This window comes from Saccopteryx leptura, chromosome 1 (genome assembly GCF_036850995.1).
Source record: "Saccopteryx leptura isolate mSacLep1 chromosome 1, mSacLep1_pri_phased_curated, whole genome shotgun sequence".
Classification (NCBI taxonomy): domain Eukaryota; kingdom Metazoa; phylum Chordata; class Mammalia; order Chiroptera; family Emballonuridae; genus Saccopteryx; species Saccopteryx leptura.
The window spans coordinates 61,961,889-62,449,475 of record NC_089503.1 but is presented as its reverse complement, the minus strand read 5'-3'; the positions used below and the strand labels follow the sequence as shown (position 1 = coordinate 62,449,475).

Genomic DNA, 487,587 nt, shown 5'->3' with positions numbered 1-487,587 from the left:
TTCCCTGAAAGAATCTATGTATGAGAACAACATTCTATCACAGTGGGTTGAGAAAATGCATTAGTGCCAGCTAGATGGCTGGCACTGTTTTTCAATATCTGTTTTTCCTTTTTTTACTAGTAAGAAAGTCTCTGTCGGTGAAATGTTGTGTTCAGTTTCTGTAAATGTCTTTCAAATAATGGGGAGCCCCCTTCTTCATTCCTCCTTCCTTTCTACTAGTTAGAATGTGGAGTAATGGACACACTTGAGCGGCCATTTTGGACCTTGAGAAGTAAGCTCTGTGCTGCAGTGGAACAGCAAGATGGACAGTGTCTGGTTCTTAATGACATTGTGAAGCCACATACCACATAATTTGGTCTTTCTACCACTGAAAATTTTTGTTGACAAAAGAAACAATTCACTTGTCTTATTTCAGCCATTGCTATTTTACATATTCCATCAATGTTAATTGAGACTAACCCTCACTGACTCTGTATGGGAAAAGAGAGAAAAGGAAGGGGCAGGAAACCGTATGTATGTGTGTGAGTCCCGTATTACTCAAGGATTATATTTTTCATACACCTCACCTATGCCTATAAGTTCTTAAGTTATTCTAAAGGCATGTAACAGTTTAAAACACACACATGCATACACAGACACACACACACAATCTAATGTGATGCTTTCAGCATCAACTAGTTGGCTAGTACAGAGTTGGTCCCATTTTAGAGGTAAGAAAATGAAGTGGTGCAATGACTGCAATAAACACTCAACCAGTTAGTGGGAAAGGTGGGATGAAGCTCCAGTCTATTATCTTAGATTATAAATTTTAAAAGAATTTGTTTTTTAAATTTTTATTTATAAAATTAAATTTAATAGTTTGACACTGATCAGTAAGAGTACACAGGTTTCAGAAAAACGTTTCTATAGCATTTGAACTGTTATGTTGTATGCCCATCACCCAAAGTCAAATCATTTTCTGTCAAATTCATTTATTTTTTATGGAATTTTCTGTAGAATGGTAGGGGAGGAAACATTTAAAGAAGTCACTAGATCCTCATTATTTCCTTGTCATTCCAGCAAAAGCGTGAACCATGCAAGAGGAGGACAAGAGGACAACAAGAAAATGTGGAATGTGTGGTCCATGGATAGCAGACAACTGCAACCACGAATGCTATGTCACATACATTACTGGCATATACAGCTGCAAGTGGGAAGGCGAACTAGAAAAAAAACCTAGACATCATTTCTGCTGCTGCTCTTTGGTATAGAGAGATGGGGAGGATGTGGCCATACTTGCTGAGATATGGGGAACATGGGCTGGTCCCTGCACCCACGAGGGCTCATGAGTCTCCAGGACTGGGTATGCCAGGGCTCTAGATCTTTCACAGAAGGTCTGCTGCAATTCTGGAGAAACAGTTAACCTTGCTGAAACATGTCCTTGTTTTCTTCATTTGCTTTTACTTTTATTCTTCACTTCTTTTCCTTACTACCTCTTTTACATCATTCATTCACTCCCTTTTGCTTTTATTCTGAGTGAACCTGGAAAAAAAGTGAAGTTTAAGTACAATTAAATGTTTTTGTTTTTGTTTTTTTATAATTTATTGGTTTTGGGGAGAGAGAGAGAGAATGAAAGAAAGAAACATTAATTTGTTTCTATATGTGTCCTGACTGGGGATCAAACCTTTATGTATCAAGATAATGCTTTAACTGACTGAGATATCTTGCCAGGGCCAATTAAATGTTTTTATCTAGGGACTACAGAATTTCTTGAATATTTCATTTTCTCTTCATTGTGAGTTTCCCAAAGAAGCTATACTTATGAGGAAAAAAGAGCCACAGGGAAACAAGGTGTTCCTTTATTATTGATTAGGCTAATGCCTGATTTTTCCTAAAGAAGAACTCTGGTAAGGCAGAGGGGTGGCATGTGGCCTAACCTCATTGAAGGCCATAGGCCATATGTTGGGACCCTCTGGTGGGCTATGTAATATAAGTGATGAAATGATGAGCATGCTGAAGCGAGAAGGGGGTGGACATATCATGGACTTTCACTTGCAAACATGGTCCAGCTACTATCTGAGATTCTTACCAATTGGATATCTAACTTGTAATGGCTGAGATGTAGAGCACAAGGAAAGGGGTGGAAATGGAAAGTTCTCCTGGTTTGGGCAGGACTGTTCTTCTGTCCCCTGTATCTTTCCTGCCCAGATATTTGGCTTCTATTCTAGTGCCTAGGGATAACAGAAGTGCCTCAGGCATGGTTTTTACTTTCAAGGAATTCACAGTCTATTGAAGGGAAAGAGAGGTACATACACTAAGTCAATATGATGAGAGATGTGCTATAATTCTCTCTGTGTGTGTACATGCACACATGCACCCATATGTCAAGGGAGGGGTTGAAGATAACTTTATTTAGAAGGGGAAAGATGATTAAGGCTTATATAGGTAAATAATAGGGATGAAACATGAAATGGTATTGTAAGAGAAGTCAAAGGGCATTGGTGTGAGATTTAGGTGGAGTAGAGGATATGAATGCAGAAGTGTTGGGAAAGGAAGCAGAATGAGAGATGGGACAGATGGGTGGTTTTTAGAATTTGACCTCTGCCATGTAAGAAGTAAACAGTCCCAAAAGATTTTAAGCTAGTGGTGCTGCCAGAGGTATACTTTGGGATGATTATTTGATCACGTGGAGGATTCATTGGAAGGGACAAAGCTAATACCAGGAGATATTTATGCCTTCAAAGAGGAAGCAATAGCAGTTCAAGGTAAAAGATATTGGTGGTCTTGATTAGAGTAGTGATAATTAAGATGAAGATGAATTAATTGATTCAATGGCTATTTATTATGTAGGGATGAAGTTGTAAGTCACATGAAAGCTATAAAGTAGGATATAAAGGGAAAAGATAAAGGGAGGCTTCCTGGGAATGATGACATTCAAGACAATGTGATATAATTGAAAAATCCCTGGAAGAGATTGGTAGTATATTTGGGTCCTAATTCCAACTCTGCCTTTGGGCTGATTATGTGATCTCTGAGCCTCTCTATAGCAAGGGAATTGAAATATCAATAGATAATTCTCAAGGTCCCATTTCTGCTCAGGGGAAGAAGTATGGCGTATAACATAAGAACTAAAATCTTGGGTCTGGGAAAGACTACCTGGATTCAATTTATGGCTTTACTTACTATTACCAAATTAGAGCTTTACCACTGTGAGACCTTGGAGAAGCTACTTATCATCCCAGGGCTTCAGATTCCTCATTAGAATAGTGGGGATAATAATAAAAGTATTCACCAACAAGATTTGTTTTGAGGATAGAAGAGGTAATATGTGGAAAACACTTAGAATTGGGTCCAGCACACTATTAGCACTCAATAAATATTAGTTATGACTGATTTTGGAGTCAACTTGTGGCAGTGATCTTCCACATAAATAAAGAGTGGTGCAGGAGTTTCTGGGTAGAGGAAATAAGGTGATCAGAAGTCCAGGGATAGAAAAAGCGCAGTGGTATAGTTAGGGAAAAACAAATGTTCAGTGTTGAATTTAGTGACATGCAAGGGGTAGAATGTTGGAAAAGAATATTTTGATCAAATTATAAAGCATCTTTATGTCAAGCTAAAATATTTGGACTTTATCCTGTAAATGGAGCCTTTAAAGATTTTTGAACAAGAATGGTAATAATGAAAAGCAAAATAAGGAATAGGACTTACTTTAACAAAAACAATTTTATTGACCACTTACTATGTTCCACAGTGAATAAGACAACTAAGGCATCTGCCCCTATTGTATCTTACATTCTAGAGGGCTAAGTTAGGTAATAAACAATAAATGAAGAATAAATGATTTCAGAGGGTGGTGAAAACTTTGAAGGTAATAAAGAGAAAAATGTGTTAGAAACTGGGATGGGAGAGTGGTTAGAGAAGACCTTCGAACAAGGGTCATGAGAACTGTTCCGTAAATGAAGAGGTTGAGTCAGCCATGTGTACATCTGGGGGCAAAAGTATTCCAGCAGAAGAACCAGGAAGTATGAAGCTCTTGTGGTGGGAGTAAATTTGGCTATGTTCTAGAAACAGAAAGAAGGTCAGTGTGGCTGGAGTTCAGAAATGGAGTTCAGTGTGTAGATTGAGTTGAGGTCAAGGGTGGGCCAGTGTTGATTATGTGGAACCTTGTGGGTTATGGCAGGCATTGGATGATACTCTAGTAAAATAGGAAGCTCTGGGAGGGTTGTGAGCAGGTGAGGGACATTGTCTGATACATGTTTTTGAAAGTCCAGCCAAGTTTCAGTCCTGTGCTCTTCATCCTCCTACACTCAGAAGTGGTAGTTTAGTGCCTTAGTTCCTATCATGTCTCTCATCTTTTTGGAATACCCATTCTATGTTTTTTATTGTATTTCTTTGTTCTTCTTCACAATAACCCCATGATTTAGGCAGGGTAGGGATTCTATCCATTTTTTAACAGAGTAAAAGCAGTCTCCCTAAGAGATAGATTTCTTATTTCTACAATAGAGAAGCTGTTAGGATAATAACTCAGCAACCCTAACCTAATGTTTTCAGGAAGCGTTTGGCAACCTCTAGCATGGCTGGTTTGTGACATGGTGTTTATTTAGTGTAGAAAATTGCATTCAAGGCTCAGTTTGGATATCTTCCTCTGCAATGACATCCTTAATTTCCAGCTTTGGGCTCACAGATCTGGTCAATATCTCTGCTACTTAATTATTTTACCTTGCTGAGCTTTAGTTCTTTCTTCTGAAAAATAAGGTTAACAATACCTAATATAAGTGGCTATATTGAGAAATAAATAAAATGAAAGTAGTTTGTGAAGTCCCTAGCATTGTACTAGCACAAAATGGCTACTAAAAACAAAAGTCTATTCCTTAACCTACTTATGCCCCCTCCAAATATGAATAGATTAGCCCTGGCCAGTTGGCTCAGTGGTAGAGCGTCGGCCTGGCGTGCAGGAGTCCCAGGTTTGATTCCTGGCCAGGGCACACAGGAGAAGCGCCTATCTGTTTTTCCACCCCTCCCCCTCTCCTTCCTCTCTGTCTCTCTCTTCCCCTCCCGCAGCCAAGGCTCCATTGGAGCAAAGATGGCCCGGGCACTGGGGATGGCTCTATGGCCTCTACCTCGGGCGCTAGAATGGCTCTGATTGCAACAGAGCAACACCCCAGAGGGGCAGAGCATCGCCCCCTGGTGGGCATGCCAGGTGGATCCCGGTCAGGCACATGTGGGAGTCTGTCTGACCTCCCCGTTTCTAACTTCAGAAAAAAAAAAAGAATAGATTAAATGAACTGATGAACAAGGAATGAATTAAGTGCTCAATGAATGAGTAGTTGTATATTTGGTAAATGGAGAGGTAGATGAATTCATCAGATAATTGTCGAGAACCAGCTGCATTTAAGGAGCTATATTAGATATTGACAGTACAGAGATGTGTAACAGAAGTTTCTTTTCCTCAGAGTAGAAACTGTCACAACAGATACAAACATATAAACACATAATTTCATTACAGTGTACTAAATGCTATAATTGGTTTATAAAAAATTCCATAAGGGTCAAAAGAATAGTGTTCACTGGGGAAAGTAATGCGTGGCACTGTGACTATACAGACCTTTGGCAAGTGTGTATGGATTTTGCTGAAGTAACATGGATAAAGGGAACTAAACTCAACTTTTTTTTCTCTTCCCAGCTAGAGAAATTATTTTGCTCATTTGTGTTGACTTCAGTTTGCATGTCTATGGTTTTGCTGTTCGTATGGATAGAATCCTCAAATGAATATGCTGGCTTTGACTGGTGAGTTTCACATTTTGTATTTTATTTGTTAAAGGGCTTTTTGGTCTGATAGCCAGCTGGATCCTACCTCAGGTTGAAATGATCCAGTGGCATAAAAGGGAAGGTGGACAAAAGAGAGCTTTCCACACATGGTGGGAGAGACCTGACCATGGGTTGGGGTAAGGATGCTGGGCACCCTCACCTAGTGTACTTCCCATCCACCTGTGCTTAATCTCACATTTAGACCAAATCTGGCTCAGTGGGAAGTTTCTCTGTGTTTCCAGAGTCCACAATCCTATTGGGCGACTCCCTGATACCTCGTTTGTCTTTTTGTCTGGATTGCTGATGTCTATGCTAGTTGTCCTTCATGATCTCTTTCAGTGAACCTTAATGTTTCTTCCTTACCTCCATCAGCCTCTGTAGGCACAGCCAGCAGATGAGAGGAGAAAGTCAGAAAACAAAGACTGGTAGCTGCAGTATATATTAATAGTGGCTATGCATCACTTTTCAGCTTTTGAAAACATACAATCAACTTTTGAAGCAGGTGTACCATTATTATTTCCTTTGTACACATGTAGAAAGTGAGGCACAGAAAGGCCCCAGAGATAGTCAGTGACAGGAGTTCAATCCAGGCCAGTAGTTCTCATATATGAACAAGCATTAGACTTCCCTGGACAGCTCGTACAGCATAAACTGCTGACCTCACACCTAGGATCCATGATTCAACAAGTCTGCAGTGATAGCCAAGAATCTGGGTTTCTAACATGTTACTGAATTCATTTATTAGTTCTAACAGGTTTTTTTTTTTGATGGAATTATTAAGATTTTCTTATATAGTATTATGTCATCTGCAAATAGTGACAGTTTTAGCTCTTCCTTTTCAATTTGGATACCTTTTACACTTCTCTTTCATGAATAATTGCTCTGGCTAGAAGTTTTAATACTATGTTGAATAAAAGTGGCAAGAGTGGGCATAATTGTCCTATTCATGGTCTTATAGGAAAAACTTTTATCTCTTCACCATTGAGTATGCTACCTGAGGGTTTTTCTCCAGTTTTATTGAAATATAATTGACATATAACATTATATAAATTTAAGATATATAGCATAATGGTTTTATATATGTATACGTTACAAAATGATCACAATAAATTTAATTAACATCTATTACCTTACATAGCTCCAAAATTTTTTTCTTGTGATAACTTTTCAGCTCTACTTTCTTAGAAAGATTCATATATACAATACAGTATTGTTAACTATAGCCATCATGCTGTATGTTATATACCTAGAACTTATTTATTTTATAACTGGAATTGGTACCTTTTGATCACCTTCACCCAGTTCCCCAACACCCTGCCCCTGCCTCTGGCAACCACTAATGTGTTTTATGTTTCTGAGTTTGTTTTTTTATATTTAAAGTGATATCAGTGATATAGATATAAGTGATATTATGCAGTCTGACCTTTCATTTTAGCATATTGCCCACAAGATTCAACTACAATATGTTGTTGCAAATGGCAAGGTTTCCTTCTTTAAATGGCTGTATAATATTTCTGTGTGTGTGTGTCTGTATTACATTTTTTAATTCATTCATCCAATGAACACTTAAATTGTTTTTATGTCTTGACTGTTATAAATAGAGCTGCAGTGAACATGGAGCTACATATACCTCTGCAGCAGAGTGATTTCCTTTCCTTCAGATATATACCCAGAAATGGAATTGCTGGATAATATCTTAATTGTATTTTCAATTTCTGAGGAACTTCCATACTGTTTTTTTTAAATAATTTTATTTTTTTAATGGGGCGACATCAATAAATCAGGATACATATATTCAAAGATAACAAGTCCAGGTTATCTTGTCGTTCAATTATGTTGCATACCCATCACCCAAAGTCAGATTGTCCTCTGTCACCTTCTATCTACTTTTCTTTGTGCCCCTCCCCCTCCCCTTTCCCTCTCCCTCTCCCCCCCTCCCCCCGTAACCGCCACACTCTTATCAATGTCTCTTAGTTTCACTTTTATGTCCCATCTATGTATGGAATAATGCAGTTCCTGTTTTTTTCTGATTTACTTATATCACTTCGTATAATGTTATCAAGATCCCACCATTTTGCTGTAAATGATTCGATTCCATACTGTTTTTTTGTAGTGGATGTACCATGTTACATTCCCACCAATAGTGTACAACAGCTCCCTTTTTTCCACATCCTTTCCAGCACTCATTTTCTTAAATTTATGGAGATTTGTTTTGTTATGTAATATAATATGTAACTATCCCAGAAAATGTGTGTGCTTGAAAAGACTGTATATGCCTGATCTGTGGTGGCGCAGTGGATAAAGTGCTGACCTGGAACACTGAGGTCACTGGTTCAAAACCCTAGTCTTGCCTAGTCAAGGCACATATCGGAATTGATGCTTTCTGCTCCTCCCCCTTTCTCTCTCTCTTTCTCTCTAAAAATGAATAAATAAAATCTAAAAAATTTTTAGAAAAGAAAAGAATATATATCCTGCTGCCTTACTGTGGAATGCCCTAAAAATATCAATTAAATCTGCCTGGTTTAATGTGTCATTTAAGGCTGCTGTTTTTTTGTTAATTTTTATCTGGAAGATCTTTTCATTGATGTCAATGGAGTATTGAATCCACTACTATGACTGTATTACTGTCTTTTTCTCCCTTTATGTTTATCAATACTTGCTTAATTTTTTAGGTGCTCCTATTTGGGCACATAAATTTTTACAAGGGTTATACTCTTTTGTTGAATTCATCCCTTTACCATTATGTAATGTCCTCCTTTGTCTCTTAACATAACCTTTGTTTTAAAATCCATTTTGTTTGATATAAGTATTGCTACCCACCTTTTAGTTTTTTCATTTTGATTTACATGAAATTTTTTTTTATTCTCTACTTTCAGTCTTTGTATGTCTTTTTTATCTCAACTAGGTCTCTTATAGACAGCATATATGTGGGTCTTGTTTTCTTATCATTCAGCCACACTGTGTTTTTTTATTGGATCATTTAATTCATTTATATCTAAAGTAATTATTAATAGGTAGGTAATTATTGACATTTTATTTTTCACTTTTTTTTTCCTGTCAGCTTCTTAAAGAAAAGTCCCTTTAACATCTCCTTTGGTGGTGGTGAACTTGCATTAGCTCTTTTTTTTTTCCTTTTTTATTTGGGAAGCTCCTTCTATTTTAAACGATAGCCTTGTTGGGTAGAGTAGTCTTGGTAGTAGGTCCTTGCTTTTCATCATTTTAAATATTTTATGCCAATCCCTTCTGGTCTGCAAAATTTCTATTGAGAAATCAGCTAACATTCTTATGGGAGCTTTACTTTGGGTATCTAACTATCTCTCTTGCTACTTTTAAGATTCTCTCTTTGTCTTTAACCTTTGCCATTTTAATTATTACATGTCTTGGTGTGGGCCTCTTTTTATCTTTTTTGGGACCCTCTGTGCTTCCTGGACTTATGTGTCTTATTCCTTCATCAAGTTAAGGAAAGTTTCCATAGGTTCAAATAGGTTCTCCATCCCTTGCTCCCCTTTTTCTCCTTCTGGAACCCCTATGATGTGGATATTGTTGTGCTTGATATTGTTCAGAGGCTCCTTAAGCTATCCTCATTTAAAACAAATATATTATTATTATTATGATTGCTGTTCTGATTAGGTGTTGTCTCCTACTTTGTCTTCTAAATTACTTATTCAGTTCTCTGCTTCATCTAATCTGCAATTGATTATTCCTGGTATATTCTTTATTTTAGTTATTGTTTTCTTCATTTCTGACTCATTCTACTTTATGGTTTGATGTCCTCTTTTATGCTATTAAAGTTCTCACTAAGTTCTTTGAGCATCATTTTGGCCATTGTTTCTGAACTCCATATCTGGTAGATTGCTTGCCTTTATTTCACTTAGTTCTTTTTCTGGAGGTGTGTGTGTGTGTATGTCTGCGTGCGTGCACGTGCACGCAGACACCTGTGTTCTGGGGTGGGAATATTTCTTTGTCTCTTCATTTTGACTGCCTCTCTGTGTTTGTTTCTGTGTTTGAGGTACATCTTCTACGTCTGCCAGTTCTGGTAGGGTGGCCTTATGTAGTATGTGTCCTCTGGGGCCCAGTGGCACAATCTCCCCAGTTACCTGAGCTGGGTACTCCAGTAGTGTCCCTTATGTGGATATGTTGTAGTTGAACTTGCACTACTATTGATACAGAGGCAGGGTCACAGGGACCAGGAAGCTGACAAGATCAGAGAAGGTAAAGGGATTAGTGAAATTATATATATATAACACATAGATAAAGATAATAGGGCAGCAAATCCCAGAAGGAAGAGGTGAGGGAGTTAGGGGGAGGGGCAAAGGGGTATAAATAGGGACACGGGGGTAGGTGGTGAGGGTGTTATATTTAGTGGGACACTTGAATCCATGTTAACACAATAAATTAAAATTGATAAAAATTTTAAAAAAGGAAATATAGTATTTAAAATAAAGGCAGGAAAAAAGACACTGGCAAGAGTACTCTGTACAAGATGAGTCTATAACCAGGAATCAGAAAATACCTAAAGGATGTCAATAAATGAACTGCATAAAGTCAATATATATAGAACAACTTCACCCAACTCAATATTATTAATAGAACCATCAGAAAAGAACTACAGAATAAAAATATTTAAGGTATTCAGAGGAATAAAGGAAAGACTCACAACTTTTAGCACTACGATGGTGCTTATCAAAACAATAAAATAAGTATCTTGAAAAAGTACATGAAAGATAACATAATAGTAGTCTAGATAAAGCCCCCAAAATAACCAAATAGCTTAAGCAAGTAGTTATATTGACTTTACTTTCCAAGTGGTAAAGGAAAGTAAGGTTTGCCATTTAATAGTGTCTCTGTCTTTTCGAATTATTTCCCTGGCCACATTAAATTTTCTTTTCACTCTTTCAATCTAAAAGGTCTTCTTTTGTATATTCAATTACATAAAAATACTATTAGTGTAGTTCAGCTCAACAGCTTGCTCACCAAAATCAAATGAGGTGTTCACCCATCTGCTGTGTACTACAGGCAAAGGAAGAACTGTGATTTCTCTCTCTCTTTTTCTCCTTCTTCCTGTCCCATTCATCTGTACTAATTCTTGGTGCAGTGATGAGGAACAAAAAGGAATGAGAAGAATAAGAGTGAGTTTGCTTAAGTAAATTAAGTCAGGGGGAATTGAAAAAGGGTCATCTTCAATGATCCCTTCTTTAAACTGGGAACACACAATTGCTGATGACTGTACAATAGCATAATAATCTCTGGGTCCATCCATGCCATCACAAAAGGTAAGATTTCCTTCTTTTTCATGACTGCGTAGTATCCCATTGTGTATACATCCCACAGCTTTTTAATCTACTCGTCCACTGATGGACTTTTGGGTTGTTTCCAGATCTTGATTATTGTAAACAGTGCTGCAATAAACATGAGGGGTGCATATCTTCTTTTGAACCAGTGATTTGGTATTCATTAAGATATATACCTAAGTGGAATAGTTGTCAAAAGGCAGTTCCAGTTTTAATTTTTTGAGGAAATGCCATACTGTTTTCCACAGTGGCTGCAAAGTCTGCATTCCCACCAACAGTGCAGGAGGTTTCCCTTTTCTCCACAACCTCGCCAGCACTTACTGTGTATTGATTTGTTAATGAAAGCCATTCTTTCAGGTGTGAAGTAGTATCTCATTGTGGTTTTAATTTGCATTTCTCTGATGATTAGTGACATTGAACACTTTTTCATATGCCTATTGGCCATCTGTATGTCCTCTTTGGAGAAGTATTCAGTTCTTTTGCCCATTTTTACCTTCCTGATGTTGAGTTTTAGAAGTTCTTTATGAATTTTGGTTATTAGCCCCTTATCAGATGTATTGGCAAATATGTTCTCCTATTGTGTGGGTTGTTTTTTTTATTTTGTTAATGGTGTCTGTTGCTGTGCAAAAGCTTTTTCATTTGATATTATCCCATTTGTTTATTTTGTCCTTTATTTTACTTGCCCATGGAGATAAATTGGCAAAAATACTGCAAAGAAAAATATAGGAGAGTTTACTGCCTATGTTTTCTTCCAAGATATTTATGGTTTCTTGACTTAGATTTAAATCTTTTATCCATTTTGAGTTTGTTTTTGTGAATGGTGTAAGTTGATGGTCTAGTTTTCATCTTTTTGCATGTTCAATTTTTTCAACACCACTTATTAAAATGACTGTCTTCATTCCATTGTAGGCTCTTACTTCCTTTATCAAATATCAGTTGCCATAAAGGCTTGGGCTTATTTCTGGGTTCTCCGTTCTGTTCCATTGATCTGTATGCCTCTTCTTATGCCAGTACCAAGCTGTTTTGATTACAATGGCCTTGTAATATAACTTAATATCAGGAAGTGTGATAACATCCATTTTATTCTTCTTTTTCAAGATTGCCGAGGCTATCCGTGTTCATTTCTGGTTCCTTATAGATTTTTGGAATACTTGTTCTATATCTTTGAAGTATACCATTGGTATTTAAATAGGAATTGCATTGAACTTATAGATTGCTTTGGGTAATATAGACATTTTAATGATTTTTTTTCCTATCCATGAACATGGTATATGCTTCTACTTGTTTGTATCTTACTTGATTTCTTTTTCAATGTCATAATATTTCTAGTACAAGTCTTTTACCTCCTTGGTTAAATTTACTCCTAGGTACTTTTCTGTTGTTGTTGCAATAGTGAAGGGGACTGTTTCTTAATTTCTCTTTGTTGGTGTATAAAAGTGCTACTGATTTCTGAGTATTAATTTTATATCCTGCCACCTTGCTGAATTCATTTATCAGGGCTAGTAGTTTTTTGACTGAGCCTTTGGAGTTTTATATGTATGGTATTATGTCATCAGCAAATAATGATAGTTTTACTTCTTCTTTTCCAATTTGGATGCCTTTTATATCTTCTTGTCTGATTGCTGTAGCTAGGACTTCCAGAACTATGTTGAATAAGAGTGGTGAGAGAGGACACCCCTGCCTTGTTCCTGATCTTAAGGGGATTGCTTTTAATTTTTGCCCATTGAGTATGATGTTGGCTCTCAGCTTGTCATATATGGCCTTTATTATGTTGAGGTATGTTCCTGTATTCTCACTTTGCTGAGAGTTTTGATCATAAATGTGTGCTGGATTTTATCAAATGCCTTTACTGTATCTATTGATATAATCATGTGATTTTTATTCTTTCCTTTGTTTATATGATGAATTACATTTATTGATTTACAAACATTGTACCAGGCTTGCCTCCCCAAAATAAATCCCACTTGATCATGATGTATAATTTTAAAAATATTTATATATTGCTGGATTCAGTTTGCTAATATCTTGTTGAGGATTTTAACATCTATATTAATCAGGGATATTGGCCTATAGTTTTCTTTTTTTATAGTGTCTTTACCTGGTTTTGTAATGAGGATAATGCATGCCTCATAAAAGGAGCTTGAAAGTCTGCCCTCTTGAATTTTTTGAAATAGCTTGAGGATAGGTGTTAGTTCTTCTTTGATTGTTTGGTAAAATTCGCCTCAGAAGCCGTCCAGTCCAGCACTTTTGTTTGCTGGGAGTTTTTTGATAATTGTTTTAATTTTATTTGTTGTAATCAGTCTGTTTAGGTTTTCTGATTCTTCCAGACTGAGTTTTGGAAGATTGTATGTTTCTAGAAATTTATCCTTTGCACCAAAGTTGTTCAACTTTTTGGCATATAAACCTCATAATATTTTCTTACAATCCTTTGTATTTCTATGGTTTCAGTTGTTACTTATCCACTTTCATTTCTAATTTTATTTATTTGAGTTCTATCTCTTTTTTTTCTTGATGAATCTGGTTAAAGGTCGTCAATCTTTTCTACCTTTTCAAAGAACCACCTCTTCATTTGATTGATCTTTTGTATTTTTTTTTTTTTAGCTTCTATGTCATTTATTTCTGTTCTGATCTTCATTATTTCCTTCCCTCTACCTCCTCTGGGCTTTATTTGTTGTTATTTTTCTAGTTCTTTTAGGTGCATGGTTAGGTTGTTTATTTGAGCTTTTCCTTGCTTCTTAAGGTATGCCTGTAATGCTATGAACTTCCCTCTCAGGACTGCTTTTGCTGTGTTCCATAAATTTTGAGTTGTTGTATGTTCATTTTCACTTGTTTTAAGGAAATTTTTTATTTCTTCCTTGATCTCATTGTTAACCCATTTGTTATTTAATAACATGCTATTTAGTTTCTAAGTGTTTGAATGTTTTTGTTTTTCTGTTGTAGTTGATTTCTAGTTTCATGCCATTGTATCAGAGAAAGTGCTTGATATGATCTCAATCTTCTTAAATTTATTGAGACTCATTTTGTGTCCTAACAGGTGGTCTATCCTAGAGAATGTACCACAAGCACTTGAAAAGAATATATATTCTGTGGCTTTGGGGTGAAAGGTTCTGAAGATATCAGTTAAATCCAGTTGATATAGTATGTCTTTTAAGGCTGCTGTTTCTTTCTTTTTTTTTTTTTTTTTTTCTTTTCATTTTTCTGAAGCTGGAAACGGGGAGAGACAGTCAGACAGACTCCCGCATGCGCCCGACCGGGATCCACCCGGCACGCCCACCATGGGGCGACGCTCTGCCCACCAGGGGGCGATGCTCTGCCCATCCTGGGCGTCGCCATATTGCGACCAGAGCCACTCTAGCGCCTGGGGCAGAGGCCACAGAGCCATCCCCAGCGCCCGGGCCATCTTTGCTCCAATGGAGCCTTGGCTGCGGGAGGGGAAGAGAGAGACAGAGAGGAAAGTGCGGCGGAGGGGTGGAGAAGCAAATGGGCGCTTCTCCTGTGTGCCCTGGCCGGGAATCGAACCCGGGTCCTCCGCACGCTAGGCCGACGCTCTACCGCTGAGCCAACCGGCCAGGGCTGCTGTTTCTTTCTTAATTTTCTCTCTGGAGGATCCAGATGTTAGTGGAGTACTGAAAGCACCTAATATTATAGTATTGCTGTTGATATTGCCCTTTATATCCTACAAGATCTGCTTTATGTATTTAGGTGCTCCTATATTAGACTCATAAATATTTACAGTGGTTATATCCTCCTTTTGGATTGCTCCCTATATCATTATGTAATGACCGTCTTTATCCTTTACTATAGCCTTTGTTTTAAAGGCCATTTTGTCAGATATAGATATTGATACCCCAGCTTTCTTTCATTTCCATTTGCGTGAAATACTTTATTCCATCCCTTCACTTTCAGTCTGTGTGTATCTTTTGTTCTGAGGTGAGTCTCTTGTAGACAGCAAATGTCTACAAGACATTTCTTATCCATGGATAAGCTGTTTTCTTATCCATGCAGCTACCCTGTGTCTTTTGACTGGTGCATTTAATCCATTTACATTTAAGGGTATTATTGACATGTACTTATTTATTGCCATTTTATTCTTTAAATCTATAAGCCTCTTTTTTTTAGATTTTTTTCCTTTGCTCTTTTTACAGCAGTTCCCTTAACATATTGCACACTCGTTTGGTTGTAATGAATTTCTTTAGGGGGTTTTTTGGGTTTTATTTTTGGTTTTTGGTTTTTGTTTTTGGGTTTTTATTGTCTGGGAAGCTTTTTATTTCTCCTTCAATTTAAATGATAGCCTTGCTGGATAAATAAGTCTTGGTTGTAGGTTCTTGTTTTGCATCACTTTGAATATTTCTTGCTAATCCCTTCTGGCCTCAGGTGTTTCTGTTGAGAAGTTGGATGTCATCCTTATGTGGGCTCCTCTGTAAGTAATTAGCTGCTTTTCTCTTGCAGCTTTTAGTATTCTTTTCTTGTCTTTTAACTTTGACATTTTAAATGATGATGTGTCTTGGTGTAGGCCTCCTTGAGTTCATATTTAATGGGATTCTCTGTGCTTTTTGAACTTGTGTGACTTTTTCCTTCATCAATTTAGGGAAATTTTAAGCTATGATTTTTTCAAACAGGTTCTCTATCTCTTGTTCTTTCTCTTCTCCTTCAGGAATCTCTATGATGCGGATGTTGTTTCTCTTCATCTTGTCACAGCAGTCTCTTAGAGTTTATTCAGTATTTTTGCACCTCTTTTTATTTTGCTGCTCTGCTTCTGTGTTTATGTTTATCTTGTCTTCTAAATTGATGATTTGATTCTCTCTTTCATCCAGCTTGCTATTGATTTTTTCTAGTGCAGTCTTCATTTCTGATATTGTATTTGGCATTTCTGACTGGTTAGTTTTCATGATTTCAATGTCCTTTTTGATGCTTCCTATCTCTTTTTTTTTTTCTCTTTTTTAATATATATATATATATATATATATATATATATATATATATTTTTTTTTTCGTTTTTCTGAAGCTGGAAACAGGGAGAGACAGACAGACTCCCGCAAGCGCCCGACCGGGATCCACCTGGCACGCCCACCAGGGGTGATGCTCTTCCCACCAAGGGGCAATGCTCTGCCCATCCTGGGTGTCGCCATGCTGCGACCAGAGCCACTCCAGCGCCCGAGGCAGAGGCCACAGAGCCATCCCCAACACCCGGGCCATCTCTGCTCCAATGGAGCCCTGGCTGCGGGAGGGGAAGAGAGAGACAGAGAGGAAAGCGCGGCGGAGGGGTGGAGAAGCAAATAGGCGCTTCTCCTGTGTGCCCTGGCCGGTAATCGAACCCGGGTCCTCCGCACGCTAGGCCGACGCCCTACCGCTGAGCCAACCGGCCAGGGCCCTATCTCTTTATTTAGGTGCTCGTTATGGCCATCCATTGTTGCTCTAAGATCCTTCAGCATCCTTAAAATCATTATTTTGTACTCTGCATCTGGTAGTTTGGTTACTTCCATTTCATTTAGTTCTTCTTTTTTTTATAAATAAATTTTTATTAATGTTAATGAGGTGACATCAATAAATCAGGGTACATATATATTCAAAGAAAACAAGTCCAGGTTATCTTGTCATTCAATTATGTTCATACCCATCACTCAAAGTCAGATTGTCCTCCGTCACCCTCTATCTAGTTTTCTTTGTGCCCCTCCCCCTCCTCCTTCCCCTCTCCCTCTTCCCCTGCTGCACTCCCCCTCCCCCCCCACCCCCGGTAACCACCACACTCTTGTCCATGTCTCTTAGTCTACTTTTTATGTCCCACCAATGTATGGAATCATGTAGTTCTTGTTTTTTTTCTGATTTACTTATTTCACTCCGTATAATGTTATCAAAATCCCACCATTTTGTTGTAAATGATCCAATGTCATCATTTCTTTTTTTTCTTTTTTTCTTTTTTTTTTCTTTTTTTTTCATTTTTCTGAAGCTGGAAACAGGGAGAGACAGTCAGACAGACTCCCGCATGCGCCCGACCGGGATCCACCCGGCACACCCACCAGGGGCGACGCTCTGCCCACCAGGGAGCGATACTCTGCCCATCCTGGGCGTCGCCATGTTGTGACCAGAGTCACTCTAGCGCCTGAGGCAGAGGCCACAGAGCCATCCCCAGCGCCCGGGCCATCTTTGCTCCAATGGAGCCTTGGATGCGGGAGGGGAAGAGAGAGACAGAGAGGAAGGCGCGGCGGAGGGGTGGAGAAGCAAATGGGCGCTTCTCCTGTGTGCCCTGGCCGGGAATCGACCCGGGTCCTCCGCACGCTAGGCCGACGCTCTACTGCTGAGCCAACCGGCCAGGGCATGTCATCATTTCTTATGGCTGAGTAGTATTCCATAGTGCATATGTGCCACATCTTTTTTATCCAGTCTTCTATTGAAGGGCTTTTTGGTTGTTTCCATGTCTTGGCCACTGTGAACAATGCTGCAATGAACATGGGGCTGCATGTGTCTTTATGTATCAATGTTTCTGAGTTTTGGGGGTATATACCCAGTAGAGGTATTGCTGGGTCATAAGGTAGTTCTATTTTCAGTTTTTTGAGGAACCACCATACTTTCTTCCATAATGGTTGTACTACTTTACATTCCCACCAACAGTGAATGAGGGTTCCTTTTTCTCCACAGCCTCTCCAACATTTGCTATTACCTGTCTTGTTGATAATAGCTAATCTAACAGGTGTGAGGTGGTATGTCATTGTAGTTTTGATTTGCATTTCTCTAATAATTAATGAAGAGGAGCATCTTTTCATATATCTGTTGGCCATTTGTATTTCTTCCTGGGACAAGTGTCTGTTCATGTCCTCTTCCCATTTTTTTATTGGATTGTTTGTTTGTTTGTTGTTGAGTTTTATGAGTTCTTTGTATATTTTGGATATTAGGCCCTTATCTGAGCTATTGTTTGAAAATATCATTTCCCATTTAGTTGGCTGTCTGTTTGTTTTGTTGTCAGTTTCTCTTGCTGAGCAAAAACTTTTTATTCTGATGTAGTCCCATTCATTTATCTTTGCCTTCACTTTCTTGCCTTTGGAGTCAAATTCATAATATGCTCTTTGAAACCCAGGTCCATGAGTTTAGTACCTATGTCTTCTTCTATGTACTTTATTGTTTCCGGTCTTATATTTAGGTCTTTGATCCATTTTGAATTAATTTTAGTACAAGGGGACAAGCTGTAGTAGACTTTCGTTCTTTTGCATGTGGCTTTCCAGTTTTCCCAGCACCATTTGTTGAAGAGGCTTTCTTTTCTTCATTGTGTGTTGTTGGCCCCTTATCAAAAATTACTTGACCATATATATGTGGTTTTATTTCTGGACTTTCTATTCTGTCCCATTGGTCTGAGTGTCTATTTTTCTGCCAATACCATGCTGTTTTGATTGTCGTGGCCCTATAATATAGTTTGAAGTCAGGTATTGTAATGCCCCCAGCTTCATTCTTTTTCCTTAGGATTGCTTTGGCTATTCGGGGGTTTTTATAGTTCCATATAAATCTGATGGGGTTTTTTTCCATTTCTTTAAAGAATGTCATAAGAATTTTGATGGGAATTGCATTAAATTTATAAATTGCTTTGGGTAATATGGCCATTTTGATTATATTTATTCTTCCTATCCAAGAACAAGGAATATTTTTCCATCTCATTGTATCTTTTTCGATTTTCTTTAACAATACTTTGTAATTTTCATTATATAGGTCCTTTACTTTCTTTGTTATGTTTATTCTTAGGTTTTTATTTTTTTGTTGTTGTTGCAATCCTGAAAGGGATTATTTTTTTGAGTTCGTTTTCTAATATTTCATTATTGGCATATAGAAAGGCTATGGACTTTTATATGTTAATTTTGTATCCTGCGACCTTACTGTATTGGTTTATTGTTTCTAGTAATCTTTTTGTGGAGGCTTTGGGGTTTTTGATGTATAGGATCATATCATCTGCAAAAAGTGATACCTTTATTTCTTCTTTTTCAATATAGATGCCTTTTATTTCTTTCTCTTGTCTGATTGCTCTGGCCAGAACTTCTAGCACCACGTTAAATAAGAGTGGAGAGAGAGGACAACCCTGTCTTGTTCCTGATATAAGGTGGAAAGTCCTCAGTTTTATGCCATTTAATATGATATTAGCTGATGGTTTATCATATATGGCCTTTATCATGTTGAGATATTTTCCTTCTATACCCATCTTGTTGCGTGTCTTAAACATAAAGTTGTGTTGTATTTTATCGAAAGCCTTTTCTGCGTCTATTGATAAGATCATGTGGTTTTTGTTCTTTGTTTTGTTGATATGGTGTATTATGTTAACCGTTTTACATATATTGAACCATCCTTGAGATTCTGGGATGAATCTCACTTGATCATGATGTATTTTTTTTTAATATGTTGTTGTATTTGATTTGCCAGTATTTTGTTTAGTATTTTAGCATCTGTATTCATTAGAGATATTGGTCTGTAGTTTTCTTTTTGTGTACCGTCCTTTCCAGGTTTCAGTTTGAGGGTTATGTTGGCCTCATAAAATATGTTTGGAACTATTGTTTCTTTTTTAATTATTTGGAAGACTTTGAGTATAATTGGAACCAACTCTTCTTTGGATGTTTGATAGAATTCACTAGTATAACCATCTGGGCCTAGACTTTTATTTTGGGGGAGGTTTTTAATAGTTTTTCTATTTCCTCCCTGCTAATTGGTCTGTTTAGGCTTTCTGCTTCTTCATGACTCAGTCTAGGAAGGTTGTATTGTTCTAGGAATTTATCCATTTCTTCTAGATTGTTGAATTTGGTGGCATATAGTTTTTTGTAGTATTCTACAATAATTCTTTGTATATCTATGATGTCTGTGGTGATTTCTTCTTTTTCATTTTGGATTTTGTTTATATGAGTCCTTTCTCTTTTTTCCTTGGTGAGTCTTGCCAAGGGTTTGTCAATTTTGTTGATCTTTTCAAAGAACCAGCTCCTTGTTTTATTAATTTTTTCTATAGTTTTTCTGTTCTGTATTTCATTTATTTTTGCTCTGATTTTTATTATCTTCTTTCTTTGGCTGGTTTTGGGTTGTCTTTGTTCTTCTTTTTCTAGTTCCTTAAGGTGTAAAGTTAACTGGTTCACTTGGGCTCTCTCTTATTTGTTCATATAGGCCTGAAGCGATATGAACTTCCCTCTTATTACTGCTTTTGCTGCATCCTAGAGATTCTGCTATGTCGTATTGTCATTTTCTTTTGTCTGTATATATCTTTTGATCTCTGCGCTTATTTCTTCTTTGACCCATTCATTTTTTAAAAGTATGTTGTTTAGTTTCCACATTTTTGTGGGTGTTTTCCCCCTCTTTTTTTGCAGTTGAATTCTAGTTTCAAGGCTTTATGATCAGAAAATATGCTTGGTACAATTTCATTTTTTCTTAATTTGCTGATGTTATTTTTGTGGCCCAACATATGGTCAGTTCTTGAGAATGTTCCATGTACACTAGAGAAAAATGTATACTGTCGCTTTGAGATGAAGTGTCCTGTAGATGTCTATCATATCCAGGTGCTCTAGTATTTCATTTAAGGCCAATATATCTTTATTGATTTTCTGTTTGGATGAACGATCTAGAGCCATCAGTGGTGTATTGAGGTCTTCAAGTATGATTGTATTTTTGTCAGTTTTTGATTTTAGGTCAATAAGTAGCAGTCTTATATATTTTGGTGCTCCTTGGTTTGGTGCATATATATTAAGGATTGTTATGTCTTCTTGATTCGGTATCCCCTTAATCATTATGAAATGACCATTTTTGTCTCTGAGTACTTTTTCTGTCTTGCAGTCAGCATTATTAGATATGAGTGTTGCTACACCTGCTTTTTTTGGATGTTATTTGCTTGGAGTATTGTTTTCCAGCCTTTCACTTTGAATTTGTTTTTATCCTTGTTGTTTAGATGTGTTTCTTGTAGGCAGCATACAGTTGGATTTTCTTTTTTAATCCATTCTGCTACTCTGTGTCTTTTTATTGGTGAGTTTAATCCATTTACATTTAGTATAATTATTCACACTTGTGGGTTCCCTATTGCCATTTTATACATTACTTTCTGTTAGTTTTGTATCTTGTTTGATTCTTCTCTCTCGTTTTTCTCTCATTCGTTTTTGTTTGTTTGTTGTTTTCCTCTGTTGCTACCTTTTTTAAGTCATGTGCTTCTGTGGTCGTTTTTTCAAGGGTGGTTACCATTAAGTAATGGAAAGGGTACCTACTATATTCATTGTAGTACCCTATCTTATGAGTGTTTCTGCCCTTCTTTGTCCTCTGCTACTGTTAATCTCCCTCCTCTCCCCCCCCCCTTTTTTTTCCTCACAGTTTAAATTTGGTTTTATTGTGGTTTGGTGGAGCTTTTACTTGTGGTTTTGTTTTGTTTTGTTCTTTGAATCTGGTTGGAAAACCCCCTTTAGTATTTACTTGAGTGGGAGTTTTCTGATGATAAATTTTCTTATTTTTTCTGTATTTGGAATGTTTTTATTTCTCCTTCGTATTTGAAGGATAACTTTGATGGGTATAGTATTCTTGGCTGAAAGTTCCTCTCTTTCAGGGCTTTAAATATTGGGGTCTACTCTCTTCTAGCTTGTAGAGTTTCTGCTGAGAAATCTGATGATAATCTAATAGGCTTTCCTTTATATGTTGTATTCTTATTTTCCCTGGCTGCCTTGAGAGAATTTTTTTCTTTGTCATTGGTTTGTGCCAATTTCATTATTATGTGCCTTGGAGTAGGTTTGTTTTGGTTAAGAAAACTCAGTGTTCTGTTTGCTTCTTGAATTTGAGGCTTTAGTTCTTTCCACAGGCTTGGGAAGTTCTTGTCTAATATTTGTTTGAATATATTCTCCATTCCATTTTCTCTCTCTTCTCCCTCTGATATACCTATTATTCTTATGTTATTCTTTTTGATGGAGTCAGACAATTCCTGTAGGTTTTTCTCATTTTTTTTTTAAATTTTTGAGTCTCTCTCTTCTTCTCTCTGTTGTGCCTGAAGTTGCTTGTCTTCTATGTCACTAATCCTACCTTCTATCTGACCTGTTCTATTAGCTAAGCTTGTTACCTCGGTTTTCAGTTCTTGAATTGAGTTTTTCATCTCTGTTTGATTTGTTTTTATAGTTTCAATTTCCTTGGTAATATATTCTTTGTGTTCATTGAGTTGTTTTCTGAGCTTCCTAAATTGCCTTTCTGTGTTTTTTTGTATATCTCTGAGTATTTTTAGGATTTCTATTTTAAATTCTCTGTCATTAGCTCCAAGGTTTCCAATATATTAAACTTTTTCTTCATAGATTTTTCCACATCTATCTGTGCTACTTCTCTATCTTTTGTATTCATGATATTCGATTTCCTTTTTCTTAATGGCATCTGAGGGTGTCTTGTTAATAGCACTAAGGAAAATTAATAAAGAATAAAAAGTAAAAAAAAATGGAAAAAATTTGGAGAAAAAAAACACAAAAAAACCCAATAATAATTTATTATTTCCCCCCTTTTTTTATACTCTTCCCCTCCCCTCCCCTCCTCCTTAGAAAAATATCATGATGAACCATGAATTATATTATGCTAAATGGAACAAAAACTGCCTATAACAAAGGGCCTGAGTTGGGTGGAAGTTTTCAAGGGGCAAAAAAAGGAAGTAGGGACCCACAAAATGCAAAAAAGGAAAAAATTTGGGTCAAGTATAAAATGATTTACTTGTAAGTGATGGTTGACTAAGAGATATAATGACAGGGATAAGAGGGAAACAGGAAAAAGGAAAAAATAACTATTGTATTAAGTGGAGCAAAAACTATATAGAATGGAGATCCTAGGTTGAGAGGAATGCAATGAGTTAAAAAGTGAGGTAAAAAGCACCCAAAATGCCACAAAAAAAATCAACTTGAATCCCATTTTAAGTAATTTATTCATGATTGAAGATTGAATGAGAGGAAAAGTAAAAGGAGAAAAGAAGAAACTAATAGGGAGAAATAAGAAAAAGAGGAAAAGGAAAAGAAGAAAAAAGAAAAAAAACAAAAAGAGGGAGAGAGAAAGAGTTAAGGGTTTTGGAGTGTAACCCTCATGGAGAGTAAGGAAGAAGAAAAGAAATAAAATGTAACACTTATGGGTAGTGTAGTTTAAGAAGAGGACAGAATAAGACAGGCAGAGAATAAAAGGACCAAGGTGGAGGAAATAGAAATAATAATAATAAAGGCAAGAAGATGAAAGAAACAAAAAAATAGTGGAACAAGTTATAAAGTCTGTGGATTTTTCTTGATTTTGAAGGGTTAACTTCTTCCTTTTTCTTTCCTCTCCCTCTTCCTGGTCGGTGACTCTGTACCCCAGGCCCTGCCCCTGTGGCACACTTAGGTAGGGATTTTCAGTTGATGAGACTCTACGGCGATGTCATATATTAGGCTTCAGTCTCATTGGTAGTCAAGGCTTGTTAGCGTTTGCAGGCTCCGACAATGAGAGAGTCCGTTTTCCCGGAGCCTCTCTCCTAATCTCTCCTTCCTGAGTTAGCAGCCTGATGATCCAGCTATGAGGCTGCCGCTGCCTCCGCCTGGGGAGTAAGAGGCTCAAAGAACTGGCAAATCCCCACTCTATCCCCACTCAACGCAGGGCTCTGGGCAAAGCTCTGGCAGTCAGAGCCGCCAGCATAATCAGGTGGAGTTGGGAGCCAATTGCTCTCAGGGTGACTTTCTATGAGCCTCCAGGCCTGTTCAGCACTCCTAGCACTCTGTGGTACCACTCTCCCTAGGCTTTCCACACTTTGTAACTTGTTTGGGCTGGGAAGAAGATGCACCAGGGGTCTCCAAACTTTTTACACAGGGGTCCAGTTCACTGTCCCTCAGACCATTGGAGGGCTGCCAAATACAGTGGTCCTCTCACTGACCACCAATGAAAGAAGTGCAGTGGGGTCTGGATAAATGGCCTCAGGGGGCCGCATTGCGGCCGCGGGCCGTAGTTTAGGGACGCCTGCACTAGTCGCTGCATGCAGTACAAAAGGTCTTAACATCTGCCAAGTCCCTCTTTGTAGCATATATCCCTGAGTATGAAAGTTCTGTCAATCAGAAGTTGCCCACACCCTTTTAGCAAGAGGCACTAAAAAATATCATGCCTCTTGTCTTAGATAGCTGAACTTTGATAGATCTTGTCAATTAGAGCTGCGTAGGTCAGTTGGGAGGTGAGCAGACTGTGGGTTAAGCTAATTTCAGTGATTGGATCCACCGATCTGCTACAGAAAGGACTGCAAGCTGCCCGTGCGCCCCTCCCCTGACGCTTGATTGTCTGGGTGAGGCGCCCTACCCGCCCAGAGAAGCTCGGGTGTAGGGAAGTTTGTTTTGGCGCACTCACCACGTGCCGCTGGCAGCTGCTGCAAGCACCGTGCGCGTTTGCTCATGTAGGCTGATTCACCACAGGCACACTCTTTCCTTGGCTTGAACAAACATCCGTGCCGCAGCCTAGCCTCCTCCACACCCTTAGCCACCCCGACTCTCAGTTCCAAGTGAAAGCAGCTTTTGCTCAGGTTAGTGAGGAAGGCAGAGTGTTTCTTTGTCCGACTTATATCCTTCAGGGTTGATTATATATTTAGTCAATTTTTCGCTCAACCCTACCTTCACCTTCAGTGTGTGGAATTCCCGGATGCTCCAAGGATAGATTTTTCTGTCTCTGGTTGATGAACTTGTTGAAATTTTGGGGAGATTTGTTGGTCGCGCTCCTCACGGCGCCATTTCTCTGACATCACTTCATTTAGTTCTTTTTCTGGGGATTTCTTTTGTTGATTCATTTGGATCATATTTCTTTGCCCATTTTTCTGTGCGTTAGATAGTGCTGTCTGACTTTGAAATTTTTGTTGTGCCTTTATGGGGAAGGTGGGCTTGGTGGTACTGATCTTCAGGCCACCTGATTTTTTTGCTCTAGGAATGCTTCTTGAGGGTATTATTTCTCTCCTGTTGTATGTGAGAATTGAATGCAGTTGGTCTTTTTGTGGGTATGGTTATTCCTTCAGGCTGGCTGGCACTAAGGGTCCACTTTGATTATGTGCAATGTCTGTCCTATTGGGCCTATTTATTCTCCACAGTGTCTAGTGCCTGCTAGACTCCTCCTTTGGGGGTGCTGCTTGTGTAGCTAGCTGAATCTAGGTTTGGTGCAGTCTGTCACCCACCACCAGTGTGTGTTGGTTGTAGATATTTGTTGGTTGGCATGAGCCATTGTTTGTAACCCACTGTGGTCTACTTGTCTGCAACTACTGCTCCTTTTGCTATTTATGTCTACTTTTTCTGTGCCTGGGTAGTGTGGGAGGGGCCGTGTGTATAAGGATCAGCTTCTTCCTTCTTAGAGATGACAGCAGCTCCATAAAAGCCCTAAGATTTGTAAGATTTGCCTTCAATTTTCAGCTTCTTTACCTTCTCTTGCAGCTTCCTGGTCTTGCCACAGAGTCTTCTGTAGAAAGACTATAGTGTGGGCCTTGACTGGCCTCACTTACCTAACTCCTCTACAGGTTGCAAGCTTATTGAGTTAGGGCAGCTGAGGTTGGGAATACAACATTAGTGGGACCCCCTCCTTCAGGGATCTCTTGGTCAGTAGTTCAGTATGGGGAATGTGACCCCTACTCCAGAGTGTAATCCCTCATCCACTCCTGGATACTCAAATTTTATTTCTCCCCAACAAGGTGACTAGCAGGCTCAAATTGAGTGGGGCCTACAGTCCCCTCTGCAGAAGTTCTTACAGCTTGTGAGACCTTGGTCTCAGGGAGGAAGACTGAGAGAGTCCTCTCCTGGGGCTGACTGTGTTCTTCCATAAAGTGGCTAAGCCCCTCAACCAGATCCAACAATAGGCTCAAAGGGACCCACACTTTAAATGTCCATGCTCCAAGCCTTTCTCCCTTACTCCTGTGGAATCTAGCCCAGCAGGCAGGATATCCAGCACCCAGGCCGGCTGATTGTAAAGCTCCACCCTATCTAATGCACATGAGCCGCTGTGCCAGTGCTGATAACAGAGAGCAGAACTCACCTCAGCTGGCCCAGGAGGAGCTTTTCCTTAGGATACCACTCTAGCAAGCGTTGTTAGGTCCTGAACTGATGCTCTCTGAAGCTGGCCCCTGGATGTGCCAGCCCTGGGCCTCCCTGGCAGGAACCTGGCACAGACTAGTGGGAGACACTGCCCATGACTGGCCCTCAGCAAACCTTCTGGGAGCTACAAGCAATACAGAGTTTGTGGCTGCCTCTGCTGGACCCAGGTGCACATAGAAATACCAAGCTGCACACCTAGGCTGGCTTTTACCCACACTGGGCCTGGGGGAAGGTCCACTTAAAAGGCCAAGGTTCCCTGAGTCTTGCCTCCTGCAGCCTCTGTCTGCTGACTGCTTGCTGGGCTTTGCCACTAAAAAAAACCTCTGGTAGAGTCTAGGGCCTAGGCCAATACAGGGATTAGGATGGGTGGTGGGTGTGGTTCTGTCCCTCAGTCCCAGGTGTCATTCTGTCCAGACTTTTTTCATAGATCTCAGTAGGGTGTGGCCCCAGGAGTCTGGGGGTGTGGCCTCTGAGACCTGGAGGTGTGGTCTGCCCACACTCTGGACAGTTTCTACTGAGTTCCCATGAGGTGGAATTATCAGTGTTAGACTCAGAAGTGTGTGACGGAAAGCTCTGGCCTCATTACCAGAAAACTGAGTCACTGACGCACCCCCTGCTTCCTGTCTTCTCAGCACAACCCAGTCACTATGACTAGTGCTGGAGAGACTCCCGAGTACGGAGCAGTTGCTTTTCCCCAGGCTGATGCCACTTAGAGGGGATTGTTCCACCCAAGAAAGATGGCGACTACAGTATTGGAGAATGATTCAGCACAGGGGTTCCAGTGGCCCTCCCCCACAGCGTCTCTCCCTGGGCCTCCAACTTTACACTCTCCTCATGCAACTCTGGTCCTCTCAGCTCTCTCTCCACTGGAGCCCTGGGTAAGTGGCTGTGAACAAGATTTTCTGTGTGGGTCCTTTCAGATGGAGCCTGCATCTCTAAGAGCTCCATCTATTTCTTGCAGACAGAAAACCCGGCTCTTTTCACCTCCAAATGCTGTGTGGGCACCTCTTCTAGGCTCTGGGGCTCTAGGGTGAGGCTCTGGGCCTAAAGCTGAGGAACCACACCCCTCAGGGAGACCCTCCCAGTAGTGAGAGTTTCTCCAGACCCTCAGCATCTGCATGCTCCTAGGAGTGAGGCAGTCCTTTCTACCTCTCCACCCTTCCTACCATTGTGGCTTCTTCTGTGATCCTTGTTATAGACTCTTCTTCATTTAGTCCAAAGTTGGTTTTTCAAGATGAATGTTCTTAAATTAAGTTGTAATCTAATTTGGTCCTGGGAGGTGACAGCTGGAATGTTTGCCTACGCTGTTGCCATCTTGGAATCTCTCTTGCCAGTATCTTAATCTGGGATAGCTCTTGCTATGATGGCTGCTTGTCTGTTTCTTTCTCGTGGTATGTCTTATACCCCTGACCAAAAAGAATTTTCTTCTTTATTTTTGATGTGATTGTATCTTTACTAGTTTATATGTTATATCATTAAAATGTAATTTCTCTGGGTTTTATATGGACAGGAGATAATATGTTATCTTGAAATGAAGAATCTAAATTTTTTTTTGACATATGATGTCTAGGCCAAATATCACACTGTTTCTCTTAGCAAATCATCAGTATATTTCTCTCATAAACTACTTTTGGGGAAAAAAACCACAACAGGACTATTTTAATGGCCCCAATCTCTTAGAATAGGACAATTGATGTGGTGGCCATGACTACAGTTATGTAAGAAAACATAAGGCACATGGACAAGGGACCTGCCAAAATGGAGAGTATTCATTTTATTAAGGTGGTAAATTATGTAGAACTTTTTCTCTTCTGGTGTTTCAGAATTCCTGTATTATTATATAGCTTCTAAAGAGGACATACATTTTTATTATATAATCTAAATCACATTTAAAAACCATACCACTTATATGACCCCTATTAAAGTACCCCATTGCCTATAGGACAAAGTGAAAACTCCTAATAGAATATACCCAAAGCTCTTCACAGATCTGTTCCCCAAATGCTTTCTTTCATATCTCCCTAAGTTTTCTAATGCCTTATCTAGTTTAATCTTGTCCCCATCTTTGCCACAGATGCTACTAATTTCTGCTATATTTTAAGGATTAAAACATGTTTTTGCAGGGTTGTTTATCTACTTACAGGACGCTGGTTCTTCTGGGCCCATCTTTTGCTGATTTTATTTGCTCTTCTGACTTTTTACAGTTTGTTGCTATTGGTGAGTAATGTTCCCTATTTCACCCACTCCCTTCCTGAGTAGCCTCTTGAGGTGCTCCTGTCTATGGTTTGGTGCCCAGTGGTGCTGGAAGCCCTCAGAGGTCAAGGTCACTTTTTTCTTAGCGGAGTTGGGGTTTACAACAGCTGCTTGAATTTTAGGCACAAGAGATAGATGGAGAAAAATGGACCTGTGCTATTAGAGGATGCAACTTACCACGCAGAAGCAATGGTCTTTTGCAGAGAGAGAGAATTTGTTGTGAGGTAAGGCAGTTGCAAAAGAAGACCAGAGGCAAGCCTCAAATCAGTGTCCTGGAGGAAAGGCCTGAGACAAGTTTTAAGGGATCGGGTTAATAGTTCATTCTTGGAAGCCTGTGATTGGATAATTTTGAGATTTAGGCATATAGGGTAAGGGATATGACAGAGGTAAAGGAAAGAACAAAGAATTTCCAATCTGGCAGAGTTTTGTGGAAAAGAAAGGTAGAAGTTTCAAGAGTTCTTTGAGCAGACTCAGATGAGCTCAACTCATCTCAGCTAGTGTCCACCAGTTCCATCTGGTCCTGCAGAGGGACAGGAGAACAGCTTCCTGCTTTTTTCTGTAATATACTTTTTTTTTTTTTTTTTTTTTTGTATTTTTTCTGAAGCTGGAAATGGGGAGAGACAGTCAGACAGACTCCCGCATGCGCCCGACCGAGATCCACCCGGCATGCCCACCAGGGGCAACGCTCTGCCCACCAGGGGGCGATGCTCTGCCCCTCCGGGGCGTCGCTCTGCCGCGACCAGAGCCACTCTAGTGCCTGGGGCAGAGGCCAAGGAGCCATCCCCAGCGCCCGGGCCATCTTTGCTCCAATGGAGCCTTGTCTGCGGGAGGGGAAGAGAGACAGAGAGGAAGGAGGGGGGGTGGAGAAGCAAATGGGCGCTTCTCCTATGTGCCCTGTCCGGGAATCGAACCCGGGTCCCCCGCACGCCAGGCCGACGCTCTACCGCTGAGCCAACCGGCCAGGGCCTGTAATATACTTTTGAAATGTTGATTAGTGTCCAATTTCTTAGTGTCTGGTTTCAGTCCAGTCTTATCTGGTCTCCATGTAAATCACAAAATCTTTGTTAGTGTCTAGTTTCAGTCCTCCCTGTTCTTAAAACACTCCTCAACCTTGAGAGATGGGCAGCACAGGTATAGCACTGTCTCTTTAAAATAACACAAAGATTTTATTAATTGCCAGTCTGATTTAAGGAAGCAGATCTGTTTCTAAGATTATCAATCTGATTGATGTATTGTTTCACAATTTTTAGGAAATGGGAGTTTTTCAGTTCTCATTTGTACGTAGGACATACACATCTTTCCCTGACTTCATGATTTCTTGTCCCCACTGATTTACTATTTGATACAAAATCAGTTGCCTGCAAATCAACTGCCATTTGCATTCATTTTTTTCTCTCAATAAAATTTATTGATCATGATGTGAATAATAAGTATTGAGTATACAGAGGTCAACAAAACATAAGCAGTTTCTGTTTTCATGCAGGGCTCTTCAAAGAGATAGGTTTGAAATGTAAGCATACTATAGTCCCTTAATTCAATGAGTTTGGAATTGAGTAGGGCACCATAATCATAGAAGAAGAAAAAAACTAACACAAGCAGAACATTATAATTGTCATTAGAGAGACCTCAATAAAGTTCTGCAGGGATTCTGAGAGGAAGAGATGACTTCTGCCAAGAGGCTTAAGTAAGGCTTCTTGGAATAGTCGGCATTGGAGTGGGATCTTGAAGAGATGTTGGATTTGGATGTTAGTATATGGGGATGAAGAAGAACATTCCAGCCTGAGGGAACATCATGACAGAGTTGGAAAGATAGGAAAATATGGGCTGTGGCAAAATAAGAGGGAGAGGTTAGTGCTGTCAGCCTAAAGGGCATAATGAAGAATAGTGGGGAACATGGCTAAAAAGATAAGCTTGCAACAGCTTTTGAAAGGCCTGAAAAGTAAGTCTAAAAAATTTAGCATAAGTCAGATCAGATTTTTATTTTAGGACAATCATCCTAGAAGTTGTGGTGTGGAGGGTGACTATAGGCAGAGAAACCAGTTAGACGCTTTTCTTCATAATGGGAAAATGCCGATGAATGATGTCCTGTGGGCCAACTCTGGCCACAGAATTGTACTGCTTTCATAACAATAAACATGAAATGCTGTAGTTAGCGTCTAAGGTGGGAATGAGCTCTACTGTCTAATGAGGCATATATTTTAACAGACGTCCTACTCTACACTAGCTCTTTTTGGATATATACAATAATAACAACAGTGAACAAACAGACCTGAGTTCTATTTACAGTTTTATCTTTAGGTTATTTTGTAACTTGATCATATCATATGATTCTTATGAGTCTCCTTTTCTTTTCTTTCAATTGAAAATGAAAATAATCTTAAATAAAATGGTATTATGTAGGCCATGGTGAAGAAATAATTATTTTGATAAAACGTGTCACATATATTCCAACTTTAGTAGTACACTAAGCATCTGGGGACTCAAGTTTTTATTTTGCATTTCCACACAGACTTGATGCCTAGCTAGATTTAAATTCAAATCTAACTAACATTTATTGACTAAATATCAGTGTTAACAGCAGTGGTTAATAGTTGTAATGATGACACTGGTTCCTCAAGAATAAGAGCCTTTAAATGACCTTGGGAAGGGCTGGTCCCTGACATCTATTCTCTCACAAATGAGTCTAAGTAATACCAGGAACAAGTTCCATCATAGGGTAAAGAAATTGGTGGGTACTCAGGAAGGATAGCTGTGTGGTGGTTGTTATGAAATCCCAGAGAAAATAATAAGTACTTCCTTGGGGTGCTGGTAAAAGTTAAAAATAGGAGGTGACATATGAACTGGCTTTGGAAAGTCAGTGGCATGGGGAGGGAGCACTTCTCAGGCAGAGGAACAGCATGGCAAGCCCCCAGAGGTTGAAAAGTGCAGGTATAGCAAGAAGCGAATGTAGTGAGAGTTATTTGAATACACAACAGTGCTGTGGGCCACAAGTTGGTGATTTCAAAATCATGCCCTTTTTCTTCTTTTCTTATTCAGGTACTTGGATTGTTGTTGATTAAGGAAGAATATAAACCATACCTGCACTGGTGTCATAAGGTAGGACAGCTGAGTCTTAATAGGAGACCTTAGACCAAGACTGAATGTACCTCTTTGGCACTTACTGTTCAGAATAGAGGTTCACTTTTTTCAGAGTCCCCCTTTAAAAGAAGAGATCTACTTACTCTGTTTTAACTGAAATCATTAAATTTCTAATAGATTTACTAAATGAAATTTCAGTAACTGATTTATGGAAGGATCTGAACCCAAACTTTATTTTTTCTTACCATTCCTTATTAAACTTACTCTATAATTCTATTCTTCCATCCTAATAAGATCTTAGGCAAGCTCCATTACTTTCCCAGTCCTATGTAGTCACAAGAACATTCTCATTTCAGTCATTTAAGAATTCAGTTCAGGCCCTGGCTGGTTGGCTCAGTGGAAGAGTGTCAGCTCGGTGTGTGGAAGTCCTGAGTTCAATTCCAGGCCAGGGCACACAGGAAAAGTGTTTATCTGATTCTCCAACCTTCCCCACCTCCTTCCTCTCTCTCTCTCTTCCTCTCCCACAGCCAAGGCTCCATTGGAGCAAAGTTGGCTCGGGCGCTGAGGATGGCTCCATGGCCTCCACCTCAGGCGCTAGAATGGCTCTGGCTGCAGTGGAGCAATGCCCCAGATGAGCTGAGCTTCGCCCCCTAGTGGGCATGACAGGTGGATCCCGGCCAGGTGCATGCAGGAGTCTATCTGACTGCCTTCCTATTTCTAACTTCAGAAAAATACACACAAAAAAATCAGTTCATTGTAATAACCCAACCTCCAACTTTATAAGACTTTCCCCTTCCCCTATTGGTGGAAGCCTGCACTGGTGGAGAGAATATGATGATCCTATTACCTATTTTTCACCAAAGGAGAGAGGGCTCAGGGGAATAGGATATGGAATAAAAGAGCACAGTCCCACAAGGAAGGGCAAGAGCGTCATTTCGGGTTGATCCATCAGGACCAGGTAAATGCACAGTTGTTGGCTCTTTATTCCAGGGGCTTCTTCTATGTGTATTTGCAGATATCCTTCTGCTGAGAACCTTGACTACAACTCTCTTGGTGTAGTCAATGCTTGTCTTCATATACCTCCTGAAATTTGTCTGGTGAGGTCCCTACATATGTAGCTATTTAAAATGACACCAGTGCCTGACCTGTGGTGGTGCAGTGGATAAAGCATCGACCTTGAAATGCTGAGGTCACTATTTCAAAACCCTGGGCTTGCCTAGTCAAGGTACATATGGGAGTTGATGCTTCCAGCTCCTCCCCCCTTCTCTCTCTCTGTCTCTTCTCTCTCTCTCTCTCTCTCTGTCCCTCCCTCTCCTCTCTAAAAAAATAAATAAATAAATTTAAAATGACACCAGCATGGCTTCTCTCACAGAATTTGTATTTGATCCCCAGAAAGCAGGCATATTTGGTTTTGACCCACCATCTGTGACTTTCGATATGCACATCATTTCTAATATATCTCCCTTATTTTTCTCTACCATGTGCTTGAGCAGCTCCACTAACAGCCTCTTGCTTTTTTATAGACTGTTTCAGGCATGAGTTTGATACCTTTTCTTGTGTTTCCTGAAATCCAGGAACATGCCACACTCTTTGAGTGGTCTCCTAAATTTCCTTTAACTCAATAATGAGATATATAAACTGGAAATATAGATTTAAGAGTTATTAGAACAGATTAAATTAAAGTCATAAGGTCTTATAGGGAAAGAATGTAGATTGAGAAGTGAAGAAAATTGGATTCTTGAGATCACTATCTGCTTTTGAGTTGAGACACCATGATCAGTTTGTCACTACAAAGAATCCCTATGGGATAAGCCATTTTGGTGACATTCTAGGTTCATGCCTATTTGTCACGATGAGAAAAACTACTCAAAGACCAGAGGAAGTGCACCAAGAGGTGAAGGGTAGATAACAGTCCCAGTCAACAGATTGAAGGACTGAAGCCCCATCCCCAGACTTACTCAGATATTTATTAACAAGAAGAAATAACTCAAGGAAGCATAAAGAAGAAGTTTTCAGGGGGTGAAATAAAGAGCAAGGAACATGTGGACTTCTAATCTCTGTTCTGAGAGCCTAAAATTTTTTATTGCTGAATCTTACCTGCTGTTTTGCTGTTTCCAGCACATACTGTCTCCAATACAGGGTCAGAGTGGCCCCTGGACTCTCATCTGCTCAGACCTTTTGCCATAGGTACCTCACTGTCTCTAATTGTTATCCTAACTCTGCATGTTTTCATAGCACATTCCCATACCTATTATTGAAATCATGCTTACCTTGCCTCTGCTGCTACATATTGTCTGCCACAGCAGGTTTTCATCAATGCCTTTGAAGTCAGAAAGCCAGTTTCAATGGCAGCATCTCTCGCCTTTATTCAGGCATAGAGGAGAGCCACTGCAATGCTTTTCATGGATTCTGACACTTCCTAGCCAGTGTATTTTTTGGTGTTCTCTGAGACCTCCCATAGAACATGATAGGGAGTGATCTCAATCAGATGAGCTTATCATGGGTGATGCCAATCCAGCAAACTTTTCTCAGTAAATTTTTGCATACTTTCTTTTATATAACACCAATTTCATTACGCATAGGCCACTGCTGAGCCAAGGTTTAGAAAACCAAAGAAACAGTTAGAACCATTTCAATGTCAGTAATACCTGGATTCTGGTCAATGAATTCAAAAGCTCTAATAGATTTACTCATATCAATTAATTTTGAACGAACAAAATGCTAAGCTTTTACTTGAGAGACTGCTTCTGTTAGCGAGGAAGATTCTGTATGGCTTATTTTAATTTTAGTGTACTCTGAGTAAATCTGAAAAGTGAAGGTTAGCACCAAGCCTATAACCTATTCCCCTTTTACCTAAGGATGTTCAAAGAAGAAAGAATGATCTCAATCAAAACTCCTTGTAAACATATTGATAACCCAACCTCCTGGGAAACACATATAAAGTTGCTTATTAACCAAACATAATGTGAGTCCTTATCTACAAAATATATAGCAGGATATAACCTATTATGCCAGAGTTGCTTATTGTAAAGCAACCTGGAATTCAAATATTTGTATAGTGGGAGACATGGCAGGCTGGAGGTGGATAATTAATGGGATATAAGATACAGATGCTCTATAACCACAAAGCTTCTTCTGTGAAGCAGTGTTTCCACATGATATGCTTGAAAGACACCACACATTTTAAGTCTAAGACCAGAATGTATTTTAGTGGAGGAGAAAAGAGGACTTTATATGAGTATCTGAATTTGACAGGATAGATTTCTTCAAAGAAGATGTTTTACCTGGGGCAGGAGGAGGGGGTGGTAGCATCTAAGATGGTGGCAGAGTAGGTGGAAGCTAGAGTCTCCTCCTCCCAGGATTAAACTGGAATTACAACTAAATTTAAGAATAGTGATCATAAGTAATCAATTGAAGACTAACTGAAAATTAGTCTTTAATCAAGGATTCACAGAAGATGCCATGTTGAGACTGATAGGAAGAGCAGAAACAAGAAAAAGACTGGCCTGGTTTTTATGGGTGGTGGCTGAGGGTTCAGAGGTGTATTTTGACTGCAGGGGGTTGCCCCTAAGTAGTGTGGGACCTAAACCCCAAGCTGAGCTACTCAGCCCAGAGGACCAGTGCCTGGAAGAGGCACTTGCATAACATATGGCTGTGAAAAGCAGTGGTGTTTCAGTCAGTCAGAAAGAGATGCAAATCTGCAGAGACAAAGGAAACATCTTAAAGGGCCAACACAAAATTTTTATCACATGCACTCACCCTGGTTTCTGGTGAAGGAGGGCAGAGAAGACTAGAGTGGTGAGAGGAGTCTGGGGCTTGTTACTCTGGGGAGAGAGCTGGAGGTACAGCTACCAGGATCCCTGTGCTGAATCATTCTCCAGTATAGCAGACACCATCTTTTTTGGGTGGAACACTCTCCCCCCTGTGGCATCAGCCTGGAAAAAAGTAGTTGCTTCACCATCTGGACTCTCTCTCACCCCATCCTGAGAGGATTAGGCCCTGATGGGGAGTCAGCTGCCTTGTCCATGGTTTAAGTTTGGCTAGACTCAAGGGTTACTGGTGACTGAGTTGTCTGGCTGTGAGGTGGGAGCCACTCCCCCCACTTTCCCTTGAGCATGAATGGTGCTTCTCCCTCATGGGAGATGCAATAGAACTACCTCCATGGATTCTGGAGGACCCACGCTCCAGGCTATGGAGGCACCACCCGCCCAATTCCTAGTGGCTCTGCCCTGCCAAGATTGAGGCAAAACCTGGTACAGACTCAGTTCTGTGGCTCTGGAGCAAGGCCATACCCACCACCTTCCCTGAAGCCTGACTGGCACTTCCCCCTCAAGGGAAATCCATTAGTCCCATCCTCCATCTCCACCAGAGGCTTTTTCAGTGACTGAGCCTAACACGCAGCCAGCAGGCAGAGGCAGCTAGAGGCAGATCTCAGGGTGCCTTGGGACTTTTGCTGACCTGCCCCTGAGCTGGATGCCAGTAAAAGAGGGCCTTGGTGTGCAGTTATGTTCTTTCCACACATACCCAAGCCCTCCAGAGGCAGCCTTAAAAGATGTTTATCACTTGTAGCTCCAAACAGGTTGCCCAGGGCCTGCCACAGACAGTGTCTGACATTTGGCAGCACCAGAGTCTCTCCCAAGAGGCCCAGAACCAATACACTCTGTGGTCAAATTCAGCATTAGTGCAAGATTCAATAAGCTTAACAAGCAGCATATCCAAAGGTAGAGCTCAGCAGGCACCAAATCCAGCTGAGGCAAATTCCAGCCTGAGGGTCAATCCCATGCATGAATGGGCCAATAGCAACCAAGACTCAATTACAACAGGAAAACCCCCATAACCCAAGCAAGGGACATTCCTGGAGCATCCAGGGCAGGTGATTAAATAGCCTGTGTCACTGGATCCCACAGGACACCTACTACATAAGGCCACCCCACAAAATTAGGAGTCATAGCAGATCTATCTAATACATAGAAACAAACACAAATAGGCAGTCAAAATAGGGAAACAAAGTAATAGGCCCCAATTGAAAGAACAGAAGAAATCACCAGGAAAAGAGCTAAATGAAATTTATCAGATACCAAGTTCAAAGTAAGGGTAATAAGGATGCTCAAGAAACTTAGTGAAAACTACAGCAGCATGAAAAATGACATAGAAACCTTAAAAAAAGAACTGCTCAAAATGAAGAATACAATATCTGACATCAAGAATACAATGAAAGGAATAAATAGTAATTCGATGAAGCAGAGGATTAAATCAGCATGTTGGAAGACAAGGTAGAAAAGAACATGCAATCAGAGCAGCAAAAAGAAAAAAATATTTAAAACGGAGACTACTTTAAGGGACATTTGGGACCACAAAAACCATACCAACATAAGAGTCATAGGGGTTCCAGAAGGAGAAGAAAGAGAGCAAGGGATTGAGTACCTATTTGAAGAGATGACTAAGAAATTTAAAAACCTGATAAAGGAAAAAGACACACAAGTTCAGGAAGCACAGAGAGTCCCAAACAAGATGCACCCAAAGAGTTTTACACCAAGACACATCATATTAAAAAATAAATGTTTAGAAATCAGCTGCATAATTAAAATGACAAAGGTTAAAGAGAAGGAGAGAATTTTAAAAGCCACAAAAGGAAGACAGTTACCTACAAGGGAGCTGCCATAAGACTATCAGCTGATTTCTCAACAGAAACTTTGCAGGCCAGATAGGATTGGCATGAAAAATTCAAAGTGATGAAAACCAAGGACCTACAACCAAGGCTGTTCAAACCAGGAAGGCTATCTTTTAAAATTGAAGGAGAAATAAAAAGCATCCCAGACAAGAAAAAGCTAAAGAGTTGTTACCACCATACCAGTATTACAAGAAATGTTAACAGGTCTACTTTAAAAAGCAGAAGAGGAAGAGAGGGAGAAGGAAGAGGAGCAGGAGGAAGAGGGTTAAAAGAATAAAATAGCAATAACTATATACTTACCAATTATTACTTTAAATATAAGTGGTTTAAGTGCTCCAATAAAAAGACATAGGGTAGCTGAATGGATAAGAAAGCAAAACCTATAAAGCTCCAAGATGGCAGCGGAGTAGGCGGACGCCCAGACGCCCAGCTCTCAACACCAAACTGGAATACAAATCAATTTAGGAAAAATCAGCATGAAAAACCAACACTGAACTGCAAGAACAGCTCTCAAAAACCAAAGAGCAAAGAGGAAGCCACAATAATCCTGGTAAGGAGTGCCTGAATCTCCTCTGCTTACAGGAATGGAAGGGAGGGGGTGAGGCTGAGAGCCCAGAGAGGACTTCACAGAGGAAAAAGAGCAGAAACTACTGCTCACAGCCACTTACCTGGTGACCAGGGAGCAAGGTGGGTTGAAAAGACCAGCTTATCTCCCAAGTGGAAAGGACAGGGAGAGGGACAGACTGTGAGGGGCTAAGGTATGCAAGAAACGAAATTAAAAAGCTGACTCATTCGTGCTGGAGGTGGCCATAGCTGGGGGAGGGACTGAACCTTTCACAAAACAGAGCTGAAGTGCTTCCGGATCAGAGATCTCCGGACATCTATCCAGCTCCAATCAGCGCAACAAGACACAGCTGAAAACAAGAAGTGGGGAGGAGGGGCAGTAACTCAGGTTTCCATGGAGATCTGAGATACACCTCCCCCTACTGAAGCTGAGAAAAAACCCTGCCCCCAGTGAGATTAGTTGGTGGAAGAGACCTTCAGCGTCTCAGGTTACACCCACAGCATTCCTGGTTACAGTTTCAAGGAAGCCCCCTGCTGAGATCAGTTAACAAGACTATCACCTGTTAAGAAAACAAACAAATCAAGACTTCAAAGCTGCCCAAATCCGAAAGTGGATTACAAATAATAGCTGATACCAACCCAAGAAGACCTGGAAATAACACAACTGAAAACTGGAGGCAGACAACACCAAGCCTAGACTCAACCAACTTTACAAATAAAACACCATGATGAGAGAAGACAAAGGAGTGCAACCCAAATGAAACCACAAGAGACACCTTTGAGAGATGAGCTGAGTGATATGGAAATAATCAAACTTCCATATGCGGAGTTCAAAATAATGATTGTAAGAATGCTTAGGGATCTTAGAACAACAATGGAGGGGCAGTTTGAAAACCTAAATAAAGAAATAGCAAGTATAAAAAAGAACCAGTCGGAGATGACAAATACAATATCAGAAATAAAGACCACAATGGAAGGAATTAAAAACAGGATAGATAGAGCAGAGGATCGAATCAGCAAGTTAGAGGACAACTGGAATGAAGGCATGAAAGCAGAGAAGAAAAGAGAAAAGAGACTCAAAAAGTCAGAGGAAACTCTTAGAGAGCTCTGTGACAACATGAAGAGAAATAACATCTGCATCATAGGGGTAGCTGAAGAAGAAGAAAAGGAACAAGGAATAGAGATGTTGTTCAATCATCTCATAGCTGAAAATTTTCCTAAATGAATGCAAGAGAAACTCTACAAGTCCAAGAAGCACAGAGGACTCCATTAAAGAGAAACCCAAAGAAACCTACACCAAGACACATCATAATTAAAATACCAAAGCTAAGCAATAAAGAGAAAATATTAAAAGCTGCAAGAGAAAAAAAAGTTATCACCTACAAAGGAGCCCCCATAAGGATGACATCCGACTTCTCAACAGAAACACTTGAGGCCAGAAGGGAATGGCAAGAAATATTCAAAGTAATGCAGAACAAGAACCTGCAACCAAGACTACTTTATTCAGCAAGGCTATCGTTTAAAATCGAAGGAGAAATAAAAAGCTTCCCAGACAAAAAACAACTCAAGGAATTCATTACAACCAAACCAATGCTGCAGGAAATGTTAAGGGGCCTGTTGTAAACAGATCAAAGTGGGAAAAGAATATAGCAAAAAAAGGAATACACCTTTAAAGAAGAAAATGGCAATAAAACAACTACATATCAATAATAACCTTAAATGTAAATGGATTAAATGATCTAATCAAAAGACATAGGGTAGCTGCGTGGATAAGTAAACAGGACCCATACATATGTTGTCTACAAGAGACACACCTTAGAACAAAACACACATAGATTGAAGGTAAAAGGATGGCAAAAAACATTTTATGCAAACGGAAATGAAAAAAAAGCTGGGGTAGCAATACTTATATCAGACAAATTGGACTTTAAAACAAAGGCTATAGTAAGAGATAAAGAAGGACACTACATAATGATAAAGGGAGCAATCCAACAGGAAGATATAGCTATTATAAATATCTATGCACCTAATATAGGAGCACCCAAATATATAAAACAGACTTCGATGGATTTAAAGGGCGAGATCAACAGCAATACTATAATAGTAGGGGATTTCAATACCCCACTAACATCACTAGATAGATCCTCAAGAAAGAAAATTAACAAAGAAACAGCAGACTTATTGGAAACACTAGATCAACTCGATTTAATAGATATCTTCAGAACATTTCACCCTAAAGCAGCAGAATATACTTTCTTTTCAAGTGCTCATGGTACATTCTCTAGGATAGACCACATGTTAGGGCACAAAAGTGCTCTCAACAAATTTAAGAAGACTGAAATCATAGCAAGCACTTTCTCCGATCACAACGGCATGAAACTAGCAATGAATCACAACAGAAAAGCTCAAAAATTCTCAAACACATGGAAACTAAATAGCAGGGTGTTAAATAATGAATGGATTAAGAATGAGATCAAAGAAGAAATAAAAAATTCCTAGAAACGAATGACAATGAGCATACTACAACTCAAAATTTATGGGACACAGCGAAAGCAGTGCTGAGAGGGAAGTTCATAGCACTACAAGCACACTTTCAGAAGCTAGAAAAAGCTCAAATAAACAACTAAACCCTGCATCTAAAAGAATTAGAAAAAGAACAGCAAGTAAAGCCCAAATGTAGTAGAAGGAAGGAAATAATAAAGATCAGAGCAGAAATAAATCACATAGAGGCTAAAGAAACAATACAGAGGGTCAATGAAACCTGGAGCTGGTTCTTTGAAAAGGTAAACAAGATTGATGAACCTTTAAGTAGACTCACCAAGAAAAAGAGAGAGAGGACTCAAATAAATAAAATTAGAAATGAGAGAGGAGAAATAACAACTGACACAACAGAAATACAAAATATTGTAAGAAAATACTATGAAGAACTGTATGCCAAAAAACTAGACAACCTAGATGAAATGGAAAAATTCCTTGAAACATACAATCTTCCAAAAATCAATCTGGAAGAATCAGAAAACCTAAACAGACCGATTACAACAAAGGAGATCGAAACAGTTATCAAAAAACTCCCAACAAAGAAAAGTCCAGGGCCCGATGGCTTCACAACGGAATTCTACCAAATATTCAAAGAAGAACTAACTCCTATCCTTCTCAAACTATTTCAAAAAATTCAAGAGGAAGGAAGACTTCCAAGCTCCTTTTATGAGGCGAGCATAATTCTGATTCCAAAACCAGGCAAAGACAACACAAAGAAAGAAAATTATAGGCCAATATCTCTGCTAAAATCCTCAACAAAATATTAGCAAACCGGATCCAACAATATATGGAAAAAATCATACACCATGATCAAGTGGGATTTATTCCGGGGAGGCAAGGCTGGTACAATATTCATAAATCAATCAATGTGATTCATCACATAAACAAAAAGAAGGAGAAAAACCATATGATAATTTCAATAGATGCAGAAAAAGCATTTGATAAAATCCAGCACCCATTCATGATCAAAACTCTCAGCAAAGTGGGAATACAGGGAACATACCTTAACATGATAAAAGCCATCTATGAGAAACCCACAGCCAACATCATACTCAATGGGAAAAAATTAAGAGCAATACCCTTAAGATCAGGAACAAGGCAGGGGTGCCCCCTTTCACCACTCTTATTTAACATAGTCCTGGAAGTCCTAGCCACAGCAATCATACAAGAAGAAGAAATAAAAGGCATTCAAGTTGGAAAAGAAGAAGTAAAACTATCATTATTTGCAGATGATATGATATTGTATATAGAAAACCCTAAGGTATCAGTCAAAAAACTACTGGACCTGATAAATGAATTCAGCAAAGTGGCAGGATATAAAATCAATACTCAGAAATCAGAAGCATTTTTATACACCAACAATGAACAGTCAGAAAGAGAAATTAAGGAAACAATCCCCTTCACAATTACAACCAAAAAAATAAAGTACCTAGGAGTAAACTTAACCAAGAAGACTAAAGACTTGTACTCGGAAAATAACAAAACATTTATAAAAGAAATCAAGGAAGATACAAACAAGTGGAAGCATATACCGTGCTCATGGTTAGGAAGAATAAACATCATTAAAATGTCTATATTACCCAAAGCAATCTATAAATTCAATGCAATACCAATTAAAATACCAATGACATACTTCAAAGATATAGAACACATATTCCAAAAATGTATATGGAACCAAAAGAGGACACGAATAGCCTCAGCAATCTTAAAAAAGAACAATAAAGTGGGAGGTATCACACTTCCTGATATCAAGTTATACTACAAGGCCATTGTACTCAAAACAGCCTGGTACTGGCATAAGAACAGACATATAGATCAATGGAACAGAACAGAGAACCCAGAAATAAACCCACAGCTCTATGGACAACTGATATTTGACAAAGGAGGTAAGGAAATACAATGGAGTAAAGACAGCCTCTTTAACAAATGGTGTTGGGAAAATTGGACAGCTACCTGCAAAAAAAATGAAACTAGATCACCAGCTTACACCACTCACAAAAATAAACTCTAAATGAATAAGAGACTTGAATGTAGGCCGTGAAACCATAAGCATCTTAGAAGAAAACATAGGCAGTAAGCTCTCGGACATCTCTCGGAGCAATATATTTGCTGAGTTATCTCCACGGGGAAGTGAAATAAAAGACAGGATAAACAAATGGGACTATATCAAACTAAAAAGCTTTTGCACAGCTAAAGACAACAAGAACAGAATAAAAAGACAAACTACACAATGGAAGAACATATTTGACAATACGTCTGATAAGGGGTTAATAACCAAAATTTATAAAGAACTTGTAAAACTCAACACCAGGAAGACAAACAACCCAATCCAAAAATGGGCAAAAGAGATGAATAGACACTTCTCCAAAGAGGACATACAGATGGCCAACAGACATATGAAAAAATGCTCAACATCACTAATCATTAGAGAAATGCAAATTAAAACCACAATGAGATATCACCTCACACCAGTCAGAATGGTGCTTATCAACAAAACAACATAGAATAAGTGCTGGCGAGGATGTGGAGAAAAGGGAACCCTCCTGCACTGCTGGTGGGAATGCAGACTGGTGCAGCCACTGTGGAAAACAGTATGGAGATTCCTCAAAAAACTGAAAATCGAACTGCCTTTTGACCCAGCTATCCCAAGGACTATTAGGAATATACCCCAAGGACACCATAGAACGGCTCGAAAAGGAGAAATGCACCCGCATGTTTGTGGCAGCATTGTTCACAATAGCGAAGATCTGGAAACAGCCTAAGTGTCCGTCAGAGGACGAGTGGATTAAAAAGCTTTGGTACATATATACTATGGAATACTACTCAGCCATAAAAAATGATGACATCGGATCATTTACAATAACATGGATGGACCTTGACAACATTATACGGAGTGAAATAAGTAAATCAGAAAAAAAAAACAACACTAAAACTAAGATGAATCCATACATAGAAGGGACATAAAAATGAGACTCAGAGACATGAACAAGAATGTGATGGCAACAGGGGCGGGGGGTTGGGGGAGGGGGTAGGGGGTGAAGAAGGAGAGAGGGGTTAGGGGAGGGGAGGGGCACAAAGAAAACCAGATAGAAGGTGACAGAAGACAATTTAAGTTTGGGGGAGGGGTATACAGCACAATCAAATGTCAAAATAATCTAGAGATATTTTCTCTCAACATATGTACCCTGATTTATCAATGTCACTGCATTAAATTTAATAATAAAAAAAAAAGAAAGCAAAACCTATATATACAGTGACTACAGGAGATATACCTCAGAATGAAAAATACAGACTAAAAGTAAAGGCATGGCCTGATCATGCAGCGGCTCAGTGGATAGAGCATCAGACTGGGAAGCAGAGAACCCAGGTGCAAAACCCTGAGGACGCCAGCTTGAGTGCAGGCTCATCTGGTTTGAGCAAGGCTCACCAACCTGAGCCTAAGGTCACTGGCTTGAGCAAGGGGTCACTCGGTCTGCTGTAGCCCTGGGTCAAGGCACATTTTAGAAAGCAATCAATGAACAACTAAGGTGCTGCAATGAAGAATTGATGCTTTTCATCTCTCTCCCTTCCTGTCGGCCAGTTTCTATCATAAGTAAATAAATAAGTAAATAAATAAATAAAGTATGGACAACTGAAAACTAGAGGCAGACAACACCAAACCTAGACTCAACTAGCTTTACACACAATAAACCCAAACAGACATAATGAGAAGACAGAGAAGTGCAATCCAAATGAAACCACAAGAGAAACCTCCAGGAAATGAACTGAGTGAAATGGAAATAACCAAACTTCCTTTTGCAGAGTTTAAAATAATTATTGTAAGGATGCTTAGTGATCTTAGAACAACAATAAATGGTCATTATGAAAACCTAAATGAAGAAATAGCAAGTATAAAAAAGGACATTGAAATATTTAAAAAGAGTCAATTGGAGATGATAAATACAATATCAGAAATGAAGGCCACAATGGAAGAAATTAAAAACAGGATGGATGAAGCTGAGGATAGAATCAGTGAGTTGGAGGACAAGTTGAATGAAGGCATGGAAGCCGAGCAGAAAAAAGAAAAGAGACTCAAAAGTCTGAGGAACCTCTAAGAGAGCTCTGTGACAACATGAAGAGAAATAACATTTGCATCATAGGGGTTCCTGAAGAAGGAGAGAAAGAACAAGGGATAGAGACTTTGTTCAATCATATCATAGCTGAAAACTTCCCTAAATTAATGCAGGAAAAAGTCTCATAAGTTCAAGAAGCACAGAGAACTCCATTAAAGAGAAACCCAAAGAAATCTACACCAAGACACATCATAATTAAAATACCAAAGTTAAGTGATGAAGAGAAAATATTAAAAGCTGCTAGAGAAAAAAAGGCTATCACCTACAAAGGAGCCCACATAAGGAAGAAATCCGACTTTTCAACAGAAACACTGGAGGCTAGAAGGGAATGGCTAGAAATATTCAAAGTAATGCAGAACAAGAACCTACAACCAAGACTGCTTTATCCAGCAAGACTATCATTTAAAATTGAAGGAGAAATAAACAGCTTCCCAGACAAAAAAAAGTTCAAGGAATTCATTACAACCAAACCAATACTACAGGAAATGTTAAGGGACCTGTTGTAAACAGATCAAAGTGGGAAAAGAACATAGCAAAAGAAGAATACAGCTTTAATGAATAAAATGACAATAAACAACTACATATCAATAATAACCTTAAATGTAAATGGATTAAATGATCCAATCAAAAGATATAGGGTAGCTGCATGGATAAGAAAACAGGACTGGTACACATACTGTCTACAAGAGGCACACCTTAAAACAAAAGATGCACATAGATTGAAGGTAAAAGGATGAAAAAAAAAACATTTCATGCAAATGGAAATGAAAAAAAGCTGGGGTAGCAATACTTATATCAGACAAAATGGACTTTAAAACAAAGGCTATAGTAAGAGATAAAGAAGGTCACTACATAATGATAAAGGGAGCAATCCAACAGGAAGATATAACTATTATAAATATCTACGCACCAAATATAGGAGCACCTAAATATATAAAGCAGACTTTGATGGATATAAAGTGCGAGATCAACAACAATACTATAATAGTAGGGGATTTCGATACCCCATTAACATCATTAGATAGATCCTCAAGAAAGAAAATTAACAAAGAAACAGCAGACTTAAAAGACACACTAGATCAACTGGATTTAATAGATATCTTCAGAACCATTCACCCTAAAGCAGCAGAATATACATTCTTTTCAAGTGCTCATGGTACATTCTCTAGGATAGACCACATGATAGGGCACAAAAGTGGTCTCAACAATTTTAAGAAGATTAAAATCATATTAAGCACTTTCTCTGATTACAATGGCATAAAACTAGAAATCAACAACAACAGAAAAACTCAAAAATTCTCAAACACATGGGAACTAAATAGCAGGTTGTTAAATAACGAATGGATTAAGAAGGAGATCAAAGAAGAAATAAAAAAATCCTAGAAACAAATAATAATGAGCATACAACAACTCAAAATTTATGGAATGCAGCAAAAGCAGTACTGAGAAGGAAGTTTATAGCACTACAGGCACACTTTAAGAATCTAGAAAAGCTCAAATAAACAACTTAACCCTGCATCTAAAAGAACTAGAAAAAGAACAGCAAGTAAAGCCCAAATGTAGTAGAAGGAAGGAAATAATAAAGATCAGAGCAGAAATAAATCACATAGAGGCTAAAACAAGATGGATGAACCTTTAACTAGACTCACCAAGAAAAAAAGAGAGAGGACTCATATAAACAAAATTAGAAATGAGAGTGGAGAAATAACAACTGACAGAAAAGAAATAAAAAATATTGCAAGAAAATACTATGAAGAACTGTATGCCAAAAAACAAGACAACCTAGATGAAATGGACAAATTCCTTGAAACATACAATCTTCCAAAAATCAATCTGGAAGAATCAGAAAACCTAAACAGACCAATTACAACAAATGAGATCGAAACAGTTATCGAAAAACTACCAACAAAGAAAAGTCCTGGATCTGATGGCTTCTACCAAGTGCGTTCTACCAAATATCAAATAAGAACTAACTCCTATCCTTCTCAAGCTATTTCAAAAAATTCAAGGGGAAGGAAGACTTCCAAGCTCCTTTTATGAGGCGAGTATAATTCTGATTCCAAAACCAGGCAAAGACAACACAAAGAAAGAAAATTATAGGCCAATATCCTTGATGAATATAGATGCTAAAATCCTCAACAAAATATTAGCAAACTATTCCAACAATATATGGAAAAAATCATACACCATGATCAAGTGGAATTTATTCTGGGGAGGCAAGGCTGGTACAATATTTGCAAATCAATCAATGTGATTCATCACATAAACAAAAGGAAGGATATAAAGCACATGACAATTTCAATAGATGCAGAAAAAGCATTTGATAACATCCAGCACCCATTCATGATCAAAACTCTCTGCAAAGTGGGAATATAAGGAACATACCTCAACATGATAAAGGCCATCTATAACAAATTCACAGCCAACATCATACTCAATGGGAAAAAATTAAAAGCAGTCCCCTTAAGATCAGGAACAAGGCAGGGGTGCCTCCCTTTCACCACTTTTATTCAACATAGTCCTGGAAGTCCTAGCCACAGCAATCAGACAAGAAGAAGAAATAAAAGGCATTCAAATTGGAAGAGAAAAAGGAAAACTATCATTTTTGCAGATGATATGATATTGTATATAGAAAACCCTAAAGTCTCAAAAAAAACTACTGGACCTGATAAATGAATTCAGCAAGGTGGCAGGATATAAAATTAATACTCAGAAATCAGAGGCATTTTTATACACCAATAATGAACTGTCTGAAAGAGAAATTAAGGAAACAATCCCATTCACTATTGCAACCAAAATATAAAGTACTTAGAAGTAAATTTAACCAAGGAGATTAAAGATTTGTACTCGGAAAATTATAAAACATTGATAAAAGAAATCAAAGAAGATACAAACAAATGGAAGCATATACCATGCTCATGGTTAGGAAGAATAAACATCATTAAAATGTCTATATTACCCAAAGCAATTTATAAATTCAATGCAATACCAATTAAAATACCAATGACATACTTCAAAGATATAGAACACATATTTCAAAATTTTATATGGAACCAAAAAGGAACACAGAAAGCCTCAGCAATCTTGAAAAGGAAGAATAAAACTGGAGGCATCACACTTTCTGATATCAAGTTATACTACAAGGCCATTGTACTCAAAACAGCCTGGTACTGGCATAAGAATAGGCATATAGATCAATGGCACAGAACAGAGAACCCAGAAATAAACCCACACCTTTATGTACAACTGATATTTGACAAAGGAAGTAAGAGCATACAATGGAGTAAAGACAGCCTCTTTAATAAATGGTGTTGGGAAAATTGGACATCTACCTGCAAAAAAAGGAAACTAGACCACCAACTTACACCATTCACAAAAATAAACTCAAAATGGGTGAAAGACTTAAATCTAAGTCAAGAAACCATAAGCATCTTAGAAGAAAACATAGGCAGTAAGCTCTCCAACATCTCTTGGAGCAATATATTTGCTGATTTATCTCCACGGGGAAGTGAAATAAAAGACAGGATAAACAAATGGGACTATATCAAACTAAAAAGCTTCTGCACAGCTAAAGACAATAAGAACAGAATAAAAAGACAAACTACACAATGGGAGAACATATTCGACAATACGTTTGATAAGGGGTTAATAACCAGAATGTATAAAGAACTTGTAAAACTCAACACCAGGAAAACAAACAATCCAATCCAAAATGGGCGAAAGAAATGAATAGACACTTCTCCAAAGAGGACATACAGATGGCCAATAGGCATATGAAAAAATGCTCAACATTACTAATCATTTGAGAAATGCAAATTAAAACCACAATGAGATATCACCTCACACCAGTCAGAATGGTGCTCATCAACAAAACGACACAGAATAAGTGCTGGCGAGGATGTGGAGAAAAGGGAACCCTCCTGCACTGCTGGTGGGAATGCAGACTGGTGTAGCTACTGTGGAAAACAGCATGAAGATTCCTCAAAAAATTAAAAATGGAACTGCCTTTTGACCCAGCTATCCACTTTTAGGAATATACCCTAAGAACACCATAGCACTGTTTGAAAAGAAGAAATGCACCCCCATGTTTATGGCAGCATTGTTCACAATAGTGAAGATCTGAAAATAGCCCAAGTGTTTGTCAGTAGATGAGTGGATTAAAAAGCTTTGATACATATATACCAGGGGTCCCCAAACTTTTTACACAGGGGGCCAGTTCACTGTCCCTCAGACTGTTGGAAGGCCAGACTATAAAAAAAACTATGAACAAATCCCTATGCATACTGCACATATTTTATTTTATTTTATTGTGTTTTTCTGAATTTAGAAATGGGGAGGCAGTCAAACATACTCCCGCATGCTCCCGACCGGGATCCACCTGGCATGCCCACCAGGGGGCGATGCTCTTCCCATCTGGGGCGATGCTCTGCTGCAACCAGTGTCATTCTAGCCCCTGAGTCTGAGGCCACAGAGCCATCCCCAGCGCCCGGGCCAACTTGGCTCCAATGGAGCCTTGGCTGCGGTAGGGGAAGAGAGAGACAGAGAGGAAGGAGAGGGAGAGGGGTGGAGAAGCAGATGGGCGCTTCTGCTGTGTGCCCTGGCCGGGAATTGAACCCAGGACTCCCACACGCCAGGCTAATGCTCTACCAGTGAGCCAACCACACATATCATATTTTAAAGTAAAAAAACAAAACGGGAACAAATACAGTATTAAAAATAAAGAACAAGTAAATTTAAATCAACAAACTGACCAGTATTTCAGTGGGAACTATGCTCCTCTCACTGACGACCAATGAAAGAGGTGCCCCTTCCAGAATTGGGGCGGGAATCGGATAAATGGCCTCAGGGGTCTGCATGTGGCCCGCAGGCTGTAGTTTGGGGACCCCTGATATATACTATGGAATACTACTCAGCCATAAGAAATGATGACATCATTTCATTTACAATAACATGGATGGACCTTGGTAACATTATATGGAGTGAAATAAGTAAATCAGAAAAAACTAAGAACTGTATGATTCCATACATAGATGGGACATAAAAATGAGACTGAGAGACATGGACAAGAGTGTGATGGTAACCATGGTGGGGGGAAGGGAGAAGGAAGGAGAGGGATGAAGTGAGGGGAGGGAAGGGGCACAAATAAAGCCAGATAGAAGGTTTTGGAAGACAATTTGACTTTGGGTGAGGGATATGCAACATAATCAAATGTCAAAATAATCTGGAGATGTTTTCTCTGAACATATGTACCCTGATTTATCAATATCACCCCATTAAAATTAATTTTAAAAAATGTAAAAAAAAAATAGAGCCCCTGAACAGACATGTCTGCCAAGAGGACATACAAATGGTCAACAAAATTTATGAAAAGGTGTTCTTTTTCACTAGCTGTTGGTGAAATGCAACTCCAATGTGATATCACCTTACTCTTTTTAGATTGGCTATTATCAACAAGACAAGTAATAACAAGTGTTAGAGAGGCTATAAGAAATAAGAACCCTGATTCACTTCCACTGGGAATGTAAATTATTGCAACCATTATGGAAGAAAGTATGGTTTTTTCTCAAAAAATTAAGAATAGAACTATCCTATGATTCAGGAAAAAAATAAATAAAGGTATTGACAAAGATATTTCATGCAAACGGAAATGAAAGAAAGCTGGGGTAGCGATACCTACATCTCACAAAATAGACTAAAACAAAGGCTATAATAAGAGAAAAAGAAGGACTCTACATAATGATAAAGGGAGTAGTCCAACAAGAGGCTATACTCTTGTAAATATCTGTGTACCTAACAAAGGAACATCTAAGTATGTAAAGCAAATCTTGATCAAATGGCTTCAATGGAGAATTTTACCAAATACTCAAAGAACTAACATTTATCCTCAAGTTATTCCAGAAAATTTAAAAGGAGGAAAGACTACCAAGCTTACTCTATGAGGCCAGCATTGTCCTAATTCAAAACCAGAAAAAGACACTACAAAGAAAGAAAATTATAGGCTAATATTCCTGATGAATGTAGATGCTAAAAATTCTCAAGAAAATATTAGCAAACTGGATCTAGCAATATGTTACAAAGATCATATACCGTGATCAAGTGGGATTTATTCCTGAGATGCAAGGCTGGCATAACAGTGCAAATCAATAAACATGATACACTACAAAAACCAAAGGAAGGATAAAAAACACATGATTATATTATATCTATGTACATCGATGCAATAATCCTAATTATATCTTTCTATTCTCTGGAAGAGTTTGTTAAAGATTAGAAATATTTTTTAAATACAGAGGTGGACCAAAGTAAGTTACAGTTGTTTGTAAGGAAAAGGACATAAAAGTAAGTTATAATTATTACAATAGCTGTATTAACTGTGTTTTGCATTCCACAACTGTAAACCTACTTTTTTCAACCTCTGTATTTTGTTATATTAACCATTAATGCCAGCAAGGCTTGGAGTTATTTTGTCAAAAGGTTTAATTATGATTTCAGTTACTTTAATGGATATACAGATTATGGAAAGGAAGGAATTAAGCACTCTACAGGTAGGCCAGATATAAAAAGACTACATATTTCAAGGGGAAGAAATTAAAGTTATGTCTCCTTGGTGTCAATGTTCTTTATGAAGTACTATTTATAGTGTTCTGGGGTAGTAGATTCTTTTCATCTTTTCAAAAAGTATTGATTGCTTACTATGTGCCTACATTCTGCCAGGCAGTGAGGATGTAATCATAAATATTTTCCTTGATCTCATGAAATTTACAATCTGTTGGAAAAAATATACATTGAAAAGGTAATTCCAAAATATTCTTTACTTGTGATTGTATTGAATAAAAAAAGTAGTGAATATTTGTAATGGTTCATGTTGAACCTGAGTGAGAGATGTTAGGCCAAGTTGAGGGCCCAGCTGAGGCTGGCGATGACAATTAGTAAAGGCATCAGCCCACGAAGCTGTGTAGTTTTTTTTTTTGGCAACCATGCTATACAACAAAGACTTGGGAGCAAAGAAGGCAAATGATCAGATCCATCCAATATTGGGGTTTGTAGGATGATAAGATTAAAAGGATGAAGAAATGAGGTCCCTGACTTAGTGTGGACATGTGTACAATTCCCAAGGTCAGTTCTGATTCAAGCCTAGTGCCTGGAAGTCAGGGGATTTTACTTGTTTGTTTGTTCTCCAGATCCTGACTCTGCTAGTGATTGGAACATGCATATTTTTTCTATCAGTTTTATGCATTTACTGGAATGACAGGTGGCTGACATTCGGGCTCTCACTGAGGGTAAGCATCATCCTGTAGGTCTAGCACTGTTTGTCTAGTGTGGTCAGCCTGACTTTTGGCTTTCTCCCAGGTCTTTGCTCCCTACATACACCTGAGCTGCATAACTGTGATGGTTCTTCTTTCCTGGCCTTTGGCCTCCTACTTGGTCAATTTGGAACTAGAAGGTATGTCATTTGGGTGAAGCCTGATTTTTTTCCAGATCTGGCTTTAGCATTGCATACCTACTCAGCAAAACACGAACTTGGTAGATAGCTACCATTATGACCCTTTGAAATTCATTTAGCTGATTACTGAGGCATTCTCCTTGAGGTCAGACTCATAACCTCATGTGGCCTGTCAGAACGTTTTCCTGACCAAACAGGCCTTCTTCTAAAGAGCAGTTCTCTTTCTAGGAAGGTAAGAATTGTCTCCATGTTGTTACACAGTGACTGTCTGAAAATGGAACGGGTTTGTGGAGAGGAGGGTTTGAGAACATTTTAATTTTATTCGATAGAGTGGTGGTGCTAGTCACAGTTCTTTTAGATTGTATTCAAACATTACTAGTTTAACTAGTGAACTTCTACTAGGTCCATATGTCCCTGGTTGCATTCTAGCAAGACGAAGAAGGCCCCTGAGGGTCCATCATACCTGGTACTTAGAGCAGAAGCAGAAATGTCTCCCTCTGCCACTGGCTTCCTTTCCATTCTTTGGCCTAATATTATGAAGACAAAAGAGAATCAGAGCTGTACATTAAATTGTTTTGAGAATGGAGTTATCTCTCACCACTCTTTCTGAGATGCCAGTAGGATCTTATGTGTCTCTTTTTACTGTTGGTTAAACAAGGAGTGTGTGCTTCCTGACTTGGGTGCAGATAGAAACAAAACTACTGGATTGGTAGTGTTGCCATCATGTGTTTGTACCTGTGTGTATGTGTATATGTGGAGGGTGGTTGGTAGGAAATGTTTTGGGGCAAGAGCTTAAAGGGGACAATAATGAACTCTTTTCTTTTTCATTTCTGAAATTTTAGCTAGATACAGAAGAGACAACATTATACAACATAAGAGAAAGAGAAGCCGGAGATGTGATAGAGTCACAAAGCTGAGAGGTTAGAGCTGGAGAAAGAGATTTGAAAGTGACTGAAGTATACTTAAAAATGTACAAATGGGTAAAATCCTCAGAGGTCTACAATCATAAGTGTTGGGGATGGCCAATGATAAGAGGTATTGTGGCCAAACTGTGTGTGTGTGTGTGTGTGTGTGTGTGTGTGTGTGTGTGTGTGTGTATGAGAGAGAGAGAGAGAGAGAGAGAGAGAGAGAGAGAGAAGCAAATACCTTATATATACTGAGTATCTATTATGAGTAAACACAGCCATAAAACTCGATTAGGTAGATTTTAATAGATGTTAGCAGCCAGATAGCCCCATTTTCAGGATGAAGAAAACGGAGACCCAGAGAGGTTAAGCAGTGTGTTCTTAGTCCCACAGTTAGGCGGTGGTAATCTGGTTTTGGACTCAGATTTCTGTCAGCCAGCGCCCCTTCACTGTACTGCACTGCCTTATGTATAGGGGCGTTTTAGGCTGGTCTCACAGGCTTCAGGGCTTTCTCAGCACCAGCCATTCTACTCTTACTCCTGAGAATTATTGCTTAACATGTCCTCTCCTTCCTTTTCTTCCCACCTCTGCACAATTCATTTCCTGTAAATTTTCCGTTGAAAACTATTGCCTTAATAATAATACGTACATTTGGATAGCCCTGCACTTTCAAATCAGTAAAAATAAACAGGGCTGTGACAGAAATAGAGAGTGAGTCTGGCAGTCCACACTGGATATTGACTCCCTGCTGCTTTGGCATAGTTACTTGCTGCGGATGGGTCTCTGCTCTTCTTTATCTTTTTTTCTCACTCTCCACTCTTCACACTTTTCAGCTGTACAAGTGGCTATTGGATTGCCTTTTTTCCTCATCCTTATCTGTCTGTTTGTGATGCCATTTGGGATGTATTCTCCCTGCCTTATGGAGAAGGATAAATTGGCACCCAAGCCGGTCATTTTTGGACACCGAGGTGCACCTATGGTAGGTGTTAGCATAATGGGCATGTGTGAGTACAGGTGTGAATGGGTTTAGTGAGAAAAGAGATCTTCAGAACCACAGGAATCTTTGGGAGGTAGAACCCTTTGGGAGGTAAAAGGGTTGGCTTTTTACATGAGAAGAATAAAGAGTTAATTGTAGAGGTTGGACTTGAACCCAGGTCACCTCTCAGTCAATTTTTCTACTGTGCCCACTGACATTGCTTCAGATGAGTAGAGTCTCAGACTCATACTGTGTGAAGGAGGATGTATGCAGGCTCTTTGGACAAAGACCAAGAGAGCCAAAAGCTACTTTTTAAAGTGCTTTTCCTTTTGGGCTTCCCTTCTACTGTAAAAGGGAAGTTGGGTAGAGAAACTCTGAGGTAGGAGGTCTGATGTCCTTTTCTTCCACAGCTGGGGCCTGAGAACACCATAATGTCCTTTGAGAAAGCTGTTGAAAACGAGGCCTTTGGGCTGGAGTCTGATGTATACTTAAGGTAGGAAAGCAGCGGTGGGGTAGGTAGGAGATAAGGTCAATACCATGGAAGATGAGCTGCCTGGCCCAAGTCGTAGCGAGGACAAGCCCTGGGTAGTTTATGCTGTGATCATATGCCACATGAGCACGTAGTGCGTGCGCTCTCTCTCTCTCGCCACTTCTTCCTTACAAATCATACATCTGTACCACTATATTCTTACTTATAAACTCATAAATCATATACACTTTATACATACTCCACACATAATTCAAATTTGTCCCTATTGCAAACTATGTTTAGAAGTTAACCCATGCACTACTTAGCAATATGTTTACCTAACAGTCCTGGACACCTGCTGCTATATTCCAGGCCTTCTTCTGAGTGCTGTGGAGAATCACATGAATAAGATGAACACTTCCTTAAAAGATGTGCCCAGACAGTGAAGGAAGCATGGCATATTTACAAATATCCACAGTATAAGACTATTTGTGGGGTGTGCCTTCCAGAGAAGGTTAAATCAAAAGCAGTTGGAACCTCAGTAGAAGAAAAAGCCATTTCCTATTGCGTGAAAAACATCTATCTACTCAGAATTATGTTTGGGTTGAGTCTTGAAGGAAAAATATTATTTTACCAAAAAGATATGGTGATAGAATATATTCCAAGCAGAGATAGCAACTTATTCAAAGGCATCTAAGTGAAAAACCAAAACTTGGTAGATCATTGAGCTAAGCTGTATGGATACCAAATTGATATGCTTGGGGACTGGAGATGACCATGTGAGGAGGAGGTATGGCTGCAAGGCTCACCTCGGCTACTAGATTCCTAAATGTGTAATAGGCAGCCGTTATAGATTGTAACACATTATTGTTTTAAAAGATAAGATTTAGGAAGATTCATTTGGTGACCTGTGAGGGAGACTACTCAGGGAAATGAGTAGTGGGCTGTAGCAGTGTCCAAAGGAAAAGAGAGGAAGATTGGATCAGAACAGAGGTGAGGACAACAAGACTTTCTTGCTGCAAACTTTATGTACCTGAGCAGCTGAAAGTAGAAAGATGTTAATGTGGTGAACACCGATTCTGTTTACAGCCTTTCTGTAAGACAAAAAAAAAAAAAAAAAAAAAAAAGCAATGAACATTCTAATTCAGAGATAAGGAACTATGGTTTGAATCTGGATCCAATGAAAGGAAATGTATTGCTAAGGAAACAAGGCTGGAATGTATATGATAAAGCCAAGATTAGAACTATATTTCCTGACCCCAGTCTGGAGTTCTTGATATTACCCAACAATGACGGTTGTTCAATGCAGAACATTTGAATTAGGCTTTTGAAATAGGATGTTCTATCAGAGCTCCTGGGTTCATTTGTGGAAGTGCTTGTTGGTCACGGCATAATGTGGTCAAGGTGCTGAGCCAATGAGCTCCTGGTACATGGTCTCTCTCTTCTCTTGTGTCTGTGACTTTAACTGTGATTTAGATGATCCTTCTAACACCTCAGTTTCTCTACTTGATGACATCTTAATTTCCAGTGATCATCTCCACATACTCCACCATTTACATTGATGGTTATACCCTAAGCTTCATTGTTATCAAAAATTGCATATCAGTTAGACACAAATATCACACCAGTAACTTGAACAGGAAAAATGTAGTATCAAGATTTACTAATTGCTACATGTGCTTCACTACTTAAAAGAAATTAAAGACTATCCCATGAGTATAAAGTAGCAAGTGCAATTACTGTAACTTATGTTCTAGAGGAAATGGAGTAAGCACATTCTACCCTATCCTTTCCAAGAGTTATAAATTAATTAATTCTCATTAACAATAATGAGAATTAATTAATTAGAAACTGGGGAAAATGCACAGAGTAACTGACACAAGTCTATAAGGTGGAGAAGTGAAGGCGGACTGGTAAGGTTAATACGACTCAAGGTACTACCAAGTTACCTGTTTTTGTTGTTATATTTTGTTTTATCCTCATATATTCTGACTTGAGCTCTAGAGAGACCCCCAAACCCACCCTCTCACTGCCTGGGGCTCTGGCACTAGAAACTACAGGCAGATCCCTATCTTCCATTCCTGCCCTGAAATAAGAGAGAGACCCCTTTTGTTGTTCCTCCAACTACAGAGAGAGGAGGAAATTATTGAAAGAAGTTATCTAGTGATCTCTTTATTGTGGCAAAAATATGCTTAACATAAATTTATCAATTTAACCATTTTTAGTTATACAATTCAATGGCATTAAATACATTCACCTTATTTTGTTACCATTACCACCATCCATGTCTAGAACTTTTCATCTTCTCAAACTGAAACTGTACATATTAAATAATAACTCTTTGGTCTCCTCTCCTCAGTCAGATTCTGGCAACTGCTGCTCTATTTTCTGTCTATAAATTTGAGTATACTAGTTATCTCATATAAGTGGAAACATACAATATTTGTCTTTTATTATGTGGCTCATTTTACCTAGCATAATATCAACGTTTATCTTAATTTAGCATATGTCAAATTTTCCTTCCTTTTTTATTGTATTGAAAAACACATAACATAAAATTTACTATCTTAACAATTTTCAGTGTATAGCTCAGTAGTGTTAAGTATATTCACATTGTGGTGAAACAGATCACTACAACTTTTTCATCTTGCAAACATGAAACTCTATACCTATTTAACATCTTCCCTTTTCTCTCTCCCTTCAACCTACAGTTTTCCTTCACCATGTCATAGTTCACTTTTTGCGGTCTCACTATATTGCGGATTTTTAAATTGTATATATCTAATTTTGTATCATGGAGTTTTTGCTATATCACAGGATTTTGCGGCATTTTATATATTTATTATTTTAATTATTTTTGCTGTAAAATAAGTGTGGGAAAGGTTAGTAACAGTGTGGGAAAGGTTTATAAGAATTTGAGGAGGGTTTATAAAGCCTTAAAAATATATAAATAATAAAATAAGTATAAGGTTGCTACTTCACGGATTTTCGCCTATCGCGGTGGTTTCTGGAACCTAACCCCCGTGATAGACGAGGGGCCACTGTATATATATAATTAATGCTATTGAATTAAAAGTGATTTTAAAATGGCAAATTTTTCTATATATTTTACATATTTTACCACAGTAAATAAACAATTGAGAAAAAAGCTAGACAATGAAAGAAGGATAGCCTTTTCAATAAATAGTCTTGAAACAATTGGACATCCGGAAACAACAACAAAAAAGACACTCAACCTAAACCTCATGGTTTAGGAGGGGAAAAGAACCTCAAAATGATTGTAAATTTAAATGTAACATGCAAAATTCTAAAACCTTTAGAAAATAAAACATAGAAGAAATTGTTTGGGGTATAGGGCTAGCCAGACTGTTCTTAGGCTTTCTACCAAAAGCATTATCCATAAAAGGCAAGAATGATAAATGGGACCTTATCAATATGAAAACTATTGCTCTATGAAATGCCCTGAAGATCTTTGTTTCGCCTTCAATTCTAACTGGTATCCTTGCTGGGTAGAGTAATCTTTGCTGCAGATTCTTGCTTTTCATTTCACTCCAATCCCTTCTGGCCTGCAAAGTTTCTGTTGAAGAATCAGCTGACAGTCTTATGGGAGCTATCTTGTAGGTAACAAACTGCTTTTCTTTTGCTGCTTTTAGATTCTCTTGGTCTTTAACCTTTGGCTGTTTATGACGTGTCTTAGTGTGGACCTCTTTGAATTTATCTCGTTTGGGACTGTCTGCACTTCCGGGACTTACATGTCTGTTTTCTTCCCCGGATTAGGGAAGTTTTCAGTCATTATTTCTTCAAATAAATTTTTTTTTTTCTGAAGTTGGAAACGGGAGGCAGACAGACTCCCGCATGCGCCCAACCGGGATCCACCCAGCACGCCCACCAGGGGGCGATGCTCCGCCCATCTGGGGCATCACTCTGTTGCAACCAGAGCTGTTCCAGCGCCTGAGGCAGAGGCCACAGAGCCATCCTCAGCGCCCGGGCCAACTTTGCTCCAATGGAGCCCTGGCTGCAGGAGGGGAAGCGAGAGACAGAGAGGAAGGAGAGGGGGAGGGGTGGAGAAGCAGATGAGCGCCTCTCCTGTGTGCCCTGTTCGGGAATTGAACCCGGGACTCCAACACGCCAGGCCGACACTCCACCACTGAGCCAACTGGCCAGGGCCTCAAATAAAAATTAAAAATTTTCATGAAGGCCAATTTGTTTGTTTTGTTTTCCTTTTGTTGCCTGTGCCTTTGTTGTGATATCCAAGAAATTACTGCCACATCCAAGTTCATGAAGATTTTTTTCTGTTTTTTTTTATGAGTTTTATTGTTTTAGTTTTTACATTTAGGTCTTTAATCTACTTTGTGTTTACTTTTATATCCGGTTTTAAGTAAAGTTTCAACTTCAGTCTTTTTATGTGAATATTCAGTATTCCCAGCTTCATTTGTTAAAACGATAGTCTTTTCTCTGTTTAATGATCTTCACACCCTTGTCAAAAATCATTTGACTATATATGCTATAGTTTATTTCTGGTATCTATTCTATTCTAGTATATTTTTCTGTTTTTATGCTTGTGTCATACTGTTTTGACTACTAGAGCTTTTAGTAAGTTTTGAAATCAGGAAATATGAGTACTCTAGTTTTGTTTTGTTTTAATTGTTTTGGCTATTCATGATCCCTTGAGAGTCTGTATGAATTTTAGAATGGATGAAGAAACAATTATTGGTGCTTCCCAGCATTCTCCCTTATCTCTATTATAAAGAATTTTAAGATGACAGTTTTCCTTCATCATTTAAAATATGTTGTTTTATTGGTTTCTGTCTTTCATACTTTTGATGAGAAGTCTGCTCTATGCTTATCTTTATCTCTGTCTAAATATGTGGGTATTTCCACCCTCTGACTACTTTTACAGTTTTCCTCATCAGTTTTTCATCAGTTGGTTATAATAATCTTAATGTACAATGTAGGATGTGTGCATGTATAAGTGTATTCTTATATTTATCCTTCATCATATTTATTAAGATTCTTGGATCTGCTGGTGTATAATTTTTATCAAATTTTGAAGATTTAAAAATTTTTATTTTCTCAATTTTTTTCTGTTTTCTCTGTTTCTGTCTCCAATTACACATGTATAATAACTACTTGATATAGTCTCACAGGTTTTTTGGGTAGATTTTGTTGCTACATCTTCAAGGTCACTGATCTTTACATGATCTGTGATATCTAATCTGCTGTTAATTTTATCCAGTGAAATTTTCATTTCAGTAGCTATATTTTTCCAGCTATAGAATTTTTATTTTTTATATCTCATAGCCATATCTTCATTATAATAATATTTTCTTTTATATTTATTACACATTGTCTATATTTTTGTTTTATGTGACTTAATACCCTTTTTTATTAATTCTGACATCTTTTATATTTCCAAATTTGTCTATATTGAGTAATTTTTCCTGGTCAGGGTTACATTTTCCTGCTTTTTAACATGTCTGGTAATTTTTATTTACATGTTGGACATTGTCATTTATCATGCTGGGTGCTATATATTTTTATACTCCGAAGAATTTTGGATGTTTCCTAGTAGGCAATTAAGTCAAATGAAGATTCTTTGTAGGTCTATTTTTAAGTTCTTTGATAGGTGGTTCAAAAGTCATTCTATTTCTAAATTATAGCCATTTCTAAGGTATGATACTCTGGAGTCTCTAAAGAGTACCATGTATTAATGTCTCTCCACGCTCATTGGATGGAATTTGAGTGATTTATACCTCTGTATGAGCTCTGCTAATTGTCTTAGAATTTTCTGGTAATATTTTTTCTTGAAAGTTGTTCTTGGCAAACTTTATAGAGTTTTACTCTGCACATCTGTACATTAATATTTAGCTATATACTCTAGGACCTCTGTGCGTACTTACCTATATCAATAAAGACCTGTGTATGTCTGTCTGTCTGTCTGTCATAAGTCCATTCTTTATGGGACTCTAGCCCACAAATTCTAGTTGACTTAAACTCTCCTTCATGTGATCTCTTTCTCCTCATTTCAGCACAGTAGCTGGGTCCTTTTTAGGTTCTCCTTTCCTGTGCCACAGTTCAGTATTCAACTACATCATTCTGTGCTTCTTGTTGTCCACTGGCTGAGAATGTTATTTCCTTCATTTTGTCCAGTTTTCTAGTTGTTTATGGTGAGTAAGCTAAGTCTCAACCCTTTTATTCTTTCATGGTCATCACAGAGTTCTCTCTTCATAGATATTTTAATGGGACAGGAAATGAAATTTTCATAAAGGCAAATAGCAGATAACAGAACTAGTAAGTTTTCCAATGCTGCTATGTGATGTGAAAGATCTAGGACCAGAAATACTCAAAGCAGGGGCCTACCTTGGGGATGGGTCAGCAAAACACAGGCGTATTGCATGAATGCTTGCTTGTATTGTGTAGTTCTGTGACCTCAGAGCCTTGACTCATTACCATCCCACTCACTACTGTACCTACTGTGTCCTTGAAGCCAGAAAAAAACCTAGAAATGGAAACTACTCCTTCACCACCACTGTTATGATACATAAGAAAATATTGATCCCTAGGGCAAAAAAATGTGGACATCAAAGTATAAATGACTGGTAATTAAGCCTTTGAAGAGATTTGGGAGGGAATAAGGAACCCTTGTAAAACTTGATACTTTGATGGGCTTTATGAGAACTCTGCCAAGGTGGTTGAGTTCAGCCTATCCATCCCTTTCCCTCTTTTCCCCCTTGGTCTGCAGTTTTGATGGTGTGCCTTTTCTCATGCATGACTATAACCTGAGAAGAACAACCAATATCAAGGAAGTCAGGCCAAATGAAAGCTTTACAGGTGGTGCCTACTTCTATTGGAATTTCTTGTCAACTCTGTATGCTGGCAAATGGTTTGTACAATATTGGGTAAGACATTTCCCAGTGCAACAATCCTACATTGAGTTCTTCTCCTGTACAAGGGCATGTGCTGCTCCTGGAGATAAAGGCTTTAGATCAAGATAGTCAAGCATACACACAATTTCGTTTCAGTATGGTAACAGGATTATGGCATTGGCAGAAGGCTTTTCCAATAATAAAACCAATCTAATTACTGCTTTCTACAGTCACTAGAAATTCTGAAGACAAACTTGTAATCTTACTATTGCCATTTAATTCCTTTTCAATCAAGCATTTCATAAACTTTTACAGTGTGCCTACCATGTACAGTACATTTTTTCTGGGCATTTTGAGTACCTCACAATTATAGATGAGGCAGAATAGGAAACATGTTTATTCTTGATTCTATCTTCTTACTACTCAACAAATATTTTTTGAGTACATATTGGGGTAATGTACATATCTACTACAATGGTGAATAAACACATACAGCCTTGATGAAGTTCACATGCTATTATATAAAACAAGTAATTGCAATACATTGTGATAAGAGCTAAAATATAGTTAATTTCAGGTAGCTGAGGAGTATAAAGGAAAATTCCTAACTCAGTCTGATTGATGGATTGAGGACTCTGGAAGAAGGAGATGTATAGGCTAGTAAAGATGTGGTAAAAACATAAAATGTTATGTACAGTTTAATTTTGAGGTAAGCGTGACTACTTCTACCTGAGTTAGATAGAGAATAATTTATGCAAAGGTATTATTTCAGCTCAGGAAAGTTCATTACTAAGGGAAACCATGGGCAGTGTTGGAGGTGTATTTCAGAGATTATCGTTTCCTGGAGCCAGAGGAGATGTGTGTGTGTGTGTGTGTGTGTGTGTGTGAGAGAGAGAGAGAGAGAGAGAGAGAGAGAGAAATGGATAAGGGAGGGAAGGTGAAAGAGAAAGGAGGTGATATAGGTAGAAAAATAATCTGGGAAAACATCTTGAAAGGAGATTATAACAATGTATAAATAACAAGTTAGAGGTCAAGATCTTTATGAATTTTTTAAAGTAAGTAAAATAAAATGTCAGATTTGCATTTGATAAAAGTCAAGCTTGCCTTCTCAATTTAAATGAAAAAACAAAAATTTTAGCTTATCATATGTGTAGGTGGAATTCATCTAAACTAGGTTTAACCAATCAGATACACTAATTTGAGACTTTGACTTTGAAAATAAACAGGAAGATGTAGGATGTCAGAGTAATAGCAGCATGAGAGATACCCTTTATCTCTCCTCTTGAAATTTTTTTTTTTGTATTTTTCTGAAGCTGGAAACAGGGAGAGACAGTCAGACAGACTCCCGCATGCGCCCGACCGGGATCCACCCGGCACGCCCACCAGGGGCGACGCTCTGCCCACCAGGGGGCGCTGCTCTGCCCCTCTGGGGCGTCACTCTGCCGTGACCAGAGCCACTCTAGCACCTGGGGCAGAGGCCAAGGAGCCATCCCCAGCGCCCGGGCCATCTTTGCTCCAATGGAGCCTTGGCTGCGGGAGGGGAAGAGAGAGACAGAGAGGAAGGAGGGGAGGGGGGGTGGAGAAGCAAATGGGCGCTTCTCCTATGTGCCCTGGCCGGGAATCGAACCCGGGTCCCCCGCATGCCAGGCTGACGCTCTACCGCTGAGCCAACCAGCCAGGGCCTCTCCTCTTGAATTTTAACAGATTGTATAGCAATAACACAGTGAAGGAATCCCAGCTGGACTTGCAGGCTTTCCTGAAAGATTCACACAGCCAATTGACTAAAGGTGGGGAGGGTAAAAAATGGAGGGGGGTACAGAAGATAAGAAGCACTTGCAGTCAGGATCTGGAGAGGGGAGAGGCCTGAACTGTCTGGGCTTTCATCTTCTGGGGCTCCAGAGAGGGAAGAAACTTGGACTATCTAGGCTTTCATCTGCCAGGTCTCTGGAGAGGAGAGAAACCTAGAGTGACTGGGTTTCCTTCTGTCGGGAGGAATGGAGAGATTGGGGAGCACTTGGTGTGATACTGAACCAAAGTGGCAGAATTGAGTCACCACCAGTGTTCCCAAGGTCTGCTTGCAACCTGCACTCAGACAGACAAAAATAGAAATAGCTGCCACCCAGCCTCTCAGACCCTACCACCCTCCCCTCATAGGTATGTAGAGTAGCAGCAACATACCCCACAGCTGAAGAACAGAGGTGTTCTGTGTCTGGTCCCCTTTTCTGTTAGGATGCAGGGAGGAGCACAAAGAGGCCTAAGACATCCATTGCTAAAGCCATAAAACCATCACAAGTCCCACCCTTCATTACAACGGCAGCCCCTCTATCACCTTTACAACAAAAACTCCTCAACAGAGTTCAGCCAGGGATTCTACAAAGCTAAAACTTGTCATCCAGCACCACCTACTAGAAAAAGGAGAAAAACTTCTTGGAAATTTTTTCTCCTAACTTTCTGTTCTTAAGTTTTTGTTGTTGTTATCCTATTTGATTTGATTATTGTCTTTATTGTTTTTTGTGCTTTTTCTCTATAATTTTTAACGTTCAATTTTTAATTTAATTTTTAAATTTATTTTTATCTTGATATTTTGTTACTGTTTTGCTTTATTTCTTAACAATACCACTCTCAAATGCCTTTAAAGCAGAAAAAATGGAATACCATAGCTACACAAGGAAGAGACACAGTTCAGAAAGAAAATGAAAAATCTCCAGAAAGCAATCTCAATAACATGGAAAATTGAAGTTAAACAATATAGAATTCAAAACTGAAGTTCTGAAAATGCTCAATGAGATGTGAGAAGACACTGATAAGCAATTTAATGACCTCAGAAAACAAAACAAATATTTTACCACAGAGATTAAAACTTTAAAAACAGAGATGAAGAACTCAGTATATGAACTGAAAAATGAGGTAAAAGTTTAGCTAATAAAACAGGCCGGATAAAGGAGAGAATCAGTGATATTGAAGATAGGCACCTGGAGATGCTACAGAGAGACACTCATAAATTTAAAAAAAAATAGTACAGCTCTTCAAGAATTGTCTGATTCCATCAGAAAGAGCAATATAAAAAGAATGAGTACATCAGAAGAATAAGAGAGGGAGAAGGAATGCAGAGCCTGTTCAAACAAATAATTAATGAGAACTTCCCAAGCCTATGGAAAGAGAGCCTCAAATCCAAGAAGCAAACAGAACACTGAGTAACTTCAACAGACCAACTCCAACACACATTGTAATTAAATTGTCAAAAATCAATGACAAAGGAAAAATCCTCAAGGCAGTTAGAGAAAAGAAGAACTTAACATATAAAGGAAAGCCCATTAGGTTATCATCAGGCTTCTCAGCAGAAACTCTACAAGTCAGAAGAGAGTGGATCCAAACATCCAAAATACTGAAAGAGAGGAATTACTTGCCAAGAATACTATATCCATCTAAGTTGTCCTTCAAATATGAAGGAGTAATAAAAACGTTTGCAGATATAAAGACACTGAGGGGATTGATCACCAGAAAACCCCCACAGCAGAAAGTACTCAAAGGGGTTATTCAACCAGACACAAAGAGCAAATCAAAACTACAAGTAAAATCTCCAACAAGGTCATAATAAAAACAAGGATAATCTGTGACAACCATAACACAAAAGGGAAGATGCTAAAGATCTGGAGAGGCAAAGGAGGATGGACTGCAGAAGCACTCATAAGACAAAGGACTCTTGTACCCATGGGCATTTCCTCTTAATAACCTAATGGTAACCATCCACGAAAAAGCCACTACTGAAATACACAGCTTAAAAAAAGAAGAAATGGGAGAAAGAAGTATGGAATACTACCAAACAAAATCAACTGACAGAAACAAAAAATAGAAGAACCAAATAAGACACAGAACTACCAGAAAACAAAACATACAATGGCTATAGAAAATTCTCAAGTGTCAATAATTACCCAAAATGTAAAGGAAATCAACTCAACAATAAAGAGGCAGAGTAGCAAATTGGATCAAAAGGCAAAACTTAACCACATGCTGCCTTCAAGGGACACATCTAAGCTGCAAGGACAAAAGTAGACTCAAAGTGAAAGGTTGGAAAATGATTCTCCAAGAAAATAATATTCAAAGGAAAGCAGGTGTAGCCACACTCATATCTGACAATGTTGACTTCAAAACAACAAAGGTAATCAGAGACAAAGATGGACATTTCATAATGATAGAGGGGATATTATATCAAGAAGACATAACTTTTTAATATATATGACCAAATCAGGGAGCTCCAACATATAAAAGACATTTACTAACAGATCTAAAAATAGACACAGACAAAATTGCAAGTATAGTTGGAGATTTCAACTATATTTAGATAGAGCATCCAAACAGAAAATAAATTAGGAAATATTGGCCTTAAATGACACACTGGACCAAATGGACATAATAGACATTTACAGGACATTTCATCCCAAAACGTCAGGTTACACATTCTTCTCCAATGTTAATGGAACATTCTCAAGGATAGACGTATGTTGGGCCACAAAACTAACACCAACAAATTCAGGAAGACTGAAATTATGCCAAACATATTGCCTGACCGTAAGGCTTTGAAATTAGAATTTGACTACAAAAAAAGAAGTAAAGTAATCCACTAAAATGTGGAAATTAAACAACATACTTCTAAAAAATGAGTCAAAGAAGGAATAAAAGCAGAGATCAAATCATATATATGGACAAATGGGAATGAAAATACAATATCAAAACTTTTGGGATGCAGCAAAAGCAGTATTAAAAAGGAAGTTTCTATCATTAAACAACCTAACATTACAGCTTAAGGAACTAGAAAAAGAAGAACAATGATAACCCAAAGTCAGCAGAAGAAAGGAGATAGTAAAAATTAAAGCAGAAATAAATGAAATAGAGAACAAAAAAAAAGGATAGAAAAAATTAAAACAACAAAGAGGTGATTCTTTGAAAAGATTGATAAAATTAACAAACCACTGACTAGACTCACTAAGGAAAAAAGAGGAAGGACTCAGATAAACAAAATCCAAAATGAAAGAGGAGAAATTACCACAGACATCATAGAGATACACTGTATACAGATTATGTATTATAGAATTGTACACTTGCAACCTATATAATCTTATTAATCATTGTCACCCCACTAAATTTAATAAAACAATTTAAAAGATCTTGGTTTGACTTGAGAGGAATAAGATGGATCTTCAGTAAATCCCTGAAGCATAACTTTCCAGGTAAATTATTGACTTTTGTCTAGTGAAAACAGTAAGTTTTGGCTATCTTCATCAGCTAGGACACAAAAGTAAATAGAGATAGGAACAAACAGGTAGTACTAGTAAATGGAATCTAATTCTTTTGTTAATAGCTCACAGATACTAGATAAATCTATGTCGTTTCCCATCTCATTTTTTTTCTTTTCTTTCTTTCTTTTTTTTGTGTGTGAGAGATACAGAGAAAGGGACAGATAAGGACAGACAAGAAGGGAGAGAGATGAGAAGCATCAACTCATAACTGCGGCACCTTAGTTGTTTATTGATTGCTTTCTCATATGTGCCTTGACTGTGGGCTATAGTAGAGTGATGCCTTGCTCAAGCCAGTGACCTTGGGCTTCAAGTCAGTTACCTTTTGGCTCAAGCCAGCAATCTGTCTATGATCCCACACTCAAGCCAGTGACTCTGCACTTAAGCCAGATGAACTCACGTTCAAGCCTGTGACCTTGCGTTTTCAAATCTGGGTCCTCTGGGTCCCAGGCTCTATCCACTGTGCCACCACTACCTGGTCAAGCTGTGTTTTCTTTTCTTTTTTTAAAAAAAGCTGGTTAAACAGACCTATTTCCTGGACTAATGCAAGGAAAATTAATTTGTATTATATTGTTATAATTGGTTTAAATCTTTCTTAACTTTAGCATTGAGATGATTTTAAGAAACAGTGTCAACAAAGTCAGTCTGAACTCTCAGGTTTTACTCCAATTACTCTGCCCTTTTCCGTCAGGAATGCTGATACTCTGGCTAACTATTTATTATGTTCTAAATAAATATACTAATATTTATAGCTATAATTTAATAATGTTCAATAAAATATTTTGTGACTCCTAAAAATAATTTGCCTGCAGTACATTTTGTCTGATGATTCTTTTTCCAAAGTAGATTTCTAATGATGAAGTTTATAGGAAAGTGGTATAGAGAAGAAAGGAGTGTTTCTGACAATGGCCTCAAAATAATAGTTATAGGTTGGAACATGGAAAAGGACTTGGGATTGTTAGAAATGTCCACTACTTCAATGGTTTTAGTACTCTGAGCAATCCGATTTTCTACAGTAGTAGGATTAATAATAATAAAAAAGATAGTGGGCTCTGTCTCAACAAGAAACTATTTTGTTCATCTATATTACAGATAGATCGACTCAAAAGTTGTTAAGTGGTTATGTTTTCCTTTAAGTGGCATCACTTGACAGATTTTGGTTAATTGTCCTATTTCTTAATCAGTATGATACATTGCATTGCCCACTGGCCATTCTACTTGCACTTGCTCTAAGCATAGGCATAGAAAACTAAAGACCTTTCACTGTTGTTTTTAATTGAGGAATCAGATCGTTTATGTGGAGAACTAGAAGTTTGTTTTTATTTTTATATCATTACTTTTTAGGGCTTTTGAAAAAGTTCAACCACATGTTGAAGATAGTCTAAACTGTCATTATCCTATTCCTGTTTATTTTTCTAAGTCCCCTAGTTTATATACCAAAAAGAGACTTGATTTACTTCAGCTGTTATATCTACCCCATACTACCATTTAAAGCTTATATAAATCTAGTTTTAAACTCTCCTATAGTTTATTCTTTATTGTTTTTGCTACTTTGAATTTTCATCCAGTTTATCCTAAAGGAAAGGTTTCATAAATGTCTTTCTATAGTGCATTTTTTATTCTTTTTTTCCCTTTCAGAAACAGTGTACAAATTACAAGTTTAGTCATTTAAATCCTGCCTTGGTCTTTACTATTCCATTTTTTTTAACATTTAAATGAATCAGTTGATCTAGATCTAGTCTAACAAATCTTTCTTTATTTATTTAAAATTTTTATTTTTACCATTATGTTGATGTGGTTCCAAGCGTCCCCCTCATTATAACACCCTCTACACACTGCATCATGCCCCCGTGCCCCATGCAAAGTCTCCTGCCACCCCAATTAGATCCCCTTTGCTCCCTCCCTCTAACCCCACTCCTTTTCCTCTGGCTACTGCTACCCTGTTGACTATATCTATGTGTTATGTACATATAATTTTGGCTAATTCCTTCACCTTCTTCGATACTATTCTCTCATCCACTTTCCCTCTGACAGCTGTCCATCTGTTCCCTGTGACCCTGCCTCTGTTTATATTTTGTTCCTCAGTTCACTGTGCTCATTAGATTCCACATATAACTGAGATCATATAATATTTGTCTTTCTCTCCCTGGCTTATAACACTTAGCATAATAAACTCCAGGCCCATCCATGGTACTGCAATAAGTAAGATTTTCTTCTTTTTATGACTGTGTAGTATTCCATTGTTTAAATATAGCACAGCTATTTTATCCATTTGACCACTGATGATCACTTGGGCTATTTCCAGATCTTGGCTTTTGTATACAATGCTGCAGTGAACATGGGGGTGCATATCTTCTTTTGAATTAGTGTTTTGGGATTCTTAGAATAAATTCCTACAAGTGGGATAGTTGGGTCATAAGGCAGTTCCATTTTTAATATTTTGAAGAAATGCCATACTGTTTTCCACAGTGGCTGCACCAGTCTGCATTCCTACCAGCAGTGCAGGAGGATTCCCTTTTCTCCACACCCTTACCAGCACTTGTTTGTTGATTTGTTAATGAGAGACATTCTGGCAAGTGTGAGACGGTATTGCATTATGGTTGTAATTTGCATTTCTCTAATGATTAGTGATGTTGAGCATTTTTTCATATGCCTGTTGGCCATTTGTATGTCCTCATGGAGAATGTCTATTCACGTTCTTTGCCCATTTTTTAATTGGATTGTTTACTTTCCTGTGTTGACTTTTAGGAAGTTCTTTATAAATTTTAGTTATTAACCCTTCATCAGACATACTGGCAAACACGTTCTCTCATTGAGTGGGTTGTTTTTTTATTTTGTTAATGATTTCTTTCACTGTACAAAAGCTTTTTAGTTTGATATTGTCCCATTTGTTTATTTTGTCCTTTATTTCACTTGCCCATAGAGATATATTGGCAAAAAATATTGTTACAAGAGATACTGGAGAGTTTACTGCCTATGTTTTCTTCCAAGATGTTTATGGTTTCACGACTTACATTTAAGTCTTTTACCCATTTTGAGTTTATTTTTATGAATGGTGTAAGCTGGTAGTCTAGTTTCATTTCTGATCATGTACCTGTCCAAAATTCCCAGCACCATTTATTAAAAAGACTGTCTTTACTCCATTGTATAGTCCTGCCTCCTTTGTTAAATATTAACTAACCATAAACGTGTGGGTTTATTTCTGGGTTCTCTGTTTCCACTGATATGTATACCTGTTTTTATGCCAGTACCAGGATGTTTTGAGTACAATGGCCTTGTAGTAGAGCTTGATATCAGGAAGTGTGATACTTCCCACTTCATTCTTCATTTTCAAGATTGCTGAGGCTATTGGTTATTTTGTTTTTTTGTTGTTGTTCTATGTAAATTTTTGAAATATTTCTTTAGATCTGTAAAGTATGCCCTTGGTATTTTAATAGGAATTGCATTAAATCAATAGATTGCTTTGGCTAATATGGACATTTTAATGATTTTAATTCTTACTATCCATGAACACAGTTTATGCTTCTACTTATTTGTATCTTTCTTGATTTCTTTTTTCAATGTCTTATAATTATCCAAGTATAAGTCTTTTACCTTCCTGATTAAATTTATCTCTAGATACTTTATTTTTCTTATAGTTGTTGTAATAGTGAAGGGGATTGTTTTCTTAATTTTTCTTTCTGAAAATTCATTACTGGTGTATAAAAATGCTACTGATTTCTGAATATTAATTTTATACCCTGCCACCTTGTCGAATTCATTTATCAGGCCTAGTAGATTTTTGGCTGAGACTTTAGGGTTTTCTATGTACAGTATCATGTCATCAGCAAATAATGACAGTTTTACTTCTTTTCTAATTTAGATAACTTTTATTTCTTCTTGCTGTCTGCTGTGGTTAGTACTTCCAATATAATGTTGAATAAGAGTGGTGAAAGGAGAAACCACTGTCTTATTCCTGATCTTAAGAGGATTGCTTTAAATTTTTGCTCATTGAATATGATGTTGGCTCTCAGTTTGTCATATATGGCCTTTATTATGTTGGAGTATGTTTTCTGTATTCCCACTTTGCTCATAAATGGGTGCTGGCTTTTATCAAATGCTTTTTCTGCATCTGTTGATATGGTCATATGATTTTTATCCCTCATTTTGTTTATGTGATTGTAAAGCCAGTAGCCGCGGCCACCATCACAGCTGCCTGGCCTGTGCAGGTTCACATTTGATTTGGACAGACAGTAATGAAACAATGGAGCCAAGAACTGGTAGGCCATTAGCTTTAATTCTAGCTTGCACCTGGAAGGCAAGAAATACACACAGTGGGAAAACACTTCCTTTTCCATTCAGGGCTGCCAAAGCCACTGACTTATCCAAGTTCCCTAGGATCAAAGGTTTGTACCTCACCAGTCTTATTCACCTCTGTTCTCCATCTCCTTCTCTCTGCACAAACTCTGCACAAACTGGCTTCACCTTCAGCACTCGTCATCTTGGCTGCTTCTCCTCTCCTCCACGTGGCCGTTCTCTGCTGTCCTCCCACATGGGCTCAGCTCCTCTATCCCACTTTATAGTGTAGAAATCAAAACCTTTAATCCAATATACAAACAAAGATGTCTCTGATACAAAGTCACTTATCTGAGGCATAATGAGATTCCTCATGAGAGTGTACCACCCCACCATGCAACAGTCAAGGGTGTGAGGAAAAGCTTAGTTTTAAAACTAAACCTTAGGCTATAAGTATCCTGCCTGCTTACAGCCTGTCCCCCACACCCAATGCAAACTATAAGCAAGCAAACGTATATATCATATTTACAAACTTATTTGACCAACATTCCACCCCTTTTGCTCACTTACAATCTAAAGCACAGGTATTCCTGCACAAGGAAATTAAGCGCAATACACAAATCACAACAACAGCACAAATCGTACAGTTTCAACAATTACAAAGCTACATTTCACCAGTCTCTGAGCACTTTGCCCAAAGCACAAAATGTCCTCGGCCTTCTTTCTAGCCCTTTGAAAAGCTTCCCGGGGCAAGGGAGTGCTTCCAGCAAAGCCATCCCCCACCCCCATCAGAGTATTTTACATTGTACAAAATCCATAAGTCCATCCAACATAGGAGTCAGTGCCCACTCCAGTCATAGTCCAGGAATCAGTCCATGCACATGGGGCCTCAGCCACCCCTGTCATCCCTGCTGTCCTGGCAGGTCTTACACTGTCCCAAAAAGGAGCACATGGCAATGGCAGTCAGCATTTCCATCTCTGCTCCGAAAAGCATGATGGCAGTCACCCCTATGTCCCAAAATCGCAGACCTACCAGGGGCATAGTAGGTACTCCTTGCTGCTGGGCTTTCATCTTCTGGAGACTGCAGATCGCGACTCCAGCTCGATTCTCCTCATCCTCCAAAGAGGAACTGGAAACACCAGCTCCTGCTGCCAGGCTTGAGCCCCAGCTCTCTGCCACCTGCCGCCCCACAGGCCTTGCAGCCCCAGCTCCGGCCTCAGCCCCAGCCTCCTGCCACTGCTGGCTCTCCACAACATCCAGGGCAATCTCCAACTCACGAACCTGTGATTCCTTCTCCAGCGGCTACTCTATTTCCAAGCGAAACTCATGAACCTAGTCAGCCTCCTTCTCTGGTGCTTGCTCCAGCTCCAGGGTCAGCATCTCTTTCTCCCACGTTTGCTCCAGCTCCTTCCACTGCTCGGTTTGCAGTTCCAGGCAGCCTCTTCCACAGAGCTCTCAGTTTCCTCTTGCATGGCTGTAAAAGTCAGCCAGCCTACAGTACCCAAAAGGACAGCCATGGGGAACCATAACAGCAGCCAGTCCTCTACCTTGCACCTCAAGGGTGGCGGCTCCATACTGATCTCTGAATCCTGCCAAAGACTACACCAAATGTAAAGCCAGTAGCTGCGGCCACTGTCACAGCCGCCCATGCAGGTTCGCATTTGATTCAGGAAGACAGTATTGAAACAATGGAACCAAGAACTGATGGGCCATTAGCTTTAATCCTAGCTTGCACCTGGCGGGCAAGAAATACACAGTGGGAAAACACTTTCTTTTTCATTCAGGGCTGCCAAAGCCACTGACTTATCCAAGTTTCCTAGGATCAAAGGTTTGTACCTCACCAGACTTACTCACCTCTGTTCCCCATCTCCTTTCTTCACAAACTGCACAAACTGGCTTCTCCTTCAGCACTCCGCCATCTTGGCTGCTTCTCCTCTCCTCCCTGTGGCCTTTCTCTGCTGTCCTCCCACATGGGCTCAGCTCCTCTGCCCCACTTTATAGTGTAGAAATCAAAACTTTTAATCCAATATACAAACAAAGATGTCTCCGATACAAAGTCACTTATCTGAGGCGTAATGGGATTCCTCGTGAGAGTGTACAACCCCACCATGCAACAGTCAAGGGTATGAGGAAAAGCTTAGTTTTAAAACTAAACCTTAGGCTATAAGTATCCTGCCTGCTTACAGCCTGTCCCCCACACCCAATGCAAACTATAAGCGAGCAAACCTATATATCATATTTACAAACTTATTTGACCAACAATGATGAATCACATTTTTTGATTTGTGAATATTGTACCAGCCTTGCCTTCACTGAATAAATCTGACTGGATCATGAAGTATGATTTTTTAATACAGTGGTACCTTGAGATATGAATTTAATTCATTCTGTAACTGAGCTCGTAAGTCAGTCATCAAACTGCCGATACTGGACTCGTATATTAAACTGCCGATACTGGACCTGTGCACCAATGCACCAACTAGTGGCAGCCTCCTGAATCATGACTCATATCTCTGAATTTTGCTCAGATCTCGAACAAAAATATGGACTGAGTTGCAGCTCGTATCTTAAAAAAATTTTTTTTGTATGTTGGTCTGTTCATATCTCAAGGTACCACTGTATATTGCTGGACCTGGTTTGCTAATATCTTGTTAAGAATTTTAGCATCTATGTTTATCAGATATATTGGCCTATAGTTTGATATAGTCCCTTTCATTTAATGTTGCCTTTACATTCTTTGCCTTCGGGGCCAAATTCATAAATTTTTCTCTATGACCAAAGTCCATGAGTTTAGAACCTATGTTTTCTTCTATGTAATTTCTTGTTTCAGATCTTATATTTAGATCTTTCATCCATTTTGAATTAATTTTTGTTCATGGGGACAAACTGCAGTCAAGATTCAATCTTTGGCATATGGCTTTCCAATTTTCCCAGCACCATTTATTGAAGAGGGTTTCATTCTCCTTTGTGTGTTTTTGGCTCCTTTGTCAAAGACTGTCCATGTGGTTTTATTTCTGGGCTCTTGATTCTGTTTCATTTGTCTGCCTGTTTTTCTGCTGATACCATTCTGTTTTGATTTTCCTGCTTTGTAGTTTGGGGTTTTTTATGGTTCCATAAAAACCTGGTGATTTTTTGTCCTGTTTCTTTAAAGATGGATTTGGGGGAATTTAATGGGGATTGCATTAAATTTGTATATTGCTTTGGATAATATAGCCATTTTAACTATGCATAGATTCTTCCAATCCATGAACATGGAATATTTTTCCAATTCTTTGTGTGTTCTTTCAATAATGCTTTTCAGTTTTCAGTAAATAGGTTTTTCACATTCTTGGTATTTTATTTTTGTTGCAATTTTGAAATGATTTTTTTAGTTCATTTTCTGAAGCTTTATTGTTGGGGTATAGGAGACCAATAGACTTTTGTTACTGATTTTGTATCCTGCATTTTACTGTATTGGTTTATTGTTTCTAATAGTTTTTCAATGGAATTTTTGGGGTTTTCTGTAATCAGGATAATATCATCTGCAAAAAAACAATACCTTTATTTCTTCTTTCTCAATATGGATGCCTTTTATTTTCTTCTCTTGCCTGATTGCTCTGGCTAAAACTTATAGAACTATGTTGAAAAGAGTAGAGAGAGTAGAAAGCCTTGTCTTATTACTGATTTTAGAGGAAAAGCCTTCATTTTTTTCACCATAGTATCATAGTATGATATTAGCTGATGGTTTGTCATATATGGCCTTAATTATGTTGAGGTACTTTCCTTCCATACAAATTTTGAGCATTTTAAACATAAATGGATGTTGTATCTTATTGCATGCCTTTTTTGCATCTATTGAAAGTATCATATAATTTTTGTTCTTTATTTTGTTGATGTGGTATTTTACATTAATCAGTTTATGTGTATTAAGCTATCCTTATGCTCCTGAAATGAATCCCATTTGATTGTGATGTATTTTTTTAATGTATTATTGTATTTGATTTGCTAGTATTTTGTTTAGGATTTTTGAATCTTTATTCCTTAGAGATACTGGTCTGTCATTGCCCTTGCAAGGTTTTGGTATCATTGTTATGTTGACCTTATAAAATGTGTTAGGGAATATTGCTTCTTCTATTTTTTGGAAAACTTTGAGCAGGATAGTTACCAAATCTTCGACCGTTTTGTAGTATTCACTAGTGTAGACATCTAGCCTAAACTTTTATTTTGGGGGAGGATTTTGATAGTTGTTTTTATTTCCTCCTTCCTCAAGTGTCTATTTAGGTTTTCCACTTCTCCATGACTCAGGCTAGGAAGATTGTATAGTTCTAGGAATTTACTCATTTCTTCTATATTGTTAAATTGGGTGGCATATAATCTTTCATAGTATTCTAGTATGACTCTTTTATACAGTATCTATGATATCTGTGGTAAATTATCCTCTTTCATTTCTCCTTTTTCTTTAGTGAGTCTAGCTAGGGGTTTGTCAATTTTATTGATCTTTTCAAAGAACTAGCTCTTAGTTCTAATTTTTCTGTAACTTTTTTCTTTATTTCATTTAAATCTCTAATTTTTACTGTTTTCTTTCTTCTGCTGACTTTGGGTTGCCTTTGTTCTTTTTCTTGTTCTTTAATATGTAATGTTAGGTTGTTTACTTGGGATCTCTCTTGTTTCTTGATATATACCTGTAATGATATAAATTTCCCTCTTATTACTGCTTTTGCTGGATCCCAGAAGTTTTGATATGTTGTATTATCATTCTTGTGTGTGTGTGTGTGTGTATTATTTTTTTATCTCAGCTTTTTTTTCTTTGACCCAGTCATTTTTTAGAAGTATGTTATTTAATTTTTACATCTTATTGAGTTACTATACTTCTTTTTTGCAGTTGAATTCTAATTTCAAAGCCTCATGGTCAGGGAATATACTTGGTATAATTTCAATCTCCCTGAATTTGTTGATATTAGTTTTGTGGCTCAAAATATGATCTTTGAGAATGTTCCATGCATATGGAAATGAAGTATAAATCTGATATTTTGGAATGAAATGTCTTTGTACATGTTTACTATGTCCATTTGGTCTAGTGTGTCATTTAAGGCTGATATTTCTTTATTGATTTTCTATTTGGGTGATCTTTCTAAATCTGTCAGTGGTGTGTTAAAATCTCCAAGTATGGTTGCATTTTTGTCTATTTTTAGATGTTAGTAGAAGTCATATATTTTGGTGCTCCCTGATTAGGTACATATATATTAAGAAGTATTATGTCTTCCTGATACAGTGTTTCCTTTATCATTATGAAATGTCCATCTTTTTCTTTTGTTACCTTTATTGTCTTCAAGTCAGCATTGTTAGATATTAGTATGGCTACACCTGCTTTTTTGGGTGTATCATTTGCTTGGAGAATCATCTTCCAATCTTTCACTTGTGTGTGTGTGTGTATGGCAAAGACAGAGGAGTCAGAGAGAGGGACAGATAGGAGAGATAGGGACAGACAGACAGGAAGGGAGAGAGATGAGAAACATCAATTCTTTGTTGCAGCACCTTAATTGTTCATTGATTGCTTTCTTATATGTGCCTTGACTGGGGGGCTACAGCAGACTGAATGACCCCTTGCTTGAGCCAGCAACCTTGAGCTCAAGCTTGTGAGCCTTGCTCAAACCAGGTGAGCCCGTGCTCAAACTGGCAACATCAGGGTCTTGAACCTGGATCCTACGCGTCCCAGTTCTATGCTCTATCCACTGGTACACCACCTGGTCAGGCCAACCTTTCACTTAGAATCCACTATCCACATTCTTCCTTGCAGGTTAGATGTGTCTCTTGAAGGCAGCATGTGGTTGGGTTTTGCTTTTTGATACAGTCTGCTATTCTGTGCATCTTTATTGGTGAGTTCAGTCCATTTACATTTAGGGTAATTGTTGATGCTTGAGAATTTTCTATAGTCATTTTATGATTTGTTTTCTGGTAGCTATTTGTCTCCTTTGGTTTTTCTCTTTTGTGTTTCTGTAGTTGTTTTTGTTTGGTGGTATTTCATACATCTTTCCCCTATTTCTTCTTTTTTAAGGTATATGTTTCAGTATTGTTTTTTTTATAGATGATTGTCATTATGTTACTAAGAAAAAAATGTTCATGTGTACAAGAGTCCTTTGTTTTATGAGTGCTTCTGAACTCTATCCTACTTCTGCAGATCTTTATTCTCTCTCATTTTATGATATTGTTGTCACAGATTATTCTTGTTTTTACTATAAGCTTGTTGGGTTTTTTAAAAATTTAACTTATTGTGTTTACATAGATTCTAGTGTCACCCCGAATGCATCCCCCTTCCTCTATATTCCCCTCAACATCTCTCTTCCCCCCCTCCTAACAGATCCCTCCCCCCTTCCCTTCAGGTTTAATCCTGTTCCTCAGTTTACATTGTTCCTTGGATTTCTCAAATGAGTGAGGTCATATGATATTTTTCTTTCTCTGCCTGGCTTATTTCACTTAACATAATAGTTTCCAGGTTCATCCATGTTGTTACAAAAGGTAATATTTCTGCCTTTTTCATGGCCCCATAGCATTGCATTGTATATATGTACCACAGCTCTTTTTTATTTATTTATTTTTTCCATTTTTTATATTAAATTTAATGCAGTGACATTGATAAATCAGGGTACATATGTTGAGAGAAAACATCTCCAGATTATTTTGACATTTTATTATGCTGTATACCCCTCACCCAAAGTCAAATTGTCTTCTGTCACCTTCTATCTGGTTTTCTTTGTACCCCTCCCCTCCCCCACCCCCTATCTCCTTCCTCGCTCCATCCCCCCCCACCCCCCACCATCACATTCTTGTTCATGTCTCTGAGTCTCATTTTTATGTCCCGTCTATGTATGGATTCATATAGTTCTTAGTTTTTTCTGATTTACTTATTTCACTCCGTATAATGTTATCAAGGTCCATCCATGTTATTGTAAATGATCCAATGTCATCATTTCTTATGGCTGAGTAGTATTCCATAGTATATATGTACCAAAGCTTTTTAATCCACTCGTCCTCTGATGGACACTTGGGCTGTTTCCAGACCTTTGCTATTGTGAACAATGCTGCCACAAACATGGGGGTGCATTTCTCCTTTTGGAGCCGTTCTATGGTGTCCTTGGGATATATTCCTAAAAGCGGGATAGCTGGGTCAAAAGGCAGTTCCATTTTTAATTTTTTGAGGAATCTCCATACTGTTTTCCACAGTAGCTTCACCAGTCTGCATTCCCACCAGCAGTGCAGGAGGATTCCCTTTTCTCCACATCCTCGCCAGCACTTATTCTGTGTTGTTTTGTTGATGAGCGCCATTCTGGCTGGTATGAGGTGATATTTCATTGTGGTTTTAATTTGCATTTCTCTAATGATTAGTGATGTTGAGCATTTTTTCATATGATTATTGGCCATCTGTATGTCCTCTTTGTAGAAGTGTCTATTCATTTCTTTTTCCCATTTTTTGATTGGATTGTTTGTCTTCCTGGTGTTGAGATTTACAAGTTCTTTATACATTTTGTTTATTAACCCCTTATCAGACGTATTGTCAAATATGTTCTTCCATTCTGTAGTTTGTCTTTTTATTCTGTTCTTATTGTCTTTAGCTGTGCAAAAGCTTTTTAGTTTGATATAGTCCCATTTGTCTATCCTGTCTATTATTTCACTTCCCTGTGGAGATAAATCAGCAAATATATTGCTCCGAGAGATGTCGGAGAGCTTACTGCCTATGTTTTCTTCTAAGATGCTTATGGTTTCATGGCTTACTTTTAAGTCTTTTATCCATTTTGAGTTTATTTTTGTGAGTGGTGTAAGCTGATGATCTAGTTTCCTTTTTTTGCAGGTAGCTGTCCAATTTTCCCAACACCATTTGTTAAAGAGGCTGTCTTTACTCCATTGTATTTCCTTACCTCCTTTGTCAAATATCAGTTGTCCATAGAGCTGTGGGTTTATTTCTGGGTTCTCTGTTCTGTTCCATTGATCTATATGCCTGTTCTTATGCCAGTACCAGGCTGTTTTGAGTACAATGGCCTTGTAGTATAACTTGATATCAGAGAGTGTGATATCTCCCACTTTCTTCTTCTTTTTTAAGATTGCTGAGGCTATTTGTGTTCTCTTTTGGTTCCATATCAATTTTTGGAATATGTGATCTATATCTTTGAAGTATATCATTGGTATTTTAATTGGTATTGCATTGAATTTATAGACTGCTTTGGGTAATATAGACATTTTAATGATATTTATTCTTCCTAACCATGAGCACGGTATATGCTTCCACTTCTTTGTATCTTCCTTGATTTTTTATTATTATTAAATTTAATGCAGTGACATTGATAAATCAGGGTACATATGTTGAGAGAAAATATCTCTAGATTATTTTGACATTTGATTGTGCTGTATACCCCTCCCCCAAACTTAAATTGTCTTCTGTCACCTTCTATCTGGTTTTCTTTGTGCCCCTCCCCTCCCCTAACCCCTCTCTCCGTCTTCACCCCCTCCCTCTTCCCCCAACCTCCCGCCCCTGTTGCCATCACATTCTAGTTCATGTCTCTGAGTCTCATTTTTATGTCCCTTCTATGTATGGATTCATCTTAGTTTTAGTGTTGTTTTTTTTTTCTGATTTACTTATTTCACTCCGTATAATGTTGTCAAGGTCCATCCATGTTATTGTAAATGATCCGATGTCATCATTTCTTATGGCTGAGTAGTATTCCATAGTATATATGTACCAAAGCTTTTTAATCCACTCGTCCTCTGACGGACACTTGGGCTGTTTCCAGATCTTCGCTATTGTGAACAATGCTGCCACAAACATGCAGGTGTATTTCTCCTTTTCGAGCCGTTCTATGGTGTCCTTGGGGTATATTCCTAAAAGTGGGATAGCTGGGTCAAAAGGCAGTTCGATTTTCAGATTTTTGAGGAATCTCCATACTGTTTTCCACAGTGGCTGCACCAGTCTGCATTCCCACCAGCAGTGCAGGAGGGTTCCCTTTTCTCCACATCCTCGCCAGCACTTATTCTGTGTTGTTTTGTTGATAAGCGCCATTCTGACTGGTGTGAGGTGATATCTCATTGTGGTTTTAATTTGCATTTCTCTAATGATTAGTGATGTTGAGCATTTTTTCATATGCCTATTGGCCATCTGTATGTCCTCTTTGGAGAAGTGTCTATTCATCTCTTTTGCCCATTTTTGAATTGGGTTGTTTGTCTTCCTGGTGTTGAGTTTTACAAGTTCTTTATAAATTCTGGTTATTAACTGCTTATCAGATGTATTGTCAAATATGTTCTCCCATTGTGTAGTTTGTCTTTTTATTCTGTTCTTGTTGTCTTTAGCTGTGCAAAAGCTTTTTAGTTTGATATAGTCCCATTTGTTTATCCTGTCTTTTATTTCACTTCCCCGTGGAGATAAATCAGCAAATATATTGCTCCGAGAGATGTCGGAGAGCTTACTGCCTATGTTTTCTTCTAAGATGCTTATGGTTTCACGGCCTACATTTAAGTCTTTTATCCATTTTGAGTTTATTTTTGTGAGTGGTGTAAGCTGGTGATCTAGTTTCATTTTTTTTGCAGGTAGCTGTCCAATTTTCCCAACACCATTTGTTAAAGAGGCTGTCTTTACTCCATTGTATTCCCTTACCTCCTTTGTCAAATATCAGTTGTCCATAGAACTGTGGGTTTATTTCTGGGTTCTCTGTTCTGTTCCATTGATCTATATGCCTGTTCTTATGCCAGTACCAGGCTGTTTTGAGTACAACGGCCTTGTAGTATAACTTGATATCAGGAAGTGTGATACCTCCCACTTTATTCTTCTTTTTTAAGATTGCTGAGGCTATTCGTGTCCTCTTTTGGTTCCATATAAATTTTTGGAATATGTGTTCTATATCTTTGAAGTATGTCATTGGTATTTTAATTGGTATTGCATTGAATTTATAGATTGCTTTGGGTAATATAGACATTTTAATGATGTTTATTCTTCCTAACCATGAGCACGGTATATGCTTCCACTAGTTTGTATCTTCCTTGATTTCTTTTATCAATGCTTTGTAATTTTCCGAGTACAAGTCTTTAGTCTCCTTGGTTAAGTTTACTCCTAGATACTTTATTTTTTTGGTTGTAATTGTGAAGGGGATTGTTTCCTTAATTTCTCTTTCTGACTGTTCATTGTTGGTGTATAAAAATGCTTCTGATTTCTGAGTATTGATTTTATATCCTGCCACTTTGCTGAATTTATTTATCAGGTCCAGTAGTTTTTTGACTGAGACTTTAGGGTTTTCTATATACAATATCATATCATCTGCAAATAATGATAGTTTTACTTCTTCTTTTCCAACTTGAATGCCTTTTATTTCTTCTTCTTGTCTGATTGCTGTGGCTAGGACTTCCAGGACTATGTTAAATAAGAGTGGTGAAAGGGGGCACCCCTGCCTTGTTCCTGATCTTAAGGGTATTGCTTTTAATTTTTTCCCATTGAGTATGATGTTGGCTGTGGGTTTCTCATAGATGGCTTTTATCATGTTGAGGTATGTTCCCTGTATTCCCACTTTGCTGAGAGTTTTGATCATGAATGGGTGCTGGATTTTATCAAATGCTTTTTCTGCATCTATTGAAATTATCATATGGTTTTTCTCCTTTTTGTTTATGTGATGAATCACATTGATTGATTTACGAATATTGTACCAGCCTTGCCTCCCCAGAATAAATCCCACTTGATCATGGTGTATGATTTTTTCCATATATTGTTGGATCCGGTTTGCTAATATTTTGTTGAGGATTTTAGCATCTATATTCATCAGAGATATTGGCCTATAATTTTCTTTCTTTGTGTTGTCTTTGCCTGGTTTTGGAATCAGAATTATGCTCGCCTCATAAAAGGAGCTTGGAAGTCTTCCTTCCTCTTGAATTTTTTGAAATAGTTTGAGAAGGATAGGAGTTAGTTCTTCTTTGAATATTTGGTAGAATTCCGTTGTGAAGCCATCGGGCCCTGGACTTTTCTTTGTTGGGAGTTTTTTGATAACTGTTTCGATCTCCTTTGTTGTAATCGGTCTGTTTAGGTTTTCTGATTCTTCCAGATTGATTTTTGGAAGATTGTATGTTTCAAGGAATTTTTCCATTTCATCTAGGTTGTCTAGTTTTTTGGCATACAGTTCTTCATAGTATTTTCTTACAATATTTTGTATTTCTGTTGTGTCAGTTGTTATTTCTCCTCTCTCATTTCTAATTTTATTTATTTGAGTCCTCTCTCTCTTTTTCTTGGTGAGTCTACTTAAAGGTTCATCAATCTTGTTTACCTTTTCAAAGAACCAGCTCCTAGTTTCATTTATCCTCTGTATTGTTTCTTTAGCCTCTATGTGATTTATTTCTGCTCTGATCTTTATTATTTCCTTCCTTCTACTACATTTGGGCTTTACTTGCTGTTCTTTTTCTAATTCTTTTAGATGCAGGGTTAAGTTGTTTATTTGAGCTTTTTCTAGCTTCTGAGAGTGTGCCTGTAGTGCTATGAACTTCCCTCTCAGCACTGCTTTCGCTGTGTCCCATAAATTTTGAGTTGTTGTATGCTCATTGTCATTTGTTTCTAGGAATTTTTTTATTTCTTCTTTGATCTCATTCTTAATCCATTCATTATTTAACACCCTGCTATTTAGTTTCCATGTGTTTGAGAATTTTTGAGCTTTTCAACACACCTCGCTCCCTGGTTACCAGGCAAATGGCTGTGAGCAGTATTTTCTGCTCTTTTCCCTGGAATGAGATCCCCTCTGGGCTCTCAGCCTCACCCCCCCCTCCTCCATTCCTGCAAGCAGGAGAGATTCAGGCGCTCCTTACCAAGTTTGTTGTGGCTTCTTCTTTGCTCCTTGGTTTTTGAGAGCTGTTCTTGTAGTCCAGAATTGGTTTTTCATGCTGATTTTTCCTAAATTGATTTGTATTCCAGTTTGGTGGTGAGAGCTGGGCATCTGTGTGTCTGCCTACTCTGCTGCTATCTTTAGGTCCCCCTGTACCACAGCTTTTTAATCCACTCATTTACTGACGGACACTTGGGCTGTTTTCAGATCTTCACTATTATGAACAATGCTGCCATAAACATTGGGGTGCATTTCTTTTTTTGAATCAGTGATATGATGTTCTTGGGAAATCTTGCTAAAAGTGAGATGGCTGGGTCAAAAGGCAGTTCGATTTTTAATTTTTGGAGGAATCTCCATACTGTTTTCCACCGTGGCTGCACTAATCTGCATTCCCACCAGCAGTGCAGAAGGGTTCCCCTTTCTCCACATCCTCGCCAGCACCTATCGTGTGTTGTTTTGTTAATAAGTGTCATTCTGACTGGTATGAGGTGATATCTTGTACAGCTAAAGACAATATGAACAGAATAAAAAGACAAACGACACAATGGGAGAACATATTCGACAGTATGTCTGATAAGGGGTTAATAACGAAAATTTATAAAGAACTTGTAAAACTCAACACCTGGGAGACAAACAATCTAATCAAAAAGTGGGCAAAAGAATTGAATAGACACTTCTCCAAAGAGGACATACAGATGGCCAATAGATGAAAAAATGTTAAACATCACTAATCATTAGAGAAATGCAAATTTAAACCACAATGAGATAACTTTGTTGGGGTTTTTACTTGTAGTTTTGATTTGTTTTGTTCTTTCTGTCTAGTTGAATAACCCCATTGAGTATTTCCTGCTGTGGGGTTTTTCTGGTGATAAATTCCCTCAGTGTCTTTACATCTCCAAAGTTTTCATTTCTCCTTTATATTTGAAGGACAACTTTAATTGATATGATATTCTTGGTTGGTAATTCCTCTCTTTAAGTACTTTGAATGTTTGGGTATATTCTCTTCTGGCTTGTAGAGTTTCTGCTGAGAAGACTAATGATAACAGCTTTATTACAATGTGCCTCAGAGAAAGCCTATTTGGGTTGAGGTAACTAGGCATTCTATTTTCCTTTTGGATTCGAAGGTCTAACTTTTTCCAGAGGCTTAGAAAGTTCTCATCAATTATTTTTTTGAATAGGGTCTCTATTCCCTTCTCCCTCTCTTCTTCTTCTGAAATACCCATTATTCTTATATTGCTTTTTCTGAAGGAGTCAGATAGTTCTCATAGAGCTCTCTCACTTATTAAATTCTTGAGTTTCTCCCTTCTTCCCCGTGTTTCATCTCAGTTGACTGTCTTCAGTGTCACTGATTCTCTTCTCTCTCTGGTCTCCTCTATTAACTAAACTTGCTAGCTCATTTTTCAATTCATGTATTGAGTTCATCTCTGTTTTTAAAGTTTCAATCTTCTTGGTGAGGTATTTTTTAGTTTTCTGAGCTCATTAAGTTGACTGTCAGTGTTTTCTCACATCTTGTTGAGTGTTCTCAGAACTTCAATTTTGAATTTTCTATCATTTAATTTAGAGACTTCCATGTTATTGAGCTTTCTGGAGATATTTCATTTTATTTCTGAACTTTGTCCCTTTCCTGGGTAGTCATAGTATTTCTTTTTTTCTGCCTTGAGGTTATTGAAAGTAGTACTGTTAAGAAATCAAGCAAAAACAACAAAAAATATAAAAATATAAATAAATTCAATATAAAAATTTAAGATGAAAATCATAAAAAATCTGAAACAAACCCCCCAAAAACAATAATCAAAAACAAATGAAACAATGCCAAAAAAAAAAAAAACTAAAGAAAAATTGAGAAGAAAACAATTTTAAGAATTTCTTTTTAATCTTTTCTCAGTAAGTGATGCCGGATTACAAGTTTTAGCTCTCTAAAATCCCAGGCTGAACTCTACTGAGAAGCTGCTGTTCCAAAGGTGGAGGCAGGACTGAAGTTGCAATGATGAATGGGACTTGTGAGCGTTTTACAGCTTTAATAATGGTGATCTCAGGCCTCTGGGTACTCCTCCTTGTGTCCCAACAGAGTAGGGGACCAGATACAGAACACCTCTGTTCTTCAGCTGTTGGGTATGTCTCTGCCACTCTCTGTACCCATGAGGCAAGGAAGGCAGGATCTAGGAGGTTGGGGGCTTCACTGCATTTTTATATTTCTTTCTGAGTGCTGGCTGCTGGCAGACTGTGAGAACTAACAGTGACCTCACGCTCTGCTACTTTGGTTCAGTATTACAACAAATTCCTCCACAATTACTCTGCTCCTCCAGGAAGAAGAAGACCTAGTCATTCTGGGCCTCTCACCTCTCTGGAGCCTAACTGTGAGTGTGCTTTATCTTCTGCCCCCCATTTTTTACCCTTATAATCTTTAGTCAATTGGGTGCATGATTCAAGCAAACCTGAGAGCCCAACTGAGGTTTCTTCACTAGTCATAGCTGTTCAATTTGTTGAAATTTCAAGGAGTGAGATCACAGGTATTTCTTATGCTGCCTCTTATGCTGCCATTACTCTGGCATTTCCCTTTTCAATGTATTCTATACATTCATTCCTCTTGCAGTTTTTAGTAGTTTTTGTTTTTGGTGTTTTGTTTTGTTTTGTTTTTTGGTCTCTTTGACATTTTAATTATATGTCTTGGTATGGGCTTCTTTAGGTTCATCTTTTTGTTAAATTAATTTTAATGGGGTGGCATTGATAAATCAGGCTACATATGTTCAGAGAAAATATCTCTTGGTAATTGTGACATTTGATTACGCTGCATTCCCATCACCCAAAGTCCAATTGTCTTCCGTCACCTTCTAACTGGTTTTCTTTGTGCCCCTCCCCTCCCCCAACCCCCTCCCTCTCCTACCCCCCTCACTGCAACCCCCACACTCTTGTCCATGTTTCTGAGTCTCATTTTTATGTCCCACCTATGTATGGAATCATATAGTTCTTAGTTTTTTCTGATTTACTTATTTCGCTCTGTATAATGTTATCAAGGTCCATCCATGTTGTTGTAAATGATCCGATGTCATCATTTCTTATGGCTGAGAAGTATTCCATAGTATATATGTACCAAAGTTTTTAACCCACTCGTCCACTGATGGACCCTTGGGCTGTTTCCAGATCTTTGCTATTGTGAACAATGCTGTCATAAACATGGGGGTACATTTCTTCTTTTGAAACAGTGCTATGGTGTTCTTGGGGTATATTCCTAACAGTGGGATAGCTGGGTCAAAAGGCAGTTCGATTTTTAATTTTTTGAGGAATCTCCATACTGTTTTCTACAGTGGCTGCACCAGTCTGCATTCCCAATAGCAGTGCAGGAGGATTCCCTTTTCTCCACATCCTCGCCAGCACTTATTCTGTGTTGTTTTGTTGATGAGCGCCATTCTGACTGGTATGAGGTGATATCTCATTGTGGTTTTAATTTGCATTTCTCTAATGATTAGTTATGTTGAGCATTTTTTCATATGCCTATTGACCATCTGTATGTCCTCTTTGGAGAAGTGTCTATACATTTCTTTTTTTCCATTTTCTGATTGGATTGTTTGTCTTCCTGGTGTTGAGTTTTACAAGTACTTTATAAATTTTGTTTATTAACCCCTTATCAGACGTATTGTCAAATATGTTCTCCCATTGTGTAGTTTGTCTTTTTATTCTGTTCTTACTGTCTTTAGCTGTGCAGAAGCTTTTAATTTTGATATAGTCCCATTTGTTTATACTGTCTTTTATTTCACTTGCCCATGGAGATAAATCGGCAAACATATTGCTGTGAGAGATGTCAGAGAGCTTACTGCCTATGTTTTCTTCTAAGAAGCTTATGGTTTTACGGCTTATATTTAAGTCTTTTATCCATTTTTAGTTTATTTTTGTGAATGGTGTAAGTTGGTGGTCTAGTTTCATTTTTTTGGAGGTAGCTGTTCAATTTTCCCAACACCATTTGTTGAAGAGGCTGTCTTTACTCCAATGTATGCTCTTACCTCCTTTGTCAAATATCAGTTGTGCATAAAAGTGAGGGTTTATTTCTGGGTTTTCAGTTCTGTTCCATTGATCTATACGCCTGTTCTTATGCCAGTACCAGGCTGTTTTGAGTACAGTGGCCTTGTAGTATAACTTGTATCTGGAAGTGTGATACCTCCCACTTTATTCTTCCTTTTCAAGATTGCTGAGGCTATTCGTGTTCACTTTGGTTCCATATAAATTTTTGGAATATGCGTTCTGTATCTTTGAAGTAAGTCATTGGTATTTTAATCGATATTGCATTGAATTTATAAGTTGCTTTGGGTAATATAGACATTTTAATGATGTTTATTCTTCCTAACCATGAGCACAATATATGCTTCCACTTGTTTGTATCTTCCCTGATTTCTTTTATCAATGTTTTATAATTTTCCAAGTACAAGTCTTTAATCTTTCTGGTTAAATTTATTCCTAGGTACTTTACTTTTTGGTTGCAATGGTAAAGGGGATTGCTTCCTTAATTTCTCTTTCTGACAGTTCATTGTTAGTGTATTAAAATGCCTCTGATTTCTGAGTATTAATTTTATATCCTGCCACCTTGCTGAATCCATTTATCAGGTTTAGTAGTTTTTAACTGAGACTTTAGGGTTTTCTATATACAATATCATATCATCTACAAATAATGATAGTTTTACTTCTTCTTTTCCAATTTGGATACCTTTTATTTCTTTTTCTTATCTGATTGCTGTGGCTAGGACTTCCAGAACTATGTTGAATAAGAGTGGTGAAAGAGGGCACCCCTGCCTTGTTCCTGATCTTAAGGAGATTGCTTTTAATTTTTGCTTATTGAGTATGATGTTGGCTGTGGGTTTGTCATAGATAGCCTTTATCATGTTGAGGTATATTCCCTGTATTCCCACTTTGCTGAGAGTTTTGATCATGAATGGGTGCTGGATTTTATCAAATGCTTTTTCTGCATCTATTGAAATTATCATGTGGTTTTTCTCCTTCCTTTTGTTTATGTGATGAATCACATTGATTGATTTGCAAATATTGTACCACCCTTGCCTCCCAAGAATAAATCCCACTTGATCATGATTTATGATTTTTTTCATATATTGCTGGATCCGGTTTGCTAATATTTTGTTGAGGATTTTAGCATCTATATTCATTAAGGATATTGGCCTATAATTTTCTTTCTCTGTATTGTCTTTGCCTGGTTTTGGAATCAGAATTATGCTCGCCTCATAAAAGGAGCTTGGAAGTCTTCCTTCCTCTTGAATTTTTTGAAATAGCTTGAAAAAGATAGGAGTTAGTTCTTTGAATATTGGGTAAAATTCACTTGTGAAGCCATCAGGCCCAGACCTTTTATTTTTTGGGAGTTTTTTGATAACTGTTTCTATCTCATTTTTTGTAATTGGTCTGTTTAGGTTTTCTGATTCCTCCAGATTAATTTTTGGAAGATTATATGTTTCAAGGAATTTGTCCATTTCATCTAGGTTGTCTTGTTTTTTAGCATATAGTTCTTCATAGTATTTTCTTACAATATTTTCTATTTCTGTTGTGTCAGTTGTTATTTCTCCATTCTCATTTCTAATTTTATTTATTTGAGTCCTCTCTCTTTCTTTCTTGGTGAGTCTGGTTGAAGGTTCATCGATCTTGTTTATCTTTTCAAAGAACCAGCTCCTGTTTTCATTGATCTTCTGTATTGTTTCTTTAGCCTCTATGTCATTTATTTCTGCTCTGATCTTTATTATTTTCTTCCTTCTACTACCTCTGGGATTTTTTTTTTCTGTACCTTTCTGAAGCTGGAAACGGGGAGAGACAGTCAGACAGACTCCCGCATGTGCCTGACCGGGATCCACCCAGCACGCCCACCAGGGGCTACGCTCTGCCCACCAGGGGGTGATGCTCTGCCCCTCTGGGGCATCACTCTGCTGCAACCAGAGCCACTCTAGCACCTGGGGCAGAGGCCAAGGAGCCATCCCCAGTGCCTGGGCCATCCCTGCTCCAACGGAGCCTCTGCTGCGGGAGGAGAAGAGAGAGACAGAGAGGAAGGAGGGGGTGGAGAAGCAAATGGGCGCCTCTCCTATGTGCCCTGGCCGGGAATCAACCCCGGCCGCCCCGCACGCCAGGCCGATGCTGTACCACTGAACCAACCGGCCAGGGCCACTGGGCTTTACTTACTGTTCTTTTTCTAGTTCTTTTAGATACAGGGTCAAGTTGTTTATTTAACCTTTTTCTAGCTTCTTGAGGTATGCCTGTAATGCTATAAACTTCCCTCTCATGACTGCTTTTGCTGTGTCCCATATATTTTGAGTTGATATATGTTCATTATCATTCATTTCTAGAAATTTTTTAATTTCTTCTTTGAACTCATTGTTAACCCATTAGATATTTAATAACATGCTATTTAGTTTCCAAGTGTTTGAGTATTTTTTTAGTTTTTCTCTTGTGGTGGATTTCTAGTTTCCTGCCACTGTGATCAGAGAAAGTGCTCGATATGATTTCAATCGTCTTAAATTTGTTGAGATCGCTTTTGTGCCCTAACATGTTGTCTATCCTAGGGAATGTACTATGACCACTTGAAAAGAATGTATATTCTGCTGATTTAGCCTGAAAGGTTCTGAAGATATCTATTAAATCCAGTTGATCTAGCATGTCCTTTGAGTCTGCTGTTTCTTTAATTTTCTTTCTTGAGGATATATCTAGTGATGTTAGTGGTGTATTGAAATCTCCTACTATTATAGTATTGCTGTTGATCTTGCCCTTTATGTCCATCAAAGTCTGCTTTATATATTTAGGTGCTCCTATATTAGGTGTATAGATATTTATAACGGTTATATCTTCCTGTTGGATTGCTCCCTTTATCATTATGTAGTGACTTTCTTTATCTCTTACTATGATCTTTGTTTTAAAGTCCATTTTGTCTGATATAAGTATTGCTACCCCAGCTCTTTTTTCATTTTCATTTGCGTGAAATATTTTTTTCCATCCTTTTTAGTTTATGTGCATCTTTTGTTTAAAGGCGTGTCTCTTGTAGACAGCATATGTGCGGGTCCTGTTTTCTTATCCACGCAGCTACCCTATGTCTTTTGATTGGATCATTTAATTCATTTACATTTATGGTTATTATTGATATGTAGTTGTTTATTGTCATTTTATTCTTTAAAACTGTATTCCTCTTTTGCTATATTCTTTTTCTCCTTTGATCTTTTTACAACAGGCCCCTTAGCATTTCTTGCAGCCTTGGTTTGGTTGTAGTGAATTCCTTGAGGGTTTTTTTTTTTTTTTGTCTGGAAAGCTTTTTATTTCTCCTTCAATTTTAAATGATAGCCTTGCTGGATAAAGTAGTCTTGGTTGTAGGCTCTTGTTCTGCATTACTTTGAATATTTCTTGCCATTCCCTTCTGGCCTCAAGTGTTTTTATTGAGAAGTCAGAAGTCATCCTTATGGGGACTCCTTTGTAGGTGATAGTCTTTTTTTCTCTAGCAGTTTTTAATATTTTCTCTTTATCACTTAGCTTTGGTATTTTTTTTTTTTACAGAGACAGAGAGAGAGAGTCAGAGAGAGGGATAGACAGGGACAGACAGACAGAAATGAAGAGATGAGAAGCATCAATCATTAATTTTTAGTTTTTCATTGCGCATTGCAACATCTGAGTTGTTCATTGATTGCTTTCTCATATGTGCCTTGACTGCGGGCCTTCAGAAGACCGAGTAACCTCTTGCTTGAGCCAGCGACCTTGGGCTCAAGCGGGTAAGCTTTTGCTCAAACCAGATAAGCCCGTGCTCAAGCTGGTGACCTCGGGGTCTTGAACCTGGGTCTTCCGCATCTCAGTCCGATGCTCCATCCACTGCGCCACAACCTGGTCAGGCTAGCTTTGGTATTTTAATTATGATGTGTCTTTGTGTAGATTTCTTTGGGTTTCTCCTTAATGGAGTTTTCTGTGCTTCTTGAACTTGTGAGATGTTTTCCTGCCTTAATTGAGGGAAGTTTTCAGATATGATATGTTTGAACAAAATCTCTATCCCTTGTTCTTTCTCTTCTTCTTCCGGAACCCCTATGATGCAGATGTTATTTCTCTTCATGTTGTCACAGAGCTCTCTAGAGTTTCCTCAGACTTTTTGAGTCTCTTTTCTTTTTTCTGCTCTGCTTCTTTGCCTTATTTATCTTGTCTTCTAACTCGCTGATTCGATTTTCAGCTTTATCCATCCTGCTTTTAATTCCTTCCATTGTGTTCTTGATTTCTGATATTGTATTTGTCATTTCTCACTGATCCTTTTTTATTATTTCAATGTTCTTTTTATATTTGCTATCTCTTTATTTAGGTGTTCATAATGACCATCTATTTTTGTTCTAATATCTTTCAGCATCCTAAAAATCCTTATTTTAAACTCTGCATCAGGTAATTTGGTTATATCTGACTCATTCAGGTCCTTTTCTGGGGATTTCTCTTGATTCATTTGTGTTGCATTTCTCTGCCTTCTCATTCTGTCTGTGTAAAAGAAGGTTTTGGCCACTGGAGTCCACTGGGTGTGGCTTTTGTGTTCCCTAGGTGTGGTCTGTCTGCAGGCCCACCACTTCCTCTGCTGCTGCTGCCTAGGGCATTTGGTATGGGCATTGCCAGTGCCTGCCCACTGGGGCTGTTGCTGTGGTTTCTGCCTCTCCTTCACGGGAGTGGCTGTGATAATGTGCTTGGGTGTACAAGCCTCAGTGGCCTTGGCCTTCACCCTGCCCCCACGGGTGGCATTATGCTCGGCCCTGAGGGCAGGGGTGAGCACCTTTGCTCAGCTGCGGGTCTCCACCTGATTCGAGCTTTCACCTCGTCCCTGTAGGAGGAGCCCGCTCGTGGGACAGCTGCAAGCCTTGGCTCCACAGGCTGGGCAGGACTGCGTGCCCACACTCAGCAGTGGGACTGTGCCTGTTCTGAGCTTTTGACTCCACCCCTGTGGGAGGAGCCAGCTCCCACATCAGGCCATAAGCCTCAGTTCCATGCGTGGGGCAAGGCTGTGCTCTTACGCCATTGCTCAAGGGTGGGTCTTCGCCCCTTCCAGGGCTTCTGCCCTTCCCCAGGAAGCTGGATTACAGATGGCCTGCAGCTGGGCTTGACAACTTTTGCATGCCCCCTCCTCCCCAGCCGTGCAAGGCTGAGCTCACACCTGGGCCCAGTGGTGGCCAGCCGGCTTCCGCCCTTGCTGACAGAACTGCATTTCCACATCCTGCTGCCACCCGCCCTCAGGAAAGCCCTCAGCTGTGTGGGTGGGGGCGCTGCAGTTCAGACCCTAACACTCACTACTGTAGTCCCAAAAGCTCCCTCCTTCTAAGCAACTCTGCTCTGAGTGCTGCGGGAGAGCTTGTTTGGCTGGTGTCCTGCTTCCCTTTGCTGGTAGTGCTATTTCCAGGGGAAATATTCACTTCAGATTTGGGGAGTGACTCGTCCCAGAGGTTAGGGTGGCTGTCTCTCAAAATGTTTCTCCCTGTGCCTCCTAGATTACACTCTCTTCCTGCTACTCCAGTCCTCTCCTCTCTCCCCATCCCCTGGAGCCCCAGGTGAGTGGTTGTGAGAGAGGTGTTCTGCGCAGTCCCTTTAGGAAGAATCCTGGGTCTGAGAAATCAGTCTCTTTCTCACAAACAGTATCCTGACTTGTTTCCAGCTAAATACTGTCCATACTTTTCTTCTAGGCTCTGGGGCTGCAGGCTGGGGCTTTGTTCCTGGGACTCAGGACCCTCCCCCTCTCTGCTAAACTCACTTCCCGCCACGCGAGTCTCTCCTGGCTGCTGTTCGCTCTGGGGAGCTGGGCAGCCCTCTCCACATTTTTGCTTTTCCTACCAGTCTTAGTGTGGCTTCTTCAGTGTTCCTTGGTTGAAGAGTTCTCTTAGTTTAGTCCAAAGTTGGTTTTTCCAGATGATGGTTCTTAAAATTACTTTGTAATCCACTTTGGTTCTGGGAGGTGGAAGTTGGTACATCTGCCTACTCCATCGCCATCTTGTCTCTAAATACTCTCTTTAGGTTCATCTTTAATGAGACTCTCTCTTCTTCTTGAACTTGTGTGACTTTTTCCTTAATCAAATTAGGGAAATTTTCAACTATGACCCCTTGTTTATTCTCTTCTCCTTTAGGAATCACTATGATGCAGACATTGTTTTGCTTGATGTTGTCACAGAGGTCTCTTAGAATTTCCCCAGCCTTTTTGAGTCTCTTTTCTTTTTGCTGCTATTTATCTTCTCCTCTAAATCACTGATTTGATCCTCTGCTTCATATAATCAGCTGTTGATTCCTTCTAGTGAAGTCTTAATTTCAGATATTGTATTCATCATTTCTGACTCGTTCTTTTTTATGGTTGTGATGTCCTTTTTAATGCTTACTATCTCTTTGTATAAGTTCTCATTGTGATCATCCATTCTTACTCTAAGATCCTTGAGCATCCTAACAACCATTATTTTAAAATCTGTGTCTAGTAGTTTGGTTGCTTCAATTTTATTTAATTCTTTTTCAGGGTATTTCTTTTGTTGATTCATTTGGGTCATATTTCTTTGTCTTCCCATTTTGTCTGTATATTAGGTAGTTCTTCTCTGACTCCTATATTCATTGTGGCATTTTTGAGGAGGGCAAGCTTAATTATCTAACCTCCAGGCCTCCTGAGTTCCTCGCTCTATGAATGATTTTTGAGGGTTATGTTTACCCTACTGTTGTATGTGAGTGTTGAATGCTGTTGACGCTTTCATGGGTAAAGTTAACTCTTCAGGCTAGCTGGCTGTAAGGGTCGACCTTGTATATTAGATGCTGTGTAGTGTCTGTCCTATGAGATGTAGTTATTCTCAGCAGGGTCTATTACCCGCTAGACTCCTTGTTTGGGCGTGTCACTTGTATGGGTAGTTGAGTCTAGCATTGCTGCAGTCTGCCACCCAGTACTGGTTGTGTTGTTTCTGGGTCCTCTTGGGTGGAGTTTGGGTATGGGTTGATGTCACATATAGTGTGTAACCCACTATGGGCTACCTGTCTGGAGCTCCCACTCTGTTCACTGTTTGTGTCTGAGTTATCTGTGCCTGAGTGTGTGTAGGAGGGGCTAACCTGTGTATAAGGATCAACTTCCTCTTGCTTAGAGCTAACAGCAGCTCCGTAAAAGGACCCAAGTCCCTTAAGATTTGCCTCCACTTTTTAGCTGCTCCACCTCCTTGTCTTTCTGCAAAGTCTTCTTTAGAAAGACTGTAGAGTGAGCTCAGACTGACCTCACCCCACTAACCTCATCACAGGTTGCAAGCTTGGTGGGTTAGGGCAACTGAGGTCAGGATGACAACATTAGTAGGGCCCCTACTTGGTGGGTCTCTTGATCAAGGGCTCAGTACAGGGAATGTGACCCCCTTCTCCAGAGCCTAATTTCTCAGCCACTTGCTGGATACTCCAATCCTATTTCTCCTATATGAAGTGAACAGGAGGTTAAGGTTGGGTAGGGCCAACAGTCCCCTCTTCAAAAATTCTTTCAGCTGAGGATCTCCAGTATCAGGGAGGAAGATTGAAAGAATATTCCACTGGGGATGATTGTGACCCCTCAGAAGGTGGCTAAGCCCCTTGACCAGTCCCAAGAATAAATTCTAAGAAACTCACACTTTGTATGTCTGTGCTCTAAGCCTCTCTTCCTTCCCTTTGTGGAACTTAGCCCAGTGGGGCAGGGTATCAGGGACTTGGGCTGACTCACTGTGGAGTTCTACCTTGTCCAATGCATGTGAGCTGCTGTGCATTTTTTTACCACAGAAGGTGGAACATGCCTCAGTTAGGTTTGGTGCCTGATGAGCTCTCTGTTCGAATATGCTGCTAGTAAGGCTAGTTGGGTCCTTCTCTGTTGTTGTCTATAGTTGGCCACTGGAAGTGTTGGTTCTGGGTCTCTTAAGAAGGGAACCTGGTGCAGACCAGTGTAAGACACTACCCATTACTGGCCCTCAGCAAGCTTTTTAGACCTATAAGAAATCCAGAGTTTTTGGCTGCCTCTGCTGGACTTAGGTACACATGGAAGGACCAAACAGCACACCTAGGCTGGCCTTTACCAGCACTAGGCTTGGGGGCAAGTCAGCAAAAGACCCAAGAGTCCCTGAGAACTGCCTTCTGCTGCCTTTGTCTGCTGACTGCTTTAAAAAATTCTCTGATAGAGTCTAGAGCCTGGGGCAGTTCAGACATCAGTAAAGGTCGTAGGTGCGGTTCCCACCCCAGGGCCCCAGGCATCAGTCTGTCCTGAAGTTTTTCACAGACCTCAGTAGACTGTAACCATTAGGTATCGGGTGTGTGTGGCCTCTGAGACCCAGAGATTTGGTGTACCCACACTTCTGATGATTTCTACTGAATATCTCCTGGGACAGAAGCACCAGTCATCTCGGGAAAGTTGGGGGGAAGCTCTGGCCTCAACACCAGACAACTGAGTTACTGTCACCCCCTGAGTCTTTTCCAGCCCCCTTGCTTTCTGGCCAAAGTTGCTTACTTCTCATCAGGGCCCAGTCTCCATAGGGTGAGGCAAGAGAGAGTCCCAAGGGTGGGACAGTTGCATTCCCCCATGCTGATGCCGCACAGAGGGGCAAATGCAGTATTGGAGAATGATTCAGCACAGGGGTTCTGGTGGCTGTCCCCCACTGTGTCTCTCCCTATAGCCACCAATCTCTTACTCTCCTCACATAACTCTAGTCCTCTCAGCCCTCCCTCTACCACAGCCCAGAGTAAGTGGCTGTGAACAAGAGTTTCTACATCAGCCCTATAAGAGGGTGCCTGCATCTCTGAGATCTCCTGTCCCTTCTCTGACAGAAACCTCACCTATTTTCACTGCCAAATGCTATATGGACACCTCTTACAGGCTCTGGTGTTCTAAGCTAGATCACCCAGCCTGGGGCTTAGGACCCACATCTCTCAGGGAAAGCATTCCCATAGCTGAGACGTCCCTCTGACCCCACTCACTCCTGGAGCGGGGGCATCCCTTTTCACATCTCTGCCCTTCCTACTAGTCTCAATGTGGCTTCTGTGAATCCTTGCTATAGACTCCTCTTCATTTAGTCCTCAGTTGGTTTTTCCGAATGATTATTCAATTTGCTTATAACTCCAGTTTGGTCCTGGGAGAAGACAAGTGGGACTTCCATCTGCCCACTCCGTTGCCATCTTGGATCTATCAAGTCCAACAAAATCTTAAATCTTGAAGCAAATTTCTGTTTTTCTGAGACTGAAGAAAACCCTTCATTATAGAGCTAAACTCAAATGTATAATATAGTTTAATTCAGCCTGCTATGATCTGTCTTCCAGACTAGCATAGGGATGTTACATAATGTGATTGTTTCTTTGCTAAGAAAAATAAGAGAAAGAGCAGCTTGTTTAGGAGGTCAAGGGAAGGAGAAGAAATATGTATATAAAGGGTGAGAATGAGAATGAAAATAAAGTTATATAGAGAAAAGAGATGATTTGAGCTAAGAAAATGTAAGTGGTGCTTGACTAGGCAGTGGCACAGTGGATAGAGCATCAGCCTGGGATGCTGAGGACCCAGGTTAGAAACCCCAAGGTTGCTGGCTTGAGTGTGGACTCACTAGTTTGAGCACAAGGTCGCTGGCTTGAGCAAGGGGTCACTGGCTCAGCTGAAGCCCCCCCACACACTGTCAAGGCACATATGAGAAAGCAATCAAGGTACAACTAAGATGCCACAATGAAGAACTGATGCTTCTCATCTTTCTCCTTTCCTATCTGTCTGTCCCTATCTGTTCCTATCTCTGTCTCTCTCATTATAAAATAAAATGTGAATGACTACTTCTTCCTTCATAGACATCACCCACAGATAATCTACAATTGGTAAATGATGAGTAACGCAGCTATCTATTACATTTAATGTGGCTAACACATGTATGGACTGATTTGTAAGATGAAGTGCAAAGACAAGCTGACAGTTCCTCCTGTGAGGGAATTATACTCCAGTTGGAGCAGTAGAGAGTGAGGGAGCTAAGTGAACTGTGTACTTTTCTAGGTACTGGACATGCTCCTAGACCCTGTACATATTTTATCATATTCAATCTTCAAAATAACCTTGGGAAACATATGTGGAACCCTCCTCTCCCCTCCCTTATTTTATAGTTTGGGCAGTGAAGACTGAAAATTTAAATGGTTTTACCAAGGTTACACAGCAAGAAGCATATGAAGCCAGGATTTGAATCTGGCCTAAGAGTTCCATAAATTACAATAGAAGGCAGTATGAGACACAATTACTGCCCCTCTTCAAAAATTCTTTCAGCTGAGGATCTCCAGTATCAGGGAGGAAGATTGAAAGAATATTCCACTGGGGATGATTGTGACCCCTCAGAAGGTGGCTAAGCCCCTTGACCAGTCCCAAGAATAAATTCTAAGAAACTCACACTTTGTATGTCTGTGCTCTAAGCCTCTCTTCCTTCCCTTTGTGGAACTTAGCCCAGTGGGGCAGGGTATCAGGGACTTGGGCACAAAAATGGGCCATTGGAGTTTAACACCACCATCAAAGTCACTTTAGTTCAGGAATATTTAAGAAAGGCTTCATGAAGGAGGTAGCATTTGAGCTGGACTTTGCAGGTTGAGGGTAGGATTTTAAAAGGTGGATATGGCAAAGAAGGCAAATGAGTGATAGAACTGGGATTGAATCCAATTCGGTTTCAATCCGAAGCCAAAGGCTATTTCTAGGACAATGAGAGAAAACGTTGGAAGCCAGTGCAACTAAAGGGGAATTGTTTTACCTTGAGTTATAGAAAAACAGGCTGAAAGGAAGGTCAAGATGGAACATGAAGGCCTTTCTGTGCAAACACAACAAGTTCTTGGATATAGCCTACATCGTTCCAAATACCATAATTACCTATGGAGATGACATTTAATTTCTCTCCTTGGTAACTCTTATCTTAGTACCAGTATTTCAGATGGCCTGGTAGGTTGAATGGAACAACACACAGGGAGGGCCAGATGTGGAGCTATATAGCAGGAGAGTTGTAAAATGCTTCTAAAAGAAGCCAATGCATTCTCTTTTGTATTTATTTTTTTAAGCTCAGACCATTTTATAATATGAAACCCTTATCAAATGCTGATAAAGAAGAAGCAAAAAGGCAAAGGATTCCAAAACTAAGAGATTTATTGAAAATTGCACAGAAGGCGAAAAAATATGTGATATTTGATCTTAATGCCCCTCCAGCAAAACATCCTTACAGAAATACATTTGTACGCAAAGTAGTAAACGTGATCCTTGACTCTAAAATTGAGCATCATCTGGTAAGTGTATCCCAGTATTTATGGTAGAGGTTGTGGGGTGGATAGCAAGTCCTAGGACTATAACAGTTCAACCTAGCCTATCTTATAGATCTTCCCTGGGATCCTTAAATATATGTGCTCCCTGTAGAAATGGTGATTATTGCTTATGCAGTTACATGTAGCAACCCAAGAATGACCCACCACTCATATTTATCTCAGTGGGGAAAACATTGAGGCTCTTTGCTATTCCAACCCAAATGTAATATCAGCACTCTGTTGAAAGGGAATGTGTGTGATGACTATATGATGTGACCTGCACCATCACCAATGCAGAGCTATTAGAAAGGGCCTGAAGAACACAAAGGCTTTGAAGACTTGGCTTCAATTAATGATGGATAAGCTGGTATGTACTTATTTGAACAGATATTTATTCATCATGTTTTTCAGAAGCATCTCTCTGCATTGGGATAGTCAGTCATTCCAAATCTCTTAAATTCTCTGAATATGGAAGAGTGCTGTGAGTGAAAAAATGTGTCTTTTTTTATCAATGGAACTATTTGCACAGATGTGTCATCATAGCATTCCCCATTGGCAGGAAATGAGCCCTCTCAAAGATGATGTTTAGCATCATCAGCCAGAGGAGAAATTTCTGATTCCCACCTTTCATCCTCACCTGCCAATCCATCATCCACTTCAGCTAGTGTGAGGCTCTCTGCACACAATGGGCCCTTGATCCATGATGTTATCTGAGAAAACTCAGCTGCAGAACAACCTTGGTGAAAGCCCCAGTATGAGAGTTTATTAGACAATATTAGGCCAAAGGCTAGAATCTCTCTCTGCTCCATATAGACTGTTAGTTGTGCTGGAATGGGGCTCCATCTAGTCTACGTGGGGCTATGTGTAACTAGATAGCTGATTATCCACTGAAAGATTTACTGTCTCTTCTTACAGATTTATTGGTTACAATCTTTTGATAGGAGATATGTCCAGGAGACAGCTCCTGGTTTTCAGCAAGTGGGCCGGTTATACACTATTGCACAACTTAGAAAAAATAACATCAGAATAATAAATGTTGACTACAAGAAGGTGTTCTACCATGGGTTGAAGTAAGTGTTTGACCACACCTCTCTTGGTATATATTCCTTTAATGCAGAAAATATGCATTCTAACCAAGCTACTTAGCTTCCCCTCCCATCTCAGGATCTCTGTGTGTGCCCATCTTTTTGGAATCCCCTATTCTTTCCTTTTTGCCCTTCCTTCCTTCCCTTTCTTCCTCCCTCCCTCTACCAACAAACATTTATCAAGTATAGGCTGTGTCTCTGAGCATAGTCTTCAGCCCCTTCTCCTTTGTGCTTCAGTTTCTCGTTCAACACGTGTTTTGTATGCTTGGCGTTTTGCTTTCATGTAAGGTGACCACTGAAAGTCAGAGCTCAAAAAGGTGTCTATTTCCTGCTGCCATTACCAGATGGATTACAGTACCCCATAAATATCTTTGTGACCCAGATAGCCAGATTTCTAATAGGCATAATTAAGAATATTACTAAGCATATTTAAGAAACTTAAAACAGCCAAGCATGAGAAGAAATCAGAATTATTAACCACCATATTTATAAATATTATATATAATTAGAGACAGTTTTAAGAGTTAAAAGTATCTGGGAATAAAATGGTCACTTTTTCAAACTTAACTGTTATTATTCACTGCTTAATTTAATTCATATCCCCTTTTTTTTAATTTAAAAATATTTTTTCAGATAATTCCAGAAGTTTCAGAGACAAAGTTTTCATTGGAGATATGCATATCCAAAATCTCATTGATTAATAAAAATCCCGTAGATAACTTTCTACATCGTAAGCCATGAACTAAGCTGTGAGATGCACCTCTGTTTCTGTTTCTGCTTTTTCTGCCTCTTTGCCATGGATGGTTTAATATAAAATATGTCTGTTATTTAGCATTGGAAAATTATGTTTTGCCTTCATTTTCTAATTAGAAGATTTCTCTTTGCCCAACTATTTCTCTATTTTTAGGGTATTTCTATATTTTTAACTTTTTAAAAAGATAAAATGGCTCTAAGATGACTTGTTTTTCTTCTAATCACAATTTAGATTAATCTGAATAGCTTCTATTAACTGAGCCTTTATTATGTTCAAGTTCTATAGTTGGTAGACCACAGGCTCTTTTTTGAAGCCTGGCCTATTCATCAGCTAGGACTTTGGACAAATTTCTAATTGTCAGTTATCCCACTTGTAAATTGAAAATAACTATAACCTGATTGAATTGTTAAATTATTAAATGAGATTCTTTTTTTTTACAAGCAGAAGTTTATTTAAAAAGTCAGAGAAGTAAAAGAAATGAGCCACCTGGGCTGCATGGGCTCAGGAAACAAATTACAGAGGCAAAAGAAGGGCCCTTGGAGTTTAGGAGATGGAAATCAAGGATGGGTATATGGGCCTGGAGGAGGTTAAGGCTCCCAGTGTGCTTCAGAGAGTGCGTGCTCTGGGGAAAGAAAGCATGGATAAAGGCCAGGGCACGCTCGAGAGAGCCTGGCTGGGTCCTTAGTCCTAAGGTCTTTTAAAGGTAGGTTAAATGAGATTATTCTTATGCACATAGCAAAATGCTGGACAAATGTAAGAACACAATAAAGGTTCGCTGCTTTTTTTGTTGTTGTTGTTGTATAGAGTTTAATTCCATTTTGTAAACATACACATGCAAGTCAACAGACATACATTTATTTAACCAGGATGCATGAAGCTCCCACTATGTGCTATGCACTGTGCCCATGGAGGGCAGGACAGCATTCAAGCCCTCATGATAGAGCTTATAAGTGGGTAAAGGACAGCAATTGTTTTCTCCCATTGGTTACAGTGACCATGGTTTACCTTCATAATTTAAAACAGTGAGTCATTATCCTTTTCAGATAATTAAACCTTGTTTTCTCCAATTATCAGCATTATGAATAAAATTAGCTAGTTAGCTAGCTAGCTAGCTAAATATACTGAAGGTTCGCTGCTTTTTTATCTTGATTGTTTTTACATGCTGTACTCTGGAAGTTATCTTGATCTCCATTTTGCAAATGAGGAAATTTACCTCTATAGAGGAAAAGTTCAGAGAGGTTAGGTAATTCACCATAGTTAATACAGTTGGTCAGTAGGGGACCAAACTGAGTAAATATAGGTCTGATGGATTCCATAGTCCAAATTCTTTCACCACTGGGCCTTTAAATTTATTCCTTGGCCTTAGTTACATGGGCATAATTTCAACTGGCATCAGAATTAAGGGGCGTTATTTTAAAGTCAAGCAGTTTAATTTAGCTCAGAACATATTTACTGAGCAGTGATATGTAGAGTGCACCATAATAGTTTTATGTGAAAAATCAGCATAAGCAAGTCATCACCTTTTTCCTTAACCCTTTGAGTAGTGAGCTTTTTTTCATGCTCGCTGACTCCTGAGAGTGAATTTAAAAAAAAAAAAAAAGAAATTAGTTCCAGTTTTATTAACTTAAAATCATGTTTGTTTGATAACCAATTTATGGAAACAAGAACATGCATTTGCCTTTTTTTAATGTTACCTTAACATTGTTAAAATAAAAATGTATCGATGGTCAGGAGACACAAGGAGGTACATGAATGTTTGTACTACTCAAAAGGTTAAGGAAACCATATATTCTAGTAAGAAGAAGGGCTTTTTCTATATAGTTGTACTACAAAGATGATCCTAATAAATTCATGAGCCAGACTTTATATCAACTCATTTCCTTCAAAGACCACTACATTTTGAGAAATCAAGCAGTTATACCTTTAGTTATTTGTACAATGTTTATGACCAGAATGTCCATGATTACAATCACATTTTCAATACAGTCTCTATGATCAATGCTCATTTCCTCCTGTTCCTCAGACCACTGTCACATGATAGTGATATTGCCATTTTGACAGATTGCTTTAAATGCATTATTTTAATCAAAATTATATTAACATAACAATGCCCTCTGTTTTATTTCTGATGTGGGACTTTTTAAAATTCTTTGAAAACTTTTAACTTTAAAAACTAATTTATTAAGGTAATATCCACATAAAATTAAGCATTTTAAAGTGGACAATTCAGTGGCATTTAGTACATTCACAGTGTTGTACAGCCATCACCTCTAGTTCTGATACATTTTAATATTGGAACTTTTTATTTTTCCTCTTCTTGAACAGTCTTGGTAGGGGATTATAAATTTTATTTATCATTTCAAAACAACAAATTTTGGCTTTGTTAGTTTTTATCTTGCATGTTTGTTTTCCTGTTTATTAATTTCTACTCTTACCTTTATTATTATCTCTCATTGATTTACTCTAGGGTTAATTTGCTTTTCTTTTATTAGCTAGCTTCTTTACCTAGGTAGAAAATTAAGTGATTGATTTGAGATCTTCTATTCTAATGTAAACACTTAAAGCTGTAAATTTTCATGTAAACATTGCTTTAGTTGCATCCCACAAATAATTTTGATATATTCATTATTATCCAATTTAAAATATTTACAATTTTTTACTTTACTCATAGATTATTTAGAAGTGTATTGACTTTTTTAAAATTTGAGATTTCTCAGCTACCATAGTGCTACTTATTTTTGACTTAAATCCATTGTGAAGAGAGAGAAATCTGTATAATTTCATTACTTTTGAATGCATTTATACTTGTCTTATGGCCTACTCTATCATTTATCTTGCTGAACTCCCATGTCTACTTAAAATAATGTGCTCTTTTTAGTTGCTGGGTGTAGTATTCTATAATTGTCAGTTAGATTGAGTTGGTTGATAGTCTTTTCAAACATTTTATAGTTAATTTTTCCATTTTTTTCATATTAAGTTAACACGAGGGATTAGGTTGCAGATCAAACTGACAGATATCAGAGAACTTACCTATTATCAATCTTTATTAGTAATTTCAAAGATAAGTGGGCAATCAAGAGACTCATACAAAGCAGGGAGAAAGCAGGTACATTGATTCCAGTTCTGCAGATATTAAAGTGAACTCACAAATGATAAGAAGGTGAAACATCCTTATTGATGATATGGAAAAAGTTTAGTGGCCTGGATAGAAGATCAAACCAGTCACAACAGTCCCTTAAATCTGTGGTCCCAACCTTTTTTGGGCCACAGACTGGTTTAATGTCAGAAAATATTTTCACGGACCGACCTTTAGGGTGGGACAGATAAATGTATCATGTGACTGAGACAAGCGTCAAGAGTGAGTCTTAGACGGATGTAACAGAGGGAATCTGGTCATTTTTAAAAAATAAAACACCGTTCAGACTTAAATATAAATAAAATGGAAATAATGTAAGTTATTTATTCTTTCTCTGCGGACCAGTAACAAATGGCCCACAGACCGGTACCAGTCCACGGCCTGGGGGTTGGGGACCACTGCCTTAAACCATGCCTAACCCAGAGCAAGGACCTAACTATATTTAATTCTGTGAAGGCTGAGAAAGGCAAGAAATCTGCAGAAGCAAAGTTTGAAGCTAGTAGAGGTTCGTTCATAAGGCTTAAGGAAAGAAACCATCTCCATAACATAAAAGTGAAGGTGAAGCAGCAAGTGCTGATGTGGAAGCTACAGCAAGTTATCCAAAGATCGAACCAAAATGATGAATGAAGGTGGCTACACTAAAGAGCAGATTTTCACTGTAGATGAAACAGCTTTATGTTGGAATAAAATGCCATCTAGGATTTTTACAGCTAGAGAGGAGAAATCAATACCTGGTCTCAAAGCTTCAAAGGATAGACTGACCTTGTTAGGGGCTAATACAGCTGGTGACTTTAAGTTGACGCCAATGCACATTTACCATTCTGAAAATTGTATGGCCCTTAAGAATTACGCTAAAATCTATCCTTCCTGCACCCTATAAATGAAACAACAAAGTCTCGATAACAGCACATCTTTTTACAACATGATTTACTGGGTATTTTAAGCCTACTGTTAAGATTGTCTCAGGAAAAAAAGATATCTTTCAAAATATTACTGCTCAGACCCTGGTCGGTTGGCTCAGTGGTAGAATGTTGGCCCAGCATGTGAACATCCCAGGTTTGATTCCCAGTCAGGGCACACAGGAGAAGTGACCATCTGCTTCTCCTCTTTCTTTCTCTATTTCTCCCTCCTCTCTTTTTCTCTATTTCCCCTCCCTCAACCCGGTCTCAATCAGTTTGAGCGCATCAGCCCCGGGCACTGAGGATGGCTCCATGGAGCCTCTACCTCAGGCACTAAAAATAGCTCAGTTGTGAGCATGGCCCTAGATAGGCAAAGCATTGGCCCCAGATGGGGGTTGCGGGGTGGATCCTGGTTGGGGTTCATGAGGAATCTGTCTCTCTATCTCCCCTCCTCTCACTTGAAAAAGAAGAGAAAAAAAAGAAAATATTACTGCTCATTGACAATGTCTCTTTTCACCCCAAGAGCTCAAATGGAGATGTACAATGAAATTAATGTTGTTTTTATGCCTACTAACACAATATTTATTCTTTAGTCCATGAATCAAAGCTTCAAGTCTTATTATTTAAGAAATGCATTTAATGAGGCTCTAGCTTCCATAGAAAATTATTCTTCTGATGGATCTGAGCATAGTAAATTGAAAACCTTCTATAAAGGATTCACTATTCTAGATGCCATTAAAAATATTTGTGAGCCACGGGAAGAGATCAAAATATCAAAATTAACTGGAGATTGGACAAAGTTGATTCAAGCCCTCCTGGATGGCTTTGAGTGACTGTTCAAGACTTCAGTGGAAGAAGTAACTGCATATCTGGTGGAAATAGCAAGAGAACTAGAATTAGAAGTGCAGACTGAAGATGTGACTGAATTGCTGCAATCTCATGATAAAATTTTAATAGATGAAGAGTTACATCTCACAGATGAACAAAAGAAGTGATTTCTTGAGATGAAATCTACTCCTGGTGAAGATGATATTAATAGTATTGAAATGACAAGAAAGGATTTATAAAATTACATAAACTTAGTTGATAAAACAATAGCAGAGTTTGAGAGGACTGACTCCAATTTTGTAAGAACTTTTGGCCCTGGCTAGTGGCTCAGTAGATAGAGCGTCAGTCTGGCATATGGATGTCCCAGGTTTGATTCCTTGTCAGGGCACAGAGGAGAAGTGACTATCTGCTTCTCCCTGCCCCCTCTTCCTCTTCTCTGCCTCTTCCCCTCCTGAAGCCAGTGGCTCGGACCTGGCACTGAAGCCAGTAGTTCAAGCATGGCCTCAGACACTGAGGATAGATTCATTGGAGCACATCATCCTCAGGCACTAAAAATAGCTCAGTACTCAAACACCAGCCCCAGACAGTGTTGCTGGGTGGATCCCAGTTGAGGGTGTATATGGGAGTATACTTCACTGTCTCTCCTCCTGTACCTACAAAAAAAGAAAGAAAGAAAGAAAGAAAGAAAGAAAGAAAGAAAGAAAGAAAGAAAGAAAGAAAGGAATTTTCACTGTGGATAAAATGCTATCAAATAGTATTACATGCCTCAGAGAAATTTTCAAAACTGTATGGAGAAGTAAAGACTTCAATAGAAGTAAATACATAGACAGTTATAAAATATAGCATTAGTTTAATAATGGTAAGCATATGTACTCTTTCTTTTCTACTGAATTTAAAAGACCAATATGCCTAAAGAAAAAAACAATTACTAATTTAAAAGTTAGTATTATTGTAACTTCAGTTTGTAACTTCACATTTTGTTTTCTACATAATTCAAAAGACTAATGCATTTTAAAGTGATTGTGTTTTGGGGGCATACAATGTATGGAGATGTATCTTTCTAGTAGCAACATCCAAAAAGGATAGCAATGGAGCTGTAAAGAAACAGAGTTTTGTTTATTATTGAAGTTAAGCTGGTATAATTTTTTTGAAAAAGTGTTATAACTTTAGAATGTTAAATATAGTTCCCATGATAATCACAAAATAAATAGGTATATATACAAAAGGAAAGGAGAAAAGGATTTAAGTGTTTCAGTACAAAAAAAATCAACTGAAAAAAGAGCAGTAATGCACAAAATAAGGGACAAACAAGCTATAAAGCATATAGAAATAAAATATCAGATGATGGAAACAAAATAACAAATATTTACAGAAATGACTAAAGTAACAAAATGACAAAAGTCTCTTCTCATCAGTAATTATTTTAAATTTAAATGGATTAAATAAAGACAAAGATTTAATGAATGGATAAAACACACAATCCACTTTAGGAAAGGAAGAGTCAACTGATGTGGCAAACTTTATTGTTGTCTTTATTTTATTGCCACAGCCACCACCACCCTAATCAGTTAGCAGCCATAGCATCAAGGCACGATGCTCCACCAGCAAAAAGATTACACCTTGATGAAAGCTTAGATGATGCTTAACATTTTTATCTGCATAATGTATTTTTAAATTAAGGTGTATATCTTATTATTTTGGCCATAATGCTGTTGCACACTTAATAAACTACAGTATGGTGTAAACATAACTTTTATGTACACTTGGAAACTATAAAATTCATGTAACTTACTTCGTTGAGATACTTATTTTATTGTGGTGGTCTGGAACTGAACCTACTGTATCTCCCAGATATGCCTGTATACCCAGATGTGGAATTGCTGGATCATATAGTAATTCTGATTGTTTGAGGAACCACCATATTGTTTGCCTCAGCTGCTGTACCAACAGTGCACAAGCGTTGCAATTTTTCTACATCCTTCACATTCTTATTGGGGATTTTTTAGATGTAGCAGTCTTAGTGGGACCATATTAATTCTTCTTTAAATGTTAGGTGTAATTCACCAGTGAAGTCATCAGCTCCAAGACTTCTATTTGGAGGGGATTTTTGGTTAATGATTCATTTTCTTTACTCATTATAGGTTTTCACATTTTCCAGTTATTCAGGATTCAGTCTTGGTAAGTTTTGTGTTTCTAGGATTTTGTCCATTTCATTTAGGTTATCCAGTTTGCTGGGAAACAATTGTTCATAGTTCTCATGCACAACTTTTTATTTCTATAAAATTTATAATAATGTCCTTACATTCATTTCTGATTTCAGTAATTTGACTATTTTCTTTTATTTCCATCTAGCTAAAGGTTTGTTAATTTTGTCACTCCCTTTTTTTTTAAGCTTGAGAGAGAGAGAGGCAGGCAGGAAGGGAGAGCGATGAGAAGCATCAACTCGGAGTTGCACCACTTTAGTTGTTCATTGATTGCTTTCTCATATTGTGCCTTGACTGGGTGGCTCCATTGAGCCAGTGATCCCACACTCTAGCCAGCAACCTTGGGGTTTTGAACCTGGGTCATCAGCATTCCAGGTGGGTGCCCTACCCACTGCATCACCGCCTGGTCAGGCTTGTTGCTCTTTTCAAAGAAATAACTTGGTTTCATTGATTTGCTTTGTTGGTTTCCTATTTTCTATTCTGTTTATGTCTCTCTGATTTTTATGACTTTCTTCCCCTTGTTATGATTGGTCAAGGTGTTCTTCTCTTTTAGTTTCTTAAGTTGTAAAGTTAGGTCGTTTATTCGAGATCTTTCTCTTTTTTTAAATGTAAGCATTTATCGGTATAAATTTCTCCCTAAGATCACTTTTGCTGCATATCATGCGTTTTTGTATGTATTTTTATTTTCATTCATCTAAGTATTTTCTAATTTTTGTTGTGATTTTTTTCATTGATTTGGGAGAAAGAGGGAGGGAGGAAGAAGAAGGGAGGGGGGAGGGAGAGAGGGAGAGGGAGAGAGAGGCATTGACTCATTTCATTTAGTTGTTCTATTTAGTTGTGCACCCATTGGTTGCTTCTCATGTGTGCCCTGACGTGGGATGGAGACCTCAGCATGCTGGGATAATCCTCTGTCATCTACTGAGCCACTCAGCCAGGGCTTCATGTTGATTTCTTTTTTGATCCATTGGTTGTTTGAAAGTGTGGTGTTTAATTCTGTGAATGTGTGAATTTTCTAGTTTTCCTTCTGTTACTGACTTTTAACATTATCCTCTTGTGGTAGGAGAAGATACTTTGTATGATATCTATCATTTTAAATATGTTGAGATTTAATTTGTGGCCAAATATAGTCTATCCTGGAAAATGCCCCCTCTGCACTTGAGAAGAATATGTATGCTGTTATTGTTGGTTTGAGTGTTGTATGTATCTGCTCGAAATAGTTAGTTTCTTATGTTTATGTCCTCTATTTCTTAACTTTTGCCTGGTTGTCCTATTTATTCTTGAGAGTGGGATGTTAGGCCTGACCTGTGGTGGCACAGTGGATAAAGCATCGACTTGGAACTCTGAGGTCGCTGGTTCAAAACCCTGCACTTGTCTGGTCAAGGTTCATATGAGAGTGGGATGTTAAAGTCCTCAACTATTATTGTACAGCTGTCTATTTCTCCCTTGACTCTTATCAGTTTTATTTGATAAATTTGACTCATCTGTCATTAGGTGTGTGTTTATAATTATTATATCTTCTTGCTGTGTCAAATGATTTGTGAATATATAATATCCTTCTTTGTCTCTTGTAACCTTTTTGATATAAATCCCATTTTGTCTGTCTGATGTTAGTACAGCCACCCTGTTCTTTTAGGTTGCTCTTTGCATGGAATATTTTTTTCAATTCTTTCACTTGCAATCTATCTGTGCCTTTGGATGTAAAGCGAGCCTCTTACAGACAACATTAAGTTGGATCGTGTGTTTTTATCTATTCATTAAACCTCTGTCTTTAATTTAATCCACTTAAAATAATTACTGATGAGAAGAGAGTTTTGTCATTTTGTTACTTCAATCATTTCTGTACTTGCTATTTTGTTTCCATTATCTGATATTTTCTTATTTCTACATGCTTTATAGCTTGTGTGCTCCTTACTTTCTGCATTACTGGGTTGTTTTTTTTTCAGTTGATTTTGTGTATGTATGTGTGTGAGAGAGAGAGACAGGGAGAGAGAGAGAAAGAGACAGGAAGGGAGAGAGATGAGAAGCATCAATTCATACTTGTGGCACTTTAGTTGTTCATTGATGCCTTGACAGGAGGGAGGGCTCTAGCCAAGCCAGTGACCCCTTGCTCAAGCCAGTGACCTTTGGGCTCAAGCTAGCAACCACGGGATTATGTTGTTGATCCCATGCTCAAGCCAGTGACCCTGAACTCAAGCCAGATGAGCCCACACTCAAACTGGTGACTTGAGGGTTTTGAACCTGGTCTCTGCATTCCAGGTCGATGCTTTATCGACTGTGCCACCACTGGTTAGGGTCAGTTGTTTTTTTGTACTGAAGCATTTAAATATTTTTCTATCTGTTCATTATTACCAAATAAAAATATGATTGTATTGGTTTCAAAAAATAAAAAGGTAATTTTTTACAACTGTTTTCTTGTTTGTTTTTTCTCTATTTATCTTTAGGTGATCTGTAGAATTGTCTTAGAGACATTTTAGATAGCTAATTGACAATACTCCTGCAAAGGTAGTATTATTCTTTTTATTTTACAGTTGATATAATGAGCCTAAGAACTTGCCAAGCTGATATATGACAAAGGTGGGATTCATGCCAAGCTGTACAGAGCCATTTCTAATATGCTATACTATCTCAGGATTGAAAATTTTTTTGAAGGCTTTACATAGTGTATAAAGTTTAATCCCTGACCTTGGTCCTTTTGTTGACCTTCCCTGAGGTCCAGTATGAGTAAAAGCCAGCCTATCTGGGTGGCTTGATATTTCCATGTGCCCCTGGATCCAGCAGAGGCAGCCACAAACTCTGGGTTGCTTGTAGCTCCAAGAAGGTTGCTAAGGGCCAGTCATGGGCAGTGTCCTCCACTGGTCTATGCTGGGTTCCCTCTAGGGGAGCTCAGGGCTGGCATATCCAGTGTCCAGCTGCAACGAACGTCAGTTCAGGACCTAACAACCCTTGCTGGTGGCATGTCTTAAGGGAGGGATCATCAGACATCTGGCCCAGCTAAGATGAGTTCTGCTTTCTGTGGTCAGCATGGGCACAATGGCTCTCAGGCATTGAACAGGGTGGAGCTTCACAGTCAGCTGCCCTGGGTGCTGGATATCTGGCCCCACCGGGCTAGGTTCCACAAGGGAAGGGAGAGAGGCTTAGAGCATGGACATTCAAGGCGTGGGTCCCCTGAATCTATTGTTGGATTTGGTCACGGAGTTTAGACACTTTCTGGGGTGGGGGGCACAATCAACCTCAGAGGAGGACTCTCTCAGTCTTCCTTGCTGAGACCAGAGGCTCCCCAGCTGGAAGAACTTCTGCAGAGGGAACTCTCAGTGCCACCCAATCTGAACCTGCTGCTCACCTCACTGGGGAGAAATAGAATTGGAGTATCCAGCAATGGCTGAGAAATTAGGCTCTGGAGTAGGGGCCCACTTTCTCCATACTGGCTCCTGACCAAGAAACCCCTGAAATAGGGGGTACTACTAATGTTGTATTCTCAACTTCAGCTGCCCTAACCCAGCAATCTTGCAACTTATACAGGGGTTGTGGGGTGAGGCCAGTCTGAGTCCACAGTATAGTCTTTCTACAGAAGACTGTGGGGAGACCAGGCAGCTGCAAGAGGAGCAGCTGAAAAGTGGAGGCAGATCTTACAATGCTTGGTGCTTTTATGGAGCTGCTGTCACCTCTAAACAGGAGGAAGCTTATCCTTTTTTTTTTTTTTTAGAAAATTTTATTTCATTTTTTTATTGACATTTTATTTTTTTATTATAATTTTATTTTTTTAATGGGGTGACATCAATAAATCAGGATACATATATTCAAAGATAACAAGTCCAGGTTATCTTGTCATTCAATTATGTTGCATACCCATCACCCAAAGTCAGATTGTCCTCTGTCACCTTCTATCTTGTTTTCTTTGTGCCCCTCCCCCTCCCCCTTTCCCTCTCCCATTTCCCCTCCCCCCCCCCCCCCCCCCCCCGTAACCACCACACTCTTATCAATGTCTCTTAGTTTCACTTTTATGTCCCACCTACGTATGGAATAATGCAGTTCCTGGTTTTTTCTGATTTACTTATTTCGCTTCGTATCATGTTATCAAGATCCCACCATTTTGCTGTAAATGTTCCGATGTCATCATTTCTTATGGCTGAGTAGTATTCCATAGTGTATATGTGCCACATCTTCTTTATCCAGTCATCTATTGACGGGCTTTTTGGTTGTTTCCATGTCCTGGCCACTGTGAACAATGCTGCAATAAACATGGGGCTGCATGTGTCTTTACGTATCAATGTTTCTGAGTTTTTGGGATATATACCCAGTAGAGGGATTGCTGGGTCATAAGGTAGTTCTATTTTCAGTTTTTTGAGGAACCACCATACTTTCTTCCATAATGGTTGTACTACTTTACATTCCCACCAACAGTGTATGAGGGTTCCTTTTTCTCCACAGCCTCTCCAACATTTGCTATTACCTGTCTTGTTAATAATAGCTAATAGAACAGGTGTGAGGTGGTATCTCATTGCCGTTTTGATTTGCATTTCTCTAATAGCTAAAGAAGATGAGCATCTTTTCATATATCTGTTGGCCATTTGTATTTCTTCCTGGGAGAAGTGTCTGTTCATATCCTCTTCCCATTTTTTTATTGGATTGTTTGTTTGTTTGTGGTTGAGTTTTATGAGTTCTTTGTATATTTTGGATATTAGGCCCTTATCTGAGCTGTTGTTTGAAAATATCATTTCCCATTTAGTTGGCTTTCTGTTTATTTTGTTATCAGTTTCTCTTGCTGAGCAAAAACTTCTTAGTCTGATGTAGTCCCATTCATTAATTTTTGCCTTCACTTCTCTTGCCTGTGGAGTCAAATTCATAAAATGCTCTTTAAAACCCAGGTCCATGAGGTGAGTACCTATGTCTTCTTCTATGTACTTAATTGTTTCAGGTCTTATGTTTAGATCTTTGATCCATTTTAAGTTAATTTTAGTACAGGGGGACAAACTGTAGTCCAGTTTCATTCTTTTGCATGTGGCTTTCCAGTTTTCCCAGCACCATTTATTGAAGAGGCTTTCTTTTCTCCATTGTGTGTTGTTGGCCCCTTTATCAAAAATTATTTGACGATATATATGTGGTTTTATTTCTGGACTTTCTATTCTGTTCCATTGGTCTGAGTGTCTATTTTTCTGCCAATACCATGCTGTTTTGATTATCGTGGCCCTATAATATAGTTTGAAGTCAGGTATTGTAATGCCCCCAGCTTCATTCTTTTTCTTTAGGATTGCTTTGGCTATTCGTGGTTTTTTATAGTTCCATATAAATCTGATGATTTTTTGCTCTATTTCTTTAAAAAATGTCATTGGAATTTTGATGGGAATTGCATTAAATTTGTATATTGCTTTGGGTAATATAGCCATCTTGATTATATTTATTCTTCCTAACCAAGAACAAGGAATATTCTTCCATCTCATTATATCTTTTTCGATTTCCCTTAACAATGGTTTATAGTTTTCATTATATAAGTCCTTTACATTCTTTGTTATGTTTATTCCTAAGTGTTTTATTATTTTTTTTGTTGCAATCGTGAAGGGGATTATTCTTTTGAGTTCATTCTCAATTGTTTCATTGTTGGCATATAGAAAGGCTATTGACTTCTGTATGTTAATTTTGTATCCTGTGACCTTACTGTATTGGCTTATTGTTTCTAGTAGTCTTTTTGTGGATTCTTTGGGGTTTTCGATGTATAGGATCATATCATCAGCGAAAAGTGATACCTTTACTTCTTCTTTTCCGATATGGATGCCTTTTATTTCTTTGTCTTGTCTGATTGATCTGGCTAGAACCTCTAGTACCACATTAAATAAGAGTGGAGAGAGTGGACAACCCTGTCTTGTTCCTGATTTAAGGGGGAAAACCTTCAGTTTAGTGCCATTTAATATGATGTTAGCTGATGGTTTGTCAATATGGCCTTTATCATGTTGAGATATTTTCCTTCTATACCCATTTTGTTGAGAGTCTTAAACATAAAATTGTGTTGTATTTTATCGAAAGCCTTTTCTGCGTCTATTGATAAGATCATGTGGTTTTTGTTCTTTGTTTTGTTGATATGGTGTATTACGTTAACCGCGTTTTACGTATGTTGAACCATCCTTGAGATTCTGGGATGAATCCCACTTGATCATGATGTATTATTTTTTTAATATGTTGTTGTATTCGATTTGCTAGTATTTTGTTTAGTATTTTAGCATCTGTATTCATTAGAGATATTGGTCTGTAGTTTTCTTTTTTTGTGCCATCCTTGCCTGGTTTTGGTATGAGGGTTATGTTGGCCTCATAAAATGTGTTTGGAAGTATTGCTTCTTCTTCAATTTTTTGGAAGACTTTGAGTAGAATAGAAACCAAGTCTTCTTTGAATGTTTGATAAAATTCGCTGGTATAGCCGTCAGGGCCTGGACTTTTATTTTTGGGGGAGGTTTTTAATGGTTTTTTCTATTTTTTCTCTACTAATAGGTCTGTTTAGGCTTTCTGCTTCTTCTTGACTCAGTCTAGGAAGGTTGTATTGTTCTAGGAATTTATCCATTTCCTCTAGGTTGTTGAATTTAGTGGCATAAAGTTTTTCATAGTATTCTACAATAATTCTTTGTATATCTACGGTGTCCGTGGTGATTTCTCCTCTTTCATTTTAGATTTTGTTTATATGAGTTCTTTCTCTTTTTTCCTTGGTAAGTCTTGCCAAGGGTTTGTCAATTTTGTTGATCTTTTCAAAGAACCAGCTCCTTGTTCTATTAATTTTTTCTATAGTTTTTCTGTTCTCTAATTCATTTATTTCTGCTCTGATTTTTATTATCTCCTTTCTTCGGCTGGTTTTGGGTTATCTTTGTTCTTTTTCTAGTTCCTTAAGGTGTGAAGTTAAGTGGTTCACTTGGGCTCTCTCTTGTTTGTTCATATATGCCTGAAGTGATATGAACTTCCCTCTTATCACTGCTTTTGCTGCATCCCATAGATTCTGATATGTCGTATTGTCATTTTCATTAGTCTGTATATATCTTTTGATCTCTGCACTTATTTCTTCTTTGACCCATTCATTTTTTAAAAGTATGTTGTTTAGTTTCCACATTTTTGTGGGATTTTTTTCCTCTTTTTTGCAGTTGAATTCTAGTTTCAAGGCTTTATGATCAGAAAATATGCTTGGTACAACTTCGATTCTTCTGAATTTACTGATGTTGTTTTTGTGGCCCAACATATGGTCAATTCTTGAGAATGATCCATGTACACTGGAGAAAAATGTATACTCAGTCATCACTTTGGGATGAAATGTCCTGTAGATGTCTATCATATCCAGGTGCTCTAGTGTTTTGTTTAAGGCCACTATGTCTTTGTTGATTCTCTGTTTGGATGACCGATCTAGAGCTGTCAGCAGTGTATTGAGGTCTCCAAGTATGATTGTATTTTTGTCAGTTTTTGTTTTAAGGTCAATAAGTAGCTGTCTTATATATTTTGGTGCTCCTTGGTTTGGTGCATATATATTAAGAATTGTTATGTCTTCTTGATTCAGTGTCCCCTTAGCCATTATGAAATGGCCATTTTTGTCTCTGAGTACTTTTGCTGTCTTGTAGTCAGCATTATCAGATATGAGTATTGCTATGCCTGCTTTTTTTTTGGATGTTATTTGCTTGGAGTATTGTTTTCCAGCCTTTCACTTTGAATTTGTTTTTATCCTTGTTACTTAGATGAGTTTCCTGTAGGCAGCATACAGTTGGATTTTCTTTTTTAATCCATTCAGCTACTCTGTGCCTTTTTATTGGTGAGTTTAATCCATATACATTTAGTGTAATTATTGACACTTGTGAGTTCCCTATTGCCATTTTATATCTTGCTTTCTCTTAGTTTTATGTCTTGTTTGATCCTTCTCTTTCGTTTTTCTATCTTTTGTTTTTATTTGGTTGTATTCCATACATCTTTCCTCTGTTGCTATCTTTTTTATCTCATGTGCATCTGTGGTGGTTTTTTCAATGGTGGTTACCTTTAAGTAATGAAAAGGGTTCCTACCCTGTTCATTGTAGTGAACTATTTTGTGAGTACTTTTGCTCTCCATCGTCCTTTGCTACTGTTAATCTCCATCTTCTCCCCCTCCCTTTCTTTTTGTTGTTGTCACAGTTTAAATTTGGTTTTATTGTGTTCTTCTTGGAGCTTTTACTTGTGGCTCTGTTTTTTTTTTGTTCTTTGTATCTGATTGGAGAACCCCCTTTAGTAATTCCTGGAGTGGGGGTTTTCTGATGATAAATTCCCTCATCTTTTCTGTATCTGTGAATGTTTTTATTTCTCCTTCATATTTGAAGGATAGCTTTGATGGGTATAGTATTCATGGCTGAAAGTTCCTCTCTTTCAGGACTTTAAATATTGGGGTCCACTCTCTTCTAGCTTGTAGAGTTTCTGCTGAGAAATCTGATGATAATCTAATGGGCCTTCCTTTATATGTTGTATTCTTCTTTTCCCTGGCTGCCTTGAGAATTTTTTCTTTGCTGTTGGTTTGTGCCAATTTCATTATGATATGCCTTGGAGTAGGTTTGTTGGGGTTAAGAAAACTCGGAGTTCTGTTTGCTTCTTGAACTTGAGGCTTTAGTTCTTTCCACAGGCTTGGGAAGTTCTCATCTATTATTTGTTTGAGTATGTTCTCCATTCCATTTTCTCTCTCTTCTCCCTCTGATATACCTATTATTCTTATGTTATTCTTTTTGATGGAGTCCGATAATTCTTGTAGGGCTATCTCATTTTTTTAAATTTTTGAGTCTCTTTCTTCTTCTCTGTGTTGTGCGTCAAGTTGCTTGTCTTTTATTTCACTAATCCTCTCTTCTATCTGACCTGTTCTATTAGCTAAGCTTGTTACTTCGTTTTTCAACTCATGAATTGAGTTTTTCATCTCTGTTTGATTTGTTTTTATAGTTTCAATTTCCTTGGACATATATTCTTTGTGTTCATTGAGTTGTTTTATGAACTCCCTAAATTGCCTTTCTGTGTTTTCTTGTATATCTTGGAGGATTTTTAGGATTTCTATCTTGAATTCTCTGTCATTGAACTCCAAGGTTTCCAATATATTAAATTTTTTCTCCATATATTTTTCCTCATCTAGCTGTTTTACCTCTCTTTCTTTTGTATCCATGATATTCGATTTTCTCTTCCTTAATGGCATCTGAGGGTGGTTTTGTTGATAGTATTGAGATTTAATAAAGAATAAAAAGTTAAAAAAATAAAAAATTGAAAAGAGTTGGTTTTTTTTAAAGAATATTAATAATGAAATAGAGAAAAATAAAATAAAATAAAAATTTTTTAAAAAGGAAATCATTCCCCCCCTCCTTTTTTTCTCTCCCCCCCTCTCCCCTCTTTCTTGAGAAAATCTTGTGGTGAACTGTGAATTATAACAAACAGTGCCTGTAATGGAGGGCCTGAGTTGGGGAAAAGTAATAAAGGGGCAAAAAAAAAAAAGAAAGAAAAAAGAAGGGGGTATGGACCCACAAAAAGCAATTAAGGAAAAAATTTGGGTCAAGAATAAAATGATTTGCTTTTATGTGTTGGTTGACTAAGATTTATGATGAGAGGAATAAGAGGGAAACAGAAAAATGGGGGGACAAATTAAAAAATTACTATTGTATTTAGTGGAACAAGAACTAGATAAAATGGAGAGCCAGGGATGGGAGCACTGCTAGTGAGTTAAAAAGGTGAAGTAAAAAAAAACCCAAAATGCCACAAACATAAGTTTGAGTCCCAGATAAGATAATTTATTTGTTATTGAGGTTTGAATGAGAGGAGATGTAAAGGAGAAAGGAAGAAACTAATATAGAGGGAGAAAAGAAAGAGAGAGAGAGAAAAAAAGAGGGAACCACTAAAAGAAGAAAAAAGAAAAAAGAGGAGAGAGAGAGAGAGTTAAGGGTTTTGGAGTGCAACCCTCATAGAGAGAAAGGAAGAGGAAAAAAAAGATAATGGGAGATGTAACACTTATGGTTAGTGTAGTTCAAGGAGAGGAGAGAGTAAGACCGGCAGAGAGTCAATCGGCCAAATTGGAGGAGGAAAAAAAATATATCAAGAATGAAGATAAGAGAAACCAACGAACAAATATAAAATGGGATAGGTTATAAAGTCTGCAGATTATTCTTGATTTTGAGAGGTTATCTTCTTGCTTTTTCTTTTCTTTTCCCTCTTGCTGGTCGGTGACTCTGTACCCTGGGTTCTGCCCCTTTGGCAGGCTCAGGTAGAGGTTTGCAGTTGATAAGTCTCTATGGCGATATCATGTATTGTGCTTTAGTCTCGTTGGCAGTCGAGGCTCATTAGCATTTATAGGGTCTGACAGAGTGAGAGTCTGTGTTCCTGGAGCCTTTCTCCTAGTCTTTCCTTCCTCAATTAGTAGCCTGATAATCCAGCTATGGGGTTGCTGCTGCCTCTGCCTCTGCCTGGATAGTAAGAGGCTCAAAGAGCTGGCAACTCCCCACTCTATTTCCACTCAACACAGGGCTCTGGATAAGGCTCAGTCAGTCAGAGCTGCTAGCATAATCAGGCGGGGCTTCTGCCCACTCAAAGACCTCTGGCTCTGCCACTCTGTCCGGTAACACAGGCGGGCGCCCACTTCCGGGGCGCTTGGAGGAAACTCCCGCTCACTATCTGCGCACGCAGACCAGGATATCAGACCGGCAGTCTCACGCTCTGAGTGAAACCCCCACCAGCACGGAAAAGTTCCACCGTTGGAATTAGTTCTCGCTCCCTCCCATGTGCGGCTTTCCCAGGGTGCTGGGGCTGCCCAGAGATTCCGCTTTCTGCCCACACAAAGGCCTCTGACTCTGCCTCTCTGTGGGACAACACGGGCGCCCACTCCTGGGGCTTTGGAAGGAATCTCTCACCCACTATTTGCGTGTGCCGACCAGGGGATTGGGGAAAATGGCTGCCCTGCTTGTCTTTCTTTGTCTGGGTTTGGCACGAGTATTAGCTTGTATTGCCCGGGTTGCCACAGGAACAGTTTTTCCTCAGCTTGGATCTCCGTGCCACAGCCTGGTTCGGCCGTTTGTGCCGTGGCCTGGATCTATTCACCCCCTTTGCTCGCCTCAGTTTCTATATTCACAGATCCCAGAGAAAGCCGCCCTGTTTAGGTTAGTGAGGAAGGCGGAGCATTTCTTATTCCCTATTTCCTTCGGGGTTTGGTTATATATTTAGCCAATTTTTCGCTCGACCATACCTTCGGGTGTATTGCGAAACATCTGGAGGCTCCAAGGATAGGTTTTTCTGTTTCTGGTTGAAGATCTTGTTGAGTTTTGGGGGAGATTTATCGGTATCGCTTCCTACCCCATCATTACTCTGACGTCATCTCTCGAAGCTTATCCTTATACACAGGTTGGCCCCTTCCCAGGCACAGAAAGCACAATCACAAACAGCAAAAAGAGCAGTAGCTGCAAAAAGGTAGCCCACAGCAGGTTACAAACAACAGCTGATGCCAACCCAAAAAGATCTAGAACCAACACAACTGGTGGTGGGAGGCAGATTGAACCAATCCTAGACTTGGCTCTCTACACAAGCAGTATGCCCAAAGGAGGAGTCTAGCAGGCACCAGACACTGTGGAGAATAAACACGCCCAACAGGACAGACATTGCACAGTGTGTAATACACATGATCAAGGTTGACCCTATAGGAAACCAGCCTGAAGGGATAACTGTACCCATGAAAGGATCAACTGCATTCAATACTCATATACAACAGGAGAAAATTAATACCCTCAAGAAGCATTAGAACAAGGAAAACAGGTAGCCTTGAGGCCAGTACCACCAAGCCCACATTTCTCATAAAGACACTACAAAAATTTCAGTTAGACAGTGCTACCTAATACACAGACAAAAATTGACAGACAAAGAAATGTGACCCAAATGAATCAACAGGAGAAATCCCTAGAAAAAGAACTAAATAAAATGGAAGTAACAAAACTATCAGATGCAGAGTATAAAATAATTATTTTTAGGATGCTCAAGGATCTTAGAGCAACAATGGATGGACATAACGAACACCTAAATAAAGAGATAGGAAGCATCAAAAAAGACATTGAAATCATAAAATAGAAACAGTCAGAAATGACAAATAGAATATCAGAATTGAAGACTGCACTAGAAGGAATTAACAGCATGCTAGGTGAAGCAAAGAATCAAATCAGCAATATAGAAGACAAGATAAACATAAGCACAGAAGTACAGCAGCAAAACAAAAGCAGGCACAAAAAGACCGAGGAAATGCTAAGAGGTGTTCTTAGGAGTTCTGGACAACATAAAGAGAAACAACATCCACATCATAGGGATTCCTGAAGGAGAAGAGAATGAATAAGGGTTAGAGAACTTGTTTGAAGGAATAATAGCTGAAAGTTTCCCTAAATTGATAAAGGAAAATGCCACACAAGTTCAAGAAGCCCAGAGTTCCATTAAATAAGAACCCAAAGAGGCCTACAACATACATCATAATTAAAATGCCAAAGTTAATAGAAGAAAGAACACTAAAAGCTAAAAGAGAAAAGCAGTTAATTACCTACAGAGGAGCCCCCATAAGGATGCCATCTAACTTCTCAACAGAAACACTTCAGGTCAGAAGGAATTGGCAGGAAACATTCAAAGTGATGCAAAACAAGAACCTACAACCAAGACTACTTTATTTAGCAAAGCTATAATTTAAAATTGAAGTAGAAATAAAGAACTTCCCAACAACAAAAAAGGCTCAAGAAGTTCATTACAAACAAACCAGTACTGCAAGAAATGTTAAAAAGGTCTGCTATAAAAAAAAAAGCAAAGGAAAAAAGAAATCAAGAGAAAGAGGATTGTAGGTTTAAAGAATAAAATGACAATACATAAGTACATATCAATAATAACCTTAAGTGTAAGTGGACTAAATGCTCCAATAAAAAAAGTAAGGTAGCTGCATGGCTAAGAAAACAAGAGCTGGCTTGAGCATGGGCTCACCAGCTTGATCATGGAGTCACTGGCTTGAGCATGGGATTATAGACATGACCCCATGGTCACTAGCTTGAGCCCAAAGGTCACTGGCTTTAGCAAAGGGTCACTTGCTCTTCTGTAGCCCCCAGTCAAGGCACATTTGAGAAAGCAATCAATGAACAACTAAAGTGCCACAACAAAGAATGCTTCTCCTCTCTCCCTTCCTGTCTGTCCCTATCTGTTCCTCTCTCTGAGTCTCTCTCTGTCTCTGTCAAAAATGTTCAAAAAGAAAACAAGACCAATATATATGTTGTCTACAAGAGGCCCATCTCAGAACAAAAGATACACAAAGACTGAAAGTGAAGGGATGGAAAAAAATATTTCATGCAAATGGAAATGAAGAAAAAGCTGGGTAGCAATACTTATATCTGACAAAATAGCCTTTAAAATAAAGGCTATCATAAGGGACAAGGAAGGTCACTACATAAGGATGAAGGGAGCAATACAACAAGAGGCTATAACCATTGTAAATATTTATGCAACCCAATATAGGAGCACCTAAATATATAAAGCAGATTTTGATAGACATAAAGGGTGAGATTGACAGCAATACTATAATAGCAGAGAATTTTAATACCCCATTGAAATCAATGGATAAATCGTCCAGACAATCAACAGAGAAACACTGGCCTTAAATGGCATACTATATCAACTGAATTTAATTGATATCTTCAGAGCATTTTACCCCACAGCAGCAGAATATCTTTTCAAGTTCTTATAATACATTTTCTAGGATAGACCACATCTTAGGACACAGAACAAGTCTCAATAAATTTTAAAAGATTGAAATCATATTCAACATCTCTGATCACAATGGCATGAAACTAGAAATCAACTACAATAGAAAAACTAAAAAAACATTCAACACTTTAAGGCTAAATACCATGTTATTAAATAACACATGGGCTAACAATGATATAAGAAAGAAATAAAAAATGTTCCTGAAACAAATGAAAATGAATATACAGCAATGCAAAATCTGTGGGACAAAGGAAAAGCAGTCCTGAGAGGGAAATTCATAGTATTATAGGCATACATTAAGAAGCAAGAAAAAGCTCAAATAAACAACCTAACTTGGCACCTAGAAGAACTAGAAAATGAACAACAAATAAGGCCCTGAGGAAGTAAAAGAAAGAAAATAATAAACATCAGAGCAAAAATAAGTGACATGGAGGTTTAAAAAAAAATACAAAACATAAATGAAACCAAGAGCTGGTGTTTTGAAAAGCTAAACAAGATTGATGAACCTTTAACCAGATTCATCAAGAAAAAAAGAGAGAGGACCCAAATAAATAAAATTAGAAATGAAAGAGATACAGTAATAATTGACATCACAAAAATACAAAGGATTGTAAGAAAATACTTTGAAGAACTATATGCTAAAAAATTGGACAATGTAGGCAAATGGATAAATAACTAGAAACATACAATCTTCCAAAACGCAATCTGAAAGAATCAGAAAACCTAAACAGACCGATTACAACAAATGAAATTGAAACAGTTATCAAAAAACTCCTAGCAGGCCCTGGCCGGTTGGCTCAGTGGTAGAGTGTCGGCCTGGCGTGCAGAAGTTCTGGGTTCGATTCCCGACCAGGGCACACAGGAGAAGCGCCCATCTGCTTCTCCACCCCTCCCCCTCTCCTTCCTCTCTGTCTCTCTCTTCCCCTCCCGCAGCCGAGGCTCCATTGGAGCAAAGATGGCCCGGGCACTGGGGATGGCTCCTTGGCCACTGTCCCAGGCGCTAGAGTGGCTCTGGTCGCAACAGAGCGATGCCCCGGAGGGGCAGAGCATTGCCCCCTGGTGGGCAGAGCGTCGCCCCCTAGTGGGCCTGCTGGGTGGATCTAGGTCGGGTGCATGCGGGAGTCTGTCTGACTGTCTCTCCCTGTTTCCAGCTTCAGAAAAAATACAAAAACAAACAAACAAACAAAAAAACTAGCAAATAAAAGTCCTGGACCGGATGGCTTCATAGGCGAATTTTACTAAACATTCAAAAGAAGAACTAGCACCTATCTTTCTCAAGCTATTCCAAAAAATTCAAGAGCAGGGAAGACTTCCAAGATTATTTTATGAGGTAAGCATTATCCTCATTCCAAAACCAGGTAAAGACACTACAAAGAAAGAAAACTATAGGTCAGTATCCCTGATAAACATAGATGCTAAAATTCTCAACAAGATATTATCAAACCAGATCCAGCAATACATTAAAAAGATCATACCTCATGATCAAGTGAGATTTATTCCATGGAGGCAAGGCTGGTATAATATTCACAAATCAGTAAATGTAATTCATCACATAAACAAAATGAGGGATAAAAATCACATGACCGTATCAACAGATGCAGAAAACGCATTTGCTAAAACCCAACACCCATTTATGATAAAAACTCTGAGCAAAGTGGGAATACAAGGAACACACATCAACATAATAAAGGCCATATATTGACAAACTGAGAGCCAACATCATACTCAATGGGCAAAAATTTAAAGCAATCCCCCTAAAATCAGGAACAAGGCAGGGGTGTCCCCTTTCACCATTCTTATTCAACATAATCCTAGCCACAGCAATCAGACAAGAAGAAGAAATTAAAGGCATCTAAATTGGAAAAGAAGTAAAACTCATTATTTGCTGATGACATGATACTGTACATAGAAAACCCTAAAGTCTCAGCCAAAAAACTACTAAACCTGTAAATGAATTCAGTAAGATGGCAGGATATAAAATTAATATTCAGAAATCAGTGGCATTTTTATACACCAACAATAAACTATCATAAAGAGTAATTAAGGCCCTGGCCAGCTAGCTCGGTTGGTTAGAGTTTTGACCTGAAGCACAGAGGCTGCTGGTTTGACACATACAGTGTATGTGCTGGTCAGGACACATACAGCAACAGATTAATGTCCCTGTCTCTCTGTCTCCCTTCCTCTCTCTTTGCTAGAATCAATACATTAAAATTTTTTTTAAGATTTATTAAGGAAACAATACCCTTCACTATTGCAACAAAAACAACAACAAAAAAGTACCTAGGAATAACTTTAACCAAGGAGGTAAAAGACTTGTACTCAGAAAATTATAAGACATTGAAAAAAGAAACCGAGGAAGATACAAAGAAGTGGAAGCAAATACCGAGTTCATGGATAAGAAGAGTTAACATCATTGAAATGTCCATACTACCCAAAGCAATCTATAGATTTAATGTAATTCCTATTAAAACCATTGGCATACTTCATAGATCTAGAACAAATATTCCAAAAATCTATACGGAACCAAAAAAAGAACCCCAATAGCCTCAGCAATCTTGAAAATGAAGAATAAAGTGTGAGGTATCACAGTTCTTGATATCAAGTTATACTACAAGGCCATTGTAATTAAAACAGCTTGGTACTGGCATAAGAACAGACATACAGATCAATGGAACAGAACAGAGAACCCAAAATAAACCCACACTTTTACGGTCAATTGATATTTGACAAAGGAGGCAAGAGCATACAATGGAGTAAAGACAGTCTCTTTAATAGATAGTGATGGGAAAATTGGACAGGTACATGCAAAAAAATGAAACTAGACCACCAACTTACACCATTCACAAAAATAAATTCAAAATGCGTAAAAGACTTAAATGTAGGTCATGAAGCCATAAACATTTTGGAAGAAAACATAGGCAATAAACTCTCCAGTATCTTTTGTAGCAATATTTTTGCTGATATATCTCCACGGGCAAGTGAAATAAAGGACAAAATAAACAAATGGGACTATATCAAACTAAAAAGCTTTTGCACAGCAAAAGAAACCATTAACAAAATAAAAAGACAACTCACTCAATGAGAGAATATTTTTGCCAATACATCTGATAAGAGGTTAATAACCAAAATTTATAAAAACACTTCCTAAAAGTCAACACCAGGAAGTAAACAATCCAATTAAAAAATGGGCAAAGGATGTGAATAGACACTTATCCAAAGAGGACATACAGATGGCCAATAGGCATATGAAAAAATGCTCAACATCACTAATCAGAGAAAAGCAAATTAAAACCTCTCACAACTGTCTGAATGACTCTCATTAACAAATCAATACACAATAAGTGTGGAGAAAAGGGAACCCTCCTGCATGGTTGGTGGGAATGCAGACTTGTGCAGCTACTGTGGAAAACTATATGGCGCTTTTTCAAAAAAATTAAAAATGAAACTGCCTTATCCCATTTTAAGAAATATATCCTAAGAATTCCAAAACACCAATTAAAAAGAAGATATGCACCCTTATGTTTTGGCAGCATTGTTTACAGTAGCCAAGATCTGGAAAGAGTCCAAGTGTCTGACAGTGGACGAGTGGATAAAAAAGCTGTGGTACATATACACAATGGAATACTAAACATCTGTGAAGAAGAATGCAGTCTTACCTTTTGCAATGGCATGGATGGATCTGGAGATTATTATGCTAAGTGAAATAAGCCAGGCAGAGAAAGACAAATATCATATGATCTCACTTATATGTGGAATCTAAGTAACACGGTGAACTGAGGAACAGAATAGAGGAAGAGGCGGGGTCACAGGGACCAGAGGGACAGCTGTCAGAGGGAAGGGGTACAGGGGACGAGATCAGAGAAGGTGAAGGGATTAGTGAAATTATATATACATAACACATAGACACAAATAACAGGACAGCAAATCCCAGAGCAAAGAGGGAGACAGAGGTAGGGGGAGGGGCAATAGGGTATAATGGGGGGGGGGTACATTGTGGGAGGTTGAAGGTGTTATATTGAGTGGGACACTTGAATCCATGTTAACACAATAAATTTAAAATTTTAATTAAAGAATTATGAAAAAAGTTTAATCCCTGAAAATGACAACTTGATTAGAATTACTAGATGTTCCTCTAGTTATTTCCTTCCTGTCTCTGTAAACAGTGCACAAGTATCTACTGGCATTTAGTGTACTGGGAAAAGTTGTGTCCCATTTCCTCTACTCAGTGTTCATAAAAATTCTTTATACTTGAAATTTAAATATTCACCAGATGGGAATTCATTCATTCCTTCAATTACTACTTTGAAGACAGCTATTATCCTAAGTACAGGATATACAAAGATGAGTAAGACAGTGTCTGCATTTAATTTGCTTACACTCAAGAAAAGAAGACTGATAGGGGAGCAAATAGAATAGAGGGTGGTAAGTGCTCTGAAGGAAGTAAGCATACTTGGTACGCAATAGTGTGCTCGAGCTGGCTCATATCAGCTGTGGGAGCCTGTTACTACAGATTCAGAAACTGCAAACCTGTTTTACCATTGGTAGCTTGAAATTGGCTATGGTCAGAACATTTTTTATTTATACCTTGGCAATTGGCAAATACTTCAAAGAGGGCTTTTCTTTTCTTTTCTGTTTTTTCTTCCTTTACTTTCCCTTAGGCCCTAAGGCTTAGTGCTTAGGCCATCCAGTTTGATAACACACCACTGCTGGTATGGGAATAGCGCTATGAAATCCAGTCCTTTATCTCATTGCAACATGAGCCCATTCTGCATGTCATCTTACAAGTTGCTTCAGGACCAGCTGCTTCTGGGATTTAAACAATCACCTTTCACAGACATGATGGCTGTTCCCCTTTTAGATAATGAGAGTAAGATGAAGTCTAAATCCCCTGTGGCTTCTGTTTTTGTTCTAGTGATTATAAAGCAAATAACATCACCATCAATATATACCTCATCAATGAGCCTTGGCTCTTCTCACTGGCCTGGTGCTGCAGCATTAACTCAGTGACCACAGATGACATTCAGCTCCTGAGACAGATAAATCACCCTTACTACTTCATGGTGAGCTGACTGTTCAGATTGTCCTTCCCAGTCTATATAATGCGAGTCTCTGCACAATCCCGTCCTGTGCATTGTCTACTGTTTGGCCCCCCGGGGAGCTTAAGAGCAGAGACACCTACCCTTTTGGAGTTGTGGCATTCTCCCTTCCCTCCTACAGATCCTCCTGTGAACTTAGAAATGTTCCGTTGGCCAAAGAAAATCACATGGCCAAGTCCAGACTCAAGGTGAAGGAAGAAACAGACTTCACCATTGTACACTGTTTTTTAAAACTGAGATTTTGCAAATTTAAGTAACGTTTAATTATACTGCACAATTATAACAAAGAATACAACTGTTCTAAGCCATTTGGGGAGCAAAAACAACTTATTCTTGGTGTTGCTTAGAGATGCTCACCTGGTGTACATCCTGGAGCCGGCTGGGCATCAGTCAGTATGCTCCCAGAGGGGGTTAGGAGCCTCAGTTCAGTGGAATTTAAGAGCTTCTACTGTACCTGCCTAGTAGGGTTGTTGTGAGGATTAGATGTGATAAAGCACTTAGAACACTTTCTTAGCTCCTATAAATGCTCATTAATTGTTAGTTGTCATATTATTATGATCATGATCATCAGTGTCAGTTATTGTTAATATTATTAATCAGTCCAAGGAAAGACCTTAAGATAGGGTGGAGAATGGACTAAGAAAGAATGAAAAGTGCAGCCCCAGTAACATCAAGTAAATTGGAGGGGGGGGCAGTGGAGAAGGAGGGTCAAACCAGGGACTTAGAAAACTCATACAAGAGGCCCCAGGAGATGGAGCTCAGGGATGTGGGTGATTCAGGCAAAGAGTATAGAGGGGAGAATTATAATTTCAACCTACTTACATGAAGCATCGTGATATAGAACAAGGATTTCTAAATGCTGGCTCACAACTGGTTGCTTTAGTATCGCCTGGGGAGCTTGTTGAAAATGCAGGAATTCTAAGGCCTGAGGTCTGTAGAGAGACCCAGGAGCCTGCATTACTAAAGCTGCCCAGGCAGACTTGGATGCACAGGCAGGTTTGGAAGCCATGACAGCTGACGGCACAAAACAGTGGAACCCAAGGAACTTGGGCTACAGTCCTGGGTGCAGAGCAGACTTGCTATGTGACTTCTCTGGGACTCCCTCAGGCCTCTGTGTCGAGGGTCAAGGGAGATGAAGGGCGTGGACTTTTATCCCTTGTACAGCCCCCACACATGGAAGGGGTGATTGTTAGGACAGCAGCTGGTATTGTGTGTGAGACCACCATCTCAAACGAGCTTCCTCCACCTGGTCTGCTGCCCCTCCAAACCAACCCTGCAGCGAGCAAGGGATGCAGCCATATGATCTGAAATCCCTTCCAACTATGAGGTTCTTGGACTGTGGTTTGTTTTCTATTTTGCAGACTCCAACTTATTATAAGACCTTGTGGATTTTCCTGGATTGTGTTTCTGCAATTTTCATTGTTGCCATATTTTATTTTCACTGGTAAGCATATGTTTGTAATTTTAAATAAATTTTTCCAAAAATAAAAGTATAAATGGTTCTTATGGAAAGTTGAGTAAAAACAGTAGCACACTCTTCCTTGTGATCTCTTATGGCAAGTTCTCAGGAAGACAGGGTTAATCATCTGAACCCTTCGTTACTCCTCATGCTGCCTGCAGCTCCTCACACCCTCCCACCTCCTCAGCACAGGTACTCTGAGGATAAGGACTGTCACTGAAGCTCAGTTAAGCCTGTTAGCACAGACTCAATGTGGATCAATTGTGAGGGGACAGAGGTTGACGGTTGTCCAGAACAAGTGCCGCCATCTTCCCACTGTCCACAGAACTGTACAGGGCAGGGTGCTGTGTAAACAGCAAGCTCACCAACCTGGAAGCCTGGGTTTTAGCCCTGGCTTTGCCCCTTAGTTGTTGGGTGACCCTGGGAAAATTACTGCCCCTTTCAGGCCACAGTCTTTATCTGTTCAAGCAAATGACATTTGAGAATCCTTGCGGGGCAAATCCTACAGGATTGCAAGGTTCAAGGTGGGAGAGGAAACATCCTGGTAGAATAATTTTAGCTAGAGGAGACCATGGCTGTGTAGACCTCATCATGCCATCCTTTCTTCATTTGTGAGTTATCCTTTAAAGGGAAAAAGAACAAGCCCTCTCTGCTTAACTGAGAATTTTACTGGATAATGTTCCTTTTCTGGAGACAGCCTGGATTATTGTTATTTCTGGAAAAGGTCTACAAGGTTCACGGTTAGTCTTCTTCCTTCCAGGTGGAGAGAGAACCAAAAAGAAACAGACTTCGAAAGCACCAGCAGTCACATAGGTAAAGTCAGAGGCCTACCCCACTGCTACCATTGCCCTCCCGGACACAGGGTCTGCTTTTCATGTCTCTGACAAGGGCTGAGGGAGTCTGGGAATTGAAGGGTGGGAACTAAAGCAAATTTGAGAAGTGTAGTGGGACACAGATTCTGGAAATGCCTTGACATCAGGTTTCATTTTAGACTTCATTCTCTAAGCAATGAGACCCTTTGGAAGTTGCTGAACATGGTATTTTTTCATGCTGAACAAGCATGGAAGTTGCTTGTTCATGTATTTTTTCATCACACAGTTCTTGAGTACCCACTTTGAGCCAGGCACTCTGACAGGGGCTGAAGATAACTGGAAAATGGAGGGTGGTCCAACAGAGGGGAGGGTTGGCCACACAGACAGTGAAGAAGCAGACAAAAGGATAGGAATTGACACCATTGGGCCGGACACCTAGGTCTAGGACCAGGAGGCTTCTGTGCCCATTAGGGCTGAATGTGCTTTATGGGGCTTCAGTTGTGGGTGCCGTGTTTTGGAGGGTGAAGGAGAACACTGCAGAGATCCTGAAAGCTGGACGAGAGCCTGGGCTCTGCATATAAACAATCAGGAGATGGCAAATGCTTAGTTTGCTGTGAAAGGGATGAACTGACAGAATAACATTATTTACCAGAAGAATTTGGGGTAGGGGAGTAAGGGAAGCTCGAGTTAGTTTTCAAAAGGTTGTGGTGATAATCACTAGTTATTGGTTTGGGAAGCCAGTTCACTGTCAAAGGAAAAACCAATTAGAAGGCAGAGGGCTGTGCAGTACACAATACGATTTCTTTCCATAGTCCCTCTGAGCCTTAAGTAAAGTTGCAAATTCATGTCTTAATTTCATTTCTTGTGGACAGGGGTGACTATCCTGAGATGCTGTGCACCAGTGGGCAGAGGGTTGAACTGATGTAATATATTAGGGGATATTTCAAAATGAACATGCAGCAATAAAATATCCCCTAATTTTTGTGAGCAGCGTACTTAGGGATAGAACCACAGGGACCATGAGGAAAGTAAGTTCAGAAACTTGAATAAATTAAATAGAAGACAGTGGTCTTTGGTACTGTGAAACTGAAGGTTCAAACAAAGATTGCCTAACTCCCTTGAAGAGCAGAGTGTTGCCAGGTAACTGAGTTACATGGATTTTAAGATCGCTGTCCTGGCTGTATTCCAGATACCTAGCAGTATTCAGTGGTTGTATGGGTAAACAAAGACTGCCATAACAACTAGCACAGATGGAGCCAGTTAAACAACAGAAATTTATTTTCTCACAGTTCTGGAGGCTGGGAATTCAAGATCAGTGTGTCAGCAGGTTTGGTCTCTTCTGAGCGCTCTGCTCTTGGCTTGCAGATGGCCACCTGCTTGCTGCGTCCTCACCCCCCTTTCCTCTGTGCACACGCATCCTCCCTGCCTCTGTGTGTGTCCACATTTTCTCTTCTGCAGTCAGACTGGATTCGGGCCCACCCTCATGGCCTCATTTTAATCAGCTCTTTAAAGGCTCTATCTCCAAGTACAGTTAGATTTTGAGGTTACTGCTTCACCATGTGAATTTTGGGGACAGACAATTCAGCCCATAACAATAATCCAGCTAAGAAATTAAAAGAAGCCTGACCAGGCGGTGGCACAGTGGATAAAGCGTCGGACTACGATGCCAAGGACCCAGGTTCAAGACCCCGAGGTCGCCAGCTTGAGCGCGGGCTCATCTGGTTTGAGCAAAAGCTCACCGGCTTGGACCCAGGGTCGCTGGCTCAAGCAAGGGGTTACTCGGTCTGCTGAAGGCCCACGGTCAAGGCACATATGAGAAAGCAATCAATGAACAACTAAGGTGTTGCAATGTGCAACGAAAAACTAATGATTGATGCTTCTCATCTCTCCGTTCCTGTCTGTCCCTGTCTATCCCTCTCTCTGACTCTGTCTCTGTAATAAAATTAAAAAAAAAAAGAAATTAAAAGAACATGAAACTGGTGAGAAAATTATGGGTGGGCAAGAAGTGTTGAAGGAAAATTTGAAGATTTGTATACATTTGAAAGAAGGACATGGCTATAATGCCTTAGAAAAAGTATACATTTAACTTGACTTCAATTCCCCATTGTGCTTAAATGATAATAAATCAGTAAGTTTTTCTGTTTTTAAAAGTTTTTAGTTTGCTGTTACAGAAACCAGTTTTGCCTAATTTAAGTATCAATACATCTTGTACCACAACCACCCCAGGATGGGGAAGTGCGGCTGCTGCCACCAGAAGGCATTCAACGCCTTCCTAGCTTTAGAATATATTTTTAAAGAAGTCAGTCCTTTGTCTTCTGTCTTATGTTTCATATGAAAAGTTTTCCAAGAAAAAAATAAGTCTTTCATTTTCTTTGTTCCTCTACTTATAATAATGTTCTTTTTCTCTGCTTTTTATGACCATTTCTTTTGTTACTGGTTTTTAGTAATTTGATTATGGTGTACCTTGGTGTACATGGTGTATGTGTATGTGTGTTTCTTTACCATGTTTGGGATTTACTTAACTACTTAGATCAGTCCAGAGTATAATTTTCATCAAATTGGATAAAATTTTAGTTTTTATTTTTCCAAATATTTTTTTGCCTCTTCCTTTTTTCTGGTATTCCAGTTACATATATGTTAGTTTGATATTATTCCATAGGTTACCAAGACTGTTCATTTTTGTTTTTAGACTAATTTCTGTGCGTAGATCCTATTGCTGTATATATTCATTTTTTACTGCAGTGTAACAAATTTTTACAAACCTAGCAGCTTAAAACAACATAAGCTATTTACTCAGTTTCTGTGGGTCAGGAATTTAGGCATGGGTTAGCTGGGTGCTTTGCTCAGAGTCTCAGAAGGCTAAAATCAAGGTGTTGGTGTGGGCTGCAACTTCATCTGAGATTTAAGAGTCCTCTTTCAGTCTGACTGGTCATTGGCAGAATTTAGTTCCTTACAATTATAGGACTGAAGTTATCCCTGTTTTCTTGATCACTGATAACAGGAGTTTGCTCTGAGCTCCTAGAGTCCACCTGCAAGTTCTAGTCATATGGCCCTCTCACAACATGGCCACTTACTTCTTCAAAGATAGGAGAGTAATATATCTTATAGCAGATGGGTTCAGGAAAAGGAGAGAAAAGGAAGCAAAACAACAAAAAAGAAAAGAATATACAACAGGTTGAAACACTGTAGTCATAAATCCAACCATTTTATTAACTACATTAAATATAAATGAACCAAATACTCAAGTCAAAAGTAGATTGTCAAACTAGATAGAAAAAAAAAAAGCAAGACCCAAACATATGCTGTCTACAAAAGAAATACTTAAAATACAAAGACACAAATAGATTCAAAGTAAAGGAATGGGGAAAATGATATGCCATGCAAACAATCAGCATAAGAAATAATATCTAAAAAATAGACTTCAAAACATAGAACATTACTGAAAACAAAAATGGATTTCATAATGATGAAAAGGTCAATATATCAGGAAGGCATTATAAATAAAACTGTGTATGCCCTTAATATCAGAGCTTCAAAACATAAAACAAAAACTGAAAGAGAAATCATACTTGGAGATTTTAAAGGTCCTCTCTCAGTATCTGAAAGACCAAATAAGCATACAAAAAAAAAAATCAGAAAGGATACAGAAATCTGAACAACAGTTTCACCCACATCAATATAATACAAAATCCCCAACAACTGAAAGGGTATACAATATTTTTAAATGTACATGATATATTTGCCAATAGAGACCACATGATGAGCCCTAAAATAAGTGTCGTAAATAAATTTCAAAAGACTAGAATCTTATAGCGTATGTTCTGTGACCACAATAAAATTAGATTAAAAGCAAATATGAATAAAATATCTAGATAAGCCCCTAAATGCTGGAAATTAATGTATTTTTAAGTTCCCATTGATCAAGGAATAAATCACAAAGTAAATCAGATATTAACTATTTTAAACTAAAAGAATGCACATATAACAGCAGAATTTGTGGGGTATAGCTAAGAGACTTAGAGGGAAATTTGTAACTTTAAAAGTTAGAAGGAAGAAAGGTTTAATATTGACTACGTTTCTACTTTAAGAATCTATAAAAAGTACATTTTACCTCAAGTAAAAAAAGGAAATACTCAAGATAGCAGAATCAATAAAATAGAAAAGATACAATAGAGAAAATAAAAAGTGAAAAGATTCTTCATAAAGTTTAATAAAATTTATAATCTCTTAGCAAGATGAGAGAGAACTAGAGGTTGCCTATATAATTAATGATGAATAAAAGAGGGAATATCCCTCCAGATCCTAGACACAAAAAGAAACTTATGGTCTGGCCGGGTAGCTCAGTTGGTAGAGCATCATCCCGATAGGCCAAGGTTGTGGGTTCACTCTCCAGTCAGAGCACATACAGGAATCAACCAATGAAAGCATGAATAGGTGGAACAACAAATTGATGTTTCTCCCTCTCTTTCTCTCTCCCTTCTTCTCTAGCTCTAAAATCAATTAATAAAAATTTAAGTAAAATTATGAACACTTTTACGTCATTAAATTTGACAACTTAAATGAAGTAGATTATTCCTTAGCATATAACTTACCAGAACTTAGAAAAGGAGAAATAGAAATTTGTGATAACCACTGTCTATGAGATTCAAATTCATATATCAAAAATATCACCACAAAGAAGAGTCTTGGCCCAAAGAGTTTCTGGGAAAACAAGGAATAGGAATGAAACTTTCTCAATCTGATAAAAGGTATTTATAAATATACTTACTAAAATGCCAATATCATTTCTTGCGGTAAAGCAATAAATATTTTCCCTGTAAGGTCGGAAATAAGGAAAGGATTATCTGCTCTCACCACTTCTACTCAGCATTGTGCTGGAGGTCCTATCCAGCTTAACAAGATACGACAGGCATAAAGGGAAAATAAAACTCCTGATTTGCAGTTAATGATTATTTACATTAAAAAATTCCAAGGAGGCCCTGGCTGGTTGGCTCAGCGGTAGAGCGTCGGCCTGGTGTGCGGGGGACCCGGGTTCGATTCCCGGCCAGAGCACATAGGAGAAGCGCCCATTTGCTTCTCCACCCCCCCCCCTTCCTCTCTGTCTCTCTCTTCCCCTCCCGCAGCCAAGGCTCCATTGGAGCAAAGATGGCCTGGGCGCTGGGGATGGCTCCTTGGCCTCTGCCCCAGGCGCTAGAGTGGCTCTGGTTGCAGCAGAGTGACGCCCCGGAGGGGCAGAGCATCGCCCCCTGGTGGGCAGAGCGTTACCCCTGGTGGGCATGCCGGGTGGATCCCAGTCGGGCGCATGCGGGAGTCTGTCTGACTGTCTCTCCCCGTTTCCAGCTTCAGAAAAATAAAAAATAAAAAATAAAAATTTTTCCAAGGAGTCAAACAATAAACAAACCTACTAGAAGTAATAAATGGGTTAAGCAATGTCTCTGGATATAGAAAAATTAATTGTATGTCTTTATATTAGCAATGAATAATTGGAAATGTTAAAATTCTTTAAATAGCATTTACAACAACATAAAAACTGAAAACTACCAATGTTTAATAAGAGAAAGAAGACCCAAATAAATGAATACACCACATTCATTAATTAGAAAACCTAATTATCATCTAGTCCTGCAATTCAATTGACCTACAAAGTCAACTCAAAAGTAATTTAAAAAAATTACCTTCCTCTCATGAAGCTGACAAAAGATAAAGCTCATGTGTGCAGCTGCTTCTTCAAGATTGAAACTATATTCAGGGTTAAAAATAACCAAGTCTGGGCTTACCTCTTTGGATTCTGTCTTTCTTTTTTATTTTGGCCCCACAGTTCCTTGTGTTACTGAAAATTCTTAATTTAAGATGTTTTCTTGGCTTTGTATATTATCCACTTTTTAACTTGTCTTCAGTAAGAGTCAAGTTCCTGGCTCCATTACTAGATGATGTCTCCACCATCTATTTTTTTTTCATTAGTCAGTCAGATAAAAATTATTTTTTGAGTACTTACTGTGTGACAGCACTGTGTATGTAGTGGTGAGGAGGACAAAGTCTCTGACCATAAAAAGCTCCTGTTCTAATAGAGGATGTGTTCATTTTATGAAGCAATGATTGTGAAACACATGAACTTTAAGAAAATGTCAATTTCTGTATCCTGAGGACTTCCACAGGGAGCTAGAACCTCACACAACAGGCTCTTAAATTCCAGGGCCGTGCTGAATTGCAGGCCTGTGATAAAATGTGCACAAAATCTGAGACAGGGAGAGGAGAACTAGGGAGAAAGAACCTGAAATGGTAAGTGAGGGACTAACATTTTAAAGATGACTAGGATTTCACCACAAGACTGGCATATATTGGAGAAGTGATATTAGAGGAATTTGTGATTTTATCTTTTCTACCCCACAGAAACGGAGAGTATAAATCTTGAAAAGAGAGAAACTGAGACAGAGGAAGATGTGAGTGTAGACACAGAGACTCCCGCCCAAGTTGGGGAAATCCCAGAGACTCCAGCAGCCCCCACCATAGATTAAAACCAAGATATAAGGAAACACCGGGGTGCCAAGAAGAAAGACAGCAAACCAGAGCCAGTCAGAAAACCTCCAAACCACTGATGCCTGCTACAGATGATGTTATACAACCGGTGCCCACTGAGAAGAACTCTGAACCCACCCAAGCACCCACCTAGGAGACCAACAGAGAAACCACCTTCCAAACCGCAGTGCCTGAAAGCAAATGAACCAAGTTTCCTCCACAGGAATTTCCTCATCCTGAAACACAGCCTGAAAAAACCTCTCACTATTGAATATCCCCAATAAGCCCGTTTTATGATGTCTTCTACCACATCCAGCACATCCTCCACCTTTGGGCCGTCTTCAAAGAAGAATTAGCCACGTCTTTCCCCCGTCTTATTTTTCTTCTCTGCGTCTAAAGGTGGTGATGGTGAGATTGATCAAGAAAGGAGTGCAGAAGAGCCGTTGAGGTTCTCAGGAGAACGTTCTGGTCCAGCCTTTCTCCAAAGATTGCTTCTCCAGGGGATGGGGAAGGGAAAAACAGCTGTTGTGGTCTTGGAACTGGAACTGGTTGTTCCCTGGTTGATGCAGGGTTTGTCTCATCCTAACCCTTCATGGTACTCCCTGCTAATGGTGTGGCTGTGGTGAACATCATCATGTAAATAAAGGCAGCCTTTCAGGAGTGCAGAAGGTAAACGGTGTATTCTTTGGACCCTTTTGTGATGACTCTAACAAAGACTAAGGGATGAGTGCAAAAGTGATGCCATCTGAGTCAGAAAATGAGAGGTGGCATGGGCATGAGCTGAGAGCAAAGATTTTACCCCACATGCACTCTTTGTGATCTAATGCGAAGTGCGATGCTTCCTAATAGCTTGCTGTTGGCTGATTCCCCAATGGGGATGATGGCATAACCCATGTGCACCCAGGGCCCTTTGTCCTTGAAGGAAAACTAGAGCTCAGAGCAAGCATCTGGAGCCCCTTCTATCTGGGAGCCCAGTATTAGAAGCAGTGAATTGAGTTCCACTAGGGACCTTCACCTATTCACACTTCTTCTCTGGGCCTCAGTATCCCCAGCCATATGGTAACGGTGCAGGGGCCGACCAGCACAGCCCGGTCCTTCTGGCTCCTTGAGCTGACTGTGGAGTCACATAACCATTGGGGGGACAGGGTAGTCTCTGACAGCAACATGATCATCCCAGAGAGCAGGACTGTCCGATTGGGGCCTTGATTTCTACAACTAGCCCCTCCACCTCCCACTGACCGTTGAGGAGAACAGGAGGAGTACTCCATGGGGGGTGGTTGGGCACCTAGATAATGATGACCCCAGACACATGGGTGTGTGAGGGCAGCAGGACTGGGCTCCACTGAAGTATCAGGGGGACACTGAGGCTGATCACAAACATGCCCACTTCAAGTGGACTCCCCACTGTCACTTCTCTTGGCACTCATCCAAGCCACAGCCCAAATCACACCTTCCCTGTCTGAAGCCTCCACCCCCAGACCTGATCAGGTCATGGCCAAACATTTTACAAGTACCTACCAGATGTAAGGACTTAACCAAAGGCAGCATTGTTCTTGGGGTTCTCAGAGGATTTTTGACAAGCCGAGATGTTTCTGGCAGGATGCGAGGGCCACTCTGGCTCCACTGGCCCTGGTTAAGTCTCAGAAACCAGTCCTTCTCTAGACCAGGTAGGTGCACAGGTAGGTCCTCACCTCCCATGCGGACAGCCAGTATTTCTCTGCAATCTGCCTCGGTCTCAGCCAGTCCCTTTAAATCCCTTTCAAGCACACCTTGAGCTCAGGCACCACTATTGCCAAACCCAGACCAGCTTGTCCTTGTACACATAGACCAAGGAGAGAGTTACAGGCTACACACACACAGGGCCCTGTTCCGACATACTTTTCCCTCCTCCTCCCATTCCCCCAACAAAGACAACTCTAGGGCCAGAAGGTGAAACATGCTTTATGTCCTGAGGTGATGAGGAAAGTAGGGGCTCAGCACGCACACTGCAATATATAAAAGTGTTCTGTCTCCTCCCAACTGAGGACTCCGGATTTAGGGGAATTAATCCAGTCCCTCTGGTGTCAGATTATTCTTGATTGGGTTGGTTTTGAGAACTAGGCTGCCCTCTCGCTTCCCTGTCTGAGTGGTCCACAGAAAGTCGAAGGCGGTCGCTCGGCCGAGCGGGGCTGAGATGAGAAAGCATGCGAGGAGCACGGGCTCTTCCAACGGGGAAGGCTACGACACGCCGGGACTGCATCCAGCCCAGAGCCTCACAGGCGGCTGGACGGGCCTTCTGCATCCCAGCAAGGTCACCTCACTGGGAGGAGGGCTGGAGTCCAAGTTGGTGCAGTCCCTGGTGGCCGGCTGGCCCAACCGCCCTGCCTGTATGGCAAAGGTCTTCCTCCAGCTGCAGAGGTACCTGACTGGCCTGAGCCAGCTGCTGCCTAGAGGGCAGGCACAAGGCCAGTGCCGCCTCCGTACTGTTCACCTGCCACTCCTGGAGCCCCGCTGTTTGCTCATGGCCGTGAGCATCTGGCTGATATAGGAGGTTAGGAGGTCATCCATCTTGTAGCCCTGGAAATAGTGGCAAGAAGACAAACAGAGTAGAAAGTGAGACCTGTCCAGCCCACTCAGACCCGGAACACGGCTCCCAGACAACTCTGCAGTAGGCGGAACCTTGGACAATGGCAAGTCCTAGCCCATTCTGGACTGTCTCCCCAGCTGCCCAGTTGAGGGGTCAGATTCATCCAACCTAAGGCTCTAAGTTCTAAGCTGTTAGGACCCTACATCAAGGCCCTAGATTGTGGGTCCCTCAAATCCTGATGCTTACTTCCAAGAATGACTCTAAAAGCTCTACCAGTTGAGCTATGCCTTGGAAATTGAGCGCAGTCCAGGAGGCCTCACTGCTAACAGCCCTATTGTTGAACGCAGGGGCTGAAGGCTCAATCCCGATACTGGAGGCACTCAAACAACAGTGACTGAAGGAGGGGTCTGTCCCCCAGATAAAGCTCCTTTCCCCAGACCTAAAGCTGAGCCTCAAACTGACTTGAACTTGGCCCCAACCTGATCCTTAATCCTGACCCCAGGCCAAGCCCCACTCTGCCCCTATTTGTGCCAGGACCCGGGAGAGCGGCGGGAGCTGCCGTGGAGGCAGAGGTGCCCGCCGGGCCTGGAAAGAAGAGCTCTCACCAGGGACGTCTCGCAGAGCAGCTTGCTCCCGCGCACCAGGTTCCCGATGGTGATGTGGAAGTAGGTGTTGCCACTGCTCCAGTTGGAGATCTTGGTGAAGGGATGAGTAGTCAAGATGTCCTGGGGGAGCAGAAAGTCTGAAGCTGCACGGCCCGCACCCTCTGGCCTCACTCTCCGCAGCTCCAGCCCACAGACACCACCCACAGGAAGGGCCTTGGGCCCTTGGAAAGAAGCAGAAGGGTAGAGGCCAGCTCTGCAACGGCAGTGGAGCTGCTGTGGGAGGCAGGTGCCCCTGGCCCCGCCGTGCCTGGCTTGGGACCAGCGGGCGGGACACCCAAGGAAGTCCAGGAGACTGTGGGGCATGTGGCACTGGAGATGTTGGAGGCCTAAAAGAACAGAAACTGTGGTCCTGGGTGAGATGGCCCAGGGAAAGTCTGAGGAAAGAGACAAGAAGACAGAACAGAACCCTGGGAACATGGTGTTTATGGGCTGGGTCAAGAGGAAACCCCTGGAAGGGTCTGAGAGGAAAGGCCAAGAGAGAGAGGAGAAAAGTCAGGAGAGTGGGGACATGAAGCCAAGGGGAAGGTGGTGGTCACTGGTACCGATCACCACTGGGCCGGCTGTACTCCTCCTGTGCACATAGTAGGTCTGTGCGCCCTGGTCCCCTTGGTGAGGACTGCTCTGGCCCATAAATATGAGCATTAGTTACCCCAGCACAGCCTGCCATCCCGACCAAGATGTCAGATAGCATTTAGGAAGGAGAGAGTGGGTGGCAGCACCAATGATGCTGAAAGGCCAAGTACTAAAATGAGTTCTCTGGATTTAGTAACAAGGTGTTTGTTAGAACTCTAGAAGAGCCATTTTTATGGAGCACATGAGTTAGAAAGTAGAGCAAACACAGACAGCCTCTCAAGATGTGCGGCCACGCCTGACTGGTTGTGGCGCAGTGGATGGAGCGTTGACCTGGGACATTGAGGTCCCAGGTTTGAAACCCCAAGATCGCCAGCTTAAGCACTGGCTTACCAGCTTGAGAGCAGAGTCACTGGCTGAGTGAGGGGTCATCGACATGATCCCATAGCCGCTGGCTTGAGCCCAAGGTCACTGGCTCAGCTGGTACCCTGCCCCCCAGTCGAGGCACAAATGAGAAGCAATCAATGAACAACTAAAGTGCTGCAACTATGAGTTGATGCTTCTCATCTCTCTCCCGGTCTGTCTCGCAAAAAGTAAAAATAAAAAAAATTTAAAAAGATGTGTGGCCAAGAGGGCAGACGAAGGGAGGATGGTTGCTGGCAGGGGCTTTTGTCATGGGGCATCCTGCCCCTGCCTGCTCTTCCCTGTCACTGCTCACCTTGGTTCTGGGATCGATGAGGCTGACCCCATACTTGTTGATGGCAATTAAGAGGATCTCCGGGAAGTTTGGCTCCGTAGTTTGCTAGTAGAGAAAGCCAAAAACCATCAGACGGGGCACCCAGAGCAGGCAAAGCTATGTGCATTTGGGGCAAGAATGAAGACGGCCCAGCTATGATTAAGTCAACCTCTTCTGCTTACTGGGTGCCGGGGATACAGCGATGCGGGCAGCCCTGCCATGATCTCACGGTTTCCCCCTCTGTCGGGCTCTCAGTGCTACCCAAAATCCCTCAATGGGTCTGCAGACTACCCCCTTTTCCTCTCTCCTCAGCACAGCTTCATCCTTCTCTTCTGCATTTCCAGGAGTCTCTGCTATCTCCTCTCTCAGCCCAAATGTCTCTCATCTTTAAAAATCCTCCTTGAACCTTGCACCTGCCTCTAGCGACGTATCTACCTCTCTGGTCCTTCCACAGCCAGGCTTCTCTGAAGGCCTCCATGCTAGGTGTGGAACAAGCCATCCGGACCTATCCCTTTACCCTCTCATGCCAACCTCTTCACCATTCTCCTGCCTCTGGTCATGCGCCTGAGATCCACCCCTCACCCTGCAGTCAGAGTAGACTTACTTCCAGCCCCATCATTCTTGTTCAGAGCCGTCCAAGGCTGGCCATCGCCTGCGGGGAAGACTCCTCACCTGCTGGCCAACCTGCCTCCCACCGCAGTCTGCTCACCTCACACCCTATGCCATCCACACTTAACCTCTTGTTCTTTTTGCCCAAGCCTGAGCTCTCACACCTCTGAGTCTTGCTCAGGCTAGCTGCCAGGATCATTCTCCCCAGGGTCTCCCTGGAAAGTTCAGGTGTTACCTACTCCAGGAAGCCTCCTCAGATTTTACAGTCTGGGTAGGCCTCCCTGGCTCTGCCACCTCGACAAGAGCTCCCCACAGATTATCCTCTGTGATTCTGGCCTGTTTTCAGATCCACTGCCGCTGCCTGGCTGACCACTGGTTTCTCTGTCCCAGGACTGAGTCCAGGCTCAGCACTCCCCTGAGGCAAGCCGGAGGGTATGTCCCCCTTTCCTGGCGAGGGCAGGTGGCAAGGTCGACTGTGTTCCCCACAGTCCTGGGAGGAGTTTCTGAGCCTTCTCATCCCCCCTTCTTACCTCCTTCCTCCACCCTGTGAAGCTGCCCACAGCGTACCTTCACCTCAAAAAAGGCTGAGCCAAAGGTGGGCCACTTGAAAATGAGCTTCAGGAAGGCTAGCTTGGCCTCCTCCTTGGACTTCCCTGCATGCTTGTTGAAGTAGGCGACGATGGACTGCAGGGAGAGGGAGGGTCAGAGTCCTCTCCCCGCCCCTCCTGCCCCTGTCAGCGGCTGTCCTGGGCCTCGGAGGGCCAGGCATAGTATGGTGGTCCTGCAGGCCATAATGGGCAACCCTCCTTATCCCAGTAAATGGATTCCTGCCCTCCCCCAAGCAAGCAGGCCAACAAGTATCAAGTAAAGTCAGGAGACCACGGTCACCATGGAAACCAAGATGGAAAATTACAGCAAAGTGGCCAGCTGAATTCTTCGCCTTAAAGACTAGATACTAAAGCAGGCGGAGAGGGACTGGGAGGGTGAACCTATCACACACAGGGCCATAGGAGACATGTCCCTGGGCTGTCGGCCAGCCCCTGCCCCCCTCACCCTTGGGATGCCCAGAAACCCATTGTGAGGGACCCTATTTCCACTGCCCCCACCATGCTCACCCGCTTCCAGTCATCAGGTGCGACCTGCCGGATGAGGTCCTGGGGCACCAGCTCCCGGAGCAGCTTCGGGATGCTGGGGAAGTAGGACTTGTCCTCCTCGAACTTGACCCTGTAGATCAGTGCTCCCAACTGCAGCACCTCCTCCCGTGTGCACTTGTGGTAGCCTCGGAGATACTTGGGCAACTCCTGCCAGAGACGGAGCAGGTCACAGGAGGGAGGGACTTGGAGGAAGTGGACTCCTTCCCTACCACCCTGAGGCCGGGCCTGCTGCCTTGCCCCACAGCAAGGCCCAGCCGCTTCTCCAGCCTCAGCTGACACTGCTCCTCAGGGACAGTTCAGGAAAAGAGCAATTATGCCCACACAGATTAAGCACGTTGCAGTTTAAAGACAGAGCTGTATATGAATACTATGTCACTTCCCCTCATAACAGTCCAGCAAAGTGAACAGCAGCACTTCGAAAATGAAGAAACTTAGAGTGACCAGACCAGCTGGTAGACCTGAGACCATTCTGCACCCCTGCATCCCAGGCCTGTTCTCTGTTGGGAAAAGCCCCCCAGGATGGCCTTCTTCCACTGTGGTCCCTGGAGACGGGCTGGTTTTAGCAGCAGCACCAGCCCATCCCCGACCTTGAACTTTTAGACCCAGAACCGGAGTAACTAAGAATGAGGAGTTCCTCTGGCAACTCAAAGCAAAGATGAAGCCCCTAAAGGGTTTTACAGCTGTCTTATTTGAAGCACAGGGATACTGAGGCTGGCTTGAGGACATAATACAAGTCAGAAACCTGAGTCAATTATTATCCACCCACCTTTTCATCTACTCATACATGCCTACCTACCACCTATCTGCCCGCCTATACCCATTCATCCATCTATTAACCCAGCCATATGGGTCTACTCCCTCATATCCATTTCCCACCCATTGCTCCATTTGTTCACACATCCACCCACCTACCCTCCTACCCACTTACCCATTCACCTGCCCATCCACCAATATTGAACCCATAAATTCATTTACCGCCCTTCTCCCATCCATTCACGGAGTCACTGATTCACATATTTACCCATCCATCAAGCCAACAAATATTTATTGAACATCTACTATGAGCCAAGCCCTTTAAGCAACAACATATACCCCCCCTTACTCCTGTAGTCAAGGCAAGAACAGACATTAATCATTACAGTGAATCAATTCCAATCTTTGAAGGAATTGTTCTCAGTGCTATAAGAACATAAAATGAGGTGACCTGATATAGTCTTGGGGAAGGGGTTAGACTTCCCTTAAGATGACTGGTGAAAAACAGTCTGAAGGTTCCTCAATAAATTAAATATAAAACTGCCTTATGGCCCTGGCCGGTTGGCTCAGCGGTAGAGCGTCGGCCTAGCGTGCGGAGGACCCAGGTTCGATTCCCGGCCAGGGCACATAGGAGAAGCGCCCATTTGCTTCTCCACCCCTCCGCCGCGCCTTCCTCTCTGTCTCTCTCTTCCCCTCCCGCAGCCAAGGCTCCATTGGAGCAAAGATGGCCCAGGCGCTGGGGATGGCTCTGTGGCCTCTGCCCCAGGCGCTAGAGTGGCTCTGGTCGCAATATGGCGACGCCCAGGATGGTCGCAACATGGCGACGCCCAGGATGGGCAGAGCATCGCCCCCTGGTGGGCAGAGCGTCGCCCCATGGTGGGCGTGCCGGGTGGATCCCGGTCGGGCGCATGCGGGAGTCTGTCTGACTGTCTCTCCCTGTTTCCAGCTTCAGAAAAGAAAATGCAAAAAAAAAAACAAAAAAAAAAACTGCCTTATGATCCAGCAATTTTACTTCTGGGTATATATCCAAAGAAACTCAAAACACTAATTTGAAAATATATGCACCCTTATGTTCACTGTGGTGTTATTTACAATAGCCAAGCTATGGAAGCAACATAAAAATCCATTGGATTTTTAAAAATGGATTTTTAAAAGCTGTGAGATACACACACACACACACACACAGCAGAATATTACTCAGTTACAAAAAAAGAATGAAATCTTACCACCTGTGACAACATGGATGGGCTAAGAGGGCATTATGCTAAGTGAAATAAATCAGGCAGAAAAAGACAAATACCACATGGTTTGCCTCATATGTGAAATCTAATAAACACTAGAAATGAACAAACAAAACAGAAAAGTCTTATAATTATAGAGAAGAGCCTGATAGTTTCCAGAGAGGGGAGGTTTGGGAACTGAGTAAAAAAGGTAAAAGGATTAAGGAGAACAAATTGGTAGTTACAAAACAGTCACAAAGATGTAAAGTACAGAATAGAGAATATAGTAATACTGTAATAACTGTGTGTGGTGTCAGGTGGCTGCTGGAAATATCAGAGGGAACACTTTGTAAAGTATAAGTATCTAGTCACTATGCTGTACATCTGAAACTAAACAATATAATATTGAATGTAACTGTAATAGGAAAAAACAAGAGAAGATATTTGAATCCACATCTAAACGCTCAGTAGGTAAAGAGGGAAAGAGCTGAGACAACCTGTCAAAAGTGAACTTGAGCATATCTGACAATGCTGACTACAAGACAACAAAGGTAATCAGAGACAAAGACAGTCTTTTCATAATGATAAAAGGAACATTGTATCAAGAAGACATAACACTTCTTAATATATATGCACTGAAACATATATGTAAGACATGTACTAACTCATCTAAAAATAGAAAAAGACAAAAACACAATCATACATGGAGCTCTCAACACACCATTGATGGTTCTAGATCGTTCAACCAAATAGAAAATCAATAAAGAAATATTGGCCTTAAATGAAGCACTAGAACAAATGGACATAATAGACACCTACAGGACATTTCATCCCAGATCCTCAAAATATACATTTTTCTCCAGTGTACATGGAATAGACCATATGTTGGGTCACAAAACTAACATTAAGAAATTCAGATACATTGAAATTATACTAAGCACATTCTCTGACCATAAGGCTTTGGAATCAGAATTCAATTTCGAAAAAGAAGTAAAGAAACCCACAAAAATGTGGAAATTAAACAGCATACTCCTAAAAAATGACTGGGTCAAAGAAGAAATAAAAGCAGAGATCAAAAGATATATACAGACAAAAATGACAACACAAAATTTCTGGGATGCAGCAAAAGCAATAATAAGAGAGAAGTTCATGGCCCTGGCAGGTTGGCTCAGTGGTAGAGCGCCAGCCTGGTGTGCAGGAGTCCCAGGTTCGATTCCTGGCCAGGGCACACAGGAGAAGCACCATCTGCTTCTCCACCCCTCCCCCTCTTCTTTCTCTCTATCTCTTCTCCTCCTGCAGCCAGGGCTCCATTGGAGCAAGGTTGGCCCGGGCGCTGAGGATGGCTCTATGGCCTTTGCCTCAGGCGCTAGAATGGCTCTGGTTGCAACAGAGTGATGCCCCAGGTGGGCAGAGCATTGCCCCCTGGTGGGAATGCCAGGTGGATCCCGGTCAAGCGCATGCAGGAATCTGTCTGACTGCCTCCCCGTTTCCAACTTCAGAAAAATACAAAAAAAAAGAGAGAGAAGTTCATATCACTACAGGCTTATATCAAGAAACGAGAGAGAGCCCAAGTAAACAACTTAACATCACATCTTAAGGAACTAGAAAAAGAAGAACAAAGGCAACCCAAAACCAGCAGAAGAAAGAAAATAGTAAAAATTATGACAGAACTAAATGAAATAAAAACAAAAAACTATAAAAATTAATACACAAAGAACTGGTTCTTTGAAAAGATCAATAAAATTGACAACCCCCGGCAAGACTCCCTAAGGAAAAAAGAGAAAAACTCATATAAACAAAATCTGAAATGAAAGAGAGAAATTACCACAGATATTGTAGATATACAAAAGATCATTGTAGAATACTATAAAAAAAACTATATGCCACCAAATTCAACAGTATAGAAGAAATGGATAAATTCCTAGAACTATACAATCTTCCTAGACTGAGTCACAAAGAAATGGAAAGCCTAAATGGATCCATAAACAGGGAGGAAATAGAAACAACTATCAAAATCCTCCCCAAAAATAAAAGTCCAGGACCAGACAGCTACACTAGTGAATTCTACCAAACATTCACAGAAGGTCTGGTTCTTATACTTCTAAAGTCTTTCAAAAAATCAAAGAAGCAATACTTCCAAACACATTTTATGAAGCTAACATAACCCACATATCAAATCCTGGCAAGGACAATACAAAAAAGAAAACTACAGACCAATATTTGTAATGAATACAGATGCAAAAATCCTAAACAAAATGCTAACAAATTGAATACAACAACACATTTAAAAAAATAACACATCACAATCAAGTAGGATTTATCCCAGGAGCACAAGGATGGTTCAACATAGGTAAATTAATTACATAATTCACTATATCAACAAAACAGAGAACAAAATTCATATGATTCCATCAATAGATGCAGAGAAGGCATTCGATAAGATACAATATCTTTTTATGTCTAAAACACTCAATAAAATGAGTATATAAGAAAAATACCTCAACATAATAAAGGCCATATATGACAAACCATCAGCTAATATCATACTAAATGGTAAAAAAACTGAAAGCTTTTTCTCTAAAATCAGGAACAAGACGTTGCCCACTCTCTCCATTCCAGAGCAATCAGACAAGAGAAAGAAATAAAAAGTATTTATATTGGAAAAGAAGAAGTAAAGGTTTCACTTTTTGCAGATGACATGATCCTGTATATAGAAAACCCCAAAGACTCTACAGAAAGACTATTAGAAACAATAGACCAATATACAGTAAGGTCACAGGATACAAAATTAATATACAGAAGTCTATTGCCTTCATATATGCCAACAATGAAACTTCGGAAAATGAACTAAAAAAATAATCCCTTTTACAGTTGCAACAAAAAATAAAATACCTAGGAATAAACATAACAATGAATGTAAAGGAACTATATACTGAAAACTACAAAGTATTATTAAAAGAAATCAAAAAAGTCACAATGAAATGGAAAAATATCCCATGTTCATGGATAAGAAGAATAAATATCGTTAAAATGACCATATTACCCAAAGCAATATACAAATTTAATGCAATTGTCATCAAAATCCCAATGTCATTTTTTAATGAAATGGAACAAAAAATCACCAGGTTTACATGGAACCATAAAAAAACTTGAATAACCAAAGCAATCCTGAGAAATAAAGCCAGAGACATTACAATACCTGACTTCAAATTATACTACAGAGCCATGATAATCAAAACAGCATGGTATTGGCAGAAAAATAGACACACAGACCAATGAAACAGAATTGAAAGCCCAGAAATAAAACCACATATGTATGGGCAAATCATCTTTGAAAAGGAGCCAAAAACACACAATGGAAAAAAGAAAGCCTCTTTCAATAAATGGTGCTAGGAAAATTGGAAAGACATATGCAAAAGAATGAAACGTGACTACAGTTTGTCCCCTTGCACAAAAATTAATTCAAAATGGATCAAAGACCTAAATATAAGATCTGAAACAATAAATTACATAAAAGAAAACATAGGTACTAAACTCATGGACCTTGGCCGTAGAGAACATTTTATGAATTTGACTCCAAAGGCAAGGGAAATAAAGGCAATAATAAATGAATAGGACTATATCAAACTAAGAAGCTTCTGCACAGTGAAAGAAACTGACAACAAAACAAAGAGGCAGCCAACTAAATAGGAGATGATATTTGCAAACAACAGGTCCGATGAGGGGTTAATATCCAAAATATGTAAAGAACTCACAAAACTCAGCAACAAACAAGCAAATAATCCAATCAAAATAGGGAAAGGACATAAAGAGATGCTGCTCCCAAGAAGAAATACAAATGGCCAACACATATATGAAAAAATGCTCATATTCACTAGCTATTAGAGAAATGCAAATCAAAACTGCAATGAGATACCATTTTATTCCTGTTAGGTTGGCTATTATCAACAAGACAGGTAATAACAAGTGTTGCAGAGGCTGTGGAGAAAAGGAACCCTCATTCACTGCTGATGGGAATATAAATTAGTACAACCATTATGAAAAAAGTATGGTGGTTCCTCAAAACAAGAATAGAATTACTGTATGACCCAGCATCCCTCTACTGGGTATATACCCCCAGAACTCTAAAACATAGGTACATAAAGACATATGCACCCCCATGTTCATCGCAGCATTATTTCTAGTGGCCAAGACATGGAAACACTCAAAGTACCCTTTGATAGAGGATTGAATAAAGATGTGGTACATATATACAATGGAATACTACTCAGCCATAAGAAATGATAACATAGTATCATTTACAACAACATGGACGGACCTTGATAACATTATATACTGAGTAAAATAAGTAAATCAGAAAAAAACTAAAAACTGTATGATTCCACAATAGGTGGGATACAATAATTGAGACTCATGGAGATAGATAAGAGTGCAGTGGTTACCAGGGGGAGGGGAGATGTTATGGGGAGTTGGGGGAAGGGTATAAAGAAGGACAAATATAAGGTGACAGAGGATGATTTGACTTTGGGTGATGGATATACAACCTAATCGACTTCAAATGATGTGAAGATGTTTACCTGAAATCTATGTACTCTTGTTGATTAATGTCACCCTGTTAAATTTAATTTTCTAAGTTAAAAAAAAAAGTAAACTAGTGAATTGAAAAATGTAGCTGGAGGGAACTGAGCAAAGGGGTGTGGGTACAAGTCAAAGCAGCAGAGTAGGTAGGGCACCCCATACAGGGCCAGCTAGGATTTGGGGTTCTACCCTGAGAGTAATGGGAAGCCACTGAGAGGATCTGGAAAGCATGACCACCCTGTGGAGAACAGATTGAACGGAGACAAAGACAGACGGGGAAATCAGAGAAAAGGTTACCAGCTTCACACAGAGGAGAGAAGATGGTGGACTGACCCAAGCTGGTAGGGGTGATGGATAGGTGTGTATAGATTTTAGATATATTCATGACGTAAAGCCAAGTGAATGATTTGGGAGGTAGGAAGTGAGGGCGAGGAAGATGTTAAGGCTGACTTGAGTTTCCATTTCGTGGAAACTGGTAGTCGCCAGTGCCATTCACTAAATGGGAAGGGCTGGGGAGGCTCTGGGGAGAGGCAGAGCCCAGATTTGAAGGCCAGCCCTTCGGACTCCAGGACAAGGTTCTCCCACCACGATAGCCTGATCCTGCCTCCCCTGCTCTTCCCTGCATCCTGGGCTGTCTCTCACACAGAATGGTAAACCCGCTAGCCCAGAAGAGATCACTGAGTCTGCAGTAAGGAAGTCCTGGAATCAAACCCCAGTTCCATCATGTGATCTCTCTGTGTCTGTTTCTCCCTCTTTAAAATGGGAACAACATGGCTACTTCTTGGGGTCTGTCTGGAGGACAGAATGAGTAAAAATTATAATAGAAGCTCATCATGTGAGCCTACAGACTTGTGCCCGTGCTAGAAAACATTTACATTTCACAGCAAGGCCTTGGATGCACTCCAATTCAGAAGATAGCCTCTCACCAAGGGAAGGGCCTGGGAAGGTGGGGTTTGAAAGCTGAAAAGAAGCTACCAACCCCTGAGGGTTGGAGGGCTGGGAAAGAGAAGGATCTGAGGTTGAGGCTGGGCCACCCCCCAGGGGTTGGGAGACTCCCAATAGGAATCTCTTCACGGCTGTGCTGTTACAGATTCCGCCCCCGGCAAGGACAGCAGGTCTGTGCTTTTTCAAAGGACACAGGGCCACAGCACATGGAGGCAACAGCAGAGAGAGGCCCTGGCTCACCTGGTAGTAGTGAAAGATGGAATCAGCCATGGGGTCCTTCCCCGGCACTGTGGTGGTCCACAGCTTCTTCATGAAGAATACCTGGTAGGTGAGCGAGGGCAGGATTCCTGTGGCAGAGGGCAGCCAGTCTGTCACCCAGAGGGTCCCAGTACAAAGGTGCCCAGCACCAGCCCCGGAGGAGGCCCTAGCTCGGGGCCCACCCAGGTGGGCCTCATGGTATGGCGCTGAGCCAGCATTCCTGCTCTGTGTCAAATGATCCCGGGACCCAGCCTCAAGTTACCATCTTTGACGGGCCGCGCTTTCTTTATCCAGTCTGTCAGGTGTCGAACAAAGTCGAAGAAGAAGTCATTCTCAGGCACGCTGATGACCTAAGGACATGGAGGTTCTAGTCCATTCGTTTTAGTCTGAGCAAGCCCGAGTTTTCTGACTTTCCCACCCAAGGATTTCTTGGTGCCCCTTCTCCAGAAAGATGCCCTCTGGCAGCCAGAGGGGTGTCCACGTATTAGCTTCACCCTGTTCCACCAGGGCCTGTGGAGTGTCTCTCGAGCACAGGCTGCCCAGAGTGACTGTCATCCCATGCTGTCATTTAGCAGAGACCTACTGAACACTGCCCCAGGCCCTGGGGGAAAGGCTGAGAATGAGGCCCAGTTCCTGCCTTGGACATTTTCTGAAATCCGTGTTCTGCTCCTCCCACAAGCCCTAAGCAGCCCTGGGGCCAGGGCCCCACTGAGATCAGCTCTGGGTCCCCAGTGTGCGGCACAGGGAACGGGGAGCGAACAGCTGCGGGAGCACCTGAGCGGGCCGGGGAGCCTGCCCACGGCCAGGGGCTTGAACACCAGACAGAGGAGTGGGGGAGGCAACGCAGGAGGGTGTTAAGGCCCGAGTCCCCTCTCTGTGACCTTGGATAAATTCCGTAATCTTTCTAAGCCCCGGTTTTGTGATCTATGAGGAGGCTATGAGGTGGCCATAACCTTCCCTTCAAGGATTATTTCACAGGCTAATTGGCCTCAGCATGGCAGCTGAGGGCCCAGTGGATTCAAACCAGGAAAGTCCCTGTGTGGGTGGCAGGGGAGGAGCCTGCTGTGAGGCCATGCTGTGCCTGCCCCCGAGGAGAGATTTCAGGGCTGCTACACAGACTGGGCATTGCAGAGACGTGAGGAGACAGGCACAGTGGGCAGCCACACACAAGCGCTCTCTCCCTCCCTCCTTTGTCTCGCTCCACTCCCACTCCCACCCCATGAGCTGCTATGGCTCCAGCAAACTTCCCAACAGAGAGACTAAGAGCAAGTGATGCTCACTACCCACCTTGTCTGCAATTTTGACAAAGAGGCTGAATCCCTCGGAGGACTTGAGGAGCAGCCGGGCTGCGATGTTCTGGCAGAAGTCCTTGGCCTTGGTGCTGGACTCCACCTCAAAGGCCTGGGGGTGGGGGGGGGGTGGGGGCTCGCGTGGCTCTGGCATGGGTCCTCGCGCCCCTCTGGCTGTGCCTCCAACTAGACTGACCCCTCCCATGCAAGACATCCCCCTCTACGGGGACTCCCCATGCGTCCAGAACTAGGTGCAGCATTTAAGAAAAGGAAAGGGCCACTCCTGTCTGGGTCTTTTCAGATCACATCCTTCCCAGCCCTCCAAGCTGGGCTCGGCCTTGGGGCCCTGGGCCTGGTGAACAAGCATGAGCCACAGCAGAGGCCAAGGGGGCACAGACGGGGTGGCACGGGGCCACTGGAAGGAGAGAGACCAGAGAGAGAGGACAGCAAGTCCCTGAAAGGGCGAGGAGGAAAGAGGAAGGGGAAGCGGCCTGACTGGGGAGGGAGGATGCAGAGTCTGGGGAGGCTGAGATGCAGGGAGCAGTGCGATGGGGGTGGGGCTGCTCCATGGACCTTCCACCGGAGCAGGCAGGCGAGGATCTCGGAAAGTTTTTCTGTCCCATGACTGGAATCCTCCTGTGGTATTTCTGAATCTCTAGTCTCTAGACAAGTTGTAAAACTGCTTTTTCAAACTAAGTTTCAGTGTTGGACTTGTTTATCAGGGTGACAGGCTGTACTGAAATGGGGTAAGGAGTGCAGATCGGTAGGCAGCCCGACTGGACCGGCGTGACCAGAGACAAACAGAACCTCTGGACAAGGGGACCAGGGTGGTGGGACCCGCTAGTCAGGCCCGGTGAGGGGAGCAAGGCAGCGGTCTTCAGGAAAGTGGCTCAGAGCCATATATATGGGAAGCCTGGGGCTGAGGGGTAGGCAAACTGTGTCTAGAAACAGAACTGGCATCAGGGAGGTGGCACCAGCACAGAGCTCAGCTCAGAGGGAGGAAACACCATTGTTCCAAGGGACAGCCTCCTCAGAGAGAGGAGGGATGACCTTCTCAAGGAAGCTGCTCAAGGAGACGGGAGGTTGAACCAGAAACCCAAGAGCTCCTGACCCAGGGAGTCTGTGGCCTCTTGACTGAGCCCTGTGGGGCAGCGGGAAGGGGGCCGTTCTGGGGGTGGTGGCGGGGGGTGGGAGGAAGCATCAGGGCTGCCTCTGTCTCCCAGGGAGCCTGGTGTTTCGGGGTATCTATGGACCAAGAAGCCAGTGGTCCTCACCTCATCGGTGTCATCGGGAAAGTAGACCTTGTGGAATATCTGGGTGGTTTTGTGCTGGATGGCCTCTACCTCCACCAGGTGTGGGGGGTACTTCCGGGACCCGTTTCTAAAAACCGGGAGGTGGAGGGACAAAATCAGGAACCAGCAGCTTCAGAGGGAACTTATGGAGGCAGAATACCCCACTTCTAATCCCTGCCCATCACTTCCTACCAGGTGATAGTCACCTCCCCTCTCAGAGCCTCCCATTGCTCATCTGTGCAATGGGGATGATAACAGCACCCACCACACAGGGCTATGGAGGGGACCACGTGAAGACAAGGACATGAGTGGGCTTTTTGGAACATAAAGTGTGGTCAGGTGGCCCTGGCCGGTTGGCTCAGTGGTAGAGCATTGGCCTGGCGTGCAGGAGTCCCAGGTTCGATTCCTGGCCAGGGCACACAGGAGAGGCGCCCATCTGCTTCTCCCCCCCTCCACCCACTTCCTCTCTGTCTCTCTCTTCCCCTCCTGCAGCCAAGGCTCCATTGGAGCAAAGTTGGCCCGGGCGCTGAGGATGGCTCTATGGCCTCTGCCTCAGGCACTGGAATGGCTCTGGTTGCAACAGAGCGACTCCCAAGATGGGCAGAGCATCGCCCCCTGGTGGGCATGCCGGGTGGATCCCAGCCGGGCATATGCGGGAGTCTGACTGCCTCCCCGTTTCCAACTTCAGAAAAATACAAAAAAAAAAAAAAAGTGTGGTCAGGTATCTTCCTCCCTAACAGACTGGAAGGTATGAACCAAGCCCTTCTGAGCAACCAGTCTCTCAAACTATGCCCAGAATGGGCACTGATGCTGCAACTTGTGTCCAGCTGGCAGCTGTGGGACCCCACGGACAGGTCCCAGTTGCTGTGTGCTCATGTCCTCATCCCATGGGCCGGGAGCCCATCTCAGTGCCTGCTGCCTATGCCCCTTACAGACTGCTGTACCTCAGGGCTTTCTGGAGCCGCTGCAGGCAGTCGATGGCGAGTGGGCAGTGCTTTCGGGACTGTATGAAGCGCTGCACGTGGGGCAGGAGGATGTTGCTGGGAGGGAAGAGGCCCGTGCACAGCCAGAGCAGCTCCCAGCCTCGCTCCTCACTATACCTGCAGGAAGAGATGTAGGCACAGGGGTTGAGCACACCTGGGGCTGCACACTCCTCAGCTCTTCACACAGCAGCGCGTGCCTGGCCTGACCCCATCCCCGTCTGAGGATCAACACAGACCCACCTCCTGGATAGCTAGATCCAATTAGTGCTACTCAAGGTGTGGTCAGCCAACCTAGGCGGGGCCACACAGTTACTAGCCACATGGAGATCAGGTGTTAATGCCAGAATGAATGTCAGCTATGTCACCAAGCACTCTGTTTGGTTCAGCTAAGATTTTTTTTTTTTCTTAGCAAGACTTTCCTATGAAGGAAGCAGTGTGTGGTTTCTATTTTGGCAGAAGCTCTTTAATTCATCTATTCTTTGAGTAGCACTAAGATCAACCCCTGGGCTCCCCAGGCACCATTCCTAGCTCCTCCCTTGGAGGGCTCCTAGGAAGAGGAGGCATTTGACCTAGGCTTTGAAGGATGAGACAAATTCTGATACACAAACGAGATGAAAGATGAAAGGTTTTCCTGGCAGTAGGCATGGCACATACAAAGGTTTGTCAGTGTGAAAGCTCTGATGTGTGGCTCTAGAGTAAGAGATGTAGAGAGTGACACAGCTGGGGAGGGAATTGGGGGTCTGGGCATAAGGGGAGATGGTCAGGCTTCTTTCAGGCTCTGAGACTAGCATGTTCCTGCCCTCCCACTCTTGCAGTCATATGGCCCAGCAGGGAGAAGAAGGGGGCACCCTCTGGGGCCCAACACCTTTAGCCCACGAGGGTTTTCGGCCAGAGCTTTCAATTGACAACTAGCTCAGCCCAAGCCAGGGATGGGATATTTGCTAACGAGCTGAACCTGCAGGCAGGCGGACAGCCTGGGCTGGGCAGGGGGATCCAGAGGAGGCTCCAGCAGGGAGTGGCAGGAAGTGGGGAGGAGCTGGGACTGTTAAACTTGGAGGGCAGACTCAGAGGGCACAGCTGTTGCCTCTTGGTTCTTGACCCGCCTAGAGGTGGAGCTAGGACATGAGGGTACCTGAAGGTGGCAGGTGGCTCCCTGCTCTGAGTGAGGAAGGACTGCTGCCTCTGGAGGGAGGGAGCTTCCCATCACAACAGGTGCATGACCTTTAAGATTCCCACCTGCCGTGCACACCATGGATAGGGACTTGCCCTCTAACCTGTCCACCACCCCGGCTCACCTGATGTGGTTTTCGGTCAACTGCTTCAGGATCTGCACATACACCTCGTCCTTGAGGGGCTCGGCCTTCAGGGAGCCCTCAAAGATCTGGTCAGTTAGTTCGTTGACGGAGCGCGTCCTCTTGGATGGGTAGTCCCCCATGTACTTGAGCATGGCTGGGGAGCTGTCAAGGAGGGCTTGTAGGAAATGGGCCCACCACCCACCTGTCTCCTCAACTCCTCGGGCCCCCTCCTCAGGCCCCTGACCTCACACCCAAGGTGCTCACAGCAGCCAGGATGCACTGTTCAAACCACTAATCTGACTGTGCCAGCTCTGCCCAGTGGCTCCCCATGGCCTTGGGACACAGTCCAAACTTCTTAACAGGAGTTAGGAACCCTTCAGCCCACATCTTGAGATTCCCGTCTTGAATCTGCCCTGCAAGTGTGTGGTATTATTTTGTGCCGTCCAAACAGCCCTGATCTGTTTTGCCCCAGGGCCTTTGTGCATGCTGCTTCATCTGTCTGGTATACTCCCTACTCATCAGCCCTTTGGCTAATGCCTACTCAGTTTTCAGGTCTAGCCTTGATACCACTTCTTCTAGGAAGCCCTCCATGCTTTCCTCCAAGGCTAGGTCAGGTCATGGTACTGCCAACCCCATCATAGCACTGATAGTCAGCATATCTCCCCGGAGGCCAGGGGTTGGGTATGGTAACCACTGTGTTTCCATGCCTGGCCCAGCACTTGGCAGACTGTCAACCAAATAACAATCAGAAGAGACCATGGGTGAGGTGGCACCCTGCATGCTGTAAGGTAGCCAGCACATGGATAGAGCTGCTCCATCAGTGTTCCTCCACATCTGCCCAGGACCCAGCCGGACTCTCAGAAGGAAGTAGGGGTGCAGATGAGAGCCCTGGAGGCAGGGGCCTGGCCCCACCCTGCCTGGGGTCCCTTCCCACATCTCCCACGCCCTGGGTGTGGATATCGATGAAGGCCATGCAGGCCTCCTGCGAGAGCTCCTCGCTGCCCAGGATCTTCTTGAGCAGCGCCTGCTTGAGCGGCTCCCGTGTGTGGCTCCACAGCCGGTCCTTGCCTCGGGCCTTGGACACCATAACACGGCTCAGCGTGTGCTTGGGCGGAGGCCTGATATGGGACAGGGACAGTCAGTTGTGAGACCCACCACCATCTAGCCCCATTTCTGGAGGCCAAGGGAAGGGAACAGGCCACACTCTTCCCCTCTGCCTTGTGACCTGGGGCAATACCAGCCGTCCTGGGCCTTGCCTTCTCAGCTGGAAAACAAAGGCTAACGTAGCTTTGCCCCAGTCAGCCCCGCCACTCACCCCTGGTCCTCTCTGCTCCAACCTTGGCATGTGCTCCCCCCGAGACACTTTCTACACAGCTCAGCTCAGAGGCCACCTCCTCCAGGAAGACTCTCCACTGTACTCAGCAGCCCCATCACAATACTGAGTTCACGGAATCACGGCTGCCTGGGATTGTGCCCATCTCCCCACAAGGACAGTGAGCCATGAGTGCTAAGGACCCTGCCTGGGATGGGCACAGTCACGACCTCTTCAAGGAAGGAAGGAGATGACACCAGAAGGGTCGTCTCAACAGACAAAAACTGTCCTCTGGCGCTCTCTGACCCAGCTCTGTTCAGAGGTGGAGATGCTGTGATGTCCCCACCACAAAGTCACAGAAGGCTGCAGCTTGTCATCCCGGACCCTCTCCCCTTTCCTGGTCACCTGAAGTAGTCGTAGGAAAACTCTTCCAGCGTGTAGGGCTTGGCGCGCACCTCAGGATCTGGTGTTCGCTGCTGCAGGAGCCGGATAACATCCTGCCTCTGGTCAGGAGTCATGGTGACCAGGGCCTAGAGACAGAGAGACGGGGGGGCTCAGGTCCGCTCTCTGCCCGCGGCCCGGCCCGTGGGATCAACATGGGAAAGTCCAGAGCCTTCCAGACTGGGGCTGGGGAGACCGCCCCTGTGGGCGTGAGCCCTGTGCCCTGTGCCCGGGGGGTCCCTTTGCTCCTTGTGATCTCTGAAGTTACTGCTGCCTCCATCATGCTGGGCTCAGGACCCTCTCCTCAGGACCCTGTGTCTGGACCAGGGTGGGTCAGTCAGAAAAGCTGGACAAGTCAGGAGGAAACAGGATGAGAACTGTCCAGCGAGCAGGGAGCTGCCTGGAAAAGTTGAGCTGAGTTCTCAGTAATGGCTCAGGTGGCTTCAGAGACCCAGGGCCTCCCTTTCCCGCTGTGCCCTTTAGGAGAGAGCAAAATGATGTCCCTACCCCCACTCTCCTCCCATCCCCTGCCCTGGGCAGTTCCTCATTCGATGTAGTTTCTAGGCCCCTCTCCAGGTTTGACAGTTTTAAGTTCGTGGCCCCATCGGAGCCCCATGTCATCGTCACGGAAGCTGCAGGCCACATATCTATAATCCCCTGCTCAGACAGGGACAGGGGGCAAAGAGGGATTCAGGAGAAACCCCATCCACATACCGCAATCTCCCGTGGTGGCATGGTGACAGTGGGCATGACGTACACACAGTCAGTGGGGAAGTCCCCACGCTGCCTGGTCCGCTCGTTGATGCCATTGGCCCAGCCTGAGTTCATGACCTGCTCTCCTGTGTCGTGATCCAGGATGATGAGGTCTCCCTTGGCAAAGCTGAGGAAGCCTGACTCCTCACCCGCTGGGAGGCAGTGGTGAGAGGGGCCACATGTGGGGAGAGACAGAGTCTGGGTTGGAAAACCTTTATTTGGGTTAATGACCTATAAACCACTCCTCATGCTGAAGAACTGAAGCCCTGTCCCACTCATATCTGCTCACTGGTCACCCTGCCTCCACCTTGCTAGCCCTCCACACAGACATGGTCATCAGAGTTGACCCTCCCCTGCTCAAAAGCCTTCTGTGGCTCCCCACTGCCCTTAGGAGAAAGCCCACACCCGTTGACGTGCTCATAAGGCCTGTTGTGGGCTGGTCTTCCTGACATCTTCTCTCTCTCTTCTTGCCCCTCCCTCTTCTCCTCCAATCCAGCCAAACCAAATCCTGCAGTTCCCAGACACGGGCTTTGTCCAGCCTCTGTGCTTGGTCTGTGACCTACTCTTTGCCTCAAACACTCACACATATTTTCCTCCCTGAAGCCCAGGCTGCCTGGGGCCTCTCTTCTGGCTCCCACAGCCCCTGGGCTTCCTGGTCACTGTACTGTCACAGGGACTGTCACTGTCTGTTTCTACCCCCGTCCCCGCTGAGGGTCCCTTTCCCCTCTATCTTTTCAGTGCTCTGCCCAGGGCCTAGGAGGCTCAGGGGCCGCTCAGTCAGGGTGGTTGTTATTGCTGTCATTATTTGAAGATGGTGGGTACTTGGCGAACCCAGAGGAGGAACCCCTGATCTCACCTGGAGAAGGTAACAGGGGATAAGTATTTAAGTCCAAAGGAAGGAAAGGAGGGAGGGGAAGATTCCCCACAGAACACAGATGGGAGGCACAGAGTCTGGCAATCTGGTTCATTTGGAACTAAGGGTATCTGGGATGGACAGGTCACAGGCACTAGCAGCTTTAAACAGGCGTGTGATCTGCCCGAGGCCCCTGACTCCAGCGCCTGGCAGCCCGTGTCGGGAGCCACTCACCAGGGTTGGGGTTGTCCTGCAGGGCCACCACATATTTAGACCTCTTCCGGAGCCCCTCCAGAAAGATGACCACTAGGTCACGGATATCCTCGGCGTTGCTGGAGGTGAAGGTATACTCATCCCCTTTGATGGTGGCCAGTGTAAAGCTGGGGACTGTCAGTTTGGCTCCCCTGCAGGACCAACACGAAGAACAGGGCCCAGCCGGGGTCATTCCTGCCCAGCCCAAGTGAGACGAAGCACAGCCCAGGTCAGTGCAGCCCAGCGAGAGCAAGACACGGCACTCCCTGAAGGAGACCAAGGCCAGCCCAGTCAGACACGGCCTGACTAGAGACAGGCTAGCCTAGCCAAAGTGAGATATGATCCAGGTCATACAGAGCCCAGCCTGAGTCAAATATGGCCTGGCCAAAGTCTCACACAGTCAGAAGGAGGCCTACAGTAGCCTAGCCCACTTCCTCTTTGCTGTCTAACTCCTACTCACTTTTTAGTCTCAGCCTAGATACCCCTTCCTCCAGGAAGCCTTCCTTACCCTCCCACAGCCCTTATTACACTGGTCCTGCTTTAACATGACCTGTTTAATATCCATCTCCCCTCTCAACTGAAGCTTCAAGAGGGAGAGGACTAGGTTGTCACCACTTCATCCTTTGCACGTGGCACATGCCTGCTCAGAGCTGGCTGTGGTCCAACCCTGGCCCACACTGACACAGCCCAGAGATAATCCTACAAGCCCCAGAAGGGGGAGGCACAGCTGGGAAGGCCAGTCTATTCCAGGGACTCACCCTTACCCTAGCTCCCATATGCACCATGCTTTTCAATTACAAAGAGCTCTGCCACTGACCGCTGCATGCATTTGTCACCATGGTTACTGAAGGAAAGTATTAAGACCTCTATTTTAAGGATGAGGATGTGGAGCTGAGTGCCACCCACACCCAATTCTCAGGCAAGGATCTTTCTATACACACTGGACTGGCCCTGACTATCCTAACCACGTATGCCCATCTCAGAACCACCATTAATGCACTATAGAGCCCTAGCTCCCATGCCTGTTAGGAGAGGGAGTATTGCACAAACTGCTCAATGACACACGACCAGGACAGGGCACTGCATGCCTCTGCACCTCGGTGATGTCCTCTGTGAGGCGGAAGCTCCCCTTAAAGGCCCCGTGACCCGCAGGAGAGCTCCAGGAGCCCTGTCCTTCCCCCTTTGTCTGTCTGTGTCTCCCTCTGCCCCTCCGTGGTTCAGGCAGAGTTGAATCAGGACACCGCATGAGGCCCATCCCTGCCATGGTCTCTGTGCAGCTTCAACAGCTCCCTGCTCTGTGCTGAAGTGGGGGGGGGGGGAGAGCGGGGACTAACCTACTGCTGGACACAGCCATGATCTCGGGGAATGACAGCTCCAGAAGCACCTGTTCCTGCTCATCCACAAAGTAGACACCGGTCCAGTTGACAGCCACAATGACATCGTTTTTGGGAAGGCTGGGGCCTGAGGCAGAGACCAAAGCACTGAGAAGGAGGCCTCCCACTCCTGGGTCCAGCCCTGCCCAGTCCTCAAAATTGATATGTTGATATCCGTTTTACAGAAGTAGAAAGAGCCTCAGAGAGCACCACTCCCATGGAAGCCAAATCCCAGGGTGCCAGGGGAAGAGACTGCTGGACCCAGGACACTAGCTGTGAGTGCACGCCGTGGTCTTCGTGCAGCTTTGGACACGTCCCAGCCCTGCAGTGAGGCCGGGGGTCGGGAGCCCCAAGATTCCCACCTGATGTTTGGTGATTCTGTGAAGCTTGGCACTAGCACAGGCCCTGGCACAGAGCAGGTGCCCCAACATGACAGCCACTCCGGCTGAGCTAATGGCCTGTGCAGTTTTGTATCGGCCACATCCCCTCTCAGCTCATGGAGTCACCACAGCCCATACTCTGGGCCACCTTCTGCCGTAGGTGCTTTAATAATCTCAATATTCATTCATTTGTTCAACCCAGTGTGCCAGTGAGCACCTGCTGTGTGCCACAGAGCCCGGCAGAACTGTAGGAGGCAGGACCCACTCAGCACACTGACCTGGAGAGAACAAGCAGCCCCACGAGCAGGAGCCTGGCTGACGGGGGCGCCTGTCTCAGGCCATCCCCTCTCCCCACCACGGGCTGGAGTGAGGGTGGGAAGCAGTGTGGAGGCAGGAGGCCTGGGGGTACCTGAGAATTTGTAGGCTTCGTAAAACCTGGAGAAGAGCAAGGGCCACTTGAAGCGGGCGTAATTGACCACATCCTCCTTGACCTTTTGGGAATCAGTTCTCCTCTGGGCATAAATCCCCTGGAGGGGGACAGACAAGGACAGGGACAAAAAGATGTCGTATGCACTCTGTCTAGAAAGCAAATATCCCTGATCCCAGGCCAGGAACGGTCCTGGGGTACGGTGCCCTCCTGTGCATTGTGGCCTCACCCCATCCTGTCAGCCCCCAGCCACCCCATCACCTGCCCTCCTCTTACTCCATCCACATCAGCACTTACTAGGGAAATGCAGGGAGCTCCCGATTGACCAGAGCAACAGGAAAGCCCACATACCAGCCAGTGCAGGTGCAAGGAAGGGATGGGATTAGCAGCTGACCAGCTGTGAGGGGTGATTGAGAGGAGACTGCCAAGGGGTGAGAGATGGTGGGATGGAGGGGGAACAGAATCTCCTCTGGAGGAGGGAGGTGGGGAGGGGAGGCACTCAGCAGTGAGCCAGGCCTAGATGTAGAGGAGGTGCAGGGAGCCTTCAGGGAGGGGTGGGGACTTGTGGGCAGCTCGCCAGAGAAATCAAAGAGCTGGGCGGGAAGAGGCCAGGTGGCAAGGGGGTATGACTGCTGGTCTGTGAAGCCCTCTGGCAACTTGTGTGCAGAGACAATTCTGCTCTGACAACCAGGGCCTGGAGGTGGGGAGGCCTGGGGCCCCCTCCAGCAGCCAGGGTTTCCCACCCCCTCCCCAGCAGGCTACCCCCGCTCTACTTGGGCAGCCCCTTAGGCTGGAAGGGAGACACTCAGGGCTGGGGCCTGGGGCCTGGGGCCTGAAGCATGGGGGTTGATGGGGCCTGTACCTCAAGTTCCCCAAACAGGAAGATGGGCCAGAGTTCTTTCCGGCAGAGAGGAGGGTGCCCGTCCTAGAAGCTCCTCCAGAGTCCCCCAACACTCCTGAGCTGTAGCTCAGTTAGTGCCTGTGCAAGGCCATGAATGGGGACCCCCACACCCCAGGACCCACGGCTTCCCTCATGAGGCCACAGGGCTGAATGTGATCCCTCTCTGTCCCCGGAACCCAGGCCTGAGAAGATGACAGAAGATATGAATGAACTGATTTCTGTGCTGGACAAAGGCTGCTGGGAAGCAGAAGGTCAAGGGTGCCATCCTGCCCCTGCAGCCTGTGGACAGATGTCAGGTGAGAGCTGTGACTCCTTTTGTTTTTTTTTTTTTTTGGTTTTTTTGGTTTTCTTTTTTCCATTTTTCCAAAGCTGGAAACGGGGAGGCAGTTAGACAGACTCCCGCATGCGCCCGACCGGGATCCACCCAGCACGCCCATCAGGGGGCAATGCTCTGCCCCTCCCGGGCGTCGCTCTGTCGCATCCAGAGCCATTCTAGCACCTGAGGCAGAGGCCACAGAGCCATCCTCAGTGCCCGGGCCATCTTTGCTCCAATGGAGCCTCGCTGCGGGAGGGGAAGAGAGAGACAGAGAGGAAGGAGAGGGGGAGGGGTGGAGAAGCAGATGGGCGCTTCTCCTGTGTGCCCTGGCCGGGAATCGAATCCGGGTCCCCCGCACGCCAGGCCGACGCTCTACCACTGAGCCAACCGGCCAGGGCCATTACCCCTTGGCCCACATCACCAGGGAGCCCCACCTCCAGGCCCTCCCAACCCTCCTACCTTCTTGTGCGCAGCAATGGCCAGCTGGGCCCACTTCTCAAGTGTCTTCAGGGGCGTGATCTCGCGGTCAGGGATGTAGGTGGGCACGAGGTTCAGGAGGCGCTCCAGAATCATCTCAGAGCCGTAGTCCACAAAGTACTGCTGGGACGCCAGCTCGGCCAGGTCATCCTCCTAAGTTGGGGTTGGGGTGTGTGTGGAGATCACTCACACACCCTCTGGGAAGCCCTCTCAGACAGCCAAAGCCCCAGACCCCTGCCTCCTGCAGCTCAGCTCCTGGCTCCTGGTCCTCTTGTCTGTTTGAACCATGAGCTTCTTAAAGGCAGGGCCACATTCTTGCCTTCTGTTGGGTCCTCTCAGCACCAGAGGTACCCGAACTGACCCAGAGAGACCAGCCAGCCCATCGGTAAGGGGTCAGCCACTACATCCATCCACTTTAGCCCGGTGTGATATAGACTGGGGCTGACAAACAAGAGAATAGGCAGGGACTGCCCTGGACAGCGGGGGACCTGGGTACCGCTGGAGACTGTCAGAGTGAAGGGAATACATCACCGTTACCAACCCCATCACCATCATTGCACCCCTGGGACAATGTGTTGAACACCCCGTGGACCACAGTGCAGAGGCTGCCGAGAGCCAGGCGGGCACCAGGCAGCTGCCCTTCTCTGCCGGTGGCTGGTGCACAGCAGCCCCAGTGAGGCCTGCCTGGGGCTCCCCGCTTGCTGGCAGCGGGTGCAATAGAGAAAGGCTGTTGGGTGCCTTAAAGACAATAGATATTTTCTAACTAGTTCAAAGTATTAGTACAGAATTTTAGCAAATGGCTGTACTAATACATTCTGCCTAAATATCAGCTCTCTACCACTTCCACCAATACCACCATCATCGTCACTACCCTCACCTCCACCTACCCCATCACTACTCCCACCATTGCCACCACCACCAACAACCATCCCCTTCATTTCTATCACCTCCCTCCTCCTTCCTCCATCATAATCACCCATAGAACCATAAGTATCCTGAGAGCCATCCTCACCACCATCAAACACAAAACAACCAGGCCGCTTTTGTCCTCAGGAGATCAGGAGATAAAACCACACATTTGCAAAAACTCTGGTCTAATAAGTGATCTCTTAATCCTTTACAGAGCAATTTTCTAGACTAATTCAGAACAATGCAGCAAGTTTGAAGCATGCCCTTGGTCCCATGCACAATCACCATGGCAATGTGGGCACACCTGCCACGGGCGAACACAGGTTGTTCTTCAAAGAACCTCACTCCTATAGTGCTACATCCGCTACATCCTGGAGGAGCTTGGCTCATGCCCGCCCTCAGTCAGGCTAACATTAGCTAATGATGGACACAGACAGTAATATCAGCCCAAATTAGGAAAACAGACAGCTGTGAGCCAAGAAGCTCAGCTAGAAGATTTGCTGGCACCCACCTTCTCACACCTGTACTCCCCAAACTTGACCCCTCGCACCACCTGCTGGTAGATGAGATTGGTGGCCACATTGTCTTCTGAGGGGTTGTGCCAGGGCGTGAAGACCTCTTTGCGGAAGAAGAGCCTCCATGGGGCATTGCGCTCCTGGGCACCCTGCTCCTTGGCATACTGCTCACACTGGGAGATGGCATCCATGACGTGGTCACTGCCACTGCCCAGGGAGGACACCTGTGGGCACAGGGCTGGAGGTCACCCAGCGGAAGGCTGAATAAGCATGGAAGGACTACAAAGAGCCATCAAGGGGCCCACTGTTTTCATTCGGATGCAGAACCAAGGCTCAGAGAGAGGCAGGGAAGTGCCCAGGTCACCCTGGAGGCAGACCAGCACAGGTCCCTGGACCCCAGCCAAGGGCTCTGAGCTGGCACAGCCACATGGAGTTCCCATTTCCTAGTATAATCTTTTTAGAAATGTTGGTAGACAAAGGGTCACTGAAGATACACGAGCTATCTATCCATACAGGAGAAAAATTGAGACAAAGTGTGTAGGCGAACATGACTCTATACCTGGACCTACAGGGAGGGGGCACTTCTGCTGCATGTGCCATTGCTGGGTGTGGAGGCAAAGTCACCCACCCCTGGGCCGATACGCATCAGGGGTTCACTAAGTAGTGTAAAGAAGTTACCATAGCAACCTGGTGAGGAATTACACCCCCATTTATAAATGAGAAAATGGAATCTCAGAGAGCCACGTGGCTGCATGCCCCTGCAGCCTGTCTCTGCCCTGCTCTTCCTCCAGCACCGAAGGAGGATTGACTTGGCCTTGCTACAGATAACTGAAGCGACTTCTGGGTTATGATCAACACCATACTGCTGCATTTATCTGTAGGGGTTTAAGAGTGCTCCACAATCCTAAAGAGTTGGCCAGAGCTAGGGTTACCACCAGCTAACTGCAAACCAAGGCCCTGGAAGGTAAGTAACCGTGCAAGGTCACCTGAGTGAGTAGGTGGCAGCACAGGGCTGGGAGCCAGCTGGCAGCCCAGGGTGGTGCCAGGAGGAGGCCCTGCAGGGATGGCCATACGCCATACCTTATCGAACAGGGCAATGTAGAGAGAGAACCCAAAGCGGTCCTTGAGGGAGATCTTGTCGGCCAGCGCATTGCAGAGTTCCTTGGCCGTGGTGGCCGAGTCTGTCAGCAGGGTCTTGGTGGTCCCATCCATAAATGTCACAGGCAACATAATAGGCTTCTTGGACTTGGTGGCCTAAAAGTGACCAAAGGGTCTGTGGGAATCCTTTCACTTCAGACCACCTCACCCCTCTGGGCTCCTGGCTGCCTATGGGGATGGAGAGTCCCCCAGACCCCAGCATCTCACGGGGACATTGTCTGTCCCGGTCACAGGTGCCTAGGCAGCCCTGCTTCACTCCCTAATGTCACAGGTCCATTAGGGTCCTTGAGCCAGGTCATTGGGACTGGAAGGTTAGGCACTGCCACATGCCAGGGGCTTCTGCCCTCATGTCACATAACCATCACAAGACCCTGTGAACTGAGGATCATTATGGCCATGTTGCCGATGAAGCCACTGAAACACAGAGGGAAGCCCTGCGCAAATCACTTTGACTATAAAGCCAAGAGATGGGAGTCAGTCCTCCACTGGGGGTTTTCCTGTTCCAACAGGCCCGGGATTCCAGAACTTAGGGGTGGGTGCCTGAAGAACCACAGTCCCAAAGGAGGGGATTTTCTGGGGCTGTGGGGATGCGCCTGTGCATGCGTGCACACACACACACGCACGCACGCACACACACGCACGCACGCACGCACACGCCTGGTGGGCCGGGGGCGGCACCTGCAGCTCCAGCCAACTCGGCGGCTGTGTCCGTGTCCCATTGACGAAGGTCCTCCTGAGCCGCTCCTCACAGTACGGGGCGTAGCCAGGCGGTCCCCCATGGATGAAGTTCCGCAGGTACTGCAGACAGAGGACCAGCTGAGGGGCTCCCGCTCTGGCCTCCCCGCCTGAACCATGAGAGCAGCCTCGCAGGGCCTCCTGCCTCCAGTCCCTTCACCCAGGACCTGCTCTTCAAGACACGACTGCCCATGCCCTCCTCCGCTTTCCATGTCTCCCTGCTAGCCTCAGAATCAAGTCCACGTACCTTGTGTTGGCAACAAGGCCACCGAAATCCAGCCCATTGAGTCCCAGCAATGCCTCTTGCCTCGCTCCACACACTACCCCAGGCCCCTTCACCTAGCTTAACTGCTCCTCCTCCGCCAGGGCCCACCTCCCTGCGTGCTTCCCTCCTCACAGCACTGGCCTCAGGTTGGTCCTGCTGTCACCTGTCCTGCCTCTGTGTCCCCAGCACCCACGGCCTGGCACCAAGGAACAGGCAAAGTGGCCTGAGAGGAACTAAAGCGCCTGCTCGAAGACAATATGCAGAGGGTCCCAGACCCTCCCGGAGAGGGTCCCAGCAGCAATATGCTGCTGTCAAACTCAGCCTCCTCACCAGTAACATGGGCTGAGTAGAGAATAGCTTGGAGTTCTGGGGATGGGAAGACGGGCCTGGTGGGAGCTGCAGGCCTTCGTGAGATGACTTGGGCGGGGCCTCATTACCAAGCCCCTCTTGAGTATGGTCCCCTTGCTCTCTCCCAGCTCTCCTTCCTACCCACTTTCTACCCCGAGGCCAGGTGCCAGCCCTACCTTAACGAACTTCTCGGAGGGGGCGAAGCAGCCCACACAGAGAGACAGGAGGATCCAGCCCCGGGCGTAGCTGCTCTTGGAGGGGTTGTGGGTGAGCTGCTTGCTGATCTGGCAGTAGATCTCATCCCTAGGCAGGTGCAGAGGCACAGAAGGGACCTGGCCTCAGAGGAAAAGCCCTCCGCCCCACCCCACCCCTGCCTGCCAGCCCCATCTCCCAGCAGCAGGTAAGACACCCATGCCTTTTTCTCCTACTTGCCCAAGATCATCCAAAGAAGAGGTAGAGTGGACCAGGTGGGGAAAGCGGGGCCAGGTGGGGAAGGCGGGGCCAGGTGGGGAAGGCGGGGCCAGGGCTCTGGGGAAGAAGGTCTGCTTTGGAAACCCGCTCATCAGGAGCCCCTTCCTGACTCCAATCAGATCCATGGATGGGAATCCATGATCTGGAGGGCAGTTTTATACCCTGTTCTGAGGCACAGTGGCCACAGACACTGGTGACCACTTTGATGAGATGCACAGGCTCTGCCCTTAGCTTCATCCCTACCAGCTGGGTAGCCCAGGCAGAAAATTTAACTTTTCTGAGCCCAGCCTATGGTCATGGCAACAGGTGCGATTTCTGCTAATGGCAACTAACAGCAGAAACAGCAAAAACATCTGGGTAGTTTCTCTGTGGGGTGGAATGAGCAGGGACTTTGACTTTCTCTTGATACATTTTTGTAATGTTTGATTATTTAAATGGTTATGTATTGCTTTTGTAACCAGACTAAAGTAATGAAGGTAGTTTTTGCTTTCATTTTAAAGGGAAATAATAGTACCTTCCCTACAGAATTGCTGTGAAGAAAAATTAGCCAAGGCTTACAAAGCACCTAGCACAATAAACCCTCAGCAAACACTAGCTGCAATTAAGACACTGCCTGCCAATTCAGGGCCAAGAACAGAACCCATGGTAATAATGTGACCACCAGGGGGCACTCATGGCCTTTTTCCCCTCTCAAAAGGGCGGGCCTGGGTAGAAAGGAGGGACAATCTAATTCATTGGCTCCCCAATTTTGAGTTCACAGACCAGTGCAACTTCAAAATTAATTCTGGAGGTTGCTAACTTTTTTCATGACAAATAAGAACATCTAAAACACCACACACACAACCTGCCCACTATATCATAACTATTTCATAACACAAAGTTAATTTCAACATTCAAAGAGTAGGAAAGATGAAGTCTGAGAACAAAGAATAGTCCCTTAAATATATAAAATTTAGCTTTAGAAACATCCTTATTTTTCTCATCTGGTCACAGACCAATGAAAACTTTATCACCTGCAGCTGGGAGCCCCTGACCCCTATCACTATGGATGTAAAAGGACACCTTAGGCCAAGATAAGGGGGGACCAGCTCTGGTCCTTCGGGGAGTCAGTACTTCGGCCTTCCAACTCCTGGTCCAGTGCTCCCGGCACTGTGTTCTCTACAAGTGACCTCTTTAGATCCACTGTTGAAATAACTGGGTCACAAACTCTTGCCCCCTCTTCCTGGAGGCAGTGTCTCTGGGCACTGTGACCATCTCTCTGAAGTAGTAATGGCCTGAGGAGCAACAGGAGACCTGGAGGGAAGGCAGGAGGTCTGGGAGGCGAGTAGCCCATGGGAAAGTCTCTCTGCTCCCCGGATCTCGATATTCCCTTTGGTAAATGGGGCTCAAGCCACCTCCCACCACCCCATCCTGCGGTCCTTCCAGCCAGTGTATCCACATCCATGGGCTCAGCGCTCCTGAACAACTGCCCTGTGCACACAGAGTTCTCAGGAAAGTCCTGTTTTCCCTCCATGACCCAACTGAGCTGATTTCTTAATTGCTCCTGGTGACTCCTTGATCACTCATCTCCTCCCCAATACCTTGGTGACCTGGGCTGAGCCTCTCCTGGCCTGGGTGGGGCAGGAGGCACTGTGAGGCATGCTGACCCCAGGAACCCTGCCCATGGGCCTGGGCCAGGGGCACAAAAGGTGAGCTGGTAGGGATGAGGTTAAAGCAAAATGTACCTATCAGGTAATGGTAACGATAGCTACCACTTACTGAGTGCCTCCGGTGTTCCATGCATTCCATAGATTTATCTGCCCACAAGCCTATGAGGTCGGTACTATTATTATTCCCCTTTTACAGATGAAGAAACTGAGGCTTACAGAGAGGAACTAACTACCAAGGTCACATGATTAGCTAGCAGCAGAGCTAAAACTTAGGCCTTTGTGGCTTAATCTATTGCTAAGGTGACAGAGCCACAACGCAGCTACCAAAAGCCTTTCAGGACCGCAATCCAGTAAGTGCAGGGTGCCTCCCCAGCCAGCCGCCCCTCCCTGCACCCCTGCCCCTCAGGCGCTGACCGGAGCGCCGGACGCAGGATGCCATTGCCGATGATGAAGTGCAGCTTCTCCAGGTTGGAGGTGGGCCGGTCCTCCAGCATGCTGTTGCCCTGCACCGTGGACTCTCCATCGTGCAGCCTCTTGGTCACCTGGGCCCCAGGGAGAGGACAAGGCTTGGCCCAGGTAGGCAATAGTGAAGGAACATGCTTCCTGCCTGAGTCTGCCTCTCCAGACAGAAGGGGTGTGGGAGGTCCTCACATCCCTGAGCATCCACAGTCGTCCTCGTGCACCATCCCCCCAGGGACCCATGGAGTGAGCACTTTCTTCCCCGAGTATCTCAGATACCAGCAGCAAGGGTGGGATCCTAATCCAAACTACATGACTGCAAGGTTTGATCTGAGCCTCAGATGGGGAACAGGACAAGGACAGAGTCTGTGGGAGCCCCAAGGAGGAGCCTGATGGCTGTAGAGGGGTCCTGTGGGGCTTCCTGGAGGAGGTTAATCCCCAGCAAAGACAAGGAAGAAGGAATTCTAGGCAGAGGAACTGGTGTGTGCAAATGTAGGGGCACAGGGGAGCCCATCCCCCTGCGCTGTAGATGCCTTGGTTTGCGACTGTCTGCCCTGGCAGCCGGAACGATCCCAGAGCACACGGCTGTACGGGCCTCAGAAAAGGCAGGCTGACTGAACTAAGGAGTTCAAACAAATGAGCAGTTCATGCCCTGGGGACACTCATCCCACAAAAAGGTCCTCAGATCAAACACTATGTTAGGAAATGTCTTCCCTCTCCCCATCTGCCACTCCAGCCCTTCCCAGCCATCAGCTCCCCTCATCTGGGAAGCCCTCCATGACCTCGCCCCAGCCTGAGCTCACTGTCCTCTTCCTGTCCTTTTTATCACCCCCTACTCTGTCCTGGCTCCAGCCATCCGACAGCCATGAGGACAGGCCGCGTTGACTTCTTCCATCCCCGTAGGTCCCAAGACCAGCCTTGTCCCAGCCTAGGCCACCGAAGGCAGCTCGGGGTCAGCTCTAACCTCCTCTGTCAATTTTGACTTCTTCTTCAGGGTCAAGTGCACCAGCTTGTGCTTCACAGTGCTCTTCTTCTGACCCTCAGGGAGCTGGGCCTGCAGAAAGTCAGGGTCAAGCGAGTGAGCCAAAGTAATGACAAGCGCAGCTGACAGTGGGGCTATGGCTGGAGGAGGGTCGCGCCTCCACACTGTTTACCAGGGGAACCCCACATTGCCACCCCCATCTCCTACTCCCCCCACCCACTGCCCCTACCACCGCCAGCCAAGTGACAGATGGGAAAATGGAGACTCAAAAAGTACAGTAATGTGCCCAGCGACTCCCAATAGGCCAATACTGGCACTAGCATTGACTGTAAAGCCCATCTGCTCTGCCAAGTGACCTGACTCACTCGTGAAAGTTTACAAAATGCCCAGACATTCATTCCCAGGAGTAGAAGACAGCTGGGGTCAGGGTGTTGAGGTAAAGGCAAATTTTAGAATGCTCTTTTGCTGAGGACCTTGAGGCTAAGGACACCAGGCAGCCCTGCCCACTGGCCTGGAAGGGACTTTGGCCAGAGGGCACCTCGTCCTCACCTCGCCCTCGCCCTGCAGTGCCTGCAGCTCCCTCTTGTACGTCTTCTTGCCTAGGGTCTCGTAAATCTTGGTCATCACAGGGATCTTCTCGCTGCCGTCACTCATGGCCGTGTGGTACTTAGGCTCAGGGAGGTCCCCCATGAACCGGAGGATGGTGATCCACACCGCCAGGGCTGCCTGGGGGCAGAGCACGCCAGTGAGAAGGCCCAGGTACAGGATATCGCCGGCGGTGCGGGGGAGGGCCGGAGCAGCCCACAGGAAGGCCACTGCGCTGAGGGTGTTCTGAGTGCTCCTGAGGGTCTTGCCCATGTGGCCTGGCCCCAGACTGGGGGCTGGGTGAAGTCAGCCCTGGTCCCAGCCCACCAGGGACCCACCACCTCAGCACCCACACTGCCAGCACAGCCCCAGCCCTCACCAGCTGGTCGCCCTCGTCATCGTGGTACAACAGCGGCTGCTTGAGTGGCCGCCGGGTATAGGTGTGTGTGGTCGTGCCCTGGAAGTAGGTGGCCGAGAACTTGGCAAATTTATACTCGGAGAGGTCCTCCTCATCCTCGTCGGGCAGGGGCAGGGCTGCATCCAGGTCCTCCTCCACCATCTCCCTCCGTCCGCGCTCCAGATCCTGAGGAGATGAGAGGGGTTCCCAGCTTTGGGGGCAGACTCAGGGCTGGGCTGCAGACCCCGACCTGTCCCTGCGGGGCCACGCGGGTGGACTGTGTCATCCTGTTTACTACTTAAACGGGACCTGGAGCATGGTGAGTCCTCAATACACAAGTGAACAAAAGTTTGTGAGTGGTCCTGGAGCGGAATCAGTGACTGACCTGACATGTCAAGGTGGCTGGACAGGGCGTGGGACCTATGGCCCCTGACCCAGGTCACTGCTGCCACCCTCTGCTCAGAGTGGGCACAGCCATCACACAGAGGCTGTCCCCAGCCCCTCCCAGCCTAGTACCTCAAAGCCACTGGGTGCCTGGCCCTCCTGGCCTGGCAGGCCGCCTGAAGTCCCTAGGAAGCCGAACATCTTGTCCACCATGTCCGAGTGATTGATGGGCTCGTGGCGGGCCTTTTCCATCTGCTCCAGGAGCTCCTTCTTCCGCCGAGCCTCCTCCTTCTCCTTCAGCTCCCGCTCGGCGTCCTCACGAGCCAGCTGGGCCAGGCGCTCCTGAAGGTGGGGGTGAGATGGAGGAGACAGCCTCAGAGAGCAAGCCCCTGCAGCACCCAGGCCACAGTCCCAGTCTTCGCCTGGGCCTCCTGACCTCTGGGAAGCACGGAGCCTCGAGCTTCCCCACCCTGGGCCTTGCTCCCATCAGCCCTCCGAGCCTAGTGCAGACAGATGCCCAGTCTGCCGCCTGCCATTCAGGGCTCAGGGGGAACACCTCCTCCAGGAAGCCTGCTCATGCCTCCCCAGCTGGAGGGGCCACACCAACCAAAACTCCCAGAGTGGTTGGAGTCAAGGCTTGAGACCAGCGCTGTCCACCAGAAAGGTAACATGAGACATGTGTGTAGCAGCTACACTTAAAACAGTAAGAAGAAATAAGTTAAATCAATTTTAATAATCTTTTTATTTAACCCAATACTTCAAAAATACTATCTTAACATGTAATATTTTAAAAATAGTACTGAGCTCATTTACATTCCTTTTTTTCTTACTGTCTTCTAAATTTTATGCTTAAAGTGCTTTGTTGTTTCAAGTGCTGTCGCCACACATGGCTAGTGGCTCGACAGTCAGTGCTGTCACACCAACTCAGGCTTTTTATGCAAGTGTTGTCTTTCAGCTAGAAAAGGTGCTCTGGAGGGCACAGACCTCATACTCTGGGGCCACAGCCCTCTGTCCTTCGTCCTGGCCTGGGACTGGAACCCCGCACACAAACGACGGAGGGCAGCACATGGACAGGGTGGACGGCCAGTGCTGGGTGGAGGCCGCTGACCTGGGGCAAGGACATCTAAGGGCTGGGCGTGCTCCGCTCACCTGATGCTTGCGTTCGGCCTCCTCCTTGGCCTTCTTGGCACTCATCTCCTTCCGGAGCTTCTCCTCCTCCGCCAGCCGCATTTTCTCGGCCTCCAGGCGCCTCCGGTACTGAGGGAAGGGAGAGCCAGTTGGGCGTGTGTAGCTGTCACGGTGCTTCCTGCCAGCTCCACCCCACCACATCATGACTGAGCTCTGGGACTGGGAGCGACTTTGCCAAATAATTTGGCAGATAGGGAAACTGAGGCCTCTGAGAAATTCTCCAGGTCCCACAGAGGTCTGGGGCATCACTGATCCCAAAACCAAACTAGGTGCACCTCAACCTCCCAAAGATTCACAAGTGACCGGGGTCCCCAGCCCTGCCCTTGGCTGGGAGCATGAAAATGAGGAGTCTGGTCCCAGTTTTGTCATTTCTCAGAGGAAACACGGCCCTAGGCCTTAGTCAACAAGTGGAGGTGATCTGTCCTCCTGAGGTGGAGCAGCACCCTCCAGGGGAGTCGCCCCAGCAGGGCTGGAGGCCGCAGGTGCTGTGGACCCGACTCCTCACCTCGGCCCTGAGGCGCCGGTGCAGCCTGCGGGCGATCATGCCCCGGGCGTAGGCCTGCACGGTGAGCACAGCCCAGAGGCGGTGGCGGAAGGCCTTGCGCACCAGGTAGGCCCGGCAGCGGGCCTGGAACTCGATGATGCGCCGACGCGCCAGGCGGTACTGCTGGTGCAGCTTCTGGGAGCGGTGCAGGGCCTGCAGCCGCAGGAATCCCAGCCGCATCTGCAGGGACAACACCCACTCAGAGCCCCAACTCCACACAGATCCTGCCCACAGTTGTCACTGCACTGGGCCCGCTCTCCCACCGGCATGCCCCAAAGGAACAGCTCTGTCCTCCTTGGACTAGGGCTCCCCTGGGGTAAGTTCTGGCTCCTCCAGGGAGTGGCCTTGGCTCCCCCATCCTCAGATCAGGGGCTGCTTTCCTTCCTTTCTGCCTCTCAGCCCCAGGCCAGGGTGCAGCCAGTCGTCCCACTGCAGTGGGACACACCTGCTTCCAGCCCCTTCTGAGGTCTCTAATGACCTAGTGCTCACACTCATCAAAACATTCCAGAAGACACTGGCCAGCTGGCTCAGTGGATAGAGCATTGACCTAGCATGTGGACATTCCGGGTTTGATCCCCAGTCAGGGAACACATGAGAAGTGACCATCTGCTTTTCTTCCCCTCCTTCTCCACCTTCTCTCTCTCTTCCCCTCTCGCAGCCAGTGGTTCGGTTGGTTCAAGTATCAGCCCTGGGCACTAAGGATGACTCAACTGGTTCAAGTGTCAGCCTGAGGCCCTTAGGATAGCTTGGTTGATGTGAATATCAGCCACCGACAGTGGAGAGATGGGAGACAGAGGCTGCTGGGTGGATCCCAGTCAAGGAGCATGCGGGAGTCTGTCTCTCAATCGCCCCTCCTCTCACTTAAAAAAAATATTCCAAAAGTAAAGCATAAACACTGCTGACCAGATGGGAAAGGCCACAAGAACCAGACTTGGACTTTGGGCTGGAGAAATGGTAGGGGCAGGCTGGAGTGGTGGCAGGAGGCCACCCAGTCTCTGGGCACAGGTACATCCTGCTGTTATGGCAACAGGGTGGGTTCAAAGGCCTGTGGGGCCAAGAGCAGCCTCCTCGGGGAAGCTCACCAGCTCATAGTTCCTCCTGCAGTTGTGACCCCGCCAGTGCCTCTGGATCAGGGTGGCAGCGTTCCTCAGCTTCAGGAAGTTGGACCTGAAACAGCAGCGATGCAGATCATCAAAGCAGAGACATGGTGCCCAGACAGCCAGGGTGCAGATGGGGCTTGGAATCAGGAGAGCAGGACTAGTCCCAGCTCTGTCTCTGAGACACATGTCCTGGGGCAACAACGTATCACCTTCTCTGCTTCAACTTCCTCATCTGTAAAGTGGGTGGAATGATACTGCCCTGCCTGCTCTTGGGCTTCTCACAGAAGCCCAACAAGGAGACTTTCCTAAGGTGTTTATTTAGTAAATAAATGTATAAATAATAAGTAAATAATATAAAATATTATGAAAGATGACAGCATTTCAACACTCTGGGCCCTGGTGAATTAGCTCAGTTGGTTAGAGCATCATCCCAATATGCTAAGGTTGAGGGTTTGATGCCCAATCAAGGCACATACAAGAATCAAACAATGAATGCATAAATGGATGGAACAGAAATTGATTATTTCTTTCTCTCTGTCTCTCTAAAATCAATAAAATTAAAATAATTTAAACTATATAAAAAAGGATTGGAACACTCTGAACATCACTCACTACTGTCAAACTTCCCCAGACTTGATGAAGTTGGAACTAGAGCCCACATTGACTGACTGAGTGAGCACAGTGCTGTTCCCCCGCACACACTAGGTGGCTTCTACAGGATGACAGTTACTTACGACCTTATGGAGGACAAAGAGACCACACATCAACCAACAAGTATCTGCTGACTGTAGAAATAAGTGTGGGGGTAGTGGAAGGTGAATAGGCACATGTGTGAATGAGCCGGCAAGCCAATGCCTAGATGCACACACAAGCAAGTGAGCAACTGTGGAAGGAAGTAGATAGACGATGGACAGACATGTAGATGAACAGATAGTGGATGGATGGACAAATGGACAGATGGACTGATGGATAGATGGATGGATGGAGAAATGAATGGACAGACAGATGAATAGATGGGTGGATAGATGGATGGATGGAGGGAGGGAGGGAGTGGCCAGATGAACTGCAAAAAGGTTCAGGTGGTGGGATTTTTGTGGAGCCTGAATCACACTCGAGTCAGTCTTGCTGATTTGTCAGTTGTTACAGCTATATACATGTCCCTTACGTGGAACATGGAACATACTTTGTAATTTATAAAATCTTAAGTTTCCTCTTTGAGAAATTTCATTAGAAATTTGAGACCACAGAGGGTCCAAGTGTGTAGGCGCTAGGAACCCACGTATGTGTGTCTATGTAAATCAAGTGTCTGTGTGTTCATCCGTGTGCTATGCATGCGTGTGCTTGTTTCTATGTGTGCACATGGGTTTGCATGCTTACTCCTAGTATTCAAGCTGGGGGAGCAGAGGTGAGCCAAGCACACACACATCTGTGTGGGGGCTGAGTGAGGAGGAGCTGGTCCCAGCACATACCTGTCTTTGAATCCCCGGATGACCTTCTGGAGGAGGATGACTCTGTCGGTAATGGCCTTGTCCCGCTCCACCTCCAGCATCATGTCGTGGTGGTCCTGGAGGACAGAGCTCCTGAGCAGGGCCCTCCAGGCATCTAAGTGAAGGCCCTCTCTTCCTTCACTTGGATTCCAGGCCTAGGGCTTGGTTGGGCCCCACAGGCTCCCAGCCCTGGCCTGCTCCACGGGCAGCCTCTCACAGCCACCAGTACAGAGAAGGGTGCTTGTGGCTCTTTCCCAAGGGCCTGGGTGGGACAAATGGAGCAGGAGGAGCCGAATTTGACTGGATGGAGTCAGAGGACACAGTAGGCACACAGACTGGCTTCATCTCTATGGCCTTTTCTGCCTAAGCCTGTGTCTTTCCAGACGTCTCTGTCATATCAGCCCCTGACCTGGGCCAGGCCACCATCACATCCCTCTAGGATCTTGGCAGCAGCCTCCTAACCAGTCACCTGACCTCGACGGCTCCCTTGGGCCCTCCCTAAGGAAGAACACTGTTACAACAAATAAGATGGTGATCTGACCATGATTCCCCATCTGGTCTCCACCCCCACATTCAGGCCCTACCTGATCCACACCCTGCCAACTTCTCCAGGCCCCTCTCCTCCTCATCCCCAACCCACAACGCTCACTCCAGTTAGAACCTCATCGTTCATACTATACACGTGAACTGCATATCTTCATTGCCAGTCCATACTGTACTAGGTGTACTAGGTGTTGGAGCGGGGCCTCAGAAAACCAGGCGGACAGGGGCCCCGGCCTGGGAGGCTGAGTCTCTGTGGGAGAGCCACATCCACCAGTTAATCATAGACCACGCCTCTTGTGGACAGGGCTCAGCACAGAGGAGCTGCTCAGCCAAGTCTTTCTGAGTGGGTAAGTGAATGAATGAATGAGAAGTGGACATTGAGGCTCTGGACACCATTTCTGAAGAGCCCAGAGAGGTGAGGATGGGGACAGTGATGGTCTTCAGAGCTGTCTGGCACTAGGTGCCATTGTGTTACCTGCCTTTCCTCCCTCACCTACATGGCTGGGCATCAGACCAACCCAGGCTGGAAGCCCACTGCCTGCCCTTGGGCAGCTCACTTTTTCTGTCTGAGCTTCTGAAATGGGCATAATAATCCTGCCTCACTGGATGCTGTGACAACTAAATAAAATCATAGACAGAGAGCCCCGCTGGGGTCTGGGCAGTTGTGAGATACGCAGGCAAGAAACAGTGCACAGATTTTCTGATGAGGAAATGCAGGCTCAGGGAGATGAAGGGACTGGCCACTCAAGGCAGTCCCTTGTGTTCCAATCCTTTTTTATATAGTTTAAATTATTTTAATTTTATTGATTTTAGAGAGACAGAGAGAAAGGGCCCATGGCCCTTCAGCCAGGAAGGAATTATGCTGGAGCCCAAGACTCCTTCCAGCTCAGGCCTGGCTCCTCCTCCCCTCCACACAGATGGTCTGCCCCACCCGAGTCCCATCCAGTACCCAGACAGCCAGAAATCTAGTACAACGGAAATGGAAATGGGGAAGCCACGTACTGGGAGCTCACACTGTCCTTGCTGCAGCTGCCCCGCCACCACCAACTCCCAGCAAGCTCTGCTCCAAGGCCAGGACTCCCCACAACCTAGCTTCCTGCTCTCAGCCCTGCCCCGTCCCCATCTGCTGGGCTCTGATGTGCTGCTCAGGCTATGGTGGAGCCAGCGAGTTCCAGGGTGTGCTTAGGGAGGGTAGGAACAGGCCCCCAGACACTACCGAGTGAGGTAGTGACACAGCGCCCCCCAGAGCCCAGGGTGAACCCTGCCTGGCAGGAAACCACAGGACAGGACCTAAGGATACACTCAAAAATCACCCCTCCCCAATCACATCTCATTTTATGGGGAAATGGGGCTCAGAAAGGGCTAGTGACCTGCCCAGAGTCCCAGGAAAGACAGCCACTGGTTCAGGGTTGAACCCAGGCCTCCCTGGTAAGCCCACTTGGTCTTCTGTTTTCTCACCCAGAGTCAGTGCTCTGAACCCACCCCTGGTCACAGATGGGCTCAATACCAACTGCCCCTCCCTTCCAAGGCCTCACTCCCCGCCCACTTGTCATATTGCAGATTGCAGAACTGGATGCAAAGGCCCAGCATGGACCCCATCTGATGCTGCAGCTTCTCTAAAGTGGCCCCCTAGGGCCCATTCCCACCTTGATGGGGTTCACAGCCCCCAAGGCAGTCAGAGTTAGAGCCTTTCTCACCTTCAGAAAGATCTTGGTTTTGCCAATCTGCCAGTCATCATGGGTACCCAGCACAGCCTCAGCCATGCGCTGGCATGTCCCCCGAAGGTCGTCCTGGGTGGGGGGGTACAGGAGAATGGACAGTTGGAAAGGCCACCTCAGTGTATCTCCCAAGGAAGCAGGGCTCTTGCTCCAGCTCTGCCCCTGACTCGCTTTGTGACCCCAAGTTGGTCTGGCCTTCTTACCCTCACTGTTCACCGTAGCTCATCAGGATGACTGCAAAACCGTCTCCCACATCTAACACCCAGGGCCCATTTGGTGGCCCTGATCTCATCCATTACACCACATGCATGGTGTCGATGCCCACCAAGTGCAGCCATCGAAGCCCTCTGTACATTCTACTGCCTGATGCCCAGGCTTCCCAGCTGTACTTGAGGTGGCCAGGCTGATGTTATGCCCAGCACACAGTCTCAATGAGAAAACAGGCCCCGCCCAGCCCAGAGCGGGAACCCTCCCTCCCACCGTCTACGCCCCAGCTTTGAACCTGCTTGTAGGCTGGCTTCACGCCAGGCAACAGCACTCGGTACCGCTCCACGAACTCCACGAAGCTGTAGCGGATGGGGTAGCCAGCTCGGCGGATTCGAATGGTCTCCATCATCCCGGAGTACCGCAGCTGCCGCACGCACAGGTGCCGGTCGAACAGCTGCCCAGAGCCAAGGGTGTCAGTGCAGGAGGGGCCTGCTGGGAGGCCAGCCCTGCTCTGCATTTCCCCAGCCCCAGACATAGTCCCAGAGAGGCCAAGGCCACACAGCAGATGAGGAGCAAAGGTGGACCGAACTTGATCTGCAGTTCAAACCCACAGAGCTGCAAGAAATGAGACCCTCCCATGGGATGAGCAGAGGAGAGATGGCTTAATTTGCCTAGGGACATCTGGAGGAGGCTTCCTGGAGGAGGAGGTCTTTGCTTGAACCCTGGAGGGTGCTAGAGGGTTTGGGAGAGAGTGTGCAAAGTCGTGGAAAGCCTGAAAGTTCAGAACATGTTGGGGGCTTTATTGGGACTGAGGAGGCTAACCCATGCCAAAATTATGGTTGTGCGGGTGCTGGGTGCCTTCAGGTGACAGCCACTGTAGATTTGTAATTATTCAGACAACTTTCTGGTTGCTGATAGCCAAGTGTCTTAAGAAAGAGATACAGGCTGACCTGTGGTGGCGCAGTAGATAGAGCACTGACCTGGAATGCTGAGGGCACCGGTTAGAAACCCCGGGCTTGCCTGGTCAAGGCACATATGAGAAGTAACTACTACGAGTTGATGCCTCCCCACCCCCTTTTCTTCTCTCTCTCCTCTCTCGAAAAATCAATAAACAAAGTCTTTGGGGGAATAAAAGAATTTTTTAAAAGAAGTACACTTTTCTAATTGGCACAAAGTTGTTTTTGTGACGGCAGCAGAGGCAGCACAGCAGGACCAGCCGGGGCTCCCAGGGGGCTGGGAAGACCCCCCCCCCCAGGCTGGCTAGGGAGGCCGCAGGGAGTGGCGGGTTCCATCTGCATTTGAGAATCTTGCCCCTCACTGTGTGGAAGGGGGCCTGGAAAGGAGGCAGGAAGGCAAGAGAGCAGTGAGGATGTCCTGCCGTCAAGGTCCAGGCCACAGTGTTGAGGTCGGGGCCCACAGAAATTTCCGGAGGTATCTGAGAGCAGTGAAGATGGTACCCAACTGCCTTGGCAGGCCCCTGTCTGGACCTCCTGCTTTTTAGATAGGAAGCTCGCTGGAGACCTCTTTGAAACGTATGCCTCTGCAGACCTGGTCCTGAGTCCCAAGGGTGCTGGTCAGTCCGCTCTGGGGACTGTTTCCGGGCAGGAGGCAGGGCCAGCACTCAGATTGCTGGCTTCCGCCACCTGTTTCCTCTCCCTCTAGGCACTTTCCCTGGCCCAGCCCTGGCCTCCTGCCTTCCTCCCACCCCAGACCCCTCGGGCTCCACCCCCAGCCTCTGGGAAGAGCCTTGTGGTAAACAACACACCCCAGACCCTGGAAGGAGAAGGCGCTCAGTGAGGATTTCGGCTCTGGGCTCTGCGGCCTCAAGCCCCTTAACCTCCCCGAGGTTTAGCCACCCGTCTCACATCTCCAATGTGTGGGCCACCTGCCAGCTCACACCCTGGCCCCCAAGGCCTGGCCCCTTCCTCACCCCAGCCCCACGCCGTCGCAGGCCGCCCCCCCCCCCCAGCCAGGGCCGCTCACCATGGGCTTCTTGAACTCGTTGGGCTTGATGCAGCGCACGAAGAAGGGCTGGCACGCGCCCAGGGTGCGCATCAGCAGCTCCAGGGACCGCTTGAACTGGCTGCTGAGTGTGGGCGAGCGCTTCCTGGTCTCGGCGCCCTGGGGGGAAGGACCACAGCGATGGGAGGGGCTGACCTGTGCCCCTCTAGCTCTCCAGGAAGGGAAGGGAGGGCAGGAGGTCAGTGGGGTCAGAGCCTAAGGGAGAACAGCCGGGGAAAGCAGGCTGCCCAGCACGTGGGGTTTTCCTATAACCTGCCCAGTCTAGGCTGGAGCTTGGACCCTAGAGGCGCCCCCTCCAGGGAGTCTCCTAGGACCTGGGCCAGAAGAGCTCTGCAGGGGGCCTAGGGCATTCTGGGCTCCTGCCCTGGTGTGCTGAATGATTCTAGGCAAGATGGGCAAGACGCAGCCCTTCTCTGAGTCTTCAGTTTCCCTTTCCAGGAATAAATGAGTGGACAAACTTGGTCACCTCAGGGTACTGGGGTCGTCCCTAGAGACAGGTTAGACAGACCTAAATTCAAACCTGGCCCCACCACCTCCTGTGGGATCCCGGGAGGACACTAAACACTGAGCACTGAGCCCCCCGTCCTAAACAGGACTAGTGCCATCCACCTGGCTGACAAGGCTGTGATGAGGGTGGCAGGTGCAAGTAAACAGCACCCTGGAAACCTGGCCTGGGGTGGGGGAGATTGCTGCTTGTGCCCCCCCCCCCCATGGGATTAGTGGTCCAGCAGCAGGCTGGGCGGAGAGCGGGATCAGCCTCCTGAGAAAACGCAGGGGCCTCCCACTCTCACTGTGTGGCCCCACCTTATTTTATTTGGAACATAATCTAAGGGTTTGCCACAGATAGCTGAGGAGTATCTGCATTGGAGTAGGGTGAACATCAGGTTGGCTGCCCCCAAACCTGACCCAGCAGCAGCACTGGGTGACCCCCACTTGGAGGGGGAGCTGTCCGGGTAGGGCTGTGCCCAGCCTGTTAGAGCCCCATAAGCACACATACAGCACAAACACAGACACACACTCATACACAGCACACACAGACACATAGCACACAGATCACACAACACGCACAGCACACAACACACAACACACAATGTACACAGCACACACAGAAGGTAGCTGTGCGGACACACAAAGCATACACACACAGCACATATAAACAACACACACACAACCCACTCCCCTCTTTGACTTGGATCATCACACAGGAACTACTTTTAGTCTGTCTTTTCTGCTGAGCTGTAAGCCCCATGAGGACAGGTGGGTCTGCATTGTTGGCTGTTCTGCCCAGGGCCTGGCACAGTAACAGCCAACAGCACTGCTGAACTGAAGGGGCGCTGAGCTGGTTCCAAGTGTCCATGGGCTCCCAGGCATTGTCCACCTTTCAATTGCTCATGCTCAAAATCTAGGAACCATCCCCAACTCCTCTTCTCTCATATCCATTAGGTCAGCATTTTCTTGGCTCCCTCTCCAAAACATAGCAGGGTCTGACTCCTTCTTACCACTTCCTCCACTGTCAGCCCAGTCCAAGCCACCAGCATGGCTCTCTCAGATTATTGCAGTAACCTCCACACGGGTCTCCCTGCTTCTGTTCTCCCACTGCACACCGTCCTCCACTCTGCTGCTGACACAGCAGCCTGAGTGAGGCTGTTAACACACAAGCCCAGCCATGTCTACCCCGCTCAACCCCCCCAGGGCTCCCCCAGTCCCGCAGCATAAACGCTGAGCTCCGAGTAAGGACTGACAATGTCCCACAGGTCTGGTCCCAGTGACTGCTAGTCTCTCCCCCACCTTGCCCACTCCCTTCCAGTTAACCTCTGTGCTGTTCCTACTAGGCACCAGGCAGGCTTGGGGCTTGAGAAGCACCTTAGGGCATTTCACTTGCTGTTTGCTCTCCCGGCAATGCTTTTCCTCCATAATGCACGTGGCTGGCTTCTTTACATCCTTATCAGCATCTCCCTAAGGCCTTTCCTGATCTCCCTATCCAAAATTGTAAAGCTCCACCACCAGCCTTCCCCACTCCTTAATTTTTCTCAGTATCATGTATCACCACCTGACATACTATATATTCCGCTCACAAAAATTAAGGGATATTATATCACTTCATATTCATTTCGAAGTATCCCCTAATTTTTGTGAGCAGTATACTTTAATATGAAATGACTCCACAGAAGGGATCCGAGGGGCAGGTACCTGCACGTGATGTCAATGAGGCTGGGGACTTGCAGGCAGGAGAAGCTACCTGCACAAAGAAGGAACAAAGTATCCTATGGACTCAGGAACCCAGAGACATGTGACTGGAGTTAGACATTAATCTGAGTGCTCAATGCCCTGGAAGAACTACCTTCTTTATGGGTCAGCTGATCTCTCCTGAAACAATGGTTGGGGTGGGGCTGCCCGGGCCACCCTGGGGAGACAAGGATGGGAACTCAGAGGGGGGAGGGGGCCTCTGCAGGACATGAGTTCAGGGGACTGGATGGAGGCGTTTGGGCTTCCACCTGAGGGGAGCCCTGAAGCCAGTACACTGTACTAGCTCTGACTTCACACTTGACACTTCGCCAAGCTGACTTCAATGTTCCTATAACAGAACTATCACACTTCTAGTGGTTACAAAGTACTTTCTCTTTCCTAGAGGTGATGCTTAGAGACAGCACAATGTAGCGAAAAAAAAAGCAGGGGCTTGGAAAGCCTCTCTTTAGCTCTCTCTTGGATGTGACCTTGGACAAGCCCCTGTACCTACCTGAGACGAACCTGGACCAATCCTGGCATGAGCTTGAGCAAGCTGCTGGACCCCTCTGGGCCCTAACGTCTGCAGCTGTAGCCTGCGGGTGGTAGTTAATACTCACACCCTTGATGTGGGCAGTGAATGAGGTGAGAAATGTAGTGCAAAGCTCCCAGCCTGGTCCAGAAGACCATTTGATACTGTCATCAGTATCAAATATGTCACTGCTGTGCTCCAGAAACCCCCTCCTGAGTGGGCCATTTCTGGAGACCTTGGGGTCAGTCTTACGCTTGGACCTCTCCGTGGTTCCTCAGCAAGTAGGTTCTAGTCCCAGGGTCCAGGGGAAGGGCCCTTAGAACTATAAACTTTATGGCAAGTCCCCCTGATGTCTCCAGATGCTTTTGGGTGAGAGGAGAAGGGGTGGTAGGAGGGGACGGGGTTCAGTGTTCCAGGGCTATCCAAGACCAGAAGGAGTGGTGGGCCTGACAGGAGCTGGGCTGGGAGAGCCCGAGGCCCACTTGTGTCATCAATGCCATGGGCCCTGTGATAGGTGGGTTTGGGATAGGACGGCTGGGTGCTGGTGCTTCAGATGCTTGGGGCCCCCTTCTGATGGTGGCCCTACATTCACCGTCAACAAACTGAGCCACAATGCCAGCCTGGGGGGAGGGGTGCCAGGGCCGATCCATGGGCAGAAGACAGAGACACACTCCCTGCCCCTGGCCTGTGGGTGCCCTGCTCTGCTCCTGTGGCTTTCCTGAACTGTTTCAGAACTCTGGGCAGCGGAGGGATGCCAGACATTCAAGAAGGAAGAGGGGCTAGGCGTTAAGACGGAATGTGAGAGGATGCCAGAGTAGGCAGACAGGAAACTGGGGGTCGAGAAGAGAAAAGGGAGGCAAACAGGATGGCAGAGCTCTGCCGCTGCGAAGGGGTCCCCAGAGTCTCAGGGACCTGAGCACCCTGGGAGCCAGGACCCGAAGGTGGTGATCAGGACGCCCCAGAGATGCTGCCCAGGACCTAAGGAGGTCCAGGGGTGATGACTTCTAGGGCCAGCTTTCCAGGATGTTGACTTGGGGTGAGTTACACCTTATCTCTGAGCTTTTTATCTCCAAAATGCAGAAAAATGCCACCTGCTCTTCCTATGCCACAGGTTATCAGAGAGGAATCACCAGGTTGCAGACATGGAAACGCTTAGCAGGGCCTGGTAGAGGAGCTGGCCCTGACTCCTTGGGGGCAGAGGACTTGGGAGACATGGGTGTGCTCTTGGTTCACAGAGTAGCTGGACAAGTCTGCCTCTTTTTCTAAGACTCAGTTTCCTTTTTTAAGAAACTGAGATGCCTGCAGTACACACAACTCAAAAAAAACCCCCAAAAAACAAAACCACTCCACAAACCACTCCACAAAAAAAACAAACAAAAAAACCACTCCAGAAAAAAAAAAAAAAAGTCAGCTCTTCCCCCAAGCCTCAGTGCCGTGGGGACCAAGGACAGAGCCTAGTCCCAGGGGCAGCTGAGGCCTCTGGGGTCTTTACCTTCGCAGAAGCTGCTGACTGGCGGAGAGTGCCCGATGAATAACCACAGAGAAACTATAACAGGAACCACAGAGCAGGGCGAGATGGGGGGGGGGGGGCACAAGGAGAATGTGGTGGGTCAGAAAACCGAGAGCAAAACCCACCAGGGCGAGACAAGAATGTTCAGGGCAGAGGTCAGGGGCTGGGGCGTCAGAGGCACCTGGATAGGCACCAAGGGGGCAACGGCTCTGCTCTCCCTGCAGAAGCCGTGGAGCAAGAGGAAATATGGAATAAAAAGTCATTTGATCCTGCAGGAAAAAGTCCACCAGCCTACCTAAGTCTAGGGACAAAGGAAATATAGAGGGCGGGACATCCCCTACCCCTGTCTAGGGTCCAGGACTGGCACAAGTATATCCCTGATGCCATTTCTGTGAACATCTACACCCACCCATGTCTTTACGGCTGGATGTGCTCCCATTAGCAGCAGGAGGTCCAGGTGGAGAGGGGGGACCAGCATGGTCAACTAAGTTCTGATCAGGCTCTGCTCTGTGACCTCTTATGTGACCCTCGTCTGGGCCTTGCACCCCCCCCCCCATCAGTTCAAAAAGACCAGATGGGAGGACCTTGAACACCCCTCCTGGAGCCACAGGAAAGCACTGCTCCTGCTCTGCAGCTGGAGGAATTCAGCTGAAGCCGTTGGACAAGGGGTGCCTAGACACTAGCCTTGCTTCTGAGGACCCTTCCTCCCCAACGGAAGCCCTGCCCCGACGTTACCATGGCGACGTCAGCCTGGAAGATCTGCTTGATGAATTTGTTCCTGGAGGAGTGGACCAGCTGGATGATGTCTCCGTGCAGGGTGTCCCGGTTCTTCTCCAGGAAGCCTGAGCAGCAGCAAAGGGTGGTCACACGTCGCCAGCTCCAGCAACCTCCCGCCCCCGCCGCAACCACCTGACAAGACTCAGCCTAACTCCAAATCCTCAGCTTAAAATTCACTGAGTTCACCCACATCCGTGTTACAGTGAGGCACGCGGGGGCCTGGAGAGGACTACTGCTGACCCGAGTTCACAGAGAAAATGAGGGCAGAGCGAGAAGCAGAACGCTGTCTCCCCAACCACACAGCCCTCCTTAAAGCCTGGTTAGAGAGAAGGGCAGGAGGTCTTTCCCCGGGAGGGAGTGGGGCACCTTCTTAACTGAACCATCCCAGTGCCTGAAATGCCAACCTTGGTCTTTTACACAAAGGTTACAAAAGCTCCTGTTAAGTAAGTGTGTCACCTGGGAGAGAATACATGTTGATCAGGTATCAGCTAATAGTAAAAAAAATTAACTAAAAATAGCTTGCCTTATGTTTTACAAAATGCCCTTACAGCTCCGATGTTCACAACTGCCCCTGGAGATGTGGGACAAGCGGGAATGATCTTCTTGTCTCACGGGGGAGTAAACCAATATTCAGAGAAGCTAAGCAAGATGCCTACCACCACACAGTGAGCCACAGTGGTAAGACTTAAACCCAGGTACTCTGGTGCCAGCCCAGAGAGGCTCCGCTTCCAGGGACTGGGGAGTTAGGAACTGGTTCAACCACAACAGAAAAACTGAAAAATACTCAAACACATGGAACTAAATAGCATGTTATTAAATAACGAATGGGTTAACAATAAGATCAAAGAAGAAATAAAAAAATTCCTAGAAATGAATGATAATGAGCATATATCAACTCAAAATTTATGGGACACAGCAACAGCAGTCCTGAGAGGGAAGTTCATAGCATTACAGGCATACCTTAAGAAGCTAGAAAAATCTCAAATAAACAACTTGACCCTGCATCTAAAAGAACTAGAAAAAGAACAGCAAGTAAAGCCCAGAGGTAGTAGAAGGAAGGAAATAATAAAGATCAGAGCAGAAATAAATGACAGAGGCTAAAGAAACAATACAGAGGATCAATGAAACTAGGAGCTGGTTCTTTGAAAAGGTAAACAAGATTGATGAACCTTTAACCAGACTCACCAAGAAAAAAAGAGAGAGGATTCAAATAAATAAAATTAGAAATGCGAGTGGAGAAATAACAACTGATACAACAGAAATACAAAATATTGTAAGAAAATACTATGAAGAACTATATGTCAAAAAACTAGACAACCTAGATGAGATGGACAAATTCCTGGAAACATATAATCTTCCAAAAATTCATCTGGAAGAATCAGAAAACCTAAACAGACCAATTACAAAAAATGAGATCGAAACAGTTATCAAAAAACTCCCAAAAAAGAAAAGTCCTGGGCCTGATGTCTTCACAAGTGAATTCTACCAAATACTCAAAGAAGAACTAACTCCTATCCTTCTCAAGCTATTTCAAAAAAATTCAAGAGGAAGGAAGACTTCCAAGCTCCTTTTATGAGGCAAGCGTAATTCTGATTCCAAAACCAGGCGCTGGAGTAGGCAGACGTACCAACATCTACCTCCCAGAACCAAAGTGGATTACAAACTAATTTTAAGAACTATCATCTGGAAAAATCAACTTTGGACTAAACTAAGAGGACTCTTCAACCAAGGAACACTGAAGAAGCCACACCGAGACTGCTTAGTGTATCCCAAGGTTCTCTTTACCAAGCCACAGTCGCAGAGCTCCAGGGAAAAACAACCTGGCCTCATCTCTGCAGGCAGAGGAGAACAGAAGCTCCATCTCCACACATGCTGCAGATGGCTTTTCCAGTCTACCTGAATCATTACCAGCTAGAAGCAGCGGTCATTGGGACTTGGACATGAGCTCCAAAGTATAGAATTGTGACAACAATTCCAGTGCCATTCGGACTTTTCCTGGATGTGGACTTTTCCTGGACTCCTGCTCCTTGTGACAGCTCCTAACAGACTGAACTGGGGTTGGGTTGCATTTTTCAGGGATTTGGCATGGTGCTGGGGCCAACTTGGACTTGGTGAACATGTTAAGGACACTACTCTTTTATGGATTCTTGCTGTATTGGCCAAGAGTTTGCTTAAAGGCTTTAATCACTGTAAAAAAAAATAGAAGACTAGATAAAGAAGATGTGGCACATATACACCAGGGTATACTATTCAGCCATAAGAAATGATGTCATCGGATCACTTACAACAAAATGGGGGATCTTGATAACATTATACGGAGTGAAATAAGTAAATCAGAATAAAACAAGAACTGCAGGATTCCATACATTGGTGGGACATAAAAACGAGACTAAGAGACATGGACAAGAGTGCGGTGGTTATGGGGGGGGGGAGGAAGAAGAGGGGGAGGGGGAGGGGAAGGGGTACAAAGAAAACTAGATAGAAGGTGATGGAGGACAATCTCTCTTTGGGTGATGGGTATGCAACAGAATTTAATGACAAGATAACCTGGACATGTTTTCTTTTAATATATGTACCCTGATTTATTGATGTCACCCCATTAAAATAAAAATTGATTTATAAAAAAAGAAAGAAAATTATAAGCCAATATTCCTGATGAATTTAGATGCTAAAATCCTCAACAAAATATTAGCAAACCAGATCCAGCAATATATGAAAAAAATCATACACCACAATCAAGTGGGATTTATTCTTGGGAGGCAAGGCTGGTACAATATTTGCAAATCAATCAATGTGATTCATCACATAAACAAAAGGAAGGAGAAAAACCACATGATAATTTCAATAGATTCAGAAAAAGCATTTGATAAAATCCAGCACCCATTCATGATCAAAACTCTCAGCAAAGTGGGAATACAGGTAACATACCTCAACATGATAAAGGTCATCTATGACAAACCCACAGCCAACATCATACTCAATGGGCAAAAATTAAAAGCAATCCCCTTAAGATCAGGAACAAGGCAGGGGTGCCCTCTCTCACCACTCTTATTCAACATAGTTCTGGAAGTCCTAGCCACAGCAATCAGACAAGAAAAAGAAATAAAAGGCATCCAAATTGGAAAAGAAGAAGTAAAATTATCATTATTTGCAGATGATATGATATTGTATATAGAAAACCCTAAAGTCTCAGTCAAAAAACTACTGGACCTGATAAATGAATTCAGCAAGGTGGCAACATATAAAATTAATACTCAGAAATCAGAGGCATTTTTATACACTAACAATGAACTGTCAGAAAGAGAAATTAAGGAAGCAATCCCCTTCACCATTGCAACCAAAAAAATAAAGTACCTAGGAATAAATTTAACCAGGGAAATTAAGGACTTGTACTCAGAAAATTATAAAACATTGATAAAAGAAATCAGGGAAGATACAAACAAGTGGAAGCATATACCGTGCTCATGGTTAGAAAGAATAAACATCATTAAAATGTCTATATTACCCAAAGCAATTTATAAATTCAATGCAATACCGATTAAAATACCAATGACTTACTTCAAAGATATAGAACACATATTCCAAAAATTTATATGGAACCAAAAAAGAACATGAATAGCCTCAGCAATCTTGAAAAGGAAGAATAAAATGGGAGGTTTTACACTTCCGGATATCAAGTTATACTACAAGGCCACTGTACTCAAAACAGCCTAGTACTGGAATAAGAACAGGCATATAGATCAATGGAACAGAACAGAGAACCTAGAAATAAACCCACACCTTTTCGGACAACTGATATTTGACAAAGGAGGTAAGAGCATACAATGGAGTAAAGATAGCCTCTTCAACAAATGGTGTTGGGAAAATTGGACAGCTACCTGCAAAAAAAGGAAACTAGACCACCAACTTACACCATTCACAAAAATAAACTCAAAATGGATAAAAGATTTAAATGTAAGCCATAAAACCTTAAGCATCTTAGAAGAAAACATAGGCAGTAAGCTCTTTGACATCTCTCGCAGCAATATATTTGCCGATTTATCTCCACGGGCAAGTGAAATAAAAGACAGGATAAACAAATAGGACTATATCAAACTAAAAAGCTTCTGCACAGCTAAAGACAACAAGAACAGAATAAAAAGACAAACTACACAATGGGAGAACATATTTGACAGTACGTCTGATAAGGGGTTAATAACCAAAATTTATAAAGAACTTGTAAAACTCAATACCAGGAAGACAAACAATCCAATCAAAAAATGGGCAAAAGAAATGAATAGACACTTCTCCAAAGAGGACATACAGATGGCCAATAGGCATATGAAAAAATGCTCAACATCACTAATCATTAGAGAAATGCAAATTAAAACCACAATGAGATATCACCTCACACCAGTCAGAATGGCGCTCATCAACAAAACAACACAGAATAAGTGCTGGCGAGGATGTGGAGAAAAGGGAACCCTCCTGCACTGCTGGTGGGAATGCAGACTGGTGCAGCCACTGTGGAAAACAGTATGGAGATTCCTCAAAAAATTAAAAATCAAACTGCCTTTTGACCCAGCTATCCCACTTTTAGGAATATACCCCAAGAACACCATAGCACTGTTTCAAAAGAAGAAATGCACCCCCATGTTTATGGCAGCATTGTTCACAATAGCAAAGATCTGGAAACAGCCCAAGTGTCCGTCAGTGGACGAGTGGATTAAAAAGCTTTGGTACAGCCCTGGCCGGTTGGCTCAGTGGTAGAGCGTTGGCCTGGCGTGCAGGAGTCCCGGGTTCGATTCCTGGCCAGGGCACACAGGAGAGGTGCCCATCTGCTTCTCCACCTCTCCCCTTCTCCTTCCTCTCTGTCTCTCTCTTCCCCTCCCGCAGCCAAGACTCCACTGAAGCAAAGTTTGCCCGGGTGCTGAGGATGGCTCTGTGGCCTCTGCCTCAGGCACTAGGATGGCTCTGATTGCGGCAGAGCGACTCCCCAAGATGGGCAGAGTATCGCCCCCTGGTGGGCATGCCGGGTGGATCCCGGTTGGGCGCATGCGGGAGTCTGTCTGACTGCCTCCCCATTTCCAGCTTCGGAAAAATACAAACAAAAAAGCTTTGGTACATATATACTATGGAATACTACTCAGCCATAAGAAATGATGACATCGGATCATTCACAACAACATGGATGGACCTTGATAACATTATACTGAGCCAAATAAGTAAATCAGAAAAAACTAAGAACTATATAATTCCATACATAGGTGGGACATAAAAATGAGACTCAGAGACATGGACAAGAGTGTGGGGGTTACGGGGTGGGGGGGGGAGGGAATGGATTGGGGGAGAGGAGGGGCACAAAGAAAACCAGTTAGAAGGTGATGGAAGATAATTGACTTTGGGGGATGGGAATGCAGCATAATCAAATGTCAAAATAACCTAGAGATGTTTTCTCTGAACATATGTACCCTGATTTATCAATGTCACCCCACTAAAATTAATTTAAAAGAAAATTTTATATTATGCCCTTGTATGTGATAGTGTTGTAATCCCTTCGCAAGGCAATTTGACACTAGCTCTCAGCATATGCGTTTCCTTTGATTTAGCAATTTTGCCTCTAGAAATATATGCCAAAGATGTACTCACACATGTACACCGCTATATGCACAAGGATGATTTTTTGAAGTATCGGATGTATTAAAGCACTGGACTAAGGAGAAAAAATACTGAATTTCTATCAGTAAGTTATTGGTTTTATAAGAATGGTAAATATCCCTACAGTAAAAATATTCTACCAAAAAATAAAGTATATTTATATGGCCTGATATGGAAAAAATATCTCAGAGTCATTAAAGGGATAATGCAAGGTGCAAAAAATGTAAAAAAAAAAAAGTTAAACCCAGATACCCTGGTGCCAGCTCAGAGAGGCTCTGCTTCCAGGAACTGGGGAGTTAGGAACTGGTTCATGGGTTGGGGGGGGGGGCTTGCTAGGGTGGGACAGGAGGCGGGTGCCCAGGGGCTGAGCATGCCTGAGAGGAGGGACGCTGCAGAGAAGCAGCAGCAGCTGCCCGCAACACTCAGGCTGCCCTGGCTGGTAGGCGGCTCAGAGACCCCGTGCTGGGCTGCCCACCGGCCTCTGAGGAGGGGTGTGCTGCCGGAGGCACTCGTTAGCAGAAGAGTAGGCTCTGGAGCTGGGGAGTAATTGTAGGGCTCTAACTAAAGCTCTAAGACAGATTTACTATGGGACCCTAGGGAAGTCCCCTTGGGCCTCAGCTTCCTCATCTGTGAGATGGGAACGACAGTACTCATAAGCTATTGCTTCTCTTCAGATCTCCTAACAATATTCATGTCATAAATTAAATGCTGGCTTAAAAAAGTACTTTGTGAACCAGGAAATGCTGGTAGAATTGCGTGAAGCAGCTGAAAACTGGTTTGTGTTCTTAGACAAGTCATTTCACTCTCTGGATCTCAGTTTGCAAATCCATAAAAGTAGATAACCCTCATGTTCCCTCCAGATCTATAACTCCACAGTTTTGTAACTTCATGTAAAGTTCACTCAAACTTCACTTCCGTATCCTCAACAACAGCAGGAAGGCTGGTACATAATAAATGCTCAGTGAATGTTGGTTGAACTGAACTGAAAAATACAATCCCCTATTACTTTAAACAACAGACTCATTGGTTTGCCCAACAGTCCTTCAAACTTAATGTTGGCTTCCTTCTTGCTAACAGCAGGGTGAGATCTCTTATCCAATACTTTAAGGAGGGCTAAGCCTTCAGATTCCATCCCTGTAGCATGGCTCACTGATACATTCTACTGCCTCTGGACCAACTCAACAAGGAAGTACTAAACCAATGGCTCTTTGCTTATTTGTTTTGAATTTCACTGGCTTGGGTGTGAGTGGGACCTTTTGGGGCTGGATGGCAGAAACTCAGTGTAGACACATCCCACAACTGAGGCCCATTCGAGGGTAGCCCTTTATACAGGGTGGGAGGGGGGAGTTGGCTAGGACAGTCTGCAGGCTTGTGACAGACCCTGTAAGAATTCTTAGTGGGGTAAACTTGACTCTGTTCTGACCCTCTTCTTGACTTCTAGCTTGAAAATGAACCCAACTGCATGTCCCAGGAGGAAAGAAGGGCATCCTCTAGTCTAGAAGGTCACACTTAGTCTCGTTGCTGAAAGAGTCTTGGTAGGTAACTGGGTTGGTTCTAGGCTTGGCTTTGCACCCGGTGGGCTATGTCATGTAAGGATAACTAATCCCTCTTCTTACGAGCCTCAGCTTCCCATATGCACAGAAGAGCATTGAGCCCATCCCAAAGAAATGAAAGCAGGGACTCAGACAAATACTTGTATACCATGTTCACAGCAGCATTACTTGCTAGCCAAAGAGTGGAAATAGCTCAAATGCCCATCAACAGATAAATGGATAAAGAAGACACACACTACAACAGGTATCATGCTAAGTGAAATAAGCCAAACACAAAAAGACAAATATTGTATGATTCCACTTACATAAGGTACTTAAAATAGTCAAATACTTAAAGGCAGAAAGTAGAATAGAGGGTGTTAGAGGCTGGCGGGGACAAGGGGGGATGGGGAGTTGCTTAATGGCTACAGAGCCAATAGGGGGATTAATAGGCTCTGGAAATGGATAGCGTTGATAGTTGCATTATATTGTGAATATACTTAATGCCACTGAATTGGAGACTTAAAAATCATTAAAATAGTAAATTTTATATGATATATTTTTACTACATTATTTATTTTTTAATCTCCAAAAAACAACAACAAAATATTGGTCCCAATGTTTCCTCTCTGTATTGCAGGACCTGGCTGGTGTTTGTGTCCTGGGCTGGAGAAGGTGAGGGAGGGAGGGGGCACAGACAAAGAGACAGCCACCCTGGCCAGCTGCCTGTACCTTGACTCTCATAGTAGACAATGCCAGCAAAGTGGTTGATCCCAAACTGGGTATCATGGTTGTTCTTGGGAGGAATATAGTTCGAGTTGAGCTTGTGCTGGGAGTTCAACTTATGCAACATGGTGGTATCCGTGCCCTGTGGGAACCAAGGGGCAGCTGCTGAGCCCACCTCTCCCCTCGCCCCGCTCTCCACTCCCCCTACTCTCCGACAGGCCCCACTGCCTGTCCTGACCCATGTCTTTGCACCCCTTCATCTGTCTTTCTCAATAACTTCCATCCCTTTATTTAGAGCCCACAGAGGAGCTCTCTGGGCCTCCACTTCCCCATCTGTTAAGTGGGTGAAGTACAATCCAGTTTAGAAAATCTATTCCCAGGAGTCAAACCACAGGAGCAGTCCCTCCCTCACTCCAAGAAGTAGTCAGTGTCTAGAGCACCTATTCTGTGCCAGCTACATGCTTAGATCTTCATCGTTTGGTGCAGGGCCCAGTGGACGTAGGTGATTTCCAAGTGCCCGATGGATGCACTTGAGTTGGGCCCAGAGCCCCCCTGAGAGGTGGGTGTCTTCAGCCCCATTTTGTAGATGAGGAAAGCTGAGACTCAGTGTGGAAGATCCGCCCTGCCACAGGCCCACCTTGGGGAACTTGCTTTCCTCGTCGATGAGGGAGATGATGTTCATGGGCTTGTTGGCGATCATGTCCAGGGCGTCCTGGTTGTCGGTGAACTCAATGTGCAGCCAGTCGATGCTCTCCAGGTCGTACTCCTCCTGCTCCAGCTTGAACACGTGCCGCACGAAGAACTGCTGCAGGTGCTCATTGGCGAAGTTGATGCACAGCTGCTCAAAGCTGGGGGAGGGGTGCACAGGGGACACGGTATGAGTGGGTGCCGTTCAGGCGCTGCCCCACCACCCTGCCTCCAGGGACAGCCTGCCCTTGGGCACACTGTTCCTGTCGTGCACCCCAACCTCTGAGGTGGGACGGGATTGTCGGGTCCAACCCCGTCGAGGTGCAGGAGAGGACACCAAGGCCCAGTGAGAGCAGAGCACTCCCCCAAGGGTTCTCAGTGAGTCAGAGGGAGAGTTGAAGCTAGGGCCCAGGACCCCAGTTTAGGCCCAGTGGGGAGTGCTGGCATATGGGCACCAGCCCCCTGGCAGAGCACCTGGGAGGGGAAGAGCCGAGGAGCTGGTGCTAGGGGGGGTGGGTGCATAGGAAAGATCTGAAGCGTCAGTGGGACCCGGGAACAGGGCTGATGAGATTGGGAAGCAGAGCCCTGACAGCGAACATCTCTGAGCTACCAACTCAGCGCTCTCTCGGGTGACACTCCATGTATACAATGTAGGTGTTTTGGTAGGGTGAAGAAAGGGCTTTGAGACATTCAAATATCACAAGAATTGAAGTGACTTGTCAGGAGTCACGTAGCTAGCAAGTGGCTGCCTGGACACCTGGGCCTGCTCCAGTTGTCTGCCCCTCAGACAGCCCCCCAAAAATGTGGGACCCCAAGCATGGCCAAGATCCCCATCTCAACCTTGGCTGAGGCTCAGCCTCACCTGCTTCAAGGTACCTTGCAGCTTGGGCACCAGGCAGATCGGCAGTGGGGCCTGGAGTGTCCTTGATGATATAGGAGCCTCCCCCCACCCACCCACCCCCAGCACTACCCCCTTCCTCAGCTGGCCTTGGAACTGGAGGAGATAGAAGGGAGGGGAGAGGTCCCACCAGGATGACTGAAGCCAAATTTCTAGCAGCCTGGCAGGGTATGCATGGAACCAACTAAATGTAGTTTGAAGAGAGGTATGTGACATTTCTTATGTCTGTGTTGTGAAAAATAATTCCCACAGGGCAGAGTCTCACATGTTACCTGTTCACAGAAAAGTTCTCAAAGCCAAAGATGTCTAGGAGTCCAATGGACCGGCGAGAGTTCTTCACTTCCTGGGAGGGGGGCTTGTAAATCGCAGCATTTATCTTGTCTACAATCCACACGAAGAGCCGCCCATAGATCCCCTGGGAGGCAGAGTGGCAGCATCAGGCACTGGGCCCAGCCGCATCCTCCCATGGAGACAAGCTGAGCTCCTGGGCCCTTTCAGGCCTTGCTCCAGCCCCTTCAAAGATCGTGTTCTTAGAAACTCCCAAGCCTTTATTCAAGGTGTTCCCTCTGCCTGCAGCAAGCTTTTCTGCTTGAAAAATTACTACTCATTTTTCAAAGCTCCTCCAAAAATCCTGCCCTGACCTCACAGTTGGGGAAGGAAGCCCTCCATTGGGCTCCCATTTCTCCATCCATCTCTGTCTCCCCATAAGCTCTGAATATCTTGAGGGCGTCAGAGCCCAACACAGGGCCTACAGCCGGGAAGGGCACAATGGATAGCAAATGTGTGACTGAGAACAGGAAGGATTCAGCACCCTCCCCACCTGTCCCCCTCTTCAGTATCGTCTCTGAAGAGACCAGAGAAGATGTCCCTAGGCTGAGAACAGCACAGCAGACAGAGTGCCCAAAGGATATGACCCAGCATGAGGCCCAAGGGTCTGGAGATGCAAGCAGGCCAGGATAGAAGGCATGAGGGAACCAGAGCTGGCAGGGCCCCTAGAGGGTACAATTCCTAGCTTCTTGTGGGACTCAAGAGAAGGCAGACTCTTACCCAGGCCCAGAGACAGCCAGAGACGGAGTGTAGGCCCAAACCAAGGCCATGGTCCAGATGCCCACCAGCTCTGTGGACTTTTTGGCTCCTGCCCATCAACAAACCACCCTCCCAAGGGGAGGGAAGAGCAGATGGCCACTCCACAAACCCACCTTGACAAAGGCATCTCGAACATCCAGCGCCTGCTCCCTGCTGAGAGGGGTGGACACCGTCTCCCCACGGGTGATGAGGGTGCGGCTGGTCAGGCAGTTCATCAGGTCTGGGGGGTTTACCTGGTGGAGCAACATCCAGCAGTTCACCCAGCTACCTGCCAGCCGGTCCCTCCCTGGAAGCCCCACCATACCTAGAAACCCTCTCCCACTTCCTAACAGGCCTCACTCAGACTGTTCCTTCCACTAAGAATGCCGTCCCCCAACCATCAAATCCCACCCAAACACTGCCCGGAAGGAACTGCTCTCTCTTTGATAACCCCCTCCAGTCTCCCCAGCATGTTACTTGTGCCTCCCAGGACTGGCTTTTACTCTGGCTTTATTCATCCCAGTTTTCCAACCCAGGGCAGAGCCTAGTAGTATTTGCCGGAAGTCTGACAGACTGACTGACTCAGGGCCTGCAACCCTGGTCCCCCTAAGCCCTCACTGTCCCCAGGAGCAGCAGGGCTAAGACAGGCAGTGCAGCTCCCAAGCTCTGGGCCTTGCTCCTCCTGGGGACCCATGTTCGGCACAGAACCTGCACACAGTAGGTTCTCAATGTTGACTTCCCAGAACTTTCCCAAACAGAGGCCCCAGCTCATTGGGCCCCACATGCCCACTTCCTCAGCCTGAAGTCAAAACTGCCACTCTGAAAGAAACAAAAGCAGCCATGGGGGCAGAAGACTGGGCACCGACCTCAAGCAAGGATGCAGCTGTGGCCAGGGATGTGGAGAAGAGGACCTCGCAAGCATCCAGGTTTTCAAATGTTCGGGCTGTCAGCAGCAAAGGGGCAAAGCATCAGGCAAGGGAGGTTGGGCACAGAGGCAAAGGGGCAATCTAAAGGGACCAAATGCCATGTCTGCTCTTAGGGGACCCACCCTATCAACAAAGGACATCTTATTGTGATTAAATGTTTCTCTGGGTCACCTGACCTGTGGTGGCTCAGTGGATAGAACATCGACCTGGAATGCTGAGGTCACCAGTTCAAAACCCTGGGCTTGCCCAGTCAAGGCACATATGGGAGTTGATGCTTCCTGCTCCTCCCTTCCTTCTCTCTCTCTCTCTCTCTCTCTCTCTCTCTCTGTCTCTCTTCTCTAAAATGAATAAATGAATGAATGAAGAAAGAAAGAAAGAAAGAAAGAAAGAAAGAAAGAAAGAAAGAAAGAAGAAAGAAAGAAAGAAAAAGAAATAGACATATTTGAAAGACCAAGACTGTAACAATTATATATAAATGTTTCTCTGGGTCAATATATGTTTGATGAACGCTCTCATCACCAACTATGGGCACCATGAGTGTAAAAATTGTGTATCCAACACATAGTTCTACACCTGGCACCTAACAGCAGATGCTGGCAGTCACACCCCTCCACCCCCAACCTCCACTTCAGACTCCCAGAACGTCAGTGGGTCTTATAAGATAGGTTTTATGAGCTTGCTTAGCTTAGTGCCTGATACTATCTGTCCTTCCCCAAATGTGCCTGCTTTCTCAGGCCCCAGAGCCTTGGCATAAACCCTTCCTTCTGCCTGGTGTAACCTTTCTTCATGTCTCTTAGTCTTTTAAGACTCACTAGACTTTGAGCTCCTTAGAGCTAGGATTAATTCATTAAATAAACTTTCCCAGAGGGACAGTTCTGACTTAAGATCAGGGTCATGCTCTGTCTAGGGGCCATGCTGGGTACCAAGGGCAAGAGCAAAGTGAGACTTGGTGCCTGCCTTAGAGGACCACCTGGGAGCCTGGCACATAGTACATGTCCATGGAGTATTGGATGAGGGAACATGTTCTCTTTCCTTGCTTTTCCCTTTTTCTGAAGATGACCATGTAGTCATCACACCTTAGTATAAATTAATTCAAAATTTTATTCTATCTCCAAGGCATCTATCTGACTTAAAAATAAGACATCCTATCTGGAAATGGTCTCAAAGGGCCAACAGTCAATCCCCATTACGCTTTATCTGTACATCTTTCTGGTGGAATTTCAGCACAGTGAAACCACACCTGAGGCTAGCAGATCAGTTCAAATCTACCACCATCTCCCGAAGGTACATGCTGAGACAAAAACTGAGCCACCATACCCCTGGACAGCTAGGTGTCATGCTGCCCTTGGCTCTCGTGCAGGGTTAGGGGGAGTGGTACACCATGCAGGCCCCTCACCCTCGTACTGCAGGTTGCCCAGGTGCAGGATGGAGGCCAGGAGCTTCGAGATCTCCCAGTTCTCGGTGTCAGTGAACATGAGCACCTTCATGGCAGAGCGGATGTTGGCATACTCCTGGCTGTCCTCCCGGCCCTCACAGGTTATGCAGTTACCCTGGTGGGCAGGAGTGGGAGAGTGGATGCAGGAGGGCATCAGGCTGGCCCTTGAGAAGCAGTGCTGAGCCCATGGGCCTTCACTGCCAAGCCAAGCCAGCCTGGGGCTCCTAATGAGCATTATGACTCCTCCAGAAAGTCTAGAAAGTTCCTAGTTGGGCTTCTCAAGAACACATTTCCTATATCTGGAAACCCTGGATGCCCCCTAGCTTCTCACTGATGCCAGGCCTGGTCCACCACCCAGCTGGAAGTCTTAGCACCAAGGCCCTGCCATGCTCTCCTTCCTCCCATGGATACCCACCCACAGGGGCTTAACAAGTGCAGCCTGAGGAGGAAGGAGCATTGGCAGGACTGCCCCATTGTGTGTGCCTGTAAGACCTGTGTGTGTGTTTGTGTGTGTGTGTGTGTGCACCACGTGCGCACATGCTACAAGGGTGCCAGGCCCACCAGCTACAGGAAGTGTCCAGGAAGACCTGTTACACCGAGAACACACAGATACACACATACATGCACCTTCATTGTCCCACATCCCTCAGGTGCCACAGCCCACATTTGTGTCCATGAAGCTCAGTAATAAGATCTCTCCAGGACTAAGGAAGCTAGTGTCTCCCAAGCCAGACTGCTGTGTGGATGGCTTCCCACTTAGTTCTGAGAGGCAGCCATGGCCCTGGGGCCCACTTCTCCATGGTGGCCTGCCAGAAGCAAGAGACTGGCACCAGAGCCCTGCAGTTAGCAAGCTCTCAAGTATGAAGCCACAGCAGCCTATACCCTACAATCCTGGGGGCCTGGCAGAGGTCCCAGTCTTTACATCCTTAAAGACACAACTAATAGCATATATGTACAGGCAGGTTCATGTGCGTGTACACATGAATGTGTGTGTCTATGTGTTCCTGCATCTAGGATATCCACACACATTAAAGAATGTGAGACAAGATGACATCAGAGTAATGGTGGTGTGAAAGATACCCCTGATCTCTCCCTTTGAACTTTCAACATACTGACAACTATAACGCAGCAAAGGAACCCCTGCTGGGTTCACAGGCGCACCTGAAAGATCCATGCACTGAATGGACTAAAGGTGGGACAGGGTGAAAAGGGGGGCAGAAGATAAAATGCATTCGCGGTGGGTTTTGGAGAGTAGAGGAGACAAACCTAGAGGAACTGGGGGTTTTTCTCTGTCAGAATGCAAGGAGGAGGGAAGCTCAGGCTGTCCAGGTTTTGTCTGAGGGATACAGAGAAGGAAACCCAGAGTGACTGGGTCTCCTTCTGCCAAGAGGAGTAGTGAGATAGAGGGGCAGAGGGGGACATAAACCAAAGTGACCACAGTGAGGGCTCATGGCCAGTGTTCCCACAGTCTGCCTGCAGCCTGCACTCAGCAGAGGCAGAGAAAACTAAAGTGCGACCCCAGCCTCCCAGATCCCACCTCCCTCACCTTGCGGTACAGAGAGTGACAGAGACAGACCACACAGCTCGCTCTTCAGAGCTACCCTCTCCCCTAAAGAATAGAGGTGCTCCATGTCTGGTCCCCAGGTTTGTTGAGACGTGAGGAAGAGCGTCTGGAAACCTGAGGTTGCCACTGCTAGAGTTGTAGAGCCAGAAAGTTGAAATCATAAAGCCCTCACAACATGCCCCACCCACCAACATGACTGCAGCCCCACCTACATCTTTGCAACAGTGAAAGTGACATCAACATCTCAGCAGACAGCCCAGGAACTTCACAGAACTAAAAGTTATAATACAGAGACACCTACTAGAAGAAATCTCTCAAACCCAAAATTTATTTTTCCTTTCTTTTTTGCTTTTTTTTCTTATTTTTTTCTTTTTCTCTTTTGAGTTTCATTTTATTTAATTTTTATGTATTTTATTCTAACTTTTTGGTGTGTGTTTTGTTTTTGATTTTCTTGTTTGCTTTCAAACTTTTTTCCTGTGATTTTTTTTCTTTGTCATAATTTTTAATAAAATATTTGTATTTTTATTGTAGTTTTTATTTTAATGTTTTTTGTTAGGATTCTTAACAATACCACTTTCAAATGCCATAAAGGAAGAAGAAATTGAATACCATGGCTAAACAAGACAAAGACACCAGTTTAGAAAGAAAATGAAAAATCTCCAGAAAAAAAAAATCTCAATCACATAAAACCTTGGAGTTAAATGATAGAGAATTTAAAATTGAAGTTCTGAAAATACTCAATGAGATGCAAGAAGACACCAACAGGGAACTTAATGAGCTCAGAAAACAAATTAATGAAAAAAACAAACACCTCACCAAGGAGACTGAAACTTTAAAAACAGAGATGAAAAACTAAATACATGAATTGAAGACTGAGGTAGAAGTTTAGCTAATAGAACAAGCCAGATAGAGGAAAGGATCAGTGACATTGAAGCTAAGGCAATTAGGGATGCCACAGAGAGAAGAGAAGGGAGACTTACAAATTAAAAAAAAACAACTGAGAGAGCTCTATAAGAATTGCCTCACTTCATTAGAAAGAAAAATATAAGAATAATGAGTATATTGAAGGAGAGGGAGAAGGGAATGGAGAGCTTATTCAAACAAATAATTGATGAAAATTTTCCAAGCCTATGGAAAAAGAGCCTCAAATCCAAGAAACAAACAAGACACTGAGTTACCTCAACCCAAATAGACCTATTCCTAGACATATTGTAATAAAGCTCTCAAAAATCAATGCCAAAGAAAGAATCCTCAAGGCAACTAGGGAAAAGAAGAACATGACATATAAAGGAAAGCCCATTAGGTTATCATCAAACTTCTCAGCAGAAACTCTATAAGCCAGAGGAGAGTGGACCCAAACATTCAAAGTACTGAAAGAGAGGAATTACCAGCCAAGAGTACTTTATTTATCAAAGTTATCTTTCAAATAAGAAGGAGAAATAAAAACATTTGCAGACACACAGAAGTTGAGGAAATTGATCACCAGAAAACCCCCACAGCAGGAAATACTCAAGGAGGTTATTTGACAGATACAAAGAACAAAAAAAAAAAAAAAAAAAAATCAAAACTACAAGTAAAAGTTCCAACAAGATCACAATAAAAACAAGGATAATCTGTGATGGCAATAACATAAAAGGGGAGAGGATAAAAGATCTGTGATAGCACAGGAAGACAGAATGAAGAAGCACTCAAGACAAAGGACTCTTGTACATATGAACATTTTTCTCTTAATAAGCTAATGGTAACCACCCACAAAAAAACCTCTACTGAAATACACAACTAAAAAAAAAAAAAGAAACAAGGGAAAGAAGTATGGAATGCCACCAAACAAAAACAACTGACAGAAACAAAAACAGAAGAACCAAACAAGACACAGAGCTACTAGAAAACAAAACATACAATGGCTATAGGAAATCTTCAAGTGTCAATAATTACCCTAAAGGTAAACAAATGACTCACCAATAAAGAGGCACAGAGAGCATATTGAATCAAAAAGCAAAACCCAACTATATGCTACCTTCAAGAGACACATCTAAGCTGCAAGGACAAAAGTAGATTCAGAGTGGAAGGTCTGAAAATGATTCTCCAAGTAAATAATTCCAAAGAAAAGCAGGTGTAGCCATACTCCTATCTGACAATGCTGACTTCAAGACAACAAAGGTAACCAGAGACAAAGATGGACTTTTCATAATGATAAAAGGGACATTGTATCAATAAGACATAATACTTCTTAATATATATCCACTGAACCAAGGAGCACTAAAATATATAAGATATCTACTAACTGATCTAAAAAGAGAACTAGACAAAAACACGATTATACTTGGAGATTTCAACACATTATTGACAGCTTTAGATAGATCATTCAAATAGAAAATCAATAAAGAAATATTGGCCTTAAATGACACTCTGGACCAAATGGACATAATAGACAGTTACAGGACATTTCATCCCAAAACATCAGATTATACATTCTTCTCCAGTGTGCATGGAACATTCTCAAAGAGAGATCATATGTTGGCTGCAAAATTTACATCAACCAATTCAGGAATACAGACAAATGAAAATGACAACACAACATATCAAAATTTCTGGGAGGCAGCAAAAGCAGTAATAAGAGGAAAGTTTATATCATTACAAGCTTATATCTAGAACAAGAGAGATACCAACTGAACAATCTAACATCACATCTTAAGGAACTAGAAAAAGAAGAACAAAGGCAACCAAAGTCAACAGAAAAAAGGAAATAGTAAAAATTAGGGCAGAACTAAATGAAAAAGAGAACAAAAAAACTATAGAAAAAACAATACAAGAAAGAGCTGGTTATTTTAAAAGTGCAATAAAATCAACAAACCACTGGCTAGACTCACTAAGGAAAAAAGAGGAAGGACTCAGATAAACAAAATACAAAATGAAAGAGGAGAAATTACCACAGACATCATAGATATACAAAGAATCATAGTAGAATACTATCAAAGATTATATGCCTCCAAATTCAACAACCTAGCAGAAATGGATCAATTCCCAGAACTATACAATCTTTCTAGACTGAGTTACAAAGAAGTGGAAAACCTGAATAGACTTATAAGCAAGAAGGAAATAGAAACAACTATAAAAAACTTTCCCCAAAACAAAAGTCTAGGACCAGATGGCTACACTAGTAAATTCTACCAAACATTCAAAGAAGATTTGGTACCTACCCTTCTCAAAGTCTTCCGAAAAATAGAAGAAGCAATATTCTCCCTCATACCAAACATGGCAAGGACAACACAAAAAAGAAACACTATAGACCAATATTTCTAATGAACACAGATGCAAAAATCCTAAACAAAATACTAGCAAATCAAGTACAACAACACATTTAAAAAATAATACATCACGATCAAGTGGGATTCATTCCAGAAGCCAAGATGGTTCAACATATGGGAATCAGTCGATATAATACACCACATCAACAAAACAAAACAAAAATCATGTGATCCTCTCAATATATGCAGAAAGGCATTCAATAAGATACAACATCCCTTCATGTTTAAAACACTCAATAAAATTGAAATAGAAAGTATCCCAACATAATAAAAGCCATATACAACAAATTATCAGCTAATATCACACTAAATGGTGAAAAAATAAAAGCTTTTCCTCTAAAATCAGGAACAAGACAAGGCTGCCTACTTTCTCCACTCTTATTCAACATAGTTCTCTGGAAGTTGGCCATATTACCCAAAGCAATATGTAAATTTAATGCAATCCCCATCAAAATCCCAATGTCATTTTTGAAAGAAATAGAACAGAAAAGTACCAGGTTTGTAAGGAATCATGAAATATCCCGAATAGCCAAAGCAATCCTGAGGAAAAAGAATGAAGCTGGAAGTATCACACTATCTAACTTCAAATTATACTATGAAGCCAGAATAATCAAAACAGCATAGTATTGGCAGAAAAACAGACACACATACACACACACACCAATAAGACAAAACCAAGAGCCCAGTAATAAAACCACATGGATATGGACAAATTATCTTCAACAAAAGAGCCAAAAACACACAATGGAGAAAAGAAAGCTTCTTCAATAAATGATGCTGGGAAAATTGGAAAGTCACATGCAAAAGAATGAAACTTCACTACAGTTTGTCCCCTTGTGCAAAAATTAATTCAAAATGGATCAAAGACCTAAATATAAGATCTGAAATAAAAAATTACATAGAAGAAAACATAGGTACTAAGCTCATGGACTTTGGCCATAGAGAACAATTTATAAGTTTGACCCCAAAAGCAAGGGAAGTAAAGGCAAAAATAAATAAATGGGACTATATCAAACTAAGAAGCCTCTGCACAGCAAAAGAAATTGACAACAAAATAGATAGTCAACTAACTAAATGGGAGATGATAATTTCAAACAACAGCTTATATAAGCGGTTAATATCCAAAATATATAAAGAACTTACAAAGCTCAGCAACAAACAAGCAAGCAATTTAATTAAAAAATGGGGAGACTCCCCCTCCTGTAGCCATGGCTCAATTGGAGGGAATTCGCCCCAGGTGTTGAGGATGGCTTCATGGCCTTGCCTCAAGTGCTAAAATAGCTTGGTTGCTGAACAATGGAGTAGCGGCCCAGATGGGCAGAGCATCTCCTGGTTAGGGTCGGGGCACATGCGGGAGTCTGTCTCTGCCTTCCAGTTTCTCACTGAATTACAATAAAAAAAAATGTGTCTGTGGTGAGAATTTGTCTAGATGTGTGGGCAAGTGGGTGTGTTTCCCATGTGGGAAACAGGCCTTATGGCCCATGCAAGCCAGGAAGGCTGGGGCAGGTCAGGGGTCAGGAGAAAGCCCACATGGAAACCCCCCGCACTGGGCCTGGAGCTGGGGAAGGGCTGGGTGGGCTGTCCCCACCTCACAGGGGTGGATGCTCCCTCCCTGATGCCCCTGCAGGGTCTCACCATAGCCAGGTAGTTGTAGTCCGAAGCCTGGCCCAGGCCCAGCTTCTTCTTCTGGTCTTCACTCATGCCCTCCAGCATGCAGTAGAACACGTGGTAATTCCTTTCATCAGGGGCCTGAAAATGTGGGCACAGGTGTCGGCACAAGGGCAGGAAGGCAGGAGGAGGCCACCAGGAGTCAGACAATCAGGAGGACTAGAAACATGGATTGCTATTGTAATAATTGGGTCTATGAAGAAGTTCCCATGATGGTTTCATGGTAGGATTTCAGGCACAGGCTAGCAAGCCGCAGCCTAGGGACAACTGGGGCTATAGACAGTGTAAATACCACACAACACTGTGTCCGGTGCAGGGACAGTTCTGCCCCTGGGCTTGGGCCCACCTGGCGGCAGACGCGTGACTTCTCCAGCAGGTACTGCTCAATCTTAGCACCCTCGATGGCACCCCGCTTGTTGAAGTGGATGTCAATGTACTTCCCAAAGCGGCTTGAATTGTCGTTGCGGATGGTCTTGGCGTTCCCGAATGCTTCAGGGTGGGTAGAGGGTCACGGGCAAGGTCAGCCCCCACCCAGCCACCCAGCCCCCTGCGATCCCTGGCCCTACCTTCCAGGATGGGGGTGGCCTCCAGCACCTGCTGCTCGATCCAGGAGTGCTGCCCACTGATGGCCGCCAGGAACTGCAAGATCAGCTTTGTGCTCTCTGTCTTCCCTGCCCCAGACTCGCCACTGCAGAGGACAGCCAGAGAGAAGCAGGGCCTGTCACAGTCTGCATTGCCCCCCTCCCCACAGGGCTTCAGCCCAAGCTGCTCCCCCCACAAGCCCCCTCCCCCAATCTGTAAAACGGGCTGACAGTACAGACAGTGTTGGGATTCAGCCGGTTCGCACCGGTCCAGCAGAACTGATACCTAATTTATTGTTGAGTTCGGCGAACTGGTTATTAAAATGGCACTTATAATCAGGGTTCTCTTTCTAAGGTGGGTGCCTGGGCAGCCGCCCCATGTAAAAATCACAAATTTACATTCTTTACTCTTTTTTAATATTCATCTACACAACAGTGTATTCTAAGCACCTATAGTAATGTTCACTCCGTCCACAGGTAAAAAAAAAAATTGCAAGTGAGGATGCCAATCAAGAAGCAATATGGAAATATCTTTAAACACAGTATTATTGGTTTTTGTCAGGTATTATTTAATATTTTTTCATTACTATTTTAAAACTCTTTCTTATAATAGATATAATCTAGTTTGTGTACCTCTTTATTGTTCTTAAGTATTGAATGCATGAAATAATAAACTACCTTTCAATATATCTTTTTTTTATACTTAAAACGGTCTTTAGGGCAGAGAATCGGTTGTCAGATTATTTGAATCCCATCATTGAATATAGACCTTCAAGGGCTGGAGGAAGGTAAAGGGGCTCATCGCTCTGCCACAGCCGAAGGTTACATGCCTTCGCTTTCATTCAGACATGCACACCACTCCTTCCCTGCTTGCCATAGAGCACGGCACGTATAGGACGCTTGATCGTGCTTTGTTCTTTCACCCTCTGCCCAAGAAAGAACAGGATCCTGAGCTTTCAACTGACCGTAACTTAACAGGAGCCAGCAGTAAATAAGGTTGGCCTCCAAAGCTAGCAAGCGCTTTGGTAGCATTAACAGAGATGTAAGACCTGGGAGTCAGCTCTCTACATTATGAGGTATTATGGAGCTCCACACTGCTGCTGGGCCACCCACCTGATGATGCAGCACTGGTCACGGCTGTTGCGTTTCATGTTGAAGTAGCAATTGTCGGCAATGGCAAAGATGTGTGGGGGCATCTCCCCAATTTTCTTGTTGGTATATTGTCGGATGTGCTCTGGTGAGTAGATGGAGAGCAGCTGGTAGGGGTTCACAGCCACCAGGATGGAGCCCGTGTATGTCTGTGAATAACAAAGAACAGGGAGCTCACCACTTCCCATGTGGGAGGCTCTGACTCCAGAAAGCTCTCAGGTTCTGCCTGCTCCATCCCTCTAGAAGAGACAGCACTGGCTTTGGAGTCACATGGTCAGAATCCTGCCTCTCTATGATTTGAGGGCAGGTCCTCAAACCTGTATTGGGTCTGGCTCAGAGAAGGTGTCAGTGACATTTGATGAAGGGAAAAAGGAAATGAGGACAGAGGGCAAGAGGGTCTCTAAGCCTTGATGTCTTTATCTTTATCTGTAAATAAGCATACAACAACTGTTTATGACACTTAAAGAAAATTCATAGCACATGGAAAGTACTCCTCAAATGCTGGTTCTCACCTTTGCCTCCAAGCCCTGCAGCCCAAACTTTTAGAGTCAAATTCTAAAACAGAAAACAGAGGGAGTGGAACCAAGCTATAAAAAGCTGAAGGGGCTGGAGTAAGTGACTTAGGGGCTGTGTGGGCCCCAGTCCCTGCAGCACTGCCCCTGTGCTCTGGGGACGGAGCACCTCCAGACATCCTGGGCAGTGCAGGCTCAGGGGCCAGCTGCACCTCAGAGAGCCTTCTGGGGCCTTCTCTCTGGGGGTTCCTCTCTTAGTGCACAGATTGCTGCCTGTGTGCAACATTTCCTGCTGTGGGCCCGGGCCCTGCCACACGGGAGACAGCAAGCCCACTAGAGCACAGGGGACAGCAAGGCCACCAGGGCACAGGGGACAGCAAGGCCACCAGGGCACAGGGAAGCATTCAGCCCTTACTTCGCCCTCCTCCTGACCTGCCCCACCCCCAACCTGAGAAAGTCAGGCCCAGCCTGTAACTGGTGATGGATGCCTTGACATCTGGGCCCAGACAGGCTGAAGAAAGATGTAACCCACAGAGGAGGTGACAGCTTCACCCATGCCCTCCCTCTTAGGGTTTGGCACCTCCCACCAGAGCCACAGCCACACCCCAGCAGCCTCAGTCCAAGGTGGTCAAGCAAGAAGGGCACCGCTGCTGGCACCAGGGAAACTGCCCACCTTGGGGGCCAGATGTGGCCATTTGAAGACCTGGGCTGGGCACCTGCTGCCCAGGCTCTCGTCCTGGTTCTGCCTGGCCTGGGCTGGGAGACCTCGCTACCCATCACTGGGACCCAGAGGGCTCTCCTCTCCCTGCCAGGCTCTTCCTGCGAGCAGCTCATGCCCCAAGTAGCTGGGCCTCACCATGCCGACCAACTGATCATGTGCAGGAGCCCCAGCCGGAATAGATGGGGTGGAACACTGGATGGGGAAGGAGGCTGGAGGGAGCAGCCAGGCCGAGCACATGTGGAGAGCTTGGCCACACTCACCCGCCCGCCACAGTTGGTCTGAGGCTGGAAAGTGAGGAGCAGGAGGAAAGGAAACTGGTTAGTGGGAATAGGGAGATAAGGTCCTTCTCCACCAGCAACACCCAACATAGCCTGGAGCTGGGTTAATTTCTCAGAACAGAGCCTGTTGACCTCTAGTCCCAGGGGCACCTCTGCCACCTTCCCCTACAGCTCAGCACTGCCCAGCTGTGGAAACCAGCTAGACTCTGGTCTCTGGATGGAGAAGTGACCACAAGGAATAACTCTTTGGCAGATACCTTTGAGTCTCTAAGGTTCAGTTTACTCATCTGTAAAAGGGAGGTGGTTAACATGCACCTCCTAGGTTGTTATAAAGACCAAAGGGCGTCACCTTCAACAGGTGCCTAGTACAGAGCAACTGTCCATAAGTGCCACCTTCCTTTTTCCTTAATACCTTCTTAATAATGTGATGCCCAACCACCTGGCCCATGAATACCACATGGCATGAAGCTGGCTCCATGCAGTCATTCAAAAACTCTTCTCAGAGACACGTGGGGTGGCTGACAGCCCAACACTGGGAGCCAGGGAAGGAAAGCCTGGGAATGTGGAGCTCAGAGGAGGCCCACGGATTCCTCAAGGTAGGGGGTGTGGGAGAGAGGAAGCGGAGCTCTCTCAGTGGGAATCAAGCACAGAGGCATGAAAGGTTGCGACATTTGGGAGGTCTGCTGGAGAAAGGTCACCCTGGTAGCAGTGGGAGGACGAGAGCAGCTTCAGAGGCTGGAGGCAGAGACAGTATTTCAGACCTAATGAACCAGTCAGCGGGGATGGCAGTCAGAGCCAAACAGAGGTGGTCTAAGAGCAGGTTCCATGACCAAGTGTGGGGAAGGGGCAATGCCAGAGAGGGCCAAGGGCATGCTAAGACATTAGGAGAAGCCTTCCTGGGTCTAGGCCTTGACCCTCTTCTCCCACCAGGGTTTCCACAGCCCTCTCCACTGTGCCCACAGTCCAGAGGGCCCTCCTGAGCATCAGGGCTCTGAGTTCCGTGCTTCCTGGATGTCCCCAGTTGATGTCCACCGGCCTGTCCAGAGCAGAGCTCCTCTCCCTACCAAGCCTGCTCCTCCTCAGACTTCCAGCTCAGCCAACAATGTCACCACCACCTTTCACCAGGAAGGGCAGGACCTGGGAGCCCCCTTGACACCTCCCTGTCCTTCATGCAAGCCCACCTCTCTCCATCAGCTTGGCTAGCCCCCTGGCCAAGCCCCTCTCTACTGGGCTCCCAGGTTCCACTGCTTCCTACCATCTACCCTCCTCTGTGAACAAGGTCAGCTTTTAAAAATTCTGACCATATCATCGCCTGCTGAAAATGCTCAGGCAGCTTCCCATCACCCCAGACAAAGCCCCTATCCTTTCTCTGCCCACGAGACCCCGGGCCCTGGCCATCACCAGTTGCATCCCACAGCCAGAGGCTCCCTCCAGACTAAACACTTCAGTTAAAGCCTCCTACTCCATCTCCTGCCCCTTTACCCAACTAATTCCTGCTCATCCTTCTGGTCCAAGCTCAGATGAACCCCCACAGAAGCCAGGCACCTTTCTGTGTGACCCATCACAGCCTACACAGTCCCCTTCCCTTCACGTGGCCCTCCTGACTCCTCGGTAATTCTGGTCCAAGGCCTCTGCCCCCAGCCTCCCTCCCCTCTATACCCTGCACAGCCTAGGTTTGCTGGCTAACTGAAAGAGTGACTACGTTAATGGGTGAAGAAGTTGTCTGCTGCCCACAGGAAATAGCAGGGAAGGGAGCTCAGGGGACAGGCCTGTCAGCAACACTGAGGCAGCCCTACCTACACTGACAGGAAGGATGGCCCAGACACATGTCTCGTGGGAAAGCACAGACCAGTGTGGAGAGCAATGCTACCATCTGTGGGGATAGAAAATGTTAACTGTATATGCATATATTATTTTACATCATATGTATGAGATATATATATATATATACATACACAGACAGTCAGCCCTCTGTATCCACAGGTTCCCCATCTATGGATTCAACCAACTACAAATCAAAATATTCAGAAAAAGAAGTTCCGTTGTTGCTGACGTGTGCTATGTAGTTTAGGCCTTGGATGGTTGGGTCTGGACTGAATATGTACAGACTTTTCTCCTTGTCATTATTCCCTAAACAATACAGTGTAACAACTATTTACATAGCATTTACACTGTATTAAGTATTATAAGTAATCTAGAGATGATTTAAAGTGTATGGGAGGATGTGCATAGGTCATGTGCAAATACTACATTTTTTTTATGTAAGGGACTTGAGCATCCATGGACTGGCGTCCTGGAACCAATCCCCTGTGTATGCCCAAGGACATCTGTCTACATATATCGTGCATGGTCTATATATTATCTTTCTTTTGGAGGATAGATTATAAATTAGTAGCAGTGGTTCTCTGCACGGGCAGAGAACCTGGCTTCAGGTCTCAGCTGTGGCTTTTGGGGAGTCTCTGACACTCTCTGGTCACAGCCTTCCCTCTGCCACAATGAGGAGGCATGTCTGTGACTCTAGAAAGGTAGAATAAATAAACCTCTGGGATACTTTTTTTTTTTTAGCCCCTAGTCAGCTGGCTCAAGGACACAATGTTCAGGAAACTTTTCAGTTTGTAGCACATATATCTATTTCAAAATAAATAAATAATAAAAACAAGGCCTCTTCCTTCAGTGAGAGGACCCTCCGCAGCAGAATGACACAGACACACCAAACTCCAGGACGGTCCCTGTGGGGCAGGTGCAGGACTTTGCAGCTTCCGCTCATCTCCTGCTTCCTCCTCAAAGGCCACTGACAGGTGTGGTCACACTCCCTTCTCAGCAGGGAAAACTGAGCCTCCGAGAAGGGGCGGGACTTCCAGCTCACACAGACAAGCAGGGAGTGGGATGAGCAAGGGACCCTGGCCCAGAGCTGCCGCTCTCACCTCCCCATCTGGACTTCCTCAAATCCCAGGATGCACCTGTGGGGCTGTGAGCTGGCCGTGGGGGAGTAGGAGAAGCGAGAGGTTTGGCCACTGCTAGCAATGAGACCCAGGCCGGCCTGCCCTCACCGGGCCTCAGTGCCCATCCGTCCCGAGGCTCTTGGCACTGCTTCCTGAGCCCTCCGGCCCTCTCTCCCCAAGATTCCACAATCAGCAGACAGTTAATCACCTGCCCAGCACAGGCCTCTTGCTCAAGTCTCCAGTAATAAAACCTGCCCTGTGGGGCCATGGACTGGGCTGGAGGACAGATAAGGACTATTTCCAACTCCCAAACACAGCACGCAAGGTCCCTTGGGGGCCTCTAAGTCCCTAGGGAGAGATCAGCGGGCCTCTTTGGGGCCAGAGACACACAGCCAGGAGATGTGGAAGGAATCCATTTTACCTCCGCTCTATCTCCTCCAGGAAGCCCTCAGGCCTGCCAGCCTGCAGCCTCTAGGGTAGCAGACCATGGAAACCAAAACACACATTTTGGGATATAAATACCTTCCTGGAGCCACAGAGATGCCCACCCAAGGAGCCTCCTCATTGTGCTCGAGGGAAGGCTGTGACCAGAGAGTAGCAAAGACTCCCCAAAAGCCACATGCCAAGTCCTGAACCCAGGCCTCCCAGACCTCTTCTCAAGTCCTGGGTCCCTATCAGTCCTGCTCCCTGTTTCCTGCAGAGCCCAAGGCAGCCTCTGGCCTCTGTGACCACCCAATCAGAGATCGCTAGGTGTCCTATGAGGACCCTCTCTTATTTTAGGTGCCTGAGGCTGATTTGTGTCCCTGGGGCACTGTCTGTCCCTCAGGTTCTTGGAGACAAGCCAGCTGGAGCAGGCAAGCTCAGGGCAGACAGTCAGGGACAGAGTGTCCGCCCTGCTCGTGGCTGTGAGCTATGTGGTAATCTGAGGAAATCCTGGGTGTGTGAGCTGTGCCCAGAGTAACCCAAGCCATGAAGCGACCAGGGGTTGCCATGGCTAGGGACAGGTACAGTTTCTGGGTGGGACAATGGCCTGGCTGCTTCTTCAAAGCCCGGTTCTAATCCTACATCCTTCACCCAATCACAGAACTGTGGAGTCAGCAAGCCAGGGAAACTCTTGAACCCTCCAGTTGTTGAGCACAACTGCTCAGACTAACAGGCACTCAGGATGTGAGGCCCATGGACTATCAGGACTGGGGATCTTCTAGGTGCTACAGCTTGGTTTTCTGACAAGTAAGTCTCTGAATAAGGCATCCTTTTGGCTCCATGCCCTGTCCCCTTTCTGCCTGTCTCCCTCACCCAGAGAAGTGGTCAGAAAGGTTACTAGTGACACTTCTAAAGAGGCAAATGATGCAGATCTCAGGATTTTCTAGAGAATATATAAACCTTTGGTATTTTTTTTTTGACCCCCTAGTCAGCCTACTCAAGGACGCAATGTCCAGGCTAATCACTCGGCTAGCAGCCAGCTAGTTAGTCTACGCCACAAAATTTCACCAACAAGATTCACTCATCCTGGACTGTCTGAAGTTTTGCCCGCCCCTCACGCCTCTGAATCCTGTTTTTGCTTTTGTTCCTCAATTCAGTCCACTAACCAGCTCCCTCCCACATGAGGAGCCAGTTTGCCTGAACAATCACCAAACTACATGTAAAATAACCACCACATTCCTCTCTGTGATTCTTAGACGTGCTCTGCAGGGTCTCTGGTGGAGACAACTCCCAGCTCACTCAGCTGCTCCCTGTGAATGGGGCCTTCAGCCTCCTTCTGACAAGACACTGGGTCAGGGAATCACCTCTGGCAGTGGCCTCCTGGGCAGGCAGGTGATCAGCTCCCTGATTACCTCCACACCCAGAGTCAGACCCCACCTGGCCTGAGAGCCCCAGGACCCGCCTGTGGCTCCTGCCGTCCAAGGAGAGGAGCAAGCAGGGACTGGCCAATAACTGGGGTACAGACAGCGTGGGCCCTCTTGCAGTATCTCTGGCCTTGGCTCAAGTTCCAACCCCAGCCCTCTGGCTGGGTGACACTGCTCATGTCTGGAAGTGCCATCGTGCCCCACTACCCCCTCCTCTCACACACACACGCTAGTACACAAGGGAAAGAGTGAGGGCATCTGTCGCTTGTCAGTGCGAAGGGGCTTCCTGTGAAAGCAGCTCTGTGCCCATGCAATGGGCAGATGTCAACAGCCCAGCCTCTCCGCGAGGCCGAAGCTGAAGAGGGATCCAGACAGGGAGGATGGCAGAGGGCCTCTCTGACAGCTGAGGGGCCAGAGTGCCAAGGCTTCTGACGGGAGGAAGCCCCGGCCTCAAGAGCACCTTGCTGGGATTCCTAAGGGACAGCCCTCCAGCTGCCTCAGACTCTTCTGGCTCTGTCTCCTAGGCTGCCACCTGCAGGACCGCCACCGCTCTCCCTGAGCTGGACATGACACTGTACTCTTCCAACTCCCTCGGAACCTTCTCTGCACTTCTCTCAGACACTTGGTACCCACCCCCACAAGCAAGCCCTCCATAGCAGCCTGCCCAGGGCCTGGGGACGGCCTCAGGGGCTCCCTCTGCTCTCTCCCTGTTGTTGCACACCCACTGGTTACCTCCACTCCTGAGCTGCTCCAGGGAGGGGCTGGGTTGGAGGCATGCAGTGGCCCCGGCGCACAGCTGTGGGCCTGGCTAACCCTGGTGGATTCTCAGTTTTCCTGTCTGTAAAATGGGACTATTGGACTAGATCAACAGTTCTGAGGGTGGCCCAAAGATCTCTGAGGGTCCCCAAGACCCTTTTAGGAAGTGTGCAAGGTCTTTTCTTTTACACTTACATATATCAGTGAGGCCAGATTTTTTTCATACACTTCAACCAAAACAATATCACATCAGATTGGAAGTGAAGCAGATATGAGAATCCAGTTGTCTTGTTTTAAAGCCAGATGTTAAAAATATTTGAAAATACTATAAAACAATGCCACTGTCCTGTTTTTTTAAATATAGTTCTGTGTCATAAAAACATGTTATCTTGTAATGATTTTTATGGCTATTTTAAAATACATTAATAAAATATTTAAAGTTTCTCAGTTTTCAATTCTAATATGGTAAATAGCAATAATATCACCTACGTAAACACACTGTGGGGTCCTCAGTAACCTTTAAGAGGATAAAGGATTCCTGGGGCCAACAAGTGTGAGCACATTTAGATTAAGTGATCTCTGTGGGCCCTTCTTGTTCTGATCGTCTCCGAGCCTGCCTCTTGCGGTCAGCTCAGTCCTGCCTCAGTGAGACTCTTTATTTGTCCTCTTGAGTTCCAAAGTAGAGTAGGGGGTGTGCGTACGACTGTAATATCGAGGCTTGGGGGTGTATCAAGGAGCATGTTCCCTCCTCCATCCCCTGAGGATACAGACTCTTAAGTTATTGTCTCTTGACCTTGAGGACCCAATAACGGGCCCTGACCCCACAGCAAACCCAGAGGGGCAGCAGTTTCCTGTCTCTGGGCAAAGCACTGAAGCTGTCACCAACTCTGCTCTGGCTTCCCAGTGGTTTCAAGACCTACAGAGGCACATGAACCTTTGGCATAAACCGCCCCCTTCCCCAACCAGACCCCACAGTCCACGACCCAAAGGAGAGGACGAGCCAGACCACGGGATACAAGCAGATGAGTCCCTGGTCCAGTGGCCGGGGGCAGACCCGGCAGTCTCAGGAGGCAGGGCTGTGGGCGGGAGGGGCAGGGCGGCACTCACATAGATGAGGTGGTCCCGGTAGCGGATGAGCAGGTTTCGCAGTATGCCAGCCTCATTGAGGTCCCCCAGGCGGATCATGTCCTCCACGCCGTGGACTGACGTGGGGTGCATGGGCTTGATGTGTGTGGCCTTCTGCGGGGAGATCCAGTGCTCCTGGGGGGAGGCACAGAGGCTGACGTCAGGTGGCTCTCCTGAAGCCCAGGCTGCACACTGCTGGGAAAGGGCCCTGGACGGAAGGGGACCCCCTGTCTGTGTGACCCTCTGAGGGGACTGTCCTTTTTCACAGCCAAACGCTATCAGGGCTAACAGGTTTGAGTCTGTGAGGATGGTACTGCCCATTGCACCCCCATGGACCTCTCCTCCTCTTCCCCTTAGGAATTCTCTCTACAGACCAAAGAAGTAGGAAAGCCAGGGACATTGGCCCCACCTTACAGTTGTCGTAAAGGGGATTAGAGCTCCCCACTCCCTTTGCAGGATGGAATGGAAAGTGTAATGCTTGGAGTTAGCCATGGCTTCGAGTCTAGGCTCCAGTAATCAAATGCACAAAATGTAATTCCAGATAGTTCCGAGAATAAAGCAACAGGCATCTAGGATGGAAAATCATTGGGGAGCTACTTTGGACAGTGTAGTCAGAGACCACCTCTCTGAGAAGGTGACAGTTAAGCTGGGACCTGAAGGATAAGAGAGACCCTGTAAAATGTGGAATTCCCCAGGAGAAGAAATTCTAGGTCCAGGGAACAGCAAAAACAGAGGCTCTGAGGCTGGTGGAGGCAGGGCAGCGGCAGTGGAGCTGGGGAGGAGCTGACCCATTGGGATACATTTCGCAGGGCTTGCGGATGCCTGCGGAGCAGGGAAACCTGCAGTACCCCACTGCAGCAGCAGGGAAACCTGCAGTACCCCACTGCAGCGGGAGCTAGGACAGAGGGCGCTGGCTGCCCCGCCCCGCCCCCGCAATACTTCCTGCCGTCAACGGGTGGCAGATGGTAGCGCATTCTGAGTCAAACTCCCACAGACCTCTGGGGCCCCCTTCCTCTTCTCAAATGCCAGTACCCTGGGAGCATCAGGACCTGGCAGGACCCTGACTTCTGGGGCAGGGGGGTGAAGAGGACCCCTCCGCCACCTTCCAGCTCAAGCTCTCAGACTTGCCTAGTAGGTGTGAGGTACCTGTCATGAACTCTATCTAACACCTGGTTCTTCTCCAGGCCCCCTCTAGGATAACCAACCCCAACAGCTAGATGCCAGTAGGAACCTGGGCACCAGCCTCCCATCCCATCTACCTCCAATCCAGCTGGTCATCACTCCTACTGTCTGAAGGACTGCTGAGCGGGCAGTGTTCTCACCAACCTCACCATCTCTCACCTGGTCCTGCCCCTACTGTCCACCTCACCTCCGGCGCTCATCCCCTGGGAGTTTCCTCAAGCACCGGTCTGCTCCCACCACTCTGGGGTTTTGAGCACTTCTCTGACTCCCCTACACTCTCTGGCCTGGTGTTCAAGGGCCAGCATGAGCTGGCCACAGAAACTACTAGCCTTTGTTCTAGTTACCCCTGTCCTTCCAAGCCAGGGAAGGTTGGTATCCATGTCCCCAAACACCTCTGTGACCTTGCTCAGGCTGTTCCCTCTACCTTCTTTCTACTCAGTCTTTGAGGCTCAGCTCAGATGTTCCCTAGTTTCTAAAGCCTTCCATGATACCATTTTCCCTCCCTCACATGCTCTATCTGTGCCATTACCCCACCTCCACTGAGGCCGTGTCCAGGGCCTCCTCTGGGTTCCCATGTTGCCTGGGTCTCCCATTGCAAGGCAGCGGTCACCCTGGGTTGCCACTGTCTGAGTGCAGTTGTGTCCCTGACTTCCCAATCTGCCCCAAGGCTGGGAGCTCCCTTCCACAGTACCTCATCCAGGGACCAGACACAAATGACATGGCAGGGAATCTCTAATGGGACAGATGGCCAGCTGGTGACCACCGAGGACCAGGTCTGAATTAAAAGCAGAAGTACTAGTCATGGAGAGACCCCAGAGGTCTCCTATTCCAATCCCCTCACTTCACACGGAAGAATGGGACCAGAGTAGGGTGGTGGCCTACACAAGACCCTCAGAGAGTTCAGGGACATGACCAGCCAAAGCCCACAACTCCAGTGTTCCTGGCACTTCGTGGCCTGTCTGGAGCATTTCAATCCAGGTCAGGCCCTCACATAGGAACCGGCTTGGCACTGAGCTCAGAGGGACAGGGACCATATGCTCTCTAGAGGAAGGGGAGGAAGGGTGCATCTGGCAATGGGAACAGCTTGGCCAAAGGCAGAGTGTTAGGGTTCCAGTGAGGACTGGAGCCATATTTCATTCATTCATTCGGCAAGTCTTCGTGGAGAACATTTTCTGGGCAGTCCCTTTGTTGAGCTCTAGGAAACCAGATGTGAGTCAAGTCCCACCCTCAAGTTGAAGGTGTCTAAGAAAACACAGAGGAATAAAAGAGATGCCCTAGGGTAGGGGTGGGGGTGAGGAAGAGATGAAAGCAAGTAAACTAGTGAAAGAGGCCAGAAGCCCCTGGTGCCTAATTCCAACCTGGCAAATGCAGCCTCTCTAACCTGCTGCAGGCCAGATGGCTATGGCCCTTGCTGCTCTGCCGCTCCTGCTCTCAGGGCTTAGTGGGGGTGGGTGGGAGGGGACCTCTGAGATCTGGTGACACAGTTACAGGACACCATCTGACATGCAACATGATCCAGGTGAAACTCAAACCTGTAGGCAGAGTCCCTGGGTCCCACCCTGGAGGATGCAGGCTGGTTTGTGGGCTTGTTTGTACTGCCAGCCCCCTTCTGTGGCTGCAACCTCACAGTGGCTTCCTAGGGAGTCCTCAAACTGGAGCCTCAGGAATGACACTGAAGGTACTCCCAAACTCAGAGGACAAAAGTGTGGTTAACAGAACCTGAGCCCCCAAGCTGCCACTGAGATAGTGGGAGGGGAAATGAATGCACAGAGGCCAGAAGTTCTGGGTCCTAATCCCAGCACCAGCACTTACTAGCTGTGTGACTAGTTCTGGTGGTGTCTCTCTGTGCCCCAGTTTCCATTGGGGTAACAGTGGCTTCCCTGCCTGCCTCTTGCAGATGCTGTGAGGACCAAAAACAGAACTGGGTCGAAGGGCCATGCAGACCCTTGGCAGGTGTGTCCCAGGAACAGCAGGGAACAGTGATGCCTGTCCCTCCATGTCCACTACCTGGCCTCCAGGGTCCCGAACCCTTCCCTCGCCCCCAGCAAAGCCTTCTGATCCAAGTCATTGTATCCTCTTTCTCCTCTGTCAGACTAAAAGGCTAAGACAAGGACCCAGTCCTAGCCTTATGTCCCCAGAACCAAGCAAAACCCAAATATGGTGGAACTGAAACTCCCTGAGTCCCTTCTGTCTCTACTTAACAACACCCTGTTCTCTGCACCACACCCGCATGTCCCCATGTGTATACACATCTGTTCAGAGGTCCCAGGCTTTCCCTCTGGGCCCTCAACCAGACCCACCTTTCCTCCAACCTTTCCTTCCCTCCCCAAAGCCCTGTCTCACTACCTAACAACTCACCCTTCCTGCATCCCTTTCCTTCAGGGCCATGAGAGATAAAGGGTTAATCTGTAGGCTGATTCCCAGGGCAGCATCAAGGTGGACAATTAATTCACATGATGCTATAACCCAATAGAGCAAGACTACAGGCATTTTCAGAATAATTCTCACTTTATTGAAATGTTCTCCATATGTGATGTCACTTGCAGGTCAACACCCTGTGGATAGTTCCTATTGTCCTTTCACAGAAGGGAAAATGGAGGCTCAGGAGGAAAAGAGACTTGACAAAGCTTGCATAGTTATCAAACAGGCAGGATGGAATTTGAATCTAGTCTGTCTGAGCCTGAAGCATGCTGCCTGAGAAGCTCCTGGTCTGGTGCCACCCCTGGCCCCACCATGCACACACACATGCTCACAACACATGTCTCTAGTACTAGGCGTAATGGACGATGTTTCTGGAATTAGAACAGAGAACCTGGGGCAGAAGTGGCAACCCTCTCGCACAGGGACAGCGAGGAAAACTCCCTGAAGGGTAAGTGTAAATAAGTAAGAGGCAGAAATGAGGGCACAGGGACCACCTCCACCCCCTTGAGGCAGTCACTTCCTGGCCTCTGCCTCAGGTCACCTGTCAGCCTGTGTCCTCCTTAAGGGGGAGATAGAGACTACTCACGTTGCCTTCATCATCCACCACCTGGATCTGCCCAGAGTCGCAGAGCTTCACCACCGCCCCGATGGGCACATCGAACTCCAGCCCAGACCTCAGGTCCATCCAGACGTAGTCCCCCTGTGGGCGAGAGACAGTCCTAGGCCAGGTAAGCAGGGAGAGGTCCGCAACCCTTCCAAGCTATCCTCCGCTCTACCCCTACTGCCGCCAGAGGCTTCTGTGCCAACCACAAGAGAGGGGGAAAAGGGTACTCTCACTCGCTGGACACTGGCAGCCATTTGGTGCCAGGTCCTGGGATGGGCACTTATGCAATGTCATTAACCCTTCTTCTGAAGCAGCCATTTGGTGCCAGGTCCTGGGATGGGCACTTATGCAATGTCATTAACCCTTCTTCTGCAGCAGCCATTACTGTCCCGATTTTACAGATGAGGAAACAGAGGCTCAGAGAGAAGAGTCAGGGTCACACAGTGGGGCAGCTTCAACCCCAGGCCTGCCCAACGCCCAGCTCTCCCCAAGGCTCAACACCTCACGTGTACAATGTAGAAACACCGAGGCAACCAAATCATTTCCTCTCTGTCCCAAAGGAGGTGTCCCTACAAGACACCCAAACAGCTTCCAGGGGTGACTTTCATTAGTCGTAGTTATGAGTTCTCACTGTGATACCGGGCCTGACCTTGACAGGGAGGGATGTCATGTTTGTGTCCTTGCAGTTTCAGGCACAGGGCCTGGCTCTCACTACACACTCAACAAGGGCACATGGAAGCCAAATATAGAACCCAAAGTCAGAGAAATGGACTTAGAACAACCACTTTCAGCAATAATGTTGAGACATGTATTGAGTACTGATTTATCTAATGCTGGAGATTGCACAGCAACGTGGAGTCTACACTGTAGCTGGGAGGACGCAGGAAGCAAACAGCCGTGCAGATGCATTTGTTCACACATCCATATCGAGTTGTGATGAGTGCTGTGATGGAAATAAGCACCTCATTGGTGGCCAGTGACTGAGGAGCCAACAGTAAATGCAGTAGGTAGGGAAGCCACTCTGTGGAGAAAATCTCTGAGCTGAGACCTGAAGGGTGGGAAGCAGCCAGACAAGGAAAGAACAAGGGTAGAAAACTGGGCAAAGAAAATGAGAAGTGCAAAGGCCCTGAGGCAAGAAGGAACAGCAAGGAAGCTATTGTATCAGGACTTAATGAGAGAGGTTGGTCATAAGGGTGGGCAACACAAAGGCTAGAAAACAAAGGCTCTCAAAGTTTGGTTTTTATTCTAATCCTAATAAGAATATTCTTTTTGGTGGTTCCCAAATTCCGCAGGAAGGCAAGAGAATGTAGACATCTTAATAAAAATATAAGTTACTATCAAACAGCTGTAGGAGTTTGAAATCTAACAGCTGATAAAACTGAGTCACAATGAAATAAGTCCATGGGAATAGTCCAGTAGAAACAGCTCTGAGCTACGAGTCAGGAGACTGGGTTATAAGACTTGCTTGGCCTTGGACAACTTGGAGCCTCAGTTTCCATATGTCTCAGTGAGGGGTGGGCTCAGTGAGTCCCAAGGTCAGATCATCAGCATTCAACTCCCTCCCTATTCCCACCAGAAACAACAATTTTTTTAGCCACAGCCACCACTGGGAGCCTTCGCTTCATGGGAGGTTAGCGCATGTTAGAGACAGACTTACTTCAAAACCAAGCATTTCCCATAAAAACTAAGATTGATTGGAGAGCATCTGGAAGGGAGGAGAACTCTGGTGTTTACTGAGCATCTACTGTGTGTCCGGGCTGCAATGCTGCTTCCATAAACTGCCCCATGTAAGCCTCACGACTGCTTTCACCCAAAACCCAAGCCGCACTTCCTACTGCACGACTTACCCTATTTGAGTGCCAGCCATCATCGGGCCACCAGACCCACCCCTGCTCAGTCTGTCCTTTTCCACCTGCCCCCACTCCACCGTTCCAAAGAGTGCTGCTCACGTGTCTGTACAGATCCAGAACCAATAGCAACTCTCCCTGGCCACTCCCCACCTTCCTACTTTCCTCCTTCCCCCACCACCTTCCCCACTCCTGAAGAGTTTATTCTTTCATTCAACACATATTTGTGGAGAGCCAGCTGTGGGCCGGTCCTGTTCCAGGCTTTGGGGCAGAGCAGCAAACGGGCAGTGCCTGGAGCAGTAACGGCAGCCCCTGGCTGGAACCAGATGAGGGGGATGTGGGCAGGCACCACGTCACCCAGGCCATGAAAGTCATGAACAGGAGCTGGACTTTCTGTTAAGTATAACAAGAACCCATTGGGAGGTTTTAAGCAGGAGAATGGAGGGATTTTCAAAACTTCACCCTGGCTGCTCTGTGGAACAGGAAGGCGTCTTTCGGTACAGCCAGCACCAACCAGGCGGGGCCACCACCACCCGTGCTGGGTCCCCACTAGCTGGCAGCCCTCTGAGGGTGGGTGGGGCTGGGTCTGAGTCTTTGATTCGTAACTCCCTAAGGTCAAACACAGAAAAGCAGAATTGTTTTCTCAGAGAGAGAGAAAGAGAGAGAGAGAACATGAGCAAGCATGTGAGAGTGTGGATATGAGTGTGTAAGAAAGAGAGCATGGAAGAGAGTATGTATGAGAGAGGAGAATGTGTCGTATGTGTACATGAGTGTGAGAAAGAGACAGAGAAACTGACTGACTCCCAGAGGCCAGACACGGGGGCCATGCTACCAGGACATTACTCTGTGCTAACGCCCCATTATCCCCATTATGGTCCCTGTAGGGAGTTAGATGCTTCCTTGTATTTAATTATTTCATTGGACCTCGTGATAACCTGTAAGCAGAAGATTCTATTTCCACTTATTTCCTCTAGAAGTCAAGAAACGTGCCCAAGTTCACACAGCTGTTTTGTGGTAGAGCCAGAAATGAAGCCAAGCCCCGCAAATTCCAAATCCAGTGCTTTTTTCCACATGCCCTGGGCCCAGCCCTGAACTCAGCTCTGTGAGCAGACTGGGGAGCACTGCTAGGGTCTCTGCGCATAGATGACTCATAGGCCCAAAATGGACGCTGGAAGCTTGGGCTGAGGGAGGCTAGAGGACAAAGGCTAACAGGCTGAGTCAGAAAGTACAGGTGAGAAAAGGCATCCCACTCAGGGAACAAAAGAACCAAAATCAAAGACCTCGTGTCAGCAGGAGATGGAGGCTGAGAGAAGCTAAACGAGGAACTTGGGGACACATAACAAGCAGAAGTAGCTAGAACTCTCCCAACCAAGGACTGATACCAGGAGGGCGGTGACCTAGCTGTCTCTGCTCTAGGTCGGAACATGAGAAAAGAGGCTAAAATGACAGCTAAGAGGTTTCAGGGCGAATTCCGGGTCCTGAGAACCCTGAGGGGGAAGTTCCCATGGTCCCAGGGAAAGTCCTTGGAGCAACAGAGTGGAGCCAGGTGGTAAGGGTTTTCATTTTGCAGATGATGAAACTAAGGTCCAAAGAGAGAAAGGAACTTGGCCACAGTCACTCTTCAAATCACTGACCAATAAAGCTATGAGTCTCTGCAGAGTCTGAACCAAAAACGGCATGAGTCAGGAGTTGCTGGGTGGGTGAGGGAAGGAAGATGTAAAAGAATATGAACGTTTTTTGAGGGGCAGGAAGAAGGATGAGAGGAAAGAGACCCTGAGCCCCAGGTTAACCCCACCAGACCCTCCCATTCCATGGCTAGACTCCAGGCAGCCCTGACTGCACCTGGCCCCACTCCTACCACCCTACCAGGACAGGCGCCCCACTAGAGACTTTACCTTAAATCAACAACCCCACGAGTGGTGTGACACATGTCTCAGTGTGGCTGTGTAGCTTGGGGCAAGTTCCAGCTTCTCTGCTATCACATAAGCTGCTGGAGCAGAAAGTCTCCCAGCCCCAGAGTGGTGATTTCTTAGAACGGATCTGTCTAAAAGTTCTCAAGGGTACACCAAAACCCTGGTGCCCCCCACGGGAAGTGGGCGAACATCCACAGTGAATACATAGTTAAAAGATCTGGGTTCAGGTCCCAGTTCTGCTACTAAACTGTGTGACTTTGGGTAAGTCTTTCTGGCTCTCTGGGCCTCAGTGTTCACCGGCCCTAATTAAAATGGAAGAAGTCAGCGCCCGTGAAGAGGAGAGAGCCACGCAAACGCAAGTTTTCCTGGATGTCTCCCAGCTTCTGCCCAGGCACGAGCCCAGTTTGCCATCAAAGGCCTTAGCCCTTTATGCCCCTTCCCTCCTCTGGGGCAGGCCTGGGGCTCAGGGTCGGTCCGTTTGTGGAATGAAAAATAGTCTGTTTCAACACATACACACACACACTCTCAGAATCACTCCAGTATGCTGGTTTTATGAGCCCCCTTTCACAGGTGGGAAAGGTGAGCCAACGGACTTGCCAGGGGCGCCTGTGCAAGGAAGTGTCCAGTTGCTAACCTTAGGTGATAAAGGAGACTCAGCCGCCAGTCGGGCCCCTGGAGCACCTGGAGGGCTCCCTGCTCTGGACCCGGGTGAAGGCAGGAAAACTCCTTCTGGGCCCTGGCCCGTCCCCCCTGGGTAAATGCAAACCTCTAAACCCAGGGAGGGGCAGCCAGGGCCAACGCACGCTGTGGGTCAGACTGAATGCAGCACCGCAAGCCCCCTCTCCACAATCCCGTCTGGATGCAACCTGACGCTTCGCGACTCTATGGTCCTCCTGGAGCCTGACAGGCAGGGAAACTGAGGTCCGGGCGGGGTCCCCGGGGCGCACCCTTCCCCTCCCGGCCGGGCCTCACCGGCATGACCGCGTAGGTCTTCAACGCCTGGTTCAGGCTGCGCACCAGCGCCCACTTGCCGGGCTTGGCGCGCGCCTCGGCGGGGGTGACGGGGTCGCCAGGGTCTGCGGGGTCGGCAGAGTCCGCGGGGTCTTCGGGGTGGGCGGGGGGCTCCATGACGCCGAGGGTCTGGCGGCAGCTCTGGCTGCAGCACGGCTCGGGCTCCCTAATTCACCTAATCCGGTGCGCGCCGCCCTCGGGGAACCCTAAACCCGGCCATCTGCCGCGGGCCCATGGCAACGGCGGCTTAGGTGACGCCCGCGGGCGGGAACCGGGAGGGGGCGCCCCCGCACTCTCATCTCGGCGGGGACCCCCAGCACCCCAATATCCTCGGGAATTCCCAGCTGGGTTCACCGGGACCGCAGCAGGTGGCAACCGAGCTGCGAGGCCTCAGCATAAATGAGGCACCTGGAAACTCACCTTGACTGCAGTTTTAGAGAAAATCAGTGTGTTTTTGTGAAAAGAAACGTGGAAATGTTATGGAGTAGAACACAATAAACTTCATGAATTTTTAAGACTAAAGAGAAGGTGCATCAAAGATCTTCCTAGCTCACTAGCTGCAAGTGGGAGGTGAGGGCAGATAAAATCTGAGGCTGTTGGGGGCCGGGCTTTGCGGGCAAAGCCCCTGGAGTGTCTCTGGCCCTTGGTCAGCCTCGAGGCCAGCCAGCTCGTGACCTCCAGCCTGTAGAGGAGGCACTGAGGCCCAGGTTACGGCAATCCCTGGTTTCTGAGTACCTCAAGCAACCTTAACAGCTCAGAGGTCACCCCACAGTGGATACCAAGCTCTGCTCCTGTGTCCTGGCAGCCACACAGGCTCTGATCTGTGCTGGGTTCTGAGCCACAGTGGCCACTGTCTGCCCCAGAGGGTGTGGGTGCCCAGTTTCTCATCAAAAGCCTTAACCCTATGACTTTCCGTACACCCTTATCTTCTCCCTTCTTATCTTTAGCTTCCTCCCTTCTTTTTGCTATTCTCTTCTCTCTTCAAGGCCTCTTGTTCCCAGTTTTGGTCCCCGACATTGTCTGAAATTCTGGAAGCCCAACTGCTCCCACCATAAATAAGCAAACAAGCAGGGAGCAGGCGGGGGTAGCTGGGAAGGAGACAGTGATGCCTCACACAAAACTCATAGCTTCTTGGCTGGACCCACGCTGCCTTCTACCCCAAAACCGTGTCACAGCCCCAGGGACACAGTGCATTGCCACCTAGCACAAATTAGACTGACTGCCATGATCCCCGCCCACTCCTTGTGCCTTTTCAGGGACCCTACCTTCAGGCAGGCTATTTCTCACATTTAAGCCCTGAACACACATACCTATTGCCTGCTCACCCCACCCTCCAGGAACCCATGGGAATAGGAATCAGACCCTCAGATGCAGGGAGGTGCTAGAGGTGGGCTTCCAGGTGTCCTTTCATCTATCCATTTAACCAACCTTCACAGACTCAGACTAAAGCTTGGGGACACTGTCCTCAGAGCTACCAGCCCAGGGATAAGGGGTAGACAGATCCAGACACAGATAAGAATGGTACCACCAGATAAGGGACAGATTAGCCCTAGAGAGACAGGATAGCATGCCACCAAGAGGTTGGACTCTGGAGATGGCTCAGGTTCAATCCAGGCTAGGCCTCTCACAAGCTGTGTGACCTTGAGAAAGTTCCTCAACCTCTGTGTGCCTTTGTTGCCTCATCTGTGAAATGACAGAGTTAAGTAGGTTAACATGTGTGACTCACTCAGATTCGTGCCTGTTATAACAGATGTGCTCTGTGAATGTTGGTTATTACTGAGTAAGTCACGGTATGAAGTGAAAACTGGATGTTGTTGTGGTATTTTTAGGCAGACATGAGGAGTATGGTATTCAGAAGAGGGAACAGCAAAGCACAGAGAAGCAGAAGGAAGAGATGGTAAAGCAGGTCTGGTGGGTGGACAGAGGCCCCCTGGAAGAGACCCAGCAACATGGTGAAAGCCTGGCACTTGCCAGACCCAGGCCCACTGGTCAACCCCTCACACCCAGCACCCAGGCCACCCTGAGTTGCAGCCTGAAAATAGGATTCCTCCCTCTGGTGGCTTGTGTACCAAGTCTGGGAGGCAAGTCTAACGCCTCTGTGACCCACTCTGGCATCACACCAGATCCTCTCCCAGCACTAGGGCTCACTACTACTCCAGGTTCACCTTCTGCTACCCTGACCACCCAGGATAGGGCCTCCACCTTTGCACATGCTGTGCCTTCTGCCAGGGTTGCTTCACCCCATTATCTTCTTCCTGCCCCCACCTAGCCACAAGGCTCCACTGCATCATGTGACCCCTGGTCCATGCAGCCCCCCGCCTCCCGACTAACTTTCTTTCTGTACTCCTTTGGTGTCTCACACAGACCCATGGTGCTACCCTCACCGCATCACACCACCATCCAGTTCAATTCTGGCCACCCATCTTATAGATGGGGAGCCTGAGGCTCAGAGGAGGTTCAAGGACTTACCAAGAATATATAGTAAGTTGGGACAAAAAGCTTGTGGGAAATAACTGTGCCAACTGCCATCAAAAAGTAGTGTCAGTGAAGATGGCAGAGTAGTGAACTCCAAGAACCAATCCCCTTACAGAAACACCAAAAAAACATGGCAACTACTATCAGAATCAACTTTATTGGAACTGTAGAAAAATATTCAAAGGTTTACAGTAACGAAATGAGCATTTAATGGAGAGAAAAGTGACTGTAACTCAGCAGAAGAGCTTTGTGGTGTTTTAATCTACCCATCCCCCACCCACCTACACCCTGTTGGTGATCTTAAAGATGGCAGCATGCATCCCTGGTGTGGGTTCTTGGGTTATTAAAGGATCACGATTATTTTAACCTGTCTGGGGGTTCACTGAAGGAATAATGTAAAGGGTTTGCCTTTATTTCCTTAACTTGGAACTCCCCCAGGGAAGACAAGAGCTATGGAGAGCAATGGTCAAAAATATCAAAAGGCAAGTGAACTGCCTACTGCTGCCTGAGGAAAATAAGTAATCAGTTGAAACAAACAGTAGACACTCTAGAAAGCCTGGAAAAAAAGCAGGGAATGAGATGCTTCAGGGAACATGGGCTTTGAAAAGCTCCTGCATATATCTGGGAATCTAAAAGACCACATACATGCCCAGGGTTGGACAAATGTTCAGAAAAATCCCAAGAGAGTCCCTAGCTCTCACCTCCAACTTACCTTCAAGTTCTATGCAGATAAGAAGTGAAGGCTTAGGCAGAGTTGGCTGAGCATTGAAGGCATGTATCAACCCACACAGAGAGCCCATTTGCAAAGACCAAGAGTTTTGATTTGTTTTGCTTTGGTCCAGGTATGTTAGACTGTGGTGACCACACACATCAAAGAATACAGTCTCCACAAAAATAGTTTAGAAAAGTCACTAAACAAAACTACAACTCACAACAAGCAGCAACAACAAACCCTGGGAAAAGGAGAGAATCTGACTTCCAGAGTTGTCACATTATAATATTCAAAATGTCCAGTTTACAAATATATATATATATGCGATATATATATATGGCACATAAAGAGACAAGAAATTATGGCCTATTCACAGGGAAAAAAATTTGAAGTTAATAAAAACTTTCCCTGAGGAAGCCCAGACTTTGGACTTAATAGACAAAGGCTTTAATCAACTGTCTTAAATATGCTCAAAGAACTGAAGGAAAGGAGAACAACATCTCACCAAAAAAGAATATCAATAAAGAGACAGAAATTATAAAAAGGGAGCAAATAGAAATTCTGGAGTTGAAAAGAATAATGACTGATATGAAAAATTCACTAGAAGGGTTCAATAGCAGATATGATGAGGCAAAATGAAGACTCAGCAAACTTGAAGATAGATTGAGACTATCCAGTCTTCAGAGCAAAAAGAAAGAAAGAATTTTAAAAAATGAACAGAGACTAAGAAACCTGTGAGACACCATCAAATAGACCAATGTATGCATAATGGGAACCCCAAAGGAGAGGAGAGAGAGGGGAGCAGAAAGAATATTTGAAGAAATACTGGCCAAAAATTCCCCAAACTTGATGAAAGATATGAACCTATACATACAAAAAGTTCAATAAATTTCAAGTAGGATAAACTCAAAAAGATCCATATTGAGACACATTATAATCAAACTGTCAAAAGACAAAAAGAGAATCTTAAAAGCAGTGAGAGAGAATTCGATTTTCTATACAAAGGATCTTCAGTATGATTAATAGCCAATTTCTCATCAGAAACTATGAAAGCTAAGGGTGGTATATTTAAAGTGGTGAAAGAAAAAAAAACCTGATAAACTAGAATTCTTTATCTGGCAAAACCATCCTTCAAAAACAAAAGAGAAATCTGGCCCTGGCCGGTTGGCTCAGTGGTAGAGCGTCGGCCTGGTGTGCAGGAGTCCTGGGTTCGATTCCTGGCCAGGGCACACAGGAGAAGCGCTCATCTGCTTCTCCACCCCTCCCCCTCTCCTTCCTCTCTGTCTCTCTCTTCCCCTCTCGCAGCCAAGGCTCCATTGGAGCAAAGTTGGCCCAGGCGCTGAGGATGGCTCTATGGCCTCTGCCTCAGGTGCTAGAATGGCTCTGGTTGCAACAAAGCGATGCCCCAGATGGGCGGAGCATCGCCCCCTGGTGGGCATGCCAGGTGGATCCCAGTCGGGTGCATGCGGGAGTCTGTCTGACTGCCTCCCCATTTCCAACTTCAGAAAAATACAAAAAAAAAAAAAAAAAAAAAGAAATGTTAAACATAGTCAACTAAAATTAAAAGGCACTAGCCATACAAAAAATAAAGAAGCTTGGGAAAGGTGACCACGTAGGTAATTATAAGTCTGATTATTGTTAGTTTTGGTTTGTACCTCCTCTTCCCCAGCCTTCTTTTCTACATATATTATTTAAAGGACAAATGCATCAAACAATTACAAATCTATGTTAATGAGCATACAGGGTAGAAATATATAATTTCTGATAATAATATAAAGAAAAGAATGGAGCTGTAAAGGAACAAAGTTTTTATATGCTATTGAAGCTAAGTTGGTATGAAGTTCCACTAGATTGTTGTAAATGTAAGATGTTAACTGCAAACACTAGGGTAACCACTAGAAAAGTGTATACATACAGAAGAGGAAATGAGAAGAGAATCAAAACAGTCCACTGCAAGGGTGGGGATCAATTAAACACAAAGAAAGGCAATAATAGAGGAACTGAAGGGGGAAAAGATATGACATATTAAAAATAGCAAAACGGCAGAAGTCTTTCAATGGAAATGAATTAAATTCTTCAATTAAATGTTAGAGGTTAGCAGAATAGTTTAAAATGATCCATGTATGTGGTATCTACAAGAGGTTCACTTTAACTCCAAATATACAAATGGGTTGAAAGTGAAACAATAGAAAAATATATTTCATGCAAATAATAACCAAAGAATAGCTGGGATGGCTATACTAATATCAGGCAAAATGTACTTTAAGCCAAAAATTATTACAATAGACAGAGACATTATGTTTTAATAAAAGGGTCAATCTAACTGTTATCAACAGCCCACAAATTTATCTTCAAACTCCACTTTGCCCATGAATCTGGGCAAAGTACATCCAGTCCCTACTATGGCCCTACCACAGAGCCAGAAATAACATCATGCTAAACCACAGCAGCCTTCATTGAGATCCTTCCAGAAGCGGGTAATGTGCACCACAGTTCTCTGGGTTCTCACAAGCACCAGCTGGCCTTGCAACCTAGGGCAAGTTCCTTCTCCTGAGACCTCAGTCCCCTGTCTGTATGGGAGGGACTATCACAAAAGCCTCAGAGCCTTCCCTGACACCCCACTACCACTAAAGGTGGGGCAGAAGCCTCCCCCCTCCCCAGGCTCCCTCCCAAACCACTCTACCCAGAGGGACTCCTGCTATCACAGTTCCACCCACTGGTACCCTTGCCGTGTTTCTGAGCCTCCTTCTACTTTAGTCTGGTAACTCCTCTAGGACAGGGAGCAGTCAATTTATCTCTGCATCCTTTGTGCTCAGCCTGGTACAGAGAAGGGGTTCAGTGCCACGTTGCTGGGTGGGCGAGTGAGAACTTGGCTAGAGGAGGTAACATCTGGCACAATAGGAATCTCCAGGCATCCCACCCAACTCCTGAAGCTGTCAACACAATCTTCCCAGATCGCCAGAGTCCCTAGGAAAGAACACATGTTCTGCAAATGCAACCTAGCAGGGAGAGTCTGACCTCCCCCCTGTACCTGCTCCCATGTCGCAGCTCTGTGCCCTGTGCAACAGTTCCCTCCCAAGGTCTCTTTTCCCTATCTGGGGACCCCCTCACAATCATGGCTTCCTAGCCTGTGTGGACCTGCCAATTTATGTCTGAATTACTTTATCTGGGCTTCAGTTTCTTCACCTGTGATGAGGCATAAAGATCCCTACCTCCTAGCCCAGGCATGGCCAACATCCGGCCCGCCGGCCAAATCCGGCCCACATAATGAGTTTATGCAGCCCGCGATTAAATTTTTAATATTCTTTGCTACTTTAAAATCTCAGCTACTCAGAAGTGGAAGCATCTTTGATTGTTGGAAATCGAGATATTTAAGAAGATAGTGATACGCGGAAAAGAATTCCAATAATTGGTAGAATGGATTCATCATACTTATATATTTTTAAAATTCCATTATAAAGGTTTACAACTTTTGTACTCGTCTGTACTCAATATGAACTGTTTGACGTTTAGCGGCGATGTGAAACCCACATTCTTTTAGGCAGAGTTTGCCAATACACACCCAAGGTCAAACAATTAGCTATTTTTGTGGTCAAGTGTGCTGAATCAAGTGGCACTGTAGCATAGACAATAGCTGCAGTTGTTAACTGAAAACGTGTCCAGGCTGTTTGTAAAATGAAATAATTGTTTTATTTGCAATATAACCCCTTCAAGCTCATTCTATTAATTAAATATTATTTTGATTGATTGCAATACAGTTTGAATATTTATACTGTATGTAATTATATTTTTATTAAAATATATTTTTATTAAAATAATATTGTATATTGGCCCTGGCTGGTTGGCTCAGTGGTAGAGCATTGGCCTGGTGTGCAGGAGTCCCAGGTTCGATTCCTGGCCAGGGCACACAGGAGAAGTGCCCATCTGCTTCTCCACCCCTCCCCCTCTCCTTCCTCTCTGTCTCTCTCTTCCCCTCCTGCAGCCAAGGCTCCATTGGAGCAAAGATGGCCCGGGCGCTGGGGATAGCTCTGTGGCCTCTGCCCCAGGCGCTAGAATGGCTCTGGATGCAACAGAGCAACACATCCAGAGGGGCAGAGCATCAGCCCCTGGTGGGTATGCCTGGTGGGTCCCGGTCAGGCGAATGCAGGAGTCTGTCTGACTGCCTCCCCATTTCCAGCTTCGGAAAAATGAAAATAAAATAATAAATAAAATAATATTGTATATTAAATTTTTTCACTCACAGTTATTCATAAACAAATTACATAATAAAATTTTATTTACTTAAATGAATCGGTTTTTGTATTTAACATTTTTTAATTTTAATATTTCGTCCAGCCCGTGAAAAAAGTTTTCTTTCTAATCTGGCCCGGGGGCAAAAACTGTTGGCCACGCCTGTCCTAGCCCCTTGGCAACAAAATGAGATTATGTATAGAGAGTACCTAAGGACCAATATGGATGCTACTTTTGAAGAATTAGAACTCAACAAATGAAAAAAAATTCATATTTTCGAATCTTAGTCCATCTTTGTGAAACTGTTTCTTGTGCTTGGTATCCTGCTGGGGCTCAGAAAGTTTGGGAGGGGGAGAGGGAGGGAAGGATTGAATTTCTATCATGGATATGTCCCACATAGGCACACTCAACACATGGGAAAGAACCATCATATCCCTTGAGGTTTCCTAAGATTTTTATCCCAAATAAAGTGACAGAGAGAAAAGACTGGAGAATTCTCACACAGGAACACCACTACTATGATTTTATTAGTAATCATTGTCATGGCAGCTAACCTTTTGTGAGCTGTGTCTGGCATTGGGCTAAGTAGTGTGTATGCACAGTGTCATTCCATTCTCAACATCCCTTTAACGTAGGAAACACTGTCTGCTCTAGCCGCTCGGACCAAATGAGGGTGTAGTGACAATTGTTCATTCATTCAGTGCAGAGCTCTGAGTGGGCTGGGGCTGGGGCTGAGGAGACAGTGGGGAGCAGGACAAAGGTTGTCCCCCATTTCCAGGCTCCCCAGGAGGCCCCAGTAAGCAGGGGAAGAAGGTGGAGTGATGGATTCTAACAGGAGCAGAGCAGGAAAGGCTCCCTAAGGGAGTAGTGACTCGGCAGGTCAGCTAAGAGAAGGGGAGACAGAGCCCTCTGGGGCAGGAGGTGGGGGAGAGGGCAGACCCAGGAGGCAGGGGAAAGAAGCAGCACTTTGACTGAATCCCTCATGGCATTTTATCTTCACAACAACCTTCCAGGGAAAGGAAGGTTTTATCCTTGTTTTGCAGATGAGGAAACTGAGACTCGGGAAGGCTGAAGAACATGCCTGAAATTCGCCCAAGATGGAGCCCAGGTGTGTGGACTCTGCCTGTGGCACTGCGTAGCTGGCCAGCTCCCCAGAGTTGAGACTGTTTCCAGAACCAAAGAAGTAACAGAAATGCACTTTCTGTGTGAGGGGTAGGTTAAGCCAGCATTCACCTAGACACCTGCTCCCAGCAGAGGCTGCCTGCAGGGTCAGGTGGGCCAGTGTTCAGAGGGGACAGTCAGCCAGAGGTCTGCTTCAGAGGCCCTCCCTGGGTGCGAGCACAGGCCTGGCACACAGCAAACACCCAGTTATAGTGACTGTCCTTCTGATTGGTCCTAGCTGTCTCTGATAGGCTGGGATACTCAAGGAGCTTCAGAAAGGGTCTTCCTTAGTTCTAGAACAAGACTGTCTTTCTGATTCTGCCCTGGTGCTGGCCTTCCCACCCACACGGCTCACATGCTCACAGGAACAGACAACCTCAGAATGAGCTGCCCATTGGCCTCTGACGGTCTCAGAGGACACACCCCCACCAGCCCTAAGGCCTGGTGCCAGGCCCACCTGGCTCAGGGCCCACATTCCTGGCTCTGGAGACCAGGAGCTCATTAGAGCCTCAGGCCGATCACGGGGAAGGGCTAAGGGTCAGGGGCCACTGTAGCCCTGGGAAGGAAGCTGGACTGGAGGACTCAGCCAGAGACAGCACCTCTTCTTCTTCCCCATAATTCCCCAGGGTGCACCTGCTCAGGCCATGGCATACCCAACTCACTCCCCAGTCAGGCTCAAGGTCCTTTCGAGTTTGGCATCAGTAAACTTATCAAGTTCCTCTTCCCTTTCCCCAATGCCTTTCCCGCATTTGGGCCTTTGCACATGCTATTCCACTGCTTGGAATGCCTGAGGATTCAGAGATGTGTGTCAATAAATAACTTTGACCCAGTGGAGTGAGTTCACTGAGAAAAGGAAGTCCCAACAGACACAGCAGAGGGAGTAGCTCTAGACTGAGCCTGGGACAGTCAGGGAAAGTTTCACAGCTGAGTTTTGAAGCACAGATAGGAGTTTTCTGAAAGAAAGGATTGGAGAGGGTGTTCCACAGTTAAGCATATGGATGAGAGAATATGGAATGGGGTAGAATAGCCAAGAGGGTTGTTCCTGGCATAGAAAGGTGAAGGCCCATGGGGTGCAGAGAGCACTCACCTGCTGAAGAATCACCATTGTTCCTTGTCAGATGCCCTGCTGCCCACTTGGCCAGGCACGGTTCTGCAGGGGGAGAGACCATGTCAAGCCCCTCTTGCCTCTGGGAAACCCTCCCTGGCTTCTCTCCCTCTGGTTGCAGCTCAGCTTGTGTGGCCTGAGCCTCGGCTGAACTCTTCTCTGAATCACTGCTGCTCAGAGATTCCAAAGGGCTCCTAGGAAGTAGCAAGTTTGGATATATGGGCAAAGGGTCCCAGAGAGGGACTAAGATTTGCCCAACGTTACACAGCAGGACAGGCAAGTTCAGGACAAGGACTTGGTCTTGGGCCTTCCAGCTAAGGGCTGCTCCAGGAATGTGGGTGACAGGCCCAAGGGGAGGGTCATGGCCTGAGCCTGCCTACACTCTTCCAGAGTACCCATTGCCACCAGGATGGAGTCCCTAAGCCCCCTGTCCGGCTTCTTAGGCCCAGCACTGTGTGGCTCCCGCTGGTGTCTCAGTCTTGCCTCTCACTGCTTTCTTCCTTCCCCACCCCTGCACTCGGACCATGCTCAGCATTTACTATTCCTGAAATGTGCCAACCCTTTTCATACCTTCTGGCCTTTGCTTATGCTGGCTCCTCCACCTGGAATTCTGAGTAGTAAATTCCCACCCATGCTCAGCTCAGTATTTCTTCTAGGAAGCCTTCCCTGACCACCGCCAGGCTGCCAAGAGTCCTGATATTTCCCTTTATCCAGCCCTGATTGTATGCATTATGTTGTCTGGTCAGGGTCTATCTCTACCTCTGACCCCAAAGTTGGGGAGTTGATCCAGGGCAAGGGTGTGGGGTTCAGCCATCACCTCACACAGCACAGGGCCAGGCCTAAAGACAACTCAAGAAGGACTTGTGGGACTGAGTAAGGTGATTCGAGGTGGCCCCAGCCCATAGGCCCTGGCGTGAGGCCGCTCCAGCCCCCCACCAGCCCCCCAGGATGAGCATCAATTTTTCACAAGGCCCATTCAGAGGCACTGGGGCATTTGATCCCCTGCCCATGACACTGCCTGACACCCGAGCCCTGACCCCTGCCCTGGAGCTCTGGGACACAGCAGGCACACAGCCTCCCAGAGAGCTGCACCGGGCTTGGGTGTCTGGTGGGGAAGGAAATCCAACAGAGCTATCAGGCAGCTGCCTCAGGGAGCTATGTCTGAAGAGGAAGCCCTGCAACGTGCTGGCATCCTGCGCCCGTGTGAGCCCTGAGAGCCAGGGGGCAGAACCAGGGTTTTCGTTAAGATTCGGGGCCTTGGGTGAGGACGTAGAATTTAAGGGCCACCCAAAAGGAAAAACTAAGATCAACATGTGTTTTTCCTAAGAAAAAGAACTAGTCCATGTTCAAGGTAATTGCTTCACAAATTGAGAACTGGGAACACAGAACTGTTTCTATCTCTGTGCCGTCCCAGCCCTGATTTATTTCACCCCACAACAGCCCGGGCTGGGGAGGCTTCGCAGTCCCATTTCACAGATCGGGACTCTGAAGCACAGAGGAAGGAAGTGACTTATCTGAGGAGAAAGAGGAATAAAGAAAGTGTCGAAGAAAGGCCACAGGAGACAAAGGCAGCAACAGTGGACTTTCCCTGTCACCCCCAGCCTGGCTGCCCCCTGCCCCAGCCCTGGTCAGAGACAATTCAATGAACATCCTAGCCTTGGCTCTTCCCTTTTTCAGGGTACAAGCCTCCCTCTTCCCAGGCTCAGGACAGTTTCATCTGATGGCCGCTGTGGCTGAGCCCCTGAAGGTGGCAGGAGGCCCAGGGCAGGAGCAATGGCTGTGGCTCCAGGGGCTCCGAGGGGCCCAAGCCCATGGCACGCCCCAAAGTTAAGCAAACCCTTCTCCCAGTGCCCAGGACAAGGGCAGCCCATACTGACCTGGGTCCCAGCAGGCCACCAGCCTGGGTGCAGCTGTCACCCGCACGGAGGGCTCGGGAAGCTGGGGCCAAGGGTCTGGGGTAATCTGCAGATACTCGTCCTCTCTTCCTCTGTCTTGCTCCAAAGCTTACTCTGGGGGTCTCTGGCTCTTTCCGTTTTGCACTATGTGACTCTCTCTCCCTCTCAATCTCTCCCCTTTTTTCCTGCCCAGGTCAGCTGTCCAGCCGGCACTGCTGCCCTTTCCTCCCCACTCCAGAGCCTTCCCCCTGGGGGCGGAGTCGGAGGGGCCTCCAAGGTCTGGGTGCCATGACATCAGCGTGGGGGCGGGCGGTGCTGCCCAGGGCTCGGTGCTGAGCGCTGGCTGCCCAGAGGGAGGTAGGGCGTTGGGGTCTCTCTCGGCTGTGCTGTGAGCAGTGCGGGACCGGGCTGGGGCCACCCATCCTAGCCTCAGCTGCCTCCGTTCATTTGCTGTTACACCACCTGCCCTCTCAGCACCTGGTGGGAAAGGGCGTCCTGATCCTGACTTGGTCACTGATTTGCTGAGCCCTGGCCCCTGCCTGCCTTCCACGAAGCCTCTTCTCTCCTCTATAAATGGCTGTTTGAGACTGAGAGGAAAGGGCCAGGCAGGGCAGGATGCTGCAAGCCCGCGTTCTGGGCCTTTCTCCCCTACCCCTATGCACACACCGCCCTCGCCCCAGGCCACTCCCTGAAGGTGCCCCTCGGATGTGTCCACTTGGAGCTCCTCAGTTCACCACTGCCCCACAGCCTGCTGCAGGGAGGGCGCTCAGTCCTGTCTATAATCATCCAGGAAACTCTCAGACCAGCTGACTTGGAGCAATCCTGCATTTAGCAGGGACACATACAAAATAAAGTGAAATGTGTGACTTTGGGGGAGGGGTGTGATAAACAAGGAGGAGCAAGGAGATGTTTGTTACTAGCACTGGCAGACAGTAACATTGAGGACTTCTGGCTGAGTCCTGGCACTTCCTCATCACTACCCTTTGCCTACAGCCACCCTGACAGCTGCCCCATCAGTGCCCGACCTCTTCAGGGGCAGCTCTAGGCCTGGGCAGAGGGAGGTGTTCTTTGGATCCCCAGCCTCTGCAACTGGGGCAGGTCTGCAGCGAAGGGACCACTTCAAAGGCTGGGGCACCCATCCCCCAGGACCCAGCGACCCTAGTGCGCCACCTGCTGTGCACACTGCTTTGGGAGCAAGGCGGAGCACCCAGTTCTGCCTAGAGAAGTGACAGAGCGGGGACTCAGCCTCGGCAGAGGCCAGGGCTCCCTCTGAGCCGATTCTGACCCCTGAAGGCCCCTGGCTGCTGGAGTGTGCTTGGCCAGATGGCCCCCACAGGAGTTGCTCCGGAACCTACCATTGCTCCAATGACCTCTTGCTGAGCCAGGCTCGGCAGGCAAGTGGCATCAGCTCCACAGATGGTAAAACTGAGCCCCGGAGAAGCACGTGGTGCCTCAGGTAGAATGCAGGGCTGAGCTGTGAGGGCTGAGCGAGAAATGGTTGGGAGCTGGGGGGTATGTGGTGGTGCTGTTACTCAGCACAGGCTAGGGGCCGGGCTCTGCACTGAGGTGAGCACAGAGCTCATAATGTCCTTTTCTCCTGGTCTGATGGGGAAACCTAGGAATTGGCCATAAATTATGTTTTTCTCACTCTCCACCCCAACCCAGTCATCAAGCTCTGTCCACTCTGCCTCTAAGATCTATCCCGCTTCCCCCACTGTTGCCCTTAGCTTCGTGGCGCAGGCTGCCAGCTGTGGTGTCCCACGTACACCTGCTCCTGCATGAGCGCTCAGGCTGCCAGCTGTGGTCTCCCACGTACACCTGCTCCTGCATGAGCCCGTTCTGTCTTTTGCCCCTCACACGGCTGTTCCCTCTGTCTCATGAGCGGATCAGGGCTATGCCTTCCTTTCCCAGCAGGCTCAAGCAGTCCTAGGAACTCCCACACTGCCTTACCAGCTATTCTCTTTGAGGTATTTGTTCAAATCAGATTATTTCTATTGCTCTTCCCACAATAGACTGCCCCAAAGCAGGGACGGTGGCTGGTCCCCTGCATCCCTAGTGCCTAGGATGGGGCTTGGGACAAGGCCAGTTGAGGGAATAACTGAACAATCCCAATGATCTCATTTCATGGACACAACGGGTATGCAGCAGGGTCCAGCCTCAGCTAGAACACCCAAGTCTTCCTTCACATTATTTCTCTGACCAGAGGACTGTCACTAGGACCTGGGAAATACTCCTTCCATTATCCCTAACTGTCTGAGGGACAGACAAACACAGGAAGGTCTTTCTGGATTGTAGTAGTGTTTATTCTGAGAACAGTAAGAGTCCCCCCCGACCCCACAGTGTGCCCTGAGGGGAGTGAAGCCCAGATGCGGTGGTGTGGACTGGAGGCCTGTCCCTCTGCAAAGAGGAACTGGGACCCTGTGGAATGAAGGGTGCATCAGGCACACAGAGCAACTGTTCTCCCCACCCACCCTCCAGTCCCAGCCTGGAAGAACTCCAACCTCACCTGCCCCATCCCCAGGCCCTCCTGGTAACCAGGGACCTCTGCACATCCAGGAGCCAGCCTGGCCCAAGCAAAGGCTGCAAAACAAGTTCTGCTGTGGAGGTCTGGGCAGGGCCGACCCCCCAGGGCTGAAGCCCGCAGGTCTGCCAGTTGGTCCTGGTTCACTCCAAGGCCCAGGTGGATGTGGCTGAGCAAAGACCCACATGTCGGCCCCAGAAGCCCCAAGTTGGCTAATCGGGCCCTCACCTCTCCACCCCAACCCGAGTGTTCATTTGAAAGAGATATTGAAAAGTGATTACATGAGTGTGTACAGCGTGCACGCATACAGAGATACATAGAGAAAGGGTACGGTTTTGCCCTTATTCAGCACTTGTTAGTAAGAGTGCTGACAAACAGGAACCACTGGCCCCACTGTGCAGAAGGGGGCCATCGAGGCACAGGAGGTTTGAATGACTTGCTCCTGGTCATCGGCAGAGTCCTGGCCCCAGGCCCAGGTTCTCGAGAGTCCTCTTGTCCTCTATATTGTTCAGTTCCTAGCCTTCACGTGGCCCAGGGTCAGGACACAGGAGCAGGACTGGCCACAGGGTGAGGAGGCAAAGTCAAGAATCCAGCACCTCCAGCCAGGACACTGGACTAACGAGACGGACCTGGAGCTGAAAGTTCAGGTTTCCATAGCAATTTCCAATAAGACCGTGGGAAGTCCTGATCTTGAACAGCTGAACATTTACAGTGCTGGTCTGGCGCCCGAGAGGGGCACAGATACCCTCAGCAGGTCACAGTGCCAACCTTCATTAACAGCATGCATGGTTGGTGCCAACTTGTAAAACATCAAAGTACAAAACACCCTCTTCTTTACCTACCTCCAGCCCTCTTCTGAGGAGGTATGACTTCTTATCCCTCCCCACGTGGAATCAAAATAAAATCAGAGGACCACAAGACCTGGAGTTTAAGAAGAAAAAAAGGGGTTCATAGGCTTCAGTTTTCCTTTAAAACTCCGTGGTTAAAATTGAGAGTTTTGAAACAGAAAGAATATAAAATGCTGAGGACAAAAAGGAACATTTTTGTCCGGGCAGCTAAAGAGAGCTGTGGCCTCCTCAGCTGCATTTTTGGGGGAATGTTGGTCAGGCGATGGATTTACCAATCTCCTGCCCAGCCCAGAGGGTGACCTGACCCTGGCAGGCCTGACACCAACACCCCAGGGCCCCTTCTCCCAGAAAAGTCCAAGTCTAGCAGCAGAGGGGGTCCTGAGCACATGTCCTCCCCAACTGCCTGGCCCCTGGCCACTAAACTGTCACACGCCTCTGGCACCAGGGCCGAGAGATGGGAAGATGCCCTTCCTTCCCATCATTGCCCAAACTCCTCCAGGGACCTTCAACCAGAGCCTGGGGATGAAATCAGAACCTGGAGGGAGAAGGTAGCGGCAACTCCTCTGGGCACCCGGGCGTGCGCCCGAGAGGACCTCAGAGCAGAGGTGAGCTTAGGATGGACGCCAGGTCTCCCAGCACTGTGGCAGGGGCCCAGCTCCACCTGGGGTCTCACGGGCATCATTTATTTACTTGGCAAATCTCTGTTGAATAACTAAATGGATGGGCAGGTGGACGGGATTCGAGATGAACACATGTTACCTGCACATTTCCCAAATTCCAGCCTGAGCAGGAACCCAGCGAGAGCCCAGAGTCCTTTCAAGGTGGCTAGAAAACCAGGCGTGGTGACAGAGAAAGCGAGGTCTGGGACACGGGTGGGTGCAGGAGGGAGGGTAAGAGTGGGGCTCCAGGAGGCGGCAGTTTGTGTGTAAACAAGTGACATCTTGGCACTCTGTCAGCAGACAGCAGGGCCTTGGGAAAACATTTTCAACAGGTAGAGTCCCTTAGCAGAGGGGACAGTTGGGGTAAGGAGGGCTATCTTAAATCTCAGGCAAGAAGACTCCTCCCCAAGAAAGAAATGGCTGGGGTCCTCAGGACACTTAGGCCCAGAAAGGGGCAGAGACCTCCCATGGTCACACAGCAAGTCAGTGGAAAAGTTAGGAAAAGGACCCCAGTGTCCTGGCTCCCAGGCTAGTCCCTGGTTGGGGACATGCAGACGGTGGTAAGAACTGTGGAGCCAGGTAAGTTGTCGGGCATCAGATGGCCGTGAGGGAGGCGCTGCTGAGGACATGCACAGCAATGGTGCCTGGCAGGTCGCTGGGCTGCCGGCTGTTTCGGTCTCGGAGGTGGAGGGTGTGCAGGGCCTGGAGGTCATCCGGGTCAGCTTTCAGGAGCACCTGGCCCAGGAACTCATCCTTCAGGACTCGGTGGTTCCAGATCTGGGAGGATACAGAGAAGAGAAGGGGGTCATCTCCAAGTATGGTGTGTGGGGGGTGCTGGCAGTGGCAGCAGGGCCGTGACTCCCCTTCCTGCGTTGCCTCTGACTCACCATGCCCTCGGGCAAGGCCATGCCCCTTCCGGCTTCACGCTGCCCCTGCTCTGTCAAAGCTCCCTTTCACGTATAGAGTTAAGTCTGTTACTATTAGCTCTGCTGTTGACCTTGGGTGACCTTGAAAAGTAATACACTCCCTGCCCCATTTTCCCCACCTTTTTTTTTTTTTTTTTTGAAGTGAAAGGAGGGGAGATAGAGAGACAGACTCCCGCATGCACCCTTACCAGGATCCAACCGGCAACCCCATCTGGGGCTATTGCTCTGCCCATCTGGGGCCACTAGCAACTGAGCTATTTTTAGCACCTGAGGCAGAGGTTCAACAGAACCATTCTCAGTGCCTGGGGTGATGCACTCAAATCACCAATCAAGCCATGGCTGTGGGAGGGGCAGAGAAGCAGATGGTCGCTTTTCCTGTGTGCCCTGACTGGGAATCCAACCCAGAACTTCCACATGACGAGTCGAGGTTCTACTACTGAGCCAACCAGCTAGGGCCTATTTTCCCCATCTTTAATATGAGAGTATCAATAGCCCCTTAAGGGTCCTATCCACACATCTATGGGTCTGTGATTAGATCTAGTGGGACCTAGTGTTAGAAAATTTGGAAAATCTGCAGTGTCTCCCCTGAGGGTACCTAGGTGTTTATTTACAGATGGGTTCTCACCCAGACCTGGGCCCCAAGGACAGAGGGCTTCCTACTAATGAGCTCACAATTGTCGTCCTCTGGCCACCTTGGCCTGAGAGAAAATGGAACTCCAGGCACAGGGACCGGGCTTTCTGAGCCCTGACCCCAGCCACTCCACCACATGCCATCTCAGTGCAACTTTTCCAGGTGAACGCACCCACAGGGAAAGTTAAGGAATAACCCCCAAGACTTTGAGGCAAAGTTGGCAGAGATGACCACTTTCTCTGGCCAGAAGACTGAGCCTGCTTGGTCTCAGAATCACTCTAGCTAATTAACTCACCCACCCCACAGAGGGGACTCTGGGGCACTAGGAGGGGCAAGCAAGAAAACTCCCGAGGCCACACAATGTTAGGGACAGAGGAGGAACCAGAACCAAGCGTTCCTGGGTCCCAAAAGCTCTACCCCCCGGGCCCAGACCCTCAGAATGGGGAAGAGTGAAACCAGGGGCCCAGGAGCGGCCCCAGGGCGAGTGGCTCACCTGGACAGTGACGGGCTGGCCCAGCCTTTTGCGGTAGAAGATGCCCTTCACATTGTACTCGGGCGTTGAGGTGCCCTTCTGCATGGCTGAGCGAACTTTGTCCCCCTCACACTTGATGATCACGTAAGAATTAGCCCCTGGAGAGATGGTGAGGGTGATGGGGTGAGGATGGGGGCTAGAGAAGGGCCCGGATGGGACAGATGTCTGGGAGGTGAGGTCCTCTCCCCAGAGCAGAAGACTGGGGGCCTGCGTTCAGGGGAAGGCAGACAGAGACAAGAGGGACACTGGTAATCTCTGCTCTCCACGCCTTTACCCATGTTTCCCCTGCCCAGCGCATCCTTCTGTCCTACTCCATATCACCAGACTCCATCCCTGAATACCTCCTCAGCCTAGAGGAAGGCCACTCTCCTCAAGAAGCCCTCCCTGAACGCTCGCCCCAGCTGCCTGTCCCTGTGCCTTACCGCCCACCTCACTAGAAGCCTCCCGAGAGTAGGAGGCAGGGTGTTCCTATCTATGCACCCAGCTTCATCCCAGGGCTGGGCCCAAAGGGACATCAGGAAAGGTTTGCTCATCCAGTGGTGGAGAGCGGGCTAGCTCTGCAGGCTGGCTGTCTGCAGCGGGGGCGGGGGAGAGGACAAGGGGCGACGTCCCAGGGGAGGAGAGTGGCGGGCATCCCTCAGCAAGCATACCTGCTGGGGAGTCCTTGAGACCAGCAGCCCCCAGGACATGCACCTGGGTCACCAGCTGGGGGTAGCCGCACAGAGAGCTCCAGCAAGAACGGGGCGGCTCATCCAGGCACAGCTCCCTAGTCAGGGCAGAGGAAGGAGGAGGTCACCAAGGGTGGTCAGGAAGATGGAATCAGGGAGTTCAAGAAGAGGGTAGGGGGCGAGGAGCAGTATCAGTCCTGATGTTGCTCATCCTGGGCAAACCCCCTGGGTTTCCTGCCGCTCTATGCCCACCCAAGGGTGCCCCATCCTCCCCCAAGGGAAAAGCAATTTACTGAACACCTACTGTGTGCCGAGCCCCCTGTTGGGATGTTACAGAAATTATTTCTAATCCTCACAAAACTCCGGAAGGAAGGTGAATGCTATGCCATTGTACAGATTAGGAAGCACCAGGCTCAGCAGGGGAAGGGACCCGCCCACACAGCTGGTGGAACTGAGGCTGGCAGGACCAAGGTCCACTGGTTCTACCACACAAGCTGCCTCCCCAGGCTGGGAGGTGGGCATGCAGCACCGAATCTGGGCCGCCCACCCAGGTGGGGCCCACAGGGTCTGCACCCCAGCAGCGATGGGATGGCTTTAGCAGTCCGCCTAGCCCAAGCCCAACTCTACACTGGTTGCAAGATCTGGGAAAACATCTCCAACCTCAACCTCCAATTCTGATCCATAAAAATGGAGGAGTCAGGCCTCCTAGTCCAGGTTTGAGAAAAGCAAATGAGATGAGTAAAAGCTTCCTTGTAAATTGTGAAGTGCTATGTACATATGAGAGGCTGTCCCATTATGTGACCGAGAGAGGCTGGGACAAGGGACCAGGGCCAGGGAGAGGAAGGGGACAGGCACGGAGGTGCTGGAGGCCTGTGCTCTACGCTGGGGGCAGACCGTGAGCATCTCTGGGCCTCAGATCCCGGGTCAGCCTGCTGCGGACCTCGGCCCCAGCCACCCTGGGCCCGCCAGCCCCTGCACACCGGCAGCTGGAGGGCACGTCAGTGAAGACTCGGAGCAGGAACTCGCCAGTGTGGCCTGGCTCGAAGGTGGTGGGGATGATGACGTAGCGTCCCGCAGGCTGGTCGGTCCGCAGGAAGACGCTGCGCGAGTTGATGTAGATGGAGCTGGCGACCCTGTGCTGCAGGCTGTGCATGCGGTACTGGCGGTTCTCCTCCACCTGTGGGCAGAGCAGGGCGGGTCACAGGGGCCCCCCCAGCTCCACCCACCCCACATCCCACATCTGTCCCTCACCACCGTGAAAGAAAGCGACAAAACCCACTGGCATGAAATGCTCAGAAGAGGCAAATCTATAGAGACAGCAGATGGGTGTTTGCCCAGGCCGGGGGCTGGGGTGGGGGGCTGGGGGGTACACGGAACAGGGTGATGATGGCTAAAGGGTATGTGGTTTCTCTTAAGGGGATGAAAATGTTCTAAAATGATTGTGGTGGTTACACAACTCTACACACACACTAAGAATCACTGTACACTTTAATGAATTGTATGTTATGTGAATTATGTATATCTCAATAAAGCTTGTTAAAGGGGAGGGGGCAGTAGGAATTCCCCCGAGAACAATGTCTGTGGGGTTTCTGACCATCAGAACAAAAGCAGGTATCACTATCTGCCCAGGCCACAGCATGTGTCCATGGAATGACATCACTAGCTGGTGGGACATGCTAGACAATTACTGGAATAAGTACCATTTTAAGTTACAGTCATATCAGTGAAAGTCAAACACGTCACGTCAAAGTCACAACACATCAGGACATGATGAATGGACCAACACCATGATATAACCAATTGTCATGACATGACCAAGCATGCCAAATGCCAGGGACTCAACTCAGACCATGTGCCTGGCACATCCATGTGGTTTCTGTCATCACACTGGGCGTCACAACATGTGGAGGATACCCAGGTCCCAGGCCAGGAGGAGTGGCCATTGGTGAGCCTGCCTGGCTCTGCCCAGGATGCCTCCTCCCTGTGCCTAGTAAACCATCCAATTCAGAGCCCCAAGGGCGGAGCCACAGGGGGCTCCCAGAGCAGGTCCCACCCCCCACCCACCAACAATCTTCCCCCTCCCCACCCACCAAATAGTCCAGTCCTGTGGGTCTAAGACAGGAAGGAATCGGGCTGAGTGCTCCCAGGAGAGCCAATCCCTGGCAGGCTGGGCCCTCTGTGGATGTTGCAAATATGGCCCATGAACAGCATGCCCATGGCGTCACTCAGTGCAGCCAGGGTGGCGGGGATGAGGTTGGTGATGACGCTGTTCTTCCCCTGGTGCCAGCAGCCCAGACGGCAGCTCCCTCACTCTCCTCACCCAGAGCAGACCTCACCTTGTAGATGTCAAAGCCAATGGCCAGGTTTTCACCCTTGCCATCTCGACGGGTAGACTGTTTTGGCCGCTGCTGGATGCAGATCAGCACTTCATCTTCTGGCTTCTTGACATCAAAGATGTACTGCAGGGATGGCCAAGGAAGAGAGCCACCACAGTGAGACCATGCTGATAATGGGCTTGCTGGCTCCTGGAAGCGCAGCCCACAGCCAGGCCCCAGCTCAGCTGTGTGAGCTTGGGCAAGCCGCATCACCTCTCTGAGCCTCAGTCCCTCATCTGCAAGATGGGTCTAGAATTCCTCTGCATGAGGTGTGGGAGGACTTGATGAGATCATGCATGCCCAGCTCAGACTCTGCATGCAGTCAATGCTCAGTAAAGACATGCCGAGCATGAAGATGAAGCAGTTGGCAGGGGAATGGCCGAGAAGGCTGCAGGGGAGAGGTCCCTGTAGAAGAGGAAGCCAGACCGAGCTCCCCCAGAAAGAGCAGCGTTGTGTGTGTGTAAACAAAGGCTTTGAGCCACCTCTTCTGCCTTTAAATGTCCCTGTAACTCTGGACAAGACACTCAATCTTCAGAGCCCGACCCCTCAGTCTTACCGCCTGTGGGTCAGACTGTGAGGTTCGGGTCTGCACGACCTCCCAGACATGCCATCCAACCCCAACTGTAGGCCCAGGTGCACGAAGGCCCACAGAGGGACGAGGACGTACCCGAGGTTGTGGGGGAGTCCATGGCAGGACAGTGGTGAGGGTCCCTGCAGCTGCTTGAAGGGCGGGTCTGGGTCCCCGAGAACGCTCACCTGCGGGTTCTGGAAGAAGGTGTCCTTGTGGTTGATGCAGCCCCCGCTGCGGTTCTGCCCCGGGTCCTCGTGCCGCGTCCAGGCCCCGCGCAGGCGGGCCTCCTCCCACGTCTTGTGGATGCTCAGGTAAGACGTGTTGATCAGGCGGCACTTGATGATGTCGGTGAAGTAGCGGCACACATCCTCGAAGGTCATCCTGGGCGTGGCGAGGGGCTGAGCCAGGCAGGTCCCCCTCGCCAGCCCACCATCTGCTCTCCCTGCATGCTCTGAACCACGACTCACGCAACACTGAGCATGGACGTGGCACCACATGGACCCTTCACGTCTCTTTCAGCCTCAGTTTCCTGACTTGTAAGCTGGGAATGGATCTAACAATGGCCGCCCATCTCAGAGCTAGTGTAGGAATTAACTAATTCAATAAAAGCATGTGTACAACTTCTGGCAGACAGAAGTAGTTGCAAAGGCTGGCTGTTACAGTTAATAGATGAAGAACTAATATGTACAGCCCTCTACAGTTTATAAAGCATGTTTCCATTCATTATCTTCCACGGCTGTTGTGAAGCCTGGATACACTGGTGGCAGGAACCCCTTGGTAAGCATGCTGCAGCAGCCAGGATGTTGCCATGGACACGGTGTGCTGCAAAACTCGAGGAGCCTGGGTGGGGGAGAAAGTGCCCATTCCCCTTCAAGTGTGCACACATGAGAATATGCATATATATGCACCATATGTGAGTATATATGAGAAAAGTTTTAGGTGAGGGCTTTCTAGTACTGTTTTAATTTAATTGAGCCTTGAACCAGACTGGGCACAGTGGATCTTATCCACTGGAGGAGACCTCCTGCAGGGGATCCCCTGATACCTGCAGTAGGGGTCCTCACTGGGGTACCAAGGTCACTGCCATCTGCCTTGGGGTCTTCCTAAGGCCCTCACAGCATCCACCACACACAGGGTGCCCAGTACCTCTTCAAGAAGTGTCTGAGTCTCTCAATCAAGTGTCCTGCTGAAGAATGACACAGCCTGGCACACTGTCAGGACTAAATGCGGGCTAAATGAATATAGAAGCAAATGAATGCAGGAGTGAGTGAATGCAGGAGCGAGTGAGTGCAGGATGAATGAAAGCAGGGATGAATGGATGCAGAATGAATGAATGCAGAAATTAGAGAATACAAAATGAATGCTGGATGAATGAATGCAGGAATCATTGGGCTCTTTGAGTGATGCTGAGGCCATCTCTCAGCTCACCCCCACCAATGTGCCTCCCTAAACTTATTCTTCCAGATCCCAAGTGTGCACTCTTGCCTCTGGGCTGGGTCTCTCTCCCTGACCACCAAAGGCTCCTCTGTACCCCAAGTCTCAGCTTAGGAGGCAGCCCCCCCATGAAGCCTCTCTTCTTCCCTATCTGCTTGCGCAATCAGGCTGCCAGCATGCTGTCCTGGCCGAGTTGCCAAAGAATTCAGCCTGGGAGTGCAGGCAGCCTCAGAAAAAGGGACTGTGGAGATGAAAGGGCTGCCAGCTCATCTTACAGAGCAGGACACAGGCTCAGAGAGATGGCATAACTTACCCAAGGCCACACAGCAAGGGCATTTGCTAGAACCATGGCTCCCACTCCCCATCAGTGATCCCTGCCCAGCACATAGGAGGTCCTCCCCCAGCCCCGGACGTCCACCTGGGGCAAGAGCACTCACCAGAACTCGCCGTCATCCTGCACAGTCACGCCCATCTTCTCCCGCTCGCTCTTGCTCACCTTCTGCCACTCCTCTGAGCTGGGATGTGAGTGGGGGTGGGGAGGGGAGGGGAGGGAAAGAAGAGAATGAGTGGAGGGACCCCCCACCAGGCCCACCCTGGAAGGGCAAGGAGGAGGAGGCAGCACCAGCCCTCCATCAGTGTGGTGTGGTGGGGAATCCCCGAGGCCATGCCCAGCCCCTCTTTAAGAAGCCCGGCCTGCCCACTCCCATAGGTAACCATGGGATGTCATCATGCCAGGGCCTGGGGGCCAGGGAGCGAAGCTGCAGGCTGGGGCTGGGGGACACGACCCTCAATGGAGGGGCTTCTTCACTGGGACCTGGTCTCCATTCACCCAGCACAGAACAGCCTCCCCACTTCTCACCCCTGGTGTCTTCCCTGCCTGCTCTCCTCCCCCCTCCCTCACCAGACTGCTCTCTACGTCCCCCAGGAAGCAGGTGACCCCTATCTCAAGGCCTTTGCCCTTGCTGAATCCACCCCGTGTGCCCATTCCAAAGTAAGTCTCCTCCCTAATGTAATCCAGCCCCCAAATCCTTCAAGACCCGGGCCAGGTACCAACCTCCACCGGGAAGTCCACCCTCATCTTTGCGGAAGTCCTCTACCAAGCCCCCGCCCCAATTGCCTGAGGTCTGCCCTGGGCCACGCCCCCATTCCAGGCCTCACGTGTCACTCCAGGGCCCGTTCCACTCTCTCTCGCCCCAGGGGTTGCGCAGGCGGATCATGTCCAGCTTCTCGGACTTGAAAAAGGCCAGCAGGCCGTGGCCCAGTCGCACCTTCCGCACGTCGGTGATGGCATACGCGTGGCCTTTCACCAGCCCGCACGCCAGGCGGGCCTCCATGTCTGCCGCTGTCACAGCCTGCAGAGGACACGTAGCTCAGAGGCAGGGCCCTATCAGGCTCCACCTGGAGCCAGGGGCCACAGCGCCCCCAACAGGACGGGGAGGGGATGGCAGCCCCACGCAGGGGGAGACCTGGACCCTCTGGTTAGGCACTGAGCTCTGCAGTTCACAGCCTTTACAAAGCCTCTGGGGAGCAGCCTTGTGGAGTAAGAAAGGGAACTACAGTGAGGCTGGCCCAGCAGTGTGCTGGAGTCCATCAACAGTGGCTCAATATTGCAAACTGGGTGTTAAAATGTTACCTTAAAATCAACCATGGTAGGAATAATTACACCATGGAAATCAGCAAATGCTACAAATCAAGGCTTTTTATTTTCCCAGAGAGCCAGTTATCAACACACCACTGGGTCAGCCAAACCTGGGTGCAAATTCTGCCTTCATTGAGCCCTGGCTTTCCCAACGGAAACATAGCAGTCAATGAAAGAGAACTCTTGAAGCACCCAGGCCTGAGCCAGCAGGCAGTAGGGGCTCCCTCCTCTCTCCCAGTCACCTTATAGCTTGTGATGCCTCAAACCTTGACTGAGGGACCTGCAGATGCATAGACACCCATCACCCCAATATAAGAAGGCCAGAAAGGGGGGGTGTTGGTCAAACAATGTGGGCAAAACATTCACTGTGTAGAGGGCTAGGGCAGGGGGCTGTGGCTTGTACTGCCCAGCCCTGGGGAGGGCTTTGCAGCCTTAGCTGCTCCTTTCCCCAAGAGGCTGAGGGTCTGGATTTATGAGCCAACCTTGGGCAGGGGCTCTGCCTGGGACACCACAGCCACCTCCCACCCCTATTAGGGTTAATAAAGGTGAAGGGTCACCTCTGGGGTCTGGCTCTGTGTCTTACCTTGATAGAGGCACTGATGAGACCTCCCCGGCTATGCACCTTCAACACACGCTCAAAGAGTGCATTCCTCTTGGCCTCGTCATTGGCAAAGTCACCCTCGGTCAGGTCAATGGGCTCGGACACGCCACCTGTGAAGTCCACCAGTGCATCCGCCGTGTTGCCTCCATCCAGGGCCTGGTAACAGCCCGCCAGCCTGGGGGGCAACGTGGAAAGAATTCCCAGCTCATGCTCCCCATCCTTCACATTATAGGGTTTTCAGACTCAGAGAGGTCAAGCATACTGCTACAGTCACACAGCAGGCCCCGCAGAACCAGCATTTGTCCCACTGAGCCACACTGTCTCATCACCCAAATTCCCCTTAGCCTTTGCAGCCCCATCTTCAAAAAATTAGCTGTCTAGAAATCTATCAATTCTTTTCAAAAGAATTAAAAGCTCATATATCTTTGGACACATCAATTCTGGATAAGAAAGCACCTAAATGTCTAACAACAGGGAACTGAATTTTAAAAACGAACGCTGCGCCTATACTCTGTCTGGAACATTGAGCAGCCGCAGAACAAAGGCATGTGAGAGGGCTCCTGTGGCCGCGGTGAGCGCTGGCTCACGGCATCGGGATAGCAGTACAGCTGGGTTCCAGCTACGTTTAAATACATTCATTTAAAAAAAATATTAAGCATCTACTACGTGCAACATACCAGGTGTTTAAGATACAGCTATGGCTCTTTATTTCTAGTCACTGGGTGTGACTATAAGAAGTGAATGGGATATATAACAAAATACTATTTATGTAAATTGAAATAGCAATGGAGGTTTTTCAAGGTAACCTACAAATGACCACAACAAAAATACATGTATCAAAGATGTTAAAAGAGTTGCCACTGGTGGGGGAGGGTGTGAAATAGTAAAGAGAGGACGTGGAGACCGGAGGCCTGGAGGGGACAATGGCCATGGATGGTCCTGAAGAGGGGAGGGGCCCGACGATCTCAGATGACCCAGAACAGAAAAGGGGAGAGCTGGGGCTGGGAGAATACACAGGAGGACAGGACACTTTTCTTATCTCCTACATGATTTTCCTATATTTTCCGGATTTGCTATAACAGACATACACTCATTTTATAATTTAAAAAGTAAATCAATAAAAAACGGAAACATAAATGGTGCAGCCACTGTGAAAAGCATCTACTCAAAAATGTAATCATAGAACCATATGGCCCAGCAATTCACTGCTAGGTATAGAGTCCAAAGAACTGAAAGCAGCGGCCAAGCAGATACTCGCCCACCAGTGTTCACAGCGGCCCTACTCACAACAGTCGACTGGTGAGAACCGCCCAAGTGTCCATCAACAGATAAATGAATAAGCAAAATGTGGCAAATACATGCAACGGAACACTATTCAGCCACAAAGAGAAATGAAATTCTGATACATGGCTGGACCTTGAAAACATGCTAAGGTACATAAGCCAGATGCAAAAGGACAAATATGATTCCAGTTACGTGAACTACCTGGCATAGGCAATTCATGGAGACAGAAAGCAGAACAGAGGTTCCCAGGGGCTGGGGGAAGAGTAAAAGGGGAGGTGCTATTTAGTGGGAACAGGATTTCAGTTAGGGATGATGAAAAGATTGGGTATAGATAGTGGTGATGGGTACACAGCACTGTGAAAAGTAATTAATGCCACTAAATCATACCCTGAAAGATGGTTAAAATTACACATATTATATTACCACAATAAAAAAATAAAACTTATTTAAAAACAAAGTAAAACAAATATGAGCAAGCCCACTGAGTGAACTCCCAGGTGATAGAAGTGTCTGTACCAAGGACCATGGAGACTTAGTAACCACCAGGGGGCAGCCTTTGCTCTTTTAGGATTAAAAATGAAATCAGCTGAAGGCTGTTTTCTAGGGCTTGTTTTCCATGTTGAGAGTTTATCTGTTTCTGTCTCTCTGTCTCTCTGACCCTCTCTCTCTCTCTCTCTCTCTCTCTCTCTATCTATCTATCTATCTCCCTCTCTCTCTCTCTCTCTCTCTCACACACACACACAGTCCAAGCAGACTGACAAATGGGCCTGGGAGGAGGAACCCGGTTCCCAGGGAGCTGGTGGCTGGCCTCTGACCCTCTGGCCCCCCTCCCTCAAGCGTACCCCTGTCCTCCAGGGGCCAGGGCAGGTTACACTGCCCCAACAGCTTAACAAACCCATGCTCGTGCCCATGCTGGGGACCCAAGGCCGGGCACAGAGCAGGAGGAGGTGGTCAGCAATGCTAGAATGGATGGACAGTCAGTCAGGCAGACGGATGGACAGTGAGGGGCGAGGGGACAATGAGCAGCCACAGCCAGCCCAGACTCAAGGATGCCACATCCCCAACAAGACCTCGAGGGAGGGCTCAGTAGCTTGGATCTTTGGTTAAAGAAAAAACTACTGACCCAAATGTGAGTGCTGGCACTGCCCCCGCTGCCAGTAGGAAGCCTTCCTGGCCCGTCTTCTCCAGTACAAGAGGGAGTCACTATTCCTTCTTACATGGGTTGGTGGTGGGGACTTGACAACCAGGTACCCAGAGGACCTCAGCCCAGGCCTCCTCCCCTCCCAGCATAGTCTCAGCTGGTCATGCCCTAGGGGCCTAGGCTCTGAGCACACTTCTTGACTTTGCACCAGCCCCTGACCTCTGTACTGGGAGCCCTGACTACAGAAACACTCATGTGGAGCCGCTCAGCAATGTCACCCCAGCCTGGCCACCTGTCTACTGCCAGCACCTACTTGGCATAGGCCTTCTCCACCAGGGCACACCAGAACTCATTGCGGGAGTTGGAGTGGCAGTAGATGAGCTGGTTGTTGACTGTGGGCAGCCGGTCGTCGATGACCACGTCCACCCACTCCCCAAAGCGCCAGAAGTGGAAGTGGAAGATGCCTGCATAGGCATCGGGCTTCTCGGGGTCCCACTCCTGCTCCTTCCAGTCTGGGATGACCTGGATGGGGGGGACAGGACGGGGACACATTGAGGTCACAATCTGGCTTCCTGAGGAAAGAAGGGGGTTTGATTCCCATCTCTGCCATGAACAATGTGGGACTTGGGCAAATCCTTCTCATCCCCGGGCCTCAGTTTCCCCATCCCTGCAGAGCTTGGGGCTCCCCTAGTCTCGTTCCAGCTCTGTGATTCTCAGATCCTACGAGCTTCGCCCTCTCCTCATACCCCCCTCTGCTTCCTCCCCCTCAGAAATATATCCTCTCCATCCAGTTCCTGCCTGGTGAATGCAGGCACCACAAGCCCCCACCCCCAGCCTGAGACAGAAGGTGGTAACCACGCTGGCCTCCTCCCTGTGTCCATCCAATCAGGCCAATCCTAGCTCCTACATTCTGCCCAAATCCATTTCCTCCTGTCCCTCCCTGGCACCTCCCTGGCCAGTTCCCCATCTCATCCTGGGACACCACCGCAGCGTAAGCAGCCACATCTGCCTCCACCCCATACAGCAGCAGGGTCAGAGTGATCTTTCTGGTCATGTCACTTCCCTGGAAAATAAGGTCCAGACACCTACGGTGTTCTGCCCCTTCCACCACCTCCCAGGCTGGTTTCGCTACCTGATCCCTAACCCTCACTTCCTCCCTGCTCCAGGCTCTGTCTCTGGTTAGGAACTCCACATCTGTTCTTCAGCTGACTCTCACTTGTCTTTTAGGGTCCACCCTCCTCCTTCAGGAAGCCCTTCTTGATTCTTCAGACTAGGCCAAGACCCTTGTCTCACGACCTCTGGTATTTCTCCTCTGAGATACTCATTCTAGTAATAATTAAACAAGTATGTGATGTTATGAACAATTCTGATACTATCGCTGGAATGTCAGCTCTGAAGGCAGGGACACATCAGTACTGGTCACTGCTATCCCCCAGCACCTAGGCCAGCTCTGGCCCGGAGAGGATGCTTAATAAACATGTGTTGACTGAGTGAATAAATCCACAGGCATCACATGGGACTCGTACAACAATTATTGTTATGGAGCATACTGGAAATGTCCAGCAGCCAGCCTGTGACTCCATGGGTTATATCAGTTTAATTCGCACAATAACCCCATGAGTAGATTACTATTACCCATCCGTACTTTACTGGGGCAGCGGGAGGATTAAAAAAAATCGAGATGTGTCCAGGGTCACAGAGCTAGACAATACACACATTCTTCATCAGCAGGGACCACTCTTTGCCCAGCCCTGTGCTGGCACAGAGGACCCAGACGAACCAGACATGGCCCTGCCTCAGGAGGCTCAGGTCTGGTAAGAGAGGCAGGCACACAGGGTGCAGTTGGGCGTTGGAGAGAAGGGAGCAGAGGGCCCGACCTGGGGCTCCAGCAGCAGCTTCTGAGCAGGGAGTGTCCCCTAAGCAGACAAGGTGGAACAGAGGCAATCTGCACAGCAGGAGGTGAGCAGGGAAGGGAAAACCCTTCCCTTGGCCAAGTCAGGGGAACCTGCTGGCCCCGCTAAACGTGGGGCCATAGGGGCCAAGCACCGTGGGGACCATGGGCAGCTCCTTCTAGAAGAAAACCACTCCCGGGTATGGGGGCTGGACACGCAGGAGGAACCAGGGGTTGTAAATAAACCTCAGGGCCCAGGCCAGCCTGAGCGCAGAGACTTCAGCCAAAAGCCATTCCCCAGCCCCCACGCTCATTAAAGATGTTTTTGTTTACACGCCTCATACCATCAAGAGGGATGTTGGCTCCCTAGTGGAACGTTCAAGACCAAGAAAATGAAAATGCTAAGCACAGCGAGAGGCACGGCAGCCACTGACGGAGCCTGCTAGGGGCCAGGCCTGCCCGGCGCCGGCCCTGCTAGGGGCCAGCCCTGCTAGGGGCCAGGCCTGCCGGTACCAGCCCTGCTAGGGGCCAGGCGCAGGACTGGCTTGTTTACTCCACTGCTGTTCTTTGGGGCAAAACTACAGAAATCGCTGGCTGAGACCACCCAGGGCACAGTGAGGGAGGCAGGATTCACACTCTAGGCTTCGGAGCCTGGCGCGGTGTCTAGGGCCCAGAAAAGGCTTGATTCTGGCTGGTCCCTTCCCCCCTACCCCTTTACCTACCTTTCAGTCAGCTTCGTGTCCCTTTGAAGTAAAAACTCCCCATGGGCCTCTGCTGTGAACCCCAGCACTCTCTCCTGCTTTGCCCTCAGGACAGAAAGTTGTATCAAAAATGGGGCACATGCAGGGTGAGGGTATCATCCCCACTACACAGATGGGAAGGCTGAGGCCCACAGAGGAACGAGGAGCTGCCCAAGGTGCACAGAGTGATGGGGAGTCTGCAGCTGAGAACACTGGCCTGGCCACTACACACACCTCAGCTTCTCCCTGGTCTGAAAGCCCTGGACTGTGTGGGAACGGGGGAAGGGAGGAGAAGGGGGAAGACTGGGGCGAGGGACTGAGAAGGGAGGAAGAGCGAGCCTTCACAGTGCACTGGGAGGGCCTGCTGGGGCAGCGGGAGGATCATTAGCCAAACTCAAGGCTTGGCTCTGAGCCTTCAGTGGCTTAAGAAGCATCTAATAAGGCTCCAGGGCCTAGAGATACAGAGTCAGGGATCCCCACGGGCTGCACTTCCTACATCACAGCCATGGGACTGGGCAGGAGGTGGGCCCCAGGCCAGGCCCCTCTGCTGCCCGCTGCTCGCTGGGGCACCAAGCAAGGGGGATAAGCCTGCCAGGGAAGGAGTGCTCCTCAGACAAACTCAACTCCCTTCTGTACACCGGAAATCAAGGAAGCAACCAGAGCCCCGGGGGCCACATCAGAGGATTCAGAACCAGCTTGAAGAGGCTCCCAATGGCAGATGATCCCATCTGAGCAGCAAGAACAATAACAACTTCAATGGATGAAAACACATGGAATACACTCACATCCATGAGATCATGCTGATACACAATTAGTCACTACTGGAGGATGGCAGGGAATCAACTCATATTTTTGAAACTGGAAAATTAAGGGAAAGAATGGAAGATTTATCCTGCCTTTTCTACACAAACTGTACCAGAGGGTAACCAATAGCAGATGAGGGAGGCTTGTAACTGGAGATGAATGCCAGCTAAGAAATTGAGGAAGAAACTAAGAGTATTAGACTCCCACTATTGTGCAACCACTGACGAATAATGGATTTATGAAATTCATGTCTCCTAACATCACAAAGAAGAGAAACAAACATTATATGCCTCCAGAGAGAACATCGCCCATAAAATGTAGCTGTGCCAAATAAGATTTATGCCTGAATCTTGTCAAGCCTCTAGAGCTGAGCCTTAGCTTACAGGAAACACAGAACACGTTCATGACACCATGAAAACAAAGCCAGCAATATCCAGATACAGTAGCCACCCCACCACCCTTATCCTCACAGGATATATTAATACCAAGACCCTCAGTGGACATCTGAAATTGCGGTTTAGTATCAAACCCTATATAAATTGTATTTCCCCATATGTACATACCTATGATAAAGTTTAATTTATAAATCAGACACAAAAAAATATTAATTTAGTAAAAGTTTAAAGTAGGCACGATAAAGTCCAATTTAGGCACAAGAAGAGGCAAGCATTTTGACAGCGGGACAGTGGGTCTGATACCCGAGACGACTACTGAGTGACTGACAGACAGGTAGCCCCCACAGTGCGGATACACTGGACAGAGGGAGGTTCACATCCGGGCGGGATGGAGCAGGACAGCACAAGATTTCATCACGTTATGCGGAACAACACACAATTTAAAACTTGTAAATTGTTTATTTCTGGATTTTTCCATTTAATATTTTTGGACCACAGCTGCCCATAGGTAACTGAAACCACAGAAAGCAAAACTGCAGATTAGGGGGGCCCGCAGCAGTCAGAAACTCCACAGTACAGCCAGTTTCTTCAGCAAATACAGTGCAAGGAAATAAGGAAAATTAATAGGTGGCGTGGAACCAACTAATTAGTTAGAGACCTTGGTTTGGATCATTTTCAAACAAACTGTAAAACACACACGTTTAGGGCACAAATTGCAAACCCAAACATTTACTGGGTATTTGATAATACTAAAAAAATTAGTCTAAAATTATTTTAGTTGTGTGATGGCAGCAATTTCCAACCATCTTCCTCTCAGGGCACACATAAACTAATTACTAAACTTCTGCAGCACACCAAAAAATATATTTTTTGCCAATCTGACAAAAAATAGGTATAATTTCTATTTATTCACACTGAATGGCTACTGTGTTGGCTGCTGTCATTTTTTTTTATTTGACAGTCTAAGGGAAAAGAGGTCAGTGCCCCTGACTAAATAGTCAGGAACTGTATGTTTAAAAATTCCTGTGGTACACCCACCGGTTGAAAATCACTGTGTTACGGTATTATGGTTAGGGTCTTTTGTTTTGTTCTGAACCAGTCTTTCTCTTTATCTGTTACGGTATTATGGTTAGAGTCTTTATTTGTTCTGAACGAACCATTCAGAAATTCACCCAGAAATAGAATGACACGGTACGCGGGGTGGGGGCGGAGAGGGACGGAGCGACAGCGGCTGGAGCGAAGGGAGGGGTCCAGGCAACTCACTCCGCGTCCCTCTCTTCTGTGGTCTGCAGCTGAGGCCCCAACACCAGGGACACCGCAGCTCCCTTGGTGCTCCCTGGCCGGGAAGCCAAGCCCTGTGGGATGTGGTACTTACTGACTCTCAGCCTCACCCTGAAACACTGCCTCCCTCAGGTCCCACAGAACCCACACCCTGGGCTGCATTTGGCCACCTCAGCTATCTATGCCTGAGTGGCTCCCCTTGCAGGCACCCGTCCTGTTCCTTATCCCTCAAGGAGTAGCTGAGCAGCAGCTTGCACAGGCCTCCTGACCCCGCTCCGCTTGGGCACCACTGGGCAGCTCTTCCTCCGGCTCTTTCCCTGCTCACTGCGGGAAGCCCCTGGAGGGCAGGGCCGTGTCTCACCTGAGCCCAGACCCCCAGCGCCCAGCACGGAGCCTGGCCCAGCTCAGAGCTGGCTGAGCCTGCTGAGAGGGCAACTCCGGGCCCTGGCTTCAGCGAGGCCCTGGCTGACTGGTGATCTGTACACACTAGTGATCACCACATCACCAGTTGCAGCGCATGGCAGAGACTTAAATTCTACTTTCCAAGCCTCAGGGCCTGCATCTGCCTCCCCTTCCTCCAGGACTCTGGTGAGAACTAAGGTGGATCATGGCTTTGGAGGTACCGCGTAAACTGTGGAGGGTTGTGCACACATGAGGGGTCATGAGTGGTGTATGAAGTGTATGGTGCACTCACACAACAACTCGCAAATCTCAGGGTTGGGAGGGGGCTGAGATGACCCAGTCAAACTCTCTCCCAAGAGAAGAAGAAACCTCTACAGCAGCCCCCTCTGCAGATGGAAAAAGCAAGGTCTGAGGGGTCGAGGCACTTCCTTGGGCTGACCAGGCAGCAAGATAAGGACTGTGTGGGATCTGGAGCTCCTCTCACACCCAGGGGACCCCATTAACCAGCACTCTCTGCAGAACCAGAAACCTCTGGACCCCACTAACGGGTGCACCGTGGGGCTCCCTGGTGCCGCTGCCACCTTGAGTGCTCCCGGGATTTTCCCTGAGGGACGCCCACCCAGACCCGAGGGGCTGGGCTCAAATCCTGCTGGGGCAGCGGGCAGGGGCTGACCCAAGCTCTCCCTGGCACATGAAAGAGCTCTGGGAGGGCTCTGGAGTGGAGAACACTGATGTGAGACCTGGCGAAGGGAACCTATTTCGAAGTAGGGGTTGTTCTCAAGCAAAACCCCAAGAGTGGGCTCTGAAGCAGGGCCTGACCTCGGCCTCCGGGAAGAAGCTAGGTTCGCCTGAAACTGGGCCCTCAGGTAGAGTGGAGGCATGGCGTCTGCCCATTCCAGGGAGTCAGTGTCATGGAGCCAAAGTCCATAGACCCAGAGCCGGGTTCACACACACACCCTCTGGCCCCTCCACACCCTCTGTGATTTGGGGCAGGCTGCTTCCTCCTTTGTGCCATTGTCTCTGCCCAAAAACTGAGCAAGCTAGAGATGACAAGGGGACAGATGCCTGACCTATGGTGGCACAGTGGATAAAGCGTCGACCTGGAAATGCTGAGGTCACCGGTTCGAAACCCTGGGCTTGCCTGGTCAAGGCACATATGGGAGTTGATGCTTCCAGCTCCTCCCCCTGTCTCTCTCTCTCCTCTCTCTGTCTCTCTCTGTCTCTCTCTCTCTCCTCTCTAAAATGAATAAATAAAAGAAAAAAAAAACAAAATTAAAAAAAATTAAAAAATTAAAAAAATAAACAAGGGGACAGAGCTCTGAAGAAGGGTCGAGAGGGGCACTACGGTGAAGTGGCAGCATCAGTCTTATCTAGACAGGTCTGGAAAGGACTTCACAGGGGCAGGTGGCTTCCTCTAGAGTCTGAGGCTGGGAGAGGGTCAGGAGCAGCAAACTGGTGACCGAGGCCAGATGAAACTTGGGCTCAGGCCTGACCCCACCCCTTGGCTACTCCGCTGTCTAGTCTGCATCCGCCAGCCACCCTGCAAGGTTGAGCACAGCCACCTACCGGAGACCAGATTATGCTTCCCCACGGCCTCAGCATGGCTTTCTGCAATGTGGGTACAGAGCCTGGTCTGGGGGCCACTGGAGAAAAAACTGTCAGGGGTGTTGGTTCCTAGATGGGTGTCAGGTGACCTGGTTCTAAACTCCTTCCTGCTGTCTGACCTTGGGCTAGTCACCTGCTCACTTCTGGCCTCATCCCAGAAAGCAGCAGGAGGAGTTGGGAGTGTGGGAGAAAGCCTGGGGAGGGGAACGCTGGGCTGTGAGGGGACGGGGCTAACTGGGAGCTGCTGATGGGGAGAGTTAGCTCACGGTGAGAGATTGCACACCACTGAGGAAGGGGCACATAGGCTTTATTGAGGCTACACAGTGGGCACAGCAGAAGCACTCACATGCCCACCCAGAGCAGATGTGGGCTGGTGGGGGTACAGGCAGTCAGTCTGCACAAGAGGGTCCCCACAGCTGCAGGGAGAGGTCAAGGAAAGAGGCAGAGGGCGGGGCCATCCCCAGGGGCCTGGCCTCCCCCAATAGTCAGTGGAGAAGCAAGGCAGGCAACGCCAGGACTTTAAGCACACCCCGCAACAGGCCAGAGATGCAAGTTAGAAAGGACCCACACCACAGCCAATCTCCCACCTAAGGAATTCAGACTCCCGCTCCTGTCTGCAAACCTCGGAAGTGGGCCCCGCCCCCCAGCAGCCTCAGCCAGTGGGAATGGCTCTGAGCTCCATCTCTCAGAGCATTTGTTCCCGGGGTCCATAGCCTGTGTCCCCCACCCCACCCCTTCCATGGCTCTGCTTTGTGAGGGAAACATCATGGCACTTCCCTGACAAAAACCAGGGCTGCCCTTGAGACAGGGTGTTGGCCTCGTTCCTGAAGTGCCCTCAGCTGAAGACAGGCAAGTCAGGCCCCTCCTTCAAAGGGGCTCACTGGGCCTATTGTATGAAGGGGAGTAAGGCTTGGGGAGCAGAACTGAATCTGCTGATAATCATGTCTCAGTTTCCCTGTTTGGCGAGTGGGTGCTCTCCCATCACAGCACACTGCCACCTCCAGTCCACTGGTGACCATCAGCTGTCACAACTGCCCTGACAGGCCACCCCAAACCCCTCTGCTCCACTAAAGATGCCAGGGATGCCACAACAGATGAAACACTCACCTTCTCCCACCAGTAAGCTAGAAATCTGAATTCCCAGCAGGGGCCACCTGAAGCCCCAGAGAACCTCCTATCCCAGCTCCGGGGCTTTGGACACCTCCAACCAGCTTCCCCAGGCAGAGGGAGACCCCTATACTACACTGTTCCGATTCACTATATGAACCTCAGAGTCTCCCGGCTCAGGAAGCCCACCTCACCAAGGTCATTCTGACCAAGCCCCTGCTAAGGGCCACTTACAAACCAGCTGGCAATTATATAATAGATCATCTAAACTCATATCTGTCCACAGAGGGGGCATAGACTCTAGAATACAGTATTTTCATATGAATAGAGCATGCTCTCCCTCAATATATATGTATGTGTATAAATAGATACATCTCTATGTTACTCTTTTATGTCCCCCTTCATTTCTCCTCTCCTGAAGTCATTTTCAGAAGAGCAAGAGTTGGCCTGCATAGCTTCCAGCCTGACAGCCATTCTTCAGTGCCCAAGCCAACCTGCCCGATGTCCCGAGGGCCCCTGAGGCACTGTGGACCCTGTGGACCACGCAAGGCCCATGCCAGGAGCAGCACCTTCCAGGATGTGGCCGGACGGACGGCAAATGGCTGTTTGCTGGATTCTCCAAGGAGGTTGCTCTGCAGTGTCTGTGTCTCCACCTCCAGAGGAAGCCCGAGGCTGCTTCTTTGGATGTCTCTTTCTCTCTGTGTCTGCATCTGTCTCTATCTTGGTCTCCCTCAGTCTCTCCCGACCGTGAGGCATAAAGAAGGCGCATGCCCACGGGTCCTCCGTCTTCCTGCACGGGCCTGACCTGGCCTCTCCAGTCCACAGAGAAGCATTGGCAGCTAGTTCAGCGTCTAGACTACAGAGCCCTTGTGTCTTCCTCCCTGAACAGGAAAGCCAGCGCCAGGGAAAAGAGAGGAGGGAGGACACAGGCTTGGGGGGTCCTGCTCAAGCTGAGACAAGCCAGCAACTAGAAAAATGTCCCAAAACGCCCCTGGGGAAGGGGACAGGGTTGGTGGGCAAGAGGAGGGGGCAGCAGGGAGCTGTTGTGGTCAGAGCTGGTTAAAGACCACGGAGGCCTTGAGGTTGGTGGGCTCCACGCCATCGCCGAAGGTGATGAGGAAGTACATCACCTTGCGGATCTTGGCCAGTTCCGACAGGCGCTCCCCAAACTCCAAGGCGTCGGCCTCGTTCCAATCCATGGCCTCTGAGTCCTCCTTGCGCCAGAAGATGGCAGCGGGGTCCAGCAGCTGGCGTGTCATGAGGTTGGTGAGGTCAGGCGTCCAATTCTGGGAGGTGCCCGTGATGGTGACCTTGCCCGGAGTGTCCAGCACGACGTCCCAGCGCTCAAACTGCAGCTTCTGCTGCTGGGTGAAGTCGAGGCGGTACACGGACTCGGCCGGCCGCAGCAGCTTCTCGCCGTCCTGGCGCTTCTCCCCGCGCTGTTTCAGGCTCTCCACGCGCAGCCGCATCTGCCTGGTCAGGTCCTTGTCCAGAACCAACGGCATGCTGAGCTGTGGCTGCTTCGGCCCTTGCTCTGCCATGGCCCAAGGGCTGCTGCCGCCTCTGCCGTGGTCCAGGAGCCGAGTGGGCTGGGTCCGCACCGCCAAGGCAAGAGATCACAAGAGGGAGGCCCCGCCTACCCTCCCACCCCCCAACCCCAGCTCCTCCCCTACCCTCTTGGCCGCTTGCCCTCTCCAGGTCCACCCAGTTCTCAAAATGGGCTGTGTATGAGGGTGGAGTCCCCAAATGCTTCCTCTCTACTCCTCGCTGAAGCGGTAATGGAGGCACTTAGGGCAGGCAGGAGGGTGACAGGCTCCTCAGGGACCAGATGGCTGATGTCAATTGCTGTGGCAACCACCCTGACTACCGCGGATGGGCTGGGAGCTGGCTTGTTTGTGAATCAGGGCGGTAGGACCGGGAGTGTGGTGGGGAGCAGGTGCTCATGGAGGCATGCAAGAAGAGCCTGGAAGACCACTGCCTCCCCAGGCAGGAGGGTAGGGGGAACAAGTACCAGAGGGGCCCGCTGATATGAGATTTGAAGTCAGCAGAGCCACATCAGAAGCTGTCCTTGCCAGAGCATACCCTTCCACACCCAATTACCAAGGCCTGATGATTCTGCCTCCCGGACACACACTGCCAGGGCCCAGCCCAGGCACCATCGTCTCTCACCTAGACCCCAGTTCTCAGACTTTGGTGAGCATCAGGACCACCAGTAGAACATAAAACACAAACTGCTGGACCCCACCCCCAGTTTCTGATTTAAGAAATCGTTGATGAGGCCTGGGAACTTGCATCTCCCCAGGCAATGCAGCTGCTGCTGGTCCAGGGGCTGTGCTCGCAGAATCTCTCACCTACATGATTCTTGTCTGCTGGCCGCCTCAGCTCTGCACCATGTGGCAGCCACATGCCCAGGCTTTGCTCCTAATCTGACCTCACCTCTTGTTCCACCTGTAGCAATCCCCACTTTCCCCCAGAAGGCCTGAGGCAGAGGAAGAATCTGACAAACATTTACATTCCCAGAACCTGCGGTGGAACAGGACTATTACATGTGGGAAAATGGGAGGGCTGGAGTATGGGAGCGTAGCTGGGGGTGGGGGAGACGGGAGCTTCCGTGACATGTCACACACAGAAAAGGGACAGCAGCTCATTCCAAACTGTAACACTTGAAAACAATCTGGGGAGGGGGGTCTAGTGGATCACAAGCACAGTCACTAGCCAGACAAGGCTATGTAAGTCAGTGGGATCTTGGGCTATCGAACAGCAGGGAGGCCCAGAGAGGAAAAGAGCACCTGGTCCTGTGAAGCCCTGGGGTCAGTTCTGGGCATTGCTGGTAGCAATTCCCCAAGAGCATCTGAGAGAACCATATAAAGGTGTGACGCTGCCTGAGCCTCACAGAACTGTATACTTTGTAGCTGGAGGGGCAGAGAAGGGAACAGTGTGGACGAGGAGTTACTATGGTGGGAGGGACTTCCTTTCCTTCACAAAGAGGAGCTGCTTCTCTCCTTCCCAGCACTAAACTTGACTTTTTATTTGTACATTTGCTGCTTTTTGTCTGTGATGCATCCCTGCTAGACCATAAGCCCTGACAGAGCAGGGACCCTGTCTGTCTTGTTCATTACTCTAAGCCAGTGGTTCTCAAAGTGTGCGCCAGGGCACACTGGTGCGCCCTAGAAGATTTCCAGGTGCGCCCTATGGTATTCCAGAGAAATATGTGCCTGTTGGGGACCAAAACACCAACAGGGTTTTTTGAATTTAGATTTTGGGGGACAGAGATCTGAGAAATTGGCTGTAAACTGACAGTCTGCCCAACCCCCAACCTCACTTGCCTGATTAGGTTGCAAAAGGCTGTTAAGCTGTAGTGCTGGGTTGTTTACACAACCCCCCATGTTCCCGGGAAAGACTGGAGGCAAGTTTCTTCTATCCTTTGTTTGGTGTAAAGTGAAGATGATCTGTATAGTGAGGGTTTTCTGCACTCAAAACAATTAAGAGTAAAAAGAGAGGAATTCTTCAATGTATTGAGGAGGAAATGATAGTTTGCCTTTCAAATATATGCCCAAACATTGAAGAAATCGCTAGGACACATCAGGCTCATGTTTCTCATCAACACAAAAATGAAAAACTTAACACATTCACACCGGGACCTGCCAAATTTACGAAATCTTACTAAGAATGTATCTATATATAAAAAGATAACTTTTTTGTCGTTTTTTAAATTTTTTAACCCCCCTTTTTTATGAATTCTAAAAAGCATAACTCAAAAAATATAACATAAAAATGTTTTTCAATGTCAGAATAAATTTAATTTTGTCATTTATTTTGTTTAATTACCATAAAAGCACGTTTGGACTTAATATTTTTTCTTTAATATTTGACTTAATTATTATAACATATTTCTCAGGAATTTGTATACAGTGCGCCTACAATTATTTGTAAGATTTTAAATGCACCACGACTTCAAAAAGTTTGAGAACCACTGCTCTAAGCCAACACCTAGAACAGGGCCTGCCACAGAAGAGGCCCTCAGAAAATGCTTGTTAGATAGATGAATGAATGAATGAATGAACAGTTGATATGATGGACCATGGGGCCCTAAACCAAGGACAACAAAAAGAAGATGGGAAGATGGGGAGAGAGCACATGGTCAAAGATGTGGTTTAGGGACAGGTGTGTGTCAGGGTGGAGGAATAAGCAAAATACCTAGAAGGTGAAGCCAGAGAGATTAATCCTTCAACTGAAGACTTGCAGGGAGAACAGGGCCTGGTGCAGGCTGTGGCTGCCATGGGAACAGGAGTTCAAGGCAACTGATGGTGAGGGCTGATGGAGATGTAATCAAGAACTGAGCCCAGGGTGATGAGGACATAGTATCAGCACAGGGACATAGTAATCCCGGCAGCATGGTAGTACTGTGGACGGATGGAATGGGAAAGGCTAGGAAATCGGAGGTCCAAGGCCTCGGTGCCTGGGTGGTAGGCCATTGTAGCTGGTTGGCAGGGGATGGCGACTAAGTGGGATGGGCAGAGGGGAGGGCAAATGGCATGAGCCTGTAGGGGTTTACATGGGGAGGGTATAGTCTGGCGATAGCACTGAGGGCAGAGAATGCCCACCCCATCTCTGAACCTTCAAGACAGGGGGAGGTATTCAGCTTTTACTGATGGGGACCCAGAAGCCACATGACCCTGGGGAGAACCTGACCTCAGCCTGGGCAGAGAGTTAAAGACCTGCAGGAAAAGGCTGAGGCAGAAGTTGTCACCAGGATTTGGACCTCAAAGACAGACAGATAGGGAAGAATGGAGGGGGCAGAGAGAGCCAGGGGAGGCCAGAGGAAGGGAGGGAAGGGAGGGCGGGCTGAAGATGCAGGTGGGGCTGGGCCCATGACTGTCCACGGGCCCATGACTGTCCACAGGCCTCTGCTCAGCCTTGAGCGGACCCACCAAAGGTTGGATGGGGGAGAAAAGAAGCTCCAAACGCACATATGTAACTGCAAAAATGTGTATTTAAAAACAAAAAAAATTAATAAACACCTCTTTAACCCCAAATAGAAAAAAAAAAGACTAGAAGGAAATACAGAAAACCCTTAGCACTGGTTGTTTCTAGGTACAGAAAACCTTTAGTAGCTTTGTATATATTTCCTCAAATCTTCTGTCCCCGGAACCTAGAGTGTTGCTGGGGCAGAGCCCGTGCTCAACTAACATGTGGTGAGTGAACTGCTACATAGCTCAAGGGCATGAACCGCTCACAGTGAGGGCACCGGCGGGATAGGAAACATTTAAATGGAACCAAAAAATAGCCCAGCCCCGCTACCAGGTGCTCTACCCTAGGACTGCCTGCCCCCAGCACTCACTCTCAGACATCCGGCACTCCGCCGGGACTGCCCGCCCCCAGCACTCACCCTCAGACATCCCGCACTCCACTGGGACTGCCCGCCCCCAGCACTCACTCCACTGGGACTGCCCGCCCCCAGCACTCACCCTCAGACATCTGGCACTCCGCTGGGACTGCCCGCCCCCAGCACTCACCCTCAGACATCCCGCACTCCACTGGGACTGCCCGCCCCCAGCACTCACCCTCAGACATCCGGCACTCCGCTGGGACTGCCCGCCCCCAGCACTCACTCTCAGACACCCGGCACTCCGCCGGGACTGCCCGCCCCCAGCACTCACTCTCAGACACCCGGCACTCCGCCGGGACTGCCCGCCCCCAGCACTCACCCTCAGACATCCCGCACTCCGCTGGGACTGCCCGCCCCCAGCACTCACTCTCAGACACCCGGCACTCCGCCGGGACTGCCCGCCCCCAGCACTCACTCTCAGACACCCGGCACTCCGCCGGGACTGCCCGCCCCCAGCACTCACTCTCAGACATCCCGCACTCCACTGGGACTGCCGGCCCCCAGCACTCACTCTCAGACATCCCGCACTCCGCTGGGACTGCCCGCCCCCAGCACTCACTCTCAGACACCCGGCACTCCGCCGGGACTGCCCGCCCCCAGCACTCACCCTCAGACATCCGGCACTCCGCTGGGACTGCCCGCCCCCAGCACTTACCCTCAGACATCCCGCACTCCGCTGGGACTGCCGGTCCCCAGCACTCACTCTCAGACATCCGACACTCCACTGGGACTGCCTGCCCCCAGCACTCACTCTCAGACACCCGGCACTCCGCCGGGACTGCCCGCCCCCAGCACTCACCCTCAGACATCCCGCACTCCACTGGGACTGCCCGCCCCCAGCACTCACCCTCAGACATCCGGCACTCCGCTGGGACTGCCCGCCCCCAGCACTCACTCTCAGACATCCCGCACTCCGCTGGGACTGCCCGCCCCCAGCACTCACCCTCAGACATCCCGCACTCCGCTGGGACTGCCCGCCCCCAGCACTCACCCTCAGACATCCCGCACTCCGCTGGGACTGCCGGTCCCCAGCACTCACTCTCAGACACCCGGCACTCCGCCGGGACTGCCCGCCCCCAGCACTCACCCTCAGACATCCGGCACTCCGCTGGGACTGCCCGCCCCCAGCACTCACTCTCAGACATCCCGCACTCCGCTGGGACTGCCCGCCCCCAGCACTCACTCTCAGACATCCCGCACTCCGCTGGGACTGCCCGCCCCCAGCACTCACTCTCAGACATCCGGCACTCCACTGGGACTGCCCGCTTGCAGCACTCACTCTCAGACATCGGGCACTCCACTGGGACTGCCCGCCCCCAGCACTCACTCTCAGACACCCGGCACTCCACTGGGACTGCCCGCCCCCAGCACCCACTCTCAGACATCCGGCACTCCACTGGGACTGCCCGCCCCCAGCACCCACTCTCAGACATCCGGCACTCCACTGGGACTGCCCGCCCCCAGCACCCACTCTCAGACATCCGGCACTCCACTGGGACTGCCCGCCCCCAGCACCCACTCTCAGACATCTGGCACTCCACTGGGACTGCCCGCCCCCAGCACTCACTCTCAGACATCCGGCACTCCACTGGGACTGCCCGCCCCCAGCACTCACTCTCAGACATCCGGCACTCCACTGGGACTGCCCGCCCCCAGCACTCACTCTCAGACATCCGGCACTCCACTGGGACTGGGCTCTCACTCTGCTTCCTGCGGCCAGGGGCACCCCATGGCTCCACCAGCAGGCCTGCCTCATGCTTGGCACTTCTCCAGGCTCTGGGGGAGGTGAACTCCCTCAGCCTGGACCAGGACAGGCCTCCTGGCAAATGCTCCACCCCACTGTCACATCCTGATTTCTGGTCCACCTGAAGTCCTGTGCTCAGGAAAGGTACAGTCCAGTTGGGGAGAACATGATGCCCCCACCAGAGATCCCATAATGGCAGAGGCCTGCTGCAGGTGGGAACTCAGAGGGGCAGGGAGGAGGGTTTAATGCAGGGGTCCCCAAACTACGGCCCGAGGGCCACATGAGGCCCCCTGAGGCCATTTATCTAGCCCCCTCCGCACTTCTGGAAGGGGCATCTCTTTCATTGGTGGTCAGTGAGAGGAACATAGTTCCCATTGGAATACTGGTCAGTTTGTTAATTTAAATTTACTTGTTCTTCATTTTAAATATTGTATTTGTTCCTGTTGTTTTTTTTTTTTACTTTAAAATAAGATATGTGCAGTGTGCATAGGGATTTGTTCATAGTTTTTTTTATAGTCCGGCCCTCCAACGGTCTGAGGGACAGTGAACTGGCCCCCTGTGTAAAAAGTTTGGGGACCCCTGGTTTAATGCATGCATATTGCCCCTTATGCCAGGGGCTTCTCTCCCCACACCTCCCCGGCTCCTTTCATTCTCCCACAACCCTGTGCACTGGAAAGGTCAGGTTTACCCTGAGGCCAAGAGAAGGAAAGTGGCCTGCCTGAGGTCGACTAGCAAGGAACCCAGGACAGAATGAAACCCAGGTCTCGCTGGCTTCAAATCATCAGCCCCAGGCTGCAGCAAGAACTGAGGTAAAGGCCTGGCCTCCTAGAGAAGAGAGCATGTGCGTGGAGGGTGCGATATGCCTGCATCCGAGGCTCAGCATCCCCAGAGTGAGGTGGGTGGGGGAGGCATGGGTGCAGGTAGCCTGAGCACCAACCCCATTCCACGGAAAAAAATAGGTGGGGAGGGGAGGCCCTGCAGGGCAACAGGTCCAGAAGCTAAGGGTGACAACAAACAGGGCCCAGCCAGAAGGGACAGCAAGGGAGGGAAGGCACAGTAATGAGCTCCCCAGGGCTCCGTCTCTCCCTCCAGGAGCCAGGGACTGTCACCACAGCAGCACAGGCAGCAGAGTGCAATTAGTCCAGAGCACCCCACCCTGCCGCAGCCTCCTGGGGACACAGGCTCCCGGAGATCAGCCTCCTGGCTCTCGAAGCCTCCAGCCAAGTGAGGTGCCCTAACACCCTGCGAGAGGAACCTTGGCCCAGACACACATAGGTCTGCCGTGGTCACACAACACCAATGACAGGCCTCCGCTGCAGGTTCTGGGCCCCTTTATCAACTCATTAAATGAACAGCCACACCAGGGCCCAGGGCAGGAGCAAGCTAAGGCCGCTCCCTATAAACAACCAGACAGCCCTCTCCCTAGGTGGGGTCACAGCAGGTCAGGCTCAAACCCAATGAAGGCCCCAGGTCATTTATAGCAGCAAGGACGGTTACTGGCCAGTAGCTGGGTCTGACAATTCTCAAAATTTTGAGTCTGCTCTTTGGCAGGCTCCGACTGGGCTCAACAGGGAGCTATCAGGTGGCCTAGCTCTACCCATGGGGAGCTCACGTTGGGAAGGGAGACCACAGGTAAACACGCAATTACGGGGCAGGCTGAGAGGTGTGGGGTCAGCACTACAGGACTTCTGTGTGCCACCTCTAACCTCAGATAGAGTCCTGAGGGTGGGGCTCAGAGGCAGGGGGACCTTGTTCTGGGCTCAGAAAAGGTGGGTGGAGCCAGGAGGACAGGGCCAGGCACCAACACTCTCTGGGCCTCGAAACCAGTGAATGCAGCCATCCCACCTGTGGCTCTCTGAGGCCCTCCCACCTCTGACACCTCAAGAGTGCCCAAGTCCGCAGGTCCCAGCAGAGGCCCTTACAGCCCACAGCTGCTCTATCCCCACAGGATCATTAGGGGCCAGGTCCCAGGGAGGCCCACTCAAGGGTGGCTTTGAGAAGTCACACTCCATTCAGAAGACAGGACAGCAGGGCCCCACCACAGTCCCGGCCTCAGCTGCAGGCACAGCTCCCTCTGAAGGCACAGCTCCATCTCAGAGAATGAAAACAAACTCACTCTGCTCCTTGTGTCCTGCTTACATGAGAACAGCCATACAATCTATAAATATTAATTACCGTAACACTGTAACGTGGCCACCATTCACAGAGCACTGCACGAGGCCCTTTAAGTACAGTCTCCTTTCACCCTCACAACTCCGAGAGAAGGAGCTACCCTGGCATCCTGATTTTTCAGGTGAGGATATTTATAAAGCTACCAAATGGTGAGCTGGGGCTCGCACCTTGGGCCTGTCCGACCGAGATGCCCAGTCTGACAGTGCTCTGAAGCCCAGCTGCTCGCCCCTACTGGAAGGGCAGGAAGGGCAGGGAAGAGAAAGGGCAATGATTTGTATTTGCTAGCATGGAAACCCAGGATGCAATCCCTGTTGCTATTTCTTTAGAGAACCCAAGTCCAGCCTCTACTCCAGCCTCCCTGCCTCTCCAGCAGGAGGCCCAGTGTCTGATTTAAGGGCTGCACTGCCGGCTGCTGCCACAAGAGAGCGAAGTGTCAGGGCCAGAGCACATTTTTTCCAACCTAAACCCTTTGATGCTGGTCTGGAACATCAACAGCTTGGAACCCTGAATCATGGATCACTCCCTCTGAACTAGTGGGAAAATTAAGACACAGAGAAAGGCAAGGACTGGCCAGGCCACATAGCAGGTACCCGCCAGAGGTCTCCCAAACCCCAGTTAATGGTCTCTCCACACTGCACATGATTCAGGCAGCTTCCACATTTCTCACGTATCAGCCAGAAGGCTCCAGGGACACTGCAGGCCCCCAGAGTGGGGAGGAAACACATCAGAATCCTCGTGGGAGCTACACAGATTCCCAGCAGCTGCCCCAGAGATGCTAGACCGGCAGGTGAGGGGAAGGTGACTCTAACACTCAGCCGATGCTGGGGAGCCCCGCTGTCACCCCCACCCCACCCCTGTTTGGCTGCACCTCCCCTGTTGGGCGGTGAGGGCTGCCAGCGGAGCTCACATTGCCCAGCAACCACCACCCCACCCCAGCCTCACCTTTTGCCACAGCGACTCTCGGGAGGCCAGCGATGAACAGGCTGCCACAAACCAGCAGTTGCCCACCTGGCCCTGGTGCAGGTCGTGAGAGCTGATGCCGTCCACAAAGAGGCGGGGGTCCTCGCAGATGTCCTGTGGAGAAGCCGGGAGGAGACCTCACTGTCAGCATGGAGATTTGTCTGTCCCCCTTGAAGACTGGGGGCCCCCATGGCCAGTCTGTTTCCCCACACCAGGTTCCCCCAGGTTCCCCCTGGAAGGCCCTTCTCCCTTCCCCTGGCTCAGGAACACTGCTCTTCTGTCAAAAATTCCACGGTGAACAAATACTATGAAAGGACTTGGGGAGACTGGACATTGGGCCACCACCTTCCTCCTGCCCTGTGTCCTCCCTAACCAGCACATCCTCCTCCGGCAGCAGCAGCCCATCAGTGTCCCTCCCAGCTGGCTCTGGTGCCCACAGTCATGCAGCGGGGTGAGGGTGCAGGGGACACACACCAAAAGTACATGTGATGAGTACAGAGGGCGGGAGAAGCGGGGAGCCAACACACCATGCCCCATGTGGGCACATCCGCAGGCTGTTTGATCTGACCCTACTCCACTTGAGAGTGGGACATTGTCAGTGACTTGTCAAGGGCACACAGCCAGCAAATGCGAACAGAGCTGAGCAGACACCCACATGGCTCCCAGAGTGTCCCCCCAGGCCCATTCTCCTCGCCCATCAGCATCTTCACCCCACAGAGCTGAAAGGGAGTGCATGCTCCCCAAGGGGGCCAGCTACAGTGGGCGGTGGGGGAGGTAAACGCTGAGATGCCTTCCCACTGCCAGGCATCCTGCTGGCACTGCAAGCAATCCTCACCATGGTCCTCAGAGGTGGGCGCTGTGCTAATTTTACAGATGAGCCCACAGAGGTAGAATAACATGCCCCAGCACACAGCACGGGCCTGCTTCCATGTCAGCTGGTGCTCGGAGCAAGTTCAGTCGCAACAGAGCTACTGAGGTCTTACCACAAGCAGCCAGCAGAGGTCCAATGTCAGGAAGTCACTTACTGGCTGTGCAACTTTGGACCAGTGGCTCAACCTCTCTGAGCCTCCATCTGCTGTCCTGTGCAAAGGAGGCAGATTACTATCCTTAGAAGGCTGGGTAAGGACTCCACACGTCATGGAGCATAGCACTTGCAGGGGGAAAGGGGCAAAGGGCTACTCCTTCTCACTAAGGTGTCTGGGACCTCTGTTGCCACCTCTGCCTGGGAAAACCGGTGTTTTGGAAAGCCAGATTGAAGGCCATAACTCCCCTGAGGATATGAGTGGTTCCAGATGGGACTTCAGAGTGACAAGATCAGGGTCAACTGCAAGGCAACTTCCCCAGAGCCCAGACTGCAGGAATATAATGCCCCAGGTCATAGAACCCAGTGAGGCAGCTATCTGGAAGCCTAGCCTTGGCCCTGGTGCTCTCCTTATCTTACCTCCCAGGCCAGCATTCTGCGCCAGAGAGAGCCATGACTTAGCATCTGCCTCCCTGGGGTCCAGAAGGACAAACAGGATGGGGGTGGAGGAAGGCTTCATATCTGGAGGACCCGAGACACAGTAAGACAGCTACAGCCTGGCATCAACCAGGGTCTGCGGCAGAGGGGAACGCCAAGGAGCTCCTCCCGTCAGACCCTCCCAGTCAGGGCCCTGGACAGAGACACAACTGCCCATTCCACCGAGGAGGACACTGAGGCCCAGGAGGAAACAATGATGCTCAAGGTTATGAGCCAAGAAAGGGGACTGATGGGACAGAACCCAGGTCTGCTGGGCTCCCCACTTAGGGATTTGTCTGTCCCCACTGAACTGTTATCCTCCCCACCGAGTAACAGTCTCTGCTGGCTCTGCTACCCCAGAACAGGGCTCTGGCCTCAGACATTTCTCTAGCCTCAGAGAGAGAAAGAGAGAGAGAGAGAGAGAGCCTGAGCTTAAGGTGTCAGGAGGCCCAGCAGTGCCCTGACTTGCTGTAGCAGGAAAAGGACTTGAAGCAAATCCACTAGTCTGGGAGGGAGCAGGGAGGAGGCGGCAGTCTGGCATGTTCCCACTGCTGGGAGAGCTTCAGGTTTGCAAGCTCTAACACAGAGAAACCACCTGAGGATGGTGCCACTTGGAGTCTGTCACGGAGCCCAGAGGCCGTCTGGGGACACCCTGAAGGGAATAATCACAGAAAGAGCTCACAATGACTGGGCACCCACTTAGTGTGCCCCACACTGTGCAAAACAACCCTGTTAGTATCCCCACTTTACAGATGAGAAAACCAAGGCACAGAGAGGTCAAGTCACTTGTTCAGGGCCACACAGGAAGAGGTGAACTGAGAGTCAAATTTAGGCAGCTCCAGAGCCTTCAGGTAGGCTAAGATTTAAAAGTGACAAAGCCACCCTTCTTTCACTCGTCCCCCTGTACCTGTCCTTAGCCCAGCTTGGGGAATCTTTTGCCACCATAGGGTCAGGCTTCTCAAGGCCAATTGTTTGTCCTTCCACCTGTCCTGGCCCATCAGCTGGGCACAGAGCACCGATCCAGACAGGGAGGCTCCCAGCCGCAGGCAGGGCCCTCGAAGAGGAGGAACCTGGCTGTGAGCACAGTTATGACAGGAGAACCCAGAGAGATCAGAGGAGGCTGCCTGGAGGTGGTAACCTGTCGGTCAAATAAGTTTAAATATGATATTAATGTTTGCTCGCTTATAGTTTGTACTGGATGTGGGCGGACGGGCTATAAGCAGGCAGGATCCTTATAGCCTAATGCTTAGTTTTAAGACTAAACTTTTCCCACCCTTTTTGATGTAGGGTGGTGCACTCTCATGAGGAATCCCATTACACCTCAGATAAGTGACTTTGTATCAAAGACTTCCTAGTTTGTATATTGGATTAAAGGTTTTGATTTCTATAAAGTGGGGCAGACCAGGAGCTTGCTCTCACAGTTCCTGAGATTAGTATTAGAGAGAGCAGAGTAAGGCCAGCATTACTCTGGAAAAGAGGAGAAGCAGCCAAGATGGCGGAGTGCTGAAGGAGAAGCCAGTTTGTGCAGTTTGTGCAGAGAGAAGGAGAGGGGGAACAGAGGTGAATAAGGCTGGTGATCTAGAAACCTTTGATTCTAGGAAACTCGGATAAGTCAGTAGCTTTGTGAGCACTGAATGAGTTTTGGAGGCCAGTGTGTGTTTTTACTTGCCCGCCAGGTGCAAGCTAGGATTAAATGTAACGGCCCACCAGTTCTTGGCTCCATTGTTTCATTACCGTCTGTCCGAATCCAGTGCGAACCTGCATGGGCCAGGCGGCTGTGACGGTGGCCGCGGATACTGGCTTCACATAACCCCAGCAGAGCAGACATGGAAAGCACTGGTAAGCAGGGAGGCTCCAAAGGGGACTGAGGTTTCCAAATTCCCCTAAGACACAACCGTCCCACAGCCTTAAGACAGCTCCCACCTTTGTCACCCCTACCCCAGGTTCCTGGCCACCTGTGTTCCTGTGCATTGCTGTGGCTCAGACAGGAGCTCTGGGAGGCAGGGCAAAGTGGCATGTAGGACTGGACTGGACAGGCACGTGCTGTGAGTCCTGGGCCAGGCTATCCCCGGCTGGCTGCTCTGGTCAGCATAGCTCTCTCTGAGGCACAGCCTTCCGCACCTGTGGTTATCTCTCAGCCCCTCCCAGCATGTTAGACCAGTTTCACCTGACACAGGCCACTCCCCATATACCCACCTCCCTCAGTGGCATTACAAGAATTTCAGGTCTCCAGGACCGGTGTGCACACAGGAATGTGGCAGACAGCGGATCAAGGGCCCCTTCCGCCTCTCCCCGTCCAATCCATTCACCTTCGCCCCAGTCACCTCCCTCCTATGATCTAAGGTCACAGCAGGAATCAATCAGACAAGTGGGGCAAAAGGCTGAGGAAGGAAGCAGGACCTCTGCCTGGGGCAGGAAACCAGGGCAGCGTGCTCAGGGGTTAGAGCTTATTCCCCCGACTCCGGCAGCAGACTGCCTCCCCACCCCACCCCACGCTCTCCTTGGCAATCCCATGAGCATATGCCATGAAAGGGACATTCCAGGCAGGGCAGAGGCCCAGGTGGCTGGCCTTGGTGTAAACTGCTTGTTTCGTGGCATAAAGGGGCTACTGTTCAGCACAGCCAAGGAGTGGGGCCTTTTCCAGGTGCTGGTATAATGAGCATGAGCCCCAGGCATGGGGCTGGGGACCAGCAGGCCTCCTTGGGAGAACTCTGAGAGGTTCCAAAAAGACATCTGTTTGTAGAACGCCTACTGGTTCCTTTCTTGGTCCCATCAAGGGACCTGCAGGCTTACCTCCAGTGATGGGGGAGAGGGAAGCAGAGAGCTGGATAGAGGGTGGGGGCACTCTGCCTCCTAAGGGATGAGAAGGGGCCCCACTCAAGGCTCTGGGCCTGAGAAAGAAGGAAGTATACACACACCCCTTTGCACTGGGATTCCCCTGAGTCACAAGTTTATCTCCCTGGCCTGGCCAGTGAGGGAGGCCAGCAAGTGTTTACTGAACTGGAAAGAACAAAGAAACAATGAATGTGGGGGAGGGGGAGGATGTGGCCCAAGGTAGGTGCCCTGGGTGGAGGCGCCCCGATGGGGACTGAGGGGGATGAGGCCTGGCTCCCCTGTATAGCTCATTAGAGATGGGTCCTTCCAGGCAGGGCCAGCTCTGGGTCCCCAACACAGAACTGGCAGGTGGGTGAGAGAGGGAGCCAGTTGTGACCTGCCTGCCATGTGTGACACCACAGATGCCTCAAGTCACTTCATCCTCCAGAAATCATGACCTCTGAGAATTATTCTCCCCATATATAGATGAGGCAACTGAGGCTCAGGGAGGGGAAGTGACTTGCTCAAGGTCACATCTCTCATAAGGCCAACTCTAACTGGCTGAAAACCAGCCTCTTCATCTCATTTTGGGAGAAAGAGGGAGCTCCTCCAAGAACACAGAGGCCCCATACCCACAACCTAAAGAGAAGGAGCTGGAGGAGGGTGGGAGTGAAGAAGGGCCTCCCCCGGGCTGTTGAGAAAGTTGGCCTTTTTACTCTGTATAAACAGGTCACAGGACCCAGGAAGTGGGATTCCTGGGAAGTGCAGCTGCTTACAGGTCAAAGTCCCATCTCACTGGCCAAGGCCCAAGCAGGTGAGAGAATGGTCACCCTGCTGGGTCGGTCTCACCCCACCCTGAGGCAAGCCCGGCCTAACTTCCTGCTCCCCCAGCCCCATCCTGTCAGTGGAGGGAGGGCCTGCCCGTCACACTGGCCCTGCCACCACCCAGCAGGCTCTGCTGACTCACAGACGGTCCATCATACCCTGGTCCACATGGTCTCACCTCCTCATGCAACACCATTCAGCCACACCTGGCCTTGAGCTGCCCCCCCCCCCCGGAAACGGATCCCCCCCGCGCCACCCCTGGGCCCCATTCAGACATCACTCTCAGCACCCACCACCACCTGCCCTCTGCCAGCAGCCTGCACGTCCGGGGCAGGGCAGCTCCGCTCCCTCTCTTTCAGTGTCTAGAAAGGACCAGGCAGCAAGCCCAGTGAGGGAGGTAGTGAAAGAGAAGGCAGTCTGGCAGGGAAGGAAGGGCCCAGAAAGGGCAGATGACTCGCCCGGGGTCCCACAGCAGGGGGATGCTGAGCCTGGTCAGCCCAGCAATTCCTCCTCTCAGGGCACCGAGCCCGAACTTCCCCAGCCAGGCCTGACCAGCCTCCTTCCCAGTCATGGACCTAAAATGTCCCTGCGATGGCAGGAGGGCAGGACAGGGTCAGAATGGGGCGGGGGATGGATAAAGTGAGAGGAGCCCAGAGGCTCAAGTGTCTCCTTCTCCTTCTCCTCTCACCAGTGGCTTCACAAAGGGCCTTTGAGACTGGTCTCCTCCCTCACGCACCCGACAAAGGAGGGCCACAGGCGTGGGGGTGGGGGGCGCCCAGGAGGCAGCAACCCCATGGCCCGGCCAGGAGCCTGCTGGGAGTTCTGAAGAGCCCAGGCAGAGGTCAGAGACTGAATGGCTGCTGGGGGCTGGGGTCAAAGGTAGCAGGAACCCTTTGTTTGCTGTCAGGGAGGGGGGCCAAGGAGGCAGCAACCCCATGGCCCGGCTGGGAGCCTGCTGGGAGTTCTGAAGAGCCCAGGCAGAGGTCAGAGACTGAATGGCTGCTGGGGGCTGGGGTCAAAGGTAGCAGGAACCCTTTGTTTGCTGTCAGGGAGGGGGGCCGAGGAGGCAGGACTCCTTGGTCCCTGCCCAGCTCTGCTGACTCACTGGGCAGTCCCGGCACCCACCTTCCCCTCTCAGCCTCAGTTTCTCTTCCTTACCCAGTCCAAGAAAATACACAGAACTTTTTTAGTTAGAATGGATTTGAGAGTACAGTCTAAGTCTAAGAGAAGAACATGAAAACTAAATTTTATTTTCCCCAAATGTCCAGGTGGCCAGTGTGAACTTTCTAATGCTACTGTGATTCTGCCACACTCTTCTGAAAGCCTCCCTTTCGACGGCCCCGCTGCTGCACAGCGCACCCGCCCTGCCCACCCCGGACCCCGGCCTCCTTCCTCCTCACTGCCCCCCACAAGCCCTGTGCTCCAGCGGCACGGCCAGGTCCTGGATAAGCCAGAGGGTTTGAAGCTTTTGTGTCTTCATGCTGTGCCTCCTGCCTGCACAGCCCTTCTTGGCAAACACCTTCTCTGATTATTGGACAGCGGGAGTGTCCTCCGGGCCCCACACACTCCAATATAGCACAGTCTCTTACAGTAACGTCCCTTCTGTGCTGTGTGACCAACTCTCACAGTGTCACTTGGGCAGTGATCTCCAGCAGCCTCCCTATCACCTAGGTCCCCAGAGGCATCCACTCTCAAGACTCAGAAATTGAGGTTAAAGAGAATGAAATCAAGCCTGACCAGACGGTGGCATAGTGGATAGAGCTTCGGATTGGGACACGGAGAACCCAGGTTCGAAACTCCAAGGTTGCTGGCTTAAGTGTAGGCTCACCAGCTTGAGCGCAGGGTCGCTGGCTTGAGTGTGGGATCATAGACATGACCCATGGTCACTAGCTTGAGCCCAAGGTCACTGGCTTGAGCCCAAGGTCGCTGGCTTGAGCAAGGGGTCACTTGCTCTGCTGTAGCCTCCTCCCCTATCAAGGCACATACAAAAAAGCAATCAATGAACAATTAAGGTGCCGCACAAAGAATTGATGCCTTTCATCTCTCTCCCTTCCTGTCTGTCTGTCCCCATCTGTCTTTCTTTCTGACTGTCTCTGTCTCTGTCAAAAAAAAAAAAAAAAAAAAAAAGGATGAAATCAAGCCACAAGGCCAAATACTTCTATTAAATACATTTTAGCCTTAGCAATGAAAGCCAGGATAGGGGAGCAGCCAGCCAGATGAGACAGAATTTGCCATTCTCAAGAGTGATGGGAACAGCTGCCTGGACTGGACGCCAGGCTCCACGCCAGACTCTTCCACGCCTCATCGCTTTTACTGCTCACAACAACCCTATGCAGTGCTATTATTTTTTACTACTACTATTATTGTTATGGATTAATCATAATAATAAGTACTTTCCATTTACAGCAAACAACTATTTCAAACTCATTATTATAATAATGAGCAAAGTAAATTCCTTGCACTTAATCGTCACTAAATGGTACTTAATGTCACTTATGCTTGAATTTTACTAAGAAAAGGTCATATCCACATCAGCTCGTTTTTATCCCAACCACGACCCTGGGAGGAGGGTGACAGGGCAGAGGGCCCCACTTTCCCTATGAGGAAGCTGAGGCCCAGAGAGGCTGCCAGCGCTGGCCAGGGGAACAAGACCGCCCTCCTGGCTCCCTGTCCAGAAGGGCCCAACATCAGCCCCTCCGCGTCCTCAGCTGCCGGGGCCGGGAGGTTGACCCCTGCCACCACGCCACTGTGCCCTGCAGACTGGGTTGATCTGCGCCTGCTTGCCTCAGGTCCAGCTCAGACTAGACACTGACCTGGGGCCGCTTCCACCTGACAGCAGGCCCTGGAGCGCCCTTATAGTACAGCGAGTCATCGGTGGCCGGGAAGCTGGGGTCTTCAAAGAGCACCTTCCTGCGCAGACAGGCCCGCTTCAGGGAGGAGTAGTTCTGGTCTCCGTAGGGCTTCACGCACGAGAACATGGCGGCCACTGCCCACGGCGGGAAGGCCGAGAGGAGTCAGCAGGGCCTGCGTGGGCGCGGGGGCGGCTCCAGGGGCACCTGGGAGGACAGAAGACAAGAAGATCACTCCTCTGAGGACTAGAGGCCCTGAGTCAGGTGATCCCCACCTGCTCCCTCCCTGCAGCCTGTGAAGGGAGCATCCTCACTCCCACTGGCCAGGAATGAAGGCTGAGAGAAAGGGAGGAATCTGCCCAGGGTCACACAGCTGGCACATCCAGCGCAGGAACAGGAACCGGCTGACCTGACTCCATAGCCTGAATTCTCTTATTTCTGACGCTTGGAGGCGCTGCCAGGCCAGCAGACCAAGGGCACAGCCACGTGGTGCTCCAGGCTGCCCGATGCATCCACCCCCACTTCCTTCGTTTCAGCAGCCTTCCCTAGACTTCCCTGACTGGTGTGATACCACAGGAAAGCGGCTGCATTATCTCCAAGTCTCTCTTCTCTAGAGGCTCACCCTCAGTCTACTAGAGTAGCACCATTCTGCCCTGCGTAGGACAAGAAATACCTTGAGCCAGCCCCCCCACCCCCCCGCCCGCACCACCATTCACAGGCATTCTCTCCAGCCCCCTCCCTCCAGCACTTCTGGAATAAACGTCTCCAGTTCTGTAGGCAGCACTCTCATTGCTCCTTAATCCCAATGACCCAATTCCCCTGAAGACCCCCCCCACACCATCACATGATCTCCCAATCCCTGAAGTCAGACTCTCCCAGGACAGCCTTCCGACCTCACAGTGTCTCAAACTTCTGAATAGGCGCGTCCTCCTGGGCTGCCAGGGCCTCTGGAGTGGATTCTGATCCCTCCCGCATCTCTGAACTCCCTTCCCCCACTGGGAACCCCAGTGGTCGGTCTGCTCACTCCCTCCCCTCCAGATAATGACCTCTGTGTTCAGCCCGGACCCTCTTCTGGGCCCCTGACCGGCCCACTCCCTATAAGAACGATAGGCCCCTTACAGGTACCAATCCCAAACTTAACTCATCTGCCCCCACATTTCCCCCAAGTTCCCCAGCCCCAGGAACACCCTATGAGATGCAAAAGGTGGCTCTCTACACATTGTCCTCCCTTCAGCCCCCACGAGTCCAGGTGGGCCCAGCCCAGCACCCTGAACCTTGTAGCCACGTGCCAACCAAACACAAGAGACAAGGACTGGACTGCCATAGCAAGGAAGGCCTCTGGAGGGCGGGGGTGAGGAGCAGCAGCTCGCAGGCCTGACACATCAGGTGCCCTGACAGCTGTGTGGACAGCCAGGCACACAGCTGACATCCCCGCTGTGTTCCCGTAGCTCGGACTCCATCTGGGCTGCTGGCAGAGGTCCACACTCCCCTAGTCTCCTCACTCTGGGGCCTGCCCAGAGCAACCCGGCAGCCACCGAGGCCCAGCTTCTGATTTCCCAATGAAGCTGAGGGAAACTGAGCAAAGTAGGCTGGCTTCTGGGGCAAACACGAGTTTGAGAGCAAGACTGATATGGGAGCCAATGCAAGTTGTATAACAACTGCTGTGTGGCCTTACACACGTCACTCAGCCTCTCTGCATCCTCATTTTATCTCCACAATAAGAACGATAATAATTGCTTCAATAACTGGAAGGTGTTACAATTAACCGAAAGCCAAGGAGACTGCTTAGTGGGCCAGAGGGAAGGGAACGAGAAGGGAAGTGGACAAGCCACCTCTCGTTTCCGAGGGAGAGCCTCCATTCCGCTGGCACCTGCTGCGTGCACACCACCTGCAGAGCTCTGGGTACAGTGTTTGCCAACAGTGCCGGGGAGGCCTTTTGTGGTTGCCAATTTTCAGACGAGAGAACTGAGGCTCAGGCAGGGGCGGTGATGTGCCCACCTTCCATGGCAGAGTCCGACTCAAAGCCGTATCCTCTGACATGGTGCCGCCAGCTTGGCCTGGTGACCCCGTGAAGCAGGAGGAAGGGCTGGGTGTCAGGCAGGGCAGGGCTCGCCCCACACACACCCTGGCTGAGCCAGCCTCTCAGGAAGGGGTAACGGGGATCCACAGGGAAGTGAGAAGCAGGAAAGAAAGGAGGTAAGAATGGGCAGTGAGTGTGGAACCCGGTGGACAGTAAGGAGAGCCCAGGGTCGCTGCTGTCCTGCCGAGGGGCTGAGAGCTGGTTGGTCCTGTGTGCCGCACCCACAGCCACTTCACCTTCTGCCCCCACATCCCACTGGGCCTGCTTGCTCCACTGCCATGTGACCTCAGGCCTCTGAACCTCTCTGGCCACTTCTCTGTCCAGGAAGGCCAATAACCCTGCCCCCTCCCACCCACCACCCCAGCAGGCCCAAAGAAAGAGCGGGGTGCCTGGGGAGCCCGCCCGGGCTGTTGGCACAGAGCCGCCCAGGAGAGTCATTAGCACCATGGCTTCCGGTTTCTGCAGGGCCTCTCAGGAAGTAATTTAAGCTGCAAGAATTAGATCAAAGAAGCTGAAAGCAGGAGCCCAGAAATCAGCTCTAGCAATTCCAGCATTCAGAGCCCAAAGGGCCCAGGGATGAGGCATGAGCTGGCTGAGCCTGCAGCCAGGCTGCTGGAAAATGGGGTTCTGGCGGCTCTCCAGGCGACACAGCAGCCAGCACTGCTGGGAAGGTTTGCTCCTGGGGAGGACAGAGGGAGGAGGGGTCGGAGAGGGAAAGCTCAGCTGGGCCAGGGCCTGGGAGAACCTGGGTCACGTCTGCTGGCTGAGGGTCTGACCCCGTCGAGCCACCTCTCCTGCCTCACCCCTGGCTGACCCTGGCCTATTACCCCAGGCTCTTCTGGCCCTGGCCTCTGCACAGGCTGCACCTCGTGCCAAGTACCCTCCTGCACCTTCCATTTGCCCCCGAGTCATCTCCCACTCCGTGCATTGAGTCAGTACCCCCCAGGGGTCACAGGCGCCAGCCTCGGAGCTTTGCTCTCTCCCTGTAGTTTCAGGGAGAAGCACAGAAAGCCATGGGTAAACTCCGAGTCAGGAAAGCCAGGCCTCCTTTGCCTGACCTGAGCTTGGAGCCGTGGCACCGCCTGTCTTCCAAACGTTTTTCCTCTGCATGTGAGCCACGCACTAACAGGGCAGCCCGAGCTTCCCAGCTGCCCTTCACCCTGCCCTCATCCCTCCGTCCCTGCCAACCTCACCCACCCCCTGCTATTCGCCACCCTGGGCCCAAGTTCCAGTACTGCGAGCTGTTTGCTCAGGGCCTCCGCACGCACTGTCCCTGCCACGTGTGCACTCCTGGAGAGCCCCAGGTCACCTTAAAGACTCAGCACGAGTACCTCCCACCTGCCCCCCACCAAACACTGCTCCTCCCTCCGCCATCCTGGAGCCCCTGTGACAAGGCTCATTGCATTGTCCCTCATCTTTGAGTGACTTGTCCATCTCCCCAGCCCAGCCTACGCCCTTCCTCGCCAGGGCCCCTGTCCTCTCTGTATCCCCAGAGTCCAACATCGGCAGGGCATAGTTAATAAATCTGTGTTGAATGAACCCACACAGGTGATACGGGAGGAATTCCTTCCTGAATGGGAAAGCAGGCCCAAAGGGTGGCAGGGACTCCCAGAGGGGATCAACTTTCCATCTCAGCGCAGCACCAGATCCCAGTTCTGAGGACCAGCCCCCCCCCCCCCCCCCCCCCAGATCAGGCCTCTCTCTCCTTCCCACTCCCTCCTGCTGGCTGGGTGCCAGCTGGTGTCCACACTCCAGTTGTCCAGGAGGAGGCGCTGCTGTAGCCCTGGTGCTCTCTACTGCAGTCCAGCCTTTCTCCAGCTTCTGATGGAGAGTTGGCTCTAGTTCCCTAATGTCCCTATAAGCTGTGCGGTCTTGGACAAGCCGTGTCACCTCTCTGGCCTGTAGGGTGCTTGTCTGGAAGGAAGAGATAATGTGCCAGGGCCTCTGGGGGAATCAATCGAGGAACAGCACTTTGTACACGTTAATGTGCAGTGTCCCTGGGGGCTGTCAATTATCCACGCCTGGATACATCTACAAAGCTTCCAGGCTCCAGCCAGGAAGGTTACAAAAATTCAGGGTTGGAGGCCCCAACGAACTTCATGAATACAAGGCAAAATGAAAAAAAATGTGTCATTTCAAAGTTTTGAGCAAGAGGGACACAAAGGCCTGGCCCAGCAGTCAGATGTCCTTTAGGAGGGACGACCCTCTTCAAGCAGTGGAAACAGCTTGAGAAAAGGCTCAGGGCAGGAAAGTGCATAGCAATTCAAACCCAGCTGAGCACAGTGGGGCCCTGTGGACTGAGAGCTGGGTCAAAACAAGTCCTTGCCAGGGAGCTGAGAATACAGTCTTCCAGCAGGTCAGTCAGACCCAAGTTCGGGTCCCAGCCGCACCACTGAGAGCGGTGTGTCCTTGGGCAAGTCACGAACCCCTTTGAGCTACTGTCAGCTCAACCTGGTTCCAGCTTCTAATATGGCAGAGTAAGAAAGTGGCATAAGTCCTGGGCCTCCCCTACAGAAGTCTGTCCTCTCCTTGGAAACGTGTAGACCCCCTTCCAGGGGCCTGTGGCCTGGTCTTCTGCTCCCTGGATCTGCTGGAGGCCGTGCAGATGGGCTGGGCAGGGAAAGGACTCACCGTGCAACAGGCCACGCCGGGCCAGCTACAGGAGGGAGCTGACGCTAGTAAGTCTTGCCAGGACATTGCAACCACCAAAGCCAGGAAGAGATGGGCGAGTTTTAGTCCCCATTTTGTAGATGAGAACATCAAGGAACATGTCCCAAATCTGCGGCTGGTTGGTGGTTTCTGCCCACACCAGCTCCACTATGTCAGAGGTCTCCTTTAAGACCACGCTGACGTCCAACCACGGCTGCATACAAAGTGCTCGGTGTTTCTGAAAGTACACCAATCCCTGCAGCCTTAAAGTTTGCAGTAGAAGAACTTAAAGTTTCTGCAGCCACAACTGCAATTATTACCAATGATGGAATAGGAATAAACCCTGCAGAGACTGCTGGAAATGTTTGTCTAAAGCATGGTTCAGAACTGTGGATTATTCCTAGAGATCATGTTGGAGGTTGCTGATTTCTGCTCCTTGGAAGGCAGGGTTACCTTTCAAAATAAATGTTGGTATTGTTGTAGTAAGACTAAAATCAGGCATTTAAAATACAATGAAAACACGAATGGTTGATGAAATGATGAAAGGCGACTCTCCATCCCTTCTTGTTATTCCCGTGTTATTCATTCCCACATGTTATTCATGCTTACGCACTGAAGGCATGTGCCACCTCCACAGAAGATCTAGCTTTTCATTGCTACCTTGCAGCACACACAGCTAGTTCATCTGGAGTAAATGAATTATCCAATTGTGGTTTATTACTGCAGGATGCTTCTGAAATCCTTTCTGAAAACATGTGGAATATTAAAATTTATTGAATCTTCCTATCTGTCTTTAAGTAAAAATGATAAAAGATTGTAGCCTGACCAAATGGGATTTGGTGGGATGCTGAGATCCCAGATTCAAACCCCAAGGCTGCCGGCTTGAGTGTAGGATCATCAACATGATGCCAAGGTCACTGGCTTGAGCCCAAATGTTGCTGGCTTGAAGCCCAAGCTTGCTGGCTTGAGCAAGGGGTCTCTAGCTCAGCCACCTCCCTGCTCTGTCAAGGCACATATGAGAAGCAATCCATGAACAACTAAAGTGACGGAACTATGAGTTGATGCTTCTCATCTCTCTCCTCCCTCTCTCTCTCCCTTCTTTTCTCTCACTCTCTCAGAAAAAGGAAGGAAGGAAGGGAGGGAGGGAGGGAGGGAGGGAAAAAGAAAAGGACTGTAGATCATACATGGCAGTTTGCTAAACAGCATCTGAAGGTCTGACTTGAAGACTGAAAAACAGTTGGTCTTAATTATATATGATTTATTTTATTTTATTTTTAAAGATTTTATTTATTGATTTTAGAGAGAGGAGAGAATGAGAAGGGGGATGCAGGAGCAGGAAGCATCAACTCATAGTTTCTTCTTGTATGTGCCTTGACCAAGCAAGCCCGGGGCCTTGAACTGGCGACCTCAGTGTTCCGGGTCAACACTTTATCCACTGTGCCACCACAGGTCAGGCTATTATATACTGTTTGTGATAAAGACTATAGATATATCAATGAATATTTAACTGCCTTAACTTTTTATCACATACTTTTTTTTAAGTTTCAAGCTTCACATAGTCATATAAATTTTAATTTAATATCAGAAAACCAAAAATTAAATTTTTTGATTAGCGCTTATGTATAAAATTGATATCCCACACCAAAGAGTTCTAACTATGATCTTGCAGAATGCAATATCTGTAATGGTAAGAATTAAAAATAAAGTAGAAGCATCCTTTGCTGAGTTATGCATTCCTCTATCAGTCTCTTTTCATACAGACTTTAAAACAGGGACCCTCAAGAAACATTGTCTTCCTGAGGATAATATTTCTAAATTGCATTCAGAAGAGACTATTGCAAAGAAGACCTGAAGTTCACAACAGGAAAGCTTAGGAAAATGCTAAGGAGGAATGCTGCTTAATTATACTCACCAAAGGCCCAACATTGAAGGTAGCGTTAAGATTAGTCAAGTGCATAGAAAGCCAAGAAAGGGAGATGGGGAAGCCCAGGTGACCCGGCTCCTCAGAAGGAGGAAAGAAACAAAAAACAGCAAAGGGGACAGAAAGCTGTAGTAAAATGTCAGAGAAAAAGCCAGCGGGATAGGCACTCGTGCAGAGGCTGTGGTGGGAGAACTGATGGGGACACTTGAGTGTCACAAGGAGCAGAAGAGACTTGTCATAAGGCAACTGGAGAAAGCAAAGCATAGGCCTTGTCAACATGCAGATTTCAAAATTCCCTTTATGAGAATCTAAAGAATGATACCCACCAGGGACGTTTTATTTGCTCTTACAGAGGAAATCAATATCTATGCAAATCTTTAAAAATGAAATGAAGGCTCACAGGCTCCACACGCTGTGTTCTAGCCGGCGAGCTCTCGGGGCAGGCGGTGTCCTTCTGCTCTTTCTAGACCTGGAAATGCAGCAGGCTTTCAAAAACTACTTGCTGAATTTTTTATGAACAAAGTATCTCTAAGACCAATTTTTATCTAAGCGCGTTTCAATATCTTCTTTATCATAGGCCCTAGGTTCACTGGGGGAAAAAAGTTAAGGAAATGCAATAAAATCCTCTGAAGGGTGGCACTGGTAGTTAAGTTTAAGAAACTAATCAGCCCTGGCCGGTTGGCTCAGTGGTAGAGCGTCGGCCTGGCGTGCGGAAGTCCCAGGTTCGATTCCAGGCCAGGGCACACAGGAGAAGCGCCCATCTGCTTCTCCACCCCTCCCCCCCCCTCCTTCCTCTCTGTCTCTCTCTTCCCCTCCCGCAGCCAAGGCTCCATTGGAGCAAAAGATGGCCCGGGCGCTGGGGATGGCTCCTTGGCCTCTGCCCCAGGCGCTAGAGTGGCTCTGGTCGGGACAGAGCGACGCCCCGGATGGGCAGAGCATCGCCCCCTGGTGGGCGTGCCGGGTGGATCACGGCCGGGCGCATGTGGGAGTCTGTCTGACTGCCTCCCCGTTTCCAGCTTCAGAAAAATACAAAAAAATAAAAAATAAACATAAACTAAAAAAAAAAGAAACTAACCAGATATTGTTCATGTATTTGGTAAATGAACAGCAGAATGCTAAATGGTAAAAAGAAAAAAAAAATCTTTGTTGAGGTAGAAAAGTATACTTCCAATGTTTGGGGTAGTTTTTTTTTTATAAACAAAATTTGATGCTCAAAGATCCCCTTAACGATATGAACCCTCAGTTAACCAGAAATGTATGACCATCCACTCCCTGGATTTTTGGTTAATTTAGCCCCTCCACCCTAGCACAAAATCTTCCTGCTGTGTTATATAAGTAAGTTTTACCATAAAGTAATTTGTTTAATATTTTTGCTCTTTGGTTTTAAAAATTCTATTGCAGGTAAGTTCTTAAAAACATTTTCTTAAAGAACCAGGCATTTTGTTACTGAGTAAATATGATCTATAAATTCTTTGTGCAGACGCTTTGAAGTATTTAGTTTAAGTGCATTATTGGCACACAAAATCTTTTTTTTTTTTTTAGCGAGAGAGAGACAGACAGACAGACAGAGACAGAGAGACAGAGATAAACCAGAAGGGAGAAAGATGCATCAACTCATAGTTGCAGCACTTTAGTTGTTCACTGATTGCTTTTCTTACATGCCTTGACCAGGGGGCTCAAGTGACCCCTTGCTCAAGCCAGCGACCTTGGGCTCAAGCCAGTGATCATGGGGTCATGTCTATGACCCCACACTCAAGCTGGTGACCTCTGAATTTTGAACCTGGGTCCTCAGCATCCCAGGTCGATGCTCTATCCACTGTGCCACCACCAGGTAAGGAAGCACATGATATCTTAAAACATATTTTGTTATACCATAAACCCTATTTTCTACTTTTTTTATTTTATTTTTGTGGAAGAGACAGAGAGGGACAGATAGGGACAGACAGACAAGAAGGGAGAAATGAGAAGCATCAATTCTTTCGTTGTGGCTCTTTAGTTGTTCATTGATTGATTTCTCATACATGCCTTGACAGGGGGGCTACAGCAGAGCGAGTGACCCCTTGCTCAAGCCTGCGACCTTAGGCTCAAAAGCCAGCAATCCTGGGCTTCAAACCAGTGACTTCTGGGCTCCAGCCAGTGACCATGATCCCATGCTCAAGCCAGCGACCTCACGCTCAAGTTGGTGAGCCTACACTCAAGCCAGCAACCTTGGGGTTTCAAACCTGGGTCCTCTGCATCCCAGTCCAACGCTCTATCCACTGCGCCACTGCCTGGTCAGGTCTTATTTTATTATTAAAGCTTTAAATCAGCACAAACACACACACACACTCTCACACACACACACACACACACACACACACACACACACACATCTGTGCCTTGTTAACTGGATCCTGAGCTCCCAGACTCCGTATCACACGAGGGATTCCCAAAGCAGGGCGCTGAGTCAACGCTGTTATCATTTCAGGTACACTCTGGGTGGCAATAAAGACGTCAGTAAGAAAGCTGTTTCCTGGCCGTTTTCTCAAGGGGAACTCACTTTGGTCCAGCAGCCCTTGCCCATCTACCTAATAAGGTGAAAAGTGAACCTTCGGCTCAGAGTCATAGCACCTGGCTGGAACAGAATGGATTTTTCTGTTGTTTTCACTTGATTTTTAAGATTCTTCCAGTGACCTGGTGTTATGGAGAGTAATACTGACTTTCCATTTACTGTAGACATACAGTTTACTTTAATAAATAAGGAAAAAGAAAGCTGATTTTTAAAAAAACTATGAAGTTCCTAGTGGTGTAGGCAGGAATCTTAGCATTATACCCAGTGTCAGAGGGCAGGGTGCTACAGGAGTAAGGGTGGGGTGGCAGGGGTGAGTTCTTTGACCTCTCTGTGCCTTGACATTCTCCTCTAAGAGGTGGGATAATGAAGCCAGCACACAGAGGGCCATGAGGAGCCAAGACCATTTGAATCCAGCTAGAGGATTCACACTAACAGTTACCAAGAGCACACAATGCTCTGGTAATTCACACAATATGGGATTGGCCGGGGTAACCAACAGCCCAATGCAGCAGAACAGAAAGCCCAGACAGAGGCCACAGGCAGATGGACACTTGATTTATGACAGTCACCACAGGGCATTGAGGAAAGGATGGGCTTTTCAATGAATCAAGCTGGGTCAACTGGCTATCCGTATGGGAAAAGCTTCACCTTGACCCCTTCTTCCCACTATACACAAAAACAATTCCATATAAAGTGGGAACCAACTGAAAAGGAAAACAAAAAAGCTTTCTGAAGAAAAGAGCATGTTCAAATGGCCAATAAATAAAAAGAAAACATGTTTGACTTCTCTAATCATCAAGGAAATAAATGCACATCAAAAACACAATGAGCCAGACCTGGGGTGGCGCAGTGGATAGAGCATTGACCTGGAACGCTGTCACCAGTTCAAAACCTGGGCTTGCCTGGTTAAGGCACATAGGATAAGCAACTAAGGAACAGGTAGAGTGAAGCAACTCTGAGTTGATTACATCTCATTACCCCACCCCCTATAAAATCAATAAATAAAACCTTAAAAAAAAGAATAATGGAATACTATTACATTCCCCACCTAGAATGGCTAAAGTGAAAAACACACACACACTTTGACACACACTCCCACGGAGATCTTCTACACTGGTAGTAAGAGTGTATGTTGCTACAACCACTTTGCAAAATCATTTGACCGTATCTTCTAAAACTGAACAAACACATACTCTGTTATTCAGGGATTCTACTCCTAAGTATATGCTGAACAGAAATCCATGCCCGTATTCACCAAAAGAGCATTACAAGAATTTTATCACTGTAGTATTTGTTATAGTGGAAAATGAGAAACAACCCAAAAGTGCAAGAGAAGAAAGGATAAATACCTGGCCATAATGAAATATGATACAATGAAATATGATACAATAACGAAAATGAACAAACTATTGTATGAAACTCCATGGATGGATCTCACAAGCATAGTAACAAGAAAAGCAAAACTGAATTGAAACAAAATTGAAACTCAGGCATACCCCCTGTGCCGTAAAGAGGAGGCAGGAGAGTAGCTGCCTTTGGGGTGGAAAAAAAGGGAATGAGAGGGCTTCTGGGGTTCTGGTAACATGCTCCTGGGTCTAGGTGGTGGCCCCCGGGTGTGGTCGCTGAGCTGTGCACTGATGATTTATGCACTGTTCCTTATGCTTAAGTAAAAAGTTTTTTTAAAGCCAGTGCAGTGGCCCTGGGCAGAAAAAATGGCTGAATTTGGGGACCTGACCCCACCAGTCCTAGGCCCTTCACAGCTCTAACCCTGTCAGGCTGGACACTACAGACCTGGAGGGAAGAAGCCCCAGACTGGGTCAGAGCACTGGCCTGACCTTGTCACACACAGGCTGTGTGACCTTCTGCAAGTCTCTTCCATCTCTCAGACACTGTGGCTTTCACACTGGGAGTGCTTAAGTCCAAGGCAGGATCCCACAAGGTGAAGCGGGTGCCACCTTACCCCAACCAGGCACATGCCTACTTCCAAGGTTTCCTCTGCCTCTGAGAGGAGGTGCCAGCCAGCCAGGAACCATTGCCAGGAGACATTCTCAGCCCTGAGAGGAACTGAGGGGGAGGGTGCACAGGACCCCAGTCAGAGGCCCTGGAGGGCCAGGTGCAAGAATCAGGCTTCGTCCTGAGGTGACAGAGAGCTGGGGCGGGACCTGAGATGCCTCTGGCTGCCACGTGGAGAACGCACTAGAAAAGGACAAGACTAGAGTAGAAAGGCCATAAGGAAGGCCATTGAACTTGAATCAGTAGACTCAGGGCTCAGGTGTGAATGGTAAGCAGATAGGCTCTAGAGCTGTGTAGGCGGGAGACTCAAGTCTATCTGTGGCCAGCTGGTTGTGGAGGTAAAAGGGAGAATGAAGGAAGGCCTGCCGGGGGTCCCTCTTCTGCACCCCAACTCCCCATACCCCCAGGGGATCCCCACTGTACAGCACGGGGCCAGCAGAGTGCGTATCACCCAGTGAAGTCGAAGAGCCAATGAAGCCCCACACCCACAGCCTGACAATAAAGCCCCTCTCTCCCTCCCCTCCCTTCCTCGACCTCCCACTACATCCCACGCAAGGGAACAGGACCCCCTCCCCTTTGCCCCATAATAAGGAAAGGGCTGGATAGCCGTGTCTGATCATTCAGGGGCATAGTCAATGAACCACGTGCACATCTTCTCTGATACCCGTTCTGGGCTGGCTCTGCGCTGACCGAGAGGGGTCAGAGCTTGAAGGCAGTCCCAGGGAAGGAGCCCAGGGCGATAGACACAGACCAAGAGCAGACACAGGGATCAGTGCCCCGAGGAGTAAGGCATGTGGCCCATAGGGATGCAGTGGTGGAGGACTGGCAGGGGCTCTTCCAAGTGGAGCCCGAGTGCAGCAGGCAGGATGCACCGAGGTGGAGGGAGGGGCAGCCGGGGCAGAGCTCTGACTGGGGAAAGCTGCGAGGCCCCCAGGAGCTGGGGGTGGGGGAGGATGGGGGGGCTAGACAAAGGGTCAGATGCTCTGCAGGGGGGCTGAGGCACTGAGCCAGGCAGGAAGACCAGATGCCAGGGGCGGGGGCCTGGAGAGGGCAGAGCCTCAATTTGGTGACTTCCTGGTTATCTGGGTGTTTGTGTTTTTGTCAATGTATTCGTCCTCCTTTATCCCACTCTCCTCCAGCTTCACAAGCCACTACTTCACTAACAGGCTTAATGCGATCTGTCCTGTGGTAGGTGCATTTTGACCTCCCAGGACCCCAGGGCCCCCACGTACTGTGTACCGAGGAAGGGACGGCAGGGTGGGGGAGGAGAATGTGGAGGGAGAGTGGGTGGGACTCAGGGCCACGAGCAGAGCCAGGGGCCAGCCCCAGTGAGTCAGTCCAGCCACGCCAGGCAGGCTGGCACCGGGGCTGGGAAATCCTGTCTTTCTTCTACACTCCCCTCCCCTTATCGCTTCTGTCAGTGTCCAATGCAGTCTCCACCCAGCTGTAGTGATCTTTCTGGCACCTAAACCCGACAAGCAGCTTCCCTGCCAGGAGACACAAAGGGCCTGGAGGGCAGGGCCAGGGCTTGGGGGTGCAGGGCCGCTCACTGGTCCTGGGGGACAGTGGTCCTGAGGCACTCATGTCCCCCTCACAGCATTTTGAGGGAAAACCCAGCCCCCAGGTCAGTTGCTGTGTGGCCGGGCTGCATCCTAAGGCCTCCGCCCCACAGCTGTTCTTCATTGGGATTTGGGTCCCACCCCAAAATGTTGCGGAGTGGGGGGCTGGGTAAGCGGGGGCATACCTGGGAGAGAAACCTCCAAAAACACGCTCCAGTGAGGGCTCCAGCAAGGGCAGGGACAGGAAAAAGCGGGGAACTTGGCTGCATTCCTGGCGGCTGGGGCTTCCCTGGGCAGGGAGTAGGTAAGGCTCAGCCTCAGCCAGGCGAGCTGCCCAGCTGGTGTGGTCACTGAAGGCTGGTGTGGGCACTAAAAGTCCCGTGTCACAGAAACCAGGGCAGTGATCACCCTGCCGCAGGGCTCCCAGTCCAGCACCACATCCTGCTGAGAAGGTGCAGAGGGAGGGGCAGGTGCAGCTGAGCGCCTGGAGCAGGGGCTGTCCTCTGTCCTAGGGCAGTGGAAGGAGGACTGGAGCTTCAGGTCACAGGTGTTGTTCTCCCCACAGGTAAGCAACCTGGCCAAAGGGGACTTGATCAGGTCACTGAAGCCATCTCTGCTCCCTTGTGCTGTGTGACCCCAGGCAACCTTCTACCCTCTCTGTCCTGTAGATTCTCACCATCAAATGGAGGGGGAGGGGACACTGCTTGCTCTTTTCCAATCTGCAAGGTTTGCCACCAGAACAGCCTCTTTTCCTGCTTTCTGCACAGGCAGTCTCTGCCCTGGTCCCCCTGCCTCTCAGTCTCAAGACTGGAAACCTAGTGAAAGGGTACCCATTTTTCAGACTGAGACTCTGAGGCTTGATTCCTAGGTCAAGCCCCTGTACAACCTCAGAAATGAGCTGTGCTGTTCTCACTGCACAGATGAGGTCCGGAGGCTCAGAGGGAAAAGGCTCATTAAGGGTAGAGCCAGGAGCTTATCTCAAGCCAAACCTCTGCTCTGCCTGGCCCACCACTCATGCAAAGACAGTGATGCATTCCTCAGCCCCCAGGAGTCCTGTTCCTTCACCCATGCCTGCTCTGGCCATGGACAAGGGAGCAGCCAGGAGTCAGACAGGGCTCTGCCCTGGAGGTCAGCCGGATAGAGGAAAGAGAGCCATGTTGGTGCCAGGTTGACAGATCTGCTCTCAGAGGGGAGTGATTCATTCAGATGGGGCAGGAGAGGTTGCAGGGAGGAGATGGCGTCTAAGCGGGATCTCAAAGGCGGGACTGCAATTTCAGGAGAGGAAAGTGGAAGGTTTGGGGAGGACAGAACATTCTAGGACAGGGGTCCCCAAACTACGGCCTGCGGGCCACATGCGGCCCCCTGAGGCCATTTATCCGGCCCCCGCCGCACTTCTGGAAGGGCACCTCTTTCATTGGTGGTCAGTGAGAGAAGCACATTGACCATCTCATTAGCCAAAAGCAGGCCCATGTTCCCATTGAAATATTGGTCAGTTTGTTGATTTAAATTTACTTGTTCTTTATTTTAAATATTGTATTTGTTCCCATTTTGTTTTTTTACTTTAAAATAAGATATGTGCAGTGTGCATAGGGATTTGTTCATAGTTTTTTTTTATAGTCCGGCCCTCCAACGGTCTGAGGGACAGTGAACTGGCCCCCTGTGTAAAAAGTTTGGGGACCCCTGTTCTAGGAGGAAAAAAACATTTCATCAAGGCTGGGGAACAGGGTGCAGGGGAGAGAGAAGAAGGAAGAAGTGGCCGGCACTCAAACTCACCACAGCTGGTTCCGGCAGCCCCAAGAGCTGGGCTCGGGACTCAGGAGTGTGCGGGAGTGTGAGCTGCGCTGATGGACAGTTCACAGGCAGGTGGGATAGAGAGGGGCCAGGGTACAGACAGAGAGACCAGGCTGTAAAACGGCCCCTGAGAGAGAAGCAGGGCTCCATATGGCACGGCCTTGGCCGTGGGAATGTAATGGAGACCCACACTGGGGCAGGGTCGGCTGCACACAGGCAAGGGGTCTCTGCAAGTTTGGCTGGGGGTTCTTCCTTGGAGACCTCAGGAGGCTCGCCACCTGCAAGCATGGCAACCACGTCTCAGCACAAGTGGTGTGTTGGCAGAACTTCCGAGCTCTGGGCATCATGTCTTCTTCTGCCCATGGTGGTCTTGGATGCCAGTGCTTCCTCCTTCCCGTGCCGAGGCAGAATCAGAGCTTCAGCATGCCCCATCCACATCCTCACCCTCATGGGGAAGGGGGAGGGAAAACAGTAACCTTCTTTGTGCCTCAGATTTCTCAACTGTAAATTGAAGGTCTTTCCACTCGACTTGCCCAGCCTGCCTCCCCTTGCTCTGCTCACGCTCCTCTGCTCCAGGCAGAACTTAGCTTCAACCAGCCTTCAATCTACAAAATGGGCTCCCGGCCAGCCCCAGCCCTTACAGGGTGATGGCGGGGATCAAGCGCTCTCCCTGCACAGCACTGGGTTTACTGAATGAATGTCTGAAATGAGCTGTGCTCCATTCTTAAAGGCCTAACATACTGTCAATGCAAGACCGGGTCTAGTCACGGGGGAAATCCATGGGGACATTCCTCTCTCTTCTACACGTGCCTGAGCTCTGGCTACCATGGCCTCAGGCCGGGCTCTGGGGCCAGAGGTGCAGCAGGCCCAAGCCCTGCCCACCACAGCTCCCGGGCTGGGGGAAGAAGACACTGAGAATGACCTCATGGGGGAAGAAGCCAGCAGCTGTGGGCACACAGGAGGGGGTTCTTGAGGAAGATGCTTGCAATGGCACGGCAGTGAGTTCCATGGTATCCCCAAAGATAGCAACATCTCGTCCCTGGAACAGTGCGTGTTACCTTATATGGCAAAAGGGACTTTGCAGATGTCACTAAGGATTTTGAGATGGGAGATAATCCTGGATTATCCAGGTGGGCCCTCCCTGTCGTCACAAGTGTTCTTAGGAAAAGGAGGTAGAGGGAGGTGACTCCACAGAGGAAAGGAGAGGGGGTTGGGGTGGGGGGTCCCAGGAATGCCGGCAGCACCAGAAGCAGGAAGAGACAAGGGACGAATGCCCCCTGGAGCCTCCTCCAGATGGACCACCATGCCGACACCTTGACTTTAGCCCCACAAACATCATTTTAGACTCTGACCTCCAAAACCGTAAGAGTATAAATCTGTGGTGTTCTAAGCTGCCCAGGTGGTGTTAATGTGTCACAGCAGCAACAGGGAACTACTGTCATGAAGAGCATGAGGGTGGGCATGTGGCTTCACGCCCCTCTCCTGCTCAGGAGAGTGAGTGTGCGTGGGAGAGGAAGTCATTACACCTTGAATTGCTCCGATGTAAAACCACGTCACCCCAAACTTCAGTGTCTTATCAGTTGGGTCCCACCTCACCTGACAGGCAGGAGTTACGGTGGGGGGAAGGGTGTCCTGGGCAGGGGCTGGCTGGGCACAGGCAGGCGGAGTGGCCAGTAGCTCTCTGCTTTGCGTCTTTCAGGCCTCAAAGTCCTGTGGCCATCACTAGGCACACCCCAACATCTCACCAGTGATGATCAACTGGGTAACAGTGGCTGGGATTGGTCTTCTCTGCCCTGGCCACCAGCCCCTCCTCCCATACATGACCATATGCCTCATTGTGGCAGAAAACCACAGCCCACACCCACAGGCCACCACAGCCTCAGCCCCAGTGACCCCTAGAAATATATCTCTGAACAATTACAATGTAAAGCAGTAACTCAGATCACAACAGTAAGCAAATGCTCATATGCCACAACTTTCCAAGTCCAGACCTGAGCCTGGCTTCCCCAAACATTCTGGGTTAGAACCCCAAAGGGACTTGGCCCATTTTGCCTCTAGTGAGCCTGGAAAGGCAAGGCCTGAGACCAAAGGGAAGTCATCAGCTTGGCCTAAACTGAAGCAAGACAAGGCCAGGGTGTCACATCAAGCCAGAGAAGAGGAGAGGCTGGAGGGACCAGCCAGCCAGGGAATGTTTTGAGCAGGAAAGGCAATGCATAATGAAGAGAGGTCTCTGGAACAGCCTGAGGGGCAGCGGAGGGGGCAGGGGGCTCTAAAGGCACTCACAACCCTGGAGGACACGGGGGCAGAGAAAGGCAGGGGGCTAGGTAAGACAACTAGCTATAGACAGACAGACTTCTACATCTGCCCAGGCCCCAGCCGGCTGGGGAGCTGCATGGGGCGGTGAGGTTTGCAGACTGGCCCCCTGCAGCTGGGCGAGCCTGGGGCCTGATGCTGAGCTTGTTATTATGACATTTAGGAGTCAGGAGCCTTTGGGAGGTCCGGGACTTGGTCAGGTAGAGAGACCACCCACTCGAGGGGTCTAAGAAGGTCACACACACCGACACCAAGAGAAGAGGAGCTTTTACTTCAGTGGAAGACCCTGTTTCCTTTCACCCTTCTTCTTCCAAAGTTGGCCCCTCCTTCTTCTGGGTTGTCCCCCACCTCTCCCACAGAAAAGAAGAGACTAAGTAATTACTATTACTGTATATGGCTACCAAACACCAAGTACTAGTAAAGCACTTTCGTGACACTATTTAACTAATCATCACTCCCCAGATCCCTGCACCTAGTCAGCATTTATCCCCATTTGCACATGAAGAAACTGAGACTCGCAGGGGAAGTTCCCTGCCTCAAGGTCATGCCAGTTTCAAAAAGGAAGAAACTTAGACACAGGTAGGAGGGGACATGCAGAGAGGCTTCCCTGTGCCCACTGGGGGTCCAGGAAGGCCTCCTGCTCGGGAACCGGAGCTTCAGGGCTATGCTAAAAGCCCACGGGGAAAAGCAGAGACAGAAGCAGCCAGAGACAGCACTGGCCTAGGAGCAATGTCCTGGACGTCACCCTCAAAAGCCCACAGGCCTCTCACAACCAGTGTCTGACCCCTACCTTGTCAAACCGGCTCCCAAACCTACTCCATCTCCAACAGTGGCCCCATCTCAGATAGGGCTCCCCCACCTACCCTTCTCCATGCTGAAGTCATATATAATCCCTTAGCACCCCCATTCACCCCACTCCTATTCTGGGAACCCTTATCAGATCCCCTCTGGTGGGGAAGTGAGGAGCTGGCCCCTCCTCACTACGCCCCACAGGGATCTGCCCACTACAGCAGCCAAAGATGCCCTTTCTCAGACCTGCATCTGATTATTATGCCACTTCCCACAGACTATCATTCAGTTTCACACCTCCACGCCTTTCCCAGTCTGTTCCTTGGGCCTGCAGGGCCCTGCCTTCTTTTCTGTTTGGTGAAACTTTTCTTCCCCGGACACCCAGCACACCAGTATCCAAAGTGAAATCTCTCCCAGCTCCCAGGCAGGAACTGCTCTCCCCCTTCCTGCCTTGGCTCCCAGCATGGGATGGAACCCTGGGCAATGGCTTATTTGTTGCCCCACCTGCCTTATCAGTCAGTAGACCTGCTCGTCAGGGCATAACCCCACCGGAGCACCTCTTTGTCCTGGCACCAACTCTGGCCTCACCAGAAGCAGCAGCAGCCGGCAGCTGGGCCCACCCCACCCTGCCCAGTCCCTCAGCCAGGGACAGCAGCCAGGCCTCCCACCACTCCACCAGGACTTTGGGGACTGGAGCAAGGACCAGGCCCAAAGACCCTGAGGTTATCAATCTTTGCACTGAACAACCAGTGTCTGAGTGGTTTCCCCAGGAGGCATCACACCCCAGGGGAGGCTGAAGCCCACCCTCAAAACCCTCTCCTCCAGGAAGTCTACTCATATTTTTCTCCATCCCTGGAATCCTGCAAGGAGTTGCCCAGCGCTTCCCTCTCCATGGCAGGAGCAGGGAGAAGATTCTGGCTTGAGAGTCAGGTGATCTAGTTTCAAATTCTGGCTCAGCACCCCTAAGAGTAGCTCACTTCACCCCTCTGTGCCCACTCTCCTCATTCCTGTGGGGCCTTTGGGGGACCCACCATAGAAACAAAGCCCCGAGAGAACTTGGCACCTGTCCTTCTTCACCTCTGGACCCCAATTCTGGAAGGCAGCGGTAAGATCAGAGGTAGCACTCTCTCCCAGATTCCCCACCCCCCACACCGCCCACCACCACACCCAAGCCCAGCAGCCCAGGAAAAGGGCCCCTATTCGACAACGGTGGAGGGTCAGGAAGAAAATCTACTTTGCTCCCTTCCCAAGCCTCTTGGGACAGGGGATGGGAGGGAGGAAGGGAGGGCACCCAGGAAGGATTGTGGAATTGACGGGTGGGGGGCTGGAAAGGGAACAGGAAAGGGAAATTGGGAGGAAGAAATGGTCAAACCCCGCGGCTTCAACCCCAGAGTGTTTGAACTAGGAAACTTGCTCCGGAACTCCGAGAGGCGGGGGATGGGGGAGCCGGGGAGGTCCCTAGCTGCCGGGTGGAGGGTTGGGTGGAGACGAACCGTGGGGGCCCCGGCGGATCCTCCCGGCTCCTGCACCCCGGGGCTGAAAGTCAGAGCTCACCCCCTTCCTCTCGGGCGTGCAGGATGTGCAGCCCCCCATACCCCGATCGATTCTCACAGGGCACGCACTGGCCAGCGCTGCACCGCACACACACAACCCTGAAGCACACACGAACCCGCGCGCTCGCACACGCCTCCCTCTGCGCAGCGCCTCCTACCTGCCGCGCCGCCACTCGTCCAGCAGGACGCCGGGATGCAAGCACCTCGCGGGCGCTGGAGCGGAGGCTGGACGGGCCCGGGGCAGCAGCCTCTAGCTTGGGCGGGGGAATCAGCTAGGACTCCCTGCCTGCGTCCCACCCCGCCCCGCCCCGCGGCCTCCGCCCATTTGGGGACAGAGGCGTGGTCTCCAGTGGGGCGGGAGGACCAGGATTGCCGCGCATGCGAACTGGCGCCGCGCTACGGGACGAACCCGCAGGGAGGTGGCTTCCGAGTTCTCGCTGGGGAATAGAAAGGGGTTTGGGGGCCCGTGGGGCTCAGCCCAACCCCTCCGGGCTCGATCAGGCTCCCGTTCTCCTGTCCTCCCTTCCAACCTCGCTCTGTCTGCTGTGGAGCATCTTCGGGAGCTCGGCCGAGTCGAGGGCTGAGCCCAGGCCGGCAGGTGCGCGAGGGTTCCGGGCGAGCCCGGCAGGAGGCTTGCAGGCCGCCGAGCTCTGGGCACGCCTCTTGTTCAGTGAGCGCCGCGAGGAACACGGCGGGTGCTGGGGAAAGAAGGACATCAAGAGGCGAGCGCCCCTCTCTTCCCATCTCCGTGTTCATATCCATCCCCAAGGCTCGGGGTGGAGAAGGGGAGACCAGACCCCTGGAGGCACCAAGAGGGACGTTGTCCGATGGGGAGAGCTGGCTGCAGGCCCACCTTGAACACTTATGGTGCTGTGATAGGCCGTCAGTAGGAGGGGCGCGTTTCAGAATAAGGCTGAGGAGGTTTCTGAGCGACCCGTACTGGCACAGAGTGGCGGCTCAGGGCTTTCTCCTCACTGATCTGGAACTGCAGGGCAGGCACGCTGTGACCTGCTCATCAGAGGCCTGTGTTCCCCCGCTTCGCAGACGGAGAAACTGAGGCGCACGCCTCAACCCGCCCAGTGCTCCCAGTCTCGGCTAATGATTTCATCTGCCGCTCACTCAGACCAACCAGGCCTCTTCCACCACCTGGCAGCCTCTGTCCCAGGCTTTCCCAGATGTTTCTCCCCTGGGTGTAGCTCCAGCCCCTCAGGAACCTCTTATTCAGCCAGGGAAGACTCAAATATGCAGCCACGATCCACTACCCTCAGGACAAGGGTCCAAGTCAGTGCCCCTGTCTGACTCTCGGGGCTACCCCACTGCCTGTGCCCTGGGTTTAGCCTCCCCCAGGCCCTCAGTGCTGCTCTCCAGCGCGCTCTGCAGCCCGCCCTCAGGCCTTGTTGATGTGATCACCCCATCCCAAAGGCTGTTCTTTCCCCTCTCACACATGTCTTGATATCAGACTTTGGCTGATAGCTCCACCATGGTGGAGCTGGGGCCCCAACACACCTTCTTCAGCATTCGCACCTGGTTGTCTGTGTCTCTTCCAGGGTCCTAAACTCACGCTGCCTCTGGGAGTTGGGAGTTAGTGGCAGTCTCCTAGTGGGCCAGGCTGAGGCTCTTTCTGGGGAAGCCAGGCAACTCTGGGCTCCAGTCCTCACTCTGCCAGTTACTGGCTGTGTAATCCCGGCCAGTCCTCTGTCCTTTCCAAACCTCATTTTCCTGTCTGTAGAATGGGCTTCTAGCAGAACTGTGTGATGATAGGTAGAGGCAAGTCATGGGGCCCAGGAGGCCCCATTATATAGTGTGTTGGGCAGCACTGCCTAGGGCCTAGAGTCTAGGCTAGGCAACTCATGTGTTCCAAGTGGAGCTGGGTCACGTCTGAGAAAATGTGTGTGCCTCAGCCCACAAAATCCACCTCTGAATGGTGGAGTTCAGAGGGTGCTCAGGCCCTGTGGGGAAAATGGCTGGGTTAGGCTTGCTCACAGGTTTACAGGCTGCAAGCCCCTGATGCACTTAGTGCAGGAGCACATGGCAGCACCATTGTAAGGATATAAGTGCTTCCCCTCAGGGCCAATGGGATGACATCAAGCCCTGCCACTGAGAGGCGCGGTTTGTTTCTTGACTCCTTGCCCTCCACTGCGAAAAGCAGTTTTCCTTTCCCTATGTATTTTTTCATTTTCTTTCTTCTTTTGGCTTACCTGTCTTTGTGAGCCTCCAATAAACTGGAATGGGTCTACAGTTCCTCTACCTTCTGCCCAAATTCTATGTGAATCTGCATGGCCATGGCACCTGGCCTTACAGGCCCCTTTGTATTTCAGAGTATTGGAGCCTCAGGAGGAGTGTCATGTGGTGATTGCAAGCATTGATTCTGGACTCATTGCCTGGGCTCCTGTTAGCTGTGTGACTTGGGCAAGTGACCCAACCTCTCTGAGCCCCAGTCACCTCACCTATAAAGTCGGTATTATAGCACCACGCCATGAGGTTGTGGTGGGGACTGAGCGCACTGATCATGTCAAGCCCTAGAGTGGTCCCCGGCTCTGACTAAGCACTCAGCATGGCTTAGCTGATGTTATGTTATTCCAGCCCAACCCCCTCACTTAGTGAGGACAGAGGGTCCGCAGGAGCAGAGACATGTACATGTGGCTACTCGTGCCCAGACATCCCAGGATGTTCGAATTGAAAGGTCCCCACCCAGAGCCCATCCCTGGCAGATGAGAAAAGAGGCCTAAGAGAGAGACAGTGACCTGTCCAAGGCACCCAGCCTGGTAGGGTAGGGGAGGCATTGGCCCTGCCCCTGTTGCAGGGTCCGGGGAAGGATTCCAGACAAGTCAGGAAGGGGTGAGGCTCCAGCGAAGCTCTGGCCCCCAGACCGTGCTGGTTATTGTCATAAATGGAGTCCTCTACTGGTGCCCTCACCGGCGGGTGCTTTTCCTGCCCTCTGCAGGAGCCTCCATCAGCCCTATTTTGTAGATAACAGAACTGAGCCTTAGGGAGCTGGCTCGGTCACACAATTAGGAAGCAGCAGAACTGGGATCCACAACTGCCCTATCTGATTCCACACTTGTCTCCTTCCCTCCCTCCTCCTCTTCTCTCCCCCAGGAAAAGACACCTCTATAAGCTTTGCAACTGGCTGTCCAACCTCTGCTTGCATCCCCCTGTAACTGGGAGCTCATTCCTTCACAGGGCAGCCCTTTCCCCTTCACTCAGGAGAGGCTTTTGTGGCCTAGAGCTGCTCTACCTTCCTCCTCCCAGGGCTGCAGGAGACGGATTCTGCTCCAGGCCAGAAAACCCCTTTCTCCACTGCACCTGTTTATAACAGGGTTTCCCGTGTGAACTCTTACAATAATAATAATAATTTCTTTTAAAAACCCCAGCAGATCTAATTTTCCAGCTCTTGTTTGAGAACCTTAAAGAAAACCCGTTGGCAGGGGAACTGGCTCCAGGTGGAGGCTCATAAGGCCTGGTATCTTGGGGGGAACATTCAGGTAACCACGTTAACCAGTTCCCCTACTCCCATCCAGAGAGGTCAAGTCAGACACACAGGACTTTCAGGTTAGGAATGGCTGCTAATTCCATTCTCCTGAGAGTTTAGAAATGGGAGGGCCACACTGGACTCCAGAGCTTTCGAATTTATACTTAACTATACATATAGCTATCTCTTTGTTTTGTTTTTCTATGGTGATCATTAATAATTTAGAGGACCTCCTCACGTGCTGTTAAATTTTGGAGTTTCCTCTTCTGAATCTGGATGTTGCCTTCTTTGCCCACTTTTCTGCCAGGTCTGGTTTGTATATTCCAGATGTTAACCCGCTGTTGGCTTTGGACCATGTAAATGTCTCTCCCCCCCCCCCCCCTTCACCTCCATCATCTCTGTTCTTTTTTTTTTTTTTTTTTTTTGTATTTTTCTGAAGCTGGAAACGGGGAGAGACAGACAGACTCCCGCATGCGCCCGACCGGGATCCACCCGGCACGCCCACCATGGCACCATGGGGCGACGCTCTGCCCACCAGGGGGCGATGCTCTGCCCCTCCGGGGCGTCGCTCTGCTGAGACCAGAGCCACTGTAGCTCCTGGGGCAGAGGCCAAGGAGCCATCCCCAGCGCCAGGGCCATCTTTGCTCCAATGGAGCCTCGCTGCGGGAGGGGAAGAGAGAGACAGAGAGGAAGGAGAGGGGGAGGGATAGAAAAGCAGATGGGCGCTTCTCCTGTGTGCCCTGGCCGGGAATCGAACCCAGGACTTCTGCACGCCAGGCCGACACTCTACCACTGAGCCAACCGGCCAGGGCCTCATCTCTGTTCTTCACTGAACAGAAATCGTTAAGCTTCTTGCATCTAAATTTAAGCTTTTAAATTTAAACTTATGAATCTGAAGTTTGTTTGAAAAGTTCTTCCCCACTCCTAGGTCACAAAGATATTCTCCTATATTTTCTTCTGTTATTTTTATAGTTGTACATTTCACATTTAGGGCTCTAACCACAGAGTTCATTCTTTTTTTTTTTTTTTAAGATTTTATTTACTGATTTTTTTTTTTTTTAAGAGTAGGGGTGGAGAGAGAGAGAAAGGAGGAGGTGAGGAGCGGGAAGCATCAACTTGTAGTTGTTGCTTCTCGTATGTGCCTTGACAGGGCAAGCCCCCAGTTTCAGACCGGTGACCTCAGCATTCCAGGTCGATGTTCTATCCACTGCGCCACCACAGGTCAGGTGCGAGTTCATTCTTAAATGCAGCACTAGGTAGAGAGCCAGTTGGCTGGCCCATAGAGTGAGCCGCACCATCGGCTCCATATCTACCTCCATCCCACACGCTAGGCTCCCGCCTGCACAGGCTGCCTCAGAACTGTCGCCTCTCAATCAGTCTGTTCTGGCATCAGCACCATGCTGTTTGGGTTGCTCTGTGGTCACCTACAGTAAGGAAAGTGTCACCACTAACTCTTAATTTTTAAAAGTGACTTAGCTACTTGTTTATATTTTAGACCAGGGGTCCCCAAATTTTTTACACAGGGGGCCAGTTCACTGTCCCTCAGACCGTTGGAGGGCCACCACATACAGTGCTCCTCTCACTGACCACCAGTGAAAGAGGTGCCCCTTCCGGAAGTGCGGGGGGGGGGGCGATAAATGGCCTCAGGGGGCCGCATGCCGCCCGCAGGCTGTAGTTTGGGGACGCTTGTTTTAGAGTAAGCTTGTTGCATTCCTAAAAAAAAAAAACAAATGGAATTTTTATTAGGGCTGCACTGAATTTAAAGATTAATTTGGGAAGAATTGACATCTTTATAACATTATGTAGTTCTGTACAAGAACATGAATTTTCTACTCAGATCATTGCCTATGTCCTTATTAGAGTTTAAGTTTTTTCTCCATGAAGGCCTTGGACACTCTTAATTTCTGGGCACTTCATTATATTTGTTGCTATTGTAACTGGTATTTTCTCCCAACTTCTTATTTTTTTAAATGTCAAACCAATAGAAAAGTGGAGTGGAAATAATGATGAACCTTTTACTTAAATTTACCAACATTTAATATTGGTGACTTTTCTCTTTCCTGTACATTCACACATACACACTTTTTTCTGAACCGCTGGAAAGGAAGTTCCAGTTATCATACAAAAACGTTCCACACTATAACGTGTCGACCCAGAATGCTGAGGTCACCGGTTTGAAACCCCAGGCCCGCTGAGTCAAGGCACATAAGAGAAGCAATCAATGAACTAAAGTGAAGCAACAACTCTCTCCTCTTTCTTTCTAAAACTCAATAAATTAAAAAAAATTTTTTTTAACTTCCACCTTTTGTGAAAATAATATTTTCTAGCTGGTAGTGCCTGGTGTAGAGAAATGCTGTTGTTTTTTGTGTGTCAATTTTACATCTGGCAACTCTGTTGTTATAAAGGTTGCTGGCATTTAAAAACCACAACCACAATTAGCATCTTATTTTATATCACGCTCCTCTATCTTTACTCTGTGTGATTCACTTGATATTTCTATTTTGTTCTCTTGAAATTTTTTAAAACATGGGTTTCAGACTCCGAATTGATTTCATGACCCACTTATGAGTCTCGTTTGTGATTTGAAGACTGCGGCCCCAGACCGGGCTGGCGACCCCTCCTCTGTGGCCCCACAGTACGGGCCCTCATCAGACCCCAGTGTCACTCCTGGCACAGGTGAATGTAGCCCTGACTGAACTCAGGGGTCCAGAGGCAGACAAACACTCACAGTATTTTTCATTTGAAGCCCAGTGAGTCCCCTCCCAGACTGGATGCTGAGCTGGCTTCAGGCCTGGCCTCCTCACTCTGCCACATACCTGCTGTGCGATGCTGGGCTGGTCACTGTTCCTCTCTGAGCCCCCTCTCCCAGTCACCGGGGGTAGACAGGAGGGCCCCTCTCAGGGCTCTTCATGCTCAGGCCTCTTGTCTCTCCATAGTCGTTATTTCCTCTTCTTTCCGGGTTTGAGGGAGTCGGCAGCTAGGCGTTGAGGTGGGAAATACTGAAGTGGGGCCTTACCTTTAGCGTCGTCCTCACTTGCTGCCTCAGAGGGCTACTGCCTGTTGCTCCCATTTGCCCCTGCGATGGGCGGAGCTGAAGGCAAGAATATTGCTATAGGTCAGGGGTCGGGTACCTTTTTGGCTGAGAGAGCCATGAACACCACATATTTTAAAATGTAATTCCGTGAGAGCCATACGATGTATTTAACACTAAATACAAGTAAATGTGTGCATTTTATGTAAGACCAACCCTTTTAAAGTAAAATAAGTCTCTGAATTCTTTTTTTTTTTTTTAATGGAGAGATGAGAAGCATCAATCATTAGTTTTTCCTTGCACATTGCGACACCTTAGTTGTTCATTGATTGCTTTCTCATATGTGCCTTGACCCCGGGCCTTCAGCAGACTGAGTAACCCCTTGCTCGAGCCAGTGACCTTGGGTCCAAGCTGGTGAGCTTTTGCTCAAACCAGATGAGTCCATGCTCAAGGTGGTGACCTCAGGGTCTTGAACCTGGGTCCTCAGCATCCCAGTCCGACGCTCTATCCACTGCGCCACCACCTGGTCATGCTCTAAATTTCTTTTAATAACGTTGTTATGCTGTTGCTAACCAATGATGAATAAAGAACTTCTTACCATTAATGCGACTTCTGGTGCTGCATGGTTTTGCTGATGGCTTTATAGTCTGTTTGATTCGTGGTGAGGTTAAGCTTCATGCAGGCGTTGAGACTTCCATCTGTTAAACATTATCGTAGGTTGGTCTTAATGTTCTTTAGATGTTAGAAAGACTGCTCACATGCATACGTAGAGCCAAACATTGTCAGTACAGCAATACTCACACGCTGCAGTGTGTGGTATGTGACGGGAAGCGTGTTCCAAGTTTTGAAAATCAGCTGGTCCGCGGGTTGAAGTTTTTTCATTTCTCTCCACTTGTGTTTGCTCGCCAACTCTGCTTGCTGTCATGCAAGTCTTTCCAAATCTTCATTCAGTGACTTGAACTTATTCACCCACAAGTCTGAGGCCTTCAGGTCAGCAGCTTGTAGCTCAAAATCTCTGATGGAGACACCAGGGATGTAACTCAGGTTGGCACTGTCCACTGCACACTTGTGTGGATGGGTGATGAATTTAAAAAGACAAGTTCACTCACAAAATTCTCCAAAGTACGCTTTGAATGACTGCAGGAGATTAGATGTGAAGCCCGCTAGCTGCTGGAGATCAAGGTGTTGAGCAGGGTCACTTGCTCCTGTACATGCATCTTTAAACTCTCCCAGTTTTTCAAAGTGTAGTAAACGACCTGTTTCAATGTCTGCGATGAAGAGTTCCAGCTTGTTTTCAAATGCAAACACTGCTTGTTGAAGGGATAAGACTGTATTTCCAACGTCTTGCATTTTCACATTGAGCTGGTGCAGATGTTCAGTCATGTCCACAGATAGTAGAACTTCAGGAGCCACTCAGTGTTAGCTAACTCAGGATGCTCGATGTTTTTCATTTCAAGAAAAGTCCGGATTTCGCTCAGACAAGCTGCGAAATGGCTGAGCACCTTCCCTCTTGACAACCAACGCACATTGCTGTGCAGAAGCAGACCAGGATAATTATTCCCAACTTCATCCAGCAGTGTTTTAAACTGGCAATCATTTAAAGCTCAGGAAACAATAAAGTTGACCACCTGAATGACCAGTGACACCACCTCACCAAGCTGCTCACCACACATCTGAGCACAAAGTGCTTCCTGACGTAGGATGCAGTGAAAACTTACGATGGGTCTTTTTTCATGTTCACAAAGAAGTGCTATGAATCCTCTGTTTTTCCCCACCATGCACGGAGCACCATCAGTACACACCGAAATAAGTTTATCCATTGGTAGATTTTTTTCTTTAGTGAACTCAGTGAAAGACTTGAATAAATCCTCCCCTCTTGTTGTCTCTTTCATAGGCAAAACTGTAAGGCTTTCCTCACGTAGTGTGTCACCAACAGCATACCTTGCAATCACGCTGAACTGGGATAAATGGCTTACGTCTGTTGACTCATCCAAAGTGAGAGAAAAGAATGGTGCTGCATTTATATCCTTCACTTGTGTTGCTTCAATTTGATTTGCCATCATGACGGTACGATCGTGAACAGTTCTTGCCGACAGAGGCATGTCTTTTATTTGTTTGATTATCTTGTCTTTATCCGAAAAGTCGTCAAAAGTTCATTGGCAACATCAAGCATGAATGTTTTGGCATACTCCCCATCTGTGAATGGCTTTCCATTTCTCACAATTGCTAAAGCACCAGCAAAGCTAGCCGAATTCCAGTCACCTCGTTGGGTTCAAACACGGAGTTGCTGCTGACTAGCTTGCATTCTGCATGGTAGCTCTTGACATGCTTTCTTCCTGCTGTCCCCTGCTGGATATTTCGATGCAAATATAGTATGGCGTGTCGAAGTGCTGCTTTATATATGACCGTTTCATCGATGCAATTTTATCATTGCATATTAGACACACTGCAGAACCTGCTCCCTCCACAAAAGCGAATTCCTCTGTCCATTCCTGCTGAAAAGTACGATACTCCTCATCTGTTTTTCTTTTAGCTATTTTCTTCATCAAAAGGGTTTCTGCAATTAGCTAGCTGACTACTTGATTAAAAGGAGGGAAGTTTACTTCCTGACCTCACAACGACCCGTGTACATTACACATTATCCAATAAAAATTTGGTGTTGTCCCGGAGGACAGCTGTGATTGGCTCCAGCCACCTGCAACCATGAACATGAGCGGTAGGAAATGAATGGATTTGTAATACATGAGAATGTTTTATATTTTTAATGTTATTATTTTTTTTATTAAAGATTTGTCTGCGAGCCAGATGCAGCCATCAAAAGAGCCATATCTGGCTCGCGAGCCATAGGTTCCCGACCCCTGCTATAGGTGGAAGCGCAAGCTCGCGCGCGCGCGTGTGTGTGTGTGTGTGTGTGTGTGTTTGGCTACACCAAAACTGCTGCCTGCCTCTCTCTCTCTGGAGCCCAAAGCCCTTTGGCCTTGTTCAGCTGTAGTCTTGACTGTGGGTGTGGCAGACATTAGGCATGGTGGCTAGGGCAGGGGTCAGGGCCCAGGAATGGCTGGCAGGAGGCCTGGGCCCAAAAGACGTGTGTGACCTTGGCCAGGTCACTCACCTACCTGAACCTCAGTCTCCACATCTGGCCAGTGGTTATGATCATAATCCCTGTGAGGATCCAAGGCAGTCAGGGGATTGGGGGTGCTTCATTAACATGATATCAGTGTACATTAATTTAGATGTTTAAAATAATATCTTTAAATAATTTTAAATTTTTTTATTGATTTTAAAGAGAGAGGAAGAGAGAGGAAGAAACATCAGTTTGTTGCCCCCCTCCTTGATGCACTCATTGGTTGACTCTGGCATGTGCCCTGACCAGGGAGGGAACCCGCAACCTTGGCCTGTCAGGACAACACTCTAACCAACGGAGCTACCACCCAGGGTTTTCAATAACTTTTTATTATTTTCTTGCATATCTTTTAGATTCAGCCCTAGGTACCTTTTTATTTCTATTATAAATTTTACTTTATACGCTTAAATGCTGGCCAGGCAAAGGGAATTAGGAGTACAGGCTTCTGGGACCCAGATTTACACCAGATTTACTTTTAAAAAATGACTTTTCCTAACTGGTTGTCACTACTATATAGTAATTAAATTGAATTTTTGAACATTGATATTATACCTGGAAAACTTAATACATTCTTTAAAATTTATTTAATCAGTTATGTGTAGGATTTGTGTGTGTTTATGTTTGATGGGTTTTGAATGTGTAGACCAGGGGTCCCCAAACTACGGCCCGCAGGGCGCATGCGGCCCCCTGAGGCCATTTATCTAGCCCCCGCTGCACTTCTGGAAGGGGTACCTCTTTCATTGGTGGTCAGTGAGAGGAGCATAGTTCCCATTGAAATACTGGTCAGTTTGTTGATTTAAATTTACTTGTTCTTTATTTTAAATATTGTATTTGTTCCTGTTTTGGTTTTTTTTTACTTTAAAATAAGGTATGTGCAGTGTGCATAGGGATTTGTCCATAGTTTTTTTTATAGTCTGGCCCTCTAACGGTCTGAGGGACAGTGAACTGGCCCCCTGTGTAAAAAGTTTGGGGACCCCTAGTGTAGACTAATGGTTCTTAGTGAGGTGTGCTGCCCCCTAGTGGAAATATTTGGAAATTTGTAAGGGAGTTTTTTGTTGTGCCCAAGAATTTACAAATCACAATTCATATTATTTTAAAGTATTTTTGTTATTAATATTTTATATTAAAATTAAATAATTATACTAATTTTTGATCATTTATGTAGACATATTATATTATCTAACAACCAATTTGTTTCAGAAAGGTGAAATTAGATCTGACAGGGTTACAAACTTCTGAGGTTTTGATAGTTTTCTTTTTTCAAGTCATGTTTTTGAATCTTTACCTTGCCTTACTGTGCTCTCAAGTCTTGGATGGTGTTGAACAGATGTGAACATCCAGTCTTGTTTCAAATCTTAAGGGAAATTCTTTCAAATGCTTTCACCTTTTTCTAAGATTTCCTTTAAAATCAGGAATGGAAGTTGAATTTTTTTTTTTTTTTAAAGATTTCCCACATCTGAGATACTCAAATTTCTCTTGAAGTGATATACCACACTGATAGATCTTCATATATTCCGATTACTTTTCTAATGTTAAACCCACCTTGAATTTCTGGGATAAACCCAAGATGTTGATGTATTATTCTTTTTACATATTGCCACATTCCGTCTTCTGCCTGCTAGAATTTCCTGTAGGATTTTACATGTGTGTTGCAGTGAAACGGACCCATCACTTTCTTTGCTCATGAGATAGGTCCTGATCAGTTACACTGGCCGGGAAAAGGAAATTAGGAGCGCAGGCTTCCCGGGGCCCAGATTTACACCAACCCCGGGACCCAGCTCGTCTTCGCGCGGAAACGGTGTGAGGGGTGCGCCCTCTGGCGGCCACATGGCGCCACAGCACGATGAACTGGACTAGGTGAGCGGAGCCAGGTGACAGCGGGTAGTGCCAGGACTGCGCTAGTGATGCGCTTTTGCTGGGCCTGGTAAGGCGAACAGCCCGGCTTCAACGACGGGGTGACCAGGACCCATAGTGACACAGCAGGCCCATAACTGCGCCCCTCTGACCCTTTCTGAGCTGTGAAGTTCCTGAATCATAATCTCTTTTTCTATAGAGTGGGGGGATAATTTTCCTGCCTGTCAAGTGGGAAGATGTTGTCAAAGCACAGAACTTAGACTTTCTGGATGATACGGAGGTGTCCTCTCCTGTCCTCAGCATTCCTGTTTCCTTGTCTGTTGCAAGAACTTGAGAAATGGCAGTTAGGGGAAAGGGAATTCAAGACTACTGATTCTCAGTTGTCAGGATGAGAGTCCACATCAGGGTGGTCTGTGCAAATTAATTAATTTATTAATTTTCATCTTTTATCATTGTTCATTTATTCAACAAATACTCATTGGACACTGTGGTAGACAGAATAATGGCCTCCAAAAGACATTCACGCCATACTCCCTGGAATTTATGAGCACATTAGGTTACAGTACTTGGGAAATGGGAATTAAGCTTATAGATGGGCCCTGGATGGATAGCTCAGTTGGTTAGAGCGTCATCCTTACAGTGCAGAGGTTGCTGGTTTAATCCCTAGTCAGGGCACATAAAGAAAAAGATCGATGTTTCTGTCTCTCTCCCTTCTTCTCTCTCTAAAATCAATAAATTTTAAAAACAAAATTTTTTTTTAATTATAGATGGAACGAAGGTTGCCAATCAGCTGGCCTTAAGAAGGAAGATTATCCTAGGTTATCTTGGTGGGTTCAATGTGATCACAGGGGTCCTGAAACATCTGGTTATATTCAGCTAAAGTGTAAGCTGCTCGGCGGGGATGAGGGGCCTTCCTCTCTCTGCGCTCCTTCAGCCTGGGCTGCTGGATGGCATGGCGGGCTCAGAGTCCAAGGTGCTGAAGGTGGCAGCTGCAAGACCTCTTGCGTCCTGGGGCTCAGAACTTGCATCATGTCACTTTGACCACATTCAGTTGGTCAAAGCAAATCATAAGACCAGTGCAGATGCACAGGTGAGGAGAAGCTCCAAAACCTTGTGGCCATCTGTAGTCTACCACATGGGTTTTGAGGAGGTAAGTTGTCCCAGCAGGCAAGGAGGGGTACAGAGAGGGTGGAGGCACTCTGGGCAGAGGCACAGTCTGTCTGGGAATGAACAGGACACATCCAGGACACATTCCAGGTTGAATGTGGTTCGAGGGGCAGCTACTGGGAGTTGAAGATTAGAGGTACCCTGAGAAGAGCCATGCATGCCATACCTGGAGTTTTAACTTGATCCTTTGAAAGTTTTGGCAGGTTCACACCTGTTTTCAAGAGTTCATTACAGCAGGTGGTTACAGACGCTGGAGAGGACAAGGCTGGAGGCAGGGTCCAGGCCTGAACTTGGCAAGGGCTGTCAGAATGGCAGGGATGGTGCCCTCGAAACTAGGTAACTCACGGGGAGTCTCTGAGCATGTTCACCTCTCAGGCTCTTTCTCCTTCTTGCCTTAGAGAGGCCTGGGGTGAGGGGATGTCTGGATGAGAGTGAGGAATAAGAATGAGGAGGGAGGTGAGTGGTGGTCGGATAAGGGACTGAAAGGATGGAAGCACCAGTTAAAGCTGGGACAAATAAGGGCCAGGGTGCAGCCCAGGGAGGGACCGGCCCATATTCCTCCCGACCGAGCAGCTCCCTTCCCACCTATGGTGGAGAGCCCAAGGCTGGACTGAGCAGGCACCTCTCCAGGCTGGCCAAATGTGCTGTGTATGTGCTGTTAACTCACTTTGTGTTAAGCCCCCTAAAACTCATCTTTTACCCTTAGCAGAAATGTCTTTGGGAAGTTGAGGGATGAAGTGAAGTTGGAGGAAAGTTAAATGGGGGCGAGTACTGGAGTAAAATGAGCAGACTTTAGGACAGACAGCTACGATCTCTCTGGGAAGGTTCTGGAATGGCCAGGGAGGAATTTACAGAGAGGTATGTAGGGCTGGGTGTGGAAAGGGGCTTCGGAAAGGTGTGTACCGTTCAGAGACGGAAATAAAGCAATCCGCACTCCTCTCCAGCCCTGCCCTTTACAACGGCAGCTTTCTGATCTGGTGTAGAAAGTCTGGTCCGGTCTAGTGCTTATTCCGCCACACCCTGGTCTGAAAAACGGGTGGGGTGAGGCAGAGGCCCCTGACGCCAGGTTCTGTGAGCACAGCCCAGCACCTGACAACCAGGACGGGGCGGACACTCAGATGGACCTTGTTCCAGATCGAACCCGTCAGTGACAGAGGGACCCAGAAGCAAGCTTGACTCCCTAGGCTTTGTCCAGAAGTTTGGAGGTGCCCCTAGCAGGCCAGAGCAGGCACTTTCATTCTTACAGCAAGGCTCCTATTCAGAAAACCCAATCTAATTAGATTCATACTACACCGGGGTGCTAACCCTTAAGGCAGTCCTACATTTTACAGATGTAGAATTCAATATTTAAGGTGACTTGGCCACACTCACAGTTTTTCAGTGGAGGACCAGAATCCTAAGCCAGGTCTTTAGACACCAACAAGAACATAAAGTACATAGCAGCACCTGTCAGGACTAACACCAATGGGCTCCAGCTAGGAGCCTGCTGCTCTCCCCCCTCAGGCCACGGGAAGGGCCCTGCCCAGGCACAGCTGTATTCAAGCGACTGGTATTCTTCTTGGTTGGAGGTGCCCTTCTACTTCAAAATTCCTCTACCTAATCTTGAAATGGTTGGATTCCAGGACTCAGTCTGAGATCCTCTTCTTTTCTTCCATGATCTCACCCACTCCCAAAGCTTCAAATATGTATGATTTGCATCTCAGATTTATTTTTAGCCCATATCTCTCAGCTGAGCTCCAGATCCACATTTTTTATTATCCTTAAACTCCCCACCAAGATACAGCGAGTCCTCAATTAATAGCAACAAAAGGTTCTCAGAAACTGTGAATTTAAGTGAAACAATGCACAACAAAACCAATTTTTCCATAGGCTAGTTGATATAAACAAGAGTTAAGTTCCTATGGCATATTTCTGGTCACAAAAACATTACCAAACTTCTAAGTAAAGACCCAAAACATTTCTAATGTTAAAATTGAAATAAAGTGAGCTATATATACATTTAAGAAAGATGAATAAAAATAAGAAAGATAATTCTTTCCCAACCAGTTTATTCCAGTTTAGGGTCATGGTGGCCAGAACCTCTCCTGGCAGCTCAGGGCGCAAGGCGGGAACAAACCGTACACAGGACACCCTTCCGTCACAGGGCCACCCATACCCACTCAGACGGGACAAGTGTGGTGCCCGTTGGGGGAGGGTAGAGTGGGGTGAGGTAGAAGAGGTAAAGGGGAGTACGGGGGATAGGTGGTGATGAACTGGACTTGGTGCGGTGAACACACAATTCAGCGTACAGATGATGTGTTATAGAATTGTGTACCTTTAATGTACAATTTTGTTAAACGGTGTCACCCCAACAAATTCAATAAAAAAGTTAATAAAAATATTTAGTACTGACAAAAAAAAATTTACCATCATATTGTCCAGTATAATTGGCAGCATCCCAGGTCCTTGTGGTGGCCAGCTGAAGAATCTATCAGGTGGTCAGCAGGGATGGGAACCACTCATTGCAGCAGGCCTGGCTGGGAAAGCTAATATTTAAAAGCTGTGGTTTGGTTAAGGAGGAGACTGCTCCACCCAAGAAAATGGTGTCTGTGGTGCAGGAGAGCGATTCAGCACAGGGTCCTGGGGGCTGTCCCTTCAGCTGCCTCCTCAGAATCACAAACCCTAGTCTCTTCTCATGTGACTCTAGCTCCTCCCTCCCTCCCTCTGCCGGGGCCCAGGGTGCATGGTGAGGCTAAATCTCCTTCCTTTTCTTAACCACAGATCAACATTTAGAGGGTCTGAAAGTGAACACCCAGTGGTGACAATTTTATTTATTCAGTTTTGCTGGGCTGAGCACAGACAGAGAAGAGAATGACAGGAGAAACAATGCTTTATAAGACGCTGCAGTGGCACAGCCATAAGCAAGACTGGCAGAGGACTCAGCTTCCGGGGCTCAGAGGACAGTGGCTGGATGACCATCTCACAGGAAACTGGCCAACCTGCCAGCAGCCACTTGCTCTGTCAAGAGCAGCCAGAAGCACCAACCAAAGGACGGGTCTTATTTAAGGTGACAGTTCCAAGAACACTGGCAATAGCTTGAAAGACATCGCACTGGCAAACAATGTCAAAGTTACATGCGAAACAATGTGAAACTTCTCTAAATTTAGGTTGAGTTGTTCAGTGACTTAATTTCATTCCATTCCAAGACTACAGGTCCTTTAAAAGCAGCACTGCTGTAACCCTCCTCAGCCGAGACAATTCCTCATGGACTTTAGATACCATGAACCTGAGATGCTTTACTCTTGTCTGATTTTATTCCTTGCCTTGTATTCTTACATTCTCCCTGGTTGTCTCTTCCCAGTAGACGCAGCGTACCACCTGCCCTTTTGTTGGGTTGTGTTTTAATTCAGCATCTGCACCAGAACCTGCCTGCAGCTATCTTTGCTCTGTCTTGGATCTACACATTTCACAGGAAGGGAAAGCAGTGGATCGAAGCTTCTACTGCACACACTGTGCCCCTCTCCTGGGAAGATGCATCTGACAAGAACCACTTTGCAGTTTCCCACCTGAGCCTTCTACTTGCTGGATGCTAAGCCACATCCACACTTACAGTGCTCACTGCAGGGGAAAGACAAGATCTCACAGATGTATGTATACAAGGTTTCAGGATTATTTACTTCCCAATCCCCCACTTCATGACTAACTTCCCAACCCCAACAGGATTCCAAGGGAATAATTTATTTGTTGAGCATGACCAGACCTTACAGGCTTGGAGTGGCTAGACCATCTCATAGTCTTTTCTCCTGCTCTTTCTTCCCTCCCTGCCTTGGCTCCAGAGTGCATTCTAATGGCACCGTTGACATTATGGCATATGCCAAGCTATTGCCAGTGTTCTTGGATGGCTGCAGCTTCTTGATGGCTGGGAGTGGGCTGCGTGGCTGGATTCTTGAGGGTTTGGTCTGAAAGCAAATCTACATGATAAACTACATGATGGTCTAAGGGGAAGTGAGTGGGGATAGAGAGGAGACAAGCTCAGGGGAGCAGGTAGAAGCCCGGCAGGACTGGCACTCTGCTTGCATGATTTCATGGCCCCTTGTATAGACTATCTGGGTATGGTTTTTCAGGTTGTCACTGCAGGTGGGCAGGCAGACACAGGTCGCATAATCACAAAGTATTTTCATAATAGAACAGCCACTTTAATTTGGCACAAAAGTTTGTTCCTCATTATCTTTTTCAAAACCTAAGAAAATTATATTGCCCCAGATTATTTTCTCCTATAAACTTCCATAGAACTTTTTAAAAAAGCTGTGGTTTGGCCTGACCAGGCAGTGGTGCAGTGAGTAGAGCATCTGCTTGGGATGCTGCAGATCCAGGTTTGAAACCCCAAGGTTGCCGGCTTGAGCGCAGGCTCACCAGTTGGAGCGCGGGGTCACTGGCTTGACTGCAGCTGCACCCCCATCAAGGCATATATGAGAAAGCAATCAACGAACTAAGATGCCACAACTATGAGTTGATGTTTCTTGTGTTTCTCCCTTCCTGTCTGTCCGCCCCCCCCCCCCCCAAATCTCAATAAAAAAGAAAAAAAAAAACAAAGCTGTGGTTTGGAAAAATAGATGAATCATGAGAAATTCTAATTTGTTCTAAATCACATAGATTGCACTTTGGTTATTGCTAAAGAAACCAGACATAAGTGGCTTATGCAGTACTATTTTTTCTGTTCCTGATCTGTCCCTCTTCATCTTGTAAAGCTGGAAGGTTCATGTGCTTAATCAAGAGCTTCTAAAGTTGAGCACACTGTGTATATATATATTTACAGATCATAAATGTCTAATTAAAAAGTTACCAGATTTTGGCCCTCGCCAGTTGGCTCAGTGATACAGTGTCAGCCTGGCGTGTGGATATCCTGGGTTCGACTCCTGGTCAGGGCACACAGGAAAAGTACCTATCTGCTTCTCCACCCCTTCCCCTCTCGCTTTTCTCTCTATATATCTTTCTCTTCTCCTCTCCTCTGTAGCCAAGGCTCAATTAGAGCAAGTTGGCCCTGGGTGCTGAGGATGGCTCCTTGGCCTCCGCCTCAGGCACTAAAAAATGGCTCTGGTTGCAATGGAGTAAGGGCCCCAGACGGGCAGAACACTGCCCCCTAGTTGGCTTGCCAGGTGGATCCTGGTTGGGGCGTATGCAGGAGTCTGTCTCTCTGCCTCCCCTCTTCTCACTAAAATAAAATAATTTAAAGAGTTACCAGATTTCCACTATGGATCTCATTTCCTGAAAGTCTAATGAAGGAAGGTAAACTCCCAGAACCAGATGGTGAACCTTTGAGGTTTTGCAAGTCACATCTATCTTTTTTTGCATATTCTTCTTCTTTCTTTCTTTTTAAATTACTTTTTAAGACTTTAATCATTTTAGAGAAGAGAGAGAGAGAGAGAGAGAGAGAGAGAGAGAGAAGGAGGAAGGAGCAGGAAGCATCAACTCTCATGTGTGCCTTGACTAGGAAACCTAGGGTTTCGAACCAGTGACCTAAGTGTTTCAGGTTGACACTTTATCTACTGTGCTACCACAGGTCAGGCCATATTCTTCTTCTTTCTCTCTGTTTTTTAGCCTTGTATATTACCCAGGCTTGGAGTCTAAAGGTACAGCAGTATAGTTAAAACTAATGACAAAAAAAAATCCTAGCGTAATTATTAAACATGCTTTCCCACGAGCAGCATGGCTCTGGCCTATATGGATCCCTTCACTTTGAAATTGGAATAATGTGTGTCCTAAGACGCACCCCACTTAAGGCACATACCTTGACTAGCTGAGCAGAGGCTAGATTTCAGCCTGCACTAACCCCTCTCCCCCAGCAGAGTGCCTTGTGCAGCGCACAAACTGCAAAACTAACTAGGGTGGCCCTGCCTTTTTTTGAATGTATAAATATATTAAAGACAAACCAGGGATGAAACATTACCAGAAGTCTTATTTGAAACAGTTTCTTTTAATACTATCACTAACAGAGGGATAATTTAATGCTGAAATATAGCCTAGATTATAGCAGTTTAGATAAATGTACATAATTCTACTATCTTCTAGAAAATGATTGTGGCATTGGCAAATCAAAAAGAAAGAGTGAATAAACAGATCTTGAGATCACTAGAAAATGGCTAGTTTCTTGTACAGATTCAGCACACCTATGTTTATTAAATAATTGCTAGCAGAACAAACATCTACACCAAAATGAAACTAGAAAACCATATATTAACTTGAGTAGTTTATCAGTTGGTCACATTGAGAAATGACTCAGAAATATTAAAAGTATGGAACTGCTTGACAATAAACAAGGTCCAATCAGTACATTAAATAGGAATTGATGATAATATCTATTTCTTAAAATAGATTCATGTATTAATTGGCATTAAACAATTTAGGTCTACAAAGAGCCAAAAAGAAACAAGGACTAATTGTGGAAAAGACTTTAAACTTTTCCTTTTGAAAAAATAAGTATACATGACTATGATATAGCTTATTAGTTCCTTTGCAACTACTATATGTCACATTTTATATGGCATGAGAAAAATATGGTCTAAAGAGCTCAACTTTCTGGAAGCCACTTAAAAGTTGAATGTAACTAGCATTTTTGGACTTTACAATATGGAATGGAGATCCCTTTATAACAAACAAACACAAAATCATGTAAATGTTTTTCAAAGATTTAGGCACTTTGCAGCAGTCTGTTGCCAATCTAGTAGAACCAATATGAAGAAATAATTTTATAGTGTAAATATTTAAACACAAATCTTATGATTACATTCAACACAGAAGTGAGAAATGTCTTCAATGTATAAAATATTTCATTCTGACAAACACACGCTGAATGACCATGCACAGAAGGGCAGGAAGAAGTACTAACGGATTTCCACTTGGAGCTCACTTGCTGAAGGTCTCTCAGAACGAGAGCAAACATTTGAGGCTTTGCAGGTTGTCTCTTCTTTTGTGCACGTTTAAACAGCACTTCCAGAATGTAAAAATATATAATTCTTACTTTGCAGCCCCTCCAACTGCACACTGGATTTGGCCTGTGGGCTGTAGTTTGCCTACCTGTGTTCTATAGCCAATTGATATCATCAAACTTGTTTTATTATTTTTAGGTGCAGATCTCAGAATGAGTACTTGTAGGGAACTATATATTGATTAAGATATATATGTATATCTTAAAGATTTCTCTAATAAATGTGCCCTGCTGCAACCTGAGAGTAACCTCTATGAACTCAGTTTAAAAGTGATGATCTGCAGATCTGACATTGCCAGAAGTTTTAGAAGGTTTATGACAAATTTGTGAATATTTAAATTACCGATGACTAAATCTAGTTTAGGAATCAACATTGTGCTCTTTAAAGCAATAAAGCAAGTCTTGCTAATGAGGGGTGAAAAAGGAGCCGTGAGCAGAGCAGTGTGACCTGTGGTGGCTGGTGGAATATTTATTGCCTGCTGCTAACCAGAGCGAGAAAATGTTAGGCCACTTGCCTGTCTGTAACTGAATTTCTTGAGTTAGATGTTAGAGTTTTCTAGAAAATATTCCTGTGATCATCTTCACATTAGCTACCAATCAAAACAGGTAGTAATTTGCTGAATTTAACGATAAAGGAAGGTCTTGCAAAACAACACTAGATATTTGAAGTATATTAAAATGGGGGTCAGTACTGCTTCTTCCAAACGGCTGACAGTGCATCAACAGCAGAAGTTCTGAGCTAATAATTGTTTAAATTCTTCAGTGTTGTCTCCTCCTTAGCTGCTGGGATTGCCTGTGGAGCAAGGACTGATGTTTGCCGGGATTTGTTCCTTATGTTTCCACTTTCCCCTCAGGGATGTCAAGGTTTCATTATCAGAGGAAAGAGTGTATGGTCCAAAGCTAGAGTTTTATCTTCAGTTTGAACTTCAAGAGAAGCAGTATGTATATCTGGCTCTAGGTCATTTCCAAATAAGATAAAATAGTGAATCATTAATTACTAAACATAAGTTTATCTCAGTTTGACTTCATATTTTTACAGAGAGACAAAAGATATTTGGATCTGCTAATAAACATGTTCTTTACCACATTCAAACATTGTATAGTGCTATAAAGACACATGCCTCTAGAAATTGAGGTGGTGTACTAATACATTTGCTAATTTACAGATTGCTGATCCATGACTTCATAATTGTCCGCTTCCTCGTTTCCACTGGAAATTAAGGTTACTAAGGGTTAAGAAGTCTACTCAATATATGTGAATGAAAATACTAGAAACAATGAAGGAAGCCATCTTGAAAGCTCCAAAAAGAATGGAAGATGTGCTTTGTTAAGGAAAAGGAAAGTAATTTTGTCCTAAAGTAGTTGCTAAGAGGTTGTTTAAAGGTTGTTCCAGATGAGAAAGGGGAGAAGGACAAACACCTGGATGGCTACCGAAAGTTGTAAAGGGTCTACAGGTAGGGGGGAAGGTGAGGGAGGTGAAGAAAGACGAGGGAAGGGAAGAATATCTCGTTCATGTGGTCAAGCTGGCTAAGATTAAATGAATTTATTTATAATTTTCTTTACAAAATGAGCTCAATAGTGTATGGATGCAAAACTAGAGGTTGAAATTCCCTATTAAAAGGACAAAGTTGCTTGGATTATTGGTCTGTTCTTAAAAGAGACTATAATTATTATCACTTTGGTTATGTTAGATTCAGGGAGTACTGGGGCTGCCAAAGAGTGTAACTACTGAAGGAACAGTAAGTGCTGATATGGCTCCTATGAGGCTGGGATCAAAGAAGGTCAGAGACCCTTATCAGAAGTTTATTTTTGAAATTTGCCACTAAGCTAAAACCGGCCCCTGTTGCTATGCCGGCCCCTGTTGCTATGCTGCGTGTGACTTCCCTAGCCAATAGCTAAACTGCCACATCTGCTTCTGTACTATGCTTGCTCACTTAGGATATATAAGGGCCTGGCTGTAAGCTCCAGGTGCGGCTTCCGTTTGCAGCTCCTTGTGGGCACGGTGTCTCCGGACATCTTGGGAGTTCGCCCCTGCGCAGGTTAAACTGGCCAATAAAGTAACATCTTAACTCCTGCAAGTCTCCGATGTTTGTTCTCATACCCGGTGGATGCTACAGTTACATGGTTTACATTGTTTCACAATGACCTGTAACCTTATTTAATTAAGTAGTCAAACCTTTTAACAATTCCCCAAATCAAAATCTAATTGACCTTTTGACCTCTAATTGACTTTGAGATTTACTAGGGGAGGGGTCCCTGAAAAATCTCAAAAGATTTGTTCTTTTACCTTGTAAAAAAAGCACTCTTAACAAAGTAGGTGTATTTGATATGTTAAATTGCACAGCAAGCTTTGTCAAATAAGTGATGCTTAACCTTCCCTAGCTTATATTTGTATGGGCATATATTATTAATATAAGCAGTTTAGAAATTGCATGAAAATTCTAGGAACTTTTCAATGTGATAGCTACTCATGATGTGTCCTGGTATAATATGATCTGTCATAACTCCAGTTATCTTAAAATGTCTTAAAATGTTGAATGTCACAGAAACAACAAAATTTCATTGTCCATTGTTTATAACGAACTCTCATCAGATCTTTAACCACAGACATTTTAAACTTTTTGTCATTCACAGATATTTTACTTTGATACTTTTCTGAAAACTCTTGTAATCAGTTATAGGCTTCATCTGCAACAAAAAGGGCTGTCTCAGGGCATCAGCTGGTACTCTGGGGTGCAGGCTTCTGACCGCATTGCTACTTATGTAATTTTGAGACCATATGCTAGACTGAATGATGATTTTCAGAACTAATTGTCAAGCTCATGGGTTCATAAAACTGCTAACTTAAAATTAAGAAAGACCTGGATTTATCACATGGGACTAAGCAGACTGATAAAAAATAATTATGATTTCTTCTATGACTTTTGCTTGGGGTACTGCTGGCTCTTTAATGTTCTTTTCCTGGTTTAAGGAACTCCTCTACCCTTAAACTATATATATACAGAATTTAGTAGATTACTTTTTTTTTTTTTTTTCAGAGAGAGAGAGGGATAGACAGGGACAGACAGACAGGAACGAAGAGAGATGAGAAGCATCAATCATTAGTTTTTCATTGTGTGTTGCAACACCTTAGTTGTTCATTGATTGCTTTCTCATATGTGCCTTGACTGCAGGCCTTCAGCAGACTGAGCAACCCCTTGCTGGAGCCAGCAACCTTGGGTTCAAGCTGGTGGGCTTTCTGCTCAAACCAGATGAGCCCGTGCTCAATCTGGCGACCTCGGGGTCTCGAACCTGGGTCCTCTGCATCCCAGTCCAATGCTCTATCCACTGCGCCACTGCCTGGTCAGGCTAGATTCCATTTTTGTAAACAAAAATGAAACATTCATCTTTTCTTCTTGCCCAATCCCTCTAAAACTTGGAAATTTATTGAATATTCTTATTTTTATGGCAATATAGTTATATGAATATTTTCAATAAGAACTTGTTCTCCTTATAATAGGACACAATGGGAAACAATGGTTGTCATATTTGAGAAGACATGCATAGAATAAGATACGACTAATTTTAAGGAACTAAGTTAACTTAAAGGAGTCAGGCTTTGCCTGACCTGTAGTGGCGCAGTGGATCAAGCGTCGACCTGGAACGCTGAGGTTGCCGGTTCAAAACCCTGGGCTTGCCTGGTTAAGGCACATATGGGAGTTGATGCTTCCTGCTCCTCCCCCCTTCTCTCTCTCTCTCTCTCTCCTCTAAAATGAATAAATAAATAAAAATAATTTAAAAAAAGAGTCAGGCCTTACAAAACTCTCGTGGAAAACTGGCCTGGCACCCTCTCAAGGTCCCCAGCCTCGCAGGTGAGAGGAAAGCCACTTCATGGCAGGCCCAGGGTGCTCAGAATATTTTGAAACCCTTAGAAGGAAGAATTCATCTAAACCTACAGACACTGCAATTAAAGTCTGATGGTGAGTTCCTGGCCTGTCTTCCTAGCCTTGAGGCTTTCAAAAATCCAATCTGAAATTCCTAATAAAAGTTTTAGCAAAACAAACTTTAAAAGGCCTATGTCATCAATTATTTTCGATGCACTTACATAAACAAATAGGCCAAGTTTGATGAGTCTAGACTTGTTTTTCAAACAAAAATAGTCTTACTCTGATTGTCTTTGATAAAAATGAGGGTGATTATAGAGAAAAAATTTCGGTGGAAAACTAGATTCCAGTCCTGTTCCTTCTCTTTCAGTTATTTTCACCTGTTTATAAGCTGGATCCTGCCGTTGTGTATTTTGTCAGTAATGAACATTTCCAGCTTTTCCCCACTCCTGGCATCACTAACAACTAAAACGGCCTCTTTCCTGAATGAAGCCCTGCAGGTGAAGCCGGAGGACTTGCTACACAACTTTAAAGGATTTATCACTACAACAGTTCACACCACTCAGGAATTTCACCAGAACATAGTTCTTGGAGCTCCAGGAAATAATCATGACTGGGAGACTCTTGCTATTGTCCTTATTTCACCGTCTAAAGATACTTCAACACTAACATTTAGAAATCCTTTTGACTGCCCTCTGGACCCAGAAACTGAGTTTATAATCTGCTCCAACTATTAATTTTTGTTTTTCTTTTTCTCTGTAAATCTGTGTCTTTTCCTTTCTCGATCTCCTGTTCCCAACTTCTAACACAGTTTTCTCCACAACCACCAACTCAACTTCTGGTCTGTTCAACTTCTTGGAAGGTTTTAGACGGGGAAGAAAGAGGGAGAATTATTTTGAGCTAAAGGCGTTGGGAATCAGATAGAGAAGAGGCCTGTTTTTTTCTGAAGTCCTTTTATCTGCATAAAAATAGAGCCTCCCAAGATAACTCAACTGTCGTAAAACCTCTCCCGGCAGCTCTGTAGCACACCTGAACAAAACTATTATCTCTTCCACCTGTTCGCCTAAGGACCCATCATCTTTCCTAAAAGTCATCTGTTTTCCCGTAAGTGCCTGTTCTCCCCCTCTCCTTTCCTCAGTAAGTACCACATTCTGCCCCCTTGAGTCACATTTTCTCTGAATTCCGGTGTATGTATGTGAAGAAAGGTCTGCTTTTCCCTTGCTAAGCAGTCATTTGTCAGGCCCCCAACTACTGAATCTAAGAAGACAGAGGAGAGATTTCTCCTGTCCCACAGGAGAGATTCAACCCACCGTCATGCTCACATTAAGCCTCAGTGATACTCGCAACATATTCCCATTCAGCAACTACAGTTACACATTAAAATAAAACTTCATGATTCTTGAAGTACAACAATTTAAAACACAGAACTGAATTTTTCCAGTATGATGGGTCATGACCATTCTTTTTCTTCTCTCATTTTACAGCCCCACATCCTACACGAGGGATTTGACTACTTTTAGCCAATTTCAATCATTATTTCCAAATGTTTACAGCATAGTGAAAAAGGTGTAATTTTAGACACTACAAAATAGGATGAAGTGATCAAAGTAATTATATTATGGCATTGATATGATGTAAAATGTAAGACAGAGGTAGATCTGAAAATTGCCATATAGTTGCACATTCCAATTATAACGGATTCTCTGAAATGTCAGTCTTACACAAACGTTCATGCAGTAGCACCTCATAAACCAAAGGGTTAAAAGAATGCCTCTGTCATGGAAATGTGGATTGACAGCTAAATCTGTACACTTACCAACAAACAATTTTTTTTGAGAGCAAAATAATGCAGAATCCATAGAACTCATGAGAAAACCTTAATAATGCCACTTTTAGGAGCCCTGGCTAGATTCAGAAGGTATTTGCATTAAAACAGAACTTTATTTTAAAAGACTTTCATGCATTGTGCACCTGATATTTTTGATTTCTTGATTTTCTTTGACTTACACCTCCTCTTCTTAGTATAAGAGAAACTTCTTAGTGTAAGGAAAGCCCAGATTAACAGTCCTGGAAATTTTGCAGTAGGGTTAAATCATAACATTTGATCTAATTCTGCTATACCAAATACCACTATTTGGGATTCTCATCTGTAAAATACGCAAAAAAAGATCACTTCTGGTAGTAGCAATGTTTCATGAAAGTACCAAGGCGGGGAGGAGTGGGAAGAATGACCAATCTGATTAACACAACCATCTTTCACCTAGTTTTTTTCCTTTTAAATAAAGTCTAATTGCTTTTAATTTCTGGAGTAAAAATGGCAATATAAGAAGGACATTAAATTGTGCAAGCAAACTGCCTCTTTCACATCCTTAAAGTATTACATTTTCTAAAATATAATCTGTTATAGAGCTCACAGATGAGTGCCTTTTACATCAGGTGATATGCAAACCATTATTTGCTCCACAGGAAACAGGTTTTTTTTGCTTGTTTTTTGGCACACTCTAGTTAACAGTAAGTCTTCCAAGATAATAAAGGGAAGGAAGAGGGGTAATAACTCAACCTTTAATGCCCACCCAGAATCCTAGAAGGAATAATATAAAACCATTGAAATAAAGACAATTTAGCAATATCCTGAAGGTCGGCAGTATACCCAAAATACTTGCTGTGGCACAGACACAAAGTCTTGAGTGTGCTAATACTTAGGATGCTAAAAAGAGAGAGCCACGTGGGGCAGAAACTAACTTGGAAAATGAAAGCGACTGGATTTAGTCTCTGCTTCTTGCTCAACTCTTACCAAGTGGTAGCTGAATTGCTTATTCAACAATATGCTCTAAAGGGCTTCTGTCAGGGTGTGCTCTCTACACCCTTAATCTGTCTTTAATACTGCAGAACCTCAGTCTCCCAATGTTTAGCAACATTATCATTAAGGATGTGCCTGTTTTATATATAGATTCTTTAAGCAGAAGTACATCTTGAGTTAAAAGTACAAAAGACAATAATGTGAAACAAATGAAATTCATTTAAAAATGTAAGATGGCTGACGACCTAGACAGCTGCACATGAAATGTAGCCAGAAGTTGGAATCTTGTGGTAAAAGAAAGAACTGTCTTATGGGCTGTGTGTTGGAACTGTTTAGTTTCAAGTTTTCCTAAGGCACAACCAATGTTCTTTTACACTTATATTTTGGCAAGTACTTTTCTAGCTGGAGGATCATAAAAGTAGGTGGAAGTATCTGCCTAATGGCATGTTGGCATGCTAAGGTAAGGAAAATAGCATTTGGACTAAAACTAAGGCCTTTAGGTGAAGAAAGAACAAAATTTGTATTGGTTTTAAGGCTACTTATTGAAAACTGGAAAAATGATGTGTTTAATACTTTTGCATAAGAAAAATGAGTTCCCTTTTGAAGCTGTAGCTCAGGGTTTCATCTGGGATAATGTCATCATGTGGTAAAAACAATCTGGATTTTATAATACTGTATAGGCAAGAAAAAGCCATAAAAATGCTAAATGGTGTAGAGCTACAAATATGGTGACATATGAGCAAAGGGGTCAAATCAGGTTTTTAAATCCAGACAGGTGTTATGTTGGTGAAAAGTGACATAATTTGTTACACATTTGAATTCAAACTAGAACTAACTGCCTTACAATGAGTTTTCACCACCATTTTTCAGCACTTTAACTTTTGGGACTTTCGTTACAAGTTCAAGTAAGTTAGAGCTGTTCTCAACCCTTAAATCTATTTCCTTCAAAAAATGAAGGAGCAGGTATTTTAATAAGCTTTATGCAAATAGGATCCTGATCATTTATCTCTAGTTAACACATTTCTCAGGGCATAACCATGGCCTCTCTGAAAAATGGAAAATATTACATAATTTAAAAAGTCAGAGTATAATAACATTCACTGGTAACTTCAAATAAGTTATGCTAAGAGGATGGAATATGGGTAGACCAGACCACCAACCATGTTTGTCTAGCCATAAAAACAATAACAACTTAAAGATCTGCAATGACAAAAAGACAGAATAACCACCTTTCACTGTCTGGCTTTACAGCATTTTACTGCAGTCTTCATAAAGCTTATAAGATGACCCTCCTGCTCTGATTGGCTGAGGCCACACATAGATAAGCCAAAGGTGGGAGGAGACAACCCAGTGGCAGGTCTGAGCCTGCTTATGACACACTCTGACTAGCACAGAGGCAGAGTGTGAAAAATGACCAGAATCTCACTGATAGCACTTAAAAAACACACACAACAAACTCTTGGAAAACCAGCTATGAAGTTTCTTTGACAAAAATATGAATCAAGGCTGACCCAGCTAACTGCTGGCTCCTAGTTGGCCATCTGGACGTGGGTTTTGCCAGTCTAGCTGTTTTCATTATTTAACCAAATATTAAGAAAAGTATAATTCACCTGCAACCCTTGTCAGAAAGGAGGAAATGGTAAATTTCCTATGATCATCAAAACTGTTAACCTGTTAAGAAAAGCCCTATTTTTCTACCATTCAAGTATATGTAAACATACCATGTCTGTTTCTTTTTAAACATCTTAGGGTGAGGGTGAGGAGGAAGAGGACAAATGAGATATGGCATGAGCTAAACATCCAACAAGCCCCATTCCTCCTTCTCTGTGTGGCTGGCAGCGTTAGTCAGAAAGTCACTCCTCTGCTGCGATGGTCATGATATATGTGAAAACGCAGACCTTTAAAGATTTCCTTATTCATTTGGCCAGGCCTATGGTAGGTGCTTTTTTGTTTTCTTGGTGGAATAATTCATCAGTGCTTCCTGAGAGGCTCAAACAAGATCACTGGCCAGATTCCGAAGAGGAACTGTTTGGAAACAAGTCAGGACAAAATGAAAGAAGATAAAAGTGTTCCATATTATGCCTAAAAAAATGAGAAAGAACCCATGGGCTATGACTACAGTGCTTGGTAGGTTTGCTGGTGATGGTCCTGGTAGTAGTACAGGAGCATGGCACATTTTTTCCAGGCCTGCACCAGATCTCAGAAACTATGTTTATTTAACTTATTTAAATATATTAAGCAGCTACTTTGTCAGGCATGGATCTGGGCATTAAAATCATCTCAAATCCTTAAAACAGCTCTGTAATGTAGCTATTAACAAGTCCATTTTATTGTTGAAGAAACTAAGGCTTAAAGAGAAGCCTTGCTGAAAGTCATAGAGCAGTAAGTGAGAGAATTAAAATTCAAAGGCATATGGTTCCAAAACCTGTACTCACTCTACTACCTCTTCACCCCACCCCCTTCTTCCATCTCCATCCCATTCCCAATATTCCCCTCTTACAGCACACACATACACACTCTGTGAAGTGAACTTACCTTCACTTTTGGTCTACATCTCAGGTAAAGTGTCCTTGTATATATACTGAAAGAACAGGAGAGGGGAGAAAGCTCTTCAGACTGATAAATAATCCATGCAAACTGGCATACCAACAAATTTAACCATAGTGTTTATGTATGTACAAAGAACTAGCAACACTGGTATATCTTTTGTTCTTTTAGTAACCATTTTTTTAGTACCTCCTCTATGCAGAGCACTAGGCAAGATGTTAGGGGAGACAGAGAAATGATCAGCTCTCAGGCTGTGATCCTAGGACAGTGGTTGGCAAACTCATTAGTCAACAGAGCCAAATATCAACAGTACAACAATTGAAATTTCCTTTGAGAGCCAAATTTTAAACTTAAACTATATAAGTAGGTACATTCCTTATCGAGGTAGGGCCTGCACATGGTATTTTGTGGAAGAGCCACACTCAAGGGGCCAAAGAGCTGCATGTGGCTCGCGAGCCGCAGTTTGCCGACCAGAGTCCTAGGATGTCTGCAGTTTTAGCCGGGAGCATTTCATTCTTTATTGGATTCATACTCTGATTGCCAATTTCATCTTTGAAGATATATGGTAGGTAGTAAGGATAAAAGTAGAGTATTCTTAGAATATTTTGAAATGGCCATATCAGCTCTGCAAGGATTACAATATAAGTATAAAATAACCAGGAAGGCAATAGTTTTTTTCATAGTATACTTTAAAATGAGTCACCTCTGAAGACATCAGATTCTAAAATCAGTGCATACAGCAAAGGTAAAGTTAAATTTACTCCTGAAAAATTTATTAAACTGTCCATAACATATAGCATACATAGTTTTGTGTATAGTACAATATTTAAATGTATTTGAATAGTAATATACAATATATCATGTATGCATATGTAAGACATACTTTTATAGTGTGAAAACATTTTCTCTTTTATTTTATTTATTTATTTTTTTAGATAAACATTGGTCATCTTTTATTTATTTATTTTTTACAGAGACAGAGAGAGAGTCAGAGAGAGGGATAGATAAGGACAGACAGACAGGAACGAAGAAAGATGAGAAGCATCAATCATGAGTTTTTCGTTGCGACACCTTAGTTGTTCATTGATTGCTTTCTCATATGTGCCTTGACCATGGGGCTACAGCAGACCAAGTAACCCCTTGCTTGAGCCAGTGACCTTGGGTCCAAGCTGGTGAGCTTTGCTCAAACCAGATGAGCCCGCGCTCAAGCTGGCGACCTCGGGGTCTCAAACCTGGGTCCTCCGCATCCCAATCTGATGCTCTATCCACTGCGCCACCACCTGGTCAGGCAACATTTTCTCTTTTAAACAAGAGGAAAAAAAGGTAAAAGAGTATGTAGTTGGATTTGTGTAATTTAATGTGGTTATAATGTCATCCTACACAAAACTAGAACTATAAAGAGGAACATTAGGTATTATAAAAAATGCTCTACTGTCTTAAAATATAACCCTCTGAGAGCTTTTCAGATGTTAATCTCTAAAAGAAAGTTGCCACCTTTTTCCTTGTCTTTAGGAAAGAATCCTGGACTGAAGCGGAGAGGTCCTAGACTCCAACCCTTGCTGTTACCTCCACCACTCCCAACTATTTAAGCAGCTACAGTAGTGGGGCAGCACTGGACCCAGAGCTTTCTACACATTTCATTCTTAAACAACCCTATTAGGTGGGCATTATTATTCCTGCTTTGCATATGAGAAATGCTTTCGGAAAAATCAAATATCCCATTTAAGGTGCTTCAACTAGTAAATGCTAGAAACAGAACTTGAATCCAGGTTCTGTCTAACCATTAGCCAATATATTGTACTCCAACTGGCCAGTGACCTTGAGCAAGTCACTTCTCTCTGGGCCTCAGTTTGCTTCAGTATCAAATGAGAAAGTTATATTAGATGATTTCCAAGGTTTCTTAGTTTAGTTTGGAGAAATGGAAAAACTCTGGGCTTAAATCTAAGCAATAACAGTAAGAGCATGTGTGAGGTACTTGACTTCTCTGAGCTTGTATTTCCTCAAGTATGAAATTATACCTGCTTTCTCTGGCTGGGTAGCTCAGTTGGTTAGAGCATCATCCCAATCCTGCAGGGCACTTATAAGAATATCTCTCCTTTCCTCTCTCTGAAATCAATCAATAAATATATATATATTTAAGATTTTATTTAGTGATTTTTACAGAGAGGAGAAAGGGACTGGGGGGGGGGGGAGAAGTATCAACCCATAATTGTTCACTGATTGCTTATTGTATGTGCCTTGACTGGGCAAGCCCAGGGTTTTGAACTGGCGACCTTAGTGTTCCAGGTTGGTACTTTATCTACTGCACCACTACAGGCCAGGCAATAAACACATTTCTTAAAAAATAAAACAAAATAGCACTTGCCTTATAGGACTGTCATGAGGATTAAACGAGGTAATAAATATCACGTGCCTAGTCCAGATGAGGTTCTAAGCTTAAAATTCAAACTTTTTATTATGGAAAATTTCAAACATAAACAAAAGTACCTATCACATCAAGTTGTTAAAAAATCTTATCTTCTCATATTTGCAGCATCTGTAATGATGTTTCCTTTTACATTCCTGATACTGTTATTTATGGTTTTCCTCTTGTTTAATCTCACCAGATATGTCAGTTATTAAGTTATTGTATCTCAGCTCCAAATCCACCATTCTATATTCTGTTTGTGATGCAGAAGCTGAGACTACAGACCACATTTCTGCACTGACAAATGCTCCCTGACAGGCTCTGCTAACAGAGGGCATTCAAGAGAGACTGCAAAGCTGGAGGAGAAAGAAGGAACTTGTTCCTTCCTGCTTTATTTTCATGAGGGGCTGTCAGCTTGTTGTTCCCAACACAATACTACCATCCAAGTCAAGACTTGATTCAAATTTTGCTGACTGTCCCAGTAATTTCTCTTTTTTGTCTCTGATTCAGGTGCCTATCCAGAAACATGCATTGCATTTAGTTTTCATGTCATGTCTTAATAGTCTTTTTCTAACTAGAACAGTTTTACAGGTCTTTCACTGTCACTCATGTACTAGATGGTCTTAAAGGGTATAGGACTTTCATTCTATAGAATCTTCAACCTGGTTCCATTAATGTTTTCTCATGGCCAGATCCAGGTCATGCATTTTGACAAGAATACTAAAGAAATGATGCTGAGCTCATCTCAGTGCATTATATCAGTTCATTACTATAATGACCTGCTCCATCATGGGCAGTGTTAACCTTATGTGCATGATCAAGTTGATTGCTGCTTGTTTTCTTCACTATAAAGTCACTGTTTTCTTCTTTGTATTAGTATGTGAGGGGGAGAGATTCTGAATTATATCAATTTGTGTTCCTCATCAAACTTCCACCTATCAGCCAGAGCATCCAATGATAACTAATGCCTATCAACAATCCCTATGATGGTTACCAAATGGTGATTATCTGTTTCCATTGTTCCTTCTGCATTTGAGTTGGCATTCTTCTTTTTTTTTTTTTTAAATTTTTTTTTTTTTTTTTCCATTTTTCTGAAGCTGGAAACGGGGAGAGACAGTCAGACAGACTCCCGCATGCGCCCGACCGGGATCCACCCGGCACGCCCACCATGGGGCGACGCTCTGCCCACCAGGGGGCGATGCTCTGCCCATCCTGGGCGTCGCCATATTGCGACCAGAGCCACTCTAGCGCCTGGGGCAGAGGCCACAGAGCCATCCCCAGCGCCCGGGCCATCTTTGCTCCAATGGAGCCTTGGCTGCGGGAGGGGAAGAGAGAGACAGAGAGGAAAGTGCGGCGGAGGGGTGGAGAAGCAAATGGGCGCTTCTCCTGTGTGCCCTGGCCGGGAATCGAACCCGGGTCCTCCGCACGCTAGGCCGACGCTCTACCGCTGAGCCAACCGGCCAGGGCGCGTTGGCATTCTTCTTTAAGAAAGAGCTTTTGCTTCTCCTCATTTTTCATTTATTTATTTACATTAGTACACACTTATGGATTCCTACTTTATTTAATCAGTTGTAATTAGAAACTCTTGCTATTTAATTAATACTCAAATGATCTTAGCTTTGGACCAAGTTTTATTTTTCAGCTTTCATAGGGGACACAGCTAGGTAACACATGCATGTGTAAACACATGTATACATGTATGCTTATCACACATAAAATACATATACATCTAACTTCTATATGTGATTGTGTATACATATATATATATATATATACATATACACAGGGTGGGTAAAACTAAGTTTACAATTGCTTGTATGAAAAATAATACAATAAATAACAATTATGTGCATGTGTGTCACATACTCATCAGTTTTACCAATACTTTACATTCCAATATCTTACCCCCTCAGAGTTCCTTCTAGCTTTTCCTCTTTATTTATATATATATATGGTGTGTATGTGTGTGAGAGAGAGAGGGAGAGAGACAGGAAGGGAGAGAGATCAGAAGCATCAACTCGTAGTTGTGTCACTTTAGTTGTTCATTAATTGCTTCTCATATGTGCCTTGACCCGGAGGCTCAAGCCAAGCCAGTGTCCCCTTGCTCAAGCCAGCAACCTTGGGCTCAAGCCAGCGACCTGGGCTTCAAGCCAATGACCATGGGGTCATGTCAATGATCCCATGCTCAAGCTGTCAACCTTGGGGTTTCAAACCTGTGACCTCAGCATCCCAGGTCAATGCTCTATCAATTGAGCCACCATCAGCCAGGCTCCTATTTCCATATTTGTAAATCCCTTTGAGACTGCAGAAATCAGATTTCTCTTATCCTCAGTATATTTACTTATTGTTTAATCAATTACTTTATTCCCAACTCCAGCCACCTCGTCCCTCCACACCCCTTTCTCCTCATCACCATGCTTCCTTGCCCTATACAAAATTCCCCATCACCACCATATTTTCTTGGAAGTTCAGCATGCCACTACCACTGACCCCTTTTCCTTGACACTGAATGCTACCACCTCTGCACAACACTTCTTCTCCCTCAGTGCCTGCTTCCTTGAAGGGTTTCCACACCAGAAGGAGAGAAGGAAAAAGTGAAAGATGGATAGGGAAAGGTGGAAAAGGAAAGGGGAAAGCGGAAAACCTTAGCCTTTAAATTAGAATATAATGAGTATAACTTCACCTCTCCTTGAGTATTTATGACAGAAATTCATTACAGTATTGTATCATACTGCGATAATGTCCTTGGGACTTCTTGGGCAGTATTAGGGTGCTAGGTTGCTAATTCTTGGGTTCACTTTATAGTTATTCTTGTTTTTCCTTTCTATCATGTCAATTTCCCCAAACATTTTCTCCCATATCCCTTCCCTTTTAAATTAGATATTTCTCATATGCTATTGGCTGAGAATCCAAATAATCAATGCTCTAAGAGGTTCCAAAAAGTAAAATAAATATATATAGAGCCAGAGTTTAAAGAGCTCTTCCATGATTAATCACATTGAGCTCTTTGCAGCATGATGTCAGTGATTCCTACTTAGCTATCCAGAAGTTCTTTTATATATATAATTCTCAGACAGTTAAATTTTTATATAATTCAGGTTGCCTAAACAAGTTGATATCCAGATAGGTGAGATGCAAATGTTAAAAAGAATTTGAGATTAAATATAGCCTGATCCCCTGGTAAAGAGATAAATACGCACAGATTCACACATTAAAACATTTAACAATATATACTGAGTACTTATTGTGTGACAGGCTTTGGTCTCTGCATTTGGGAGAGGAGCAGTAAATGAGATAAAGTCCCAGCTGCTCTCAAGGAACTTACAGTCTTGTTGGGGGAGGTGAACAATTAAATAAATGTATAATTGGTAATATATGCTTTGAAAAAAATATTGCCTGATAAAGGGAGAGAGAGTCATATGGAAGTATTATTTGGATAGGACAATCAGAGCGAATTCTGATTCCATTTTTGCTGTTAATGGCTGACCTTCAATAGCCTGTTTATTAGGGGAGAAGAGTGGCAATCTATTTATTTCAGGGAAGGAGGCAAATTAAGGAGGGGACTTCAGATATGCTTTTCTATCCCCTACTCAGAGGATTTGGGTGCTTTTCTTTTCTCCCTAACTTTATTCTTTAATGCTGATCAAAAAGAAATAGAAATATTTATATCCTATTTGTACTAAAAAAAAGTCATATCCTACTTACATTAAAATGTAGATTGTGTGTCAGAGGCTAGTTAGTACAACTGCTTCACTTTAAGGATGAGAAAAACTGAGCTTCAGAGAAGAAGGGACTTGCTTAAGGTCACCTAGTGGCAGAGGAAAGCTGGGGCATAAGTTCCTGATTCCGTCCAACATTTTATATTTACACCATTCTATTTGAAGAATACAGAAAGAACACTCCAACACTAGGTTTAAAAAGTCTACTTCATACCTGAAAAGGATGTGAAGATAAGAACCAAGGCCAGTTAAAATATGCCACCATGCATGAAACTGTGTGGCAACACCCACGACAGGTGGTACCTTCTTTCGAAAGTTCCTGTGAGGAAAGGGGTAAAATATCATCATATTAATTTTTTTTTATTTAGCAACTAATGCTGACAGTCTTAGAGCATTTTAAAATGCCATTCTCAAGTATGGCAGTTATTTAATTTCCTCAAGTCTATTGTAGTCTACTGTACTGTTTTCCAAAATGTATTTTGAGTAATAGTATTCCTAGCAAAAGTTCCGTGAAGAAATGGCTCTGTGGTCAAAATAAAGGTGTGAAATAGTACACATTACTGTCCTCCTTGAGATCTGTGGTGCATATAACAGATTAAAAACTGAAAGTCTGGCCCTGGCCAGTGGCTCAGTGGATAGAGCCTCGGACCTGTGTGTGGACGTTCTGGGTTGGATCCCTGGTCAGGGCACACAGAAGAAGCTACTATCATCTTCTCTCCCCCTCCCCCAGCCAGTGGCTTGATTGGTCCAAGCATTGGCCTCAGGTGCTGAGGACAGCTTGGTTGATTCGAGTATCAGCCCCAGACAGGGTTGCCTGGTGTATCCCAGTCAGGGCGCACGTGGGAGCCTGCCTCACTATCTCCCCTACTCTCACCTACAACAATAACAACAACAAAAAAGAAACTTTGAAAAGTCCTACCATAATTAAAAAGAGTTTATCTTCAATTATTTTTTTCAGGTAACCTACTCATTCATGGAACCCTTCATTTAACTATTATTAATAGCTTGTGGAACAAATGTTCCCTGGAGCACTTTGGGAAAGACTAGTCTATTTAGCTATTCGTGCACTTAAAGAAATAGATACAAGCTTTTCTTATGCCTTGCATACCACCATCATCTTAGAAGTGCACTGTACAGTCTATAAAGGTCTTTTGTATCTATTATTTCACTTCATAGTGAGTCTCTGAGGTGGCTATTATTAGCTTCGCCTTACAGATTAGGAACCTAAAATTCAGAGAGATTAATTGAATAGTCCAAGTCACTCTGCTACTGGCACAGCTAAATCTAAAAGTCTAGATCTTTTGATTAAGTGTATACTATATTAATATCCTCATTAGAAGGTAAAAATCAATATGAAACACCAAATTATTTTTCTAGATATCCCCATGAATTTTTGAGACAGTCACCGTCTCTAAGAACCTATGTGATTTCTTAGTGGCCCTCACCCAGAGGATGATGACTTCTCTCAGCAGTGTAAAAGCTCTAATGGGATTTCTGACAGGTATTGCTGGTTCAAACCTCTCAATTAGATCTTAGTTTTCTAAGCAAGATGTATTACTTGGTTGCTTATGTGCATTAAAGTCTACATTTACTTATTTAACTTTTTATTATGGAGAATTTCAAATGTGCAAAAGTAGGCAAAAGAATAATGTACCATTACCCAGCTTCAACAATTATAACTTATGGCCAATCCTGCATCATCTAAACTCTCATCCACTTCTCCCCACCACCCCATATTATTAAGAAGCAAATCCCAGTTATCTCTTAAAGATTAAAACCTTTAAAAAACAAAACTATAATATATTTTCATACCTATAATATTAATAATAATCCCTTAATATAATCAAATATTCAGTTATTATACCAAAGTTCCAATCATCTCATAAACCTTTTTTTTATACTTGGTTTGTTGAATCAAAATCCAAAAAAGATCAACACATTGCATTTGGTTGACATCTCAAGTCTCTTAATCCATATGTTCCTTTTCCTTTTGTTCTTCCCTCTACAATTTCTTTGCTGAAGAGACCAGCTCATTCATCCTGCAGATTTTCCACTGTCTAAATTTTGCTGATTGCCTCTCTGTGGTACTATTCAGTACATTCCTCTGTCCTCTGTGTATGTGCTAAACTTAAATTTACAGAATTTTGAGTTGGAAGGACCCACTTTTTAAAGTTATTTCACATGTTCATTTTAATGAAAATTGAGGCCCAGAAAGATAGTGTTTTAGTAACATCTAGTGTCCAGAGACCCAAGATTCAAACTCCAGTCAATATGCAATTGCTGACAAGATGAAACAAAAGGAACACTTGCCTTTCTTAGAAAATAACATCAAGTACTGTATTCCCCCATGTATAAGATGCTCCCATGTATAAGGCGCACCTTAATTTTGGGGCCCAAAATTTGAAAAAAATGTATTACATAAAGTTATTGAACTCAAGTTTTATTCATCATAAAATTTATACAACTCCTCACCCACGTGAAAAAGCAGGAAATGCAAGTAAAAATATCTACAACCACTGTATAAGACACACCCAGTTTTAAACCCCAAATATTTCTTTAAAAAAGTGTGTCTTATATATACATGGGGAAATACGGTATATTAAAGAACAAAATTATATACATGTATTTCATCCTTATTTCAAATCATTCTTATTTCTCCAGTAAAGCAAATTAGGCAAATTAGTCAACATTTGATTAAAAGTCCCTACAGATGTTACAAGATATTCTTAGGTCTAAATTTTTAGGTAATTTAAATAAGACTTGCCAGAATTTAACTTTAATGTATTGTATGTATCTTTTTAATTTCAACAATGGCAAAAATTCACATCAGAGCACTAATAATTCTATTTGTCTATAAAACTTGGCTTAATGGATTGCTTCCAAAAATATTTTTCAAAGATTAAAAATCTATCTTACCTCAGTGAATCACAAAAGATGTTATCTATGTTCCAAAACAAAAATCCCAATAAAAATATACCCAAGGATGTATAACCCAGTCCTCTAAGCCATGGATAAACCCTGTGGGAAAATAAAAAAGCACAATGAAATTTTTTCAAGTCACATAATGATTGGAGCTTGAAGTCATCACTTTGATGAGATAAAGTCTAATACATTTGCTTATTACATTTAGCCATTTAAAGGTACTGAGAGAGAATGTGTCTCTAAGATTTAGCTAGGTGTATCAAGAAGGTAATCTGAAAGCCCCTAGTAACTCTATCAGCCTAATGGAAATTCAAGGGGAGTGATGGAACAGAATTAACATTGGGTCACCTGCTCTATATCAGGCACTATAGTAAATTAGGAACACACACACACACACACACACACACACACACGAATAAAATCTTCACATAAAGCTTGTGAGGCAAGTAGTATTCTTTTCACCTCACTGATGAGAAAACTGAAGCTTAGTGAGTTATCGAAAATAATAACAGCAGCTTATATGTATATCTTATAGATGCAATGAGGTTTCATTGACTTACATTAAAATGCATATGTTTAAAGTATACACATGATGAGTACATTTGTATATATCCATGAAACCAACACCATGCTCAACAAAATAAATATATCCATCACCTCCAAAAGCTGAGTTTGCATTTTTTTACGATGTTATATAAATGGAATTACAGTATATCCACTTTATGGTGTAGTTATTTTGAAATGTATCCATGTAGATATGTGTATCAATACTTCAGTTCCTTTTATTTCTTGGTACTCCACTATATAGATATACCACAATCTGTTTATCTGTCCAAATATTGGTGAACATTTGTTGTTTCCTTTTTTTTGTTTTTGCTATAACAAGTAAAGCAGCTATAATCATTCATTAATAAATCTTTTTATGGATGTATACTTTCATTTCTCTTGGGTAAAAAGCTAGGAGAGAAATGGCAGAATTGTATGGCAGGAAAACATTAAAACTTTTTAAGATACTGATAAACCGTTTTCCTAAGTGACTGAATCATTTCACATTCCAGAGCAGTGTATGAGTGTTTTTTGTTCTACACCCTCACCAACACTTGGTATGACATCAGTCTTTTCAGCTGTTCTAGTAGGTATGCAGTGGTATCTTGTGGTAGTTTTAATTTGCACTTCCTTAATGACTAATATTATTGAGCATTTTTTCGTGTTCTTATTTGTCCTCCATCTATCTTCTTTGGTAATTTTGCTGAATTTCTGCCCATTTAAATAATTGCTGTTTGCCTTATTATTGCATTGTAAGAGTTCTTTATATATTCTACATATGTAAATCTTTTATTGGGTATATATTTTGCAAACATTTTCTCCAAATCTGTTACTTGTCTTTAATTTACTTGTATCTTTTGAAGAAAGAGTGTAATTTTGATGTTTAATTTATCAATCTTTACATTATAGTTTGCACTTTTTATGTCCTTTTTAATAAATCTTTACTTAACCAAAGTTGTAAAAACTTCTATATTTTCTTCTAGAATTTTTATCATTTCAGCATTTACATTTAGGAATATGATTCACTTCTAATAAATGTTTGTAATGGTGTGAGCTTTAAGTTTATTTTTTAAGTATTACAGAATTGTGCACCTGAAACCTGTATAATTTTATTAACCAAAGTCACCCAATAAATTCAATTAAAATAAAATAAGTTCACTTTAAAAATAAGAATATCAAGCTGTTCAGCAGAACTTGAAAATATTACCTTTTCCCCACAGACCTTAGAATGCTTATTTAAAATCAGGTCAGAATAGAGGTGTGGATCTATTTTTGGATGTTTCATTGATTTATATTTCATTCTTACCAGTAATACTACATTGCTTAATTAGTGTAGCACAGAGTAAAAAAAGGTAGTATAAGTCCTCTAACTGTAATGTTCTTTTTCAAAACTGTTTTGGCTATTCTAGATCCTTTGCCTTCCCATGTAAATTTCAGAACCAGTTTCTCAATTTTTACCAAAAACTCTGCAGAGATTTTATAATTGCATTGAACGTAGAGATCAACTTGAGAAGAACTCACATCTTAATAATACTGAGTTTACTGCCTGACCAGTGGTGCACAGTGGTTAGTGTTGACTCGGAATGCTGAGATCCCAGGTTCGAAACTCCAAGGTTGACAGCGTGAATGTCGGATCATTGACGTTACCCCATGGTTGCTGGTTTGAGCCCAAGGTCACTGGCTCGGCTTGAGTGTGCCCCCCCCCCTCGAGTCAAGGCACATAAGAGAAGCAATCAATGAACAACTAAGTAACCCAACTGATGCTTCTCATCTCCCTTCCTCTCTCTCTCTCAATAAATGAATGAATGAATGAATGAATGAATGAGTTTCTATCCACAAAACTGGTACGTATACCCATTTATTTAGGTCTTCTTTATTTTCTCTCACAAAAAAAGCTATCATCATAATTTCCAATATTCAGGTTTGCAAATATTTGCTAAATTTAACCCCCAAACACCTGACATTTTTTAATGCTATTGTAAATTGTACTTTAGAAAATTTCACTTTCCAATTGTTTGGTGCTAGTATATAAAAATAGGATTTTTGAATATTGACTTGAATCTTGTATCCCTGCTGAATTCCACTTATAGCTACTAGCTTTTGGTCCATGTTCAGTGATACTGTCTATACATGAGCATGTAATTTGCAAATACTATGTTTTACTTCCACCAGTATAATGATGAATAGAAGTGGTGATAATATATATCCATGTTTTATTCTTGAGTTTAAAGAGAAATTTTTATTTATTTATTTATCATTATTTTTTCTATTTTGAGTGAGAGAGAGACATGAAGGGAGAAAGAGGGTGAAAAGAATCAACTTGTAGTTGTTTTCCCTTTAGTTGTACACTGAGCTTCTTGTACATGCCTTGACTGGGGCCTTGCCAGTGTCTCCCTGCTCAACCAGCGACCTTGGGTTTTCTTGTCAGTGACCTTTGAGCTCAAGCTGGCAAGCTTTGGGATAATGTGGATGATTCCCCTGCTCAAGCCAGCGACCCTGCACTGACAAGCACATGCTCAGAGCTAGCTACCTTAAAGAAAAGGTTTTTTGGTTTTTTTTAAATGGGTAGACAATTACTAAGAGGAGACATTAAGGGTAGGGAGATTCTTTATTTTTTTTTGCACACACATGCCTGCGCTAAAGAGAGAGAGAGAGCAGGACAGACAGGGACAGACAGACAGGAAAGGAGAGAGATGAGAAGCATCAACTCATAGTTGCAGCACCTTAGTTGTTCATTGATTGCTTTCTCATATGTGCCTTGACCAGGGGGCTCCAGCTGAGCCAGTGACCCCTTTCTCAAGCCAGCCACCTTGGGCTCAAGCCAGAGACCTTGGGCTTCAAGCCAGCGACCTTTGGGCTCAAGCCAGCAACCACGGGGTCATGTCTTTGATCCCATGCTCAAGCCAGGGAGCCCATGCTCAATCTGGTGAGCCTGTGCTCAAAGAAAAACATTTTAAAACATTTCAAGACTAAATGTGTTAGATGCTGTAGAGTTTACAGCTTAGGAAATTTCTCTTCTATTACTAGTTTGTAAAGGATTTTATTTTGTTTAGTTTTAGGTCATAAATAGTTGTTGAATTCTATAAAATGATTTCTCTAAGTCTATTGTTATCATGTAGTTTTTTTGATATGGTAAATGACAAGAATAGATGTTTTCAAATATGTATTTTAATGATAGGTATTTATATATAAATGAATGAAAAAGGTGATTAAAAATCATCAGGAAAGCATAAGGCTGACTGTTTGATAAAGATTCTCAGAGAAGGTGAGATTAAGAGAATCACAATCTGACTTCAGCTTGTTTCAGAGTTTATCATGGCCCCATCTGGAGGAGGCAGGAATGAGTTCCAGGAAATATAAGGCTTAACATTGCAAAGGCTGTGTCAATACTGTGACAGGGCTACAGTATGGACCAGTGTTGAGATGTGACAGGAGTATGATCAGTAAGAGCCATACTATTTCTGCTTCTAAGCTTACTTACCAGAGCTAATCTTCAGCTCTCAGCAGTAGTTCAAAGCAAAATTCTTCTATCGGGTGAAATGCATGTCTGGTTATCCAGATAGCAGGGTACACATGAGAGAGCAAGAACTTCATCAGCACACAGTCCATGCAAACTAAGTACAGATATGATTCTGAGGACACACTACTCATGTATTACAAGGTACAAGAGTAGATAATATAAAAGGCCCTCAACATAACTGTCTGGAGTCACGCTGCTCCATTTTGGACTGGCTGCCTACCTAGTGTGTAGCTACCATCTGAGAAATCCTTTCCCTTCACCTTCACTGTGGGAACTGCCTTCACCTCTCTCTGTGTTGAATTTCCTGTCTTGTATCCCATGTCTTCCTCTTTTCTGGTTTAATCTCTCTCTCTCAAAGAGAGAGAGACAAGAAGGGAAAGAGAGAAGGGAGAGAGATGAGAAGCATCCTCCCGTACTTATGACACTTAGTTGTTCACTGATTGCTTCTCATACTTGCCTTGACTGGGGGCTCCAGCCAAGCCAGCGATCCCTTGCTCTTGCAGTGACCTTGGGCTCAAGCCAGAAACCATGGGATCAGAACGATAATCCCACGTTCAAGCTGGCGACCCTGCTCTCAAGCTGGTGAGCCTGCACTCAAGCCAGCGACCTTGGGGTTTTGAACCTGGAATCTCAGCATCCCAGGTCGATGCTCTATCCATTGACACCACCACCAGTCAGGCTTATTTCTTAAACATATCCTTCAACAGGTTCCTGAGCAATAGTTTATGGGATATACTTTTTTGAGAACTTGAATGTATAAAAATGTATTTTTCCCCCATATTTTATTGATAATTTGGCTGGCTATAGCATTCTAGGTTAGAATTCTATAATTCTAGCTTTCAGTTTTGCTTCAGCAAATCCAAAGCCATTCTGATTCCTAATCCTTTGTATGTATAACTGCCTTAGAATGAAGAAATTTTCCTTGTCTAGAATTCTGACACTGATATGGGTATATTTTTACCCATTGTGCTGAAGAGCCAAAGGGTTCTTTCGATCTAATTAGTCATGTCTTTCAATTATAGGACATTTTGAGTTAATTGGTGATGATTTCATCCCTTCCTTTCTCTCTGCAACCACCCTCTCCCCCAACCCTTTATATGTTGGTACTTCTGATCTGGTCCAGTGTTACTTCTACAGAGCTTCTTCTATTCTTCACTTCTTTCTCATCATCCCTATGACCCCCAGGGTATGTGTGTGTGTGTCTGCCTTTGCTTTTGTCCTAACCAGAGAAGCCCATGGATTTGAGGAAACACCTTGCTTTCTCTCCACAGCAGTGACAGTAAGCCTAAGGGTCCTGAGGCCTTGTACTGTCCTGTTTATTCTGGACCATACCATGGGTTTAATGCCTGTCCTGTGGGTAGATACTTGCTGATAAGTAGGATTAGTGGGGTGACAGACCATAATGCAATCACAATGTGTATTCGGGAGAAGGGATTCCAGTGGCTTCTTTATTTCTATCTTTCAAACCCTTCACTTCAGATTTTTACTTTATATATTGGGGGGGGGGGGGGAGCAGGGATTCTCTGAATGTTCCTTTCTTATAGCATTCTACCTTTTTTTTTTTTAAGCGAGAGAGGGATAGACCGACAGGAAGGGAGATGAGAAGCATCAACTCATAGTTGTGTCACTTTAGTTGTTTACTGATTGCTTCTTATACGTGCCTTGACCAGGGGGCTCCAGTCAAGCCAGTGACCCCTTGCTCCTGCCAGCAACCCTGGGCTTCAAACTAGCAACCTTTGGTCTCAAGCTAGTGACCATGGGACCATGTGAATGATCCCATACTCAAGCTAGAGACCTCTGGGTCTCAAACCTGGCACCTCAATGTCCCTGGTTAATGCTCTATCCACTGCGCCACCACTGGTCAGGCAGCATTCTACTCTTGACAGAGTATATTTCTAGCAATGTTAATGAATATTTGTTTTCGTTTTGGGATTTTTGAAGTCTTTTTCTTCATGCATAAGTTGTTTTCTCTATGTTGATTTTCCCCCCTTATTACTTGTTTTGGACTCTATCATAGTGGATACATTCATTTTGTCTGTTTCCTCATTCTTAAGAGTGGGAAACTAAAATGTTAACAAACTCTAAGCATGTGGTTGAGGCCTTTTAGAGTAGTATCTTTCACTGAAGAGCTATTTTGCTGGGCCAAGTTTTAGGGAATGCCTAATATAAGTAGTTTTGGGTCTTCCTGGCTGCTCAAATTCTTTAAAAGACTTCCAATTTTCTGCCTATGGGTATTTTTTTTTCAGATTTATTTATTAATTTTTACAGAGAGAAAAGAGGGAAGAGGGATGAGAAGTATCAATTCATAGTTGCTTACTTTAATTGTTCATTGGTTGCTTGTCATATGTGCCTTGACTGGGCAAGCCCAGGGCCTCAAACTGGTAACCTCAACATTCCAGGTCGACACTCCATCCACTGCGCTATCACAGGCCAGACTGCCCACGGGTCTTTGAATTCAGCATTCAGAATGTATAAGGTCACCCACGTTCCTTGACTTCAGTATGGTATTCACATGCTCAACTGTGCCTGGTGAAATCCAATTTAAAGACATTGTTCACCCTTTCCAGAGAATAAACCTCTAGACTTTAGCAGTTGCTCAGTGGTATTGAGTGGGTAAAGGGATCTAATCATTTAAGTTTCTTAACGCTTTTAACCAATTCTCTTTATTTTAGATTCCCCTCTCCATCTCCTTTCCCAAACTGCCTGTTGCTGTTTATGCCTGATACTTGAGAAATTTCTCTGATGAAATTGAAGGTTCTTGGCTTTGGATTTGAGTTTCTTGGGTTAGTTAAGGCAGTTAGCAGTAGTCCATTTACTTTTCAGCTTCTGCCTTTATTTATCCTGTTCTTTATTTCTCTTTGGGTTTATTCTATTAATCTACTTTCTTTTTTTTTTTTTTTTTTTTCTTTTTGCATTTTTCTGAAGCTGGAAACGGGGAGAGACAGTCAGACAGACTCCCGCATGCGCCCGACCGGGATCCACCCAGCACACCCACCAGGGGTGATGCTCTGTCCACCAGGGGGCGATGCTCTGCCCATCCTGGGCGTCGCCATGTTGCGACCAGAGCCACTCTAGCGCCTGGGGCAGAGGCCACAGAGCCATCCCCAGCGCCCGGGCCATCTTTGCTCCAATGGAGCCTTGGCTGCGGGAGGGGAAGAGAGAGACAGAGAGGAAGGCGCGGCGGAGGGGTGGAGAAGCAAATGGGCGCTTCTCCTGTGTGCCCTGGCCGGGAATCGAACCCGGGTCCTCCGCACGCTAGGCCGACGCTCTACCGCTGAGCCAACCGGCCAGGGCAATCTACTTTCTAATTACTGAAGTTGGATGCTTAGGGCATTATTCTTCAGCTTCTCTATTTCTAATGTAAACAACTAAGACTGTAAATTTCCATCTCAGAATAACTTTAGCTACATCATACTTTGATTTTGTAGTATTTTCATTATGGTTCCATTCTAAGCATTTCAATAGTTCCATTATGATTTCTTTTTTTACTTGTATTTAAAGTGTGGTTTTAGGTTGCCAAATATATGGGCTATTTTGATTAATCCTGTTTTACTAAAGTAACTGTACTATATAGTCAGAGAACTTGTTATAAATGACACCAATTCTTTAAAGTTTAATTAACCTTGTTTTAAAGCTGGTATCTGGTACAGTTAATGATCACTCCAAGCATGCTTGCAAAGATCATGCATTCTTTAATTGTTGAGTGTATTAGGTCATTTTGTTATTGTGTTACTCAAATTTTATCTATATTCTTGTTTATTTTTTTGTAGTCTGAGTTACTGTGTTAAAATAGCTCAGCAATGATGGAGCATTTATTTATTTATTTGTTTTCCAAATTGTCAATTTTTGCTTAAAAATTTCCAAATTTAAGATTGCCATTTTTTCTAGTAAACTGAATCTTTTAATAATAATGAACAGATTTATTTTAAATAATACCTTAAATATTTTTTATCTGGGTTTAAAATGGCTAGTCCTTTTAGTCAATATTTGTGCAGTTTATTTTTATATTCTTTTCTTTCAAAGTTACTGGGTATCTATGTTTTAACCATGTTTTTTATGAACAACATATTAGTTGTTCATAAGAACAACATATTGCTGTGTATTTTTTTCCTGTTTGACAGTATCTTTTAATTACTTAGCTGTGTCCATTTATATTTACTGTGATTACTGATATATTTTGAATTATTTCTGCTCCTTTATTTTCTGCTTTTCTGACTTTTCTTTGACTCTCTTTTACCCTTCTCCTGATTTCTTTTGGACTCAGTTTTCATAATCCCATTTTAACTATTCTTCATGTTTTTAAAAGTTATTGTAAAATCAATTACTGTTTCTAGTGGCTATCAAAAATGCATACATAAAGTCTAAAATTATTCACTGTAGTACCCTCTTGCCCAAAATAACCTTAGGAACTATGTCACTAAGATCATTCTCTTGTTGCTCACATGTTATTATATCTACCATTTTAGTTCCAATTTTAAAATCTTTCAAATTAGATATTATTTAAATAGTCACAACATTTTTGGTCAGATAGTCCAATAGGTTGCTATTTTTTTTTTCTTTCATTGTGCTATCTTGTATCTCAGCTCTTCCTCCTAAAAAATCTTTTTGGAGGTCTTTCAGTATTAGTTAAATTTCCCCATTTTTTGTTTGGTTCAAAATGTCAATTTTACCCTTATTCTTAAAATATATTTGGGTATACAATTCTAAGTTGATGGTTAATTTCTCTCAGGACTTTGAAGATAACTGTGTTTTGGCTTCCATTGTTGCTATTGATAAGCCTGTGCTAGGCTGTTACTCCTTTGTTGGTAATATGTCTTCTATCTCTACATGTTTTTAAAATGTCTTACTTTGGATTTCAGCAATTTCAGTATGCTTTTTCAGAATTTAACTGTGGATAATATATCTATTTAAAGCAGAAAAGAATTAAGCGCTTTTGATTCCAACAGAAATGCTGAATGAGCACAATTTAGGCTCTCCAGGAATGATTCATGAACATAATCAAAGATTATCTTGCCAATGAATTCCCCCCACCCTCGCCCATTTAGGAAGTGGAGAACTAGGAAGCCTCTGGACCAACCACTGTATCCAATATTATACCATTTTAGCTAAAACTCACAAATCATGGAGCTGCCATCACACCTGTTTGTTCCAGAGCCATAATATGCACGCCTTAGATACACAACAGTAAATGGATGCTTTATATACTACTACTTCTCTTCCTCAACTTGACTTGGTTTTGAATTCCAGTCTTATGTGAATATATGTAATTGGAAGAACCTGAATGTACCTGGAACCTTACCTGCAAAGAAAATAAGGGAAATAAAGATCTTAGCTTTTTTTTTTTTCATTTTTCTGAAGCTGGAAACAGGGAGAGACAGTCAGACAGACTCCCGCATGCGCCCGACCGGGATCCACCCGGCACGCCCACCAGGGGCTACGCTCTGCCCACCAGGGGGCGATGCTCTGCCCATCCTGGGCGTCGCCATGTTGCGACCAGAGCCACTCTAGCGCCTGAGGCAGAGGCCACAGAGCCATCCCCAGCGCCCGGGCCATCTTTGTCCAATGGAGACTTGGCTGCAGGAGGGGAAGAGAGAGACAGAGAGGAAAGCGCGGCGGAGGGGTGGAGAAGCAAATGGGCGCTTCTCCTGTGTGCCCTGGCCGGGAATCGAATCCGGGTCCTCCGCACGCTAGGCCGACGCTCTACCGCTGAGCCAACCGGCCAGGGCAAAGATCTTAGCTTTTTAACATCTGCATTATAGAAAGGCACTCTTGAAGTAGGCTGGAATGATGCTGAATGAGGTAATCTATCACATTGGCCATACCTGAGAAAGATTTCCTTTCGTATATTCTGCTTGGGAATTGTTCTTGAAGCTCAAAAGTTATGTCTTTTATCAACTGTAGAAATTTCTCACCTATTATCTCTTTGAATCTCTCTTTTCTCCCCATTTTTGCTACTCTCTCCTCCTAGAACTGCAATTACAAGTGTTATTTCTGTGATGCTTTGTTTTATTACTTTAGAACTGCCTTCCAATTTAATTAATTCTCTCTTTAACTCTGTCTAATTTACTAACTTACCCATTGAGTTTTTTATTTCAATGATTTTTTTAAACATCAAGAGTTCTTTAATTCTTTTTCAAATCTAGAATTTCATTTTTGATAATCTACCATTCCTTATTCACCTTTTCATTTTCTTTTATTTCAGTAAGTATTTTTAAAATACCTATGTTTCAGCATCTGATGCGGGGAGTTTATTTCTGCTATTTTCTGCTTGTCATGACTTTTGCTTATGGTAACTTATTTCCTCCTCTGGATTTGGAATTATTGATTGTGTACACGTTTGATTGCCAATTTGTTAAAATCTTGAGAGGTATCCATTAACAGTATATTTCTTTGAACATAATTTGCTTTTGCTTCTCTAAGATATGCTGGGGCTCTATGAAAGTTGTATCTATTTGAGTTAATTTTATACTTTGAGGTTTCCCAGACAATAAGGGTTATGTACATTTGAATCCCAAATCTGTATGAATTCAGAATAGTAATTACAAAATTTCAGGGAAGTCATATTTCCTGCCTAAAACTGAGGATGAAAGACAAGTTAGTGAAGAGCAAATTTTTTTCTAACCCAGATTTCACTAACGGTTTATCTCTTTGATGGTCTTGGCTTTATATCTTTGTGTGTGGCAGTAAGGAAACAGTTCCAACTGCCCATATAAAACATGCCAAAAGCTGTTTTCTTTTCGTTTTGTTTCTCTTTTTTTGACAGAGACAGAGACAGATGGGACAGACAGGAAGGGAAAGAGATGAGAAGCATCAATTTTTTGTTGTGGCATCTTAGTTGTTCACTAATTGCTTTTTCATGTACCTTGATCAGTGGGCTACAGCAGAATGAGTGACCCCTAGTTCAAGCCAGAAACTTTGGGCTTCAAGCCAGCAACCTTTGGGCTCAAGCCAGTGACCCCACACTCAAGCCAGTGAGCCTGCGCTCAAGCTGGCAACCTTGGGGTTTCGAACGTGGGTCCTCTGCATCCCAATCCAATGCTCTATCCACTGCATCACCACCTGGTCAGGCCCAAAAAGCTTTGTTTTCAATCTCTTCAAGAAGTTCTTCAAACCTAAGACTGATTTCCTGGTATTTGCAAATGCCTTCAAATTGATCATTATTTCAGAACTCATTTGTCAGACTAGTTTACAGCATCTTCTTTGAATTTAATGCTCTGGAATTATATTTATGTTCTTTTGAGCTTAACTATGCATTTCAAAGGATGTTTGTTATCGTTTACTCAGAAATTTCTACATGTTCTGTTAAAGGAGAGGTTTTCAGATATCTTGTCAAACATATTAAAAGAAACAAAAGTTTGAAAGTTTCAATTTGACTTAAAAAAATCTTTACTAACAAACATTATTCTGAGTTCCAGGTGTTACCAAGATAAATAAGACTTTAAGAAACTTACAATTTAGTTGGGCAGACAGATAAGTAAAAAATGAAAATACTAAATGAAATAATCACCAAGTAGATATGTAAGAAAGAAGCTATGGCAAGGCAGATTGAAGAAAGATGTTTTTATTTCATAGAATTTACACGGTTTCATATGTTTTATAGGTCTATCATTTGTGTTTCTAAAAGTATTGTTATCCTATCTATCAGACCTGATTTTAGGCAAGGACTGTTTTGGTTTTTTTGCTTCTTTATAATAAATACCCTTAGGTGCCTAGATTAAAGACAGAATAAACTAGAGACTACTGCTTCTGGGAAGATGAAACAGACATACTTTTACCTATTCTTAAGTACAATTTAAAAAAAATTTTTTAATGAACCTTATATATAAACAAACAGAAGAAGACTCTGAAATATGAAGAGAAGAAGGCAGACTTGTTAGGAACTCTGGACCTGAGTAATGCTATAGTAATAAGTTACATGCATTTTTTCTTCTTTTTTTGCTGCTTCTTATATCACAGAGTTGGAACTCAAGAAGCTAGAAACCCAGTAATGCCACTAGGCACAGACAAAAAACAAGAGCCCAACTAAAGCCTGTTGTCTCTAGCCCAATGGCCAGGAAAGAGGCAGCTTAGCAAAACAGAAAACTTACGTAACTGCTATTCTATAGCCAAACTCCACAGAAAAACCTAGTCCCATTCCCATCCATGCTGCAATATCTGCTTGAGAACCTAGACTTCGCCCCTCATCAGGCTGTAAGAAGGTGCCCCAACCTCCTGCCAGGCTAAGGTTAAGCAGGGAGGGCTGGAACTTGCATCTCATCCAGCAGTTATGAACTCCCCACTCCCTGCAGTGTCGGTAAAGACCACACAGGAAGCCTGAACTTGCATCCTCATGTGGCAACAGTGTTCTTTTTCTCCCCATGGTGGTGTGTCAGATGAGATATACTGGAGAGTCAGAACTCTCACACTAACCCAAGTAAGAAGGACATATCACTGAGGTGTCAGTGAGAAATAATTAAGTATTCCTGCCCCTTCCAGCCAAGGGTGGTATCAGGAAGGCCTAATAAAGAAATGGAAATTTTCTCCCAGCCCAGCAGTAATGAGAAGCTTCTTCCCCAACTGTGTGCTGAAAGGCCTAGGAAGAACTTGGATACCTACTAGTATTTGGCAGTAATGAAGTGGCACTCAGGGACCTGTGGGACTATAACAAAAGGTCTAGCATTCATGTTATTGGTCTCCTGGAAGGAAAGGAAAAAGAGGGCAGGGTTGAAAAAGTACTTGAAGATATACTGGCTGAAAACTTTCAAATCTAGCCAACCCCCTCCCTCCCAAAAAACTATTAAAAAAACCTAAACCCATAGATTGAAGAAGCTGAGCCAGCCTCAAACAAGTTAAACTCAAAGAAATCCACATCAAGACACATCATAATCAAACTTCTGAAAACTAAAGACAAGGGGGAAATCTTGAAAGCAGTGAGAGAGAAAAAACAGCTTACCTATACTATGTGGAAAAAACTATTTGGATGACAGGATTTCTTATCAGAAAACTTGTAGGCCAGAAGAATGTGGTCCACCATTTTTCAATTAAAAAAGAAACTGTCAACCAAGAATGCTATATATAGTGAAAATACCCTTCAGGAATGAAACAGAAATCAAAACAGTCTCAGAGGAAGGAAAACTAAAAAGATACGTTGCCAATATTTCTACCCTAAAGGAATGGCTAAGGAAGTTTTCTAAATAGAAAGGAAATGATGAGGGAAGGACGGTTGAAAAGTTAGATAAGAAAACAAATGAAAAGAGTAAAAATATTAGTAAATATATTTTCCTTCTCCTCTGGAGTTTTAATATTATGTTTTATTGTTGGGGCAAAAAATCTTGATATTGTCTAATGAGATTCTACATGCATGTAGAAAAAATATTTAAGATGCTATATTTTAAATGGCACAAGGAAAAGGCAATATTATGGGTTGAATTATTTCCCCCTACAAAAGATATGCTGAAGTCCTAACCCCTAGTACCGGAGAACACAACTGCATTTAGAAATAGAATCACTGTAGATATAATTAGTTGAGATGAAGTCATGCCTGACCAGTGGTGGCACAGTGAATAGAGCATTAACCTGGGATGCTGAGGTCCAAGGTTCAAAATCCCAAGGTCACCAGCTTGAGCACCGGTTCATCTGGCATGAGCATAGGCTTACCACCTTGAGCACAAGGTCACAGCCTTGAGCATAGGATCATTAATATGATCCTGTGGTCACTGGCCTGAGCCCAAAGGTCACTGGCTTGAAACTCAAGGTTGCTGGCTTGAGCCCCCCAGTCAAAACATGTATGAGAAGCAATCAATGAACAACTAATGTGACACAACTATAAGCTGATGCTTCTCATCTCTCTCCCTTCCTGTCTCTCCCTCTCTTTCAAAAAAATAAATAATAAAGGCCCTGGCCGGTTGGCTCAGTGGTAGAGTGTTGGCCCGGCATGTGGACATCCTGGGTTCGATTACTGGTCAGGCACACAGGAGAGGCAACCATCTGCTTCTCCACCCCTCCCCCTTCTCACTCTGTCTTCCTCTCCTGTAGCCATGGCTCAATTGATTTGAGCACTTCAGCCCTGGGAGCTGAGGATGGCTCCATGAAGCCTCTGCCTCAGGTACTAAAAATAGCTTGGTTGTGAGCATTGGCCCAAGATGGGTAGAGCATCAGCCCTGGACATGGGTCACCGGGTGGATCCTGGTCGGGGCACATGTGGGGGTCTGTCTATCTCCCCTCCTCTCATTTGTAAAAGAAGAAGAAAAAAAAGAAGCTATATTGGAGTAGAGTAGGCTCCTTATCCAATATGACTGATGTCCTTATAAGAATATGTGAATACACAGACACAGAGAGAACACCATATCATGACAAAGGCAGAGACTGGAATCATACAGGTAAAAGTCAAGGAATGCCAAAGATTGCTATCAAACCATCAGAATCAAAGAATAACTAAGGATGGATTCTGATACAGGTTTTGGAGGAAGCATGCCTTACTGACACCTTGATTTCCAAATTCTAGCCTCCAGAACTACTGCTCACAAAAATTAGGGGATATTTTATAACTTTATATTTGTTTTTGAAATATCCCCTAATTTTTGTGAGCAGTATATATAATTTGAAGAAGTATTCTATAGCTATGGAAACAAGAGAGTATGGCATTGGTAAAGAGATAAATACATAGATCAAAGCAACAGAATAAAACAAATCCTCACAAATATACCCAAATAAATTGTGAGAAAGGTGTAAAGCAATTCAATGGAGAAAGGATAGTCTTTTCAAACAGTGATCCTGGTGAAGTATGCATCCATAGGGGGAAGGCATCTCAACCTAAGCCTCACATCTTAAACAAAAACTAACTCAAAATAAATCATGAACTTAAATGTGAAATGCAAAATGCAAAACTACACAAAACTTTTAGAAGAAAACATAGGTGAAAATCTGAAATTTGGCACTGAATCCTTAGACTTAACACCAAAAGCATGATCCACAAAAAAAAAATCTGATAAGGTATACTCATCAAAATTAAAAAGTTTTTTTCTGTCTATGACCCTGTGAAAAAGATGAGAAGACAAGGTACAGACTGGGAGAAAATATTTGTGAGCCACATGCTTGATGAAGGATTAGTATCTAAAATCTAAAGAATGCTCAAAACTGAACCAGAATAAAAAAAAGAGAGAAATAGTCCCATTAGAAAATGGGTAAAGAGACCCTGGCTGGTTGGCTCAGTGGTAGAGTGTCGGCCTGGCATGTGGAAGTCCCAGATTTGATTCCTGGCCAGGGCACATAGGAGAAGCATCCATCTGCTTATCCATCCTTCCCCCTCTCCTTTCTCTCTGTCTCTCTCTTCCCCTCCCGCAGCCAAGGCTCCATTGAATCAAAGTTGGCCTTTGCCTCAGGTGCTAGAATGGTTTGGGTTACAACAGAGCAATGCCCCAGATGGGCAGGGCATCGCCCCCTAGTGGGCATGCCAGGTGGATCCTGGTTGGGCGTGTGCAGGAGTCTCTTTGCCTCCCTGCTTCTCACTTCAGAAAAATAAAATAAAGGAAAAAGGTAAAGACACAAACAGACTTTCATAATAAAAGATATACAGATGGCAAATAAGCACATGAAAATATATTCAACATAATTAGACATTAGAGAATTAAAACCACTATGAGATATCAGTACATACAACTAAGAATGGCTAAAATAAAAAATGTGACAACACGAAATGTTGGCCAAGATGCAGAGAAACTGGGCCACTCATACAATGCTGGTGGGAATGTAAAATGGTACAGTCACTGTGGAAAACAGTTTTGCAGCTTTGAGAAAAACTAAACATACAACTACAATACTGTAGTGGTGACAAGGACTACTCAGAGTAGCAAACCTGTCATTTGGTTCCTGTTCCTCACACAAGGTACCACTTGTCACTGCAACAATGAACTGCTCGGAGACCAGATGAAATGCTCAGAGGGGCTGAGGGGAGGCAACAGTCCCGGTCAGCAGGTTGCAGGACTGAAGCCCTGTCCTCAGCCTCACTCAGATATTTATTAGCAAGTGCAAAGAACTCAAGGAAGCAAACAGAGTAAGTTCTCAGGGGCTAAAGTAAAGTACAAGGAACATGCTGGCTCCTAATCTGTTATGAGAGTCTAAACATTTTCTGTGTTGCTAAATCTTATTCTGCTGTTTATGCTGTTTTGCTGTTTCCAGCACGCACTGTTTCCAGTAAGGGATCAGAGAGGCCTCTGGGCACTCGTCCACTCAGGGCTTTTGCCGTAGGGTGCCTCGTGGTCTCTAATTGTAAATCCTAACTCTGTATATTTTCCCAGCATATTACTATACAATACAACGCAGTAATTCCACTCTGGGCACCTATTCCAGAGAAATAAAAACTTGCATTCACACAGAAACATGTAAACAAATATTCATAGTAGCTTTGCTCATTACAGTCAAAAACTGGAAACAATTCAGGTGTCATTTAACAGGTGAATGGTTAAACTGTGGTATATTCAAATCATGGACTACTGCTCAGCAATAGAAAGGAATAAACTATTGAATACTCAACTTATATTAATTTCCAGTGAATTATGCTAAGTGCAGAAGGCCAATCCCAAAGGATACATATGATTCCACTTATATATATAATATTCTTAGAATGAAAACAATTATAGAAATGAAGGACAGCTCAGTGGTTGCCAGGGGTTAAGAACAGGGGTGAAGGAATGGGTGGGAGGGAAGTGAATGTGACTCTAAAGGGACAACAGGAATCCTTTGGGGGGGGGGGAATTGTTCTGTATCTTGACTCTATCAATGTCAAATCCTGGTTGTAATATTGTATCAAGGTTTTGCAAGATGTTACTGTTGGAGAAAACTGGTAAAGGGTACCAATTTCTTACAAATGCATGTGATTCTACCATTACCTCAAAATAAAAAAGTTTAATTAAAAAAGAATAAACTCACAAATCATAATATTTACTTATTGAGCACCTACTGTATGGTCAGGCCTTATGTAAGGTACTCACATGTCTATTTCTAATTTAATCTTCATAAACTCTAAAATAAAGTTATGCCTACCGTATTTCCTAAATGATATTTCTAGAACACCGATTCTGTGGGACATTAACAGCCTTACTTGAGAGGTATTCTATAAAAAGGGTTTCTTAGTCAAGTAGTTTAACCAATAAGAATTGTTTTACTCTAGGATTTTTCAAAGCCTTTAATATATAATATACATTATAAACAAAAGGAGACCATTACACATAGCTTCCCTCAAATTTCTTTAATTTTGGAACTTTAGTTTTCACAGGATGCCTATCAACTTGCTTAATGAACTAGTATTACTTGTAATTACACCATAATAAGTGTTGGGTTATAGTTTTCAATCAATATCCCTGCTGGAGTTAGGTTTTATGTGTTATTTCAATTTAAGCTATAGATTTTACCACCTGAATGTATTCTAATCATAGTGTTGATGATCCAAACTACTTACCATGTAACAATATAAATAGATCGAAGTACTAATGCAAAGACCAACATTCCATACATGACCTGAATAAGAAGGGAAAAAATAAAGTTAATAAAATCTTTATTCTTTAGCAAAGGAAGTGTATTTTGCCCACAAAAATAGCCCTCTCAATTAAATATAAACATTTATTATCTTTCATTACAACTTAAAAATCAGACTTTTAAAAAATTTCTAATTATATACTTGAGTCATGCTAACCTTTGAGGAAAAATTAAGAGCCTGCTTATGAATAACCACACGTCCTATATCAATTTTAATTCTCATGGTTATGTGAAATTTTAAATATCTGCTGAAACCTGAACAAATGCTATAATTTTGCCTAACACTCCTTAGAATCTTCTCTTCTCTTTAGCTTCACTTCCAGCAAATGATTCTATTTTCCATTTGAAAACAGTATAAATATGAACTCTTTCAAACTCTCCTACTAAGTGTTTGTGCATTCGTATATGCGTCCTCTCCCTACATTCTTTTTCCCATTACTAGTGTCCAAAAAAAGGTCCCCATTTCTTCTTGACTGAAGTTAATCTAATTTGGGTCCTTGATTCTGCATATATGCTCCCACATCTTCCTGAATGTAGTTCCATTAACTAATCTTTTTCTCTTCTATAATGGGCCCTGTGTAGTACTACTACCTGGAAAACTAAACCTAGTGAAAAAATAGAAATTTAAAACGTTAAATATTAAAAACTAAAAGTTGGATAGAATATAAATGTAGACTTAAGAAATATTTATAAAGACAATAGTTGGAAGAGTACCATGCACATCAAGAAATAGATCCTGGACCCTGGCAAGTTGGTTAAGTTGTAGATCGTCGGCCCCAGGTGCAGATGTCCCGGGTTCGATTCCTGGACAGGGCACACAGGAGAAGCGACCATCTGCTTCTCCACCCCTCCCCCTCTTGCCTCTCTCTCTCTCTCTTCCCTTCCTGCAGCCATGGCTCTATTGGAGCAAACTGATCCTCAGTGCTGAGGATGGCTCCATGGCCTCTGCCTCAGGCACTAAGAAGAGCTTGGTTGCTGAGCAACAGAGCAACACCCAGATGGGCAGAGCATTGCACCCTAGTGGGCTTGCCAGGTGGGATCCTGGTCAGGGCGCATGTGGGAGTCTGTCTCTGCCTCCCTTCTCAATTTTATTTTCAATGAATAATAAAAAAAAGGATCCTGGTTAATGCCTAGAAGTGCTGCACATGTCGCTTCCCAGTGCAACCCTCCCCCCAACAACTTAGACCTTTTTTTTTTTTTTTTAACAGAGACAGAGAGAGAGAGTCAGAGATAGGGATAGATAGGGATAGACAGGAACGGAGAGAGATGAGAAGCATTAATCATTAGTTTTTCGTTGCGCATTGTGACACCTTAGCTGTTCATTGATTGCTTTCTCATATGTGGGGCTACGGCAGACCGAGTAACCCCTTGCTTGAGCCAGCGACCTTGGGTCCAAGCTGGTGAGCTTTGCTCAAACCAGATAAGCCCACGCTCAAGCTGGCGGCCTCGGGATCTCGAACCTAGGTCCTCCGCATCCCAGTTCGACGCTCTATCCACTGTGCCACCACCTGGTCAGGCTAGATTTTTAAATAAACAATCTTTTGCTTTTTTTTATATATATTTACTAATTTAAAATTGTCTCCTAAATATACATTCCTAAATATTTGTTTTGAATTTTAATAGAATTTTAATTTATAATAGAATAATATTGCATCTTTGTTTTTGTCTTGTCTTTTAAAATTCAGATGTTTTGTACATATAATCTTAGTTCATTCATTTTTGATGTTATGTACTATTTAACTGGATAAAAATGCCACAATGTATCCATTCTTGTGTTGATGGACATCTTTAGGTTATTTCCAGTTGCACTGTTCTGAACATTCTTATTCACATATCCTAATGCACATTTACAGAAATTTATCTAAAGTGTGTACCTAAAAATGTAATTGCTGGGTTGAAGGGTGTATGTATGTATCATCAAAATTATTACTTTTTTAAAAAAGCCAAACTGTTTCCAAAGTGGTTATACCAATCTTTAAAAGGTGTCTGTGTTTCTTTTGTGCCACATACTCACCAACATATGAAATAGTCAGGCTTCTAAACCTTTGTCAATCTATGTTTTTAATTCCTTGCCAGCCAGCACTTGATACTGTCAAGTCTCTTTGATTTTAGCTATTCTGTTAAGAGTGTAGTGATAGCTTATTGCTTAAAATTTTCATTTCCATGATGACTAATAGATTTAGCAATATTTCATATGTTTACTGGCACTGGATATAACTTTTGTGATGTGTCTCTTAAAATCTTTTGTTCAAAACAACACAGAATAAGTGCTGGCGAGGATGTGGAGAAAAGGGAACCCTCCTGCACTGCTGGTGGGAATGTAGACTGGTGCAGCCTCTGTGGAAAACAGTATGGAGATTCCTCAAAAAATTAAAAATGGAACTGACTTTTGACCCAGCTATCCCACTTTTAGGAATATACCCCAAGAACACCATAGAACTGCTCCAAAAGGAGAAATGCACCCCCATGTTTGTGACAGCATTGTTCACAATAGCGAAGATCTGGAAACAACCCAAGTGTCCGTCAGAGGACGAGAGGATTAAAAAGCTTTGGCACATATATACTATGGAATACTACTCAGCCATAAGAAATGATGACATCAGATCATTTACAATAACATGGATGGACCTTGATAATATTATACGGAGTGAAATAAGTAAATCAGAAAAAACTAAGAACTATATGAATCCATACATAGATGGGACATAAAAATGAGACTCAGAGACATGGACAAGAGTGTGATGGTACAGGGGTGGGGTGAGGTGGGGGGGAGGGGAGGGGAGGGGAGGGGCACAAAGAAAACCAGATAGAAGGTGACGGAAGACAATTTGACTTTGGCTGAGGGGTATGCAGAATAATCAAATGTCAAAATAATGTGGAGAAGTTTTCTCTCAATATATGTACCCTGATTTATCAATGTCACTGCATTAAATTTAATAATAATAAAAAATGTTAATAAAAAATCTTTTGTTCATTTTTCTATCAGGTCTTCTTTCAATTCATTGGTTTGTAGGAAGTCTTCACACACATTAGTCTTTGACTGATTACATGTATTGTGAATACCTTATTCTGTTCTATAGCATTGTTTTCACTCTTTTTAAAATATTTTATTCATTAATTTTAGAGAGAAAGGAAGGGGGAAAGAGAGAGAAACATCAATTTGTTGTTCCACTTATTTATGCATTCATTGGTTGATTCTGGTATGTGCCTTGACCAGGGATCAAACCTGCAACCTTGGCATAGCAGGACAATATTCAAACCAATTAAGCTACCTGGTCAGAATTGTTTTCACTCTCTTTATGATGTCTTTGATGAATCTAAATTCTAAATTTTAAGATAAATGATTAGTGTTTTCTGTGTCTTGTAATGATATAGCTATCCATTTATTTAGGTATCCTTTAATGCAGGGGTCTCAAACTTGTGGCCCGCGGGCCGCATGCGGCCCACCCACCAATTTTGTGCGGCCCGCAGACTAATCAAACTTCGTGGATTAGTCTGCGGGCCAGTCTGCGGCTGCACAAAATTGGTGGGCGGGCCGCATGCGGCCCGCGGGCCACGAGTTTGAGACCCCTGCTTTAATGTCTCCCAAGTGTGTTTTATAATTTTTCCCATATATATGCCTTAAACATTTATATTAAATTTATTCTTAAGCATTTCATATTTTGAGATTATTATAAGTTTACTTTTAAAAATATTTAAACCTGTTTGCTGTTAGAAATAAATACAACCATTTTATATATTATTTTATGTAATGTGACTTTATTTTTAAAAATCTTTTAATTATAATTTTTTATCTGTAGATCGTTTAGTTTTTCTATGTATACATTTGTATATCACTTGTGACTGCTTACAGTATTGTTTCATACTTTTAAACTCAGTGATTTTTATTTTTTTTGCTTACCTCAGTGGACCACCAGGGCAATGGGAATAGAATTGGTGATAACAAACATTGTTATTATCTCATGTTCAGAAGGAAAGCTTTCAATGGTTCATCACTAAGTGTAATGTTAGCTGTAGGATTGGAAAAAAAAAATTTAATAATCTTTATCTGATTAAGAGGTCTTCTTTTATTTATAGTTTGCTAAGAGTTTTAAAATCATGGGTATATTTTAATTTTATCAAATACTTTCTCTGTATCTCTTGAGATAATTACATAATTTTTGTCCTTTAACCTTTTAATATAATTAAAAGATTACCTACTACTGTGGACTCTATTAAATAGAATCCAACAAATCTTTATCGCACATTATACTAGAGTCTGGGGACATAATGGTGTGAGTAAAAAGTTAATATCAGCCTGGGCTGATGCAGGCCTTGTTAGAATGACCTTAGTCTCCCAGCCTTGGACACAACAATTAAGATATAGGGGGAATGTTGTATCTGCCTTGGTTGTTTTGAAGGACTGTACCTAGGTTGGAGGCTTGAGGCCTGCATGAGAACAGAATAAAAGATAACCATAAAAAAATAGGAAAAGGGGTCTGTAGTTCCTATGTGTTACAATGACCTCTACTACATGTAGCGCTCATCTCTGGCAGCTTTACACAACTTAAGTGGATGAGAGGGCAAAATAAGCTGTGTATGTGGATACCTATTATTCTCCTGATGAGGTGACTCTGTGATACCTGCTGTATCCTTCACCTTGTTTACTTCTATAAAGCTAAACTAAGAAAACAGTTATTAGATTTTTTTTTTTTTTTGGTATTTTTCCGAAGTTGGAAATGGGGAGGCAGTCAGACAGACTCCTGCATGCACCCAACCGGGATCCACCCAGCATGCCCACCAGGGGACGATGCTCTGCCCATCTGGGGCATTGCTCTGTTGCAACCAGAGCCATTCTAGTGCCTGAGGCAGAGGCCATGGAGCCACCCTCAGCACCCGGGCCAACTTTGATCCAATGGAGCCTTGGCTGAGGGAAAGGAAGAGAGAGACAGAGAGGAAGGAGAGGGGAAGGGGTGGAGAAGCAGATGGGCACTTCTCCTGTGTGCCCTGGCTGGGAATCGAACCCGCGACTCCTGCACACCAGGCCGACACTCTACCACTGAGCCAACCGGCCAGGGCCCAGTTATTAGATTAAAGCCTATTGAAGTCTACTGCCAGCTTGAATCTATAACTGTAGCCATGCTGCTATAATAGTGAACAAGAAAGGCCTGATCCCTTCCTTCACAGCAATTACCATTGAGGTAATTGAGAAGAGAAATAAGTAACCAGGAAATTAAAATGTAATATTTTAACTCTGTGACAGGACTGTACAAAATCCTTTGAAAACACACAGAAAGACTACAAATCTAGACTTACATAGATCAGAGAGACTTTCATAGAAGATACAATGTTTAATTTCATAACTGAAACATTTGCCGGAAAAGCATTATTAAGAGAAGAGGGACAGTGTAACTTGCATAGCTCATATTCTGGGGACTAGAAGAAAGTAAGGGTGTCTAGAACATCTTGTTGGAGCAGGAATTGGAAAAATGAAGTCAGAAAGGTAAACAGAAGTGAAGTCTGGCTTTTCAAGTAATGTTAAGGAGTTGGGCTTTATCTTAAGAGCAATGAGAAATCAATGAAAGTATCAGCAGTAGCTCAACATGATCACTTCTGTTTTAGAAAGATGTTCCTGTCTTGCTGGATGGAGAATTAATTAGAGGGAGGCATGACTGATGGGGAGAAGACAAGTGACAAGGTATTGCATTAACCTAGGAGAGAGGTGGGGCCTATACTAGGGTATTATCAGTGGGAATGGACAGAAATGCACAGATTCGAGATGTTTTTCGGGCTTGGACAGGAAACTTGATATGGGAGTTAGGAAGAGTTGGGAAAGTCAATGATGGCCTGGTTTATGACTTGGGCAGTTAGGTAAATGGTGAAAGTGTTTAGTAGGCAAGAGAACATATGAAAAGAAGAAAGATTGAAGAGAAAAACTGTGATATCATTTCTGGATTATGTTCAGAGTTTGAGGTACCAGTGAGATATCCAAGTAGAGATCTCTAGATATTCGGGTCTAAAACTTAGAAGAAAATCTAAGCTGAAGAAAGTGATTTATGAATCATTAGCATACAGAAATCAAGGAGAATGGATTGTTCAGGGAGTATGTTAAATAGATCAGATAATAGATAAGGAAAAACTTTTCTTCTGAATGTTTTTTTTTAATTAATTTTCTCTTTCCACCTCCATCCTATACATTACGATTCCCTCTGAGAAATCTGTAGTAAACCCTGCTAGTGGCAATACTCAGTGTCCATTCTCTCATGTCTTCATAGAAGACTAATTTTATTCAGTGGGCAATATGTCTAGCTATAAAAGCTTGATTTTTCCAGGTTATCTTGCAATTAAAGGTGGCCATATGGCCTTCACAACTTTTTCTATATATATGCTAATATTAGTCATTTTTTAAATTAAAAAGATAATAGAATACATACTTTTCTGCTCTTTCCAATTTTCCTCTAACAATATTTTATAAGAAATTTTTGTATCTTTTCATATTTAATAAATTTTTCAGCTGCCAAATTCCAAATACTATAAAATATTACAAGCATTTCCTCTCTGCTAAAGCATCCTAGAAATATGCTGTGTGTAAACTGACACTTGGTATTTATCTTCAAGAAACCTATTGGTTGGGGAAAAAAGCAGATTGTGTTTTTGTATATCAGTGAAAAGAAAGCTAATATATTTTGAGAAAAGCAGAAAAAGACAAATGTTGTGTTCTGTGAATTGCAATAAGATGCCGATGTGGAAACATCTGAAGATGAATGAAACTGAGGTAAAAGAGGGCAAATTAAGTGGGATGTTGGAGCCTGACCAGGTGGTGGCACAATGGATAGAGCGTCGAACTGGAACACAGAGAACCCAGGTTCGAAACCCTGAGGTCGCCAGCTTGAGTGCGGGCTCACCAGCTTGAGCGTGAGATCATAGACATGACCCCATGGTCGCTAGCTTGAGCCCAAAGGTTGCTGGCTTAAAGCCCAAGGTTGCTGACTTGAGCCCAAGGTTGCTGGCTTGAGCAAGGGATCACTAGCTCTGCTGTAGCCCTCCAGTCAAGGCACATATGAGAACGCAATCAATTAACAATTACGGTGCCACAATGAAGAATTACGGTAATGCTTCTCATCACTTTCCCTTCCTGTCTGTCTGTCCCTCTCTCTGACTCTCTCTCTGTCTCTGTCAAAAAGAAAGTGGGATGTTGGAAACCCACTTTATAGAAATATAGTAATTATTTTGATGATAATGAAGGAGAACGACTTTATAATATTGAACGGCTTTCAATATTTCTTCAGAGTTAACATTTTCCATAACTCAATCCAAGTGGTCTATTACTTAGATTAAGCCAAAACATAGGCAGGAGTTCCAAATAACTGACTGGCTTATTTTTTACCAAGTCCTATTGAATACTGAGTGACAACCATTAGACTAAGCATTCATCATTCAAAGATGAAAAGATCCACTATTCCTGACCTCAATGAGCTGAGTCTAATAGAAACATGTGTAATCAAATCAAGTGCTTGGATCTGGTTTCCCCATTTGCCAATAAAATAACCAGGGCTCCATGGAGATTTGACGGATTCCAGGCCTGGTGAAGGAAAGAACAAGATGAGCCTGGAACATCTTGCACCAAAAAGTAAGGAATACTCAAAAAAAAAGAAAATGGGAACACATCAAAATACTCAGAACCCAGCTTGAAAGGGTTCTCACTGGCCAAATCTGAGACAATTTGTACACCAAAATCAATATGTAACAAATCATAACCTGTTGGATAAAATAGGAATATATAAGTCCATAGAGATTAAAAGAAATACATTTAAAGTTTAACAATTAAAAGAATTTTCATAAGTCTCAGAATACTTTTCTATAAAGTTCTTATTAATTGTGAAGGTACAGAAAATAACTTTACAGTGGAGAGAAGTCTAGGTAGACACTACCTTAAGTAATCATGCTCCAAAATGTTGACAATATACTTTCAAGTGGTTCAGGTTGGGGGGTGGGGGAGTTCTCTGTACTATTTGGGCAACTTTTCTGTAAGTTTGATGTTCTTTAAAAATAAAAATACCATTAAGTCCTCAGTTAAGGTTGTCCACAGATTCTTGAAACTACAGCAAAATGATGTATAATGAAACAAATTTTACCATAGGCTAATTGATATAAATAAGAGTTAAGTTCCTATAGCAACTCATCAATGTCATCATAAAATGGCAAAATGTTATTCAAGGACCTGCTGTATTTAAACAATAATGAATTCGCCTGACCAGGCGGTGGCGCAGTGGATAGACTATAGTAGATAGTCGGACTGGGATGCCAAAGACCCAGGTTCGAGACCCCGAGGTCGCCAGCTTAAGCACAGACTCATCTGGTTTGAGCAAAAAAGCTAACCAGCTTGGATCCAAGGTCACTGGCTCGAGCAAGGGGTCACTTGGTCTGCTGAAAGCCCACAGTCAGGGTACATATAAGAAAGCAATCAATGAACAACTAAGGTGTCACAATGTGCAACGAAAAACTAATGATTGATGCTTCTCATCTCTCCGTTCCTGTCTGTCTGTCCCTGTCTATCCCTCTCTCTGACTCTCTGTCTCTGTAAAAAAATAAATAAATAAATAAACAATAATGAATTCCACATTGACACACAAGAAAAATTATTAACTTCACATTCGAATCTCCTGAGTTTGTAACGGACTCACTTATTCTATTAATGACAATTAATTGTCCAAACATAGTAAAGAACCTCTAACATAAAAAGCCACTGGCTACAGTTGGGGGATCTAGATTTTTATACCATCTGATTACTGCCTCACTATATAACCTTGGATAAGTTACTTCATTTATCTTGGCTTTGGAATACCATTTGTAAAATTAAGGGACTGAACTAGGTGACAGTGGTTTCATATTTCTACAATTATAGTCAAATTAGGGATGTAAGAGACATTTTATTTGGGGAATTAATATAATAGCCTTACATGATAAGGTTGGTGCTTCATATATAATTAAATGCTAGTTTAAATACTAATAAGCTATATGTAGATATTACTATATTTAGTAATACTATAACTATAACTATAAAACATTACACAAGTCTTACAAGGCAATGTGGTCTATTGGTAAAAGCAGTTTTTATAGATATTCAGAGCTGGTTTAAAATCCTAATTCTGCCCCAAGTATACAGCTTCTATTTCATCCTATATAAAATTGACAAAATTATCTGAAACAGATCTTAGCATGTCTTGCCTCTGTCAATGGCAAAAGCATAAGATTCAAACTTTAGCATGACATCCACTGCTTCACAATTTGGTTCCAGTCTTCCTTTCTCATTTTCTGTTCTGCAGAATCTTGTATTGTAGCACAAGATTTTTCCCAAATAGCATTCCCTAGGATACTACTGTGCTGGGAGATGTTAAGAGATATTCTATAAAAAAAGAATCCTACAGTCAAATAAATCCTGCTCAAATCTTCTATGTAAAGCCTTCCTGAAATCCTTCTATAGAAATTAATCTTTTTATCCCCAAAGTACTTTACTTATATTTAACTTCAGAAAGTTTTTAAAATTGATAACTGAATTCTGGTTTACCTAAAGTAAAGCATAGCTATCATATATATTTAACCCTTTGAGTAGTATGAATGTTCATGTACGTCTTCGTGCCTCCTGACATCCAGAGTACAGTTTATTTTAAAAATGTGTAAGGCAACATTAAAAAAGGCAAATGTATGTTCTTCTTGTTTCCATAAATTGGTTATCAAATAAACATAATTTTAAGTTAATAAAACTTTAACTGGAACTAATTTCATTTTTTGAAAAAAAACCTCACTCCCAGAGGTCAGCAAGCATAAAAAAACTCACTACTCAAAGTCTTCACATTTTTTCTAATAAGTTCATCATTGCACTAAAATCTAAATAGTATTTTTCATTCTTTTAAAAAAACATATCTTTCTGATAATAGATTCCAAAATAATCTGCTACAGGGCATTAACACCTCACGGAAAACAATGGGTTTTGAAATGGAAAGATCTAGATTCAACTTCTAGCTCTGCCACTAACTAAGAAACACTGGGCAGATTACTTAACCTTTCTGACTCTCATTTACCTCACCTACACAAAGAAGATGATAATTTCTATGTAGGTTTGTTGATATTTTTAAGTTAATAGGTAAGTCAATCCATATAAACTATAGTATCTGAAAGAATATACAATACTTAGTACCATGATGGCGAACCTATGACACGTGTGTCAGCACTGACATGTGTAGCCATTTTCGATGACACGTGGCCGCATGCGGCCGCATACCAGAGAAGTATGGGGCCGCATACCGAGAAGGACGTTTCATCCTCGGCTCCTGCACGGCCAGGTGCAGGAGCCAAGGATAAAACATTTGCTGTAGTGTAGACCAGTGGTCCCCAGCCCCTGGGCCACTGACTGGTACCAGTCATGTGATACATTTATCCGTCCCACCCTAAAGGCCAGTCCATGAAAATATTTTCTGACATTAAACCTGTCCGTGGCCCAAAAAAGGTTGGGGACCACTGGTGTAGACACTCTGTGCCAAAGGTCTGTAGGCCAAAACAACAGAACTCCAGCACAGAGCATCTAGTTCTGGAACTTCCGGTTAGGCCATTAGGGGATCTTTGACCTCATTTCCAGCTGGCGGAGCAGGGAGCAGCGGAATGCCGGAATGCCGTGGGGGACGCATCTCTGGGGGCCCTGTGATCTCTGAATAAAACCTGCTACTCTGGTCTTTTGGACTCCCATGGATTCCAACAATCTCCATTACCAGCAACCACATAATCACAGCAACCATCATCCAACCTACTGTTCTGGGGTGTCAAGGATTTCTAATTGACCATCATTACTGAGATAAGTGAGGGGAAGGCTGGGAGAGGAGAGGGCCTGTGCTATGGGTGCCATTTCCCGCCATTAGAAATAGCGGCAGCCATCTTAATTTACATAAGATGCAACTTGCAGAATTTCAAGACAGCATCTAGGCTCAGGTGTTTGTCGACTTGAGGTCAAAGCTTGAGAATCTTGAAAGGTGCCACTTGGAGAATCAAGAAGAGTGCCACTACAAACAGGAAATTTGGAGTGCCTGGAACCGATTACCAGACACTTTTAGCACCCTGAAAAATATAGCAATGGCTTTACTCACAATTTTCCCCTCTACGTATTTTTGTGAGGCCTTATTCTCAGCGTTAAATAATATCAAAACCAACAAAAGAAACAGACAAAGTTAGTAGTGCTTGCTTAGGCTTGAAGTGTACAAAATACCAACCTTCAATTGAAGATTTAGCCAATGAAATTCAGCAACAAAAAAGTCACTAATAGGCAGGTTAGTTAAAGAGTTCCCCCTCCCCCTCACTTATCTTAGTTCACAGCACCCCACACAAATTAAATAATATCAAGACCAACAAAAGAAACCTTTTTGGTTTATTAAATACAGTTATATATTGCAATTATACATTTTTGTTATTTAAACTATAAATATTGCGAAATTATGGGGTTTTTTCTCGAAGTGACACACCACCTGAGTTATGCTCGGTTTTTTGGTGAATTTTGACACACCAAGCTCAAAAGATTGCCCATCACTGACTTAGCACATAATAGATATTCAAAAAGGTCAGCTTCTTTTGCTTCTTTTCCATTTGTACTTACATAGTATGATAGTTTCCTTACATCTCTAATTTGTAATAAAATGGCACTAATGGAACATAATAAAATTTAAGTAAATTTGCTTAAGTCCCTGCTTTCAAACTGTTTACATAGTGTGTTCTTTCTTGAAAACCATGAAGGTCAAATTAGAAGGGAGAGTTATAAAATACTGATGTTTCCTGTCTAGAAACAATCTTTAAGAGACATCTACTTTGGCAAGAAGACTTTGAGACATTAGATGACATCTTATCTGAACTATTCAAATACTAATTTGTCAATTAGGTGCTTAAAGAGGGTTTACAAATTTCTTAAGTGTTCTTTTAATCTATTCTCAAATATCCTTTTTTGTTTCCTTATTTAAGATCTATTGGTGTTTCTATCGAATGTGGAGGCTATGTGATTTGTGTATTTTACCCTTTGGAAGGCTTTAAATTAAATAAATAGCATCTGGTTCTCTTTTGGAGATGTCTAGATCATTTTACATTTAATATAGTAAAGGAGAACTATTGTCAATATTTTCTTCCTCTGGGAAGCTAGTCTGATTAACAAGACAATCGCTCTGGTTGTGGCAGATACTTTTAAAGTGTTTATTAACTCCTTCCTTCTAATTGTGTATCACTACTTATCTCTCTAGCCCCAACTCAAATACCTTTCATAAGCTTTCTGTGATCACCACAGGCAAAAATTTCTACATGTCATCTTACATCTCAATATGTACTTTTAGTATCATGCTGTATATTTTTATTGCCTTGTGTTTTTATTATCTTAATTATTTTTATATTATCCTTGTGAAATAATACTTCTTTTTTGGGGAACATTTTACAGATGAGGAAACTGAAAAACAGGCAGAGCAAGAAATTTGTCCATGAGTAATGGAGTGGCAAGAAATGAAGGTGGTTAAGAAATCAAGATTCCAAGCCAGAGCTCCTGTAGGTTTGACCAGCAATTTTCAACCTTCTTCATCTCATGCACATATAAACTAATTATTAAAATTCTGTGGCACACCAAAAAATATAATTTTTGATGATCTGACAAAAAAAAAATAGGTATAATTTTTATTGATGTACAAAAAAAAAAATACGTTGGCCCTGGCCAGGTGGCTCAGTGAATCAGCCTCATCCTAGCACACTAACGTCATGAGTTCAATTCCCGGTCCGGGCACATGTGACAAGCGACCAATAAGTGTGCTACTAAATGGAATGAGTTGATGCTTCTCTCGCTTTCCCTTTCTCTCTCTCTCTCAAATCAATAGAAAAAAAATTTAAAAGATAGTAATTACCTACGCTTTTTGCTCAAAAATGACTATAAAAAAATCAGATGCTGTTGGGCAGATAAAATGTATTATGCTCACTTTTTTAAAGTGGCGCTGCCCACGTGGAGGCCGTTGCCCAGGTGATATTAATGTGTGTCTCTCTGGGCAGGCAGAATCCTTGTAGTCTGGGGCTTGGTTTTGGGATTAAGCCTTTCCCACTCTTTTTGATGTAGGGCGGTACAATCCAATCATGCCTCAGAGAAGTGACTTTGTATTAGAGACTTCCCTGTTTTGTATATTGGATTAAGGGTTTGGATTTCTACACTATAAAATGGGGATGGAGCAGGAGCTTGCGCTCTTGGTTCCTGAGATTATCATTAGAGAGGAGAGCAGAGAAAGGCCACGTGGAGTAGGCCAGGAGAAGCAGCCAAGATGGCGGAGTGCTGAGTGAGATGCCAGTTTGTGTAGAGTTTGTATCTGGGATAAGGAAGAAGATGGGGAACTGAGGAGAATAAGGCTGGTGAGCTAGAAACCTTTGATTCTAGGAAACTCGGATAAGTCAGTTGCTTTGTGAGCACTGAATGTGAGTGGGTTTTGGAGCCCAGTGTGTATTTTTACTTGCCCGCCGGGTACAAGCTAGAATTAAAGATGACAGCCCATCAGTTTTTGGCTCCGTTGTTTCTTTACCGACTGTCCGAATCCAATGCGAACCTGCATGAGACGGGCTGCTGTGATGGTAGCCCTGGCCTTGGCTTCTGGCTTTACAGATGCCTATACTTGTATAATACTATAAGGATTTCTGGTACCATAAATGAATCAATCAGACGCAACCTTACTATGTGACATGACTAATAAGATGCGATTCTATTATATGACTTAAATATTTATGGTTCAAGACAGGACATTCACACTGACGGCTATTGTTGCATTGGCTGTTATTTTCTGCTTGACAATCTAAGGGAAAAAAGGTCAGTGCCCCTGATTAAATAGTTAGGTATTGCATGTTTTAAAAATTCTGATGGCACACTAGTTGAAAACTCACTAGATTAGACAATGTTGTTTTTCCCTCCTTTTCCATTATTTTTAAGATCTTGAAAGTTACTGCAAATCTTGTCATAAACTCCAAAACAATTTTCCACTTAAAAATTCCAAAATAATTTTTCTAAGTTTCTATATATATGGATAACATCAACAGTCATATAAAAGAATGAAAGCAATACTCCAAACTTTTACAAATAGAAGAATTTCAGAAAAAGCAGTTTCCTTTTAAGAACGATACTCAGCAAATAAGTAGGGATAAAAAAATTTTAAGCCATAAGTACAAATAGAAAGTTTCAATTTTAGTTACTTACCAGGATCAGCATAGGATATTCTAGATTAGATATTTGAGGCAAAGCCCTCTTTAAATAAAGCTTTACAAAATAGCAAGAAATACCATTATATCACAATAGTGGGCCATGTTTTTAAACTTGTTTTTTAATACTAGAGTAAGTAATAATTCAGCTATCTGCAATAGATGTACTTTGTAATCCTCTCCAGTCATCTTAGCAGACTGTGCTCTTGTCTACATTAGCACTGCCTTTACTTATTTATTACAAGACATATATTAGTACAAATATTTTTTTTACAAGTCTATGTCCTGACCAGACAGTGAACACCTTGAGACCAGCAGCCATATCTTATTTGCCTTGGTAATGAAGATTAGTTAATGCTTACTATTTACTATGTGCTAAGGGTTTTTTATATGCATTATCTCATTTAATCATCAGACAACTTTAAGAGATTATACCAATTTTAGGTGGTATAATAAGCTTCTTAAAAATAGGGACCTCTCTATTTCATTTACGTGGCACTTAAAAAGCTCTAAGAAGTCCAGTAATTTGTTTAGGGTACACAGCTAGTAAGTATAGAGACTAGACTAGAATCCAGGTCTGTCTGACTATAGTTTTACTCTAATGCCTCTTAAATTCCAACTTCCAGCTCAAAATTTGGGACTGAGAAGGTACACAGTGGATATCATATCTGTTGAATGAATGAGTATGTTCAACCTTCAGATTGCTTATCCACTATATCCTAGTATTGCCCTACTTCTTCACTTCTCTATCCTGATTTTTTCATCTCTAAGCCTAGTATATAAGCCATAGCTATAAGCTTTCATTTTGTCTCCCTTCCTATCAACAAACATTCCACTATACTTAGAGAAGAAAATATTTAATACTAGAAAAACACATGGAAATTGCAGCATGGGAAATTATATGAATAGTTTTTTACTTTTATTACATAATGTCAAATAGGTCTAAAACACAAAATGAAAAATGATGGCCATAAACTTACAAAAATTAACCTCAAACTTCCAAATTTTGTTTTTTTGTGGTTGACTTTTCTTTCTTATAAAAGCAAACAAAAATTTTATAAAAACTGAACTACTTTTCATATACATACCCTTACTTCTTCATTTTTTACATTGTATCAATAAATCTTTCTAAATAATGACATCACTTCAAGTTATAATAAACAGGGAAGTGAGTGAAGGTGTCCTCTCTTGTAATGTTCACTTTAATATGTCTACTTTCAGCTGGCCTGCAGAGAAGCAAGGCACAATAATGTGGTTTTGTAATTTAAAAAAGAAAATTTCAGTTAGATGATTATTGTCTGGCTTCAGTTTTAAAAGTTATAGAAACATTTACTTATTATATAGACACAATATATTTTAAAACTATAAGGCCTCTGATACTCCTGAAATGTGTGTTTATTTATTTTTATTTTATTTATTTTTATTTGCTAGTTTGTTAAGAGAATGGTGACAGGAGTCAAACATATCTAGGTTGTGATCTTGGCTCTGCCTCTTAACAACTATGTAAACATGGGGCAAATTACCTAATATTTCTGAGCTCATTTCCTTTATAATATAGACAAATAATCCCTACTTTGCAAGACTGCTGGGGAGATTAGTCTGTGTAGTAATGAGCATAGTGCCAGGCACATGTTCAATAAACAATAGCTCTCTTTAGTTAGGGTCTGCTATTTTATTTTATTCTGGTTTCAGTATGGGATGCACTGAAATAATTATTTACTACAGTAAAGTTTGTTTTTGCTTCCCTCAATTTAAGTAACCTTCCATCCCTTAAAACTATTATAATATATATTAGGGAAAAATATAATATTCAAGGAATTTTCAATTTATCTTCTCTAGAAAATAATGTCATAAAAAAGACATATATGTATATGCATAAGACTTCCTGTTGTTTTCAGCTTGTAAGAGCAATGCTGCCTCTTAATTACTAGCCACCAACACAACCAGGTGGGCCTGGGCATTGGCTGTTCCAGGGAGATTCCTGTTACCTACCGTTGGCTCCTACAGACATTTGAGTTTGCAACCTCTGATTTCAACATTGAATTTTCTTAGGATATTTATGATTTCATTTTCAAAAGTTGTATCTATATATTATTTACCAGAAAAGGAAAACACAAGGCAGGCAAATATTTTTAACAATCAAATGTGTAATAATTTTTAAGAATTACCTGATGGAACACAGGTTCTTTTACCTTAAGGTAAACCTGCAAAATAATAAAACACAATGAATAAAGTGCATTATGGAGGTGAAAAGAAAACCTATTCCAACAATTCTGCAAATCCCAAACTTTTCCTACTTCTCTAAGTCTGTTACTTAGATCTGACTCCAGCCATATGAAACCAATCAGATTAGGTGGCATGACACAGGAGGACTAGTACCTAAGGTGGGTCTCCCCAAAAAGGACTAGTACTTAAGGTGAGTCTCCCCCAGTGCTAGCTTTATCATGGTAAACTGCATGTTTCAAAACTGTTGTGGATGGCCCTGGCCGGTTGGCTCAGTGGTAGAGCATCGGCCTGGTGTGCAGGAGTCCCGGGTTGGATTCCCGGCCAGGGCACACAGGAGAAGCGCCCATCTGCTTCTCCACCCCTCCCCCTCTCCTTCCTCTCTGTCTCTCTCTTCCCCTCCCGCAGCCAAGGCTCTATTGGAGCAAAGTTGGCTCAGGCGCTGAGGATGGCTCCATGGCCTCTGCCCCAGGCGCTAGAATGGCTCTGGTTGTAACAGAGCAATGCCCCAAATGGGCAGGCTGTCGCCCCCTGGTGGGTGTGCCGGGTGGATCCCGGTCGGGCGCATGCGGGAGTGTCTGACTGCCTCCCCATTTCCAACTTCAGAAAAATACAAAACAAAAACAAAAACAAAAAAAACTGTTGTGGATGACTCTGGCCTCTTGGCCTCTGCATGAACATGGAGGAGGGGCAAAGATGCACAGACACTCCTGACAACTGAAGAAGTTATACCTGATAGCCCTGTAGCAGATCTGTTCTACAGAAGAAAGAACACTGGCCTTACAGTTAGAGACACAAATTAAATTTCAGACTCTGTCACTTACTTGCTACATGCTTTGAGCAAGTAAGTGTAAGTAGCATTACAACCAAAAAAAACCTAATTTTTTCCTTACCTGGATAACGGGAATAATAGTGGTGAGGAATAAGAAGCTAAAATATGTGAAAGTGTCTAGCATAACAGGTGTATAGTAACTGAAAATATTTAAAACATTTGGAAACTTCTACTTCCCAAAACCTCTAACTCACTTGCCTAGATGTGTTCCCAGTTACACAAACCCTAGTTTTAGGCTCCAATGTCATGTGGGTGATTAAATTCAATGCCTTTTCAAGATTTAGCATGCATTTATTGCATTATAGGACTACACCTTTAAAATGTCATGGCAGAGAGAAATCAAACTTCAAATCATAACCTTAAAGTAACTCCCACCACTTACAAGACAAAATCCAAATTTCAAAGCCTTCCATGATCTCACTCCTGCCTTCCTGTTCAGCTTCACTGCTCTCCTCTTGCCATTTTTTTCATTCCAGGCTCCAGGAAGTACAGTGCTTCCCAATGTGAGTTTCATGCTTCTGTATCTTTAAACGTGCTGCTCTTGACTTTGTTCAGAAATCCTCCCCTGCTGGCAAACACTCATCCTTCAAGATTTAGTTTTAAGCCCTGGCCGGTTGGCTCAGTGGTAGAGCATCGGCCTGGCGTGCAGAAATCCCGGGTTCGATTCCCGGCCAGGGCACACAGGAGAAGCGCCCATCTGCTTCTCCACCCCTCCCCCTCTCCTTCCTCTCTGTCTCTCTCTTCCCCTCCCGCAGCCGAGGCTCCATTGGAGCAAAGATGGCCTGGGCGCTGGGGATGGCTCCTTGGCCTCTGCCCCAGGCGCTAGAGTGGCTCTGGTTGCAACAGAGCGACGCCCCCTGGTGGGCAGAGCGTCGCCCCCTGGTGGGCGTGCCGGGTGGATCCCGGTTGGGCGCATGCGGGAGTCTGTCTGACTGTCTCTCCTGGTTTCTAGCTTCAGAAAAATACACACACACACACACAAAAAAGATTCAGTTTTAACTATACCTCTTTCTTGAAGCCTTTTCTGATCTTTTCTCTATTCAGTAAAAGCAACCACTCACCTTCCTCTGTACCATCACTACCCATGTATATACGGTTCTATGCCTATGGACAATGTAGTAGTCAATTTAAAAATGCTTCACTGCACTCTTGCCCAAGGGCCTGGCAAACTCCAAATCAGTTAAACCCCAGCTTAAGTGCCTTCTCTGTGGTGCTTTCCTGGACCCACTCAAGCAATCTTCATTGATACTCCTTCATCTATCTCATCATTGTATAACTACTTTTCACCTCTATTATTGCAATTATCATCTTCTGAAGCAATTCTTTGGTTATATGTTTGACTTCCCACTAGAATGTACTTCTCAAGCATAGAAACTGCTTCTTAGTCATCTTTATATATTCTACTGCCTGATATGGTAGGTTTGCAATAAAAATTTGTTGAAATGAGTATCTCTTTATTTAAAATGCAATTCCTGTGAGGTGGGGAAAAAGCATTCAGGTTGGATCACAAGTGACCACGTATCTCAACTTATCAGAAAAAGGTTTAAAAAATAGTCATATTAGGCTCAATAGAGCAGAGCCAATCTCTCTCTCTCTCTCTCTCTCTAACAAATAGGAGGCATTATATCCATCCATGACAAAAAGTTCATTTTTTCCCATTTCTACTAAATATGAGCCTTTTGATTTTCCCATATTCTTTTAAACCAGAGTTTTAAAAAGTTGTTTCAACTTTTTGTTGAGAAATAACACCTACCCAGGAAACAAAGAAGCAGTATCTGAGTTTTGTTTAGAAATATTCCAGTTTGAACAGCATGAAGCAAACACTGGAAGCAAAATGTGCCAAATTCCATAAATGGTTAGTTCACATTAAGCAATCTGTTAGAAACAAAATATGACTTACTGTGGTTACTATTAAACTGAATAGAACTAAGGTAAAAAGCAGATGGTAGTTTACTGAGTTCTTGATCTTGAAACACTCAAACCTTAAAAACAAAGAGAGAGAAAAATAAAATTGCTTTAGAATATATAACTAGGAAAACAAATAGAATACTGTTTTACCACTTGCACACAAGCCTCGGGGTCTAGTGATGCCCATCATTTCTTCCCATCCATACTCTCATCTTAGAGAACTTGTACTGTCTACAGCCTCCAAGAGACTAGAAGGCCCAGGAGTAGGCACCTTACTTAAAATGGGCCAATGAGAGGCTATCACCTAAAAATTTGGAGTTTAATAGCTGGAGACTCAATCAATTAAATATTGAGAGTCAAAGTATAAAACCATATGGATTTTAAGTCTGATACTGATAACAGAGCAACTAAATTGCATGAACACGTAGATGAATGAGCAGAGAAGTGGTCTGCAGGGAGAGGAAGATAAAACAGACATAATGACTTTAAACCATGTGGAGAGGAAGGAATGGAGAAAAGAGGGAGGGAGAGAGTCAAGTTGTCCTTCCAGTCTAATGAGGTTATACTTCCTGATGTTGGGTTACACATAATTTCCTCATGTCCTTACAATAAGTAAATCTCTCTTAACTCAAGCTAGCTTGAGTAGGTTCCTACATCTTGCAACTAATGATCCTAAACTAAGACAAACTATTATAGAATATATCACTCTATTATAATCATCTCTTTACATATGTGTCTCCCTAACCAGACTATGAATTCCCTGGGTATAGCAATAAAATCTTTTTTCCTATATCTAGTCACTAGGATAGTTTCTGACACAGAGAAAATATTCAGTAAATAAGGAAATATGAATAAATATCGTGCCCATGAATTAAGTATCCAACCTTTGAACCTGTTTTATTTTATTTTTTTATATTTTACTTATTCATTTTAGAGAGGAGAGAAAGAGAGAGAGAAGGGGAAGGAGCAGGAAGCATCAGCTCCCATATGTGCCTTGACCAGGGAAGCCAGGGTTTTAAACCAGTGACCCCAGCATTCCAGGTCAATGCTTTATCCACTGCGCCACCACAATGAACCTATTTTGGTACAAGCAGCAGAAGAGTTCTCTTAGTTGATGAATAAATTGGCTGTGGGAATTTGATCCAACTCCTATCTCCTTATCTGTAAAGAAAGGGTGGTAGCCCAGATGATTTCTAAGATCTTTTATCTTTAAATTCTGGAACTTGGTAACTTAGTAAAAACAGCTTATCTGAAGGTTTTTAATTTTTTTTTATTTCCTGACTTTAGAAAGAGAGGAAGGGAGAGAAAGGAAGAGATAGACACATTGATCTGTTCCTGTATGTGTCCTGACTGGAGATGAAAACGGCAATGTCTGCTTCAGGACGATGCTCTAATCAACTAAGCTATCCATCCAAGATCGAAGGTATTTTTCTAGATCAGGACAGCAAACTAGAGTCCAAGGGCAACTTCTTAGCCTAAGGCTGTTTTTTTTCTTGTAAATAAAATTTTACTGGGACACAGTCACAGCCATTTGATTATACAGTGTGTCCGTAAAGTCATGGTGCACTTTGACCGGTCACAGGAAAGCAACAAAAGACGACAGAAATGTGAAATCTGCACCGTATAAAAGGAAAACCCTCCCAGTTTCTGTAGGATGATGTGGCAGCATGTGCGCATGCGCAGATGATGACATAACACAGTGTATACAGCAGAGCAGCCACAGCCATGCCAGTCCAGATGTGGATGGTACAGAGGAAAGTTCAGTGTATTCTGGGCTCGCTAAATTCGAATCCGTGATCAAAGTGCAACATGAATATTAGTGTGTTTATAACGAAGCGCCACCACATAGGAATAACATTACTTGGTGGGATAAGCAGTTGAAGGAAACCGGCAGTTTGGTGGAGAAACTCCGTTCTGGTAGGCCATCAGTCAGCGACGAGTCTGTAGACACTATACGGGATAGCTACCTAAAAAATCTGTGTGTTAGCCCACATTGAACTGCACTGAACAGGTATGAAACTGGGAGAGTTTTCCTTTTATTTGGTGCAGATTTCACATTTCTATGGTCTTTTGTTGCTTTCCTGTGACCGGTCAAAAGTGTACCATGACTTTACGGACACACTGTATATCTTCCATGCTACAATAGCAATGTTGAAGAGGAACAACAGAGACCATAAAGCACACAAAGCCAAAAATAATTACTGTCTAGCCATTTACAGAAAATAATTTCAGAAGAACCCTTTAAATAATTTATTTTTTGAACTATTCTGAGTTTTACATATCTTTAGAAGATATTCTTTTTTTTTTTCTTTTTGTGAGAGAGAGAGACAGGAAGGTAGAGAGATGAGAAGTATCAACTCGTAGTTTTGGCACTTCAGTTCATTACTGTACTTCTCATATGTGCCTTGATGGTGCGGGCGGGGGCTCAGGCTGAGCTAGCAACCTTTGGGCTCAAACCAGTAACCATGGGATTATGCTGATGATCCTATGCTTAAGCTGGCGACCCCACATCAGGCCAGATGAGCCTGAGCTCAAGCCGGCGATCTCGGATTTCAATATTGGGACCTCAGTGTCTCTGGTTAATGCTCTATTTACTGTGCTGCCATCTATCAAGCTAGAAGATATTATTTTTATTGATTTTTTTCTTTAAGAAATAAAAGAATGGAAGGGGTAAGGAAAGAGAGAGAGAGAAACTCTGATTTGTTGTTCCACTTATTTATGCATCCACTGGCTGATTTTTTTTTTTTTTTTTTTTTTTTTTTACAGAGACAGAGAGAGAGTCAGAGTGAGGGAAAGACAGGGACAGACAGACAGGAACGGAGGGATGAGAAGCATCAATCATTAGTTTTTCGTTGCGCATTGCGACACCTTAGTTGTTCATTGATTGCTCCCTCATATGTGCCTTGACCGCGGGCCTTCAGCAGACCGAGTAACCCCTTGCGTGAGCCAGCGACCTTGGTTCCAAGCTGGTGAATTTTTGCTCAAACCAGATGAGCCCACGCTCAAGCTGGTGACCTCGGGGTCTTGAACCTGGGTCTTCCGCATCCCAGTCTGACGCTCTATCCACTGCGCCACCGCCTGGTCAGGCACACTGGCTGATTCTTATATGTGCCCTGACAGGGAATCAAACTGACAACTAAGGCTCATGGAGATGACACTCTAACCCAGGGGCAGTCAACCTTTTTATACCTACCGCCCACTTTTGTATCTCTGTTAGTAATAAAATTTTCTAACCGCCCACTGGTTCCACAGTAATGGTGATTTATAAAGTAGGGAAGTAACTTTACTTTATAAAATTTATAAAGCAGAGTTACAGCAAGTTAAAACATACAATAATAATTACTTACCAAGTACTTTATGTCGGATTTTCACTGTTTGGCAGAATAAATCTTTATAAAACAACTTACTATAGTTAAATCTATCTTTTTATTTATACTTTGGTTGCTCCACTACCGCCCACCATGAAAGCTGGAATGCACACTAGTGGGCGGTAGGGACCAGGTAGACTACCACTGCTCTAACAAACTGAGCTATCTGACCAGGGCTAGAAGATATTCTTGAGCAAGCAATGATGATTGGTCATATTGGAAAGAATCAGATAACCATCTATAAGGTGTCAGATATGTCTTAAGTATTAGTGCTAGAAGCCAGCATATATATATATATATATATACACACACACACACACACACACACACACATACTTAGAAGGTAAGGTTATTAATCTTTTAGTTCAATTTCCAACTCTATCACTTACTAACTGTAAGCCCTTAGGTAAGTCACCTAGACATAAGTTCTGCTAATATCTATGGATGAAAAAGCAGTTCTATGGAAAGTAACTTCATGAATGATATGATCATAAATTCCTAAATGGTCAGGTCATGGTGGGTAGTAACAGCCTAGGCATATAATTTTTAGTAAAAGGTTTGTCTTTGCCTTAAGAGAGCCCGGTCCATTGTTTCTGTGTAGCTAGGTTAACATACCTTTGAAATAAACTTAACCACCATAAGAAAGCACATAATCTTGCAAACTATCCTATTATCCAATCTCTGCCTTGCTTTTTCTCACAGTTATGTAAGAGACTTCCTTAGTCCCCACCTTCATTCCAAATGCACAAAGAAACTGCAAAACTCATTCTCATCATTCTCAGAACATATGAGATATGGCTTCCCAATAATTTTTGTCTGTTTTGGATCAAATAAACTCATCAAAATTCTCTACAGGTTGGAACACTTCTTATGTCAACATATCCTTAGACAAATTACTAAATCTCATGTGCTTTTCAATTCATCATCTATAATATGTAAGTCATCTTACACAACTGTGAGAATTAGAGATGACTTAGTATCTCTAGAACAATTACAGGTACAAAGTAGATAAATATTTTTATGACATAATATATAAAATGTTTGTCTAAATATGTATATATTCATAACTCAAGAAAAGGCAAATTATGCAAGTTAAGTCAAAATTTAAGTAAGAGTCCACATAAATTAGCTAGAGGGTATTGAGATCACAAAAGCTAATAAACAACATTATTATTATAACTTCCCAGAGATATATTCTACCTTAAGATCACAAATATTATAATCTACACTATTATAATCTCTCAGTAATATTAACTGAGTTAATTATATAAATTAATTCACTATGAGGCCAATATGAATTTTAAAATATATCAAACAACTAAACTTTAAACTTAAATACTTACATGCAGTACACAAATATACAACAGCTGTAAATCATTGGGAGTTCATCCAATAGCTATAAGAAACAAAGACAGATAACAGGACACGAATGTTATATAGAGCTGCAATTATTGTGTAAATCAAAATAAAACAGCCTGACCAGGTGGTGGCACAGTGGATAGAGCATCGGACTGGGATGTGGAGGACCCAGGTTCGAGATCCCGAGGTCACCAGCTTGAGCACGGGCTTATCTGGTTTGAGCAAGGCTCACAGCTTGAGCCCAAGGTCTCTGGCTTGAGCAAGGGGTCACTTGGTCTGCTATAGCCCCCCCAGCCAAGGCACATACGAGAAAGTAATCAATGAACAACTAAGGTGCTGCAAGGAAGAATTGATGCTTCTCATCTCTCTCCCTTCCTGCTGCCTGTCTGTCTCTGTCCCTCTCTCTGACTGTCTTTGTCACAAAAAATAAAATAAAACATCCTGATTAAAACAGTCACCTCATTATTTAATATCTTTTACTAATTCTTTTATATATTTATCATCTAATTTACCCTGAATGTGTTCTAGTTTATTATTTTTGAATAAACACATTTATTCATCACTCTGTCCTAATGTACATATACCTAAGTAGAATGCAGGGCTCACTGGGCAGCTCAGATCATTTGGTAAAACAAACTATAATATCATACTCCCAAGAAAGAATGATGTCCATCATCTACAGGTCTGTGGGTCCTATCAGTATTCTTTTGCATTTCTGCCCTTTCCTATGGCACTTAAGGTGAATAAAATGTTCACTGATACACATAAGAAGTATTAATGGTCAGGGAAGTCATTTGGTTAATCTAAGTAACCTATTTTTCTGAAAAATAATATTATTAGCAATAATATTATTATAATTATTATTATATTAATAATTATTATAGCTATTATGTATTAAACTACAAGCAACATACTAAGCTAAGTGTTATAGATAGGTTATTGCTAATCCTTAAACTGATCCTATAACCAATCCTCTGTATGCTTTGAAGAGAGAAAGCATAGATGTGGGAGATCTAGCCAGGAGGTTACAAAAGCCCAGGCTAAGGAAAGCTGCTAATCAGATTAAGGTAGCAGAATTAGGAATAGATGTAAGTGAACAGGCTTGAGAAATATTTGAAAAGTAAAATAAACAGGGATTTGTGCTTGACTTGAAACAAAGGTGAGGGAGAAGACACAGCCAAAGATGATTCCTCAGGGTTTTGCCTAAACACTTCAGATGGTGGTAGTACAGTTTACTGAAACTGAAAACAGAGAAAATTACAAGAACAATTTTCAACATGTTGAGTTTGGGGTACCTGTGAAATAGCTAGGTGAAAATACCAATCAAGCAACTAGAAATTCAAATCTGTAGCTGAAAAGAAAGGTCTGGACTCCAGATGTTGCCTGCTTGTTTGTTCACTTCTTTATTTATATTTATTTATTTAAATAACTAAATTGAACTGAGCATACGTTAAAAGAGCACAGACTTTAAAATCTGGGTGACAGAAATAGAACAGTCTTACTTCAAAACCATAACTAGCAAAGTTATGACTGGTAAAAGAGCACAGAGTTCCAGAGAGGGGTGGGGTGTGAATCTGAAGATGAGTCTGAGAGGGAGGCGGGAGCCAGATCCCAAAGCCTGTGGTTCAAATTTATGAGCTTGAACTATAAAAAGTGACATGCTGGGAAAACAGGATTGTATTTTATGAATCTTATCCCCAGCACTTGTAAAAGCCTAGCAAAGCCTAGCTCAAAGAATGAAAACAATTAGTTTTGTTTATAGGAAGAGTACTTCTGCTCCAGTGTGACAAATGGATAGGGAGGCAGGAACACCAGTCAGGAGCAATTATAGGAATACAGGTTGGAGATGATGGATTAAGGTAGTGGCAACTGATATAGCCAGAGGTAGATGTATCTAAGAGTTATGAAAGTTGAATCAAGAGGTTTCAGTGATTGTTCAAAGGTGAGAAAGTAGGAAAAACTGAAGATGAATCACAGGTGTAAGATGATTACATTCACTGAGATAGTGAACAAAGGAGAAAGAAAGGTAGGTAGTATTTATAACCTGAACATGTTGTTTAGATTATACAATATGAATTAGTTTACATTATTACTTAACATTTAAGCTATTTTTATTTTTGTATTATAAATAGTTATAGGTGAGCAGACATTTTTCTTTTGGTTTTATTTTCTGGGATAGATAAATTTATTTTTACTTATGAGAAATAGATAAACACATTCATTTTTTTACTTGCATTTTTTCTAATATCAAAACATATGCTCAGTACAGAATACATGAAAATAGTAGAAAAACACAAATAAAAAATTAAGAAATTGCCTTTAATTTTATCTTCCCCAAGATTATAACTAACTATATTTCAGGTAATGAAAACAAAAAAGAATGAGCTGAATGAGTAAATAAATGAAAAAAGTCTGGGAGAAGACTTCTAAAAACTTAAAGCAAAGCCTTTGTACTCCTGCCACCATCAGTGTAAAACACGGTCCTAAAACAGGTAAAGCTAATAAAAGAATACAAAACAAAATGTGGGCCCTAATCTTTCCTTTAACATTCTGTATAATTTAGTCAAGTCACTTCCCGAGCTTCAGCTATTTCTCATTTATAAAATTTGTAGATTGGACTAAATTTTAAAAATATCTTCTAATATTAAAGTTCAGTGATTTTAAATTGTCCTTTGGCACTTTTCACCCCTTTTCTGAAAGCCATCTGCTCATTCCTGGTGTCTCTATCTCTTCTCTAATGTTTCCCTCAATCCCATTCCCAAATGCACTGCTCTTGGCTGGTTGCCACAAGAATGTGACACATTAATCCTGAGAAAAGAGTTAGTAAGAGCTTAAAATATTATCCTTCCCAAGGGTACACATAACTTAATAGTACTCAAAGAAATGAATCATTAAAAATGGGTCAAGAATGATGGTTTCAGATGTTCTGACTGGCTGAAGAAAAAGGAAAGAAACTAATATTTACTGAACACTTATTTACCAGATGCTACGCTGGCACTTTCACATATGCCAATCAAGTGATCCTCATAATACTCCTGTTACAGGTATTATTAGACCCATTAGATGAGAAAACTAAGGCTCAGAAAGATTAAGTGACATACATATCTTTCCTCAAGTAGCTAGTGAAGGGGTAGGATCAGAACTGGAACCCAAGCAGTCACCCAAGAATAAGAAATCTGAAGAAAATCTAAATCCAAGCTCTAAATCATTATTAAGACAGAACTGGCAATATTTTGCTTGAGCTCACTTTAGGCAGAGCTGGGTTTCCAATATCTCTGTTGCTACAATAAGCTAAATTCTGGCTGGCAGAATGGTTTACTCATGACCAGAGCCAGGTAAGTGGCAGTACTGCCATTTCTTTTTTCTTTCTTTCTTTTTTTTTGGTAGTACTGCCATTTCTTTCCTTCAGTGATTGTGTATAACAAATGATAACCTAACATAGCTGAGTCAAATTTATCCTGAAAGGAGATAACACGGGGAGCCTGCAAGGAATATTCATGATTATTTAATGTTTAGATTAAAGAGATGGAGAAGTCCTTCAATATTGATGATTCTTCCCTCCTCCTCAATCATTGGAAAAATGGGTCATGTCACTTCTGCCCAGTTAGAGAGCACATAAAATCACAAAAGGGGAAGAAAATAAAGCATATGTATAATTAAGATGATAAAACAGTACTATAATAATGATAAAGCACAGGATGAAAGATCTCAGGATCAAAGGCCATCTTCTCCACCCAAATGCTGTGTTATCTTGCTAACAACCTTGCCAACAATTGAGTTTATATACAAATCAAAGTGTGGCCCATCTCTGCTCAAAATCCATTAATGGCTCACAGGGATGAAGTCCATGAGGCTTAAATCTGTTCTGTGGTTAGTTTCCCAAACTACATTATCTGCCATGTAGTTCAATACCTGCCTAAAGCAGGTACTCAATAATTTAACAAATGTTAGCTATTATTACTAGTGGCACTATCACCATCATCATCACATACTCCTAGTCCATGGCTATAACCATGATGTACTACTTGCAGTGCCCTGAGATGCCAGCCATATTATCATATCCCTATGGGTTCTAGTTGGTCTGGCAAATTCCTATTTATCTTTGACAATGCAACTCAAATGTGTTTGACTCATCTGTGTGAAACCCATTCTCTGATCTTCCTACCCTAAATAATTAATTTCTCTTTCTATTTCCACAGGGACCTGTATGTCCCTTTATCACTGCATTCACTAGTGTATTATCTTCACTCCTAGACTCTGAGGAAAAAACAATGTCATCTTTACCTATGCATACCTGTTGTCCAAGTACCAAATACAAAATTCTGTAGTAATGAACTACAACATAATTTAAAAGTAATGAAACTGTTTGTCCAGCCTATACTTGGGAAACTCCAAGGACAGAAGATTCAAGATCTCCCAAGGCAGCCTTTATCATCTACTGCCTGAGACAATTCTTCCCTATGGACCACACAGAATAAGTCTAAAACACTTATGTAGTGTTATGTGGCAGTCCTGTGATATAAATAGGGGATATACCAAGGTCAATCAGAAAGAATTCCTACTTTTTTTTTTTTTTTACAGTCCCTGCTCATAGGTAACTCACATTATGATAAAGAAGTTAAATACATAAATATAGTATTTATAAATCAACATTGATAACAGCAGTAATAGAGATGCCCAGAGTGCTATGGGAGAATATATGAAGGGTACCTATTCTGCCCAGGGACCCTGGAAGGCTTCCTAGAAGGGCTGCCACCTTGCCTGAGACTTTAAAGAACAAACAGAAATTGTCCACAGGAGACTGGAAAATGCTATAGGGCCAGACATGAACAAATGCATAGAATAGAGTCTGGAATTTAGAGCTGAGTGTGGGTCACTGAGCATGTTTTCTCTTCTTCCATCTAAATCTAGTCATGTATCATATAATGACATTACATTCAATTGTGGAACACATATACAACAGTGGTCCCATAAGATTATAATAGAAGATTAAAAATTCCAATCACCTGCCAGACTGGTGGTGGCACAGTCAATAGAGCATCGACCTGGAACACTGAGGTCCCAGGTTCAAAACCCCAAGGTCGCCAGCTTGAGTATGTGATCATTAATATAATCTCAATGTTGCTGGCTTGAGCCGAAAGATTGCCATTTTGAGCAAGGGGACCCTGGCTTGGCTGGAGTTCCCCACCCCCACCCCCATCAAGGTATGTATGAGAAGCAATCAGTGAACAACTAAAGTGACACAACGAGTTGATGTTTCTCATCTCTCTCCCTTCCTGTCTGTCTCTCAGAAAAAAAAAAAAAATCCTATTACCTAGTGATGTTGTAGCCAAACTAATGTCAGCACATACATTACTCATGTTTGTGGTAATGCTGGTGGTGTAAACAAACCTACTGCACTGCCAGTTGTATGAAAACATAGCACACACAATTAACAGCAGTAGGGTTTCCATCTAGGTTTATGTAAGTTCACCCAATGATATTTGCACAACAATGAAATCATCTGACAACACATTTCTCAGAACATATTCCAATGTTAAGCACTTCATGACTATATTCCCAGTTCTTCCCCCTCAGGCATTATGACTAAGCTTTTAGCTCTTTCACCATTCTGGTGTCTTTCATTTGAACACATGCTAGGTTAGTCCTCAGAACTGAGTGTAACATTCTTATCACAATCTGATCAACATATAGTAGAGAAGCCTATCCCTTCCCTACACTCAGATGCCTAGTCTTGACTGACATCTTGTCTCAGCACATTCATCCAGTTGTTTCTTCACATATATAAGACAGATAAATAAATAGATAAAACAGGCTTGATAAAACTTGAGATGTCTCTATGGGATTCTGTTCTTTAATCCTGCTCTAAAATTGGACATACACAGAAGTGGTCAAAAAGTTACACTCGTTACTTGTTATGGACAATTTATCTGTTTGCCTCTTAACTTCACTGAGTCACTCTAGATACTTTGGCCTGAAGTAAAAACTCCAGAGATTACTAATCTTATTTTTTCTTTTTTTCCAGTTTCTTGTCTCAACCATCCTCTGGTAATGTGCTCTTTTCTCAAATTTGAAGAATCTCTGGATTAGAAGATATAAGCATTTAGTCAATTTTGTAGTTACTGACCTGCATTTCATATTTCAGAGTCATGTGGAAGCACCAGGATCCCATTCCTACCACTGAAATTAAAACAAACAAACAAAACAATTAGCATCAAATTCTTTGGAGGGGGCTAGAGTGACTTGAGAAGACAACAGGAGAGACACTTCAAAGCACTGAGCTTTAAGAACAAAGTTTACGAAATCTTGTGTCAGGATATAGAGACCTTGCATAAGCTTTATAATGAATGAAATTTTGGTTTAGAAAAAAACAAATATAATATAAGTTCTCTTAAATTCTCTCCAGTACAGGAATTACTAGTTTAATCAATAGTCTTCATTCTTTCTATAAAATACATTATCTGATGCTCAGGGTAAGCTTTAATGCCATAGCTGGTTAGCTACTCCTTAGTACTTCCTTGATGTTGATCCAAATAGCTGAAATGATTTATTTTATTTAGTGCAAGTATGCTTATTGAAAGCCAGTCAGTTATGTTTATTCCCAAATGTTAGTGCCACTGTATTTAGTTATCAGAATTATGACTTCATAAAGAGAGCTGCTATTTCTACAAAAAACTATTTCATTTATTTGTTTGTTTATTGAGAGACTGACTTATTGCTCCACTTATTTATGCATTCATTGTTTGATTCTCGTATGTCCTGATCAGGGATAGAACCCACAACCTTGGTATACAGGGATGATGCTCTAACCAACTGAGCTACCTGGCCAGGGCTACAAAAATATTTTAAATGCTTAAAATACTCAATAAGTGAGTTGCTAATAAAAACTGCTGTTGAATTAGATGTGGATAAGGTATCTGTTATAGATTAGGAAAAATAGTAAAAATCTAAGATTCTGTATTCATGTCTCAAAGTTCTTCCCAAATGCCTCTATTTTAAATAAATTGTTTTCATTTCAGGCTCCAGCCTAAAACACTGAAACACAAGCTAAGGCCACAGGAACCAGAAGAGGAACCATTACAGCCTGTTTTCTGCAGTAGGCTATTTTCTTTTTTAATTTTGTTTTATTTTTATTTATTTTTGTCTCTCTTTACTTCCCTTCCCCCTGCTCCCTCCCCTGGGTAACCGTCTCACTTTTATCTATGTCCATGAGTCTCAGTTTTATTGTTGTTTTAGATTTTATTTATTGATTTTAGAGAGATGAGGAGAGAGAGAAAGGCAGGGGGGAGGAGCAGGAAGCATCAACTTGTAGTTACTTCTCGTATGCCTAGACCAGGGAAGCCCAAGGCTTTGACCAAGGCTGGTGACCTCAGCATTCCAGGCCAATGCCTTATCCACTGTACCACCACAGGTCAGGCCATGAGTCTCAGTTTTATATCCCACCTATGTGGGGTATATATTTGTCCCTCTCTACTCCCCTCCCCCTTGACTCCCTCCCCCTGTTTTATCTGTGCCCATGAGTCTCAGTTTTATATCTCACCTAAATGCCTATTTTCTATCAAGATTTCTTTCTACCTTTCTACTTTCATTTTCTACCAGGCAACTCTCCTGGCCATCTCATTTCCTCATTTCTTATTCACTGACTACATGGCTATTTACAATCTGTGGTTCTTGCTTCTCTGGTTGAGCTGTCACTGCATTTTGACCACGAGGCTGGAAATGTTTATTCAAAGTGTAGTCATATAAAAACCATAACAGCATATGCACAAAGACTATGAACTATTAACTGACAATGAAAATACTGTTTCTGTTGGGTGATGGGATTACAGGCATTTTATATTGCTTTCCAAATTTATCTTCAATGTTACCATCAAATACTTTTTCTTAACAAACTAGAAAAAAAGATCATTGATGTTTTTGGCAATGTTTGGAAAACTGGGACTAAAAAAGGGGAATAAATAAGTTAGTAAGCAAGTTATAAAATTATTTGTAAAGGTACTTTCCATAGCACATTGATTTGATGTCTATTTAATTACTAAGTGTAAGTGCTATAATCTAAAATGTTATTAATCTAGCATACTCACTTTCCCCTTGACAAGAGGCATAATGTTCTTAAGATCATTTCAGATGATTTTGATTTAGTCTGAAATTGACAGACTGTAGGTATGGTCATACTAAACTTAAGGCAGCTCCAAGCAAAGAGTTTCCAAAGGTCCTTTTCATGGAGAAATGACTTTGTGTCTCTGACATTTCTACTTTAGTAACTTTCTATTTCAGCCTTGGACTTAGAAAGAGATAACAAAATCTGTATTAGACATTTTCCTCCTCAACTTTTTTTGACTATTATATAACTAATTTTATTTTTCCTGTTTCCAATTATTTGCTCACTTAAATAAATACACAAGAAATATATTTATACAACTACAAACAGATTTTTGATTTTTGTTTATTCATTTGTAGTTCATCTGCCCTAACTGTAACATAAGCTCTCTGGGCACAAAGATTTTGTCATTTTTGTTTTCACATAATATGTATGCAAATATATTTGTAAAGAGTAAGTGAACATATTTCTATTTTAAAGGAATAAGATAAACTACAATTTGCAATTTGGGGAATAAAGAAAAATTAAATCTCATGCAAAAGGTTTCTTTTGGCTTGGTTCTAGTTTAGATAATGAAGTTTTAAATTACTGGCACAATGATTTTAGTCATGTACCACCTAACAGTGGAGATGTGTTCTGAGAAATATGTCATTAGGCAATTTTGTTCTTGTGCAAATACTTACACAAACCTAGATAGTATAGCCTACCTAGGCTTTATGGTATAGCTTATTGCTCCTAGGCTACAAACTTGTACAGCATGTTACTATACTGAATACTGGAGGCAATTCTAACACAATGGTATTGTGTAATTACACATATCTAAACATAGAAAAGATACAGTAAAAACACAATATACAAGATTTAAAAAATGGTACACCTGTATAAGGCACCATGAATGGAGCTTATAGGACTGGAAGTTGCTCTGGGTAAGTTGATGAGTGAATGTGAAGGCCTAAGGCAGTGATCGGCAAACTCATTAGTCGACAGAGCCAAATATCAACAGTACAATTGAAATTTATTTTGAGAACCAAATATTTTAAACTTAAACTATATAGGTAGGTACATTCCTTATCGAGTTAGCACCCGCATGTGGTATTTTGTGGAAGAGTCACACTCAAGGGGCCAAAGAGCTGCATGTGGCTCGCGAGCCGCAGTTTGCAGACCAGGGAACTAGGGAATTACTGTATACTTAGGCTACACTAAATTTATAAAAAATAATTTTCTTTCTTCAATAATAAATTAACCTTGGCTTCCTGTAACCTTTTACTTTATATAAATTTTTTCATTTTTTTAAACTTTCAACTCTTTTGTAATAGCATTTAGCTTAAAGCACACACATTGTACAGCTATACAAAAATATTTTCTTTACATCTTCATTCTATTTTTAAATTTTATTTTTTAAACTTTTATATATATATTTTATATATATATATATTTTAACTATTTTAAAAATTAATGATTTTTAGAGAGAGAGGAGTGAGAAAGAGAGAGAAGGAGAGAGAGAGAGAGAGAGAAGGGGGAGGAGCAGGAAGCATCAACTCCCATATGTGCCTTGACCAGGCAAGCCCAAGGTTTCGGGCCGGCAACCTCAGCATTCCAGGTCGATGCTTTATTCCACTGCACCACCATAGGTCAGGCTAAACTTTTATATTAAAAACTAAGACACAAATACACACATACATAAGCCTAGACCAACACAATGTCGGGATCATCAATATCACTATCTTCTACCTAAACATCTTGTCCCACTGGAAAGCCTTCAGGGACAGTAACACACAAGGAGCTGTCATCTCCTGTAATAAGAATGCCTTCTTCTGGAATACCTACTAAAGGACCTGACTGAGGTTCTTCTTGAAGAAATAGGTCTATGGTGATTTGCTGGACTTTTCTTTCTTTCCTTTCCCTTCCTTCCATCCCTCCTTCCCTCCCTTCTTTTCTTTCTTTCTTTAATCCTTTTTTTTTTTTCATTTTTCCGAAGCTGGAAATGGGGAGGCAGTCAGACAGACTCCCGCATGCGCCCGACCGGGATCCACCTGGCATGCCCACCAGGGGGCAATGTTCTGCCCCTCTGGGGCATCGCTCTGTTGCATCCAGAGCCATTCTAGTGCCTGAGGCAGAGGCCACAGAGCCATCCCCAGCACCCGGGCCAACTTTGCTCCAATGGAGCCTCGGCTGCAGGAGGGAAGAGAGAGACAGAGAGGAAGGAGAGGGGGAGGGGTGGAGAAGCAGATGGGCGCCCCTCCTGTGTGCCCTGGCCGGGAATCGAACCCGGGACTCCTGCACGCTAGGCCGACGCTCTACCGCTGAGCCAACCGGCCAGGGCCAATCCTTTTTTTTTTAAGATTTTACTTCTTGATTTTACAGAGAGAAGAGGTCGGGGGGAGCAAGAAGTATCAACTCATAGTTGCTTCATTTTAGTTGTTCATTGGCTGCTTGTCATGTGTGCCTTGACAAGGCACACCCAGGGTTTCATAAGAAGCATGTTGAGATCTGCAAAAGCTTCTGATAAACCCTTCATTGTGAATTTTCTTGGGCATTCTTCTTTTTCTCTCCCGTAGTTTGTTTTCCTCTTGCCTCTTCTCTAGCTGTGTGTTCCTATTCCAGTTCCAACAACTCCTCCTTAGTTCCTCAACAACAACCTCTAGGAGCTCCTCCGTGTTATCCTCACCCACCCCATGTTTCAGTTGGCTTCTGCCATCTCAACCAGCCTTGTTGATTTTTGTAACCTTTTTACCCTTGGCAAATCCTTTGAAGTCATGAAAGAATGTCCTAAGTGTCTCTAAATACTTGTGTACTGGTTTTTGTGTGCACTTACATTTTCAGCTCTTTTGGATAAATACTCAAGAGACATGCTTGCTGGATAATATGGTGACTGTATGTTTAGTTTTATAAAAAACTACCAAATTGTCTTCCAAAGTGTCTGTACCATTTTGCATCCCCACCAGCAATGAATGAGAGTTCCTGTTGTATCATGTCCTCCCAGCCTCTGGTGTTTTCCGATTCTTATTTTGGCATTCTAATAGATTCATAGTGGAATCTCATTGTTATTTAATTTGCATTTCCTGATGACACATGATGTGGAGCATCTTTTCATATTATTTCCTATTGTATATCTTCCTTGGTGAGATGTCTGTTAAGTAGATTGTTTCCTTATTGTTGATTTTTACATTTATATTTTATATACAAAGAATTTTTTGCATATTTTGGATAACAGTCCTTTATTAGATGTGCCTTGGCAATTTGTTTTTCTTTGTATTCAAGTTTAGGGTTCATCCCCTTAATTTCCCCTACTCTTGTTCTGGTTGTTCTAATTATAGTTTTTGGATATGTAAAGTTATAACATGGTTTCAAAAATAAAAATAATACAAAAAAGTATACTCAAGTGAAGTGTCACTCCTTTTTCTATCCTTCCTACACACTCCCTATAGTAACCAGTTTAATTTTTTGTAGTTCACCCTTTCTATGTCTCTTTGAAAAACTGAGAAATTAAGGGAGAATGAAATGCATTGAATATTTAATAAGGGCTATTTAAGAAAAGCAGAAAAAAGAAAAAGAAAAAATAAAGAAAGGCAGAGAAACAAGCAAGAGAATGAAAATGAAATAAAGAAATAAAAAGAGTCAGAGAGAAAGAAAGTGATTGAAATGGAAGACAGGCAAAGAGGATTCAATATACATATAACTGGAGTCCCTAAAGAAAAAAAGCAAAACAAGGAAATAGAACTTACATTTAAAACTGTAATTTAAGAAGACTTTTTGAAAAGAAAAAAGACCAAAATCTACATTTTTGCCTCATAAAACTGACTTGGAATGTTCAACTATGAAACAGGCCTAATAAAAGTACTAGATAAAGTCCTTAAAGCACTGGGGTCAAGATCAATCAGATTACTTAAAAGGACAAGAAAATTATGCTGGCTTTAGTAAGCAACATACAAAGAAAGATACCAGTGGCACAGAATTTCTAATGCAAACCAGGGATTTCGTATTCCAACCAAAGTCAATCAATTCTAATTTTATTTCTTCTGTGGGGTGTTGGTGGTGATATTTCTGTTATTAGTTTCTAAATATTGATTCATTTCTTTTTTTGAAGTCATTTAATTCAGAAGTATTATGCTATAGTTTCTTTTTGCTTTATAATTACTTGTGGGGGAAGAATGTCCATGAGCCAAAAGGTTTTGATTCTCATTTTCTGTTTTCTTTCTATAGTAACTATATATGAAAGTTGATGGCTTTTTTTGGTCCATTTGGTGGAAAGAATAAAGGATTAAAAAATCTGTAATTCAAGACTGCCCTCTTCTGTCACAATAGTGAAGTTCATTGTCTTTTCCATATATATTTCTTTAAGGGGGGGTGTAGGGAAGGGTCTAATGTGTTTTATAGTTCTTTTGTTTCAGTAGGATCTTAATTCCTCCCTCTAACTTCCTTCTTTCCTTTCACTGACACAACTCCAAAGGGTGCCTCCCCCTTCTATTTATCTATTTCCCAGAAATGATATATATCCTAAACTGCTACCTTAGGCCTCCCATACTTTGATGACTTTACCTTTAGCTAGTACTGTGATCTACCAGGTCTTAGACTGCTTTCAGAAATTTTGTATTGACTATGAAGCTTTCTCTTCCTATTGGTGTTCTTGTCAAATTTAGGCCCTCAACTCCTCTCTCCTCTTTTCCACGTAGTTTTTCAAACCTCCACAAATCTAAAACATCAAATATAGTTGTTTGAGTGGTGTTTATTTCTTTTCAAAAACAATGTAAAGCTCACAGTGTTCTTTTTCCTCTTACTAAGGCTGGAAGTATGGGTTAAGTATGGTTTTATTTACATTTTTTAAAATTTACATCATTTCTTAACCTATATGATTTTCTGGGAATATGAGTGGATAGAATCTGACTTAGGAGGTCACCATTATCCTAAGTTAACCTGGAAATCCCTCAGATCTTTTCATTCCTATTGTTATTACTGATTATGATTGCTGGTATTTTATAAACATTCTTAACACACCCCAGCAAGTAAAGCAAATGGCTAAGTTTGTGGACAAGTCTTCCTTTTGAAGAAAAATCAAGTAACTTTCTTTTTTTTTACAGAGACAGAGAGAGGGATAGATAGGAATAGACAGACAGTAACAGAGAGAGATGAGAAGCATCAATCATCAGTTTTTCGTTGCGACACCTTAGTTGTTTATTGATTGCTTTCTCATATGTGCCTTGACCGTGGGCCTTCAGCAGAGCGAGTAACCCCTTGCTCAATACAGCGACCTTGAGTCCAAGCTGGTGAGCTTTGCTCAAACCAGATGAGCCCACGCTCAAGCTGGCGACCTCGGGGTCTCAAACCTGGGTCTTCCGCATCCCAGTCCGACGCTCTATCCATTGCGCCACCACCTGGTCAGGCTCAAGTAACTTTCTTATAAACATCATACATGGACAAAAAGATTCAGAAATCAAAGTCTCTCAGATCCAATTACAATCCAGTTCCGGTAGAATCTGATATGACACACTACAGCTAACAGATTGTGGTAATTAGAAGTCCTTTATTCTTATTTGTAATAACATCTACCTTGAACTAAAACAAAAGAAATTGTGTTTGGTTTTAAAAAGTATATAAAAGAAACAAACTAGAATCCACATTCTTTGCTATTTTTGTCTTTATGATAACAATGCAATAATGTGACAGAGTGCTTGTCCCATCTTGGGCTTTTAGCAAAGTTCATTCATCCATCTATCAAACCTTTATTGAGGACTACTAAATTACCAGATAATAGGAATACAAAGGTAACTAAGACACATTCCCTGCCTCACAGAAAGTAGAGGAATATAAGAAAGTTGCAGAAGGTTAAATACAGTACAGTGCTTTACAAAAAGTATCCTATATATACTTTTAACAGTACATATATAGATAGTATAAATACAAAAATGTGGAAAAAATAATAATCAAATTCAGTATATAACTCTGGAAGGTTGCACTGGGAGAATGAGGGCAATAAAATCAGGTATGAAAACACAGGAAGCTTCAATTTTATCTATATCTATAGTTTATAGTTTGTTTCTTTAAGAAAAAAAGGATCTGAAACAAATATTGCAAAGTGCTAAGATCTGACAAAGCTTGATGATAAGATACATGGATATATTTGTTATATTATCTCTATTCTTTTCTGTATGCTTTGAAATATTTTGTGATTTAAAAAAATGCATTCGGGCCCTGGCCAGTTGGCTCAGTGGATAGACTGTTGGCCCAGCATGCGGATGTACGGGGTTTGATCCCCGCTTAGGGCACACGTGAGAAGCAACCATCTGTTTCTCTTCCCCTTCCATTTCCCCTCCTCTCTCTGTTTCCTTCTTGCAGCCAGTGGATAGGTTGGTCTGAGCGTCAGATAGCTTGGTTGATTTGAACATCGGCCCCAGGTACAGCTCAGTCAGGGTGCATGCAGGAGTCTATCTTCCCTCCTCTCACTTAAAAAAAAGCGCACTCAATTTACTAGCAAGATTTATGGAGTTTTAATTTGGAAGTTTCATAAAATGTTCAAGTTGTGTAATAAACAACAGAAAATTAAGAACCAATATTAGGAATAAATGAGAAAAACAGCCTGAATACTGAACATCATTTTTTAGATGAAGTTTTATACATACCTGTGAGTGCTAAATAAGAAGCAATGTACCGCTTTTCCAGTCCATCTCTAACACTTTGAACTGCACCGAAAATTGGAGGTATAATCATTATCAGGTTACTCACTGTATTCCCTATAGGAGAAAAAATGAGAAGATAATTAGGTTTAATCAGTACTACTTTAAATAAAGATATATGTACTTGTACCTTAACAAAAATTAAACAGATAACTTCTCAGAAAGATGGTGGAATGATATTTACAAGGTGCTACAAGAAACGTCTATATTCAACAAAAATTTCTTGTAAGAATCCAAGTAAAATAAAAATACCTCAAACAAATGAAACTAAAAATTGTCAACCTGATCATCCACTAAAATATATTCTAAATTCTAAAGTAAAAAGAAAAAGGATCTCAGAAAAAAACCTCAAAGATACAGCAGGAAATGAGATAGGGAGAAGGCAGCCCATATACCAATGCCACTGAAAGGGTGGCCATGGATACAGTATGACAAGATAAATACAGGAGTTAATTTTGTCTACTGAATCAAATAGCAACAAATCAATGTTTGTATTTTGCATTTCTCTTTAAAACTTCATTTTGTGGTAATGTTTTTAGTTTATAGTTTAGCAGAAATAAATAATAAATAAATGCCTAAACTATTTTATAAATTGATTTAGGGTAGAATAAACTGGTACACTACAGTAAAAATTCCAAGTAAATTATTTCCAACATTGGAGCTGATGTTAAGACAAATATCAGTTAACAGACATATACAGAAACACTCTACACTACAACAACAGCATATGTATTCTTCTCAAGTGCACATAAAATATTTTCCAGCATAGACCATAAATTAGGTCTCAACAGACTTAAAAAGATAGGTATCTATAAAGTATCTTGTCCAACCACAACAAAATGAAGTTAAAAATAACAGAGAGAAAACTGGAAAACTGCACAGACTTATAAAAATTAAACAACACATTTTTAAATAACCACTAGATCAAAGAAGAAATCACAAAGAAAATTAAAAATACTTAGATAAATTAAAATGAACATACAATATAACAGCATTAATGGAACACAACAAAAGCAGTGCTCAAGGAAAAATTTATAGCTATAAACACATAAAAAACAAGGATCTTCAAGCTGATTTGAAAGAATGCTACTTAATAATATAAAAATACACAACACACTGGGAAGGTAAATACCTACTGAAATTTGGAATACTCTAATACTGTAATAATATAATGATGTATTAATCACTCTAGTATAAAAAAAGTAAAAGGAAAAAAGTACTAAAAATAACTAGAGCTACAATAATTTGTTAATGAATACAAACTAAAAAAAACAGGTGAATTGTAGTATCAAAAACCTAAAAGGGAAGAAAAGAGTAAAGGGTAGATAGAATTTTAGTATGGGAAGTTATGGTATGTTATCAACATAGAAGAGATGGTTACATGTAATCCTCATGGTAACCACAAAGCAAACACCTACACAGTATAAACACAAAATATTAAAAGAAGGGAATCAAAGCATACCACTTCAAAAAATCATCAATTCATAAAGCAAGGCAGCAGAAGAGGAAGACAGGATAAGGGAACCACAAAACAGCCAGAAAAGCATTAGTAGTCCTCAGTAGGCATTAGTAAATCATAACCTACTAATAATTACTCTAAATGAAGTGAAATGATGAGAAAAGATATTACATGTAAGTGAAAACCAAAAGAGAACAAGGGTACTTATTCTTATATCAAAGAAAATAGATTTTAAGCCAAAGAATGTAACAAGAGACAAAGAAGATTATTATGTAATAATTAAGAATTAATTCATCGGCCCCGGCCGGTTGGCTCAGCGGTAGAGCGTCGGCCTGGCGTGCGGGGGACCTGGGTTCGATTCCCGGCCAGGGCACACAGGAGAAGCGCCCATCTGCTTCTCCACCCCCCCCCTTCCTCTCTGTCTCTCTCTTCCCCTCCCGCAGCCAAGGCTCCATTGGAGCAAAGATGGCCCGGGCGCTGGGGATGGCTCCTTGGCCTCTGCCCCAGGCGCTAGAGTGGCTCTGGTCGTGGCAGAGTGACGCCCCGGAGGGGCAGAGCATCGCCCCCTGGTGGGCAGAGCATCGCCCCTGGTGGGCGTGCCGGGTGGATCCCGGTCGGGCACATGTGGGAGTCTGTCTGACTGTCTCTCCCTGTTTCCAGCTTCAGAAAAATACAAAAAAAAAAAAAAAAAAGAATTAATTCATCAAGATAATAAAACGATTGTAAATATATATGCACCCAACATCATAGCACCAAAACACATTAAAAGCAAATACAGTTCTGAAGTAGAAAATATCAACAGAAAACAATATAATAATAGTAGGGGATTTTTATACCCCACTTTCAACAATGGATAGATCATCCTGACAGAAAATCAATATAAGCCCTGGCCAGTTGGCTCAGTGGTAGAGCGTCGGCCTGGCATGCAGGAGTCCTGGGTTCGATTCCCGGCCAGGGCACACAGGAGAAGTGCCTATCTGCTTCTCCATCCCTCCCCCTCTCCTTCCTCTCTGTCTCTCTCTTCCCCTCCCACAGCCCAGGCTCCATTGGAGCAAAGATGGCCCGGGCGCTGAGGATGGCTCTGTGGCCTCTGCCTCAGGCACTAGAATGGCTCTGGATACAACAGTGATGCCCCAGAGGAGCAGAGCATCGCCCCCTGGTGGGCATGGCAGGTGGATCCCGGTCGGGCGCATGCGGGAGTCTGTCTGACTGCCTCCCCATTTCCAGCTTCAGAAAAATGCAAAAAAAAAAAAAGAAGAAAATCAATATAGTAGGTTCCCCTATGTTCTGAGACCTCCCTGAAACCATGGATAGTACTGAACCATATACTATGTTTTTTCCTATATATACACACCTATGGTTAAATTAACAGCTTCTAATCACTACTCTTGTGTTTTCAGTCCACAATAAAGTGAAATCAGGGTCACTTGAACACAAACACTGCAATACAGCAACAGTCAATCTGATAAGTGAGACTGCTGCTAAATGACTAATGAGTGAGTAGTGTAGACCATGTGGATACGCTGAGCAAAAGGACAATTCACAAAACAGAGCAGGACAGTGAAAGATCTCATCATGTTACTTACGTTAGCATTCAATTTAAAACTTATAAACTGTTTATTTCTGAAATTTTCTACCAATATTTTCAGACCACAATTTACTGCAGTTCTGAAACTGGGGAAAGCAAAACCATGAATATGGGGGAACTACTGCACAGAAAAGCTGGTCTTCAACTACACTTGAGACCAAACGAACCTAACAGACATATATACAAAAAGTTCTATCCAAGAGCAGCAGAATACACATTCTCATCAAGCACAAATGAAACATTCTCCAGGATAGAGCATATAACACATCACAAAACAAGTCTTAGCAAATTTAAGAAGACTGCCTGACCTGTGGTGGTGCAGTGGATAAAGCATCGACCTGGAATGCTGAGGTTGTTGGTTCGAAGCCCTGGGCTTACCCAGTCAAGGCACATATGAGAAGCAACTGCTTCTCACTCCCTTACCTTTCTCTCTTTCTCTTGTCTCTCTAAAATCAATAAATGAAATCTTAAAAAACAATTTAAGTAGACTGAAATCATACAAAGTATCTTTTCCAACCACAATTATATAAAACCAGACATTAATAACAGGAAGAAAACTAGAAATTCACAAATGTGTGGAAATTAAACAACATACCCTGAACAACCAATGGAGCAAAGAAGAAATCAAAAGGTAAATAAAAAAAAATATCTTGGAACAAATGCAAATGAAAACCCAGCATACTAAAACTTATGTTTTAGTAAAAACATAAGTTTATAGCAATAAATGCCTACATTAAGAAAAAAAAGATATCTCAAATAGACCATCTAACTTTTACACTTCAAAGAAATAGAAAAAGAACACTAAGCCCAAAGTCAGAAGGAAAAGAAATAAAGATAAGAGTGAAAATAAATAAAATAGATCAATTTAATTTCTGCAAACTGAGTTGGTTTTTTGGGAAGATAAAATTAATGAAAGGTTGGCTAGACTGAATCAGAAAAAAAAGTTAGAACTCAAAATTAGAAATGAATGACAGCATTATAACTAATACTACAAAATACAAAGGATCATGAGAGACTACTGTGAACAATTATATACTAACAACAACAAAAAAAAAAAAAAAGAAAAAGAAAAGGTGGGTAAATTCCTGTCATATACAATCCACCAAGACTGAGCAGAAAGAAAAAGAAAATCTGAGTAGACTAATAACAAACAAGAGACTGAGTCAGTAATCAAAAACTTACCAACACAAAAAAGCTGGGGATCAGTGGTTTCACTGGCAAATTCTACCAAAAATTTTAAAAAGAATTAACACCAAACTTTTTCAAACTCTAATAAAAAACAGAAGAGCAGGGAATACTTCCAAACTCATTTTATAAGGCCAGCAATACCATGATACCAAAATCAGATAAGGACACTGATAAAAGACCCTGAATAACCAAAGAAATCCTGAGAAAGGACAAAGCCAGAGATATCACAACTTCCTGATTTCAAACTATACTACAAAGCTATAGTAATCAAAACAGTACGGTACTGGAAAAAAAAAGAACATGCATATACCACTGGAACAAAATCAAGAGCCCAGATAATAAACCATCACATATATAGTCAACCAATATTTGACAAGGGAGCCAAAAATACTCAATGGGGAAAGGATAGTCTCTTTAAGAAATGGTGTTGGGAAAACAGGATTACCACATGCAGAAGAATGACCTCTATCATATACTACTCATAAAAATGAACTTAAAATGGTTTAAGACTCAAGCATAAAACCTGAAACTGTAAAACTCCTAGAAGAAAATATAGGGAAAAGGCTCCTTAACACTGGTCTTGGCAATGATATTTGGATACAATAACAAAAGCACAAGCAACAAAAGCAAAAGTAAATAAGTGAGATATTACACATTTGCATAGTAAAAGAAACAATAAAATGAAGCCAACCTACAGAATGAAACAATATATGCAAATTATATACTTGATAAGGTGTTAATATCCAACTCAATAGAAAAAAAGCAGCCCAATTAAAAATGGGCAGAGGATTGCTGCTCGGCCTTTTGGCTAAGATCAAGTGTAAAAATGGGCAAAGGATTTGAATAGCCCTTTTTCCAAAGAAGACTTATAGATGACCAAAAGGTATATAAAAAGACGCTCAACATCACTAATCAGGGAAATGCAAATCAAAATGGCCCTCATCAATAAAGAAAAATGGCAACCAATGTTGGCAAGGGTATGGAGAACAGAAAATCATAGTGCATTGTTGATGGGAATGTAAAGGGTACAGTCCCTATGGAAAACAGTACAGAAGTTCCTAAAACAATTAAGAATGGAACTAGCATCTGATCCAACAATCCCACCTCTTGGCATATACCCAAAGGAAATGAAAACAGGATCTAAGAGGTCTGCACCCCCATGTTCACTGCAGTACCTAATAAGGTAAAACACAATGTATGGCATACAAAGAAGAAAGAAACATAATCCATAATGAAAAAATAATCAATTTAAACCAATCCAGAACTGACAGATTTCAGAGTTAGCAGATAAATTAAAACAGTTGATATAAAGATCTAGAAAATACAAACTAACCTATAGTGTCAGATCAGTGGTTGTGGAGTAGGGCTCAGATAGAAGAGACAGTGGGATGGCAAAGGAGGACTTATAAAGGGACATGGGAAAACTTGGAGGTGATAGGTTCACTGTCTTGTTTGCAGTAACGGTTTCACATGCATATGCATCCATCGAAGCTTAATTTGTACATTTTAAATACATGCATTGTACTGTATCTCAACTATACCTCAATAAAACTGTTTTTTAAAAAAGTTTTGCCCTTGGGGAATAGAATTGGAGGGTAGAAAGGAAAGAGGGAAAAAATTGCTTCCTGTTTCTCATACAAGTCTTAACACTAGCCAGATTTTTATCTTCTTTTTAATGCAGTTCTTTAATAAAATAAAAAATTAAAGATGCTTTTAGGAAAGGGAATAAAATAGTTGGGGATGTTTCATAGATATAAAATTTGGGCTAGACCTGGAAAGGAGAGAAGGGAACTATAATCGACCGATAGCCTATTAAGTACCAACTACTAGACGTCACATTATACACATCCTAACTTATTTGCTCTTCACAACAACCTTGTGAAGTATTATTATCCCATTATACAAATAATAGTCAGGCTAAGAGATTATATAATTTACCCTAGTTCTCACAATAAACAAATGGCAGAGCCAAGATTTTATTCCAAGTATACGTTCCTGGAACATAAATGGGTTCCTCCCCATAAAGGCGCTAGCACAGAGGTCCCCAAACTTTTTACACAGGGGGCCAGTTCACTGTCCCTCAGACCGTTGGAGGGCCGGACTATAAAAAAAAACTATGAACAAATCCCCATGCACACTGCACATATCTTATTTTAAAGTAAAAAAACAAAACGGGAACAAATACAATATTTAAAATAAAGAACAAGTAAATTTAAATCAACAAACTGACCAGTATTTCAATGGGAACTATGCTCCTCTCACTGACCACCAATGAAAGAGGTGCCCCTTCCGGAAGTGCTGCGAGGGCCGGATAAATGGCCTCAGGGGGCCGCATGTGGCCCGTGGGCCGTAGTTTGGGGACCCCTGCACTAGCACAATGTTTGCACAAAAAAGGTCTGTATTAATTTTTTTTTCCTGAAGTTAGAAGCAGGGAAGCAGGCAGACTCCCGCATGCGCTCGACCAGGATCCACCTGGCATGCCCACCAGGGGGTGATGCTCTGCCCATCTGGGGCATTGCTCTGTTGTACCCCAAGCCATTTTAGTGCCTGAGGCAGAGGCCAAGGAGCCGTCCTCAGCGCCCAGGCCAACTTTGCTCCAATGGAGCCTTGGCTGAAGTACGGGAAGAGAGAGACAGAGAGAAAAGAAAGAAGGAAGGGTGAAGAAGCAAATGGGCGCTTCTCCTGTGTGCTCTGCTCAGGGATCAAAACCATGACATCCACATGCCAGGCTGACGCTCTACCTCTGAGCCAACCGGTCAGGGCCTGTATTAATATTTTTCAAACTATAACAAAGAGTATTCCAAATTCTACAAATAGCAAAATAATCTGCCTATGTAGAGTGTGAAAATATAAAGTGTGGAGCCAGACAGATTAAAGGTTATATATCCAAACAACAGTTATCAATAGCTTTAAGAAAACCTGTAAAAGGCCCTGGCCGGTTGGCTCAGCGGTAGAGCATCGGCCTGCCGTGCTGGGGACCCGGGTTCAATTCCCGGCCAGGGCACATAGGAGAAGCGCCCATTTGCTTCTCCACCCCCCCTCCTTCCTCTCTGTCTCTCTCTTCCCCTCCGGCAGCCAAGGCTCCATTGGAGCAAAGATGGCCCGGGCGCTGGGGATGGCTCCTTGGCCTCTGCCCCAGGCGCTAGAGTGGCTCTGGTCGTGGCAGAGCAACGCCCCGGAGGGGCAGAGCATCGCCCCCTAGTGGGCAGAGCTTCGCCCCTGGTTGGCGACCGGGTGGATCCCGGTCGGGCGCATGCGGAGTCTGTCTGACTGTCTCTCCCTGTTTCCAGCTTCAGAAAAATACAAAAAAAAAAAAAAGAAAACCTGTAAAAGATGTTGACTATTGTGCCATTTAAGAGAACCCTAGGATTCAAACTAGTGAAAATCTTTATTGATGAACAAGATAAAGTAATTGAAACATTCCTAAATGTACATATAATATTAAATTCAGGTGAGATGTCAATAATATGAAAGTCAGAAATATATATCAAATAACCTGAAAGCAGGGAATTTGGGTAACTTTTGGGCATCCAGATCAGATAAAGATGCTACAACCACTGTATCTCTCTATAAAGCTAAGTAAACATACTAACTAGTAAAGACATTTTTGACTCCTGCAGCTTGAAACTATTACTGCAACTGTGGAGCTACAGCTAGAATTTATAATAAAATACCATGAAAACACGTCACATACCCAGGTACAAACCTAACAAAAGATGTGCAAGACTAATAAAACTCACAGCAGGTTTTCTGGGTACAAATTGATAAGCTGATTCTAAACTTTATATGAAAATTTAAAAGGCCAAGAAGAGCCAGGACAACAACAGAACTGGAGTATTTACACTGTTAGATATCAAGGCCTATTTGTAAGGATAGACAAATAGAAAACAGAACAGTTAAGATTCCAAGAACAAACTAATACTTATAATCATTTGATTTATGACAAACATAGCCCTGCAGTGTAGTATAAAAAGGAAAGTCTTTTCAATAAAGGATTTTGAATCAACTGAATATTAACATGGGGAAAGAAATGAATGTGAACACCAAGCTCACAGTTCTTAAAAAAAATAAATTCCAGATGTACTGCAAATCTAAATGTAAAAGGTAAAACAATACAACTTTTAGAAGAAAACATGAGAGAATATCTTCATGACCTTGGAGTGAAAATGAATTTTCAAATAGGCCATTAGCAACAAAGGCAAAAGACTATAAATTCAGCAGTGGATAGAGCATCAACCCAGCATGCAGATGTTCTGAGTTCCATCTCCAGTCAGAGCACACATGAGAAGCGACCATCTGCTTCTCTGCTCCTCCCTCTCCCCCTTCTCTCTCACAGCCAGTAGCTCAGTTGGTTCCAGCTCCAGCCGCAGGCACTGAGAATAGCTTGATTGGCCTGCGTGTCGGTCTTAGGCACTGAGGACAGCTCAGTTGATTTGAGGATCAGGGGTTGCCGCCCATTGGGGAGCATGCAGGAGTCTGTCTATCTCCCCTCCTCTCACTTAAAGAAAATAAAAAGACTATTAAGTCAAGAAGCTAAGACTACAGAGTCAAACTAAGACTATAAAGTCAAGAAGAAAGAAACAAAATGTTTTTTTAAAAGCTGATTTAAAGAATAGGTATGAAATTGCTTTGTAAATAAAGGGACAAATAAATGTTAGCTAATTTAACTTTACTGAACAATGCACAGAAAATGATCACAGCCGCGGAACCCGAGGCTTGTGGCCTGACTTGGGACCTGGCCGGCTCCTCCCGTGGGTGGAGCCAAAAGCCCAGATCAGGCGGAGTCCCGTTACTGAGCATGGGCACAGTCCCGCCCGGCCTGTGGAGCCAAGGCTTGCAGCCGTCCCATGAGTGAGCTCCTCCTGCAAGGGCGGGGCGAAAGCTCAGAATCACGCGGAGACCTATAGCTGAGCAAAGGTGCTCACCCCTGCCCTCAGGGCCGAGCATAACGCCACTCGCAGGGGCGGGGTGAAGGCCAAGGCCACCGAGGCTTGTACACCCAAGCACGTGATCACAGCCACTCCGTGAAGGAGAGGCGGAGACCACAGCAACAGCCCCAGTGGGCAGGCACCGGCAACGCCCATACTCAAACACCCTAGGCAGCAACAGCAGAGGGAGTGGCGGGCCTGCAGACAGACCACATCTAGGGAACACAGAGGCCACATCCAGTGGACTCCAGTAGCCAAAACCTTCTTTTACACAGACAGAATGAGAAGGCAGAGAAATGCAACACAAATGAATCCAGAGAAATCCCCAGAAAAGGACCTGAATGAGTCAGATATAACCAAATTACCAGATGCAGAGTTTAAAATAACGATTGTTAGGATGCTCAAAGATATTAGAACAACAATAGATGGCCATTATGAACACCTAAATAAAGAGATAGCAAATATAAAAAAGGACATTGAAATAATAAAAAAGAATCAGTCAGAAATGAAAAACACAATATCAGAAATCAAGAACACAATGGAAGGAATTAAAAGCAGGATGGATGAAGCTGAGAATCAAATCAGCGAGTTAGAGGACAAGATAAATGAAGGCATGGAAGCAGAGCAGAAAAAAGAAAAGAGACTCAAAAAGTCTGAGGAAACTCTTAGAGAGCTCTGTGACAACATGAAGAGAAATAACATCCACATGATAGGGGTTCCTGAAGAAGAAGAGAAAGAACAAGGGATAGAGACTTTGTTCAAACATATTATAACTGAAAACTTCCCTCAATTAAGGCAGGAAAACATCTCACAAGTTCAAGAAGTACAGAGAACTCCCATTAAAGAGAAGCCCAAAGAAATCTACACCAAGACACATCGTAATTAAAATACCAAAGCTAAGTGATAAAGAGAAAATATTAAAAGCTGCTAGAGAAAAAAAGACTATCACCTACAAAGGAGCCCCCATAAGGGTGACATCAGACTTCTGAACAGAAATACTTGAGGCCAGAAGGGAATGGCAAGAAATATTCAAAGTAATGCAGAACAAGAGCCTACAACCAAGACTACTTTATCCAGCAAGGCTATTGTTTAAAATTGAAGGAGAGGCCCTGGCCGGTTGGCTCAGCGGTAGAGCATCGGCCTAGCGTGCGGAGGACCCGGGTTCGATTCCCGGCCAGGGCACACAGGAGAAGCGCCCATTTGCTTCTCTACCCCTCCGCCGCGCTTTCCTCTCTGTCTCTCTCTTCCCCTCCCGCAGCCGAGGCTCCATTGGAGCAAGGATGGCCCGGGCGCTGGGGATGGCTCTGTGGCCTCTGCCCCAGGCGCTGGAGTGGCTCTGGTCGCAATATGGCGACGCCCAGGATGGGCAGAACACCGCCCCCTGGTGGGCAGAGCGTCGCCCCTGGTGGGCGTGCCGGGTGGATCCCGGTCGGGCGCATGCGGGAGTCTGTCTGACTGTCTCTCCCTGTTTCCAGCTTCAGAAAAATGAAAAAAAAAATTGAAGGAGAAATAAAAAGCTTTCCAGACAAAAAAAAAACAACTCAAGGAATTCACTACAACCAAACCAAGGCTGCAAGAAATGCTAAGGGGCCTGTTGTAAACAGATCAAAGGAGAAAAAGAATATAGCAAAAGAGGAATACAGTTTTAATGAATAAAATGGCAATAAACAATTACATATCAATAATAACCTTAAATGTAAATGGATTAAATGATCCAATCAAAAGACATAGGGTAGCTGCATGGATAAGAAAACAGGACCTGTACATATACTGTCTACAAGAGACACACCTTAAAACAAAGATGCACATAGACTGAAGATAAAAGGATGGAAAAATACATTTTACGCAAATGGAAATGAAAAAAAAGCTGGGGTAGCAATACTTATATCAGACAAAATGGACTTTAAAACAAAGACTATAATAAGAGATAAAGAAGGTCACTACATAATGATAAAGGGAGCAATCCAACAAAAAGATATAACCGTTATAAATATCTACACACCTAATATAGGAGCACCTAAATATATAAAGCAGACTTTGATGGATTTAAAGGGCGAGATCAACAGCAATACTATAATAGTAGGGGATTTCAATACCACACTAACATCACTAGATAGATCCTCAAGAAAGAAAATTAACAAAGAAACAGCAGACTTAAAGATCAACTTGATTTAATAGATATCTTCAGAACCTTTCAGCTAAAGCAGCAGAATATACATTCTTTTCAAGTAATCATGGTACAGTCTCTAGGATAGACCACATGTTAGGGCACAAAAGCGGTCTCAACAAATTTAAGAAGATTGAAATCATATTGAGCACTTTCTCTGATCACAATGGCATAAAACTAGAAATCAACCACAACAGAAAAACTGAAAAATACTCAAACACTTGGAAACTAAATAGCATGTTATTAAATAATGAATGGGTTAACAATGAGATCAAAGAAGAAATTTAAAAATTCCTAGAAATGAATGATAACAAGTATACATCAACTCAAAATTTATGGGACACAGCAAAAGCAGTCCTGAGAGGGAAGTTCATAGTATTACAGGCATACCTCAAGAAGCTAGAAAAAGCTCAAATAAACAAATTGACCCTGCATCTAAAAGAACTAGAAAAAGAACAGCAAGGAAAGCCCAGAGGTAGTAGAAGGAAGGAAATAATAAAGATCCGAGCAGAAATAAATGACATAGAGGCTAAAGAAACAATACAGAGGACCAATGAAACCAGGATCTGGTTCTTTGTAAAGGTAAATAAGATCGATGAACCTTTAACCAGACTCACCAAGAAAAGAAGAGAGAGGACTCAAATAAATAAAATTAGAAATGAGAATGGAGAAATAACAACTGACACAACAGAAATACAAAATATTGTAAGAAAATACTATGAAGAACTGTACGCCAAAAAACTAGGCAACCTAGATGAAATGGACAAATTCCTTGAAACATACAGTCTTCCAAAAATTAATCTGGAAGAATCAGAAAACCTAAACAGACTGATTACAACAAATGAGATTGAAACAGTTATCAGAAAACTCCCAACAAAGAAAAGTCCTGGTAGATTCACAAGTGAATTCTACCAACTATTCAAAGAAGAACTAACTCCTATCCTTCTCAAGCTATTTCAAAAAATTCAAGAGGAAGAAAGACTTCCAAGCTCCTTTTATGAGGCGAGTATAATTCTGATTCCAAAACCAGGCAAAGACAACACAAAGAAAAAAAATTATAGGCCTATATCCCTGATGAATTTAGATGCTAAAATCCTCAACAAAATATTAGCAAACCAGATCCAGCAATATATGAAAAAAATCATACACCACTATCAAGTGGGATTTATTCTTGGGAGGCAAGGCTGGTACAATATTCGCAAATCAATCAATGTGATTCATCACATAAACAAAAGGAAGGAGAAAAACCACATAATAATTTCAATAGATGCAGAAAAAGCATTTGATAAAATCCAGCACCCATTCATGATCAAAACTCTCAGCAAAGTGGGAATACAGGGTACATACCTCAACATGATAAAGGCTATCTATGACAAACCCACAGCCAACAACATACTCAATGGGCAAAAATTAAAAGCAATACCCTTAAGATCAGGAACAAGGCAGGGGTGTCCCCTTTCACCACTCTTATTCAACATAGTTCTGGAAATCCTAGCCACAGCAATCAGACAAGAAAAAGAAATAAAAGGCATCCAAATTGGAAAAGAAGTAAAACTATCATTATTTGCAGATGATATGATATTGTATATAGAAAACCTTAAAGTCTCGGTCAAAAAATTACTAGACCTGATAAATGAATTCAGCAAAGTGGCAGGATATAAAATCAATACTCAGAAATCAGAGGCATTTTTATACATTAACAATGAATTGTCAGAAAGAGAAATTAAGGAAGCAATCCCCTTTACCATCGCAACCAAAAAAATAAAGTACCTAGGAACAAATTTAACCAGGGAGATTAAAGACTTGTACTCGGAAAATTATAAAACATTGATAAAAGAAATCAGGGAAGATACAAACAAGTGGAAGCATATACCGTGCTCATGATTAGGAAGAATAAACATCATTAAAATGTCTATATTACCCAAAGCAATTTATAAATTCAATGCAATACCGATTAAAATACCAATGACTTACTTCAAAGATATAGAACACATATTCCAAAAATTTATATGGAACCAAAAGAGAACACAAATAGCCTCAGCAATCTTGAAAAGGAAGAATAAAGTGGGAGGTATCACACTTCTGGATATCAAGTTATACTACAAGGCCATTGTACTCAAAACAGCCTGGTACTGGCATAAGAACAGGTATATAGATCAATGGAACAGAACTGAGAACCGAGAAATAAACCCACATTTTTTTTTTTTTTTTTTTTTCTGAAGCTGGAAACGGGGAGAGACAGTCAGACAGATTCCCGCATGCGCCCGACCAGGATCCACCCGGCACGCCCACCAGGGGCGACGCTCTGCCCACCAGGGGGCGATGCTCTGCCCCTCCGGGGCATCGCTCTGCCGCGACCAGAGCCACTCTAGTGCCTGGGGCAGAGGCCAAGGAGCCATCCCCAGCGCCCGGGCCATCTTTGCTCCAATGGAGCCTTGGCTGCGGGAGGGGAAGAGAGAGACAGAGAGGAAGGAGGGGGGTGGGGGTGGAGAAGTAAATGGGCGCTTCTCCTATGTGCCCTGGCCAGGAATTGAACCCGGGTCCCCCGCACGCCAGGCCAATGCTCTACCGCTGAGCCAACCGGCCAGGGCCAAAACCCACATTTTATGGCCAACTGATATTTGACAAAGGAGGTAAGAGCATACATTGGAGTAAAGACAGCCTCTTCAACAAATGGTGTTGGGAAAATTGGACATCTCCCTGCAAAAAAATGAAACTAGACCACCAAATTACACCATTCACAAAAATAAACTCAAAATGGATAAAAGATTTAAATGTAAGCCATAAAACCTTAAGCATCGTAGAAGAAAACATAGGCAGTAAGCTCTTTGACATCTCTCACAGCAATATATTTGCCGATTTATCTCCACAGGCAAGTGAAATAAAAGGCAGGATAAACAAATGGGACTATACCAAACTAAAAAGCTTCTGCACAGCTAAAGACAATAAGAACAGAATAAAAAGACAAACTACACAATGGGAGAACATATTTGACAATATGTCTGATAAGGGGTTAATAACCAAAATTTATAAAGAACTTGTAAAACTCAATACCAGGAAGACAAACAATCCAATCAAAAAATGGCGAAAGAAATGAATAGACACTTCTCCAAAGAGGACATACAGATGGCCAATAGGCATATAAAAAAATGCTCAACATCACTAATCATTAGAGAAACGCAAATTAAAACCACAATGAGATATCACCTCACACCAGTCAGAATGGCGCATATCAACAAAACAACACAGAATAAGTGCTGGCAAGGATGTGGAGAAAAGGGAACCCTCCTGCACTGCTGGTGGGAATGCAGACTGGTGCAGCCACTGTAGAAAACAGTATGGAGATTCCTCAAGAATTTAAAAATCGGACTGCCTTTTGACCCAGCTATACCACTTTTAGGAATATACCCCAAGAACACCATAGCACTGTTTGAAAAGAAGAAATGCACCCTCATGTTTATGGCAGCATTGTTCACAATAGCATAGATCTGGAAACAGCCCACGTGTCCGTCAGTGGACAAGTGGATTAAAAAGCTTTGGTACATATATACTATGGAATACTACTCAGCCATAAGAAATGATGACACTGGATCATTTACAACAACATGGATGGACCTTGATAACATTACACTGAGCGAAATAAGTAAAATCAGAAAAAACTAAGAACTATATGATTCCATACATAGGTGGGACATAAAAATGAGACTCAGAGACATGGACAAGAGTGTGGGGGTTATGGGGAGGGGGCAGGAAAGGGAGGGGGTTGGGGGAGGGGAGGGGCACAAGGAAAACCAGTTAGAAGGTGACAGAGGACAATTGGACTTTGGGTGATGGGAATGCAGCATAATCAAATGTGAAAATAACCTAGAGATGTTTTCTCTGAATATATGTACCCTGATTTATCAATGTCACCCCATAAAATTAATTTAAAAAAAAAGAAAATGATCACAGACTGAAAATAAAAATTTTTGACTAAAAAGTACTGGTCAGGGTCCAATCAGGAGAGAGAACTCACAGAGTAATTTGAACAGGAAAAGTTTTCTATAAAGAATCATTAAGTATAAGATGGAATTGGAGTAATGAGGGATTAGCTAGAAAAAAGTGAAGAGAACTTGACAGAATATAGGAATAGCAGATGTATAGAACAGCCACTACCCCTGAAACAGAAATGGAACTCTAAAAGATGTCCCAGCCAGGGTTGAGATCTAGACCTTGGGTAGTGCATAACCACAACTCACCAAACAGCAGAGGAGTTGCTGTGGTACCACGCCTACACACTTTACTGAAAATTCACCCTTCAGAATTTATCCTTAATCTACTTTTCCCTGGGTTTCAGGGAAAGCTGATCACGTGAAGGGAGGGGGCTACTGCTCACTAGGTGCTGCTGATTGCAGTACTTTGCAGGAGCTGGCACTGGAAAAGCCTCAAACACTGTACAAGACAGGCACTGGATAGGCCACTTGCACATTGCAAGACCCAGGTACTGGTAAAGCCACCAAGCCAACACTCCAGAATGAGGAAGAAAAACCCCTTCATCTTGTGCCCCCTACTACTGACCAAGTTTAATATCCTGCCAGCTGCCAAAGGAAACACTCAAAGGGCCATTTTCACAGAGCATGCAATAAATAGTAACTTTGGAGGTGAGGTGTACAAAATTTGATAACTAGCACAACAAAACTATGTTTTCTTCAATCATACCTAGGCAAAACTATCATTGGTAAAAGTTTCCAAAGCACCAAAATGATAAGAATGGGTGTTTTAAGGTGGTGAAATAATGGTTTTTTTCCTCTTCTTTTTCCATATTTCCTATATATAATGTGGTTATACTGTTTTTATTATTTAAAATTAAAATATTAAAATATAAAGGAATGGTAGGAAATAAAGGCTATTACTTCTGAGGATTTGGGGTACTCATGAAAATTCAATTAAAAGTTTTTTTCTGGAAATAAAAACTACAGATTCATCCATAAACCACACAATAGTGTACTAAAACATTAAAGTTAAAAAAATCATTTTTTTTCCCTACTGGAGAAATCCTATTTGAAGAAAAAAATCCTATAGTAGGGGATTTTCAAAATTCTGAAAACTGAGATTTTTTTTCAAATTTCATTTATTGATTTTAGAGGAAAAGAAAGGGAAAAAGAAAGATAGAAACACCAATCTGTTCTTGTATGTGCCCTAACTGGGGATCAAACCGGCAACTTTTGAGTATCAAGAGGACACTTTTAACCAATCAAGCTATTTGGCCAGGGCAAAAAACTATGATTTTCTCAGTGCTGTTTTTTAAAATTGTTATTTACTGAATTTAGAGAGAGAGGGAGAGAGAAACATCAACTTGTTGTTCCACTTATTTATGCATTCATTGGTTGATTCTTTTACGTGCCCTGACCAGGGATCAAACCTTGTAATCTTCTCATATCAGGATGACACTCTAATCAGCTGAGCCACTTGGCTAGGGCTTCTCAGCACAATTTTTATTTTGTAATTTTGTATTGACATATATTTATCATATTAGATAAATTTGTAGAGGTTATTTTCCATTCAGTGCTTGCTTTAGACTTTATGTGAGCATAATAATTATACAGTAAATATGCATTAGTAAAATAGTGCTTTGCCTTAAAAAAAATGTAAGAAAGAAAGAAAAATGGCATTATGCAAAAGACTACATTTCAAACAATTCTGAATGAAGATACAGTAGGAAGATGCTTGCTCCAGCCTGACAGTAGGTGGAGCCAGTGCATTCAATAGTCTTAGTTCTCCAAAGCTTGGCAGAATATACAGAGCCCTGGTACACCTGGATAGACAATTTATAGCTCAGTTGTATTTACAATTGTATAATCACCACCCAGAGCTAAGGATAAAAAAATAAAAGCATTAAAACCTGGTGAAGCTAAAAAAGTGATCTAGATACTGTTTCATAAGGAGCCCTCCTGCACACAAGAGAGCAAATGAGCTAGAAGAAAGTAGTAACTTGTTTGAGTCTTAAAGAAATCTAGCATTTTCCCCAAAGCATTCTGTCATATATTTTAGTGCATAGGCAAATGTTCAAATAATACTAAAAGTCCCAGAAATTCAGAAGAAGACAGGAAGATCATCTAACTTAACCTCCTTAAGTTACAGTAGGCAATATTTTGTTTATGCCTACTACCACTTTCTAGCTGTGTGAACTTGGGCAACTTCATGCTTAAGCCTTAGTTTCAGGACCTGTAAAATGGGGAAAGATACCCTATGATATTTAAATTATTTAAATAACTAAATATGATTAAAACAATAAATATGACCAAATAATGCACATAAATATCATTTCTGGCCTGACCAGGCAGTGGTGCAGTAGATAGAGTTCTGGACTGGGATGCTGAGGACCCAGGTTTGGAACCCCAAGGTCACCGCCTTGAGTGTGGGCTCATCTGGCTTGAGCACGGGGTTGCTGGCTTAAGAGTGAGATCATAGACATGACCCCCTGGTGTCTGGCTTGAAGCCCAAGGTCACTGGCTTGAGCAAGGGTCACTCACTCTGCTGCAGCCCCTGGTCAAGGCACATATGAGAAATCAATCAAGAATAACTAAGGAGCCACAATGAAGAGTTGATGCTTCTCACCTTTCTCCCTTACTGTCTGTCTCTATCTGTCCATCTCTGTCTCTCTCTCTGTGTCAAAAAATAAATTTAAAAAAATTAAATATAGCCCTGGCCGGTTGGCTCAGCGGTAGAGCGTCGGCCAGGCGTGCGGAGGACCCGGGTTCGATTCCCGGCCAGGGCACATAGGAGAAGCACCCATTTGCTTCTCCACCCCTCCGCCGCGCTTTCCTCTCTGTCTCTCTCTTCCCCTCCCGCAGCCAAGGCTCCATTGGAGCAAAGATGGCCCGGGCGCTGGGCATGGCTCTGTGGCCTCTGCCTCAGGCGCTAGAGTGGCTCTGGTCGCAATATGGCGACGCCCAGGATGGGCAGAGCATCGCCCCCTGGGGGGCAGAGCACCGCCCCTGGTGGGTGTGCCGGGTGGATCCCGGTCGGGCGCATGCGGGAGTCTGTCTGACTGTCTCTCCCTGTTTCCAGCTTCAGAAAAATGAAAAAGAAAAAAAAAAAATTAAATATAATTTCTGATATGAGAAAGATCCACTGAACAATATATAGAAACTTCCACAAACTTGCTATTTAAGAATTAAGTGCCTGGGAAAACCTCCTGTACTTGGACTAGCTCAAAAACAGTTCTCACAAGGGGAGAAAGTTTGCCTTCCAATCCAGACAATATCAAATCAAGTTGTAGGGTACTCTGGCTCACTCAAAGTTAAAAAAAGATCACAAAAAATGTGTGTTACAGTACTAGGTATTCCTTATTAGGTTTTAAGTAAGACTGATATCAGAATAAAAACAGGAAATCAATACAGGCACAGTAAGTCTTCACTTAACATTATTGATAGGTTCTTGAAAACTGTGACTTTAAGTGAAACAACATATAATGGAACCAATTTTACCATCGGCTAGTTGTATAAACAAGAGTTAAGTTCCTATAGCATATTTCTGGTCACAAAAATATCACCAAACTTCTAAGTAAAGACCCAAAACACTTCTAATATTAAAATTGAAATAAATGTGATCTATACATGCATTTAAGAAAGATAAATAAAAACAAGTAAGATAATTCTTTTCAATCCCCTTATTCTAGTTCAGAGTTATGGGTGGCCAGAGCCTCTCCTCGCAGGTCAGGATACAAGCTGGGAACCAACCCTGACCAGGACACCCTTCCATCACAGGGCCACTCATACCTATACCCACACTCACTCAGACCATGACAACTGTAGACACTAGTTAATCTAATGTGCACATCTTTGGAGTGTGGGAGGAAACCACAGTACCTGGGGAGAACTCATGCAGATAAGATGAGAACACGCAAACGCCACACAGATAGTGGCCCAGACCGGAATCAATTTTTTCTCCTCATCAATGTTATAATGAAAGAACATTGAACAAAGCAATATTATTCGAGGATCTGCTGTCTTACTTTAAAAAGTGATAAACAAACCCGAGAGATGACGTCAAAGTAATGGCGGGGTAGGAAGCGATATCGATAAATCTCCCCCAAAACTCAACAAGATCTTCAACCAGAAACAGAAAAACCTATACTTGGAGCCTCCAGATGCTTCGCAATACACCCAAAGGTATGGTCGAGTGAAAAATTGGCTAAATATATAGCCAAACCCCGAAGGAAATAGGGAGTAAGAAATGCTCCGCCTTCCTCACTAACCTAAACAGGGCGGCTTTCTCTGGTAACTGTGAATATAGAAACTGAGGCGGGCAAAGGGGGTGAATAGATCCAGGCCGCGGCACAAACGGCCAAACCAGGCTGTGGCACGGAGATCCAAGCCAAGGAAAAACTGATCCTGTGGCAACCCGGGCAATACAAGCTAACACTCGCGCCAAACCCAAACAAAGAAAGACAAGCGGGGCGGCCATTTTACCCGGTCTCCTGGTCAGCGTGCGCACAGTTAGTGGGCGAGAGATTTCTTCCTAGGCCCCGGGAGTGAGTGCCCGTGTTGCCCCACGGAGAGGCAGGGTCAGAGGCCTTTCTGTGGGCCGAGGGCAGAGTCTCTGGGCAGCCCCAGCGCCCTGGGAAAGCCACGCATGGGAGGGAGTGAGAACTAATTCCAACGGTGGAGATTTTCTGTGCTGGAGGGGGTTTCACTCAGAGGGAAACGCGGCCGGCCTCATATCCTGGTTTGCGCGCGCAGATAGTGAACGAGAGATTCCTCCGAGTGCCTTGGCAGTGCATGCCCGTGTTATTGCACAAGGGGGCAGAGTCAGGGGCCTTTGTGTGGGCCAAAGCGGAATCTCGGGCTGCCCCAGCGCCTTGCAAAAGCCGCGCATGGGGACGGAGCGAGACTCAATTCCAACGCTGCAACTTTTCCCTGTGGTTGGGGGTTTCACTCAGAGCGTGAGACTGCTGGCGGGATATCCTGGTCTGCGCGCGCAGACAGTGAGTGAGAGTTTCCTCCAAGCGCCCCGGAAGTGGGCGCCCGCCTGTGTTACCGGTCAGAGTGGCAGAGTCAGAGGTCTTTGAGTGGGCGGAAAGCCCGCCTGATTATGCTAGCAGCTCTGACTGACTGAGCCTTACCCAGAGCCCTGTGCTGAGTGGAAATAGAGTGGGGAGTTGCCAGCTCTTTGAGCCTCTTACTATCCAGGCAGAGGCAGCAACAACCCCATAGCTGGATTATCAGGCTACTAATTGAGGAAGGAAAGACTAGGAGAAAGGCTCCAGGAACACGGACTCTCTCACTGTCGGAGCCTATAAATGCTAATGAGCCTCGACTGCCAACGAGACTAAAGCACAATACATGACATTGCCATAGAGACTTATCAACTGCAAACCTCTACCTGAGCGTGCCAAAGGGGCAGAACCCGGGGTACAGAGTCACCGACCAGGAAGAGGGAGAGAAAAGAAAAAGCAAGAAGATAACCTCTCAAAATCAAGAATAATCTGCAGACTTTATAACCTATCCCATTTTATTATATTTGTTCGTTTGTTTCTCTTATCTTCATTCTTGATACTTATTTTCCTCCTCCAATTTGGCTGATTAACTCTCTGCTGGTCTTACTCTCTCCTCTCCTTGAACCACACTACCCATAAGTGTTACATCTCCCATTATCTTTTCTCTTCTCTTCCTTTCTCTCTATGAGGGTTGCACTCCAAAACCCTTAACTCTCTTTCTCTCTCTCTCTCTCTCCTTTCTTTTTTCTTCTTTTAGTGGTTCCCTCTTTTTTTCTCTCTCTCTCTTTCTTTTCTCCCTTATATTAGTTTCTTCCTTTCTCCTTTACATCTCCTCTCATTCAAACCTCAATAACAAACAAATTATCTTATCTGGGACTCAAACTTATGTTTGTGGCATTTTGGGGAGTTTTTACTTCACCTTTTTAACTCACTAGCAGTGCTCCCATCCCTGGCTCTCCATTTTATCTAGTTCTTGTTCCACTAAATACAATAGTAATTTTTTAATTTGTCCCCCCATTTTTCCGTTTTCCTCTTATTCCTCTCACCATAACTCTTAGACAACCAACACCTAAAAGCAAATCATTTTATTCTTGACCCAAATTTTTTCCTTATTTGCTTTTTGTGGGTCCATACGCTCTTTTTTTTTTCTTTTTTTTTTCTTTTTTCTTTTTTTTCCTTTTTTTTTTTTTTTTGCCCCTTTATTACTTTTCCCCAATCCAGGCCCTCCATCACAGGCATTGTTTGTTATAATTCACAGTTTACCACAAGATTTTCTCAAGAAAGAGGGGAGAGGAGAGGAGAGGAAAAAAGGAGGGGGGGAATAATTTCCTTTTTTAAAAATTTTTATTTTATTTTATTTTTCTTTATTTCATTATTAATTTTTTTTTAAAAAAACAACTCTTTTCGATTTTTTATTTTTTTTTTATTTTTTAAACTTTTTATTCTTTATTAAATCTCATTAATACTATCAACAAAACCACCCTCAGATGCCATTAAGGAAGAGAAAATCGAATATCATGGATACAAAAGAAAGAGAGGTAACACAGCTAGATGAGGAAAAATCTATGGAGAAAAAATTTAATATATTGGAAACCTTGGAGCTAAATGACAGAGAATTCAAGATAGAAATCCTAAAAATCCTCCGAGATATACAAGAAAACACAGAAAGGCAATTTAGGGAGCTCAGAAAACAACTCAATGAACACAAAGAATATATGTCCAAGGAAACTGAAACTATAAAAACAAATCAGAGATGAAAAACTCAATTCACGAGCTGAAAAACGAAGTAACAAGCTTAGCTAATAGAACAGGTCAGATAGAAGAGAGGATTAGTGAAATAGAAGACAAGCAACTTGAGGCACAACAGAGAGAAGAAGAAAGAGACTCAAAAATTTAAAAAAATGAGATAGCCCTACAAGAATTATCTGACTCCATCAAAAAGAATAACATAAGAATAATAGGTATATCAGAGGGAGAAGAGAGAGAAAATGGAATGGAGAACATACTCAAACAAATAATAGATGAGAACTTCCCAAGCCTGTGGAAAGAACTAAAGCCTCAAGTTCAAGAAGCAAACAGAACTCCGAGTTTTCTTAACCCCAACAAACCTACTCCAAGGCATATCATAATGAAATTGACACAAACCAACAGCAAAGAAAAAATTCTCAAGGCAGCCAGGGAAAAGAAGAATACAACATATAAAGGAAGGCCCATTAGATTATCATCAGATTTCTCAGCAGAAACTCTACAAGCTAGAAGAGAGTGGACCCCAATATTTAAAGTCCTGAAAGAGAGGAACTTTCAGCCATGCAAACTATACCCATCAAAGCTATCTTTCAAATATGAAGGAGAAATAAAAACATTCACAGATACAGAAAAGATGAGGGAATTTATCATCAGAAAACCCCCACTCCAGGAATTACTAAAGGGGGTTCTCCAATCAGATACAAAGAACAAAAAAAAAACAGAGCCACAAGTAAAAGCTCCAAGAAGAACACAATAAAACCAAATTTAAACTGTGACAACAACAAAAAGAAAGAGGGGGAGAAGATGGAGATTAACAGTAGCAAAGGACGATGGAGTGCAAAAGTACTCACAAAATAGTTCGCTACAATGAACAGGGTAGGGACCCTTTTCATTACTCAAAGGTAACCACCATTGAAAAAACCACCACAGAAGCACATGAGATAAAAAAGATAGCAACAGAGAAAAGATGTATGGAATACAACCAAATAAAAACAAAAGATAGAAAAACGAAAGAGAAGGATCAAACAAGACACAAAACTAACAGAAAGCAAGATATAAAATGGCAATAGGGAACTCACAAGTATCAATAATTACACTAAATGTAAATGGATTAAACTCACCAATAAAAAGGCACAGAGTAGCAGAATGGATTAAAAAAGAAAATCCAACTGTATGCTGCCTACAGGAAACTCATCTAAGTAACAAGGATAAAAACAAATTCAAAGTGAAAGGCTGGAAAACAATACTCCAAGCAAATAACATCCAAAAAAAAGCAGGTGTAGCAATACTCATATCAGATAATGCTGACTACAAGACAGGAAAAGTACTCAGAGACAAAAATGGCCATTTCATAATGGCTAAGGGGACACTGAATCAAGAAGACATAACAATTCTTAACATATATGCACCAAACCAAGGAGCACCAAAATATATAAGACAGCAACTTATTGATCTTAAAACAAAAACTGACAAAAATACAATCATACTTGGAGACCTCAATACACCGCTGACGGCTCTAGATCGGTCATCCAAACAGAGAATCAACAAAGACATAGTGGCCTTAAACAAAACACTAGAGCACCTGGATATGATAGACATCTACAGGACATTTCATCCCAAAGTGACTGAGTATACATTTTTCTCCAGTGTACATGGATCATTCTCAAGAATTGACCATATGTTGGGCCACAAAAACAACATCAGCAAATTCAGAAAAATTGAAGTTGTACCAAGCATATTTTCTGATCATAAAGCCTTGAAACTAGAATTCAACTGCAAAAAAGAGGAAAAAAATCCCACAAAAATGTGGAAACTAAAGAACATACTTTTAAAAAATGAATGGGTCAAAGAAGAAATAAGTGCAGAGATCAAAAGATATATACAGACTAATGAAAATGACAATACGACATATCAGAATCTATGGGATGCAGCAAAAGCAGTGATAAGAGGGAAGTTCATATCACTTCAGGCATATATGAACAAACAAGAGAGAGCCCAAGTGAACCACTTAACTTCCCACCTTAAGGAACTAGAAAAAGAAGAACAAAGACAACCCAAAACCAGCCGAAGAAAGGAGATAATAAAAATCAGAGCAGAAATAAATGAATTAGAGAACAGAAAAACTATAGAAAAAATTAATAGAACAAGGAGCTGGTTCTTTGAAAAGATCAACAAAATTGACAAACCCTTGGCAAGACTTACCAAGGAAAAAAGAGAAAGAACTCATATAAACAAAATCCAAAATGAAAGAGGAGAAATCACCACGGACACCGTAGATATACAAAGAATTATTGTAGAATACTATGAAAAACTTTATGCCACTAAATTCAACAACCTAGAAGAAATGGATAAATTCCTAGAATACAACCTTCCTAGACTGAGTCAAGAAGAAGCAGAAAGCCTAAACAGACCTATCAGTAGAGAAGAAATAGAAAAAACCATTAAAAACCTCCCCAAAAATAAAAATCCAGGCCCTGACGGCTATACAAGCGAATTTTATCAAACATTCAAAGAAGACTTGGTTCCTATTCTACTCAAAGTCTTCCAAAAAATTGAAGAAGAAGCAATACTTCCAAACACATTTTATGAGGCCAACATAACCCTCATACCAAAACCAGGCAAGGATGGCACAAAAAAAGAAAACTACAGACCAATATCTCTAATGAATACAGATGCTAAAATACTAAACAAAATACTAGCAAATCGAATACAACAACATATTAAAAAAATAATACATCATGATCAAGTGGGATTCATCCCAGAATCTCAAGGATGGTTCAACATACGTAAAACGGTTAACGTAATACACCATATCAACAAAACAAAGAACAAAAACCACATGATCTTATCAATAGACGCAGAAACGGCTTTCGATAAAATACAACACAATTTTATGTTTAAGACTCTCAACAAAATGGGTATAGAAGGAAAATATCTCAACATGATAAAGGCCATATATGATAAACCATCAGCTAACATCATATTAAATGGCACTAAACTGAAGGCTTTCCCCCTTAAGTCAGGAACAAGACAGGGTTGTCCACTCTCTCCACTCTTATTTAATGTGGTACTAGAGGTTCTAGCCAGAGCAATCAGACAAGACAAAGAAATAAAAGGCATCCATATCGGAAAAGAAGAAGTAAAGGTATCACTTTTTGCAGATGATATGATCCTATACATCGAAAACCCCAAAGAATCCACAAAAAGACTACTAGAAACAATAAGCCAATACAGTAAGGTCGCAGGATACAAAATTAACATACAGAAGTCAATAGCCTTTCTATATGCCAACAATGAAACAACTGAGAATGAACTCAAAAGAATAATCCCCTTCAGGATTGCAACAAAAAAAAGAAAATACTTAGGAATAAACATAACAAAGAATGTAAAGGACTTATATAATGAAAACTATAAACCATTGTTAAGGGAAATCGAAAAAGATAAAATGAGATGGAAGAATATACCTTGTTCTTGGCTAGGAAGAATAAATATAATCAAGATGGCTATATTACCCAAAGCAATATACAAATTTAATGCAATTCCCATCAAACTTCCAATGACGTTTTTTAAAGAAATAGAGCAAAAAATCATCAGATTTATATGGAACTATAAAAAACCCCGAATAGCCAAAGCAATCCTAAAGAAAAAGAATGAAGCTGGGGGCATTACAATACCTGACTTCAAACTATATTATAGGGCCACGACAATCAAAACAGCATGATATTGGCAGAAAAATAGACAATCAGACCAATGGAACAGAATAGAAAGTCCAGAAATAAAACCACATATATATAGTCAAATAATTTTTGATAAAGGGGCCAACAACACACAATGGAGAAAAGAAAGCCTCTTCAATAAATGGTGCTGGGAAAACTGGAAAGCCACATGCAAAAGAATGAAACTGGACTACAGTCTCTCCCCCTGTACAAAAATTAACTCAAAATGGATCAAAGATCTAAACATAAGACCTGAAACAATTAAGTACATAGAAGAAGACATAGGTACTCAACTCATGGACCTGGGTTTTAAAGAGCATTTTATGAATTTGATTCCACAGGCAAGAGAAGTGAAGGCAAAAATTAATGAATGGGACTACATCAGACTAAGAAGTTTTTGCTCAGCAAGAGAAACTGATAACAAAATAAACAGAAAGCCAACTAAATGGGAAATGATATTTTCAAACAACAGCTCAGATAAGGGCCTAATATCCAAAATATACAAAGAACTCATAAAACTCAACAACAAACAAACAATCCAATAAAAAAATGGGAAGAGGATATGAACAGACACTTCTCCCAGGAAGAAATACAAATGACCAACAGATATATGAAAAGATGCTCATCTTCTTTAGCTATTAGAGAAATGCAAATCAAAACGGCAATGAGATACCACCTCACACCTGTTCGATTAGCTGTTATTAGCAAGACAGGTAATAGCAAATGTTGGAGAGGCTGTGGAGAAAAAGGAATCCTCATACACTGTTGGTGGGAATGTAAAGTAGTACAACCATTATGGAAGAAAGTATGGTGGTTCCTCAAAAAACTGAAAATAGAACTACCTTATGACCCAGCAATCCCTCTACTGGGTATATATCCCAAAAACTCAGAAACATTGATACGTAAAGACACATGCAGCCCCATGTTTATTGCAGCATTGTTCACAGTGGCCAGGACATGGAAACAACCAAAAAGCCCATCAATAGATGACTGGATAAAGAAGATGTGGCACATATACACTATGGAATACTACTCAGCCATAAGAAATGATGACATCAGAACATTTACAGCTAAATGGTGGGATCTTGATAACATGATACGAAGTGAAATAAGTAAATCAGAAAAAACCAGGAACTGTATTATTCCATACGTAGGTGGGACATAATAGTGAAACTAAGAGACATTGATAAGAGTGTGGTGGTTGGGGGGGGGGGCGCGGGGAGGGGGGAATGGGAGAGGGAAAGGGGGTGGGGAGGGGCACAAAGAAAACAAGATAGAAGGTGACAGAAGACAATCTGACTTTGGGTGGTGGGTATGCAACATAATTGAACGACAAGATAACCTGGACTTGTTATCTTTGAATATATGTATCCTGATTTATTGATGTCACGCCATTAAAAAAATAAAATTATTAAAAAAAAAAAAAAAAAAAGTGATAAACATGCCTGACCAGGTGGTGGTGCAGTGGATAGAGTGTCAGAGGGATGCTGAGGACCCAGGTTCAAAACCCCGAGGTCGCCAGCTTGAGCATGGAGGTCACTGGCTTGAGCATGGGATCATAGACATGACCCCATCGGCACTGACTTGAAGCTCAAGGTCACTGGCTTAAAGCCCGAGGTCACTGGCTTGAGCAAGGGGTCACTGGCTTGGCTGGCGCCCCCTGGTCAAGGCACAATGAGAAAGCAATCAATGAACAACTAAAGTAATGAACAACTAAAGTGCTGCAACTATGAGTTGATGCTTCTCAGCTTTCTTCCTTCCTGTCTGTTCTGTCTGCTCTGCTCTCTTTCTCTGTCTAAAAAAAAAAAAAAAAAAAGTGATAAACACAAGTTTAGTTAAATTTGACAAATATTTATTAAGTATCTCTATGGACAAGATACTGAGGTAGGAAATAGGAAAAAAAGTTAATAAGTAAATAATCCTGATTTCTGTCCTAAGTAAGTATATTTACAATTTTGTAGGGAAAATAGACAGGTAAACAACTCACAGGAAGAATGGCAGGACCAGGCCCTGGCCGGTTGGCTCAGTGGTAGAGCGTCAGCCTGGCGTGCAGAAGTCCCGGGTTCGATTCCCGGCCAGGGCACACAGTAGAAGCGCCCATCTGCTTCTCCACCCCTCCCCCCCTCCTTCCTCTCTGTCTCTCTCTTCCCCTCCCGCAGCCGAGGCTCCATTGGAGCAAATATGGCCCGGGCGCTGGGGATGGCTCCTTGGCCTCTGCTTTGGTCACGACAGAGAGACGCCCAGAGGGGCAGAGCACCCTGGTGGGCGTGCCGGGTGGATCCCGGTCGGGCACATGCGGGAGTCTGTCTGACTGTCTCTCCCCGTTTCCAGCTTCAGAAAAAAAGAAAAAGAAAAAAAAAAAAGAATGGCAGGACCGAACAGCATAAACAACATACTTAGGAGAGGGAGGGAACCCACGAGCGGCTTCGCTAAAGTAGTGATAAGAAAGATTTTTGTCACTACTAATAGAGGAGTTATTCTATTTTCTTTGGCACACATATATTGGCTTGGCTTCAAAAAATTATTTAATTTATGAAAACTGTTTTTTACATTATTTTAAAAAACATACACTTTCAATGTATTGCAAGTGAGTCATAACAAAAAAATAATTTAAAACCACATATTATAAAAATAAAAACATTCATATTAAATCTAAGATGATGTACAATTTTAGGTTTGGGAAGAAAGGCCAAGTACGCAGTGGTAAAGAGATACATAAGAGAAGAACTTGGGAGCTCTATTATCAGTTATTACCCAGGTAAGCTCTATCCTAACAAGATGGAAATTATAGAGGAGTAAAAGACTCACAGCAAAAAGAATATTATGCTGATTTGAAGACAGTTTAAGGGTGAGAGCTGAACAGTGAGAATAAACAGTTAATAGGCATGACAGAGAAAACATGAGTCAAAAAAAAAAAAAGGGATGGTCTTAAACTCCCTGGAGAAATATTTGATGAAATGAAGATTTCAAATTTATTCAAAGTTTCCAAACCAGGCTCAGGATAAAGAAGCATTACTGAAATAACAAAATTAAAAAATAATTATTTTAATAATCCCTACTTCCTCTTCATTTTTACTGAAATTTTTGTAGGGCCCAACTCAATTAAGTTTTGCCTAATCACCCTACTGAAAATGATCACGCCCAGCCCTAGCCAGTTGCGGATTGAGTGTCAGTCCTGCATGAGGAAGTCCCGGGTTCTATCCCCGGTCAGGGCACACATGAGAAGCGACCACTGGCTTGTCTTCCCCTCCATCTCTCCCTTCTATCTCTCTCCCCTCTCACAGACAGTGATTCGGTTGGTATGAGCATCAGCCAGAGCAGGGGTCGGGAACCTATGGCTTGCGAGCCAGATGTGGCTCTTTTGATGGCTGCATCTGGCTCGCAGACAAATCTTTAATAAAAAAAATAATAATGTTAAAAATATAAAACATTCTCATGTATTACAATCCACTCATTTCCTACCACTCACATTCATGGCTGCGGGTGGCTGGAGCCAATCACAGCTGTCCTCCGGGACAACACCAAATTTTTATTGGATAATGCATAACATACACGGGTCATTGTATGGCTCTCACAGAACTACATTTTAAAATATGAGGCGTTCATGGCTCTCTCAGCCAAAAAGGTTCCCAACCCCTGAGCCAGAGCATCAACCCCAGACACATGGGTTGTGGGGGAGATAGGGGAGCACGGGAAGGGGGTTCCCAACTGGGGTACATGCAAGAATCTGTCTCTATCTCCCCCCTCCTCTCACCTAAGAAAAAAAGAAAATGATCACTCTCTCTTCTGAGAGCACTTAATGTTCTAACCTCTCATCTGGTACTTAACACAGATTGCCTTGCACAGATAATACTTTTTTCACTAAATCATAATATAAATGGCCTGACCAGGCAGTGGCACAGTGGACAGAGTGTTGGACTGGGACGCAGAGGACCCTGGATCAAAACCATGAGGTCGCCGACTTGAGCATGGGCTCACCAGCTTAAGCACCAAATCGCCGGCTTGAGTGTGGAATCATAGACATGACCCCATGGTCACTGACTTGAGCCCAAAGGTTGCTGGCTTGAAGCCCAAGGTCATTGGCTTGAGCCCAAGGTTGCTGGTTTGAGCAAGGGGTCACTCACTCTGCTGTAGCCCCCCATCAAGGTACATATGAGAAAGCAATCAGTGAACAACTAAGGAGCCACAACAAAGAATTGATGCTTCTCATCTCTCTCCCTTCCTGTCTGTCTGTCCGTATCTAACCCTCTCTCTGTCTCTCTCTGTTTCTGTCAAAAAAAAAAAAAAAAAAAAAAAAAAAAAAAAAATATATATATATATATATATATATATATATATATATATATATATATATAAATGTCTTATCTACTTAAGTTAAACAATATCAAAGAGGCAACTATAGAAACAGGGATATCACCACACCAACAGCATATCTATTAGAAACAAATTAACTAAATAACACAGGTCTCAAAATAAATTCATTTGAAATAGTGTCTAGTGAGTTATAATCTATACAAAGACTTTCAAGTGCAGAAACAATAACCAAATAGCAATACAAGAGTCGCTAGATCGGAATCATTGGTATTTCTCATAAGAGCTGGTTTCTGACCCAATCTATCATAATGGATGTTTGTTTCCTGAATGTGTACCTCAGAATATAGCACCATTAGGGGAGGAGAGCCTTTAAAGTTGCTAGAGGAGCTCTACTTTTATTTATTTATTTATTTATTTATTTATTTATTTATTTATTTATTTAAGTGAGTGAGAGAGGGACAGAAAGAGAGAGAAAGGGTAAGAAGGATCAGCTCGTAGTCGCTTACTTTCATTTCCAATGTACAATGAGCTTCTCAGACATGCCTTGACAAGAGGCTGTGCCAGTGTCCCCTTGCTCAAACCAGTGACCTTGGGCTTTTCATGCCAGTGACCTTTGAGTTCAAGCTGGCGAGCTTTGGGATCCTGTGGACGATTTCACTGCTCAAGCCAGTAATACCATACTGATAAGCCTGCACTCCAAGCCAGAGACCTTGGGTTTAGAACCGGAGACCTCAGCATTTGGATCAATGTTTTATCCACTGAGCCACCACCACTTAGGCTCATTTTTTTATTCATTGATTTGAGAGAAAGAGGAAGGGTTGGCGAGAAATATTGATTTGTTGTTCCTCTTACTTATGCATTCATTGGTTGATTCTTATAAGTGCCCTGACCAGGAATGGATCCTGCAACTTTAGAGTATTGGGATGATGCTTTAACCAAATGAGCTGTCCAGCCAGGGTTGGAGAAGCTTTTAATAACTAGGATATTAAACTGGCCATAATATAAGAATAATATAACAAACATCTACCCCCTAGAATTGCTCACTGTTTACATTTTATGCCTCCATCAAGCTTTTTTTTAATAAAGAAAATAAATTACAGATAAAGTCAAGGTCACCCATCTCTCCAGTCCAATTCCCCTTTACACTTTTCCAGAGGTAATGGCTAGTGTTAATTTGGTATGCTTTACTATAGTTTATTTAAAATTTATTTTACAGCCTGACCTGTGGTGGCACAGTGGATAAAGTGTCGACCTGGAAATGCTGAGGTCGCCAGTTCGAAACCCTGGGCTTGCCTGGTCAAGGCACATATGGGAGATGATGCTTCCAGCTCTTCCCCCTTCTCTCTCTCTGTTTCTCTCTCTCCCCTCTAAAAATGAATAAATAAAATTTAAAAAATAAAAAAATAAAAAAAATTAAAAAAAAATTATTTTACGTATATTGTCCATAAACATAAAGTTTTGCTTTGCTGTGTTTTTTACTTTTTATCTGAATAGGATAACACTATATATATATATCATTATTCAAATAGTTTCTATCAATAAAAATTATAATTGATAGATGCACCAGATAGTCTAATTCATTCTTTCAACTGCTCTCACAAGAATATACCAAACTATATTTATTTATTCCCATACCAATGGACCGTCTAGGTTGTTTACTATATTTTCTTATTACTGAAAGTAATCAATCAATACCTGCTGACTGATTCAAAATGCTCTACAATAGGAAATTACTTTCTAATAAAATGAGAAAAGTTGTTTTCACAAGGAAAACCCATGTAAACATAACATCAATAAAAATAATACAACTTACCATAAAGTTAACAGAAAAGGGTATTAACTAATTAACCCTTGGCTTGGTATAATTGATGAAAATTTCACAGAAGAGATAGTATTTGGTGTGCCTTAAGTATGAATAGGAATTAGACAAGTTCAGAGAATGGTATTTGGGGTAGAGATAATACAGAATGTACAAAAGCAAGTAACACAGTGTGCCCAGGAAGCCATGAGAAGTAACTTATGTCTAGGGGGCAAGTTGTCTGGGGAGATAAAGCTACTAAGATAAACATAGATAACATGTTTGTGATCTCCCTACCAAACTGTAAAAAATTTGAACTCCAACCCAGGAAGTAAAGGAAAGCAAATAAGGCAGAGGAATGATAAAGACAAGTAACTTTAAGATAAGTTTGATAAACTGGAGATGGAAGAACGGGCAAAATAGGTTACTGCAATAGTACAAAGAAGTGATGATGAGGGATTGAACTAAGATGGCTGTGAGACACGCAAGAGGAAAGAGAAAGTAAGAATTTGACTAATCTTCCATGATGAAAGAATATATTCCCAAATGGTATTCCCAAATGGTTATGCAAAAGACAACCAAAAGCATGTTAAACTATGTAATTATCATTCAGCTGAAAACTAATAAAATGTCAGAAGTGTTAAGAAAGTTACCTGCTTTCTTTCCCCAGGAGAGAATAACTTTAAATATGCAGGGCCGTCATCATAAATATTCCCTAAATAGATTTTTCATTATAAATAGGTGCTAAGCATGGTGTTTGGCACATAGTAAGTACCAATAAATATGAGCTGCTATATTAATACTGTTGTTATAAATATTATCTAAAGTCACAAAAGGAACTAATTCTCCCTAAAAATCTGTATATTCTTTAACTAACACATAGTGGTTCCTTCTTGAAATCTTGGCATGAGTTCTCAAAATTTAAATCTTCCCAGCTGACTAGGGCATAAGGAATTTCATCAGATCTAATTGTTGAAAGGGTTGTTAAATACAAGAGTAAATACAAAAATCTTTTTAGCAGTAGTAGGGAGGTTACCAATAAGGATTCTAAACATGTCTGTGCCCCCCCATTGAATAGGGCCCATTATATGAACTAATAAATTTTATCTTTTTTCCTAAAATATACTCTATTAAAAGCCCTCTACAAAGTAGCAGAATTCAAAAAGTTAAATGTTAAATATTGTGTGCAAGTAGAGAAATCTTTTTAGTAGGTTAGAGCACAGTTCTCAAACTGTGGTCTGTGGACCTTTTCAGGGGTTCTTGAGTTCAAAACTATTTTGTAATACTGAGAGTTATTTACCTTATGCACTCCACTGACATTTGCAATGACGGCACAGAAGCAATGATGGCTACAACTGCCGGTACCTTTGCACAAATCAGGGCAGAAACAAGCAAACTATACTATAGTTATTGTATTCTTCCCCACCACCATACTTTCCGTTTTTTAAAAAACCAACTAACAATGCCTTTGATGAATCCTTTTATTTTGAAGTCTTTTAACAGTGCCTTTTATTTTGATTAAAATAAAAATTACTATTAAATCTCAACTCTTGAGTGCACATCTTACTATTCTCTGTCAGAACTGGGAATTTTTACAAAGAACTTCTTCTATACACTGAAATATGACGCTTGTCTCAAGGAAAAGCATTTGTGTGACTGTTTTGAGTTGTGATCTCCACTAGCTGCTTTTCCCATGAAATGCCATTTTTCTTAAAAGAAAAAGTGATTATTCATTTTGGGCATTTGGAAGACATTTTCCTACAAATGGGTACAGGGGGACTGCCACTTTAAGAAAAATAATTGACTATTTTTATCAATACAATTCAAGCTTCTGAGCAAAAATTAGAATTGTAAAAAACTTGCATCTACTACTGTGAGTTTGATATCTTCTCAATACTTAAAAGACTTTCTTGATGAAATCAGAGGTGTTCTTTAATAAATGTGATCTTTTGATATTATATTATCATATAAAGAAATATGTCAACATCCAGAAGACTGCATCAACAGTGAACTGTATTTTCTATGATTGATGCATGATACTATAAAGTCATGCATGGATAAAAGTCCATTTGAGGCCCTGGCCGGTTGGCTCAGCGGTAGAGCGTCGGCCTAGCGTGCGGAGGACCCAGGTTCGATTCCCGGCCAGGGCACATAGGAGAAGCGCCCATTTGCTTCTCCACCCCTCCGCCGCACTTTCCTCTCTGTCTCTCTCTTCCCCTCCCGCAGCCAAGGCTCCATTGGAGCAAAGATGGCCCGGGCGCTGGAGATGGCTCTGTGGCCTCTGCCTCAGGCGCTAGAGTGGCTCTGGTCGCAATATGGCGACGCCCAGGATGGGCAGAGCATCGCCCCCTGGTGGGCAGAGCGTCGCCCCTGGTGGGCGTGCCGGGTGGATCCCGGTCGGGCGCATGCGGGAGTCTGTCTGACTGTCTCTCCCCGTTTCCAGCTTCAGAAAAATGAAAAAAAAAAAAAAAAAAAAAAAAAAAAAGTCCATTTGAAGTGCAAGACAGACCAACAGATTTTAATGTAACATAGTATGAAAAGTTCAATGATATGGTTTCAGATTCCACATTTCAATTAACCTTAAGACTGCCACTTGTAAGTTTTTCATATACTATCAAAGAAGAACATCAATAATTAATTATCTGAAAAGGCAGTTATTAAAGTAGTTCTTCCTTTTCCAATGACATAAGACTGTATAAAGCCTGATTTTTTATTTTTTTATGTTTGGGGACAGAGACAGAGAGACAGAGAGAGGGACAGACGGACAGACAGACAAGAAGAAAGAGAGGAGAATCATCAATTCTTCATTGTGGCACCTTAGTTGTTCATTGATTGCTTTCTCATATGTGCCTTGAACGGAGGAGTGGGGGGTGGGGGTGTAGAGCAGAGTGAGTGACCCCTTGCTCAAGCCAGCGACCTTGGGCTCAAGCTGGTGAGCCTTCCTCAAACCAGATGAGCCTGCACATAAGCTGGCAACCTTGAGGTTTCAAACCTGGGTCTTCTGAGTCCCAGTCTGATGCTCTATCCACTGTGCCACCACCTGGTCAGGCAAGCCTGATTTTCTATACACACTTCAATCAAACCAATATATTATAACAGATCAAATGCAGAAGCAGATGTGAGCATCCAGATGATTTCTACTAAGCCAGACAATAAAGACTTCCAAAATGTAAACAATGCCACTCTTATCATTAAATTTTGTTTGTTTTAGTTATTTTCCATAAAATTATATTATCTGTGTTAACATGCAATGAATTTATTATTTTAAATTAATTAAAACAAATAGTTAAAATCTTTTTCTCAGCTACTTTCTAATATGGTCAATACCAATAGACAAAACACATATAAATAAATTGGGGGTTCTCAATTTTTAAGAGTGGGGAAAAGTCCTGAAGGCAAAATGTTTGTGAAAAAGGGAGCAGAGCAGTCTACCACAGGGTCAGGCCAATCTTTTATTCAAAAAAAGCCAAAATTAAAGAGTGGAAGGCGGGGTCTCCTTTAGCAAAGTTACAATAATGCATCCCTGTCTCAAAGATTTACACTTGGTGGATTAGTAGTGAGAAAGCCTGAAGGCGGGATTCCGTGAATCTCTCCTGATGCCCTTTAACCAGGATATGGGGGGTGGGAGGGAGAGAATAATGTTTCATGAAAATCCTAGATGCAGCACCAGAATCTTGGGCTTTATTCTAATAGTTAGGATCCAATGGACAGTATATGTGTAAAAGATGTTTCAAGAATTCAAGCATTTAAAAGCAATAAACCTTTTGCAGAAAAGGGACTGACAGGGAATGAATTTTCAGGATTTGCCCTTTGGCCTAATGGCAAGCCACAGTCATAATGTGAAGCTAACCTCCAGAGATAAAATCTTTTTTGCCTGAGGAACCAGCACTGGAGACCAGCGCAACCACTCTATCTGACAGAGAGGGGAGAAACACAAATGGGAGGGGGCCAGAAAAAGGGAGTTCCTAAATTCTCTGTATGAACTCTGCCTACCTCACACTAGACCTCTAAATCATGCACAAAGCCAACTCAAAGCAGCTTGCAACTACGGTTGAGGAAGTGAGCATACTTCTAATATGGCAACTATTGATAGACACAGCCTACATAAATAAAATCTCTTTGAGGTTCTCAATTAAATTTTCAGAGTATAAGAGGTTCCAAAACCAAATTGTCTAAAACAGGTCTGCATGTATCCTAATATCTACAAGATAAAATTGAGACTTGCTAAGATGTCACATAAGAACTTTAATAATCTGTTCCTAAATCTCTCTTCCATTACCACCATGCATTCTATGCACAAGAACAAAAGATTATCCATTTTATTATTTATAAATTTGAGCACACTATTCCCTACTTTAGGTATCTGATAATTAAATTTAGTAAATATAAAATAAATGCCTATTTGGCCAGGCACTTGTGCTAGACATTGGAAGATGCTATTCATTTAATATCATCTAAATTTAACTTTTTCAATGAAGCTTTAAAAAAATAAAAAAGAAGTCACCCAGAAACCTTTACAAAGTTAGTTGCTCACTCCTCTAAATCCCAATACTACCACTTTGTTGAGTTTCTTTTTTTTTTCTTCACTAATCTATGACCTCTCTGGCTGTCTAGGATGATGTTTTACTTCTCTTGGTTCCGAAAGCATAGCATATACCTTGTGCACAGATGGTGCTTCACACATAATTGTGTAGGGCAGAGTCAATTTATAGGGGAACTGGGAAAGCTCCATCCTTATTTCTGGGGACCTCTGGATATCTGGCTCTTGTACAAGATAAAGTCATATAGATTTATGATGTGCTGTTTAAAATTCAGCTTGTGAACCAGTTTGTTTATTGATGGTTTTCACAAATAGAACCGGCTGGCCAGCTTGACTTGACTACGTATCCAGAGCAACATAAGAATACGCCACTGGGAACTTCTTAGGCTCTCCTAAACACAAGATTTATCACATAGATCTTGGTGGCTCAATCCATAGATGAAGTAGACCAAGTGTGAATTAGGACCCTAAGGAATTTTCCTTTGATATCCCACATACCCTCAATGCTTGCCAGCCCTTTTTCTTTTGTGGCACCATATCCTTTTCCTTTACATAAAAGCCTTAGATTAATAATGATCTTACAGAGACTTGTGAGTCCTTTTAAATATCTAAACTTGTGAAATATTCACAATAATATTTTCTATACATTTTCATGAATGAAAAAAATAAGTTACACGGCCCAGCTCACATCCTTGTCAAATCTTAACAAAATTTTGTACATTTTCTACTGTTTTATGGCTTATAAATACTTCACATCCATTAACACTGAATTCCTGCCTGACCAGGAGGTGGGACAGTGAATAGAGCATCAGACTGGGACGTGGAGGATCCAGGTCCAAAACCCCAAGGTTGCCAGCTTGAGCACAGACTAACCAGCTTGAGCGTGGGATAGCTGGCTTGAGCATGGGATCATAGACATGACCCCATGGTTCCTGGTTTGAGCCGAAAGGTCACTGGCTTGAACTCAAGTTTGCTGGCTTGAGCCCAAGGATGCTGGCTTGAGCAAGGGGTCACTCATTCTGCTAGAGCCCCCTGTTCAAGGCACATATGAGAAAGCAATCAATGAACAACTAAGGTGCCACAACAAAGAACTGGTGCTTCTCATCACTCTCCCTTCCTGTCTGTCTGTCCCTATCTGTCCCTCTCTCTGTCTCTCTCTCTCTGTCTCTGTCACAAAAAACAAACAAACAAACAAACAAAAAACCACTGAACTCCCAAAGTAAGCTTGTAAAGGGTGTATATCCCATTTACTAGAGAAATTCAGGCTCAAAAGATTAAATGGGCCCTGGCCAGTTAGTGCAGTTGGTTAGAGCATTGTCCCAAATGCCAAACTTGTAGGTTCAAGGCAGGACAAGAGTGAACCAGTGAATGCCTAAGAGGAACAACAAATCGATGTCTCTCTCTCCCTTCCACTCTCTCTAAGATCAAATTTAAAATATAAAAAATGAAAAGATAAAAAAAAAAAAAAAAAAGGAATATGATTAAATGACTTGTCCACAGTTGCTCAACCAGTAACGGACAGAACTGGACCCAAGCCTATCAGTTATACCAGGCTGCCTCCAAAGTCTACAGCAGGGGTCCCCAAACTACGGCCCCGCAGGCCACATGCGGCCCCCTGAGGCCATTTATCCGGCCCCCACCGCACTTCTGGAAGGGGCACCTCTTTCATTGGTGGTCAGTGAGAGGAGCATAGTTCCCATTGAAATACTGGTCAGTTGGTTGATTTAAATTTACTTGTTCTTTATTTTAAATATTGTATTTGTTCCCATTTTGTTTTTTTTACTTTAAAATAAGATCTGTGCAGTGTGCATAGGGATTTGTTCATAGTTTTTTTTATAGTCTGGCCCTCCAATGGTCTGAGGGACAGTGAACTGGCCCCCTGTGTAAAAAGTTTGGGGACCCCTGGTCTACAGCAATTACACGCTTCTGCTATAATTACAAGGTTTAATATAATATCTCTGTATCCTGATGAGACTTATTGAAGAAAGTCACAAAGGCATCTGTATCCATCTATTTATTAAAGAGTTTAATTGTAATATATAATTTTCAAGTCAAGAGGTTGAACATATTCATTTCTTCACTTCACAAATATAAGCCCCTATTATGGGGCTTAGGTACTGTGTTAGGGAGAGCTTACAGTTTTCATGAAAAAGTGAGACATTTTAAAGCAGAAAAATTAATGTTTTTTCAGCTCATGGATGAAAATTTAATTGCATGATCTGACATTTTAATTTTATTTATTTTAGAGAGGAGAGAGAGAGAGAGAGAGAAAGAAAGAAAGGGAGAAAAAAAATAGAGAGAGAGAGAGAAGTGGGGAGGAGCAGAAAGCATCTACTCCCATATGTGCCTTGATCAGGGAAGTCAGGGTTTCAAAACAGTGACCTCAGCATTCCACGTGGATGCTTTATCCACTGTACCACCACAGGTCAGGCCTGACCTGACATTTTAAATTCTTAAGAAAGCTATTAACAAACATTTACATAGTACTTTAAAGTGTATAAAGTTATTACTTTATTTAATTTGATCCTCAAAACAAACCTATTCCAAAAGCCAACTTCAAAGCTAAGGAAAGTGAAAGTCAAAATTAACTAATTTGTCCTAATATATACAAGATCACACAGCATGTACAAGGCCATGTCAGGATTCAAGCACAAGGTACTAATCTACAGTCTTTCAACTTTGTAAATAAATTCTCTTATTCATGTGTTGATTTGGATTTAAATGTCCTGTTTCATTTTTTGTTTAAAAATTTCCACAAAATTAAAATAATTAAGTAAAACATTTGCTTATTTTATCATAATAATTATTAATAACTTAGAATTTTAAAGTTAAATATAGTAATTTAAATATCTTAGTGATTTTATTCTCTTTCTAACTGATGGTTATAAATGTTTCTTAAACATTTGTTGAATTCCATATTTTTAACCTGATAATTTCAAACAGTTTTTTGACCTGTCCTCTTTCCGCCATCTTTCCATGCCACCATAATGGTGGCATGAATGTCCTGGCTGAAGCTCTCAAGAGTATCAGTAAGGTCGAAAAGAGAGGCAAATTCCAGGTTCTCATTTTTGTGTTCCAAAGTCATCGTCTGCTTTCTAATCGTGATGATGAAGCATAGTTATATGAGCAAATTTGAAATTATTGATGACCACAGAGCTGAGGAAATTGTTGTGAACCTCACAAGCAGGTTAAACAAGTGTGAAGTAATCAGCCTTGGATTTGATGTGCAACTCAAAGCTCCAGAAAAATGGCAGAACAACCTATTTCCATCCTATCAGTTTGGTTTCATTGTATTGACAACCTCAGCAGGCATCAAGGACCATGAAGAAGCAAGATGAAAACACACAGGAGGAAAAATCCTGGGATTCTTTTTCTAGGGATGTAATACAGATATGCAAATAAAATGTTGCAAAGGAAAAAGAAAAACAGTTTTTGGCAAATAAAAATCATTCATATCATTTAGTCAGCCTCCAGATCAATATAAATAATGAAAAATAATTAAACTTAATTTGTATTTTCTAAACATGGAATTCTTTTAGAAAATAGATAATTAAGTAGTTGTTCATGTTTAGCAGCATCTCATTCTTTAACAATGTAAGCAACTAAATATTTGCTTCAAAAAAACACATTAAGTAAAAAATATGTTTATGAATTTATTTCATTTAACTTTAATTCTTAAACAGTTGTTTAAATTAGGTCAAATTCCTAGTTCCACCCGAATCCTTTGGGCCAAGTGCCCCTGGACCAAAACATTTCTCCAGGGAACTTGCTCTCCACGTGTCAGCTTTTAAAGGTCTGAAAAAAAAGACTGCTTTAAATAAAACCAAAGAAAATGAGATAGTTCAGCAAAAAACATGTATGTCCACAGCAAACAGAGGTTTCTCTGTGATCCAACTAAAATAGCAGTTTGTTACACCCACACTCATATACAACTGAAATATTTCCCATTGACCTTTAATCTAAATACTGAATTTCTAGTTTTTAAGCTTGTTTTAATTTTATTTAAAAATTGAAGAGAATAAAGGTGAAAAAATTACAAATTAAATAATAAAAAATAAAGCAGAAGAGTATTAACATCTATTGTTTATATGCCTAAAGCTGTTAGTGACTTTATTTACTTTATTAAATGCATAGGAAGAATTAACATCATTAAAATGTCCACACTACTCAAAGACTTCAAACCATAAAAACCCAGAAGAGCCAGACTGGTCGTAGCCCAGTGGGTAGAGCGTTAACCTGGGACACTGAGGTCCCAGGTTCAAAACCCCAAGGTCACCGGCTTCAGCAATGGGTCATTGGCTTGAGCATGGGGTCATCAACATGATCCCATGGTTGCTGGTTTGAGTCCAAGATCGTTGGCTTGAGCAAGGGATCACTGGCTTGGCTGGAGCCCCCAGGTCAAGGTATGTATGAGAAGCAATCAATGAAGAACTAAAGTGATGCAACTATCAATACAAGTCAATGCTTCTCATCTCTCTCCCTTCATATCTATCTCTTTCCCTGTCCCTCTCTCTCTTTTGCTTAAAAAAAAATACAAGATGAAAACATGGGCAGTATAATCTAGTAAAAGGTGAAAAATTTATGCGATCTGAAGAGAAACCAGAGTATTGGCAGTATAATCTAGGACATCTATTACAGCAGTATTTTTTCTGACATGTCATCCCAGGCAAGGGAAACAAACAAATGGTACTACATTGTTGGTACTACAATGGTACTACAACTAAAAAGTTTTTGCAAAGGAAACCATCAACAAAATAACAAGACAACTCACTGAATGAAAGAACATATTAGTCAATGATACATCTGGTAAGGGGTTAATATACAAAATTTATAAATAACTTATAGAATTTAGCACCAAAAAAACAAACAATCCAATTAGCCTGGCTGGTGGTAGTGCAGTGGATAGAGCATCAGCTTGGGATGCTGAGGTCAGAGATTAGAAACCCCAAGGGTACCTGCTTGAGCATGGGCTCATCCAGCTTGGATGCAGGATTGCCAGCTTGAGCACAGGATCATCAACATGATCCTGAAGTCACTGGCTTAAGCCCAAGGTGGCTGACTTGAGTAAGGGATCACCTGCTTGGCTGGGGCCCCCCCGGTCAAGGCACATATGAGAAGCAATCAAAGAACAACTAAACTACAAGTTGATGCTTCTCAACTCTCTCTCCATCCTCTCTCCCTCTCCCTTCCTGTCTCTCTGCCTCTCTCTCTCTCTCTCTCTCTCAAAAAAAAAGGCAAAGGACCTGAATAGACACTCTCCAAAGAAGAAATATAGATGGCCAGTAGATATGAAAATATGCTTGAGGTCACTAATCATCAAATAAATGCAAATTAAAATCACAATGAGATATCACCTCACACCTGTCAGAATGTCCAGCATCAATAAATCAACAAACAAGAGTTGGTGAGGGTGTGGAGAAAAGAGAACCCTAGTACACTATTAGTGAGAATGCAGGTTGGTACGGCCACTGTGGAAAACAGTTTGGAGGTTCTTCAAAAAATTAAACATGAAACTGCCTTATAATCTAGTAATTCCACCTCTGGTAATATATCTGAAGAAAACTGAAACATCGATTCAAAAATATATATGCACCCCTATGTTCATTGCAGCCTCATTTATAACAGCCAAGATTTGGAAGCAGTTCAACGCCCATCAGTAGATGAGAGATAAAATAGTTCTGTCACATTTACACAATGGAATACTACTTGGGTGTAAAAAAAAAAGAAGAGAATATATCTTCTGCGACAGCATGGATGGATCCGGAGCACATTATTTTAAGTGAAATAAGCTAAAGACAAATACCATATGATTTCACTTATATGTGTAATCTAACAAACAAAACTAACTCATAGATACAGAAAACAGTATGGTCAATACCAGAGGGAAAGGAAAGGAGGTAGAAGAAAGTAAAGGGACCCTGACCAGACAGTGGCACAATGGATAGAGCGTCGGCCTGGAGTGCTTAGGATCCAGGATCAAAACCCCCAAGGTCACCATCTTGAGCACAGGCTCATAGGCATGACCTCATGGTCGCTGGCTTGAGCAAGGGGTCACTGGCTTGGCTACAGCCCCGTGGTCAAGGCACATATGAAAAAGCAGTCAATGAACTAAGGTGCCACAACTATGAGTTGATGCTTCTCATCTCTCTCCCTTCCTGTCTGTCTGTCCCCATCTGTCCCCTGTCCCTCACAAAATAAAAAGGGAGAGATAAATGGTGATGGAGGAGACTTGACTTGGAGTGGTGAATATACAATACAATAGACAAATGATGTATTATTATAGAATTGTACGTCTGAAGCCTATATAATTTTATTAACCAATGTCACCCCAATAAATTCAATAAAAATAAAAAAAATTAAGAGTATGAAAATGAAAAAATTATACAAATTAAATTTTTGCCTGACCTGTGTTGGCACAGTGGATCAAGTGTCAACCTGAAATGCTGAGGTGGCCTGTTCAAAACCCCAGGTTTGCCTGGTCAAAGCACATAGGATGCTTCCTGCTCTTCCCTCCCTTCTTTCTCTCTCTGTCTCTCTTTCTCTCAATTTCCCCTCTCTAAAATGAATAAATACAATCTTAATAAAAAATGCAGAAAAAAATTTTTTTAAAGTAAAGCAGAAGAGTACTAATATAGGGTGGGGCAAAAATAGGTTTACAGTTGTTCATATGGAAAATAACATAATAACTAATAAATAATAATATAAAAATAAACTGTTTCACATACAACTGTAAACCTACTTTAAACTGTAAATCATATAGGCAACTATAGTTGTGAGTACACGGAAGTGTTTATTTATTATTTATTTGATTTTAGAGAAAGAGGAGGGGAGAGAGGAAGGAGAAAGAGAGATTTGTTGTTCCACTCAAATGCATTTATTGGTTGATTCTTGAATGTGCCCTGATGGGGACAAGCCACAACCTTGGCATATAGGGACAACACTCTAACCAAGATAACCGGCCAGTGCTGAGGTCACCGGTTCGAAACCCTGGGCTTGCCTGGTCAAGGCACATATGGGAGTTGATGCTTCCAGCTCCTCCCCCCTGTCTCCCTCTACTCTCTCTCTCTCTCACTCTGTCTCTCTCTCTCCCCTCTCTAAAATGAATAAATAAAATTTTAAAAAAAATTAAAAAAAAAAAAAAAAGATAACCGGCCAGGGTCAAGTTCATTCTTGTATTATTATTTATTAATTATTCTATTATTTATTTGTATTACAACTGTAAACTGTAAAAAAAATTTACAACTGTAAACTGTAAATTGAATTCCTACTGTGTGCCAAGCACTCTTGGTACAATATGATACAAATGGGAACACAATGACATAAATAAATAATATAAAACAGTTATATAGGAGTTGAGGGAGCCCAGAATAAGAAGCAAGTCTATTTGGAAGAATCAGGGAAGGCTTCAAGGAGAAAGTAATATTTCAGCTGGGCCTATAAAAGGTTGAGGTTGAATAGGAGTAACTGAAATTATAGATATCAATCCTTGTATGTGGAGTTGGGGGAACAGAGTGTGGGGGGGTGGAAGTAGGGGATTAAAATCCCGATTCCATAAAAAAACCACTTGCAGGTTTTTTCATAAAGAGGAGCTTCTCCAAAGCTACCACATTTCCCCATGTATAAGACATACTTTTTTTGGAAAAATTTGGGGTCTGAAAACTGGGTGTGTCTTATACAGTGGTTGTAGATTTTTTAACTTGCATTTCCCGCTTTTTCCCCCCAGCTTGTTTTTGCGCTCATTGTTGAAGACAGTGATTCATCATCAGACACAGATTAGGACAAGCTAATGGATGGGAGTTTTGACAGTGATGAGGAGTTGTATGAATTTTAAGATGAATAAAACTTGAGTTCAATAACTTTATGTAATACATTTTTTTTTCAAATTTTGGGCCCCAAAATTAAGGTGCGTCTTATACATGGGGAAATACGTTACTTTATAATACTAAAAGAATCACAGTGATAATATGCAAAGCCAGACTGTATCAACAGCTAAAGAAATTAAGCCCTCCACCATCAGATTCCAGTTTTCTTGTCAGGTCCAGCTCATTTTTACGATCTCATTGCCCACTATTTTTCACCCTCCACTCTCCCATTAACCTTTTTTTTTTGCAGTGAAGTCAGGGAGACAGATAGGGACAGATAGATACAAAGGGAGAGAGAGATGAGAATTATCAACTCTTCGTTTGTGGCATCTTAGTTGTTCATTGATTGCTTTCTCATATGTGCTTTCTCGACCAGGGGGCTACAGCAGAGTGAGTGACCCCTTGCTCAAGCCAGCGACCTTGGGCTCAAGCCAGTGACCATGAGGTCAAGTCTATGATCTCATGCTCAAGCCAGCAACCCCGTGTTCAAGCTGGTGAGTTCACACTCTAGCTGGATGACCCTGCGCTCAAGCTGGCAACCTCAGAGTTTTGAACCTGGATCCTCTGTGTCCCAGTCTGGTGCTCTCCCCACTGCACCACCACTTGGTCAGGCCCTATTAACCTTTCTATTCAAGACTAACTTATCATTCATCTCCCATTTTCAAAGCCTGTCTTTGTTTTCATTATATTTATATATAATACCTGTGGCTCTCTTACAAAACTCTACTAATTCTTCAAAGTCCTGCTCAACAGTCACCTCTTCAATGGTTTCACTAATGTTAAGACAAAAATCAATTTTTCCCTTTTCTATTTTCTGATGCCCTTGTTCACATCATTATTCAGAGCATCATTACTGCTTTACAGGTAATGACTAATTTGTGTTTTCTCTGCCAGATTCTACTTTTCTGAGAGTAAACGGTAGCATTAACTTCCTCATGCTCTCAGAGCACTACACTTGGTACAGAGCTCTCAGCAGACTCTGGAATTAGTATTCATTATGTGCCATGGGGATTATTTTACTCGCATGTGCCACAGTTACCTCATACATAAAACCTAAAACATCAAATTCCTTGCAGTTCCAAAAAATTGCAGGAACATTTTATGACATACTTCCAGGACCATTTTGACCATGAAAATATAGTCAGAAGTACTAAATTGATATTTAAGATAGAAAACTTGGTGATAGGTTAAAATTAAAAAGGTAGAAAAGTACCATGCAAATACAAGCACAAGAAAGCTGTATAGTTACATTAATGTCAGACAAAATAGACTTTAGAATTTAGGATATTGCCTGAGCAGGCGGTGGCACAGTGGATAGAGCAAAGGACTAGGATGCAGAGAACCCAGGTTCAAAACTCTGAGATCACTGGATTGAGCATGGGCTCACTAGCTTGAGTGCAGGGTCACTGGCTTGAGCGTGGGATCATGGACATGACCCCATGGTCACTAGCTTGAAGCCCAAGGTCGCTGGCTTGAGCCCAAGATTGCTGGCTTAAACAAAGGGTCACTAGCTATGCTAGAGCATCCAGTCAGGGCACATATGGAAAAGCAATCATTGAACAACTAAGGTGCCACAACAAAGAACTGATGCTAATCATCTCTCTCCCTTCCTGTCTGTCTGTCTCTATCTGAACCTCTCTCTGACTCTGACTCTGTCAAAAAAAAAAAAAAAAAAAAATTAAGATACTGCCACTGAAATAAGAAGACATTTCATAATGATAAAATGTTAATACTTTAAGTTTATATGACATTCTTAAAGTATAGATGCCTAAAAATCAGCATTGAAACATACAAAGAACAAAGAAGATATACAAAAAAATATACTAGTGTATTTGGTGATTCCAATACTCTTCTTAATTAGTCAAAGCAAACAGAAATATCAATAAATATACAGAAGACAGGAACAAAACTATAAATCAGTTTGACCTGACTGACATAGAATAATACATGCATACACAACAGAATATATATTCTTTTCATGCGCATATGGACCATTCACCAACTAAAACATATGAAGAGCCATAAAACCAGCCAATACATTTTTAAAATTTTATATTAAAAATGTATTCTCTAAATATAATGAAATTAAACCAGAAATCAAAAACAAAAACATACCTTTAAAATACCAAATATTTAGAAATTAGAGCCAAGCCAGTGGTGGCGCAATAGATAAAAAGCATTGACCTGGAACAATGAGGTAGCCAGTTCAATACCTTGGGCTTGCTGAGTCAAAGCATATATGACAAGCAATCAATGAACAACTAAAGTGAAGCAATTATAAGTCGATACTTTTCATACCCCCTCCTCTCTCTGTAAAATTATTAAATAAAATCTTTGAAAAAAAAAGTTAAACAATACAATTCTACATAACCCATAGCTTACTTCTTCTTTTCCTGCGATTTCTTCTTTAACTTATAAGTTATTTAGAAGAAATTGCAGGAAAAATAGAAATAAATCATACAAAATTTGTGGTATAGCAATAAAAAGTGCTAAGAAGCCTGACCAGGCGGTGGTGCAGGGAATAGAGCGTTGGACTGGGATGCAGAGGACCCAGGTTCGAGACCCCGAGGTTGCCAGCTTGAGTGCGGGCTCATCTGGTTTAAGCAAAGCTCACCAGCTTGGACCCAAGGTCGTTGGCTAGAGCAAGGGGTTACTCAGTCTGCTGTAGCCCCACGGTCAAGGCACATATGAGAAAGCAATCAATGAACAACTAAGGTGTCGCAACAAAAAACTAATGATTGACTTCTCAGCTCTCTCTGTTCCTGACTGTCTGTTTCTATCTATCCCTCCCTCTGACTCTCTCTCTGTCTCTGTAAAAAATAAAAATAAGAAAAAAAAGTGCTAAGAAAAAAACTTATAACTTTAAATCCTTCTCTTAAAAAGAAAGGTCTTGCCCAACCTGTGGTGGTACAGGGAATAGAGCACTAACCCAGAACGTTGAGGTTGCCAGTTCAAAACCTGGGGCCTGCCTGGTCTAGGCACATATAAGAAGCAATCAATGAACAACTAAAGTAAAGTAATTATGAGCTGATGCTTCTCACTCCCTCTTTCCTCCTCTTTCTAAAATCAATAAATAATTTTTTAATTAAAAAAGATAAAAAGGTCTAAAATTAGTATTCTAAACTTCTACCTAATAAAACTTTTTAAAAAATTGAATAAAAATAACAAAGAAAAAAGTAGAGAAAATTAACAAAGACACAAGCTGTTCCTCTGAAATGATTAAAATTCAAAAACCATTAGGATGATTAATCAACAAAAAAGAGAGAATACATAAATTACCAGTATCAGGAATCAGCTCAGATGCTACAGACATTAAAAGAACTATAAGGAAATATAAGAAATAATTTTATGTCAATAAATTCAGAAACTTAAATGAAATGAACAAAGTTCTTGAAAATACAACCTATAAAAACTGATGCAAGAAACCTAATGAAAAACAAACTTACAGACAAGTATCTCCCATGAACAAAGATGCAAAAATCCTAAATACTGGCAAATCAAACATAAATAAATATATATAATGATACCTCATGTCCAAAAGGCCAGGGAAGCAAAGTTGGCTCAACATAAAAAAATAAAAAAAATCAATCATTTAATCATATTAATAGAACAGACAAAATAATGTGATCACTTCATAGATACAGAGTAACATTTGACAAAATTCAATACCCAATAATGATAAAATTTAGTAAGTCAAGAAAAGAAAAGAATTTCCTCATACGAAGGATATCTACAAAAAACCTACAGCTAACATCATACCTAATAATGAAATATTGAGTGTTTTCCCCCTTTGATCAAGAAAATGCAAGGATTTCCACTCTACCACTTGTACTCAACATTGTAGTGAAAGGTACTAGCCAATGTAACAAGGCAAGAAAAAAATAAATGCATAAAGATCAGAAAGGAAAAAGTGAAACTTTCTATTCACAGATTACATGATTGTTTACTTAGTAACAAAAAATAAATCTAATAGGTGAATTTAACAAACTAGAAGATTAAAGAAGGATAAAAACAATTTTATATCTCTATGCTAGCAGCAATTAGAAAAATGAAATATTAAAAATACTATTTATAAGAGCATCAAAAATCATAAAATACTTAGAAATAAATTTAACAAGATGTTTAAGACCTGTACAGGGAAAACCATAAAACAGAAAAATTAAAGGAAACCTAAATAGAGAAATTTACCATGTTGGATTATAAGACTCATATTTTTAAGATAAGATGTCTGTTCTCCCCAAACTGGGATTATGATCAGGGTGTAATACAATGCCAATCATAATCCCAATAGACTTTTTTTTCCTTAAGTGAGAAGCACCAAGGCAGAGAGAAAGACTCCCACATGTGCCCCAACTGGGATCCACCCAGCAAGCCCCTTATGGGATGATGCTCTGCCCATCTGGCAGCCCTTGCCCTATTGCTCCACAACCAAGCTATTTTAGTGCCTGAGGTGAGGCGATGAAGCCATCCTCAGCACGCTGGGCCAACTTGCTCCAACCAAGCCATGGTTGCAGGCGGGGAAGAGAGAGAGAGAGAGAGAGAGAAAGAGAGAGAGAAAAGGGAGAGGGGGAAGGATGTAGAAGTAGATGGTTGCTTCTCCTGTGTGCCCTGACTGGGAATCAAACCTTGGACATCAACACTACAGGCTGATGTTCTAACGCTGAGCCAATCAACCAGGGCCCCAATAGACTTTTTAAAAATAAAAATTGATGTATTAGGTATCTATTTTACATAACAAATTACCCCAAAATTTAGAGTCAGAAATGTGAAAGCAGTTCAGACTTGGGATCTTTTATAAATCCAGATCTAAAGTAACCTGAAGGCCTGAATGGGGCTGGAGTATACACTTCCAAGATGGCTAATTCATATGGCTGTTGGGTAGGGACCTGTTTCTTACCACACATATCTCTCTCAATGATGAGAGAGCTGGCTTCCTCCAGAGTGAGTAAGAAATAAAGCCAAGAGAGAAGCAGCCATGCCTTTTATAACCTAGTATCTGAAGTCTCACCCCATTACTTTTATTAGAAGCAAGTCACTAGATTTGGCCAATATTCAAGGGAAAGGGAAGGTTAAGTTCCACCTCATAAACAGAGAAGTAGCAAAGGATTTGTGCACATCTTTTAAAACCACTATAAATGACAAGCTGATTCTAAAATTTATATGGGAATGCATAAGACCCAGAATATTCAAAACAATCTTTCAAAAGAATCAAGTTGGAAGACTTTCAGTAGTTGACTTCAAGACCTACTATAAAGCTGTATTTATCAAGACTTTGTGGTAATGGTACAAAGATACACAAATTAATCAACAGATTAGAGAGCCCAGAAATAGACCAATATGTAGTGTCCACTGATTTTTGACAATGGAGGAAAAGAAATCCAACAGGGAAAGAAAAGTCTTTTCAGCAAATAATGCTGTAACTAGATATGCATATGGGAAATAAATAAATCTCAAATCCTACTCACATCATATATGACAATAAATTTGAGATGGATATAAACCTAAATATAAAGCCATAACTTTATGTATTCTAACCCTGGCCAGATATCTTGGTTGGTTAGAGGATCATTCTGATACACAAAGGTTGCCGGTTTGATCCCCGGTCAGGGCACATATAGGAAGAGATCAATGTTTGTTTCTCTCTCTCACTCTCTCTCCCTCTTTCCCCCTTCCTCTGTCTCTAAAATTAATAAATAACATTTTTTTAAAAAGATTGTTTATATCTTCTGGAAGAGAACATGGAAGAATATCTTCACAACATAAGGGTAAACAGGTTTTTAAACAGGATAAGGAAGGCAATAACTATAAAAGAAAAAGCTGACAAATTAGACTCTATCAAAATTTAAAACTCCTCATTAAAAGACACCTCTAAGAAATGAATAGAAAAACATAGAGGGGGAGAAAAGAGTCACAAAACATTCATCTGACAAAAGGAGCTATTTTCAGAATATTTAAGGAACCTCTAAAACAATAATGCAAAGACAACCATTTTTTTAAATGGGCAAAAGATCTGAAAAGACACATCACAAAACAAGAGATCTAAATGGCCAAGAAGCACATAAAAATGTACTCAATATCTTTAGTCATCCATAAATGTTAATTAAAACTACAATGAGTCCAGAATGAATAGAATTTTTTAAAAATGACAACACCAAATGTTGCTGAGAATGTGGAACACCCAAAATTTCTATGAGAATGAAAAATAGTACATCACTTCAGAAAAAGTCTTGCAATCCCTTATAAAACTAAATATAAACTAACCCTACGACTTGGCAATTCCACTCCTAGGTATTTATCCAAAAAAGATAAAACATATGTTCACAAAAAAGACTTGTATAAGAATGTTCATAGCAGTTTTATTCATAATAGCCAAAACTGAAAACATCCTAGGTGTCCATCATTAGGAGAATAGATAAATAATCTATGGTAATATTCATATAATGAAATATTACCCAATAATTAAAAGGAACAATCTGATAAAACAGCATAAATAAATCTCATTTCTCACAAGCGTGAATCTTAAATGGATTACTAAAGATTTAAAATGTTTTCAGTTTTAACTTCTTTTTTTTTTTGTCTTTTTTTTTTTTTTTTATCATTTTTCTGAAGCTGGAAACAGGGAGAGACAGTCAGACAGACTCCCGCATGCGCCCGACCGGGATTCACCCGGCACGCCCACCAGGGGCGACGCTCTGCCCACCAGGGGGCGATGCTCTGCCCATCCTGGGCGTCGCCATATTGCGACCAGAGCCACTCTAGCGCCTGAGGCAGAGGCCACAGAGCCATCCCCAGCGCCCGGGCCATCTTTGCTCCAATGGAGCCTTGGCTGCGGGAGGGGAAGAGAGAGACAGAGAGGAAAGCGCGGCAGAGGGGTGGAGAAGCAAATGGGCGCTTCTCCTATGTGCCCTGGCCGGGAATCGAACCCGGGTCCTCCGTACGCTAGGCCGACGCTCTACCGCTGAGCCAACCGGCCAGGGCAGTTTTAACTTCTAATACAGTAAACACCAAGAGATTTAACAGAGTTTTTCAGGATTCTCAATTTTTAAATGTGTGAAGGGGTCATGAGTCTACAAAGGTAGTTCTGATCTAATAAAAGTTGAATATGGGCATGCCCTACAGTCTAACAATTACTCTCCTAAATACACACTGAAATTCTTAAACATTGTATGTTCCACAAGATGTACAAGAATGTTCATAGCATTATCTGTTATAGCAAAACCTAGAAACAAAATATCCGATAATTGAAGATAAACTGATAAATTCATACAGGGAAGCAAACCTAAACAGTATATTTTTTTTAATTTTTAAAAAATTTATTTATTGGGCCTGACCTGTGGTGGCGCAGTGGATAAAGCGTCGACCTGGAAATGCTGAGGTCGCCGGTTCGAAACCCTAGGCTTGCATATGGGAGTTGATGCTTCCAGCTCCTCCCCCCTTCTCTCTCTCTGTCTCTCTCTCCTCTCTAAAATGAATAAATAAAATAAAATTTAAAAAAATTTATTGAGGCCCTGGCCGGTTGGCTCAGCGGTAGAGCGTCGGCCTAGCATGCGGAGGACCCGGGTTCGATTCCTGGCCAGGGCACACAGGAGAAGCGCCCATTTGCTTCTCCACCCCTCCACCGCGCTTTCCTCTCTGTCTCTCTCTTCCCCTCCCGCAGCTGAGGCTCCATTGGAGCAAAGATGGCCCGGGCGCTGGGGATGGCTCTGTGGCCTCTGCCTCAGGCGCTAGAGTGGCTCTGGTCGCAACATGGCGACGCCCAGGATGGGCAGAGCATCGCCCCCTGGTGGGCAGAGCATCGCCCCATGGTGGGCGTGCCGGGTGGATCCCGGTCGGGCGCATGCGGGAGTCTGTCTGACTGTCTCTCCCTGTTTCCAGCTTCAGAAAAATGAAAAAAAAAAAAATTTATTGATTGATTTTATGTGTTGTTTTTTTTTTTGTATTTTTCTGAAGTTGGAAACAGGGAGGCAGTCAGACAGACTCCCGCATGCGCCCGACAGGGATCCACCGGCATGCCCACCAGGGGGCGATGCTCTGCCCATCTGGGGCGTTGCTCTGTTGCAACCAGAGCCATTCTATAGCATCTGAGGCAGAGGCCATGAAGCCATCCTCAGCGCCCAGGCCAACTTTGCTCCAATGGAGCCTTGGCTGTGGGAGGGGAAGAGAGAAACAGAGAGGATGGAGAGGGGGAGGGGTGGAGAAGCAGATGGGCACTTCTCCTGTGTGCCCTGGCCGGGAATCAAACCCGGGACTCCTGCACACCAGGCCAATGCTCTACCACTGAGCCAACCAGCCAGGGCCTTATTTATTAATTTTAGAGAGAGAGGAAAGGAGAAAAGGAAACACCAATTTGTTGTTACACTTATTTATGAATTCATTTCTTGTTGTGCCCTGACTGGGGATTGTTCCTAGCCAGGGTCCTAAACAGTATATTTTTAAGAATGCTTAAGTGGTAAAAATCTAGGAAATAATAAACACTAAACTAAGGACAGTGGTTACACCTGGAAAAAAAGGGAAAAGATGGGATCAGGCAAGGGCACATTGGGGGTTCAATGTTTATTTAATGACTGCTCTTAACCAAAATATCTTCTTTATCAAAGTCATAATTCACTTCAATTATCTGATTGGCAAGACTAACTGAATCTACTCCAATGATCAAAGGGCTATCAGACAACAAAGTAGACATGCTTTCCTGTCTGCCTTAAAACAAACAAACAAAAAAGTGAGGGCAAGAGGTGTAACTGCTACCCAGCAGGTAATATTTCATTTTGAGAACATTTTCTTATCTAGAATCTCTCCTTATTGTTTTGTATGAATGAATAAATGAGTGAATGTCAGTCATAAAAACAATTCTTAGAGCTGTACCTAGATCTTAACATGCGTAATTTTGTTTTGTTTTCTGGCTCCATCCAGTCTACCCACTTGCTGTTAAAAGCATCTAACTCTGTAATATTAAAGAACTTTAAGAGCAATAATAGTACACACCTATAATGAGTCAAATGTTTTTCTAGCTCCGCAACTAAATTATTGAGTGAAATCTCTCTTTTATGTCTCATGAGTACATCACAGGGATAAATAAAATGATGCTCATAGGCCCTGGCCATGTCATTCCAATATGCCAAGGTTGTGGGTTTGATCCCTGGTCAGGGCACATACAAGAATCAACCAATGAAGGCCCTGGCCGGTTGGCTCAGTGGTAGAGCGTTGGCCTGGCGTGCAGAAGTCCCGGGTTCGATTCCCGGCCAGGGCACACAGGAGAGGCGCCCATCTGCTTCTCCACCCTTTCCCCTCTCCTTCCTCTCTGTCTCTCTCTTCCCCTCCCGCAGCGAGGCTCCATTGGAGTAGGGATGGCCCGGGCGCTGGGGATGGCTCCTTGGCCTCTGCCCCAGGCGCTGGAGTGGCTCTGGTCGCCACAGAGCGAGCCCCGGAGGGGCAGAACGTCGCCCCCTGGTGGGCGTGCCGGGTGGATACCGGTTGGGCGCATGCGGGAGTCTGTCTGTCTATCCCCGTTTCCAGCTTCAGAAAAATACAAAAAAAAAAAAAAAAAGAATCAACCAATGAATGCATTAAATAAGTAAAACAACAAATTGATGTTTCTCTCTCTCTCTCTCTCCTTCCCCTCTCTTTCTAAAGTCAATTATTTTAAATGATGCTTGATGGGGTCAGGGAGGAGAGGATGATGGGGTCAGGAAAGAGAGGGAGGGGGTTGGGGGAGGGGAGGGGCATAAAGAAAACCAGTTACAAGGTGATGGGAGACAATTGAACTTTGGGTGATGGGAATGCAGCATAATCAAATGTCAAAATAACCTGGAGAGGCCCTGGCCGGTTGGCTCAGCGGTAGAGCGTCAGCCTGGCGTGCTGGGGACCCGGGTTCGATTCCCGGCCAGGGCACATAGGAGAAGTGCCCATTTGCTTCTCCACCCCACCCCCTCCTTCCTCTCTGTCTCTCTCTTCCCCTCCCGCAGCCAAGGCTCCATTGGAGCAAAAATGGCCCGGGCGTTGGGGATGGCTCCTTGGCCTCTGCCCCAGGCGCTGGAGTGGCTCTGGTCGCAGCAGAGCGATGCCCCAGAGGGGCAGAGCATTGCCCCCTGGTGGGCAGAGCTTCGCCCCTGGTGGGCGTGCCGGGTGGATCCTGGTTGGGCGCATGTGGGAGTCTGTCTGTCTCTCCCCGTTTCCAGCTTCAGAAAAATACAAAAACAAACAAACAAACAAAAAAAACCTGGAGATGTTTTCTCTGAACATATGTACCCTGATTTATCAATGTCACCCCATTAAAATTAATATTAATAAAAAATAAAGAAATGGAAAAATAAATAAATAAATATAAATATAAAAATGATGCTTACAAAATTCCTTGAAATCTTCAGATAGGAGGGCCTTTAAAAGTATTAAACCTTATTATTATGTTTTAAAGTCTCATCTTCTAAGAATAAAAGGTATTGTGTAATTTGGTATACTCTGAGTTTACACAACAGGAAATCAAAATTACTCAAAACTCAACTTCAGACACTGTTTCAGTTATCTATTGCTGAACAACAACCACCCCAAAACTGCATGGCTTTAAAGAACAACCTTTTTTCATTTTTATTGATTTTTTTTTTTAAGAGAGAGAGGAAAGAAGAGAGAAAGAGAAACACAGATTTGTTGTCCCACTATGGTTCATGCATGGTTCATGCATTCATTTGTTGATTTTGTATGTATCCTGACTAAGAATCAAACCCACAACCTTGGTGTATCCAGACGATGCTCTAGTCTAACCAACTGAGCTACCCGGCCAGGGACTTAAAAAACAATTTATTACAATCTATCACAAGAAAGCATGAACAATGACAAGTACATAGGAGGATAAGTATATATGTAAATAGCCTATTTTGGCAGGAATCCAGTACAAGAAAATTAGGAAGTACTGCAGGGAAAAGGAGGAAGATTGAATAGTTTAGAGTAAATTGGTTAACATAATAAACTACAACTACACATATACCAGAATCACTAAAATTAAAAAGACTAACACCAAATGTTGACAAGAATGTGGCTCAAATGCTGTGAATGTAAAACAGTACAACCACTTTGGGAAAAGATCTGGCAGCTTTCTGTGATCCAGTTATTCTAACCCTTAGTATTTGCCTTATGAAAAGTGAAAATATATATACACAAGAAGACTTGTACAAGAATGTTCATAGCAGCTTTAGTTATAATTGTCAGAACCTGAAAACAGCCAGGTGTCCATCAACAGGAACATAAACTGTGGTATATTCATACAATGGAACACTACTCAGCAATAAAAAAGAAATCACCAATAGATGCAATGACATAGATGAATCTCAAAAATATTATGCTGGGTAAAAGAAGTCTTACACCAAATAGTTAATATTATATGATTCCACTTACACAAAGTTCTACAAAAGGCAAATCTAACCTATGCTAAAGGGGGAAAAGTCAGAATATTTTTGCCCCTGGGAAAAAGGGGGAAGATAGAGGTGGGAATTAACAGGGAAGGAGAATGAGGAACTTTCCTGATTGGTGGTGATGTTCCATTATCTTGATAGGGGTTTTGGTTACAAAGATGAATCCATTTCTCAAAATTCAGAATATATGCACTTAAGATGTGTGTATTATACTGAATATAAATTCTACAACAAAAGGAAAAAACAAAGACTTAAACTTTAGTGATATGTTGAAGTACTTAGGGGAAAGAGTACAGATGTCTGCAATTAAATGTAAAGTAAAGAAGAGATAAATGCATAGAAAAGTGATAAAAACAGGTAGAGTAAAATATTAATGGTAGAATCCAGGTAGTAGTAGGTCAACAGATATTCACTACAAAATTCTTTCAACTTTGTTGTATGTGTGAAAATATTTATTTTAAAAAAAGGGATTTTCATGCCATCTTTAGAATTTGGCCTTTATCCTTCAGATAATAGAAAGTATTCAGAGAAAAAGAAGCACCTAATTTTGTAAGGAGTAATCAACCAAGGTTTATAGAGGTATCCACTGACTGAGAGAATGTAGCTACAAATGACAAAGAAAACAGTGCAAAAGCAATTCAGTTAAGGTTGTTTGGCATATTAGATACTCCAATTGACCTTCCCACTGAACACATCTAAAAATTCTGGTATATGCACAATATATTTAAACAAATGAAAGAGAGAAGGAAGAAAGGAGAAGGGAAGGAAGGTCCACTAAGGTGAAAAGTCAAGTAAGAGACTACCCCAAATAAAAGTTTAATCTCCCCACCCCACCACCCTGAAACTCTGTTTTCTCTTAAGGCCTTTCAACTGACTGAATGAAGCACAGCTACATTATTGAGAGTAATCTTTACTTCAAGTCAACTGATTATAGATAATAACCACATTAAAAAATATCTTCACGCCTGACCAGGCAGTGGCGCAGTGGATAGAGCGTCGGACTGGGATGCGGAAAACCCAGGTTCGAGACCCTGAGGTCACCAGCTTGAGCGCGGGCTCATCTGGTTTGAGCAGAAGCTCACCAGCTTTGACCCAAGGTCGCTGGCTTGAGCAAGGGGTTACTCGGTCTGCTGAAGGCCCACGATCAAGGCACATATGAGAAAGCAATCAATGAACAACTAAGGTGTCGCAACGAAAAACTGATGATTGATGCTTCTCATCTCTCTCCGTTCCTGTCTATCCCTCTCTCTGACTCTCTCTCTGTCTCTGTAAAAAATAAATAAATAAATAAATATCTTCACAAAACACTTAAATTACTATTTAATTAAATGACTGGATACTAGGGCCTAGCCAAGTTCACACATAAAACTGACCATCACACAGATAAGGAAGCCACAACTGTAACAGAGCATGATTTATTATTTTTTTCTTTATTATTATTTTTTTTTGTATTTTTCTGAAGCTGGAAACGGGGAGAGACAGTCAGACAGACTCCCACATGCGCCCTACTGGGATCCACCCGGCAAGCCCACGGGGGGGGGGGGGGCGCTCTGCCCACCAGGGGGCGATGCTCTGCCCCTCCGGGGCTTCGCTCTGTCGCGACCAGAGCCACTCTAGCGCCTGGGGCAGAGGCCAAGGAGCCATCCCCAGCGCCCGGGCCATCTTTGCTCCAATGGAGCCTCTCTGTGGGAGGGGAAGAGAGAGACAGAGAGGAAGGAGAGGGGGAGGGGTGGAGAAGCAGATGGGCGCTTCTCCTGTGTGCCCTGGCCAGGAATCAAACCCGGGACTTCTGCACGCCAGGCCGACGCTCTACCACTGAGCCAACCGGCCAGGGGAGCATGATTTATTTTTTAAAAACGTACTTTGATTCTTATTCAACTAATATTTATTAAGCACCTAGTATTTCCCAGATGCTGCACTGTGTGCTCTCACATATATCATGTCATTCAATTCTCATAACCCTACCAGATACCATTATTCTCATTTTATGGGGAAAAAAAACCGATACAAAGAATGATTAAGTGATTTGCCCAAAGTCACAAGATTCAATGGAACAAAGTTCAGATAGAAATATTGATTCTGACTCCAAATCATTAAACCATGTACTTTTTCCACAGTAAAACATGTAGGACCTCCATGTCACCATAAATTGCTTTTGCTGTCTCTTTTGGACTCCATCATTTTCAGGGTCCTAAAATATTTCTTCGATGCCTTAACCAAAATGCTCTTCTGCACTACCTAAGTCGCCAGGTGATGTTTTTCCCCACAGACTGGGAAATGGTTGACAAAGGGGCAAGAGTAGAACCCAAAATCAAAGAAACAATTTAAAATTTTAGCCTGAAATAATAATGCACTAAGACTTTCATTTAAATGCTGATTATTCTATATATTCCAGCTCAGTAAAGTTTCCCAAATTACCATAAGGTAGGTATTTGTTGTTCTTATTTACCCACACCCTATGTGCTACCAAAAGACAAATTCTTCCTAGTTAATATCTTGAATGGCCTGGGTAAATTTTAAGGCAAGACTAGACTTCAAAATGTACTTAGCCGGCCCTGGCCGGTTGGCTCAGTGGTAGAGCGTCGGCCTGGTGTGCGGAAGTCCCGGGTTCGATTCCCGGCCAGGGCACACAGGAGAAGTGCCCATCTGCTTCTCCACCCCTCCCCCTCTCCTTCCTCTGTCTCTCTCTTCCCCTCCCACAGCCAAGGCTCCATTGGAGCAAAGATGGCCCGGGCGCTGGGGATGGCTCCACGGCCTCTGCCTCACGCGCTAGAATGGCTCTGGTTGCAACAGAGCAACGCCCCAGATGGGCAGAGCACCATATGATCCAATAAATATACTTTTGGGTCTCAAAGAAATATCTGTACACCCTGTCATGGTGGCACTATTCACAGTGGCCAAAAGGTGGAAGCAACCCATGTGCCCATCAAGAGAGGGATGGATAAGCAAAATGTAGTATGTATATGTGTATGTGTGTTTACAAAATGAAATATTATTCAGGCTTTTAAAAGAAGCAAATTTTAACACATGCTACAACACTGATGAACCACAAGGATATTATGCTAAGTGAAAAAAGTCAGTCACACACAAAAAAAACAAATACTGTATAATTCCACTTATATGAGATACCTAGAGTAATCAGAGTGGTTATTAGAGTAATAGAGGAGTGGTTATTGCCAAGATCTGTGGTTGAGAAGGTAATGGGGAGTTGTTTAATTGCTGTAGAGTTTCAGTTCTGCAAGATGAAAAGAATTCTAGAGACTGGTTATACAACAATGCAAATGTACTTAACGCTACTGAACTATACACTTAAAAATGGTTAAGATGGTAAATTCTGTGTATTTTTCTACAATAAATAAATAAATAAACAGCTGGTATGGCAATTCTTCCAGCACTTACTTACACTGTAAAGCCTTTTTTCTTGAAGTTTTTAATAAGCACCCTTTCTTTGCATTCCAATGTACCACATATGGCCATCACAGCACCTGAAACTGGCAGTCTGACTTGTATGCATTAGATCTAAACCTTTTGTATGTTGAATTTGGCCCTTCATTTGGCCTTCATTCTTCAGTTGATTATGGTGTTTCTGAGCTACAAATTAGAGGCAGTGCTGCTTGCCTGTCAACCCTCAAGAAAAAGACTGTCTTCCTTAAAGTGACAGAATGTTCCTTCCCTCTGCCAATCCATGGGACCCTAGGAACAAAAGAAGCCTGAAGGGGAGAGTTGGGACCAGCGCCATGACGTCCACTCTGGAGAACTACATCAACCGAACTGTTGCTGTTATTACCTCTGACGGGAGAATGATAGTGGGAACACTGAAAGGTTTTGACCAGACCATTAATTTGATTTTGGATGAAAGCCATGAACGAGTGTTCAGCTCTTCACAAGGAGTAGAACAAGTGGTCCTAGGGTTATACATCGTAAGAGGTGACAATGTTGCAGTCATTGGAGAAATTGATGAAGAAACAGATTCTGTGCTTGATTTGGGGAATATTCGGGCAGAGCCTCTGAACTCAGTAGCACACTGAAGAGAATTACATATACATTGGACATCTGTAAATTTTTGTACAGAAACTGATTATTCTGAGGTGGCATGGAATTTTATGGGTGTGTAATTGTACAATTTTGACTCTGTATTGATTGATTGTAATATGATATGTAAATTAAAATATTTTTACATTTTCTTGAATAAACATTTTTTTGCAAAAAAAAAAAAAAAAAAAGAAGCCTGAAGTATGTTCACTTACTTGAGGCTACAAAGAAGATAGTGGGGAGGGGTCTTAAAAAAGGAAAGAAAAAGAAAGGCAGCAATGAACTACAAGAAGCTAGATGCCTTGAATGACACGTGTGTATGGCAGAGGCAGCTGATTAAAAACACTCTGGTCTTGCACTGCAGTGGCAAGGAAAGAAAGACCCCTTTACCCCATCTAAATGAATCCCATAATAACAATCTAAAGGGTGAGGGTTGCCCTACTTTTCTTCTGCCCAATTCCTGTGAATAGAATGGGAAGAAAGAACAGCACCTACCTAGCTTTATAGTATCTATAAAACCCATAATTAGGAATTTAAAAATACTCCTTAGCTTTCTGATAAATAAACCCTCCTTCATAATATGTCAATTCTTGGACATTCTTCTTTCAAATATATTTTTAGTAATGCATTTCCCTTGTAAATAGGAAATGCCTATTTGAACTTATCTCTTCATACCCCTACTGGCCTGCTAGCTACCTTGAACAGAATTCTAGACAGTCTTCACATAGTTTTGCACTCTGAGTCAATGACCAAAAAGGTATTCAACAAGTATTTATGAATAAATAAAACATTCTAAAAATATTTTCAGTAGATAATTCTTCCTGAAGGCCATAATTACAGCATAGAATTCACTTCTACTTCCCTTTAGGCAATATTTCTTCCATGAAACCAACTGCACCTGAAAATCTACTTCCTGTAGACAGTATGCCTTCTTAGAAAAAGCTGTCAGCGATATATTTGAATACCATTTCTGCTGCTAAATAGCTGTATGATGCTGAATGGCTTACTTAACTTCTTTAAATTTAGTGTCCTCATCTAAAAAATGGGAATAATACTACCTACCTATTACTAGGAATATTCTAAGCATTAGAAATACACAAACAGACTTAACTTTGGAAGGTTCTAATATGCACAAATTTCAGTTACCAGTTTAGAAACTACCAATCCCCCAACAACACAATTAAAATTTAAGTTACTATACTATATTAACTGTGAGAAATTAAGTATAGTGCTATAAATTTTGCTACTAGAGCTTCAGTCCAAAAATCACTATGTAAATAATAAAAGCATACCACCATCAGCGATTAACCACGCCACTTCTTTCAAAGTCTGTTGGTAGATTTGACAAAATAAACTGCAAAAAAAACCCCACCATAAAACAACCAAAAAGCCCGTCAATAGATGACTGGATAAAGAAGATGTGGCACATATACACTATGGAATACTACTCAGCCATAAGAAATGATGACATCGGATCATTTACAGCAAAATGGTGGGATCTTGATAACATTATACGAAGTGAAATAAGTAAATCAGAAAAAAAACAGGAACTGCATTATTCCATACGTAGGTGGGACATAAAAGTGAAACTAAGAGACATTGATAAGAGTGTGGTGGTTACAGAGGGAGGGGGAGAGGGAGAGGGAAAGGGGGAGGGGGAGGGGCACAAAGAAAACTAGATAGAAGGTGACAGAGGACAATCTGACTTTGGGTGATGGTTATGCAACATAATTGAACGACAAGATAGCCTGGACTTGTTATCTTTGAATATATGTATCCTGATTTATTGAAGTCGCTCCATTAAAAAAATAAAATTATTAAAAAAAACCACCATAAAAACAATTAGGCTGTTGGAGGACTTCTCATCAGCAACAATAAAAGCCAAGCAGGACACAATGGAATAATAGTTACAAAGTTCTGAGAGAAAAATCTCTCTCTGCCTAAACTGCTAACTATGGAAAAACATCAGGGCAAAGTCTGTTGGTGATTAGTCACTGCTCATCTGTTATTCAGTTCTTGTACAGATAGCAAAGCACATAGTTGAGTTGCCTCCTTGTCTCCTGGTGATGAATGTATGTGACATTTTACAAAAACGAATAAGCAAAAGAGAAAACAGGCCAACAATGATGAAAGTACAGCAAAAAAAAAACACAAAACAAAACTAAAAAGGGGCAATGTTAGAAGTGAAATTCCAATCATCTATAAATGCAGTGACAAGAAATAGCTGACCAACACAATGTTAACCCTGCTGCCATTTGAGAGACTCAATATATTCAGCCAGAGTAACTTAGCAAAGGCAAACTTATTAACACAAATGAAGAAAGTGGTTGTGAGAAAAGCATGAAGATGGACCAGAAGAAGTGACACCAGAAAAAATTTTGTATTAAAGGAACCCTCAGAGATATTTCACAATACAGAAAGTACAAAGAATAAAATGTTGGAAGCTGATCCAAACTTAGAAAGAAGTATGACAATTCACCAAGGCATAGAAAAAATATTCGTACTCACTAGTTATAAGACAAGGAAGGCACACACTGTTCAAACTACTCTTTTTTTTCAAACTATTCTTGGTAAGTTCTTTTACAAAAAACTTTTTTAATTCTCAATGTTTTAAACTACTGTGTACTAAATAAATATTGGTTTTACTATCTTTTCCATTTTTCTCTATTTTATAACTAACAAAAGAGGGGGTTTACAATGTTTGACAACATTTTTAAAGGTCACAGAAAAATCCTAACTGTTCCCATTGATTAAGATAGTTTTGGCCCTGGCCAAGTAGCTCAGTTGGTTAGAATATTGTCCTGATATGCCTAGGTGTGGGTTCGATCCCCGGTCAGGGCACACACAAGAATCAACCAATGGATGCATAAATTAGTGGAACAGCAAATCTATGTTTTTCTCTCTCTTTCTTTCTCTCTCCCTTCCTCTCTCTCTAAAATCAATTTTTTTAAAAAAAAGATTGTTTTGCAAGTTTTTTTAAATCAATTGATTTTACAGAGACAGAGAGAGAAAGGGGAGGAGAGGGAGAGAGAGAAAGAGAGAGGGGCATTCATTTGTTGTTCCACTAAGTTATGCATTCATTGGTCCCTGACCAGGTACTGAACCTGCAACCTTGGTGCGAGGGATGACACACTAACCGACTGAGCTAACCAGCCAGGGCCACTTTGCTAGTTTTAACTGGCATGCTCATTGATGTTGCCTCACACTACAATACAAAATGAGGACCGCCTGTACCTGTAACTTCTGTCACATCAAGATGCCTATCAGTTTACAACTAAAGAGAAACCCTCTACCTTTCCCCTTTGTCCTTACAATCTGTTCAAACAGAAAAGAAATTAGAATTGAACTTGGCTGATGTTAAGAAGATAGCTTTTGACTGAGAACCACTGTCATATCTGAACATGCAATTCCCCAAACTCATCTTTATGTTATCCAAAATATATACAACCTAATGCTGAAAGATAGGCTTCTTGAATAGTTGTTCAGTTTGTCCTTTGTGATAGTATTCTATTTCATGCTTGTCCTCATCTATTGCATGAAGGACAAAACAATGAATGTGATAGAAATAATATGGTATAGTAGCTCTACAGTCAGACCTCAACTTGAATACTACCTCTACACCACTTTTTGCAACCTTAGATAAGGTACTTCTTAGAGCTTCAATTTCCTAATTTGTGAAATAAGGATAATAATACTTTTTTTGGGGAATTATGATAAAGATGGAATGAAATACGATATATGAAGCACTTAGAAAAGTGTGGTACATAGAAGGCACTTAGATACAACTATTATCACCATATTATCCTTAATATTTCTTTTCTTTTTTTTTTTTTTTTAGCAAGAGAGAGAAGGACTGACAGGAAGAGAGATAAGAAGCATCAGCTCATAGTTGCAGCATTGATTGCTTTCTCATATGTGCCTTGATTGGGGGCTCCAGATCAGCCAGTGACCCCTTGCTCAAGCCAGCGACCCTGCACTCAAGCCAGATGAGCCCGTGCTCAAGCAGCTGACCTCAGGGTTTCAAACCTGGGTCCTCAGTGTCCCTGGCCAACACTCTATCCACTGCACTACCACTTGGTCAGGCTACCCTTGATATTTCTACCATTAATGTGGATATTAGAATGATGATAAAACTGCATTTGTTTTAAAAACATCATTATTAATCAGTATAATTTTCAAAGATCAAATTCTCTTACTCTAAGATATGATAGATACCCACCACTTGCTGAATGAAGAAGACTTGATCTCAGCACCCTCCAGGTCATTGTTTCTCCTAAGGTATACATGCAAAGAGTGGTCAACATTCACTCACCCTCTCCCTGCAACCCCTGATTCCTATGTCAAAACCCTCCCTGCAGTCTGCTCAGAATTTCCTCTTCAGAGGACAAGAACTAAAGCCATTTCCCATTTCTCACAGCTATCTGCCAGAAGTAGTATCTTGCTCTCCCACAGCTCACATGACTTAACTGTCAGTTTTCTCTTTTGATTCTAACCTTTGGTTCTAAACTAAAAGTTATTATTAACTACATCAACCCATAAAGATGCAAAGAACCTAAAGGCCAACTAAAGCCAATTCCTTTTCTCTACTAAACAATTATCTCCCCCTAAAATATTCATGTAAGTTAGTTGAGCAATGTCTATTTTAACACTTTCAGTGACAGCCCTCTACCTCACAAGGCAAAGGATTCTAAGATCCTATCTTTAGATAAAAAGTTGCCTTAGGTTAAAGCAAAAATCTCTCCCCCTCACAGGCAGTTACTACCCATACACACAAATTCCACATTATAGGAAAATACAGAAAGTTTAACAACTTATATGACAGCCCATCCAACATTTGAAGACCCTTAAGTTTCTCTTCCATTTCCAGTTCAGAAAACATGGTTTTAAGTCCTTTCCTTCAGGGACCTCCTCTGGACCAGGTATGGGATTGTCAACAAGATTTCACAACAAATTGGTAAAGCAAGCACTTCCTTTGCCAACATTTAGACTGCCAAGTAATTACACTACAAATGATCCTGTTGCCCATATTCTTTCACTATTATGTAAGAAATATTAATTTAAACCAGTGGTTCAGGAAAAAATCTCAACTTAAATCATGGTAGAAAGGAAATGGTACTCAAGTCCTGAAAAATGCAGCAAGAGTTCTCTTTTCTTTCTTTTTCTTTTTTTAAACTTAGCCAATTACTGGGAACAGAATTAAGTAGGACCAATTGGCATGAAACCCTTGCCTCTTTTCTACAAACCAACACATATGCCTTGGAGAAGGACCCAACAATGGGAAGGTTAGCTACATAGAGTTCACTTGATGTCCCCAGAAAGTGGATGAAATGAGAAGGAAGTAATACCAAAAAAAAAAAAAAAAAAAAATTCTCTGTATTCTTGCCAGAAGCAGGTGCCTGAAAAAGTATCAAACAAAGTAAACAAGAGAAATAGAAGTGGCAGGTTTTTCCTAGCCTGGCAGGAATAATCATCTGGGACACACACACACACACACACACACACACACACACACACACACGCACGCGAGCGCGCGCGCGCGCGGGTTGTGGGGGAGCCTCAGGGATCCAGTGATGCCTATCAGGGGCAGGAGGATTCTTCGCCAAGTTCTCAGAAAGTGCAATCAGTGGAATGCGTGTCCTCAGGTGACCCCTAACCCTTAGGCAGCGGCCAGAAGGCAGAGTGGAAAGGGCTTGGTCCCTTGTGCTCCCGGGAGCCTGGCTCCAGCAGGAAGGCACCGCTAACGGCGCGCTCTGCCTTCCACGCCTGGTACAAGCAGAGAGCCGAGCGGTGCTCAGAGCGGATCGTCTCTGCTACTTGAAGGCAGCCTAGGTGGGAGGGCACCGGAGGGAACCGGAGGTAGGGGGTCGAGCTCCGAGACTAGAAAATCGTTCCCTGGAGGTGAACCAAGAGGTCGAATATTAACAGCGAAAGAGGAAAGCACAGACCTTTCAGTTTTCACGAATGGGGGAGGGGAGATTAAACGAAGATCTGTTCCCTTAGGATGGTGGCAGCAACAGAAGCAGGTGCCCCCTCCACCCCATCCAGACCCCAGCACTCCTCAGCGACACACTGGACCCCTAACCGGTCCCTTCATCGGCAGCCTTCTCATTCCTGTCCCCCGGCCAGGGCGCCCATTTCGCCGCCCGTGGCCGGGCCTGCTGCCTCCCTGGCGGCCAGGTCCGCCCTCAGCCTTCCTCACACGGCCCCTCAGCCCGGCGCCTTCTCGCCCTCCCGCTCCTCTCCCTCCCGTCCGCCTCAGGCCGGGGCCCGGGCCAGCGGTCGCACTCACAGAACTCGGCGATGTACCAGGTCACCGCGTAGTTCTCCTCGCACCAGTCCAGTGTGGAGGTCGTGCGGCCCCAGTAGCCCTCACGGTCTGCGGCCGGAGCCATCGCGCGCGCCGCCGCCACCCAGGCGCTCCGCTCGTGGCGCTCGGCTCCGAGGGCTCCCAGGCCGGTTTCGGCCCTGCTAGCGCGCTCGCCTCGCGCCCCGCCCCCTTCCCCGAGGGGCGGGGCCCGGCGCCGTCACCGACAAAGTCCAGCGAGGAGGCCCCGCCCACTGGCGCCGTGAAGCCGCCCCGGCCGCGCCCACTCAGGGTCCCCCACCCGAGGGCGCCCGGGTTGTCCTGCCCTGTCCCTCCCAAGGAAGGGGTGTGGTTCAGAGAGGCCGGTGGCGGTGACTTGGACGGCCTACCCGGCCTCGACACGCCCTTGGCTGTAGTTTCGGGGTTCCTGATGTCCCGGAGGCGGTTTTCCGACAGGATGTGTCTGAACCTCCATCTCTATGTGTGTGTGGTTTTGATTTAATTGGTACGGGGGTGGGATGAAGTCTTCAGCCAGGCCCTGGCTTGATAAAACCTGTGCAGAAATGCACCTCGGTGTCTTTCTGTGGCCACAAGCCTCCAAGGATCCCAGAACAGAATACTGATTTTCCGTTGAAAGAGTAAGTGTCTCTTGGAAAACAAAGGGAAAATGCAACAACAACCCTGTACTGGAAAACAATTAAAAATGGGCTGTGAGATCCTAAAAAAAGAATGCAGCCAGACCATAAAGAGTTTACCTGCTTCAGTTCGGGCTTCCAAGCCCAAAGGTTTCTATCCTCTAATTATAATTGTGCTCTACTCTCCAGGCAACCAACAACCTCCCCTACTTCTAACCTCAAGATTTCACAGAGCTGCTGGAAGAATCTTTTAAAAACACAAATGCAACTGCCCCTGCCCCTTCGGTTCAGCTATACCAAACTCTTGCCTAGCTTGGAATGTGCTAAATCCACTCCTATCTTCCTGCTTTTCCTCCTGCCATCCAGCTGGGACTGCCTTCCTCTCTCTCCGTTTGGCTAACTGCTACTGGCCCTTCAAAATCCAGCTCTTGAAGCCCACCAAGACTCATCCCCAACAGCTCTCTGGCCCTTTGTTCACATCTTCCCATGACACATCCAGCTTAGAAAGCTTCCTTTCTATTCTTTATGGTCCTAGCACCCAGGACTCTGCCTGATGATGCAGTTTGAAATGAAGAGTATAGCCTGACCTGTGGTGGCGCAATGGATAAAGCGTTGACCTGGAAATGCTGAGGTCGCCGGTTCGAAACCCTGGGCTTGCCTGGTCAAGGCACATATGGGAGTTGATGCTTCCTGCTCCTCCCCCCTTCCCTTTCTCTGTCTCTCTCTCCTCTCTCTCCTTCTCTGTCTCTCTCTCTCTCTCCCTCTCTCCTGTCTAAAAATGAATAAATAAAATAAAATAAATTAAAAAAGAAAAAAGAAATGAAGAGTGTATAGTTAAGGATGATATAAATGCTATTTTCTAAGTAAGTCAGATAAGGTGCAATCAAAGGTAAAAGAGAAAACAAGGAGAGATGAGGAGCCCACAGTCTCTCATAAAGTGATCTTAACGGATGATAGAGGCAAAACTATTACAAGGTGCAAAACCTAGGAATAGAAATGGTGTGTTTTAATAGAAATAGTAGAAAATTTTCTTTTGAGCAACAGACATTGAGTTTCTGCTGTGTACCCAGCCCTTGGCTGGGTGTTGGGAACACAAGGAAAGATCCAGGAGGCCAGTCTCTGGATAGATAAAAGCCCCTGAGATGTGGGGAAACTATTGTTGATCCTTTTTATCTCATACTAAAAGTTTTGTTCTGTTTGTTTTTAATATTTATAATCATAAATGTACATAATTTACAAATGAATAAATATACATGTTTTCATACTCAAAATGAATATGCAGAAATACATACTCAAAAGTGATTTGCTGATGAGATTGAAATGAAAATAGTGTGAAGGCCAGATAATACAGTGTGATAATAATTTGCTAGGAGTAAACCCCAAATTAGGGTGTTGTGGGAGCCCCTTTGTGGAAAGAACCCCTGACCTAGCCAAGTGATTCAAGGCAAAAAATGAGTCCATGGCTAAATCAATAACCTGCACATTGTTCATCAACAGTGAAAAAAAAATCTATGATTAGGACAAAGGTTAGGAGAGAAAAATTTCCTTGCCCAAGAGAAAAGATAAACTGCATCATACCACTCAGAAAACACAAAGTAAATTTCACAATTCCTTCAGCAATTTCTATCTTCCTTTCTTTTCTAAGAAAAAACCCAAAAACTTTTCCCCTTAGTATAAAAGCAATGCATGGAAATGTAAGGGACCCAGAACAGCCAAAACTGTCTAGAAGAAGAACAAAGTTGAAAACCTCACACTTCGATTTTTTTTTAGGTGAAAAGAGGGGAGATAGGCAGACTCCCACATGTGCCCCAACCAGGATCCAACCAGCAACCCCATCAGGGGCCGATGATACTCACATACTGAGCTATTTTTTAGCATCAATGCACTCCAACGGAGCTAGTCTCAGCACCAGGAGCACCAGACTCCTGCATGCTCCCGACCGGGATCCACCCAGCATACCCACCAGGGGGCAATGCTCCACTCATCTGGGACATTGCTCTGTTTGCGACCAGAGCCATTCTAGTGCCTGAGGCAGAGGCCATGGAGCCATCCTCAGCGCCCAGGGCCACGCTCAAACCAATGGAACCACCGGCTGTGGGAGGAGAAGAGGGAGAGAAGTGGGAGAGGGAAAGAAGGGGGGGGGGATGAGGGAGAAGGGGAGAACAGATGGTCATTTCTCCTGTGTGACCTCACTGGAATTGGACCCTGTATATCCATATGCCAGACTGATGCTCTATCCAGGGCTCACACTTTGAGATTTCAACACTTATACAAAGCTACACCAATAAAGACAGTGTAGTACTGGCATAAGGATAAACATATAGATCAATGGAGTAGAACTGAGATTCCAGAAATAAATCCTTATATTTACACTCAAATTGATTTTCAACAAGATGTCAGGAGAATTCAATAGGAAGATAAGTGTCTTTTTTCTTTTTTTTTTTTAGAACTGTCTTTTCAACAAATAGTGCTGGGACAACTGGATGTCCATATGCAAAAGAATGAAATTAGACTCCTCCCTGCCACAATAAACAAAATTTAACTCAAAATGGATTGTAGACTTACATATAAGGGCTAAAACTATAAAACTCTTTGAAGTTCACATAAAAGTAAATCTTTGCTTATATAGAATACCAAAAGCACAGGTAACAACAACAAAAAGATAAATTGGACTTCATCAAAATGAAAACTTTTTTGTTATAATTGGTAGCATCAAGAAAGTGTAAGGACAACCCAAAAAATGGCAAAAAATACTTGCAAATCATATATCTGATAAGGATACTTGTATTCAAAATATATATAAAACTCTTACAATTCAATAAAAACACAACACAATTAAAAAGTGGGCAAAGCATTTGAATAGACATTTCTCCAAAGAAGATATATAAATGGCCAATAACCAAATGAAAAGATATTCATGTTTGCCATTAGAGAAAAAACAAATCAAAACCACAAACAGATGTCACTTCTCACACACTAGAATGGCTATAACCAAAAAGAAATAATAGCAAGTGTTGACAAAGATGTGGAAAAATTGGAACCCTCATGCATTGCTGGTATGTGAAATGCTGCAGCCACTTTGGGAAGCAGTTTGGCAGCTCCTCAAATGTTAAGCAAAGTTACCATATGACCTAACAATTCTACTCCTCAGTATTTACCAAGAGGATTGAAAATGTACTTCCACAAAAAGTTGTACAAGGTTGTTTATAGCAGCATAATTCATAATAGCCAAAGAATGGAGATAAACCAAATTCCATCAGCTGATGAATTCATAAAATGTGAAATATTCATATACTGGAATATTATTTGGCAATAAAAAGAAATGAAATACTGACACATGCTACAACAAGAATGAACTTTGAAACATTATGCTGCATTAAAGAAGCCATACACATATTGTATAATTTCATTTCTATAAAACATCTGGAATAGACAAGTCTATAGAAATAAAAAGTAACTAGTGATTGGCTAAGAAAGGGAGTGGGAATGACTGCTAATGGGTACATGGTTTCTTTTGGGATTATGACAATGTCCTGAAATTAGACTGTAGTAATGGTTGCACAACTCTGTAAACATGAGAGGGAAAAAGCCATTGAATTGTGTACTTTAAATTGAACACAAAATGTTCTAAATGGTTGACTTGTATGGTATGTGAATTATATCTCAATAAAACTGTTATTTTTAAAAAGCAGTAAATTCTTTTTTTTGTGTGTGTGTGTTTTTTTAAGTCTTTATTCAATTTTCAGAGAGGAGAGAGAGGGAAAGAAGGAGAGAGAGAGAGAAGGGGGAGGAGCAGGAAGCATCAACTCCCATATGTGCCTTGACCAGGTAAGCCTGGGGTTTCGAACCTGCAACTTCAGTGTTCCAAATCTATGCTTTATCCCACTGCGCCACCACAGGTCAGGCCAAAAGAAGCAGTAAATTCTTATGTTGGAAAATTTGGACAGCACCCAAAACAGGTACAAAAAATAAAGGAAATCACTCATAATTTCAATGATTACCATTTTCAACATTTAAGTGTATTTTCTTCCAGCATTTTATCTATGAATATTTTTATATGATAATGCTCATACTGCCTTTACATTTCATATTCTTTTGTAAGCATTTCATATGCCACTAAAAAATCCTTGTAAATATAACTATAGTTATATTCAATTTTATAGATATACCACTAATCATTTTATATCCGTGTTACTATTCCCTTCCTACTAAGTATTTAAGTTATTTCGAATGCCTGTATTTATTTCTCAGCTAACAAATGAGAACCCAAATTTTGAAAGCTTTCAACCAGATTCCTATTGAAACCCTTTCTACTAGTTCCCACAACAAAAGAAATCCAAGCTTTATTCTATTTTTCTCACATGAAATATGTTGTACTATTTCACATGTGCAAAGGAAAATTTGAAACCATGAAAATCAAATGTGTAGAGTCAACACTTTCAAGTGATCTTTTGATCTACTAGTTACTTCTTGGCCTCTCTTATAGTCAGGCACATTCGTGGCAGCCTATCAACTCTTCCCAGCCTGTATCTGTGGGGGATGTTAGATTGTTCCCCAAGTGCAAGAGACCACAACCTGGGTGATGCAACACCAAGCCTCTCTGGGAAGCCTCTCTGCCCTGCCCAGCTGCATTGGGGCCCCACCATGCTTCTGTAGCCCCTGGATTTCCCTCTACCGTAACTCCTCTCACATTTCATAACAGTCTGTTTAGGAGTTGGTTTTTCAGACCCTATCTCATTCTACTATCTTTCATCCCCACTTGGGTCTGATACAGAATTTGTGCTCAGGGAATATTTATATAATAATAATAATAATAATAATAATAATAATAGGGAACATTTTTTGAACATTTACAATGGCCAGGTCCTGTTCTGAGTTCTTTCTATGTATTAACTCAGGTAAATTTTACAACAATCCTATGAAGTAGATACTGTCCTTTTTCCCGTTTCATGATTAAGAACTTAAAATACAAGATTAAGTTCCTTGCCTATATATATATATATATATATATATATATATATATATATATATATATACATGGCTAGTTAGTAGGAGAGCCAAAATTTGAATTTAGGCAGTCTAGCTTCAAAGCACAGGTACTTAACAACAATATCAAGAAAAACTGCTTCCTGCCTCACCAGGCAGTGACATAGAGGTTAGAGCATTGGACTGGGACTCAGAGGACCCAGGTTCAAAACCAGAGGTCGTCGGCTTGAGTGCAGGCTAATCAGCTTGAGCGCCGGGTCACTGGTTTGAGCATGGGATCATAGACATGACCTCATGGTTGCTGGCTTAAGCCCAAAGGTTGCTGGCTTGAGCAAGGGGTCGCTTGCTTTGCTGAAGCCCCCAGGTCAAGACACATATGAGAAAGCAATCAATGAATAACTAAGGTGCTGCAATGAAGAATTGATGCTTCTCATCTCTCTCCCTTCATGTCTGTCTGCCCTTCTTTTTGTTTCTCTCAGAAAAAAAACTAAAAGAAAAGAAAGAAGATAAAAAAAAGAAAAAAAATTGCTTCCTGACCAGGCAATGGCACAGTGGATAGAGCATCAGCCTGGAACACTGAGGACCCAGGTTTGAAACCCCAAGGTTGCCAGCTTAAGCTAATGAGTTTATAAGATACTGATAATGAAGCCTAACTCTGAGGGTTTTACAGGAATAGAGAGAACAGCCATAAGGGTAGGAACCATGTAACACCACTGTACCCCCAACATACAGCTTGGCTGGTACAGAGTAAGTCCTCAAGAATGTGAATGAATGAGCCTGGCCGGGCGGTGGCGCAGTGGATAGAGTGTCAAAATGGGATGCAGAAGACTCAGGTTCAAGACCCCGAGGTCCTCAGCTTGAGCACGGGCTCATCTGGTTTGAACAAAGCTCACCAGCTTGGACCCAAGGTTGCTGGCTTGAGCAAGGGGTTACTTAGTCTGCTGTAGCCCCACGGTCAAGGCACACATGAGAAAGCAGTCAATGAACAACTGAAGTGCCACAACAACAACAAAAAGAAAAAGAAAAAAAAAAGAAGGCCCTGGCCAGTTGGCTCAGTGGTAGAGCGTTGGCCTGGCGTTCAGGAGTCCCAGGTTCAATTCCCAGCCAGGGCACACAGGAGAAGCACCCATCTGCTTCTCCACCCCTCCCCCTCTCCTTCCTCTCTGTCTCTCTCTTCCCCTCCCACAGCCAAGGCTCCATTGGAGCAAAAGATGGCCTGGGCGCTGAGGATGGCTCCATGGCCTCTGCCTCAGGCACTAGAATGGCTCTGGTCGCAAACAGAGCAATGTCCCAGATGAGTGGAGCATTGCCCCCTGGTGGGCATGCTGGGTGGATCCCGGTCGGGAGCATGCAGGAGTCTGTCTGATTGCCTCCCTGTTTCCAATTTCAGAAATATACAAAAAAAAAAAAAAAAAAAAAAAAAAAAAAGAATGTGAAGGAATGATATAAAAACTCAGGGTGAGGAAAGGTGATAAAGAATGAGAATTTTTAAAACGTTATTGCATTTAATATTTACTTTCTCAGTTTACTATAACAAGCAATACATATTCATATGAAAAATGTTAAAGTATAGATGAGAAAAGTTTTATTATAAAATATATAATATATGAAGATAATATATAGTTGCCTGACATGTGGTGGTACAGTGGATAAGAGCATCAACCTGGGAGACAGGTCCCAGGTTCAAAACAGCGAGGTTGCTGGCTTGAGCACAAGACCACTGGCTTGCGCGTAGGATCATTGAAATGATTCCATGGTCATTGGCTTGAGCCTAAAGGTCACTGGCTTGAAACCCAAGGTCGCTGGCTTGAGCAAGGGATTACTTGCTCAGCTTGAGCCACCCAGTCAAAGCACTTATGAGAAGCAATCAATGAATAACTAAAGTGTCACAGTTATGAGTTGATGCTTCTCATCTCTCTCTCCCTTCCTGTCTGTCTCTCTCTCTCAGTCGCTAAAATAAATAAAATAATAATAATAATAATAGTAATATATAGCATATCTAAAGTATCAAAAATAATGATGAGGCCCTGGCCGGTTGGCTCAGTGGTAGAGCATCGGCCTGGCGTGCAGGAGTCCCAGGTTCGATTCCCGGCCAGGGCACACAGGAGAAGCGCCCATCTGCTTCTCCACCCCTCCCCCTCTCCTTCCTCTCTCTCTCTCTCTTCCCCTCCTGCAGTCAAGGCTCCATTGGAGCAAAGTTGGCCTGGGCCCTGAGGATGGCTCCAACGCCTCTGCCTCAGGCGCTAGAATGACTCTGGTTGCAACAGAGCAATGCCCCAGATGGGCAGAGCATCGCCCCCTGGTGGGCATGCCGGGTGGATCCCGGTCGGGCGCATGCGGGAGTCTGTCTGACTGCCTCCTGGTTTCCAACTTCAGAAAAATACCAAAAAACCCCCACAGAAAACCCAAAAATAATGATGAAACGACTTGATATAGCCACCACCAGCTTAACAGAATTTGACCGGTTCCTCAAACACCTATGTGTCCTTCTCCACTCTCATCCCTTCTCTCACTCCAGAAGCAACCACCTTTCTGAATTTTTAAAAATTATTTCTTGCCCTGGCCAGTTGGCTCAGTGGTAGAGCGTTGGCCTGGCGTGCAGAAGTTCCAGGTTCGATTCCTGGCCAGGGCACACAGGAGAAGCGCCCATCTACTTCTCCACCCCTCCCCCTCTCCTTCCTCTCTGTCTCTCTCTTCTGCTCCTGCAGCGAGGCTCCATTGGAGCAAAGATGGCCCGGGCGCTGGGGATGGCTCCTTGGCCTCTGCCCCAGGCGCTGGAGTGGCTCTGGTTGCAACAGAGCGACGCCCCAGAAGGGCAGAGCATCGCCCCCTGGTGGGCATGCCGGGTGGATCCCGGTCGGGCACATGCGGGAGTCTGTCTGACTTCTCTCCCCGTTTCCAGCTTCAGAAAATAAAAAAAAATAAAAATAAAAAAATTATTTCTTTACCCTCCTACATACTTTGATCATATGAATGTATTCCTAAGCACAGATTTTACACACTTTTGAATTTTATAAAAGTGGACTCATATAGTAAGTATTCTTCTGAGTCTTGCTCTTTTTTTTAAGCTCAACATTATACTTTTAAGATTCAATCTATGATGTTGCATAAAGCTCTAGTATCTTCATTTTTACTCTTTTATAGGTCTCCTATTGTAAGACAATGCCACTCTGTATTCATCTATTTTCCTGAAATGGACATAAGTTGTTTCAGATTTTTGCTATTATAACCAGTGCTGCTGTGAACATTTATTTTTACAAATCTGATAAACATGTGCAAGAGCTTCTTTAGCCCGTTACCTGTGAATGGAAGAAGCTGCACATTTTCAAGCTTACTAGATAATGTCAAATACTTTTCTAAAATGTTTTTACCAGTTTACACTTCCACAATAAAATTATGCTTCACAATATAAACATGTACTTATACAGTAAAAATACACTTCACAATAAAAAATACATAACAAATCACCTGAAATGTTATCACGGAGAGGTAATCCACTTTGATGTATAACTGGCCAAACATTTTTCTCTGTGTGTATTTTATTAGAACAGATACATATATTTTTTATTTAAATAGATTTTTAAAATACAGACTATATTTTGGATCTCCCTGATTTCACTTACTAAGCATGATAAGTATTAAAGAATAAGTGTTTTATGCATCTGCTGATGCTTATGCTTCCAGAAACAGCAGCAGAATAATCATCACTCCTCAGACCAGACTTTGAGACTCAGCTGCCACCTCTGTAGCTGGACCCCAGATTCCACTCTTGAAGCAGTTAGTGCTTTCTTCTCTTTGCTCCCTAGCACCTTGTGCGTGTCCCACATTCCGCCTCACTGCCTGCTAACTAACTGGTTTGTACTCACAAGGCAGCCATGAGTTCCTGGAGAAAAATGATCACCTATATTCAGCTCTAGGTTCCCAATGCCTAGCACTGGGCTTCACATGTGAACAAGTCCATAGATATTACTCTAAGTACAAATCCACTTTTATGAAGCAATCTGGCACAGCAGTTAATAGTATTAGCTCTAAGTATCAGGCAAGAAAGCCTCTTAATAAGCTGTGATTTGGGTCTTACTAACTTCTCTCAGCCTTAATTTCCCCATCTATAAAGTAGGGAAACAGTAGTACCCACTTCATGTATGGCTTCAATGAAAAAATTAGTTAAAAAATACAGTACCTGTGAAATGGAATAGGATCAACACTTCTCATGATATTGTGGTATTATTACTGTGAAGGAAGGAGAAAAACTCCTTGGTGAAGCCCAGAAAATCATAGTGTCCATCATGCACAAGGGAGATGGTAGGGAATATTTGGGCCTCGTTTTTCCATCAGCCATGCTTTCTAAACTAAGATGAAACTTGGATTACAGAGAACAAAAAGTCAATTTCACATTTCCTGAGATAGCTAAGCCTCTTTGGTCCCTAGTCACCCAGCTTTTCCCCTCAAATCCCCCCCACTGCTCCCCATACCCTAGCCACGAGCCATCTGCTGCCATGTCTCCTGCGCTATTCTAAACAAATTTCAAGGCTCAAAATGAAGTGTGACACTCAATTATAACAGCTAACACATATACTATTTATTCTGTTTCTTTCACTATTCTGAGTACTCTTCCCTATTCCATTTTACAATCTAAAAATCCTACGAGTGAAGGCTACCTTTAGCTCTTATGTACAGATGATGAAACTGACACAGTGAGATTAAATGTTTAACCTAAGGTCGCTCAGCTAGTAAACAACTGAGCAGAGGCTAGTGCCAGAGGCCGTGTTTTTAACTGCTGTCCCAAACTGGCCCTGCGCAAGCTGAGAAGATGGGGCTGTGCATGATAGAGAAGACTGTGGGCCAACACTGGGTTTGATTTCTCTCTGCACCTGAAGTGTAGGAAATAAGGCTTCAGAGGTCTGCAGGAAAAATATCATTAGGGACCTAAGAGGTTTTTTGTTTGTGTGTGTATTTTTCTGAAGCTGGAAACGGGGAGAGACAGTCAGACAGACTCCTGCATGCGCCCGACCGGGATCCACCGGCACGCCCACCAGGGGGCGACGCTCTGCCCACCAGGGGGCAATGCTCTGCCCCTGGGGGGGGGGGGGTCGCTCTGCCGGTGACCAGAGCCACTCTAGCGCCTGGGGCAGAGGCCAAGGAGCCATCTCCAGCGCCAGGGCCATCTTTGCTCCAATGGAGCCTTGGCTGCGGGAGGGGAAGAGAGAGACAGAGAGGAAGGAGGGGGTGGGGGTGGAGAAGCAAATGGGCGCTTCTCCTATGTGCCCTGGCCGGGAATCGAACCCGGGTCCCCCGCACTCCAGGCCGACGCTCTACCGCTGAGCCAACCAGCCAGGGCCAGGGACCTAAGAGGTTTGAAGAAGGAGATCAACATGGGTAAATCTGCAGAAGGGAGGATGAATTGATTGAATTGTGAAAGACTGAAAACAGAAGGCTACAAAAGAGCAAAAGAGACTTGCTGTGATGTTGTTGGTAAAAGTAGTGATGGAGAGAAGTTACAGATGTTTTTTAAAAATTAATTTTAAAAAAAGAAAAAAAATAATAAAAAGAAAATAAGAAAAGAAAAATATATAAAAATATATAAATTTAGAGGGTAGAATCAACAGGATTTGAAAAGAGACTGTGGGGAAGGATTAGGGGGGAAAAGGAGGTGGACTTCTCCAGGGTTTCCAGACATTCTCAGCTGGAAGACCAGAAAATAAATCTAGCTGCAAGTGGGTGGACTGGGGTAGGCAGACAGAGCAGGAGATGGAGAAGGCAATTTTGAGCAAGAAAACAGCCTGCAAGGGCTTGAAGAGGAAGAGAAATATGGGTAGAATGAGGCATTCAGAGTGGCTGACTATGTTTGCAGAGATGGGAGAGAGGTGCGGACAACTATCAGGGACTGAGGATGGTAAGATGGGGCCTAATACGTTGTGACTGGCATTTGGGCTTTATCCTAGAGACAACAAAAATGTTCATGAAAGAGAATGATATGTTTCCATGTATTAAGGAAAATAGATTTTTGGTTTTGGGTTTGTTTGTTTGTTTTGTAGGGGGTAGGGTAGAGATAAGAGAAGAATCAGGAAAGTTGTTAGGCATATACAGTACTCTTGGAAAAAGGTCAATCACAGGGATATAAATTATAGTATAAAGAATACAGTCAATAATATTGTAATAATTATGTATGGTGGTAAGTGGGTACTAAATTTATCAAGATTATCACTTTATAAATTATGTAAATGTCTAATCACTATGTTGTACACCCGAAAGTAATATACTATTATATGACAACTTTCATTGAAAAATAAAAAGAATTGGACTTTGGGTGATGGGAATGCAGCATAATCAAATGTCAAAATAACCTAGAACATATGTACCTTGATTTATCAATGTCACCCCATTAAAATTAATTTTTAAAAAAGAAAAAAAATAATAAAAAGAAAAAAAGAAAAGAAAAATATATAAAAATTAATTTAAAGAAAAAAAAATATGACAGACAGCCTGACTGTTGGTTGCACAGTGGATAGAATATCAACCTGGGACACTGAGGTCCCAGGTTCGAAACCCCAAGGTCATCGGCTTGAGCATGAGACCATCAACATAATTCTAAGGTCACTGCTTGAGCCCAAGATTGCTGGCTTGAGCCCCCTTCCCTCTCTGGTCAAGGCAAGTATGAGAAGCAAGCAATGAGCCACTAAAGTGACACAACTACAAGTTGACGCTTCTCACCTCTCTCTCCTCCCCCTTTCTCTCTCCTTTCCTGTCTCAATAAATAAATATATAAATAAATAAAGGACAGACGAGTTAAATTGCAGCTCAGGTCCTGTGTAGTCCTTGCACTAGCCTTCCTGGAACAAACTCAAAGGACACTTGTCTCTTGGAAAACATGAGAACTCGAGTTTACCAAGTCAACTCCTGAGCCCCAAACATACCACACCATGGGAGGTAAGTCACCATACTATGATCAGAGTCATCAGCTCTTGGTTAAGCACCTGGAAAGTGGTAACAGAATAAATTTCTTGTGGTTTAATATTAATTCAATAGCCTTAAATTGGTTGTTTTGTACTCAGTGAGATTATTGAAATATCAACAATAAAAAAGTAACCTAAAGACACTTGCCCTGTGAACAGGAATTCCTCCTTTCAGTACTGCCTACAAACTAAGCCTTCTCTGTCCTTTAACTCACAAGAATTGTTTACATGTGTGCATGTTTGGGTGCCAGGTTTTCTTGTATCCTCTCAAATGCTTTTAGTTACCACGTAGATGCTGACCCAGATCTTTATCTCTAACCCAGATCTGTATCCAGAGCTTTAGCCCTTGAATCAACTAGGATCTTGTTTTGCTGCAGGTGACAGAAAACCAATCCGAGTTGCTTAACTAAATTAGGATTTATTTTTCTCAGATGATAGACAGCCTGGGGCCGTACAATAGCTCCACAATGCCAGAATCCTTTTGTTTTTCTGCTCTGGACCCTTAGAATAGGACCTGCATCCTCATGATCACAAAACGGCTGCATCTTATCCAAGCGTCCCAACTCTGTTTGGGCAACAAAAAAGAAAAATGGAGAAGAGTAAAAGTCAAATGCCAGCAGGGCCTGTTCATTGTTACAGGAAAACAATAGGTTCTCTGAAATGTCCACCCAGTGATGTCCACTTAGAGTTAATTGGTCAGAACTGGGTCTCATGACCAACCACAGAGAGTCCAGGAAGACTGGCAAGAGGGTGTAGGAGGGTGGATATTTTAACTGGACACATCATTGTCCCAAAGTTGGATTCTGTTAGGAAAGAAGAGGGAGAAGATACTGAGTGTGCGACTAGCAGAATATCCGTAGACTTGCATTTCCAGCTATCTTCTGAACAGTTCTACTTGGATATTTCATAAGGATTTCAAAATCAGTATGTCCTAAAGTAATCTCATCATTTCCCCCCCACACTGGTTTTTCTTCCAGTTGTTTTTTTTACTACAGTGAAATTCACAACCATTGACCCAGTTTGCTAAAGAAAGGGCCTTGACTCCTGTCTATCTTCATGCAGCCATATCCAATCAGTGTCAGTCAGCACAGAGTCTTCTACCTGTCCATTTCCTTCCTTCTGTCACTGCCCTTCTCTCAGTCCAGGTCATCTACCTCATAACCCTGGTAAGACTTTCACTTAACAGAACTCTTCTCCTGTTCCAACCACAACCTATTTATTACACTGTAGCTGCCAGAGGGCTCTTTCTTAAATTCAAAACTATCAATGCCCTCCTCTAAGTGTTTTTCCACTATTTATAAGGATAAAGAGCCTGACCTGTGGTGGCACAGTGGGATAAAGCGTCGACCTGGAACACTGAGGTTGCTGGTTCGAAACCTTGGGCTTGCCTGGTCAAGGCACATATGGGAGTTGATGCTTCCTGCTCCTCCCCCTTCTCTCTCTCTCTCTCTCTCTCTCTAAAAATCAATCAATAAATTTTTTTTTTTAAAAAAGGATAAAGTACAAACTCCCTGACATGACCAACAAGGCTCTTTGTGACCTGGCCACTGCCCACCTCTCAGGTCTTTTTGCAGCATTCCACAGTCAAGTTGCACTAAAATACTCTTCCCTTAAAGAGCCACTCCTTGCCCTGCTGGGCTTTGGTGAATGTTTTTCCTTCAACTTGAATCTCCTCTTCCCTTTCTGCCTCCTTGGCTGACTTTCACTTATCAGATCAGTTCAGGCTTCCTCCAGAAACTCTTTCCTGACCTGCCACTATAGTAACTCATCATTCTACATTGTAGCCATCGTTTACTTGCTTTCCTCACCAAGAAGATCAATGGCTCTCAAACTTGTCAGAATGTCAGAAACACCGCTTGTGATGTTCCTTCAGAAACCTACAGAATCAGACTCTCTGGGAGTCCAGGAATCTGCATGCTGAACAAGCAGCCTAGATCATTGTGAGAAACACTGAACCGGACTGGCATAGTTGGGCCAGATAAGAGACTAACATTTACCGAGTCCTGACCATGTGTAATGCAGTTTATATACACATTTTTTATCCATTGAATTCTCGACAGGGGGTGAGTCAATATGTAAAAGTCTCTTTTATTTTTTTAAAGATTATATTTATTCATTTTAGAGAGAGGAAAGAAAGAGAGAGAGAGAGAGACAAAGAGAGAAGGGGGAAGGAGCAAAAAACATCTCAACTCCCATATGTGCCTTGACCAGGCAAGCCCAGGGTTTTGAACCTGCGACCTCAGCATTCTAGGTGATGCTTTATCCACTGTGCCACCACAGGTCGGGCATATAAAAGTCTTGCACTTCTTTTTTTTTTCTTCTTTTCCAAGTGAGAGGAGAAGAAATAGAGAGACTGACTCCCGCATGTACCCCTACTAGGATCCACCCATTGACCCACATCTGGGGCTGATGCTCTGCCCATCAGGGGCCATGCTTGCAACCAAGCTATGTTTAGAGCCTGAGGCAGAGGCTCCACGGTGCCATCCTCAGTGACCTGGGCCTATGCACTCAAACCAATGGAGCCATGGCTGCAGGAGGGGAAGAGAGAAAAAAGGGAGGGGGAGGGGTAGAGAAGCAGATGGCTACTTGTCCTGTGTGCCCTGACCAGGAATTGAACTAGGGACTTCCACACGCCAGGTCAATGCTCTACTATTGAGCCAACCAGCCAGGACCCTTGCACTTCTTATTAGACTTATATCTTTAATCATTTAAATTTTCTGAACCTCAAATATTTGTTTATAAAGTGAGGTGAATTACACATATGTACTTCATATGATTGTTACAAGAAATGAATTAAATCAAATCAGTAGCTTATGTGTCTTAGGAGACATATCCAAGAATGTTCCTAGCAGCACTCTGTGTAATGGAAAAACACTGGGATCATCTTAAGTATCCCTCAGCTCAATGAACAAATAAATTATAATGTGCTCACAGAACAGAATACTATATAGCCAAGAAAAATTAATGAATTAGAGCTCCATGTATCAACAGGAATGAATCTCAGGAACAAAATGTTGAATAATAAAAAAAAATAGGTCACAGAAAAATTTATATACTCTAATTCTGTTTGTTTATTTATTTATTTATTTATTTTTAACTGTTTATTTTATTGATTTGAGAGAGAGAAGAAGGGAGAGAGAGAGAGACAGGAACACTGATCCGTTCTCTCTTGTGTCCCAACTGGGGATCAAACCAGCAACCTCTGCGCTTTGGGATGATGTTCTAACCAATTGAGCCATCTGGCCAGGGCTCCTTTATTTAAAATTCAAAAACATGCAAAAAAAAAAAAAACTATGTGAGGATACAAATATATAACTATAAAGAAAAACAAGGAGAAAGGCAGAAAATTCAGGACTGTGGTTATCTCTGGGATAAGCAGGAAGACAATGGGATGAGGAAGGGGCACTCGGGGCATCCAAGGTGATGGTGATGTTCATTTTTGAAGACTAGTTTTGGGTACAAGAGTTTTGTTCTATCACTGTTTTTTATACTTTATGCATATGTGATAAGTATTCTTTTTTACCTACTTAATACTAATACAACAATTTTTAAAAACCTATCTTAATACAAATTGCTGTAAATTGTGTAATGGTTTTAAAAAGAAACAAGCATTTAGGGAATTAATTTTGAATGACTTGGTTTTTGGGCAACTATCTTCTGATTTAGTCTCCACTTAGCAAAATGATGGTTTGAGGAATTATTTATTTGGGCAGCAGGTTTCCTGTGATTTGCTTGTTTTGTAAAATTGACCTAGAGTCTGGTGTTGGGTAAGATCAGTGCTGTTAGAAGGAAGGAAGGTGTGGGCAAGTGTGGAGGAAGGGAGATTTCTTGGAGTCCTGAAGAATGAGTAAGTGCTAAGCTGTTCTGTCAACTCACCCCTTTAACAGCTCTCCAGTATGCCCACTTCTTCCCACCCCCACAGCCACCCATCAAGCCCAAGCGCCTGGCATCTAGCCCCAGACCACCACTGTGGAGGCCTCCTGACGGGTCTCCCAGCATCCACTCTGACCCCCTTCCGTGCTCCAGACCAGAGCCAGAGGGAAAATTCTCATACTCAAGCCAGATCTCTTTTCCCTGCTTAGCACAATTCAATGACTACCCATGGCTCATAGGATAATAATCACAATTATTAACCTCATAGGTTATTGGGACAATTAAAGGAATGAACCCATATAAAACATCTAGAAGTGCCCTGGCCAGATAACTTGGTTAGTTGGAGCATCATTCTGAAGTGCAGAGGTTGCTGGTTTGACCCCCAGTTGGGGCACACACGGGAACAGATTGATGTTCCTGTCTCTCTCTCTCTCTCTCTCTCTCTCTCTCCCCCTTCCCCTCTCACTGAAATTAATAAATAAATTTTTTTTTAGAAATCTAGAAGAATGCCTAACACATTGGGAGTGCCACCAAATGTTAGCTGTTATTGTAGATATAAGGATGTGCTCCACCTCCTACCTCCACCTTGCAAGACCTCTCCAGGTTCACCTTGGGATCTTTTCCTTAATGTCTGGGTACTCTCCACTTGTCTTCTTTTCATTTCTAGAATGCACCATTCTCCTTCATCCTTTAGGGACTAGCTCTTTGGGACTTAGCCACTTGGTGACATTAGTGCTGACCGAAGTGTCTTGGAGCACACAGCCTGCTTCCCTATACAAGGCACCTAGGGCAGAAACACTACAACTTCTCTCTCTTTCCTCAGTGCCAAGCATCTTTGTTAAAAAGAACGGATACATCTGAGGCTATGAAGAGTTGTTGCTAAGACTAGAACTTATTTTCAGCCACCCTGAAGGTAACAAAGCCACATTTCACACGGCGCTGGGTTATCAGCAACCTGGATAACCTGCTTACTGGCCCAGCATTTTGGAGGTTATGGGAAATTTTCTGAGGACTTTGCCACTGTGAGCATCACTCACCAGAAGCCTGAACAGGAGCCCAGGAAAGTCAAAGCTGAAGCATCATTTTGCTATTTATAAGCTGGATCTAGACTCTGAATAAGATGCAAGAGAGCCTGTCAGCTTTGGGTTGGACCTTCACAGTTATCCTATTCCCCACTGGACTTCCTCCCCTCCGCTCCCCTGCATGCAGTGTAGCTCATTTATAGGTCGCCCACATATGCTGGCACTGTGTGAGTGCTCAGTGGCCAGAGGCACTCCATGACAAGAGCCACAAGCAGCCTGGACCTTAGGGCTCCAGGGAAATGAGGCAGGTATGAGCACAGTTCACATCAGCACAGGGTGATGAGTGCAATCACAGGAATCTGAGAAGTACAGCAGCTGCCTAGAGAGTGTGTCTGCTGCACAGCGAATGCCCAGTGTTTTGGGGGTAAATGGTTACTGGGGGAAGCATGCATGGGGTCAGCCATCTCCTCCACAGAGTACGCTTTCCTCAGAACTGGGTATTGAGTCAAGGGCAGCCGTTTATGAGGTGATGGGAGATGGGGACAGGAGGGGAAGTATCATTTGAAGAAGAGGGAATAGCATATGCTAAGATGCAGAGGCCTGAGACACAGGGTTGCCATGGTATTGTAAGTGGCTCTGGAGGAGCACAAGGAAGCACGTGTGGGGAAGGGGGGCATGGTGGGGGCAGAAGATTAGGCTGAAGAGGAACGTAGTTGAGGCTTTAACCTGTGGTAGTGGGAGCTAATGAAAGATGTTCAGTAGAGAAAAGGCATGATGAATGCCTTTTGTAGTAGACAGGTCATTCTTGTTTTGGCTGGATAGTTCGGTTGGTTGAAGCATTGTCTTGAAGTGCTGAGGTTGCTGGTTCAATCCCTGGTCAGGGCACATACAGGAACAGATCGATGTTCCTCTCTCTCTCTCTCTCTCTCTCTCTCTCCCCCTTCCTCTCTCAATAAAATCAATAAATAAAACTTTTAAAAGAAAGAAAAAAAGAAAGTTCCCTCTGGTAGTCTGTGTGGGGCTCAGAAGGAAAATAGAGAGACTACTCAGAGGCCATTAAAACAGTCCAAGTGAGATGATGTGGTCTAAGAGGAACTGAGGAAGAAGAGACTGATTCAAGACACCTTTGCACATGGGAGTGGACAAGGCTAAGTGACTCATCTGAGAAATATGTATTATGCTCCTTCTGTGTTCAAGACAACAGGTACCTGTGTGACGAGAGAAGTACAGAGATGAATGAGATACATTCTTACCCCAACAGTGGTAGGCCAAGACGCATTTGTTCATCACATCAACTGAGTGCCCACCTGGCTTATGCACACAGATATAATACAAGGGCCACGGTGGCAAAAGTGTGCAAGGAGCAGTACCATGAAGCACTGTGGGAATTTAGGTGCAGGAGGGACACTCGACCTTGTGGAAGTGACTGAGGCCAGGTAGAGAGGTGGCATTAGAATGGGACCTTGAGATATGAGGTGTGTGATGATTTGGGAGGCCACTCCAGGCAGCGGGGACACTGTGAGTAAGGGCACAGCAATGTCAAGGTCCAAGAAACTGTGATTCAGTCTGGTGCTTGTGTGTGTGTGTGTGTGTGTGTGTGTGTGTGTGTGTGTGTGTGTGTGTGGTTAGAGGGGGAGAGAGAGAGGACATGCAAGGGCAGCCAGAGGTGAACTGTGTTTGTGTTGAGCTGCAAACACCAGTCTAAGGAGCAGGGGTGAGTCGGGTCACCCCTATAGAGTCACAGAGGCTTCTGGGCAAGGTAAAGGGCATGGTCTGAGCTGTGCTTTAAAAAGACAAATCGTGGCACCGTGTTCAGTACAGCTGGAGGGACAAGCCTTCCCAGAGTGGGGAGATCAGCAGGTGGTCTGGCATAGCCATCATGAGAGATGATGTTCTGGGCAAGATTTTTAGCAGGAATAAATGAAACTGAGGGAACAGATGTGTTAAATATTGCAATGAAAGCCTACTTAAGGGCCCACAAGTGTTTATTGTCTATTCATTGTTTATTGTCTGTCCACAAGGCCAGGTTCTGTGCTAGGCACTGAGGGTGTGGGCAGATTCGGGGACAGTGAACAAGGATCTCGTGCTTGGTGAGCTCACGGGCTAGCTGGGAGAAGAGAGAAAGGAAACATTTGTTGCCTTTGGATTAGGTGCCAGGTACTATGCCAGAAACTTGATATACATGATCTCACTTAAGCTCAAAGTTACATTCAAATGAGGTAGGTTATCTCCATTTTTCAGATATGAAAACAGACCCTGAAGGGTGACAGGAACTTGCCCAAGGTTGTAGCACCAGCAAATTAGGGGAACTCTCCAAAGACAGTGCTTTGTCTCCTGAATGAAGAGTCTCCATTGAAGCCACCCAGACCTTTCCTGCATTCATTTTCCTCATTGCACATATAGATATCAGTAATGATATCAATAAGAATAGTTGAGAGGTACCAAGAATTGTCCTAGACACTTTATGTATATGAATTAATTTAATACTTGCAACAACCCATGAGTTAGATACTATCAGATATCCCCATTATATAGACAAGAAAACTGAGGCACAAAGGAGCTAATAATTTATCCAGAGTTAAACCACTGGTAAGTGGAAGAGATAGAATTTGAACCTAGGCAGTCTGGTTCAAAGCCCATGCTCTTAACCAACGTGTTATACATAAATAATAACTGGATAGACTCTCCTACATAGACATAAATGAAATAACCTAATCTGGTTATTTTGCAGGATTTTATATCTTATACATGTTTATTTATTCACTCAGCAATTATTGAGCTTCTTTTACATGCTAAATCCTATATTTGGCAGAATGAAGATCCAAGAAGATCCAAGACAAGGGCCTGCCCTCAAGTCTGGTGGGGAGACAAAAAGTGAGTAGGAACAATAAAGTACAGGGAAGCCATCAGAGGGTTTGAGCAGAGGCACAACATGTTCTAAACTAAGTTTTACTATCATCATTCTGCCAGCTGTGTAGACAGTAATGCCAAGGAGGGGAAGGGTGGGAGTCAGAAGACAAAGGAAGTTGGGTATAACTGATCAGGAGAAAGATTCAGTGGTGGCTTGGGTGGTTGCCTTATAGCCTGGGTGTCACTGGTTTGGCTAAGAGCTGTTTTAATGCCCTGGAGAGTAAGAATACCAGTGTTCCACCAACTCTTGGCTTCACTACTAACTGACCCTTTTGGGTCTCTGGACAGGTCATTTCAGCTGACCAATGTGTGGCGCCTTGGTCAGAGTGTCTCTGAGCTTCCTGTCATCTCTAAGGTTGGATGTCATTACTGTGCTTATCTTCCGCCAATGACTTTCTCTAGCTATGTAAACTCCTTACCACGGCCTCATAACCCCACCTCTCACTCATTTTCTGCTATGTTTCCTATCTTTAACCACTCTAGCTGCACTGGCTTTCTTTTTGTTTCCCAGCTAGTCAAGCTTGTCCTTACCTCAGTACCTTGTCATCTGCTGTTCTCTCAGCTTAGGAAGCACTTTCCCTAGACCGTCACTTGGCTAGGTCCTTCTCAACTTGACCTCAGCTCAAATTTTATCTCGTCAGAGAGGCCATTTCTGACGACCTTAACTTAGGTAGACCCCCCCCCCCCATCTGTCACATCAATTCTCCTAGTTTATATTACTCCTAGAACTTATAGTAAACCCAAATCATCTTATTTAGTTGTTTACAACTTTATTTGCTGTCTTCCCAGTACAATGTAAGTATCATATGACAGACCTTTTGATTATGATTACCCGGTGCATGGTGGTTGTTGGTCAAATAAGTTTGTAAAATGTGATTTTTATGTTTGCTTATTTATAGTTTGCATTGGGGGCTGGGCAGTGCCAGGTATATGTGGTCTGTGAAATTGCAAATTACCTTCCTGCTTGGGAAGGGCCATCGTTTTTGCAATGTTTGCTGGAGGAGAAAAGTTTGAAAGGAGTAGAGAAGGAGAAGAGGGAAAGAAGCCATGTTTGCAGAGTGAGAGCAGAGAGAATGCAGGCTGCTGAGGAAGAAGCCATGTTGGCAGGGAAGGAGAAGGTGTGCAGATGGGGAACCAGAGGTGAAGGGCTTGGGAGCCCTACTGAGACTGTGAGGCCTTGATTCTAGGAGGAACCGGAGAAGATTCTCCTGGTTGTGGAACTGGAGGGAAGTGTTTTCCATGTATGTTTTGCTTGTCAGCTAATGTGAGACTTTAATAAAGGAATGGCCCTCCATTTTCTGGCTCCACTGTTTCTTTACCATTTGACCAAATCTAATGTGAACCTGCATGTGCATGGCCACGACGGTGGCGGCAACTACTGGCCCTACAGTCGACGTCGTAGATACTCAATTTGTTGAATGAATGAACAAATAAATGAGCCACCTTTTAACTTTTTGTAACACACAACCTAGACCAGGACATTTTCCATTTCCTGAATCAGAAAGAAAATTAATTTACATGATTAAAAGCACAGATCTAAGGGGGAGAAATAAATTCTTTTTTTCTCTTTTCTTTTTTTATTTTTATTTTTTATTTATATATATTTTTTGGTATTTTTCTGAAGTCAGACAGACTCCCGCATGCACCCGATTCCGGCATGCCCACCAGGGGGCGATGCTCTGTCCATCTGGGGCCTTGCTCTGTTGCAACCAGAGCCATTCTAGCACCTGAGGCAGAGGCCATAGAGCCATCCTCAGCGCCCGGGCCAACTTTGCTCCATTGGAGCCTTGGCTGCGGGAGGGGAAGAGAGAGACAGAGAGGAAGGAGGGGTGGAGAAGCAGATGGGTGCTTCTCCTGTGTGCCCTGGCTGGGAATCGAACCTGGGACTCCTGCACACCAGGCCGACACTCTACCACTGAGCCAACTGGCCAGGGCCTTTTTTTTAAATTTTTTACAGAGACAGAGAGAGAGAGAGAGTCAGAGAGAAGGATAGATAGAGACAGGAACAGAGAGAGATGAGAAGCATCAATCATCAGTTTTTCCTTGCAACACATTAGTTCTTCATTGATTGCTTTCTCATATGTGCCTTGACCGTGGGCCTTCAGCAGACCAAGTAACTCCTTGCTCAAGCCAGCGACCTTGGGTCCAAGCTGGTGAGCTTTGCTCAAACCAGATGAGCCCACACTCAAGCTGGCGACCTCGGGGTCTTGAACCTGGGTCTTCCGCATCCCAGTCTGATGCTCTATCCACTGCACCACCACCTGGTCAGGCCTTTTATGTTATTTTTTAAATCATAGAGTTATAGACTGTTTAAACTGGATAGGAACCATCTTAGTCTTTTTAGAGTGAGGCAGACCTGGGTTTAAATGCCAGCTCTGTTGCTTGCTAGCTCCACAGTGTGTATAGGTCAGTTAAGCTCTTGAGCCTCAGTTCCCACAGCTATAAAACGGGGTTAACAATGCCTACCTTGGAGGAAGCATTACATTCGATGTTAGATATGAAGTGCCAGGGATTACAGTTGGTACTTAGTAAATGTCCATTTGTCTTCTCTCCACTAATGGACCATGTGGGTGTGGGCCCGTTTTTACAATCCAGGCTGTGACCTCCTGAGGACTGCCTTGTCCTGAAGACCTATATATGATGAACAAATGGTGGAAGCCACTGCAAGGCCCTCATTAGGCAGATGAGGAAACTGTAGCACAGAGAGGCAAAGTGACTCTCCAGGTCACACAGCATATGAATGGCAAAGTGTGGCTTAGAACAGTGGATTTCAACTTTCTTACACTTGGGGACTGGTGAAAATAGAAGAATTATTTCGGAGACCACTAAGGCAGAAATCACTCTGAGCATAAGTGAATTCAACTAAGATCACTGGGTCAATACTCTTCATACAATATCAGAGTGTTTAATTCTTTCATGGACAGGCACAAAATCTCTGGTGGATCAGTAATGGTCCACAGTTGAAAAGCACTGGCTTAGAGTATGGCTTAACTTAGAGCCCAGTGGGGTTTGTTTGTTTGTTTGTTTATTTATTTATTTAAATTCTCCCTATAGTCTGCTGCTCTGGCTTTAATCCACTGTTCACCATTCCTGGTCCTGTCCTAGGTTTCCTGTGCACCCACACGGCTCCTCAAGCCTCAGGGGGATTTTTAAGCTGTGAGGAAGCCTGTGCCAGAGCTAATAAACAAAGCCGAAAAACTTCATAAGCTTTATAAAAAGTGTTTACGCTCAGGCTTACTGCTGGCTTATAATGATAAACTCCCTGAAATAAGTTCTCACTAACTGGAAGTACAGGCAGAGTCAAATCACCGTGTTCACCAGTCCCAGCTGTGCTTCTGTACCATTCACTTCAATTCACAGTGCCTCCTGATTCCACCCCAGGGTCTGGCCTTGTGCTGGGCCCGGGACCCCTGAAGGCCAGTGAGACCAGTCTGGGAGAATGGGAGCAGACTTGGACAATGGCCACATGATGTAATCTGAGCTGTGACAGAGAGAAATGTAGACAGCTGGGGAAGCCCAGAGGAAGGTTCCTAGTCCAAATTAGTAGAAGGCTGCAGAGAGAGCTTCCTGGAGGAGGTGACATCTTCTATGTGCGGAATATTCTCTTGTTCTGGTAACATGGCTTTCACCAAATCTGAGAAACATGTGGTTGAAGGGAAATGAACTACCCCTAAACTCTTTAATTTGTGCTTCTTGGATGTTTAGGTAATTGATTTGCCATGGCATTCTGATGTAGCCATTTTTGCCATAATATATGTTTGAACCTCAAATTTTATTATAAAGTAAAAAAAAATCCTATTGTAAAAGGTTGTGCTGTAAAAAAATTATAGGTTTTAATAAAAAAATATGAGTTTGGGGTGGATAACTTAAAACCTATCAGTCTTTTGTAAGTAGAACTTGAACAAAAACAGCACCAGGGCTAATCACCATCAACACGTGTAGCCAGCCTCGTGGCCACTTCCCCTAGCAACCTCAAACCTGAGCTTTTCTACTTCCTCCCAAAAGCAGGACCTTTATGGCACTCGCCTCTAACAGAGACTGGATTCATCAAAGTGAAAAATCTGATTTAAGGTTTAGACTTCTTCAAAACTAATTTTTTTTCATAAATACCAGAGGAAGTATCCCCACAGCTTCTTCATCTGCATTCCCCGCTTCCCCAGAGAGCTCAACACAGTGGAAAGAACAGTGATTCTTGAAGCCACTAAATCAGTGACAACTTGCACCAGAGAAAATCGCTTCAGCAAGATTTTCAGCATTCTTTTTTTTTTTTTTTGTATTTTTCTGAAGCTGGAAACCGGGAGAGACAGTCAGACAGACTCCCGCATGCGCCCGACTGGGATCCACCCGGCAGGCCCACCAGGGGCGACGCTCTGCCCACCAGGGGGCGATGCTCTGCCCCTCAGGGGCGTCCTGGGGCAGAGGCCAAGGAGCCATCCCCAGCACCCCGGCCATCTTTGCTCCAATGGAGCCTTGGCTGCGGGAGGGGAAGAGAGAGACAGAGAGGAAGGAGGGGGGGTGTGGAGAAGCAAATGGGCGCTTCTCCTATGTGCCCTGGCCGGGAATCGAACGCGGGTCCCCCGCACGCCAGGCCGACGCTCTACTGCTGAGCCAACTGGCCAGGGCCATTTTCAGCATTCTTATAAAATCTTCGTAAATGGCTCCAGCTTCCTCTTTAGTTATGAGAATGCTTGTGCCTAATTGCTTCCAAACAAGAGCATGCTGGAATATATTGCATATGAATCAATAGGGCCTCTGTAAAATATGGATACTGTGCCCCCTCCCCCACTGTGTGTGAGCTATTCCAATGAAAGAAACACATTTCCGCAGCAGAGTGGTTTGAGTCTTTCCAGGGGAGGTACATTTAAAACGTCCCTTTCTTCAGGAAGTTTTCACAGAATCTTTGGCCTTTCCTTTCTTCCTGCTAATGGTCAGAGACCACTCACCCTTCACAGTGCATACAACTCTGTCCAAGGGACAGTCCTGCATACACTCCTTCAGACATCACCACAGTTTTGTGGATTGAGACATTTAGGTGACAGACACTCCTTCCTCCCAGCTGCTCCCTCTCAGAGGAGGAAGGGAAGGGAATTAACCACTGCTGAGAATTCCCCGAACACAAGCCTTGTGCCAGACTCCTGCTACATGCCACTTAATTTCATCCTCACAACAGTGAGGTGAGGCTGAGGGAGGTTTATTTTCCAGACAGTTTGATGTTGCCTTCACTTTTCAGGGGAGGTGCAGGAATCTCAGACATGTTTAAGGTCACCTAGGTGAGAAGTGACAGGGAACCTGGCCCTGTGTGAAGATAGCACCTGTGGTCTTCCCCATCACTGGCAGCATAATGGATGGAATAATCCCTGCGGAACAGCCCTTGGAATCCTGAATGGTTTCCAGGCCCAGAGCAGGAAGCTCATATCTCAGCAGGACCGTGTGAATAATGATTCTCATTCAGTGAGCATTTATTAGGAGCCAGGCAGTATGTCCAATGCTTCATAATATTCTCTCTCTAAACTTTTCCCAAGCCCTGTGAAATAAGAATTTTTAAACTCAATTTGCAAGTGGCAAACCTGAAACCAAGAGAAGTTCAGCAACTTGCCCCAGGGGCTTGTTAAGGAAAGGGCGGGGATCTAAATCCACATCCCACTGACTCCTGTGAATCCAAGCCCTGATGGAATCAATGGAGCCTAGCAGGGCTGAGGCAACTTCCTGTTTGTCTCAGAGTGTCCAGTAGGCACCAAAGTTCAAGGCAGACAACCTACATAGAATTTGCTAAGAGACTAAAACCTCACAGTGAAGATACACAGGAGGCTGAGACTTTAGCATGTCATGAAGGGAGTGATGACAGTTTCATTGGCGAGTGGTCGGTATTGTCCATCTCTGTCCCTGCCTGTGCTGCATCCCAAACTCCCACGTGGAAAGAGTAAAGAGGAGCTTCTGTCTTAAAGCAACTGAGAGGGGTTTCCAGGGAACTATCCAGAGATTGAGGCCCGTATGCTTTGACTCTTCGTGAGTGTAAAGACTGGTCTCTATCCCATACCTGAAAATCTCTATGGGTGTGAGGCTTGGTTGGAGCGCCCACTGGTGGCTGAGTTATGAGATGGAATTGCCTTGGAAACAGCCCAGATTTTGGCAGCACAAAGATGCCTGGGGTTTCCCATTGGCCCGATGTGTCCCCATAGAGAGGCTCTGGATTAAGAGGACCACCTATAAGGTCAGGTGACTCCTCAGAGGGGACAAACAGGAGCTGAGCTGAGAGAAAAGGCATAATGTTCAGCCGAAGAAGGCAAAGCCAAGTCAAGGGGCTTTCCCACAGATGGGCTTTGAGGGACCCACAGACAAACCTCCCCCCTATACAAACAAATGGCAAAAATTTCACGCAGCTATCTTGAAGAAGCCCCCAATGCTAAGTTTTATCTGTACCAGTCATTAGACTTTGTCCTTTATCTCTGCACTTGTCTACTTGCACCTAACAGGGAATTAGAATGGAGGGGGGACAACATCAACTAGAGCAGTGGTCCCCAACCTTTTTTGGGCCACGGACAAGTTTAATGTCGGAAAATATTTTCACAGACCGGCCTTTAGGGTGGGACGGATAAATGTATCACGTGACCGAGACAAGCGTCAAGAGTGAGTCTTAGACTGATGTAACAGAGGGAATCTGGTCATTTTTTAAAAAATAAAACATCGTTCAGACTTAAATATAAATAAAACAAAAATAATGTAAGTTATTTATTCTTTCTCTGCGGACCGGTACCAAATGGCCCATGGACGGGTACTGGTCCGCGGCCTGGGGGTTGGGGACCACTGAACTAGAGAATAGGAGTAGAGGTGCCAGCCCACCAAGGGAACCCACTTAGAGACCACAGAGCTAAATGCCACACCCCTTTGGACACTGAACTCAGTTGCTCCCTTCTAAGGCCAAGAGGAAAATCATTCAAAATAGGTTTTTTTGTAGTGATGAAATAGTCCACATTTGGAATAAATCACTTTTTTACATTAGTAAGGTTCAGTCCAATGTACCTTTAAAAATTGTTATTCCTTTGCTCTGGAATAGGAGTGGGAGGAGGCCTGTTGCTTTAAATTATCATCTGGTTAGACTGTGGGCACTCAGTTCCATCCATTACCTTCTGCGAGCACCAGTGTTTCTGAAGGAAAAGGCCTGGCTCTGGACGGGAATCTGCACATACCATAGATGGGAGAAGGCCGTGGCATGAAGGGACCCAGCACGGAGCATCCACTTTGTGCACTGAGCTTGAACTTTCTCACGCTCCTGGGAGATGGCTGAGGAGTGCTGTGTACATGAAGACATCAGAAGAAATGAGTGTCACCTCAGGCAGGGCTCACAGATCACTGTGATTCTGCGAGGTTCCCAGGGGGACTATGCCAAGCTAACCAAGCCCAAGGGAGACCCCCAAATAACCATCACTTACTTTGGGATGAGTGGAAGGCATATTGCTCTTACAAAATAATAGGTATAGTTTTTCTTTCTTTCTTTTTTGTATACGCTTTCAATTATTAATAGACATTTATTGCCCTGGCTGGTTGGCTCAGCGGTAGAGCATCGGCCTAGTGCAGAGGACCCGGGTTCGATTCCCGGCCAGGGCACACAGGAGAAGCACCCATTTGCTTCTCCACCCCTCCGCCGCGCTTTCCTCTCTGTCTCTCTCTTCCCCTCCCGCAGCCAAGGCTCCGTTGGAGCAAAGATGGCCCGGGCGCTGGGGATGGCTCTGTGGCCTCTGCCTCAGGCGCTAAAGTGGCTCTGGTCGCAACATGGCGACGCCCAGGATGGGCAGAGCATCGCCCCCTGGTGGGCAGAGCGTCGCCCCATGGTGGGCGTGCTGGGTGGATCCCGGTCGGGCGCATGTGGGAGTCTGTCTGACTGTCTCTCCCTGTTTCCAGCTTCAGAAAAATTAAAAAAAAAAATAGACATTTATTGGCATCTACAGGTACTATAAGCCGGGCACTGTGCTCCATTCTATGTATAATTTGCCAATTTAACAAAAGCCTTTCAGGAAAAAGAGAAATATCACCTACTAAATGTATCTGTCAATTTCCAGATATCTCCTGATTTCAAAAAGCAACAGAAGGAGAATAACGCATGCCTTCGAAGTGAGGAGGTCTGGCAGCTTTCTTGGAAAGGGGTGCTGTGCTGTCATCCTTGCTCTCACCAGGCCTCTCTCCAGAGCTGGACGCTGCACCTGGTTTCCCTGCGCTGGCCAGGACCCAGCTCCACATTGGCCTGGAACCCTGGGAATCCAATGCTCAGGACCCTGCCAAGGCCCTCCCAGGCCATCTGGGCAAGCCCCGGATGGCAGAGCAGGGTGGAGTCCATGTCTCCAGATGGCTCGTGTGAGCAGCCTGCCTCTGGAAGCAATCTGAAATGCTCTCCCACTGCCGCGTCAGGTTTGCTGGGCTGAAGAAATCAAGATGAACGATAATGAGATACAGTGAATTCTTTAAAGTTTTTTTCTTTTCATTCCATAAATCATGTGTTTCTTGTTGAAAAGTTGAAAAATATAAAAAAGGTGAAAGAAAATAGCTATTAACTCCACTTCCCAGAGATAAGAACATTAATCATTTTAGTGTATAGAGTAAAAAGTGACCGACCTTCCCGTTGCCTGCCTGCTGCCCTACCAACATGCAGGCACACACACACACACAACACACATCCACATTGCAAGCACATGTAAACACATACACATACCACGTGCACACATATCAAACAAGCATGCACATAGCTACACACAACAGACCCAATTCACACATGCATACATAACACATACAACTCTCACAGCACACATATACACATACCCACCCCATACAGAGTACACACATACATGCACATACCACACACATACCCCATATACACATGCACACACACACACATACACCATAAAGAAAAGTAAAGAATTTAATAAAATCTTACTAGAATGGTCAATCTGGGTCCTTCCTTTGTTTGAGGGAGAGAACCAAGGGGTAGAAGTTTTTAAGCCTCAATGGGTCTAAAAACACAGATTTAAAAGCGCATATTTCTGGCCTCACCCCCAAGGATCTTGACTGAGCAGTTCTGGGGCCAAGGGGCAGGGTGGGTTTGGAGAGTGAGCCTCCCTCCTGACGGTGGGGACTGGATGTCTATGGGATTGCAGGAGAGGTGCGTGGAGTGGCTTGTGAGAAGAAGGCTCCTGGAACTAGACAGCTGTGACTCTCAGAGCAAGGGAGGGGAGGTTAGAAAGGGAGGTGTGTCCCAAGGGAACCTCTCTCTTTATGAACGATCCCTCAGGCTTCTCTTCCCATGCTGGGAAATGTAAAGAGAATGGGAGCTTTATTTTCTCTTTGGATGTTGTAGAACCTTTTAGGATTGCTCCAGTGCTCCTGTGCAGAAACATTTATTCCCTGTCTGGTTGGGTGTGTAATTTTAACCCCTCAAAGGGACAGAGAGGTGGGCAGAAGGAGCCCTGTTCCTTCCCCTCTTCCCTAAGGCTTCTGTGCAGAAGGATGGTCACTCCTTCCTTGGGGGTGCTAAAGCCCAGATCCCTAAGCAGAGACCTGTAGCCCAGTGGCCCCAAAAAGCCAGAAGTGCTTCTGGGTGGACATCTTAAGAGAGACAAGAAGACTGAAGCTTCTCTGACCCCTGCCTATTAGAAAGAGTTTTACTTTGGAAAGGAGAAAGAAAAACACCATAGGTAGGTACCATGTCACCTGTAGCCTACTTGGTGCCTCTGTGAAAATTAGAAAAAGGCCCTCTTCCTAACACAGTTCACTTCCATCTTCACAAACTGTCTTATTATTTTGGAAAACAAGCACGTGACTATCATCTACCAGAAAACTGTCATACAAGCACACAGCCCATAGTAGTAAAGGGCATATCCTTAGAAGGAGTGCCGAGATGTGCTGCATGGCTGCGTGGGACAGCCTTGCTTCCGGGTGAGGATGCTGAGCTGAGAGACTAGGGCCACACAGCTGGTTAGAGGTGAATTCAAACTCAGCCAGTCTGACTCCATTGCTCAAGCTCTGCACCATTAGGCCACTCTGTTTTTATTGAATATGCTTGTTACTCCCTCAACTGCCTGACACACTCTTGACTGTTATCTTTACAATGTTACATTTCAAATTTCAAATGTCCCCTCCATTTATGATGCTTTCTTTGACTTCACCAGGTCCAATTAGCCATTCCCTTCTCTGTTCCATGCTCCCCGTCCCTAGACTATGTCCAACCTTCCGTTGAAGTCTTACATTTCTGAATAAATTTTATAAATTTATAGTCTGTCTCTACCCTCAGGCTGTGAACAAGTTCTTCAAGGGATGCTGGGTAAATTGAGGAGTGCCAGCTCTGTGCCTCCAGAGCTTGGCACTGAGCCTGGCACAGAGGGGCATCTCGGCAATGATGAATGAAAAGAACTGAAAAAAATCAGCACATGAAAGGATTGGACCCAGGATTCCTCCAGCTCTGACTTTCATGAGTGTGCGACCTGGTGCTTGATTCCAAACCTCTGCCACTCTGCCAAGCTAAGGGGCAAAAACTGCAGGAGTACAGAACAGAGGGAGGCAGGACAAGGAGTAATTGCCAACAAATGGCAACCATGTCTGCTCAGAAGATGTCAGCGTCATTAGATGTGAATTGGTCTAGGTATCGTGGTGCTTTTTGAAAGGCTCACATGAACCCATGAAATATCACTGAATGCCCAAGGGCTCCCAGACAGAGAGACTGGAGAAGGTGTCAAGGTTGTCGCCAACTTTGAAATCCCCCAGATATTATTGCATTAATAGGGATTCAGGAAAGGAAGAAAAAACAATAGGCTGCCATTCTAAAATCAGAAAACATGCCTGACCTGTGGTGGCGCAGTGGATAAAGCGTCAACCTGGAAATGCTGAGGTCGCCGGTTCAAAACCCTGGGCTTGCCTGGTCAAGGCACATATGGGAGTTGATGCTTCCAGCTCCTCCCCCCTCCTCTCTCTCTCTTCTCTCTCTCTCTCTCTCTGTCTCTCCCTCTCCTCTCTAAAATGAATAAATAAAAAATTAAAAAAAAAAAAGAAAACATTAATAATGCTTTCTCTTGGAAAGGGACAAGAAGTGTCTGCCAACTTCAGTCAAGTGTCTGAGGACATCCTGTGTGTGCAGAACTTCTGGAGGGAAGAGTGAGAGAACATTAATGAGCCCAGAGGGGTGACAAGACGCAGCTAGTAAGGCCCCTGCTTCCATCCCCTCCCCTTCACTTAGTGGATTATAGCCGAGCCGTCTGCCACAGGGAAGAGCAAAACTCAGCTGGATCTCAGGGGCCAGTGGCGCTCTCGCCCAGTGGGTTGCACTATGACTGAGCTCTGCTTCTCTGGGGCAGCTGATATACAGGGACTAGCATTGGTGTCGGAATTAATATCAATATAATTCTCTTCATTTGTCATTTGTTTATTAATTCAGTACATTTTCTTTTTTTTAAAGATTTTATTATTTTTTTATTTTAAGGGGGAGGGGTGGAGGAATGAGAAGTTCCTCATAGTTCCTTCACTTTAGTTGTTCATTGATTGCTTGTCTTATGTGCCTTGACTGGGCCGGTCTAGGGTTTCAAACCAGCAACCTCAGCATCCCAGGCCGACGTTCTCTCTACTGTGCAACCACAGGCCAGATATTACATATTCATTGCACATCTATCATGTGGTCCTGGACTAGCTCAACAGCACCTTACTTTTATCCTTTTCCCACTTGGAGTGAATTCCTAAGGCCCTCTTAGGCCAGAGATCATGATGTAATTTATGGGGGCCTCTGTCCCACCTGGACCAGAACCCAAGAATCAATCAAAAGGGATTATTCACTCAGAACCTCAGGATGCAGACACTCAGCCACTGCCTGGGACCCGCTTCCCCATGTGACTGAACACCCAGGGAAAGGGCACACACATAGGGGCAGAAGTATCTTCTGGCCCTTTGGCATTGCTCGGACAGACCATCCATCCAGGCTCCATGTTTCTTCATAGCAGAGAACACAGATAAATAACATTTGTTTTTCCTTACAAAGGATAGGGAAAATATACAAAGAAGATAATAAAAATTCATCATTAAGAGAATCACCTTTAACATTTTGATGCTTATTATTTCAGTTTTTAAAAATTCATGCACAGACACATCTATTTTCTTTACAAAAATAAGATTATTCTGCCATATGTTTTTATGACTCCCTTTCAAAGCATAAATTATTGTGACTATTTCCCCACTACTCATATTTTACAATATTGCCTAATGTGACATCACAGTTTATTTAACTTAACTCTTTTGTTGACATCTAAGTTATTTCCAATGTTTTCCCTATTATGCAAATGATAAATTTTTAAAGAATTTTAAAATATTTTATTTATTGATCTTAGAGAGAGAGAGAAAGGGGGTAGTGGAAAACAT

General features: G+C 43.7%; 6 protein-coding genes, 3 non-coding genes and 2 pseudogenes across 12 annotated transcripts; 7 read left to right on the top strand and 4 right to left on the bottom strand.

Annotated features, from left to right (window-relative positions):
• The first annotated feature begins 1,073 nt into the window (after nucleotides 1–1,073).
• On the top strand, nucleotides 1,074–134,274 carry GDPD4 (glycerophosphodiester phosphodiesterase domain containing 4). The gene is given in 17 exon segments (XM_066369308.1): nucleotides 1,074–1,244; nucleotides 5,663–5,766; nucleotides 28,231–28,324; nucleotides 31,397–31,456; nucleotides 51,505–51,603; nucleotides 51,674–51,767; nucleotides 52,610–52,687; nucleotides 53,506–53,651; nucleotides 54,059–54,141; nucleotides 60,860–61,016; nucleotides 97,376–97,597; nucleotides 98,528–98,682; nucleotides 125,150–125,297; nucleotides 126,695–126,777; nucleotides 127,553–127,605; nucleotides 133,995–134,171; nucleotides 134,174–134,274. Coding segments are annotated over 17 exon segments (2,025 nt in total).
• MYO7A (myosin VIIA) lies at nucleotides 132,985–233,317 on the bottom strand. 2 transcript variants are annotated; one of them, XM_066369237.1, is made up of 49 exons: nucleotides 233,122–233,317; nucleotides 231,227–231,289; nucleotides 216,773–216,886; nucleotides 212,566–212,718; nucleotides 204,367–204,551; nucleotides 203,239–203,360; nucleotides 203,019–203,161; nucleotides 202,640–202,753; nucleotides 196,094–196,247; nucleotides 194,638–194,714; nucleotides 193,906–194,025; nucleotides 192,979–193,121; nucleotides 191,759–191,969; nucleotides 191,128–191,263; nucleotides 183,185–183,291; nucleotides 178,146–178,283; nucleotides 176,458–176,616; nucleotides 175,935–176,027; nucleotides 173,677–173,771; nucleotides 172,190–172,274; nucleotides 171,069–171,287; nucleotides 170,525–170,632; nucleotides 169,508–169,717; nucleotides 168,974–169,177; nucleotides 168,559–168,735; nucleotides 167,992–168,081; nucleotides 166,983–167,110; nucleotides 164,625–164,751; nucleotides 163,779–163,898; nucleotides 163,023–163,196; nucleotides 161,939–162,166; nucleotides 160,501–160,671; nucleotides 158,807–158,924; nucleotides 157,979–158,105; nucleotides 156,627–156,910; nucleotides 155,501–155,691; nucleotides 154,751–154,875; nucleotides 153,995–154,151; nucleotides 153,034–153,188; nucleotides 151,700–151,855; nucleotides 150,738–150,843; nucleotides 149,462–149,575; nucleotides 148,437–148,524; nucleotides 148,157–148,263; nucleotides 140,382–140,567; nucleotides 139,834–139,950; nucleotides 138,640–138,723; nucleotides 137,292–137,411; nucleotides 132,985–136,676 (listed from the first exon to the last, which is right to left on the bottom strand). In XM_066369237.1, exons 2-49 carry the CDS (start codon nucleotides 231,242–231,244, stop codon nucleotides 136,587–136,589), a joined length of 6,648 nt encoding a protein of 2,215 aa, XP_066225334.1. In that variant the 5' UTR covers nucleotides 231,245–231,289; nucleotides 233,122–233,317; the 3' UTR covers nucleotides 132,985–136,586. The 2 variants fall into 2 exon arrangements, with proteins under 2 accessions (XP_066225334.1, XP_066225342.1); XM_066369245.1 differs by having other exon boundaries at nucleotides 156,627–156,796.
• Nucleotides 233,318–236,001: 2,684 nt separating this feature from the next.
• Nucleotides 236,002–294,978, bottom strand: CAPN5 (calpain 5). Of its 3 annotated transcripts, none has more exons than XM_066369152.1 (13): nucleotides 294,823–294,978; nucleotides 275,410–275,652; nucleotides 267,442–267,573; nucleotides 249,283–249,491; nucleotides 246,527–246,719; nucleotides 245,463–245,656; nucleotides 244,742–244,819; nucleotides 243,056–243,251; nucleotides 242,261–242,383; nucleotides 240,905–241,101; nucleotides 239,907–240,022; nucleotides 239,218–239,354; nucleotides 236,002–237,944 (listed from the first exon to the last, which is right to left on the bottom strand). In XM_066369152.1, exons 2-13 carry the CDS (start codon nucleotides 275,572–275,574, stop codon nucleotides 237,762–237,764), a joined length of 1,923 nt encoding a protein of 640 aa, XP_066225249.1. In that variant the 5' UTR covers nucleotides 275,575–275,652; nucleotides 294,823–294,978; the 3' UTR covers nucleotides 236,002–237,761. The 3 variants fall into 3 exon arrangements, with proteins under 3 accessions (XP_066225249.1, XP_066225260.1, XP_066225268.1); XM_066369163.1 differs by lacking the exon at nucleotides 294,823–294,978 and adding an exon at nucleotides 294,666–294,794; XM_066369171.1 differs by lacking the exon at nucleotides 294,823–294,978 and adding an exon at nucleotides 294,605–294,716.
• Nucleotides 256,378–258,818, bottom strand: OMP (olfactory marker protein). Its single transcript, XM_066369138.1, has one exon. The coding sequence runs from the start codon at nucleotides 258,733–258,735 to the stop codon at nucleotides 258,244–258,246; it is 492 nt and encodes a 163-aa protein (XP_066225235.1). The 5' UTR covers nucleotides 258,736–258,818; the 3' UTR covers nucleotides 256,378–258,243.
• Nucleotides 280,345–280,600, top strand: LOC136388891 (ubiquitin-fold modifier 1 pseudogene; annotated as a pseudogene).
• A 19,000-nt stretch (nucleotides 294,979–313,978) lies between the features above and the next one.
• Nucleotides 313,979–455,003, bottom strand: ACER3 (alkaline ceramidase 3). Its single transcript, XM_066369104.1, has 11 exons — nucleotides 454,807–455,003; nucleotides 388,744–388,854; nucleotides 380,153–380,205; nucleotides 374,010–374,062; nucleotides 369,291–369,372; nucleotides 366,504–366,539; nucleotides 350,036–350,094; nucleotides 332,529–332,630; nucleotides 329,827–329,931; nucleotides 323,475–323,520; nucleotides 313,979–322,964 (listed from the first exon to the last, which is right to left on the bottom strand). The coding sequence occupies exons 1-11, from the start codon at nucleotides 454,907–454,909 to the stop codon at nucleotides 322,911–322,913; spliced, it is 804 nt and encodes a 267-aa protein (XP_066225201.1). The 5' UTR covers nucleotides 454,910–455,003; the 3' UTR covers nucleotides 313,979–322,910.
• TRNAG-GCC (transfer RNA glycine (anticodon GCC)) lies at nucleotides 395,961–396,036 on the top strand. The gene has a single exon. It is a non-coding gene; the product is annotated as a tRNA-Gly (tRNA).
• LOC136388889 (small ribosomal subunit protein uS8 pseudogene) lies at nucleotides 428,217–428,598 on the top strand (annotated as a pseudogene).
• TRNAT-GGU (transfer RNA threonine (anticodon GGU)) lies at nucleotides 447,038–447,113 on the top strand. Its single transcript has one exon. It is a non-coding gene; the product is annotated as a tRNA-Thr (tRNA).
• On the top strand, nucleotides 448,209–448,683 carry LOC136388888 (U6 snRNA-associated Sm-like protein LSm8). The gene has a single exon (XM_066360694.1). It carries the CDS (start codon nucleotides 448,223–448,225, stop codon nucleotides 448,511–448,513), a length of 291 nt encoding a protein of 96 aa, XP_066216791.1. The 5' UTR covers nucleotides 448,209–448,222; the 3' UTR covers nucleotides 448,514–448,683.
• A 27,728-nt stretch (nucleotides 455,004–482,731) lies between the features above and the next one.
• On the top strand, nucleotides 482,732–482,805 carry TRNAL-UAG (transfer RNA leucine (anticodon UAG)). Its single transcript has one exon. It is a non-coding gene; the product is annotated as a tRNA-Leu (tRNA).
• Nucleotides 482,806–487,587: the final 4,782 nt, after the last annotated feature.

Coding starts and splice junctions, on each gene's coding strand:
- OMP (XM_066369138.1), bottom strand. CDS start 258,735: ATGGCAGAGCAAGGGCCGAAGCAGCCACAGCTCAGCATGCCGTTGGTT.
- MYO7A (XM_066369237.1), bottom strand. Junction 212,719..216,772: donor TGGTGGATGATGAAGGCAAC/GTGAGTAGTCTC, acceptor GCCTCCCCCCAG/GAGCACTGGATCTCCCCGCA. Junction 173,772..175,934: donor AAACCAAGATCTTTCTGAAG/GTGAGAAAGGCT, acceptor TCTGTCCTCCAG/GACCACCACGACATGATGCT.
- LOC136388888 (XM_066360694.1), top strand. CDS start 448,223: ATGACGTCCACTCTGGAGAACTACATCAACCGAACTGTTGCTGTTATT.
- ACER3 (XM_066369104.1), bottom strand. CDS start 454,909: ATGGCTCCGGCCGCAGACCGTGAGGGCTACTGGGGCCGCACGACCTCC. Junction 366,540..369,290: donor TCAGTTTAATAGTAACCACA/GTAAGTCATATT, acceptor ATTATTTTGCAG/GTTTACCTTAAGGTAAAAGA. Junction 332,631..350,035: donor TCTATTTATATTGTTACATG/GTAAGTAGTTTG, acceptor ATTTTCCCACAG/GGTTTATCCATGGCTTAGAG.
- CAPN5 (XM_066369152.1), bottom strand. CDS start 275,574: ATGTTCTCGTGCGTGAAGCCCTACGGAGACCAGAACTACTCCTCCCTG. Junction 244,820..245,462: donor AACGGGCCCTGGAGTGACAC/GTGAGGCCTGGA, acceptor CTCACATCCCAG/CTCAGAGGAGTGGCAGAAGG. Junction 241,102..242,260: donor TTGGCTTTGACATCTACAAG/GTGAGGTCTGCT, acceptor CTCTGCCCACAG/GTGGAGGAGAACCGCCAGTA.